At 47.5% G+C, this 576,716-nt stretch overlaps 2 protein-coding genes and 1 pseudogene across 3 annotated transcripts; 1 reads left to right on the forward strand and 2 right to left on the reverse strand.

Annotated features, from left to right (window-relative positions):
* Window positions 1-698: 698 nt before the first annotated feature.
* On the reverse strand, window positions 699-9,536 carry LOC142458561 (NADH-cytochrome b5 reductase 3 pseudogene; annotated as a pseudogene).
* Window positions 9,537-16,274: 6,738 nt separating this feature from the next.
* NTNG2 (netrin G2) lies at window positions 16,275-98,048 on the reverse strand. 2 transcript variants are annotated; one of them, XM_075560587.1, is made up of 9 exons: window positions 97,988-98,048; window positions 93,523-93,640; window positions 92,591-93,287; window positions 65,710-66,353; window positions 32,571-32,743; window positions 28,260-28,286; window positions 19,310-19,477; window positions 17,504-17,638; window positions 16,275-17,120 (listed from the first exon to the last, which is right to left on the reverse strand). In XM_075560587.1, exons 3-9 carry the CDS (start codon window positions 92,801-92,803, stop codon window positions 16,885-16,887), a joined length of 1,596 nt encoding a protein of 531 aa, XP_075416702.1. In that variant the 5' UTR covers window positions 92,804-93,287; window positions 93,523-93,640; window positions 97,988-98,048; the 3' UTR covers window positions 16,275-16,884. The 2 variants fall into 2 exon arrangements, with proteins under 2 accessions (XP_075416702.1, XP_075416701.1); XM_075560586.1 differs by lacking the exon at window positions 97,988-98,048 and adding an exon at window positions 97,449-97,980 and having other exon boundaries at window positions 92,591-93,640.
* Window positions 98,049-226,320: 128,272 nt separating this feature from the next.
* Window positions 226,321-480,841, forward strand: MED27 (mediator complex subunit 27). Its single transcript, XM_075560588.1, has 8 exons — window positions 226,321-226,542; window positions 228,577-228,721; window positions 317,084-317,214; window positions 405,832-405,925; window positions 446,052-446,159; window positions 457,786-457,827; window positions 478,362-478,439; window positions 480,387-480,841. The coding sequence occupies exons 1-8, from the start codon at window positions 226,340-226,342 to the stop codon at window positions 480,519-480,521; spliced, it is 936 nt and encodes a 311-aa protein (XP_075416703.1). The 5' UTR covers window positions 226,321-226,339; the 3' UTR covers window positions 480,522-480,841.
* The last annotated feature ends 95,875 nt before the right edge of the window (window positions 480,842-576,716 follow it).

Consider the following 576,716-nt stretch of genomic DNA (forward strand, 5'->3'; position numbering starts at 1 on the left):
AATAAACATCTGGCTTCCACATCTGGCTGATCCCCTGACCCTGGACCCGAGTGCGAGAGGCAATCCAGCTTGGAACCCCCAGGGCACCTCCAGGCCAGCACACCTTTCCCTCTCCACCCCTGGTCAGGGCCCACCCCCCTGCCCTAGCAGGCCAGCCTTTCCATGCGGTCCTGGGTGTTACTTGCTGGCTCCCGGGCCCTGAGGCTGGTGGTCCCAGTGGCAGCAGGGGCAGGTTAACTGGTGAGCACAGTAACCACAGGTTTATAGGCCAGGTAAGCATGGGATTATTTGTGCGTACTTACGGAGCTGTCATGAATGATTTCACCACGTCAATTAAGCCCGTGCCTACCAGGTATACTGAGTGAACTGCCCTTGGGTGGCGTGGATTGCCTGTCCACTGTCAATTGCCAGGCCTGGATTGCCTGTCCACTGTCTTTTCCTCCAGACTCTCCCTAGTCCCTTGCCAGATGTCGGGGAGCTGGTGCTGGCAGCCTGGGTCTGTAGAGTCTGTGGGCTTGGGAATGGGTGAGGAAGGGCTATGTGGGTACCCACTTAAACCAGGGCCCTGCTCCCAGGGGGGTTCCCTAGGCCAGGGCCCAGTGTGCATGTGGGTGGGGGTGATAAGGGATGAGGGTGAGGAGGTGGGTGAGAACAGGCACAGGGCATCGCTGGGTAGAGGGCAGGTGGTTGCTGTGCTCTCAGAAGGCGAAGCAGCGCTCCTTGGCGTGGCCCACTTGGTCCATGCTGGTCCTCTGGTTTGGAATCATGTTCTGGTTCACAAAACCCTGGCTGTAGTCCCAGGCTCCTGGGCATGGTCCAGCGTGTTCCAGAGCTGGAAGTGAGTGGATGGTCCGTTCCTCAGCATCTCCAGCCTGGGCCACAACAGGTGTCCGTCTCTGTCTGGATGGCAATGAGCAGGTGGCCCACGGTGTGGTCGTCGGGCCGAATCACCTGCAGCCTAGGGGTGGTGCCTGTCCCTCCTGCAATCACGCCCACGGACTTCACCGGCTTGATAATGCGGCTGGATTTCTTGTCTGGGCAGATAGCAAACTTCCCTTTGCCCTGGTAGACCAGCTGCCCATTGGGGCACCGGAACTCAATGGTGTCTTCATGTTTTCCAGCGACTGGGATGTCTTCCCTCAGGAGGGACACTTGGGGTGGGTGTCTTTGAAGTCACCCTTGATGGCCAGGTCCACATAGCCCTTATCATCACTGCTGGCATGGCCCGACAACCGGACAGCCATGGATCCGAGTGGAGAGGTAGATGTGCTGGCCCTTGGGCAGGCCCAAAATGTGCGGGGTGAAAGCCGGGCAAACATGCTGGCTATGTGACCCAAGGCTCCTTGTCTCCAAGAACAAACAACTTCTGTTGTCCTCCCCCCTCAAAGGTCAGTGCACCCCCTTCTGATGTTCTGCCTCCAACTTGGGTTACGCCCCACCACCCCCAATGAGCTTAGGGACATCTATGATTAAGACATGACTTGCTACACATGTGATTGACGGAGCTTGCATGCCCCCCAAACTGTATAGACCCATTGAGAAATACATTTGCTCTCTTTTCTGCTGATCCTGACTCCACTGTCTGCACAGCTGCTCCTGGGGACCTGTCAGGTTGTGGGACCAGCCCCCCCCCAAGACATGTTCAGTTGGGCCCCCATGGGGGTTGTGCGGCCCCACACTGTTCCCAGCAGGAATCTTTAGGGCAGAAATTGCCAGGCCTGTCTTCTGAGGGGGTGGATTCAACCCACCGACCTTTAGTTTAGCAGCTGACTGCAAACCACTTGAGCTACCCAGAGACCTAAGCAACACAATCTACCGTCTGGGACAGGCTGGAGACAGACAAGCCCACCCCCCACTCCCAGGCCTCCTCATGCTCCTGATCTAGTGAAATCATTGTCCTTAACTGAGGTCACAAAATCCCCATGTTGGGCTCCAGCCCTGCTTTCAGCCTTCTCTTTGTCCCCTGCCCCAGGCCCCTTGGTTCCAGAATGTTCCCAGAACCCTGAGAGTCTCCTCGGCCCTCCTCTGCCCTCCCCCACTCCCTAGATCCTCTGTGAGCAGGAGAGGAAGGGGGGCAGGCAGCTGGGTCTTAGAGTCACCATCCCCTGGGCGGCCCAGAAGGATGGGGTGAGGTGATAGGAACCTTTGGTGTCCTCCTGGTCCTTTTTGTTGGTGCAAAAGTGTGGCAGCCCCTACACAGATTGGGAGCAATTGTGCTGGTGGGGGGTGGGGGTGGGGGAGGTCAGATGCTCACAGGCATCCTCCCTGAGGGCGATCAATGGCCAGACTGCAGTGGACCCCATCCCTGCTGTTAAGGACAACGGACGCCTTCAGTCATGGATTTGGTTCCTGTAGGTGGAACCAACCCTACTGATATTGGTTCCTATGGAGATCCAGAGACCAGGTCAAAGTTAAGTTGCCATCCTAAATCTAGGATCTGCCCATCTTGTCACATGTCTACCCGCAATCCCTCCTCTTCCTATTGCGTGTATTTCCCTAGACCACTCCCTCTCATTACTGTATTACCTATAGTGCAACTCCTTCCTGTGACGTATGTCCTCACCTGTAATTAGGGGGCTTGCACGCCCCCAGAGAAGATAAAAGCCTGGGCTACCAGGCCTCTCTCTCCCTCCACGTGGACCACCCAGCGGGGCTGAGGTGAGCACGCTACCATGAATTGTGTCTGATTCCATTTATTTCAATATTTCTCTTCTATCTCTCATGCTCTCTACAACTTTACTATGATCTTTACTTATTATCGCTGTACAATTGCACCTACTGGACCCGTAATGATGTGTTAGGGGCTGGCTTCCCCTGACGTCTGGCGCCCATTACGTGGGGTCCCGTAGGAAAAGAACTCTTTTGAGTTATATGCTGTGTAACAATTGTACGGCCTCATCGGACAGTGAGGGTGAATCAGGAGAATTTTTAAGTGTGAAGTTTTTTAGTCCGGGTGAGATATGGGTCAGGCAAAGAGCAAGGATACAGAGTATGGTATCACTCTTTGCCACCTCTTGAAGAAACAAAATGTAGTGGTAAAGAATAAGAGGATGAAAGAGTTTCTTCAAGTGGTAAAGAAATTTAATCTTTCTTTTCCGGAGTCAGGAGCCTTTGATATGGAGATCTGGGATAAGGTAGCCATTAACTTAAGAAAAGCTCACAGGGAAGGACAGAGCATACCCCTGGAGACCTGGGACCTGTGGGTGCAGATTAAAGCAGTGATGGAGCCGCTGCAGGGTGAGAGAGGGAAAGATCAAGACCAGCAAAGCAGTGAGAAATCTCTAAGCTACGCAGACTTAAATCAGGTGAGAAGCAGGCAGAATGAGTTTCAGGCAGATGAGAAGATTTTAAGTGTAGCTGAGAAGGCGAAGTTTGAATCAGGAAACAGCAGAGTAGAAGCATCTGCCCTGCCAGAGTATAGCGCAGAGAATCACAATGCTATCAAGCAAGCCAGTGCTGGAGGAGAAGAGGTTAGATCCAAAGAAATGCAAATAGAGAGATTTAACCTAGCAAGTGAGGCTGGGGGAAAGCACCTTTGCTCTCACGGGTGGAGAAGAGCATAGCCCCGGAAGCAGATTTGGAATGTAGAGTGCCTTATCCCGGGAGAGTTACAGACTGGGAGCCCGCTGAGCAGCACCCAAAAGGGATTCCCAGTGTTCCCTACAGGGAACTGGGCACGCTGTTAGATTAGTTTAGAATATGCAGGAATGTAGAGACAGATGACTACAAGGCCAACCTCATGGCAGCTGCCCTGGCAAATTACGCCAGACCTAAAAGAAAATGCTTTAGCCTTAGGAACACAGGTCATCTTCAAAGAGATTACAGACAGCACAGGCCGATCAGCCTGGCCGTGAAAAGCAACTGCGGCCTGCGCTAGAGCATGGGCCAGGGCCACCTAATTCCAGTTTAAAAGAACCTGAACTCTCCCCCCACTGCAGGAAGGGAACTCATTGGGTGAGCCAATGTTGTTCAAAATTCAACAGTAAAGGGTTGCCATTGGCAAAGGCTTCCAGGCGGGAAAATAGTGGAAGGAGCTTGACACAGACCCCGCCCAGCAGAGCATGGGAGGCAAGGTGTCTGCCTGGGGGAGCAAAGAAGATCTTGGGGAGAAATCGCAGGTATCTCCCGGTCGGTCTCACAGCGGGAGACCAGACCTGGCCAAACAGGCAAAGGCCCAGCCTCTGTTCTCCTGCAGTCGGCTTGACTGACCAAGAGAAGGCTCAGACGCCCTCAGGGCAGTTTGATTTGGAAAAAGCAGGAACCTCTTATTGAAAGAGTCATACAGTTTCTATCAGGAAGATTTAACCTAAGTACTCAGGGAATGAAGATTGATATTGGAGTTGATAAGAGTCATAAGGAAAAGCCAAAAGCTGTGACTAATTCAGAAATTATTAAGAGCGGTAATTGGGGTCCGCTACCGAAAGGAACTATAGGATGTTTATTAGGAAAATCCAACGTAAATCCTCAAGGTGTTGCTGGAGTTATTGGTCAGGATTATTAAGAAGAAATTAAGGCAGTGATGACTTCTGATATACCATGGTTTATAAAAAAAGGAGGATCGCTTAAGCCAATTTTTCCTTCCTTGCATTTCTAGAGTAAAAATTTATACCTATCAGGAAAGAGTACTTGAGACATCTGACCACCCTTTAAATCAAGGGGTCTTCCGGAATGCTGTTGTGGGAAACAACAGCGCCCCCACATGGAACTAGAAATCGAAGCGAAAAGGTTTTTAAACTTTGGATATGGAGTCATTTCTTTAGAGCAATCAGGAGGGCCTAAGACCCTCCCAGTAACTTCCTCTAAATCTAGCATAGAAGGACTGAGAGAAGTTAAACAAGACAGAATATTGCAGGAAGGTAAAATCATCCAGCGTGAGAAGCCTGAAAGGCAATACTACTTAAATGAACCTGTTAACTGTTGGGCAGCTTAGCCTAGGGAATTGGGAAGTCCATTTACGCATGCCCAGGAGAGCCAGCAGAGGACAAAGCTGGATTTTCCCTCCCGTGGCCTCGGATGGGCGTTACACCTGGAGCAGCCCACCTGGGCCGGGTGATTGCAATTCAGCCAATTGGATTGACCTGGGGTCGTTCACCACGCCTCCCCGGGAACCCTTGAAAAGACAGGGACCCAGAGGGAGAGGGGCTTTTTGTCTGGTCGTCTTCAAGGGAGGAGAGAGATCCTTGCGTGTCCCGGAGCGGGCTCTGCCAGGCCGCGTGGTCAAAGGAATCCTATGGGTGCCGCGTAAAACCTGATGCTTCTTTTAACTCTCATTAAATTCACTTGGATCACGAGCCCGGCTTCGGCGTGAAATCTTTCTCGCACGGAGCCAAGAACCGAGGCTGAAATCTAGCCCGGAGAGAGAAACCTAACATAACTTTATTGGTAAACTTAGAGAAAAAAAAAAGTATGTTTGGTAAGTTACTTCAAGAACAGTGGAACAAATTTATTAAGAACTTTTTCAGTCTTTCAAAGTATGGTAAGAAGTTGTCCCAATTAGTCAGCTCTCTTAATCCTCTGAGAGGTGTCAGCCAGTGTTTACATAACAATGAAGGGTCAAAGCCTGGCAGGTAACTGAAATTGCCAGCAATGCTTTCAAGGCCGCAGGGTTAAAAGAGGGGGGGGGGGGAGAGGAATCTCATGTATGACGAATTTAATTTGGTCATTTTAACCAAAAAAAATTTCCTCCTTACTAAAAGCATGTAACAAAATTAGGGCAGATAAACACATCTTCACTTCTACAGAGAAGCTGATCCTAAGGAGTCCCGGGAAGATGGGAATTGCATTTGGGATCTGGATCCATTTGTCACCTGGAGAAAGGGCTATGCATTTATGTTTTTGCAGAATAAAGCTGATGGACTCCCCTTAGAAGGACACAACCACGTTTGGAGAAAGATGGACAAGGAAGAGATGGAGAAGCCACCCAATCTTAATCATAATTCCTTTTTCGGGTTAATGACACCCCGAAGAGAGGGGCTATTTGTTTATATTTTCACAGGCAAAAGAGATAGACTGATTCCTCTTCAGCCAGCAAGACCCAGAAGAAAGCAGGGAAGCTGATGTGTGACCTGACCCCTGTCCTGCTACTTAAGTTATTCAAAATATCAAGAAGACCCAGCAGATTTCTGAGAATGATTGTTGACTGCTGAGATATTTCTTCCATTGCTGACGCTGTCTAAGAGAAACTCTGGGACTTTATCATAACTGAACATTTTATACAGTAGTGATTGTTTTTGCTGAAACAGACTTGTTTTGCTAAAAGATCAAGATTTTGGACTTGTTAATTAATGCTATAATGTGATTGGAATGTAACAGATTTCTGTGTAACTCCTTACCTATATAATGCAACATTGCATGATTGAGATTTGATTAGGAAACATTTGCAAGGGTTTAAGGAAAACATTTCATTAGATGCTGATCAGCTTAAAAAGGATATTTTCTATACATTCAAAGACAGGCTTGAGGCATCTCCTGGCTCTGATATAATTAAGCAATTGGTAAATGGCATGGAAGGATTGTACCCTCGTGCTTGGGTTCAAAGTATTTCTCATAGCCTGGGTCCAGCCTAACACTGCTGCTCATTATCACAGTCTTTGTCCTGGCGATCACGTGTTGCTTCTATAGAAACCTAAGGCGTGTGAAGGAGAATCATAGGGCCTCTGTGGCACTTTTGAAGTTCATGTGTAAGGCAAATACCGTGAGGAGCAGAGAACGGGAAGAGTGTTTAAGGAAGAATCCTTCATTCTCTCGCGAAGGAGCCTGGAAGGTTAGGTTTCTAGTGGTGGGGGGCCCTCCACCCTTGTGAGTAATAGGTAAGTCCTAATCACATTCTTGTGACATTGTTCCTCACTTTACCCTCCTATGGTGAAGGCGAAACTGAGGAACAGGAAGGAAGCTGGACATGACAGGACAAGGGAGAGCAGAAACAGAAATAGCTTTATTAGGTGGGGGGAGCTCCCGGACGAGGTTCTGTTGGGTAGGCTAGCGGAGAGCTGGGGAATGTCCATTAGCGCATGCCCAGGGAGCCAAGCTACGGAAACAAAGGAGTCGCACTGCACATGCTCAGAGGCTCAGGTTTCCTGCCGGTTGGCATGGGTGGGCGCTAAACCTGGATTGGCCCACCTAGGCCAGGTGAATTCAATTCAGCCAATGGGGTCATCCACCACGCCTCCCCGTGGATTCCTTGAAAAGGCAGGAGCCCAGCGTCCAGACACACTTTTCTGTGTGACGCTGAGCAGCTTCCGCCTGGCTGCATGGTCGGGAGTCCCATGGGTGCCGTGTAAACCTGAAACTTCTAATTCTCATCAAACTAACTTGGATCACAAACGAGGCTTCGGTGTGAATTCTTTTTCGCGCAGAGCCCAGGACTATAACCCTAGCTCCAGAGAGACCTAACAGTTCCATGACCTAAGCCTAGGCCAACAGGTCAGGGAAGTCTGCTCAGCAGCTGGGGTCGAGGGTTTGAAAGGGGTGGTGAGGAATATAGGGCAATTAGCATATGGGGCTGGAAACTGGGAGAATTGCTGGTCTGCTGGTCGACTCCTAGTGGCTCCAGCTGCTGCTGGCCTTTACGATGTGCAGGGAAGCATGTGCAGGGCCCCGACCTGCTTCAGCTTAGTCCAAACGGGGGCTGCCTAGTTCAGACCCGACCCAAACACCTACATGGTGCTGATCTGAGGTCTCTTACAATCACATAGCTGGTTGTTGTATGTCCAGCAGCTTTAACTATAGAAGCAGACATTCCTGTTTAGCTCGATTTCTTCCCGCCGCGGTATCCAATCTCTCATACCTTTCTCCAATAATAGATGGGCAGAGGGCTCTTTATCCCCAGCGCCTGGATTCCAAATGTTTCTATAAAGCCTGAATTGTTGGTTATATTAATTGGATCATAAAATTTTGCCTTGACAAACTTTAATGTACAGAAAATAACCATGTCGCCCATGTGGCTTTTGAATTTTATATATAAAACAAAAGGGGGACTTGTGTGTGTGTGGGGGAAGGTCAGATGCTCACAGGCATCCTCCCTGAGGGTGATCAGTGGCCAGACTGCAGTGGGCTCCTCCCTGCGGTTAAGGACAGTAGACGCCAGCAGTCATCTATTTGGTTCCTGTAGGTGGGATTTACACCCTACTGATAATGGTTCCTATGGAGATCCAGAGAATAGGTCAAAGTTAAGCCGCCATCCTAAACCTAGGATCTGCCCATCTTGTCACATGTCTACCCCCAATCCCTCCTCTTCCTATTGCATGTATCTCCCTAGACCACCCCCTCTCATTACTGTATTACCCATAGCACAGCCCCTTCCTGTGACGCATGACTTCACCTGTAATTAGGCGGCTTGCATGTCCCCAGAAAATATAGAAGCCTTGGTTAGCATTAAAGATTCTCTCCCTCCACGTGGACCACCAAGCAGGGCTGAGGTGAGCATGGTACCATGAATCGTGCCTGACTCCATTTAATTCAATACTTCTTCTCTATCTCTCATGCTCTCTATAACTTTACTATGATCTTTACTTATTATCGCTGCTCAATTGCGCCTACCGCACCTGTAATGATGTGTTAGGGGCTGGCTTCCCCTGACAGGTGGGCATGATGGGGAATTTGGTTCCTGTAGGTGGGGTTTACACCCTACCAGACGTCCAGCTTTTTAACAATTTTTTCCCATGTCCCGTGGCATTTTTAAAAAGTCCTGATTTTTGGAAAGAGTGCACAACAAGCTAGGGTATGCGGTTTTCGGCTGCCACGTGGCTATTTCACCAGGATATGAGTTTTATCAATGGTGTCTTGCTGGTGACCCGCTTTACCAATGTTAAAATCTGGTCACCTATGGAAAACAGGTCAAAGTTAAGCTGCCATCCTAAATCTAGGATCCGCCCATCTTGTCACATGTGTACCCCAATCCCTCTTCCTGTTGCGTGCATGTCCCTAGACCACCTGCAACCCCTTCCTGTAAGTAGTGGGCTTGCACACCCCCAAAAGGTCTATAGGCCTGGGTTAGCAAGAGAGATCTCCCTCCTCCTTTTGCTCCCTCTCGCCTCTTTCCCCTCTCCCCTCCCATCCTCACTCCCTTGTTCCCTTGCCCTCCTTCCCTCTCTCCACGTGGACCACCAAGCCGGGCTGAGGTGACCATTGTTACCATGTAATGTGTCTGACTGCATTATTGTATCTCCCATGTTCTCGATGACTTTAATATAATATATATACATCTCAACCGTACCATTGTGCTTACTGAACCCGTGAGTAGCGGCGGGGGGCTGGCCCCCCAACTCTGTCCTACACCGTGCGGCCTGGCTCATTGTGCCGGCCTGGCTGTGCAGGGCCTCACATCTCGGAGCAGGCTCTGGCGACCTTTCTCAGGAGACTTCCATGATCGTTCCTTTCTGTTTCCCACGGCCTTTCTGCAGCTCTTGTGTATGTGAAGTGAGGGAAGGAGGGACGAGAGTGTTTTGCGCCCCATTAGCAGGGGCTTCGGGGGAGGGAGTGGCATTGGAGTGGTATTAAAACTGGCACTTAGTGATCAATCACTTTGTGCCCGTCATGGTGACATCTATGAACTCCCTTACTCTTCACCACAGCCCTAAGAGGGAGGTCCTGTTTCACACCCCCATTTCACAGATGAGGAAACTGAGGCAGAGAGCCTGGGTAACTCTCCCAGTGGCATATAGCTAGTAGATAATGGTGGGGGCTGCGGGTGGTGGGAACAGCTTTGAGCCCAGATGGTCCAATTCCAGAGGCTGCACCCTTAACTGTCCACCCTTAGGAGCCTCCCTGCCCGAGTGGGGAAGAAGTGTGGGTGCTGGGCCCAGTGTGAGACAGGCCCCAGGCACCTTTGTTGCCAGCTGCAAGCTACCAGCCCTTGGAGCTCCTAGCTCGCCAGGCCCCACTCCAGCTGCGCCAGGCTTGTCCCGAGAGGCGTCCTCTGGCCGGGTGCCATCTGGAACGAATGCTGCTACACAGGAGCACCCACCTGGACCTCCTGCAGGCTCCTTGCCTCGGCAAGGTCTTCTGTAGCACTGGGGCTACAGCCCCGGGGCTGTGGGAGTGGTGGTGGGTGGGGAAGGGGGCCTGGCCAGACCCTGCGCAGTCACAGGACCACAGGGGCAGTGACACGAGGGCGATGCCCTGCAGGAGGAGTCGCAGTCCCAGCTCTGGGTGAGGGAGAGGGCAGGAAGCCCAGGGTGGAAGGGAATGCAGGACAGATTCTCCAGTCCCTTACAAAAATTTTATTTTAAAAGACCTCCTTTGATCCGCAGGAGCTCGTGTTAATTTAATAAAGCTGACTGAAGAAGAGTGTGTATGCAAGGGGAGGACTTTGTTGTTGTTGTTAAAAAAGGGCAAAGCTGTAAGGTTGCCTGCATCCATGGCTATACACTCGGGTTTCTGCACCGCAGACACTTAGTTTGAATCCTGATTCTGCCTCTTCCTGGCTGTGTGGTTCTGGGTCACTTACCTACCCTCTCTGTGGTGCACAGGACATTCTCTGGGCTGCCTGCGTCTCTCCCACCTTCCTCTGATTGCCTGAGGACCTGATGGGACGTCAGTAGGAGGTGGGCCTGGCGGGGATAAGGGATGCCCATCATAGCTCTCTGGGGCTGGGTGCTGGGGCGGTGGCTGGGCCGGGTGCTGGGTGTCTGTTGTTTTCTGGCTTATCATTCTCCTGACATATCTGTGTGTCCCAAGAGCCTTTTTCTAGTGCTTTCTTTTCCTGCTTCCACCAGCTCACTTGCCACCAGGCTGTGTGGGACCCCAGTGCTCTCCGCCCTAAAACGCATACAGGAATAAAGCCCAGCTCTCCGGCTCATTCCACACATCCTGTGAAACAAGGGCAGGCTTAACAAAGCAAAAGCAAAACCGCAGCTCCCAACTCGTGCAAGCCCATGTGTGTCAGAGGGCCTGTCCTCCCTGGGCTTTTCAAGGGCTGGTTTCTCCAGACGTAGATCACCAGGCCTTTCTTCTGAGGCACCTCTGGGGGGACACAACCACCAACCTTTCTGTTAGCAGCAGCGGCTATGAACTGGGACCCGCACAGTGCTTAGCACAAAGGTGGAAGTGCTGGCGGGCGGGGCTGGTAAGGGGTGGGACTGCTGTGTGTAAATTTCTTTTATGGAAACATGGTAGAAATAGATCTATTTCAGGAAATATATTAATAGTCATTAGCTCTGGATGGAGGGTTGTGAATGATTTTCATTTAAAAAATGATGATGATTCTGCTTTTCTGTTTTCTGAGCTCCCACGTGTGATTTGTGTTTTAAAAGGGGGAAATAAATACAGTAGACTTTTCTGCCCTGGGCCATTTTCCTTTAACTCTTCTGGTCTGAGGGGTTCTAGGAGGTGCTGGGAGGTCCCTGGGGGAGACGAGACTAGCTTGGGCAGGGGACAGGCGTCAGGGCACACCCCCTCCCCCGCAGCCCTGCCTGCTCAGGCTTGCGAGAGGCTGTTCCCCAGGTACCCATAAATGCCTCCTGGCTGTGAGGCATGGCAGCTGGGGGCAAGAAATGCCAGTGAAGGAGCCCTGCTTATTTAGAGGGGCCGGGGTGGGGTGGAGTGGGGGCAGGAGCTAGCGGGCCTCTGGCTGAGGCCCTGTCGCTGACAGCCAGCGCCATTTGGATGAAGCCAGGCTCCCCAGGGTACCCTTCTCGGCCTGTCTACAGCCCCACTGCCAGAGTGAGGGGGAGGCAGAGACTGGGGCCGGTGGGCAGACCTGGTCTGGTGGTTAGACAGCTGAGTTTGGAGTCAGGCCCCCCTTGCTTCGACTCCTGGCTCCTGTCTGCTTCTGAGCAATTGTGACCTCAGGCAAGACACTGCTCTTTGCCCAGAAGCCTCTATTTCCCTGCCTGACCCACGGTTTCCAGAGGGCCTGGGCCGTGAGTGGGGAGGCCTGTCTTTCCATTTGTGAAAAGTCTGGAAGCACCTCGTGTTCTCACCACTTGGGGGAGGTGTTGCTGCCAAGCCGCTTCACAACACCCCTCCCAGCAAAGAAGGACCCCAGCAGCCCTGGGGTTAAAAGAGCCCTTGCCCTAGGGGGGTGGTAAGGGCTAAAAGGCGTGGTCGCGTGAGGTGCATTAACATGGCAACCTTCACAAGCCTCCTCCCCCTGACCTCTCAGAATCAGGTGTCAAAGGTCAGCTCTCAGAACAAGGGAGCAGAAAGCTGGGCTCCACCAACCTTGTTTTCTCCTTCTCCCTGCTGCCTGGAAGAAGTCCGGGTTTTCCAAGCTGCCTCTGGCCAAGGTCAGGGCCTAAGCCAAGTCCCCAGGGCCTGGGGCTGTCACTCTGATGTACAGTGCACACCACCGCCAGTCCCACTCCACAGAGCCGAGACCCTGGATGCTGACACAGCACAACTGGCTAAGCGGGGTCAGGGAGGATGGCGAGAGCGCCCACCAAGGCCCTCTCCTCCCAGAGTCCTCAGGAGCCTGGCACCTTCCAGACATGCACCCAAGGGACGGGGAGGATGGAGAAATGAAGCTTTTCCCTTCTATGAGCCAAAGCAAACACAGGAAACATGTGGTCATGCATGCGCGCGTGTGTGTGTGTGTGTGTGTGTGTGAGAGAGAGAGAAGAAAGGAGAGAGGAGGAGGAGGAGGAGGAGGAGGAGGAGGAGGAGGAGGAGGAGGAGGAGGAGGAGGAGGAGATGACTAATCAATACTGGATTCCTTTATTTTTTCTTGTTAAACATGTATTTTGCGTTCTTGATTTGGTGGTTTGTCGTTGCGTCTGCCATCCCATTGACTGGCTCACAGCAGCCCGGTGACAGCACGGAGCTTCCCGTGGGCTCTCCTGGACTGTAACCTTTAGCAGGAAGTTACTTGGCTGGGCTGAAACTACCCACTGCCCATTGCATTCCCGATTAGGACCCCGACCTTGAAGCATCTTGATCAGCGGTTCTCAACCTGTGTTGCGACCCCTTTGGGGTCGAACAACCCTTTCACAGGGGTGGCCCGATTCATCACAGTAGCAAAATTATAGTTATGAAGTAGCAACGAAAGTAATTTTATGGTTGGGGGGGGGTCACCACAACATGAAGAACTGTATTAAAGGGTCGCAGCATTAGGAAGGTTGAGAACCACTGATCTTGATGCTTAGAGGGCAGGCGGCTGTGTTTCTCTAGAGGTGGATTTCCATCCGCTTGCCCCTCTCTGGCCACTTAAAGGTCCAGTTCTGGGAAGGGATAGTATAGGACGGGGAAGTTCTGACCTCCTCTGCCTGAAGGACCAAGTGTTATAACAGGGACTTCAGATGAAGAAGGAAAGGTTTTAGTCTCTCTCTAGTCAGACTTAAAAGGCCTGGACGCCAGGTAGAATTACCCACAGGAACTGAGAAGTCTGCATGTAACAGGAAAACCCAAATGCAGTGTTTGAACTCCATCATGATTTACTCCCCCTCCGGCCCCCGCCCCCCACTTCTGCCATACACTGAGAAATACTAAGGTGACAACCAGACCCCTGGTGAGGTAGTGGGTTACTCCGCTAACTGCAAGGTCAGCAGTTAGAAACCACCTGTCGTTCTCTGGGGGAAAGACAAGGCTTTCTACTCTCATGAAGCACAGTCTCAGAGACCCACAGGGGCAGTTCTACTCCGCACTATAGAGTCGCTGTGAGTCAGAATGGCATCAGTGGCAGCAAGTTTATGTTTTGAGAGGTGACGGTGAGGTCTGAAGCCTCAGCTCTGAAGCCCCATACTCAGGTTGATAGGGAGTTCCCGCTCAGCTCAGCACGCCCACCCCTTCATGACTGCCAACTAAGGGGAGGGCAAGAGACAAAAGCCAAGGCCAAGCCTTGGCCAACAGGGGCTTTGTGGAGTGCAGGGAGAAAACATACTTTAAAGGAACTTTATGGACGCCCTACCCATCTTCCGTTTGCATTTCAATGGCCAGAACTGTGTCACATTGCCACGCCACCCCCAAGAACCCTTGAGGGCGTGCTTTACACTGAGGGGCACCTGGGGCCTAAGTGGTGATCTGCTAGAGAGGAAGAAGGTGAGGATGGAGGTGGGCCCCTGGGGAGACCTAACAGAAGGCACGTCCTTTAGGGGCTGGGGATGATCTCTGCGGCCTAGCGAGAGGAGCTGAGAGGGGAGGCCAGTGGGAGTGGGTGTCTGGTTTTGAGGTTTCGGAGGCCTGGAGGCATAGTGGGTTAGGATGTGGGCTGGTAACAGAGAAAGAAATTCACTCTATCCAATGGTGTCACTGTGAGTCAGAAGGGACTCCATGGCCGTGAAGTTTGGTTGTTTTTTAATGCTAGATTCAATACCCAGTTGTAGCTCTTGCTCCCTTCTCTGTGTTGTAGTCTCTCATCTCCAAGGTCAGGCGTTGTTTTTTTTTGGCGAGGGTGGGGGTGGGGGGGTGATAGTCACCAAATGTGGTGTCAATTTAAGAATTAAGAGTGTAGGGGTGGGATCTACATATAACCTCCTCCCTGGGAGATGGGCAACAGAAAAGTGGGTGAAAGGAGACGTCTAACAGTGTAAGATATGACAAAATAATAATTTACAAATTATCAAGGGTTCATGAGGGAAGGGGGAGCAGGGAGGGAGGGGGAAAATGAGGAGCTGATGCCAAGGGCTTAAGTGGAGAGCAAATGTTTTGAGAATGATGAGGACAACGAATGTACAAATGTGGTTTACACAATTGATGTCTGTATGGATTGTAATAAGAGTTGTATGAGTCCCCAATAAAATGATTTTTTTAAAAAGGAAGAGAAAAAAAAGAGTGTCAGGGTGGAGTCTAGGCTGTCAATCTGGAGATCACCAATGAGACTCTGTGTGGGCGTGGCCTTCTCCTGAGAATTCTGGGAAATCTGGTACTTCCTTCTTGGAGGTGGAAGACACCTTGCTCCGCTACTCCCTGGGAGACATTGCAGAAGACAAGCCACATGGACACAACCAGACCTCGGAAGCCAGAGAAGCCACAGAGAGACCCCTGCCAGCACATCTTACAACACCACTGGACCCAAAGACTTTCTACCCACTGGCTTGTGATCGTCCTGCATTTGGCTTCATTGCATGTGTTTCGTGAGTCTGGAGAGATTTTATAGATTGGTATCAGACATATATGCTAATATCCGACTTATGGCCTTGGACTGGACTGGGTTGGGATGTTTTCTCAATGTTCAGTTGCTTTTGTATATAAACCTCTTCCTTATACAGATGTGTGTCTATTAATTTGTTTCTCCAGTCCACCCGGACTCACACAGGGGTGTGTGTGTGTGCGCCAAGTTTTATAAAATTATTTTAATTTGACTCTGGGCACTTGCGACAGTGACCGAGGTCTAAACTTCCCAGCTGACAGAGTGTCTGCGGCTGGCAGACACCAACGCAAGGTGATGCAGCAGGAGCAGGAGGTATGGGGTGAACAGGGGACTCAGGCATGGTAGAACAGGCTCAGAAGTGAACAGGTGAGAACCCCAACTTCTCAAAGTCCAGCAGGGGGGAGGTGTGTCCCACGGTCTGGAAACACTATGTGGGGCTGGAGAGAGGCACCCTGGGATGGACACCTAACAAAGTGCCTCGGTGGGTGAACCTGAGTCACAGGACCTTCCACTCGCAGCTCCCTTCCCTGTCCTGATCTTCAGAAGGGCAAGGGGTCAGGGCAGAGTGGTCTGATGGTTCACCTCTTCTGACCTGCACCTACCTTGGGGTTCTTGGGCCAGCAGAGGAGAGAGCAGCAGCGGAAATGCAAAGGGAGAATTTGATCTTAAACTTGAGGCCTGATTGTTGGGCTTGAAGCTGACACTGTATAGCCTGCTATTATTGCATTTGAGGTTGATGCTGTAGATAGCCTGCCAGTGGACTTGGAGGCTAATATTGTGTAGCCTGCTATTGAACTTGAGACAATTCACGTAGTAGCCTGATATTAGACTTGAGACTCAGGGGCCAGCAGGGCTGAGATGACACATCCATCGTAGGTAGCCACTAAGACAGAGCAGCAGCGATGACCTCTCTTCGAATGTTCTTGAATTCATTTTCCTCCTGGACATGAATGTCTAGCAAGGCCGGTCGCCGGGAAGTGCCAAGGAACTCCGCATATTTTATCACAAGAGGAGGCAACCTCAACATTTCCCGAAGCTTCCAACATTTGGGCCACCAGCAGGGCCAGCCCTGGCCTGGTGGAGAGGGGCTGGCTAGGCAAGCCCTGGGGCAACACACAGGAACACCTCCTGAAGGAAGGGGTACCCCTTCTGACTATTTTGTGGGTCCCTCTCTAAGGCCCACATTTCCCAGTGCCCATGAACGCTGAGAGGAAAACAGGCTGGCGACAGCAATGAATAGAGCCTTTACTCTCCGGTTATACACCATCACTGCCCCGTGGTGACCGGCGTCCCCACCCATGGGTCCCTCCGTATAGGGGACATTTCATACAAACAAAAATAGTTCTCTACAAAACAAAAATTTCCCGCCCTCCCGGCCCGCTTTCCTCCCCTCCTCCCCAGACCCTGTGCTCCTGGGTGTCCGCACTTTCCGGGGTCCCTGGGTCCAGTGGGTTGCCAACGAAAACGAGGACTAGAAATGAGAATCAAGTCAGCGACTAGATTGGTAGGCATCTGGAGGTCCGGGTCCGCTGGCGAGGGGAAGCCAGGGACAGGCGCTGGGGGTGTCCACAACAGTCGAGTGTGTGTGTGTGTGTGTGTGTGTGTGTGTGTGTGTGTGTGTGTGTTGGGACGCAGGCCCTGGGGGTGCTCGGTGGGCAGCGCTTTCCCCCACCTGTCTCAAGGCCAGGAAGGAGAAAGGGACAAGGCAGGGGCCGGTCATAGAAAAGAAACCTTACAACCCAAATCAGGAGGCCGCTGCGAGGGCGCGGGCGGGGGGCTCTGCTGAGTAGCACCTGGGAGCAGCTCGGGCCGCACCCTCGTCGCCGCCCGGCCCCCGAGGCCCGGGGTCCCCGGCGGGCTCAGCAGCCCAGGCGGGCGGCCAGGCCCAGCAGCAGCAGGCAGCCGAGCAGCGTGGCGGGGCGCGGGGCGGCCCCGGGCGCGCGGCCGCAGTCCAGGCCGCCGTCGTCGGCGGCGGGGCCGCAGCGGGGCTGCTCGCACAGCGTGCCCGTGTAGCCGCGCGGGCAGGCGCAGCGCTGGTTCTGCAGGCAGGTGCCGCCGTTCCGGCACAGCAGCTGGTCGTCGTCGCACACGTTGGCTGCGGGGTGGAGAGGCGGGTGAGGCCGGGCTCCCGCCCGCGGGGAGGCACGGCCTGGGGGCGTCGGGGGCACCGGGCCCAGGAAGGAGGACACGCCCCTTCCCGGAAGGTAGCGACTGCGACAGGTGACCTTGTCCCCGGGCTCATCTGGCCCGCCTGGGAGCACCTGCCCTCCAGTCCCTGAGCGCCCTTCCACCCCCCAGCCCCCGCCGACGCCCACGCGTCCCCCGGGTCGCCCTGGGGCCATCACGTCCTCCGCAGCCTCCCTGTGGGCTGCAAACCGTCCCGTGTCGGCACTGCTCCCGGCTGATTGTAGGGGGGGGGAGCAGTGTCGTGGGGCGGGGGGGGGGGTCATCCCAGCCCCGGGACAGCCCCGCACTTACGGTAGCAGCCTTGGCGCCAGTAGTGCGTGGGCAGGCAGTCGTCGCACTTGGGCCCCGCCGCGCCCTCGCGACACTCGCAGAAGCCCGTCTCGTTGCAGCGGTCGTGCACGGAGCCGATCTGGTTACAGTTGCACTCTGGACGGACACGCCATGCGCACGGACACACCGTCAGACACACCGCCTGGATCTCTGCCCCAGCCCGCCCCTACTTTCCTCACGCGGCCTGGACAGCGGATAGAGGTGGCCTGGGGGGCCCCTGGATTTCCCGCCACCGCCCCCAGTACCCAGTCCTGGTGCTCCCCTCTCTGGTCTGTGCCCCTGCACCTGAAGGAGGTAGCCAAGGGCTATCCCCTAGGCGCGCGCGTGCATGTGTGTGTGTGTGTGTGTGTGTGTGTTGGTGGTGGTGTAACCCACTTCTACAGCTCCTGGCCTTGCCCTGGCTGGGTAGTGGGTTTTGGAGTGGGCTGTTACTGCAAAGTCAGCCATTCGAATCCACCAGCCACTCTGTAAGAGAAAGAGGAGGCTTTCTGCAGCTGCCGAAACCCACAGGGGCCTTGCCACTCTGTCCTACAGGTGGCCATGAGTCAGAAGATGACAATGAGCTTTTTGCTCCTGGCCAGGGGGGTGGGGGAACAGCGCCAGGGCCTTCGGCCCTCTCCCCAGTTTGCACCTTTCGCCTCTGCTGATGGCAGAAAGCATGCATCCCTCCTGTTTCAGTTTGAGTCAGGAGCTGAGGGTGGAGGTGCCTGGAGGCTGAGAGTGGCAGGGAGAGGGGCACAGGGTGTGTGTGGGGGGGGGTGGGGGGGCAGGGAGCAGGGGGTGGATTCCAAGGGCCCTGCCTGGCCCTGCAGCTGACGTCCCCTGTAAAGCAGGCAACACAATTCCATTTGGATCACTTTAGAGTTGATGGAATTATCTAAAGGCGGCAGCCATAATACAGTCTGACAGCTGCAGCCTGTGGGCAGCCCCTCCTCCTGAGAGCTGAGCCAGGGGGATGGGCAATGGGTCCCCAGGAGGCAGGCTGGACATCTGGGGGTGGCCCCTAGGGAGGAGACCTGGCTTCTATGGAGCCAACCCTTCCAGGCTGGTCAGGAGAAGTCGGGGTTTAGCCTTTCTAGGAGATCTGCCCTCGGTCCAGCATGCAGGCCCCACAAATTCCTTCAGCGCCCCAAGGAAAGAGGCCCAGCGCCTAGCAGGGGAGGGTGGCGAGAGTCAGCCACAAAAGAGGGATGGCTGACAACCATGGCCTGGTCTTAAAAGCGGGAAGTCTGTGACTTGCCCAAGCACATGCGCAAGGCAAGCTCTCGAGCCTACCTTTGGATGCCCTGTTTAAACCAGAAACCCAAGCTCCCGGTCCTTGAGTCCGCTCAGAAAAGCAGAAATCCTAAAGCTCCTATAGAACCGCCCCTACGGGTTTCTGAGACCACAAATCTCCATGGGAGTAAAAAGCTGCCTCTCTCCCTTGGAGTGGCTGGTGGTTTCAAACTGCTGACCTTGGGATTAATACACCAACGAGTAACCCACTATGCCACCAGGGCTCCTGATACTCTCCTTAGTGGTGTTCCAACCCACTGCCAGTGGGAGAACCAGGGCCGGGCAAGTTGGAACAGAGCCATCCAGCAGGTTTCCGCCCTGGCCTGTCTTGGACCCTGGTATCAGAATTTCCACAGCCTTGGTGCAGGGCTTCTCAACAACCCCCCTCCCCGCCTCCCTCCCCCCCCACCCCGCCGGCTGGCCTCACAGCCCTCTCCGCCTGGCGCCCGGGGTGCATTTGCGCCCTGTCTGGGTATGGGCGCCGGCCCTCACCAATGCAGACGTTCTCGTCGTCCAGTTCGGCCGAGCCGTTGCGGTAGTAGCCCAGCCGGCAGTGCTGGCAGTGCTGGCCGCGCGTGTTGTGCTTGCAGCTGACGCAGGTCACCACGTTCAGGAAGTCGATGTAGCTGCAGCGGTTGGAGTGGCCGTAGCACTCGCAGTCTGGGCCGCCCCGGCAGGAGAAACAACGGGGTCAACCAGCGTGGGGGGGCTGCACCTTTCTGCTGCCATCCTCCCCTTCCCGCCCATGGTGCATTCAGGAAAACTGAGGCACAGGGCAAAGAAGGGGCTGCCCAGGGACTCACAGGGAGGCTGAGATCTGGCCCAGGATGATGGCCTGGGCCTCCGAAACTGTCATTTGGGAAAGTGCTGGAGTCCACCAGCTTTGAGGCCACAAGATGGCCCCTCCTAGAACCACGTGGAGAGTCCGTGGGCAGCACCTTCTAAGACCTGGCCAGGTGTAGGGCAGGTGCTCTCTGCAGGATGCCCGCATGCAGGGGCCCTGGGGGATGGTTCATGTAAGGAGGGTAGAGCCATGCTGCCTTCGCCCCGCAGCCTCAGGGGTCATGAATGCGTGCGTGCTGGCTGTGGTGAGATGGGCCAAGGAGCCTCTCCACGCTGCTTTGGAAGATGGTGGGAAGAGAAGAACCCACTCCACTTACAGAATCCTTTCCCATTGACCTGAGCTGCTCTGGTCAAAGAATGGTTGGCACCAGAGGCCCTGCTGACCAGGGCCTGCCCTTGAACGACCCTGAGAGAGTGCTGCCTTAAGGTCTGCACCTGGCTGGGCATCCTTGCAGTCCCCCCCTCGCCCTCGACTTGCTGCCATGTCTCAGTGCCTCTTTAGGCACAAAGTCCCTCACTGAGAACAGTCCTCACAAGGTCCCAAGACATTAGGAAAGGGTGGGATTTGGTCAGGAGGGTCACTACTTCATCACAGTTTCACTGCTGTGAGAGGGGGCCAGTTCATATTGCATCCCAAGATGCAACACTTCCCTGACAAAAAAAAAAAAATCCAGTATGGGTGTCCCCCGAACAAGAAAGGGGATATCTACAGTCTCTATTTCTAGAGAACCCAGCTTCTCTGCTGGTGACCAAGGTAAAGCTTTGGGCAAGCCACTGTTAAGAAGGGCCCACAAGGAGGTGTGGGCCCTCCGGCCTGGACCTCCTGGGGCTGCCCCCTTGTCCCTCCTGGGACATCAAGAAGGTGGAGTGTTCCCCCAGGGTCCCAAGCAGCAGTGGGGGTGACCCCTGTGTCCAAGATCTCGCCTTCCAACCAGGATGAGCCCCTGGGCCACAGCTCCCTGGGGAGTCCGGACAGGCTATTTCTGGCAGCTGCTCTGCCTACCATGTGGCCTGCCCACTGAGCTTCTGACTCATACCTGCTCCCAGCTCCCTTGGGGAGAGACGGCTGGAGGGGAAAGAGGTTTGGTTTAACCTTGACCCATCTACTCAGGGAGCATTTTTTTTTTGTGTGTGAGCCAGCTATTGATCCTCCATCCTGCACCTTTCACTCCAGCGGAGGCAGCGAGAGAACTGCTTTGAGGAGGGCTGGTCCTGCCAGGGACAGCTCTTACCTTGAAATTCTTCAATTGGCATCACTTGAGGAGATTTGGGCTTGCGCTGGAAAAGTTTGGAGACCTTGGCAGGGGCAGGGGCAGGGGCAGAGGAGCCCATAGCTTGGAGAGATGAGAGACAAACTTTTTCATCAGCCATGGTCTACCTGCCCAGGTAGGGGTGTCCATCCAGGCCCTGGGACCAGCCAGGCAAAGGTCAAGGTGCCTATTAGGAATGCATATTGTGTGCCCCCCTCCCCCAAACTCTGTGTGGAAAATCCTGATCTCTATGCCTGGGGTTGCTTATAAACCCATTTGGGGACCGGTTGGCTTTGTTATGTTAACGAGACAAGGTCTGGCGCAGAGTGCATCAATCTCTTGAGACCGAAAAGAAGTGAGCAAACCACAGCAGTGGAGGAGTGGGCAAGTGCCAGGTCATCTGAAGATCCTCCCAGAGCAGAAGCTCCAAAGAGAGGAAGACTTCCCCTTAGATCGCCTCCTGAACTGTGAGGACGTCAGTCTCAGCTTGCTCCTGGCATCCTGGGCAGGCTCTGGGTTGTCCTAACACCTGCTGGGGCTTGGTGCAGGAGCAGTCCCCTTGGCCGCAGAGCCCATGGCCCTCTGGTCAGCAGCTAGGCCCCTCTCAGGGCCCACAGATGCCAGGAGCTGCAGTACCTTTGCTGAAGGGGACACAGCACCTCCACACAGTCTGGCCTTTGGCCCCTGCTTCCTCCAATGCCATTTAAACATCTGGCTGGATAAACCGTCGAAAAGATGCCCAACACGCCCTGCACTGTGCTACCAGCGTAGCTGATATGCTGGCTGGAGGCTTCAACTCTTGTTCTCCACTTTCCTGTCTAAATGTACTTGGCTGTCAAGTCCCAAGTCTGCACCTGGCATTCAAGGGCTTGGCACTGCCCTCAGTTTCTGAAACCATCTTTCAGCTCTGGTCCACTTAGTCCTTTTCTATCCCTGGAAGACCCACTCTCCAGTGTTCTCAAGCCATGAGTATGGACAGAGCCTGCCTCTCACTCGATCTGTGGGTGAACCTGGCCATTCTCCTGGGCTTCTCCCTGGGAGTTGGTGGTACCTCCTGTCAGTCTCCAGCACCAAGCTGCCTGGGAAGTTCAGAACCGCACCAATGGCTCCATTTGCCAGCAGAGGGCGCTCAAAGCCCTGCTCACGGCTCCCAGCTGGGTCTGGAGGGGAGCCTGCAGTTCTGGTAAGGGTGAGGTGGGTGTGGCTGTGGCCTAAGCCAGAGCATTAGAGGCTAATGCCCGGGCAATAAATAGGTGGGCTGGGGTTGGAGATAACCTCCCAGCTCAACACAAGACGCTTGGTGTGTTTCCAGCCATGGCTACAAATGAGCACACGTGACAATGGGAGGACAAGGTTCTGGGCTTGGGAATCAAGACCTTCCAGGGATGCTCATGCTCCCCACCCCACCGCCACCTATCTACTCCAGAACAGCTTCTACTCTGTCAGCCTTGTCACCTACTCGGAGCAGCCACCCTCCAAGACCCAACTCCTGCAGGGCCCCCTCTGACTCAGCCCCATCAATGGTGGCTGGGGGTCCTGTCCACAGAGAAGGACCAGCATGCTCACTGCAAGGACTGTAGGGCTAGGGTGGGAAGTGGGGTGAGCAGGGACCCTCTCTACACCTCCCTGCAGCTCCCACAGCCCCACTCCCACCCAGGGACCCCACCATGGCTCCCTGACACCCCCACTAGAGAGGGCGGAGTGTAAGGGCCTCAGGAAGAGCTTCCTAGGGGGCCTCAGGCCAGGCCCAGGCCCTGCCCTACCTTCTGCCTTGGAGGGCACCTGGGCCCATGGGGGCCTGTCCCTGAGGAGGACGGCTGTGGATGACCGTGTCCAGTCTTAGGGGAAAGCAGAGAAGAAAACTGAGTTATGTGAGGGTGCTGGTTGGGGGAGTGGGGCACCCCGAGGCACCTCACAAACACAAATACATCTACATCTACACCCACACACCCTACACACTTACACACACCCCTACACACTCACACCCCTACCCCCCCTACACATCTACTTATACACACACACACACACACACACACACACACACAGGCCCCTGTGTGAAGCAGCACTATTAGGGAAGGGCTCTGTCTACAACCACCTAGAGCCGGGTCCAAATCTACTGCAGAAGCAGCATCTACCCCACTGGAGCCTGTGGTGGGCACACCAGGACCTTAGCCAGATGGAAGGGCTCCTCTAAGCCCCCAAATCTGCATATTTGCACAATCCTTTATTTCAGCAGCCACTTGGTTTGGGGCACCCGTTCACCCTCTGTGCAAGAGTGTGGTCCACATTCCAGCTGAAGTTTGGGTGGGTCCTGTGTCTGGGCCCAGAGCCCTCTCTGCTGAAATCCCTGGCTAGTGACCACACAAGCACACGGACATAACCCCCCACATCCTCACACACAGCCCGAATGGCCCTCCCTCAAAGCCAAGAAGTTGTCTGATGCCAAGAAGCCGATCCTGGATCAGCTGGCCAGGTCCCTGCCCTCCCCCATCTATTGCACGGTGGCACCCCAGGGACTGGGGCCAGTATGTGCGTCCACCCCTAAAGGCCACAGGGCTCCTCTCCAGGCCAGGCTGGCAGGGAGGAGAGCCGAGCTGTGAAGGCACATGGTGCTCTTTGCTGAATTTCAAAGGACAAACCCAGAGGGACAGGGGAGAAATCTGATTTTTCCGCTTCTTAAAGGGATGATGCACAACGCTGGCTGGTGGGGAGAAAGAAAGAAAATCTACCAGCTAAAAAGTGCAGGAGGCTTTCCAGCCGGGCGCCGGGAGCCTTCGGAGATCAAATTGACATTAATATGGTGTTCAATGAGGAGAGGCGGCTCGGCCCAAATTGACAAGGGCTTAATTAGAGTTGCAGTAAAACCCGCCCGGAGGCATCTGCTTTTGAGTGGTTCTCACCCAGCCTGGGATTAGTGGTCCTTAGCTGCCCATCCCCCTGGCAGGGCAGGACAACCCCTGCCTCCCAGACAGCTTGGCATGGGCAGGAGAGGAGAGAAACCCATCTGGGCCAGGAGTTCAAGGGCCCAGCTGGATGGTGGACACTGGCTCAGGAGCCCAAAGCACCTGTTGGCAGGCGCCAGGAGGCTCCCAGGACCGCTAGGGTCTGGAAAGATGCCAGTGGGCTCTCCAGGGACGTGTTCAGGCGTCTTAAAGAACCTTCTTGTGGGTGACAAGGCCAGATGGGTGTCTGTCTGTTCCTTTAGCGCTGGGGACGCACCACCTCCAAGTGACCTCCCCGTACACAGCCTGGGGCAGTGGCATTGTGGAGGCGGAGAGCTGAGCAGCCAGGCTGTGTCTAACTGCAGGGAGTCCTGAGTTCAAGTCTTCCTGTGTTCCTCCTGAATCTTGAGACTTTGAACATTGTCCCCACCCCTCTTAAAAAACAAAACGAATCAGCTTTCTTTGGGCATAAAGGGGCCCTGGTAGCCAATGAAGGAGCCCTACAGGCACTGTGGGCTAGTCATCAGGCTGCGCACGGCAACGCGTAAGGTTCGAGCCCACCAGCTGCTGCTCTAGGAGAGAGATGGAGCTGGCTGCTGCCCTTCACACCCCAGGTAGGGCTGCTACAAGTCGGAACCAATGTGCTGGAAGTGGGTTTGGTTTGGGGTTTTGGTTGGTGGCAAAAGAGTGACGAACTCAGTTGCTTACCCAAAGGTTGCCTGTTTGAATCCTCCCAGTGGCTCCACTGAGCAAAACCTGGCCATCTGCTTTCATAAAGATGACAGCCCTAGGAAACCCTGTGGGGGCCGTTCTATTGTGTCACATGAGGTCCCCCCCAGTCAAAGCTACACCACCGAAACCAAAGACCAAACTCACTGCCATCCAGTCGATGGCGGTGCCACTACGCTGTAGGGCCGGGCAGGATTGTGACTTCCGGAGACTGTCCCTTCGGTGTGGGAGTAGAAGGCCCGCCTTTCTCCAGAGCAGCAGCTAGCTCTGCGCCACCAGGGCTCCTTACACCCAACACCACCCCCTAGCCACACACCAGGCACACCGACTCTGGACCTTGTCCTCAATGTGTGCGGTGCGGTGCCAGCCTGCGGGAGGGCTGTTCATCCTCTCTGGCCTCTGACTTTTCTCCTGGGTGCCCAGTGTTGCGTCCTCTGCCCTCTACCCCTCCCGCTGCTTCTGCCTGAGTCTCAGGGCCATTGCCCGTGCGACTAGGAAGCATGCACGCGTGAAGCTCTTAGCCTGCATGTGTTCACGCTGCCCCTGATGGGAAGCACACCATTATTAACTCCCGGGATGTGGGGCCCAGAGATGCACATTCGACTGTTACAGGAGGAGGGGCTGGCTGCTTAGATGGGGCTATGGGGGTCACTGGCCTGTGGGGGTCACTGGCAGTTGCGGTGGAATTCCTGGCCCCACCCCTCCCTCCATTCTCTGCTTCTCCGAGATAGGCTCAGGACTGCTAAGCAGACCAAACTCAAAAACTCCATACCCACTGCCATCGAGTGGATGTTGACGTACAGCAACCCCATAAGACAGGGCGGAGCTGCCCCTGTGGGTTTCCCAGACTAACTCTTTATAGGAGTAGAGAGCCTCGTCTTTCTTTCTTGGAGTGGCTGGTGGATTTGAACTTTGGACTTTTCTGTTAGATGACAATGTTCTCCTTCCTAAATGTTAGCTAGTCCAGCCTGTGGGAGGGGCTGCCTTCTTGTCACCTGGGGCCCAGGCCATCATACCTCCTCCAGCTTCATCCTCTTTGGCCTCTGACTTCCCCAGAGCATCCAGCATTGCTTCGTGCCGACCCCTCTCCCCTCCGCCCCCAGTCAAGAGCTACTGTACAGACTGAATCAAAGCCGCCCCAGCTGTGTGCCACACCCAGAGAATTCACCTGGCTCCTGGAGAGGGGTCCCTCTTTGAAGGTAGACAGCACCCACGGTGACATTATTTGCTCCCTGTCTGCCCACCACAGGCTCAACAAAAGCACAAGTCACAGGTGACCTGGTACATCCTATGCCCGAGTTTCCCAGAGTGACACTACCCTCCACCCCAAGGAGGTTTCCTGAGCAACAGGTTACCCTCCAATCTGCTGGCCAGCCCCGGCCTCCTGCCAAGCTTCTTGGAGGCGGGAGGGAACTACAGTGTGGTGTTCCCTTCAGTGGGCAGAGAGGAAGGGCGGTGGGGCAGTGGGGCGGCAGGATTGGATGTCTCTTTGCAGCTGGGAACAGGAAGGACTGCCCTTAGCCACCATTTTCCTGGCCGTCTCTGGAGAGCATGAGTCTTTTCAGACTCTTGGCACCTGTGGTGAGAGACCAGGTGGGACAGCAGGGCCAGGTCACCACAGCAGCCCAGGTCTCTGATACACAAATCCTGCCCATGGAGGAGAATTACAGGGTAGGGGGCTCCAGCCTGCAGAGCGCTGGGAGAGGGCTACCTGTTAGCAGGTGCAGGAGTCTCTCCCTGTTCCACATGCTCAGTCCCCAAACCACCTTCTAAGACACCCAACCCCACTGTGCCGAGGAGCTTCGGGCAGAGCAGGGTGGTGGAGACCAGAGGTGTCGCACTGAAGTGGGAACACCTGAGGAAAGGCCCTGAAGGTGGCCGAATTGCAGTGAGGCCTCCTTGCCAACCACATCCTCCTCCACAGACCACCTCGCCCAACTGGTCTGCTGTCTCAGGGCCCTCCCAAACAGTACCTGGCAAGGGGCAGGGGGACAAGTGATTGGCAGCTTGAAGGGATCTTTGAATCCCTGGCTGGGGCCCGGGGAGAGGTTGGCCCGAGTCCCTGCACCCCTATGGTTCTAGCACTCTCTATGTCTAAGCGGCAAGCCTGCACCCTGTGGCCGAGAGGTTGGCAGCTATAAGGAGCAGGGGCAGCGGATTACTAGCACCCACCTGTGGGCTGTGGGGTGCTGGGGGCCACGGGGGCCCAGGTAGTGGACGTGGAAGGGGCAGGAGTGGTAGGACCTGCTCTCATGGCTACGGTGGCTGCAGGGACTTTGGGGACAGGATTTTTCCGGGACTTGCCAAAACCTGGTGAGAGATGAGAAAAGCAGGGGCAGGAGGGGAGACCACAGAGAAAGAAGCAGCTAACATCGGCCTCGTGGTCACGTGGCCCCTGGGACAACCAGTTTCCCCCCTGGCCCCTTCTCTGCCCAATGGCATCCCAGCAGGGGGGCGGAATAGAGGGGTGTGTGTGCTGGATGGGGTATGACCCCAAGACCCTGGAGGGTGGTGGTGCCCCTTGGTGGCATCTATGAGTTTTCTGGGAGGATGCTGGTTCCTTCCTGCAGTGTGAGTGAGCAAAGCAAATGGGACATTATGAGTATTCCAAGAGCCCTGGTGCACAGTGGTTAAGCACTCAGCAGCCTTGCTGTAGGAGAAAGACGTGGCAGTCTGTCTGTCCCTACAAAGACTTATAGCCTTAGAACCCCTATGAGGCCATTCTACGTGTCCTATAGGGTCACTATGAGCCCCAATCAACTTGACAGTGATGGGTTATGAGCTTCTTAGAGTCCTCAGGTGATGCACACAGTTAATACCTTCGGCAAGGGTGGAGGGTCAAGTCTACCCTGAGGTGCTGCCACAGAAAGGCCTGGCGATCTCCTTCTGAAAAACCAGCCCTGGAACCACTGGGGGCACTACTCTGCTGCTCTGCACCACGGGCTCCCCAGGAGTCAGAGGCAACTCCAGAGTTGGAGGCTTGATGAGCATCCTGTTACCGTGGTGCCTGGTGCCAGGGGCCACTGTGCCAGCTTCCACCAATAGGCTTCCCGGACACCGCCCTCCCTTCACCCCGCCTTCACATGCCCCCTTCCTGCACTTGCGTGTCCCTGGGGCTGAGATGACTCTGTGACTAAACCATAGGGACCGGCTGGCCGTCCCCAGCCTCACCGCGGCCACACCTGGCTGCAGCAGGGGCTGGCTTAGGGCTGAGGAACCCACAGTCAGAGTGAAAGGTGTGGGGAAACTGGGCTGCAAGTCGTGGGGGGGGGAGGTGACACTCCCCCTGTCACCTCTCACCCCCCCTACCACACACAACCCTTCCCCCCACTCTTGCCTGGCAGGAGAGAGGCTCTCCCTGGTCTGGGAGATGGAAGAGGGTGAGGGTAAGCAGAAAGGAGTTCACCAGGAGGTTGAGGGCTACACAGTCCCGCCTGCTTTCCAAAGCAGCACTGATGGAGCTCCAGGGAGGGGAGAGGCCAGGAGGCAGGCTGCGGGGGTGTGAGGGGGTGGGGGGCAGAGGGGGGTGAGAGCAGAGAAGCAAATGGGACGCAATTAGAGGCAGAAGCAGAGCGGGCGCTCAGGCCCAGAGGGGCCATCAAGGCCCCACTCTCCCCCGACAAGCAGTCAGGCTCCGGTCGCTGCCGTCCCAGGAGCCTTCCCCAGGCATGTACTTACTGCCAAAGGCGGAGCCCACAGCGGCACCTGCGGGAGAGAGAACAGGGACACAGGCTGCTGTCAACCTGGAGGAGGCCCTCCGCCCTCCAAGGTCACACGTGCCCACCCACAGATGCTAACCGTGGTGAGGGTCTTGGAGTCCCTGGGTGAAAAGGCTCAAGCTGGGGTCCCCATTCAGTCTCCTCAGCGCCCTGCGTGGGAGGAGCTGCCATTAACCCCATTCAGCAGATGAAGAAACGGAGTCTGGGAGCCACAACCTACCCAGTGGGGCCCGCTGACAAGTGCCACACATTTCTAGGAGCTTTACGGGCTCCCCTCTTATTCAAGACTAGATGCCCGGGTCCTCCAGTGAAGGAGAAGGGGGCTGGGTGGGCGAGGGCCGGCGTTCTCTGAGGGGGAGGGCACGTCTGAGAACATCTCTGTCCCCAGCCAGGGCTGGCTGGCTGAGCTCGATGGGATGGATTTACTACAGAGCGAAACCACACCTGTGTTCCCATCTGGGGACGTGCAGGTGTGGCTTAGTCCCTAATCAAGCAGCGCTGTCACAACCACCGAATGTTAAATGCTTTCTGTGTGCTAGGCAGAGGGCTCTGGTGGCACAGAGATGCAGTGCTCGGCTCCCATCCAGAAGGCAGATGGAATGCCCCTGCCCCCTGGAAGTGTACGGGGCAGTCCCACTCTGTGGATGAGGAGTGAGCACTGACACAGTGGTATGGGTTGTGCCAGGCAGCAAATGGTGATGTCTGACTGCTTAGGGGAGGGCTGCTTGAAGCCACTCCTGCTTGAAGATGACCTGCTTCCCAGTCCCACTGGGCGTGTGCCTGCCTGGAGTCTGTCGGGGCAGACAGGTCCACTTGGGCAGCTAGGAGGCGATGGGCTGGGCTTGGCATTTGGTGTGCTCCAGGCACAGAGCACAGCACTCTCCCTCTATGCGCCCCTTGGCCCTCACTGCGACCCCACAGAGGCGTGTCACTATGGTCCAGGCTCAGGAGGTGAAATGACTTGTTCAAGGTCGCAGCACACGCTGCTTCCTTCCGTCAAGTCACATGGCCCCCCCGCAGAGCCTCAGGAGATGGGAAGAGCTGGGAGTGACAGAGAGAAAGGGGAGTGTGTGTGTGTGTGTGTGTGTGTGTGTGTGTGTGTCTTTGGTTATAAGCCTGGCTCATCAGGGAAGAAGTATCATGCTCACAAAGGGAGAGATCCAATGTCGTTCTCTGGAAATGACAAGAATCAAGACACCTTCCAGGCACTGGGGCGGTCTTCCTGGGGTGGGCAAGTGGGGCCTCCTGGACAAGCTGAGGCTGTGGCCTGGCTGGAGGGTCCAGGACAAGCAGAGTGGACAAGCCCCCTGGACACACATCTATTCACTCGCAGAGAATGCAGCCTTGGGCCGGGGTGAACACACCGAGGAAGGACCAAGTGAGCACCTGGGGGCGTGGGGCATGCTCAGGTAGGCAGAGGCAGGAGCCTGGGGCAGGGGCACGGAGGAGAGGCATTATCAGGAAATGTACCTGGAAGCCGAGCCCAGGACGGAGCAGGAGGCAGCAAGGGCCAGGGGAGGGTCCTGCGGGAGTGCTCTTGCTTCAAGCCACAGGAACCACGTGGGAGTGGGGGACCCAGTCCGGAGACACCAGGAGGGGGTGTGGCATCCTGGAGGATTCAGGTCTGGGATGGGTGGGAGGTGGGGCCCTATTGGAGGGGGTCTTGTACACTGTTGGGAAGGGGCTCGAGGGCAGTGCAGGTGGAGAGAGCTGTGGTCTTGAAGCAGGTGAGCAGCAGGAGGAGGAAGGGAGAGGAGGGGAGGAGACGTGGCTGCAGGCTGAGATAAGACGTAGAGGAGACACAAGAGGGCAGAGGTGGGGGTGGAGGGCTGTCTTGGGCTCAGGAGACAGGCGAGCTCATCAGGTGGGTGAAGGTGGGTCAGGAAGGAAGCTGCTGTCCAGGATGACGTCTAGACCTGCAGCTTGACTCCTGGGGCGGGGGGTGTGCCACTTCCTGATGTGGGCATATGAAGGACTGCTGGGTGAGGGCAAGGCTTGCTTCATCTGGTGTCTCTTGGGCTGTTTTCTCAGGGTTTCTGACCCTGCTTGCCCCAGGAAGCTGAGGACAAGTAGCACCTTCCAGAACATTTCAAGAGAAACTCCTGGTTCATTGAGTTCGGGCCTCCCAGACAATTCCCAGAGGTCCCCAAGGAACCAGAGAGGATAGGCTACCTCCAGGAATTTCTCTGTTGTGGACTGAATCCTTTCTCCCAGAATGTACATTGAAGTCCTGGTACCTGTGCGTGCTAACAGTCTTAGAAGGTGCTATGAGTTAGTTAACATGAGGTCATGCAGGAGGAGGCTGGGTCCTAATCCAATCGGAGTCTCTCCTCTTGGCATATAAAGAGAAAGTGGCTGAGGAATGCCTGGAAAGAGAGGGTCAGGGAAAACAAGGAAGATCCCCAAGGAGAGGGGTTGATTCAATGGTTGTGACAAAGGGCTCACTCAGCCAGCAAGACTGTAGGGCCAGCCAGTGCTATGGTAACATGACCCGGAGTGGGAAGACACCAGGAAGGACCTTTCCCTAGAATGAACTGAGGGGCCAGGGCCCTGCCGGCACCCTGGATTTGGATCCCCAGGCCCCAGCACTATGAGGCAATCAATCAATGTCTGTCCTTAAAGGCCACCCAGGTTGTGGTCTGTGGTTATAGTCACCATAGGACATTCATACCCCCTTCCCAAACAAGGACAGTCCCACTTCCCCTGCTGGGAGGAGGGAGGAGAGGACCTGGGGTCTAAACCACCTGCTTGCCCATCACTGGTCGGAAGGGGGGATGGCCTCCAGCCTGGAGCGGGCAGTGGGCCTTCCTGAGGGCCAGGCCAGCGTGGGAGTTGGGTTGACAGGACACCTTAGTGCATCCTCTCAGGAGAAGAGATGCAGGAGCTGGAGATGCTGCAGAGAAACGGGAGGGGCCGGGAGGACAGAGGTGAGAGGAGGGCCCACTGCAGGTGGAAGCCAAAGGGCAAGGCCAGGAGTCAGAGAGAGCAGTGATGTCAAGGTCGGAGGGGAAGCCACAAAAGGCTTCAGAGCAACAAAGACACAGGGCAGAGTCGGGAGGGCAGGTGGGGGGGGTGGGGGTCGGAGGCAGCTGTCAGCACCCAGGGCCCTGCTGCATCTTTGAAGACCGCGAGTGCCCGCAGTACCTGACAAGGCACCCCTTTCAAAGGCCTGTCCCTACCGCCATCAGGTGCAGGCACCGCACACCTGTCACAGCCTTGCCACCGCGTTACTTTCAGCTTTGATCCACCAACATCACACACATTCCCCACCCGTTAAAGGAGCGGCTGCGGTTGGTGTGCCCATGCTGGCAGGGGGACTGGCTGCCCTGGCCTTGACGTCAGTCCCCATGACTCCCTGGGTGGCCACTGAAGCTCTGGGCCTCAGTCTGATGGCCTGGAGAGTGGGCTGACAAGAACTGGGCCCCAGGGCCAGTGGTGCAGGCTGGTGGGCAGGCAGCACTGGAGCAAGCCCACCGGGCGTGGGCCAGGTGGAGAGAGCTCCGTCCAGAGGGCCAGCTGGGGCACCTGACTTTGATCAAATGGTGGTCAATGAGTCGGGGTTTGCGAGGTGTTCATGATACAGGGGTGCTGGGGTGAACCCCGGGGACCTAATCTCCTGGGCAAGCAGAAAGAGGGTGTGCAGAGAACATGAGCTGGTGGGAGGAGGGGGCCCTACAAACCCAACATCAGGGTTGTTTCCTCTAAGCACCTTAAACTCACGCAAACTCACTGGCTCATAGACTCCCTATAGGACAGCATAGAACTGCTCCTGTGGGCTTCCAAGACAATAACTCTTTCCAGGAGTAGAAAATTCCATCTTTCTCCCTAGGAGCAGCTGGTGGTTTTAAACTGCCAACCTTTTGGATTGCAGCCCAGCATGTATAACCACTGAGCCACTAGGGCTCCATCAGCACCCCATAAACGTTCCTTATTCAGCTTAGCATGGGGCATCCACCAGCCTCACTCTCCGACATTCTGGAGACCTGCTTCCCAGCTTTCCAGGTCCAGGTGGGGATGGACAGTTGGGAAGCCACTGGCTAAGCAGACATAGCTGGATTCTCCGGGCAGGGCAGGAGGGCCGGTGATGGAGAGCCATGTAACAGCGATGTGCACATCTGTGTCCATGTCTCTCTTAGTGTCTCTGTGTATGCATGTGAGGTGCGTGTGTGAGAGAGAGAGAGAGAGAGAGAGAGCGAGCCCCGGGTTGAAGAGCTGGGGAGGCCACACCGCCTGGCGGCCTGCTCTTGGTAGCCACTGCACTGGTACCTACACGCATTGGGTGAGCCATGGGGCAGCGGCAGGTAGGAGCCTGCCCGCCAGGAGCGGGTGCGGAAGTTCTTCTTGCACTTGCCGCAGTCCGGGCCGGTGGTGTTGTGCTCACACTCGCACTGCAGGCTGCCCTCCCGAACGGAGCACAGGTTGGCGTGCAGGTTACACTTGCACCTGGTGGAGGGGGGCGGGCAGCACAGAGGGAGAAGAGACGTCAGCGAGTGGTAGGCAGGCCATCCTGACCCCCAGATTGGCTCAGAGGGTGCTGGATCTGGCCTGAAAGAGATCCCCGAGACCCCTGGCCCTACCTGCCCTGAAATTCCTTCCAGCTGAGAAATCCTCAATTCCCTCTCCTTCGTGGGAACACCTGCTCCCCGCCCCACCCACTCCCCCCCCCCCCCCCCGCCCCTGGCAGCGACTCTGCTGTTTGTCCACACTCTCCATAGATGGTGGCTTCAAGGAGTCCTGCCCTCCAATTGGGAGGGCCTTTGAGCTGTCCTTGTCCCAGATGCTGGACATTCTTATTCTTAGTCACCCAGAATCTGATGGCCTTAGCCATGATTGAGGTGGGTCGAGAGATACCAAGAGGTGCCCACATGCCTCTCACTGTGCAGACGTTGGCCTGGCTAAGGATGGGGGCTGCTCTTCAGCCTGAGGCTCTGGTCCCTAGCCTTGAGAGCAGACAGGGAAGGCCCGACTCCCAAGGCGCTGTGAATTCACCCATGTATGCATTATTCATTCATTCTTTCAAATATTTATAGGCAACTCATTATTCTGAAAACTGGTAAATAAAGGGAAAGAATCAGCCCGACATCAACTGCACCTCACGGTAACGCAAAAAAGTGAACGAGAAGTTCCTCTGTATGGAAGCATCCCAGCGAACAGAGGAAGACGAAGAGACCCTCCGGGTAGGGGACTGGCTGACTCAGTAGCTGCATCGGCAGCCCCCAATGTCCCACCGGCGAAGAAGATGGCGCAGGGCTGCTGTCCAGAGGTTGCTTTGAGTCAGAGCTGACCTGAGAGTAACTAACCACAACCAGAAGCCACGGCCCCAGGCCTCCGGCCTCCGGGGGCACCATCCACACCTCTGCTGCAGAGCAGTATTGCCCCAGCAAAGGGAACCCGAGTCAATGACGCCCTCTGTTCCAACCACCAGAGGACAAGAAACCCAAACGACAGAGGGACACATGAACCCCACCGTGGGGGTGGGGGTGGGGGTGCGGCCAGCAAGGCCCAGCCTGAGGATCATGCTCCAGAAGATGCGGCCCAGTTTGTTCAACAGATGGATTTCAAGAGCAAGAAGGAAACAGAAATCCCCCTGAGTATGCACATATCTGTCTGGGGTATGGAGGGGGAACCTGACTTAGGAGAACCTCAAAGGGGCATCAAGCAGTTGGTGTGTGTGTCCCTTATTTGGATCTTGATGCAAACAAACTGTGAAACCCACTCACCCAATGGAAATGGCATTTATCCGACCATCCACAGCGTGCACCCCTGTCTGTATTAGATCTTATGTAACCCAGGCTTCTGAGGCGTGCTGGCGGGGGTGCGGTGATGTTTGGAAGTCCTTGAAGGGGAAGTACTTCAACATGAAACAGGAAAGGGGCCTGGGTCGAGATGCAGAGGGAGCAGGCAGGACCAGGAGCTGGTCACTGCCACAGTCGGGTGGCAGGGACCTGGCAGTTGGGGAGAGAAGATTCTCTCTGCTTTTGTATGGAGGTTGGAAACTCTCCATGATGAAAAGTTAAAGAGAGTGTGCTCTAGATTCCACTAAGGGACGCATTCCAAGAGATGTCAATATTTGTGAAAAGCCAATTGCAGACTAACGTTGTTTAGGAGGATCCGTTTTTTATTCAAATATGCAAAGAAAAATACTTAGGGGTGCTTCATATGCACCAGGCTCTGACCTGGGAGCAGTGAGTATCAGGAGAACCATTCTGAGGAGTCCCTGCTCTGAGGGGTCTCGGAGTCTAGCAGGGAGACAGTAAAATGATCCGTGTGGGAGGGGAGGGAATTGGGGGAGACAATAGGTGAGTCACAGGGGTGTTCAGGATGGTGACATGATTCTGTGACGGTGTGTGCAGGACACCTGCACACATGGTACAGCACGAAGACTGAGCCTGATGGTAAACCGTCCGCCAAACCCAAGCCAGCTGCTGTCCAGTCAGGGCCGAGGAGAACTCTATAACAGAGGCCCTCCAAGGCATCCCCTTTAGGAAGAGGTTCCCAGGGCTTTCTTCTGAGGCACATCTGGTGAGTTTGAATCATCAACCTCTTGGCTAGGAGACAAGCGCTCCACTATTTGCAGCCAACTCTGCCTTTTATTCATAATTATGTATCAATAGTGCTCATTAATGGGACAAGTGCAAGATGCTGATGAGATGGGACACAAGGGAGGGGGAGGAGGAGGACGCAGGGGAGGGCTCCACTTTCCATGTGATTTTCTGCAAACCTCACACCACTCTAACAAATAAAGGGGGGGCGGCAGGAGCATTAAAGTTGGTTGTGATGATATATTTAGAAGCGGTTTGACTTTGAAAGTGTAAGATAGGTGAATAGCACATCAAGAAAACTCCTGAACAGGAAAAAGAAAAGATACGAACCGTGACCTTTGGTTACCGTAAGAGGTTTTGCCTAGGGGCATCAGTTTACGTTAGCGGTGGTAGAGAGAGTACGATGATGGTTGTACAACACACAGAGGCGAATCAATGACACTGAATTATACATGTACAAGTTGTGGAGTCGTTGAATGTTTTGTTGTGTATATTTTTGCCAAAAAGAAAAAAAAACTAAATGAATAGCCACGAGTATGGGGAAGAAGAAAACATTCTAAAATTGATTGTGGTAAAGACGGTACGACGCTTCTTGATTCGGCTGAACGATTGAATTGCATAATAAGTGGATGAAGTGCCAACAAAACTGTTTATGAGAAATATAAAGCGGATTGATTAAAAAACACAAAGCTTTAATTAACTTCAATTGTTAGACGTGCTCACATGCTATATAAGACAGAGGGTCCTAACGTAGTCTAGGGGTAAATGCCAAGCTTCCAGAAAGAATGGAGTTTTAAACCAAGACCTGAAGGATGGAACCTTCTAGAAAGAGGCAAGAGCATGCGGGAAGACCCTGGGGCCAGGAGAAGCCCCACCTGTGAAGCTGGAAGGAGTCCCTGGAGGTAGGAGTGGGCTGGATCATGATGCAGAGGCTGGTTTCACTTAGTCAGGGGTTAAAAGTCATCGGAGGCTTGGAAGGGCCTGCTCTGGTCAATGGCTTGATAAAGCCCATTTCCATGGGGTGGTTGGTTTTCACAGTGTGTTGGAATCCAGAGTTGGGTTGGAATTTGCTCGATGGCAGTGCGTTCTTTAGTTTGGGCTGTTCCGTGGAGCATGGTTTCTTTGGGAGGATAAGAATTCAGGTAGGGAGACCAGCAAGAAGGCCCTGCCCTGGCAGGTGACAGAAGATGGTGATCAGGACTTGGGTGGGGCCACTAACTGCCCATCAGCCTTCCATCATCTCAACGGTGGATTTCTGAATGTTTAATCATCTCTTCCTCTGCCTTCAGACCCCGCCGCCGCCACAGGGCCAAGTGACATTCGTCACTGTCCCCAGTCATGTTCCTCAAATCCTCGAGGTGTTTTCCCTCCGCCTCGGCTAAACCACCCAATGCATATTCAACTTCCAACATCTTCCCGTCCCCATAAATCAGGCCTGTCAGACTCTTTGTCTTGGCTCTTGCTGCCCCCTCCTCCTGTCATTTGTCTCCGTCTGGCTGGGGACGAGGGCTCCTCTGTGGGGTCCGCCTTCCGAGGCAAGGATGCTGAGCTGGGAGCCGGGCTGCTTGTCCCAAGCTGCCGCTGAGCCCGTCCCAGCTGCAAGCCTCGCGGATCGCAGATCGGTGCTAACTCACCGGCCTCCCGGCCTGCCTCCCAGCTTGCCCCCAACCCCGAATCTTCCTTTTGCCCTCCCTGATACCCAGCAGAATACGGTATCCACACAATGGAAGTGTTTAAAGATCTTAAATATCTGGGTTTCAAAGGCCATCTCGAGCCACAAAGAGAATGGTCACACTTCCCAGGTGCTGACTGTGGCCAGCAGGAAGCTCATCTGGTCCACTAGTGACCACGAGGAGTGGACTGTTGCCACCGTGTCACAGACGAGGAAAGGGAGGTTCAGAGCCTAGGGTCACAGGGCTGCTTAAAAATGTCACTGGAAGTAGAACTCAGGGCTGACTCCAGAGCCTGAGAAGTTAACATGGGCTGGTATAGTGGTTATGCTATAGGCTGTTCATCGCAAAGCCAGCAGTTTGAAACCACCAGCCAGCTCCTCGGGAGAAAGATGAGGCTTTCTACTCCCCTAAAGTGTTATAGCTCAAAACCCCATAGGTGCAGTTCTACCTTGTCCTATAGGGTTGCTACGAGTCAGCACTGACTCAGTAGCAGTGTTTTATAGCTGATTGCAAAAAAGCAGGACATGAAATTGTATGTATTGTAGCTTCTAATGATGCTTAAATTAGACATATCCATACTCCAACTATAAAGAGTCAAAGAAAAAAATCACTCTTTAGGTTGACATGTTTCATGCTCACCAACAACTCCCTGCCCCCATACACCTGCCCATTACAAACACCTCATGAATGTTCATTATTAGGCACACCCCATGCCCTGCTCCTGACCCATACCTGCTCCAGTCACCACTCACATTTAGGGTCTTAAAGGCTCTGGTAAGTCCTGCAGTAAGACCTGTCTGACCTTGTCCAACAAAAGTCTGTTGGCAAAATTCACCCGACCTTAGAAGGCTTTCCTTCAGAATTCTTACCTAACATCCCACTGGGGAGGAACACCCCCATGCCCTCCCCTGGAACCAGGCATGTACTCCACGCTGTTGGCCGGAGGAAGGGGTATTTTTAGACATCGGTTACTTAGAGAAAAGATTGCCATCTCAACTTTGGGTGATAACATTGACCTTGGCTTGTTAAAGATGCATAAAAGACCAGCTGAATTTGAGAAGCAGCCTGTAATAATGATAGCGTGGACAAGCCTGGTGCCACAGGTGGGGAAAAGCCAGCCCAAGGTCGTGTGCTTGCTTGGCTACTCCTGACCGAAATGCACATGTCTGGCCCCAGCGCAGGTTCTGCCCAGGCCCCCTCCTGACCAGCTCTGTCTCCCAGAGGAGCATGGGAGGGTGGCCTGGCCTCTCCCCAGCCCTGGCTCTGCCTTGGGATGAGTATGGCGCCTTTGCCACCAGGCTGCTCTAGCTGCCAGGGCCCATGAGGAGCTTATGGGGCGTGGGAGAAGCCAAGGCTCTGGCTAGCGTCAGACGGGCGCTTCTTAGTCTTCCAGACATGCGCAGATAGCTCTAAGAGAGCTGTGCATGCCTACCTGCGTGTGTGTGTGCCTACCTGCGTGCGTGTGTGCCTGCGTATGGGAGAGAGAGAGAGAGAGGAAGGCTGTGGGGCCATGGAGTTTGTGTATGATCTTGACCTCTCTGGGCCCCAGTGCACCCCCCGTCCTTGTTTCTCTCTTTCTCTGTGTGAGTATCTGTTGTCTCGGAGAGTCCTGCAGACTCAAACTTCTGGAGGGTATGGGGATAACTGGGAGAGCTTTCACAGGCAAGGAAGACATCCCTGAGGCCAGGACTGTTCACGGTCCAGGCTTTGCCCAGCACCCCTCTCTACCCCTGGCTCCACCTCGTTGCGTAGTGTCTCCCCCACGGCTCAGGGGGCTCTGGGCCTGGTGTCTGCGGCTGGCCTGCCGGGCCCAAGAACGAGGCCTTCCTGGGAGAAAAAGCCTAGATGGAGAGCACCCAGCTGGTGGACCCGAAGTAGCAGGAACTAGGACCCCTCCATCATTTGGGGCCTAGTGCAGGCCTGTGCTGAGGGCGGGGTTCCTCTTTTCTTTTCTCCAGGGAGGCGAGGCACTGGGAAGGTGGGAGGGGCTGCGGGGCCTGTGCTGCACCTCTGGGTGTTGGTCCCCTTGTCTCTAACAGCACAAGTGTCCTAGGGGATGCCACTCTCTGTGTCCTTGACTCGGGGAGGGTGTTCTACCGTCATGTCACCTCACTACATCCTAACACAGCGGTTTTCAACCTTCCTGATGCCGAGACCCTTCCTTACAGCTCCTCATGTTATGGGGACCCCCAACCATAACATTATTTTCATTGTTACTTTATAGCTGTCATTTTGCTACAGTGATAAATTGGCTGAGCCCTGTGAAGGGGTTGTTCGACTCCCAAAGGGGTCGCAACCCACAGGTTGAGAACCGCTGTCCTAACAATAACCCCAAGAGGCAGACTCATCGTTACCCCTTGTCAAGAACCCAAACCCACCACTGTCGAGTGGATGCTGACTCCCAGTGAGGCTGTAGGCCAGGGCAGAGCTGCTCTGTGGGTTTCTGAGACTGCAACTCTGGCAGAAAGCTCCGTCTTGCTCCCGAGGGGAGCTGGTGGCTTCAAACTGCTGACATTGCAGACTGCAGCCCAGCTCATCGCCACTGCGCTGCCAGGGCTCGCGGCTCATCGGTGCCAGAGCCACGCCACGCCACGCTATGCCATAGCACAGGTATTGAATACAAGCCATCTGGCTCCAAGCTCTTCACCACCAGGCTGGCTGAGGAAATGGGTGCCAGAGAGGCTGCCTCACAGGCCACGGTCACACTGTTATGACAAGCCGAGTGCCCCACGCCTTTGCTGGGACAGCCTTCACTCCTCCAAGACCAGAAGGCCCCATTCTGCCTGCCACCCCCACGGGCATTGCCTGGGCCCAGGCCACCAGCATCTCATAGGTGCCCTGGTTCCCGCAGGAGTCCCCTGGGCTCCAACCCTGCCCCGTTACAGCCCACTCTACTGTGCAACTGAGCAGGCGGTGGCATTTCAGAGCCCACAGCCCTTCCATGGCCCCCAGGGCACCCAGGAGAGAGAATAACTTTTCTTCAGGCATGGAGGACCCCGCAGACCTGGCCTGACGACTCTCCCTTACATCTCACCCTTGCCACCCCGAGCGGCTCCTGCTGTCCGGCTTCTGCCCCCATCCATCTTGCCTCTGGGTCTTTGCACATGCCATTCCCTCTACCTGGAATACACTGCCAGGCTCTGGCTCCTTCTCATAAGACGAACTGTTATGGTCAGTATCAGGTTTAAAGTTACATTTCACTTCGGCAGTGAGGTTTTTCTGGGCCCCTGTATATACTCAGGCCCTGCTAGTGACTCTCTTCTCATCGATTCATCATTACTAACACTGCCTCCCCAAATGGGGAAATGCACCCACAAACCGTAGCTGGTTTAATAGTTACTCTTCAGTGTCGAAAGGACGCACTTTGGACACATTGTCAGGAGCGATCAGTCCCGGGAGAAGGATACCATGCTTGGTATGGTGGAGGGGCCGTGCGAGAGAGCAGGGCTCTCAGTGAGGTGGGGTGACACCGTGGCTGCAGCAATGGGATCAGGCAGAGGAACAGTGGGGAGTACGGAGCAAAGGGTTGCTGTGGGTCAGAAGCCACGGTCTGGCACCTAACAACATAACCACCACACTTAGGACAGATTTCACGACATTAAAAAAAGCGACAAGCTCACCAATCCTGGAATTTGGGAAATAGTATTGGGTAGATGATGCTAAATTTTAAAAGTACTCATATTGAGTAAAAGGGGGGAAAGAACTATGTAGGAAAATAAATAAGCATAATGTGACAGCCACGTGCAAAAGAATAACGTTTGGCTGTAACCTCGCCCCATACACGGAAATTAACTCACAAGGCGCCTGGGGCCTAGATCCCAGAGCTCAAGGATAAAACTCTTGGCAGAAACTCTGGGCATGGATTTTCATAACCTTGGACTAGGCAGCGGGTTCTTAGATAGGGCGGCACAGCATGAGGCTGAGAGGAAAAAGAGACAAACTGGACAGCATCCCATTGAACTCCGTTTGTACTTCAGAAAGTAAGGGCATGGTCTGCAGACCAGGGGGCCGTCTCCCCAGCCACGTGCCTGATAAGGAGTTGTGTGGCGTGGGATACGTCAAGAAATCTGGTAACTTGGTGACAACAGGATGAGTAAAGCCACGAAAGCGTGGGCAAAGGATCTGACTGGATATTTCCCCAAAGAAGAAGGCGCTCCAAGCATTGGTCATCGGAGAAGCGCACATCCACATCCCTGCGGGCGCCGCTTCAGGCTCCCTAAGAGGGCCATGAGAGCTGCATTGCAACACGAGGTGACAAGGCCGTGGAGAAATCAGAAGCATCACACACACACACACACACACACACACTCACACACACACACACTCACACACACATACACACACACATACACACACACACATACACACACACACACACAACACACGGCCCTTCTCACCACCATCAGGTCGATTCTGATGCTTAACAACCCTGGATGACAGAGGAGAACTGCCCAGGGTGTCCCAGACTCTGAATCGTTACCACAGTAGCAAGCCTCCCTCACCCTTCCTTCTGCAGAGTGGCTGGTGGTTTGGAACTGCCGACCTGGTGGTTCGGGGCCTGCGCTACTGTTAGGAATGCAAAATGGTACGGCCAATTTGGGAAATGGCCCGGCAATTCCTCAAAAGGTGGAACGCAGAACTGCGACATGGCCTGGGGATTCCTTTCCAAGCTAAATGCAAATGTACGTTCACCTGAGAATTCGTACACACGTGTCCACAATGGGCAAAACACAGAAATGACCCAAGGAGCCACCGAGTGCTAAACCAAATGTGGTATATCCATACAATGGAATACTACTCAACCAGAAAGATGAGTCAAGTACTGATTCATGTCACAGCATGGAACAACCTTGAAGACATCATCATACCTGAAGAAATCACTCACAAAAGGCCACACACGGTGACTCCAGTGATGTGAACTGCCCAGAACAGGCCAATCAATAGAAACAGAAACTGGAGCTGGAAGGGGAACCATCGAGGGAGGAATTGTGGCCAAGAGCTAAGCGACATGAAGCCTCTTTGGGGGGGGGGCAATAGAGCTGCTCCATGATCATTTGTGGTGATGGTGATATAATTATTACAACAAAGCAAGAGTCATTAATGACCACTATGGAATGTGGATTCCATCTCAACAAATACAACCGACCAAATAAAGAATGGACCTGGGCGGACAGTGAAGGGTTTGTCTGGATGACTAAAGGCTGGGGACCTGGGCTATGTGGGATTCTCTCTCCTACAAACTGCCAGGGATCTGTGTTACTGTTAGTATCAACCCATCACCAAAACCCCAAACCCAACCCACTGCGACTCCACAGGACAGAGAACTGCCAACGTGAGCCTCTGAGACTGTCACTCTTTACAGGAGTAGAAAGCCCCCTTTCTCCTGCTGAGGGACTGGTGGCTTCGAACTGCTGACCAGTTAGCAGTTGCAGGCAGTAGTCCAATGCTGAATGGAACAGGGTCCCTTAAAGAAAGACTCCTGGGTACATACCAGCTGATACTGTGCGCTCACCTTGCAAGGCACTATCCCGGGCGAGAGCTGTGCACGAGTGAACCAAGGTCCACAATGTCCCAGTGACCAACACGCCCTTCTCAGCTCCACTGTCCAGGCGAGGAAACTGAAGTATGGAGAGGGACGTAGGCAGCCTGGGCATCCCAGTCGTCGAGGGGCAGAGCCTGGATTTGAGCCAAGGAACCCGAGGTGCATACCGAACATCGGCTGGGGTGGCGGGAGGTGTGGCATCGGTGGATTGGGCATGTGTCCTAACCCACCAGAGCCTGCTTTCTCACACCTGAGAAGAGTTCTGAGTGGAGCGGACCCGTCCTGCTTATACCAGGCACTGCCATGACCAACAGAGACATCGGCCATTTTGGAATGAAGAATGGACCTAGGGGATGCCCATGTCATACTGCCCACACACGCACCCAGGCTTAGGAAGCGCCGGAAGCTTCTGCACCCAGCCGTGCCCAGGTGGCGCTTCTACTTACCCCTGCCATTTGTCTTTCTGGATCACTGGACCTTCCCCAGGCCCACCCTGCTGGCCCAAGGAGCCTAGAATGTTCTGCCATTTACCATGTGACCTTAGGCAGGTGGGTGAGCATCCCCAGGTCTCTAGTTCTTATCTGCACAATAGGGACAGCAGTCACACCTACTTCAGAGGGTTGTTGCCAGCTGAGCCGAGTCTCCCTCTCCAAAGTGCTGGCTGAATGCAGCTCAATCCCCAAGCCTTTGCTGTCCAGTCTTTTCCAACTCACCGCAACGCCTGGACACAGGAGCATGCCCGGGAAGCTTTCCAAGACAGGTGGTGTAGAGCGGGCGACTCACTGGACTGCTGGTCATGTCAGCAGTTCGAAACCACTAGCAGCTGTGAGGCAGAAAGACGAAGGTTTCCACTCCTGTAAAAACTTAGTCTTGGAAACCCACAGGGACAGTTCGACGCTGTCCTCCAGGGCTCTAAGTCAGCGTTGACGTGATGGCGGTGAGGATTTTCACAGAAGTAGGCTGTCACATCTTTCTCCAGCCGAGAGGCTGGTGGGCTTGGACCATTCCCTGCCATTAGCAGCTGAGGCTTTAACCACCGAGCCACCAGGCTCTTCAAATGCATAGACGTGCTCAGGGTGTGATTTCGCATGCTTTTCCTCATGGAAGCCCCGGGGGAGTAGTGGTTCTGAGTTGGGCTGCGATCCTCCTGATCGACAGTTCAAAACCAGTAGCAGCAACCTAGGAGAAAGCCTGGGCTTTCTACTCTCAGAAACAGTCTCGGAAGCCCACATGGGGTTGCTGTGAGTCAGCATTGACTCGGTGGCAGTGAGTTTGGGAGTTATTTCTGTGAGCTTCCCCAGGCAGTGAGCCCAGGACCTCTGCAGAGGTGACTTCATAGGCCTTCCCCAGCACCTTGAGGAGAGTGGCTGTCCTCTCCACGCGAAGGGGCCCTGGAGGTGCGGCGATGCAGCGCTGCTGGTCTGCTCCCACCACGGTCCAGTCTCGGAAATCGGCAGGGCCAGTTCTACTCGGTCCCACACGGTCACTCTGCGGTGGAACTGACTCAACAGCACACAACAGAAACCTACAACGTCTCCAGCTTACGGACAAGGAGAGGAGCCCCCAAGCAGCTTGGGGGTACCCCAGGCCACCCGAGCCATTCCCCTCCACTTTAAAAGGGCCCTCCAGCAGCAACTGGGTGGGGCCTTGGACAGTCTCCATGGACTGGTTCTGAGACAGACACAGGCCCACAGACGTCCGTCCATGCAGCCTGATTCCCTCCAACACAGGCCCCTCCTCCTGAGACTGCCCTGCGGTTTGTCTCCCCTATTCCAGAAGGCCCTGGAGAGAGGAAGTAAATTAGATAAATACGCAAACACATATAAATAATTTATTCTGCACTCACGCGAGTATGTGGGCCAGGACGGCGCAGGCTGCACCATCATCTGAGCGCCTGTGCGAACCCAGCAGGCTCCGCTCCTCCCACTGAGCTGGAGTTCCAGTCCGGCTCTCTGGGTGGAGGAGGCGGGTTTTGAACCCAGGGCCGTTTGGTGCTGCGGCTGGACTTCATGACCACATACCCACCCTGCTTTTCTCTTAGCACCCCAACCAACCGGATTCCTCCTAGATCATAAAAGCCAGGGGAGGGGCCTGCGGAACCAGACCCCAGCCTTCTCCAACCCCTCTTACCATGGGACCCTGCTGCCAATTCGTCCAAAGAAATGCAACTCCAGAGGAACAAAGCCCTCTTTCTCCACACCCCCTCCCGACCCTGAGTGGGTGGCCCATCTCCCGCTGCCTCTCCAGCCCCGATCTCTCCCCTCCATCCAGGGGAGTATGGGATCAATTTTCCCAGGAATCGCTTCCTGAATTTGACCTTCGAGAACCATCCATCTCACTAGAAAACTAGCAGCTCAGCCGCCTGACCCCGCTACACAGCACTTTTCAGACATCCATCAGGAGGTATTACTTAATAATGAACAGACGAGCGTGGCAGGCCAGCCAGCCCACAACGCCCAGTCCACCAGGACCCCGCTGCTCCCCTCCCACCCCACCCAGCCAGCACCCGGCTTTAACTCTATGGATGGCAGCAAAGTGGTTTTAGAGGGCATCCACCAGGCAGGCTAGTGAGGGAGAGAAAGAGAGACAGAGAGAGAGAGAGAGAGAGAGAGAGAGAGAGAGAGAGATTGCTGAATCAGGAGACTGAGTTTTGCCCATGGCCCGAGTGATTTGCTGAATGACCTTGAGCAAGTCACTTCTCCTAAATTAAAACCTGTCTTAGATTTTTAGGTTCTTCGTTTGTTATTTTGCTAAGTGCCTACTGTAGTCTCTGAGGAGCCCTGGCAGTGTAGTGATTTAGGCATTGGGCGACTAACCTCGAGGCCAGCGGTTCGAATCCACCAGCTGCGCCTCAAGAGGAAGAGGAGGCTCTCTGCTCCCATGACAATGTTCAGCCTGGGAAGCCTGCACGGGCAGTTCTGCTCTGTTCCCTAGGGCTGCTCCGTGCTCTGAGTTGGAACGGACTGGATGGCCTTGAGTTTGGCTTGAGTTTAATGCCATGGCTGGCACACAGGCCTCACCAGCTGCCGAAGGAAGGAGAGAAAAGGATGGGCCCAGTAGTACACAGAGGACCCTATGTGGAGCCAGGCACACAGTAGGAGGAAGGCCAGGTGGTGTCAGGGTGGGCAGGAGCAGCAGCACTGTGCAGTGGCTGGCAGTCAGGGCTCAGATCTTGCCCCTGTTGCTGTATGCTGTGTGGACATGGGCAGGTGACAGCCATTTAGGGTCTGTGTCTCCTGGTCTGTCAAACTGGGATGGCGACTGTCCCCCAGGGTGGAGCTAGTGGGAGGAAGACATGGGTTGAGGACAAAGTGCTCAGCACCTGGGCTGGCAGGTACCCAGTCCTCCATACGTGCCAGCTATTGTCACTGTTGCAATTGTTAGTGGCCAACAAGTGACACAGAGAGGAAGATGTGAGTGCAGAGGGGTCTAAGGAGAAAAGACTGGCCCAGATCCGAGGGACAGGCCTGCTCATTCCTGGGGTCCTACTGCCAGCCTCTCGGGAGCCGGAAGCTCTCCACAGCAGACATGCCTGACCTCGAGCGTTACTTTCCTGAGAAGTCCCCAGGCCCTGAAACTGTCAGATGGAGCACACACACACACGCACATACACACACATCATATACATATGCATATATGCAGAATGCTTAGATACCTGTGAGTTTTCAGATAAACAATGAGGATTTGTTTTGGAAAGCAATTGTGGTAGGAACTGTATAGTTCTGCCTGATGAGATTGAACTATGGAATGATATATGTATTAACTCCCAATTAATAATAAACAGATATTTTAAAAAGGAAGACTTTCTTTCACCACCACCACCCCCAATTTCAGTATGCACCATGTGCTACAAGGATAAGTCAAAAAGCATTGCTCCTGGAGGTTCTGGTTTATATTCGCTTTGCTTAGTCCAAACCAACCACGCTGAAGTCTGTCTCTGTAGCCTGGGAAGGCTGCTGACGAGCTCTCTTGGTGATGCACCGATCTGAGTCTCATTGGGGGCCTTTAAAACCATCAAAGCTGTCTTTTCTGAGGGGAGCTGCTGAGCCAGCTAAGTTCAAAGTGACTTACAGGTTAGCTCAGAGGGTTCTGGTGACTGTTTGGGGGACCCTCAAAGAGGTCATCTTGATAGCCTTTCTCAAAGACCACAGGATGATCATGGAAGACAATGGGAACTTCAGGCAACAAGGCTGGAGGCAGGGAAGGCCCTGGGAGGAGAGCAAGGGTTACAGGCTGAGAAGGAACTACCACTGGACGTACCACCCTGCAGTGGCAGTGATCTACGAGCAGATGCAAGACAGATACGCAGGCTAAATGGGCATGAAGGGAGAGGGGCTAGAACCACAAATATATAGAGATTTGATGGAGGATGTTGGTGTTGGGCATTTGCTTCTGCTGCAATTACACCCACAACTGTGGTGAAGCATCCAGGGGCACTTCTTAGACATAACCAAATACCTTGAGGGAATGGGCCTGGGGCGCTCAGGACTATAGTCTTAGGGGACACGAAGGTCAATTGGCATAACCTAGTTCCCATAGACAACATTCTACATCCTATATCCTACTTTTCCGAGTAGCGACTTCAAAGCTAGTGAGCAGCCATCTAGGGGGCAACTATTGACCTTTTTCCACCCAGAAGATCAGAGTGAGGAAAATCAAAATATACGTGGGAAAAACCAGACGAATGGGCTATGCAAGTGTGACTCTCCACCACTCTGAGACCAGAAGAACTAGATGGTGCCCAGTTACCGGCACCAACTGCTCCGACGAGGGTCACGTGAGAAGGTCCTGGGGAGACTGGGAGAAAAGTGTGGAACAACACTCCGAATCATAAGAGGTCATGCCTACTGGCTGGAGAGGGACTGGTGGGACCCCCATGAACATGGCCCACAGTCACCCTTAAACTCTAGGACTGGACCCACCCTCATGTTAGAATAGCCATGCACTGAAGTTCGGAAAAGGAGCATTCACCAAGGACAGAAGGAGGAATGGAAACAAGAAAGGCGGGGCGTGGGGGTGGGGGAGTAGGCAGAGTGATGGTGCCTGGGGGGAACTGAAATGGATGAGTGGGCACTGTAAACGTATATACGTTGTTGCACGTGAAACTGATGAGCTGCTCTGTACACTTTTGCCTCATTCACAATAGAAGTTTAAAAGGAAGAAGAAGAAAACTGAAAAACTACATTGGTGAGAAAAAGACCAGGAAAATCACACGGGGGAATTTTTTCCCCCCATGATGACAATGCACCCACTCAGCAAGACCTGTTCTGTGAGAAACCTTACTCCGTCCACCGTCCACCCTTGATTCACCCTTCCAGACTTGTTTTTGTTGCCCAAACTCAACCTTTAGAAGGAACATGAGTCGTGGAGGCTCTTGAGGAAGCAGAGCTGCCATTGGTCAACGTGGGTCGCTGGAAGAGCATCGGTTCTTTGGGGGAGAGTTACGGAGGTGGAAGTATCACCTTCGGAAGTGGATGGACCTAGATGGAGATGTTAATGTAATTTAAAATGTCTATGAGTTTTCAGTCACACTTTCTGATGCTCTCTTGTATTCGGCCACTGCTGCGGTGAACTGCCATTGCGTTGCCTCTAAGTCATGATGACCGTCTATGCTGCAGACCCACACGTTGCCCGTCGGTGCCACTCTCGTGAACGCTGCTATGAGTGAGTCCAGTTGTGGCTGCTGTGTCAACTCAACACAGGGGGGCTCACTCATTTTTGTGGACCCTCAACCAAGCATGATGCCCTTTCCCAGCCCGGAGACTTTCCTAACAATGTGTCCGGCAAAGGCATTCGACTGTGTGGATCCTAACAAACTATGAACAACATTGAGAAGAATGGAAATTCCAGAATACTTCATTGTGCTCACGGGGAACCTGTGCATGGACCAAGAGGCAGTTGGGTGAAGAGAACGCAGGAATACTATGTGGTTAACAAGCAGGAAAGCTGGGCGTCAGGCTTCCTTCCTCTCACCAGACTCGCTCAATCTGTGAACACAGTGAGAGAAGCTGGACCGCGTGAAGATGGGCAACATCAGGATTGGGCAAAGGCTTATCAACAACACTGATAACGCGAGCTGGCTTGCCAAAACGGAAGACTTGAAGCACTTGCTGATGAAGATCAAGGATGGCAGCCTTCAGTGTGGATTACAACTCAAGGTAAAGAAGACCCAAACCCTCACACCTGGACCAATAGGTAACATCATGATAAATGGAGAAAAGGCAGAACTTGTCCAGGGTAATGTCTTACTTGGATCCACAGTCAACGCTCATGGAATCACCAGTCAAGACATCCAACAGCGCATGGCTTTGGATAGATCTGCTACCGAAACCCTCCTTCGAGTGTTGAAAAGCAGGCATGCCAATGTCAGGACTAAGGTACATCTGACCCGTGGTATTTTCAGTTGCCTCTTATGCCTGTGAAAGGACAGTGCAGAAGGAAGAACGAAGAAGGATCAATGCCTTTGAATGATGGCGCAGGTGAAGAATATTAAAAATATCATGATTGCTGAAAGAACAAACAAATCTGTCCTGGAAGAAGTGTAGTCAGAAGGCTTCTTCGGGGCAAAGACGGCGAGACTTGGTCTCAGGTACTTTGGATGTGTTATCGGGAGAGGCCAGTCCCTGGAAAAGGGCATCGTACTTGGTAGAAGGAAGTAAAAAAGATGAAGATCTTTGACTAGACGGATGGACACCGTGGCTGCTGCAACGGGTCCAAATGTAAGAACAATTGTGAGCACGGCGCAGGACTGGGCCGTGTTTCCTTCTGTTGTGGCAAGGGTTACTCTGGATCAGAACAGGCTCAATTGCACCCAACAACAACAACAACAACAACGAGATGTCAGGGGGCCCTGGTGGTGTAATGGATCATGCGTTGGGCACAAGGCCAGCATTTCAAAACCACCAGCCACTCTGAGAAAGAATGGAGAGACTTTCTACTCCTGTAAAGCTATAAAATCTCAGACACCCACAGGGTGGCCATAACACCGAATCCACTCAACGGCAGTGAGCCTGTTTGAATAATATGTTCAAAGTAAGCGAGAGGAAGTTTTGCCATCTAATTCTAAGGAGCAAGCATGCTGGTTGGACCATGCATGTCTTCTAAGAGAGGGTGGTCTGGTCTTCGGGCAGTCCATGGTCAATGCCATCATCTTCACCAGCATCATCATTCAGGCATCCTGCGCTTCACCTGTCATTGCCCCAGCATCACAGCCTGGCAGGGGCACATTCACTCAGGTCCAGCTGGCTGTCCACTAGATGAAGGGCCCAAGTTGCCTTCCAGCCAAGCTGCTGGTTTCTTTTGATGAGATTCCAGTGGGTTCCGGGGAGCACGGTTGTTGGAGGGCATGCCGGGCTTCACCTCCAGGGCAAGGCTCATCCAGCCGACCAAGTTCTCCTGCCACGGAGATCAGTGTTTCCGGACCACTCCCCTGGCCCGATCAGGGGACTCGCAGCTGCACGATGTGGTTGTTAGGGCGGCAGGGGCTCATGGCCCTGCCAGGCTAGAGCGTGCTCTGCCCCGCAGGGAGGGACGGGCAGTGCCTGGGAGCTGCGGGTGGAACGCCATCTGGACACAGGCCTGGCCCTGGCGCTCCGTGAAAATCGTGAGCGGGGCCCTTCCCTCTTCTCTGGAGAGGAGCAGGGTGTTTGGAGCCTCTCCCAGACAGGAGAGAGTCGGGGAAGGAATGTAGGTCAACTGCTGGCTGCCAGAAAGGGTGATGTCAGCTGCCCCTTGGGGGAACCGGGGACTGACAGAGGACGTGGGGAGTTTGGGTGAGCGTGAGAGAGATGGTCCCTGGAGCTGGGCAGGGACTCCCCCTAAGGGTCAAACTCCACTGGGCATCCCAGCCTCCCCCAGAGGTTGGGAAGACACGGGGTGGGGGCAGGAGAGCCCAGCTCCCATCTCCCACACCAACTAATGGCAGGGCCATGGGGGTCCTTGGCAAGCTCACTGATGATCACCTCCTGGTCTTTTCCCTCAAGTTACTTCTTCACTCCTCGTTGGCATCACCCCTGGGTGCATGTCTCCGGCTGGGTTCCAGTGTTCCTTTTACCTTGAAGCCTAGCGTTAGAAACGCACTATGGTTTCAAAGCAGCCAACTGTGTGTTCCTACCCCTCTCGCCAGAGAGAACCGTTCTCTGCGTGTCTTTGGTTTGAGGAAAGGCATTTTAATGGGTCACTGGGTTAAACGCCAGGAGTGCTCATGGTGCAGTGGTTACGAGTTGGGCTGCTAACTGCAAGGTCAGCAGTTCCCATCCCCCAGCTGCTCCTCGGGAGAACGATGAGGCTTTCTACTCCCCTAAACAGTGACCGGTTTGGAAACTCGCAGGGGCCGTTCTCGCCCGTCCTGCAGGGGCGCTGTGGGTCGGCATGGACTAGAGAGCAGCGAGTCTGCTAGAGCTGTGGGTTAGAAACCACACCAAGCCAATTGCATGAAGCCAGTTGGGCCTCAGCAGATTCCATGTGTGCGGGGCAGAGCTGTGCTCCAAGACGTTTCAAGGCAGTGACCTCCTGGAAGCAGATCACCAGCCCTTTCTTCTGAGTTCAACCATCGCCCTTCCCGTTAGCCATGAAGCATGAACCGCCTGTGCCACCCAAGCCTGTCCTGTTAAAACTCAGAACTCACTGCCATCGCAGAGGCGACGCCAACTCACGGTGGCCCCAGAGGACAGGGGAGCACTGCTCCCGGATGCCGGGCTGTATCTCTTTAAGGGAGCAGAAAGCCCTGCCGTTCCTCTGTGGAGCAGCTGGTGGTTTCAAACTGCTGACTATGTGCTTACTACCCCAACACGTAGCCACGATGCCACCAGAGTGCGGGGAAGTAAATTCCTCATCCGATTCTGGCCTTGAGGAACTAACGATGTAGGGTCCAAATCTCAGCAGGAGGACAGAGAAAGTTGATGCTCCCAAGGGGAGTGCTTTTTCGAGGACCTGCAGGGACTCCGTGGCAGCAGGTTTGAGTCTTCTCGAAACTCCAGGAGCATGGTACTGAGTGAGCTGCGAGCCAGAGGAGAGAGGGGGCTTTCTACTCCCATGAAGAGTGACAGTCTCAGAAACTCACAGGGACAGTCCCACCCTGTCCTGGGGCGCCATGGGTCGGCATGGACTGGATGGGCGTGAGTATCTAAACTCCACAGAGCAAAGATGCAGCCATCTGAGGGCGCTAACATGGAGGTTGGCCCAAGAGAGACCTGACAGCTCTCCTGGAAGTCTCTCTGTTCTTTGTGGTCAGCAAGTGAGAAGTAAGTGTCCGCTTCGGTTTGCTGAGGCTGCCGTAACAAAACCCACCAGGATAGCTTATGCAAACAGATTTTATTGACTCGCACTTCGGAGACGAGCGCACACATCAGGCCGCGCTGGTTCCTACCGTCTTGTGACGCGTCTCTCTCCTGACTTCAGGCCTGTGTCCCTCGTCTTGCTGTTGGAGCGCCACATGGTTTTCCCTCCTCTGTCTCCCTGCCTTTGTGTATCTTCTCCTCTTTTATAGAGACACCACCCATCCAGGATCAGGACCCGCTCCGGCTGTTAACCTAACAGACCACGTTTTCTAAGATCTTAGGTTCAAACAGGATCGTGATCACGAAGACCGGGCGTCAGGATTTCAACGTATGTTGTGGGCAGGCACCATTTAATCCATAACAGGGTCTTGTGTCTCCAGTTTGGGGGCCCAGAGGGAGATCGTGCAAGAGACCAGAAGGATGTACGTGGAGGCTATGGTGAGGGAGCCTGGCTCAACACTGGACTCCCGGCTCCTGAGCGGGACAGGAGCCAAGCATGGGCACTGAAACTCCTGCTGGCTGGAGAACTTCAGACGGTCTGGGTCAAAAGGCTGAAAGGGAAGTGAGGGGTGGCGGGGCGGGGGGGGGGGCGCTGAGATCAGAGCTGCCAGCAGAAAGGAGAGGCCTGGGCGGCTCGGGCTCGGCTCGGTCTGGATCACCTGGCTTTTCCAGGGTAATGTGGACAAATGCTGGCGGCTCTGCCCCTGGAATGCAGTCAGACCGGCAATTGAGTTCATTGGCCAAATCAGATTTGGGCTTCTGCGCGAAGTCCTTTTATATTAAGTGTTTTCACATACATCACCTTCTCCAGGCTCCTGTAAATCCGATTACCCATTAGAAGGCCAGAGTGGCTTCCCAGCATACAGGAGAGGCTGATGGAGGGATCCCTACGGGCTCCGGGGGAGGGGGATCTTTGATCTGAGGAGTGACAGGGTGGGGTTATGAACAGGGCCTGGGAAGGCACCCCTAGCCTGACCTGGTGACTTCGGTTAGGTGGCTTCTTTACGGGGAAGCCCCACAAACAAAATTCAAAACCCCAAACAACTGCCTGCTATTACGTCAACTCAGCTTCAATCCTCGGGGCCCCCAGGGGTGTCTGAGAAGAACTGTGCTCCTTGGGTTTTCAGTGGCTGACATTTCTGGAAGGAGACAGCCAGGCCTTTCTTCCCAGGTGCCTCGGCATAACCTTTTGGCTAGCAGCCAAGCTCATTAGCCATTCACACCACCTGGGCACTCCTCCCTGCCACCTAGCCACCTGCCTACCAGGACCTCTCTTTAAGAACAGTTACAGGCTGTCCCTGGTTCATGAGGAACACATGGATCCAGCCAGTCGCCGCAGCATGCCAACCTGGTCTGGCTCTGCCGATGCCCTGTCATCCAGCCCGTCCCACTCCATGGTCTCCCAGAGCTCAGAGTCTGCGGGGGTTCAGATGAGTGGTAGGTGCCTGGCTTCCGCAGCCATGGCAGCATGGTGGTGGGGCTACTGTGTACCTTGGGGGGGTGGCCTCCAGCCTCCAGGACCCCCAGCGAGGCCCTCTCTGAGACAAGTCTTGGGGGAGGAGCAGTTTGTCTGCCAGACAGGAGGGCTGTCCGGGTGTCTTCTGAGCAGAAGGAACAGGCTAGAGGCAGGTTTGAGGCACACAGCATTCGGCATGGCTGATTGGCAAGACTCAGAGCCCAGGCTGCAGAGGAAGGTAGCAGGACAATTCTAGGCCCGCCCCCCTTAGCAGAGTGGGAGAATGGGGCCTGGGTTCTAAAGCCGATGGGCAGCCACCAAAGGGCATCCTGCAGCGAAGCAACCTGACCGGGTTTGGGATTTGGTAAAACCAAACCAAACTGACCCCTAACACCTCCGCATGGAAGGCGTGAACCTGAAAGAAGGTCAGATGGCCTTTACCAAGAACCACATCTGCTGTTGCCGTGCGCTCCGACCTGGAGCGCCAAGGTGGCCACCTGCTAGGCCGGGACTTGCGTCAGGAGGCCAGCTGTGGGAACCTCCACAAGAGCAGCTCAGGGTAAGAGTGGAGGGAAGGACCACGCGAATCATGAAGCTAAGCCTCCTCTCTGACATTTGGATCCAGCTGAGGCCTCAAGGTGTCTCTGGGTGGGCTTCTAAAGCAGAGTGGGCAGGTGTAGCAGTGTGTGTGTGTGTGTGTGTGTGTGTGTGTGTGTGTGTGCGCGCGCGCGTGCATCCAGGGTACAGCAAGCATGCACGCATGCTCGTGTCCCCATGTGTGACTCTGGATGAGTGTGACCTGCAGAGGAACACATATAAGGGGACAGCTGTGAGTCTAGAACCGGCTTGGTATGGGTGTCTCCTCCAGACAGCCTGGCAAATGGCTAAGCCCAGGTGCCCTCCAGTTGGGTTTCTGTTGGAGAATGGCGCAGGCCAGGCAGCCCGGGGGGGCTGGGGGTGAAGAGAAAGACCTGGTAATTCATCTGGAATAGATCTGCAGCCTCTGAAATCCGATTTTCCCTCACCAGCCTCTGTCCAAGCCTCATTAGACCCAACCACAACTGAGAAGGCCCATAGGTCATGCCACCAGCGGGGTGTATGTATGTGAGGCGGGGGCAGGTATGTGAGGTGGGGACAGGTTCTACTCCGGGCAGGGCACAGCTCGGTATGGCTGGGCTTGTCCTGCAAGGTCCCAAGGCCTTGGGCTGGGCAGGCTCCACTTCCTAAGATGTTGTTAACAGCAGCAGGCCTTTGAGGACGGTTGATATTCAAATGCATTCTGCTTTCCTGGTAAGGAAGGGGGCTGGGGAGAGACACTGACGGGAGATGGTCCAGATGGTCGCCAAGGGCTGCAAGTCTGCCAAAGCCCGTCCTCCGAGCAAGGAGGGAGTTTGTGGAAACAAGGTTTGGGGCCAGTAGACTTGCAGGGAAGAGTCCCTCCCTCCCAGTTCTCAGGTGTGTCTGGTGCGTCCAGCCTTGAGCCAGCCTGCAAACTCCTACCATCCTCACAACAGTCGTATGCCATTTTTCAGGTGAGGAAACTGAGGCTGGGGGAATCAAGAGGCTTGCCCAGAGCCGTAAAATAGCAAGAAAGAGTCAGACTTCAAAGACAGGCCTCCCTTTGGTGCCCTGCCACACTGCTCTGTATGCCTGCTAAAGACTCTCAACCAAGGGGTGGACCACCCCCGGCTGTGGAGCAGACAAGGGTTCATTAGAGGGTGTTAGAAGTGAGGATTTTGCCCCCAAATATAAAATCTGTCAGCCCGAGCATGCCCCTTCCTCCTTCCTCCCTCTCACCTGCATCTCCAGCGCCTTCCGTATCTCTGGGCACCCATCCTTCCGCACTGTTCCCTTCAGAATGCTAATGTGCACACTGCCTCCCAGCTCCGGAGAACCCTCTCCTGGCTCCCCAGTCCCCACCAGTCCCCACCAGTCCCCGCCCCATTGCTTCACTCCCCTTCAGAGCCAGCCTTCTCAGAGCCTTGGTTTTCTTCCACAGGGCCACCTGCAACTCCTTCTCCTTTATCCTGGAATCCACCCGCAGACTGTCACCTTCGAGCCCCCCCCCCATCGGCTCTCGACAAGGTCCCTGTCCACTCCGGGGTGACCCCATCTCGCCCTCCTCCGTCGGAAGACTCCTCCGCTAGCTGGGTTTCTCTATTTGCTCCCACACTGATGTCACTTCTCTTTCCCGGGCCCATCTCTATTCAGCTTGTGCCTCCACCACCATCCCCACCCTGTCGTGGCGGGCGCTCACTCTCGGGGGCATTGGGCATCCTCTGAGCTTTTGGTTGGGGTACACAGACACCCTGCCTGCTTCAAACTCATCTCAAAACCAACAGGTCCAGAAAGAACTCAGCTTTCCTCCAGCATATAATCACTCGGGGGGGAAAGCAGGCTGGCCATTCCTTCTAAAGTGAAACCCACACATCACCTCAGCCAGCGCCCCCACACCAGGGTATTTACCCAAGAGAAGCAATATGTTCACCCCAACAACAATAAATGAATGTTCACAGAAGCTCTATGTAGAATTGCCCAAACTGGAAGCAAGCAAAATGTCCCTCAGCAGGTGCGGGCACAAACAAACTGTGGTCCATCCATCCTGGGGTCAAGGAAGAAACCGGGGCATCGAATGGAACACATGTGCAGGTCAGGGTGGAATCGCGCTCCCCAGGGCTTCCAGTGGCTGAGGTTTCAGCAGGAAGTTTTCCTCCAAGGTGCCTCTGGGTGGATTCGAATGTCCAGTTCTTGGTTAGGAGCTGAGCATTAACTATCTGTAGCACCTAGGAGAGCCCAGTGGGTTGCTAAAAGGCAAACACCAAACTCATTGCCACGGAGCCGATTCTGACTCACAGCGACCCTACTGGACAGGGGAGAACCGCCCATGGGTTTCTGAACTATGCGTCTTCATGGGAACAGAAAGATTTCTCTTTCTCCCATGGAGTGGCTGGTGGTTTCGAACCACTGACCTTGAGATTAACAGCCCAATATGTAACTGCTACACACCAGCCTTTCCTCATAATAGAGTGGAACAAATCGTACAGATGACAAACTGTACAGAGTATTGCTCACACCCCACCCTCAGAGGTACTGTGCTGAGCGAAAGTAGTCAGTCCCAAAAGCTTGTACCCTGTCAGATTCTGTCTATAGAATGGGTTCAAAACACGAACGTCTAGTGTCCAGGCATGGACCAGTGGTCATGGGGAGTCAGGCGGAGGGAGGGGTGGCTACAAAGAAGCAACAAGAGGGAGTTGTGAAACCGTGTGGGATCCTGTTTGTGAGTGTGGTGATATGAATCAGGCAGAAGTTAATATGCACTGTACTACCTTTACTGTATAAGATAAAAAAGAAAAAGAAAATATGTTAAAGAACCTGTGTCTCCCCTCTAGAAACTTCCTGACAATTAAGACCCCACAGTGGGTGACTGCTAATATGCATATTAAAAATGTGAATGGCCTTAACAAACATGCAAAGGAATGGCGTGTGTGTGTGTGTGTGTGTGTGTGTGTGTGTGTGAGAGAGAGAGAGAGAGAGAGAGAGAGAGAGAGAGAGAGAGAGAGAGAGAGAGAGAGATAGATATTGGTGTTCTGGCCTGAACAAGAATTTAGAAATGGTAATCAGCTGGCATCAGGGAGCCCTGGTGTAGTGACAGTTAAGTGCTCAGCTATGACTGAAAACTGGTGATTCAAACCGATCCAGTGACTCTGGAGACCCGCCTCAGGCATGATGACAGTCTAGGACACTGTCACAGGGAGTCTGATGAGTTGAAATGGACCTGACAGCACTCAACAACAACAACAATCTGGCATCGCTCACCGTGAAGGTGATGAAATAGCTAATTGCATGATGATCTGTCATGTTCTCGAGTAAGGTGAGAAACTGCAGCGAAGGCGAGGTGAAATCTTACAATACGAGATACAGAAGGCTCCATGCAACAAAGACACTTTGAGAAAGTCAAGGCCAGTTGGTGGAACTTGTGGGAACCGAACAGTTTTGAGACAATATACAAAGTTGTGGGCTGAATTGTATGCGCCCCCACAAAAAGATAGATCTGATTTCTAATTCTTGGTTCCTGAGATTGTGCCCTTGCTTAGAAATAAAGTGGGTAACTCAGTATTTACTGACATGGTTGGTTCCATTATGAAGAACTGGTGTTGTGCAAAAATGGAGGATGACCTCGTCAGATCACAAAATAGAGGATGATTGCATCATGACATCACAACCAATTTACATCATCACCTACCTGACAAACCACCAAGAGTTATGGCTCAGGCAGGTTGACAAACCTTGGCTATCCTGGCCAGTGCTCCTCTCACCTTGCACGTTGGTGTTAGGGACTGCCAGGCATCATAAGTCACGCAGGAGAAAAATGGCTGTATGGTACAGTGTTTACCCTGCTGTCGATGCAGCCTCAGGCAAGGAGATAGTTGGTAGGTAAGTAGTAAGTGTGGGGTCTTTGAAGATTATTAGTTTACACAGGGCCATGTAGTAAGGTGGCTCTTATCCAATGTGACTGGCATCTTTATAAAAATGGAGAAAGCACACAGGAAGAGACACAAAGGGAAGACAGATGCAGAAATTGAAGTTACCCTTCTCCAAGTATCAAACTACTGAAGCTACAAGATACTGGAAGAGACCACAAAGGATCCTTCTCTGCACTTCCAGAGGGAATCAGGCCTTAAGACACTTTGAATTTGGACCCTGAGGTAGTTAGTTAATTGTGCCAACCTGGATGATAAACATATGTGGGGTTAATTGAAGGGCAGAGGGATAAATGGTTCGATGAGCCTCACCTTTCTAGTTCTCAAGTCTCTTGCTTTCTGATGGTTGGACCAGGTGCAGCTACCTTAGCCAGTTCCCGCTTCAGCTGACAAGGCTCACTTCCTGTAAGAAATCCCTGAGGAGAAGCTGCATGGATCTACCCCGATGCAGCCCTGGGTGCTGGAGCAGCCGTGTGGAGACCCCTGCCAGCACTGAGATGCTTACACCCTCACTGACTGAGCTCTTCTCCTGCAGTCGGCATCATAGTGTGTGTTTTGTGAGATGGAGGAGGACTTTGTGGATTGGTGTTGGACATATGGGTTAATGTTGGACTTGTGAGCTTGGGCAGCATTGGGTTGGGATGTTTTTTTGATGTGCACTTACCCTTTATATAAAACTCTCTCTTATACATGAGTTTCTGTGGATTTGTTTATCTAATGTACACAGACCCCATCCCTTCAAGCTCCCTGGGACATGCTGTCAGGAGAGACCAGTCCTGGAGAAGGCCATCATGCTTGGGCAGCGAAGGAGGGGAGGCCCTCGAGGAGATGGACCGACACCGTGGCAGCAGCAAGTGCTCAAGCACAGGCAGAGTTGGGAGGACGGGGCAGGGCTGGGCAGCGTTCTGTTCTATTGTGCAAAGGGTCACTATGGGTCGGAACCAAGTCGATGGCACCTCACACCCACAACACCTTCCGGAACTGGGAGACAAGGAAGGCTGTTACCATAAACCACAGAGGCGGTGGTACTTCGTTATGGAAGCCAGTATGCTGCCTATCTAGTGATTTCTTGCTTGCTGTTTGATGTCTCTGTCGAAATGTAGCAGAACATACACCCATTCATCAACTTCCAGAGCCCGGCCACCCTGACTCCATTTCTCACATCGTGTCACCGGCCTCCTCGCTCTCTGCCACACTGTTTCATCACCGTTAACTTAGACTCGCTGTCCCCTAAATGGCTCGTCTCTGCTTCAGCGTTGCTGTCAGCCATCTGGTCTCACAGAGACAATTCTTTAGCAGGGGACAGTCCTCGTGGGAGACACTCTTCACGAGTTTAGTCCAACAGTTACTTAACGATAACTTCAGGCGTCTTTTTGGTCTATCGTTTGAAGATTTTCTCAGCATCATGGATTCAGGGGTCGGGCAGCTGTTTCCTAACCCCTCTGGGCAAGCAAAGGAGCTCAGGTGGGCCTGGGAGCGTGGTGCTGGGCTGCTGACTGCAGGGGTGGCAGTTCAAACCCACCAGCTGCTCCTCAGGAGGAAGAAGAGGCTTTCTGTTTCCATAGATTTCCACAGATGCACCACACTGCATGGGGTCATCGTGAGTCAGAACTGATTCAAGGAGGAGGAGGAAGAGGAGGAAAGGGAGGAGGAGGAGGCGGACGGGGTTGGGTATGGGTAGCTCAGTGAAGGGACCCCCTGGTAGCCAGGGGGTTAGGGTTGGGCTACTGATAGCAGGCTCGGGGCTGGCCACTCCAGTAAAGAGTTGCAGCCTCGGGAACTCTGTGTGACAGTTCGTCTCTGTCCTACAGTCGCCATGGATCTGCATTCTCTCAACGGCACAGAGGACGCTCAATTAAGGAGCTCAGGTGACGCAGTGGTTAAAGCACCTGGATGCTAGCTGGAAGGTCAGGGGTTCGAGTCCATCAGCCACTCTTCCACAGCAGAGGCGGCAGTCTGCCACCGTCAAGCTCCCAGCCTCGGGAGGGCAATGGGACATGTCTACTCCACCCTCCAGGGGCCTGTGTGTCAGAGTGGACTTGGCAGCCGTGGGCTTGGCTGGCTGAGTGTCCGTTCCCTCATCTGTGCAATGGGAACGAACACCCTCAGGGGCAGGACTTCGGGAGAAAATGCACGTAGCAGCCTTAGCGTGCTCCTTGGCCCTACGAGAAATGCTAAGTGCATGGCAGCTCCTACTGCTGAAAGGCCCCCCCCCCCCACGAGTGAGGGTCACAGTTACAGGAGGCAGGACGGCTGACTCCGTCACCAACACAGCCGAGTGTGTCAACACAGTGAGCAGGAAGGGGGCCTCCTCTCCTGGCCCCCCCCCCACGCACATGCACAAACCAAAGGTTTTCTTCCCTTCCAGATTTCTATTCCTGTCCTAAGTTCCGTCCATCTCCAGTTACCAGGCCAATCAATAGGAACAGGACGGTTATGGGAGAAGGCAAGAAAGTAGGGAAGGAGGGAGGGACCCAGGGAGGAGGCAGCCACGAGCAGGCGCCCCCCCCCCAGCAGAAGCAAGGTCGGGATGGGTCAGGAGGGCCAGCCCAGGGATCAGCTCTGCCTGTCCAGGGCCCGCTGGGCCTCTGATGGCTGGGGGACTTGGCAGGTCTCCTCGTTCCTACCGGGTAACAGGGAGGAGAATGTAATGACTGGTACATAACACGCCCCCTCCCGCCAGACACATGGGAGCGGTGCTACCATTCCCTCGACCTCCGGCATGTGTTGATGTTGTACTAGCCTGGGCACAGGGCGTCGCTCCATCGCCTCGCAAATGTCACCTTGCTTGACTTGAGTACTTTCAGGAACGGGGAGCTCACTCCTCCTTTTCTGTCATGGCTTGCACAGCCTCAGGCTGTCAGGCCTCCGGTCCAGGGAGGCTGGTTCCCTGTATCCTCCCAGGTCTTCTGGGTGGCGGGGGGAGGGGGAACTTAGCCCTGGGGAGAGGACCCCCCTTTCCTGTGAGGCAAAGTTGCATGGACTCGGACCCAGCAGGAGGAGCGAGGCTGTGCTGCAGGAGTCTGCCCGTGCCCTAGCTCCCGGGGGCCAGCCTTCCTCTGAAGGTTGCCCGTCTCGCCAACAGCCAGTTGCATACAGCTGACATCTCTCTGCAAGAAGGGCCTGGAGCCGAGGGGAGCACCTGGCAGCTCGTGAGCAGAGCTGGCTGCAGGTGCTTTCTGCTTCACCTGCACAGGGTTTGCAAAGATGTCTGCAATAGGTGCCGATCTTAAAAAACCCAAAAGCAGATTTTTCATCTCTAGCAAACTATCTGCCTTTTCTTGTGACACTGAAGGAGCAGCTATTTGACCTGCTGTCTTGTGAGGGGCTCTAATTCCCCCATTTCTCACAGGCTACGCTGTTCCCCATTGTCCCTCCTGGTCTATTTTATCCAGAGATGTTTTCTTCTGGGACCCTTGGGCATTTATTTGGGTCTGCCATCCCCACTGGTTCCTAACAGTACAATTTTCTCAGCACCAACATCTGGGATTAGGGCTAGTGATGGATTTATATCCAGGCAGCTGGACTCCTTGCCTCTGTCTCATCTCTCTCGCCATCTTGCCGGTGGAATGGAGAACAAGGCTATGTCATTAAATCCCACAGCAAGCAGATCTCCAAACAAAAACTCATGGCCATCAAGCAGATTCTGACTTAGAGAGACCCTGCAGGACCGAGTCGAACTGCCCCTGTGGGTTTCTGAGACTGTCAATCTTAAGGGGCCTAGAAACCCTAATTATTCTCCTGCAGAGCCACTGGTGGTTTCGAATTGCTCTTCTTTATGCACAACCCACGAAGCCATCAGGGCTCCCACAAGCAGATAAGGTAGAAGCTAGTTCCCCCTTTCACAGCTGAGCAAAATGAGGGTCAGAGCAGTTAAGGTTACCCAGCTGACCTAGGGTGGAGCCAAGGTTGAAACCCACTGCCAGAGCCGGACTTCTAGTCTCCAACTTATTTTGTGGAGTCCACTTTGTGGGCTTCAGCCTAGATGGCCTGATCCCGGGATCGTAGAGGCAGGGCTAAGGCACCTGTTGTCTGTAAAAGCTCTCAGGTGATTCTGAAGCTGGATGGGGTTGGTCAGCTTGATGCTCGGCCCCTGTGTTGGGGGCAGGTCTGTCCCGGCTCCAAGCACATGGGCGGATGAGCTCATTCCTCCTCAAGTCCCAGTTTTGTCCCAGATTCCAGGCATGGTTCAAAGCCAGCACACGCCTGCTCTGCACCTGAGTTTCCCCACGTGTGCACAGAGAAAATAGCTCCCGCCTCCGCCCTGCCTTCCAGGAATGGGAGTGAATTGTGCCTGGGACAGGGGTGGAGGTGACCCGGAGATGCCCGTGGCTGCAGCTCTCTGTGCCAGGTCAGTGACAGAGACTGGCTGGCACAGGGCGCATGCTGGGTGTAGCTGTGTGTCTGTCCTCAACAAGCCGCAGGCTCCTTGTCATCTGAAAACAGGGGTCCATAGGGAAAGTCCCATGGATTAGGGATCAGGTCCAGCTTGCTCAAAGCAGCGTCCTAAGCCTGCGGGGTCTTCCTGTTGCTTCTAAGTGCCCTCAAGCCCACTCTGACTGCGAGCTACCCTACAGGGCACAGGAGAGCGCCCCACTAGCGTTTCCCAGGGTGTCATCTCCCAGGGAGCAGACTGCCAGGCCTTTTCTCCTCTGGTGTCCTTCGTGGGTGGGTTTGAACTGCCGACCTTTTGGTTGACAATGGAGTGGCCAACTACTGCATCGCAGGACCCATTTGTGGGGTCCTAAGCATTCGATACACATTTCTGTGGACTAAACAAGATCATGTGTGTACAGCCTTTAGCACCGAACCTGATAGAAGCACAAGAAGAGTAGCTATGTTGTTAGCTGGTGATGAGGCAGAAAGACAGAGCAAGAAGTGATGCCTTTGAATCATGGCATTGGAAAGACTACCACACATGCCAGGGGCACAGAGAAATCTGTGTTGAAAGAAGTACTCCATAGAAGGTTCGTTAGGAGGGACGATAGTGACACTTGGTCTCCCGTACTTTGGACATGTCATCAGGAGGAACCAGTCCCCGCAGAAAGACATCGTGCTCAGTCAGCAGGAGGTATGTGAGACAGAGGAGGCCCCTCAGTGAGAGGGGTGGAGACGTGGCCTCATTCGGGGGAATCAAACGTTGAGGCGGGCAATGCTCTGCTCCATTGGCCACCGGGCCACCAAGAGTTAGAACCAACCCAAGGAGCAACTTTATGTTCATCGACAATGTGGGGGAGGCAGCATGGCCTCTCTAGGTCATGGCATTCTCAGGGAACACCATAGTGGGTCCATTTGAAAACCCAGAACCTGAGAGCCCTCAGAGGTGCCCGGATGTCTGCTAGGAACATAGGAGCATCCTCTGCCCGTACCCAGCCTGTCCTGCCAAGATGTCTGGCTGTCTCTAGTTCCCTGGCTGGGGCTTTCCCACCAGAACTTTAAAAAGGAAAAGCGGGGGGACGTCACAGCCAGGTTCAGGTCACTGCTGAACCATCTAGCCAGGCCTAATTCATCGATAAGCCAAGCTGCCACTTTCCTGCCGACCAGCCGCCTGAAGAGTACTTACTTCATCTGTGAATTAATTGCAGTACTTTCGCCACCACGACAGCTCATCCCCACCACCCACAGAGGTTCGGTGCCAAGGGGAGCTGCAAGCTACTAGGCAGGGATCGCCCTGCTACCTCGCCAGGAAAGCCAGAGCTCCAGGCAGCCGAGCGAGAGGGCAGGTAGGAAACTGAGGCTCAGCGAGAGGACGCTGAGGGGCAGGGATCGAACCCATGTCACCTGGCGCTAACACAGGGATCTGCATGTGGACCAGGCTCGGAAGATGATGACGGTGACCTGTCCCTCTGGCCCTGCACGGAGCAGGCTCCATTTCTCTGTCTGCATCTCGGGCCCTCCTAGGAGAGAGAGGACCCTTGTCCTGGTGGGATGGCAGGGACACTGGGGGCCCTGAGGAGCCCCTCGAGGTGTAAATGATTAAGCAATTGATGACCAGCTGAAAGGTTGTAGTCCCACCCAGAGACACGTGAGAAAATCACACTCACTCACTGCCGTCAAGTGGGTTCCAAGTCTCAGAGACCCAATAGCACAAAGGAGAACTGCTCCTGTGGGTTTCTGAGACTGTAACACTAGATGGGAGTAGAAAGCCCCATCTTTTCCTGTGCAGCAGCTGGTGGCTTTGAACTGCTGACCTTGTGGTTAGTAGCCCAACATGTAACCACGACACCACCAGGGTTCCTTCACCTCAGAAGAATGGTCTGGGGATCAGCCTTGACAGCCTTGGGACAGTTCTATTCTGCACGCGGGGTTACCAGGAATCCAAACCAACTTGATGACAACTACCAGCCAGGCCCCAGCAGCCGGCCCAGACATCAGGACTGAGACCCAAGATGCCTACTAAGGTGTAAAATGGGGCCATGACCACAGTTGTGAAGATGAGGGTGGTATCAAGATGGGTCTGTACATGGCTGTGACACCAGGGAAGCCTGAAGCACTCAGGGGCTCAGCTGAGCAGGACTTCCCTGGTGTGTGTGTGTGGGGAGGCTTTAACTAGCCTGACAGGTGCAGCCCAAGAGCAGGGACCCTGAGATAGATGGCCACGCTGGATTAGGGGAGACACAGGAGCACACCCCGGGTCCCACAACAGTGGCCAGAAGTCTAGCGGTTTCCAAAATATCCCCGATTTTAAATATTGGGGGAGAGGGACAGAAAACAGGGGAGTCAGAGCCACAGCTCCTGGCCGGTGCACCTGCTGCACCCCATCTGCCAGCTCTGAAATCTGCCCACCTTGAACCTGATTCCGATTTCACCATCCACTGACTTCCATACATGTTATCAAAATAAAATGCTAGCACAAGGGCCCTGCTGCCTCTGCCCAGCACCCACCCCAGGCACGGTCCCTGGGAATAGCTAGGAAGAGGTTCTTGCGTTGTCCGTCTCTTCCTCCCTCACCCTGCGATTGTTTTTCTGCCTACAGAAGTGTTGTCCCAATGCATACCCCACTTAGGAAGTGTATGCCTGGGCATGCTAGATGCGCTACAAACATAGGAATATGCGACACACACCATACAGCCAACGGCCTTTTGTGTTCATCAGTGGTGGTAACCTTGGGCAGGATTTAGAGACTGCCATGGAAAGATGCCCAGGCTATGTTGCCCCAGCTGGTCGCTGAGTGAGGCCCCTGCCTCCACCTGCCTAAGCCAAGCTGCTGGTGATTGAGGATGGTCCAACCTCCTTGGCACTCAAAGATGCCCCCCCTCCCCTTCCGCCTGCCACACCCCTCTGAGGCTCTGTTTTTAACTATTCATATTGTACCCAACAAATGCCTTTGTGGTGGTTGTTGCACAAATAGTGTGTCAGACGCCGTCATGAGTGGCTTACCAGCTTCAATTCACTGAACTCACCCACCTTCCCCAGAACCGATGCAAATGATAGCTGTCACCCTACTGCACAGGTGGGCAAACGGAGGCACTGAGCCGCACTTGCCCAGGGCTCAGGCAAAGGATAGCCGAGCCGGGATCAAACTCACATCTTCTAGTCTCAGAGTTCATACTACCAACCATTACCCCTGCAGGGCTTGAGTGTGCATCAGAAAGTCCTGGGCAGGGAGGCGCTTATGAAAACCCAGCTTGCTGGGCCCTACCACCTGGAGGTTATGATGCAGAATGTCTGATGTGGGGCCAGCGAATCTGTGTTTCCAGAGAGCTCCCAGGTGATGCTTGCATGGGGCCACCCTTGAGGAGCCCCTGCAGTACATGCTACTGGCCCCAGAAAACTCTTTCCCTGGGGTTATCTCATGATGGGTGTCTCCCCAGGCTTCTCCCCTCCATACAGACCAGGGCGTTGTGCGGGGGCTCCCGGACAAAGCCTTGGCCCCACAGACCAGAAGACTGTCTGGTGAAGGAGCCCAGGATGGGAGCTATTCGACCACCCATGACCCAAGCAGTTCCTGGGAGACAAAGGCTGCCTTTAACTGCTGGGCCTGGCTGAAGCCTGTCCTCCACATGCCTGAGTTGTGCACTTAAAAGTTGACGCAGCAATCCCAGGCTGTCTACACCCTGGCCATGCCAAGGACAGGCTGGGTTCCCTCCTGCCCCATAAGACATGTCTCTCAGCCCTGCCTAACATGAGTGCATTTGTGCACCTGGGTTTGGGCCATGCCAACTGGTCTATGCCAACGATGGGGCTCTGACCCAAGAGTCCATTCACCCAGTGGATACACAGTGAGAACCCCTCTGTGTACCAGCACCAGTTTTACCCAGGCCCCACCCATCTCCTGCAAGCCTCCCAACTTCCCGGCGGCTGGGAGGAGGCAGGGTGCGGTGAGGACACACCATCCACGTATCCCCCTCCCTCCAGGCAATTCTGTGCGGCCCTGACCAGGTTAACCCCCCAGAGCCTGCCTGGCGCCCGCCCCCAGCCCACCGTCCAGCCTTACCGGCCAATGACCTCAATGTTGGAGATGGCGTAGAAGTACTTGTAGAGGTTCTCCCGCTGCACGTAGGTGCCGCCCAGGGCGGGGCGCAGCAGCCTCATGCGCAGGTCCGTGAAGGTGAAGAACTCCTTGAGGCCCTTGGCGCTTTCCAGCCGGGTGTACAGGTTGTCCATGTTGCGCAGCTCAGGGCCGGCGAAGATGGCGAAGCGGTCCCGCACCTCGAAGCGGACGTGCTTCTCCTTCTTGGAGCCGGCCCAGCGCGAGTATTCCTCGGTGCACAGCACCCGGTGGGCACTGGAGGATGCCAGGTCCCGGGCCCGGCGGGCGGGCATGTGGAAGGCCTCCATGCAGTCCTCGGCATAGAACTGGTAGGGCTGCCACGTGCGCCCGTTGTCCAGGGACTTCTCCAGGACCATGACGGTGGGCCGGCCGTACTCGAAGGTCACCACCACGTCATCCGTCAGTTCCACGCTCTTGTTCCAGGAAAGGGTGATGTTGGCCTCCAGTGGGCTCGGGTAGCGGCGCCACGTGACACTCTGCCAGTAGGTGGTCAGCCCCTCGTCCTCCTTGTCGAACATGAGCCGGGGCGGGTGGGCCAGGTCTGGGTTGGAGGCATCGCACTCGTTGCTGCACAGGTACGGGTTCTCCTGCAGCGGGGCGGGGACAGCGGAGGAGAGGGGAGGGGTGAGCAGGGGCTGTTCAGAGGGGCTGTAAGGCCAGGCACTAACCTAGCAGCTAGAGCAGTGGTTCTCAACCTCCCTAAGTCCGTGACCCTTTCATACAGTGCCTCATGTGGTGGTGACCCCCAACCATAAAGTTATTTTTGTGGCTACTTCATCACTGTCATTTTGCTACTGTTAGGAATCAGGTGACCCCTGTGAAAGGGTCGTTTGACTCTCAAAGGGTCTCGACCCACAGGTTGAGAACAGCTGAGCTAGAGTGTGTCCCCAAGTCCTGGGCCTCAGGAAGTCTCCCAGGTGTGCAGTTTGTATCCATTTCCCCACTCTTCCTCAAGGCGCCAAAAGGATGGGCAACCTGCTAGCTTCCCAAGAAGGCACATGCTCTCCCGCCTCTCAGTCCCTGGGTTAACGCACTCATCTGCTAACCAGAGAGTTGGGGGTTCAAGCCCACCTCCAAACACAGGCCTGGAGGTTTCCTTCAGAAAGCTCACCCATGACAATTCTGTGGAGCACAGTGCTCTCTGACATGCCCAGCGTCTCTGGGAGTGGAGGTGAACTTGATAGCAACTGCCTTGCTTTCAATACAATCTAGAAGGGAAGGTGTTTCAACTCCACTTCATAGTCCTCTGCTTCCCTGCTGCCCGTAGGAGCCAGTCCTAATGCCCTGTGGCAGTTACAGAATCTCCTGTCAGCTTGTGAAGCGGTGGAGCCTCGCCTGTCAAAGGGGACGCAGCTTAATGACCTTATCTGGAGGCACGAAGGACATAAATAGATTGCTGGAGGAGGGACACAGACACTTTCTGCCAGACATTCCTGTTGACAAGCCACATGGAGCCACACTGATGGAGCCAGAGCCCTGGAGCTGGTGCTGAGATGCTTCCACACCACTGGATCCACAAGACTCCCCCCCTGCCCAAAGACTTTCCACCCACTGGCCTGTGATCTTTCTTCCTGAATTCCACTTCATTGCATGTGCTGCGTGAATCTGAAGAGGAATTTCTGTATTAGTATCGACTTATGGGTTAATATCAGACTTATGGACTTGATCTGGACCAGGCTGGATGTTTTCTTAATGTACAATTGCTCTTCGATCTAAGGTTCTCTCTTACACACATATGAGTGTCTCCCTGCATTTGTTTCTTCAGTCAATCTTGACCAACACACTCTCCCAGGTTGTTGAGTCCTGCCCCCTCCCTGGCTCACGGGAACCCTTCTGGTCCTCCAGCATTGCTTGTCCTGTTGCTGAGCCTTCATAGGTGGCCTTCCCGCTCCTTGACTGGCCCTTTACCCTCTGTCTCCAAAGTTCTCTCTCAATGTCTACACAGAGCTGCCTTCATTGGAAAGCTACCATCAGCAGGCAGCAACAGTAGTGCTGTGGTGGAAGTCAAAGTCCCCAGTGCTACCTGATGCTAGCATTGTGCTGAAGACTTCCGGCTCCCAGTTCTCTCATTTCTCCTCACAAAACAGGTGCATCCTCTCCACGCCCAAGATGGAGGAGGCTGGCCCTGGAAGGTGGCCAAGGTCCCAGCTGGGAAGAGAACAACCACCCCCACCCTGTCTGTGCATCCTGCCCACCAGTCACCGTGTTCAGCCCAAAGCACGTGTTTCTGCCTCAGGGAGCCCTGGGCACATAGGAAGGAGGCTGAGTGTTGGTAGGCCAGCTCCCTTTCCAGGGGTATGTCCTTGTGGCAAGGCATTCCTGGATGCCAGTACATGTCTGGCAGGTTCCTCGAAAGGGGAACTGGCTGAGGATGGCAGGGTCTACTCTCTCGCTCCCTTACTGTTCGACTCTACCTCTGACACAGGTGTGTCTGACACATGCCTATTCCTGCCACAACCCCCACACCCCAACTGCGCCTCCCCCTCCACCCCAAGGCTGAGCTAGCTTTTGTCCCTGCCCAGTGGGCACCACGACAGCCAAACCCATTGCCCTGCATCTGGTCCATTGGTGAGCTCACAGTGGAGGCCTGAAAATGTCACTAATAACCACACTGTACCCTGGAAGACTGGCAGCCCCTTTTGATGAATATTTCAGATCCCTGATTGCTCAGAGACAAAACGGCTGGGATCTAAGTGAAAACCTCTCTCTCGGAAATAAATCATCTGGTTCCCTGGGGGCAGTGGGCTCGTCACCTTCTGAGGGCTGGCCTGACAACCTCCTTTCAGCCCTGCATTTCATGTCACTGCAGCCAGGCCTCCGACCACCAGCTTTGATCTGTTCCAGCCAAGGACAGGCTCCCAGGCAGCCAGGGCTCCTCACTGAGCAGGACTGGCCTGAGGTTACCAGGGAAGGTTCCATAAAGCACCCCTAGACCAAAATAGCTCTGTTCTTGGAGTTCAGGCAGCACAGGGGTTATGGGTTGGGCTGCTGACTCTGAGATCAGCAGTTCGAAACCACCAGCCACTCCGCAGGAGAAAGATGAAGGCTCCCTCTGTAAAGAGTTACAGTCTGGATAACCCACAGGGCCCAGTTTTACCCTGCCCTATAGGGTCACCAAGAGTTGGCATCAACTAGATGGCAGTGAGTTTGGCTTTTTGTTTGCAGTCTCCCAAGATCCCATGGCCTATCCCACCCAACCTAGCCCTCCCCAGTTCAGGGAGACCACGAGCCTCTGGTGGAAGAGGTTCCACTGAGCCAGTTCGATGCCTCATTGTACACACATGGAGATGGTGGCCTGGGCTTCCTTGAGAGCAGGTGGTGTTTCGGAGAGATACCTGCACCCGGGGTGGGAACCTACAAGGCAGGTGATCTCACGGGCTTGAAGGCTGGGCCCATGCTGAGCTTCCTCACCTCAAGGCAGACGACCTGGGCAAGTCACTCTGAATGAGGAGGGGACGGAGAGGCCTCAGGGAGAAAACTCAAAGGCGCACAGAGGCGAAGGCTGGTGAGGAGCAGGGAGACAGCAGAGTGCTGGTGCCTGAGGGGGCAGCTGACGACGAGGGTGAGCTCCCTCCCCGGTCATCATCTCTTAGGGCAGACCCTCTGCCGGCCGGCCCACCGCAGTGAAGGCTGCTCAGGTGGGCCCTGTTTGTGCCATTTTGGGGAAAGACCCAGCGGACAGATGCCCTATAAGCTCATCCCTGCGTGGTTGGGAGGTGGGGGGACATGAAAGGAGGCGGTTTGAAACCAGGCGTGGGGTCTTCCCTCTTTTGCCAGCCCAGCAATGGCCCTCACCCTACAGGCTGAGGGCTCCCTTCTCTTATTGCCCCTGGAGTCCGGAGGGGAGAGGCTGAATTGTGAGTGTGGAGCAATCTCACCCCCCAGCCTACCTCTGGGGTCCTCCTCCACTAGCCTGGTTTCTCAGTTGGCCGACACCAGACAACTTCACAGGACTCCATCCGCTTTATCATCTGAGTCACTGAAGGGTGTGCCATTTGCCAGGCACCCCTTGTCTCCATGTTTTTGATCCACGCCCTGCCTCTCAAGTTTCAGAACACCTCCCACACACTTCCTCCAGGAAGTCCGCCAGGTCTATGCATCCTTGGAGTCCAGCACCCTCCTCATCCAATTTAATGTCTCCTTATTTAATGTCTCCAGAGTCGCTTACTGAATGGTAGCTGTTATTATCATCCTATATGATATGAACTCATGGTAATAACAATTATGTACCACAGCTCATATTGAGTGTGGGTATTACTGCTGTCAACCTCCAGCTTCTGTTAGCTGCCCACCCCACATCTCGCCTCTTTGTCCTTCTACTTTACCTTTCCCCACCCTGCTTGGGCCTCCTGGTCTCCACTGGGCATTGGGGGACAGGTCAGGGTCCTCACAGGACCCCTCCCAGCTGTGCCTGGCCTGTCTGTCATCGGGAAGACTGACACAGCTCGGTCAGGGGGTGGGGGCCCCACCTGGCTGCCAAGGCCTGGCTGCCCCAACCTGCAGGACCTGCCTGGCCCCCCAGCCCCGGCCCGGGGAAGCAGATGGTCAGAAGCTAATGAATCAGCCTGTGTATTTACCAGCCCCTCGCCTGCTGTGGAGCAGGCTTAATCAACAGCGAGTACAATAAATAAATCCCAAGCCGACGCCAACAAAATTCTCTCTCTTTCTTTCCCTCTCCCATTTCTCTTTCCCTCCCATCCAAGGATCTTGTAATTCATTTAACCATTTCAATGTTGTGGGAGGGGTACTGGGTCACCTGCTGTTCTGTGTCCCCACTAGGGAGAACACCACGAATCCAGCCTGAGATCAGAGGCCCAGTATGGCGTACCCCACCTCCCACCTCCCTGAAGCCGCAGCTGACAGCTGATAGCCGGGGTGGGAGGGGTGAGATTGTCCCCCAGAGGGTACCAGCCTTCCTGGTCTGCACAGCCCCCCTCAGATGAACTACTCGTGAAACTCAAGTCACTTCCAACCGAGGAGAAGCAGCTGCGGAGGTCTGAGGCTCATCCCTAACCTTTCAGGATGACACCAAACATGACCTTTGATATTATCGAAAGCAGAAATTGTTTCTTGAAGCATTTCATGGATTGAAAAAAAAAAATCAGAGCCCTGGTAAAAGCCTTCGACTTTTCTCCAGAAAATGCTGCTCAAGAAAAAAAAACGCCACAAACCGAAACCCACTGCTGTTGAGTTGTATCCAACTCACAGGGACCCTGTAGGGCAGGGTGACAGCGCCTCTGGAGCAGAGAGTGGGAAAAGTAACTGGGGTTTCAAACTGCCAACCTTGCAGTTAGCAACGAAGAGTCTAACCCACAGTGTCACCAAGATGCCATACAAATCCAAGAAGTTCTTGGTGACTCAGGCTAGAGGTTAGGACTCTCAGTCTGCTAGGAATTCATCAAAACAAACAAACAAACAAACAAACAAACAACCACCCAAAACTAAAAACTCAAACTCACTGCCATCAAGTCCATTCTGACTACTAGCGACCCTCTGGGACAGAGCAGAAACCCCCTCCCCTTTGGGTTCCCCTGGAACTCTGCATAGGAGTAGAAAGTCTCAGCTGTCTTCCTCAGAGCAGCTGGTGCTTTCAAACTGCTGACCTTGAGGTTTTCAATACCGACTCCTAGTGACTCTGAGAGGTTCCTACAGGAATAGAACTGCCCCCGCCCCCTGCCGTGAGTTTCCAAAGACTGTAACTCTTTACTAGACTAGAAAGCCCTCTCTTTCTCCCTTGGGGATGGGGGCTAGTGGTTTTGAACTGTGGACCTTATAGTTAGCAGCACACCTCATTATCAGGGACAATGAGTCCCTATCCTAGAGGCTAGGTCAGCTTGGAGGAACAGAGCAGTCTGGGGACCTCGCTCTAGAGTCCAAATGCCCTGGGGTTCCATCACCACTCCTTCCCTTGAGTCTGAGGAACCTTGAGAACGGACCGCCTCGGAGCCTCTGACGGTTCCTCCAGCATTGTAGGCGAGGCTATGTGTGATGTGTCTGGCAGAGGTCTCCAGATGGAATGGCAGCAACGAGTATCGAGCAATTGGAGTCTCGGGGGGTGGGAGGGCAAGTGGTTAAGTGCTCAACTACTGTCCGAGAGATTGGAGGTTCGAATCCACCCAGGAGCACCTCAGAAGAAACACCTGGCTATCAGCTTCCAGAAGGTCCCAGCCATGACTTTCTATGGAGCAGTTCTGCTCTGAAAAGTGGGTCACCTTGACCTGGCAGCAACTCCACGACAACCAATTTGGTCTATTATTATTCGACAGCTGCTGCATGACCTTCAGCTCCAGGACTCTCCTACCAAATCTCTGCAGGAGGGAGAGGAAAAGTGAGACCACCAGGCCAGTATATAGATAGATATAGTAAAGAGTTATAGTCTCTGTATATCTATGGACTCACACCCCAAAGCCATGGCCGTCGGGACTATAACTCTTCACAGGAGTAGACAGCCCCTCTTTCTCCTGCAGGAGCGGCTGGTGGGTTTGAACCACTGACCTTGGGGTTAGCAGCCCAGTGCTTAGCCCACGACACCATCAGAGCTCCTTATGACACAAAGACAAATCACCTGCAAGGCAAGGCGAAATATTTTTAAGGGATAAGGCCCTGGGGTGTAGGGGAAGGAGATGGGAGCTAAATGGGGGGGGGGGCAGCAGCCCCAGAGACCAGGGAAAGTGCAAGTACCCTTTGTAGGCTCTTATTGGGGATGCCTGGTATGGAATAGTCTGTGGAGAAAACATTTTATACCACGCCTTTCAGACCTTTTTATGGTCTTTTAAATGGTTTTGCTTTTATGTGATTTTCTGTGCAGAGGGTGCATTTGGAGTCAGAGGCCAGGTTGTAAACACTGTGGACAAGCTGCGGGCAAAAAATATAATTGAATGGGAAAGTGAACTATTAGCAACACAGAGTTAACTGAGCCTGTGGGAAGTCTGGACTGCATGACCCTCCAGGCCCCGAACTCAGGAGCCCGGGGAGGCTGAGTCACTGGGTGGGAATGAAGTCCTAGGAAGAAGAATAAGTGCTAGCCTTGCATCCCAAGGTGCAGTGGGGAACCCTGAGCTTTGTGACTGGATGACCAGGTAGGTACAGGGCCTCCCCTGGACACTCGTGAGCTTGGGCAAGTCACTCAACTTCTCTGAGCCTCAGTTTCTCTCCTGGAGAGTAAGATCCATGAGGAAGCCTGACCTGCTTCCATGCACACTGAACCTGGCGTTTCCCAGGAACCCACTGTCTTTGCTGCACAAATGAAACGAGGTCCGGGGAGGCTGACAGCATGGATGTCCTAGGGGACCTGTAAGAGTCACATCAGATTCCACACAGGCAGCACCTGGTTGTCAGCAGAGCATCACGATCACTTCCCAGCCAGGGGCTTGAGCAGATATGAACACCCCAAACCAGCTGCCTTGGGGCTGACCGACTAGGGGAAGCCCACTAGAGCTGCGCTTCTCACGGTTTTCAGAGCTGAGTTTTTGGCCTTTCTTATCAGGTGCCTCTGGATAAATTCAATCTTTCTGCTAGCCTCTGAGCACCCGAACCACCCAGGAACTGAACAAATGTTAAACCCCACCATTTATGGAGCACACCCCCCTCTCCAGAAGTCAGGTCTGGAGGACGGGATTGTGTCTGACAGACAGAGAAAGTGGGCTCAGCAAAGGTAGGCAAACTTCTCAAGTCCACAGAGCCCCAAGGTGGGACAAGAATTGAGAGGGTTGGTCTCTGAGCCCAGCATCTTCAAGAGGTTGGGAGAATACGTCCTTCATCCCAAAGGGGAAGGACACGGCCACCCCCAGTCGGGAACCCATCACTCTCACACAAACTTGGGTTCTCCCAGGGAGGCAGTGCACGCAGGCGTGTGGGCAGACCCGGGGAACAGTTAGCAGCTGGCAGATTTTTTTTTGAACCTGTCTGCCGAGTTGCCAACTAAAGCCGTCTCATCCTCAGCCCTGTCAACCTCAACTGGGGCTGGAGGCAGCTGTCTCGCCCAAGGTGGGTGGCAGAAGACTGCCAAGGAGAGGCTCCAGTGTGGGGTGCCGAGGGGGATGCGGGACCTGGAACATCGGTATCCAAGTGTTCCCTTGGGTGCTGAGGGGGTGGGTACCGGCAGCTCCAGCTCCTGTGCTCACTCCAGTCCAAATGCATGGTGACCCGATAGGACAGAGGAGAACTGCTCCTTACGGTTTCTGAGACTGTCACTCTTTACAGAAGCAAATGGTCTCATCTGTCTCAGGAGGAGTGACTGGTGGGTTTGAACCATCAACATGGCAGCTAGCAGCCCAACTCTTAACCCACAACACCACCAGGGCACCTTAAACATGGCTTTCAAAGACCAAACTCACTGCCACTGAGCTGTCTCTGATTCATGGTGACCCTGGTGTAGAACCGCCTCCCCTGAGTTTCTAGGACTGTAACTGTTTATGGGAATAGACAGCCTCATCTTTTTCCCATGGAGCAGCTGGTGGTTTCAAACTGCTGACTTTCCGGTTAGTAGCCCAATGCTTAACCACTATGCCACCAGGGCTCTTTATTAAAACCTGATGTAGGGTGGTGCAGAGATGTGAGAGGAAGCAGAGGGGCAACTAAGCTTCCCCTCCTATGCTGCCCACACTTCCGGAAGTTTGCTGGGGGGAAAATTCTTCCTTCCAGTCTGGGGAGAGGTGTAAATTGGTCATAAGCACCTGATCCAGGGGAGGTAGCTAGGTGGCAAAAAATTGTCCTTTACCACTGATCTGAAGGTTGGACATTCACAACCACCCAGCGTCCTGGAGAACTGCCCGGCTGTAAGAAAACCGTCTGGGGCAGTGGGGCACTATAGCAGAGTGGGGCTCCCGCCCAGTGACTGAAACACTTTGATGAAGTTTTGTTTGTTGGGTTCTGTTTTGACCCCATGGGGGTATGCGTATGGGACTCTGAGCAGTATCCCTAATGGCACTATGGGCAGCCTTGGGTGGGGGCCTTGCCCTGGCAGAGCCTCAGTTTCCCCATTTATGAAGCAGCCTATCACAGTGGGCTATCCTGCTCCTAGCCAATATTTACGGCCTAAATCATCAAACTGGGAGACGCTTCTTTATGACTGCAGCCCACCCCCTCATCCCACCGCCCCCACCCTTCGGAGGAACGGTACGGGTACCGGCCGGCCGCCCCACCCCCACCCCGGCTCACTCCAGGGAGAAAAGCCCGGGGGGCCAAGGGAATTCTCCCTAACAAATTATTTCCTATTTATTGGTAAGAAAAGTTGCAGCGGGGATGAATTATTAACAAAGCGGAAACGGAGATTCTGTTCGGAGCCGATTCTAATTCGAGCCGCTCTGACGGTCTCTAACGCTCCCCGCCCCGCGCCCGCCCGCGCTCTCCTCCTGTGGTTTCATTGATCCGCTCCCTCTGGCTCTCGCCGCTGCGGCCTCCCTTTTCCTCCCCACCTCGCAGGCTGCGCACAGCGCCCCCTTCCCCCGCCCCTCTTCCTTTTTCGGTCTCTTTTCCAGCAGAAGCCCTGGACACCATCAAGGTCACTGGCTGCCTGGGAGGGCGCTGAGGCTGCCCAGCCTGTGACTCTGCGGAAACCGCCCCGCCCTGCGGAGGCTCAGGCCTGAACATGCGCGGCGTGTGTGTGTGTGTGTGTGTGTGTGTGTGTGTGTGTGTGTGTGTGTGTGTGTAAGAGATATGGCTCCCCACCCCACCCTCACAATCTGACCCTGCAGGGGCCACAGGGCCTCCCTCCTGGTCCTAGAGGTCAGACCAACCTGGCTGCTCAGGCTGCCCCCAGGACCTCCCCTTAAACAAAAAACCCCAAATCACAAAACACTGTCGTCAAGATCTTGACTCACCGGTGACCCTCATATCTGGCTCAAGGGGAACTTGGTGGCTCTAATCTTTACACAAGGACATCTCCAGCCCTTGCCACTGGATAGGTTTAAACCATCCAGCTTTAGGCTCCTAAACCCAACCAAACCTGTTACCATCCAATAGGCCCCACCCCACAGCGACCCTAAGGGACAGGGTGGCACTGTCCTGTAGAGTTTCCGAGGCTGTAATCTTTACAGAAGCAAGCTGCCACATCCTTCTCCAAATCCAAACTCTGTGCGTCACCCAAGGAAGGACCTTGGACCTGCATCTGCCCTTGTCCTGAAGTCCAAGAAGACACATCTCAATTTTTCAGTTTCTTAGAACAGATGGCCACACTGCTCCACATTTTGGAGCGACGAGAGAGCATTATGCCTTTCATTTCAGCCCTGACCACAACTGGCTGTCTTCACTATACTTCTTCAACCTGTGTGCTGTGCAGATAACCCCAGCAGCAGATGACAGCCTTGCTTGCTGCAAGTCAGGAGGACTTGCAGCACTTGCTGATGAACAGCCAAGACTGCAGCCTTCAGTAAGGTTTGCAGCTCAAATCCTTACAAATGGACCAATAGACAGCCTCGTGATAAAAGGAGAAAAGATGGAAGCTGTCAAGGGTTTCATTTTGCTTGTATCCATGATCGATGCTCCTGGAAGCAGTAGTGAAGAAATCAAATGACAGATTACATTGGACAAGTCTGCTGCACAAGATCACTTGTTAAGTATTAAAGATGGCACTTTGAAGACTGAGCTGTGACCGACCCAAGTCAAGACTTTTCTTGTCACCCCATAGGCATTCAAAACCTGGACAACCAATAAGGAAGACCGAAGTAAAACAGATGCATTTGAATGGGTGGAGAATTCTGAGAAAGCACCAGGCCGTTGGAAGAATAGACCAGTCTGTATTGGAAAAAGTACAACCAGAATGCGCGCTGTGAAGCGAGGTGGTAGCACTCTTTCTTGTGTCCTCTAGCTCTGGGACAGAGCACATATCGTACTTGGTGAAGTGAAGGGTCAATCAAAAAGGGGATGACCCTCCATCAGATGGATTGAAAGTGGCTGAAATGAGTCTGCTGCAGGACCGGGCAGTGTGGTGTCAGGGTCAGTAGGAGTCAGAACCGACCAATGACTCCTAATAACAGTAGAACTGTCTGTGCCTAAGCCTGAACCCTCTGAGAGCAGGCCTGGGGATCATCCACTTTATCATCATCCCCAACCAGCGGCCATTGAGTCAGGCCAAACCCAAGGGGACCCTGGTGTGTCAGAGTAGATGTGTGCTCCAAAGGCGGTTTGATAGCTGAGTTTTCAGAAGTGGACAGCCAGGCCTCCTAAGGTCTCCCTGGTTTAACATCAACCTCCAACTTTTGGGTGAGCAGCTTAGCATGTTAACCCTCTGTCCCTGAACATGTTAACTGTTTGTGCCATCCAGAGATTCCTTGTGCAGGGTAGCATTTGATCCTTGGGTGAGGATCTTTTAAAAATGGGATAGAGTGATAATGTTTGCCGCATGCTTCCTAGGAGTCAGATATGCAATGTGTTTTCTAACTCTCACTGAATTCCCATGGCTCTGGAGAAAAGTCAAAGCTCAGAGAGATGAAGCCACCAGCCCAGGGTCACTAGGCAGGACTGGGTGGTTAGTGGACAATTGAGAAGTAGCCAGTTATGGGACTGTGGACACCCTAAGGGCCTTAGGCCTGCTTCTGGGGTGCTGCTCTACCAGCACAGCAGAGATGCCAGCTCCTCAGTTACTTGCCCCTGTGGTCCAGCTGCCCAGGAATGGGTCAGCTGGGAAGCCAAGGTCAGAGAGACCGGGATGGCAGACGTAAAGTCTGCATGAGCAGAGCCCAGAGCACAGCCAGAGTGGGTGCCATGCCCATTCGTGGCTGAACAGCAGGTGGGGAGGAGAGCAGGGAGGGGTGTGGGCGAAGAGGGGACAACTTGCCAAAATTCCGGCTAGAGAAGGGTTAATCTCTCCAGGAACTTAAAATTTGATTCTTAGGGAAAAAGAGAAAAAAGGATAACTTCTGCTCTGTCCTGGACATATGTAGTCTTCCCCCAGCCAGATTTCCAGGAATGTTTGGGGTAGGAAATTCTATCCCAGCTGAACATTGGCTGTGCCAATCCCTCTGGCCTCCCACGGCCTCCTGCTGCCCCCAGTGCTCCCCTCACCAACCAGTCGTGTCTGACGGGGTGATGACTCTCATTCTGTTTGCAGACCCCCAGCCGCTCCACGGAGAAAGACCTTTAGCTCCCGGAAAGAGGTTGGGTCTCAGAGAAACCCTACAAAGGGTCGCCTGTGAGTGGGGAAGGATTGGATGGGCTTGCTTCTGTTTGGTTCTGCTGTAAACATGTTTCCATGTGATGACGGGAAGGAGCCAGGGAAGTTGGGGGTAGCCTAAGCCTTCCCCCAGCTCCCCCACCGCGGGCCGCAGGGGGTGCTTAGCCGCTCCCTCCTCCTCCCTCCGCCCCCTGGGGTGGGGGCCACACTCCACCTGTTCCTCCAGGAGGCGGCGGGCTCGCACCTCCTGCCCCGCAGGCCTTGCCCCACGTGCGGGCTAGGCTCGCCACCCGAACAGCGCCACGCTTAGATTTAAGGCTCTTTAAAAAAAAAAAAAAAAAAGGAAGGAAGATGAAGGGAAGAAAGAGAGGAAGGCCGGGCAAGGAGGGCAAGGGCGCGGGGGAGGGGCGCGGGGAGGCGGCGGGCAGCCCAGTAAGTGCATTATCGATTCAGGACTTAGAAAATGCTTAGAGTAGGAAAGGCAGGCGGCCTGCTCTTTAAAAGCTTGTGCAAAGCCCCAGCTAGACACAGGCAGCCTGCCGAAGAGGGCCTGCTCGCTGACATGAATATTTTATCATGCAGGAAAAAAGCGGCTCGCAGGGTTCAAATGCTGTCGGGAGGGGGCTGGGCTGTGAGCAGCCTCTCCACTCTGAGGATGCTAGCTGGAATGCGGGGTTGTTCCCGAGTATCCTCTGAGTCCCCCCTCTGTTCTCCTCTGGGACAGCCAAGGGCCCAAGAAGGGGTGGGGCTGAAGTTCACACCTCAATCTTCCTTTGTCCACCCCTTCTTAGCCCCCAATCCTTTCTTAACCTGCTTCCAGAATGTTCTTTGTGAAAGTCCCATTGGACATCCTTCCAGGGGTAAGGCTCAACACCCCAAAGTGGTAAAGTCCCAACTCCCAGTGCCAGTGCTACCTCCCTCCCTCAGCCCTCACCATCCGCCTCTCCCCAGCTGTGCACCCCCCCTTCTCTCCTCCCTCTCTCCCAGCTCACCCCAGCCCACCTTTTGCTGACAAAACAGGAGAACGCACCCTCTGTCTGGAGGCTCCCCACTGCTGGGCTCTGCTTCAAGGGCCTGGTCCCAGGGAGCATTCCCCTGGAGGCTGCATCCCAGTCATGGCTCTGTGCCAGCTTTCCCCAGTAACTCACGGGGTGACCCTAGTGAGCACCGTGGAGCAGAGGTGGAGCGTGGTGAGTGCAAAGAACTCAATGAAGCATCTCCTGGGTTCCTCCCCACTCAGAAGGGCATCTCAGGAGTGGTCACCCCACCTCGGTGGACGACGTCTGCCATGCCCCTCCATTTCTGGGACTTCTCAGGTGACTGTGCAGGAGGGAAAGTAAGAAGCTGCACATCTAGACACATCTAGGATCAGGTGGGGCATCACTCTGCAGAGTGCTTGGTGGGGCTGGGGGTGCTAGGCCAGGCTGGTATCATTTCATTCATTCATAAACTCATCTGAGCGCACAGAGGATCCGGCGGCGTAGATGTTCCTCTTTAGGCTGCAATCCACAAGGCCAGCAGTTTGAAACCACCAGTTGCTTCGAGGGAGAAAGACAGGGCTTTCTACTCCCATTACCAGTTACAGTCTGGGAAATTCACAGGGGCAGTTCTATCCTGTCCTATAGGGTCACTGTGAGTCAGCATTGACTCAATGGCCATGAGCTTGTTTTTTTAGGGGGAGCAGTGACTGAGCCCTAACCACTAGCCCACCAGGAATCAGGAATTGTCTCTGAATGTCCCCTGTGGGTGAGAAACAGCAGCTAAGATCTGCTGTACCTCCAAATACCTGGGATGGGGAGGGGAGTCACACTAGCCCTGGACCTGAAAACAAAGCAATCAACCCTCCAGGGAGGACTCAAAGGCCAGCCAGGTTTAGGAGCCTATTCTGTTTTCCCAAAGAAGGTCACCAAAGCCATGCCACAAGCCCTGTGACTGCCATCAGGTCCACATGACAGGTGACAATGGAACTGAGCCCCCACCCACCACCTCGCTTCACCCCATGCTCAAGGCCACGTCTCTAACTTGGACGCTTTAGTTCCGTGGCAAGAATGGTGACTGCTCCAGCTGTGACTACGACAAAAATCACCCATGGCTTTGGGTGGGACTTCTGCTGGGCCCAGATGCTGTGTGTGGAGGGGGCAGATACGGGCAGGTGGCGGATCATTTCGCCAGGCTCAGAAAAGGGAGACCTAGGTAGAGAGACTGAGCAGAGGGCCTGACCAGACAGGATACCAGAATGCCACAGGGAGTAATGAGTTAATGCACTGGCTGAGCAGTAGCCTTGTGGGGTGGGTAGGCGAAAGGGGAAGCTGGGAGCCAGACCTAGATGTTTAGCTCCAGGCAAGGCCCTGACTCCGGGTCCACCAGCCTTCTTCTGGTGGAACATTTGAGAATCCCAGGGCGAAAGGTGATCAACTTTGAGGGAATTGCCTGAGGCAAGGGAGTTGGGCCGCCTCTCAGCTCCCAGAGACCCAGCAAAGGAAGATACACACAGGGCAGGGACTGTTGGCAGCTCAGAGACAAGGAAAGTTTCTGAGAGCGAAAAACCCCAACCTTGTTACCATCAAGTAGATGCCCACTCATCGTGACCCTATACAGCTGAGAGGGCAGAATAGAATTGCCCATGTAGATTTAAAAAAATAATTTTATTGGGGGCTCTTAGAGCTCTTATCATAATCCATACATGCATCCATTGTGTCAAGCACATTTGTACATATGTTGCCACCATCATTCTCAAAACATTTGCTTTCTACTTGAACCCTTGGGATCAGCGCATTTACAATGAGCAGAAACCCGCCTTCCTCAGAGATGCTGGTGGGCTCAAACTGCTGACCTTGCAGTTCACAACCTAACCCGTAACCACTCTGCTACCAGGGCTCTGCTGAGAGCAAAGGCCCTGGGATGGTGTCTTCCTCTGGTCCCTGAATGTAAACAACAATGACAAAATGTTTATGGCCAGAAGGAATCTAGTGCAGCCCTTCAAAAGACTTGAATCTGTGGTTCTCCACCTTGGCCACCTCCTGGCCACCTGGGGCCCACCCATTGCCTACTGATCATTCCAGTTCACCCTACACAGAGTTTCTGAGGCTGTAAATCTTGATGGGAGCAGAGAGCCTCGTCTTTCAGAGAGGCTGGTGGGTCTGAACCTTGGCCTTTTCAGTTAGCAGTCCAAGGCTGCTTACCCAACAGCAAGGGAGGATGTTATCTGGGCTCCAGGCCATGCCATGTGGGGAGTTCCCCAAGACTCTGAGGTAGCAGGTTTGGGATGAAGCCTGGGCAAGGGGGTGGGGAGTGCTGCCCGCTCTCCTCATTCCTCAGGATGACCTCTATTTGCTGCCTACCTGGCTGCCCCAGGGTTAGGAGACACCCACAGCATCGGAACCCCTTTCCTCACCCTGGAGACACCTGACTTGGACACTGGGCACTTGGACCCTAGGAGCCCCAGGGGACAGTCCGGGCTGAGGCCACTGCTTTGAGGGGCCTGAGAGGACATGGCTGTCCACTCTGGAGGTTGTCTGTGGCCTTAGCACAGGAGCCCTGGTGGCTCTGGGGGGTTGGCATCGGGCGGTGGCCGCTTTCGGGGGAGCATGGAGCCTATCTAGTCCTGAAAACATTCAGTCTCAGCAGCCCTCCACAGGGCGCTAGAAGTCAAAGCAGGCTTGAGGCACCAAGGGGGACACCTGGCTCCCCTCCTCTCCAGCCCCTGCTCAGTTTCCTGTTCTTTCTCTTGCCCACCTCCCTCCTGAGTCTGAGAAGCAGCCAACCCCATCAGGAACTGGGTGGCCAAGGGAGGGCTGCCCTGTGCCAGGCAGACAGACCTGAAGCCCTTTGCAAGACGTGGGGCAGACGGCACGCTCCCCCTCCCCGCGGACCCCCTCCACCTCTATTTTTAGGCCCATTATTGTCCATTGTTGGGAGTATTTTTCCCCACTCCTTCCTCAGAAAGCAGATCGGGTTCCTCCAGGCAAAGCCATTTCTCCTTCCCCAGAGCTGGTGCGTGGGAGCACACACACTGCCAAATAGACATGAAATAAGTGAATTATCAAATAAGTGGATTAGCAGACTCCGTCATGTCTCAAAGGGCAAGGGTGGGGGGTGGCGGGTAGACACCACAGCCCCCCTCCCCAGCCCGCCTTCCTCCAGGCTGTCAGGGTGTGCTGGGGTGTGTGGGGGGGAGGGGGGGAGGTTGACAGGGACAGTATGCTCAACCAGCTTTCCTACAAGCGCGCGCACACACACACACACACACACACACACACACACGACAATTTCCTCAACCCACCAGGCATTTTCAGCTCCTCAGCCTGGACAGGAGCACTGGGCCTCAGGAGCACCAGGGAGTGTGTCCCAGGCCTCTCTCCTTAGAAGTGTGTGACCTGGGGCAAGTGGCTTAACCTCTCTGAGCTGCCTATTTCTCATCTTCAAAAGAGGGATAGCAAGATCGACTGCAAGTCTTCTGTGAGCTCCTTTAGGTCAAGGGCTGAAGGCAATGCTTGGATTTCTGTACTCCAACCCCCTTCCCCCACCACTGCTGATTCCATTCCATCTGATTTGTCTCTGACTCACAGCAGAACAGGAGGGCTGGTGGCATAGTGATTATGAGTTAGGCTGAAAACCATAAGGTAAGCAGTTTGAAACCACCAGCCACGCTGGGGGAGAAAGATGAGGCTTTCTACTCCCATAAAGAGTTATCGTCTCAGAAACCCACAGGGGCAGTTCTACCTCATCCTGAAAGGTTGCTGTGTTGGCCTCGATTGGATAGCAGTGAGTGAGAGAGTCATAACAGAACTGCTCCCTCCATAGGGTTTCTGGCACCAGACAGCCTCATCTTTTTCCTTTGGAGCAGCTGGTGGGTTTGAACCAGCAACCTCCGAGTTAATACCCTTATGCCTAGAGCCGTGCACCATGAGGGCTCCTCTGGTATATATAGTACCAACCAAACCCAACCCACTGGCATGGAGTCAGTTCCAACTTGTAGGGACCCTGCCAAGGATTTCTGAAGCTGCACATATTTTATGGGAGTAAACAACCTCATCTTTTCTCCCAAGGAGAGACTAATGGATTCGAACCACCTGAGAGCGCAGCCAGGGCAGGCACTTGCTAAGTGAGCTGGTGCAGTTCTTCCGGAAGGGGTGGCAGGGGCTATGGAAAGCTGCAGAAAGCCCTCAGACACGGAGAGTGGTGATTTACATAAAGACAAAGGCTGGTTTTTCCGTTTTGAACTCCCAGCCCACAGGTTCTCCTAAGCCAGCTGCTAGTCTAGAGCAAAGGGTGGATTCAGGGCAGCCTGGGCTGCCCCCCCCCCCCAGTGTTTGTGTGTGTGCATTTGTGAATGCATTAGAACATGCATGTGGTCATTGTTCTAGAAACAGGGTCATGGGTGCTGTGACTTCTAAAAGTGAGGAGCTTCCTCTTGGAGATATAAATTACTCTCCTAGCTGTCCGTGTGCTGCCTGGGCCTTCCTGGGTGCCTCAGTGCTCAGCTTCTCTCTCCCTCCCTCCTCCCTTCCATTCTCTCTCCCCTCTGACTCTCTAAGTTTCAAAGGCAGGGGTGCCAGAAGCAGAACTGAGGGATGCAGTGGGTCTCTGAGGTGGAAAGCCAAGATCTCTTGTGTTTGGGGCCGGAAATCTAATCCCAGAGAAGGGAAGCGACTTCCTCAGCCACCCAGTGCCTGGCAGCCAATCCACAGAGGAACCTGGACTGAGGGGCCCAGGTGGAGCACACCACCAGCCAGGTCTAGCTTGGTGTTTGGATGGCGCCTGGGCTGAGGGCAGAGACCCTTGGATGGATGGTGTCCCTGCTTCTACGTCTGTTCCTTGCAGGGGCCATAAGTGCAGCTTCTGCAGGCTGGTGACAGCGGAGTCCTTTAGAAAGGGGTCTGCGTCCCTTTGTGTCAGAGGGGGCCCCAGCTCTCCATCTGGAGGGGATCAGAAAGGTGACAAGTACAATCCCTGTTTGCGTCACCCCGAATGGGGACGGGAGCCCTCTGAGGCCACCCAGTGAGATCCTAGGGCCCCTCTTTCTGCCCATTCACAGCAAGGCAGGATGGTGCAGTGGTCAGAGCCCTGGAGACAGAGCCTGGCTATGCTCAGGCTGTGTGTACTTGAGTGAGTCTCTCCACCTCTCAGAGCCCCCCTTTCCTCCTCTCGATGTGTCTCTGTTTTATTTAGAGGATGTAGAATATCAGCACATGAAGAGCGTCACCCAGGGCTACATGCTGTGAGCCCCAGGGGACGTGATGACTGAGCTGGGCCAGTGGGTGTGCTGAAGAAGCACTGAGAAGCACACTCCGCTCCCCTCCCCTCCACCAGTGTTTGCTTCCGGAAGCTCCAGGACCTCAGTGTGCACTCTGGCCTGATGCTGGCAGGTGGTGGCCAATACTGACTTGGTAGTGATAGCTACTAACATCATGTCCTCTCTCCTGCCTCCCATGGCTTTGTCCCCAGTCACTGAGCAATGCCTTCCCACCCACCTTACAAAGCGCTGCCACAGCAGGGAGAACCAAGGCTTGTAGATGGGGTAGGGAGCCTCTAGGTCCCCTCAGGGCCTGCGAGAGCCAGCTCTGCGCACTGACAAGGGCCCTGTTGCGCGTGCACGCGCGCGCACACACACACACACACACACACAGAACAAATGCGTTAACCTCAGAGTCACCCTAACCTTGAAGGAGAGCTGACTGCAAGGGACTTCCAGACAGATGGCAGCGGACCCCTCCAAGGTCACAGCCAAGATATGGGTGGGTGGGTGGATGGAGAACTAGCATCCCTGTGACTCTAGTACATTCTTCATGGCCCTATGACTGAGCCCCTGGGTCTGCTCCCTCAGTGTGTGTGTTGGAGGGAGGGAGTGTCCAACCGGGCTTCAGTTTACCCAGGCAGGAAATGAGGAGGATTGGATTCCATCAGTGGTTAGCAGTAACCCTCGGACTTCCTGAAGTCGGGGTCTCAGGGGTCTGTGGTCTGGAGGAACTCTGCTCCAGGAACCAGACCCCTCACTTCCACCCACGTACACCCACTCTCACTACAGCCACGGTAACTTGTGTGTGAAGAGCGGGCATCTCTGCCCTTGTGTTAGCGAGTCTCTAAGACGCCTTTCAAAAGCACTTCCCCTTGGAGTAGAGGGATAATGACCACCAGCATCTATTTAACTCAAGGAGCTCTGGCTGGTGTAGTGGTTATGCCTTGGGCTGCAATCCGCAGGGTCAGCAGTTCAGAACCACCAGCAGCTCCGCAGGAGAAGGCCTGGGCGGTCTACTCCCATCAGCAGTTTTAGTTACAGTCTCAGAAACCCACAGGGGGTCACTGCGGGTCAGCATTGTTGGATGGCAGTGAGTGTCTCCTTTTTGAAGGAGGCCTGGGGGTTCAGTGGGTTACACATTGGCCTGCTGATCCCCAGGTCAGCAGTTCAAACCCACCAGCATCTCCATGGGAGAAGATGGAAACCCCCTATGGGTGGTTCTTCTCTGTGGGTCTGAAGCAACTAACTCCAAGGCAGTGAGCCTGAGTTTTGAGTCTGAATTTGGGGGTTGTTTCATTCCACCCTACCGCAGGTTGCAATGAGTCGGCATTGACTCCGCGTGTCATGTGAAAACAGCAACAAATGTTCAAGGACCACCTACGAATGAACGAAAGTGGCAAAGGTGGAGGCAGAATCTGATGCCTGCTTGGCAGGGGTTGGGGTTGGGGGTTGGGGAGGTGAAGCAGAAGCTAGAAATATTTCCAGAGAGAAGGCTCAACACCCCCTCCCCACTGAGCCTCCTCTTTGAGGGAGAGGCGGGACTTTAGCATCTCAGCCTAGAATGGAATCTGGGGAAAAAAGAAGAGGGGGGAGGGAGGGGGGAGCGTTTGGGCCTCTCCTCTGGCTAATAAGGGTGCTGGCTAGACTGTGAGGGATACAGGGTAAGGAGTGGGAGCCCCATTCTCTGATTGGGGTCCCTCTTTGGCCCGGGGGCAATCAAAGCTGAATCCTAAGCTCCCAGAAGACAGCTGGCACTCACTCAGGAAGGCTGGATGAAGCTGGTAAACCCTGACTTGGTACAGTTGGGGAAATGGAGGCCAAGGGGCTTGGCCTCAGACCCTGGGCAGCAGCAGAAATGCTTTGCCTGGGCCTGACATTCCCTGGCTCCCATTCCGCCTTCATCTGCTCTAACATGCTGCCCCCCACCCGCAGTTGGTGTGTGCTTGGGGAATTAGAAACACATTTTCATATATTTAAGCAAATTCGCTCCCACTGGTAAACAAATCAGATCCTGCGCAGCCACGCCACACAGAGCTGGTTTCTGCATCGCCTGCTGGTTCCCACGGTGCCTAGAATACAGGTTCTCTGCCAGGAAGGCGCAAGTAGCTATGGGGACCATGATCACAGGCGGAGTGGTGGGGGGCCTCGTTCCTGGGGAACAGCTGTGACAGGGCACAGGGCAAAGGAGCCCCTCTTTGTTCAGTTTGGCAAGTTCTGTTCCTGTCCTAGGGCCCAGGACACCATGTCCGGTAGATTCTGGCCTTCCGCATGTATTGCTTTCCCGCCCCACTCTGCCTTTGGCTGGGCCTGCAGTCTCCCCTCTCCAGACCCTGGGGAGCAGGTAGGACGCAGAGAGAGAAGTGTGGATCCAGCTCCAGTGTTTAGCGGAACCTCTTCTGCCTGTCCTTTTCTGTTTTCACTGCAATTCTTCCTGCTGTGAAGCTCTGGCATGAACGACTGGAAGCCCCTCTTTGGTTGTGTCTAGTCTGAGGGGAAACCTGAGGCTCAGGCCACTGAGGACTTGGACAAAGTCTCACAGCCAGCACGTGGTGGAATACGTAGTCTTGGGAGGCCCTATCTCCCTGCTACCAAATCCCCAGTTCTGAACCACAGCCTGGTGCAGCCTGCCTGCTGTCTGTCTGTCCCTCCCCTGCTGATTACATGTGGACTTCAAGGCAGCTTATGATATGACATGCAATTAAAGCCAGAAAAATGACAACATATTGAGAATCAGGGGAATACAGAGGTGGAAGATGAGCCCACAGAAAAGACAAGGAGGAGGTGGAAACCCTTAAGGGCCTGTCCTGCCGAGTTCTAGAATCTTTGGAAGGATATGTCCTGCAGGCCCATCCCTTCTTCACTGCCCCCTCTCCCCCATCCTGCTCCCTGTTCTTCATGGACATCTAACCCCAAACCCCTCCCCTTCAGGAATACCTGGGGCAGGGTCTCCCCCTGGAGAAGGCAGTCAGTTGCAGCCCTGGTGTGGAGGCCTCATGCCCTGTGCCTCCCCAGTGGGCCTGTCTCAGCAGGCAGCACTGCCCACCTCTCACCCCCCCCCCCACAGGAAGGCGACATCACTGTGCAAGGAGATGTCACTGTGGGAACTATTCCTGTCCTAGCTGGGCCCTGCCTGGGGCATTTCAAGAGCTTGAGCATCTTTAACGAAGGAAGGCATCTCAGGCTCCAGACTCAGCAATGGAGCTGGCCGCCCGCCTGCAAATGCCCTCAACACACTCCAAAGGGGCAGGAAGGACAGGAGGCGGCGGGTAGGTGGGTGGGGGGTTTCCATGCTTCCTCTTTCCTGATCTGAATCCTAGCTTTTCCTTCCAGACTGCAGCCTAATTCCACGTCCTCCAGCTAGCTTTCCTGGATCCCACCACCCTTCCACTCCTGGATCACACCCATCCTTCTGTTCTGGAAGCACTGATTGAGCACTGGAACAAAGACCCAAAGATGGACAAGACAGCACCTGCCTTTGATGGGCTCAGAGTCCGTCTGGGGAGCGAACACTGGGGCTACAGAGCAGTGGAGTCCCTGCATGGCACAGTCAACACTCTCGGCAGTGACTGGTCCAAAGGTTGGGAGTTTGTGTCTACCCAAGGGTGCCTCCGAAGAGAAGCCTGATAGTGTAGTACTGGGCTGGGGGTGGGACAAATGCTCATTGCAAACCAGGGAGCAAGTTCTGTTCCCACACAGCTGGGGCCACTCCGCATGGGAATCAGCTCTAGGCCCTAGGACTGGTCTGGAATATTCATTCCACACCAATGGGCTACTTGGGTTGAGCTCCGAGGCCAACTTTGTGGAAACACGGCTCATAGAGGTGAGAACACAAAAAGGAGGTCACTAAGCATGACCAATGGGGACCCTCCCACTCAGGGGGTCCTCCTCCTGGAGGAGGCAAGGTTCAGCTTCCAAAATCCAAAGCTCATTATCACTGAGTTGATTCTGACTAAGGGCAACCTCCCAGGCCAGGGTGGAACTGCCCCTGCGGGTTTCTGAGTCTGTGACTCTTTACTGGAGTAGAAAGTCTCATCTTTCTTCCTCAGAGTGGTTTTGAACTGTGGACCTTATGGTTATCCACCCAATATATAACCACTAGGTCACTAGCTTGAGCCTTGAAAGCTGGCCAGTTGGGGAGAGACCTGCCCTCAGCCACCTGTCGGCAGCCAGGGACAGTCTTCAATGCCCGTTGTGAATCTCTTGGTCTACACTTAGACTTCTTGGCACACCCACAGAGTTCCTGATCTAAGGTCAGCCCCTGGAGATGTCTGCCGAAGGGCAGGTGTGGGTGTAGGTGTGGGTGTGGGGCCCTGAGCCAGCGAGCCTGTGTCAGTTGGGCATTGCCGGCTGGGACACTTGCTTGAACATGGGGTGGGTGTCTGTGACTGTGCTCTGTACACAGGGAGGAGCTGTCTGCACTCCTCAGCCCTGCAGATAATGGGACTGGGTACACAGGGGTGCAGAGCGGGCAGTGTGCTCTGATCCAGCAGGAAGTGAGTGTTCAAAGGGGGACCAGAGAGGCCTTCTCTTGATTTTCCACCAACTCCAAGGCTCCTCTGGGTTCCAGAGACTGCCTTCCATAGAGAGTTCAACGTTGATCAGCTTCAACATAGAAAAATCTCCCTCACAAACTCACAAAGTCACAAAGTCACTGCCATCGAGTCGACTGTAACTCACAGTGGTCCTTAGGACAGGATGGAACTGCCCCTCTGGTTTCCAAGTGTGCCACTCTCCATGGGAGTAGAAAGCCTCCTCTTGATCCCTCAGAGTGGCTGGTGGTTTTGACCTGCCGACCTCGGGGCTAGTGGCCCCGTGTGTAACCCCTATACTACCAGGGAAAAATCAGGAGGCATTAGACAATATGATCCTATTAAAAAGCCTCGCACCAGAATGGAACGTATACTCTCAATTAAGTACTTTCAGAGAGGGGCTTCTTCTCTTTACAGAGGGAAACGGAGGGCCGGAGCTTTTGAACGAGTCCCCCCCCCCGGCCCCCCATCACCAGAGTCCAACTGGGAGGCTTGTGCTATGCTGGATGCCACGCTGCTTCTCTCTGGGTCTTCTCAGAGTAAAGCACCAGCCCTTCCCTTGGCCTCAGCCCTCAACTTCAGCCCCTCCCTTCTGGGACTCCTTCAGCAGTGACTTCCTGCAAGTGCCTCGTGGGGTCCACAGCCGCCTCCCCAAGTCCCTCCATTAACCAGAGGCCTCATCTACCACAAAACAGCTTAGTGTGACTCTGTGGGTCTCCACCCCACCCCCCCAAGTGGTTTGCTTTGGTCTCAGATGCACCAGGAAAGGGTCTCTTCCTCCTCTCTTGCAGGGACTGGGGGGGCCGCCCTGGGACCTCGTCTTGTGTGCCTTCCACCCTGAAAGGGTCCTGGGGATTGCAGTTGCCCTGCTGTCTGCCACCAGTGCTGTTCCCTCCTGCCCTTGGCCCTGCAGCTCCCCCAAAGCCTGGGCCTCTTCTCAAGGCGCCCACCGCCCGCCGTCATTGAAATTGTGCCCTTGCCCAGGAATTCTCGGCTGAGAGCTCATCCCTATTAATTCTCATTGTGCATTTAGAGCCAATAGGTTTTTATTTATTCATTTATCTTGTCTTCCTTCCTCCTCCCCTTCCTCACCAGGTTGGAATTTACAATGCCATTCTCAGGTGGCCTTGTGGAAGGACAAGGCAGGCTGGCTTGGGGTGAGAGGATGTCGTACCCCTGCCCTGAGGCCCTCTGGGGCTCAGGCTCTGGATTGGCTCTGGGGAAAGATCCAACACCTGCCTGGGGAAGGGCCAGGCGAGGGGCATCAAGAAAGTAGGGACCAGGGCAGGGGGGCAGGGGTATGTGGGGGGGTATCTGGCCCCCACAGGGTACCCCCTGGTGGCCAGTCCATCTTCTGGCGGGATGGGGCTGGAGGTGGTGAAGCTTCCAGCAGCCCAGAGACAAGAACCTCAGGGCAAGGTGTCCTAAAGGTGCAAGAGGGAGCTGTCTGGGAAGAAGACCACCGGGAGGGTCAGAATGATTACATGGGTGAACAACTACCCCAGCCACAGCCAGGACACGGGGATAGCGCTGCGCCCTCCATCCCATCAGCACCAGCCCCCGCAGCCGCCCGCATCTCTGCTTCCCTGGGAAAGAGACCCAGCAGAGGACTCAGGGATGGCCGAAGCTCAGAGGACCGGCCCTGCAGCCTCCTGGGTACTCCCTGGCCCCTGCCACAGACCAGTTCCCTGCGTGGCTCTGCTGTGTCTACAAGTGATGACTTAGCCAGGACTTTGCCACCCTTTTCTGACCCCTAAAATGGGATTCGCCTGGGGTCAGCCGTGGAGCGCTGTAAGATTTCCTAAGCTGCACTCAAAGGTCCACTCGGGGAAGTCTCAGAACATGGGCACCAGAGTTTGACTCCATCCAGAGGGGACCCCACTCCCACCCCCTGCAGAAGCCAGGCCCCCAGAAAGCTGCTCTCCACCTGCCGGGGCAGCATGCCCCTCCTCATGGGCTGCACACTGGTCATCCGAGGCAGGGCTGGAGGGCAGCCTGTCATGAAATACTGAAGTCCATCAAGCAGGTGGTGAGATGCTGAGCACCTACCTAACCTAAGAGCTTGGAGATTCGATTCTCCCTCCCCTGCCCTCCTCGCCAGTCTCCCTCGTTCTCTACAGATACATGCCTAGACGGAGCTCCAGAGCCAAGGGCATGCTCAGCAGGCTCTGGACAGAAGGCCTCAAACCTGCATTGGAGGGAAGTGTCTGCCTGTCAAGCCCTTGCTGGGAAGCTGTCCTGGTGGATTTTAGTGAATTCTCATTTAGCTGCCCCACTTTCCCCAGGCCCCCACCCTCCACCACTGCCTCCTCCCCCCAGACACCAGAAAAGACAAAACTAAAATACAGTCAAAACTTTCCATCTGAGAAGCAGAAGTTGACTGTCCCTGGGAGGGTTAGGGGCGCCCCACTGGCTGGAGATGCAGAACAGGGCTGGGCTCCCACCCTAGTTTGCCCGTGACCTTCAGGGTTCTGTCCCCTTGCTCATCTGGGAAAGAGAAACCTAGGGATCCCAGAGCAGAAATCCCCACCGACAATTCAGTCCCTAGGCTCCCAGCCCCCTCATTCCTTCCCTCTGACATCTTCCTCTTCTCCCCAGGTGGCTCCCTGGCAGCCCAGCCAACAACCCCAGTGACAGCCTTATCTCTGCTGATAAATCCAGCTGTCACACCTAGCAGTGTGATGGGGCTGAAGCTGCCCCGTGGGAGCAAAGCATCCTCTGGCGAGTGGGGTGAGAGGGCTGCATCTGCCGCACAATCACCCAGGAGCCCCGGAGGCTTCCCCCAGGACAGGGCAATGTGTCCCGGTCCACTCCTGTCCCATCAGCCCTTGCAGCCTGGCAGGAGGCCAGGCAGGGAACCCGTTGAGTATTGCTCAACAGCAGGGGGGTCCTCCGAAGACGAAGTTGAGCTTAAGTGACCTTGAACCAGACACACTCTGCTTGACACACAGCATCGCCACTTCCTAGTGTGTGACCTTCAGGAGTGTCTTCCTGACTACTGCCTCCGTTTCTCTATCCGTCCATGGAGAAGGACACCAGCCAACATCTGCGAGGCAAACCAGCCTATCCTGGGCGCTATGACTGTGCACTGCTGGTGTCCTCGTTTTACAAATAAGATGACAGAGCCCAGACATGCCACTGGGCCAGACCCCACACCCTAAAACTCCAACTCTTGGCAACACAACATCTACCTGGCTGGGCTGAGGGAGGACTCGATGGAATGGCCCGTATGGAACTCTTAGCCCTGACTCCCGCTGCTCAGACTACGTGATGCCTGTTGTTAGTGTGCTGCCATGCCTGTGATGCTGCTCCATGACTCTAAGACCCCGTCTTTGTCTACCTTGGGGACTCAAGTGACAAGCCTGCCTCTCCCCTGACATATCCGGTGACACTTGAGGGAGGACCTAGCAATGGAACTGGGAAAGGCCCCGCCTCACCGCCTCTTCTGGCTTGTCCCTCACTTTCCCCTTCATGGTGACCCCCCTGTGCTTCCATCAACCGTCCACGGCAGAGCGCATGCCCAGTGCCTGTTGTCCTGTGCTTTCGCACGGCTGTCAGTTGGGCTGGATTGGCCGTGGACACATAGAGAGAGGTGGAAGGGCAGCACTGCCGCTCCCTCACTTGCCCACCACCACTCACCACTCACTTCCTGCAAAGGAGGGCAAAGCTTATCTGCGAGGCTGGGGCAATGCGATTACCAGCTGACATGATGGTCAGCTTACCGAGAATGTCCTCACCCAGAGAGTAATATCACCTGATCCCAGAGTTCTTTGGGGTGGCTTTGACATGGGCACAATCCCAAGCTGGGGCCCGAAACCCGGTCCCAAACCACGCCACAGCTTTGCATCTCGCCCCTCCCATTCTGTCCACCCATCCATCCGGAGGGTCTCTCTGGCCTCCCTGGGCCTGGGCCGGGGCCCCTGGAACAGCAGTGGACTGACTTACGTGGGAGCAGAACCTCTCAGGGGGGTCTCCGCACGTGATGCCTGAGGGCTCCACCTTCACCTTGACGTAGTCCTTCAGGCGCATCACCTTGGGCTGGCAGGCGTAGAACTCCCAGGTGGGGCCTTCGTCCGTGGTCACCCAGGATTTGCAGATGTCATAGTTCCCAGAGGCCATTGGGAGGCAGCGCAGGAAGAGCGCCAGCAGGTGCAGCATGGCTGCGGAGTCCACGGGGGAGTGGCCCTGAGAGGCCCTGGAGAGGCAGCGAGCGGGTCAGGTGGGACTTGCAACCTCAGCATGGAAATGCCACATTTACCAAGCAACGGTGGCCGGGGTGTCCCAGGGACTGGAGCACTGGTGGTGTTCAAACAGCGACGAACTTGCTTTTTCAAAAAGGCTGGGGCGGAAAATTCAGAGCCAGCGTTTCTCAGACTGCTGATGGGCAGATCAAAAAGTTGCCCACGAGTTGGTGTCCTGTTAACCTTGGCATTACACCTCTCCCAAGAGGTGCATCTGATCAAAACAGGCCGACTCTCAAATTGTGACAGTGGATGGAAATGGGATAAGGAGACGATCCGCAGGGATCTGGCATGAGGCCGGATCAGATAGTTTTTAATTTTTGTCCTTCCAATCAATCCAGGGCTTCAGCGGGCCTTTAACGTGTGGTGTGTGCCACGCAACTGCAGAAGGACCCTCCGGCCTGCGTTGTAAAGATAAGATAAAATCAGGAGGCAGACACGGGAGCAGGAAGCATGTTACTCTTTGGGACTGGACAGCGTCTCAGACCAATACAAGAGGTTTCTTTTCATATGGGTTGGAAGTAACAGCAACCGTGTGGCTGGCCGGAAAAATAAGAATGCTCCGGAGACGTTAACCGGGAGAAGGTCATGTGGCTGGACTCTGGTAAGGAGAGGCACTGATGGGGGCCTGCTGACCTTGGCCTGTGGCCATCGGCAACTTATTATGAAGTGTCTGAGGCTTCAGTTCTCAAATCCAACCAGGCTTGTCTTTCATTGTAGGAAGGGAGGGTAGAGAGTTCATTAGCAACAACACCTGCAACAAATTAAAAAAAAAAAAAGAAAAAGAGGGCGGGGAGATAAAGACGTATAAGAACAAAAGCTCTCTGGCAAAATGTGCAAAAAAAAATGAGGTTGCATTAGCAAGGCCTCCCGAGAAAACTGGGTTATTTTTATTAAATATTGGAGTTGCACATTTGGAGATTTAGCATCTTATTAAAAAAGTGATACGGGGGGGGGTCCTTCTCATCGGCGGTGGGGCTAGTGGGCGGGGGAGGTGTGGGGTCAGCAACCTTGCCCCTGTTCTGGAGTCAGCAGCCTTCTAAAACAAACATTCCCAGAAGCAAAGACCCAGTAGCTGCTTTGCAACACCATGATGGAGAAGTCAAAAGGTGGAAGCTGTTTTCTGTGGAAGTGGGAAGCAGACAGAGTGGTCCATTCAGAAGCCAGTGATTAAGAACCGGGTGCAGATAAACATCTCCCCAAACATAGTCACAGCCCAAAATGGAAATTTATTATTTTTTCCCCAAAAGAAGAAACGGGCGAGAGAAAAAACCTTTCTGAGGAGTGACCAGGTTCTGTCCTATTAGATGTTCTGACCAAAGCTAAAGTTTGCAACCATTCTTAGAGGCCAGGCATGTGAATGGATCATCCAGGCCAGGCGAGCAAATGATTGCCAAAGGCAATCAGTTCAAAGCCTAAATAAACATAAGAAACATGATGCTGCATGGTCAGGACGCACGCACAGCTCTTACTAGCCCTGTTCCAGATACCTGATACATCACGGGGACAATCCAGGCCCAAGACCAGCGTGGGATTCCAGCCAGAAACAGCAGCCACAGGGCAAAGGTTATCACCGCTAATCGCAGCAGATGCGCCTCCATAATTAATTATTCTGATTGTTATCCCTAGGATTATTGCATTTACATCCCCAAGCCCCACCCCAGCGTAGGTGGGGACCCTCAGCCTGGCTCTCTCACCTGACACCCGCTTCAGCCATTTGTCGACGCAAGGTTCCCCACCCCCACCCCCCACTCACCACCCGGTCACAAACAAGGTCCTCAGGAAAAAAATGACAAGCCGGCCAGACTCAGGGCGGGTACGCAGCACCTTCGCTTGGACCCAAGATCTCCAGCCTCTGCCCCACCCCCACCAGGCCCGGTGGCCACCGGCGCTGGGGGCTCATCCGTCTACATTAGTGCGGACCCTTCCCCTCCGTCCAGGGAAGGGCTCTTGATGGAGATGAATGAGCAGCCCGCGGGAACCACAATTTCACAGCCCTTCTCTGGCTGTTGAAAAAGAAATCTTTTCTTTTTTCTTTGTAGCGCCCGTCCGGCCTGGAACGCACCCCTTTGCTAGAAAACTCGCAAAAAGAACCCGCCTGCGTCTATTTTTACAGCCTGAGAAAACGTAGTAAAAATAAAATCGCGCGGCCGGCCCAGGTTTGGACCGCTGGAGCGCAGTTCTGCGGCGCGCAGAAAGCAGCACGTCCCTAATGAATTCTTGCCACCGCGGACGCCCAACTGTTCTCGAGCCGGTCGGCAGCTCCCGCCGCACGGGGACCGCGCCAGCGTCAGCCTGCGGTTCGCCCGGCGGCCCCGGCGGCGGCGTCCTCGGTCGCAGGGCCCGTGGCTGCTCCGGGCACCCGAGGCTCTGGCCGCGGGCCGGGCGCGGGAGGTGGCCAGGCGGGCAGGCCCGGAGGCCCGTGCGAGCCGCGCACCGCACACCCCTCTGAATTGCTCTGCAGCTTCAGTTGGCTGAAATGACACGCGTTCCCTGGGAAATGAAGAAACAAAAAGGAAAGAAAAAAAGCCAACAACCACTAAATCTGCTGGGGTGGGATGGACTGGGGGGGGGGGGGCGTGTATATTTACAACAAATTCATTGGGCGTTGCTGCCATCGAAGGGGTAATTATGAGCTCAGCACGCGAATGTCACGGTGGGTTTTTGCCAAAAAGAAAAAGAAAAGGGCGGGGGGGGGGGGGGCGGCGGGGATGCAAGAGTCCCCGGAATAAGAAGACGGAAAGCGGGGAGCAGGCGGGCTGGTAGCGGGGCAGGGGGGGGGGGTCCGGGGCGAGTAAGACAGCGTCCCGTTGGGTTAGTTTCGCCTTGGAAATTAAATCTTCACCTGATATTATTAAGAAACTGCAGCTCCCAGAAACAAAACAGAAAAAATGGGCTTTATTTTCTTTTAAGAGTCCTCGGGAACCGAGGGGGGGGGCTGATAGCCAGGGTATTAAAACCCGAAAATTAGATTTTATCAGGATTTCTGAACTCAGATTTCTCTTTCTTATTGAATTAGCGCCTCTCGCAGCTGGCTAGACTCGCGAGCAAAGCAATCGCCTGTTCAGAGACGCCGCCTGCGCCCTCGCCACGTGGGACGTTGGCCGCGGCGGGCGCCCGAGCCGGGTCTCCCGGGATCTTGGGGCGGGGCTGGGGTCATTTAGGGGATGCCCCCCACCCGAGAGATTCCCTCTGTTTCACTGGACCGGGCTGCAAAGAGCACACTCAGCTGGGTGAAGACAAGTCTCTGGGGACCAGGAGGGAAAGGGGACCCACGCGGGCCGAGGTCACCTTCCCGCCCAACAACGTGGGCCGGGTCCCCGAGTGTCCGGTGCCCACCACCCGCCCAGCGGCCATTTCCCAGCCAGTGGCCTCAGTGCCTCCCTCTAGGGAGTCGCCCCCAGAGGCCCCCACGCCCTCTCAGCAGGGTGGCTGGGAGCCCAGGAAAGTTGGGCGCAGGAGCTTGGGCGAGGAAGTCGGCCTCGGTGGGGTGGTTGCGGCCGCGGGGGTGGGTCCTGCGGGGCCGGCGGGCGGTGTCACCCCGGGCTGCCGACGCCCAGGGGCAGGTGAGGGAGCCACCTCTGAGCCGGCTACAAACCGCGAGCGTAACGCGCGGAAGTGCCCGGCAGCCTCGCCACGGCTTTTTGCGTTTCTAAAGTTGTGTGCGAGCCACGAGAGCAATTAACAAGCACGCCTTTCATAACGCCCCGGCCGGCGCCCAGGGTGCCCTCTCACTTGGCACCGCCTCCCTTAATTAGCAGACACCCGAGCCAGGCGCCCGGGAATTACTCGTCTCCTTTGCCTCCCGGGTGTCACTGCTAGCAGCGACCCTGCCGCCGCCCCCCGCCGCCCGGGCGGGCAACTTACTCCTGAGCGCACAGGTCCCACGAGCCTTCCGTCTTCTTCCTCCTCCCGCCTGCCCGCCGCCACCGCGCCCCTTCGTTGCCGACCACCCGGTTCGGGGTGCCACCGCCCCCAGTCTCCCCGCCGCCCCCCCGCCCCCTCCAGCTGCCCACCCTTCCCCAGCACGAGAAGAAGTTTCCAACCGGGTCCGGCCCAGAGTTTTCTCTGCACAACTCCCAGCATCCCTTCCCGTTCGCAGAGGGACAGGAAGGGGGCTGCCCTAGAGGGTGACAGTCGAATTGGGTTGGGGGGGGGCGAGTAGCGCCAAGAGCAGGGTTCGCTAGCAAGATCCACCCGGTGCGGCCAGCCACTGACATCCCCGACACACACACACACACACACACACACACACACACACACACACACACACACACACTCCATGGGTGGGGGGAAAGTCAGGCTGGAAGACGAGCGAGCTACCAGCCTTCGAGGCTGCTGCGATTGCACACTCACACGCCCCTCTCGCGGCGGCTCCAGCCCTCCGCTAGTCACCGCCGCCACCCAATAACTTTTGCATCCGACCGCTCGCTGGGCTGCTGTGAGTGGCTCCTGGCTCCGGGAAAGCCTGCCTGGTCACCGAAGCTCTTTAAAAATGAAAGCAGGCTGGCCAAGCTGCAGCAGCTCTCCACCCCCCACCCCCGCCCCGCCGCCCGCCTTACCCGGGCTCGGAGCAGCTTCCCGGAGCCGAGACCCGGGCGGCTAGGACCGCCACCCTCTGCGCTCCGCCTCCCCCCTCGGGCTGGCGCTGGGTGGGGGCGAGGGCCGGAGTGCCCGGAGCCCTGGCTGGTCCCCGCGCCGCTCCCGTTGCTGCCGTGGCCGCCGCCGCCGCCGTCAGACTGGAGCTGGGGAGCCCTCCGGCTGCCGGAGGGGCCGCCCGCAGCGGTCCGGGAGACGCGGGCCAGTGGAAGGGGCCGCCCGCCCCGCCCTCATCGCCCGCCCGGGCCCAGCGGGAGGTCGCCACTAACAAGTGCAAACTTTTGGGGCCCCCTGGGCTGCGGGAAGTGGACCCGCGCTCCGGCGCCGGGCAGCCCCTGGCCTCGGTGGGCTCCGCCGCTGCTCGTCGGGGCGCTGGGGCATCCCCACCCCCTCCGGCCCCCCCAACCCTGAGCGGCACGGGCCAGATGGCAGGGCGCTTCACCGCCCGCCTGCACCGGGCTCCAAGTTAAAGCTGAAGCTAAATCCTCTAGCCATCACTCACGATCACCACCGGGCTTTTATCTCTCGGTCTGATCCGGGCTGCGTAACTTCCTCTGTGTGGCTTTAACACACCAGCCCACCACGGAGCAACGGTCTTCTTAAAGGTGCAGGAGGGAAATACTGCGAGGCTCGGAGGACGCGCCACGGCCCCGGGAGGGGGGCCTCCAGCAGGGGCGTCCCGGCGGGCTCGCGGCCAGGGTAGCCCCAGCGGGAGGCCGCGGGAGCGAGCCTGCTCTGGGAGGGGTCGCTGCCTACACATCTCCGCCGGGCCCGGGGGCTAGCGGGTCCCGGCGCGCAGAGCTCATCTTCGGCCCGCTCGGGTCAGATGCCGGTGGGGAGGGCGCCGCGGAGGCTGCTGCATCCTGCCTCCCACCCCTAAGGGCCAGGCCTGGGTGCCATCGCCCATGGGTGTGGGGGCTGCCCCACCGGCAACCAGGGAGGGGGCCAAGTGAGTCAGTCCCTCCCGCCCCTCAGCAGCCCAGGGATCATCCCTGCTCCCCTAGCTCCCTCTGCGAAGTACTGCCACCCAGAAGGCCCCAAGCAGTGGGTAAAGGGGTGGGTGGGTGGATTTGGGGAGATGGGGAGGGGGAGCGATCTGAGCGCACAACCAGAGCCTGAATACCAGCTGACACACCGCCGCCTCCACCCTCATGGGCCCTGCTTTTGATGAAGCCCAGCCAGCTCTGCAGGGAGCTCCGAGCAGGGGGCAGGGGAGGGGGCTGGCTGAGGGGCTTTGGCCTTCTGCCTTGGCCGGCAGCCAGGGAGGGGTGGAAGGGCTCCCGCAGGGGCCAGGGCAGAAGCTGTGGGGTTGGCAAGGCCGCTCAGCCCTGGCTCTCCACTCCTGTGGTGGGTGCCAGGCTGGCTCCTGGGCTTTCTGGGGAACCCCCCTGGGGTGGGATCTTGGTGCAGTGTCATTTGGATGCATCCAGAACAAAGGACTTGTAAAGAGTGGGAGAGAGACTGGTCCAAGGTCACAGAGGGTGTGAGAGATGGGAGCAAGGCTGGGCACCTCACTGTTTCTCCCACCCAGCCACCTTTCACCTCCACCTTCCCCATTCCCTGCTCCTGGCTCAACCCTGAGAGGAGGGTATTCTGCCCAATCACACATAGAATCTGGAGAGGAAGCAGGTAGAGGGTGCAAGATGAGAGCCTGTCCTCTGCTTTAATCACCACCACCACCACAGTAATCATAATCAAACATTTATTGGACACCTGTTTTATGCCAAGCTCCATGTGAACCAGTGGACGCACATTATCCACTGAGTCCTCCCAAGGCTCCTGAGACTTAAACGCTCTGAACAAATCCCCATGTTCAAGATCAAGTAACTTGCCCAAGGTCACACATCTAAAAAGGACTCTGGTCCAGAGGCAGGGCTTGCCGGTCCCTGGCCAGTGTCCTGCTGCTTCGGGTTCACCTGAACCACGGCCCAGACTGCTTCTGGGGAGGAGTGAGAAGTCAAGCATGAGTCCTTTCTTTTCCAAGGAGGGGGTCAAAATAAGGCCAGGGAGCATTTGCTCCAAGATCCCTCCCACCAGAGAGCCCCCCCCCCACCCTGAGCTGTCTGGTGGGTGGTGGGGCACAGATGCATGGTTACCTGCTCTGGTCTCAGAGCATAGAGCCAGAAGCTCCTCCAAGAGATCAGCCAGCAGCCTTATCATGATAACATTCGCCTTGCAGGCAGTGAGGAAGGGCAGAGTGTGGGGCTCCCCAGGAGGGTGAGTGATGACCTGGCTTGGCCCTTAGCCTGTTGTCCCCCGCCCCCCCCCCTCCCCGCAGGGCCATCAATCCCTGGGAACCAGCCTGCTCCTCCATCATCACCATGGTCTGCATGCTGTCATGAACAGCCAACCACCTGGGAAGGAGGCCTTTTATTTGTAGTTTATCTGAGCATGGTGTAGGGACCTGCCACGGGCCCTCCTTGCTATTGGCGGGTGGCTTAAGTGATCTATATGTAAAGTGATGAGCCATTTAGAATCATTTTGAAGATGCCTTCCTTTCAGCCTCCTTCCTCTGACACCCCTGTCTCTCCAACAAGCTGACGCCAACAGGCGTTTTGACGGACTTGTTTAGGAAGGTGTCTTCTGGCCGTCCCCATTTCCAGACGCTAAATATGACCAGCCAGCGGAAAGGCAGTGAGTGAGCTGTGGGTCAGGATAAAGGGTTGATTGGGCTCAGTCCCTTGGGGTGGGGTGGGGGTAGTAGTGGCTGTCATTTCTCTGTTTCCGGCCTCAGTTTCTCCATCTGCACCGTGAGGCGATTTACTCTGGCAGGTAGGTGGTCCTCGAGTTGCCAGCCTAGCAGCCTTGAGGAGATGGCAGCGGTGAGCCAACAACGAAGGGCTCATTTTCTGAGAGGGGAACAAATAGGAGGCCCGCCCTGGAGGGACCAGGTGGTCTGTGGACATTCATTTTTAAACGTCATTAAGGTACCTGATGACAAATGACCTTTTCCTCTGAAAAGCTGAGCGCCGGGGCAGTAAAGTGTTAATGATTCGCCCCCAAAGAAGCTCTGGCTCCCCTCTTGCCAGCGCCTAATCACGCTCTTCATTGGTGGGATTTGGGCTCTGCTGCATGGTTTTAATTTGAATTGTGTATGTGGAATTTACTATCAAAAAGCATCTGCAGAACAATGCATCTCATTTTATTCCATGTAGGGTTTTTTAAAAAGAATCTCTCTCTTTCTCTCTGTATATATGCATACATATGTACTGTGTATAAGAAAGCAGGTATTTCCCCTTCATCCTCCTGGTTCATATCTTTGTGTGTCTGGATATAATATATTGTCAAGGGGCTTCCAAAAGTTTACAGAAAATGGAATTAAAAAATAATGGGATTTCCCGTGGACTCTTTGAAGGCCCCTTCTGCATGGCTCCACTTCTTTGCAGTGAAGGGGCTAGAGGAGGCATGTGATGATCGCTGTTGTTGGACACTGTAGCCTTGGCCTTGACCCATAGCCACCCGGCGCACAACAGAAGGGAACACTGCACCACCTTCCCGATTGTTCTCCTGTTTGAGCTCATCTGTGCTGTCGCCGAGTCAGTCCGTCTTGTCGAGGGTCTTCCTCTATTTTGAGCCATAGGCCGTTATCAGGATACACACGCAAAAATAACCTACTGGCTTTGCAATGAGAGCAAACAGATGAGGTTTAGGCCCTTTGGGGGATTTCTGAGAACAAGAGAAGCCCTGACACAGACAGACAAAAGGACAGGCGGATGTCATGCCCACGCATCCCTGATGAAAACCAAGTCTAAGCTCAAACCCGAGCCCCTGCTGGGTTCTCACCCTTCTCCTCATCCACCACACCAAGACTGTGGTTCTTTCAGACACTCCTTGTCCCTTTGACCTTGAGCAGTTGGGAGGAGGAGAGAAGTAGGCAGTAGGATTCTGTGGACCAGCTCAGGACCATCGAGGGATTTCAAGCATCCCTGGGGCCCTTCCTTCTGCACCTGTGGCAGGTGCAGGGGAACAGAGCTCAAGACCCAGGCCCAGCCCTGCAGCCCCCCCCTGCAAGGTGACACCTTTAGGCAGTGGCAGAGGCTGCAAGAGACACCCTGACTCCTCCCTGCCAGTTCTCGGCTCTAATCTCTAGACCATACTCCCATTAATTATTATTACTGTATTAATCATACATGTGATTAATTCAGTAATGGTGATTCATAATTGATTGCATTTTATATGGCGCCTTTCATCCACCCATCTCCGAAGATGTGCACTGCCTGCAACAAGAGACATATAAAGCAGGACATGTTCGTTGCTTGCCTGCTGTTTCTTGGATACCCTTCTCTTTGCAGAGGCAGGGGGCTAATGGTCTACGGGCAGACTAGGTTGCCAGTCCCAGCTCCCGGCCCATCTCCCTGGGTGGTGCTGCTCAGGCAGCAGTCTTTCCACTGGTGTTCTCGCTGGGCCCTGGATTGAGTGATGGTGGCCACGTCCTGGGACCCTACTGACCCCATTCTCTTGGCCGACAAGTCTGCCCAGGCCCCAGGCTGCTGGGAAGGCATTGTTTCAAAGCAGCATTGGACCATGCCTCCAGAGCCTGACTCCCCAAGCTCGGGTCTTGCCTCCCCCACTAATCAGCTGTGTGACCTTGACTGAGCCAGGTCCCCTCTCCCTGCCTCAGTTTACCCTAATGAAAAATGAGGTTCATAATCACTTCTCTCTCCCCAAGGGTTATTATAACCCTAGTGGAACACATGGTCTCCCTCCCCCTGCCCTTGCCTTGGCTGCAGAAGTAATAGCACGGCGATGTCTTAAAGTCTGTCTGGTCTCTCGCTGTCTCGTGGGGGCTTACTGCCTGCTCACAGCCACAGCTCACCTGCTCATAGTCAAGGGGACAAACAGTCAGTCCCTCGGAGAATCAAGACTGTGGTCTGGTGAACAGAGGGAATGGTGAGGACATAGTGGGCAGGGGTGGGGTAGGAGTGAGATGCTGGCACTTTTCTCTGTCTCACTGCCATGGTGTCGATGCCAACTCATAGCGTGTAGGACAGAGTAGGGCTGCCCCAGTAGGTCTGCCTCCATCAACTCCAGCCCTGTGACTAGCCCAATCCCTTCCTTTCCCGGGACCTCGAGTTCCTCAGCTGTGCCGTGGGCTGGCTGATCAGGATAACCTCAAGGACTCCTTCCTGATAAGTGGTCTCTTCCTATGGATGCGATTGGGACTTGGGCGCTCTGTGCCAAGCAGCCCTGGCCTCAAGCTTCTAGCGGTGTGACTTTGGGCAGAAGATACCTTGAGAAGCCGGAGTTCCCTCCTATGGAAACATGAGCCCTGGTGGCACACTGGTGACTTGTTGGGTTTCGAACCTCAAGGTCAGCAGTTCGAAACCACCAAGCGTGTCCCTTGGGAGAAAGAGGAGGCTTTCTACTTCCGTAAAGAGTTCCAGTCTCAGAAGCCCACAGGGTCAGTCCTTCCTGTGCTTTGCTATGAGTTGGCATCGCAGTGGATGGGTGAGTATAAAGCTACCCAGGACCTAGGCTCGCCAGGAGCAGGTAACAAGTGAGAGCTGGAGACCTGTCTGGCTTCTACCAAGTTCTGATTAACCCAAGGCCGCCCTTCCATTCGTGTCACGCACCAAGTCCAGGCACAATGCACAACAGTTTACTGAAGCTATTGTATGTCTATTCCACCACGCCTCTGTGAGGGACGCTGCTGTTCGTTCCACGGTGAGACCAGAAGACTGAGGTTGAAGAATTTGCTCTGCGGAATTCAGCAGAAGCCTCTCTCAGTGCACGGCTGGGCGCTTCACTGTGCGCTGCACATGGTGTCAGTCTCAGAGCTCATTGTCCCCGGCTTGTTTTCTTCACTGCTGGTTTCTTCCCAGCAGCCCTAGGAGGGAACTGGCACGCGGTCCCCATTTGTCAACAGAAGACGTGGTGACTCGGAGGGGTTCTCTGCCTTCTTCCGGGCACACAGCAAGCCGACTCCGGCTAAGTTAAGCGCTGTTGGCTGGGTGGAAGCGCCACTGGGTCACCCTGCCTTTGCTTACAAAGACCGTTCCTCCAGAAACAGGAAGTAGAGTGGAGACCCTTCTGGTCCTGGGTCCCCATGGGCATGTCTATGTCCCGAAATCCAGGCAGCGTGTTAGGGAGAGAACTCCCATGAAGCTCAGTCCAGGTGATAGAGAGAACCCAGCCTCCCCCAGGTGACCCTACAAGGCTCCTTTGGGAGCAGGGCCGCTATGAGGAGGAAGCCAGTGTCCCCCCGCCCCCTCCCCAGGGCCAGTGCCCCCAGCACGCAGCAGATGTCTGGTCCAGGGGCTACCCAGGTGGGACTCACTGCTGCTCATTCCTGTAATTCGGACATCTCCAGGATGCAAAGGGCCACTGGCCCCCTCTCTCTTGAGGGCCAGGTCAGTACCCTGGTCCTGCCAGCTCCCATCTCAGGGGACATGTTCCTGCTGTCCTATACTCCTCACTGAGGGCCTCTTGCATGCCTTCATCCAGCCAAGTCTTGAGGACAAAATGGCAAGGAATCCACAGGGTCTTGGCTTTCTCGGCAGGTCTGATGAGATGTCCTACGGCGCAGGCACCTACTGACCGTGCATCCTGTGAACCTCACCAACATTTCCTAACCCACATCCCCGGGTTTTCCCTCCTGTAGAGTCTCAGTGACTCACAGGGGCCTGTCCTGTCCTGTAGAGTCGCTCTGAGAAAGAAGTGACTCGATGGCAGTGAGTTTTGAGTTTGAACTTTGTGCCAGATACTCTGTGTTAAGTCTGGCGATGAAATACCAGGTGTGCGAGTGTGAGAGCCCACCCCCCCCCCCTCTGTATATGTAGGCCATAGGTGACTGTGCTCACCTGGCAGTAAGACTGAAAAAGACTAGATCACCCAACATTAACTACAAGAGCAAATTGTAACTAACAGGATTAAAAAAACAACAACAAAAACCTAGGTGCCATTCAGTGAATGCCAGCTCATAGCAACCCTAGATAGGCCTTCCCAGCCTGTCATCTTTATGAGAGCAGACAGCCTCGTCTTTCTCCTGAGGAGCAACTAGTGGGTTTGAGCCACTGACCTTGTGGTCAGCAGCCCCACCCCTCACCCTCAGCGGCACCAGGACTCCATTAGCCACCAGGACAGGGCCAATGGGAGTGTCAATGAAGAGAAGCGAGAATCACAACAGCCGGTCCAGGATGACCCAGCCCAGACATCCAGCTCCTCCTCTCTGAGCCTCGGCTTCTTCCTTGGTCAAGTGGGGGCCATCAAAGCCTCCCCCGCCCCTCCTGCCATGTTCAGAGGGTTCACTGAGAAAATGGGGGGACCATTCAGCCTGGAGCCTGCCAGGAACACAGTAAATGATTGATTAGGCATTCACATTCACAGAGAGTCTCTGGTGGGCCAGGTCCCTGGTACAGGTATCCCACTGCCATCAGGCCAGTTCAGATTAGCAGCCAGCCTTTAGGAGAGGGTAGAACCACCCCTGTCGGTTCCCAAGACCGTAATTCTGTACAGAAAGTGTCACCTTTCTCCTTTGGAGCAGCTGGTGGTTTAGAACTGCTGACCTTTCTGGTTCGCAGCCCAATGTATAGCTCACTATGCCGCTGGGGCTGCTCGCTGCATGGTGGGGAGCCAGCAACTCCGTCGAGGCGATTCCTCTCCACCTGCTCCTCCACCCTGTGCGGCACACGGGGTCCCGAGGCCAGCCCTCCTCTGAGCCCAGCCAGGGCTGCTTACAAAACCAAGATTCCGAATCGGCTTTGGGCAGCCAAATGCCCCCCCCCCCACCCCGCCCCCACTCCTTTCCCACTCTTGAGACAGTTTTCTCCCAATTCTCGGATCCGGAGCAGGGGCCCATGAAGTGGAAGGACCTTCCTCTGTCTGTGGAACCCTTTCCCACCTCCCCCTCCTCCTACCAGCTGTGCTGGCTTCTGATGGGGCTGCCTGCTGGGGCCCCAGGGGTGAGCTGCCAGGAGAGACGGCCTGGAATCTATGCTGCAATCAGGAGGGAAAACGCATTATCAGCTCCCCTAAGCCGCCTCCCTCTCGCCCGAACCCTCCCACCCCACGCCGTTGCCGTTGCCGCCGCCGCCTCACCTACAAGAAAACATTTTTCTTCCTTACTGAGCAGGTAATCTGGGCCGCTAGAACGACACAGCAGATGTGGCTTTCCTCTCAGACATGTGCTGATCACAAAATAATTGACCCAGTTATAGAAATACCTGCTTTGCCGCCGTCTCAGCCCTCTCCCTCCCTTGCCCCGGGGAGTGGTCCTTGGAATGGCCAGAGAGCCATGCCCACTCTCCGACCCTGACCCATGTCTGGCGAGAGCTCATAAAAGTCCCCGTTCAAAGTCCTGCGCGTGTTTCTGGTCACACCCGGGCCAGCTGGCAGCGCCCCTCAACCACCCGAGATCCACCATGCTGGAGTCAGAAATTAACAAAGGGAAAGGCATCCCTTCAGCTAGCCCTCTTCTTCCTCTTTCTACAGTGCAAGCAGGCCCTCCCCCTGTGTGCATTCAACAGTTCCCTCATTAAACGCAGGCTCCAAGACGAGACGTGTCCATGGAGAACAACCTTCTCCGTCGCTCAAAGCACTGCCCTGGGAGAAGCAGGTGACCCTGGGCCCTTGTCTCTGTGCTGACTCTGGCCAGAGGGTCCCTTGAAATACTTCCACCAAGAGCCCATGGCCTGTGGTTCCGGGCAGTTCCAGATGCTTCTGAGATCTCTCTCGCTCGCCCCTCCTCTGGTTCCATCTCTTCTGCTCAGAGCAGCGCCTCCGTGGTAGGTTCCGTCACTCACCACGGTCGGCTCCTGGTCTTCAGAACCAGCTTCCGTCTCTTGTTCAACGGCGTTTGGCCGGATAGATGGGGACCGAGCACAGCTGCCACTGCCCCCTGGCTGTGCCGGTGATGCCCTGTGTGTCCATCTAGAATGTCCACCCCTCACTCCTGCTGCCCCCACTCTCAGAAGGGCTCCTCCCAGAGAAGGCCTTTGTCCTGGGAGCCCCCTGGCACACTCTCCTGGCCATCCCGCTCTTCTCCCCTTTCCCGACCGGGTGGGTCAATGCAACTGCGTATCCTCTGAGGGATAGATGACATGACACCCAAAGGTGGACCCCTGCCCAGCATGATTGCTCGTTTGCAATCTGGGGAAACACAAGCTCCAGCTCCCATGCCTCTCTTCTCTGTCCCTGGTGATGTGTGAATGAATTTCCCAGCATGACGCACTTCTGTGGCTTCTCACGGTGCTCCCTCCTGCCCCCGTGGCTCCTCCGGGATCCCCTCCATTGTGCTCGTGACCCACCTCCTCCCCTGCCTGGGACGCCCACTGTGGTCTGTACCCAGCATCAGTAACCCACGCTGGCTCCTCAGGCAGGCTGTAGGAGGGTCTTTGGTGCCATTTGCTATATACCTGCCAGTTACAGGGTTGGCCTTACAACCTGGCAGTCTGTTTAAAGTCCCTGTGCTGTTGTGTGTTTCCTTGGGGAGACCTCTGGGCCTTGATGTTCCATTTGCGTAATGGGGGCAATGATAGTACCAGCTTCCAGAGCGCTGCAAGGATTTCCTAACAAAATGGAGTGGCGCCTGGTGCCCCTGGCTGGATTAGGTTGCCAGGATGAGGCTGACCTTTGATCTTAGATAGTCTGTCCCCAGCTCAAGCTGAAGCTCCATCTTTTTGCCCAGAGAAGCCCTTTGGGTCTCTCGCCCCAGGAAGTACTCAGTCTACCTCCGAGGGGAGGGGACATGCCACCATTGGCGTTGAACTCAGGATCCTGCTCTTGAACTCAGGATCCTGCTCAACCACGGCAGCACCCTGGAAACCAAAGGAAGTATGACCTAATAAGACTATGAACCCCAAAGGAACCAATCTTCCAAGACACTGTAAACGACGCACCCCTCCACTCTGATGCCAGAACCTCAATCTCTCTCCCCTCCAACCTCTGCCCTCTCCCCATTCCCTACCCTCACACTGGCTTCGTGCAGTGGCACCAGCCTTGTCAACAGAACACAGTCAGTTGAGAACAGACTGGGTGCCAGAACCTGAAGCAGATGGTGAGGGGGGGCCGGGGACACATGGGCTCTCATTTATAGGCCCAGCCTACTGTGTGTCACTGACCTCACAGATAGGGAAACTGAGGCTCCGAGAGGAAGAACAACTGCTCGAAGTTGTGCACCAGGATTCACATCTAGTCCAGTCTGCCTCCAAGGCCGGTGGCGTTGGTGGCCCGCCACCAGCATCGCCAGATACACTGCCTTGAGGGAGCTTCTCAGGCCTGTCTGTCCTCTGGGAACTTCAGGGCCCCGTTGGCTTCCCTCTCCTTCTCCCCAGGCCTTAGGATCTTTATCTACCAAGCAAAGGGTGCGCTGGGGGCTTGAAGTGGGGGCTGTGGGAAGTTTTCAGATGAGCCGTTGGCCTTCGCCTTTCCTGACGCAGAGTCTGAGCTTGCCCAGTACAAACGTTTCCCTGAACGAGCGGCAGAGTGACAACTCCCTAAGGAGAGGAGCGAGCAGGCTTGTTAGAAGGCTGACATGAACACACCATGCACACGGTGCAGGTGAAACCCTGGCAGTGAGCGGCTCAGCTGCAGGGGGAGGCTGGAGCGGCAAGGTGCCCTGGGAAGAGTGCATTTTATGATTATTATTGTAGCCAACAGGGGTTCCAGACTCAGTGGGTGGCCTGGTGGCACTGTGGGTTAAGCATTGGGCCACTAACTGCCCGGCGGGAGAAATCTGGGACTTTCTACTCCTGGAAAAAGTGACAGTCTTGGAAACTCACAGGGGCAGTTCTATTCTGTTCAATAGGGTCACTATGAGTCAGAATTGACTCGATGGCAGTATGGTTTTTTGGGGGGAGGTTTCTGAAATGCTTTTAGGGTATAAGACAGGTGCTCCCCTTGTTCAGCTAGAGGGTCATATATGTACCAAGCAACTACCAAACCATTGACCGTGTCATAGACACCTGAGAGTGACGCGGGAACCCCTTGGCCAGGTGTGACAGGGCCATTCCTAGAGAGGAACTGTTACCGTGGAGGCCCACACTCAAGGCTGCTACTCAACCTGTCGGTGTCGGAGCTGCTGTTCCTGTTTGTTGGAATATTACAGTGTTCACACCACCTGCTCTGTGGGTCATTTCCTGGGCCCTGCAGATTGTTAGCTACTTGGAGTCTCACTGCTAACCATTCATACAGTCCAGAGCTACTCTAGCAGAGTCTCCCCTTGAGGTCCCAGGCCAGGGTCTCTGCCAATTTGCTATCTCAGAGTCTCCACAACAGGGCTGAAAGGTGACATCTTGCCCCACAGGTGACTCAGAGTGCAGCATCCACCCACAAAGAAACCTCTTCTTGCAGATGCTGTGGCCTCTGTAAGCCCATGCTCCACTGCAAATCTCTCCCCAATCATCTTAGGTTGGGTTCTGTGGAGAAGCGAAACCAGTGATTTCTGCATGACTTTATGCACAATCACTTACATATGCATACATACAGGAGATCTCTATCAAAGGAGTGACTCACGCACTTGCAGAGGCAAGCAAGTTCCAAGCTCTTGGGTCAGATGTTAGGCTGCAGGCTTCTCCTGACTCAAGTAACTTTAGAGGTTGATGAAGCCCAGCTCAGCAGGCTGGATGGCCGGCTTCTAGCTGCAGAGGCAAATGAATCCAAGGCCGGCAAAAAAATAGCAGGTTGCTGTTGACGCTCAGGATCAGCAGGCAATATGGATGGCTACTGGCTCAAGTCCAAAGAATCAGAGCTAGCTGTAAAGCCAGATACAGGATCCAGACCCAGCAGAAAAACGCAAGCAAGTTTCCCACAGTGCCCACTTATAGTGGAAACAGACCAGACTCCCAAGGAAACCTTAGCATGGTGGATTGCTACACCTTAATTGCCAAACTACTGAGAATGCTGGGTCATCCAAGCTGACCCAAGACCTTAGGTATAACACCAAGCAAGCCCACCTCACCACACCACATCTTATTATTAGGGAAATAGTGGTTTCTGCCTATAGGGCTCTCTTCTGGTTGTCCTTGTCTGCTCTTTCTCTTACACCAAGTCTAGACTAGAAAAGTGTAGCGGGCAGAGAAAGTCAAGAGCGAGGTTAATTCTAATCAACAATGTTGACTACCTAGAGGACCACGCTGAGCAAGATCCGGGTTATCTGGACAGAAGGCTGTGATTGATTAGTCATGTCTGCCTAGATAGCAGCAAGGCTGGTGTATCTCATGCTATTTTACTTGTTTTACAAACTGGGGCTGAATCTCTACTCCATAGAGATCCAAAAATCATGCCAGACCCTAGTAAATACTTGGGGAAAGCTTTTAACTGGGGACGCTGTTAAACATGAACCAAAGAACATCTAGTAGTTACTGCCCACATAACACCATGTACAATTATATGTACAATATGTACAATTATATGTACAATATGTACAATTACCTCGATGATAAAGTAGCAATAATTTTGGAAAGTTTGAAGGCCAATTTATTTATCCCTCCTTTCACTCATCATTTATTTGCTCAACGATTATTTATTGAGTGCCTATTTTATACTAATGTCTGTGTTAGGGGCTAAATCTCTAGACTAGTGTCTGCTCCAAGACATTTCCAGCCCATGTGGGGAGACAGCAAGGTGAATACAGGTGGTGTGTGAGCTGCCCCGGGACACAGGGAAGGGTGGATACAGCCCTGCTGTTCTCCTCATCCCTGGCAGAGCTGCCCTCTGAGGACTGGCCAGGGTTATTAATATCCTGCTGAGTCAGGGGGCTCTTGAGTTTCAGCATCACAAGATGCAGAGATCAAGCGCGTTAGATATTCTTGACTACCGAGTGCCCTCTCTCCCTCCTCCTTCCCATCTGCCCTTCCACACCCAGGCTTTACCCGACCCAAGCTATCAGAAGGTGACTAGTGCCGATGGCAGGTCAGACTTGGGCAAAAAAGGGTGTGCATGTGAGAGAGTTCGGTGGGGGGTGGGGGTGGGGGTGTATTTGATTCCTCACTTTGCCACTCCTTAGCTGGGTGGTCTCCTCCAGGTAGCATCACCCCTCTGAGTTCCCTCTTCCACAAGCAGAGATAAGAAGAGCCGCTCAGAAGCATGGAATGGGCTGCTAATGCAAACATTTAGCTATCTCCGGTTAAATAGAATGATCACCTCCGGTGTAGAAGGCCCGGGTTTGATTCCTGGTCCTTGCACCTCACGTGTGGGCACTACCTGCCCATCAGTGGAGGCCTGCAGGTCACTGTGACATGCAACAGCCTTCAACGGAGCTTCCAGACTAAGATGCATTCGAAAGAAAGGCCTCACGATCTACTTCTGAAAAGCAACCAATGAAAACCTTATGGAAAAAAAAAAGAAAGAAAACCTTATGGATTGCAAGAGTCTGAACCAAAAAAATGACCCTGGGGATGGCACGGGGCCAGGCAGCGCTTCATTCTGGGGTGCATGGGGTCACTCTGAATCAAAGGCAGTTAGCAACCAGAACAATCCCCTCCCCACCCCCCAACAAGTATTCATTCATGTCTCTAGGAACACGGCTGCCATATTTCTCCCCGCATCAAACAGCCTGAGCATGCAGGGGTCTGTGGCTCACACAGAATTCTTCCCCTACTGTTCTGCAATTTCCTGGTAAGGACCCTGTGGCTCTGTGGATCCATACTAGGCTGCTAACTAAGTGACCAGCAGTTCGAATCCCCCAGCTTCTTGGAGGGAGAAGGCTGTGGCAGTCTGCTCCCATAAAGGTCTGCAGTCTTGGAAACCCTGTGCGGCAGTTCCACTCTGTGTCCTGCTGAGTCTCCGTGGGCACTTTGTTTGGGTCTGTTTTTTGGTGGGGCTGCTTCAACGTACCCTCACAGGACTCTGTGTGGGGGAGGTGTTGACCATCTGGTTCAACAACAGTAAGAAGCTTCCAGGGCCCACCCCATAGTAGGTGCTTAATAAATGTTAGCTAATGAAATGAACGAGACAGCCATGAGTAAGGAGAGAGGATGCTGTTGATTTTAGGAGACTCCTGTGTACACAGGTAAAGCTGAGTAATTAGTGGATTAATAGGATCAACAGAGTTGCTAATTGGAATATTTAAATCAAATTTCTTTCTAGTTCTTGCTAGCACGCGAGCTCCTGTTCTGTCCCACTCCCTCTTCTGGATAGAATTGTCTCAACTGTCAACTCTTCCCCGGTTGACTGGCAGCGTCTGACAATTGCCACCCTGGAATATAGTCGCGGTGCTCTGAAAAGAAATGGAGAGGTCCATGTGTCTACTACTCAGCATCACAGCTAATCCAAACAGCCCACTCTGCCCCGGAGCGTGCACGGACGGACAGCCGACTCAGGGCCCCAAGAGGACAGAGCACCATTGGCACGGTCCTGTGCCCTCCCCCTCCCCCTGGGGGTGTGCTCATCAGGCTTACAGACCGTCCTCATGAAAGACGGAAGAAAGGGACAAAGCCATTCAAGACCAGAGAGCCAGGCGGCAAGGAGCAGGGTGATAGGGGTCCCACTGGGCTACGCTTGGTCCTTGAACATCGACGACACCGGTAGCACCGCCAGCACCCAAGTCCTTTGGGCCGGCATGGGACACCGGTGAGCTTGTGCTTTAATTGGGGAGAGGGGCAAGGAAAGATGTAGCCAGTGGATAAAGAGGTTACAACCTGGGCTGCTAACCACAACTAGCTGCTTCGTGGGAGAAAGAGAAGGCTTTCTACTCCTGTAAAGAGTCGCAGTCTCAGAAACCCACGGGGAGGATTATGCCCTGTCCTGTAGGGTCACTATGGCAGGGAGTTTGGGTTTATTTTATTCCTATCTATCTGTCTGTCTGTCTGTCTATCTATCTATCTATTTATTTTACACACAAAGACCTTCAGAAGAGCCCTCACTTCCTGACATCTTTTCTTTCTTTTAAAGTGTGGTAAAATGTACGTAAAAGAAGTTTTCCATGTTAACCATTGTAAGTGTAGTGTTCAGTGACAATGACATTTGTCCTGTTACCATCTCCACTATCACATCACTGTCCACAACTTTGCAGAAACAAAACCTCATGTGCCTTAGCAACAGAGCCCATCCATCCTTCCTTTCCCGAGTCCCCGTTAACCACAAATAAACTTTCGTCTCCCTGCATTTGCCTGTTCTAGATGTTTCCTGTCAATGGTAGCCTCCACAGTGTCTGTCCTTTTGTGAATGACCTATTTCCCTCTGCAGAATAGCTACGTGGCAGCATGTATCAGAACTTAGTTTCCCTTGGGGCTGAATGATACTCTATTGCATGTATATTGATCACACATTTTTGTGTACTGATTAATCTGTTCATGGGCATTGGGCTGTGTTCCCCTTCTGACTCTTGGGACTAATAATACAATGAACAGTTGATGTCAACTTCAATCCTTGCTTTTACTTCTGGGTTAAAGTTATATGTAGATTACTGGGTCATATGGCAACTCTATGTTTAACTTAAAGCTTGTTTTATTATTAACTGGGAGTTAATACATATATCATATCATTCTATAGTTCAATCACACCAAGCAGAATTGTATAATTGCTACCACAATCAGTTTCCAAACATACTTTTTCTTCCTGAACTCCCCCCACCCCACTGTACTCTCCACCCTGAGACACTTATTATACTTGGTGATCCCATAGGTTCATCATCCTGGGTTTCATATACCGAAACACAGAAAAGATTAGCACACAACTTCAAGAGGGTGACCTCCAACGACATCACACCTCTGCGGCACACCCTAATATGAACAAAAACCAAACCAAAACACAGAAAATGTTGAAAACCAGAGGATCACTAAACTCTTTGCCATGGTGGCTTCGCCATGGTACAGGCCCGCCAGCAATGCACCAGTGGTCCATTTTCTACACACCCTCCCCCAACACGCCTTTTCCATTTTCTTGGCAACAACCATAGGGGAAGTGGGTGTGAAAGGGCAGATCATTGTGGTTTGACCTGACTTTCCCTGGTCACTGAAGACGCCGAGCAACTGTCCATGTCTTTACTGGCCGCTGGGGTGTCTCTGTGGAGAAATAGCTCCTCTAGTCCTTGACCCACTTAAACCATTGAGTTGTCTTTTCATTGTTGAATGGCTGGAGTTCCGGATACGTTCTGGGTCGTCAATGTCGAGCCAATGTAGCGGTCCTAAATAGTTCCTCCTGTGTGGCAGTTACCACTTGGCTTTCTCCATCAAGTGCTTGGTGCGCACCGCGCTTTCACTGCCATGCGGTACGATGTGTGGCAGTCCCCTCTCCTTGCTTGCGCTTCTGATGGGGGCTAAGAATCGGTGGCCAAAAAGAAGGTCTTGACATTTTCACCCCTATGTTTTCTTCTCAGTCGCATGATCTTCCTTCTTATATTTAAGTTGTTGATTTATTGAAACCTATTTTTAATTCAGTTGTCTGTGCCTCTACACACACACACACACACACACTATCTATATCTATATCTATATCTATATCTATATCTATATCTATATCTATATCCATATCCATATCCATATCCATATCCATATCCATATCCATATCCATATCCATATCCATATCTATATCTATATCTATATCTATATCTATATCTATATCTATATCTATATCTATATCTATATCTATATCTATATCTATATCTATATCTATATCTATATCTATATCTATATCTATATCTATATCTATATCTATATCTATATCTATATCTATATCTATATCTATATCTATATCTATATCTATATCTATATCTACATCTACATCTATATCTATATCTATAAAAGGAGCACTGAGCCCATCCCGGCAGTAATGATTATGCTGACGGCCTCACTGGGATTGATCTATATCTCATGTTTCCTTGTAGCTTGCAAGGTTCTTGAAGGCAGGGACTTAAGTCGACTCATTTCAGTCTTTGATACCCTGTGCAGTGCCCCCTTTTCAGTCCCCCCCACCTTCCTCCAGGAAGGAAGAAGAGAGCAGAGAGGGAGAGGAAAGGTGAAGGGAGGGCGCAAAGGAAGAAAGGAAGACGGAAAGGCGATGACCTCACCATGGACATCACCAGCAGTTAGTCGGTGTCAGACACGGTGCTTATCCGTCCACTGTCCATGCGCTGTAGGCATAGGCTCCCCTTCATTTTCTGATGCGAAAACAGGGCCACAGAGGACTCACTGGCTTATGGTCGCCCAGCGCTGCTGGCTCCAGAGTCCGTGCTCCTGGCCACCAGGCACCCACCCATGGCTCTCCAGGGGCCCCACGTGTGCACACACCAAACCAAACACCACCAGGGGCCCCACATGTCATCTTTCTATTCAGAAACTTTTAGAGGCCATCTTATTTTTATTTATTTGTTTCTTTTCCACACTGGGAAGCTGTTCTTTCCCCGACATTGCCACCATCTGGGTCAATACACTTGGGAAGGAGGGGTGTCCATCTCTTACCCCCCTCCCTGATGAATTCTGTGCTCTTCGATGCTCACCACATCTAAAGAGCCATTCTGCCCTCCTCCCGGGGCTCAAATCTTGTTCCTTTGTAATGTTCTGGGAGTTTGGAGGGAAAAAAGTTTGGGGGCAAGATCAGGGTGTAGGGTGGATGGGGGTAAGCTTTCCCAACAAAATTCTCCTTGGACAGCCCATCTGCCTTCGAAGAGCAAGCACGGGCACTGACGGGATGGGGAAATCCCGCTGTGTCGTGTTCCTGGCCCTTTGCTCACGAATGTGAGCATTCTCTTCCAGCTCGTCACTATTCCTTTGAACCATCTATCAGCTGTGGCTGCTATTGCTCGGGGCCGTCGGTCCGTTTGAACGCACGGCGACCGATGTACAACGCAGCCTGGTCCCGGGGAATCACACGATTATTGTGTCTGAGCCTGTCTTCTCCTTCTTCACTGCCCCTCTACTTTGCCAAGTATGATGTCCTTCTCCAGAGACTTGTTGCTGCTGACACGTCCAAAGTCTGTGAGACAGTCTCGCCGTCCTTGCTACCAAGGAGCACTCTGGCCAGACTTCTTCCAGGACAGATCTGTGTGTTCTTTTGGCAGCTCATGATACATTCAACATTCTTCCCCAGCACCATCGTTCAAGTGCATCGATTCTTGATGTCCCTTGTTCAACGTCCAACTGTCACATGCATATGAGGTTGATTGGCAGCACCATGGCTTGGGTCAGGCACACCTTAGTTTAGAGGCCATTTTAATAGGAGCTCAAAGGTGGTAGGCAGAGTGGTTCTGTGTTGGGCTGCTAAGCACAGGGTCAGCAGTTCAAAACCACCAGCTGCTCCTCTGAAGAAAGAGGAGGCTTGCTGCTCTTGTAATGAGTTCCAGTCTCGGAAGCCCACAGGGGCAGTGCTACTCTGTGCTGTTGGCGGTAGGGGCTGTCCAGTCAGTTTTGACTCAGAACCTTGTGCGCAAAGCACGGTCCAGGCTGCACTGTCCTCAGCGTCCTTCTTCCTTCTGAGCCTATTATTGCCACCAAGGTGTCAGCCCGCCCTGTGGAAGGTCTTCCCCCCTTTCACTGCCCCTGTCCTTTACTAAGTAAGCATAATGCTCTTCTCCAGGACGGATCTCTCCTAACCATGTGTCCAAAGTACGTGAGAGAAGTCTTCCCATCCTTGCCACTGCCCTACAGGGTGGCAGTGAGTTTGGTTATGAGGGTGGCTGAGAAGCGATTTGGGGACCGCTGTCCTATCCAAAGCCAGGGCTTGAGGTCTGGCGTGTTGGACCAATCCTGTTTCCCTCTGGACTCCGATGCAATGTTCACACGTGGTGGGAAAATGACTACTTCCTACCCTTTTCCCATCCCAGAAGGGGTAGACGGTAAACATACGGAGAGTGGGGAAGATGAAGCGCCCAGATCCCTGACTCAAACTGCCATTTGTGGGCCGGTGTTGCGTGCAGGCTGAGCTGCGGAAACACACGGAGGGAAACGGGATTGGGATAAAGGGGAAGACACTCCCCCAGCGGCCTCTCCTCCCATGTCATTCCTGCTCCCTGGGTACGAGGCTGCCTTCCATAGCAACAGCTTTCACACTTTGCTAAAATAAAAGCTCCTGCCAGCTGGACCCATTATTAAAGTGGAGCCCCAGGATTAGCATCTTTCACGGGAGTGCCAAGTGGCTCTGGAGCAGCTGATAGGGGTCGCCCGAGACTTGGAGGCTCCGAGGAAGAGCTGGAGATCCCACCCAGCATGCTCCACCGCCTGGCACAGGATGGTGGGTGGGGGAAGGAGAGTGCAACGGGGGGGGGGTGGGGGGAGTGGGGGGGAATGAGTCGGCCTTGCGTTTAAGGTCCGCGGCTGTGGGCAAAGAGTGGGAGTTTGCGTCTCAATCCAGAAGGAGCCCCTTTGCCTTTCTGGGACTCCATTTTCACATCCACAAAATGGGCAGGCCAGCCGGTGGAGGGACCCAGCGAGCCAGCAGCGGAAGGTAACTTCCCAGGGAAGTTTTCTGGCGCATTACAGTCACTCGACTTTTCAGGAACGCACCTGTCGGGTAACAGTGAAGGCTTGCTGGAACATTTGATGCTTTATGAAAACATGTTCTATTAGCTAGTGACTAACTAGGACTGTAAAGTTCTCTCTCTCTCTCTCTCTTTCTCTCAAGTAAATGTGACAAAAAGGTAACCATTAGAGAACCCAGGTGAAGGATATAGTGAAATTAATGTTACCATTCTTGCATTCTACGTACTTTCGATGTGTTGTTTTAAATAAAAAGTAAAGATCGAAATCTGATCTAATGAGGCAGAGTCTCGTTCACTGCCATGGAGTCGATGCTGACACATAGCGACCTCTGTGAGTTTCCCAGACTGTAACTTGTTATGGGAGTACACAGCCCCATTTTTCTCCAGAGGAAAAGTTGGTGGTTTTGAACTGCTGACCTTTCAAATCAAAGTCCAACGCGTGACCACTAGCCACCAGGGCTCCTCTGCTTGGTACACAGGAGGCTTATTCAATACCTGGTGGTTGTCACGATTATGGCAGGGAGTCTTGGTGGCGCAGAGGTTAAGCATCCAGCTGTTCAACAAAAGTTTGGCTATTTGCTTGCGTGGGAGCAAGGTGAGGCAGTGTGCTTCTGCAAAGGTTGTCAGCCTCGGGAACCATTTGGGACAGTTCTACTTTGTCCTCTAGGGTCACTACAGGTCATCAATGGGCTCCTGAGACACTGGCACACTCAACACCTGTCAGAGTTGTACTTTAGCACTCACTCTTTGTTCTCAGATATTTAGTGGACCCTGCTCTCAGGGCTCTGTGTGTCGGGCCCTGGTCGGGGTGAGGACTCATCAACAGCCCCTGGTCGATTGATCAGGGAGAAGGCCAGGTCCTGACATTGTGGCCGGGGACAGCAAGTCCTCCACCCCCTTCCTCCATGGCGCACAGTGTGCCTGTCCATGAACTCCAGGATGAAAACACAAAGGAAGCAGCAGTTGCTGGAGTTGAATACTGTAGGTGCCACAGAGAAGTCACACCCACCCTGCCCCCCAGGGCCATGGGGTGCCTCTGGGATGCACGTGGCACCTTAGCCGACCTGTGCAGCCATAACTGAGGGGCGAAGCAGCCACTGAGGCCCAGGGCAGGGCAGCTGCGGGTGTCTGGATTGTTCTTTATGCACGACAGGGTCTGATTAGCAGGGCCTCCGGGAAGCAGAGCAGGCTGGGTGTGAGAGGGGCATGGCCGCCGGACCACATCAGTCACTATTGCTTATTACTGTTGGGCCCACCGAGCCCATTAACACCGGGATCCCCCGAGTTAGTGAGGGGGCCAGAAGTGGAGGATTCCATTGCTTTTCAGGGAGACTTGCTGTTTAATTACAGGGGGCTGAAGACAGAACCAGGAACCCGCTAACCTGGAAGGATGAGGAGCCTGGCATGGGCTGAGGCGTGGGGCAGCAGTGACTGCCGGGTGCTGAGCGTGCCAGGTCACAAGTCCAGACAACGAGATGGGCACCAGCTTGTTTCCATCAATGTGATAAGAACAAGCCAGCAGGGGATCTGAAGGAGCAGCACCCCACAGGGGATCTGAAGAAGCAGCACCACCACCCCTACCCTGAGAAGATAATAAGATAATAGGATGCCTTTGAAGAAACCTTTAGTCTCCCGGATCAAAAGGTTTTGAATACATTTGCATTTAAATGAACACCCATCCCAGTGGTCTGCGTTTCTGGCTCTGTGACCTCTGAAAGTGGTTTACCCTCTCTGAGCCTCATTGTTCTCCATCAAGGTCAGAGGAGAGGTGGTGCATGGGCCTGTGTGCACCTGCAGGGGTGTGTGTGTGTGTAGGATGTTACTTGTGACAGATCTATGAAGCTGTAGCTGTCAGTGCTGTTGGATTGCTTTGACCCTGATTCATGGCATCCCTATGAGACAGAGGAACTGTCCTCGGGCTGTAATCTTTGGGGGAGCAGATTGCCAGATTTTTCATCCTGCGGTGGGTTTGAACTGTTGGCATTTCAGTTGGCAACGGAGTGCTTCACCGGTGTGCCACCAGCAGCTTCCCTCCTGGCTGCAAACATACCGACTGCCGTGAGGGTGACACAGGCTAGGCAGCATGTCATTCAGTCACACACGGTATCAGTGCGGATTGCAGAGGACACCTTCCACTTATTTCAAGGAATACAAGTGATGGACAAAGCAGGCTCGGACCTGGGGGTGGGGGGTGAGGGGGGCAGGGGAGAATCCCCACTTGGTTCCTGATTTCCGAGTGTTATGAAGTATACGAACAAGAAAGCCACCCCCAAGACACACACAGTCCCTTAAATGCCTCCCTCCTCTCCACTGCTTTCAAAGACAGTCAGTAGCGAGGGAGAAGTAACCAAATGGTCTTTCAGCAGGCAGGCGACTGGCTCCCCACTCTCATGGGCTCTCGCCTCAGTCCAGCTCACTGGTTCTCCTATGTGGCAAACCCTTCATAACTGACAGATGGAGGGCAAAACTGCCACAGGGGTTAGAAGCGGGTGCAAGGTACAACGGTGTGACGTTTGCCCCCACCGAGACAGGTGACATAATGGACAAGATGGAATTCTTGCCACTTCCCACCCCCTGCCCCATTTCGTCCTCAAAGAATACAGCTGCTGCCCATCCCCCTGACCAGGCCCTAGGTCCAGCACCCCAGCGTTGGAGGTTAATATTTTTAATTGGCGCTTTCTCAGGATGTAGTCGCCCTGGCCCCAGCTGGAGTTGCCTTGGACCTGACGGGTTCCTGGGGCGTCAGTACCCTACAGCCTTCTCTCTCTGCCCGCCTCCTCAACGAAGGCTTTCCTTTCAGCTCCCCTATTGAAGCTGTCTCTGCATTCTATCTGTGTCATCTCTCTGCTGCCATCTTATTAGGGAAAGCTTAATCCTCTCCCCTGGGGTCACATATTGTCCTCTGCTTCCCAGAAACCACCATGGCGTTTCAGCTGCAAAATAAAATGGTCAAAAGGCACATCCTGCCTGCTTCCTGGCCAGCCTGGGTGGAGGTAACACTCCCCAGGCGGCCGCCTGCCCAGCACGTGTGGCTGGGTCTGCTGAGCAATAAAGACAGGCCTGCAGCAGGTGAGTGGCAGGAACCCGGGTCTGGTGCCCTCTGGAGGGGAACACTTTTGGGAATCTAAGCTTTAGTAAGGGATGAGGCCATGCCGCAGTCCGTCAGCACGGAGCACCTGCATGAGAAGTGTTTTTAAGGGTCATTAATATTAATAGTATCATTCCAAATAGAATAATGAGCGGGATTCTAATGAATCATTTTTAATGGCAGCTTTGCTCCCATTTTCAGGCTGCATTTTTATCAACAAGCCTCCTGTGGGGACTTTTGAAACTGGGAATAATAATTGGAGGTTGCCTACCCCCACCCCCACCAAAGGAACCCCATTCTAGGAGACGACTGATTGCTCCGGTGAAGCCCACCACAATGACCCAGCAGAGCTGGTGGTCACACATTCCGTTAACAACTGTTCATTGAGCACCAACCACAAGTCCAGCACCGTACTAGGTTCTGAGGGTGCAATGGTGGTTGGACCCATCACAGCCCAGTCCCTGTACTCATCAGGGAAGACAGACACATGATCAAGGTCAGTCATGAGTTGGGAAGATGATGGGTAATTGGCTCCATGGATAACTGGCTTCTTTGTTATGAGATCCAGAAGACTGGATGGTGCCCAGCTACTAAAGACATGCCTTGTGAAGCTTTCTTCAAACTAAACCACAGTTCAGTTGAACTAGTTTGGTCTTGAGCATCTGGGATCTTTTTTTTTTTTTTTTTTTTTGCATTCGTCTCTCTCTCTTTTTAAAATTCTGGACTATGGAAGGGGCTGTAGTTGGCATCACTGATAGAAGAGGAAATTTTGCAAATCAATAATTGCTTGCACCTAGCACTGCAAGCTGCAAAACCAGAAGGTAAGAGCAAGTTCCCTGGGATGGCCAGAGCTCTGTGCACTCCTGCCAGCCTGGCCTCAGCTACCCGATACGAGGCTGCCAGAGCTAGTGATGGGTGGGCACAGAGGCACAGAGCTTCCAGACTTGACCTTCTTCCAGAGACACAGGGCAGCTGTCTCATCAGGAATGGCATTTGGTGCCAAGGCACAGCCAGTGGACTCACCTGGTACCTGATTCTGAGATGGGAAAGGAGGTTTGGCTCCAGACAGAGTGGACTTGGCCCTGAGCGTCTTAGCCTGCTGGTGTCTTGAATGTGCACCATGCTGGGGTTTTCTTTGGGAAGACACAGATTACCAGCTGAAAAGTGGCTTGTCGTGCCAGCCTGACTCACAAGGGACACCACACGTGTGTGGTACAATCTTGTCAACTTGGACATAGAGCCGGGTCCCCATAGAGAGCCATCATTTTTGCTTGGGAACGGTTGACCCATTTGGGTTCTTGTAAAGTGCTGTCTCGATGAGATCGCATTGACAAAAACAACGGAAGGTTTCGGTAGAAAATGTAGGGCGGGAGTCTACGTTGATGCGGGAGGAATAACGGGCAAGGAGAGTGGGGGAGGCTGCTCGGCTCTAAGAATGTAACTGAACTGAACATGTAGAAACAGTGGAGTTGGTGTAGATTCTCAACAACAATTGAAATTGAAAAGAAAAGATCAACCATGGGTCAGAAGAGCTTTGCCTGATGGGAAGGGGGCTACCAACAGGCATCCAAGCAAAGCACAGAGCCTGCCTGAAGGGTGGGTAGGAGTGGGCAGGAATCCACCGAGGGGAAGGGGGAACGTCTTCCGGGGAATAAGCAGGCCTTTGCAGAGGCCCTGAGCTAGGACGAGAGAAGGGGCTAGGCTGGGGAACTGTGCATCTGATTAGAGTGCAGATCAAGAGCCTGTGAGTGGCTCAATGCGTGTCGGCAGTTGCATTCTTCACAAAAGCCAGAGTGGACACCATCCCATGCCTACCAACACAACAGAGGCTAGACAAAACGTGGGGCATGCGTGCAATGAACACGCTTACGCAATACTCACTGCTATTGAGTTGGTGCCGACTCAGAGCGACCCCAGAGGACAGGGTAGAACTGCCTCTGTGGGTTTCCGAGACAGTAACGCTTTATGGGAGTGGAAAGCTTAGTCTTTCTCCTTGGGAGTGGCTGGTGGTTTCTAACTGCTGACCTTTCACTTAACAGCCCAGGGCACCTAAAGGAACACTGCTGAGCCATGGAAAGGAACGAATGCACGCTACAACGTGGAGGGACTTGGAAACATCCTGTCAAGTGAAAGAAACACAGAGGTCACAAATTCTGCTCCCATGAGAAATCCAGAACAGGTCAATCCACAGAGGCAGAGTGAGGGTGGTTTCCGGAGGCTGGGGGAGAGGGGAAGGGGAGTGCTTGCTTAGCGAGCATGGAGTTCATCTTGGGGGGTGGGAATGCGTTGGAGTTAGGGAGGCATAGTGGCTGCACAACCTTGTGAACGTGCTAAGTGTTCCTGAAGTGTGTACTCAACTATGGCGGCGAAGCAAACAGATGCAGGTCCATAAGGATCTACCTATAACCCTCTCCCTGGGGGACAGACAACCAAAAATGAGTGAAGGGAGACATAGGTCAGTGTGAGACATGACAAAAAAGTGTATAAGTTATCAAGAGTTCGTAGGGAGGGAGGGAAAAAATGAGGAGCTGATACCAAGGGTTCACGTAGAAAGAAAATGTGTTGAGAATGATGGTGGCAACGAGTGTACAAATGTGCTTGACACGATGGATGGATGGATGGATGGATGGATGGATGGATGGATGGATGGATGGAGTGTGATAAGAGTTATATGAGCCTCCAATAAAATGATTAAAAAAATGATTTAGGTCTGGAGCTGAATTCACCAGTGGCCACACAATCTACTCAAACAGAACAACAACGATGAGAATGGCCCGGGACTGGGCAGTGTTTTGTTCTGTTGTGCAGAGGGTCACTGTGAGTTAGAGCAGGATCACTGACCCCTAACAATCACAGCAACGATAAGGGGAAATTATTGTGGTCATCGATCTGTCACATGCATTTTAGAGTGAATCCAGTGGACTAATGGACAAGGCATCAAAGACAAAGACATCAGTCTCCACAGCCCTGAGACAAGAAGCTCTAGCTGGCTCTCAGCTACCACGACCAGCCGCTCTCAGAGAAGGATCAGGTGAGAAGGTGCTGGATGCAGTGGGAGGAGTGGGTGGGGTGTAGTGGGAGCATTCTCCATGAGAAAGACAAGGCCTTCTAGTCTTGTAGACAGTCTCAGAAACTGATAGGCAGTTCTACCCTGTCCTATAGGGTCACTGTGAGTCAGGGTCGACTTGAAGACAGTGAAGTTTTTTGGTTTTCTTTTGATAGAGTGGGAGAATAATGTGGAACAGAATTCAAAATCATAAAAGACAGAAACTGGTGAGACACCTGAGACTCTGGCCTTTCCCCTTTGGGTCTGGACCGGAATTTATCTCTGTGTTGTAAGAGTGAGAACCTTGGTGGTGTACTGGTTATGCATTGAGCTGCAATCTGTATGGTCAGTAGTTCAACAATCACCAGCAGCTCCTTGGGAGAAAGACTGGGCTTTCTGCTCCGGTAAATAGTTACAGTCTCGGAAACCCACGGGGGCTGGCTATGAGTCAGCATTGACTTGATGGCAGTGAGTTGGGTTTTTTTTTTTGAGTTATAATAATCAAACCTTTGCTTATTTCATCAAAAGGGCAGTGGTTATCTAAGGAGGAAGGTCAGAGGGCTAAGAAGGAGAAGAGGAAACAGGAAACAGCAGGAGGCCGCGGGTAAGTGACGGGCCATGGAGGGGATTGCAATGGATGAGGGTGAGTTAAGGTAGGGGGTATATGAATTCCTAAATCGAAAACTATGCTTGGCCCCGTAAATCCTTAGCTAATTCACAAGAATAAAGTTTTTCGTTTTTAAATTAGAAGAAATTTAGTGTTTTAACTAGGCGATTCAGAGGCATTAATTTGATATGCAATATTGTACACGGAACACCACAGTTTATTTCCAAACCCATCTCAGCACTCCAAAGAGAATTCAGTGTTCATTAAACAGTCACTCCCACCCTCCCTGCCCACCACCTTCCCCAGCCCCTAGTAACCACGAACCTACTTTCTGTCTCTAGGCACAAAATGTTTAATTTTATGTTATGTAAATTTTACCTCATAGGGGGAGAAGAAGAAGGAAAAGAGAGTGTGAGAAGCCAGGCGTAGACACAAGGCGAATGTGTCTGTCCCCTGCGCGTGGCCCCTGCAAATGGCTCTGAGATGCTACCCAGTGTCCCCTGCCCCATGGTTTCTAATCTCACTCCCCGCATCACCCTCTGCGGGAATGTCTATGCATTGGCATGGAGGCCAGCCAACTCAGAGAAATTCTGTGACGAAGGGCTAGCTCTGCCATTATTGAAGAGTACGTGACTTTGTACACAGAGAAGCGCTTAACACAGATCCCAGTGTAGAGTCAGGGCCTGGCGTCCCACCCAAGCAATAGGGACTGGGTGCTTTCTTTGACCGGAGGTGTGGACCAGCTTCCTCACCTGTCTTGTACTGTGTGACCTCCCAGCAGCCCTCCTCCAATAGGGCACTATTTTAAAGACCAGCTGCCTTGCTGTACACACACACACGCCTCCTTTTTCGACCGACTCTGTCCCTTTTGCCATGTCCACCCAACACTTCCTCTCTGTCTTGAAAGGCTGGACAGTCCTTTCTTTTGTCCCTACTGCAGCAGCATCCAGAGCACGGGAAGGAGGGGAGTGTGGGCTCCTGGCCCGGCCACAGGCGCTGTGTCCTGTGTGTGACAAGGAAGTGCCGCCCGTGGTCAGCCTTGCTTCCCTCTAGACCATGAGGGGCTATGCCCGAGGGTAGAGCTGGTCCTGCCCCAAGTTACCGAGGACCCTTCCTTCCCACCGTGCTGATCGCTGAAGCCAGGTGGGCACTGGGGGAATATGAACCGCGCAAGGGCAGCTGCCATGGTCACTCGTGTATTGAGTGGCCAGCACACTGACCACACTTCTCAGTTAAAGCAAGTTCTCACCCCGGGCCAGGCAGGGCCAGGCCATCCTTTTCGGCCATGACTGGGTCCTGGCCCAGGAGTCATCTGCTGTGGGAAGGTCCCCCCTCCCTGGGGCGATTAGAAAAGCTGCCAGCACTCCGTCACTGTCCAGCCTTCAGGGCCAGTTTCCCGGCAAGGACAGTATGCCACTGTGGAGGGCTTGTGACAAACAGGTTCCACTTATCTCGGGGCAGTGCCCCAAGGTGTGGGGATGCATCCTTCCCTTCAGTCTGGAGAGAGGCAGCCGCAGGCTTGTGATAAAAGAGGTAGACATTGCAATCGCACACGGAACCGATTTTGCTGTTTGTCAGAAGTCTCGGCTCTGTTTACCGGCAACGTCCCTGTTTCCCTCTCAGAACCAGGTGTAGTTTAGTGCTGCGCCTTTTTGCAACTCGCCAGAGGGTAAAAGACAGGCTGCAGCCTCGCATTGATCCCAAACACAAACACTAAACTGAGGAGAGGAGGGGACACTTGTATTGACTTGATCGTAAAGGAAGTCTGAGAAGCGGTCAGGTGGCCAATGGCATGGGTACAAGGTTGTCCCTAGATTGAAATTCAAAGTGGCAGATGGCTCAAAATCACCACCATTACCCAAAGACAGGGAAACCCGGGGCTGAGGCGGCAGCATGTTTACACTGGGCATTTGGGAAGTGGCTTCTGGCGAAGAGAGCCGGCCTCCCCGCTCACCCACGAGCCCCCCCCCCCCCCCCCCCCCCCGGCTAACCTGGACCGGCGAGGGCAGGAAGGAGCCAGCACTGGGTCTTCCCCCAGAGACCGAGCTCAGACTAGGGCTGAAGGACGTGGCCTCAACTAGGCAGTCACCAGACAGCCATCAGCCACCCGGGCGAGCACACGACACTTAGCCAACTTGTGTTGCTCAGAGCCCCCGCCCCCCAAGCAAGAACAGACTGGTTTGTTTGTCTCCTCATTCTTGCTCTTCCAAGTGGAGGGCTCCCTAGAGAAGAAGGCCTGAAGCGGTGACAATCCCGAGTCCTGGGGACTGGAGGAGGGCGGGCAGGCAGGCAACGAGCGCAGAAGAATCCCATTACAGAACAAGGCTGATCAATACTCGCAGCAACCAGGCAGGTTTAAAAGCCTCTCCGTGAAGCCTGTTCCCCGTTCATGGGGGAAGTGGCAGGAGAGCTGTTTGGACCCTTCTCTGGGAAGGGGCGCTGGCTGCGGCAGGCATGGAGCATGCTTGTGGGGGAGCCACAGGTGCAGGGTCAGCTGCTCCTGGGCTCCCCACAGCCCATGGGAGTCCATCCGAGGACCTGAACATGCCAGGGCTGGACTCTGTGGAGCCAGTTCCAAGCCCCGGGATCCCCCATACAGCAGAAGGAAACTTGGCCTGGTCCCAGGCATCCTCACAGGCGTTGCTGGGTTCGAGCCTAATGGTTACAGTCCTGGGTCCATCCACCTTGCAGAGCATCTTCCTCTTTATCATGGATCTTCCCCTTTCCCAGGCACTGTGCCTTCTCCAGGGCTGGGGCCTCCTGCTGACGTGTGCAAACTGAGCCGAAGTCCCCACGTCTAAGGAGCGCCCTGCCTTGCTTCTTCCCCGACCGCTCTGCTCATTTCTTCTGCCAGCCAATGGTACATGTACTCATATTTTCCAGCGCCAGGATTCCGATGCACCGGTGCCCCTTTGGTCTTCCATTGTCAGGATCCAGCGGGAAGGGACCTTGAAAACCACCTCGAGTTCCTTCCTTCCCCTTTCATAGATGGGGCCCAGAGGCCTTAGGGAAAGGATTTACTTGAGGTCATGGGACTAGAAGGTTCCAGAACTCTTCTTCTTGCAACGTTTCCCCTCAAGGCCTAGTCACATGTCTGCCTCTTTCTTTATTATCATTAATTATACTAGTGACATTAGCACTCACTATTAACCGATTAGAACCTCCCCTTTGACCAGATGCTTGCTCTGGTCAGACAGAGTGATTATGGTTTTATGTGAGTTGACATGAATTTACGTGACTGCAATGAGATAGGTCCTAGTATCACCCTGTTTGGAGGAGAGAGAAAGACACTTAGGCTTCGGGACTCCCCCAAGGTCACACATCCAGGGCAGAGCTGAATTGCTGGGATTCCTGACTGCCAAGTGGTGCTGCCCTTAGGTGATGTCCGGTAGGGAGTTGGCCCAGCATGACACCCACGAGAGGAGGGAACCAGGATTCACTCTCCACTGGTGGCCTTAGGGATGACAGCCAGTTGCTTCAACCAGGCCCAGGGGCCACCTCGTGTTGTTGCCCAGGCTGAGCTGGTGCTGGCCGAGCAGGGCTCACTGCCTGCACAGGTTCCTGAAGTCCATGAAGGAGAGGGAGCTGGCACCAGCACCTCCAGCTCAAGCTCTCCAGATCCCTCGCCAGAGTCAAGGATGTCAGGAAAGCGAGGCCAGTCAGACGAACACGCTGACAGGCCTTTGTGTCACAAAGTTCTCCCCAGTTCTGACACATGGTCGTCCGAATCCTATGGCCATTCACTGAGCCCCTGTCCGGTGCCACGCACGGGACTAATATGTGAGCCTACTTCATAGGATGCTCGGTAGGAGGTAAGCTCCTCTTGACTCATCCAGAGGGGAACTTGGAGGTGTAGTTATGTAAAGGGCCCAGCACTTCACACGTGTAAGTGGCCAGACCTGGAGCCTGGGATTCCAGGCCTGTGATGACCGAAGCTGCCACTCCAGGGCAGCTCTGCTCTCTTGTCGACAGGCAAGAATGGCAGTGGGGTTTGCTGCTGTTCAGGGCTTCTAGGACTGGGGACACTGGAGCAGGGTGCACAAGGGTAAAGGTCTGAGTGAGGGGACTGAGGCAACCAGGCCCCGAGCGCCTTTTAATTTCATTGTCCTGCTCCTCACACCCTCGTCATGCCTCCATCTCTCAGATGTGCTCAGTGGGGACCACCGTGCACCCACAGATTATCTGTGCGTCTGCAGCAGGACAAGGCGATAGGCACTAGGGCAAAGGACCCAAACCTGTGGCCCACAAACTGCCTACCATGCCCAAAGAGACAAGTTATTAAACAAACAACAACAATAGCAACAAAAGAGGATGGGGCAAGAACCAGAAAAGCAACAGGGTAAGGAGAGAAAACCAATAGTCCCTGTAGACCTCGATGACAGCAGCCCAGCTATCTTCCAATGACGGCGCCTCCCCCCATTTCCTGCCCCCCGTTTCCTGCCAAAGATGACTGCATGAGAAATCTGGCAGAGGGGAGACAGCTTGGTCTCTCTCAATCCGATCCTGTCATCGCACCAAATCAAAGCGATGTGCTGGCACAGGTTTCGTTGCCTGTTCTCTGGCGGGAAAGATGAACCTCTGACATGTGAGGCTGGCCAACTTCCATGGTGTAAACACTCTCACCAGGATCCATTTTAAACTGCCAAGGTGATATCTGGAGTGTGGGCTTGGGAAAAGCGGTACACCAGCATGGCGCACATGGTTAATGTGCTCAGGAAGCCAAAACAACCAGACTCACTGCCGCTGAGTGAATGTTGACTCATAGTGACCCTCCCGGACAATGTAGACCTGCTCCTGTGAGTTTCTAAGATAGTAACTCTTCACAGGAGTAGAAAGCCACATCTTTCTCCTGCAGAGCAGCTGGTGGTTTTGAACTGCTGACTTTGCAGATTTGAGCCCAACACATAAGCAAGAAGGACAGCATCAGGGCTCCTCAGTGTGCTCGGCAACTAACTGACACGTTGGAAGACTGAGCTTTCAACTCCCATAAACACCTACAGTCTCTGAAACCTGCAGGGGGTCGCCGCGAGCCAGCATGGACTCGAGGCCAGTGCATTTGGAGAGTTTTCGACCATCCAGATACAGCAGCGGGAGAGACCTCAAGAACGTAGACACTAGTAAAATGTAGGAATAGAATTAGGGCGGAATGGATCCTTAATATTGATTGTCTTCCTTTTTGATACCATTTATCTACTTGTAGGTCCGTACATTTTCATTGTGAATGATGGCTGCATTTAACCACCAGCTAACGAAATTCTTGAAAATGTATGATCCGGTTCCAGGAGACCAGTGACCCCATCCCTATCTGCGGAAATCCCTCTTCTCTCTGGATACAGAGGTCTCCGTGTGGAACTGCATCTTGCCTGTCAGAGGGCCTCTTCTCTAGGCTTGAGGCTAAAGGGCCGGCAGAAGGAAAACACACAGAGAATTCAGTGGAGATGATTCCCCGATGACAGGGACAGGAGCAGGACACCACGGCAGAGAGACGTGGGATGGGGAGGGCGCAGGGCTGTGAAGCCCGTGAGAAAAAATGATCTTCTTTATCAACAGGACCCAAGAAGTCATCCTGATGGGACGCTAGGAGCCAACATATCTGCCAACAGACCTCTACTCTCCCTGCCAAATGTCCCCCTCCCGCCCCCAGCCGGACCATTTCATGCTTGACCAGGGCTCTGTTTCTTCAATTCTTTGCAATAAACCATGCGACCCAAACAATGTCAACCTTTAGTTATTATCTTTCACAGTTGGGCTTCTCTCTTAGTTGCAGTCAGACAATAGCTAGTACTAGAATCATCCAGCAGTTTGCCCATTCACGTGTCTGTCTCCTGGACTGGGAAGAGACTCCAAGAGCCGGGCTTCCTCGCCACTGATCTCCTCAGAGTAGTTAGTCTTCTTGAAGCTGCCCATTCAGGGCTCCAAGGTGCATGTAGGGGAAGAGGGAAAAGAGAGAGAGAGAGAGAGAGAGAGAGAGAGAGAGAGAGAGAGAGAGAGAGAGAGAGAGAGAGAGGGAGGGAGGGAGGGAGGGAGGGAGGGAGGGAGGGAGGGAGGGAGGAAGGAAGGAAGGAAGGAAGAAAGAAAGAAAGAAAGAAAGAAAGAAAGAAAGAAAGAAAGAAAGAAAGAAAAGGCTATAGTCCCTTTCTAATCTAGTGAGTCCACATTCCAGGAGAGGAAGACTAGATATTTTTGGATGGAATTCATGTGTTTCCTGATCCTCCTGTAATAAAACGACCACACAAATGGGTGTCTTATAGAGGCATCTACCTTTCTCAGCATATGGTGGCTCCTCAATTCTGTTTGTGACTATTTTATGACTTTTCTGAGATACCACCCAAAAGGGGCTCGGTCCCACTCCGCTCCAGTATGACATAACTAACATACTCAAAGAAACCCATCTATTTCCAAACCAGTATCCTATGAGGAGTTGCTTTCATACCATCGCGTGCTTTCATACCATCGCGTGCTCAATCCCATCCATCTCCCCCACTGAGGAAAATCATCCTGAGCTTCAGCATCACCTGTTCAACCTGGCCCAGACAGAGCACTGCCCAAGATGACCCACGAGCCGATGCTGGCCAGTGACTTCCACGCTGCCAAACTCAAGAGCTTAGCCTGGTGTTTCCTGTGTCTGATCCCTCTTCTGGAAAGTTCTCTCTCCTTCAGTGCCTGACACTGCCCACTCCAGGCCCTCGCCATCCTCTCTGGCCGTCTCCTCCTCTTGATGCCTTAGTCACTTTGCCACTTCCCTGGTTCTGCCCCCACAACCTGTTTCTCGCTCTTGCATCTCCTCTCAATCCCCAACTCTCTTGGTTGACCCTCAGAATTCTCACCCTTCCCTCCATCCGACCGTGGCCCACAAGGCCAACTGTTAATGGACTCATCCCATCTGGCCCCACATGGGACCCATAAGTTCTCCCTCAAGCTCCATCCTCAACCTCACATCCCCGCTTCTTTCATCAGCTTCATTAATTCTCCCATCACAGAGGTTCCAAGCTTACACTCATTTGATGACTCCAGGCCCCCATTCCACATATTGAATTAAGGGACCAAGTCTTCAGGGTCCTTTCTGTCGTTGTTCTCATCTCCACATCCCCTCCATCCCTTTGGTCATCGCCCTTTTCCCCACTATGGCTCCTAATGGCGCTTACTAAGGTCCTGCTGCAGGCCATTTCCACGCCACACCATGCCCACAGATGGTCCCTGTCATGGACAGACAGTGAGTGGGCTTTGGGGTCAAAAGGATCTAGTTCAACTCCCACTTGCACCTCTCACACTAACTGTCACCTCTAGAGGCCTATTACATCTCTCTGAAACCCAAACCTTATCTCCTAAAGAGGAGATCTCAATAGCTGCCTGGTGCACCTGGGTGGGGAGTAGATGAGGTAGCCTGTGACTTTCTGGCTCAATGTTGCCACCTCCCCCAAATATTCATGCCCTAATCTCCAGAATTTGTGAATGTGTTACTTTAGTTGGCAAAGCGATTTTTCAGGTGTGGCTAAATTAAGGCTCTTGAGATGGGGAGATTGTCCTAGATGTTCCTTGTGGGATCCAATGTGACCAACCCCCAGGGTCTTTCTAAGAGAGGAAGGAGAGCCGGAGATGTGACAAGGAGAGCAGATGTGGCTATCAGCCCAGGGATATGGGTGGCCTCTAGAAGCTGGAAAAGACAAGAAACAGATTTTCTCTGAACCTCCAGAAGGAACTTGACTCTGCTGACATCTAGATTTGAAGCCAGCGAGACTGAGTTCAGACTTCTGACCTCTAAGACTCTAAGACAATATGGTGTTTGTGCTTGTCTTGTTGAAGGCCGCCAAGTTTGTGGTAACTCATTGCAGAAGCAACAGAAAGCTAACACAGTGGCTTAGAAGAGATGCTTACTAGGAGAGCATTTGCTTCATTCACTTATTCCAGAATGATCTGCCTGAAGCGTGAATTAGGCTGGGTCCTCTAAAGAAGCAGAACCAGCGAGGTTTGCAAATATATAAAAAGGGATCTAGATCAAGAAATGGCTCACACCATCGTAGAAGTAGGTAAGTGCAGTCTGGTTCAAATCCATGGGTCAGATGTAAACGGAAGACTTCTTCTGACTCCTGTAGCCACAGAGGTAGTTGAACAAGAAACAGGAAGAGGAATCAGGAAGACCACAGGCTGGTGGATGCAGAGCTGAATGAATCCAAGGTCAGCAGTCCACTGATGGCTCCTGGGATTAGCAAATGATGTAACAGGAGGTCAACAAAGCAGATGCAGGATCCAAATGCAGCCACGATGTCAGTCTGTATTGTTGAGAGTCTTCTTTGTCGCTGCCCCTCCACTTTATCAAGCATGGTGTCCTTTCCCAGGGACTGGGCTCTTCTGCTAACACACCCAAAGTCCATGTGAATTAGGTGGGGGGATTTACATTTCAGACCATCAACAGTGTAAACCACTCATTAAACCCTTCTCCCCCATCCCCATGCGCACACCTTGCCCTATACTCTGTCCCTAATTTCTCCTTTCTCTCGCATGGACCTCCAGCCCCCTTCACCCACGTCAACACCTGCCAACGCTCCAGCCTGCTGCTTCACTCTCCTCCCTTCCTTGGTAACTTCCCCCCAAAGCCTGCCCGCTTTGGTACGCACGTCTTTGTCTTGGTTCTTACCCGTCTAGTAGCTGTCTCGTACAATATTTGTCCTTTTGCGATCGATGAACTTGTCTTGGTAAAATTTTTTCAGGTCCATCCATGTCATGCGGTGTTTCCCGTTTCATCACTGCCTTTTCTGTTGTTGTCATGCAGAGTATTCTATTGTGTGGATGAACCAAAGTCTCTATCCATTCTTCCACTGTTGGGCCTTTGGGGTGTTTTTACCTTCTTGCTCTGATGAGCAGTGCTGTGATGAACATGGGCGGCCATGTGTCTGCTTGTGTCGTGACTCTCACTTCTTCAGGGTGTGCACCTAACAGTGGTGTTACTGCATCACCCGGGGCTTCTAGTCCCCGTTGTTTGAGGTAGGGCCATAACACTTTCCACAATGGCTGTACAGCCCCACCAGCAGTGCACGGAAGTTTCCATCTCTCCTCACCCAACGTTTCAGGGTTTTGTTGTTGTTGTTTTTAATTGGGTTGTCATTGTTGGTGTAAGATCATCTCTCCTCATGGTTTTGGTTTGCATCTCCGACGGCTGATGATCCTGAGCATTTTTTCCCATATGTTTGTTAGCCATTTGGATGTCATTTGGGGGGAGTTGTCTGTTCGGGTCTTTGGCCCTTCTTTTAATTAGATGGAATGCTTTTTCTTACTGAGGTGTTGCCATTTTCTATAGATGGTGGAGATTTGTTCCTGACCCGTTATGTCATTTGTCGCCCAGTCAATTGTTTCTCCGTTTAGTCTCTCGGTGCACTGTCTCACTTTTAGTCGGCCCTGCCATCTGTCTGTCTTCAACTGTGTGCGCTCCCTTTGGTACAGTTGAATGTACGCCCAGGCCCTGCACGAGGGCCCTTAACTTTGTCCCTGTTTCTCATGATGATCTTCATAGCTCTGGGATTTGAATTTCGATCTTTGGGGCCGGCCACGGAGCGTTTTTATCCTTCGATCTTTGGGGCCGGCCACGGAGCGTTTTTACCCTTCACAGTTGGAGATCCAAGTTTGTCAGCACCATTTGTTGAAGATGGAAGCCTTTTTAGGATTTTCTCCTTCTTTTCCTCTATTTCTTGCTTAGTTCTTAAAAAGTTATTGATTTAGCTTCACAAATACTCATCACCACCACATCGTAGCTAAAACTCGAGAAACGTGGATATGATGGGTGACTAAATACATCAGCAGAAAAAAAATTGCGCAGAAACCAAAAAAGAACACATTTTTCTTTAAAAAAATCATTTTATTGGGGGTTCATACAACTCTTATCACAATCTATACATATATCCATCGTGTCAAGCACATTTGTACATTTGTTTCCACCATCATTCTCAAAGCACTTTTTACTTGAGCCCTGGGTATCAACTCCTCATTTCCCCCCTCCCTTCCCCATCTTCCCCCCCAAACCCTTGATAATTTATAAATTATTATTTGTCATGTCTTACACTCTCCGATGTCTCCCTTCACCCACTTTTCTGTTGTCTGTCCCCCAGGGAAGGGGTTATAGGTAGATTATTGTGATTGGTTGCCCCTTTCTCACCCACTTTCCCCTTACCCACCTGGTATCTCTACTGGTATTATTGGTCCTGAGGGATTTATCTGTCCTGGATTCCCTGTGTTTCCAGTTCTTATCTGTACCCATGTACACCCTCTGATCTAGCTGGATTTGTAAGATAGAACTGGGATCATGATAGTGGGGGGAGGAAGCATTAAAGAACTAGAGGAAAGTTGCATGTTTCTTTGTTGCTACACTGCACTCTGACTGGCTCATCTCCTCCCCGTGACCCTTTTGTATGGGGATGTCCAGTTGCCTATAGGATGGGCTTTGGGTCCCCACTCTGCACTCCCCCTCATTCACAATGATATGATTTTTTGTTCTTTGATGCCTGATACCTGATCCTATCAACACCTCATGATCACGCAGGCTGGTGTGCTTCTTCCAAGTGGCTTTGTTGCTTCTCAGCTAGATGGCTGTTTGTTTATCTTCAAGCCTTTAAGACCCCAGATGCTATATCTTTTGATAGCCGGGCACCATCAGCTTTCTTAACCACATTTGCTTATGCACCCATTTGTCTTCAGTGATCTTGAGGGAAAGTGAGCATCATGGAATGCCAGTTTAATAGAACAAAATATTCTTCCATTGAGGTAGTACTTGAGTAGAGGCCCAATGTCCATCTGTTACCTTAATACTAAACCTATAAATATATGTATGTAGATCTATTTCCCCATCATCATATATTAATATATTTACATATGTACATGCCTGTATTTAGACCTCTATAAATGCCCTTTTCCTCCTAGTTCTTTCTTTTATTTCCCAAAAGAACATTTTTAAAGGGCTTAACTCACGATAGACTAATTTTCATCAGTGAAAACAAGGAAGGTACAGTTGTTATATTCATGGCATGTAAGATGGATGGGTTAAGTAAAAGATTAACAGCTTAACTTATATTTTGCAGCTGATATTATGGAAAAGTCAACTAAAGGAGGGGTACCAGGTATTTGAACAGAAACACAATTTCAGTGCTTGCCATAGCTGTTGCTGGATGTGCCTCTGGTCCCGGGTCACCATTCTGCCCAGCTCTGCATCTTCCTGGGAAGGAGCGGAGCCAGGAACCCTGAGAAGGGCCACTGCCAGCACTGAGCAGCATAAATACTTAATAATTGGTCAGCATTTATTCAAATCAGCAGAATCCCAACTCAAGGGAGGAGATGGAATACATTTGTCAGGAGAAGAGACATCTATTAATCGAAGGATGGAAGATTCTAGACAGGAGTTCCAGACATATGTCTATGCTGAAATCAGCCAAGTTCCCGAGCAAACAGAGTAACGGGCACATCGGCTGTCTAGAGGGACTGCGGCTCTGAGTGTCCCGTTTGGTCCAAGCTCAGAAACCTGTTGCAGAAGGTGCGTTGAAGCCAAGGCCACATAAAACGGTGGTGGGCGTGGCTGTATCGGGAATAAAATGTCACTGGGCAAGGAGAGCGGAGCCTGTGTGAGGCGGTGGTGAAAGCCATGGGCTACTGACAGAAAGGTTTGTGGTTTGAATCTACCAGCTGCGCCACTTGAGAAAGACATGGTAATTTGCTTCTAGATGCAGATATGGCCTTGAGAACTTTATGAGACTTTCTTTCCTGTCCTATGAGGTTGCTATGGGTTGGAACAGGCTCGCTGGTAGTAGGTTTGGTTTGTTGTGGGGCTGGGAGAAGATCCAGGTGTTATCGATGTAGGTGAGCAATTGACCCCAGGAGCTCCGCTGTAGCATAAGGGAGAGCCTCAGCCCTCTAAGGTCAGATGGATCATAAACAAGGCTGATGGACCAAAACCCCCAAACCAAACTCACCGCCTTGAGTCAATGCTGACTCATAGTAACCCAGTAGGACAGGGTAGAACTGCCCCTGTGGATTTCTGAGATTGTAACTGTTTCCAGGAGGAGAAAGCCTCATCTTTCTTCAGCAGAGCAGCTGGAGGTTTCAAACTGCTGACCTTGCAGCTTGCAGCCCAATGCCTAGCCACCATGTCACCATGGCTTCCTATGCAACCCAGGCAGAGTGCAAATGCCCTAAGCATTGGTTTGGGACCAGGCCATGGGAGTACGGAGGGGAAACTAGCCCTGGTAGTCCCCAGCATCAGGAGGTTGGCTTGTCGAGGGCACATGATCTCAAGGATTAGGGTTGGGATACTGCAGGTCCTGTGGGACCACTGAGTCCCACTTTCCAACCACAGATGATCAGGAGATGCTAGAAAAACCCAGGCCCCTATCAGAAGCTCCAAGCGCCAGGCTGAAGCCCACAGGATGACGCTTTTGAGCTTAATTTTAAGAAATGTCAGTGGCAAGGGACCAGGCAAAGCCAGGAAAGGAACCTGCAAGCAGGTCTGCCACTTAGGACGGAGCAGGGCCCACCTTGCTTTCCAATTCTTACACCTAGAACAACCGCACCCATCATTTGAGCCAGCGCTCAAAGCAAACCTGGGGGAGCAACCACTCTGTCCACACGGGCCCAGCCCCAGGAGGGAGAGCTGGGCTTGAGGGCAGAGCTGGACTACAGAAGGCTGCCCAAAGTCTTCCCTTCGGAGCTGGAAGGGGCCTAGAGAGAGATGCCGAGGCTCCAGGCTGTCATTTAACCTACAACCACCAGCAGCAGCAGCAGCAGCTAAGGAGCTCTGAGTGCCCCAAGGAGGCATTCGTCCCTGGTTCCTTCTCACCACTTAGAGGGGGAAGGAGTTCTGAGCGCCCCTAGCCAGAGCAGTTCATTGCCCACCCCCCAGCCCTCCCAACAGTGGGCCTGCGACCAGTGCACACATCTCACTCCACCCTTCGTCTTTGTTTGAGTCTGGGCAGTTGACTCCAGGTGGCCCCTCCCGAGTGGTTGTGGGCACAGCCTACCTTATCCCGCTGCCAGTCCACTCGGGTGTCCTGCCCTCCTTCTTCTTCATTTCCCCTCGATTGCACTCATCATCATCATCATCATCATCATCTGGAAATCTACCATTTTAAATTTATTTATGTGGTTCAGAGTCCGCCTCTCCCTAATAGGATGTTCTTAAATGACTTTAAAAACACAGCTTTATTGACATGTAATTCACATATCGTATACGTCAGTCAGTCAGCTTATTAAAAAGGAGTTGTATAACCATCACTACAATCCTTTCTAGAACATTTTCTTCCTTCGTGAATCGAGGGCCTTTTGTCTGCATTATTCATGGCTGTGTTCCCAGTGCCCGGAACAGTGCTTGACACATGGTCCGTGGTCAGTAAAGACTTGTAGATGAAAGGAGTAAAGGGACGGTGAAAGCCATCAGCAGGCACTGTGTCGACTGTCTGGCCTTGGTCATTGCATTGTGACAGCCCTGCTGTGCTTCTTCCCTTCACAGACGAGGAAATGGAGGCACAGAGCGGCCCAGGATCGCATCGGAGGTCACCAGCTAGGAGATGCTGCTGACAGGATTTAAATCCAGGTCAGCCTGTGCTATGTGGATCCCCGCAAACAGAGACCAGCCCCCAGTCTGCATGAGAGGGTGCTGTTGTTGGAACTATGTCTCCCGCCCCCCCCCCCGCTCCCCGCCAGCCCTAAGATATGGGCAAGTTCTAATCCCTGGTCCTTGTCCTGTGGCACTCCTTTGAAGCGCTGCTCCATAGAGTGAGGGCCTACTGGAGGAGCGAGACTTCTCACCCTAGTAGGTTCTCTTAAAGGAAAAGACATCGAGAGACAGACGAGCTAAGGTGGCCATGTGACAGTGAGGCAGCAATAGAGGTGATGTAGCCCCAGTCACAGGAGCCCTGGTGGCATCGTGGGTTACACTTTGGGCTGCTAACCTCAAGGACAACAGTTCAAAACCACCAGCTGCTCCTCAGGAGAAAGATGAGGCTTTCTACTCCCGTCAAGCGTGACAGTCTCAGAAACTCACAGGAAGAGGTCCACCCTGTCCTACAGGGTCACTGTGAGTCAGAGTCAAGCTGATGGCAGTGAAAGCCCAAGTCAAGGAATGCTAAGGGTCGCTAGCCACCACCAGCGGCGAGAAGGAGGAGACAGATTCTTCCTGACAGCCCTCAGAAGGGACGAACACACTCAACACACCGATTTCCAACTACTGGCCTCAGACTGTGAGCCAGTCCATTTCTGTGATTTCCGGCTACTTCGTTTGTGGCATTTTGTGATGGCGCTCCCCTAGTACAGGCAGTACTCGGAGAAACTAGTACAGGGAGATTCACTCGTAGTTTACAACTGAGGTAATAGCCTTCCAGAAAACATGTATCTTGGCTGCCCAAAGCAAATAAAGATGCCTTGATGGGGGAAGAATGGGGTGCGTGGTTACGCAGGTGAACCCAGGAAAGAGGGCGGGGAGCAGTGTTCTTCCTTATGGCTGTTACGGTGAACTGGGTGTTAGATTTGTTTTCAGAGCCGAGCATCGGTGGTTCATACACCTTCTGCCCATGTCATTGAGTGCAACCTCATCAATGTGACATCGCCCAGCCCACCTCCTCCCTGTCGCCTGTCTCCACTCCGCCTGTCTCCACTCCTCCCTGCTCCCTAACCTTTCTGAACTTTGTTCCTGAGTCAGTGCTGCCATCTGGATCCCATTGGTCCCCCTCCTGATTCTATTCTTGATAAAACAGTAGTGGCCAATCATTCCCAAGGGTGCAGGCACCCACAGTGGTATAATTCCCCTCGTAGACCTGCCTGCTCCAAGGATGAAAATGGAGCCACAGGGCTGAGTCCAGTCCGCACCCAAAGAATGATCAAGGACCACAGTCGTAAGGTTCCCGCCATTCTCTCCAACCAGCAAGGCTCGTCTCCGTCACGATTTGGAGTTTTGTTCCACATCTTTCTCCCGCTTGATTCCGGAACTTTCAATGGGATCCCTTCCAGAACAGTGTGTGGCGGTGGCTGGGCACCAGCTAGTTCTTCTGGTCTCGGGCTCGTGGAGGCTGATATGGTCCATTGGTTCCGCGGTCTAATTGTTTCCTTGTGCCTTTGAGTTTCATCATTTTTTCCCTCCTGACAGGGAGAGACCAGTAAATAGTTGCACCTAAGGGAGCTGCTCATGAGGTTGTAAGATACTCGTTGCTACTCACCAAAGTAGAATGTGAACAGTGTAGGTTATGTTATGCCAATCGACCTTTGTGTCCTCCAAGCCCATGCTCCTGAGTCCTCAGGCCCCAAAATGTCTGGTTATGCCCTTAGGTCCCGGGGTTTGGGAACGATCTTCTGCTAAAGGCTTCTCCCTCTGCTCAGCTTCTTCCACGTGCATCTCCAACTTGACCGAGTCTTCTACCTCTCACTCGCCTGGCACACCCCTTACAAGAAGACCCAAGGAGACTCCTTTGGCTTCTTGTAAACACTACCAGGTTCTGGTGCCCAGAAGTAGGGGCCCTTACTTGAGCAGAAAAGAATCACCCATTGAGCTGTCTGAAGTAGGTATCTTGGGATAACAACGGCCTCCATCCCACTTCTGTGCTTGCCAAGTGCCTCAGAAGCACTGTCCCCAAGATCATATCCCATCATGTGATGCTTTCTGGCAGCGATGCTAAAAAGCTTATAGCTAGATGCTGCCATGCGCTTTCTGTCACTGGAGATGCTCAGGGGTGTGCCACGCTGGCACAGTGCCGATGATATGTCTTCTCAACAGTAAGCACATCTTTCTGAGATGACTGGGACATGTGAAGGACCTGCTCCTGTCCTGTGAAGTATGCAAGACACATCTACAAGGAATCCGACATGGGACATCTTCTAAGAGCTCTTGGTCCGCTCAACCTCTCCCCTTGAATTTTGTCCCACTCCAGTCAAACAATCAACCAGACCTATGTCACACCAGCTCAATCATTCACTGCAGCTGAATCAATTCTGACACTACCCTCTCTAAATGTAGTGGTTAAGCATTGAGCTGCGATCCTCATGGTCGGCAGTTCAAAACCACCAGCAGCTCCTCAGGTGAAAGACTGAGATTCCTAGTCCTGTAAATAGTTTCAGTCTTGGAAACCCACAGGGGGTCTCTCTGAGTCAGCATTGACGTGATGGCAGGGTAGAATCGCTCCATAGGGATTTCTAGACTAAATCTTTCTGGGAGCAGACAGCCTCACCTTTCTCCCACAGAGTAGCTGGTGGGTTCGAAGCTCTGACCGTTCAGTTAGCTGCCCAATGCCTAACTCACTGTGCCACGGGTTCTATTACATTCTAGTCACTTCCACTTTGGAAACAATCTGCCCTTCCAAGTTAGCCCCCTCTAGCACACGGGCATGTCCGGATAACACTGAGAGCAACTCCATGGCACTCTCCTCACTATTCCAAGAGGGAAGATACAACTCAGCTCCAGCACATGAGCTGGTAGAACCAGGCCACGTCCACCGCTAGCTCTCAAAGCATTTCCTGGTCATCCCGCTTACAAGGCATGCACTGGGCTCCTCCATGGCCCTTGTCTCATTGTCACTCATTGATGGTGGAGCCCCTTACCCAGGTGCTCCTAGGCATCGGGTCCCAGACTGGATGTGAGAGAGGGCTTCCATGGTACATGTCACTAAGTGTCCTTAGCATGTAGGACATCGGCAGGGCCGGAGCATCAAGGCTTAGATGAAGCACCAGGAAAAATCCGTCTCACCCTGCATTTCCTGATGGTCTGGGTCCTGTGTCCAACAAATGCCTCCACCGGTTACACTTCCCTCCACTTCCCCAGCTGCTACCAGAAACTGGACCGCTTGTGGACACACCAAAGCTCTTTCCACCAGAGAGGAATGACCCAACCAAACCCAGTGGCTGCCAAGCTTGGCTGGACATTCTGTGCAGTCTTTCATTCATATATTCACTCAGGCAGTTCCCCTTGAGCCAGGTGCTGGGCCAGGTGCTGGAGCTGCAGCTCCGAGTGAGACAGATGCAATCCTTATCCCGGGAGCTTCCACTCGAGTCAGGAGAGGCAAGGAAGAAAGAAATGAACAAATAAACAGATAAAGTAAGGATGGCTGGTGATATTGCCTATGAACAAACACCTACATCCAGGTTCTGAACCTGGAGAGTCTGCCTCCCTGGGTCTAGGTTAGGGTCCTGATATCTGTCCTTCACCAAGTCCCACCTGTTGTTCCACAGGAGAAAGGTGTGGCAGTCTGCTTCCATAAAGATTTACAGTCTGAAACCAAGAGGAAAGGAGAGAGAGTGGAGCACATCCTGGCCCACCAAGCCCTCGGAGCAGCCAATGCATAGAGAAGACCATAGGGCCGGCCCCACCACAAGACAAGATGTTCCTCACTGACCAATCACACTAAGAAGGACAACACTGGAGGCTCAGGGCAGGAGTTGTGCCCGGTCTGACCCATCACACCAATGCGAAATGCCAAGGATGTGCAACAGAACAGCAAGGGGAGAAAAGCAAGGAAGTCCCCAGGGAATACAAAAAATATACTTTGGGGACAGGGTGTGGCACCCCATTAAAATTGACCAGAAAACACTCCAAAAGATCAACAAACAGACCTGGAACTATTTGCAGGCTTTTCCTTGTTGCTGCTGCTGTACTTTTAGTTGTTCTTTTCCCATGGCTTTATTTTATTTTTTTACATTTTATTAGGTGCTCATACAACTCTTATCACAATCCATGCATCAATTGTATAAAGCACATCCGTACATTCTTTGCCCTAATCATTTTCAAAGCATTTGCTCTCCACTTAAGCCCTTTGCATCAGGTCCTTTTTTAAAAATTTCCCCCTCCCTCCCCGCTCCCCCTTGATAATTTATAGATTATCCCTTGGTAATTTATACATCGTTATTTTGTCATATCTTGCCCTATCCAGAGCCTCCCTTCCCCCACTTCTCTGCCGTCCCTCTCCCAGGGAGGAGGTCACATGTGGATCCTTGTAATCAGTTCCCTCTTTCCAACCCACCCTCCCTCTACTCTCCCAGCATCGCCCCTCACACCCCTGGTCCTGAAGGTGTCATCCACCCTGGATTCCCTGTGCCTCCAGCCCTCATATGTACCAGTGTGCAACCTCTGCCCTATCCAGCCCTGCAAGGTAGAATTCGGATCATGGTAGTTGGGGGGAGGAAGCATCCAGGATCTGGGGGAAAGCTGTGTTCTTCATCGGTACTACATCGCACCCTGACTGACCCATCTCCTCTCCTAAACCCCTCTATGAGGGGATCTCCAGTGGCCAACAAATGGGCCTTGGATCTCCACTCTGCACTTTCCCCTTCATTCACTATGGTGTGTGTGTGTGTGTGTGTGTGTGTGTGTGTATATATATATATATATATTCTTTTTTTTTTTTTGCATGATGCCTTATACCTGGTCCCTTTGGCACCTCATGATCTCACCGGCTGGTGTGCTTCTTCCATGTGGGCTTTATTGCTTCTGAGCTAGATGGCCGCTTGTTCACCTTCAAGCCTTTAAGACCCCAGACACTATCTCTTTCAATAGCCAGGCACCATCAGCTTTCTTCACCACATTTGCTTATGCACCCGTTTGTCTTCGGCGATCATATCATGGAGGTGTGCAGCCAATGATATGATTTTTTGTTCTTTGATGCCTGATAACTGATCCCTTCGGGACCACACGATCACACAGGCTGGTGTGTTCTTCCATGTGGGCTTTGTTGCTTCTGAGCTAGATGGCCGCTTGTTTATCTTCAAGCCTTTAAGACCCCAGTCACTATCTCTTTTGATAGCTGGGCACCATCATAGTTGTTCTTTTTCTTTTGTTGTTTTGTTTTGCTCTGTCTTGTTTTTGTGCTTATTATTATCTCTGTATGTCTATATACATAAGACGGGCAAGATAAACAATCCTGAGGAGAAAACAACAAGACTGAAAATTCCAGGAGGACATGGGAGAGGGGGAGGCAGGGCAAGGAAGTGGGTATTAACAAACCCAGGGACAAGGGAACAACAAGTGATCTAAAATCAATGGGGAGGATGGTGTAGGAGGCCTGGTAGGGCTTGATCAAGGGCAATGTAACAGAGGAATTACTGAAACCTGAATGAAGGCTGAACATGATAGTGGAGCAAGAGGAAAGTAAAAGTAAATAGAGGAAAGAACTAGGAGGCAAAGGGCATTTATAGAGGTCTAAATACAGACATGTACATATGTAAATATATTTTTATATAATGATAGGGAAATAGATCTATGTACATATATTTATATGCTAAGTATCAAGGTAGCAGATGAACATTGGTCCTCTACTCAAGTACTCCCTCAATGCAAGAACACTTTGTACTATTAAACTAGCATTCCATGATGCTCACTTTCCCAATGTGATCGCTGAAGACAAAGCAGGTGCATTAGCAAATGTGGTGAAGAAAGCTGATGCTGCAGGCTATCAAAAGATATAGCATCTTACTCTGGGGTCTTAAAGGCTTGAAGACAAATAAGTGGCCATCTCGCTGAGAAGCAACAAAGTCCACATGGAACAAGCATAGGAGCCTGTGTTTATCATGAGGTCTTTATGGAATCAGGTATCAGGCATCAACAACCCAGAACAAAAAAATCATATCAATATGAATGAGGGGGAGCACGGAGTGGAGACCCAAAGCTCATCTGTAGACAATTGGACATCCCCTCACAGAAGGGTCGCGGGGAGGAGACAAGCCAGTCAGGGTGCAAGATAGCACCGTTAAAACATACAACTTTCCTCTAGTTCTTTAATGCTTCCTCCCCCCACTATCATGACCCCAATTCTTCCTTTCAAATACGCCTAGACCAGAGCATGTACACTGATACGGATTGCCCATGTGGAAACAGAGGGATTCCGGGACGATAAAGCCCTCCGGACCAATAATGAGAGTAGTCATACCAGGAGGGTAAAGGGAAGGTGGGGGGAGAAAGGTGGAACTGATCACAATGATCTACATATAACCCCTTCCCAGGGGGACAGAGAACAGAAAAGTGAGTGAAGAGAGACATCGGGCAGTGTAAGACAAGGGGAAAAAATGATAAATTATCAAGGGTTCGTGAGGGAGGGAGGGTGGGAAAAATGAGGAGCTGATACTAAGGGCTCAAGTAGAAAGAAAATATTTTGAAAATGATGTTGGCTACAAATGTACAAATGTGCTTGACACAATGGATGGATGTATAAATTGTGATAATAGCTGTACGAGCCCCCAATAAAATGATTTTTGTAAAAGAAGACTCACAGTCTAGGAAACCCTCTGGGGCAGGTCTACCCTGTCCTCTATGGCTGGTGGGCATCAGAATGCAGCCCGTGGCATGCACAGCATTGGTCCCGGACAGCCACCCACACTGTTAGGAAGGTGGGAGAGAGGAGGTAGGAATACCCAATACGGGGAGAGAGTGGGAATGGCTGATTAACCTATAATTTTAAGTTTCCCTGAATGGCCCATCTCTTCCCACCCCCCTTCCATTCCATCTTCATCCAGCCCACCTTGGGGGCGAGTTTCATATGACATCTCATCTCATCTGACATCTCAAACAGATTCAAGTCTCCTCACCTCCAAGCATGCATATGCCACTGTCATATGCTCTGTTATATCTGTGTGCCACCCAAGCTATTGCTTATTTAATATTTCTATTCTGAACCATTTGATTTTTAACTGGAATACATATGCCTTCAAAGGAAACTTTCAATCACTGTGGTAAATGGAAAATCACTATCACTTGCTACAAATGTAAGGTAGTGATAAAAATACATACGCTGGAAATCAAACAGTGCCGTCAATTTCTAGAGCTACTGTTCCCACCAGAGGGCCAGGAGCCTGCAGACAGCTCTCCTTGTTAAGAAGGGAGATTAGTGGGTATTAGGGAAGCGTTAAAGGCGCAGGAGCACCCAAGTCAGAAGCTTCCTTTTAAGCAACGTGAAGGTTGAAGGAGAATGAGAAGGGAGCCATTCTCACTGTGTGATTTTGTGTATTCAACAACACGTCCGACTAGTCCCCATAAACGCTTCCACTTGCCACCGGGATCATGTGTCCCGCATTTCAGCAGATGGTGAAATAATCCACAAGGAAACTCCACTGGGGTCTCGATGTCAGATTCAAAACTTGAGACGACAGTGTTTGCTATGTATACCTAGCACTCCACACCCCATCACCTTTGGTACCTGGGGGCAGAGCCAACTCCATCGAAGGGCCTAGTCAAAGTCTTCCCTGAAGGGTGCAGGAGGGAACCGCCGAGAGAGGACCGGGCTGGCCTGCCTTTGACATCACTGAGGTGCCCCCTGGCCACGGCCTTCCTTCCCCCTGGGAACAGATCTGCCTTCCGGATCACCCTGAGACCCCCAACAGCAAAGCTTAATAAATAAATATCATTTGTATTTTGATAACTTGTGGCCCCAAAGCCACTCCCAGCAAAGACAACCCTACCCAAGGCTAAATTATTTATAAATTAACAATGTGATTGGGGAAGCCAGAATGAGTCCTCTGTGGGCTTTGCAGAGAGAGAGAGAGAGAGAGAGAGAGAGAGAGAGAGAGAGAGAGAGAGAGAGAGAGAGAGACTGGACAATTGCAGGTCTTCCGTGAGGCAGTGGGCTGGGTTGTTTGTCACTGTTTTTATTCACTGCAAAGTTATCCGCTTCCTGTCTTGGCTTCCTAATTTATATTTCAGTAACGGGGGGCTCAAGAGAAGGAAGCAGAGGAAATCCCCAGCTTAGAAAAGAAATTTGAGTCAGTGCTGAGAACACAAAAGCAATTGGAGGGGCGGGAGTGCTTTTAGTGACGGGCTGAGTTTATTTTGGGGGCTTGTGGAGAGAAGGGTGGAATATGAGACTTGTTTATTGAAAAGAAGTTATTGATTGCTGAGAATCAATAGCAGTAAAGAGCTCTGTCTGAATCACTGGCTTTGAAAGACTCTGACCTCGCTTCCTTCCTCGCTTTCTTTCCCTGCCAGGACTCTGAGAACTTCCTTCTTCTGCCCTCAGGTGAGTTCAGAGTGGAGCGAGTGATCAGGGAAAGACCTTTCTCTCTGGTGTCCAAGTAAGAAGCCTATGCCCCAACCCTGGATGGTCCACGGAGTCTGTTTCTGGATGCAGATGAGGTTTATTTTCCCTATGGAAATCAAACACCGAGTTTCCTGAAAAGGGATGTTCGTGGTGGGGTCTGGGAGGAAGTTGAGGCTGCTGCCCCCAACTAATGGGTCTCCGGTGGACTCGCAGAAGCTTTGCTGTGTCTCTGGTTATCCGCAGGGGTTGCCTTTGGAGAGAGAAGATGACTGGAGGAGCCAGGGGTCTGCTTAAGAAACCAGGAGGGGAATGAGCCGCTGCTGACGCTGCAACATCTGGACGACGCTGACCTCCTTTCCAAATGGTTGGGCCTCTAAGAACAAGGAGCTGAATGAACCAGATATGAAGACTCGGGGGCGGTGGGTGGAGGGGGGCGGGGTCAGGTAGATTTGGTGAAGAGGAGGAATTCAGTGCTTACGAGCCCTGATCAATGCTGAGATGGTGCCCACAACAGTTGGCATCTCTCTTGCCCATCCCTGGTGATAAGCCTTTGTGCGGGTTCTGGACTAGTCGCTCCAAAGAGCAGGGGCAGACGGGGAGGAGAGGGGACCGAACAAAGGGAGCACTTGGAGTGCGTCTGGCGCCAGTGGCAGTAGTGGGAGTGTTCCTGGGGAGGGCCTAGGAGGTGCTGAGGCTCTCCCCTCACCTGGATCCCTCCGGGTAAACAATTGCACCATCAGCACATCAGGGAGATGAGCATCTTTGGGCCCTGGAGGAATTACCTAACCTACTTAGTATTTTGGGAAAATTAAAGCGGATAAAGCTGAGACCGGAAATGCAAACTGATCGACTGTGGTACGAATACCTCAGAAAGGAAAGGGGCACTATTCTTAAGTCACTCATCCAGACTCTGAATGCCAGTGCTAAGGCCACCGCTGCAGGGTTAACTGATGACCCGCCTCTTCCCCCGGCTGCTTACTCGAATGTTTTATTTCCTCCAATCAACCTGTTACTAGAGCCGATCAATGTGATAGATTTTTCCAATGAAGCGACCTGCTGTTGAGTGGAGTGAACAGGTGGTCTGGCATGTTACAGATTGAGTTTTGATTATACAAAGCAATAGCTCTCACCCACGGCTCTGCAGCTCTGTGCCCGGCAGGCGTGCCCAGCGGGTTCCTGCATCTAGACAATGGTGGTGGAACAATTCAGAGAGGGATAACACTAATGGTTGTACAACACGAAGAGTACCGTCAATTATACATGAATCACACATGCAGAAGGTGTTGAGTTGGTGAATGTTTTGTTGTGTACATTTTTACCAAAACGGGGGGGCGGGGGAGTGGATTACATAACTAACAATGAGTATAGGGGAAAAGGAAATGTTCTAAAATTGATTGTGGTAAAGATTGTACAACTCTTCTTGATATGGTTGAACTAGTGCATTGTATGATATGTGGATGACGTGCCAATACAACTTTAAAAACAAAGCAAAAGAAGTGGTGGGGCCTCGCTCGGATTGGACAACACTTCAATCACCCTTTGCTAGCCCCTTAACCCATGGTCTCCTAAACTTCTCTGATTCCGCCCGGAGTTCGAGCTCGTAGTCTTGGGCTTCTAGTTTAGCTTTCGTTTGGCCTTGCTTGGTTTTCTTCTTTCCACCCCTTCTCCGCTCCCCTGCCTCTTCTCTCCTGTCTTCGCCTTCCAACTCCTTTGTCTTCTCTCTTTCCCCTTTTCATTGAGACCTGTTGCTAGGGCCCTTCCAGACACGTTACAGACGCAGATGTTTGCTAGAGATGTGTACAAATGCCGTTCTAGTTGCTGCAAGGTGAGTCGGCATTGTTTAGTTACACAGGACACTATCGTGTGAAAGAACCTCCAGTGGGTTCCTCTGCCAAATGAAGCAGACAGACGTCCATCAGGGTTACGACGGCCTACACGTCTTCTGTATTGGCTTGGGCGAGTGGAAGCTGGGTCATTATGAATCATCTATAGACTTCCTTGGAACTTTAAAGCACATGTGTGCTTCAAGTGTTTTGACCCGTTTTAATTTCTTTAAAATAATGATTGTGAATTAGTGGAGTGTGTGGCGGCTACTAGAGTAAATAATAGTTTTACATTCAAGAATCCCAACACACTTTATTTCAACTTCTCTAGTGCAACCCCCTCCATGGATCATCACTTACTCCATTTCCTCCTTCTGCCTCGAGCCTCTGAACTTAAACTCTGCTAGCCACCTTGGGCGACCTTGTTGGCTTACGAAATTCCAGTGACATAACTTCCAATGTCACAGCAACATGCAAGTCACCATCATATAATAAACTGTCAGAGGAGTGGACCTCAGTAGATAAAAGATGCATAAATCAAATCAATTATATCTGTGGAAAGCTGAGGGAGAAGCTCAATGTCACCAGTCAGAACAAGTCAAGGGCTGACTACCAAACAGACAATTAATAGCTTATATACAAGTTCAAAATTGAGGCTGAAAAAAATTAAGACCAGTTCATGAGAACCAAATGTATAACCTTGAGTGTACCCCCACTTGAATTTAGAGACCATCTCAAGAAAATGACACCTTGAACCCCAATGGTCAAAGACCAGAGGAGCTGGGGTGACATCAAGGGGATCACCTCATACACAAAGAAGGCAAAAGGGCATTGAAGAGACAGAAGAAAGGAAGTGAATGTCAGGAGAGACACTGAAAGTTGCACTTAAATGAAGAGTATTTAAGAACTGATTAAGTAAAAGAGCCAAATAGAATATTATAAAGGACAATCTGAGAAAACAAAGTAAAGTATTTTAATAAACTGTGCAAACACCTGGAACTAGAAAACCAAAAAGGGAAAGTATGCTTGCTATTTCTCAAACTGAAAGGAGTTAAAAAAAAACCAAGCCTTGAGTTACAACATTGAAGAATCCTATGGACAAAATGTTGAATGAGGCAGGAAGAATCAGAAGAAGAAAGGAGTACCCAGAGTTGCTGTACCAAACAGAATTGGTTGCTGTTCAACTATTTTTGGAGGAAGTCTATTATCAAGAACTTACATTGGAAACCTTGGGTGGGGGGGGGAAACAAGCTCTAGGAATTGAGGGAATCACAACTGAGATGTTTCACTAAACAGACCCAACAATGGAAGTACTCACTCACTTATAACAATGAAGTTGGAAGGCAGCTACCTGGCTAACACTTGGGAGAGATGTATAGTATTTGTGCCCAATTCCAAAGGAAGATAATCCTACAGAATGTGGAAACTATAAAGCAATATCATTAATATCACACACAATAAATTTTCACTGAAGATATTTTAAAATATCTTCATATACTACATCAACATAGAGCTACTAGAAGTTCAAAGTAGATTCGGAAGATGGTGTGGGGCTAGGGCTATCATTTCTGCTACCAGCGGAATCTAAGCTGAAGGCAGAGCATACCCGAGAGATGTTTACCTTAGCTGTAATAACTATGCAAAGACATGCAATCGTGTGGGCCACAAGAAATTATGGACAGCATTGTGAAGGATGGAAATTCAAGAACACTTAATTTTTGCTCACACAGAACTTGCACATGAGCCATGAGACAATCCTTCAAACAGAACAAAGGGAAACTGACTAGTTTAAAATCAGGAAAGCTGTGTGTCAGAGTTGTCTCCTTTAGCGTGCCTATTCAATCTGTGTGCTGAGCAAATGATCTCAGAAGTTAGATGCCAGGAGGAAGAACGTGCATCAGCGTTGGAGGAAGGCTCATTGGCAACCTGTGATACGCAGATGGCACCATCTTGCTGGCTGAGAGGACCTACAGCGCTCACTGATGATGATCAAAGAACACATCCTTCAGCAGGGACTCCACCTCAACAGAAAGAAAGCAAGGGCCCCACAACCAGGCCAGTAAATAGGATCACAGTAAACAGAGGCAAGATCAGGGACTTCCTTTTACCTGGATCCATAATCAACATCCATGGAAGTCGCACTCGGGGTATGAAAGGATGCATCGGATTAGGCAGATCTGCTACAAAAGATCTTTTTAAAGGGCTCAGTAGCTCAGATGTCACTTTGAGGACTAAGGAGTGCCTGATCCACGTCAGCCACCTCATATCCATGGACAATGAATAAGAAAAGTCAAAGACGAATTAATGCATGTGAATTATGAAGTTGGCAAAGAATATTAAATTTGCTGTGGACTTCTAGAAGAAGAAGGAAATCTGCTTTGGAAGAATTACAGCCAGAATGCTCCTAGCAAGGAGGGGTGACTTCGCATCATGTACATCAAACATGTTTTCAGGAGGGACCAGTCTCTGGAAAGGACATCATGCTTGGTAAAATAGGATTGTCATAGTTGGGTTTTTGTGCCAACATGGCTCCCGTAGGAACATATGGATAGAGTTTAGCCTGTCGGTCAGGTCACAGTTTGCTTGGAGGGGAACCAAGACAAATAGCCACTGGAGGCCGGCCCCACTCTCTGTGTTTCACCTTCCTGCTGATGAGCCACACGGATGGCAGCCAGAGCTCTGGAGAAGTGTCCACTGCCATTGATCTATAAGACTTTGCACCCACCTGCCTGTGATCTTCCTGCATTCTGCATCATTCCATGTGGCCGAGTGAATCTGAATAGAGATTTATGAACTAGTATCAGACTTATGGCATAGTCAGAACTATGGACTTGACCTAGACTGGGCTGGGATGTTTGCTTAATATACAATTACTTCTTGATATAAAACTCTCTCTTACACATATATGAGTGTCTCTGGATTTGTTTCTTTAGTCAACTCAGCCTAACACAAAGGTCAACCCAAAGAAGAAGACCGTCGACATGACAGGTGGACTTAGTGGCTGCAACAATAGGCTCCACACGCAGGAACGATTATAAGGAGGTGCAAGACTGGCGATGTCGCATTTCATTGAGCAGAGAGTAGCGGTGAGTTGGAACTGATTCAACAGCAGCTAGCAACAACAACAACATGCGGAACTATTTTTAATTGTGTTAGATGTGATAATAGTATTGGTAGTGTTTAATTTTGAAAATGCGCCCTTATCTGTTACATGTGCATTCTGAAATAAATACCGATGTCTAAAAATTGGTTGAAAGCGTTCCAGAAAAAAAAAAGGGAAAATGTGAGGAGATGTAAGAGCGGTAAAATGCTGCAGCCGTTCAAACTTGGCGATGATGTCTCGTATCCATTGCATTTTTTGTCTATATTTGAAATGCTCCCCAATTAAAAGTTAAGCAAGTGATGTTTTCACAGAAGGGCCATGTTAGAATATTTTAAAAAGTAACCTCTGCATGATTTCGTGTGGTTTCCACTGGAATTCTTGTCTGTGTGTACTGGGTACAGGTATAGAAATGCTCTCTCTGTGTGTTGGACTGTAAGACTCTTGAGGGCAAGCGTCACTTTTCTCCATGTTGGCCTCTCCTTCCAGCACGGGTGGAAGTCCTAATCCAGTAGATATTCAGTACACGTTCTTCTTGGTCAAATGACCACATGATGCAGAGACATTTAAGGAACTTCAACTAACATCCCAAAGAGTGTGAACTCCTCAGTAAAGTGGGCTTTTATTGATAGCAAGCAGTTGCCAATCTTATTCACCATCTTGAAATGATATATTCAGAGTTACTGTGGATAGCTGTAAGATCAGATTTTTGTCACCATATAAGTTCTCCTTACAAAATGAATTCAAACTCTGGTGGGAAAGAACCTTACTTTGCAAGTGGGATAGTGTGCTGACAGAAACCACAGGTAAATGAGAGAGCCTGAGCTTTGCTAGAGGTGTGTAAGACCAATGTTTGCTCTGCCCTTATTTGACATCTTTAACAAGGATCTGGAAAACGGAATAAAGAGCATACTAACAAAATTTGCATAAGATCCTTAATTGGGTGGTGTTGCTATTACCAAGAAGGGCAGGGACGTAATGCCGTTGCCTCAAAGGGGGTTAAAGATATCAATGGAAAATAACAAAATAAGATTTGGCTCAGAGGGAGAAAGACAAATTCAGTTGGGAGGAAAGTCTAAAATAGGATATTCCCTGGAGAGAAGAACAATGCAAAAATAATGCTGAAAGAGGCGCAGGCAGAGGGCAACCTTAGCTGGAAGGATGGTGTGTGTGCAGTGGCAGGGAAAGGGCCAGCTTACGGAAGGTGCGCAGAAAGGAGGCAAGCAGGAGACACATGCTCAGAAAGGTGGGTCTCTCTGGGCCCTCCAGAGCTTCCTCAAGCCCAGCGATAACTCAGATCCCAAACCTTCTGCTTGGGAAAGTGTCGTTAAAGGGTAGTTGAGAGTTTCCCTTGTGAAGTCAACCTCCTTCCCCTGGGGACCGGATGTACAAATCTCGGACTCTTCTTCCTCTGGGAGGTCGCTGTAGGCCAAGAACGAATAGTCACTGGAAGGCAATCAGGCTGCTGCTTAGGCTGCCCAATAGGTAGGGCTTGTGCCTTCCAGTCCATCCTGTTGTAACCCTGCCTACACTTTTATGAGGGGTGGAGGGAATGGGGGTAACATTGTATTGCAATATAATTAATGTATGAGACAATTCACCTATTTGAAGTGCAAAACTCAATCCAATGGCTTTTAGTATCATATTCATAGAGTTGTACAACCCTCATTGCAATCAATTTTAGAATTTTCCATTACTCCTCCCACCCACCCCACCCCCAGCCAAAAGGCTCACATCCCATTAGCCACCATCCTCCAAGCCCCCTCTCTTAACCAGACAGTCACTAATCTGCTCTGTCTCTCTGAGTTTGCCTCTCACGGCCATCTAGTCGATGTGGACTCGTGGCTTTCCTCCCCACCCCATGCGTTTCCAAGGCTGTAACTGTTTACAGGAGTAGACAGCCCAGTCGTTCTCCTGTGGAGCTGCTGGTGGTTTTGAACGGCCAGCCACGGAGATCACAGCCCAACATGTAACTGGGGCACCACCAGGGGTCCATCTGGGTTTGCCTAGTCTGGACATTTTATATAAACAGAATCATGCAGTATGTGGTCTTTTGTGACCGACTCCTTTCATTTTACAGAACGTTTTCAAGGTCCATTCCTTTGGTAGCATGCGTCTGCATGTTTGTTGCCAAGTAATATTCCAAAGCAAGCCAAGCCCACTACCATTTAGTTGACTGATAGTGACCCCGCAAGGGAGAGTAGAACTTCTCCCATAGGATTTCTACAGCTGGGATCTTTACAGAAGCAGACTGCCATATTTTAGTTAGCAGTCTGGCAGTTAACCACTGGGCCACCCGGGTTCCTTCCAAACCAAGGTCACGGCCATTGAGTTGATGCTGACTCATAGCAATGCTACCGGACAGGGTAGCATTGCCCCCTATGAACTTCAAAGACTGTTAATTGTTCACAGGAGTAGGAAGCCCTGTCCTTTTCTCAAAAAAAGCAACTTTTGGTTTTAAACTCCTGACCTTGAGGAGTGCAGCCCAATGCATAACCACTCCACCATCAGGGCTCCTTTTACTCAATAAACATTTTATTTATCCATCCATCAGTTGATAGACATCTGAGCCATGTCCACCTTTCGGTTATCATGAATAACTCTGCTATGAACGTTTTTGTACAAGTTTTTGTGTAGATATGTTTTCATTTCTCTTGGTTGTATACTTATTAGTGGAATTGTTAGGTTGTATATTAATTCTGTGTTTAATTCTCTTTTTTTCAGTTTTATTGGCACATACCCCACATCATATAATTCAATCATTCAATCATGTCCAGAAGAATTGTACAGTCATTACCACAGTCAATTTCAGAACATTTTCTACCCCCCACCATGACTAAATCACCTTTAAAATGAGCTGTGTAATCACATTCAGTTCTAGTGCTCCCTCCCCTTCCTGCCTTAACTGTTTACTCCCTAAATCCCCTCACCCTCCCCAGCTCACCTCCACCCACCCTACATCCTCTGCAAACCCTTGCGTCAGTTATTACCTCCATGCATCCATTCCTTCTGTGTGTCATAAACTGGTAAACCCAACAGAAACAAGGAAGAGCAGAAATGAAATGAAGCGGTAAGGCTAAAACAATAGTAATATAAAGATAATACTCCAATGAGCAGGAAAGAAAAGACCTCCATCAATATTTTAAAAGCCAGGAGCAAGCAAGAGACCCTTGCACCTAGGACAAAATCAGGTTGGGTCTGGTATCAAGTATCGAGTTTTATCCAGCTTAATCAAGATTACAATGATCTATGTTTGATATCAAGGGTGTTCTAGACACTTGCCTGTGGCTAGAGGTATCTGCCAGCGGCTCAGTCTGACCAGATACTCTGCAGATGGGTTTTGGACTCTCACTGTCCTCCACAACCTTACACAAATTGAGTGTTCCCAATTTAAGTTCTGATACTTTTCCCTTTGTCATATTTGAATTTTGTACTTGTCATCTCTGGCTCACACAAGCTCGTGTGCTTGCTTCTTCCATGTGGACTTAATTGACGCATCACTTGGATAGCCGCTTGCTTGAATCCAAGGCTTTAAGACTCCAGACACTATTCCGATTGATAGCCGGGCACCATCTGTGTTCTTCACCACACTTTGTTGTAGCCCCCTTATCTTCAGTGATCATTGCATGAGACTAAGTATCGAGCAGGGCTATGTTATCAAAACTAACTGTTCTTGGATTGGGTCTAGCATTAAGTGGGCACCCAGAGTAAACCTCAGTCATGCATATCACATGGACACGCAGAGGTTTATTCTGTTTAATTCTTGAGGAACTGCGAGACCACAGTCACACCACTTACCTTCCCATGAGTGATGTTTAAGGGTTCCAGCCCTCTCTTGAGACATTTTGATGACAGTCACTCTAAGCAGGTGTGAAGAGTCTTGGTGGAGTGATGGGTTGTAAGTTGGCCTGCTCACCTCAAGATCATCAGTTTAAAACCACCACCCACTCCAGGGGAGAAAAGGAGGCTTTCTGCTCCCATAAAAAAGCCCACACTCGGAAGCCCACAGGGGCACTTCTAGTCTGCCCTGTAGGGTTGCCATGAGTCGGAATGGACTCAGTGGCTGTGAGTTTGGTTTGGAAGAATGAACCTGAAATAGTACCTTGTTGTGGTTTCAATTTATAACGCTCCACGTCAGTGTCTTCCTTAAATACCACCTCCTTTGTGCAGTATTCTAATTTCCCCCAACCAGATGTCATGTGTCCTTTGAACAATCCCTACCTGTGACAGACATGGATTGCTTCGTGGCCCAGGGTACCTTCCTCACAGGACCAACGGCCCTTATTTTGTGTTAGAATTTGTGTCCGTGTGCCTAAGCCTAGATTTTTAGCGCCTTAAAAGAAGTGTCTAATATGTCCTTTTAATCTCCGTATCCACACTTGCAATCATGACAACGCCCAGCAAAGAGCACATTCATTCAACAAAAGGTGCTCTGACAATGCATATTGAATTGCATGGGGCTCCTGCCCATGAGTGTCTCTCTCTGTAGGAAAAGAACTCACAGCAGATGGTGAAAATGAAGGGTTTTTTCACCGCGGCATCGGGAGGTTAAAGGCATATCGGAGGTTCAGCGTTGCTCTGAAGCACATGGGGCCGCCATGAGTTGGAATCACCTGGCACCGGTTGGGCTGTTTTTGGTTTGGTTTTGCTGATGAGGCACGAAGACATTAGCCACAGTGGGGAGCTGTCCAGAGCACCAGTGCTGAAGGCACACGAGGTGGAAATCCTGATCCGGGAAATCAGTGCAAACTGGATTTGTAGCTTGGCTCCTCACATGGCTGGGGTACCTTTAGGGCTTCGGCACTGAGTCATAAGGGAAGTGAGGGATATATTCCCAGACTCTTGCCTCTAACTAGAAGCCTAGGACCAAGATAGTAAATGGTGCAAGGGTGAAGCTCCTGGGGACCCAGGGTAGGGAAGGAGATGTAGGAGGGTGGATCTGAGGAAGCACACAGAAAATTCAACCCATTTTCTACCTTAATTTTTCTGGATCAGGCTAAGGGACATGGTGGCGCTTAGAAATGCAGCCCAGTATCTGAGGAAGCAGGGTGTTTGTCCTGATTTCAGGACAGAAGTTGCCTTACCTAACTCTGAGATAGCAACACCATTTCTGCTCCCCAGAGAGAAGCAATTCATTCACCCAACAAAAATGTTGTGAGCCCCACTATGGTTCCAGGAATACTGGACACACAAATCAGTTGCTGGTGAGTCCATTTCAATGACTGGAAACTACGTGTGTATCCGTGTAGAATGATAGAACTTTTTATGGCTGATTAGTCAGTAGATCCCAGGCCTTCAACCTAGCAGTCAAGTATATTAACTGTATGCACCATGCAGGGAGATCCTCTGGATGGATTAAACCAAACCAAACCCAAAACCCAAACCCATTGCCTTTGAGCCTATCTGACACACAGCTACCTTATATAGTTTTTCATGAGCATTTCTGGGAGCAGACAGCCTCAGCTTTCTCCCAAGGACTATGACCAGTAGATTTGAACCACTGACCTTCTGGCTAGCAGCTCAATGTCTAGCCCACCCAAGCCCAGAATCCACACCATCTACCACAGAGTTGACAAGATTTCCAAGAGTCTATGTACGTAGCATTCCCAAGATTGTAAATCTTTATAGGAGCAGACAGCCTCAGCTTTCTCCTGAGGAGTTACTAGCAGTTTTAAACCGCTGTCTTGTAAGCAGCAGCCCAGTGCCTCGCCCACAGTGCCATCAGGAGCAGGGAGGCATCTGACACAGTCCTTGTCCTCATGGGGTTACAGCCTAGTGATTGTTGAACAAGTGCTACCTGCCTTGAAAGCAGTGTTTCCCAAAGTGGACAATTCTGCCTCCTGGGGGTTACTTCAGTGACACAGGGGGCTGCAAACGCAGATCCTGACCCATTATCCTGGATTATGGGACAATGGAGTCTGGAGTGATTTTCCCTGAAAAGGAGGGTGTAGGCCAAATGCATTTGAGAACTTAACCAAGGGAATCAAGAGAAGAGGGTGGAGATGTGATTGTTCGAGGAAGAGATCATACTCCAGGCGATTGTACAAACACAATGTTATATACACGGGAAAGAGAGAGAGAAAGAAGGAGGAGGAGGGGGAGAAGAAGAAAACCAATCCAGGAGGTGAAAGGCAGTAATTATATAATTGGGAAAATTTGGCGGGGGTGGGGGGATTGGGGAAAATGATTAAGACAAGCACAAGGAAGTAAGCTGTGGATCCAAGTCATGCTCTAGCGCACTGATGCCAAACAATGTTTTTCAAGGGACTGTTTGTTATCTTGCGTCTGCAATTCAATGTGTCAATAAATTCAAGTTACCATATTTTTCCACAGATAATGTACCCCTAAAAATAATACACATGCATAAAGTGCACAGGAAACAAATACACAGGGGTGGGGTGGGAGGGTTTGCAAAACGGACTTATGTAACACTGGACTTATGCTTCAAATGTGGTAACTGAGTGTTTTGAGTGAGCCTATTCGGGGAGGTAGCTGACTAAACGTAGAGTTTAAGCTGTGTGACTTTGCACAAGGAACTTACCCTGTCTGAGACTGAGTTTCTCCTCTCCAAAATGGGAATCTCAACCGTACCTACCTCTCAGAGTCAAGTGTAAGGATGAAATGAAACCATGCATTTGAGTGCTCAGTTCTGCACTCGACACCTTGTAAGTGTTCAGTAAATGCCACTCTTAATATCCATGGTAGTTATATAATTTCACGTCAAGTTGAAGCTATATAAAAGTGTATGGGTAGTATTCAACCTGTCAATCAGGTCACAGCCTGATGGTGCCTCCTTGTGGGTGTGGCCGTCTCATAAGGAGGGCTCTGAGAACCTCCCCACTCTCTCTCTGCCTTCACCTTCCTGATGGTGGCCAGAGCCCTCGAGATGCATCTACCGCCATTGTGCTCCCACAAACCTGCGATATTCCTGCATTCTGCATCTTTGCATGTGGCTGCATGAGTCTGAAGAGGGACTTATGGACTTGAGCTGGACTGGGCTGGAATGTTTTATTGATGCATAATTACTTCTTGATATAAAGCTCTTTCTTACACAGATATGAGTATCACTGACTTTGTTTCTCTGGTCAGCCCGGCCTAACACATTGTCTTGTTACTATGAACAAGAAAAATGGGCAACATCAGCATTTGCTTACCATATCAGGGAAGAATCCTGGTCGGTCCAGGTCTGGGGAAATGTCACCCCTTTCTGATTCTCCCAAAGACTGGAGAGACAGGGGTTGTCATTGGCTTTCTGTGTGGCACTTTCCCCTTTGCCCCCAGTCTTCTCTTTGGCAAGGTCAGCTCTCCATTCTTCATTTATTATTCACCACACCTTTATTGAGCGCCTTCTCTGTGCCAGGCCCAGTGGATCCAAAGAAGAATAAGGTCCGTCCCTGCACCCAGGGCACTGTGAGTGCAGAGGGAACCAAGCAACACCCTGCCTGGGCCTTTCTTTCCTTGTGGCCTGTGCCAAGTTCTCGGCTCTAGTGACCACGCTTTCCCTGTTCTTCCTCCATCTTGGGAATCTGAGCCTCTTTGTACTTGATTGCCACCTCTCCATCTTCCAAAATCCAACATCATCAAGTCCCAAGCAATGGGCTTTGAGTTAGGGGGTTCAGGATCTGAAACCCAGCCCTACCCTCACCTTACTGTGTGACCGCAGAGAAGTGTGACTTCGCTTTTCCATGAATCTCAGTCCTCGAAGATGGAGAACGGGGTAGTAGTGCCCATCTCCGAAGATTGCCGTGAGGATTGAATGAGTGCCATTACCTGGCCCGCATTGGGCATTTCCTGACCAGCAGGAAGTAAACAACATTAGGCTCTGACTCAGCTAATCGCTCTAAATAACGCAACATGAAATCAATCATTTTATTAGGTCTTAGTAGATATGTTGCGTTATTTCATATTTATTTCTAAATGACCAACATGTATTGACTTAGTGACCTTGACAAGGTCAATCCCTCTCTGCAGCTCAGTTTCCTCACCTACTGAAAAAGGAGGCCTGGACATTCCATAATCTCTAAGGCTCCGCTCTGCTCCCAAAGCTGCGCTGTCCATGGTGCTAGCATGGCAGGCAATGAGATTCTTGTTTCGGATGGTCTCTGAAGTGTCAGTGAAGTAGGCCGGGATGAAAAAGTGTAGAGTCACGGGGAGGAGGGAGGAATGATTTAGCTGGGTCCGAGGAGGCATGATTGATGAAATTCAGGAACAGTCGATGTAGACTAAATATCAAAGAAAAGCACTCTGACAGTGAGAGATCAGCCTTCTTAGAAATTCCCAGCATTTACACCCAGAATGGCTCAGCCATCCCCAAGTAGGGCTTACACAGACCTTTTTTAAAAATCATTTAATTAGGAGCTCATACAACTCTTATCACAATCCACCCATCCATCCATTGTGTTGAGCACATTTGTACATTTGTTGCCATCATCATTCTCAAAACATTTTCTTTCTACTTGAGCCCTTGGTGTCAGCTCCTCATTTCCCCCCTCTCTTCGCCACCCTCACCCTCCCTCCCTCAGGAACTCGTGATAATTTATAAATTATTATTACTATTATTTCATGTCTTACACTGACCGATGTTTCCCTTCACCCACTTTTCTGTTGTCTGTCCCTCAGGGAGGGGGTAATAGGTAGATCACTGTGATTGGTTCCCCCTTTCTTCCCTCATGAGGACCTTTGCTGAATGGGATTTTAGCATCTGCTGATCTTGAGTTGTTGAAGCCTGTGATGTCTAGTGGTGGGGAGTTTGTGGAGGAGGGCATGGAAATCCCATGTCCATCAGCAGACTCTTAGGCATGGAAGGACAGGGACCCTAGATGTGTGCCTAAAGCATTGGAACAATTCTTGTACTGATAGTGTTACCTTCTATCAAGACTGCTGGGCCAGGCACCCTCAAACACCCCCTGCCCCCATAGCCTCCCTATGAAACAGGAGTAACAACCTCAATAAGACTGATGCGTTCGTCTGGGTACTTTAGAGAAACAAATCCACAGAAACTCATGAATAAGAGAGAGTTTTATATAAAGGTTAAATGCGCATCAAGAAAACATCCCAACCCAGCGCTGCCCAAGCCCACAAGTCCAACATTAACCCATATGTCCAACACCAATCCACAAAGTCCTCCTCCATCTTACAAAACACACACTATTACTCTGACTGCAGGAGTAAAGCCGAGTCAGTGAACGTGTAAGCATCTCAGCACTAGCAGGGGTCTCCACACGGCTGCCCCAGCACCCAGGGCTGCGTCGGGGTAGGTCCATGTGGCTTTTCCTCAGGGATATTTTGCAGGAAGTGAGCCTTGCCAGCTAAAGCAGGGAACTGGCTAAAGCAGCTGCACCCTGACCAGACCACCAGAAAGCAAGAGACCCGAGAACTAGAAAGGCGAGGCTCACTGAGCCATTTATCCCTCCACCCTTCAATTAACCCCACATGTGTTTATCAGCCAGGTTGGCAGAATAAACTAATTACCTCAACTGATAAGGAGACTGAGGGTTAGGGCAGCTAAATGATTTGTCTGGAATTGCACCTCAAGCAAAAAGTGGTGATGGAACTCAAACTCAAGTCTCTGACTCTGAAGCCCAGAGCTTTATTTTGCTAGATTAGATTAGTCATACAAATGCTACATAGCACCAAGCGGATGCCACAATACAGTCTCAATAAATATTCTTGCATGAATAAACTGGAAAATAGCACTTGATCTTCTTATCCCAATATACAAATGATAGTCACCCTGTAAGCTGGAATTACCTGGAAAGCAAGTAGGTTACAACGCTCCAGGCAGCACATCATTTTCCATGCACCCTTCTAACAGGGAACAGTCATGCGTGGGAATGGGGGAGTGGGCAGGATAGATAGAAGGGTGAGGGATGGTGGGAAAAGTATCAGGTGATTTCCAGTTTACCGATGAGGAAACTAAAATCCACAGAAGCTAAGTCGCAATGTCACCAAACAGGTTGGCGACAGAATCAGGCTTAGCGTCTGACTTTCCTAACTTCTAACCCAATGCTTTCTTCTTGCTCTTTTACATTTTTTTTGTTAATTATGCAATTTCCTTGGTGTACAGGGGTAAAGATGGTTATTGCTAGGTGCCACTGTGCCAACCCCTCTCTAAGAATCTCTTCCTTTTGGGACCGACCCTTTACCAAGCACGATGGCCTTCCCCAGAAACGAGATCCCCCCCACCCTTAGCATGCCCAAAGGCTGTGACATGAAAGATCCCCATCTCGTAACGAGGGAGACTTCTGGTCGGACCGTCATAAGGAAGACTAAGGAAGAGGCGATGCATCTGCACAACAGCACCAGCGAAGAAGACGGAACGTGCCAGCGACTGCCGGAATAACGGAGAAATCTACTTTGGAGGAAGCGCAACCAGAGTGCGCCTCGGAGGAGAGAAGTGCAGTGAACAGCTCTCCCTGAGGGGAGACTGTGACTTGGATCTGCTTTTGACGAAAAGGAACCCAGAGCAGTTACTGGTGGTGATAAGGCAGAAGGAAATGATTGAGGAGCAAAACCAAGGGGGCGATTTAAGCTAAGTTCTTTAATTTCTTGAGGCCCACCTTTCTTCTGTGTAAAAATGGAGGAGGATGACACCTTCCACATGCCCACACCAGCTTGTCGCCACCCCACACCCACACTGGATGCCTCTAGTAGGAAATGTGCATAAAATACGGTGTGGGTCCTTGGGGTCTAAGCCAGGTGTCACAGAGAGAATCAACTCACAGCTCTCCACAGGTATCAGAGTAGTCCTTTGCTCTGTAGGGTTGTCAATGGATCACCAGGCCTTTCTACTGAGGTGCCTCTGGGTAGACTTGAACCTCCACCTTTGGGGTTAGCAGCTGAGCTTGTTAACCATTTTCCCCAGCCAGACATTCCTATGCATCGGCGATGCTCCATAGCAGGGGTGGCATGGCTGAAGCTCTGCTGCCTCCCCAGCTGGGAAACGGTTGACTGGCATGCTGTTAGGGAAGAGAGACCAGCTTTAAGGGAACCAGAAACCCTGACTCTGCACATTTTTAATAAGCTCGGAGCACAAGTGATTCTAGGCTCTTTCAGACTCTCACACTTCAGGAGCTTTGCAAGATGATTAAAATGCAAGTCACTCACTGGGCATTTAATGGCTCAATCTGGGCCTCTGGGTCCACAGTATTCTGGGCAGCACCCACCCAGCCTCTCTCGTATAGCAGAGGAGTCGAGGCAGAGTGCCTGCTGGGGCCCCCCTCCCTCCACTGTCCCCCACCCGCACCTCTTACCATTGCCTCCCACCCACGCACCCCTTCAGAGATGGGCCCAGGTATTTGCAAACAGCTTAAGCGTACATGCACGCAATCAATATCACAAAAGATAAATCTGCAGCAATTGACTCCAGGCTGTACTGTCACTAAGTGACGATGAAAAATGATCAGCACTTGAATACATCGCATTTTTATCTTTAAATCTTTCTACAGAAGTGGTGTCAATATCAGAGCACTAAATAATCTCTAGATAGCAGGAAGATGCAAGAACTTTTTTTTTCTTCTTCACGGAAGATGGATGTAGCTTTTTCAGAGACCTTAAATACTGAAGCAAGGAATTAGCTCTCTAAATGCCCTACAATGACTGGCCGCCTTGCCAGTCCTCCGAGGACGATTTGAATACCTAACTCCACTCTTCCATCAGTGTTCTTTAAATAACAGTGCTTGGCTCAGAGGCCTCGAGGCCCTTTCCAAGTCCTAATGAATCCATCAATCAAGGCTTGCTGCATCTTCTCTGTCGAGCCAGACTCAGTGAGCCAGCCAATGGGGAAATTGAGGCAGGGGGAGGTTTAGAGCCTTGTCTAACCAGTGTCAGCCAGGAACTCAGTCATTGCCCAGAATCAACCCGAGGGATCATATGGGGCAGATCTAGTTCCACTGGACGCCATAACATGAAAGTACATGAGCACCTAGATGGGTAGATTATCGTGAGTTGTTTGTGGGGGCTTTATGATGTGATAAACATTAGAAATACAGAGAAACTGTGTTACATTTATGAATTTGCAAGACATCAGGGTGGAAGGATTTCTTGACTTGTTTCCTTAGCAACAATAACAGCCATTCATTGGGCAGTAACAGTGCCAAGCACTGTGCTCAGAGCGCTACATGTCCCTTCCAGCTGAGTCTCGCAGCAGTCCTACAAGAGAGAGCCATTCACCCCATTTTACAAAGGAAGGCAATATCGCCTGTAGCATAGCCAGTGCTTAAACCTGGATCGGTTGGTCCGACTCCTACTAATTTCAAGGCTTGTGGTTCATCTGCAGCCGGTAACACCATGGCAGCCTGGTAATCTGCTTCCCTGAAGCCCCCGCTGTGAGAACGGTCCTAGATTGCAACACGTGGGTCCCCATGGGCTGGGATCAACTCAGCGACAATAGGTTTGGTTTGGGGGTTGTCTGACTCTCAAGTTGTCCTCTGAGTTCTCACAAGAGCACTTGCTAATACAGTGCCTGGTAGTGTGTGTGTGTGTGTGTGTGTGTGTGTGTGTGTGTGTGTCTATAGGAGGGCAGCGGGGAGAGAGTATGAATGAAAGGCAGCTGATCTGAGTTCACTTCCCAGCGCTCCGTGATTTTGACAACCTACGGCCCTCCTTCTCTCGCTTCCACATCAATTGAGGGGAGTCAGACCCAAGGATATTGGGGCCCCCAGTCTTTATAATGTTGTTTGGATCTGTGAATACTCTAAGTAGATGGGCAGATCATTGCCCAGCATTCACTGGGCATCTGCTGCCTTCCGGGTCACGTAATGTCGGTGCCAGTAGGTGTGTATGGACACACACCCCCTCCGTGTGCACAATGGTTTCATCCGTGCCATGGAGCATAACTCTGTCTATGTGTAGAGTGGCGAGTGAGGGAGGCTACAGGCACCCACTCCCGTCTGGAAAGTCATTTAGAAACAATTGTGTATTAATCCTCTTTACTGTGCCGAGCACTGGGGGTGGGGTGGGTGTGTTAATATAGCACCTACAAACAAAGGGAAAATAAAATTACTGACATGAGAGATTTTGTAATTTTGCTGGAGAAAGGAGACCTGTACTTCATATAATAGTGTATCCAACCAAGTAGGGGAACAACGAGCTGGGAGGCTGAGGCTAGTGGGAAGAGGCCTGCAAGTGGCATCCAAAACCCTCTGACCTGTGGTCATTAACTAGGGAACTGAGGCCAATGGCTCCATCGCTGGAGTGGAAGCCCCTCTTTCAATGTGACTGTAAGAGGGCTCCCCCGAGAACATGCCAGCTGAGCCATCCAATCACTGAGAAATAGCCTGGGAGTCTCGTGCTGACTTGGGAAACACTCAGATCTAATCAAGGTAACCTGAGCATAACATCGGGAATGAAACGGGCCTAAGAAAGCAGTCGCCTAATCAATTGTGCTCTAACCTGTCTGAAGAGAAACTATTAACAGAAAAGTGTTGGTCAGCATGGAGCCCCAGAGAAGGGGTGTTAGATAGCAGGAACCGTCCGTCTTTATCCAACACCACCCAAGGGAAAGAGACGCCGTCTGAAGCAGCAGATTTCAACATCCCTTCCTCAGCACACCAGGCCTCTGAGACGTCTGGGTTCCGGGGGCCAGCACAGGCAGACGGTGCTGCACATCATGGCCCTCTGTGAGGGCTAAACCCACACTAGGTATTGCGGTTCACTGACATTCGGAGAAGGTATTCTGTAAACAAAACTATGCAATCTTGGTTAACCTGGCATTTCCCTAATTTTGGGGGGTTGGGGTGGGAGTGAGGGGAAAGGGGGCGGGGCATGAGGAGAGAAGAGGAAGCCCTATGAATACGAACCACTGTTTATAAAAGGACGACCACGAAGATTTAGCGCACAGGCGAGACGGCCTCACTGACAGAGATGGGTAATGAGAAGTGGTGGGAAACCATTGTGGAGGAATGATACCTTAAATGTTAAATGAAGCTAGATAACTCGCGTAGAAGATCTTCCAGATACATTGTATTAGATGAGAAAAGCTAGATGGAGGGCAGTGTGTAAAGTACATTTTCCATTTTATTAAAAAAATAGGAGAAATATTCACAAACACACTTGCTTATGTAGGCACAGGACACTACTGGAAATCTAAATAAGAAAATGAATGACATAAGTTTGATTAAATGTAAAACTCATGGACAACATAAATGTTCACCTAAAGCACAATGAAAAGTTTGTGTTTCTTTTTAAGTGGAAAAACAAAACAAAATATTAGTTGACTTTAGGGAATAAAGGAGGAGAAAACCAGATAGTTCATTGAATTCTTTCAAATTCTGAAACCTGGTCAAGTATTATTACCTATTAAAAAATAAAACTAAAATATCCCCTAGCATGCATCAGTCTCCTGGTAACCTCATGTATCTGTCAGAACTGTGCTTCAGAGTTTTCAATGGCTGGTTTCCCTTCAGGCATTTCTTCTGATACGCCTCTGTATGGGCTCAAAATGCCAACCTTCCAGGTAGCAACTGAGTGTGACTGAGTGTGCTAGCCATTTGCACCACCCAGGAGCTATATGACTCCAACTGCCATCCAGTCGGCACCAAGTGACAGAGACCCTACAGAGCAGAGCAGAACTGCTCTACAGGATTTCCAAGACTGGATCTTTACAGGTGCAGATGGTCTTATCTTTTTGCCTTAGAATGACTGGTACATTTGGCCCGCTGACCTTTCTTTTGGTTAGCAGCCCAATTTGTAACTCATTGTGCCAACAGTTTCTTCTATATTATAGTAAAAAACTCATGACTATCAAGTGGATTCCGACTCATAGTGACTCTAGGATGGAATAGAACTGCTCCTGTGAGTTTCTGAGACTGTAAATCTTTACTGGAGTAGAAAGTTTCACTTTTCTCCTGAAGAGCTACTGGTGGTTTTGAACTGTTGACTGCAGCTCAGCATAACCCACTAGACATTATTCCCCTTAAAAAGGCTTCAGTTACTTTTCTGTACACCTTGGGATAAAGTCCCGACTACATAAGGTCCTGTCCATCCATCCATCCATCCCACCCTTCCTCCCTCCCTCCATCTACTCACCCATTTCTCCTCAAATTCCCACTCTTCTCCACCATGCCAGCCCCATTTCTGTTATCACAGCCCTTCAAATAATTTACCATCTTTTTTCTGGGCATTTCCATAAACCAATCATTCTCCCTCGGAATGCTGGCTTTCCAAATGTTCATTTAGGAAACCTGTGCTTATGAATCAGGTCTTATATTAGGTACTTCTGGTCCACCCACATTAGCTGCCTAAAGTGTTGCTAAGAGTTAGAATTAACTCCGTGGTTTACTGTGAGCCTGCCGGGCTTCCTTAGCCATGGATCAGGGCTCTGCAGGATGCTGTCCATAGTAGTGATGACACTGAGGCAGAAAAGAGCAAACCAATTCTGCCGAGTGAAGGAAATTGAATATACACAAGGAAGTAAATAAACAAATAAATGCATTAATAATGACCATGTTTACGCTCAAAGTGCTATTTCAGTAATGTTATAGAATCATCTTAGCCACGAACACCATAAAGCACATGTATAGCAAGTTTATAATAACAAAGATGAAGTTTTCATTAAAAAAAGAAAGCACAACACATACCAGAGGGACTCTGCAGAAATCAGCTCAGGAGAGTTACTAAGAGGGAAATTTCACACTACTGGGTTGCAGGAGAAGCATCTTAAAAATAAATAGGCACAGATCCACTAGGTTTTGAGGGGCTGGGGGCTTTGGGTTTACCACAGTGGAGGGCAGCTACGGTTTGACCTTAGCCCCGCCACTGTCTCAGATAGAGACAGGATAATTTGGGGCCGGTGCAGGGGCTTTATCTCAACACAGTCACAACTTGCTGCCAACTCAGGGCAGGGCTTAAACCCTTGCAGCCCCATGGGCAGGGATCGGGGCTCAGCTATATTGTTACTGTTGTTTCCCTCTCTTCTCGCTATTCCCCCACAGTCTCAGGGCTTTTTTTTTCTTTTTCTCTTCCCTTTCTCTCACACCACTGCTGACCTCCATACCACTCCCCTTAGCCTAAGGCATTTTTGCCTGCCTTCCACTCAGCTGGGAGCACTCTACCCTGGAAAGTCCACCCACCCTCCGCCAGGGGATGTCCTGTCTAACTTCTTCAGGGAAATTCCACCTGCCTGCACTGTGCAGTGCTTGACACTTGCCAGAGAAATCCACCGTCTTTTAGGGAAATTCTGCTTGTGTGGTTGGGGGAGATCCTATCCGCCCTCTATGGTCCGGTGGCTGAGGGAACTTCCTCCCGCCTGCCATAGTGCCTCACGTGGCCTAAGGCAGCTCGGCCAACACTCACCAATGTTCCACGCTGCTGCACGAACCTCTGCCCAACCTCCAAAGTGATCTACCTGACCAGGGAAATTCTGCCCACCATTCATGGTGCTCTACACCAAAGCGGGCAACCCACTAGCCTTCTGTGGCACTCCTGTTGCAGCAGGCATGCCCTCTGCAGTGCCCTAAGCTGCTGTGGGCCACACCATCACAGCTTCTTGTGAGATCACCCTGTACAGCACCATCCTTGTGGGTCCACAACCACCCAATCAGCATCTCCTGAGAGGACCATCCAACTTGCCCTCCAAATAACAGAATTCAGATTGACTAGGGAAAGAATGAAGCCACAGGCGGATAAAGTGGTAAGCCAACTCCATAGTGAAATTATCTGTAGGCAGTTCGAAGAAGCATTCCTACGAGTCTCCCAGAGAGAGCCAGTGCTCTTCAACTCCCTGGAAAATGGTACCTGGCTCCTCTAAAACACATAACACAGAAAGGAATCTTCAGAATGCTGCTTGGGGTCATATAGGATATGAGGGAAACAATACAGAAAAAGGATGAAATTATAGAGGAAATAAAGGCCATACACCAAAGGGAAATACAAGAGCTTAGGGACGAGATAACAAAAACGAGTAGCAGACTCACGGACTTCACCAATCAACTTGAGGAGGCAGAGAACCACTCCAGAAACCTAGAGGAAAGCCAAACAGACTAACAAACGCAAACAAAAATCTAATAAGATCATCAGAGAAGCTGAAGAAAACCTAAGAACTATGTCTGATGCTATGAAGAGGAACAACATTAGAATTTTTGGATTACTGGAGGAAGACACAACAATGGAGTCATCTGCAACAATAGTAAGAGAATTCTCGGAGGAAAACTTCCCAGCTTAATGAATGAACCCAGGCAACCATTCAATCAGGAGGCTGAAAAAACATCAGTTATACTGAATCCCAAGAAGAAGTCACCAAGACACATAATAGTTAAACTATCCAACTTTGAGGAAAAAGAGAAAATCATGAGAGCAGCTAGGGAAAAACAAGCAATCACATATAAAGGTTCCCAAATAAGAATATGCTCAGAACTATCAGCGGACACTATGAAGAAGAGGAGAGAGTGGAGTAACATATTCCAAAATTGAAGAAAAACAATGCAAACCCAAGAATACTCTACCCAGCCTAATTATCGATCAAGATATATGGAGAAGTAAGAGTCTTCCCAGACAAGGAGAAACTCAAAGTATACATTAGAAGAAACCCAGCCCTATAAAAGATCCTTGCCGACCCAGTATGGGCAGAAGAACAGCACTCACCAAGCATAAATAAGAGACTGCCACATAGAACAACCCCACCCAGGGGCAAGAAAGAGAAAACAGCCCCCAAGATAGCATTGGCTTCAGGGTGAAAAGAAGTCAAGAATTAACCACATACACATACACAACACACAGATAAGAAAGGGAGGTAGAAAAACACCCAACACAAGAGGTATAAGATGACATCACAAGAGTCCACAGATGGAGATAATGACCCTGAATCTCAATAGACTGAACTCAGACATTAAAAGACTTTGAGGCTAACACTCTGGCTTAGAAAATACAACCCTACAGGAGACACATCAATCTGCTGCTTACAGGAGACACATCTCAAGGTTACCAACAAAAATAGGCTGAGAATCAAAGGCTGGAGAAGGTATCCCAAGCTAACTGCAATTAAAAAAAAAGCAGGGGCTGCAATCCTAATCTCAGATAAAATTGACCTCAAAGTACATACCATAAAATGAGATACAGAGGGACACTATATAATGCTCAAGGGAAGGGTAGACAAAAAACCAACAAGCATTTTAAACATATATTCCCCGAATGAGAGACCTGTTGATCACTTCAACAAAACGCTCCAAAAGATGAAAAAAGAAATCACAGCCTCAACAATTATAGTGGGTGACTTCAATACACCACTCTCTGAGAAATATAGATCACAGGGAAAGAAACTCAACAAGGAGGCTAGAGATTTAAACACTACAATTAGAAAATTTGACCTGATAGATATTTACAGAGCTTTTAATCCAAAAAATTTTTTAAATGCAAAAGCGGCATGGGAAAAAAAAAACTACTGTATACAAACATTCCTGGGGTGAGGCCCAAGTAGTATGGCAGGGGCCAGATCAAATGTAGGGGTACATATGGTAGCCAACTAAAAAGAAGGGGAAAAAAGAAAAGAAAAAAAGAGAGAAATGGGTAGCAGGGGCACAGGGCACTAACCCATCCAAGGGGAGGGTATTGTTTATATCTCCACAGGGAAAGAAGGACCAGACTTCAACCCCGTGCTCCAAGATGTGAATGCAACATACTGGCATGAAGCAGGGAACCAGGAGAGTGGTCTGAGGGGCCAACACCAATCCTGACTACGTGGGCAGCCACCCTTCCCCCAAGAAGAATTTACTTCAGAGGACAGCACTGAAGCTGCAGCTCAGGGAGAGGGACATGACTGATCAGAGCACACAGGAGCAAATGAAGGGGGAGGAAGAGAGAGTGGAGCACATCCTGGCCCACCAAGCCTTGAGGATGACATCCCCGCTCAGAGCAGCCAGTGCACAGAGAGGTCCATGTGGCCAGCCTCACTATGAGACAGGACATTCCTCACTGACCCATAGCCCTAACAGGGGACAGCACAGTGTGGGAATTGCACCCGATCTGACCCCACCACACCGAGGCAAAACACTAAGGGTGTGCAACAGAACAGCAAAAGGAACAGAGCAAGGAAGTCCCCAGGGAGTACCAAAAATAGACTTTGGGGCGAGGGCGTGGCACCCCATCAGACTCCACCAGAAAACACTCCTAAAGGTCAACAAACAGACCTTGAACTATTTACAGGCTTTGCTTTTTATGACATGTTGTTGTCATTGTTTTGTTTTCTTCTGTCACTTTGTTTTGCTCTGTCTTGTTTTTTTTTTAATGCATATTATTATCTCTACAGGTCTTTGTAGATAATACAGGCTGGATAAACAATCTGAAGGAGAAAACAATGGAACTGATGGTTCTTGAGGGACATGGGAGAGGGTGAGGTGGGGGAAAGGAGATGGTGTTAACCAACCCAGGGACAAGGGAACAACAAGTAATCCAAAATTAGTGGCAAGGAGGGTATGAGAGGCCTGGTCGGGATTGATCAAGGGAAATGTAACTGAGAAGAATTACTGAAACCCAAATTAAGGCTGAACATGATAGAGGGACAAGAGGAAAGTAAAAGGAAATATAGGAAAGAACTAGGAAGCAAAGGGCATTTATAGAGGTCTAAATACAAGCATGTACCTATGTAAATATATTTATATGTGATGATGGGAAAATAGATCTATGTGCATACATTTATAGGTTTAGTATTAAGGTAGAAGATGGACATTGGGTCTCCACTTAAGTACTCCCTCAATGCAAGAACAGTCTGTTCTATTAAATTGGCATTCCATGATGCTCACCTTCCTGACATGGTCACTGAAGACAAATGTGTGCATAAGCAAATGTGGTGAAGAAAGCTGATGGTGCACAGCTATAAAAAAATATAGCATCTGGGCTCTTAAAGGCTTGAACGTAAACAAGCAGTCATCTAGCTGAGTAGCAACAAAGCCCACATGAAAGCCTGCATGATCATGAGGTGTCAAACGGATCAGGGATCAGGCATCAAAAAAACCAAAAATATCATATCATTGTGAATGAGGGGGAGTGTGGAGTGTGAACCCAAAGTCCATATGTGGACAACTGGACATCCTCTTACAGAAGGGTCTTGGGGAGGAGATGAGCCAGTCAGGATGCAGTGTAGCAAGGAAACATACAACTTTCCTCTAGTTCCTAAATGCTTCCTCCCCCACCCACTATCATGATCCCAAGTCTACCTTACAAATCCATCTAGACCAGAGGATCTACACTGGTACAGATAGGAACTGGAAACACAGGGAATCTAGGGCAGATGATCCCTTTAGGACCAGTGCTGAGAGTGGTGATACCGGGAGGGTAGAGTAGAAAGGGGAACCAATTACAAGGATCTACATATAACCTCCTCCCTGAGGGATGGACGACAGAAAAGAGGGTGAAGGGAGACGTCGGACAGTGTAAGATATGACAAAACAATAACAATTTATAAATTATCAATGGTTCATGAGGGAGGGGGGGAGTAGGGAGGGAGGCAGAAAAATGAGGAGCTAATACCAAGGGCGCAAGTAGAACACAAATGTTTTGAGAATGGTGAGGACAACAAATGTACAAATGTGCTTGACACACAATGGATGGATTGTGATAAGAGTGGTACAAGCCCCCAATAAAATGATTTTTAAAAGAGAGAAAAGAAAATACACAGATAAAACATAAGAAAGAAATTAAAAGACAATGTACTAACTGGGAAAATATCTTCAGAAACCATGTATCCAATAAGAATCTAACAACCAACAGATATCTGTATGTATATATAACTTTTTTCAAATTAACAAAAACCGATTACACTTGAATAGACTTTTCACCAAAGAGGACAATCAAGACCGACCACCAAGCATACATTCTTAGTCATCAGAAAGGTGATAAAATACGCACACACAGAATGAGGTGCCATTTCACCCCCACAAGGATGGCTAGTGGGGGTGAAATGGTATCGTACTGTGGTATGCATTTATTGGTGAGGATTTGGAGAAATTGGAACACTTGCCTACAGCGGATGGGAATGAAAAACAGTAAAGGCTTTGTGGGAAATCATGCGATGGTTCCTGAAAACAAACAGAACCCCAAACCTAAAAAATAAAACAACCATTTGACCTTGGGGTTTTCCTTCTTCATATATACCTACAAGACCTGAAAGCAGAAACTCAGACAGAGACTTGCACGCCAGTGTTCATTGCAGCACTGTTCAAACAGCCAAAAGCACAGCAACCTCCATGGCTCTCCGTGGGGGACTGGATAAACACAACGTGGCACAGACAAGTGGTTGTTGGTAGGTGTGATTGAGTCAACTCTGACTCATAGCCACCCTGTATGTAACATAACAAAACTGCCTGTACCATCTTCACAACAATTGTTACATTGGAGCCCATTGTTGCAGCCACTAAGCCAATCCATATTCTCGAAGTTCCTCCTCTTTTGTACATAGATTCAGTTCGATATCAGTCAGCCAATGAGATATGTCAAGTCTCGAAACATGCTGCGATGTAGCAGGAGCCTGAAGATATTATACTGAGTAAAACAAGTCAAGCACAAAGAGAACTATTGTATGGGCCCACTCACATAAAAATGCATGGAGAACAAAGCCTATTAGTGGTTACCCGTGGTGGGAAGGAGGGAAAGAAGAGAGCTGTTGCTTATGGAGGACTTAGTTTCCATTTACAGTGATGGAAAACCCTCCCTGATTGCGGGCAGGGTGGCACAATCACTGAATTGAATTCTTGTCAATACATCATATACCTGTGGAAAGCTGAATTAGCAAAAATAGTGTGATAGATATGTTGACAACAATGACAAACAAGAGTAGCTACCGAGGCTGTTTATGTATAAACGGCTCATGGGATTCCTTGGTTTGGAGCTTGGAAGTCACGATTTCATGTAACATCCCAGTACATTGGCCTAATAGTGTGCTTAGTGCTTCTGTTCTGCCTCCTAGGGTTTTGGTTTTTGTTTTGTTTTGCATAGTATCTAGTCTGAAAAGTTTCTATGTGGTCATTTAAGACATACCAGCTGGTTTCTGTTTGCAAAGAGCCACAGTGGAAAGAGAGCTGGAATCAGAGGGGGGTGTGGAAAGTGTCACTAATTGCCTTCATGAACCTTGGCCATGAATCAGCCAATCAACCAAACAAAACCCACTGTCATTTATTTGACTCACAGCAACTCTATACAGAGTCTCCAAGGCTCTCATCTTTATGGGAGCAGGATGGCCTCATCTTGTGTCAGCGGCTGGTCGGTCTAAACTGCTAACCTTGTGGTGGGCAGTTCAAGATTACCTGACAGCACCACCAGATCAGAATAACTGGTGGTGCCCAGCTACCATTACTGAGCATTCTGATCAAAGAGTCTATAGAAGAATCCTTATTAAAATGAATCCTGATTTAAAAATGCAGAACAGAATTTCAAGTTCTTATACTCTAGACTTTCTGGAGCCGTGGGGGCTTGATGAACCCCTGAACCTGTTGCCCTAAAATAATCTTTAAACCTTAAGCCCCAAACATCCCAGGAAGTCATCGTAAGACAAAGCAATAGCTTAGCTTACCGAGGCACTGAAGTCTGCCTGGACAGATACGGGCTCGTCTAAGATTTGTCTCTAAGGGATCAAATTGAGGACAGCAATTCCAAAGATCAGAGAGGAACCTTAAAGAGCAGTGTGCTTATGCTAATGAGGTGGGACAACCTGGGAAGGAAGCATACTTGCAGCCCTCCAAGAACATGATCAGTCACTGAATCGTACGTATAGAAATTGCTGTGAGTGTATGCTCTGTTCTGTATGTTCTCGACAACAAAAATAAAACCGTGTTAAAAATGCTTTGTCACTCACTGCCTTATGGGCTTAGGTTTTTCTTGACTCTTGAGCTGAATATGTGTGAAAAATAACCGGAAAGCTAACAACAAAGTGAAGTAAAAAGAAGGCTGTTTTAAAACCACTAGAGAAGAAGAGGTCCCTAAAAGCAGTCCCTCTTGAGAATTACTTCTGCTCTTTGGAGCTTTTCATAAGAGGATATTTCTTACCTTCAATCTTTCAACAGTCACAGAAAGAGCAAACCCCAGAGACACTGAATCTTGACCCAAGCAAAGTAGAAGTGAGATCTTCCAAATAGGAGTGCAAGCTGTTCCACAGACACATGGCACACACACGTCTTAGATTTCATTCTAATCACCCATCGTAGGGTTTCAATTGGGAAAGCACAGCACGAAGAGGCAGCTAAGGAGCAAATAAATGGGTGTCCTCCTCTGAGTCCCCCTTTCCTCCATTCACAGGGTCCTAGACTAACTTATTGACAAAGATGTGATGACTTAAAACATGGACACTGCAGAAATAAGCAGCTGTCTTTCTACAGCCAATCGTAAGTCCATTTATTCATGTTGTTGGCCGCTTTATGAATTTTGTTCCTTATCAGGGTGGAAGACATGCATTTTGGGGAGTGCAACTAGACAGTTCAGTCTTGATCGCTGGGCAGATTTTATCTGTGCACCTGCACGTCTTAATCACACCGAGGCCTTAAACTTCCAGACACAGCGCTGAGGACCGCAGCGCTCATGACTGTGTGCCTTTTTGGTACATCCATGCGATGCCTATTCTGACGCCAGACAAACATTTTAGGGAAGGCTTCTCTGTTCCCCCAAACCTGAAACTGCCAAGCTCCAGTTGAATAAGTGAACTCAGACACAGATCCCTAGACTAGATTTTTAAAATAGGTTATTTACTTTTAACAGTTTCTGACATACAGCTCACGTTTTTTACATTTCAATAGGTCTGTCACATTCATAAGAGTTGGGCGACCATCGCCACTATCAACTCCAGGACACTTCTTTCTTGTTCTAGACGGTGTGTGTTGTAGACAATACTTGCCCTTTCATAGTAGTCAGCCCCCCACACACACTCCAAACCAAATCAGACTCACTGCCATCGAGTCGATTCGGACTCAATGAGACCTTATGTGTAACATAACAAGACTGCTCAGTCCTCCACCATCTTCACAACGGCACTATGTCTGAGCCCATTGTTGCAACCGCTATGCCAGTCCCTCTGTGAGCTTCTGGGACTGCAGCTCTTGACAGGAGTAGAAAGGCCCATCTTTCTCCCAAGGAGTGGCTGGTGGTTTCAAACTGTTGACCTTGTGGTCAGCAGCCCAACATAACCACTGTGTCACCAGGGCCCCTCCTCCCTATCAGGAAGTCTAGTTAGAATGCTTATGTCAACCTGAGCTTGGCTAACCAGCATCTAAGGAGCACACTTGCATTACCATTGTGGTTTAGGAGGCTTTGCTGTTTAGGTTTGGGGCTTATTTGCTTCTTTCATCTTGTGATTTATTAACAGAAATATACTACACAAAGGATTAATATTTTTTTGTGGAGACAGAAAATTATTTTATAAAGGATGATTACTTTGGTCTTAATATTAAAAAGAACATAAATAAAACTCCAAACTCGCTGCCATCAAATCAGTTCCAACCCATAGCAACCCCACAGGAGAGAGTGGCACTCTGACCTTCTCAGCCAAGGAAGATTACGCACTGCACCACCAGCGCTCTTTGCAGGTCTCAGTATAAACCCCAAACCAAACTCGCTGCCTTCCAGTTGCACCAGTGAGCTTCTGAGACTGTGACTCTTGACAGGAGTAGAAAGCCCCATCTTTCTCCCTCAAAGCAGCCACTAACTTTAAATTGAGGACCACTATGCCATCATGACTCCTCAGGTTGCAATATAAATGGGGTGAAGCCCCCATCCCAGGCAGTCCAGGGGCTTTGGGGCTCAGCTCGAGGGGAGCCCCTCTGGGACATGGGGGCACAGTGAATGGTGTGATCCTTTGCCTGGGCATGCCTACACAGTAGGTATGCTGGGCCCCTCTAGGGTTTTCCAATAAATTTCTTCCCTTTTGCTTAAAATAATAATAACAAGAAATGGGGTGAAGTAGAACAGCTTTGGTTGAAAAGGGGTTTTCTGGTCTACCCTCTGTCATCTCTTCTTCATTCCTTCCACCTACAGAGCAGACTCTTCAGGGAACTTCTACAGACCTTAGATGCCCAGGGGGACCCCTGAGAAGGACTGCTACAGTGGCCTAACACTGCCTCAATATTGGGGGACCTAAATTCTCACCTGGGCCCTGTCTTTAGCTTTTGGATCTTGGAGAAGTCATTTGTAGGTCGTGTTTTTCCATCTACCAAGTGAAGCTGTTTGACTGGGTGGTTTCTAGAATCTTGAAGGCTCATCTTGGTCATGGTGACATTTCCATGTCTGTAAAGTTTAGATTTCAAGATTTAATGATTCTTGTATTATGGGGGTCTCTGTGGCTCAAGATTCTCTGAGACTGATTGATTATATACTCTCAGTAACACTATACAGAAATTTCACAGTAACTTTTATGTTAAAGGTAGAAAGATAGGGCTTTCTACTTCTGTAAACAGTTACAGTCTTGAAAACTCACAGGGGGCAGTTCTACCCTGTCCTATAGGGTCGCTATGAGTTCGCATGGACTACATGGAAGCAAGGCTTTGTTTTTGTTAAAATAAGAAAAGAAACTAGGCTTGAGGAGTTGCCTTCTTTATAAAAGATAGGTTAGTTGATGAGCAGGAGCCCTGGTGATATAGGGGGTCACACGTTGGGCTGCTAACCACAAGGCCAGCAGTTCAAAACCGCCACTGCTTCTTGGGAGAAAGAGGAGGTTTTCTACTCCTGTGAAGATTTATACCCTCAAAAACCTGTGGGAGCGGTTTTATTCTGTCCTATCATGCTTATGAGGTGGGCTGCTAACTGAAGGGTCAACAGTTCGAAACCCCCAGACACGCCTTGGGAAAAAGAGGAGGCTCCCTACTCTCGTAAGAGCTACAGCCTCAGAAGCCCCCAGGGGCAGTTCTACCCTGACCGACTGGGTTGCAATGGGTTGGCATCGACTTGATGTCTGCGTGTGACAGGCTCACGAGGAGTGAGAACCGACGGTGGCAGTGAGGCTGTTTTGTTTTGAGTTATAGAATCTCCCGGTGGAGAAAATGAAGAAATGCCTTGAGCGATGCAATGATCTATGGAAAAGCATTCCTGGGAGATGAGACTGTCTGTAAAAGTGGGGGATAAGCTTGGTGTGTTCAAGGAATAGGCAACAAGCCAGCAGGGCTGGCATGGAGTTAAGGGGAAACAGGTAAGAATGGCGGTCAGGTGGGCTGCGATCCAGGAAGCAGAGCACCATGTTTGGATTTTATTCAAGGTGCAATGGGAAGCCACAGGAGAGTTTTAACCAGGGGAATGACATAACCCTGATTTATCATTTTAAAAGATCCCTTTGGCTTTGGTTCGAGGAATGAACTTGACAGAGGCAGGAGAAAGGCTCAAGGGGCCATGGAGAGAGCACAGCAGGAGTCTAGTTGAGGGATAACTGCAACATGGCCCAGAGCAGCACCCACGGATGTGGCTGGATTTGAAATACGTCCGCGTGGTGACTGATTGGATGACACGCTCCACATACTAAGCGATCATGGATAGAGGCAACAAAGAGCAAATTCTCATTTTTAAAGGTTGGGAGGGTGATGTTCAGAATTGGAGATGGGGATACCTAATTGGGCTGCTTCTCACGTGGACCCCTTCAAGTAGCTCGCTTTAGCGGAAGACTAGTAGGGATGCATTCACTTAAGGGTTGTTCAAGACGCTTTGGAGCCTTGAAAGATGGGCCAGTTAGTGTAGATGTAAATATGCACTCGGGGGACATAACAGCAAATAGAATAGGAAACCAAAGGGGGGATTGTGAGCAATTTTTATGTATTTCTGTATTTTTATAAGTCGCCCTTCATTGGTAAATGTAACTTTTCATTTTTAAAATCAGAAATAAGATCCCATTAAGACAAAAGAAAAGATGTGCAATCCTGTCCCATGGGAGAGAAACGGGGTTTGGTGAATTTAGAGAGAATCCATGATTGTCTCTCTTGTCGCCTTTGTGGTCTTTCTAATTTCAGGTTCTTGGCTTTTAATTAACTAGGAGCCTCTGGAAGGTACACACAGGGAAGTGTTTGACTGCTAGTTGCAAGGTTGATGATTCAAATTCACCCAGCGCCACCTTGAACAGGCTCTCATAAAGACATGACGGAGCAATTCTGCTCTGCACTTGGGCTGCTGGGAGATGGAGTAGACTCTATGGCAACTCGCAGCAGCAGCAGCAGCAGCAGCAGGTCTTAGCAACAGTGTTTGCAAATGCCCCTACTGGTTGACACACCTGGTGCACTCCTTGAGTGCTCACCCTGCTTGTTGTGTTAGTCTGGGTAGACTAGAGAAACAAGATCATAAACACACATGTATCAGAAAGAGCTTTATAGACAAGAGCAACTGAATATTGAGAAAACGTTTCAGCCCAGTCCAGATCAGGCCCATAAGTCTGATATGAGCCATATGTCCAATCTATAAAGTCCTCTTCAAACTCACAAAGCACACGCATTGATGCCGAATGCAGGACAATCACAGGCCAGTGGGTGGAAAGTCTTTGGATTCAGTGGCGGTGTAAGCATCTCAGCACTAGCAGGAGTCTCCATGTGACTTCTCCAGTTCCCAGGACACAGGGTCTATCAGCGTAGTGCCATGTGTCTTGGCAGGTCTTGGCAGTAGAGCGTCGTCTCAGGTAGTGAGCAGAGAGAGAATGTGTCTTCTGCCTGAAATACAGGAGTTCCCAGAATTCTCAGGAGAAGGCCATGCCCACACAGAGGCCTCATTGGTTATATCTTGATTGACAGGCCAGACTCCACCCCTTTACTCTTAATCCTCTCAAATTGACACCAGATTACATCACTACCACAGCTGTCTTGTTAGCTGAATTGGGTTGTACTGGAGAGTCCTCTGTTGTGGCGCCCTGCTCTCCACCTGCTCTATAGAGCTGGGCACATCCTGGGCAGGCAATAACCGACTTGGCTGTCTGCTGGATTCATTACTCTCAAGGCCACACAGCACCAGGATACCAACTTGCCATCTCCCAAAATTGTATTGGGGTTTTCCTTCTGACAACTGTGCTCACTGCAGTCGTGGGGAGTGGAACAAAAGGCAAAGGACCCTCCTGGGCCACACAATTCTCCACGATGAAGGGCAGCAGTGGCTGACGACACAATTCTATCCACAGAGAAGGCAACGGAAAAGTGGGGCCGAGACAGCTCAATTAAGCTTGGGGATTGGGACAAAAGCATTGCGCCTGGGCTGCAGGATGCCAGGGCCTCTCTAGCTTTGCAGGGCAGGGCTGGACGGCTATGGAATAGGACAGAGCGAGCAAATTGGAAAGCCGATGATGTGCGAGTCTGAAGCCAACGACCTGCCAACCCCAACAGAGCATGTGGCGCTGAAGCCCCAGGGAGGGGATGAAAGGAGTGCTGGTGCCTCCGAGGCTGGGTGCCCATGGAGAGGTAAACTTTCTGCCCAGCACAGCTGACACGGGCTCCCTGACGGCCCTGACGGTTCTTTTCTTCTCTGGGGATTCATGTGACACAGAACCAAAAATATGTGATTTTAGAGAAGATAAAAATTAAGCTTTCTAGAGGTCTCCTGGGAGAAAGATAGGGCTTTCTGTTTCTGTCGAGTTAGTTTCGGAAACCTGCAGGGGCAGTTCTCCCCTGTCCTATGGGGTCGCTAGCAGTCATCATTGACTCGATGGCAGTGAGTTTGGATATTGGAGAGGCTTGCTCAGATGAGTGATTCACAAAATGGAAGAGAGGATGTCCCTTTGGGAGAAGTATCAGATTTTTTTTTTTAATAATCTACTTACTATCCCAGAGGTTCTAATTTTTTTGTGTTTGGGGCCCGTTGCCAGCTTCAGCAACAAGTTACTATTATTGATGGAAATTCACTAGTTGTTCATTCAGTAACTGTTTAGTGAGCATTTACTATGTGCTAGGCACAGAACCTGGTGGAATAGTGGCTATGCTTTGGGCTGCTAACTGAAACGTCAGTAGTTCAAAACCACCAGCTGCCCTGCACAAGAAAGACGAGGCTTTCTACTTCCGTAAAGAGTGATAAAGAGTCAGAGGCTCAGGAACTACCAGGGGCAGTTCTGTTCTACCCTACAGGGTCCCTGTGAGTCCGAATCACCTCGATAGCAGTGAGCTTTCCTATTTTGAAAGCACAGAGCTCATGATAACCAGAAATACATACCCCACTGAGACCCCAAACTAAAGATCTGCAGCTCATTTCTAGTGGAGTTAAAGGGGGGGTGATGAATTTTGAGAGAACCCAAGTTTGTCAGGCACAGTGAGCGCCTCAGGGAATCTGGGCTAAACAGAAAGGTTGTAAGCATCCCCACGTTCACCCCTGTGGCTTAGACTGTGACAAACATAGGTAACTGTTATAACATGGGTTTAAAAAACAAGTTTTATTGAGATATAATTCACATGTACATTTCAATAGTTTAATCATATTTTAAAAAGTTGTGTACTCATCACCATAATCAACTTTGGGATATTTCTTCTTGCTTGTACTCGTTGTTAGCTCCCAATTTCCCACCAACCTCCCCTGCCACGCCCCTCATACAGCCATCGAGTCAACTCTGACTCATAGACTACGGAGTAGAACTTCTGCTGTGGGTTTCCAAGACTGTAACTCTTTGCAGGACTGGACAACTTCATCTCTCTCCCTCAGAGCAGCTGGTGGTTTTGAACTGCTGACCTTGCAATTAACAGCCCAACGTGTATGGAATAAAATCTCAATCGAAAAGGAAGCAGAAGCTATTTTAAACGCAGGGGTTTCTCCTGTTAACTAAATGTTCTACCTTTCTCGGATGTCTCTTTCTGTAAAATGCAGAGGAAGACAATTCCAGCCCACCTAGAAGGAGCACCTCCAATGGGCCACAACTCACGTCGTTCTGTGAACACTTTCTCAACCGCTAAGGCTCAGAAAAGGGGCACGACTTTAACTCAGGTGCCTTGCATGCAACTCAAAGCGGGGCTGGCGGGCTGGCAGCGTTGGCGTCACTGGGGCACTTGCTGAATAATGAACTGCATTTTCATAGGCTATTGAGTTGATTCATTCACATGTTACAATCTGAGAAGCCTGGAGCTGGGGAAGTCACACACAAACAATCTCACGTTCAACCTTATAGGCCAGACTCAGGAAGACAAACTCACTGCCATCGAGTGGGTCCCAACTCATAGTGACCCTGTCAGACCAGGTAGAATTCCCACTGTGGGTTTCCAGAGGAGAAAGCCTCATCTTTCTCCCAAAGAGTGCCTAGTGGTTTCAAACTGCCGACCTTGCTGTTAGCAAGCCCAACGGATAACCACTCCGCCACCAGGGCTCCTCCAAACATAGTGCACACACTGGAAATCCAAAAGATCCATTACATTTCTCCGTTACGTCTTCCACAGAGTTTCTCAAAGGCTAGAACACAGCTTACAAAGGCTCTTTCGCACCCCTTCTCTCGCCCCACCCCCGCCAGAGTAAGGAAACATTTAAGTTAAGTTGTGATGTGCTGCTCATATACCCTGGGGTATGCTCCCAGGCTGTTGGGGACGGATTACAGATTGGGGGGCAGTGAGTTGCACAGGAGGACGGGGTACAGTTTAAGTATCAGGCTGGGTGGCTGAGGCCGACTGTCTCACTTACACACAGGAAGGCTGGAGGACATGGGCCTTGGTTTAGGAAATAAGTGGCAGTGGTCCTAATGCAACTGACCACACTCCACCTTTCCCTTTCTCCTGAGGCGGTCAGGTGAGCAGGGCTCACCTGCTGCCCTTCGTGTGGGTCTAATCATTTCCGAGCTCAACTGTGGGATTCCAAGACCTTTGACAGAGGGCTACTCGTCGCTTGAGCAATCTAGAAGCCTCACAGAAGTAAGAACTGCAGTTGGTCCACACAGCAGCATCTTTGTAGAAGTGCCCTGCCAGGTAGTTGCAGCTCCAAGCCACGCTGTTGGATGCGGTCAGTGGACCTGGAGCCAGATTATAGGTCCTACTTGCCTCCTTGGCCTGGAGCCTTTGTGCAGCAACCTCCTGCACCACCACACATGGTAGCCCTGCAGGGAGCAGCCATTCAGGATCAGTTATGAAATCGGATCGTCAGCTCCGCAGGGGCAGAGACAACATCTGTCTTGTTCACCACTGCGTCCAAGCATCTAGTTCAGTGCCTGGCTCCGAGTTGGTGCTTAATTAAATCTATATTGGACAGATAGATGACTAAATGAAGAAGATGAGATTGACGACTCTCCTGACTCAGATGTACAAAGCCAAAGGCCTGGAGAGCACGGGCCAGGGGACCCTCATGAGATTACCTGTCACCTACCACTTTCAGTGGCCTTTCAAACACCAATGTCACTGGAGAAGGTGGCAAACAGCCCTGTGGTGCTCTGCCTCTGAAAAAAATAAAGGGGCCCTTGCTAAGACAGCATTGGGACTTTTCTTAATAACTATATAAGTCACAGCAGATTTGAACAAATGTATAAATTTTGGCTCTTAGAACCTGAGGCATGTAGCTAAGCAGTTTTGCTTCTCAGGGTGGTGTGGCCTAAAAAATCTTTGGATAACTTTTTGTGAGGAAGGGGTTATGCATTGGACGGCTAACCCCAAGGTTAAAGTTTCAAAACCACCAGCCACTCCGAGGGAGAAAGAAAGGGCTTTCTGCTCCCGTACAGAGTTACAATCTTGGAAACCCACAAGAGCAGTTCATTTTATTTATTTAGTTGTTAATTAAAAGATCATTTTATTGGGGCTCTTACAGCTCTTATAACAATCCATACTTCAATTGTATATGTGGCCATCATTATTTTCTAGACATTTACTTTCTATTTGAGCCCTTGGCATCATCTCCTCTTTTTCCCCTCCTTCCCCCACTCCCACCCTCTCGACTCTTACTAGATTATAAATTGTTATTATTTCCATCTCTTACACCGACCAATGTGTCCCTTCTCCCATGGTTCCTGTTGTTCATCCCCTCTGGGGGTAGTGGTGGCGGTTATGTGTCAATCATTGCCATCAGTTCCCCTTCCTCCCCGCCTCTCACCACCTTCCCCCTACCCTCCTGGTATTGCTACTCCCATGCCTGTTCCTGGATTCTGTGTGTCCTGAGCTCTTATCTCTTATCAGTACTGTGCAGTGCTCCGGTCTAACTGGCAGTGACAGGCAGGACTGGGGTCACGATAGTGGGGGGTAACGAGGGCAGTTCTTCTCTGTCCTACAGAATCACTGCGTCAGCCTCAGCTCAGAGCTAGTGCTTCCACAGTGTGTTCTGTGGAACTCTCATCCCAAGCAGAGCTTCCTACAAAGAGGGGACTGTCAAAAGGCGTCACGATCCTTCACTTACAATGCGTCTTGAAGTTCCAAGCATTCTTGCCTTTTTCTGTTTAACCTAGCATTTTCCAAACCCCTTTCCTGCTGGCTACTTTTCCTCTGCCACCATGCGGCAGCAAGTTCACTTCCTGAAGGTGGGTGCAGTGCTGCTGAGAACTTGGGAACTGAGCATCTTCCCTCCTGGGAGAAGCTGTGGGAGGGAGGGTCTCCACACAGACTTCGTGTCTCTGAGAATGTCAGGCCCTGGAAGTCTGGGACACTAGTGTTTTGATAGCATATCTGCAGGGGGTTTTGCTAGTGAGAGCCCAGCATCTTCTGATGGTGGCCAGGGCACTTTAAAAGGGGCCAGAAGAAAGCAACAAACATCGCCTGCCACTCTCCTGTCCCAGATCAGAACTGCATCTGGCATGTTCTTTGCATTTGTTACCACTTTCCTTTGTGACTCTATTATGCTCCTCGGGGTCACTTGCAACCTGGGAACCACCTGGAGTTTGCTCAAATCTCTCCTGGTTCTTGGAGCCCAGAAGCCCTGCCTATCGGGACCCTGCATGGCCTGGGGGTGGGCTGGGGTTGCCAGGAGGAGCACATGTCGGAGCTAAGCATCCAACTGTGAAAGAAGGGGAGTCTTTCCTTTTGCTTTCCAAGCCCCATTCCACGGAGTTCCTCTGTGAGTTGGAGACCAGAGGACAGCAGAGGACAGAGTGTCCCTGGCTACTGAGCAGGCTGAACGGTAATCACATGCACAACTTGAAGCCGTCCATGGAGGGCACAATGCATTCAGGTCTGGATGCAAGAAAGATTCCTCCCTTCCCCATTTCATGCCTGCCCCCATCCCTCCGGCTCTCCCTCTCTGCCTTCCCTGCCCAGGAACACCGCAGGAAGCTTTGTCTCTCCTGAGCTGACCCTTTCACCGGGGCTACCAGGTCTGCTGGGAGGATGCTGGGCAGTGACAGGTGCCTGCAGCTCTCTGGGCCCTGTCCACCTCCCCATCCGCTCGGCCTGCAGCAGCCAGTGTGATCACTAGGGAGGGCGGAGGGCTCAGTGGCCTTGCTAGACCTCCTACAGGTTTGATGTCCTTTGCTGAGGTCACATTCCTTCTGCGATTTAATGAGGCTGAAGTCAGAGGCCACCTGGAGATGCCAGAGGGCTGCCCCCTCCCAGAAACCACCACCTGCCTTCTTCCGGAACATCAGTATTCTTCACTTCTCTCCCCTCAACAAAACACTGAAAAGATTTTCTTCCCAGTAATACGCATCCATGCTTTTAAAAGTCAAGCAGACCGATAAGGCTTATTATTAAAAGTAGCCCCCAAACAACCTCAATACCCATCAACATGTGAATGAATAAGCAAACTGAGCCAGTCTTACAGTATGGGTTGGAGCTTTAAGACATCGTGCTGAGTGAAACCAGCTAATCACAAAAGGACAAATATCAAATGACCTCACTTAAATAAAAAGGCAAGAAAAGGGAAATATATACCGATCAACATTTTTTTGGTGTTCACCAGGGGTGAGAGGGGTGGTGCCTGACTACCATTACTGAATATGGTGATCAAAGATTCTATGTAATAATCCTGATCAAAAGTGTGGAAATTTAGAAGAGAATTTTCCAGTTCTCGTAAACTTCAGTCTTACAGAGCTGTGGAGCGTGCATGGACCGCTAAAACATTTGACCCGAGGTCATCTTTAAACCTGAAAGCAGCACTATCTCCTGAAGTCCTCCTGAGACCAAATAGTTTGTTGTTGTTGTTGTTGTCAGGTGCATCGAGTTGATTCCAACCCACAGTGATCTCGTGCACAATAGAACGAGACACTGCCTGGTCCTGCGCCATCCTCACATCGTCCAGTGCTTGAGCCCATTGTGGCAGGCACGAGGTCAGTCCACTTCCTGGAAGGCCACCCTCTTTTTGCTGCCCCTCTACTTGAACAAGCATGATGTCCTTCTATAGGGACTGGTCTCTCCTGACAGCAGGTCGAAGTCTTTCTGATGAAATCTCTCCATCCTGGACCCCCAGGAGCGCTCTGGCCATACCTCCTCCAAGACAGGTGGGTTTGACCTTTTAGCAGTCCTTGGGACTTTCAATATTCTTCGCCAACACCATAATTCAACTCCAGTTCTTCTGCAGGCAGTCTCCCTTATTCAGTGTCCAAGTTTCACACGCTTATGGGGCAATGGAGAATCTCATGGCTTGGATCAGGTGGGCTTTGTCCTCAAAGTAGCATCCTTGCTCTTTGATACGCTAAAGAGCACTTGTGCAGCAGAGTGACCCAATCAGTGGTTCTCAACCTTCCTCATGCCGCGACCCTTTCCTCGGATTGTGGTGACCCCCCAACCATAAATTTATTTTTAGTGCTACTTCATAACTGTAATTTGCTATTGTTATGAATCGCAATGTAAATATCTGATTTGCAGGATGTATTTTCATTGTTACAAATTGAACATCATTAAAGCATAGTGATGAATCACAAAACAATATGTCATTCTATATTGTGAAAGATTTATTTCTAATTACAAATAAATGAAAAGTTGTCTTGAAGCATGGTGTAGCCTGGGTAACAGTCTTTACACCAGGTACTCGTATGTGGGCATATCTGCATGTAGGCGGACCCGCCTGGAGACAGATAGAGGAGCAGTGTCTCGGTTCCTAAGACCATCGGAAATATGTGTTTTCTGATGGTCTTAGGCGACCCCTGTGAAAGGTTTGGGTCTCGACCCACAGGTTGAGAGCCACTGACCTAAGGCAACATGTCTTTTGATCTCTTGACTGCTGCTTCCATGAGCATTGATTGTGGATCCAAATAAACAAAATCCTCCACAACTTCAACCTCTCCTCCATTTAGCATGATGCTACTTTTGGTCCAGTGGTGAGGGTTTCGGTCTTCCTTACTTTGAGTTGTAATTCGTATTGAAGGCTGCAGTCCAAAACCGTCACGAGCAAGCGCTTCAAGTCCTCCTCACTTTTAGCAAGCTAGACTGTGTCATCTGCATATTGCAGGTGGTTAATAAGCCTTCCTCCATTATTGATAACACATTCTTCTTCACAGAAGCCAGATTCTCTGATTACTTGCTCAGCATACAGATTGAATCAGTATCTGCGAGAGGCTACAACCCTGACACACGCCTATAAACCACACACCATGCTCTAGTTCTGATCGCACAACTGCCTCTTGATCGATGTACACAATGGAGTCTTCTGAAATTCTCATTCTTTTTTTGTCATTTTATTGGGGGGCTTGTACAATTCTTATCATAGTCCATCCATCCACTGTGTCAGGCACATTTGTACATTTGTTGCCATCATCATTCTCAAAATGTTTTCTTTCTACTTGAGTCCTTGATATCAGCTCCTCATTTCCCCACCTCCCTCCCTGCCGAAATTCTCATTCTTAAGGTTATCCATAGACCAAATAGTACTTTAGCTAACTAACAACAAAAAAAAAAAAGACAAAGAAAGTCTGCCTTGAATATGATGCTCTTTTAAGATCTCTCCATCGGGGTCAAGGAGCTCTGGTGCCAAAGTGGTTATGTGTTGGGCTGCTAACGGCAGCAGGAGTTCAAAACCACCAGCCTCTTCTCGGGAGAAAGATGGGGCTTTCTAGTCCTGTAAAGAGTTGCAATCTCGGAGCCTCTCAGGGGCAGTTCTACCCTGTCCGTCAGACTCCATGCAGTGCGCTTGTTCCCTTGTTTGGGGATATAGGATCCAAGTGACAACAGCCGCTGGAATCATAAGATAGAAACCAGTGGCACAATGAGTAAAGGAGGGTGAAATGGTGGCACAACTTGAAGAATATAGTCAATGCCACTAAACTGCACATCTAGAAACTGTTGAATTGGTGTGTGTTTTGCTGTGTACATTCTCAGCAATATGTATCCACTCACTGACCCTGATCCTTTGCTCCGGAAGCAGCTAGCTTCAACTTTTTAGCTCCATCCTGCTTTTTCCGTTGTAAGTATCACTAATTGATTTTCTTCTGTAGTAAGCAAAGGTTTAGCTCTCTTTACCCGGGCCACTGCTACATTTAGCCTTGCCTTTACTCATCCTTCCAATAGCGTGGATTCTAGTAAAAGCAAAACTCGGTGTTTATTGTCTTCTAGCCATACAAATACGGACTTTCATTGACCATCCACTACACGAGGGTTATTTTTTTCTGGTACAATTTTATATTTCTTAGCGATAATTATTTCGGTTGGCTATTTGCCTACTTTTATGTGTAGATACCTTTAATTTGGAAAACAGATCACCACTCAGCCCACGGACGCTTAAGGAGCAATGGTTCCCTCATCCACGGATGAAGGCTGCACAGGACCGGCCAGTGTCCGCTCCGTTGGGCATGGGGTCAGCATGACTTAGGGCTAACTCAACAGCAGCTCGCAACAATCTCTAGTTTTTCTCCAAATGCTCCACTATCCCTCGAACATTATTCTCCATTTAATAAACACCTCCAGGACTCTATCAGCTCCAATATTCTATGGAGTGCCCTACATTCTGGGCTGATTGCTCTGCTGGGCCTGAGTCCACCTCTGGCCCCAAGGCATATCTGTGGCCTGGATCTTTAGGGGGTGCGGAGGGGGGACCTTGTTGCTCTTTTGCATTGCAACCTCTATTTCCTGGATCCTTTCGATTTCTTGTTTATTCTCTCATTTTCATGGTGCACATCTTCAGGTAACTTACTGACAATGGGTGCGTGGGAGGCAAACTCGTGTAAACCTAGTATGATGGTTAGGTTTCGTGTCAACTTGACGTACCTGTGGGGAAGGTATGGTGAGGCCCAACTGCCCTGTCAGGACACAGTCTACTGACATCTTCTTTTTCTTGGTAAATCATTTTTGGGGACACATACAGCTCCTCATTCTTCCTCTCCCTCCCCCACCCTCACCCATCACAAACCCTTGATAATTTATAAATTGTTATTATTCTTTTACTGACATCTTCTTGAGGGTGTTGCCTATTTATAGGATGCTGTGGAGAGCTGGCCTCTTTTGCCTTCTACTTCCTGCTTGTTAGGATCCTGTGTCTAGCTTCTGGGGCGGGTGGCCTACCGTGTTCCTATTGATCTTGGATTTACAGGACTCTGTACCCACTGGCCTGCGATCTCCCAACTTCCCATTTCACCTTTGCTTCATCGACTGGCAGCTTCATGAGTCTGGAGAGGTGTCCAGCCAGCATCTGACATATAGATTTGAATTGGACTAGGCCGGTTCACTTCCTTGTTATAAATTTCTGTCTTGATATAAAGTTCTTTCTTGTTCATTTATGAGTGTCCCTGATTTTATTTCTCTAGCCACCTCAACCTAACACACCTAATATGTTTGAAAAGAAATTCAGTCCATCCTTATGCTCGATTGATCAAATTATCATTAAGTTCTAGGTGGGACGTTATCCTCACCTTGAGATTCTGAAGGCTCTGAACTGTATCTTCCAGTTTCCAATGATTAGGTTTAAAAATCTGATGCCTGGTCTCTACACCTTTATTTGCGAAATTCTCTCTTAGAAATTTCTTGTGCTGTTCACACTGCAAACTCTTTCCATCTAGAAACAGGCGCTCTACCAGTTCTGGAAATTTGTTACAAATTGTTTCTTCGATAACGTCTTCTCCTTTATGTTTTAAAAACTGGAACTCATATTTTAGAAAGTAGAACTTCCTAGACTTTGAGAGATAAAATAATGGCCTCTGAAGATTTCCAAGCAAGAAGATCCAAGTCGGAAAATGGAGATGTGATCATGGAAACAGAGTTCCAGTTATGTGCTTGGAAGATGGAGGAAAGGGCCATGATCCAAGGAATGCAGGTGCCCTCTAGACTCTGAAACATTTCCCCCTAGAACATCCAGGAGGAACCAGCCCTGCTGGCAACCTTGATTTTAGACTTCTGACCTGCAGAAATTGTAAAATAATATTTATTTGTTCTTTTTAGTCACTAACACTGTGGCTATTTGTTACAGCAGCAATAGAAAACTGATACATGGAGTAAAAGCCACAGACCCCCAGCTAGCCACCATTAAATCATTTATACTCATTAACTTCTTTGCAGAAGCTTCCCTGAGTCTTCAGATTGGGATAAGTTTTATTTTGCATACTCCTGCATTGTATTCATAGCAATTTTGATTAAGCAACAATAGGTGCAATTATTTATTAGTGTCTCTCTACCTATGGGACCCCATCACTCATCTGCTTTCCTGTGGTGGTTTTTGCGTTGCTGTGACCATGGAAGCGATGCCTCTGGTATTTCAAATAAAAGTAGGGTCTCCCAATGGTGAACAGCTTTCAGGGGTGCTTCCAGACTAAGAACAGAGTAGGAAGAAGGATTCAGTGAAAACTTAGCCACTGACAACCTTATGGATAGCAAGAGAGCATTGACTCATATAGTACCAGAAGGTGAGCCCCTCAGGTTGGCAGACTCTCCAAATATGACCGGGAAGAGCTGTCTCCTCAAAGCCGTCAACCTTAATGACATGGATGTCAACCTTAATGACATGGGCAGACAAAGAGCTCAGTACCTGCATTTGCTGATGGGGCATGACGCAAAATGAGACCAAACTTCCGTAAACATCTGTAATCAGAACGATGGAATGTATGAAGTGTAACTATAGGAAGGGTGGAGGTGGTGAACAATGAAATGGAATACATAAAGATTGATATTCTAAGCATCAATGAGCTGGTATTGACCATTGTGAATAGGAGAGTCCTAAGGATATGGTTTACTAGGCCATAAACAACAAATTCAAGAGGATTGGCATTTTATTTATCATCAAAGAATACATTTCAAGATCTATTTAAAGTACAATGCTTCATGTGATGGGACAATATCTACACAACTATACAGAAGATGAGTCAATACAACTATTATTTAAATTTACACACCAGGAAGGGGAAGAAAATGGCGACCAGATAGGACTCATCCTTCCAGAGCTCCTGCTGCCAGACCAGAAAATCGGGAGGTAAGGCGAAGGAAACGGGGCAGTGGAGTCCTGAAATTAGAACTAGGGCACCGGGGTTTCTCCTGAACCCCTTTTTGCATGGTATTTCCATTCACAAAGCAAACCAAGAACTCTTTAAAGTCCTCTTAGCTTTGGCGAGCCTGAAGGCGCCGGCTGTGCCCTTGCTGGGAATAGTGATTTCTGCAGGCAGACGCCCGAGAGGGGACAGAATCCCAGACACAAGGGGAACCCCACGCCGGAGCTCTCTGCTCAGTTGGCTGCCTTAAGCCCGTGGCCAGGGGAGTGGCGGTGAGTAGCCATAATTTAAAGTAAAAGAAAAAATATTGTATTACCTTAGGAAGATCGCGGTGTGGGAGAAAATAAGCAGAAAGTTGGGAGTCCAGGGAGCGAATGTAGTTCCAATTGGCTGTGAAGGAAATAATCCCCATAATAAGCTGGATTTCCCCCTCTGGGGGCCAGCCTGACAGCCCCCAAATCGGAGCACATCACAACCACACACAAAAAATGGTGAAATATATATTATTGGTTTACAACTCAAACACAAGTCTGGTTGCTCAGCTCCAAGGAGCACATAGGCGGAGGCCCTTAACATAAATCAGCATAAGAAGCAACCTAGCTAAGGAATGCCAGAACTCAGCTGCAGGGCCTGGTGGATTTTAGCATAATAAAGACCCGCTGTAGTAAGTCAGCTTTAAACAGCAAGGAGCTGCAGCCCAGTGACTGTGAGAGACAATTACATTTGAGTATACTCTAGCTGGCCAGGGAGATAAAAAAATAAAATCCTCAGGCTCAAAGGGGCTTGCTTTTTAACTTTTTGTCTCCTCTTTGCTTCTTTCTTGGTCTCTCACATTCTACTGCTAACCTCCAGACCACTCCTCTTAGCCTAGGGCATTTACACCTGTGCCACACCCAGCTAGGTGAGCTCCACCCTGGGTAGGTAGCTAGGCTGGGAAAAGCCCCCTGCTGACTCCCACCAGGGGATACTCTGCTCAACTTCTTACTGGGCAATTCCTGCCTGTGTGCCTGGGGGCATAAGGAAGCTCTGCCAACACTCCTCAACACTCCAAGCTGCTGCAGGAAACTCTGCCCAACCTCCGCAACACCAAAGCAGGAGGCAACCCTTCTGGGTCACTCCTCTGAGAGGGAAGCCACAGGAGGATAAAGTGGTAGGTTAATTCCATAGTGAAATAAGCTGTAGGCAGTTCAAAGAAGCACTCCTACAAGTCTCCCAGAGAGAGCCAGTGCTCTTTGACTCCCAGGAAAATGGCACCTGGCTCATCTAAAACAACTCAACACAAACAGCCATCAGTCCCAACGACCTCAACGAAAAAAATGGGAGAAACAAAAGGCAATTCCAGAAGATGGCCTGAATATAATGACATGCATAGAGGAAGCAGACATTGAGCTACCACAGAAAGAAATTTCAGAATGCTACTTGGAGTCATAGAGGATATGAGGGAAACAATACAGGAAAAGGATGAAATGAAGGAAGAGGTAAAAGCCATAAATCAAAGAGAAATACAAGAGCTTAGGGAGGAGATAACAAAAACCAGTAGCACACTCATGGACCCCGAGAAGCGACTGGAGGATTCAGAGACCTGCATCAGTGACTTGGAGGGCAGCCAAGCAGACTTTAACAAACGTGAACAAAAATCTAATAAGATCATCAGAGAAGCTGAAGAAAACTTAAGAGCTATGTCTGATGCTATGAAGCAGAACAACATTAGAATTATTGGCTTACCGGAGGAAGACACAACAATGAAGTCATCTGCAAAATAGTGAGAAAATTCTTAGAGGAAAGCTTTCCCAGCTTAGTGAATGAAAACCAGGCAACCATTTAAGAGGCTGAAAGAACACCAGCAAGACTGGTTCCCAAGAAGAAGTCACCAAGGCACATAATAGTTAAACTATCCAACTTTGAGGAAAAAGAGAAAATCATGAGAGCAGCTAAAAAAAACAAGCAATCACATATAAAGGTTCCCAAATAAGAATATGCTCAGATCTATCAGCAGACACTATGAAGAAGAGGAGAGAGTGGAGTAACATATTCAAAAAATTGAAGGAAAACAATGCAAACCCAAGAATACTCTACCCAGCCAAATTATCGATCAAGATAGATGGAGAAGTAAGAGTCTTCTAAGACAAGGAAAAACTCAAAGAATACGTTAGAAGAAACCCAGCCTTACAAAAGACCCTTGCTGACCCAGTATGGGCAGAAGAACAGCACTCACCAAGCATAAATAAGAGACCGCCACATAGAACAACCTCACCCAGAGGGCAAAAAAGAGAAAACAGACCTAAAGATAGCATTGACTTACATATAGAAAGGCTGCTGAGGTAAGCTTAAAAAAAAAACTAGGGAAAAAGCTACGGTATACAAATATTCCTGGAGTGAGGACCAGGTGGTGTGGTGGGGACCAGACCAAATACAGGGATACACACTAAAAAAGGAGGTGGGGAAAGGAAAAAAAAATAATAAAAAAGAGAAGGATAGAGAAGGCACAGGCCACTAACCCACCCAAGGGGAGGATATTGTTTGTGTCTCCATAGGGAAAGAGGGACCAGACTTCAACCCGACGCTCCTAGATGTGAATGCGACATACCGGCGTGGAGTGGGGAACCAGTAGAGAGGTTTGGGGGGCCTGCCCCAACCCCAACTACCAAGGGGACATCTTCCCCTCCCCTCAGAAGAATTTATATCAAAGGACGGCACTGAATCTACATCTCTGGAAAAGGGACATATCTGATCAGAGCACATGGGAGCAAATGAAGGTGGAGGAGGAGATAATGGAGCATATCATGGTCCACCAGGCCAGGAGGTTGATGTTCCCAATTAGAACAGCCAGTCAACAGAGAAGACCATATGGCCGGCCCCACTATGAAACATGACGTCCCTCACTGATCCATAACCCTACTGGCGACAACACCAGAGGCACAGTGAGGGAATTGCACCCGATCGGATCCGCCACACCGAGGCAAAACATCCAGGGGGTACAACAGAACAGCAAGGGAATGGAGCGGCGAGGTCCCCAGGGAAAGCTGAAGGTGGACTTTGGGGCCAGGGCATGGTGCCCCAACAGATTGGACTGGAAAACACCCCTAAAGGCCAACAAACAATCCTTGAACTAACTACAAGCTTTTCTTTCTTGTTGTGTTGTGTTTTGTTTGTGTCATTGGTTTGTTGTATACTGTTGCTTGGTTGTGCTCTGTCTTGTTTCTATGCATGTTACTATCTCCACAGGTCTGTCTAAATAAGATAGGCTAGATGAACAATTGGAGGAGAAAACAACAGGACTGATAGTTCTGTGGGGACATGGAAGACAGGGAGGTGGGGGGAAAGGTAGTGGTGTTAAGAAACCCAGGGACAAGGGAACAACAGCGATCCAAATCGGTGGTGAGAAGGGAGTGGGAGGCCTGGTTGGGCATGATCAAAGGTAATGTAACTAAGAGGAATTGCTGAAACCCTGGTGGGGACTGAGCATGATAGGGGAACAGTAGGGAAGTCAAAGGAAACAGAGGAAAGAGCTGGGAGGCAGAGGGAATTTATAGAGGTCTAGATAAAGACATGTACATATGCAAATATATTTATACATGAGGATGGGGAAATAGATCTATGTGCATATATTTATAAGTCTAGTATTAAGGTAGCAGAGGGACATTGGGCCTCCACTCAAGTACTCCCTCAATGCAAGAATGCTTTCTTCTATTAAATTGGCATTCTATGATGCTCACCTTCCCAACACAACCGCTGAAGACAAAGTGGATGAACAACTAAATGTGGTGCAGAAAGCTAATGATGCCTGGCAATCAAAAGAGATAGCATCTGGGGTCTTAAAGGCTTGAAAGTAAACAAGCAGCTAGATAGTTCGGAAGCAATAAAGCCCACATGGAAGAAGCACACCAGCCTGTGTGACCATGAGGTGCTGCTGAAGGGATCAGTTGTCAGGCATCAAAGAACAAAAAAATCGTATCATTTTGTGCTCACCTCCTGATATGATCGCTGAAGACAAATGGGTGCATAAGCAAATGTGGCAAAGAAAGCTGATGGTGCCCACCTATCAAAAGATATGGTGTCTGGGGTCTTAAAGGCTTGAAGGTAAACAAGCGGCCATCTAGCTCAGAAGCAACAAAGCCCACATGGAAGAAGCACACCAGCCTGTGCAATCACAAGGTGTCAAGGGATCAGGCATCATCAGAACAAAAATCTTACCATAGTGAATGAGCAGGGGAGTGCAGAGTGGAGACCCAAAGGCCATTTGTAGGCCACTGGACATCCCCTCAGAAGGGTCTTGGGGAGGAGATGAAACAGTCAGGGTGCGACGTAGCAACGATCAAAAATACAACTTTCCTCTAGTTTCTAAATGTTTCCTTTCCACCCCTCCCACTGTCATGATCCAAATCCTACCTTGCAAGCCTGACTAGACCAGAGGAGGTACACTGGAACAGTTGGGAACAGGAAACACAGGGAAGCCAGGGCGGATGATTCCCCTAAGGACCAGTGGTGTGAGTGGCAATACTGAGAGGGCAGAGGGAGGGTGGGTTGGAAAGGGGAAACCTATTTCAAGGATCTGCATGTGACCTCCTCCCTGGGGGACATATATCAGAAAAGTGGGGGAAGGGAGACATGGGACAGAGCAAGATATGACAAAATAAAATTTATAAATTATCAGGGGTTCATGAAGGAGGGGGGAAGAGGGAAGTAGAGGAAAAATGAGGACCTGATGCCAGGGGCTTGGGTGGAGAGCAAATGTTTTGAGAATGATGAGGGCAACAAATGTACAAATGTGCTTTATACAATTGATGTATGTACGGATTGTGATGGGAGGTGTATGAGTCCCTAATAAAATAATAAAATTTTAAAAATGAAAATGATTAGGGCAATGAATGTACGGATGTTATTTACACAATTGTTGTATGTATGGATTGTGATAAGAGTTGTATGAGTCCCTAATAAAATGTTTTAAAAATTTTACACACCAACCACTAAAGCTAGTGAGAAGGAAATTGAAGAATTCTACTAAATTCTTCCGTTTGAAATTGATCAAGCATGCAATCAAGATGCTTTGATAATTACTGGTAATTGGAAAGTGAAAGTTGGAAACAAAGAGGAAGGGATAGTAATCAGAAAACATGGCCTTGGTGATAGAAACAAAGCTGAAGATTCCATGAAAAAAAATTTTAGCAAGACCAATGACTTCTTCATTGCAAATACCATTAAAAAAAAACATTTTATTGGGGGCAAATATCTTTTTTCAACAATACAACTGGTCACTATATGCATGGACCTCAGCAGAGGGGACACTCGGGCACCAAATTGATTGTAGGAACAAGCAATATCATAATCCAAATCAAGACCAGGGATTACTGTTGAACAGACCATTAATTGCTTATATGCAAGTTTAGGTTAAAGCTGAAAAAAATTAAAATTTCATGGAAGCCAAAATATGACCTTGAGTAAATCTCACCTGAATTTATAGACCATCTGAAGAACATATCTGATACACTGAATGCAAATGACCAGACCAGATGGTTGTGGGATGGCATCAAGGACATCCAAAGGGCAAAGGGCCATTAAATGACAAGAAAGAAAGAAAATATCAAAATGGATTCCAGAAGAGACTCTAAAACTTTCGCTTGAATGTAGAGTAGCTATAGTAAATGGGAGTATTGATGAAATAAAAGAGCTGAATAAAAAATTTCAAAAGGCGTCTTGAGAAGATAAAATTAAATATTACCAGAAATATGCAGAGATCTCATAGCAAGCCCATTGAACAGGGTATACCTGCCCCTGTGGGTTTCCTAGACTGAAACTCTATGAGACTAACCACCTCTTCTTTCTCCTGCAGACAGGATGATGGCTTTGAATCACTGACCTTCTGGTTAGCAGCCCAACTCATAACTACTATGCTACCAGGGTTGGAATCAACTTGATGGCAGCGAGTTGAGTTTGTTTGTTTTTTTTCTTAATTATGCAAAGACCTGGAGTTAGAAAACCAAGAGAGAGAGAGCGAGAGAAATAAACTCAGCATATCACAAGCTAAAAGAACCGAAGAAGATATTTTAAGCCTTGATTTTGAATATTGAAGGATTCTAAGGGCAAAATATTGAGCGATGCAGGATGCACCAAAAAGAAGATGGGAGGAATATACAGAGTCAATGTACCAAACCGAACTGGTCAACAGTCAACCATTTCAAGAGGTAGCATATAACCAAGAACCAACGATATTGAAGGAAGATATCCAAGTGTACTGAAAGGGTTGGTGAGGAAGAAGGCTTCAGGAATGGACAGAATATACCAATGGACAGGTTTCAACAAGCTGATGAAGCTCTGAAAGCAGTCATTCACCTATACCAAGAAATCTGGAAGACAACTACGTAGCCAACTGACTGGAAGAGATGCATAGATATGAAGAAAGGTGACACAACAGAATTCAGAAATTATCAAGCAATGTTATTAATATCACAGACATGAAAAATTTGGTTAAAGATATTTCAACGGTGGTTGCAACAGTTGATTGACAAGGAGATGCCAGGAACTCAAGCTAAATTCAGAAGAAGACATGAAAAAAGGGATATCATTGTAGATATCAGATGGATCTTGGCTGACAGCAGAAATGTCAGTGAGGTAGCATCAGTAGCATTACCTGAGGAAGACACCTCGCAAGATATTGCTGAGAACACCCAGGAAACACCCTCACCACCCATTATTTCTGCTAGACCTGTCACTAAAAATAAGTCTCAGAAACCTCCTAAAGGTGAGGTTGAGATTATTATCCAAGAAGCGCGCTACACACATAAAGACCTGCTCGAGTTTTCAAATACGTACAAGCAAAAGCCTGGAGAATATCCCTGGGAATGGTTATTAAGGGTGTGGGATACTGGTGCACGAAATGTAATATTAGACCGGTCTGAGTTTCTGGGTATGGGACCCCTAAGCACAGACTCTTCTTTCAATATCTCTGCGAGACAGGCTAAAAAAAGATCTAAGTCTTTATTTGGTTGGTTCAATGAAGCATGGACTGCCAGATGGCCTAGATTAGACCAACTTGAAGTACCTGACCTACCGTGGTACACTGTAGAGGAAGGCATCCAAAAGCTTAGAGAAATTGGTATGTTAGAATGGATCTATTAAGATATTCCCATAGACCCAAAAAGGGGGTGTCCTGAGGACATACCCTTTACCAAAACCATAAGGAACAAGTTTGTGAAGTGGGCCCCAGCATCTCTTAAGACTCCTGTAACTGCTATTTTATGTGCACCAGGATTAACAGTGGGCACTGCCCTAAGCGAACTTCGACATTTGCCCACAATGGGGCTGATTGGTCCCCGTGATGGTAGAGGGCAGGTGTCAGCACTGAATCAACAGAGACAGGGTGGACGTGGTTATAATAGACAACAAGTTTTCAATAATAATCAAAGCAACCTGTCTCGTGTGGAATTATGGCATTGGCTACTTAGCCACGTTGTCCCTAGGAATGAAATAGATGGGAAGCCTACTAAATATTTACGTGATTTGTACAGGCAAAAGAATGGTAGATCCGGTGAACAGCAGAATTGGTAGTCATGATCGCTCAAACAATTCCCAGAGCTGAGCCAGTTTACAGACCCACAACCCCTTGAATGAAGAGGAGGCTGGGTCCCTTGGAAGGAGGACCCTGCCACATCACTGAAGGTTTGTACTGTTAGTCTTTCTTCTAGCCTTCCCCAAAGGGACCTGCGGTCTTTCACAAGAGTGACTGTTCATTGGGGGAAAGGAAATAATCAAACTTTTCGGGGATTACTAGACACTGGCTCAGAACTGACACTAATTCCAGGAGACCCAAAATGTTTCGAAGGCCCAACAATCAGAGTGGGGCTTATGGAGGTCAAGTTATCGATGGAGTTTTAGCTCAAGTATGCCTCACTGTGGGTCCAGTGGGGCCCCAGACCCATCCTGTGGTTATTTCCCCAGTTCCAGAATGCATCATTGGAATAGACATACTTAGTAACTGGCAGAACCCCCATATCGGATCCCTAAAATGTGGAATAAGGGCTATTATGGTAGGAAAGGCCAAGTGGACACTATTAGAATTGCCATTACCTAGGAAAATAGTAAACCAAAAGCAGTACCGCATTCCTGGAGGGATTGCAGAGATCAGTGCCACCATCAAAGACTTGAAAGATGCAGGGGTGGTGATTCCTACTACATCCCCATTTAACTCACCTATTTGGCCTGTAAAGAAGACAGATGGATCCTGGAGAATGACAGTGGATTATCTTAAATTTAACCAGGTGGTGACTCCAATTGCAGCTGCTGTCCCAGATGTGATTACATTGCTTGAGAAAATTAATACTTCTCCTGGTACATGGTATGCAGCTATTGATCTGGCTAATTCCTTCTTCTCAATACCAGTCTCAAAGGACCACCAGAAGCAGTTTGCCTTCACCTGGCAGGGGCAACAATATACTTTCACAACTCTCCGCCAGGGGTACATCAATTCTTCTGCCCTGTGCCATAATTTAGTCCGAAGGGACCTTGACCACGTGTCTATTCCACAAAATGTCACACTGGTCCATTATATTGATGACATTATGCTGATTGGACCCACTAAGGAGGATGTATCAAAGACTCTAGATTCATTGGTACAATATCTGCGTACAAGGGGTTGGGAAATTAACCCAACAAAGATTCAGGTACCCTCAACATCAGTAAAATTTCTAGGGGTCCAGTGGTGTGGGGCATGTCGAGCTATTCCTACTAAAGTGAAGGATAAGCTGTTGCATTTAGCACCCCCAACGACTAAAAAAGAGGCACAATGCTTAGTGGGCCTCTTCGGATTTTGGAGGCAACATATTCCTCACTTGGGTGTTCTACTTTGACCTATTTATCAAGTGACATGAAAAGCCTCCATTTTTGAGTGGGGCCCAGAACAAGAAAAGGCTCTTCAACAAGTTCAGGCTGCCATGCAAGCTGCTTTGCCACTGGGACCATATGATCCAGCTAACCCAATGGTGCTAGAGGTGTCAGTTGTAGATAAAGATTCAGTATGGAGTTTTTGGCAGACCCCTATTGGTGAATCACAGCGTAGACCATTGGGATTTTGGAGTAAAGTCTTGCCATCCTCTGCAAACAACTACTCCCCATTTGAAAAACAGCTGTTGGCCTGTTACTGGGCCTTGGTGGAGACTGAACGCCTCACCATGGGCCACCAAGTCACCATGAGGCCTGAGTTACCTATCATGAACTGGGTATTGTCTGGCCCACGTAATCATAAATTTGGACGTGCGCAGCAACACTCCATTGTTAAATGGAAGTGGTATATAGTAGATCGGGCCAAAGCAGGACCTGAAGGAACAAGTAAGCGGCATGAAGAAGTGGCCCAAATGCCAACAGTCTCCTCTCCTGTCACATTGCTCCTTTCTCCCAGTCTTCACCTATGGCCTCCTGGGGAGTTCCTTACCATACTTTAAGTGAAGACCAAAAAAGTCATGCTTGGTTTACGGATGGCTCTGCACGATATGCAGGTGCCACTCGTAAGTGGACAGCAGCAGCACTACAGCCCCTTTCTGGGATCTCCCTAAAGGAAAGTAGTGAAGGGAAATCTTCCCAATGGGCAGAACTTCGAGCAGTGCACCTGGCCGTTCAGTTTGCATATAAGGAAAGGCTTGACTGGATGGTCAGGGAATTGGAAGGACCATGATTGGAAAATTGGTGACAAGGAGGTGTGGGGAAGAGGTATGTGGATAGACCTCTCTGAAAGGGCCAAGAAAGTAAAGTTAATTGTATCTCATGTGAACGCTCACCAAAGGATTACCTCTGAAGAGGAGGACTTCAATAATCAAGTGGATAAGATGACACGCGCTGTGGAGACTGGTCCTCCTCTTTCCTCTGCCACTCCTGTTATCGCCCAATGAGCACATGAACAAAGTGGACATGGTGGCAGGGATGGAGGTTATGCATGGGCACAGCAACATGGACTTCCACTCACCAAGGCTGACTTGGCCACTGCCACTGCTGAGTGCCCCATTTGCCAGCAGTAGAAACCAACATTAAGTCCAAGACATGGGATCATTCCTCGGGGAGATCAACCAGCAACTTGGTGGCAGGTTGATTACATAGGACCACTTCCATCATGGAGGGGACAGCATTTTGTTCTTACTGGAATAGACACCTACTCTGGATAAGGATTTGCCTTCCCTGCACGTGATGCTTCTGCCAAAACTACTACTCGTGGACTTACAGAATGCCTCATCCACTGGCATGGCATCCCACATAGCATTGCTTCAGACCAAGGAACTTTAGAGCAAATACAGTGAGGCAATGGGCCCATTCCCATGGAATCCACTGGTCATATCATGTTCCTCATCATCCTGAAACTGCCGGCTTGATAGAACGATGGAATGGACCCCTAAAGACACAATTATGGCGCCAACTAGGTGGCAACAACTTGCGGGGCTGGGGCAATGTTCTCCAGGAAGCTGTATACACTCTAAACCAGCGGACAATATATGGTGCTGTGTCTCCAATAGCCAGAATTCATGGGTCCAAGAACCAAGGAGTGGAAGCTGGACTGGCACCACTCACTATTACTCCTAGTGATCCCCTTGCAGCATTTTTGCTTCCTGTCCCAGCAACCCTGTGTTCCTCAGCCTGGAGGTCCTGGTCCCGAAGAAAGGAACTCTCCCACCTGGAAACACAGCACGGATTCGAATGAAGTGGGCATTTGGGCTTCTCATGCCTTTGGATCAACAGGTCAGGAAGAGTGTCACTGTACTAAGTGGTGTGATTGATCCTGATTACCAAGGAGAAATTGGACTGGTACTACATAATGGAGGTAAAGAATAATATGTCTGGAATCCAGGAGATCCCATAGGCCGACTCTTAGTGTTACCATGCCCTGTTATTAAAGTAAATGGTAAATTACAGCAACCCAATCCTGACAGGACTTGTAATGACCCAGACCCCTCAGGAATGAAGGTCTGGGTCACCCCGCCAGGCCAAAAACCACAGCCAGCTGAGGTGCTTGCTGAGGGCAAAGGTAATACGGAATGGGTAGCAGTAGAAGGTAGTTCTACCTATCAATTACGACCACGTGATCAATTGCAAAAGTCAGGCTTGTAATTGTCAATGTATTTTCTTTGTATGTGATTATTGCATATATTTCCTTTGTTCAAGTATGATATATCAGATATAATTTGACTCAGTGTGTTTTCATTTATATGTATGATAGATGATTGATGATAAGTATAAGTGTGATTTCATTAATATCTGGAAATTATATAAGTATAAATGGGTAAAGAATTGTGTACAGGTGCCAGGTTGGCAAGGGGTGGGTTGCGATAGTTTATTGTGCCAGCCTGGCCGATAAACACATGTGGGGTTAATTGAAGGGCAGAGGGATAAATGGCTCAGTGAGCCTCGCCTTTCTAGTTCTTGGGTCTCTTGCTTTCTGATAGTTGGACTAGGGTGCAGTTGCCTTAGCCAGTTCTCTGCTTCAGCTAGCAAGACTCACTTCCTGCAAGACATCCCTGAAGAGAAGCCACATGGTCCTATCCCGATGCAGCCCTGGGTGCTGGAGCAGCCGTGTGGAGACCCCTGCCAGCACCGAGATGCTTACACGCTCACTGACACAGCTTTCCTCCTGCAGTTGGCATCATTGCATCCGTTTTGTGAGATGGAGGAAGACTTTGCGGATTGGTGTTGAACATATGGCCTAATGTTGGACTTGTGGGCTTGGGCAGCAGTGGGTTGGGATGTTTTCTTGATGTGCACTCAACCTTTATATAAAACTCTCTCTTATACATGAGTTTCTGTGGATTTGTTTCTCTAGAGTACCCAGGCTTGCACAATCAGTAGGATGTTTGGTTGTGTTTTATTGAGTACGCAAAGGCATTCAACAATGTGAATCATGACAAATGGTGGACAACACTGAGAAGAAAGAGAATTCTAGACCACTTCATCGTGCTCCTGTGGAATCTGTAGTTAGCCCAAGAGGCAGTTGTTCAACCAGAACAAGAGGATACTAAATGGTGGAAAATGAAGACAGGTATGAGTCAAGATCAGGTCCTCTCATCATACTTGTTCAATCTGGATGCTGAGCAAATAATTTGAGAAGCACAAATAATGATCATGGAATGGCATCCAAGAAATCAAAGTGCTGTATATATTGCAATGGGCACATCTGCTGCACGAGACCTCTTTAAAGTGTTAAAGAGCAAAGATGTCATTTTGATAACTAAGGTCACCTGAACCAAGACATGATATTTTCAATCACCTCATATGCATGTGAAAGCTGAACAGTGCATAAAGAAGACTGCAGAAGAAATGAAGTCTCTGAATTATGGTCCTGGCAAACCATATCGAAAACACCACCAACAGCCAAAAGATTAAACAAATCCGTCTTGGAATAAGTACAGCCAGAATGCTCTTTTGCAGTGAGGATGGCAAGACTTCATCTCATGTACTTTGGTCTCTATCAATGGAGACCAGTCCCGGGAAATGGACATAATGCTTGGTAAGGGTCAGCAGAAAATAGGAAGACCCTTGGCAAGATGGACTGACACAGTTGGCAGCAACAATGGGTTTTTCAAGCACAACAACAATTGTGAGGATGATGCCGGAGCAGGTAGTGTTTCCTTCTGTCGTACTGTATGGACTCTGTTGTTCTACATGTATGAGTTGGAGCCATTGGGATGGAACTCACCAACAATTTACTGGTCTACCACCTCCAGGAGGACTGGGATGGTGGTTCTCGCCTTTCATTCATCACTTGGTCCTAGTAAACAAGAAATAAAAGCTGTCCAACCAATTCTAACTAATGATGACCCCCATCTGTAACAGCAGGAAGCTGAGCTTATAGGATTTTCTTGGTTCACTATAAGTCAAATAAATTCTATGGCAATGGGTTTGGTTTGGTTTTAAATGTTGATGGAAGCAGATTTCTAGGTCTTTCTTCCACTGTGACGCTGGAAGGGTATGAACCACCAACCTTTTGGGGAGCAGCTGAGCACAAACTGCTTGCACCACTCACCACCATCATCCACTCCTGAGTCGACCCTGGCTCCGGGCAAGTCTGTGGTGCAGAGGAGAACCAACTGATCATAGGTTTACAGAGGCTAGACATTGTCAAGGATCAGAAAGCCTCATCTTTCTCCCTTAGAGAAGCTGGTAGTCTTGAACAACCAAACTTGTGGTTAGCTGCTTAACCCACTACACCACCAAAACTCCTTTACAACACGCAGGGACTTGTGAATATTTATGTGTTAGTTGAATCACTTAATGAATCGAATTAACTACATCATCCCCACCCCCACCCCCACCCCCTGTAGTCTTTGAAATCACCTTACCAATAGGAGGAGCCACTCTCCATTTAACAGGTGAGGAAACAGACACTGGTGAAATCCCATTATTTTCCCAAGGTGACAAGATTGAAAGGGGTGGAGCCAGGATTTGAACCCAGCATTGTGTGTCTGTGCCCTAAAGCCCAGGTCCTCAACTCTTAAGTTAAATATTTCCCTCTAGACTGTCTGGCCCTGTCTCTCTGATTGTTCCTGGCCTTGCCGAATTCTGCCCGGAGACCCGGCACTCCCTGAGGAAGGACCATCTTAATTAGGCTGCCGTGCAGCTGTTCAGGGAGCTGTCTGGTCCCCTGTGGAGACGGAGGTTTCAATGCTGAGTCCCGTGCTTCTCTGGATTGGGGGAAGAGGAGCGACAGGATTTGTCCAATGCTCTGAGACCCTTGGGAACGGGCAGCGTTCCAGAACCATAGTGTCATCGTCATCCTTGTTGTTTTTATCTAATCTCTTCTGGAGACCGACCATTTTGAAATTGGGCAAAAATACAGGCTAATATATTTAAACATATATTTTTATTTTTATATAATTTAAAAATAAACGCATTGATGTACATTTTCCAAGTGCCTGCCTGCTGAATTCCTAATGTAATACAACATGACTCAGAGCTAAATTTAAAGGGAGAAGCACATATGTTTAAAGCAGGCACCAAGTTTCCATCTGAAACGAAACAGAGTCAAAGTATTCTTTTTTAGCGCTCAAGTGGACTGAGTGCAAAGTGAATTATCTCCAAGCCATCTGGGGAGTCTGGTGGTTTTCAAACCCTTCACAACTCTAATTTTAAGCCGTTATTTGGCCTTTAAATAACAATATCTTTTCTTTCCATTGGAATTTGTACCAGATTCCTCATTTATTGCACTATCAACTCCAAAAAGAGACCTATCTTTGAGAGCAAAAAGAGCAAAAGTTATTGAACGTATTACTCTGCAGATTGGCTCTGGGAGGGGTGAAAAAAAAAAGGAAGGAAGAGGGAAAAATATGCACAAAAAACAGCAGTCTGATATTTTGCAAATGAAGTTTGACATATTCTGGGCCAGCATATTGCACTCACCAAAAACAAACTGGTTGTGCCCGGAGGGGAACGCTTAATTAAAGCCCCTTAACAGTATGCAACTTGAGGAAAAAGGAGACTAAGGTACAACGTAAATGACCTTCAAGTTGCACCATGCGTCTCATCCACAATGGTCTTGATAGTTACCTAGAAGGACGTGGAATATGTTTGCACCTATCAACAGAGGTAGGAGCCTTCCATTTAATTTCTACTTGAATACCTTTGCTCCTGGGGAACTGGCTGCCTTTCAGATTGTAGGAAGTCCTTTGTAGTGCTAGATGGAGACCGTCCTCCAGACCACTGCCTTCACTGGGTCTGGTTGCTGCTGCTGGATAACATAGAACAATGGGTCTTCTCCTGGGTAGACGTGAACGTGGGTGGAAAGACACTGATGCTAGCTTCGTCCTTCTCTCCTCTCCTCCAAGGTAAAGACGCTTACCTCTTCTTCAAAAAGAAGGTGAAGCCTTGGGCAGATGCTCTGTCTAGTATCGAACCCATTTGGGAAACCCACCCAGAGTGGACATGAGTGAGAGACCCCGGAGAAGGGGACTTGAGTTTCTGCAAAGCAATGTTTTGTTGATCTCTTCTGAAGCTCAGACCTTTTCTTTCCACACCCTTTATGTGCTAGGTTCTCTTCACAAGTGCACACTCACCTACAAACTGGATTCTGATTCGTACAAGCTTCTCACATGGCAGGGAGCTCTGGTGGTGCAGTGGGTTATACATTGGGCTGTTAATTGCCAGATCCAACAGTTCAAAACCACCAGCCCCTCTGGGGGTGAGGGTGGGGAATGAAACTTTCTCCACTCCTGTGTGAAGATGTACAATCTTGGAAATCCACAGGTGTAGTTCTTTATCCTGTAGGGCCACTATGAGCTGGAATCAACTCAATGGCAGTGAGGTTGGTTTTTTGATGTTTCGTTTTGTCTCAAATGGAATGACCTACAGGTCCTACCAGCCAGGCAAAGGATCGCTCAGATGGTCTGCCCCTACCTGTTTCCTATCTTCTGCCATGAGGACAAAAGCATACCAACAAAGCTGTCACAATGACTGTGACAGGATGCCAAGCAGGACATTGCAGAATGCATACAGAAGCACAGTATCCAGAGTTGGCCCCAAGGGTTCTTCCTACCCCAAGTAGATGCTCCCATGAAGTATGACCTGAGCTCCACAATCTTCCTCATCTCAGCTCCCATCTCTGATCACCCTTCCCTTCTCTGTGCTGGCCACTCACTGTGGTATCGGCCACTACCCTCAGATACACCTTTCTCAGGGGGTTTGCACTTGCTGTCCCTTCCGTTTGGATGCTCTGACATCACACAGGTCTCCCTATTGTCTGTCCGCCCCCACTCTTCAGCACATGGCCTACTGTAGGTTTATCTGTTTAAATCCATCTGCCTCCTCTTCTTGAATGGAGGTGAGGAAAGAAAAGAAAAAAAAGCCTAGACCCTGCCTGGCACATTGTATTCAATTAATCAGTACTTATTGAATACATGATTGAAGATCAAACGGTGGAACCTTAGGATATCCTGCAGACAGACCCGAGAATGACTGGATTAGCTTTAACGTACATCCTGCACACGCCCTCTCGGGCCCGATACAGTGACTCTCTCTTCTCTGTGCTGCCCTCAAATTCCGTGGTACCATTGAGATGGCCTTGTTTTATGGCAACTCAAGTTGATCCAGCTTGTATTGGATCGCTGTTTACAATAGTTCCTAGAGAGCAAGCCCCCAGCCCAGTGCCAACAGGTGCTCAGGAAATCCAAATAAAAAAACCAAGCTCACTGCTATGAAGTTGATTCCAACTCATAGCGACCCTATAGGGCAAGGTAGAGCTGCCCTGGGGCTTTGAGAATGTATCTCTTTATGAGAGTAGAAAATCTTGTCTTTCTCCCTCAGAGCAGCTGGAGGTTTAGAACTGGGAGCCTTGAGGTTAGCAGTCCAAAGTGTAGTCCCTGTACCAAATTCAAGGTTAAAAAAGAGAGAGAGATGGCACCTCCCCACCCCCATCCTGTTCTCCTTAATGGGGAGTTCTTAGGTGTATTTTGGTGGGGACGCTATGCGTAATGAAAGCCTACTCTATTCAGCTCAGTGTTAAGGGGTTGCTTGCAGTATGATGACTGTTTCAAAGAACGAGGAGTGCCTGTTCAGTGTGCTCACTGCAAGGCCAGGGGTCATTTCGCTCTCATCAAAAAGTCCTCTTACCAGTCAGCAACAAAAAGATGAATAGCCCAATTTAAAAATGCGCAAAGGATTTGAATAGATAGTTTTCAAACAAGATATATGAACGGCCAACAAGCACACAAAAAAAGATGCTCAACATCACTAGTCATTAAGGAAATGCAAATCCAAACCACAATGAGAATCTACCCAGTGGGATGGCTACAGTCAGAAGGCAGGGGACAAAAAGTCCCGGCAAGGTTGTGGAGGACTTATAACCCGCATACATTGCTGTTGGGGAAATAAAATGGTGCCGCCACTCTGCGAGACAGTTTGGCAATGTCTCAGAGAGGTAAACAGAAAATTATCATATGACCCAGCAGTTCCACTCCTAGATAAATATCCAAGAGAAGGGAAAACCTGTCCTTACAAACATTTATAGACAAACGTTCGTGGTAGCATTATGTAGAATAGCCATAGGCGGTAACAACCCAAATATCTAGCAAATGATGAAGGGATACACAAAATTTGGTTTGACCCTTCTTTCAGCCATAAAACAATACCAAAAAAGGCAAAAAACCAAAAAAGGAATGCAGTTCTGATATGTGTTATAGATGGATGAACCTTTGGATGAACCTTGAAAGCAAGATGCCAACTGTCAAAAGCCAAATATGAAAGGACAGATATTGTTGAGTCCATTTAGGTGAAACATCTAGAATAAGTGACCCATTGAGACAGAAAATAGAGCCATGCTTGCCAGAAATGCAGAGTGACAGTTAATGGATGCGAGGTTTCTTTTAGGGTCTACTCACTGCTATCGAGTCGATTCAGACTCAGTGATTTAAAAAAATCATTGTACTGGGGCTCGTACAACTCTTATCACAATCCATACATCCATCCATTGTGTCAAGCACATTTGTACATTTATTGCCATCATCATTCTCAAAACATTTGCTTTCCGCTTGAGCCCTTGGTATCAGCTCTTTTTTTCCACTCCATCCCTACTCCCCCTTCCCTCATGAACCCTTGATAATTTATAAATTATTATTATTTTGTCATATCTTATATTGTCCGAAGTCTCCCTTCACCCACTTTTCTGTTGTCTGTCCCCAGGAAGGTTATGTACATCCTTGTAATCAGTTCCCCCTTTCTACCCCACCCACCTGCATCACCACTCTCAGCACTGGTCCTGAAGGGATCATCTGTCTGGGATTCCCTGTGTTTCCAGTTCCTGTCTGTACCAGTGTGCATCCTCTGGTCTAGCCAGATTTGTAAGGTAGAATTGGGATCATTACAGTAGTGAGGATGGGGCGAGAGGAAGCATTTAAGAACTCAAGGAAAGTTGTATGTTTCATCGTTGCTACATTGCACCCTGACTGGCTCGTCTCCTCCCTGGGACCCTTCTGTAAAAGGATGTCCAGTTGCCTACAGATGGGTTAGGGTCCCCAATCTGCACTCCCCCTCATTCATAATGATATGATTTTTTGTTCTTTGATGCCTGATACCTGATCCCATCGACACTTCGTGATCACACAGGCTGGCGTGCTTCTTCCGTGTGGGCTTTGTTGCTTCTGAGCTAGATGGCCACCTGTGTAGCTTCAAACCTTTGAGACCCCATATGGTATATCTTTTGATAGCTGGGCACCATCAGCTTTCTTCACCACATTTGTCTTTGTACCTGCTTTGTCTTCAGCGATCGTGTTGTAAAGGTGAGCATCATGGAATGCTGGTTTAATAGAACAAAGTATTCTTGCATTGAGGGAGTCCTTGAGTAGTGGCCCAATGTCCATCTGCTACCTTAATACCTATAAAAATATGCACATAGATCTATTCCCCATCATCATATATAAATATATTTACATATGCACACGCCTGTATTTAGACCTCTATAAATGTCCTTTGCTTCCTAGTTCTTTCCTCTATTTCCTTTTACTTTCCTCTTGTCCCACTATCATGCTCTGCCTTCATTTGGGTTTCAGTAATTCCTCTTGGTTATATTACCCTTGATCAAGCCCTACCAGTCCTCCTATACCCTCCTCACCACCGATTTTGGATCACTTGTTGTTCCTTGTCCCTGGGTTTGTTAACACCACTTTCTTTCCCCTACCTCCCCCTCTCCCATATACCACCGGAACTGTTGGTCCCATTGTTTTCTCCTACAGATTGTTTATCCAGCATGTCTTATTTAGATAGACCTGCAGAGATAATAATACACACAAAAACAAGCCAGAGCAAACAAAGCAACTAAAGAAAACAAAATCACAACAAAAAAACAATGGCAAAAAAAAAAGAAAGAAAAGCCTGTAAATAGTTCAAGGTCTGTTTATGGGCCTTTAGGAGCATTGTCAAGTCTAGTCTGATGGGGTGCCAAGCCCTGGTCCCAAAGTCTATATTTGGTACTTCCTCGGGACTTCCTTGCTCTGCTCCCCTTGCTGTTCTGCTGCATGCCCTTGGTGTTTTGCCTCGGTGTGGTGGGGTCAGATCGGGTGCAATTCCCACACTGTGCTGTCCCCTGTAGGGCTATAGGTCAGTGAGGAATGTCCTGTCTCATAGTGAGGCTGGCCACATGGACCTCTCTGTGCATTGGCTGCTCTGAGCGGGGATGTCATCCTCAAGGCTTGGTTGGCCAGGATGTGCTCCACTCTCTCTTCCCATGTGCTCTGATCAAACATGGCCCTTTCCCTGAGCTGCAGCTTCAGTGCTGTCCTCTGAAGTGAATTCTTTGGGAGGGGTGGGGGAGGGGCAGCTGTCCATGCATAGTGACTCTTTAGAACAGAGTAAAACTGCTCTTTAGGTTTCTAAGACTTTGAAGATATTTTAAAAATATTTACAGTTTACTTTATGAACAAATTACAGTCATTTCCACTTGAAAACAATTATGGATTAAATGTGTGGCCTCTCCCAAAACTATGTGTTGGTATTCTAACCCCATTCCCATTTGTTTTTGTTTATTTGCATGTAATACACATATCATACAATTCAATAGTTCAATCATATCAAGAAGAGTTGTACAATCATTACCACAATCAATTTTAGAACCTTTTCTTCTTTTTTGTCCTTATTGTAATTCACTCCCCATTTTCGCCCAACTTCCCCTGCCATACCTCCAAGAAACCATGAATCCAGCTACTGGCTCTATAGATTTACCTACCCTGGAATTCATATACAGAAAATCATAGAAAGAACAAACAACAACAGTAAAACTAACAACAATAACAGGAAAACAGAGAGAAACTTCAGTCAGAATGAAAGCAGAATATCTTAAAAACTAGGACAAAATTTAAATGGATCAGAAGGGAGATCAAATGAAAAAGTGCTAAATTTTAACCTAACTGCATGTGCAATAATACACTTTGCAATGCACTCTGCCCAATAGCAAGGCTGTTCACACCCTGGTCTATGGTCTGAGGGGATTCTCTTTATGGGAAGAGATAGCCTTGTTTTGCTCCTGCTGAGCGACTGGTGGGTTGGAACCCCTGCTACCTTATTGCTGTGCTTGGTAGCTGCCCACAAGTCAGTTCCAACTCATTGTGAGCCCGTGTACCACCCAATGAAACCCTGCCCGGTCCTGTGCCCTCCTCGTGATTGCTGTCATGTTGAGCCCTTGTGGCAGCCCCAGGGTCAGTCTAGCTCCTTGACAGGCCTCCTTTCTCTCACTCACCTTCTATTGTTCCAAGCAGAATGTCCTTTTCCAGGGACTTGTTTCTCCTGATAACAGGTCCAAAGCACGTGAGATGACATTTTACCACCACCACCACCACCCACCTTCTAAGGAGCATTCTGGTTGCACCTCAACATGTTAAAGAGGTCTTGGGTAGCAGATTTGCCCCATGCAATACACAGATGTTTGAGTGCTTGCGTGCTGCTTCCATGAGCCTTGATCGTGGATCCATGCAAAATGAAATCCTGACAACTTCCATCTTTTCTTCATTTATCATGATGTTGTTGTCTAGTAGCTCAGTTGTGAAGATTTTTTATTTCTTTACACTGAGTTATAATCCACACTCAGTATATAAATCCATACTCATCCATAAAGATTGATGTCCTAGGCATTAGTGAGCTGAAATGGATTGGTATTGACCATTTTGACTCAGGCATACTGCAGCTTTGGATCTTTATCAAAAAGTGCTTCAAGTCCTCACGTTCAGCAAGTAAGATTGTGTCATATGTATGCCAGCCTTCTTCCTATCCTGATGCCATGTTTTCTTCATCTAGTCCAGCTTTTCAAATTATTCGGTCAGCATGCAGATTAAATAAGTATGTTGAGAGGATACAACCTGGATGCCGTATTCTCTTGATCTGCTCATTTGTACAGGTACACATTGTACAGAGGACAACGAAGTGTTCTGGAATTCCTAATCTTCTCATTGTTATCCACAGTTTGTTATGATTCACAAGGTCAAAGACCTTTGCACAGTCAGGAAAACACAAGCAAACATCTTTCAGGTATTCTCTGCTTTCAGCCAAGATCCATCTGACATCAGCAATGAATGGATCAATTACAGTTGGCTTGACCAGGTAGCTGCCTTCCAAACATCTTGGCATAGATAATAAGTAAGTTCTTCCAGTGTTTCATCAGCTTTTTGAAACATTTTGATCGGTATTTCAACAATTCCTGGATCCTTGTTTTTCACGAAGGCCTATAGTCCAGCTTGGACTTCTTCCTTTCGTAGTGAAGTAGCTTCAGCCATGGTGATACAGACTGATGAAAACTTTCAGGACCTTCATTTTCAGATGGGGCACGACTCAAAATTAGAACAAACACTTGTGAGCATCCTTAATAATTGGAATGTAAGAAGTATGAATCTAGGAAAATTGGAAGACATAAAAAATGAAATGAATGAAGATTAATATCCTAGTCATTAATGAGCTGAAACTGATTGGTATTTGGCTATTTTGGATCAGACAATCAAAAGGTTTTGATGCTACAAATGACAATTTCAAGGGGAATAGAGTCACATTCATTATCAAAAAGAACATTTAAAGATCTATCCTGAAGTTCAATGCTATCTACAAGAGGACCATACCTTTATGCCTACAAGGAAGCCCAGTTAATACTACTATTATTCAAATCTACAAGCCAATCACTAAAACTAGTAAAGAAATGGAAGAAATTCTACCAACTTCTTCAGTCTGAAACTGATCAAGCATGCAATCAAGATGCATTGATAATTATTGGCTTTTGGAACTATTGGAATGTGAAAGTTGGAAACAAAGAAGATGAGGTAGTAGTCAGAAAAATATGGCCTTGGTGATAGAAATAAAGCTATAGATCACTGCCACTTTAGGAGGAGATAAAGATGTTCTGAATTTTGATAGTGATGATAGTTGTGTAACTTTGTGAGTATGCTAAAATCACTGAGTTGCATGATTTAAAAAGGTACATTCTATAATATGTTATGAAAGTATAATAAATGTTACTTAAGAAATTTTGTGTAAAAAACCCCGAAATTTTGTGTACCCCCTCCCCAGGGGACAGACAACAGAAAAATGGGTGAAGGGAGACATCGGTCAGTGTACGACATGAAAAATAATAACAATTTATAAATTATCAAGGGTTTGTGAAGGATAGAGGGTGAGAGAAGGAGGGAAAAAATGAGGAGCTGATAGAAAGAAAGAAAATGTTTGAAAATATGATGGCAACAACTGGACAAATGTGCTTGACACAATGGATGGATGCATGGATTGTGATAAGAGGTGTATGAGCCCCCAATAGAATGATTTTTAAAATTGTGTGTAATTAACATTTAATAAAAGTGAGTACTCTAGTTAGCTCGTACATAGCCAAATCCACTTTGAAGACAAAATCAGGACACATAAACCAAGCAGCTGAGCAGAGTCAATAAGCACTTATATGACTGTCAACCATCCACTTCCAGCACTAAGTAGCACGAGACATGTACCTTTTGAGCAGAGAAAGACGGAAGTCTCCTTCTTGGAGATGTCATGCAGGGGAAGCAAAGCAGTTGCTGGCGATGCTATTCTACCTTCTTCCTTTTCAACCATCTCTACCACACCTGGCAGCATGCAAGCTACTTGGGTGACTGGAAGCCGCTTGGATCGCTCATTTCTACTAGGCTATCACCATCACCACAAATTCCCCAAAGAAAAACCAAGTATTTAAAAAATGCCTGGCATATTGAAGACACACATATTATCGGGTTTTTTTTTTAAGTAGACTTCATTATGAAAAACATACATAAGTAGAGAGAACAGAGGAAACCCCAGGGACATCACCAGGACAACCAACCTTGTTTCACTCTCTGCCCTGGCTCCCTCTGACCCCTGTAGTACATTGATGTAAACTCCATATATTCCATCATTTCAGCCATAACGGTTTCAGTCAGTGCCTCTAAAAGATGGCTTTAAAAAAAAAACAACCACCACAGTACTGTTGCCAGACCTAAAAAAAATGAGTAATTCTTTAACATCAACTACCAATCTGGATTCAAAATTCTCTTTATTGTCACACAGACTTGTGTTTATTTGGATAAATGTCCTTTCCAAAAATGATTATCTGTATTTTTCATGCCACAAATGGTAATAAATAGTAAGAACCACTATTTAGAAACTCTGCTGATACAGCGGTTGCGCATTCTGCTGCTGATAAAAAGGTGTGTGTGTGCCCACCAGACATTCCACAGGAGAAAGATCTGACCTCCGTAAAGACTTACAGCTTTAGAGTCAGTTTGGTGACTATGTGTCGGAATCAACTCCATAGCAATGGGAGAAGAATCACGGTTTACAAGAGCAATATGGCATGTAACAAGAATTTGCCTTGATCTTTCCACCTACCTTCCAAAATAATCCTTGCGTCTACCACAAAGAGTTAGTTATTGCCGTGTACCCATTGCTCATTCTGGGAATGAGGCTCAGAGAAGGTAAGTGATCAGCCAAGGTGCTACAGATGGAAGAGATGGGCTGAGCAACATGTATTTCCCATTCATGCTATAGAGCTCTGTTACCTGATAGAGTCTCTCCTCACATGTCTTATTGAGTACTTAAGATGTGGCTAGTCCAAATTAAGATGCACTGTATGTGCAAAATACACTAAAAAGTTGTTTAAAGGTTCACATAAGAATGAAAAATGTCATTATTAATTTTTATATTGAATAAATACATAACACTTTGGAGATAATTATATTAAATAAAATATAGTATTAAAATTACTTTTTTTGAGGTTGTTAACTCTTTTTTTTAAAAACAATTTATTAGGGACTCATACAACTCTTATCACAGTCCATACATATACATACATCAATTGTATAAAGCACATCTGTACATTCTTTGTCCTAATCATTTTCTTTTTTTTCTCTTTTCTTTTTTTACATTTTATTAGGGACTCATACAACTCTTATCACAGTCCATACATATACATACATCAATTGTATAAAGCACATCCATACATTCCCTGCCCCAATCATTCTCAAAGCATTTGCTCTCCACTTAAGCCCTTTGCATCAGGTCCTCTTTTTTTTTTTTTTTCCCCTTAAAATTACTTTCACCGGCTTCTCTTTACCTTTTTAAAGCAAGTTGTTGTGGTTAGATGCTGAGAGAGTTCACGGTTATTGTGCTAACCTGGCCGATAAACACATATGGAATTAATTGAAGGACGGAGGGATAAATGGCTCAGTGAGCCTGGCCTTTCTAGTTCTCAGGTCTCTTTCTTTCTGATGGTGGAATCAGGGTGCAGCTGCCTTAGCTAGTTATCTGCTTCAGCTGGCAAGGCTCACTTCCTGCAAGACATCCCCGAGGAGAAGCCACATGGACCTACCCCGATGCAGCCCTGGGTGCTGGAGCAGCCGTGTGGAGACCCCTGCCAGCGCTGAGATATTTATACATTCACTGACTCGGCTTTCCTCCTGCAGTCAGCGTCATAGTGTGTGTTTTGTGAGATGGAGGATTTTGTGGATTGGTGTTGGACATATGGGTTAATGGGTTAATGTTGGACTTGTGGGCTTGGGCAGCACTGGGTTGGGATGTTTTCTTGATGTGCACTTAACCTTTACTTAAAACTCTCTCTTATACATGAGTTTCTGTGGATTTGTTTCTCTAAAGTACCCAGACTCACACAGATGCCCTTGAGCAAGTTTCACTTGACAGTGACGGATTCACAGCAGGAAACACTGCCCACTCCCCCGTCCTTATCATCATTGCTCTCCGAGCCCCTTATTGCAGCCATGGACCAATCCACCTCATTGACGGTCTTTCTCTTTTGGGGCTGTTGTGTTAGTCCGGGTAGACTAGAGAAACAAATCCATAGAAATACATATGTATATACGAGAGAGTTTTGTATAAAGGGTACATTCAGAAAGCATCCCAACCCAGTCAAGTCCAAGCCCATAAGTCCGATGTTAGCCCATAGGCCTGCTACCGATCTATGAAGTCCTCTTCAGACTCACGAAACACATGCAATGAAGCCGAATGCAGGACGAGCACAGGCCAGTGGGTGGAAAGTCTTTGGATCCAGTGGCGTTGAAAGCATCTCAGTGCTGGCAGGGGTGAGATCTTCTGGCTCCAGAGGTCTGGTTACATCAGGGTAGGTCCATGTGGCTTCTCTAGCTCCCAGGGCACGGGGTCTGTCAAGCGTAGTGCCATGTGTCTTGTCAGTAGAGCATCCCCAAAGGAGTGAGCAGAGAAAGTCTCCCACCTCCAATGAGGAAATTCAGGAATTCCCAGAATTCTCAGGAGAAGGTCAAGCCCACACAGAAGTCTCATTGGTTATATCTTGATTGACAGGCCAGACTTCACCCCTTCACGCAAACGGACACCAGCTTATGTAACTACTGCAGCTGTCCCTTACTTTACCAAGTCTGATGTTCTTCTCTAAGGACCAATTCCACCTGGTAATATGCCCAAAGTATGTGAGCTACAGTGTTGGCAGCCTCATTCTTAAGGCGTACTGCGGCTGTACATCCAAGACAGATTGCTCATTCTTCAGGCAGTCTATAGCATAATCAACATTCTTGGTCAACACCATAATTCAAGGCACCAGTTTCTTCCTCTGTCTTCCTTATGCTTCGCCCATCTTTTCCCTGCATGCGAGGTGACTGAAGGGACCCTGGCTTGGGTCGCAAACTCTAGTCTTCCAAGTGGTGCCTTTGCATTTTAATATTCTAACAGCAGTAGCTTTGTGTAATGCAAATTGTTTGATTTCTTGATTGCTACTTGCAAAGGCATTGATTGTGCAGCCTGGTAGAGCGAGACGTTGACAATTTCCCTACTTTCTGGGTCATGCTATTGCCTGTTCGTCTGGTTGTGAGGGTTTTTGTTTTCTTTCTGTTGAGAAACAACCCATACTGGTAAATAGAAGCTAAAAAGCCCTGTAGTGGTTAAGAGCTTGGCTGCTCAGTTAAAGGTTGGCAGTTCAAACCCACCATCCACTTGGGGAGAGAAAGTTGCGCCAGTCTGCTTCTGTAAAGATTTCCAGGCCTGAAAACCATGTGGGGCCAATTCTACTCTGACCCATCGGGTCACTATGAATTGACATCCTCCATGGCAGTGGGATTTGGGTTGGATATAGAAAAGATGTGGCTTACGTTTGTGGGTCATTTTATATTTCTATTGAACAGTGGTGCTAATACAAGCTGAAAAAGAAAAGCTAAAACGTTTCCGAGCCTTCTTCGCTTTACAAGTAGAGGTGACTAGATTATATTTCTCTGACCAATGGGATTTGAGCAGAAGTCAGCTGGTGTTGCCCCTTTGCGTTCCTTCTTCTTCTTGCCTGTAATGGATAGTTGGGACCAAGTCATCTTTCAACCCCAACAAGCTGGAAATGAGCTTTGGGGTTAGGGGTGGGGAAGCTGGGTGATGGTAGGGTGTGGATCCTTGATGAGCCCCTGCCTTCACCCAACACCATATCCCTCGACCACCTATCAAGTGAGGCCAACGAACCTCATAGGTCTGTTATTTGCATGTTTTCCTTGGGACCAACCAGGAAGTGGCAACCAGCAGTGATTTGAGTGCAGGTCTGTCTGTCTGGCAAAGCCCGTCTCCTCTTCACCTCTGACCCCCTCTCACCAGGCTACAGGTTCTCCTTGCCCCTATTATATCTACACAGAGAGACAAAACAGGCATTTCACAGCCCAAGGGTGAGCAGACATGGATGGAAGGGAACATGTCTACATTACACACAGAGATATATAAGCTAGGGCGTTGTCCACAGCTCTTTTATTTAGTGTGGTCAACAATAAGGCGTTCGATAAATTATGCAAAACCATCTAATGAAATACTTGACGGCATTCAAACAATGTTTTAGAAGACTATTTTATGATAGGGAAAGATACTTACGCTCTATTATGAAAAGTGGAAGTCACAACACAGTATGATTCCAATTTTGTAAACCCAACAAAAATGCCAAGAATGTGCATATGTGAATAACTGAAATATTGGGTGGTAGAATGAGGCATAATTTTATTTTATGATGTAGGCTTTTTCTACAGTTTCCAAGATTTCAGGATAAACTCATATTTTGTAATTAGGGAAAATGAGGAAGGACGTTTTAAAGAGATTACAGCTTCAAAGTGAATGGCCATGTCTTGGTCAGAATCGCAGGGACCTCCTTTTGTTGGCTCTCCTCAGGCTTAACAAGGAGTGGGGGTTTTGAAAGGGTGCTAGAGGAGGGAGTTCCAGATGCAAAGATCCTCCTGTGATTGCCTTTGCCCCGTGTGCGTTGCCCTCAGCTTGCACTTCTTGGGTTCCAGGGCCCCAGGGTTAGCAGTGGCTGATGCCGGCAGTCTGCCGTCCCTCTTGATTAAAATGTACTGCCCACATAATGCAGTAGTAAAATTAGAGGATGATTCCTCCCTCATGGGCTGTGGTTGAGGTCGCACAAACAACTTGCACTTGCTCCGCTGTGAGTCAGCCTAATGTGTTGGTAAAATGTTCCATTCCTGAGATGCTGTTGTAGTTAATTACGTAAGAACATGGCTGAAAGTGGAGGCATCTTACAACATGCTCAGTGGTTGATTAAGTGAGCATTGAAGTGGGCAATCAATAATTTACTAAAAAAATTTTTTAAAGAAAACCTCCTGGCTTCCTGTGATGGGAAGAATATGACTCCTGTATGGGCCTTGGCTAACCATTGTGCAGGCGAAGCCCTTCCTTGCCTCTCTGGTCTCTCTGCATCTAAGTCTAACCAGAAAGTGGACTTTCGAAAATAGAGATCTAATCACGACACATCCTCTCCTAAAACCAGCTTTGGCAGCCCCTCACTATACACCCCCCCCCCCCACCTATGGAAGAAAATCCAAACTGTGTGGTTTTATTTACATTTATTTCTCAAATACGGCCCAAGAGTTCTCTGGTGTCTTACTGCTTGGTCCACCAGTAGCATGCCCCTGCTTGTCTGGGAATGTTTGCTTAGTCCTGAACCCTCTCCCTTACCTCTATTGCCCCATTGCTCTTGGTAGCATCGGCTGCTCCTGGCATGCTAAGCTCAGGTCTTCCCACTTTAGGAGACTAATCTAACCATCCTTTCTCGGCTGCTAACCACAAGGCCAGCAGTTCAAAATGACGAGCTGCTCCACAGGAGAAAGACTAGGTTTTCTTCTCCTGCAAAAAGTTACCGGGTCAGTAAGCAAACTCAAGGAGACAGCAACGGGACCTACGGGGACTGGGGGGTGGGGGCATGTGAGAGGGGGAGAAGGGGGGAGGGGAATGGTGAGCCAATACGCCAGGGACAGGGGACTCAGAAAGGGGTCTAAAATCCATGATGATGAGGGTGTAGGGTCCCTGGTGATGTTTGATTAATTGAGATGTACCCGACAGGAATTACTGAGAGGTGAATGATGGGTGAACATGATAGTGGGGCAGGAGGAAAGCAAAAAAGAAAGGGGAAACAACAATGAAGTACAAATCATATATAGGTATAAATATAGATATGTATATATGTAAATAATACAAAGATAGATGTATTTATCTATGTATGTATATATGTAAATACAATAAGGAATCAGATGGACTTGGGGCCTCTACTTAAATCTTACCTCAGTACAAGAACAGTTTGTTCTAATAATGTGGCACTGTATGATACTCACCTTCTCGACATGATGGCTGAAGACAAAGTGGGTGCATAAGCAAATGTGGTGAAGAAAGCTGTTGGTGCCCAGCTATTAGAAGACAGTGTCTGGGGTCTTGAAGGTTTGAAGCCCAACAAGCAACCATCTAGCAGGGAAGCAGCAAAGTTCACATGGAAGAAAGTCGCCAGCCTGGTGATAATGAGGCATCGATGGGAAGAGGTATCAGAAGTTCAAAAACAAGCAATCAAACAGACATGAAGGAACATAGGCAAAGTGGATACCCAGGGCTCACCTGTAAGACAATTGGCCAGTCCCTCACAGAAGGGCCACAGGGAAGGGATGACATATCCAGGGTGCAGTAAAGCGATGATGAAACACATAACTATCCTCTAGTTCTTTAAAATTTCCTCCCCGCACGATTGTGGCCTTAGTTTTACCTCACTAATCTTCCGAGACCTGCCGATGTTCATTGGAACTAGTAACATCTTTCAATGCACGAAATCCAAGATCGATAAATCCACCAGAAACAGTAAAGGGAGTAATGATTCCCTAAGGGTATGGGTAGGAGGGTGGGGGGAGAATTGATAGCCACGCTGACTGTATAAACCCCTCCACTTGATGGTGGAATGACTGTATAACTCCACGAACATAAAAATTTTAGGTGAATGGATACATGGAAAAGTGTAAGTTATGGCAAAAAAACACACCCTATAATAATATATAATATATTAAGGGTTCAGAGGGGTGGTAGGATGAAGGAGGGAATGGGATAAACGGAAGCTGATATCAAGGAGTTCAAGAAAATAAAATTTATTGAAAATGATGATGGCAGCAATTGTACAGCCATGCTTGATCTAACGGACCTATAGATTGTAATTATATATGCAAGAGCTCCTAATAAAAGGATTAAAAAAAAGTTCCAGTCTCAGGAACCCACAGGGGCAGCTCCACCCTGTCCTATTGGGTCTCTGTGAGTCAGCCTGGACTTGATGGCAGTGAGCTTGATCTTGGTTTTAGTCTCAACCTGTACTTGAACCTCATTGTAATTCCAGATCCCTTTCAGTGGTTGTTTCTCCTCCTAGGCTGTGCATGAGTGCCGTGAGAGCAGGCTCATATGTTTTCAGACATGACAAGCCTTTTGTTTGGTAGGTGGTGCTCCATGGTTTTGATCATGGTTAACGATGCTTTCTTTTTCCTACTTCTGGGGCTAAGAACAAGGTCCTCCTAAACCCACTCTCTTGGACTGTTCACTCCAGAGGGGGTGTCCTTGCTTTGTAAGTGTACCACACCGAGGCTCATTTGCCTGAGAGACACAGGTCACGGTGCAGAGGCCCAGGCCTAGTTGGCTTTCTCTAGGATCCCCTGTGGGAAACAGAAAGATTTCTCCCAAGTCTTTTCCCCAAATATGACAGACTTAGGACACTGCTTGCAGCTAATGATAAATGATTGTCAAACTATCTCCCTGAAGGCAGTCAGTTGCCAGACAGGTAGGCCATTCCCTGCTGTTAAGGCCAATGGGCTACTTCTCCATAAAGGCTGGCAATCATTAGCCTGGTTCCTGTAGGTGGGGTTTACACCCTATTGACAATGGTTTCTCTGGAGATCCAGAGAACAGGTCAAACTGGCTCAGTGATATCCAAAGTTAGGCTGCCATCCTGAATCGAGGATCCCCCTATCTTGTCACATGTATAGCCCCAATCCCTCTTCTTCCTATTGTGAGTCTATTCCTAGATTGTCCCCTCTCATTGCTGTATAACCTATAGTGCAGCCCCTTCCTGTGATGTATGTCTTTACCTGTAATTAGTGGGCTTGCACTCCCCCCAAAGGTAGATAGACCTGGGTTAGCAATAAAAAGCTCTCTCTCTCTCTCTCTCTCAGCAACTCCCTTGACTGTCCTCTGTTCCCTGTTCCCTTTCTCCTTCCCCTCCCCCTCCCTCCATGTGGACCACCAAGCAGGGCTGAGGCGAGCATGCTACTATGAAATGTGTCTGACTCCATTATTTCAATCTCCCATCTCTCATGCTCTAGATGATTTTCATATAATATTTATATATCACAACCGTACAATTGTGCCTATCTAACCTGTGATTAGAGGTGGGGGGCTGGCACCCCTTTCCCCCAAAATCCCCCTTGTCTTTGGGATCCCTGGCTACTTGTAGTCTTTCTATTCACCATTGTCATTGTCGTCATCACCATCATCATTTAAAAGTGAAACAGCAATCCAAAGAAACCAGACCAATTGCTGTCAAGCCATTTCCGACTCGCAGTAACCCTGCAGGACAGGCCCCCCTGTGGGTTTCCCAGACTGTACTCTTTACGGAAAGAAAACCTAGTCTTTCCCTCAGGGGACCGCTGGTGGTTTCCAAACCTGTAAGTCTTTGTGGAAGGAGACTCCTACACCTTTCTCTCACAAAATCATGGTCGGTCGGAAGTAAAATAAAACACAAACAAACCGGGAGAGATCAAGCACATTTCCTTACCATGCTCACTTCAGATTAAGTATTCGACATCTCATTCTAAGCTACTTAGAGCCCTGAGCAGTAACCCGGGTTAGGTAGAGGAACAAATGACTCCACTTCAAATAGGTTCATTGATATTTATTGGGCTAGACTGGGCCTGGATTTACCATGGACTTGGTAGCTGTCCAGCAAAATGCACCCAATACATTTTTGTTGAATGACTAAATTGAATGTCCACTCCGGGGCAAGCATCGGATGCTGCCTCAGTTCAATCTTAGAGCAACCGACAGCATCTTTAGCATTATGTCAGGTGGCTTAGTTATACAGTGACTTATTCGGGGCAGATCTGGTTTTAAATCTACTGGTGACATTCCATACAACCACTCCATGGCGCACTCTGCAGCTAGCGGATTCTTAATAATTATTAATTGATTAGGGCGCGTTCTCATTCTGAATGCTTAAACCACATGCTCTCTGAAGATGAAGGGAGCTACAGCCTATTTTATTAAATACTGACAACTTTAATTCTGATTGCGCCTTCTAATACTTCAGAGCTCATAGGACCAAGTTAATGGCTCATTCATTTTGGAAGATATTAGCAGCAGGGTGCTGCCTTTTACCCAAACACAAGATCATAATAATTAAAAACTGATATTGTTTGAAATGAACTCAAGTAATTTATATCCCACAAATTCACACAGATGCAAGCCTACATGTGCCAACATTCGCAGGGTTTACAACACCTTAGAGAACCTCTGTCCATTCTTTTCCAAAATGAGAAGTTTTCTGTTGATGGGATGAAAGAGTCCTTACCAGGTTCAGGGGAAATGTGCATTTCCATTGATCAATTTCTGAGCTTCCCAGAAGGCGGGAGCCACAGAGAAATCCTGAAAACGAATGACTGTAGGAGCAGAGCGTATTTGTACTTTATTGTGCCAATCAGAGTCTAAACCACTGAATCAGAGAATGAGATAAAGGAAACCTTATTGTGTGTGTGGGAGTGGGGTGGGGAGGCAGACTTGGGTATGAGGGGGACATGTGATCTGAGTACATAAGGAGATGAAGTAATTTGGAGAGAGCATCTAAGGAGGCAAATGTAATACATTGTACTAACTAATTGCTTCTAGAAAAACACTGAGTATTTATTGTACCTCAGGAATGGGCGGGAGCCAGATAATCTTGGATCAAACCTTCGCGGTATTCAAAGGGAAACATGATGTTTAACTAGAGGCCATGTTTCAGCCTTCGGTAGGCAGTGAACTCTCTAAAACTATATGCAAAATGTCATGTTTTGGGGCATATATGGGTGTGAGCAAAAATAGATGTAGCTCAGCATGAATCATCTTCTCATAGCCTCCCCAATCTAAACCCACTGCCATCGAGTTGATTCCAATTTGAAGTGACCCTTTATGGGAGCAGACAGCTTCCTTGTTCTTCCATGGAACAGCTGATGGGTTTGAACCACCAACCTTGCAGTTAGTAGCCCAATGTTTAATCAATAGCACCTGCTGGTCTTGTCCCAAATAGCTAGTGAACACGATGGTGTAATTTGTTTTCTCTAGGAGCGCTGGTGGAGTAGTGCATTAGGCATTGGGTTGCTAACTGAGAGGTCAGCAATTCAAAACCACCAGCCACTCCATGGGAGGAAGATGAGGCTTTCTACTCCCATAAAGAGTTACAGTCTGGGCAACACACAGAGGCAGTTCTACCCTGACCTATAGGGTCGCCATGAGTGGGAGCTGACTCAATGAGGGTGAATTTTTTGTTTATTCTGTACCCAGTAGGGTCACTATGAGTTGAAATTGACTTGATGGCAGTGAGTTTGGGTTTTGGGGTTTGAAGTCTTTGTCTTATTCTATCAAATGATTGACAGCTTCAGAAACCCTATGAAACTGTTGGATCTAAAGGGTGGCTATGAGTTGGAATCCACTCAACAGCAGAGGGTCTTGTTCTTTCCCTACAGAGCTCTGGTGGCGCAGTGGTTAAGTGCTTGGCTGGTAACCTATAGGGCAGCAGGGGTCACAGTCTCAGAAGCCCTGTGAGGCAGCTGTACTCTGTTCTAACGGATTACTATGAGCAGGAACCAATGAGCCAATGGGGTACTCTTCTTCCCAGCAAGAATGAACAAGCCAAAGTCAAACCCCCAAACAAGCCAGCTAATGTAGATATTATATCCTCCTTTTGTGAAGTTAGAAAAAAAAAGGAAAATTTCTACAGAAACCTAAAAACAACAACAACAGTAGGCGGGCTACTAATAGAAAGGTTGGCCATTCAAACCCACCAGCAGCTCTGTAGGAGAAGGATGAGGCTGTCTGCTCCAGGAACCTTAAATAAGACCCTATACATAGGAATAGACTTGATGGTAATAGTTTTTTTTTATATATATACTCTAAAAGAAAGTGCCCTGGTGGTACAGTCATTAAAGTGAACTCAAGAACTAAGCCAAGGGTGGATGGTTTGAGTCCACCAGCCGGTCCTCGGGAGAAATAGATGGCAGTCTGCTTCTATAAAGACTTACAGCCTTGGAATCTCTGTGGGGCAATTCCAAATTGTCCTACATGGTGGTGATGAGTAAGAATGGACAGGACAGAAGCTTGTTTGTTTTGTTTATATATTTCAAAGGAAAGAGAGAAAGAAAAACCAAATGCCATAGAGCCAATGCCAACACATAGCTACCTTACAGAAGAGTGGAGAACTCTCCTGTGGGTTCGCGAGACAGCAACTGTTGATGAGAGTGGAAAGCCTTGTCTTTCTCCTGGAGAGCGACTGGTGGTTTCAAACTGCTGATCTTCTGGAGTACAGCCCAACTTGTAACCATTACACCACCAGGGCTCCACACTGGAAAGAAAAGACCACTCAAAACAGTGAGTTCCAAGACAGTTAATTGATCAGCTATCGCCACAAGGTCAAGACATGAGAGAGACTCTCAGCTAATAGTTCCACGACTAATCCTTGCATGATTTCCTGCGGAGTTCTCAAATGGGTACAGGAGTCCAAGTTATCGACCTGTCAAAAGCTCTCACACTACATTCTTCTAACAGGTGGCATCTCCGGCGTGCTTATCCTAATCTAGACACCAATGTAAAACTGAGGCACAAGGAAACTCGATACTTTGTTGAGAGGCCCACAGCTATACATTTCCTACCCTCCCAAAGCATCCCCCTTAACAAAGCGGTCACTGATAACACAGTCAAAGAAGAGCAGACCTGCAAACCTGAAAGCAACCATCTATTTCCGATGAGGTTGATGGTGGTTCAGCAGAATTCTCATCATTCATGCAAGGGACTGAGGGTTGATTCCTGGCTAGTGTCCCTCAGGTGAAGCTTCCACCCCCACCCCCTTCCCAGCCTTGTGTCGCTGATGGCTTGTTGAGTTGCTGGAAGGCTGACCAGGTTTCAGCAGAGCTTTCAGACCAAGACAGACTAGACAGAAAGATCTGGTGATGTGCTTCCGAAAAATCAGGCGATGAGACTTCCCACTTCAGAACCGACATAAACCCAGATAACAACATATGAAACCTGGGCAACAAAATGTGTTTCTTTCACATTGGTGTTGTTATTCATTTAACGAATGTTTAAATAATGCTAGAGTTGCTTGTCTCATGGAAAGCAACGCTGGAGGCTAGTTTTAAAGCATAATTTATCTTTATAATTTCAAAACTAGAAGAATATTTGAATTGAGGTGGTGACATCAAGGGTGAGAGGGAGGAAATGGGTGGGAAGTAGGACATTATTAGGGCGTTTGGGTTGAAGTGAACTACACACACTCACAATCCTGCTCAGAATAGCCTGGCAGAACGTTAGACTCTCTATATAAGGAACCCTGGTGGTGTAGTGGGTTACAAGTTGGGCTGCTAACTGGAAGGTCAACAGTTCAAAACCACCTGCTGCTCTGAGGAAGAAAGGTGAGGCTTTCTACTCTTTACCAAAGAATGACAGTCTTAAAAACTCATAGGGGGCAGTTCTGCCCTGTCCTATAGGGTCGTTACAAGTCGCATTGATTCCAGGGCAGTGAGGGAGACTGCATGTAGGGAGGCCTGGTGACACGGTATATAAACGTCCGGCTGCTAACAGAAGGGTTTAAACCTACCAACTTCTTGGCAGAAGAAATATGTGTCAGTCTATTTCTGACTGTGTGGGGATGAGTCTATTTTGTCCCTCAAGGTCACTATGAGTCAGAATCAGCTTGATGGCCATTAAAAGAAAAAAATTGTCCAAACATTTTGTTTACCTGTCCTCCATAGGTGGACATTCACAACAACTAATTTCAGACATTGAATTACAAGAATAGTACAGAGAATCCCAATATGCCCTTCATCCAGATGCCACATTTTACTATACTTGCTTTGGTCTTTATTTCTCTCAATATATCCATACTATTTTATTTTTCATGCAGATAATATAGTGCATAATTTATTCCTTTTTTTATAATTTATTCTTTAGCGATATTTTCTTACACTAACACAGCCCACATAACAAAAAAAATCATGAAGTTAACATGGATTAAATACTATTAACCAATCTGCAGACCTCTTCCAGATTTCACGAGCTGTCCCGATAAGATCAGAAAATCCTACTCACACAGAGCGCTCAGCTGCACACCTCAGCACTGCTACTGCTGGGGGCCTTTGAGCAGGACCATACTTATGACAAATTGAGCACAAGAAGATCAGACTTTGGTGATCCATACGGTTTTCATTGGCTGGTTTTTTGAAAACAGATCACCAGACCTTTCTTCCTTATCTGTTTTAGTTTGAAAGCCTTGTAGCAACACCCAGGCTTCCATGGATAGTGGGATGTTGGAACTGAACCTGGATCGTTCAAATGGAGGACGAGAATTGTACCACTGAATCACCACTGTCCCTCATCCCTTGTCCCCGTTGCTGTTGTCAGGTACCAGGGAGTCGGTTCAGACCCATCTGGTGACCTAATGCACAAACCAAACCAAACACTGATCATTTCTGTGCCATGCTCACAATCATTGCTGTGCTTGATTTCATCGCTACGGTCAGTGTTAATTCATCTCATTGAGGCTCTTCCTCGTTTCACGGGCTCTCTCTTTCAGGACACAAAATTATATATATATATATATATATATATATATATATATATATATATATATAAAATTCTGTGAGACTGTATGTAAATAGCCCTGGTGATGAGGTGTGTAATATATATGCATAGACACATATACATATGCATATGTATATATATGCAGAAGTCAGTTATTTTGTGGAATGCTTCTCGTTTTGAGTTTGTTTGATGTCATGGTTAGATTAGATTCAGGCTATGCATTTTTGCATTCATCCTTGGATACTTTACCGCTCTGAACAATTCTTTTTCATATGAATCCTAGAAGGACCCTGGGTGGTGTGTTGGTTACACGTTGGGCTGTGAGCCGCAGGGTTGGCGGTTCATATGAATCCTAGAGTGCAAGTTTGAAGAAACGAGCAAAGCTTTTGTATCTCGTTGTCACCATTAAGGAAACCGTGAGTCCAACCTGGCTTTCCTAAGTCGAGATTATCATTGTCCTGCCCCTAGTTCATTTAGTACCAGCGGCAACAACCTTCTTCCCGATGGTACCCAGCACACCACCTGGGGCTCGCCACTCCGCACGAACTACATTTCCCAGAAGCCTTTTGGGAACGCGTCATCAGCGAGCGCGGCTTCTCGCCGGCAGAGCCGGCGTTGGGAAGCGGCGGCATCATGGCGGACGTGTTGAGTGTCGGCGTGAATCTGGAGGCCTTTGCCCAGGCCATTAGCGCCATCCAGGCGCTGCGCTCCAGCGTGAGCAGGGTGTTCGACTGCCTAAAAGATGGCATGCGAAACAAGGAGACCCTCGAGGGCCGGGAGAAGGCCTTTATCGCGCACTTCCAGGACAACTTACATTCGGTCAACCGGGACCTCAAGTAGGTACCGGCTGAGGGGGCTGGAGTGGGGAGCCAGCCCTGTCCCGACCCTGCGCGTCTTGAGATAGGTTCTGTTGGCTCATTCCCTTGTCCGCCGTCGTCTTTCCTCTCCCAGCCTCTCTCTGCCCCTTAGCGACACCTTGCCTCCGCCCCCGCTCTCTCACCTCCCGTCGTTTGGCTGCTGCCTCCAGCCCCGCATCCCCCTGTGGCCGTCCATTGCTCTCGAGGAGGTCTGCCGTTCCTTCAAACTTCTGCTCGTTTTGCTCGACACACTGGGCACCTGTAGGCCCTCCTCGGCGCCTGCCACGTCTGGGCAAGCAATGCGGAGAGGACCGGCTCAGACCCGATCAGTGTGGCTGCACGTTACTCACTGAAACGCACCGGATCCGGTCCCAGATCCCTCGGCCTTAAACCTGGAATCCAGTAGTTTTGTCCTCCACCCGTCCCAAGTGACCAAACAGGTCCAGGCCTATCTTTCCCTCTTGTCCTTTAACAAACGACCTGATCACTGCTGGATAGGGCTTTCTTGATAGAGGTAGTTTCAGGCTATCTTACTCACTTTCACTCAGCGCTGCCCCGCCCCCCTCAGCTCCTATAGCAATTAGGGCCTTTTAGGGTTCAGCATTGTACATTTCCTTCTTTCCTACAAAGCTCACCTGCTCTGCTTCTGTTTTATGAGTGTTGTTGCCAGGCATGAGTGAAAGGATGTTTATAAAATGTCTAGCACATAACATGCAGTCTGTAATTCGGTAGGCCTTGAAGTCCTAAACTTGCCTTCCCAGCCTTAGGGAAAGTGGGTACCTTCCCAGGCAGGAAAGAATTTCAGAGTTTTATTGCCCTTCCTTTTAATGATCAGAACTGAACTTAGCAGGAGGGGGAGGCGTTTGGTGCGTTAGGCATCCTAGGCTTCATGGAGTGGTTGGATTCCCTCCCACTCCGACCTAACTTGGGTCTCTTTAGTAAGCAGATGGAAGAAGGAGGTAGGGTAGAGGAGGGGGTGGTGGCCAAGTGATGTGCGCCTCCCTTTGCCTCCTCTCTGCAACCCCCTGAAGTAGTTGCCGTTCTTTTTGGGGAAAAGCCAAGACATCACACCCCCCTTCCCAACTCCCACATCTACTTGCTGTTCCCTGGCACAGTGCCAGCTAATACTCCCCCTGCCAGAGCAAATGGCTTGGTCGCTCATGCTTCTCTCAAATTTCCAGTTTCTCTGACTTTGGTCCCTTTGTAAAGTTCAGGATACTAGAACAACACTTTACCACCTTAGGAAGTTTAATGTGTTTACAGTGCCCACCCACCTTGCCTTCTGAAATCTTTATACAATAGTAGGCAGCCACTGATTCCAAAATGAATGTGATATGAGAGGCAGTGCCCAAGGAAACTTCTCATGTTGGTGCTTTGGGACTGGCCCCTCAGACTGTATTCCTGGAATGAGTTTTTGCTGTTGGCTCCCTTTTCCGAGCTTAGTTGGAGTTTTCCCGCTAGCTAAAGTGTTGGACACAGCCCCTCCGTGGCGCCCTCCTGTTCCATTTGTTTATTTTATCTCTTCTTTGTTTTGTTAAGTTTTACCATCCGTGAAGCATCCTGTACAAATCTACCCCTATGTGAATGATAACTAATCATCATTTTTCAGGTACTTGCTATTCTGCCAAGTGTAATGTTCTGCACGTGGGTTTGAAAACCATTAGTGAGAAGCTGTGCTTTTCCACATTTCAGAATTCCATAAAGCCCTCTTTCCCCTGCAGAGAACAATTGGAATTGTTAAATCTTGATTTTCGGAGCCATCCTATTGATTCCCGTTCTCCTTTTTCCCTCCTGTGGAATGACACCAGGAAGCTCTTTTAGGTTAAGATAAGCTCCCAATGAAGGGTTTTCTTGATTGGCCTAAATCCACTTAACTTTAAAAAAATAATTTCTTTTGAAAGGGACTTCTAGTAGACAGCTCAGTTTTTTGTTTTTCTTTTTACAATGGTGATTGGCTTTGCTTTGGAGTTGAAGTGGACATAAGCTTACTTGGGCTATGTGCTTGCTTTTCAGCGAGCTGGAACGGCTGAGCAATTTGGTCGGCAAGCCATCTGAGAACCATCCTCTCCATAACAGTGGCCTCTTAAGCCTGGATCCTGTGCAGGACAAAACTCCGCTGTATAGTCAGCTCCTCCAGGCATATAAGTGGTCAAACAAGGTAAGCAATCGAAGAAGCGAACCTAAGAAACCTCAAGTTTTCTCGTATCCTAAATTGCAGAATGTGAGAGCTAAAGGGAAAAAAATGATTTTTGATTCAGCCTAGGAATATCAAGATTGTAGAAGTTTTAAAATTTCTCGACAAGTTCTTTTGTTGTCTTTTGATGTCTTTGGAGATTAATACTGATACAGAGGTAGCTAAATATTTTTTATTATATTCTTAGTCAAGGATTTGTAATCTGGGAATTGGGTATGGGGAGCAACTTTTATGAGTCCCTTGAAATTCTGTGCCAAATGTTGTGGTCTGTGCATTTTTTGTGTGGGAGTGTTTGTAGCTTTTATCAGATTCTCCCAGGAGTCCAAGACTCTTTAAGGACTGGTGGTCTAATGCTTAGCTAATCACCTTTTGAATACTGTGTGCATTATTGTTCCCCTATTGGTGGTAGAGAAATGCCACTACAATCATACTTGTTAGATTACTTTTGACTCCATCTGAGGGACCTTCTTAACACACTTTATCAAATTTGATGTTTCATTCAGCAGACCAGCCTATGGCCTAGACCAGGCGTCCTCAAACTTTTAAAACAGGGGGCCAGTTCACTGTCCCTCAGACTCGTTGGAGGGCCAGAATATAGTTTTTTAAAAAACTATGAACAAATTCCTATGCACACTGCACGTATCTTATTTTGAAGTAAAAAACAAAACGGGGCAAAAACACCCGGCGGGCTGGATAAATGTCCTTGGCGGGCTGCATCTGCGGGCGGTAGTTTGAGGACGCCTGGCCTAGACTCCGGGACAGCTGTAAAAGGAAAACTAACCTGTAGTCCAAGCGTGATGGGAGCAATTAGACTCATCAGCTTGGAAACCATTTACTTGCTGACAAGTTTCTTTTGTTTGGGTCCTGTTGCTTGTGTGTGAGTGTCTTCCCTTTATCTGATGATGGGAAGTCAGAATGTGGACCTGGCAGGATTTTCTCAAAAAGCCTCTGTACTTCCACTCTGGATACTTTCACACTTGGTTTTCAACAGCTTTGTACTTTCCATTTTCTTCCTTTCAAAGGCCTTTTCCCTCTAAGGTCTTGGAATGTAGGTGAGTCTTGCCAGATTTCCTGGGGTGCACAATTGCTTGTTTGAATTTCTCTGTGGGAGTATTTTAGTTTTCTTTTGGGTAAAGTGGAAATCCTGGAAGCTGAGCTTGCGATCAAGGAGAAGGTGATTTTCCAGGGAGCACCAAAGAAAGAACTAGAAGCTCATGCATGCATTTAGGGTGTGCACCCTCTCTCCCAAACTCTGGTCTGTTGGTGCCAAACACAGTTCCATCTAGATTAAGCAAAAAAGCAAGAAAAAGGACCTCACTGGATCAGTGAACTAGAACTAGATACAGGAGTTTTGAGTTTGAGGCTTAGTTCGAGGACGGAGGTTCTCAGATGGGTGGTGGCAACCTGTCTTGCCACCTCTAGCCTGGCTTCTTTCTGATGCTCTCCGAGTGTGGTGAGTGTCCCTCAGCTGGTTTTCACCCCGGTGACCGTGTGTATAACAGAATGAAACATGGCCCAGCCTGCTGCCGTGCTCACTTTGGCTGTGTTTGAGCTCATTGTTGCAGCTACTGCGCTTTGGAGGGTCTTCCTCGTCTTCCCCCCTCTCCGCTTTAGCAAGCACAATGTCCTGTTCAGAGATGCAGGCTCGCCATCCTTGCTAGTAACTACAGGTATGCGTGATCCGTATACCTATGATTGCCTAAGGTCCACATTAAGCCCTAGAAAAGAATTCTAGCCCTTCTTGAGAGCTAGCTCTGAGATGGTGCATTGAATCCAGGGGAAGGGCTTCTCTCTGGCCAGCTCCTCACCTGAGGCATGGGAAGCCTGGAAAGGTGTGAGTCCTTGGAGTAAGAGGGGGGAAGGACCTGAAAAAAGGAAATGCAGGGTAGGTAAGTGATAGATATCAGTAGGAGTTACCTGGACTGGCCCAGCCATAGACAGATAACATGGCTTTCCCAGGTTGTCCTATTTGAATTAGACTTCCTTGTTTTCTCAGGGACACTCTTGGTTATTTAAATCTGATTTTACTACATAGTTGGTTGGGATCTGATCAGTAGATGTGCCGTTTGACTTACTTATGGTTGTAATCCTTGTAGAAAGTTTAGAATTTTGCACAAGAAAGCCGTGGCAATTTATCATGTAGGTAAGGTCGATCTTGCAATAGGCTAGCGTGCCGGACTTTTTAGTAATGGAAAGATTTTGGTTGATCTTGAAGCCACGAGGGACTGTTTAAATTGAAGTGATGGTACGATCTGAGGGAAGTTGGTTCTCATTGTTTGCCAGATGATGGATTATTGAGCTTGAAGTCCCTGCCTCTGATCTCTGCATCAGCATCCCAGTGAAAGAGAGGGTGTATCAAGGAAAAGAAGGATTATGCAGGTAGAACTTCTCGCCCTGGAGATGCTACAGACTAGAAATACACAGACATTTTCCTGGGGTGATCGATTTAAAATGAGCAATGTGAAGGGATCTAAGACTTCTAGACCTGTCCCTGGCCTGGCCTGATGTGGTGGGACAGTAGTTACGCATTGGCCTGAGATCTGCAAGGTCAGCAGTTAGAGATCACCAGCCTTCCCTGGGGGAAAGACGGGCTTTCTACTCCATCAGGAGTTAGAGTCTCAGAAACCCACAGGGGGCAGTTCTACCCTGCCCTGGAGAATCGCTGTGAGTTGGCATCAACTTGGTGGATTTGGAGTTGTTGGTTGGTTGGTTTGCCTGGTGAAATGAAGCATGTCGAAAGTGTGCTTTCATCAGCTCCATGGTACCACCAGCAGAGAAGGGATTGGGGCCGCTTGCACCATTGGTCAGCAGAGCTGAAGAGACAGCTTAGGAGATCCTTGAGTTTGATCTCTAATTTTAGAGCCAGGCAAACTGAGGCCTAGTGGATTGACATGTCCAGGACTCTCCAGCTAGACTAAAATTTGGATTTTTGATGTAGCTCAGTGTTTCCCCCAGAACTTGATGGCTTAGTCCATTTGGCTTCAATTACAGAAAACTCTTTCCTCTTTAACCTGACTCCTACAAATAATTCATATGCTATGCTTTATTCATGAGCCTATTGCCATTTTACTAATTTTTAAATAATTAATTGAAGGATGGAGATGGCAAATGCTTGCGCCATGGGTCCTCAAACTATTACTCATGGCCAGGGTAAACATCACTAATCCTCCACGGCACTCTGTTCTGTGAATGGGCTTCAGAGTCCTCTCAACTCTGCGCTGCCACTGACCACTCCAAGGAGGACTGCAGGCAAAAGGTGTCCTGTGTATCATTGACGCATACCTTCCCTTCCACTAGAAAGGATTTAAGGATGGTTATAAAAATGCACCAAAAGGGGGAGAGGAGGTGGGGAAGGTGGGGAGAGGAGGGGAGAAAAAAAAAACGCACCAAAAAAAACCCCAGGGCTTTTTGGAAGGAGAATGCAAGGATACCTTATGTATATGACTTTAATAAACACAAAAAATAGCCCCAAGAAACAAGCTTGGGTTCTAATTTCCAGCTGGGGAAATGGAAGAGGCAAACAATTAATGTGTTTTTTTCGCCTCTTACAAATGAAAAGCGCTGTTTAATTGTAAAGCTTCCATCAGTCATCGTTTTACCCTCAGAGTGTAACCAGTAAGTGTGTTCATATATTAAGTGAAGTGGAGTAAGTTGCCAACGTCAGGTTTACGTGCTGTTGGCTACGACTCGAAAGAAGCGTGGGAAAGGTTTGATACCAACCCATTATGTGATGAACTCTCTGCTTGAAGTGCTGCTGGCCATAGAAAAGTCTCCTTCGTGCCTAATGACTAATTGTTTCCTTGAGGGGATTTTGTTAATTTTTGTAAAGTCAGTTGGAATATTAATTACATGGTAGCTGGCATAATTGTTAGAATAACACAGTTAAAAATTAATCTAATCCAATGAAATGATGTCCATTTGCTGTGAGCAGCACTTTTCCGTGCTGAAATGGAGAAAGAGTTTAGCATTTAAGTATTATGCACCTATAGGTAATTGTTCTGCAGAAGGGTGCCAGGCTCTCTTGACTAGGGCAAAAAAATAATTGGCATTCATATGGTTTTGTGCTTGCTGTAAAATAGATCATGTCGACTTGATGTCAGTGGATTATGTTCAGATAATATGTAGTTAGACTGAACTTCCTCTGAAAGTCCCTAACTGAAGGTTTCCAATGTGCTTTTTATTTCTGGCTTTGATTTTTCTGCATTTGCCTGGCAGAAGCATTTATGAGTAAGACTTCAGCTCTTTTCCTGGTGACTTCTGCAGCAGCAAGGTCCTAGAGATGCCACTTTCTCCTGGGCTTGACAAATGGGCCCACAGAAGGCGATTCTGCTTCTGGTTCCATGCTTAAGTTTTCATTTCTGTTAAAGAACCCATTTCTATTCCAAGAATATTCACCTGGAAAGTCTGAAGACGTTTCTTGCATGAATTGCTCTACCAGAATCTACTTATTTCATAGCCTTGTTATTGTAACCCTCCTCTCCCTCAAATCCATTCTTGAGCTGCTCTTACGTGTTTGTGGCCTGGAGCTAGCAGAGCTGGGATTGCTTTAGATTGACCCATTGAACCACTTCCTTTAGGGGCCTTGTGCTGTTTGGCCAGAAGTGTAGATTTTACTTACTATGGAGATGCTAAAGCATAAGCCCCAATGGAAGGGCTGGTCCATTATCTTGGTCCTTACTGAGAGTTCCCTAGCACCTAACAAGAGCCTGTAAACAGCATTTAATTGAAATGCATTCCATGAATGAAAGGATAAATAAAAGCTTTTTTCTATTGAGATTTTAATTTGCAACTCCTTTTGTGGTTTGTGTGTTTGAATTTTCGATGAAGTGTGATAAGGGCACTTCCATGGTTAGCTATGACTGAGAAATCTAAGTATGCTGCTGGTAGATGAGAGGAAACTGCAATCCCATGATGGAGGCCATGGCTGGATTCTAACAGTCATTTGAGAGGACAGGGTGAGGTCACTTGGTGGACTGGTGGTAAGCTCTTTGAGGGCCTTTGAATGCACATTGATTGTCACTCAGAGTGTACCTGTTTCAAGTGAACTGGGTTTACAGCCAGTATGTAGGAGAGGATGGGGACTTGGTAACAGTCTGGGAGTTGCTTTAATCAGTTCATTTGAGCTTCTGTACCTGATGTCAGGTGTTATATGGCAGCAATGTGAAAACTGTCTAGAAAGAAGAGAGTCAGTTCCCACCAAGTCTCTTAGGGATTACCCTACTTTAAGAAAAATTTATCAATGACTAATTTCTGTCCCTAGGATTTTGCTTACCACGAGGCCCACCCTAGACTCATTCTCTATACATGACATGTGCTCAGGGAAAACAAATCCATTCAGATAATAATAAGCAAAGAAAATCTACTTCAAGAAAATCACTTTTAGTGCCCCAAAGCTTAATCAACTCGAGGCACTGTTCTGGGTTTTACTTCTTACTAGCACAGGTCATGGTTGTTGATATTAATTGCCTTCAAATTGGTTCTGACTGTAGCAGCCCTGTGTCCAACAGGATGGAGCTCTGTTCAGTCCTACGCCCTCCTCACCATTGTTCCTGTGTTGGAGCCACAGCGTTAGGCCTCTTTTTATGCCGACTCTACTTTGCTCAGCAGGGGACACTGCTCCAAAGTACCATCTCCAAAGTAGGTGAGAAGTCTTGCCATCTTTGTTTCTCAAGTGCATTCTGGTTGCACATCTTCCAAGATAGGTTGGTTCATTCATCTGGCCGCTCACAGTATATTTAATCTTCTTCACCAATACCATCATTAAAGCGTGTCATTTCTTCCCCGGCTTCTCTTACTCATGGCCTAGCTTTTGCATGCATGAGGCAGTTGAATACATCGAAGGCCTTCAGGTGACCCACTTGCTTTTGAAGTTTAAAGAGAAGATTTAAAGAGGTGCCATTTGCTTTTTTGACGGCTGCTTCCATGCGTATTGATTGTGGATCCAAATAAAATGAAATCAATGATAATTTCAGTTAAGGTATTTATCATGGTTTTGCCTATTGGTCTGGTTGTGCCAATTTTTGTTTTTCTTTATGTTATACTGAAGACTGTATGTAGTCTTTGATTTTCATCAATCAGTGCTTCAAATCCTCTTTTCCTTTCAGCAAACACTATTATGTCATCTTTTTGTCACAGAGAGTGAGACTTCTTTCGATTCTTCATAGTCTCATTTCTCAGGTGATGTGCGTCAGACAGACACAGGAACTATGGAGAAAGCATGCGGCCCTGACACACACTTTTGCAGGTTTTAAACTGCACAGCATCCCTTTGTTCTGTTTGAACAGATGCCTCATAGCCTGTGAATAGGTTCTGCAAAGTGTCCTGAAATGCCCATTCTTCCCAATGCTACCCGTACTATATTAAAATCCACACAGTGGAACACCTTTGCACAGTCACTCACAACTAAACACCTGTCTGGTGGTCTCTGTTTCCAGCCAAGATCCACCTGACGTCAGCAATGATAATCCTTGTTTTCACATCTTCTTCTGAATTGGCCTTGAAATTCTGGCAACTTCCCGTCGGTGTACTGCTGCAGCTGTCTTTGGATTTTCTTCAGAAAAATTTTACATTCATAATATTGTCTGATAAGTGTTATATTAGTGATCTTGTTTGATATCATCTACAGTCTATTGGATCTCCCGTCTTTGGATTTGGCACAGTGGGTCTCTTCCAATCAGTTAACCAGGTCTTCCAAACTTCTTGGTATAGACAGCTGAATGCTTCCAGCATTGTATTTGTTTGTTGAAACATCTCGGTGTTCCATCAATACCTTGGAGCTGTGTTTTCACCAATCCCTTCAGAGCTGCTTGGAATTCAGCTTTTGATCATAAACTACATCTTGAAATGGTTGGATGTCGACCAATTGTTTTTGGGACAATGACTGTTTATTCCTTTCATCTCTGATCCTTCCTGCATCATTCAATATTGTGCTCATAGAATCCTTCAATGTTGCAACTTGAGGCTTGAATTTTTCCTTCACTTCTTTCGGTTTGCGAAATGCTATGTATGCTCTTCATTTTTAGTTTTCTTGGCACATTTTATTATAATTTGTCTTTTCGAGCTGTCCTTTGAAACTTTCTGTTCAGCTCTTTTACTTCATCATTCTTCATTTGCTGTAGCTATTCTGTATCTAAGAGCACGCTTCAGAGTCTCTTCTGACATCTGATTTGGTCTTTTCTTCCCTTCTTCATGGATGATGCCCTTGATGATGTCACACCGCTTATCTAGTCTTTGGGCATTAGTGATCAGTGTAGCAAATCTATTCTCGCATTGGTGTCTGAACTCAGATAGGATGTGTTCAGTTAGGAGCCTTGGTGGTGCAGTGGTTAGTGTTGAGCTGCTAGCTGCTAGCGATGCTTGCGTTTTGAGACCCCTGGGGGGGAAGCTCCATGGGGAAAGAGGAGGCCTTCTCCTCTATTGAGGAGTCGCAGCCCCGTTTCAGAAACCTGCGGGGCAGTTCTGCCCTGGCCTATTGGGTCCCCTGATTCAGAATTGACTTGCAGGGAGCCAGTGATACTTAAAGGTTGTACTTTGGCACTGGTGGACTTGTTTTAATTTTCTTCTCCGTGAACCTTACCTTGCACATGAGTAGTTGATGGTTTGTGTTTAGTCAGCCCTTGATCTTACTTCTAATTGGTAATATTGAGCTCTCCATCTTATCTTTCCACAGAAGTAGTTGATTGATTCCTGTGTATTTCATGGGGGGGGGGATGGATCCATGTGTATAGCCACTGTTTATGTGCTAAACAAAGATGTTTGCAATGAATAAGGTATCGGTCTTGCAAAATTCTTCACTATATTCTCCAGCATCATTTATATCACCATAGCCACCTTTTCCAATTTTTACATTCCAATGATCAGTAATTAAACAAATTTCATCATATATTTTATCTCTTCCAGATTGTAGATGTTGTTAAAAACCTTCAATTTCTTTATTTTTGTCATTAGTGGTTGGTGCGTAAATTTGACTAATGGTCATATTAACTGGCTTTCCTTATGAGCACGTGGATCTTATCCTATTACCGACAACGATGTACTTTAGGGTAGGTATTCAAATGTACGTCCCGATGTTTGAACACCACTCCTCTTCAGTTTGTCATTCTTTGCAGAGTTGACCACATGCTTGTCAAGCTTCAGAATGGGCAATACTAGTGCATTTCAGACTCTAATGCCTGGGGTATTCATCTTTATGTATCCCATTTCATTTTGATGACTACCAGTTTCCCTGTATTCATACGTTGTACATCTATTATTTTTTGTGTATAAGAAACAAATTTATATACAAGAGCAATTGAATATTGAGAAAGCATCCCAGTCCAGTCCAGATCAAGTTCCTAAGTCCAATATTAGACCATATGTCTGATACCAATCTATAAAGTCCTCTTCAGACTCACCGAACACATGCAATGACACCGAATTCAGGACAATCACAGGCCAGTGGGTTGGAAGTCTTGTGAATCCGGTAGTGTTGTAAGCATCTCAGCAGTGGCAGGGGTCTCCATGGGGCTCCTTCAGTTCCCAAGGGCATGGGGTCCATCAGAGTAGTGCCATGTGTCTTGTTAGTAGAGTGTCTCTTAGGGAGAGAGCCAAGAAAGAGTGTGTCTCCCACTGCCAAGGAGGAAATCCAGGAATTTCCAGAATCCTCAGGGGACGATCGTGCCCACAGAGGCCTCATCGGCTGTCGTTGTACATCTATTAATGGATGTTTGCAGCTGTTCTTTTTTTAATTTCCCCTTCCTCATTTTGAGGCATGCTACGTCCGCCAGGGAAGGTTCTGAACGCTTTAGTCCCCCCATTTCACGGAGGCTAAGTACTTGAAGGTGCCGCTCGTCCCCAGTTGTATTCTGAACGCCTTTCCACCTGAGGAGCTCATCTTCAAATGTTGTGCTGCTCATCAGAAGGCTTCCTTCCACCGAGCGATTGCTTTAGAAACACGTCACCAAGTCATGCTTTGTCTGCGTGGCCTGGAAACGCACTGACAGCTGCTGCACAGGGGCGGGCGAGTGAGCTTCCTGCATCACAGCAACTCACAGCCACTGTAGCATGACACACTGACCGAAGAGAGGCATCAGGAACCATTCTTCGAGTGTGCACTGACCTCAGTCTAATTTGATAGACCCCGTCCTTTAAGATGAATTTGCTAGTGTAATGTGTTTGAATGTAGTATCAATTGCTCTGGTTTGCTCTAACCCTCCTAGCCTTCTCTTCCATCCCCACACCACGCCCTGATACTTTGGGAGCCCTTTTGAAAAGAGCAGAGTGATGCGACCACAGGAACACCAATATGAAATATGCAGATACAATACAAAGTGACTACTGAATTTTTACATCATACTTAGTTCAGAAGTAAAGGACGGAATAGTCAGAAGTGCGAAGACTTAAAATGTGAAGTTCGGAATCAGGCTACTTGGTTCCTGGCCCAGTTCTGTACTTATTGTGTCCCTTGAGAAGGTGAAAAATAATTTTTGGAGCATCAGTTTTCTCCAGCTGTAAAATGGAGATATGGTAGCATTTGAATCATAGGGTTGCAGTAAGGATTAAGTGAAATAATACATGTGATGTTTTGTAAAACTACTCATGTAGGACATGCTTCATAGTGGTAAGCTTTATTACCCAGCAGAGTACTAGTGTGTGTCTATATTTTTTCATGGAGAAATCATATGGTTCAGAGTTAGGTCACCTTAATTTAAATCGACTCTCTTTACCATCAGATAGCTGTTAGGCTAACCTCGGTGTCTGTTTTCTTTAAAATGGGATTGATAATGATATATACCTCACACACATGTTCCAAAGCCAAAATTACTGCCACGGAGTCAATTCTGGCTCATAGCAACCCTATAGGAAAGAGTAGAACTGCCCTTTTTTGGATTCTGCGGCTGTAAAGCTTCACGGAAGCAGAAAGCCTCATCTTCCTCCTGCAGCGTGATCGGTGCTTTTGAACTTCTGATATTGTGGCTAGCAGCTGCGTGCACAATCCAAGAGGCCATCAGGTGTTTACGGAGCACAGAGTAAGTCCTCTCTTGGGACTGGCATTGTTATCTTAACAGTCATCAAGAGACTCCCAGGAAGTGCCAGTGTATCTGGCTTCCTGTTACTTTGTTCCCCTGAAAGTCTACAAATTAATGATTCCTTTAGAGAATGCCTGAGTATGGATATCAACAACTCACACATGAATATGAATTCGTTGTTGATAGTGGAGTGTTCTTTCCTTATAAAACCTGGGGTGGGTGAGGGATTGGGAGTTTGATGAGAGCGGCAGATAACTTCCCGCTCAGGGACCTTGGGGGTTTTGCCAGATACGGGTCTTATGTGGGAATTGAATGGTAGTATAGACAGGAGGACAAAGGAGCCGTGGTGGAACAATATTAAGTGCTTGGCTGTTAATGAAAGGTTGGTGGTTCGAACTCACCCAGTGATTCCAGGGAAGAAAGACTCGATTTCTCATAAAGGTGATAACCTTGAAACTCTATGAGGTCATTGTGAGTGACAGTTGACTCTGCAACACCTAGCAGTCATGGCAACCAAGGCAGGTGCGGGTGCTAGGAAGAAACCACACCCGGGAATGTGAGCAATGCAGAGCGGAGGCGAGAAGCGGGCACACTTTGCCCAGCGTGGACCGTTTGTCCCGTCAGAAAGAGAAACAGCTCAGGAAGGACACCACATCAGATTGTTGGGCACGTCTAAATAGACACTTTGCAATTGGCCAACACATCGTTTAACAAGGAAACCAGGATTCCTAAAGTACTCGTATACTAAGTTATCAGGAACTTTGAACACGATTTATGACTGGTTGACAGGTCACTTTGCTAAACAATGACATGGCAGTCATGACCAGTGGGGTCACAATGAAACTTTGAAAAACAAGGTGTGTTCATCTCTCTTAAAAATAGGATATTTTTATTAATCTTGAAAACAGGATATGTTATTATTTTCTGAATGAGTAAATTCTGAGTAAAAGTTAATGAATAATGAAATCAGGGCCTGTCTGGTTTTAGTGGGCCTGGTCACATAGAATCAATTATATGAAATAAGGAGACAACCCCTGAAAATGAGTTTATAATTTAAAGCATAGCTATATGTTTATTTACAACAGCACATAGAAGCAAACAACATTGAACAAGATAATCACTTAAAAACTCTTTTTTTCTCTTCATCCAAAGAGCATGATTTTTCTTATTTTGTTATCCAAGAAGGTCTTCTGGCCCCCTATCTATCTATCTATCTATCTATCTATCTATCTATCTATCTATCTATCTATCATATCCATTGTGTCAAGCACATTTGTACATTTGTCACCATCAGCATTCTCAAAACCTTTTCTTCCTACTTGAGCCTTTGGTATCAGCTCCTCATTTTTTTAACCCTCCCTCCCTCGTGAACCCTTGATAATTTATAAATTATTATTATTTTTTCATGTCTTAAACTGTCCGACATCTCCCTTCACCCACTTTTCTAGGATTGATTCACCCTCTCTCCCCACCTTCCCATTCCCCTCCTGGTATCACTACTCTCATTATTGGTTCTGAGGGATTTATCTGTCCTGGATTCCCAGTGTTTCCAGCTCTGATTTGTACCAGTGTACATCCTCTGGTCTAGCCAGATTTGTATGTTAGAATTGGGATCAGGATAGTGGGGGCGAGGGGAGGAAATATTAAAGAACTAGAGGAAAGTTGTATGTTTCATCATTGCTACACTGCACCCTAACTGGCTCATCTCCTCCCTGTGATCCTTCTGTAGGGGGATGTCCAGTTGCCTACAGATGTCTGCCCCATATTTGGAATTCAAATGCTTCTGTAGTCTTTTTACATGGTGGGAAAATACTGTGGGCTATCTAGGAATCTAATTTTGATTTTTAACATTGCTTCTTCAGGAAGATGTTTGAACACAAAGCCCAATTTAAAAACAGACATTTGGATTCTATCCAGTGTGTAGATTAGTGCTTGCTGTCAGTGGGGCCCTCCAGGACTAGTTACACATTTTTGAGTTTGAATTGTCACACACAAACAACACCCCCCACACACAAACTTTATAAATTCCTGGCAAGTTATAACTTCTTGATGCCTCAGCCTCATTACCACATCAGTCAGATATGTGGGTAACAATGGTTTCTTTATTGGGGGCTTGTGAGAGTTGAGGGCAGCCCTGGTGGTGCAGTGGTTAAAACACTTGGCTGCTAACCTAAAGGTCTGCTGTTGGACCCCACCCCTCTGCAGGAGAAAGACGTGGCAGTGTTTTTGTGAACACCCCGTGCGACAGTTCTGCTCAGTCCTGTGGGATCCTGTGTGTCAGGTCAGCCTGACGGCAGAGGGTGGTGAGGATTCACGAGTTAAAGCCTGAAATGACTGAACTGTGTCAAGCACCTGCTGATCAGGTAGCTGCTGATAAGGTAGCTAGCGGCGGTTGTGAAAACATTGGATAGCGGTATTTTTTTCTGTCCCGGCTGGCTGTTGTCTGCTGTGAGTCTTTTGTCAATGCCTTTACCCTTTTGGGTTCGGTCGCTGCAAGGTGGGACGAGATGATCTTTCCTCGTCCCTCTAATTCGGCTAAGCTCAGTGTGGATGGTTTCTGTAACTCTGGAAATGAAAGCACAACCGGGACCAGAATATCTCCCCTTTGCTTGTCCAGTGACAGCCCTTCCAGTCACATAGCTGTTGGCTGTGTGACAGAGCCAGCATCTTGGGGGGTCCCCGAGAAGAGTAGCAGCCTGTGAGGACGTTAGTGGAAAATGACCTTCCAGAGGTACCCTCTTGTACCACACCGAGTGTAAATGTGACTGAAAATCAAGGGATGTCCCTATAATTTGAAATGGTTCCTATGCTGAGGCTTTGTCTTAATTCAAGTCTTTATGTCCTACTTACTAGTTGTGGTTTTGGAAAATTGTCACTTTATTGTTGCCTGGAATGGTGGTGACTGTTTATTGGTGACTCTTTCATTGTTGCCTGGGTGATGACTCCATCCTCCTCCTTCTCCTCCTATAAAAAGAGCAGGGAATTGTTTTAAAAGCTTTCCTGGACCTGCTGGGGGTGGGTAGGGGTGGGGGACGCTGCAAATGCCCGGGGAGTCCTCTCCTCCATTCTGTCTCTGATCCCACTTCCTGAACGGATGGGGGCTGTGTGATCTGTCCAGCCTCTTCTGTAGATTGTAACCAGAGCTGCACAAGGCGTGCTCTCTTTGCTGCCGGCAGTGTTTAGTAGCTGGGCAATTGCCCCATGGCTTTGCTCTTCATGGCAAGTTGCATGGTCTGGGTGGAAAAGGGAACACATCAGTTGCGCTCCCAGGAAACGCACCTGTTGTTAGAGCTCGCTGTTTTCTCATCTTGGCTTCTTCCTGGCCAGTTTGAGCTGGGAGAAGAGCAGCGAGAGGACAAGGCTTCTCTCTTGTCCCCGTGTCCTTTTGTACACTGCTGCTATGCCACATCTCAGACCCATGGAGTCAGGATGAAAGTCCTGCTGTGCCTCCACTTTATCCCGACTCCACAGCCCGCTCCTTGTGGAGTGGGTGCTTTACCCAGTGTGGGTTCCAGGTGGTGTCCATGGCCACTTACCGTGCCTCACACCCTCGGACTGAAATGGACTGATTTCACCTCTCCATTCCTTCCTCTCCATCTTACCTGCTACTACTTGAGTTCAAACCTCAAACCCATTGCGTTGATGCCCACTCATAACGACCTGATAGGACAGAGGAGAACTCCCTAGGGTTTCTGAGACTGTCACTCTTTCTGGGAGCAGACAATTTCATCTTCTTCCTGTGAGCACTGGTGGGTTTGAACCTGTCTTTGTGGCGAGCAGTCAAGTGCACACACTGCACCACCAGGATTCTTCACGCCCCATTAATGTGTGGGGTGATGCTGCAGTCTCCCCACTAGTTTCTGGCTTATGGCCTTTCCTAATCTATCTTTCATTCAACAGCTTAAGTAGAGATCTGATTTTGTCACTCCACTTATTTTAGGGTCACTCCCAACTTCCTCCCTGTTGTTTGGAGGGACCTGTCTGTAATCCGACGACACTGGGCCTAGACCAGTCTTGGTTTCTCATCTGTAAGATAGCATGTGTAGTTTCTGCCACTTAGGGCTGTTGTGGGGGTCACATGAATACTGCACAGAAGCAGCTACTTACAAGCACAGCCTAAATCTGTGTGTATTACCTGTCTCCCTTCAGCAGCACCAACAAGGTCTCTTCGTGGTCTCTAACTCACTGCCATAGTCGGTTCTGACTCATAGTGAACCTGTAGGACAGGGCCCAACTCCCCCGAGGAGCCCCTGGGGGCAGGTTCTGACCCACTGACCTTGCAGGTAACAACCTAGCATGGAGCCTCCTGTCCTGCCAGGGCTCCTAGTTTACTCCTTGAACTTGCGTGTGTCCTTCCTTCACTCTGGGAAAAAAACCAAACATTTTATTATGGACATTTTCAATTTGTCAAATGAACCTCCTTATTTATACTAGCTCCAATCAGGACATTTTGCCAGTTTTGTCTTCCATGTGCTCCCCTCTCTGCCTCGCCTCGCCCCGCCCTGCCCATTATTTGCTGTGGGGGAGTGGCTGGAATGCCCTCTAGCAGACCTGTGCCAGCTCATCTGTGACGCCCTCTGTGTGCAGCTTGCTGGCTTTCCATTTCCCCTGCTCTGATTGCCAATTCTAGTCTTAGAGAATTAATTGCAGTTCCCCAAGGGGCCATCATCTTCTTTTCTCAGGGCCTTTGCTCATGGTCTTCTTCCCTTTCCTAATTCCTTCAGAAAATTTAGTCATTTCTGCCTTGGCTTGTTACTGCCGCTGGGAATCCTTCCCTTATCCCCAGTTAGGTGCCCCTCGAGGTGCCCCGGTGGCACTAACCGTAAGATGGGTGGTTTCAACCCTCCCAGCTGCTCCAACGGAGAAGGATGAGACCACTCTGTTCCCACAGAGACTTGCAAAGCCTTAGGAATCCTGTCTCGGGTCGCTCTGGTCTGCCTTCTTGGTTTTTGTTTAGTGTTTGCCCTGTTGCTGTTTTTATTTCACTCTGTCCTTAAGTCAGGGGAGTTTGAAACCACCAGCAGCTCCAAGGGAGAAAGGCAGGGCTTTTGGAAGCTTACCCGGGCAGTTCTTTCCTGTCCTGACTTACTAGGTTACGGTAAGCCAGCATGGACTCCATGTACCCAGCATAGACTCCATGTACCCAGCATGGACTCCATGTACCCAGCATAGACTCCATGTACCCAGCATGGACTCCATGTACCCAGCATGGATTCCATGTACCCAGCATGGACTCCATGGCAGTGAGTTTGTTTGGTTTGATTTTTGGTTCCTTCCATAAAACTAAGCCTGGGTGGTTTTCTATCTGGCTTTGGGCAAATCTAAGTCTTTTTGCCCATCTCTTAAACTGTAACCAAACAAAACAAACCTCATTGCCATTGGGTCATTGCCAACTCAGAGCCACCCTGTAGGACAGAATAGAACTACCATATGGGTTTTGAGACTGTAACTACTTACTGGAGTAGAAAGCCTCATCTTTTTCCTGCAGAGCAGCAAACAGTTTAGAACTGCTGACCTGTGGTTAGCAGCTCAACAGACCACTCACTACAATACCAGGGTCATAATACTGACCTTGTTGTTTGGTATTATGGTTGAACTGAATGTTAATTCAGAAAATGTATGAAGTTTTAGTCCAAGGTCGGGTACGTTGTTGGTGTTTGGTGTGCTCAAGTTGGTTCTGACGCAGAGCGTCTCTACATACAGTAGAATGAAACTGCTCCGTCCTCATGCCCCTTCCTGTGTTTGATCTTTACATTGCCACCTGTTGCTGGGAAAGTCAAAACTTTCTAACTCTGATGGCTTGTTCCAAAACTCACTGCTGCCCTTGAGTCAATTCTGACTCACAATGACCCCATGTACGGTTTCCCATGATTGGAAAGCTCTGCAGGAGCAGACAGTCTCATTGTTTTCCCACTGTGTGGCTGTGGTGTGAACCGGCGACAGCCCAATGCCTAACCCACAGCACCGTCAGGGCTCATATATATATATATATATAGTTAAATTCAAGCCTCTAAATCGTTTCTTCTTTTCCAGATACACATTTTGAATCTCCTGTTAGCTTTACCTTGATCTTGGCCCCCTCCCCCACGCCTCCCTCCGATTGTTGTGATGTACAGGAGCATTGAAAGGAATGAGAGGATAGAAGCGAGTGCCAAGAGGCGTTCTCCTGAATCCTACTCCTCAGACGTTTTTAGGGATCCATGTCAGGATTCAGGATTTCTGCTGTGCACGAAGGAGGCCCGACTGGGCCTTCCCCTTTGCCTCCTTGCTCGCTGCACTGTCTTTTGGCTTCTGGTACCTGCTCTCTGCATTCCCCTTTGGAGTGGATCACTTCCTTGTTTTGGGAAGCACCAGCTCACTGCAGTTCTTTGGGCTTGGTGTGAAGCTTGTTCCTGGGGTCAGTCCCTGGGCTGGCCTCTGCCTTAGCTTCTCCTTGCTGCCTTGACAAAGTGCATGGATCTTCCCAAGAGCCTCACTTTCTCTAGAAACAGTTGGCTTTTCTAGTCGGTTCTGTCAAGTCAGTAACTTTGTCTTCTCCCTTTGTCACACTACCAAACTTATTTCAAGCCCTGTGGATCGGAGTCTCCTTCTGAAATCGTCCCTAGCTTCGTTGGTAGCCGGCCAGGTGTGCACCCTGGTTTAGCCCGGATGAACCCATCTCTGCCTTTTTGCCGTGTCATCCCTTCTCTAGGGAACGCCTTATAACTCTCTCATCCACCTCTAGTCTCGTTAAAGTATTTTTGTGCGTGTGGCATGTTAGACTGACCAGGCCAACTTGATGTCATCTGGTTTTGTCTACGCTGCCTCTTGACTGCATTGATTATGCTCTGTTGCCCCTGCTTCACAGGAGCCCTGCTAGTGTAGTGGTTGTATTGAGCTGCTAACTGCAAGGTCAGCAGTTCAAAACCATCAGCTCCTCTGTAAAAGATGAGTCTTTCAACTCCTGTAAGGAGTTACAGTCTCAGAAATCCACAGGGGCAGTTCTACCCTGTCCTATAAGGTCATTAGTCAGAACCAACTTGGTGGTGGTGAGTTGAACAGCTGCTTCATCCCCAAATCTGTCTTGTTTCTTGAAGGTTGGCGCTGTGGTGTCGGTCTTGATGGCTTAGCATCTAGCACACAGTAGCCACCTAGTAATTGAAGCCTCCCTCTCCAAACACTGGGAACTGTCTGTCTCCTTTGATCGAGTGCTCGAGCTCAGGGACTTCAGCAATAGAGTCGGTCGTCAGGCACCTCATTTTATAGAAAGAGTGACTTGTCCAAGGCCACACTGCTGCCCTCATAGCTGGAACTAGCAGTATTTGGCAGCATAAAAAGCTAATGTCATGTTGGATGCTGGGGAAAGTGGAGATATTTATTCTGCTGTTGGAGACCCATTAAAATGCGGCCTTGTAACATGTGGTTTTGCCGCTGCTGACCCCAGTCAGAGAAGTAGGAACAGTAGTCAGTTCACATGACATTGAAGGAATCATTGGGGGTAGATGTGAACCGCTGACAGCTGTGGTCTGTGCCCAGGGCAAGCAATCTGGAGCCCACCCAGTCCTGGGCATGGCTCAGGGAATTCCCGTGACCTCGCCGAGCAAGGGAGACAGGCACCCTCATTTGCTTTCAGCGCTGGCTGTGATAAGTTGCAATCTTAGCAACTAGTCAGCATCTCTGCTGAGCATCTCATGAGAGAAGCAAGAAGGACTGCTGGGGTCAGCCTCCTGGCAAGGATGGAGGCATCAGAGATATGCAGGCCCTCACCCCAACACACATGCCCTTTTCTTTTCCGTGTAGCAAGAATTGCATTTAATTCTGTGTTCAATTCTTGAGTTGTCAATTGCTTACACACTTCCCCATTTGCGGGAGATGTATTTTGGGGTTGGCCCACTGTGTTGTACCATTTACCTTCAGTCAATAGGCTTCTCTGGTCAATAGCTGACACCAATAAGCTTTCCAGGCATGGTTCTCTCCAAATCACTCCTAGACATGTTAGATTTTGAAGGGTGAGAGTCTGTTGAGTTTGAATATATGCCTATATTCACATGTGAGAAAATGGTATACTTGTTATAAGCTGCTGAATCTTACCTTTTCATTACAAAATTGTGCTTTTAGGGTCATTATACTTTTTGCTAGTGAGGTCTGGTGGCCTTATGGAATAAGCATTGGGCTGCTAATCGCAAGGTCAGCAGTTCCAACCTCACCAGCCGCTCCTCCCAAGAAAAATGAAGCTGTCTGCTCCCATAGCAATGCAGTTCTGGAAACCCTGTGTAAGGCCGCTGTGGGTAAGAATGGACTCAGTGGCAGTGGGTAATGCTTTTGGCTAGGACATAGCCAGTATGTCCACTCAGTACATACATCTATAGAAGCTTCCAAAGAGGGGTGGGGAAGTGGGATTAAAAGGGAATGACGCCTTCACAGGGACTCTCAAAAGCTTCCTCACACAGTCAGATTGGGAGCACATTGTTCATCACTGGGTAACTTCACTGGCACCTGTGGCCTCCCTAGAACAGTGTCTGTCCAGAAAGGAAACTTTTGTCATGTTGTCCTGATACCTGAAAGACCATCCTGTTTGTATAGCTTGGTGCATTTTAGTTCTGTCACGTCTTGAGCCAAATGCACATTTATTGCTCGTGTGATGCAGTTTTCTGGCTGATGTGCACTTCCGTGACACCTGTTTACCTCTTATCCTGTTGCAACTTGAGGTGAAGCTCGTTGCAGGGGGTTCTTCCTGATTATAAGCGAGCATTAAATATACGAAGAGGCTTCAGAAAGCTCCTGGAGAAATTCCACTATCTTCTAATTCAATTTTTTCAAGCTTTTTGAAGCCCCTTCATCTCACATTTGTGTCCAAAGGAACAAGACCAAACACTTGATCAGCTTCAGGGTACTTACTGGCCCTTTGCTGCTGTTGACCGCAGACCTGAGTCATGTGGTAGAGGAAGAGACATTTCCACCTGTTCCGTGTGACAGGGGCTAATGACTCTGTAGCAAGGAGTGCCACGCGCTTGCTACTCCTTGTTTTTTTCCCTGGCTCCATTTAAATCACATTTTGATGAATGTGAAGGAACCCTGGAGGATGGTGTCTGCTTGTGTGTGACAGACAGCGGCTGTGTGCACTGGCCTCTGTCCCGCCTTCAGGGACGAGTGGGGATCTGCAGTCCCTACCGTGTTCCTTCTGCCTGCCTGCCTGCTTGACCTGCTGGCCACCTGGCCATTTATCTAACTCGCCATTTAAAGTCATGCTGTATAATTCTGTGTGCTTCCCAGAATTGAACTCATTGATTAAAGATACTACATCGTCTGTGGTGTTTGTGAGGAGAATCAGAAGCACTAGAGTTTGCAGGTAGAATGCATTCTTGGCTTCTTTCTCTCAGTGAGCAGAAAACAAGCAAGTGGCCGTTGAGGGCTTTCCTTTAGGAATAAGGTGGGGATGGCTGCAGCGATTTCTGTGTGCTGCATTTAGCTCCTTGCCTTCCTTCCCCACCTGCAGAATTAGTTTGGACATATTTGTACCAAGGGCCGGCACATAGCAGGCCCTCAGGGGTGCTAGTTTTCTTTTCATCACCTCAGGCGCCCATCTTCTCCGGCTTCTACCTCCAAACGCCCAGCTTGAGCCAGTGGAGGCATACCTGGTAACTAGGTTACCCTCAAGCTTGGTTTGCTCGAAATGCTTCTTAAACGCTGAAAGAAACAGCGGAGCATTGTGAGGACAAAACCTTCCTCGCCCTTGCTATTCTCAGTCTAAAATGGAACCGTCCGTGTTCATTTTAATTGCTTGGATGATCCCAACCATTGAGATTTTAATACATATTTATAATAGCTCAGACAGCATAACCACATTATCCTACTGGCAGTTCTTTGGAATCCGTGGTCAAAACATTGTACTTTGGGACCTCGGCTTACAAAGCCTGAACGTGGTAATTTCCTCACAAGATGTCTTGTGGGGAATGTTGTTGTTTCTGCTGAGCTTTCCTCTGAATATGGGAACGTGGTCTTTCTCAATCACACACGGGTGGGTGTGCACTGCTTTCGAGGAAGCTTTTCAAAGCTTTCGGTTACCCGTGGGGAAGTTGCTTTATTCTGGTGAGCTGCCAAACTGAAAAGGCCTCTTCTAAGCCCTTGGCGATCATCTATCTGTTGCCTTGATATGGTCTGGTGGGCGCTTCTCAATGACTGCTACGCCCTCCCTCCTGTTTCCATTCCTCATGTAAGAAACCAGCCTTGTGAGGAAGATGATGAGTTAAGATCTGAGGACCACGGGAAACTTAGAAAGACCATACTCTAGCATGGATTAAGGAAAAGAGCATATTCAAACCAGGGCAATGTTCTACCTTTTGAGTTTCACGTATTCTACACATATTCAAAACCCAAAACAAACTCACTGCCATGGAGTCAATTTATAGCAACCCTATAAGACAGAGTAGAACTGTTCTTCCTTTGGGTTTCTGAGACTAAAGCTTTATCGGTATGGACTGCCTCTTCTTTCTCCTGGTGGAAGAGCTGGTGGGTTTGAATTCTGACCTTGTGGTTGGTAGCTCACTGCATAACCCACTATACCACCAGAGTTCCCATTCTGCACATATCAGCCAGAACCACACCCTTATCCTGTCTGGCTCCCGGGTTGCACCTGTGCTTTCTAGTGTTTGGCCCTTGGCCTGCCACTTTGGTGTTTAATGAGTATGCACCCCACCCAGTTTCCAAGACATTTGCACCAGCCTTGGTCTAACTGGCCTCTCGACCTTCAGTTTTCCCAAATAGCAGTTTCATCACGGCACCGTGCTACTTAAAATGTGCCATGGCTCCTCCGGTCTGTTAGCAATGTCGTTTGTAGTAGATTGGGCCGGCCTGGTTTAACAGTGCTCCAGCCAACTAAGGAGTCCAGTGCCGCACTCTACCTCCTACAATGGACTCAAACGTAAGCCCAGTTGGGAGGACGGTGAGGGACCAGGCGGTGCTTCCTTCAGTTGGTCGCTGTGAGTCAGAACCGACTCAGTGATACCTGACAACAATTGCACCACTAACTTTTGCCTCAGACTGTTGCAAAAGGACCCCTTTTTACTTGGCTAACTTGTTCTCATATTTTCCATATTTAGGTTGGGAATTTCCTCAGTGATTGGAGGGTGTTTGTTATTCAAGATATTCATGGTGGGCCCTTTGGATCACGCTGCCCCTGGCAGCTTATGTTAATGAGGTTACTCTTGGAAGTTGTCTTTGGATGGGGTTTGGCTGCATCCAAAGACCAACCATGTGACCAGGAGATTGATGCTTTGAGCCTTGTGCTATCAGCCTGACCTTCAGGGGTTAGGGAGAGCCTGGAGATGGAGTTCCACCACAGGGTTGATGATTCAGTCAATCATAGCTATGTAATGTAAACCCTCTAAAAACTCTGTGTACTAAAGCTTGGATGAGCTTCCTCAGTTGGCACTATCCCATATATGCATTGTCATACATCTGTCCTAGGAGGGCAAGGAGCCCCTGAGGACATGGGAATGTTGTCTTTGGAACCTTGTGAGTTCCAAATTCTGCTGTGTCGCTTTCTTTGGCTGGTTCTGGTTTATATTCTTTTGCTATAAGAACACGCTAATCATAAGCATACCACTTTTCTGATTTTGTTGAGCTGTTCTAGCAGATTATCAAACCGGAGGAGGTCTTCGGGGACCACTGGATTTGTAGCCAGCTGGTCAGAAATGAAGGTGGCTCTGGATCCCTGAACTTGTGGCTGATCATCCCTGAACTGTCTGAGCCTTGGGCAGAGCGGGCTGTCTGGATTACTGCGCCCTCCCTAGTGTGACAAAGTCATTGTAAGTCATATGCCTGAGAGAGCTGTTCCTCATGCCCCGGATGGGGTGAGATACTGTTAGGTTTCTCTCTCCGGCCTAAATCTCAGCCTCGGTCCTTAACTCGACGCGAGAAAGATTTCATGCCGAAGCCGGGCTCGTGATCCAAGTGAATTTAATGAAAGTTCAAAGAAGCATCAGGTTTTACGTGGCACCCATAGGATTCCTTTGACCATGCAGCCTGGCAGAGACTGCTCCGGGACACGCAAAGATCTCTCCCCTCCCACGAAGACGACCAGACCACCCAAGCAAGACAAGACCAAGAGACCTTCTCCCTTCAGGTCCCTGCCTTTTAAGGGTTCCCCGGGGAGGTGTGGTAACGACCCCAGGTCGATCCAATTGGCTGAATTGCAATCACCCGGCCCAGGTGGGCTGCTCCAGGTGTAACGCCCATCTGGGCCCACCTGCGGGAAAATCCAGCTTTTGTCCTTTGCTGACTCTCCTGGGCATGCGTAAATGGACTTCCCAATTCCCTAGGCTAAGCTACCTAACAATACCCCCTCTGTATGCTTTTACCAGCCAGCCCTTCCCAGCACTGCTCAGTTAAGTACCGGTTGCCTGGACTTCCCGTTAAATAGGAATGAGGCCATATCTTTTTGTTTGCTATGGTGTTTCTAGTGCTTGCTAGGGCCCATCAGAGAAAAACAAACCAATTGAATACTTTCTGTTAAATAAGCAGCTTTACTTTCTCTGAAGCCACTGTTATAACGTTAACCATGATTTGGAGAGGGAGCATAGATAAGGCTCCAGGTCCCACTTTTCTTTCAGGGTGGGTGGGAGAGTGACTCTTAACCACTGTATTTTCTAAGCACACAGTTGCTGAGATTCCGGTCACAGCTTGACTTGCTGAAGGATAATGGGTATTAAGGATTTTTTTTTAAAACTAGTTTGGGGATATAAACAGAAGGCAAATTGTCTTGATTATTGCAAGGTCAAAATGAAAAGGTCAAAGAAAGGATACAATGAAAGTTACAGTAACACCTTCTGTTTATTTGAGCATTTAACCGTTTTTCAAGCATGGAAACATCCGTCATCTTATCAAACCCCGAGAAAGAAAGTGGAGTGTGGAGCTTAGAGCATAGGCTGTGGATCTGGGGCTAGATTGGCTAGGTTCAAATCCTGCTTCTCCTCTTGACTAGCTTGTGACCTTGGGCAGTCTTCTCTTTCTCTGATTTCCTGATCTATAAAATGAGACTGATACCAGGGTTATCGAAGCCCACCTCGTAGGTTGTTGTGAAGATCACAGACTTATATAAAGGGACTGGGTAAGAGGCGGGCACACACTCGCTGCCATCAGTTCTCGAATGCTTACCTTCCAGAGAAGGAGCGCCCCCGTCATCAGATTGTATCGTGACAGAGAGTCCCACTCTCCATCCCCTTGTTCTTTATTTTGCCACTGTTGCCTCACAGCAACAACTGCGGTGCGACTGCTTTCTGGTGGTGATCTTCGTAATGCGGGCATTGCTTGAAAGGGATTCTGCTTTTAGGTAAAACTAATTTCATAGAAACTAAAGCTTTCTATGTTCTATGTTCTTAAGCATTTGCATAAGTCACAGAGCTCATTGTCAATATTCTTATTATTTTTTTACATTTTATTAGGGGCTCATACAACTCTTATCACAATCCACACATATGCATACATCAATTGTATAAAGCACATCCGTACATTCTTTGCCCTAATCACTCTCAAAGCATTTGCTCTCCACTTAAGCCCTCTGCATCAGATCCACTCCCCCCCTAATATTCTTATTTTAAAATAGGTAAATATCACTGCAATGAGGTCTCTAGCAAGAGAGAAATTTTTTTTTTGAGAATTTTTTAGTGAGCTGTAATGCACTGATCTTCAGTTGGCTTTTGTGTGTGAGTTTGTAATTCAGTTTGCTGAGGAACTTAGGTACCTTGGTGGCAGGGTGGGCTATGCAATGAGCTGCACAATGTCAGCAGTTGGAGCCCACCTGCCGCTCTGAGGAAGAAAGAGGAGGCTCAGACAGCTCCTATAAAGATTTACAGTCTTGGAACTCCAAAGGGGCAGCTGTGCTCAGCCCTATACAGTCATTAAGAATCTGAACCAACTCAATAGCAGTGAGTTCGATGGTTTGCTTAAGCAAAACTATATAGATAAACTCCCAAACCTTTTATCATGGAAATGATCTCTGATCTTGGTTATTACTCACCCATTCCTTATGGCAGAATGTCATACCACAAGCATTAGATTGAGGAGGGGTTTGAACTAGATTCTATAGCCATCAGTCTTTCATTCCCTTCCCACCCCCTGACTGGTGGTATTTGTCTGTTTTGTTTGATAAAATAACGATCATATAAAGTACCTAAACAAAAGGCATAGGCTTTTAAACAGGGGTTCGGGTATTCGTGAATCTGGGTATGTTTCAGAACTGCTGCCGAGGAGGAAGAACCAGTGTTAGCTTCTTACCACAGTATCCTCTCCAACCCTAACTGCCCTGGGCTGGGCAGGCTGCCCCAAAGGCAGTCTTCGAGCCTTGGGCTGGGGAGGGGGCCTGCAAGAGCTCTTCCCTGAAGAAGGCTCCCCTGCAGTGTTTGCGGAGGAGAGCCCAGGTGATGCTCTGGAGGTAAGTGTTAGAGTCCCCTGAGTTGTCTCAAGAACAGTTGGGTGGTTCTGCCTCTGTAGCCCTGACAGTTCTGATTGGAGACGTCATTTCCAAAGATGAAGTTTATCCTCCATCCCCTGAAGCTTCACCCCTTTCCTTTTGTTTGTTCCTCTGTTTGCCCCCACTCTTCCCCTTTTTCCATTAGTGTTGCAGAAAGGAGTATGAATGCAGAAAGGGCTTTGTATCAGTCCTTTAGTTGATGAAGGGTGACAGCTTTATCTGGAACTACTTGTCAGGTGACAGGAGACAGTGAAATTTGTGGGCATTGTTTTGCAAGAAAAAATGAGAATGGTATTGAAATCATCGGTTCGAAATGGAATTTTGGAGTTGGCTGCTACAGACAGTGTGATTCATGGAGCGTATAAAGGGTTTCCTTAGCAGTTCAGGAAGGGTGACCATACACTGAAGGCGCCTGTGTGAGTCTGGGTAGACTAGAGATAGATTCACAGAGACACATATGTGTATTAGAAAGAGCTTTATATTCAAGAGCAATTGAATATTGAGAAAACATCCCAGCCCAGTCCACATCAAGTCCATAAGTCTGGTACTAGCCCATATGTCCAATATCAATCTATAAATTCCTCTTCAGAATCACGAATGAAACACTTGGAATGATGCTGAATGCAGGATGATCACAGGCCAGTGGGTGGAGAGTCTTTTGGCTCCAGTGGCAGTGGAAGCATCTCGACACTGGCAGGGGTCTCTAGGTAGCTCCTCCAGCTCAGGGCTCTAGCGTAGCTCCATGTGTCTTGTTGGCTGCAATGTCTCCCAGGGACATTGTGTGTTCCGCCTGTAGTGAGCTGTTTATCTCCTTAGAGCCTCCAAATGAGGTCATCAAGCTATGAGCTGATTGGCAGGCTAAACTCTGCCCCTTCACTCTTAATCCTCTCAAATTGACAGCAGATTATATAATTACCACAGCGCAGATAGAAATGGGACCACTGAGCGCAGTTGTACAGGGCTCCCAGATTGGGAGCTAAGGAGATTGGACAAAGATATATATGTTATCCCATGTACTTTATTCTACTGACTATTGGTTGAGAAAGAAGATTATTAATTGGTCTGCATAGACTCTCCTTTATGATGATGTATCACTCTTTTTAGGTATAGATGCAACTGCCAACTAACAGGATTAGATAGTGTTTTACAGTTTTTCTTGTCAACTCTTATCACTTGTGCCTTTGGTCCAGCTTCTTCTGGCTGTGTTAGCATTCAGTGTCTAACTACAACTGGAGTGTATTTATATAAGATTGTCAATGATGTTTCACCTCAATAAAAGGGACCCACGTAGTTCCAACTAAGTTCCCCTATAGCAGCAGTTCTCAACTTGTGTGTCACGACCCCTTTGGGGGTCGAACGACCCTTTTTCACAGGGGTCGCCTGATTCATAATAGTATCAAAATTACAGTGAAGTAATAACAAAAATAATTTTGTGGTTGGGAGGTCACCACAACATGAGGAACTGTATTGAAGGGTTGTGGCATGAGGAAGGCTTAGAACCACCGCCCCATGGGATGGAGTAGAACTGCCCCCCTTTGGGTTTCTGAGACTATACGTCTTTATGGGAGCTACAGTCTCATCTTTCTCCTGTAGAGCATCTGGTGGGTTTGAACTGCTGACCTAATAGCAGCCCACCGAATAACACACTAAGCTACCAGGAATCCTGATCAAATCATTAGTGAAGTACTATTTTACAAAAGGATTGGGAATGGAAATTACATTGATCTCTTGTTTGGGGTTGTTCCCCCTGACCTTGAAGCATATCTGTTCCTGGGCAGTAACTAAATTTAGTCTAGGCTGTGTACTTTACTTACTGTGTGGCCTCAGGCAGGTCACTTGGCCTCACAGGGTCTCTGTTTCCACATTTATGAATGAGGATAATAAAGTTCTTAGCTTAGCGGGTTTCAGTGCAGAGGCAGTTAGCTAATGCTTGCAAAGCACTTCGGCCAGTCCTGCCCAGAGCGAACTCCTAGGTGTGTTACAAGTAAGCCTGGCATATGAGTGAGCACTGCTGTGACAGCTGTTGACGGGAAACTGGTGGTCATGAGGTCAATAGCACCGAGTGAGGAGGCTGGGTGAGCAAAGGCTGAGTCCCAGGAACACCCGGCAGCAGGCAGAGATGCTGAGCTGTTTTGGGGGCCCGGCATCTTAATGGCAGCTTGCCCTCACTCTTTGCTTTCCCAAGGATTTATTTTCAACTGTGATGTATAAATGGCTGTGGGTGTTCAGGCAGTAATGTATCTTGTGTTTAAGGATTCCATTGTCACAGCTCAGCAGAGCCCTCCCTCCGCTGGCCCCACAAATTGCCCGCCTTTGGCTGAGGAGCATGGCTGCCTCTCCTCTGCCCCCATCACCTGCCAGCTCCGATTTGGTGTCTGTGAGACACAGCCTTGGAGCTGTTGGCAGCTTGGCCTTAGGAGAAGCTAGGCACTGGAGCTTGCCAGCACAATTTGTACTCTGATTAATTTATTTAATCAAACTATCTTGTATCAACCTGAGAGAATAATTATGCACAAATTACTGTTTAAACTTGAGGCTTGTCTCCTTTCAACTAAGCCCCATGCTGGTCGAGAGCTTTTCAGTGAAGGCAGTCTGAGGGTGATTCTTTTTCCTCTTGCCCTCCCTGAGATAGCCGACTATCTGAAGTGACTACGTGAGGGGCGAGTTTGAGTTAGAAGCTTTTAAGAAAGGAAATGTACTGGCATGGGTTCTGAGCCTGTGTGTGTCATATCTTCCATGTGGAGAGCCGCTCTCTTTTATCTTTGCATGTGAGTTAAAATTCATTTTCCTCCGAAGGAGCAAGTCTACCGCTCCATTCTACAAAGTGGGATTTTCAGAATGGTGCTAGAATGTGTTTATAGAACCGTTTTGGGGGTTGGAATGCCTCACCAAATCACCTTTTGTTTGATTGAATGTAAGATTCTATTGACTGTAGGACACCTCATTCTTTATGTACCACTAAGAAAGAAAACGGTAAGACTCCATGACCATAAGAGGTATTCATGGCTTCAGAAGGCCTTTTAGAATAAATGAAATGATATATTGACAGCAGAGCTGGTTAGACAATCCTTAGCTTGTGATACATTTTCTTATTTATTTGGCTACTGAGTTTATAGAGAGATGAATTTGGAAGACATTTTGTCTCACAGTGCCCTTCTTCCCACAACCTTTCCAGTTGTTAAAAACATTAAAGCTGCCTTTCTGTGAGGTAAGAAGAGGGGAACCGGTATTCCTGTGAAAAAATGCACAAAAGATGCATGGAACCTGTGACAACATGCTTCCAAATGATTGCATCAGACATATTTTCCTTCTTTTTTGGTTTTCTACTCTGTCTTCTTTTTTAAAAATCCTTTTATTGGGGCTCATACAATTCTTATCACAATCCATCCATCCATCCATCCATGTGTCAAGCACATCTGTACATTTGTTGCCATCATTATTCTCAAAACATTTGCTTTTTACTTGAGCCCTTTGTATCAGCTCCTCATTTTCTCCCCTCTTTCCCCACTCCCCTCTCCCTGATAAACCCTTGATAATTTATAAATTATTATAATTTTGTCATATCTTATATTGTCCGACGTCCACTTTTCTGTTGTCCATCTCCCTGGGAGGAGGTTATATGCCGATCCTTCAAACATTTTCAGTGAGTTTGATATACATTTTTTGCTTTTAAAATTCTTGGCCAAATCTCATATATCGTTCTTGATGTTTTAAGAAAAATAAAAGAATGGCACTCGATGTTTTTTCTTGGGCACAGAACATTCTTCTGTTGTGTTGGCTGCATGTACTGGGAGCCACTGTCATGGCCGCTCCATCGTCTTCATCAAAGAGGATCTGAGGGATTGACAGGGGTAAGAGACAGGGAATTCTGGAGTCTTGAAAGATGAACCCTTCAAGGGGTTTACATTAAATTTAGGGTGCCTTTTCACTATATGACAAATACTTGGGCCCCCTGCTAGAAAATCAGGCACAGGCAGAATTTCAAAGCCACTAGCTAACTTAATAGACATCTGGTGACTAGTGGTTAAGGACTTGACTGCCATCCAGAGTGTTGAGCTCACCAACAGCTCTGGGCGAAAAGGCCCGTTGGTTCCTGTAAAGATTACAGCTAAAAAAACCCCGTGCGGCAGTTCTGCTCTGCCCCTGCAGGGTGACTATGCTTCAGAATTGAAGTAGCTGCCACAGGCTTGGTGTGGCTGGTTTAACTAACCTTGTATCTGGAAAATTGAAATCCTGCCCTTGTATTTGCCTCGGTATGTGTTATATTTATCTGCGAGTAAATGAAGTCCTTCCTGAATTATTCCTGATTACGTCAGTCAGAGGGAGAGTAGTTGTAGATGTAAGAGAATATTTAAATGCTTTACTAAATGGTGGTCCATGTAGCCTCACTCTGTTTCTCCTCTTTAAAGCACTATGAGAACTTCCATGCCTTGATGCTGCTGTCTCACTCGGTGTGTGGGTCTCCCATAGCAATAATCACTCGCACAGGTCACAGCCTGAATTCCCACCCATTATTTCATTTGATCTTCTTAGTCACTTGTGAATCGGGTCAATTGAGGATAATCATTTTTGTTGGTTTGCCAGATAAGGAAGCCAAACAGCTGTAAGATGGCAGAACCCAGTCTCTTTCCATAATATCTTTCTTTCTCTCAACCGCCCCCCTGCACCCCCTAACCTAGTCTGCTGCCACTGAGTTGATTCAGACTCATTACAATCCTATATAGGAAAAAAAAAATCCTATATAGGACAGAGTAGAACTGTTGCTTAGTATTGAGTTTGAACTGCCGACACGTTGGTTGCACAATGTCACCAGGGCTCTGTTATAAGCAAAAAGGGGGCACTAATTAGTTATATTATGGAATTAAAGATCTAGAACTATACCTAGCCCTTCCAAGAACCTGGCACCATGAACTGGAGAGAGGTCAGGAACCAAGAACTCCTTGCTCAATCTTGGGCCACGTGGTCTTCTGTCCCTCCTATTTTTGACTATTGATAGAAGAAAATGGCCTCACAACATTTGAGTTTAAGTGGACAGTTGTACTTTTCAAGAAAGAGTCTGGAGACAGTTGTTTGTTCAGGCCTTGTGTATGTGTCCTGGGCTTGGGTTCGGTTGGGCTAGTTCCTAAAGAAAGAGGTGGTGCTACGCTGCTCCAGAGACTTCCTCTGCAAGGTCAAGTCTGCCGTTTAGGTGTTGATTATCTTCTCTCTGTGAAAGTTTGAAAATTGGCTTAAAAAAAATCATTTTATTGGGGTCTCCTACAGCTCTTACAACAATCCAGACATCAATTGTATCAAGCATATTTGTACATATGTTGCCACCATTATTTTCTAAACATTTATTTCCTATTGAGCCCTTGGTATTAGCTTCTCTTTTTTTCCTGCACCCCCATCCTCATGACCCTTCATAAATTATTATTTTCATTTCTTACACCGACTGCTGTCTCCCTTCCCCACAGTTTCTGTTGTTCGTCCCCCTGGTGTGTGTGTGTTTGTGTGTGTGTTTGTGTGTGTGTGTGTGTTTGTGTGTGTGTGTGTGTGTGTGTGTTGATCATTGCAATTGGTTCCCTCTTCCTTTCCTCCTCTCCCCACCTTTCCCTACCCTCCTGGTATCGGTACTCCCATTCCTGTCCCTGGATTACGTGTGTTGTGAACTGTGCACATGCTCCGTTTTAGCCCACAGTCAAAGGCAGGACTTGGGGTCATGATAGTGGGTCTAGGTGGGTGGGTAAGAAAACCTCAAAGAGCCAGAGGAATATCTTGTGTTTCATTGGTGCTATACTGTGCCCTGATTGACTCATCCCTTCGGTGAGAGGACCTGGAATTATGTGTGCTTTTTTTGGCTAGTTATTATTATCTCTTTTTCCCTCCTTTTTATTCAATCTTTTGTTTGGTCTCATTGTTGGTTTGCCTCGAGGAGAAAGCAACCGAACCTACAGTTCCAGAGGGATTTGGGAAGGAGGTGGGGTGGCGGCATGGGAGGGAGTGGTGAGCAAACAATGCCATATACAGGGGAATAACTAGGGAATTAAAGTCAACAACGAGGAGGAGGTAGAGATAACGGGGTGTTGGGACAACAGCAATCTAGCTGAGAGGAATTACTAAGAGGCGGAAGGGTGAGCATGATGGTGGGGCAGGAGGAAGGTAAAAGGAAACAGGAAAGATCTAGGAAGCAAAGCTATGAATAGAGGTATAAGCATAGGTGTGTCCATATGCAAATACATTAATCCATAAAAATAGAGATATTGGCCTATGTGCATATATTTATATGACAATACACTGAGGTTGTGGATGGACTTCAGGCCTCTGTTTATACGCTCCCACATCGCAAGAACACTTTGTTCTAACAACCTGGCATTCTGTGATGCTCACCCTCCCAGCACGATCACTTAAATACAAAATGGGTGCATAGGCAAATACGTTGCAGAAAGCAGATGGTGCCAGTTATCAAAAGATATAGCATCTGGGATCTTAAAGGCTTGAAGGTAAACAAGCGGCCATCTAGCAGAGAAGCAACATGATCACACAGAAGAAGCACACCAGCCTGTATGATCATGAGGTGTCAATGGGATCGGGTGTCAGGCATCAGAAGACTCCAAACAAATAAACCAAACCAAACCAAACCATATTGTTGAGAACGAGGGAGGTCAGAGCAGAGACCCCCAAACCCATCTGTAGAAAATTGCTTTTCTGAAATGACTTATACTTGCTTGGAAGTTGACAAGTATTTCATCTAGCAATTCGTGTTTTATGATCCAAATGGGAGATTGGTTACTTTATACGTATTTACCAGGTATAGGGAAAATGCTGAAGAAATTAGAATTTAGAGAGTCATAGAACCAAAAAGAATTGGTTGATGTGAAACTATTTCTGGAAGTGTAGCATATGATCAATAACTGATGCTCCTCATGCTCCACTGAAGGCACTGGTGAAAAACAAGGCTGCAGGAATTAACAGAATACTAATTGAGATGTTTACTAAACAGGTGCAATGCTGGACACGGTCACTTGTCTGTGCCAAGAAATGTGGAGGACAGCTCCTTGGCCAAACTACTGGCAGAGAGCCATATTTGTAGCCATTCCAAAGAAAGGTAATCCAACAGAATGCAGAAATTATTGAACAATATCAATAAAATCACATGCAAGTAGAATTTTGCTAAAGATCATTATCTTAATTAAAAATGGTTGCTCATTCTAGAACCTCAACTACTTACTCTCTTCTGTTGGTATTCATTGCTGATGTCACATGGATCTTGGCTGAAAGCGCTGAATACCAGTAGGATGTTTACCTGTGTTTTGTGGACAATACACAGGCATTCAGTCGTGTGGATCATAACAAACTGGTTTATATTGCTAAACATGGGAATTCCAGAGCTCTTGATTGTATTCATGTGGAACTTGTAATTGAACCAAGAGGTAGTTGTTCAGACAAGGGCACTACTGTGCGGTTTAAAATCAGGGAAGGGTCTTAAAAGATTGAAGTTAAACAAGCGGCCATCTAGCAGGGAAGTAACAAAACCCACATGGAAGAAGCACACCAGCCTGTGTGATCACAAGGTGTTGACGGGATCCAGTATCAGAAGACCCAAAATAAACAATCATATTGATGCGAACGAGGGCAGTTGGAGTGGAGTCCCAAAGCCCATCTATAGACAATTGGACAGTCCCTCACATAAGAGTCACAAAGAAGGGAGGAGTCAGCCAGGGTACAGTATAGCACTGATGAAACACACAACATTCCTCTAGTTCTTTAATACTCCCCCCCCCACTATCATGACCCCAGTTCTACTGTACAAATCCAGCTAGACCAGAGCATGTACACTGGTACAGATAAGAACTTTCGACACATGGAATCCAGGACAGATAAACCCCTCAAGAATAGTAATGGGACTGGGGATACCATGAGGGTAAGAGGGAAGGTGGGGAGAGAAGGGAGAGAAATGGGGGCCCTATCACAATGATCGATATATTAAATACCCCCCCAATCCCCATTCCCCTGGGGGATGAACGAACAACAGAAACATGGGTGAAGGGAGTTGGCGGAATGTGTAAGAAATGAAAATAATAATTTATAATTTATCAAGGGGTCACGAGGGAGGGGGGCAGGGGAACAAGAGGAGCTGATACCAAGGACTCAAGTAGAAAGAAAATATTTTGAAAAGAATGATGGCAACATATGTACAAATGTACTTGATTCAATTGATGTATGGATTGTTATAAGAGTTGTAAGATCCACCCAGTAAAGTGATTTCTAAGAAAACAAAATCAGGAAAGGAGTGTGTTGGCGAAATTCTGTCAACATATTTATTCAGTCCTTATAAAAGCCAACCCAAACCCACTTTTATGGAGTCAATATTGAGCCCTTGTGGGTTTCCGATCCTGTAACTGTTTTCAGGGAGTCTTTCTTCTGCCGGGGTGTTGGGGTTTCAAACTGCTGATCATGTGTATCATAGCTCAACGTATCACTACTACACCATCAGAGCTACTAAGCAAATAATCCATAAAGCAGAATATGAAGAAGAACATGGCAGTAAGAATGGGGGAAGACTCATTAACCACGTATAATATGTAGAGGACACACAACCTTGTTTGTTGAAAATGAAAAGGATTTGATGAATTTACTTATATTGATCAAAGGCTATAGTCTTCTCTGTGGATTATACCTCAACAAAAAGAAATGAAAAAATCTTCACAACTGGAGCAGTAAGCAACATCATGATAGAGAAAACATTGCAGCGGTCAAGGATTTTATTTGAAATGGAGCCACAATCAGCCTAGGGAAGCAGGAGAAAGAAATCAAATGTCAACGTATTGCATCGGGCAATTGCACTGCAGAAGACTTTTTAAACCATTAACAACAAAGATGTCATTTTGAAGACTGAGGCACACTGAACCCATGGTATTTTCTATTGCCTTGTATACTGTGAAAGCTGGATAATGAATAAGGAAGACCAAAGAAGAATTGATACATTTGAATTGTGTTTGGAAGAAGATTGACTATACAGTGAACTTCCAGAAGAAGGAACAAATCTATCTTGGAAGATCCACAGCCAAAATGCTCTTGAGAGGTGAGGATGGTGAGACTTTGCCTCATGTACTTTGGAAATGATATCTGAAGAGACCAGGACATCACCCTTGGAAAAAGCATGATGACTCAAAGGCTCAAAGACTCAAACGCACTGCCATTGAGTCAATTCTGATTCATAGTGTGCCCATGTCTGACATGGCAGTACCATCTAAGTGTCCATTCACAAATAGAGAGTAGATTGATCTTTGTGTTCCATACATGAGAAGTTATGTCAGGATAGTAATGAGATGTAAAAATTCAATGTATCTGCCCTACTTAATGAATTTACCATCATGAAGTCTTGAAATGAACAGTATGCTATAGTTCTTGTGGTAGAAATGTGAGCAAATGTTATATCACTTACATGTCCACAGCAGTGTGACACGGTGATTAGGTATGTTCACCGGACTCTGTCTGGTGCCAGGGTTAAACCCTGCCTCTCCCACTTCCTTCCTGGGTATCCTGGGGCAAATTATGTATATATAGTCTCTTTGTGCTTCCTTGTCTGAACAATGGGCATAGTCATGCCAGCTCCCTCACTGGGCTGCCCTGAAGCTTCAGTGAATTAATAACACTTCACGCATTTTTCATGGTATCTGGCACACAACATGGCCTCAGTGAATAGCCATTTTATTAGCATGATCACTGTAATCACCACGCTGTGGTAGAGGTTTCACTAAAATGAAGTTTTTGCATTATCTGGATTTAATAGTCCTGGGCTTCAGCCTTTGACTTCAGTGAATGGCTGGATAGCGGGGAGTCTTCCTTGGATTGATGTTTATCCAGACGCTTTCCCCTTCCCTTCCTCGTGTTTTGCTATAAAGGCAGTTTGTCAGTCCCATGGATGAGGGTAAGGCATCTTAACAGCCGATTTAATTTGTGGTTGGAGTATGAGCTCACCCACGTCTAAACCCTTTTTGATCTAGTCGTCTTTGCTGTCCTGTTTGATCTTGTAAATATTAATTTCTTCTGGTTGTACATGTGGTTTTCAATGGTACCAAGGTTAATTACTGTGTTTTGTAGAAAGTATTCATAGAAGGCTAATTTACTATGGCAGACTTAAAAAACTCCTTTCCAGTTTAAGCCTACAGACTTGAAGTAAAAAGAAATAAACTAGATAAATGTGATTGAAGAATGAATTTTCAGTTCCTTCTAGATTTGACTTCTGAGATTTCTGCTTGACCCCTTTGTTTCAAGAATTGTTTTGGACATAATTATATTTCTTTGTACCTTTTCCCATTTGTTGACTGACTTCACCTCACCATGCTCATTTTATTATCGACTTTTGTCTCTTTTTTTTGTTTTGTTTTTTTTAAAAACATTTTATTAGGGGCTCATACAACTCTTATCACAATCCATACATATACATACATCAATTGTATAAAGCACATCCATACATTCCCTGCCCCAATCATTCTCAAAGCATTTGCTCTCCACCTAAGCCCTTTGCATCAGGTCCTCTTTTTTTTCCTCCTCCCTCCCCACTCCCCTCTCCCTCACGTGCCCTTGGTAATTTATACATTGTTATTTTGTCATATCTTTCCCTATCCGGAGTCTCCCTTACCCTTCTCTGCGGTCCATCTCCCAGGGAGGAGGTCACATGTGGATCCTTGTAATCAGTTCCCCCTTTCCAACCCACTCACCCTCCACTCTCCCAGCACCGTCCCTCACACCCTTGGTCCTGCAGGTATCATCCACCCTGGATTCCCTGTGCCTCCAGCCCCCATATGTACCAGTGTACAACCTCTGCCCTATCCCGCCCTGCAAGGTAGAATTCGGATCATGGTAGTTGGGGGAAGGAAGCATCCAGAATCTAGGGGAAAGCTGTGTTCTTCATCGGTACTACCTCGCACCCTGACTGACCCATCACCTCTGGATTCCTGCCCCTCCCCCGAAAAGAATTTGTTCCAAAGGATGACATTGACTCTGCAGCTCCGGGAGATGGACATATCTGATCAGAGCACACGGGAGCAGATGAAGGGGCAGGAGGAGAGAGTGGAACACAGCCTGGCCCACCAGGCCGTGAGGATGATGTTCCTGAGTAGAGCAGCCAGTCCTCAGAGAGAACAATATGGCTGGCCCCACTATGAGAAATGATGCCCCTCAGTGACTAAGGGCGATACAGGGGTCAGCACCAGAGACACAGTGTGGGAATTGTACCTGACCTGATCCCACCACACCAAGGCAAAGCACTGGGGGAGTGCAGCGGAACAGCAAGGGAATGGAGTGGCAAGGTCCCCAGGGAATACTGAAAGTGGACTTTGGGTCCAGGGCGTGGTGCCCCAACAGACTGGACTGGAAAACGCTCCTAAGGGCCAGCAAACGATCCCTGAACTAACTACAAACTTTTCTTTTGTGAAGTGTTTTGTTTTGTTCTTTGTCAGTGGTTTGTTTTTGTTGTTTTGTTGTCTGGTTGTATACTGTTGCTTTGTTTTCCTCTGTCTTGTTTTCGTGCATGTTAGTGTCTCCACAGGTCTGTCTGAATAGGACAGCCTGGATGAACTATCTGGAGGAAAAACAACGGGACCAACAGTTCCGGGGGGACTTGTGGTGGGGAGGGGGGTAAGAAAGTGGTGTTAACAAACACAGGGACAAGGGAACAACATGGGACCCAAAATGGTAGGGGGGAGTGGCAGGCCTGGTAGGGAATGATCAAGGGTAAGGTTATGTAAAGAAGAGGTATAGCTGTAGCCCAGGTGGTGACGGAGCATGGTAGTAGGGCAGGAGGAAAGTCAAGGGAGATGGAGGAAGGAGCTAGGAGTCAAAGGGCATTTATGGAGGTCTAGACAAAGACATGTACATGCAAATATATATAGGAGGATGGGGAAATAGATCTATGTGTCTATATTTATAGGTTAAGTATTAAGGTGGCGGAACGACCTTGGGCCTCTACTCAAACACTCCCTCAATGCATGAATACTTTCTTTTATTACTGTCCGACGTCTCCCTTCACCCACTTTTCTGTTGTCCGTCCCCCAGGGAGGAGGTTATGTGTAGGTCCCTGTAATCGGTTCCCCCTTTCTACCCAACCCTCCCTCCACCCTCTCGGTATCTCTACTCTCACCACTGGTCCTGAAGGGATCATCTATCCTGGATTCCCTGTGTTTCCAGTTCCTATTTGTACTAGTGTATATCCTCTGGTCTAGCCAGATTTGTAAGGTAGAATTGGGATCATGCTATTGGGGGGTTGGGGGTGGGTGGCGAGGAAGCACTTAGGAACTAGAGGAAAGTTGTATGTTTCATCATTGCTACATTGCACCCAGACTGGTTGGTCTCCTCCCTGTGACCCTTCTGTAAAGGGATGTCCAGTTGCCTACAGATGGGCTTTGGGTCCCCGCTCCACACTCCCCCTCATTCACAATGATAATGATTTTTTGTTCTTTGATGCCTGATATCTGATCCCTTCAATACCTTGTGATCACACAGGCTGGTGTGCTACTTTCATGTGGTCTTTGTTGCTTCTCAGCTAGATGGCCGCTTGTTTGCCTTCAAGCCTTTAAGACCACAGATGGTATATCTTTTGATAGCCGGGCACCATCAGCTTTCTTCACCACATTTGCTTATGCACCAGCTTTGTCTTCAGTGATTGTGCATAGCTGCCAACATTAAAAAAAGACATGTTTTCCTGGGAGCCACCCAGTAATTATCTTGTAAATATTCCATGGTACAGTCTTCTACACTTTGGTGAACTCTGTGTTTGACTCCAGAGACGACACCATTTTGCCTGGAAGTTAAGGCTTATGAGGGAGAACAGTAGGGGAATTAGAGTAAGGAAAATGGCATAGTTGTTGAGCACACAGGTCTATGACTACACTGTTGGACTACTTTATTTTCTAACTATGTGACTCCAAGCAGGTTGCTTAAGGTCTCTCTGCTTCAGTTTTATTGTTAAATGGGGACTGTAGCAAAGTCTCCTTTATAGAGTTATTGTGGAGGTTGAGATAATAGGTATGTATTACTTATTATAGGGTTTGACACATAGTAAGTTTTCACTGGATTTTTCCTTTGTTTTTAAAAGTAAACATCCTCATCTCCATACCCTAATGTCTAAGAGCTTTAGGTGGTACAAGTGGTTTTTGTTTGACTCCTTAACCGGCAGGTTGGCAATTCAAAACTACCTTGTGGTACCATGGAAGGTAGAAGTCAGGCAATCTGCTTCTGTTAAGATTATAGCCAAGAAAACCGTTGAAGCAGTTCTGTAACCCTTGGGGTTGCTATGAGTTGGAACTGACTTTATAGTAACTAACGACAACAGCAACCTTGATATCTTTCCCCGATTCTGTAATCAGATATTCGGATTCAGTCCCAGAGAAAGCAGCACTTCCGCCAAGCCATCAGCAGTTTCTGAGCACCCCTTTCCTGCAGTCACGTGGTGTGCAAATATAAGACCTGGCCCAGCATGGCCCTTGCAGCAGACTGCAGTGCCGGGTGGGGAGCCTCACTGTGCCTCACTGCCGGGTTTGCCGTGGAGATGTCTCTTTGCTTGCATGTATATTTAAGTCTTACGCGATCCTGCTATCACATATTTCAAAAGCCTACATATTGAATAACCAGTAGATAGCCACTGTGTGGAATTAATCTTTTATTAGTAAACCCCAAAATAGGGGCTGTTTGCAGATTAAATGTCAGCTCTTCTTCAAGATGTCTTGTTTTTGCTTATGAAGCAGAAGTTTGTAAACAAATAACTGACTCATTTTAAGGGAAATGGTGAAAGAATAAAATTGTCTTAAGGTGACTGCCTTTCCGAGCCAAGAAATCCAGGCTCGTGCTGATGCTGCTTTCCTAATTCATGTTCCCTTTTCCGCATGGCCATCCAGCTCTGCGTGAAAGACTCCACTGCAGCCTGCCCCGTCATCTCCACGCTGGTGCTGGCTGCATGAAGCCTGTCAGGGACCGAATGGTCGCTGTGCTGCTTTGCCCAGGTGCCCTTTCTTCCCGGGCCATACTTTGTCCTATTTAATTGTCATCATCGTTTGTATAATCGATCACAAGCTAAATACCCTCATCATACCTGAGGTGGAAAGGGATGGATGGGGCTTGCTTTGGCTTTTCCTGAGGAATTCTTTTGCCTTATCTCGAGGCATGTAGCACCGTATTTTCTGGAATTGCTAATAGAGCCATCCACAATGACGAACTGTTGTATTTCTACCTTATCCAATATGGTAGACGTTAAGCACCGTCAAGCACTTGAAATGTGCCTAATGTCACTCAGGAATTGCATTTTTATTTCATTTAATATTAGGTGAATTTAAATGAAAGAATAACGTGTGACCATTGGCCAGTGTATTGGGCCCCCCACATCCAGAGACTGGTAGGAATTCTGGGACAGAACGAACCTCCTGTTTCATTTAACTGTATATATTTCTGCGGCCTTCATGTTGAGCTTGGGTGGGGACAGCGGCTCAGGGTAGACCTTTAAAAAGACTTGGATAGAATGAGAAGATCCTCTGCCAGAGGCCTGTGACCAAGACAAGCCTTCTATCCTCCCCAGTGTCGATTTAGAACAAAGCACGGGGCACGTGAGTGAGTCTTTCCACAAACTCATGTAACTAGGTGTCCTTGTAGTCCTTTACTTTCCCACTCCAAGAAAACTTACTGAAATGCAAATGAGTGGCAGAAATATTACAAGGGTAACTTTGAATCTGATCCAATTTATCTGTAAATAATTGACAATTTCATGCATTTTAACTCTTATCAGAAACATTATTTTGGTGCACTTCACAATTGATTACAGAAACGATTGGCTCTTAACACATTCATTATTCAGTTAGAGCATTTGTAGCAGTGTGTGTGTATGTATGTGTGTGTGAGTGTGTGAGAGTATGTGTATTCATTTGTAGAGGGGAATTAAAAAAGTTGATGGAAAAAATAGAATGAAAGGGTAAGAGAAGTTCCCCACAAACTTTTTGAAACTTCCACATATAAATGTACGAGGGGGGTACCCTCCCCCCACAAATGGAATTTTCTCCCCAAAGGTATGTATTTAATTTTTTAAACAAAAACCTTATCACCTTCAAAGTACTCTCCATTACCCTTAATCTATTTGTCAAATCTGTAATTCCCTTCTTGGAAATATTTTTCAAACTCATGTTTGTTTGGATGGCTGACAGCACCTCCCTCGGGTTTTTTGGTTTTTGTTTTAACCTCTTCTATGTCATCAAACACTGTTCTTTAATGTCTCTCTTGGGGGAAACAAAAACAAGTTGCACCGAGTGAGGTCATATGAGTAAGGTGCATAGGGCAAAAGAAGCATGCTGGTTTTTGCCCAAAACTGGTGCACTGAGATGGCTGCGTGAGCAGGTGCATTGTCATGGTGGCAAAACCAGTGCCCATCTGCCACAAATCAGTCCCTTTTTGTTGTACACAGTTGTGCAATCTTTTCAGAACCTCTAAGTAGAAAGCTTGATTAACAGTCGGACCTGGTGGAACAAACTCCAAATGCACTAAAGATCGACATTTTCATCCTTTTGGGAAGTTAACAGATATCCAGAATGACGTTTCTCATTAATTGACATTTTACCTCTTTTGAAATAACCACTCATATGCTTGAGTTTTCTCATAGCGCTGTCCTTGTAAGCTGTGTTCAACATCACAACAGTTTCTGCGGCATTTCCCCCCCAGCAGGAAATAACTTCACAAGGTTCAAGCAAAATTGCCTTTACATAAAAAATTCAGTGTGACCATAGAGAACTATCCCATGATGCTACTGGGTGCACTAACTCAGAGCGAGTTGCTTGATGCTTGCTTAGTGGGAAAAATGCGTACTAGGAAAACTGCCCAGCAGGGCTTTGGGACAAGCAGTGATTGAAATCTTTGATCGAGGCCATCTCTGGGACTTTTTCCAGTCATTCCCCCAAATTCATTGATGCCTACCATATATGCAGATGTTTCCAATATAGCAATGAGAAAGACCAATTTCTTACTCTCAGGGAACTTCCATTCTGATAGGGGCACTGGCCTCTTTTGATTCTACAGGGGAAGTAGAATCAAACTCAATATCATCCCAGAGGCTTGTTTCTATGAGACAGAGGTTGGACATGCCTCCGTTTTTCAGCTTTTTAAAAAACCAATTCTGATGCCAACTGTACCTCTCATGGGTCTCTCTTATTTTTGGCTGAGTTTGATAATTAATTACAGTGGCTATAAAGAATTCACAGGCAACATTCATAATTTTACGGTTTAGTGGGGAAGTAAGTGGTTGCAATTCAAGACCAGGAATGCTCAGGATACAGTTCTTCAGTTAGTACCTCCGGGGCCAGTTTGGGCAAATGTAGATATGCTGATAAATGCCCACCCCTCCAGTTATGTGTCACTCTGAAGGTGCTCAGCTTTTTCACTTTTTCTTTCTTTTTAAAAATCATTTTATTGGGACCTCATACAACTCTTATCACAATCCACACATCCATCCATTGTGTCAAGCACATTTGTACATTTATTGCCCTCTACATTCTCAAAACATTTTCTTTCTATGTGAGCCCTTGGTATCAGCTCCTTATTTTCCCCTTCCTCCCTGCTGTTTCACTTTTTCAGCTGTGTCTTGTGCTGCTTCTCTGCTGTTTTCCTGCTGGTCTCATGTGTCAAGCTTTCCGTCTTTTGGATTAAGGAGGATCAGCACAGGGATTTTGGGGTCCAAATAACATGCTCCACTCCTGATTCTTTCTTGATAGGGATGAGATCCCCTGCTTCTGCTTCTGTGATGACTTATTTTAAGTCTAGTCGAATGGCAGAAGTGACCAGCCTCACATTAGCGTTCCATACTCGATATTTGCATGCTCTCCCATGCCACATCAGTGCCATGTGCTTCCATTACCAGCAAGCTACCCATTCACTTGGGTGGGCCACAAAGGCCTCACTTGGATAGTCCTACCCAGTCCTTTGGTGAGAGTTATGGACCGTGGCCAGAAGAACCATATCAAATAATTCACTGCACCGCAATTTGCCAAATAAAAATAAGTAACCAGCATTAGGTTGTGCTAAATGCTTTAAACACAAAATAATGCATGGCCAATGCCTAGTTAGAAATGGAGGGGCAGAGGGCTCCTTTAGATGGGATGGTCAGGAGGCCTGTCTGAGTAGCACGCATCTGAGCAGAGGCCTGCATGGAGTTGGGACTAGCCACGCAGATAATCTGGGGAGAGCGTGTAGATAGAGGAACCAGCGAGATCCAGCCCTGGAGTCCTTTGAAGGCATTCTGCCACACTGTGCCTGTTTTGTTGTATTCTGTATGCTGCCAGAAAAGGCATTGATGTCTATGATTTATCTTGATTTCCACTTGTTCTTTTCCTGTGAATGTAATAGGGCGCGGACCATGACTTTAATCGACTGACTTATCCTGTTGGCCATCTTCATTGTAAGTTGCCATCTGTGCTGTGTTCTTATCACATCGATGTGTCCGTGTCTTCAGTGGCGATCATTGTCTTGCCTGAGTGCTATCCTCGGACTGGTACTAAGACTGAACCCATCCGGATGGCCTCTCATCTCCCATTTGCTGCTCAACACAATTCTTGTTTGGTTATACTGTTCCATTTTTTGTTCTTAGCATATAGCTTATATTTTCTGAACTGTATCTTTTGTTGTCACTGTGCCTCTTCTGAAACACCACTTTATTCTCTCTCCTGCCCAGAGCTTCCTCGGTCTTAGAAGCCCATTCCTGCCCGGCCATTGATTTCTTTGACGCTGTCCATAGCCCCCTGTTGGGACTGGGGTGCACACTTTTAGCCCCGTACTTCGAAGTACTCTTTATATTACATTGCAAATAATGTTCAGGTACTTGCTGAGTTGGTAATAAATATTATTTGGCCCAATATAAGAAACATTTTATTTCTCCAATTTTTTTGAGCTCAAGGAGTTTGTGGTATTAGATTTAAGAAACTTTATTTTTAAAATACTACAAAAGCTCTCTCTCTCTCTCTGTGTCCCAATTCTAGATTCTTTTAAAGAAATTTAAAATCGTTTTCTTCGCATTTCCCCTATTTCTTTTTGGCAGTGTTCACAATATTCTACTTTTACTGAAAATGGCTTGTGTGGTTTGGGTGGTAGTGGGTTCTGAGGCTCCATGTGGTCCACAGTTGGTGGACCTGCTGTGGCAGAGTGCTCAAATTGCTTTATTTCTCAGCTCTGGGTGGTTGGAAGGTCCTTTCCAGGTTGAACGATTCTGTGATCCTGTGTGCTGTTTTCCTGGCTGGGCCAACCTAATAACTCTGCTAGACATTCAAAGCTGATTTTATGGACTTGTCAGTGATCGCTTGGAGGGGCAGCGAACACTGACTCGGGGTGGTTTTTCAGCTCTTTATATGCTCTGCCCACCCAGGTCTGTAGAACCTCCACTCTGCCGTTGTGCTTTGGGCCCCAGTTAGGAGCATATGTGTACAGAAGTTCATCTCAGAAATATTGAAGTGTTTCCTTGATTTTTCCCACAGTCTGCAGAGCCTGATTTAGGGCCGCATTAGGATTAAGTAAGATTATGCGCATCTTCTCTCTGTCTCTCTTGTGTATATCTTGTATGAATGTGTCCTAATAACTATTGATATAAAATTCATCCCTCAAGAAGCCAAGAACGACCTTTAGTGTCCTGCTGATGTTGCAGTTTTATGATGTGTTTTTCTTGCAAGTAAAATCAATTGAGATAAATCTCAGTAACTTTTCCTTGCACACTGAGATGGCTAGGCCCTGCTGCATTGGGAGGCTCCTCCCTCTCCAGGGCACGATCTTGGGTCACTTGCAGGGTTGTTTTACCAAAATGGATTGGTTGATCCACCACTTGTAAAGGTCATGCTTAATCACATTTCAGGAAGATTGAGGAAGATACCAAATTACCCAGGTCCCATACCTGACTTTGTGCTCTCTCTTGGTGCTGTTTGCTTTTTAACAGCCCATCTTTAATTTACTAAGCAGCTTCACCAGTGCTTAAAGGGCACAAACCCATTGTGCATATTTTATCCTGAAAATTCGTCACAGCCAGTCTGTTGTGGTTTAGAAGTAGTCTGTTTTACTCACGGAAATTCCTAAAGTGGATGGAATGACAACCCAGCCTGCTGCCAAAGCACTGTTCTCCGTCCCCGTTCCGACGGTGTCAGGTGAAGGACAGTGGCCACAGAGTGTGCTGGCTCATCCTTGCAGTTGATGGACCCGGCTGACAGGTCCAGAGGGGTTCTGCTGTTGGCCTTTCATGTTAAGCATGGGGCTGTGGAACAGATGGAGGGAAGGGGCCTCTTTGACAGTTCGGGAAGGTGGGGACCTTTACGTTATGAGGAATCGAAAGAACAGTTTAGTTATTAGTGGTGTTTTGTGTGACAGCTTGACATTCTGTAATTGTCCACAGAGACCAAGATACTTTGGCGTGATGTTTTGGCAAATATGTCATAATTTTTTTCCTAATAAGAAATGGTCTGATTTGGGTATTTGGGGAGTAATTTCTCATTATTTATTAACCATTAGCAGTAGGGATGTTTTTCCTTGCCATTATTTATGTTAATAAATAATTTCTCATTATTTATTAACCATTAGCAGTAGGGATGTTTTTCCTTGACTAGAAGGTTAGAAACAGGCACGATTGAGATTTCTGTATTTAAGAAACATTTCTTTTTTTTCTTGAGAGAAACAGTCAAATCTACAGTTGGCTCAGTATTCTGAGACTGTTGAGAATGTTTATAAGATAATGATTGTTTAGTATGTGTCATTATCTCAACTTGAAAAATACATTAAAAAACAGGAAAAAATCTATAATAACCAAAGATTTATAGTTAAGTACCATTAACATTTTAATACTGTTTATTTTGAATCTTTTTTCCTAGATAAATGTTTTTGTGTTTAATTTTATTGTGATATTTATTCTTATCCAATGAAAACTATCCCACCCATTATGATATCATAAAAAATTTTTTTTCATAAAAATTCTTATGGTACAATGATACCATTAGAGATTTTATGGACTTGTATGGTGGTGTGATTACATAGTGTTTTTAAAAACTTACATTTAAAAAGCTGTGTAATTCCACTCGAGGTTTGTATATAAGTTCTTTATTACCATTTCCTTATTGTTGGAATTAATTTTTCACTGTTACAAACATCTTTGTATATACAAAGTTTTATCTTTGCTTAAGAGTTTTTCCTAAGATAGAGGCTCAGAAGTAGAATTGTTAGGTGAAAGATTTTTCAGTTTGTCAGCATCTGGCCAAGCTTTATTACAAAGTCATAGATCACCAGCTGAGCCCCACAGAGCTGCCAAGTGGACTAAGGTGTGTGTATGTTTGTGTGCGCACATGCAATTTCAAAAAATGGTATAAAATGAAGCATTTACAAATTTGGCCTTATGTTGTAATAAGCTGTATTTGGGTGACTCTTCTACCAGTTTGCAAATGGATACTCCATCTGTGTCTGTCACTCTTCCTCACAGTTATCAGTCTTTTGCCCTTCACCCATGCATCTGTTCTACATAGCCTTTGTTCTGTCTCTTCACTGTCTCTATGGGTTAGTGCCCCGCACCATATAATGCTTTGTTTCTCTGCTTTTCTTTGGTGGATACTGGGAATATAGGGAACTGTCAGAAATTTGTGTCAGATTCAGAAGCGGACATGGAACACGGCATATTGATGCTCATGTAGATCATGGCTGAAAGTAAGGATTACCAGAAAGCTAATTATCTGTATTTTATTGATTATGCAAAGAGATTTGACCATGTGGGTCATAACAAATTATGGATAACATTGCCAAGAAAGAAAATCTCAGAACCCTTCATTGTGTTCATGCAGTACCTGTACATAGGCCAAGAGGCAGTTGTTTGAAGCGAACAAGGGCATCCTTGGTTTAAAATCAGGAAGGATGCACATCAGGAGTGTGTCCTTTCACTGCACTTATTCCGTGTCCGTGCAAGTGTGCAAATAACCCGCGGCGCTGGGCTCTGTGAAGACGGACATGGCGTCAGACTCGGAGGAAGACACAATCACTTGCGATGTGCAAATGACAGAACTTTGCTTATTAAAAGTAGAGAGGACTTGAAGAGCTTCATGATGAAGTTATATCCTAACATCAAGAAAGCAAACATTTTTCCAACTGGACCAACAAATAACATCATAATAAACAGAGAAAAGATTGGTGTGTCAAGAATTTCATTTAACTTGGATCCACAATCTGTGCCCATGGGTGCAGCAGTCAAGAAGTATTGCATTGGGAACATCTGCTGCAGAAGACCTTTTTTAATGATTCAAAAGCAAAGATGTCACTTTAAGGACTAAGATGTCCCACAGTTTTTTCATTTACTTTGTATGCGTGCAACAGCTGCACAATGAATAAGGGAGATAGAAGAATTTATGCTTTTGAATTATGGTGCTTGGAAGAATATTAAATATACCAGAGATGGCTAGAAAAACAAACAAGTCTGTTTTCAGAAGTAGATAACCAAAACACTTCTTAGAAGCAAGGACGGTCGACATACTATGTTTGGACATGTTATTAAGAAGGACTATTTCCATATCTTATACTGTCTGATGTCACCCTTTACCCACTTTTCTGTTATCTGTCCCCCAGAGAGGAGGTTATATGTAGATCTTTGTAATCAGTTAATAATAAATTATAAATTATCAAGGGTTCATGAGGAAGGGGAGAGAGGGGAGGGAGGGAAAAATGAGCTGATACCAAGGGCTCAGGTAGAAAGCACATGTTTTGAGAATGCTGAGAACAATGAATGTACAAAATAAATGTGCTTGACACAATAGATGCATGTATGGATTGTGATAAGAGCTGTACGAGCTCCCAATAATTTTAAAAAGGGAAAAAAGGACTATTCCCTAGAGAAGGATGTCATTCTTGCTAAAGTAGGGGGGCGATTAAGGAAGAAGAAGCCTCTGTAAGATGAAGTGACAGTGGCTGCAGCAATGAATGAAGCAGAGCAGAGGTGCAGGATGGTGGAGGCCTGGGCAGCATGTTCTGTTGTACAGAGATTTGGGGTTGATCCGAGTCAGAATAAACTTGACAGCACCTAATAAGCAAAGAAAACTCTCCACTTACAGACTGTCATTCTGGTTAAAAAAAAAAAAAGATCTATTTTCTGCATTAACAAGGCAGTGAGCCTTGTGGCAATGGCCTTCCACCCTTGAGCCGGGTCTCCAGTTGGCTGTGCAGTATAGTGTGTCCTGCTTCCGCCTGTTTGTATGGAGGTGGGGGTAAAGAATACATGCTGCCAGCCTCTTTAGTAGCAGGCGCTGCTATCCCAGATCCTCTGGGGCTGAAGACTGCAGCTCAAAATTGCTGTGGAGTGGGAAAGGATGAAAGAAGGGACATTGGAGAGGGTGTTTGCAAGAAATGCACATGGGTTTCTTGGCACCCCAAATTGAGCCAAACTTGGCCAACTTAGATAGGGTGGAGTCCTTGGCCCTGGCAGGAAGCCTTCAGCCTCTTGACTCATCCAGGTGACTTTCCAGGCCCAGCGGGCAGAGAGAGCAGACTCTGGGATCAGGACTGCAGGACTTGCAGGGATGGGAGTGGATTCCTGGAAGGACTCTTTGCTATAGTACCAGAGGAAGATGGAGTGGTTAGGCTGAGGGCCTCAGTCACACAGCCCAACTGTGTCTTCTCCAAGCTTCCTTCTCAGTGATGGGAGTGATCCAGCCACCGTGATGATTGCGTTTGTAAAGTTTAGTGGTTATTATTACTATGATCACACTTTTCTAAAGTAAAAAAAAAAACTAAATATATATTCAAATGAAGGGTCTGAAAATGGAGGGGGAGCCCCCATATTCATGTAACTGACTTTCATTTAACAACCTGATCTTTGGATTCTACCTATAATTTTTCTGGTGAATTTTCCCTCCAATGCTCTGAAAAGGGACATGGAGGTGGAGTGTCTTCTCTCTAGTGATCCAAACCAAACCCATTGCCATCAAGTGGATTCCAACTCCTAATGACCGTTGTCAGACAGTGCAGGGCCACCCTGTAAGCTTTCCAAAGCTGTAATCTTTATGGACGCAGTTTGGTACACATTCCTCCGAAGACTAGCTGGGGGGTTTCTGATGCTTAACCACTGTACCGCCAGGGTTCTTTGCTAGTGATCCACTTAGGTAAAAACAGAATTTAGGATTGAGAAGGGCAAAGGAGGAAACATTGCACTAACTCTTATACACTATGCGTTTCTAAGCATCAGGAATGTTAGGGAAAGGTGATAATGCTTGATATGAAAGGTAAGCAGTCAGAAAACTCAAGAATGGCAGTGCTGCTGCTTAACTGTGGGTCAGTGATTCCAACCCACCAGCTACTCTGCAGGACAAAGACAAGGCTGTCTGTTATGGGAAGCATCCACAGCCTCAGAAGCCTTAAAGAGGGCTGCTGTGAGTTGGAATGAACCCCATGTCAGTGGGTCGGATGCGTCTGAGAGGTGTGTATTTAACTTTGTAAGTAACTACCAAATTCTCCACAGTGGCTGTATCATTCGGCGGTGCCATGCTCAGTGTAAGAGAACTAGTTCTATTTGCTCGATATCCTTGTTAACACTTAGTATTGTCAGTATTTTTTATCGATTCTAATCGTTTTGTCATAGTGTCTTATCATGATTTTAGTTTGCATTTCCCTGATTGCTAATGATGTTGAACATCTTTTCACGTGCTCATGTCCCATCTGTATATCCTCCTTGATGAAGTGTCTGTTCATGTCATTTGCCTACTTTGCTTTATTGGTTGTTGGTTTTCTTCCTGCTGAGTTGGACAGTTCTTTGTATATTCTGTATCCGACATGTCAGATATGTGATTTGCAAATATTTCTCCTAATCTGTGGCTTGTCTTTTAATTTTCTTAACAGTAGCTGTTGCAGGGTGAAAGTTTAAATTTTGATGCGAGCTAGTCCTTTTTCCCCTCCCCCCTTCAACAGGTTGGGCTTTTGGGTCATATCTAAGAAATCTCTGCATAAGCTCAGGCCACAAATATTTTCTCTTATTTTTCTTGTTTACGTTTTATAGTTTACAGTTTCCATTTAGATTCATGATCCATTTTGAATTGTTTTTGTGTAGGGTATGACAATCTAAAACCAAACTCATTGCCATCCAGGGCATTCCTACTCAGAGTCCATCTGTCCCCTGGGGCTTTGTCACATCTCTCTCCTGTGGAGCAACTGGTGGGCTTGATAGCTTGTGATTATTAGCCAGGCACTTCAACCACTGCACCTGGGCCTCCACGCACGTTATGAAATAAGGACATAAATTCATATTTTTGTACGGGAGGGCTTCAAAAAGTTCCTAGAAAGATTTCATCATATTTTCATTCCATTAACATTTGAAACCCCTCATATAAGACCACTTAATACTCAGCTATGTTGCTCAAAGTTTTATTCTTTTACCTTTGAATTACTTGGTACCGTTGTTGGAAATAAACTAATCATAAATGTAAGGATTCATTTTTGGATTCTCAGTTCTTTCTATTCTATTGATTGAGGTGTCTCTCCTTATGCCAGTGTCATGCCATTTTAATGTAGCTTTGTAGAATGTTTTGAAATTGGGATTTTCAAGTTCTCTTTTTTCCTTCAAAATTATTTTGCTATTCTAGAACCTTGTCATTTCTATATAAGCTTTAGGATAATCTTTTTCCAATTTGGGCAACTGTCAGCCAGTTTCATCAAATCTTTTTCTGAAACTCTTTTTCCTACCTCTTGAGAACTCTGGGTACAAACATTAGCTGCCTGATCTTCCACTTAACTCGGACCACGTTCATTAAAATAACAAAACTCTTTTCTTTGTGATTTAAAGTACATAATTTCTATCTACAACATTAGCAACCCTTCATTTCTTATTACAATTCTGTTTTGAGCCTATCTGCTAAGACTTTAAAATTAAGGAAAATAAAATTATTGTGTATTTCACCTTTAAAAATTCTATTTGACTTCTTTATGTTTAAAATTTTTTTCTGAGTATTTTTGTTTTTTAAAATTCATTTCAAGAGGGCTTGCTCTTTTAGGATCATTTTTATAACAGCATTTTAATGTCTTTGTCAGAAAGTTTTAATGTCTCTGGCATCTTGGTAGTGGCATTTTTATTCATGCGAAGTGAGGTTTTCCTGAGACTTCTTTTATGCCAAGTAATTTTGTATTAGGAAAACTCTGGAATCTACTTAAATTATACAGAGAAAATGAATATTTTTATTTCAACAACAATCAATCCTGTTGAGTTTGGGCACTTAGGCTTCAACTTTGCTCCCACTGGGTTGTCTCACTGTGTACAAAGCCATTATGTTGCCATTTGGGTTGAATTCCTTTATACACCGCCCACTGTGTAACCTGCGAGTTAAGTGGTCATCTACCCTGAAGTCCAGTTCTTAAAGCCCGTTTTATGATCTCGGGGGTTGGTTCTGTGCATGTACAGCATAGGGTGGAAGCCAGCAATGATAAAGGTCATTTTTCCAAGCACCTCTTTCTGTGATCTTACACTTTCTGGTTTCTTGGACCTTCCCTTTTGAGCCTGTTGGCCCAGAAAGCTAAGGCTTTATTTACTTTGCTGTGTCCTTTTCTTCACAGTTGCATCTGGGGCAAAGCAGCAGGTGGGTGGAGAGAGATTAGAAGTTAGGGAGTTTGCTTCACTCTCTTGTGGCCACTGATTGGAGAGCACATTTTCTCACCCTCAAAATTGTAGGCTCTTCAGTGTTCCTATGGTCACCACCACTGCAATGAGGCTGGCAGGGAAACAAGAGAAATGCAAGAAAAGAGAAGGGAAACTACCCCAACACATGATTTTTTAAAATCCATTCTTTCTGAGCCAGGCTACCTTTTTTTCAACGTAAGCCAACATTAGCGATGTCCTCCTAGAGTACTGTCTGTCTACACTAATGCACACTTCTGGTTTGGGGCAGCATGGAGGTCAGCCTGGGGGGATCTAGAAGGATAAACAAATGGTAAACTCATCACTGATTCTGTGGTACTGGTCTTCTTCCCTAATCTCCCCTGCTGTTGTTTACTGTTGAGAATGGAATAGCTGTTCCTATAGGCTATTCCGGTTTTATAGCTGCATCCAGGAGAGTTACAGGGTGGTGTGTGCTCATAATATTTTACCTAGACCTGGAATAAAGTATGAATTTTAAAAGACTTTTGGTACATTGCCAAATTGTTTTCCCAAATGACTATACCAATTTACACCCCACTGTCAATATTTGCTGGCCTTTTTGAGGGTACTTTCATGAGAATTGGAAAAGATTGTTGAAACAAATGAAAACAGAACAGTTGACAGGTGAACCAGAGTTGCTTACTGTGTTTATTTGTTTCTTCATTTAGTAGTTATTTTACTTGTGGCAGGTGAGCCAGAGTTGCTTACTGTGTTTATTTGTTTCTTTATTTAGAGGTTAAACTTTTGCCTTTGTATTTATTACCTAGATGTGGGTGTGTCCCCCCCCCCCACATACACACAACCTGTTACTTTGCTAAATTTTGTCTTTGTATTTATATCAAGGTTACGTTTGGCTGAAAATAACACCAACCAATTGTTGTAGAGTCATTTCGAAAACATGGTTGACTCTGTGTGTGTCAGAAGTAGAATGATGTTTCATAGAATTTTCAGTGGCTAACATTTTAAAATAAAAGTAACCCTGCAAGCCTTTTCCATAGTGCCTCTGAGGGGCTCAAGCTTCCAGTCTTCCAGTTAGCAGTTGAGCAGGTTAACTGTTTACACCGCCCCAACTCAAAAACCCGCCCCACTGCCCTTGAGTTGATTCTGACGCATAGCAACTGTATAGAGGACAGTGTAGAACTGCCCCTTGTGGGTTTTGAGGAAAGCCTCATCTTTCTCTTGAAAAGTGGCAGGTTGTTTTGAACTGCTGACCTTGAGGTTAGCAGCTCCAGCATGTAACCACGACTCCACGAGGGTTCCTACTATACCACCCAGGGACTTTGCAAATAACTTCACAAATAGCATAGACTTCTCAAAGTCTATCAAGGCTGGTGTGGGAGTGCCATTGTTCAGGGGCCAAGATGCTTTCTTGTGCATAGTTTTCATTTCCAGGTTTACCTTTGTTGTCCAAGATGGCTGCTAGGGCCCTAGCCTCCACCTAGCAGTAACCAGGAGGGAGAAGGGAGAAAGAAGAGTCTGAAAAAGTCATTATGAGCTTTTAAGCAGGTTTCTTAGAACCTGTCTAGAACAGTTTGGTTCTGTTTTATTGACCTGAACCTAGATCCTTAGCCATAACTATACCTAGTTTTAATAGTCTTTTAGCTGAGTAGCAATGGGTTCTATTGAAACAAACAAACAAACAAATGGGTTCCATTGCTCTCTTACACTGAGAAGCAAAACCAGTGAAGTTTATATGTATGTTTATACATGGAGAAAAATTTATCTCAGAAATGGCTCATGTGATTGTAGATACTGGAAACTTTCCTAGGTCTTCGGGTCAGATGTCATACTGGTGTCTTCTGGCTTATATAGCTGCAAGGGTTGATGAACTCCATATTGGCAGCTCAAACAGAAGAATGTCAAGCAAGACGGAGACAGTCTCTAGTTCACAGGGGGGGGGGGGGGGGGAGGTTAACAAGTCCCGAGACTGGCAGGCAGTATTGAAGGTCTTTGGTGAAAGTGCAAAGAACCAGAGGTCAGGTGATGATGAACCAGGCACAGGATGTAGGGAGTTAAGAACTAGAGAGTTTTGCCAGAATGTCCATATATAGTCAGTGGTCACCACACCTTTGAGGAAATCCCCCTTCATCTTATTGGCTAATCATAGCAGATTTCATCATGGAAGCGATTATATGTTATCACAGCTTATTATGGAAGATGGCTACATCATGACATAACTGCCAGACTATAACAAAACTGCCAGATCACTAAGAATCAAGTCCCAGCCAAGAAAATATACAACTCACTTTCAAAATTACTGAGAAAGAAGAATTGCTGTTGAGAGGCAGTTAGAAGTGGTTGCCAGGGTAGGGAGGAGCCCTAATGGCATAATGGGCTACTGACTGGGCTGTCAACTGCAAGGTCAGCAGTTTGAAACCACCAGTTGCTCCAAGGGAGGAAGATGAGGCTTTCTTCTCCCATAAAGATTTATAGCCTTGGAAACCTTGTGGGATAGTTCTGGTTTATAGGGTCTCTGTGTTAATCTGGGTAGACTAGAGAAACAAATTCATAGACACTCAGATGTGTATAAGAAAAAGGTTTATATGCAAGAGCAGTTGAATATTGAGAAAAAGTCCCAGCCCAGCCCAGATTAAGTCCATAGGTCCAATATTAGCCCGTATTGAAGTCCCCTTCAGACTCATGAAACACATGCAATGATGCTGAATGCAGGAGGATCACAGACCAGTGGATTGGAAGTCTTGTGGATCCAGTGGCGTAAACATCTCAGTGCTGGCAGGGGTCTCTACATGGCTTCTCCGGCTCCCAGGGCGTTGAGCCATGTGTCTTGTCAATAGAGAGGCTCAGGGAGTGAGCAGAGCCACAGAGAAGTGTCTCCCACATCCACAGAGGAAATGCACGAGTTCCCAGAATTCTCAGGAGGCCATGCCCACACAGAGGCCTGATTGACAGACTAGACTCCACCCCTTCACTCTTAATCCTCCCGAGTCCCAAATTGACACCAGATTATGTAACTACCTGAGACCACCCCTTGTCAATTTGACACTTTCACATAACTCTTTAGCCATGTATAATTTTCAAACAAACAATAATAAAATCTTATCTGCACCTAACAGGATAAAACTAAAATGCTTACAATTCAATATAGTTTCTATGAATTGTTGGCAGTGAGTTGAGTTGCCACAGTATTGCTTTCTTTGTAATTTAAAAATACTGTTTATTATAAGACAAATGAACAAACACCATAGCAGCCTAAAAAGTGAAAAGCGAATGACTGGGTGGGATTTCTACCCTTCACTTTCCCTTCACCACTGAGATATATCAACTGATTCGATGGCTAGTTTTTTACGACCCCTTCTTATATAAGTCAAGTATGTTGGGTATGATTTTCAAAAACAGGTCTGGGCTCTTACTAGAGAAATTATTTTACAATTTTCTTTCATTCAATAATAGAAAGATATGTTAAATATGTTATTCCCATTATATAGCTGTATAATACTCAACTTTCTTCCTATTGATAGACAAGTTTTCATTAAAAATGCTTATTGAATATTCTTGAACATATATCTTGGCATATTTGTATAAACGTTTGTCATTGCTTTCTTATTAAGCCCTTGTGGCATATATTACCCAATTTGTTATTTGTCTTTGATTGGTTATATTATCTTAACATAAAAGTTATGTTTTCTTTAATCAAATCTATTGATCTTTTTGTGTGTATATATATTCTCTTCTGAACATTGAAAGTAGTTGTCAAGCTTTCACATTCTTTTCCCTCAATGTTTTTCTGCGATTTGTTTTTATATTTTTAATTCTTATCTATCTAAAGCAGTCGTTTTCAACCTTCCTGATGCCACGACCCTTTAATACAGTTCCTTATGTTGTGGTGACCTCCCAACCATAAAATTATTTTCATGGCTACTTCATAACTTTGATTTGGATACTGTTATGAATCGGGCAACCCCTGTGAAAGGGTTGGGACCCACAGGTTGAGAACTGCTGGTTTAAATTACTTTTGGTGTTTGGCATTAAGTAACTATCTTAATCCCCTTCTCCTGTTTTTAATACATTTTAATGGAATTTAGTAAGTTAGATTTTTGCATTATTAATGGCAGGCTTCTCGTTAAATGAAAATGATTGAAATGAAAATAATTAAATTAATATCTTCATTTTGGCTGGATTCTATAGGTAATTTTCCAGCCATGGAATTTGTGGGTAAAATATGCACTGCTTTTTTTTTGATCATTTAAGCAGATACAGGATTGCCCTTCAGATGTAAGGTCAGCAGATCCAACTGCAAAGCAGATAATTAGGAGCAAAGTTAACTTACAAATGAAAAATGTGGTGCAGTGGGCAGACAGGCTGCCAATAGAGGCCTGTCTAGGGAAGGGGTGAAGTGTCTCTCACCCCCTTCCCCAATTCTCTTTGCCACTTTAGGATAGCTCAGAATCTCTTGTGTCCGCCTCTCTAAGATTTCATATATATATTTACAGTTTGACAAACACTATGCTAGGTGCTTTACATTATTTCTAAATCTAGAAGCAACTTTATAACATATGTATTATTTCTATACTTAGCCCAAGGAGAAATGGAATTTATAGTGAGATGACTTTCTTGGGGGCCACATGATGGCCAAGCAATAGAGCCAAGATTTTGCGCAAACGTTATGACCAACTTCCCTCTTCCTTTTCCTTTCTTTCATCCCCATCCATCCATATTTTGTACTTTCACTAACCCCCCCCCCCATGGCACTGTGTTTATATGTTTTTTTTCTTTTAAGAATTGTTCTCAGGCTCCATGCCTGACTTCCTAGAACCCATCACCCGTCCCAAGCACTTACCACCAGCCCTGTCCTTCTCGCCCCGCCCCCTACAACCACTCTGGGGTCACTACTAATCCACAGGATTTCTCAGGGTAAAATGAGGAAGCTATCCCTAGATGCCATGAGGCCACACGGTGACATCAGCTACAACGTGGATGGAATCCATGGGAACAGTGCACAACTACTTCATCAGGCCGACCGCTGCCTCAGAAAAATCAGCCCATTGCACCCAAATCCAACGGGGGGGGGGGGGGGGGAGGAGGAGCAGCTCACCAGGCGTGCCTTTGCTGCTGGCGCTGGGCAGCCCCGGGAGGGGGTCGCCGCAGCAGGGGCCAGTGGAGGCCTGTGGGGGCAGGCGGAGGATCCTTGGGCCTGGCGAGGGGGCGGGTCGTCCAGGGCGGGAATGGCAGAGGAAATGCTCTCCTGCAGGTCTCGGTTCTTAGCCACAGAATCCTCCTCGTCCGAGGAGAACGAAGGCAGCCTCTCCAGGTTCCGCTTGAGCTCCTCGTCCAGGCCTTTGCAGGGCGAGGGGCAGCCCAGGCCCATCCCCTCGTTCTCGGCGGCCTCCAGGGCGCCCCCCAGCCCGAAGGCGCCGGCCAGCGGCGGGTGAGGCAGGGGCGTGCCGGGGCGCTGGAGCTGGCACGGAGGATGGCACGCTCTTGGGGGGGGGGCGGGCCTGAGCGGGGGCGTCAGGCCGGCCTGGTAGAGTGGCGGGTGGCGCTTGCCGGACTTGAGGAAGTCCAGGAAGGTGGCCATGAAGCCCGACTTCATCTCCGGCTGCTTCTCCTCCACCTCCTTGATCTATTCCTCGATCTTCCCCCGCGTCAGGCTGGAGTCCAGGCTGTTGTGGTCCGCGCCTGGCACGCCGTCACCCGACGAGGCGCCCAGGCCCTCGCCCGCCTTGGATACAAACAACTTGATCTGCATGTGGGGGGCGGGGAATCAGCACCTCTCCACCAGACACGTGGGAGCCCCGGACCTTGGTACCTTCATCCCTCAGACCCTGGAGCTGTACTTTCACTTTTAAAGATAACACATTATTATAGCAGTTTTAGCAGTTACAGCAAATAGGAAGAAAACAACTTTGTCAATGAGCCCTACGACCACAGTGCCATCCATTCCTTTGTCAGCACTAGATAGGAACATGGGAACATTTTGGCCAGTTTGCTAGGAGGAAAATGGTGTGCTTTTGGTTTTTGTTTTGTTAAGCTCTGTGTATATTAACGAAGAGACTGGACTTCCTTTTCTTAGATGAGTTGGCCATTTGTATGTCTCCATTTACACACTGTAAACTTTTGCCTCCCCCCTTCCCCTTATGGAGTGGCTTCTACTTTTTTTTACTGTCGATCAGTGCTTCTTCCTTTGTGCTATATAGGGTTTGGGTACTGTCACTCCAAGAATCCTTTCCCTGATCGTAGACCATTGGAATTCCCTTTAAAGTTTATTGAATTGTAGGATGCTCTTTATTAAGTTAAATTTCAATTAAAAAACACGTATCCTGGCTTACACTTTTCTGATAGTATAGAATTTTTATTCACGGTCCACAATAGAATTGTGAAGTTAAAAACAAACATTTATATGTAAAATGATACATAGTAATGAAAGTGATAGATGGTGATAAACACTGGTGACCCTACTCCCAACTGTAGAAACAGCATGCTGATGGAGTCCTGCTATCAAAAGATACAGCCTCTGGGGTCGTAAAGGCGTGAAGGTAAACCAGTGGCCAAGAAGCAACAAAGCCCACATGGAAGAAGCACATCATTGTGAATGAGGGGGAGTGCGGAGTGGGGACTCAAAGCCCATCTGTAGGAAGCTGGACATCCCCTTACAGAAGTGTCACGGGGAGGGGACCAACCAGTCAGGTTGCAATTTAGCAATGATGAAACATGCAACTTTCCTCTAGTTAGGAATCCTAAATGCTTCTCCCCCCCCCCCCCGACACTGTCATGATGCCAATTCTACCTTATAAATCTGCCTAGACCAGAGCATGTACACTGGTACAGATAGGAACTGGAAACACAGGGAATCCAGGACAGATGATCCCTTCAGGACCTTTGGTGAGAGTAGAGATACCGGGAGGGTGGGGTAGAGAGGGAGAACCGATGATAAGGATCTAAATATGACCTCCTCCCTGGGGGATGGACAACAGAAAAGTAGGTGAAGGGAGACGTCAAAATGTGTAAGACATGACAAAATAATAATTTATAAATTATCAAGGGTTCATGAGGGAGGGGGAGTGGGGAGCGAGGGGAAAAATAAGGAGCTGATGTCAGGGGCTTAAGTGGAGAGCAAATGTTTTGAGAATGATGAAGGTAACGAATGTACAAATGTGCTTTATACAATTGATGTATGTATGGATTGTGATAAGAGTTGTATGAGCCCCCAATAAAATGATTTTAAAAAAAGAAACCGCAAGTAGCAATCCCTGCCCAGCCAGTTCGAGCTTCTCTCAGTTGTCTCTCTCCTCCAGCTTCTCCAGTACACCGAACCCCTGAAATAACCTTCACTCAGCATCTTATGCTTGTTATTTCCTGAAGGCAGACAGTTCTAGGGTCTGGTCCAGGGTCTGGCAGCAAAAATAACTGTGCTGCTAGTGCCTGAATCGTGGTCTTCTAGTATATTGTCATTTCTTTCTGTCTTTTTGATACACTGTGTGCTACCTCTTCATCTTGTTGGGAGCTCTGCTGTTTTCCCAGTCTTCTTCAGCCTCTTAATTTGAACTATCAGTATTTCTGAAGAATTAAGTTTAAATTGTCTGGAATTAGTGCACTGATTTTGGAGAGTTCTACATTTTCCTGTTTGAAAAATTAACCTTGCCCCACAAAAAGCAAGCTGACAGTCTGTGGAATGTCTGTGTTGACCCCTTTCCCCTCATCCCCCAACTTGTTCCCATGGCTACAGTTGGTACACATGATTAATGGGAACAAGATCACTCCTTTTATAAATCAATACTATGGTTCCAAATGAATAAACATATCTTGGAAGATACTTAGATAGCCTTTCAAAAAAAAGCAAATGCTGGGGATTTTCCACTGATTCTAGTTAGGTTTTTCACTAATTTTTAATAAGACATAAACATTCTAATTACAAATGGAGCCGAGGAAAAGAAAGACTTCTCTTTGTGGTAATAGCGTGTGTGTGCCACACCGCACCCTTCACTCAGCAGATGAAGATTGCTACATCAGACATGCTTTAGTGCCCATCTTGGCTTTTGCCTCAGTGATGACTCAGAGCAAATGCAAATACGGACCCTGGAGGAGGGGGCAGAATTATTGTAGAGCTGTTTGTTCCCAAAGGTCCTGGGGCAGTGTGGGACAGTGGAAATGAGTGCAGATCCCGGAGTCGCACACACACATTGGCTCTACCATCACTTGTAGGGTGACCTTGGGCAAATGACTTTACTGCACTCAGCCCTGGTTTTCTCATTTTAAAAATGAAGACACCTCCCCCCAACTTCCATGATCTGAATTCTACCTTGCAAGACTGCATAGAGCAGAGGTTGTACACTGGTGCAGATAGGAGCTGGAGGCACAGGGAATCCAGGGTGGATGATACCTTCAGGACCAGGGGTGTGAGGGGCGATACTGGGAGGGTAGAGGGTGAGTGGGTTGGAAAGGGGGAACCGATTACAAGGATCTACATGTGACCTCCTCCCTGAGGGACAGACAACAGAGAAGGGGGTGAAGGGAGACGCCGGATAGGGCAAGATAATGACAAAATAACAATCTATAAATTATCAAGGGCTCATGAGGGAGGGGGAGTGGGGAGGGAGGGCGAAAAATAAAGAGGACCTGATGCAAAGGGCTTAAGTGGAGAGCAAATGCTTTGAGAATGATTAGGGTAAAGAATGTACAGATGTGCTTTATACAATTGATGTATGTATATGTATGGGTTGTGATCAGAGTTGTATGAGCCCCTAATAAAATGTTTTTTAAAAAAATGAAGACACTGTTAATATATATCAGAGGACTTCAAAAAAAGTGTATACAAAAAGAAAAAAACAAAGAGATAGTGGAATTTTCTCATGACTTTTTTTATGCCCCCTTATACTCTTGGGCATGAGAAATATAAACAAGGTGTAAATAGGTTACACCTAAAAGGATCTGTATAAAAACCTTAACTTAGTGCCTGGCACGTAGTGAGTACTAGTCATTGTAGTTGCCAGTATTGATTGCCATTGTCATCGTCATCTTTAAGCCAGGCTCCTCATTTTACCGATAATGAACAGTTCTAGATCTTATGGCTAGGTAAGTGGCCAAGCTGGGACCAGAATTCCAGTCTGGACTCGCTGTGCAGTGCTCTTTCCAGCCCACCACCTGTCTTTCCGCACATTTCTCTAGATCAGCTGCTTTTCTGTCACCTTCTCTGACTCTCCGCAGTGCTGTTTCTTGCCTCCCTCTCTTAAGCCAGCAGATCCTAACAACAGATGGTGCTGTTTTGAATTAAAACAATTTAACTCAAGATCCATCAACTGTCAACATCAAACACCCTTAAAAGAAGGAAAGAAACTCATTATCAAGAGTATTTAAGCAAAGTAGGTATTTAATCTATCTTAATCATTTGCATTCTCAAGGAGAAGAAAGTCCGTGGCAGCTGCCACCACAGGCCAGGCCCTGTGAATGGGTTTTGCACATAATTGCTTCAGACTCATTTCCCCCGACCTTGTCTTCTGCTGCACACAGTGCTCATTTGGATTTTGGTCCTAAAGAACAAGTTTTTAAGTCACACTGAATATTTAAAAACTTTAAAAATGGAGCTCTTTTGGGGTGGGGAAGCCACAGATCCCCTGGCAGTACACTCTTGGGTAGCACAGGTTCCCCACTAGAGCTTGGTTCAAGCCCACATGAGCAGCGCAGGCCTGCTTCTGCTGGGCGGGGCTCTGCTGCTGCAGCCCTGGCAGGAGTGGTGCCCTGCAAATGGCCTTTGTTGGAAGGGACTCCAGGAGCTGGACAGGCAGTTACGTGCACACAGATAGCTCACCGTAAGTAGGTGTGCATTTAATGCAGCACCCCTACCCCTACCATACCTTGTTCTGTCCAAGCTTGGTGTCCTCAAAATGGCGCCCCACACCCAAATCCCAAAGCTGATAATGTGTGAAAGATAGAGATGTGAGAGAGATGAAAATATCCACAACTCTCTAGTACAATCTGTGGGCTCAATTAGATCAGCTCGGCTCTGGGCTCTCAGCAGGACTGCATACTATGGCACATGGTCTTTTGTGCATTTCCTTTCTCATGCTTTAGCACACCTTGTTCTCAGCACTTCTTCCCGCCTCTAGCTGCTCCAGCGGGACCCTCAGTGATGCTGAGCACTTTCCTCTTACCCAGCCCACCCCCGCCCCTGTGCCCTGCCCACATTTTGGTCTTTAGACAAGTACTTGCAGGGCACTACCCCAGAGAACCCTGTGCTTGGGTGCCACCCCCCCTCCCCCGCAATGTGAATGGAAGTGCTGTTGCCTAATCTCCCCCCCAACACGAGAGAAAAGGGCTAAGGGAAGCAGTCGATCATCTCCAAAATCACCAAACAAGGAGGAACGGACACCAGTTGCACATGGCTTACTAGAAAATTCTGATGTGAGTGTGGAAAGTGAGTGGCCCGTGCGTGGGACAGGCAGGTGGAGAGGAACAGGTGTTTGCTGAGTAAGTATAATACTTTGCCACTTTGAATACTTCTTATGGGACCTTTGTGTCCTTGATCCAGATTTAAGCCTTAATGGGATAAGAGGTCTGGGTGTAGTTAATTAAGCTCTGCTTTTTTCCCCTTCAGGATACGTGCGGCTAAAAGTAAACATGCTGCCTGTATTTATTTTCTGCCTCACATTTTTGCCCAAAGTATAGATTTAAAGCCCTATTTATAGCTTTCTTGTGATGTTTCTATGGGCAGGCTCTTGTCAGGTGATGCTTTCTCCGCATGTGGATGCGCCTGAGCCCAGTCAGACCTTTCATCATGATCGTACCAGTCACTCCACACCGTTTTTTCTCTATACACGCATATATATTCATTTATGTATGGCACCTCTGTATATTTAAGTGTAGTGGTTTTTCTTAAGTAACCTGGCAGGTAGTTTCTTACCTAGTTTGGTTCAAACAATTTTCCCACAGGGAAATAAAGCCAAAAGGTGATGGCATTTGGTTTTTAATCTTTTAATAATTCAGTTCCCCACCATAGGGAAGAGACTGCGGCTTCCTGCGACTTGAAAGGCAGTGGTTTTGTTTAGTGTTGATTAGCCCTTGCATGGGGACTGATGCTGAGCACGACAAGCTGAAATCTCACAAGTAATCAATTTGTATTTGACAGCATTTTGAAAAGTGATGTGTAAGTAGTTGGTAGTGGTGTCCTGGTATGAGTGAAATTTATCATATCATAAAGTGCATGTGAAGGGGAATATATATTGTATATATTTTCTTTACCAAAATGTCCTAACTTTTGTATTGATAGTTTTCCCCATTCTGGCGTCTTGTGAAACACAAGAAAAAAGCAAAACAGGGAATCATTGAAATTTCAGAGCCGGCAGGGAGGCCCTCAGAGATATCTATTTTATGAGGAAGTGACTTGAAGTCACAAGCCTGTAGCTGGTGCCTAAGAATGACCCCTGCCCACAGTAAAAGTACCTAGAGACAGGACTCCGTCTTGTGGGTCTTTTCCTCCCCAGGCCCAGCACCGAGGATGGCTCCCACTCACTGCTGAGGGAGTGATTACTGAGCAGTTGAAGCCATGCTTCCTGATTCTGCTTCTGCTCATCCTCGGGGCACGTCTTTTCCTTTACTCTCGATGTACTCTAGGAAGGAAGGCGATCAGATAGACCCAGGTGTGGATTCAGCTCAGTTTTCTCAAGGTCTGAGCCCCATCCAGCCTTGTTTTCTCTAGTCAATCCAGTGGGGATGGTGTTGCAGTTAACAATGACTCTGGCAAACATTTATGGAACACCCAACAGGTGCTGGGAGCTTTTTTTAGGCGCTTTCCATAAATGAGCACATTTAGTTCCCACAACCTGGGGTAAGCATTAGACTGCTAATCATAAGGTCAGCAGTTCAAACCCTCCATCGAAGGATGAGGCTGTCTGCTCCCATAGAGATGTATCATCTCACGCTGTCATCATGGTTGCCTTGAGTCAGCATGGACTGGATTGTCCTGTTATGATTATTAATATTATTACCCCCATTTAAGAGATGAGGAAACAGGTGCAAAGAACTTAAATTACACAGCTGAGTGAGTGATGATGGAGTCTGACCTCAGCGCCATGCCTTGACTAAGCGTTGTGCCTGCTGCTTGCTTCTCTCTCAGCAAAGCCCCTGACATACAGTCCTTGCTGTGTCATGCTGGAGTCAAGTTGAAACCGTTTTCAGTCACCTCTACTAATTGTTCTTTTTGTGGTTTTCTGACTTGGTTTTCAAGCTTGAACAGTTTTCAATCTAGAAATAAATGTTGTTTCTGGTGTATGGCATGCGCTACCATTTAGAGGTCCAAGTTGCCAGCAAAGGAACCAAAATAATACCATCCAATTGCATTTGGAGCCGTCATTACCAGGGAGACGACCGCCATGTTCTTACTGCAGCTCTGCCATGAGCTCGATGCGTCTTCCTGTGTTGTCTTTTTAAAATTTTAACTCTTGCCCCTTACAGCCTAGTCGCAAGCAGCAGCCACAGGAATCTATCATGGCCTGCCTCTGTCTACAGCCCGCCTTACCCCGAGCGAGCGTTAACTAGGGCGCCTGGCCCACCTTGTGTCAGGTACGCTCTCGGCTTTAGCCGTAACCTCCCTGAGGCCTTTCTCTCCCAACAGCTTTCCCTCCAGCCACCTTTACTCTTAGCTCCAAAGTCATCTTTTCAGTAAGTATCATATTTAAAAGCAGAGTGCTCCTCACTCCCAGACAACCTCCCTCCCCCCCTTCACTTTTTTACAACCATAATGTGTTTATTTTATCTTCTAGCATACCATACACTGGGGCTTCCAACAATGTGTGGGAAAATTTCTTATCTTTCAACTCCATTTTTTCCACGAACTTTGTGAAGTCCTCATATTTTGAAGAGGCGTCATTTATGTATTTCAGGGATTTGAAGGGTACTCAGTACATTTTCAGGAATGACCCATACATGTTTTTTGAATGCGCACATGAAATGGATGACAGTGTAGCCTTGGTGAGGCCATATTCTGTCTTATCCTGTCCCCATGCCCTTCTCCTTCCCCTCTCCGAAACAAAGTAACAGCTTGTATCAGATGAAATGTCATTTCCTTCCAACTATAATTCGTGTTGACTCTTCATTTTAGTAATGTTAATGTATCCGTAATTCATCCCAACCTGGCCCCAGGTTGCAGGGTATGAAGGGTTGAGCTGGGGCTGACATGTTGTTGTTGGATCTGAATACCTACGTTCTCCTCGTTTCTGGTGAGCGAACATGCTCTGTGACAGCCAAAGCTTCTGAGTAAGAAATGCACCATAGCCGCTCGCTGGTAGCCTTGCCTGGGGTGTCTGTTTTCATCCACTGATGGTCCCTGAGACTGTCTGTAAGGCCATGTTGTTTTCCCTTCCCCAGTGTGGTAGCTCCGGTTTGCTCTCAGTGCCACCACAGTCTGCCTGTGCCCGTTTTTCTTGTGGGTTTGCTTGCACATTGCACAGCCATCTGCTTTCTTTACCATCTGAGCCTTAGATTTGGAAGTTTGAATTATCAACCGCTCCAGGGATTTCAGTTGCTTGCTGTTTGTTTAGAATACCAGCTCCGGTAACCACCATTTTAAAAGTCTACTCTACCCTTTTGTGTAGGCACGACTGAGTGAGCCTGGTACCTAACTAACCCAGGGTGGAGGGGAAAAGTTCACACGTAGCTGTTCTGTTCAGTCTTCCGTTCCTACACGTGACACTAAGTCACGAAGTCACCCTAAAAAGTTACCAGTGTAGTAAGGTGACCCTTACTTCAAGGTTGCTTCTTTGCATTGTGATGAGTGGAGTAATAAGTGAACCTAATGGTAAGGGCATGCGTCTTATCCGACCAGTGTCTGTTCTTCCTACCCGCCTCTGTGGAGTGCTTACCCTGCTCATTCTCTGTGAGTAAGCATGACACTTAAAAAAAAAAAAATCTTGCCTAGCTCCCCTTTGCCTGTGCATTTTCACATGCTGTCCCCTCTGACTGGAGTGCCCTTCTGTGCCTTCAGTCTGTGGTATTTGTCAGACAGGCCATCAGGGTTTAGCGTATGGGTCATCTTTCGAATGCCGGCCTGGGCCCGTAAGCTGTAAGGGCCATGAGGATCAAAGCTGCATCCCCAGTTCCGGGCGCTGAACTGGGGAATCGAGTCAGTAACATCTCTGCAGCGAGTAGACTCAGTCCAGCCCTCTGAATTATATGTGTATTACAAAGTGTTTGCCAGATGAGAAGACTGGGATGAAGAGAGGTTAAATCACTTGCCCAAGGTCATTCAGATACGGGTAAGTGACAGAGCAAAGATTCGAACCCAAATCTTTTTCTCATGCTGCATCATATAAGCCAGAGAACTAAACACCTGTATTTTGAATCCTTCAAAATGTCTAGGAAAGTGGGTGTCGTTATTGATTGAATGTTAGCCAGAGACTTGTTTTTGTAGTCCAGCCTTTTCAGATTTTTCTAAAATCTTCGTTTCTCTGATTTAAATAACCTAGTACATGGATATGAGTCAGACTTTATTTTTTCCTGTGAGGAGTCCAGGGTACTTGAGAGTCATCGCCCAGAATGTGCACAGGCACCAGTATGGACTAGGAAGATGGGATGGGGTGGGGAGCCATGCAGGCTGCCTGGGTCCAGACACAGGACACCAGAGGAACTTGCTTGGATTGCTGCCTTCCAAGCAAGGTTAGTTGGACTTTGGTTAGTCGAGTGCTTTGAAAATGCTCATCATTTGGGTGTTACAGAGCTCTGCTCTCAGGGAGGGTTTTTCGGGGTGTGAACATTCATTGCAAACCTTTCAGTGTGCAAATATGTCCAGCTTACCGAACGCTTATAAGACAGGCACACTGGTCATCATATTTGCTTCATCTTTCACAACATACATATATTATTGCTCTTAGAAGTTTTTGCTAAGCCATGTGAGGGTAAGGAACCCGGTGTTGCAGTGGGTTTGGTGTTGGGCTGTTAACCAGGAGGGCAGCTGTTCAAACCCACCAGCTGCCCTGTGAGAGAAAGGTGAGAAGGTCTGCTCCCGTAAAAGATTCAGTCTTGGAAGCGCTAAGCAGCGGTTCTGTCCTCTCCTAGAGGGCCACTAGGAGTTGGAATCCACATGTGGGGGGGCTCTTTTGAGAGTAAATGGGTTGCACCCTGACCCTTCAAGCCAAAGAACAAAGGCATTCTCATCTGTAGTCACAGAACAGTTACAGCAAAGCTGATATTGCATGCTTACCACTCTAAGCTCTTTTTTAAAGACAGCTGTTTAGAATGTACTACGTAACTGTTTGGGTGTACTACAAAGAGTTCTCCATGGAAAGTTCAAGTGGTTTCTAGTCTTCTGTTGTTAGAAACAGTGCTACGGTGGATAGCTTGGTTTCTACGATTTTGCCCAGATGTGGGATAAATTCTCTCCCTCACATCCTGTGTGTGCTGTCTGGTTGTAGATCTTCTTCGCAAACCTAATGAGTGAACAAAAACACATTCTTGCCATTTTCCCTTTTGCAAAACGAAGTAGAGGAGGAGGGGTGCATTGAGAAGTATCAGAAGAAGCCCTCCTTGTGGAATTCCCCTTTGGCTAACTGAATTGGAGAAAGAAGAGGCCCAGGCATAAGACCAACCAGGGTCACTCCTGCCCATCGAAACTCCTCACCCACATAGGTGCATGAGGAATGAGAAGCAAACGCAAATTCAACGGCAGTAGAGTCCATTCTGACTCACAGCAACCTTAGAAGACAGAGTAGAATTGCCCCATAGCGGTTCCAGGACTGTAAATCTTTACGGGAGCAGACACCCTCAACTTTCCCCTACAGCAGCGGTTCTTAACCTGTGGGCCGTGACCCCTTTGGGGGCTTGAATGGCCCTTTCACAGGGGTTGCCCCATCCTTAACAGTCCAAAATGAACAAAAATAATGTTATGGTTGGGAGGTCACCACAACATGAGGAAATGTATGAAAGGGTCGCGGCATGAGGAAGGCTGAGAAGCATTGACCTGCAGAGTGGCTGGTGGCTCTGAACCACTGATGTTTTGGTTAGCAGCCCAACACTTAACCCACTGTGCCACCAGGGTCCCTTGAAGAAAAACAGGTTTTGAATGTCACTTTCCTGGACACGGGCTCAATTCTGTGCAGTCTTGGAATTAATGGTTGAGGTTTTGTGGGACTGATGATCACCTTCTTCTTTGCACCTCCTCTATCAGAAACTTACTTGCATCGTTTAGGGTTTGGCCCAAGTACCACCTTCTCAGGTAGGCCGTCCTTGACTACCGGTTAACAGCCTTTTTCCTGCCACTGTCACCTGCACGCCGACTTCCCTGCTTTATCTTCTCCTTACCACTTAATATTTCCTGACATCTTGCCTGTTTCACGTATTCATGGAGTTGATGATGCCCATTTGCACTCCCTCTGGCGCGTGCTCTCCACGAGAGTGGGAGCCCTGTTTTGTTCACCTCTCTTTTCCCAGTGCTATACTCAGAGCAGTGCCAGGCACGTTAGACTCTCAGTATTTACTCATTGCTATTCATTACACAATCAATGCAGTGTCAGTGGGTTCAGTTATTAAACAGGCCACTATTGAAAGAAAGACATTTTATTGGGGTGTTAGCATAACTTTGTAGTCAAGCTTAGAGGTTTTGAGTTATTTGGACCTAGGAACACTTGTTTGACTTTGGACACGTGATTGACCTTCATTAAGCTTCTTTCCTTATCAGCAAAGTGAGGTTGTTAGGGACACCCATTTCATTTTCATGTTGTGAGGATTAATTGCCTGGCACACACTAGGTATCAGGATGCTGTAAGTTTTGCTGTTATTGTTTCATAAGCTACACAGACAAGTATCTTTGTGTGTTAGTCTAGGTTGACTAGAGAAACAAAATCACAGACACTCATAAGTGTATAAGAAAGAGCTTTATTTAAAAGAGCAATCATATATTGAGAAAACATCCCCGCCCCATCCAGATCAAGTCCATAAAGTCCGTTATTAGCCTATATGTCCGATACCAACCAATATATAAATTCCTTTTCAGACTCAGCAACACATGCAATGATGCTGAATGCAGGAAGATCACAGGCCAGTGGGTGGAAAGTCTTGTGGATCCAGTGGCAGTGTAAGCAGCTCAGCGCTGGCAGGCATCTTCATGTGGCTCTTTCAGCTATAGCTCTAGAGCTCTAGCGTAGCTCCATGTGTCTTGACAGCAGGGGTGTCTCACAGGGAGTGAGCCTGTGTCCGCTTCCAGAGAGCTGTTTATCTCCTTAGTGGCTCCAAATGAGGTCATCAAGCTACAACCTGCCAAACCCCACCCCTTCACTATTAATAGTCTCAAATTGACAACAGAATATGTAACTACCACACTTCAATTCACCTTTTTTGTTTCCACTCTACTCATTTGAGGTAGTGTGTGTGGTGATGCACATCTTTGCATGAATGCTCCTTTGGTCTTATTATGTTATGAATGAAGAAGGCCACTTTCAGAGGAACTTTAAGAGCTCGAATCTGTGTAGAATGTCTTCGCACTCTGAGCTTCTTGCCAGTTGACCTGTGCTGATAGCCAGGCAGGAGAAGGGTGAAGGCCGCAGTGAGTACACAGTCAGCCAGTACTCGGCCTGTATCCGCTGCTGCGTGGGGAAGGAGCACCCATCCAGGACGGGAGGTTGGCGAGAGGCAAGGTTAGTATAGTTGAGCGACTGACATGTCAAACACTTCCACTCATTTTGAGACATACTTCTCCATCATACACTCATTGTGAGCTATCTTTTTGTTCTGCCTTGTGACACTTTACGCATTTTTAGGGACTGTTTCTCAGATTACATTCTTGGACATAGCACAGTGATTGCCTCAGTGTGAAGGGCAGGCTTTGTGAGGAAAGCGAGATCGTGGATCTTTTCTTGTGCCACCATAATCATAACAGGCAATTCTAGTAGCATTAACTCCTTGAGGCTGATTTACTTTGATGATGATTTGTCCACCAGTAGTTTGTAAACCTACATTTCTCTTTTCCTTTGAATCTAATAAAAGTATTGAGAGCTAATGATATGTTATGCCTTTGGGGAAGAAAGGGAATTTTCTTCTGATTCTTGAGTGGGGGAAGGTCCAGAGCAGTAAGCTGCATTCTCTATTCCCTTATTTTTAATAAAAATTGCAGCGGTACACATGACTCCTCATCTATTCATGTGGGGTTGTGTATTGGTGCCGTTACTGCTTCTGAGATTGGCACTGTTATATTATTAATAGTACTGATCACACATGCCTTGCATTTAATATAGAACATAAGAGGCTCACCTAGCATGAATGAAAAATCTCAAATTGAAAGTGTAGCAGCTATAAAATTTTTAAGGAAGGGAATGTGTTATGGTTGAACTTCTGAAATAAAAATAGTGTATTTTTAATGACCAAGTTTTTGAATGTCCTTGGAATTGTGAGGGGGTGGGGCGCTGATGTAGAGAGGAGGCAGAGTGTCTTCCTGTCACCTTTATGCCAAGTAGAATCCAGAGACTTATACGGAACCCTAAGGATCCAAGTTAAACTGACAAACAAGAAAAAAGGAAAAAAAATAAGTTTAGGAAGGCAGCCGTTCCATTATTAACTCAGCCAGTTATGCCAACGATGGCGGAGATCTCAGAACAGTTGGAGACTTCTATACACAGACGTATGTGCTGAAATACCACCCTCTGATGACATTCGACGGAGGGGTAACCTTTGATGATGAATTTTCTTGCCCTTTTTAGGGGCGAGGGAGGGGAGGCGGGTGGTACTTCACAAGCCTCTAAATTTACCAAACTTTGTCCAATTTAATTTTTCTTAGGGGGAAAAAAGTGTCAGATCATTGTGGATCCCCCAAATGCCTCTGGTACCATTTTAATGGTGTTTTTTTTTGAGCCCAGTATGGTGTGCGAGTGAGAAGAAAAGACGTTTCTTTTCTCCCTAATATGGTGTTGAATCTGAAGCCCTGCACCAAACACTGTCCCAGGAATCTTCATGATTTATATATTATATGTGATCTTTTCTTAAGCATTGTTAACCTGCGCCCTTTACAGACAATGCAGGGGTCAGAAAATGTCAGGGGAACGTCGATTGCTTTCATAAGTGTGTGAAGAAAATGATTGTCCTTGAAATCTAGAGGCGATGGCAGGCGTTTTCTTAATAGAAAGAGATGTTTAGAAAGAGAAACACCATGCGTGGTAGCACTTTTGGCTAGCGAGGAATGAAGACTCTGATTTGTGGTCAGGCCCAGTTGTGAAGGAGAAGGACGTGCATTGCTAAGTGTCGGGCTGTTATGGGCACCTATTTAGTTCACTGCAAAGGTGGCTCTTCTCAGAGCAGGCTTACTCCCATTCAGACAATGTTTGAAGGCCTGAGAAAGAGTGCCGGGAATGGAAGCCCTTGGTTGTGGCGGACAGGAAACCCCACGGGGGCTGCTGGGTGCAAAGGCCCTTGTGTAGATCCAGCAGAACAGAGGAGTTGGCTGAAGCCGTTGGTGGTGTTGGTGATCCCTACTGATTGGCTCCGTCGGCCTCTTCCTGGAGTTGTGCTCTACAGATGATAACATGTTCTGTACAGAATGCTATTTGCATAGGTGAAAGTGAGAAATTGCCTCGTTCACTTCATCATTTAGGTCATTAAAAAAAAGATTTTCAGTGAAAATGGGAAGACAGTTCTTTGGCAAAGCAGAAGCTGCAGCACTATTTTCATCCCCTCTGTTTTCAAACAGCATTGGTTACTCCGGCTCCGCTCCTCCAGCAAGAAGAAGAAGAAAAATGAAATGTGTGGGCTTGCTAGGTGGTTTTGCCAAATGACAGACCAAAGTTGAATTCAGAGTGCCACATAATTTCCCTTCAAAAAGTTTGCTGCCTTGGTAAACACCACAGGAGAACCCATGAAAAGGACTCTACAGACTAGGACTTTATTTTGTGAGACAGAATGCCTGTCCGTCCCTTGCCATCTCCAGTTTTTTCCCATTGTTTTTCCTTTTTCCGGGGGGGTGGGTGCCCATTATATTCTTTATTATTATTGAAGCCGGCTAGTGGGCTAGTAGCTGAGCGAGCTTGCCCGTGCTCCATTGGCTTGGAAATGCAGCTCTCTAGCAGTCGCAGTTTAGCACTTCGCCCACCTCATCCACCTTCTGATCACAGGGCTTACCCAGGGAGAAAGCTTTCTGCACTTTGTTATTCTACAACCTGAGTGGATTTGCAAATTAATTGATGTGTGGGAGGGAAGGCATCTGCTATTGTAAGAACCTTTAACTGGTGCAGTAAAACTTGAAATAAAATTAAGTGCTACTATAGTAAACTAATAGTCCCCAGGTGATGAAACACATTTTTGTAGTGTGCAGGGACTTAACATTTTCAGGACCTATGAGGACCTAGGTAAAGAGACGAATTGTAACAGAAGGACTAGTTTCTTGTCTGAAGGTTTCACATGCCACTTCCCGGGGCAACGCCTCTCAAACTCTATGTCTGCTTCTTTGGGGACTTGTGGGCACTTTTCTAAACAACTAGCTTTGACTGCTATTTTAGACAGTAGGTAAACAATTTCTTTTCATTGAAAGATAAAAGTTTAACTCATACAGCCTCCTCTTTTCATCAGTTGATTTTTATATTATCTTTTAAATTTATATTTTTATATTATCATGACTGAAGTAGTGTTTACAGATTAGCCATGTAGCTGTACTTGTGTACATGTGTAGTTCAACTATATTTGTTGTATAGTACACAACCAAACACAAAGGAGTATCCCCACAAACACAAAGAGAATAGGGCAATGTGCAGACGTGTGTACTCCTTGTGTACTCCCTTATGTTTATAGCTGAGCCATGTAGTGTACTATACATTTGACTTCATATTTATCCCTGCTTTTAGCTGTTCCTGAACCCTGACTCTCTGACATTAGCTTCTCTAGGGGGTCTAGACCACCTGACTTCTGATGACAGCAGAGTGTTTTAAGAAGACTTAGTCTGTGTTTTCCCTCCTACCCCCGACCCAACACTCAGATCCCACACTCATGGCCGTCATGTGGATGCTGACTCATAGGCACCCTATAGGACAGAGTCGAACTACCCCTTGGGCTTCCAAGACTCAGTCTTTCCAGGCATAGAGAATCTCATCTTTTTTCTGTGGAGTGGCTGGTGGTTTTGAACTGCTGACCTTGCTGACCATCCCAACACATAACCCACGATGCCACCCGGGCTTCAACCTTGTACTCAGAACCTCCAAGTCTTTAATCTTTTGAGATTCTACTGTCCAACCCTTTATGCAGAGTAAGTTCTCAGCATACTGCTCTCTGCTGATAGTGTTGGCCTGTTTCCTTCCTATCTTTTAAAATGCCGTTGTATTCTCTTTGTCTTTGTGGCTCTACTCCTGTGTGTTTCTTCATCTGCTGTCATTTAGCCAGTATGGGCATTCAAAGTACCATGTTTAACAAGAAGGCCTCTGGGCTCCTTTCTTAAAAATTTATTTGCTTTTCTCTGCCCAGAGCTTTGGTTTGCTGGATCTTGGCTTTGCATTTTCAAATTTAATGGGTCTATATTTTCCATAAAGTCGAGTCTCCTATTCTTTGCATGACTCTTAAGAAATGTATACACACGTTTGCACATTGCCCATTTGATAAGAATAAGGTGGCTCCGTGTCCTTAGTATGCATCTAGGAAGATTCGTCTGATGCTAATATTTCATTGTGTTGCGGGAGGGAGAGATGATAAAACATCGAGTTGCTGAGAAGAAAGGACTGACCTTTTCCCCCCTCTTTACCTACCAGCTGGTTTGAAAACCTTTTTCTCAGTAGTGCTTCCTTATTATTTTGGCTGTCAGCAGTTAGCTTTTCTGGAGTGTAATAGTTGAGGGCAAGAGTACCTGGTGGGGGATGGCAGTGTTAAAAGCTGAACTTTTCAAAGAAGCAGGCTCCATTGAAACTGCAGCCCCTACTGTTCTGCGCAGGCAGTGGAGAGGCAGCCAGCACTCTAGCCCCAGACAGACAGACCACAGGGCTCTAGAATGATGGAGCAGTGGTACTGGGACCAACCCTCCCTCCCCCTTCCCCTGCAAGCCCAGACTTTTTATGCCTATCAGTAGACGCACAGGTAAAACCTTTTCACATCTCTTCCTGCCTTTGAAAACCAGGGTGGAAGGCACCAATTTGTTAAACTATTCTGCCTTTGGGAAATCCTTGCATTTTCTGCGTGGGCAAGGTAGCCCATTTAAATGCACATTTCTCTCCCTCTGTGCCAGCTCTGGCAGCAGTTTATACAGAGTGACCTGTACCTTGATTTGCAACTTTGGACCATGCCCTTCTTTCTTGTGTTTTCTCTTCTTCTTTTGCAAGGGTAATGCAAAATGCTGCTCACAAACCTATTTCAGACCTTATTAAAACATCATTTCCCCTGCCTTGTTCTCAGATTTCTGTGCTTAATCATAGAAAGGCAGCTTGTTCAAATACACATTATTCTTGTTTAGAGAACTCTGTTGGCTTTTCTCCCTCCACCTGCCTCTCCACCTCCATTCTGTAACCCAGCTTCACTGAGGTTATGCTTATTAAATATCATAATTTGCTCATCAGAGAGTTATTTGTAAACTTAATTAATTCTCTGTCAGTGTTTGAGTTAATTTTCCCCCTTTAATTTCAACCTCGCTGGCTATGGTTTCCCATACCCTGTCCCATGTCTGTTAAAGACTTTGTAAATAGTTTTGAAATGCCAGTTGGTGATGTATGGGCCTCTTTAACATTTCTTTGATTTATGTGCAGTGCTGTGGAAAAAGGCAAAGAAAGCAAATTATATGGCGAAAAATGTTGCCAATCTTCCCTTTTTTTACTCTTAGTTTTAAAAAGTACACTTATCAATCAAATCTGATGGATTTTCTTTTTCATAAAGATTGAAAATTTAACTATTTGAGGGCTTTTGAAGTGTATGTTTTATTTTGTTTGCTTAATCAAGTATAACAGCTTAGAGTAAGTTTAGTATGAGAATTCTAGAAACTTCTTAAGTGCCCATCCTCCTTTCTTTCCACCATTCCTCAACAGGACATGTATGAAAGGAAGGGTCAGGCCTTTGATGAGAGCCAGGAGCTGGAAGAGGAAAGCCTCTCAGTGCTTGGACCATGATTGTATCCACGATTGAAACCCCTGAATTGGAGTTTGGACCAGGAAGAGCTGCTAATTGTCACTTGTCCAAAGGTTTCTCTGTAGCGTATTCTGGATGAATTCCAGGTAGAGACTAGCTTACTGAGCCAATTAATGAACTAACAGATCTCTTTTGAGATAGAAGTGTAGTTGAACTCTACAGAAGTTCTGGTTCAGAAGATCTGAAGTGGGCTCCTGGAAGCGGCATTTCTGGCAGACGCGCTACACGTGATTCAGATGCACATGTTTAGAAAAATGATCGGAAGGTTATAGTACCCTCTTAGTTTCACTCCCTTCTTAGTACTTTCAACGATACGTTCTCTTCACCAATTGTCTATCGAATAAAGTTCAAAGGCGTTATAAAAAATCCATAGCACTTGGGAGTATTATGGATTTTTAATTTGTGTAGGCATGGTGTGTAGGTGTGCCTGCATTGCCTATACTCCCCTTCTGAGTAGTTTCATTTTTATTCATCTGTGTGTTGCTGTTGTTGTTATGTGCCATTAAGTTGATTCTGACTCATAGTGACAACATAGGACAGACTAGAACACTTGTTTCCCAGGCAGTAATCTTTAAAGGAGCCACTTGCCGTACTTTTCCTTTGTAGACTCGTTGGTGGGTTTGGGATAGATTAGAATAGACTTTTCAGTTAGCAGGTAAGCGTTTAACCACTGTGCTACCAGGGCTCCTCGTTCATTTGTTTAGCAACGATTTATCATTATTAATATCATTTTTAAGAACTACAGTGTGTAACAAGCACTGATGGATGTATTGCTGCTATAGTAAGTAGTAAGAGAACTTCAGTACTAAGAGAGCTAAGGCCACCACCGGTTCTGCTGGAGCCTATGTGTGAGTGTGTTTGTGTGTGTGTGCGCGCGCGCGCAAACAATCAGTAAGAAAATACCCAGAGGAGATTAAGACTGTAATTCAGATGTTATATAGCGTGGTGTAATAAAGTACTGAATCTGGAAAATCCTTCAGATAAACAACAGCAAACCTGCTGTCTAGTTGGTTCCGACTAGTTGATTCAACTAGTTATTGCAGCCCTATAGGACAGAGTAGAACTGCTCCCTAGAGTTTCCAAGACTGTAAATCTTTTCAGGAGAACATATCATCATTCTTCTGCAGAGCAGCTGGTGGATTCAAACTGCTGACCTTGCGCTTAGCAGCCCAGCGCATAATCCATCACACCACCAGGACTTCTTAGCTGGCTCCCTGAGAGGTAAAGTTCTATTCGAGATCTGTATGGCAAGAAGTCAGGTTTGCAAAGATCAGGTGAAGAGTCTTCCAGACAAAGGAGACTTCTAGTTAAAGGGGTCCTAGGAATAGAATGGAAGTCAGCCAGTGTGGCTGGAGCAGGGTGAGAGGGGTAGGGGATGGCACCCCAGTGACCTGGAAGAAGGAGGCAGGGCAGATCATGCAGGCTGTCATGCTCTGTGCCCAGTGATTCTGTAGGTCGCCTGGCTGTCAGAGCTTGGATCGGAGATGGGTTCCTAAAGCCAAAAGCTGCCAGCACTTTACAGGGTGTCCAATATGGGGCTGTGCCCCGCAGATGCTATCTGTACTAGATGGTAAACAGTCATGATTCCTTTTCCAAAATCTTTGCAGGCAGAATGTGTTTTAGATTTTAGAATTTTGAGAGTTAAAGGGAGGCAATATAGTCCATGTTCTAATAGAGTGTTTCCCCTATATTTTCCAGCAGGGGCTGGGGCAGTACCTATGACCAAACATATTTATACCTGGGCAGCAAAATGTATGCCGATGCACATTAAGTGAGAGAAATTCAATTTCAGATTCACATCATTTTAGGTTTTGCTACCTCATTTGTTTTGGTGCCACTGTTTATGAAAAAGCCTTTTATTTTCAGAACTTTTTAAACGTTTTCATCTCAGCAAATAATATTAATAATAATAATATGGCTCTGAACCAGGTCCATCCTCTGGGTGGGAGTGAGACCGACCTAGGAAGGCAATACGTGGGCGGGTAGAAGAGTGCATGTGAGCACATGGTACACTCGCACAGCGGCAAGGAGACCGCTGTCAAAGAGGGAGCAGACCACTGACAAAGAGGGAGCAGACCACTGTCAAAGAGGGAGCAGAGCACTGTCAAACGAGCAAATTGAGAGGGAACCAAAAGCCAAGAAGCTGGGAGAGTGCCTGTGACCGATGGAGCTGTTGACTGAACAGCAGGGAGCTGTGCATCCATTTTCAAGAGGTCTAGGTGTGGACGATTTCCCGATTGCCACTTCACTGTGGCACCTCACCACAAACTCTCACCCACTGTGCCTGGTGCAGCCCGAGAAAGCATACCTTTCTCAGTAATAAGGGGGAGAGCCTTGTCGTCCTTACTTCTTCATGCTACCTCATGCCAGCATCTGATTCAGAGTCCACATTTCTACCATCAGTCTCTCCCTAAGTATGCATTTATCTTAAAAAAAGAGAGAGAGAGAGAGAGAGAGAGAGAGAGAGTGAGAGAGCATGTTAATTTCCAGAGAAGCTGGATAATATGGTAGGTTCCAGTCCTGACCCTGCCTTGTATTGTGAACAAGCCACCTATATAAAATAGAGATAATAACAGTACCTTCAAGAAATGTGTTGTCACGAACTGCAAAGTCAGCAGTTTGAAACCACCAACCTTTCTACTCCCTTAAAGATGTATAGTTCAAAAACCTACAGGGGCACTTCTGCCCCTTCCTATACTCACGGCCATCAAATCAATGCTGACTCATAGTGGCCTTTCCAAGACTATAACTGTCTATGGAAGTAGAAAGCTCAGTCTTTCTTCCAAGTAGCTGCTGTTGGTTTTGAACTGTGACCATGCAGATTGCAGCCCAACACGTAACCACTACACCATCCTGGGCTCCCTATAGGATCGCTGTAACTCTGAAACAACTCAAAGGCAGTGAATGAATTAATTGTACTTTCCAGATGAGATGATTAATACTTTTTCCTAATCATTTATATGCCTTCCTAATACATTGATCAAGTCCTTTAGCTGAATTAGGAAGGTCTTAATTTCAGTGAATCTGATGGATGCATTAGCTAATATTATTGTGGGTTTTAAAAATTATTATGCCAGGCACTGTTCTAGATATTGGGAACATAGTACTGAAGACTAGGGAATGTCTGTTCTTACAGAGCTTACATTCTAAGCATGTTTTGACCTTTTCTTTGTTTATCCATGTCTAGCGCAGTGCTTTGTCACAACTAGCCAGTCTGTTCTCTGTAAACGCAAGCAACAATGCGGAGCCTGTGAGGCTTATCAATGGAGTCTGAGACTGTACTGGCACTCCTGTGACATACAGTTTAGAAAACAGAAGCTATAATGAGTAATTAAAAGCATGCTGTAATATACAGTGGTCAGCCCTGTAAAGGATGTTTCAGAAAGGCTTATAGACTGGCTTGAGGAAGTTTCCATTTTTCTTAGCTCTCTGTTGTGTAATTAATGATTACGGCTTATAGGGATCCTACATGCCAAATAATTAAAGCCATTTATTTGGATATTGGAGATGAAAATGAAGCCATAGACGTGGCTCTAGTCGAGCTATTCTCCCCCACCCCCCACCCCCACCCCTACGTTTGACCTGAGAAAGGCTTCCTTACAGTCTGCATACCTTCCTTAGGGCGGATGTGATTGGTATGGATGTGTTGTTCATACTCACTCTCGGGTCACTCACAGTTGGCCCCCAGTTTGGGAGAAATTGAGAAGAATTGAGTAGGACTGCTCAGCCCGCCAGAATAAGTAAGTTGTACATCAGAGTAACTCTTCTTCCGGCGGGGCTCAGCTCTCCCTGGGCCCTGTTATTCCTGTGCTTCTCCTTCTCCCAAATCCATCAGAAACGGACCTACTTTTGAGTGACCCGTTTTCTCCCAAGTTGTTTCCCCATCAGAACACAGGCTTCCAAATTATTGACTTAGTCACCCCTAAGCTTCAGTCTAATTGTTGATGGCTCAGTAACTCCGCCTATTAATAATAATTGTAGTTAACACTTAAGGAGCGTCTACTTGGTGCCAGCTCCTTTACTCAGCACTTTACGTGCACCCTGCGCATTCAAGGAGACCTGGTGGCACACAGTTGGACTGCTACCCCAAAGGTTGGCGGGTTGAATTCACCACAAAGATGAGGCCATTTGCCTCTGTACAGATTTAGAGCTTCAGAAACCCTAGGGGGTAATTCTGCTCTGTGCTATAGGGTCTCGAATTAACTTGACAGATAGGGGTTTGGTTTTAAGGTAATGTGTAAACTCCAAACATTGGGCTCACTGAAAGCCCAAATTGTTTCTAGAGAACTTAAGTGGGAACACGGAGTGCTCTTCCCATTACTAGAAGATAACCGAGGCTTTGGAAAGTTGAATAGCTTACCCAAGGCCACACAGTCAGTGAAGTAAGCTTCTAGGACACAGTTTCCCAGACTTATTTGGCCGACCGCTCCTTGGCAATTGAGCATTTTTGTTTTGATAGCTCATAATCCAGGATAAAGTGTAGGTATCTGTTTTTGCAGTGCCTCCTAGGGGGTGTGATGTTACCCACTTGGGGAGACAGTGATCTAAGTTTTACCTTATGGACAGTTATCCAAACCATTTTAACTTAGATTAAGAATGATACAAATTAAAATATTACTGCTTAGCTCATGATGATAAATATTAAACCTATTCCATTTTAAACCCAAAGCATACCCACTGTTAGTATATATGCTTTTTTACTTAACTTTCTTCCACCGGGAAAAAACTCCCACACCTGGATGGCCTTCCCTCATCCTGCCTGGGTAGATTAAACAAAGATAGGAAAAGGTACTATGGGAATCTGGGGAGAGACCTTTGCCTTCCAGTACTTTGTTGAAGGTGTATGAAATATCCCTTACTCTGGTAGTGTAAATGGATCAAAGTAGAACCAACTTTCTGGGCATTTCGTGTATGTGCAGATTGATACAAACCATCTCTACTATGTGGTGGCTTCAAAAAGAATGGAAGTTTCCCACAACCTTTTTGGAGCAGATTAGTCTATGAAAAGGTGTTTCCCAATGGATCCTCCGGATTGCTTTTCATTGCGAGTGCCAACACTTAGCTTGTTTCCTTGCATCATGTTTGAGTTTATTCAGAAGCAGCCCAGAGGCATCACCCGTGGTGAGTCTCTTCCTCAGTTGTACCAGAAGAATTGAGTTGAGGTTTCTTCTCAGCACCGCTACTCATTTAAAATAGCCTGGTGGGTGCATTTTTTCTTTTTCCTTTATACTTAGCAATGTATTATCTGTTATACTTAGGTGACAGAGTGTGATTAAAAGACAGTCATTCTAATTAGGTTTGTGAAAGTTCAGTCACTTTTCTGGCATTGCCGGAGGAGGTGAATTTCAGGACATTTCATTTCTGGGAATCAGAAGAACAGTGCTGAGCACTGTGCTTAATTTAAGGTTTGTGCACACAGGGCACCTCTTAATTCCTATCCTCATGCTCTCCATTGTACAAGGAGACTGACATAGCCCTCCCCTCACACGGCTGTTGAGAGATGAGAAAAGGCATATTTTGTAGCATCTCCCTGTGGGAGTATGCACAATCAACCCATGTTTCCCTGAAGAATGTAAACATTGTTCTTCTTATTGAGCTAATGAAATAGCCTCAGGCAGAAAATCAACAAAATCATCATCATCAACAAAATCCTGAAATATTAAACTCATTGCTTTGAGTTCATTCTGACTCATAGTGACCCTAAATATTTATGGTAGCAGAAAGCTTTGTCCCGAGGAGCTGGTGGTTTTGAACTGTTCACCAGATGGTGGGCAGCTCATGGTGTGGTCCGCAGTGCCACCCGGGCTCCTTCAGATGCAGAAGCAGCATCCCAAACTGCCCGCAGTACTCATGACAGAACTGGGAGTTGAACGCAAAGCCACCTAACTACAGAGTTTGTTCTCCTGCCCACTGGGGAGCGCTGCCTCCGGAGGTTTTAACTTTGCCTGAAAAGCAAAGTACAAAGCAAACGGCGCTGCCTTGGACACAGTTCCTCCTTGTAGTCCCAAGCCACCAAGCCTGATTTCTTCCTCTTACTCCCCAAACAGGTGTTAACAATGGTCAATTTTTAAAGTGCTTGATTTCCTTCGTCCTGTTCTTGTATGCTTCCAAACAGCAGCCAGCACCTCCCTTCCTGGCGTCACGGTTACTTGTCCTGTAAAGCCAGTGAGTACATAGCTCTCTGTGTCCCCTGCTTCCTTCTTGTTTTCTTTGTGCTCCTCTCCTTCGTCCCACCCTCCTCTTTCACATCCCACGTGAGCCGGGCAAGGGAGTGGGAGAGCTGATCAGATCCCTGAGTTGCAGCCAGTTGCCTCCCAGCAGATGAATTGGCTTATGGAAGGAAATAGGATGAGCTGATGGGGCTACATTTGGTGGTAATTAAAGTGGTGCTTTAAGCAGGACTAAAGATTTCATGACATTGGAAGAAAGACGCATTAAGTAAACCCTGCAACTAAATCCAGATCGTCTAGGAGGCCAACGGAGTTGTTTGGGTGTTTTTGGCTTTTGAGGAGCCACCCCATCTTTCTGCATTGCATCCTGTAGTTGTTTTCTTTGTGAGACCATGTGCAAGTGGCAGAAGAGGCTGCTGTGAAATGAGAGGTATAAATGGAGGACGGGAGAAACCACCTCTAGTGTAGCCTAGACCTGCCTTCTCGGCTCCCTTCTGCCTGCTTTCCTTGCAGTTTCCTTGTCTTCTTTCCCTCTCCTTCCACAAGTAATGTCTGTAAATGTTGTTTCCTCCATTTATAGCCATGTTCACAGTTTGCTTTGTTAGTGAATCTGCTCAGATACATGAGTGATATCTCTTCCATCTGATTGGCATCTCTGACATATGATAACATGCATACAGATGTGGTGTAAATAGGAGCAGTTGTAGAGAAAGCGTATTAATAAAGGTGTGAATTCTGGGAAGTTCCAGTGGAATGAGTTGAAATGACCCCAAACATTGCAAATACTTTTTAAAAAGAAAGAGGCTGCTACCCATCCTCTCTATTGGTACTTCCATGACAGTTTTTGAAGTTTGAATATACGAGGATTAATATGTAGAAAACAACTATCCAAATGGCATTTAACTTGTAAATGATGTTAGCATGAACAGGAAACAGCCCTGATTTGGTGTCCTGCTTTTATAATAGTTGAAAGTCCTGAGACCTAGCTTTCCAGTAGAGAACAAATAGGCAAATAAATTGGAGGCTTCCTTCTTATGGTTTATTGATGCTGTTTTGACCGAGCGAAAAGATCATTTACCCCTAAAAGCTCAAACCTTAAGCTTTGTTTTTTTCCCTTTCATATTGACTTTTTGAAAGAAACATGATATATAAAAAGAAAAGGAAAAGATGCTAATATCATTATCTGCTATTTAGATAAAAACCCAAGCATTACAATTAGATTTATGGTGTTTTTCTGTAGCTGTTTTCCTTAGCACAGATAATGCCAGGCAAGCTTGCCTATTTCTTTGCTTAGAGTTATGGCCCTAAAGAAGACACAGAGCTTTATCATAATACAGCGTTCTTTCTCATTAGCTGGGGGAAAACATTTTAATAACGAGGGGCAAAGGTCTTTGCTACTCAAAGTGGTGAAACCTTGGGTTTGCAGAAATCTTGGTTCTAGTTGGTAGTTTAATGCTTCAGGGAATTAGATTGCAAACAACCCTCTTCCCCCTCAGCCACATCCTTAGACCCTCGTGTGACTTGGTTAAGGGGTGGGGGTGGGGTGTGTGCGTGTGTGCATGCTGTGAACTAATTCAGGTGTGATGTCATCCCCAGATTGAGACTGTGAGCTTGAACTTGGTCTGTTGCCCCTTGGAAAGACTCTTTTCATGCCCAGACGCCAACCAGCTCTAGCTACTATGACTAGTGATTTTCAGGTGATTTCCTTGATTGAAACTGTCGTTAGCTTTAAACAAATTCTCAAGAGAACACGGAAATAAGAGTGGATTACACACATGGATTCTCCTGAAATAAAGACCTGTGTAAGCATCTATGCTGTTAAAGTGGGGGTTTCTAAATGGCTTCCTTTTTATAGAATTATATTTAAGTTCAATATTAGATTTCCTGGCAGTATTGGAGTTTCTATGATTTCTTTTTTTTTCATCCTCTCCCCCTAGGTTTTCAGCCCTGAGCAATATTGAAATCTTAACACTATGCGGCTTAAAACATCTCTGAACACTTTACCCATCTCTTGACTGGAGTCGAAGGGAAAACAATGTGTAATATCTCGTTGTGTAAAAGAGAATTAACAAGAGTCAGCAAATGCTAGTGGAACCCATATCCCCGACTTCCTTAGCATGGTCTAGCTCCCTGCCTAAGACCCGTGCCGGCTTCTAGCGCTGAGGCAGAGACACAAACACCCATGCCTCCAGGTACAAAGATGCAATATCCTATCCCTGAGGGAAAAGGATCTGTAGGAAGGGGGGCTCCCTCCCTCATTTGGTGTGGGTGACCTTGGGCCTGTCATGTCTTTAAAGCTTGAGTCTAAATAAAAATGAGAGCACTTCCATGATTTGATGTTCGACTTCTATGATTTGATACCTTCTCCAAAACCTAAGCCTGCGTAGGGGCTCATAATACTCATTCTGGGGGTAATTAAAATAAGAGGAGAAAGAGGATTCTTTTGCTTTCTTTAGAGGTCTGAGTTAAGAGGGCCGTTGGATGAGGCCAGTCTGTTCTCTAGGTTGGCTGTAGTGACAGGCCAGGTGTTAGTAATTTCACTATAATCTGCCCTGCTACTTCTCAGTTGAGGAATTCCTTAGCTTCGCCTGTTTTCAATGCACCCTCCTAGACATGTAGAGAATACAGAGTAATATGTAGCAAAGTCTGTGCCCTGGAGATATGTCTACTTGGTTAGCTAGCTTCACTCCTGAACCAAGAAATAACACCAGGCTGCCTCTTCTGGATGTCCCATTCCAGAACAGACATCAAGAGCTGTGTGCTTAGAGAAGGGAAACTGACCTGGAATGGCTGCCAGGAAGAGAAGGTGACCGGCTCCCTAGCCTTCTGTGCCCCTACCCCACTCGCCAACCCCTTTTCTGTTAGACCCTCTGCCTAAGCTAGCCAGAATTTATTAAAACAAGTTTATCCTAGTTTAATCTTCAGCCAAAGGGTTTAGTTATTGGAACTACCAATGTGTCTTATATATATTCTTAGAAACTACATGTAAATTATTATTTAAATGAAATGAATCATACCTTACCATTAGGAGAACTCCCCTTTTAAAGGAAAGTTTTTGCTGAATCTTTTAAGAAGGAAATAATGCTTTTTATAGTGGAAAGAATCACATCTTAATTGATCTGACTCCTAAGTTTTGAGGTTTTTGAATATCAAGTTTTCTTAAAGTGGGTTGCAAGCCATATGGCAAGAATAGAATAACATTACCTGTAATATTGACCCACAGGGAGGTTCCCGCATACCTGTCAGCCTTTAAACACTAGCCCTCATTGAATGCTACTGGCTTAATTAATATGTTGAACATGATCAGGGTGATGGATTTTCTTCTGTTTTCTTCCCAGACTTGTTTTCATGGCAACACATTCGCTTTCTCTATCTTGGAGCAGGTAGACCCATTCACAAGGAGCCCTCGTTGAGAAATGGTTTATGCTTGGCTGCTTGCTGAAAGATTGGCAGTTTGAATCCACTGTATTGCTCAGCTAAAGAAAGGCCATCTGCTTCCTTACGCCCTTGGGAACCCAGTGAGGTTCTCCTTTTCCTACAGGGTGGCTGTGAGTAGGACTCCTCTCCAGTGGTGCCTTGGGTTTGGTTGGGTTTAGAAGCACTCACCACAATGTGGAGGGCTCATCTGTTTTTTTGAACTCACTATTTAAATAAGAAAATTTGCATTTGAATCCTATTTTTATCGTTGCCTTTCATTTAATTAGTTCCAGTAAATGCATTATGGAGCCTGGTGGTGTAGTGGTTATGCATTGGGCTGCGCTCCTCATGGTTGGCAGTTCAAAACCACCAGCAGCTCCTCAGGAGAAAGACTGGGCTTTGTACTGCCATAAATAGTTACTGCCTTGTAAACCTAAAAATCGACTGCTGTTAAGTTGATTCCAACTCACAGCTACCTTGTTGGACATAGAATTGTCTCTGTGGGTTTTCTATTCTTTTTTTTTTTTTTAACATTTTATTAGGGACTCGTACAACTCTTACCACAATCCATACATACATCAATTGTGTAAAGCACATCTGTACATTCTTTGCCCTCATCATTTTCAAAGCACTTGCTCTCCACTTAAACCCTTGGCATCAAGTCCTCTTTTAATCCCCTCTCTCCCCGCTCCCCCCTCCCTCGTGAGCCCTTGAAAATTTATAAATTATTATTTTGTCATTCTTGCCCTGTCCGGTGTCTCCCTTCACCCCTTTTCTGTTGTCCGTCCCCCAGGGAGGAGGTCTCATGTAGATCCTTATAATCGGTTCCCCCTTTCCAACCCACTCACCCTCTACCCTCCCAGTATTGTCCCTCATACCCCTAGTCCTGAAGGTATCATCCACCCTGGATTCCCTGTGCCTCCAGCTCCTATCTGCACCAGTGTACATCCTCTGCTCTATCCAGACTTGCAAGGTAGAATTCGGATCATGGTAGTTGTGGGGGAGGAAGCATTTAGGAACTGGAGGAAAGCTGTATTCTTCATCGGTGCTACATCGCACCCTGACTGACTCATCTCCTCCCCTAGACCCCTTTGCGAGGGGATCTCCAGTGGCCGACAAATGGCTTTGGGTCTCCACTCTACACTTCCCCCTTCATTCACTATGGTAAGATTTTTTTTTTTCTGATGATGCCGTATACCTGATCCCTTGGACACCTCGTGATCGCACTGGCCGGTGTGCTTCTTCCACATGGGCTTTGTTGCTTCTGAGCTAGATGGCCGCTTGTTTACCTTTAAGACCCCAGACACTATACCATTTGATAGCCGGGCACCATCAGCTTTCTTCGCCACATTTGCTATGCACCCGTCTGTCCTAGGCAATCGTATCATGGAGGTGTGCAGCCAATGATATGATGTTTTGTTCTTTGATGCCTGATAACTGATCCCTTTGGGACCACGTGATCACACAGACTGGTGTGTTCTTCCATGTGGGCTTTGTTGCTTCTGAGCTAGAGGGCTGCTTATTTATCTGCAAGCCTTTAAAACCCCAGACGCTATCTCTTTTGATAGCTGGGGGATTTTCTATTCTTTACAAGAATAGATAGCCCCATCTTTCCCCAAGAATGACTGATGGTTTCAAACTGTGGACCTTACAGTTAGGAGCCCAGTGCCTAACCACTACACCACCAGGACTCCTTGAGCAAAGTTCATTGAATTTGAATTCCAATAGTTTGAACTTTTTTAAAAGCAGATTTTATCAAGATACAAGCTATGTATAGGTAAAAAGTTTGTTAAGCTTATTTTATGGTTATTGTCAGGACATTACTTCACCACCTTAAGAGATTTTTCCCCTCGCCACGTATTTTCTGTGGAAACATCACAATTTGAGCTAGAATGGTTCTTGTTTATCAGAGAAGGAATGGAAGTACTGAGGATTGTGGAGCCCTTGTTAGTAGTAGATCCCAGGAGCACACTTCAGATACGACTCTTAGGAGACATTCTTAATCTAGACTAATTAAGTTTACAAGGGCCCCATGTGACAACGTTTGGAGGTTCTTGCATGTTTAATATTTCTATAACAGCATTACTTTAAACATTATCAAGTAAATCAAGGTTTTTCTAATTCTAATTGGCCTTTCCACCAAATCATTAAGAGTTGTTGAAATTTCCCCAAGTACAAACATAGCTTGTTTCAGTGTGCTTCCAAGACATTGTGTATTTTACAAAGTGCGCGTGTGTAAAATGCTGTAAAACATGTGCAACCCCACACCCAGGATGTCTGTCGGCACCCCTTTCCTACAGCATGTGCTCCCTGTGTATCGCTGTCCCATTTTGATAGTTCTCACAGTATTTCAAACTTTTTCATAATGCTTTCCATGGAGACTTTAGTAAGGGGCACACAAAACTTTTAATGCACTGGGTTTGTTGCGATACTTCTGGAGCCCAGCCTCTGAAGCATGTCTGTAAGGACCGAGTGAGGAGCCCTGGTGGCTGCTAACTGCGACATTGGCCGTGTTGGGCCCATCCAGCACTCTGAGAGAGAAAAGACCTGGCGGTCTGTTCCCGTAGAGACCAAACTCACTGCTGTGGGGCCGATCCAACCATACAGGGTAGAGTTGCCCCTGTGAGTTTCTGAGACTCTTAACTCCTAATGGGAGTAGAAAGCCTCATCTGTCCGGAGGAGCACCTGGTGGTTTTGAACTGCTGACCTTAGTAAGCTTCCAGGGCTCCTTTGAAAAGAGGATAGCCTGGAGGAAATCCTATAGGCAGTCCTCCTCTGTCTTAGAGTCAGAACTGAATTGAAGACACAACAACAGCAAGAGGTAATTAGTCGGCATAATTTATTAGAAAGGCCTTTAAATTGAGAACTGACAAAAAAATCTTTGACTATTCATAGAAAATAGAAGGCTGAAATTAATAGATAGCAGAATTGGAATAGAGCACATCGTTCTCAGAAATCCAGAGAACACTGAAATAGCTGTTGCTACCAAGTGCCACTTAGCAGCAAACAAAAGCTACCTCCCACCTCCACTCCCCACGTAAACACTCTTATTCCCTCTAGTTGTAATATGTGGATGTTAAAAGAATAGATTGTTTTACTTCTTCCATTTTATTCTGGCTGGTAAGTGGGGAAATGATCTTGGATAGAAAAATCACATTAGAACTTTTGATAAGTTGCATTTTGAAATAGAGTTGTTTCCTTGCCACAGACATTTGGAGAGAAGTATGTTTATTGAAATGTATTTTTATAGAAAATATTACAGAACCTGTAATTGAAAACTTATGGCAGTATTTTGGGCGTGATGTATTCTTAATGTTAATTTGTGGTTTCTCTCCGAACTCCCTTCTGCTGTTTTAGAACCATTGGCTGAGTGAACATTTTATTTTCTAAAAGTCTTTTCAGATCAAAATTGTGTTTCATGGAATGGAGTATTTGGTGCTTAAATAATGTATAAATCCAGTTGGACAGGAGCTGCCTGTCAGTTTGATTAACTTTGACCCTTTCTCCCATTATAAAGATGGTTTGTTAAATATTTAATGGGCCCCTTATAGGTCTTGACAGTTGGAGCTGTGTTCCAGGAAAGTGGGGTATGTATACCATATATGATTAGCAAATGCTGCTTAATCATTATGAGTCAGCTTTCAAGGACAGATTGTGCTTGGGGGAATAGGAGTCCTACCACTCGCATGTACTCTTAGAGGTGCAGTGTGCGTGGAGAGCACCCGAGAGGAGCAAAGACTGGAGAAAAGAAAACCTTTAAAGACCAGACAGTAGTTAGCGTGACTTCTGCAGTTTTGTTTTGTGTGTGCGCATGCTTTGATTGTTGGCACAAGTGATCAAAATGATGCCAGGTGGGCAAAATCACCCTGCCACTCTGCATCGTTAGCAGGACTCCTTCACTCCAAGAGTCAGCAGGGCTGGAATGGCTGAGCTTGCATGGACCCTAATAAGATACAAAGACGAAGGAGAGACTAGTCCTTGAGCCAGGAGGGGGCTCCTGCCAAGCTGTCTTCCCCTTTAATTCCATAAAGCTCCACGCATATTGCACTCATTGCAAATTCTGGTGGGGAAGATCGAAACCCAAGTAGCTGACATTTTGAAACATTGTCTTTCAAACTTGTACAGTCCCTTGTTTCCATTGATTTCCCATTGAAGAAATCTGTAGGAGAAAACCAAATTTGAGCAAAATTCATTGGTCTAAGATGAGTTAGTAGAGCTCAGTTATGCCCCTCCCTTCCCACGTGGAGAAAAGCTCCATTTTATTATGAATGTGACATAGCTTTGCCTTGTGTTGTGCAGCCATCAGGCTCCCACAACAGATCCACAGTAAATCAAGAGCCCGTTAAAAAGCAGAATGGGTGCTCCCGACACAAACATTTTTCAGTGTTCTGGGTCACCAGATATCTTTCTTTTTATGGCCATTTTCAAGGAATGGATCTGTTCAATGGTTTTTGTTTCCTTTACTCTGATTTGCGGGTGGCCGACCCAGTGGCTTTAGGTGAGACCATTTAATTTTCAGGACAGTATTAGCCTTTGCACCCAGCCCTTTTGATATGGTGCTCATCAGTTTCATTACCGTGAGCCTTAATACAGCTGACTCGGCACCAGAAGTCTCTGCCTTGAAAAAGAGCATTTTGAAAAGAAATTGATTCAGTGCTTCATAATGAATTACTATTTGTATATTTAGTTAATTCTAGATAAATGTTTGAAAGACCTTGCTTAATTTGAGAAGAGAGGAAGAAACATATTGGGTGTTATAAATGGTCTCAATCCAAATTCTTAGGTTGGCATTTTCACATTTGCATGTTTTATTTTCATCTGTTCAAAATTGGGATACCTTTCAAGGATAATTTTATTTTAGAGAGATTTATGACAACTCTATCTAAAATTAAAAAGGGGGGGTTAAAAAGGAAGGTAAGAGTCATTGTCACACATCATATTGAATCTAAGCTTCATTTGGCAATGAGTGAGGATGATGGGTTGTTTTTGAAAAGAAAGATCCTGATGGCAGGGGGCACAGAGAACTGTCTCCAGCAGTTTCCCGTACCTTGATTGGGGAGGACTCACTAAACTATCCACTTAAAATGTGTACCTTTTATTTTATGCTAATTACATACAGTTCAGTGAAAAGAACTTAGTAAAGAGCCTTGTTGCCTTTGGAACTAGACCATCTTATTTTTTTTAACCTACAGACAACTTGAGGTGTAGAATGATCTGCCCTATGCAACCTTGAGTCTCAGAAGTTTGTCTAGCAGCAAACTCAAGCCCATTTAAATGATTTGGCCTCCTTACCTCCATATTATTCTAACTCATGGAAATGGAATTAAGTTCTCTACCCAGTTCAGTAAGCCATCCATCTACACCACAAAGTGCATGGTATAAAGTTCTTTCTATATTTTAACTGATGTCTTACTCATCGTTAGCTACTTAGTAGATTGCTTTCAGTTTTTCATTATTATGCCATGCATCAATGAAGAACCGTATTTGTGTTTTCCCCCTTCTGTTTGAGTCTTCTTCTTAGTAGATCCTTTGAAGTAATCTGCTAGCAGCTCTATTTGAAATTATTTAATACCCCTTGCCCTGCTTTTGCTAATTTTTAGCTCATCCCCTTTGTGTTTTTCTCCACAGTTGCAGTACCATGCAGGTCTGGCATCGGGCCTTTTGAATCAACAGTCGCTGAAGCGTTCTGCAAACCAGATGGGCGTATCTGCTAAACGCAGACCAAAGGCTCAACCTACGACGCTTGTCCTACCGCCTCAGTGAGTAGTGGGTTTCAAAGAGGACCTTTGCCCGGCTGAACGCTGTAGTTTGTACTGAGTTTTAGCCACTGGAAAGCTATTTTACTTGTGAAATTGTTTTATTCTCTTAATAAGGTAATTTAGAATGAAAAACCAAGCATGAAGATAAAATATTTAGCATATATCTTTATGAGGTGGGTGTCATGCAGTTCATCTTATACATGAGACTTTTCCATCTAGGAGTTTAAGGTACCTCAGACCTTATTTGTTTACTTACCACATTCTCAAAGTTGGCAGAACAAAAGGGCAATCTTTCTTATTTTACAAATGAGCCAGCTGAGGAACACATTTTAACAAGCTGTAGACCACCTACAGAATCTGGTGGATTCTGGGAATGTGGGCTCAATTTTTTCTCTTTAAAGGATCATGCTTATGTTTTCCCTTTACCACCACCTCCATTGTCAGGATAACCAATGTGACAAAGTTCATCTGGTGTGTAGATTGAAGACGTTTCCACACACATACACACCCATGTAGTACCACCCAGATCAAGATGCGGAAGATGTCTAGTTTCACCTAAGGATTTCTCATTATTTTCCTAGTCTGTACCCGGTCTTCCTGCTTCCCAAGTGTATCTTAAAAAACAATTTTGCCTCTTCTTTAACATCATCTAAATATATTCCCCAAACCAAACTTACTGCCATCGAGCCGATACTGACGCAGCAGCCCTCTAGGACAAGGTGGAACTGCCCAGGATAGAGTTTCCAAAATAGGAACGTTTTACGGGAGTTAAAGCCCTGCCTTTCTCCCGAGGAGTGGCCGGTGGTCTTGAACTGCTAGAGCCCCTCTAAAGAGAACCATCTCACAGGTAATTAGTCATGTTGCCTTTGTTTGTTTGTTTGTTTCTAACCAAATAGGGTAGAATCATCTAGATGGTTCTGTTTGTAGTTGCGTCGAATTCCTTTGAATATGCCCCGAATGGCTTGTGCATTTGCTTGTTGATTCACTCAGTGATGCGGAGTCAGACCCGTGAAAGTGTCATTTCTTGCTGGCAACTTCTCTATCAATGTGTACCTCCCTCAGTGGGGCAATACTCCCCAAAAGCTTGAGTTGGGCTTTAAACTTATTCCATAGTCTAGCCCACTCTTCTATTGTAAACTACATTTAAAAGCTTCCACTCTTGAGGACTATTTGCAGGTAAAACCAAATTGTGTGCCTTCCATCAGGAGATCTCACTTTATGTCGTTTGGTTAGCTAGTATTTATTGCGCACCTGCTTTGGGCCAGCCACTGCTCTAGACTCTGGGGATGTCGTCGTGACCAAGACACACATTGCCTCGTGCTCATGAGATAGTTATTTTACAGCCATTACCAGTCACGTGACGATTGGTGATAGGAAAGAACCAGGGTGGCAGGAAATAGGAGAAATTGTTTAAATAGGGCAATCCAAAAAGGTATCTCTAAGGATACAGTGTTAGGCAGAGACTTGCGAATGAAGAACTAGTCCCTTGAAGGAGCTAGGGGACGCAAGTTCCAGCGGTGACTCCGCTGGTGTCTTCTCTTGCCGGTGAACACTATGATTTCCCAGTTTCCTTCATAGTTAACGTTTGCTTCCAAGATAAACAGACCTTACCAGCCTGCGGCAATTATTTTCCTGGGTGCTGCAGGCACAGGTACAGTATTTTTCATAGACTACAGGAGCAGCTGCTTCTAGTGATGTAAGAACTAGCGGGTTTTAACTATGAACATACAACACACTAAGGAACATTATTCGGTCTGCTGTTTTTGTGTGTTGATTTGGTGATTCTGCATACCCCAGCTTCTAGCTCGCTCAAGTCTAATGGGCCTTCTAACTTGTCACTTTCCCTGCATGGATTGTCTACTGAGGCAGGAGGTTTGGTGAGAAGTGAAAGGCTTTCTAATGGTCCCCTAAGACTGGAGTCAAAAAGTGTTTGTTGCTAACTCTCTCTTGACAAAAGTCAGTTCTTAGTCCATCTGTTCACCATTTGTTAATTTGCATTGGCTTGAAACCTGTTTACAGGTGACATGCTATTATGAGGACACTTAGAAACTATTTTAAGCACCAGGGCAATCAGCAGACTCTGTTCTCATGCCAAAAAAAAAGGTGTTCACAACTGTCATTATACATTTATAAGAAATCACTCAGAATACTTAGTTTCAAAAAGAAAATGGCTCCTCTGCCCTGAGTCTGCAGCATTGAAATGATTTCCTGTAGTTAGTAGCCTGTCTCCTGTGAAAATCGACTGCTGCCTTTTCACAACATTGAGGCTCAGATGATGCTGGAATCCCTGCATCGAACTACTGCCCAGTAGGCAGGATCTGTATCTGCAAGAATCCTTTATGCTTCTATGAATTCTTTATACGTTTCCTAAGTACCTACCACGTGCTGCTCATTATGTTGAGGTGTCAGGGACAGAAACACAAGAAAGATAAATGCTCACCTAATTTGGTTATAAAAGGTTTTTTTAAAAGGCAAAGTAAATAGTACATTAAGTACACTAATAATGAAGAAAAGATAACATAAAAGCAAAGAGGAAAAAAGTACTGTTATACTGAAAAATTACTCTTAAGTTTTTGGTGTTTTTGACTTTTTTCCCCTATTATTTTGAAAATCAAATGTACCTTTCAAAAAGAATATATTACCCTAATATAATCCCTAATATTTATTGTAGTTGTTAAATTTTAACCTTGTATGTTATGATCTCTGAACTTTTATGTTTACCCATTAATTGTCCATGTTATGATTGTGTTCTCTGGAAGACTACACATTTTTACATTTTTTATGACAAGTGAGACATGACCTTAACAAGATCTCTCTGAACCTATCATGAAGGAAATCCCTTGAGTTTGCGTAAACACAATGCTCATATTCTCCAAGGTTACTAAGTTAGTTATCTATTGCTGTGTAACAAATTACCCCCAAACTTAGTGGCTTAACAACAATAAGCATTTATGATCTCTCACATTTTCTGTGGTTTGGGATCTGGGAGCAGGTTGCCTGAGTGATTATGGTTTGACCTCTCACAAGCTTGCAATCAGCTATCAAACAGGGCATTAATCATGGGAAGGTTTGACTGAAGTTAAAGAGCTTCTGCTTCCAAGATTATTGGCTCACACGGCAGCGGTGTGGATTGTTGATAGAAGACCTTGGTTCCTCCCCATGTGGCCCTCTCTAGTGACTTCTTGAGTGTTCTTACCACTTACATTAACAATGGAATGAGAGGAAAAATCATATCATTGCATACTCACCTTCCCGATACGACCTCTCAATACAAATGGGGGCATAAGCAAATGTAGTGAAGAAAACTGATGGTGTCTGGCTATCAAAAGATACAGCGTCTGGGGTTCTTAAAGGCTTAAGGGTCAACAAGCGGCCATCTAGCTCAGAAGCAATAAAGCCCACATGGAAGAAGCACACCAGCCTGTGTGATCATGAAGTGTCGAAGGGATCAGGTATCAGGCATCAAAGAACAAAAAAAGTCATATCATTGTGAATGAGAGGGTGTGCAGATTGGGGACCCAAGACCCATCTGTAGGTAACTGGACATCTCCCTTACAGAAGAGTTGTGGGGAGGAGAGGAGCCAGTCAGGGTGTAGTGTAGCAACAATGAAACATACAACTTTTCTCTAGTTCTTAAATGCCGCCCTGCCCCCCACCCCCATCAAGATCCCAATTCTACCTTACAAATCTGGCTAGGCCAGAGGATGTGGTCTAATACAGATCAGAACTGGAAACACAGGGAATCCAGGATAGGTGATCTCTTCAGGACCAGTGGTGAGAGTGGCAATACCTGGAGGGTGGAGGGAAGGTGGGGTAGGAAGGGGGAACCGATTACAAGGATCTACATTTAACCTCCTCCCTGGGGGACAGACACCAGAAAAATGGGTGAAGGGAGACGTCGGACAATGTAAGACATAACAAAAAATAATTTATAAATTATCAAGGGTTCATGAGGGAGGGGGTGGCGGGGAGGAGGGGGAAAATGAGCTGTTACCAAGGGCTCAAGTAGAAAGCAAATGTTTTGAGAATGATGATGGCAACATATGTACAAATGTGCTTGACATAATATATGTATGTATGGATTGTGATAAAGAGTTGTACGAGCCCCCAATAAAATTATTTAAAAATAAACACAAATAAACAAAAATCAATTGAGTGAGAAAGACAGGCTATCCTTTATATGACCTTGCTTCAGATGACACATGTCAATTCCACCCTATTCTGTTTGCCTTAATCAGTCCCTAAGTACGCCTGACATTCAGAGGGAGGAGATCAGGCTCTACCTTTTGAAGGTTAGGATATCAGAATTGACTGGCATGTTTAAAACCACCACTGTTGCCAGGGGGACAGGCATTCCACAATGGGTCCAGTGGCTGGACTTAAAAAGCTCCATTCCCGTATTTATTCAGTAAATATTTTCTGAGTTACTACAAGTGCTGTGATGGGGATTCACCAACAGTAAGGTGTAATTTTGATTTTCAGGAAGTTCTTGAGTAGAAGCAGAAGACCAAGCACACAGCAGGACATCATAATGAAGTGTGCTAAGTCTGGCCGTGGGCACGATCCACAGTGCCCAGGAACACCAATGGCATGGCGCTGGGGTAGATCTTCCACTTAAGGTTGACCAGCAAACGCTCCAAAAGCTTTCCTCTGCCGATTGTGAGGGATCCAAGTTCCATTTTATTAAACGAACTAGAGGACTTCTTGCACAGGCTCTAGAGGCTCCTGAGGAAAGCCTTTATTTTTAAGCATGGATAGCGGTAGGGAAGGGCGGTGGCTGCATCCTGACACACCCTCCACTGTAACGTTGTGCACCTGTGAGTGCAATGATGTTCCTGCACTGGCTTCTGTTAGAAGCTGGACAGCGCCACGCCTACTACAGCAGAACCACAGACTCTGCTGCCCTGTGCCGAGTCCACAGGCATGGCAAGAGTGCCAGGGATTCTGTATGTTGCCATTGTTTTTAAAATGTCGTTGGTTTTAGTGGTCTTGACTCAGATTTCTGCCTGGATGAGATGAATGATTCATATCTTTCTCCCCCTCTAAAGACGCACCTTGGAAGACAAAGATGTTTGCCATGTTGCATGTTAGGCTCCCTCACTTCTTTGATTCCCAAATGCTCACATGAAGTCTTTTGCAGCAGAGGCAGTAATGTCATCATAAAGAAGCTTTTCCCTTGCTGGTGTGTAAACATTGCCCGACTGCTGACCCTTACAGTAATGTGATCAGCTCTCTTATTTGATTGGTCTATTAAGTTGTATATCGAGAAAGCTATGTGTTTCATATATATATCAGATGTAGCCGTGTTTACTGATACTCTTTCTTAGATAGCAGCCTCAACTTTAAAATCTTAAAAAAAAATTTTGGTGAGCTTTTGTGTTAACATAGGATATTGATTTTAATGAAACTGGCCAAGCGGAATGCCCTCTGACTCTTGGGGTTTAGCAGCATGACCTGATGCTGGCATTCAGTGGACTGAGGTCAAAGGCTTCACTGTGTTATTTTGTGTGTGTTTTTGCATTTATGTACCATTCTCATGTTTTAAGGTACACACATTACAGTGAACCCACCCAACGCAGTCAGTTGGCATTGAGTAAATTCCAACTCATGACAACTCTTTGTGTGTCTGACTCTTGTATGTTCTTATTCTTGGGCCCATTCAATTTCTGAAAAACTTTTTCAGAAAGCTTAAAATATATATGTAGATACTACCCATGCTCCCCAGACCACGACTCTCTGTCCTTTTGTCTTACTGTGTTGCTGCCGAAGGACAACAACATGCTTGCTAAAGTAGAGGGCAGCGCAATAGAGGGAAGGCCCTTGATGGGATGGATTGGCACCGTGGCTGTGACCATGGGCCCAGACATAGGAACGATGGTCAGGATGGCTCTGGATGGGCCAGGGTTTCATTTTGCCGTACCACCCATTAGCCAGAACCAACTCGATGGAACCTGACAACCATTTCCCAGAATGTGTGGGAATAGGCAGTTTTGTTAGGTAGCAAGATAGGGGGTTGTTCCTCTCCATGCCTAGGGGGCCCTTACAGGAAGTTGGAAGCTGATAAAAGCTAAAAGGCATGGGCAAATTCAGTCCCTGGAGCCAGGAAGGTGGGCCTTGGGTGGGCCCAAAGTAGGCCAGGTGGGCTTAATTCAGCTAATGGGGTCAACCACACCTCCTAGCGGAAGGCCCTAAAAAGGCTGGAATGGGAGACCCCTCTTTTCCAGCTGCTCCTCTGCAAGCCGTTCCCCCCCACCCCCCCCGGCCTCAGGCCGCCACATGCAGTGCTATGACAGGGTGCTTGTGTAGAGTGACCATAATGCCTGAAACATATGTCCTTTATAAAAACCCACGTGGATCACAAACTAGGCTTTGGCGTGAATTCTCTCTGGCCAAGGGGGGAGGCATTTCCCACCCAAGGAATCTAATAGTTTCTTTTGCAATTTGTTACCTTTGGTGAAAAGATTCTTCGTTCTGGATTAAGAGTACTAACCTGCTATATGCTATTTCCAGTTAGTGGTGGTGAATTATTCATGCTCCCAGCTGAGACTAGTTCTCCTGCATGATTGCTGGGTCGAGTTCTCAGATTTCACCTCTCAGGACCATTTCTTCCTTGGTCACCTTTTTCTCCCCCACGTCATCCATGTCTCCCTTAGCATACAAATCATGCTTACCCAGGCCATCTCTTGCAAGCACACCCACCTCTTAGTCCCATTTCCCCTTTCCCTTAATGTCATTTCTCTCTTCTTTGCAGCACACTTCTCCAAAGAACTGATGACCCTTGGCTGTAATTTCTCTCCCACCACAATTCCTGTTTTCACTTCTGTCACTGGCCCTAGTTTTGCCCCCTCTAAAGCCTCATGTCAGTGAAGCCAGAGAAAATGTCCTTTTTCTCTCTAGCTTCTTTGGTTTAACATGATGGTTTTGTGGTTTATTTATGTTTGTGTCAGCTGAGCAATATGACAATGCCCTTTGGAGCCAAGTGGTAGCTTTTTGGCAACACATTGATCTGTTTCAGTAGTGTGTGAGTTCAGGGAATGTCTTGATTGATGCTCCTGATTTTGGGTGACCCACCTCAGGTTTGGTTTGAATGGCAGCAGTAACAACACAAAGAACAACATACCTTGACAAGTTTTGCTGGAAAGACATGCCATTGATGCAGGAGAGAAGAGGGACAATGGCAGGACACTCACACCTAGGTGTTCCAGTGCTTGAACAGATTGTGGCTCTGGCAGTTTAAATGATGAAGGCTCATTTTCTGCCACCACCTTCCACACTAATTCCCAAGAAGATCTCCAACTTGAAGTTGCACATGCCCTTATATAGATGGCAATCCATCTCTCCAAGATGTCGGCTGAGTGCTGCTTCTATTCTTGAAAGGAAAAGGCTCATGTTGTCATTTGCTTAATGCAAAACCAACAGGAATCACGGAGAGCAAAGCGAAGACATAAATCCATTCTTGGCGAGAGTGGTGAATGAGAGTGAGAGCTGATCGTGGTCATTGATGTTCAAAGTGAAAATATTTGCCATGCTGAAGCTCACCAAACCAAGAGTCTGTTCGCATAGCATATTGGCCATTATACCATTATCTCTTCTGTTTCTGATTTTCAAGACCTTTTTTCCTCAGCCAGTCTAGTATAAAACTCCAGGTGTCTGCAATTGCTACTTCATTACCCAAACCTTGATATAGAAGTCATTTGAATAGGGACTGTGAGCCTGCTGCCTTGCAGGGACCTAATTTTTTTCTTGATGACTTGGGCCTTCATTTGGCCTCCTCAAGTTCTAGATATTTTGATTGTATGGTGATAAATTTACATCGCATTCTTCAATTTTGATGATAGGCACCTTAAACAAGTGAATTGGCATCTCTTTTTGGTGGTGTGGTGGTTACGAGTCGGGCTGCGACCTACATGGTCAGCAGTCCGAAAGACTGGGCTTCCTATTCCCATAAACAGTTCTGGTCTGAGGTAAGGGGAGCTGATACTAATGCTTTAAAAATGTTGATGGCAACACATGTGCAAACGTGCTTACTACAACTGAATGATGCATTATTAAAAGATTTGTAAGAGCCCCCCACAATAAAATAATAATAACCCAACTCCAGTCTGAGATCCACTTGATGGGGTGGGGGTAGAGTCCACCAAGAGTCAGCATTAACTCACTGGCAGTGAGTTGAAACATTTAATTTGCTTTTGAGCAAGGTGACATGGTCAAGGATCAAACTGGGCATTGACTTGAGTTTTATAAATGCAGAGCATGGGTTCCCAAGTCCCTTTCAGGAATTCTTTAAAAGGGTCCTGACTAGGTATTACACCTTGAACTTAATCTGGTGGAAAAGCAAGTATGTTGCCTGCATGCATGGAATGTCCCAGAAAAGATACAGAGAACTTCAGAGCTTTAAGTTTCCTGAGTTTGGGGGAAAAAGTCATGAAAACTTGGGTAGAAATGCACAGTCTTTTTTCCCCTACTGGCAAGTATTAAGTAACAATATTCATTAAATACCACAGAGAGGCTGTGTAATAAAGAAGTAATCCTAGGCCTAGGTGGCTATAACTCTCTAGAAGAGTTAAAATTGAGAATATAATTAAAGATTAAAACATTGTTTGCATTCTAGAACATGGAGAAATCTTTTCTCTCCATTGTGGGACCATATTAATAAGGAGGAGATCATTTTCCAATAACCAACATCACTGAAACTCATTTATTAATATCAGTCAAGTTTGAACTGTCTGACTCAGTGTTTCTTTTGTCATTTTCCTACAAGACTTGGTCTCCAGGAATGGTAAAGGATACTACTCTTGTCTCAAAAAACGAAAAACAGTATATTTTAAAAATCGCCATCTGTTCAGTGTCGAGTTTGGATGGGAATGTCCAGACAACAAGGTTACCTGTATGTGGATCCTCAGTCCTGTGTAAATTGCATGCCTCTGTTTCGACAACAAAATAACTCGGTCTTTATTTCGACCAGTTTTTAATGAACAGGTCAAAGGTAGAAGGAATTAATGTATTGAGCTGTTGTAAGATTTGTGTTATGATGGCTGGTGAAGGGGCAGGGCATACTATAGAATGCTACCAGACCATCATGGCATGGTGACATACAGAAACTCTTTGTGAGCAAATAGCTGGTGTGCGGGAGTTCCTTGAAACCAATGTAAGAGGGAAGATCCTGGGGCCCTGCCCTACTGGATTGTTAAGATTTACCTGCACGAGTACCCTTTTGTTTTCTCCCTCTGCTTTTCTTGCTTGGCATGCATTTGTTTAAAATCGAATTGAAAAGCGCATGGACGCCAAAGACATAGAATGGTCCTCCTTGTATGTCTAGTCTCCAATGTTGCACGGCCTTCATTGCTCTTTAGAGATTCTCATCTGAGGGCCTGGCGAAGACACACCCTGAAATAGCTATTGAAATGTCCTTTTTATGTGCTTGCGTTACTGGCAAGTAGAGAAAGAAAATGTCTCTGGAAATGTAATTCAGTACCTGGGCAGAAACCATCTAAGCCACCTTTCAACCCATAACTCCTGTGACACTCTGATTTTGTGTCTCCTCTGTGACATTTCTCATATTCCACCTTGGGTCATGATTGCCTCCTCTGCTAGGCAAAAAACTCCTTGAGGACCAGGACTATGTCCCTTATCGCCTAGCTTTGTATTGGTGGTTGGATGTACTGACTCTGATGGCTTTCTTCCTCTCCATTTCCCATCCTGCCCAAGGAGGCTGAGCACATCTTTTCTCACTGTGCCATGCACGGCTTTCAATCTGCCCAAGACTCTTTATTTAGTAAAAGGATCACTATAAATCTTGGGGATTTCAATGTCTTTGGGACCCTGGCCTATTTGGACAGACCGAAATGATCATTGGAGTTTCAAATCTTTCCATCAGGCCCAGCCTTCTTGCTGAGTTAAGTGATGGGTAGGATTGAGTTGGATCTGGAAGCTGGGGCCAGTGCACAGGTCCTGTGACCTAGGCAGAGGCCCAGTATCTTGCTACCATGGGGAGCATGAGTAGGACTAATATATGGAAAACGGTATATTAGGAAGATTCATCAAGTAGCAGAGTGCAGATAAATAAGATAGTCCTTTGTAGCTGTTTAAAAGATAATTGGTTCATGTTACTTATCTTTTATCCCTTCTCTTTGGGCAGGAGAAAAATCTCTGGGAAAAATAAATGAGGACTCCCTCATAAATATTAATGTAAAAATCTGTCTATGGAGAATAAATATGGGGACATTTTGTTTTAAATGCTCTATGTCATTGTACTTCATTAGCATATATGTTGTAAAAGATACTTTATCCCTTTGAGAGAACCATATTTAGTTCCACTAATAGCTGAGGACTGAAGTCTGTAGTTTGTCAGGAATACTTTAAGTGGACAAAGAGAACTTTGCTTTCTTGCTTTGACCACTTTGTTGTCACCATATTCCTGGTAGCCCAGGATAGAAAGTAGGTAGGAAGTCCTAGAAACTGTCTTCGTATTATCTAGACCACTATTTCCCAGAGTGGGAGATGATGCCCCTTGGAGGGGGGTGGGTGGGTGAGGGCTGGAAAGATCTAGCAGTGGCTGCAGAAGCAGATACCTACACCTTATTTTGGATTATGGGCTATAGTATAAACGTTTTAAATTGTCAGGGGGATGCTGAGTAATTTCTTTTCTGACAAGAGGGCAGTAGGCCAAAGATCTTATGCTCCAGACCCTCCAGCTGGACCTTTGATTCCTACTGGCTGACTCCCCAGTCTCTGTGTGCTTGTGCATGTGTAGCAAGCACACCCACATGCACTTTATTCTTCAAGTGTTGTAAGTTTTCCTACAGACTAAGTGGTTAAGATGTGTGCCTGCACCAGGGTGAAACGCTAAGAGCATGCAGCAGAGCAGCAAGCACAGCAAAGGGGAAGGGCCAGAAGTACTCCCATCAGCCTCCACTGGAGAACACGCTTAAAGGTCAACAACTTACCTGGCTTTCCTACTGTTTGTCCTTGTTTTGCGTTGTTGTTTGGGTTTTTGGTTTTCTTTTGTTGTTTTATTTTGCTCTGTCTTGTTTTTGTGTTCATTATTGTCTCTGCATGTCTATCTAGATAAGATAAGTGGGATAAACAATCCTGAGGAGAAAACAATGGGACCTACAGTTCTGAGGGGATAAGGGAGAGGGGAGGCGGGGAAAGGAAGTGGGTGTTAACATACCCATGGACAAGGGAACAACAAGTGATCTACAATCAATGGTGAGGAGGGTGTAGAATGCCTGGTACGACATGATCAAGGGCAGTGTAACTGAGAGGAATTACTGAAACTCAAGTTAAGGCTGAAAATGATAGTGGGACCCGAGGAAAGTAAAAAGAAATAGAGGAAAGAACTAGGAGGCAAAGGGCATTCATAGAGGTTTAAATACAGTCATGTACATATGTAAATATATTTATATATAACGATAAAGAAATAGATCTGTGTACATATATTTATATGTTAAGTATCAGGGTAGTAGGCAGACATTGGGCTTCTACTCAAGCACTCCCTCAATGCAAGAACACTTTACTTTGTTCTAATCATTTGACATTCCTTGATACCTTCCCCACACGATCATGGTTCTCAACCTTCCAAATGCTGCGGCCCTTTAATACAGTTCCTCGTTGTGGTGACCCCCAACCATAAAATTATTTTCATTGCTACTTCATAACTAATTTTGCTACTGTTATGAATCATAATGTAAATATTTGATATGCAGGATATATTTTCATTGTTAAAAATTGAACATTATTAAAGCATAGTGATTAATCACAAAAACAATATGTAATTATGTATTGTGAAATATTTATTTCTAATTACAAATAAATGAAATTTTGTCTTGAAGCATGGTGTAGCCTGGGTAACAGTCTTTACCCTGGTTACTTGTATGTGGGTGTATCTGCATGTGGGTGGACCCGCCTGGAGATGGATAGAGGAGCTGTGTCTCAGTCCCTAATACCATAGGAAGTAATGTGTTTTCCGATGGTCTTAGGCGACCCTTTTGAAAGGGTTGTTCAACCCCCAAAGGAGACACGACCCACAGGTTGAGAATTGCTGCTGTAGACAAAGCAGGTGCATAAGCAAATGTGGTGAAGTAAGCTGATGGTGCCCGGCTATCAAAAGATATAGCGTCTGAGATCTTAAAGGCTTGGAGATAAACAAGCGGCCTTCTAGCTGAGAAGCAACAAAGCCCACATGGAAGAAGCACACCAACCTGTGTGATCATGAGGTGTTAATGGGATCAGGTATCAGGCATCAAAGACTCAAACACAAAATCATATTAATGTGAATGAGGGGGTGAGTGTGCAGAGTGGAGACCCAAAGCCCATCTGTAGACAATTGGACATCCTTTAACAGAAGGGTCACAAGGAAAAGACAAGCCAGTCAGGGTGCAGGATAGCACCGATGAAACATATGTTTCCTCTAGTTCTTTAATGCTTCTCCTCCCCACCCCCCACCACTATCATGATCCCAATTCTGCCTTACAAATCTGACTAGACAAGAGCATGTGCCTGGAAACACAGGAAATCTAGGACAGATAAACCCCTCAGGACCAATATTGAGAGTAGCAATACCAGGAGAGTCAGGGGAAGGTAGGGGGAAAAGTGGGGAATTATTAAGGGCTTGGGTGGGACGATGGGGAAGGGAGGGAAAATGAGCTGATACCAAGGGCTCATGTAGAAAAGAAAATGTTTGAAAATAATGATGGTAATACATGTGTAAATGTGTTTGACACATGGATGTGTGTATAGATTGTGATAAGAGCTGTATGAGCCCCCAATTTTTAAACATTAAAAAAAGTGTGCTTGATCAGATAGGAATCAAAAAGGCAGAAAGTACTGTACATAGTATACTGATGAGAAAGGTAGTGAGTTCTATTTGAGGCACGTGAGGTGTGACGTGCTCATAATATCAGGTGAAATGATAGGCTGTATTAGATTTGCTTAAAATTGTCCCACTGCATTCTTCCTCCTAAAATGGATGTGGTAGAAATGAGGAGAATAGTCACTGGATAATTAGTACAGTACTTTGGATGTATTTATGTACTTAGGTGTGTATTGACTAAATGCTGCAGTGTTTTTCATCTGGAGGTTGGAATGGATGGAGAGGCATTATTTTGTTAGCAGTAGAATGTTGGTGCAGGTAGACTGCAGAGTGGGTGAACTCTGCCAGGGATCCTAGACAGAGACCCAGTGAGGGCAGTTTACCAGCCTGCTTGTCCCGTGGCACTTGCAGTCCCTTCTTGCCTACCTCTAAGCCTGGCCTCACTCACTGTCAGCTGACCTGTCCTGTATTTGTTTAGACCCATTGTGATATAGACTAAAATTTAAAACTATTGTCTACTTAAAATTTTTTTAATTAATCATTTTATTGGAGGGGGCTCTTACAAACCTTGTAACATTCCATCACTCATTAATATTAGGCACACTGTACATTTGTTGTCTTGAACATTTCTTTTTGGAAAAATTTTTGTTTGTTTATTTACTTGTCATCAGCATTTCTTTTTTTTCTTAGATTTTCTTTCTTTTTTTTAACAATTTATTGGGGCTCATACAACTCTTATCACAGTTCATACATATACATACATCAATTATATAAAGCACATCTGTACAGTCTTTGCCCTAATCATTTTTTTCTCCTCTTTTCTTTTTTGACATTTTATTAGGGACTCATACAACTCTTATCACAATCCATACATATACATACATCAGTTGTATAAAGCACATCCATACATTCCCTGCCCCATCATCAGCATTTCTAAAACAGTTTCTATCTGCTTGAGCCCTTGGTCGTATCAGCTCCTCTTTTTTTACCCTCCCTCCCCCATCTTCCCACTCGTGAATACTTGATCAATTACATAACTATTATTATTATTTCGTGTCTTATACTGTCCGTTGTTTCCTTTCATCCACCTTTCTGTTATTCGTCCCCCTGGAGGAGGGGGCTATATATCCAGCCTTGTGATGGGGTCCCTCTTTTTCCTCCCCCCATCCCCCTACCCTCATGATATCACTACTGTTCCTGAGAAAACTACTGTCTTTATTAGGTACTCAATCAAAGAGAAATGGTATAAAATGGAAAATTGTAATAAAGAACCTGGCCATTACGTATTAAGTTGAATGTGGCAGCCTACAGACTCAGTTTGAAAATTATATTTCATTGCATTTCTCCTTTACAAAGTGATTTTATCTAGGAAGACAACTGTCTGGTGTGGTTATTACATCATTATGGCCGTTATTGGGCAAAGCAAGACAAGAAGTTGGTGGTTGGGTTGTAGAGCTGATGCAGTAGAATCAGGGATTTTTATTGTTGTTGTTTTCATTTCTAAATACCCTTTGTATAATGAAGAGTCATTTTCAGGGTTTGTTAATTTTTTACACCATGCCATACCCAACAAACACTGGTTGTAAGAGAAACGCTTAAAAAAAAAATCAATCTGTTCTTTTCCAGAATAGAAAATAATTTTGATGGTCTCTTAGTGTATCTTTTTCTTCTCTCCCTCTCCCTCTACCCCCACCCCCACCCCCACTGTAGACTATTCCTAACTTGCCCATTTAGGGTTATTAAGTGATCAAGAAGCTGTAAGGCAGTTCATTGTTCACCTGTGCTGAAAAATATCCCATAAGCACTTGATAGTACAGTGACCTCAGTAGGTTAGCTCTGTAACATGAAATTAGGTGTCAGTAGGAAGTGTTAGCTTGAGTCTTGGGGCAGAACAGATTTTGATATGGTCGTACCAGTCACTGTGGTGTAGTGCTCAGTTATGGTAGATAGTATAGGGATTTTGAATCATAAGACATAAAAAAAAACTCTATTCAGCCCAGATTATATTTATTTCTAGCATACTAAGGCATTACGTGCATCATTTCTCCAATTTTGGGTAGGCATAGTGGTGAAGGGGGAATAGAAGTATGTTTTTAAACTTATATTAAGTTCTGAACTCCAGGCCTACTGGTCCTTAGGACGAGCAGTCAAGGCCAGTCTCCTCATTCCAGGGTTATTCTGACAGCTTGGCAGTTGTGGGTTGGTTGGTGTCTCTGCTCTGGAGATGAGGCGGCCTTTGAAACAGTGAATCCCAACCCTGGCTGACATGTGAGGAGCTCTTCAGAGTGTAAGGCCTAGGCATAGTTTTAAACCACTCCCAGGGCACTTAAAGTGATTAAACAAGAAGCCAAAAAAAAAAAAAAGGTATTTATGCAAATCAGAAGTACGTAATTTAATTTATTGCATATCTGATGTACATTCTTGAACATTGTTATGGGATATCATTGAAAAATAATAAATAGCACATGCTTAAATTGTCAGATGGATGCATTTTGACCAATGTATTCACCTGTGAAACCCTCACTTTATTCAGCTATGCAATTGAAATTAACAACTGCTGCTCCAGAAGAGATACTCATATTCAGAAAACTGTGGTTGGATTCTCTGTAAGATGAAGGGAACAATTGTGGGAGAGAAACTTGACAGAGTTTCTCTGTTCAAGGCATTGATGGAGACCTGCTGGAAACGAAAATTCAGAAGAAGGAGGCTCCTAACTTTGTTGCTTCCTCATCAACTTCCAGAATGTATCCAGTGTCAGCAATACCATTCCTTTCCCTAACCAATTTTGGCATGTCTACAGACAAGAACAGACTGGTGATATTTTACTTTTTCATTTGAATATATTCTTATTTATTTAATTAGTGGTTTGTACCTCCAAGTTAAGGTAGTCTCTATAACCAGGCATGTTACATTGTCAACATGGGCAATTTTAAATGTATTTATGTAAATCAGAAGTACATGTAGTTTATTGTAGATCTGGTATGTATTCTTAACTTTACAATTTTATTTATAATTGCTTTCTTGGAGTTTAATTGGAATACATTAAATTACATGTGTTAAAAGTGTCAAGTGGGTGAAACTGTTACCTTACATAATCAAGATAATGAACATATTCCTTACCACAAAAGTGTCCTCATGCCACCTTGTAACCCTCCCCAGACTTTCTGCCACTCTTCCCAACTGCGATAGTTTATTGTGCCAGCCTGGCCGATAAACACAAGTAGGATTAACTGAAGGGCAGAGGGATAAATGACTTGGTGAGCCTCGCCTTGCTTGTTCTGTGCCTCAATTTAAAGGGGTACACTACCTGTGGGATGCCTAGCCTGTGGACTGTGTCACTGTAAGTTGAGGTCCGTTTAAGCCCACACGATTGGAATATTCGTCTCTGGAGCTGGGGACCGGCAGTTGATGACAGTTTGTGACCTGCCTTGCTGTTTGCTTCCTGGATATATATAACCCAGCTCTCTACAGAAGGGGACTGGCAACTGGCGGCTCTCAAGCCTTAAAGGACTGCTAGTGTCTCACTGGTTTATAATTTAACGGTTCATTTCTTGTATTATATATCTATCTTTATACATATATTTATATATGATTACTAGCAATCTGGTTTGTCTCTAGAGAACCCTGTCCAACACACCAACTAACGATTAATCTGTTATACTTGTGGCTGCAGATTAGTTATATTTTCTGTAATTTTACATACATTAAATCATATCGTGCATATTCTTAAAAAATGATCTTTTTACCCAACAATCATCATTTTGAAGCTCATCCTTATTGTTGCATGTTGGGTTTCCATACGGTATTCTTTTGAATGGATATGCCATGATCTGTGCGTCTGTTCTTCTGAAGATGGGAATACGGATTGTTTCACGGTTTTTTGCCATCGCAAGTAAAGCCAGCGTGAACATTTATGCACAAGTCTCTCGATGTGGGCATTTGCTTTTCTCTTGGATAAAGACTATTGTTTGGTGCTTCAAGTTGATTCTGACGACAGCAACCCTGTGTACAACAGAATGAAACACTGCTTGGCCCTGGGCCATCCATACCATTGTTCCTATATTTGAGCCCATTGTTGCAGCCACCATGTCAATCTTTCTTGGACAGATCTTCTGCTTTACCAAACACAGCATCCTTCTCCAAGAATTAGCCGTTACTGATGACATGTCCAAAGGAAATGAGATGAACTCTCACCATCTTCAGTTCTAAGAAACATTCTGGCTGTACTTCGGCCGATGTAGAAGCTTTGTTTATTCTTCTGATAGTTCACAATGTGTTTAATATTCTTTTCAACACTACAATCCAATCATTAATTGATTCTTTGGTTTCCCTTTTTCATTGCCTAGCATTTTTATGAATATGAGGCCATTGGAAAGAAGATGGCGTGGATAAAACCGACTTGGTTTTCAGAGACTTCTTTGCTCTTTACTATCTTAAAGAGGTCTTGAGCCAAATGGAATGTGTTGAAGTTTCATTTCCTTACAGTTGCTTTTGTGGACATTTATTGTGCATCCAAGTTAAAAGAAATCCTTGACAGTCCCTTCCAGAGGGGTAGTGGGGAGGAGATGAGTCACTCAGGGTTCAGTGTAGCAACAATGAAACTCAAAATCTTCCTCTAGTTCCTGAACGCTTCCTCCCCTCCCAATTATCATGACCCCAATTCTACCTTGCGGACCTGGTTGTACCAGAGGATGTACAGCGGTGCAGTAGGGATCTGGAAACACAGGGAGTCTAGGACAGACGAACCCCTCAACACCCGCGGAAGGAGTGGCGACACCAGGATGGAAGGGGGTGTAGAAAGGGAGAACCGATCTTGGAGATCTATGTGTGACCTCCTCTCTGGGAGATGGGCAATGGGGAGGTGGGTGAGGGGAGACGCCGGGGAGTGTAAGACAAGATAAAATAATTATTTATAAACTATCAAGGGACCAGGGGGAAGGAGGGAGCGGGGAGGGGGGAAGGGGGGAAAAAAAGGGAAACCGAGCTGATTCCAGGAACCCAAGTGGAAGGTGAATTATGAGAATGATGAGGGCAACGAATGTATAAGGGTGCTTTGCTCAATTGATGTATGTACAGATTGTGATAAGAGCCTTATGAGCCCCAATAAAAAGATTTATTAATTAAAAAAAAGAAAAAAGAACTCCTTGACAACTGCAGTCTTTGCTCCATCTGTCACGGTGTTGCCTAACGGTCCATTGTGAGGAGTTGTGTTTCCTTTATGTTGAGGAGTAATCCATATTGAAGCGGTATATTAGGACGATTAATCAAGTATTGCTCTTCATCAATAAATGCTTTAAGTCGTTTGTTTTTAATAATCATATCACAAGTTGTTAATGAATCTTCTTTAAAATCTGATGTTGTGTTCTTCATATAGCCAGCTTCTCATTATTTGATGAGCATACAGATTGAATAAGCATGGTGAAAGGACCCAACCTGATTTTAAATCATGCACTATTTCCTTGTTCTGTTACAGGTTTCACACAATATGTTCCAGAATTTCCATTCTTTACAATATTATATCCATAAAGTGTTATGTTTTACATAGTCCAATATCTTTGCATAGTCAGTGAAACACTACTTCGAGGTAAGTCCAGCTGACATCAGCAATAATTTCTCTCATTTCACATCAACTATGTGGATCTTAACAATTTATGGATAACTTTGAGAAGAATGGGAATTCCTGAACACTTCATTGTGTTCATTCGGAACTTGGGCATGGACCAAGATGCAGTTGTGCGGATACAAGGGCGTACTGCATGGTTTGAAATCAAGAAAGGTGTGTGTCAGGGCAACTCTCACCATACTTACTCAGTCTGTATGTTGAGGAAGTAGCTCAACAAGCTGGCTGGGTGGGAAGACTTATTAACAGCTTGTGATATGAAGTTAACACAATCTTTTGGGAAAATACAGAAAACTGGTTCAGGCCTGCTGCGGGAGAAGTTACCTGGGAGAAATATTAGATCTTCAGAATTTCCTTGGATGGTTTTGAAAACTCCTTAATATGGAGCTTATCACATTAATATATTTATTGGTGATTATTATTGAATACCTACTGTGTGCCCACCATTTCATCAGTGATTGCCAAGAATTCAGAAGAAATAGTAGTCTTGAGTTGGACGCGTAGGGTCTAACAAGCCAGACTTCGCTTGTCTGTTCCATGGCATTTCATAATCTTGTCATCTTCTTTCACTATATCATAGTGATTACAATAGCTCAAGAGTTAGTTAGTGCAAGCAGTAGACTTTATTTTTCCTTTACTGATTTTTATGGTAAGGGTACTTATCTTTCAATCCCTAGAATCTAGATTCTTGCTATTCTTTATTCACAGCCTACTCTGGTTATCATTGCTGTTTGCTATTCAACAAATTAGTATTGACAATACTAAGTGCTGGGTATTCAGTAATGAATACACCTTTATTTAGGAGCTTACAAAGAAAAAGACCATGAGAATCCAAAGGAGAACTTGTTAACTGAATAAGACGTACTCTTTATCCTACTTCTCACTCTTCTATATAGTTCTTTTCACTGATCCTCTCCCATACAGTATTTAAACTAGGATGGTGGGGCCCTGGACAGCAATTACCCTACTGTGTCCATAAAAGTCATGTTCTCTGTGGGCCATTATTGAAAATGATTTGGAAATCCTGCTTTAAGAGAATTGTGCTTACATAGGCTGCTACATAATCTCTTAGCAACTTGCGAAGGGGTGGAGTCTAGCCTGTCAATCAGGTCCCAGCTTGATGACCTCATTTGGAAGCATGACATTGATAAATAACTCCCTGGAGGCAGGATAGACTCACTGCCTGTGAGACATTCCTGTTGTCATGTCACCTGGAGACATACTGATGGAGCCAGAACCCTGGAGCTGGAGGAGCCACATGGAGAACAAGGCCGCTGCTGAGATCCTTCCACCACTGCTGGATCTATAAGACTTTTCACTCACTGGCCTGTGATCATCCTGCAATCAGCATCACTGCATGTGTTACGTGAGTCAGAAGAGGAATTTATAGATTGGTATAGGACATATGGGCTAATATAGGATTTAGGGACGTGATCTGGACTGGCTGTGATGTTTTCTCAATATTCAACTGCTCTTGTATATAAACCTCTTTCGTACACACATATGAGTGTCTATGAATTTGTTTCTGTAGTCAACCCAGACTAACACATGATGGTACCAGGAGTGGGGTACTAGAGAAACAAATCCTAAAGATGGATAGTGGATGATTGTGTGACCACTACTTCGTGGTAGTTTTTCTTATTTGGCTAGCCAGACATGAGATATGGCCAGGTACTTCACTGGGTTGTTTTCTGGAATGAAGACGGGAATTTAACGTTTTGATTCTTGAAATTGTCTGGTTAATCCTGTCTGAAATGGTGACAATGATTATGATAAATGTGAATCTTGAGTTTGAGTGGCAAAACCACCCCTTGAATTTCTCAGAGTTGATAGTGAAAATGGCTCACAGAAGGCCCAGCCCTGGCTTGATTCAGTAGAGGTTTAAGTCAATATTTTGTATTGATGGAATAGTTTAGATAAGGATTAAGATAAGCTAAATAAGGATTGAACTTGACTGTTTTAAGAATTGAGTTTAGTATCTGATTCTACTTTGTTTATACAGATTTCTTCTGCTTATCATTGTTGATACAATGATTGATAGAAATGATTATTGGGGAGTATGACTATAGAGAGCTTATAAGTCTAATTGCCTTAAGCCATTAAAATTTGAATCTTTAAAGGGGTTTCGGACATACCTGCAAAGAAGGCTCTGAAAAGATAAGCCCCACCCAGTGTCTTGAGTGCTCAGGCTATTGTAAGGTGAAGACTTTTCTATGGGGCTTGTCTTGAGAGACTGAAGAGAAAAGGAACCCTTTGGCTTTTTGAATTTGAACTAGTGGTTTGTGCCAGTAGCTGGAAAAACCTGGAGCCATGAAGAAACTCTCCTCTCTGGGACTCAACGTTAAAGGGAACCTGTGGGCAGGCTGAAATGCTTGCTAGGTGACCACCTAGATCCACTTGTTGAGAGGAAGTGAGAGAAACGCAGCAATAAAGAGATGGGCTGAGTCTGGCCACTGACACAGACCTGTTTCACAGGGACTAGAGGAGAAGGCAAGAGCGGGTTGACTGGTCTGAAGTCTGAAGTTCATGACATGGGGCCTAGGGTTGTTGAGAATTTGTGAAGGGTCCCATGGTCTAAAGGCGACCTATGGACACCCTGGTGAGGCTAAGTGAGGCAGCTCACATTGAGTTCACCAGAACCTGACCAGATGAAGAGAAGACTTAGGAGCCTGTGAACTGGTGCATATTGCTGCTGACTTTATGGATGCCCTTTCCTGGTTTGACATTGCTTATGGATAAAGACTTCAGAATGTTCTAACTGGAATGGAGAGTCTTCACATCAAAAATTAGGATCATCTCCTAGAAGCACTGGCTTGATTTAAGTAAGGAGTTTAGAAATTGAATACCCAAAATTGGGAGGATAAGGACATGAAGTGACTGACTTACAAACTTTCATAGGTGGGGGAGGGGAAATATATTCATAGGATTAAGGTGTATGTGTTCACGTAACTGCAATTGTTAGGCATAGAATGCTGTGTTGTTCACATATACAGTATTGTGTTTAAATAAGGGTGGCACATTTTTGAATTGTGTGCATCTTAGTTTTATCCTGTTAGCTACAGATATGATTTTATTATTGTTTTCTTAAAAATTATGTGTGGCTAAAGAGGTGTGTAAAAGTGCCAAGTTGGCAAGGGGTAGGCTGTGGCACTTATGTAATCTTTTGTCAACTTGCAAAGGGGTGGAGTCTAGCCTGTCAATCAGGTTGCAGCTTGATGACCTTATTTGGAGGCGGGACTGAGATTAATAGCTCTCTGGAGGCGGGACAGACTCGCTCCCTGCGAGATATTCCTGTTGACAAGCCACCTGGAGACACACTGAGGAGCCAGAGCCCTGGAGCTGGAGGAGCTACTAAGAGACCCAGGCCACTGGATCTGCAAGACTTTCCACGCGCTGACCTGTGATCTTCCAGCATCCGGAAACTCTTTCTTACACACATGTGAGTGCCTCTAGATTTGTTTCGCTAGTTAACCCATATGAACACAAACCCCAAGTCCAGTGCTTAATTCGCTGCCATCTCACATATATTTTTGTTCCCCTGCTTATCTTTGGTCCCTCGTGTTATATCTCCCATGGCATTCTCTACTTTTTATTGTTTTGCCTCCCACAGCACTCTGCTTTTCAGGTGGGTTTGATCATTTATTGCAGTGACCACACTTAACTCACAAACGATATTCACAATTAGGTGTTTTATTAAAGAAGTTAACAGGTTGCGATTCATGTGAGAAATGCTGAGGATACAGCTGCTTAGTGAGGACAGTTTCTTCACCATTCCGGTAGGCAAGCCTCTCTCTGGTCCTCAGCCTCGTGGTTTAGTCCTGCTCAGGCAGTGTTACAAAGTTCTTTTAGGGCTGCCAATAAATTGCCAAAGGGCATGCTGCCCTGCTATAAGCTTCAGCTTGCAGGTACCCACCCCCCCAATTAAGTGATCGGAGGCACCCACTCCACAATCTCCTGCCCAAAGGCACTCATCATTTCACTGCTTTTCTCACTCTGTCTTTTAGTTTTGCTGCTGCCACTCTCTGGTATCAAAGCGGTCTCCTGGATCAAAGTGGTCCATCGTGTAAAGATCTCAGGGTCTAGAGCAGTGGTTCTCAACCTTCCTCATGCCGCGACCCTTTCATACAGTTCCTCAGGTGGTGGTGACCCCCCCAACCATAACATTATTTTCGTTACTACTTCATAACCGTCCTTTTGCTACTGTTTGTGTATCGGGCGACCCCTGTGAAAGGGTTGTTTGACCCCCCCCAGGGGTCGCGACCCACAGGTTGAGAACCACTGCTCTAAAGGCTATGTTCTAGTCCTCACTCTTTGTTACTGGTAGTGAGATCACACTGCTACGTCCAAGATGGCTCATATTGTCTCCAGCAGGAGACCCCTGCCAGCGCTGAGATGCTTACACGCTCACTGACTCAACTTTCCTCCTGCAGTTGACATCATTGCATCTGTTTTGTGAAATGGAGGAAGACTCTGTGAATTGGTGTTGAACATATGGGTCAATGTTGGACTTGTGGGTTTGGGCAGCACTGGGTTGGGATGTTTTCTTGATGTGCACTTAACCTTTATATAAAACTCTCTTATACATGAGATTCTGTGGATTTGATTCTCTAAAGTACCCAGACTAACACAATATCTTTTAAACAAATATAATTTTTGGCTCTAGGGAATTTCTTTCTGTGCAGCTGCCCCAAATTCTTCCACAGAAAGTTTGATTTGTGGGAACTTAATGTCTTCAGAGAGGAAACTAGGGGTCTTTTTAAACTACAGATTAAATACTCTGGACAGACCTTTCCAGCACTACTCCCACTCACTGAAGCCTGCCCCAGAGCCCCAGACGTGTTGCACAGGGTCCCGGGCCTTCCATATACATCTTAGTCCTCTGAAGAGAACATTCTTCCAAGTCTCTGACTTGTTGTGTTAGTCTGGGTACATTAGAGAAACAAATCCACAGAAACTCATATGTATAAGAGAAAGTTTTATATAAAGGGTGAGTACAAATCAAGAAAACATCACAACCCAGTTCTGCCCAAGCGCACAAGTCCAACCTTAACCCATATGTTCAACACCAATCCACAAAGTCCTTCTCCATCTCACAAAACACACACAATGACACCGACTGCAGGAGGAAAGCCGAGTCAGTGAATGTGTAAGCATCTCAACGCTGGCAGGGGTCTCCACACAGCTGCTCCAGCACCCAGGGCTGCATCAGGGTAGGTCCATGCAGCTTTTCCTCAGGGATGTCTTGCAGGAAGTGAGCCTTGCCAGCTGAAGCAGGGTACTGGCTAAGGCAGCTGCACCTTGGTTCTACCATCAGAAACAAGAGACCTGAGAACTAGAAAGGCATGGTTCACTGAGCCATTTATCTCTCCACATTTCAATTAGACCCACATGTGTTTATTGGCCAGTTGGCTTAATAAACATTAACTTTTCTTACTTGTCTTCCACAAATTTAACTACATTTTATATCATGTATCTTATTAAGTCAACATGAATATCAAGCAGTGGCTCTAGGGAGATGTCTATCTCCTTTTTGACGTAAAATGATTGTCATTTTCTTTTCTTTTTGTGAATTTTCGTACTTTGGGAAAAGTAAAGTGGTTGAAAGTAAGGTAAGTATCTAAAAGCCACCAATTTCCTTCTCTTCACCAGAATGCCCACCTTTTACTGGCAGTGAGAGTGAAGACACCCTCCTTTCCCAAATGAGCCTCACTTTACATATCAGATGCGGGTCTAGTGTAAATTCTTAGAAATCAAGCCACTCCCCTCCTCTTAAAACTTTTGTTTTAAAAAGTTTTTACCAAAGGGGCACTTATAGTGTAAAGTTTCTATGAGTAAAATTAGTTCAATGCACTTCATTGAATAGACGTTTAAACAGTGTGTGCCATGGTCCTTACTCCTAAGGAGCCTGTGAAACTGCTTAGGAGCAGTATTTCAAGTGTCATGAAAAGTCAGACCTGAAAACCTGGGAGGTATTCACTCCTCCACCCTTACTTCACTGTCAGGAAGTGCTGGCTTCACATACGTGAAGTGTTCCTCCCCAGAAGTCTCAGAACACATGGCGCAGTAGTAGCTACCCAGGACTGGAACCTCTGAATTGTTTTGTTTTTCTAATGCTCCTGCTGATCTTGCACCATTCTTTCCCTCCTTGGATATGGGAAGGAGTGGTAATGGAGAAGAAAGAGAAAAAAAAGAACACAGGATACAAAATTTGTGAAGTTGTTTTTTTTTAAAGAGGATTACCACCTGTTTTTCCTTTTTAAGAATTTCCCCAAGTGGGATATTTCCCTGATTGTTTATCGAAACATGCATGGGAACTGAACAGGAGCCACGGCTCATTTGCTTCAGGTTATTTGCTAAGTGGAAGCGGATAGCTTCAACATTTATGTGCTAAGAATTGGAGCTTCCTGCTTCAGTGCTTCTTGTGGCCCTGGGGCTCTGCACTTTTAGCACTGGTTTGTGGCGGAGGGAGCAAGACTAGATCAGCCATTAGGAACAGATATTTCTCTTCTACAAATAAACCCAGATTTATAGACTTGGAGTCCAAAGAAATGAGATGAGAGATCACCAAACCTGAATCTGCAATGAGGAAAGAAACAACCATAGAACTGGTTGTAATGGGCACTAGATTCTTAGATTAAGATACTACTTTCCTGAGCTTTACAGGTGGACACTGAGGCTCAGACCATGTCCAGAGGTTCCCAGCTGGGAAAGGCTGGAACTGAGAGTCCTACCTGGACACTGGGACTGTGGGCCCAGAAGTCTGAGCTGCCCAGGAAATCGCTGTATTCACATTCACTTCTGTCACAGATTAGATTTTTCTGGGAACAGGTGTTGATATGGTGTTTAGGGTGTTGATGAATTGATTAGGGATCAACATCTTTGAAAGAGAGGAGGAGGAAGTAGGATTGGGCAGGAGGAGAATTCCAACTGTGGTACAGGGCAGACAAGGCCGCAGGCAACTCTGGACATCTTTGGTGTGAGTATCACCCTGAAGAGTTGTCCTACATCAACCAAAGTGTCTGGACCTTTGTGCCTCTGCCTCACTCACTCCTTTGAGCAGCGCTTCTCAACCTGTGGGTCGAGACTCCTTTGGGGTCGCTTATGAAGTAGCTGTGAAAATAATTTTATGGTTGGGAGAATCCCACAACACGAGGAACTGTATTAAAGGGTCATGGCATTGGGAAGGTTGAAAACCAGTGCTAGACTCTGGCAGGTCCAAGAGAGGTGTGATTTCATCTAAGCAACTCTACAGCTAGAGGCTGCTGCTGGGCACCAAGGCCTTCCCTGTGGGAGGATCCGCCAACATACCTCCTTGTCTACCATAATTTTCTGTGATTATTAGCTACGTTCCACAATGCTGGTAATTAATTTCTTTTCTCCTAGTGGGGCATATTTTTGTAACTTGTTCACATGAGAAATAGGGTTTGCATGAGAAAATACTTGTGTACTACTGGTATGGGGCTCTGTCTGAGCTCTAAGTTCAAGAGGAGGAAGGAAGAAAATCATCAGCTGAAGGCCAAGTCCTGAGACAGAGAGGTCAGACGTGCCTCCACCTTCCAGCCAGAAGTCTCTGCCATGGCACGCTACTGTTGCTGGGTTTGATGAGCATTACCACAGCCAGGAAGGGGGTTTTCAGGGAAGTTAACCAACAGGTGACATCTCAGGATCAGAAACATCAGATTTCCAATTAGGAGGGCGACCTCTCTGCCCCGAGCCCCAGAGCCTCACAACCCCTTGCAAGCGTTGCTCTAGCTCTTTGTAGCACTGCTGATCAGCCATGCCCACAGGCACACTTCTCTGGCCCATGGCCTTTTGGCCTCTGCCCTGCTCAGGCAAGTATTGTAGAGCTCCTTGAAAATCAATAACAAAGTGAACCACTGGCATGGAATCAGTTCTGGCTCAGAGCAGCAGTGCATAAGACTACGTGTTTACTGGAGCAAACAGCTATGTGTTTCTCTTAGAAGTAACTGGTGCGTTTGAACCACCAATCTGCAGTTAGCAGGCCATTGCTCACAAAACAGTGCCGTCTAGGCCCCTTTACTGCTGATAAATGCCAGGGGCAGGCACCCTGCTCTGCAAGCCAGCCTCCTGCAAAGGCACTTAGTGGCACTACCCAGCCGGTGGACTGGGTGGTCCCATTCCCAGAGAAGCTAATCTGTAACAGAGGTGCGTATGCGATAGATACCCTGGATAGATCGGATGTACAGCTCTGCGGTCCCAGGGTCAGGAAGGATTCACAGCTTTACTCGTTCTCATGCTCTCGGTGCTGCCACCGCCGCTTCCACGCGCAATGGCCTTGGGACCCAACGGGCGTGCTCTGCTTCTGCTCTTCTTTCTTGATGGTCATGAGATCCCCACTCCTGCTCACTATATAGCCAGTGGAATGGCCAAACTGACTTCATGTACCCTCCACCTTATTTGCATGCTCAACCTAGTCATTTGGTGAGAATGACAGATTCTGACTCATAATGACTGAATAGGACAGAGTCATTGAAACCCTGTGGGTTTCCAAGACTGTAAATCATTATGGGTGTAGAAAGCCTCAGCTTTCAACCTCGGATTGGCTGGTGGTTTCAAACTGCCAACCTTATGATTATCAACCCAGTGCACTTTGAGGGAGACATCACCCTATGTGAAAATCTTTGATACAATGACTATTCAAGACCCTTAGGGATTGAAATTTACAAGCAAGCTTGTTGTCTGTGGGGTTGTTCAGTACAAACGCAACCTTGACAAATATCCCAGATAAAGAATAATCCGAGCCTTGCATTTTTTGGATACTCAGAAAGCTGTGTGGGAGTACAAGACATCCATAGAGGGCAGTCTTTCAGTAGCGACATGTCTTGGCATGTCCTCAGATCCTTAAAAATTTTATGGGTGTTTAGAAGATACGGCATCTGTTTGCCAAGGCCTCAACCAACTTTCACTGCTTGCTTCTCAGGGACACCGGACTTGTTGAGTTACATCATAGCTACGAAGTACCTAATAGTACTTCAAGATCCATTTGGGTTCTGCAGGAGTCAGACTTGTAAATTGAACAGATAAGGTGGAAGATCATTGCTCCTGTGTTTTTTAAATCAATAGGAAACACAGGAGACCAGAAGGGCACTGAGCTCTACCATGGACCTGGGATGTGATACTGTTTTGACTTACTGTCTTGATTAGTGAGATGAGGATGACACAGGAACAGGGTAGAATCAGACACTTTCTCTTGGTCTTCTTCGCTTTAGTATATCTTACCCTGCAGGCCAGATAAATACCATTTAATACAAGGGGACTTCAGAAAGTTTGTGGGAAGATTGTATTAACTTTCAGTTTGATTTTTAAATGAACTTTTTGAAACCCTCTTACGGTAGTCCTGGTGTTGTAGTGCTTATGTGTTGGACTACTAACTTCAAGTTCAGCAGTTTGAAACCACCAGCCTCTCCTCAGGAGAAAGACGAGGATGTTTACTCCCATAAAGATTTATAGTCTCGGGAACCCACAGGGGCGGTTCCAAGCTGTCCTGTAGCGTTACTCTGAGTCAGAATGGACCCAGTGGCAGTGTATTTAATATGGTGGTTGTACCAATTGCTGTGCATGTTGATCTCAGTATGCACTATTAGGTGGGTCTGCAGAGCCGTGGACCTTGGCCCAGACTTATTTACTGCCTGGTTCCCATGTGCCCCTAGTCTTTACAGGGAGTGGCATGGTGAAACTTCAGGTCTCTGGGAGCTAATGTCAACTCAGGTGACTTTCTGTGGCTGTGATGGACCGTGAATGAATGGTGTGCCTGCTGGTGGTACATGCCAGTGTTTCAAGTCTTCCGCAGCTGTGATCTCAATATTGTATGATTCAGTTCCAGAATGCTGCTATTCATACCCCCCTCACTATTATTTTTTAACAATTTTTAAAATGATTGTGCCAACTGATGTGCCATCTGAGGGATGAAAGTGACTCTGTGGCAACTGTTGTGCTATTTCTCGTAAGCAGACTCACGTGAGTGTAGTGGGAGGCTCCTTGGCTTTGTGAGTTTACTTGGAGATGGCATATTCGATATGAAAGTAAACATGAAATTATCAATGGAGTCAGATTACTTGGGTTTGAGCCCTGGGTGGATCTCTCATGTAGCTGTGTGCTTTAGGGCAATATTTGTAGTTTTCTCATTTGTAAAGTGGGGATCATAATGAGACAATATTGCAGTAACTATGGAGGAGTCAGGCTTCCAAGTAAGCCATTGTGTGAATGTGTGCCTTCCCTTTAAAATAAAAGACATTGAATATGGATAAACCGGGACTTTTATCTCCATTTGCATGCCGCTATTTTCCATGTCCCACAAGGACTCCTGGCAGTGGTGATGGTAAAACCAGTATAATTAGTACTCCTCTGAGGAATTCCAAGCGTAGGCTGTGTATTCTTTCCTCTCCCTTTTTTCCTCATCAGTTCCAACTCAGAGAAAAGCACGTCTCCCGTTGGCATGTATATTTTCTGCTTTGTGTGTGAGATGCTTCTACACACTCTCACTGCCCATGCTGACTCACAGCGACCTCTATAGGACAGGGTAGAACTGCCCCTGTGAGTTTCCGAGGCTGTAACTGTTTACGCACGCACACATAAATAGTTAACATCGACTAGAAGAAATTACATTTTCTCTTTCAATAATGTCATGAAAGTTGGGCAATGAAGGATAATAAAATGGCCTAACAGGTTAGTTACCAAATGAACTTAACAAAGTTTTCACAGGCATTTTTTAGTTATTAAACACAGGCAGTCCTAGTTAGTAATAATTCATGATACGAAGACACAGAACGATGGTCTCCTTCCTGAACCTTCAAGAAAAATGAAATTTCATCTTAAGCATTTTGTGTTAAGTGTGTTTGTTTTATTTTAATTTCGATGGTTAGCAGTTCATGGACGGTGAATACGTTGCCTTAAAACAGGAAATTGGGTTCGAGGTGCTGGCGTCGTGAGAAGATGGGCCAGTTGCGTCCTTCGCCGTATTGCGTTGGGTTTGTTCTTTCCTGTGAAGGCAGGGCTCGTTGCTGGAGGTGCTTTGATTGCTTCTAACAGTAACTTAGAAATTAAACTGCTTTGAATTTTTGCAGCAACTGATGACACTAGAGTGCTCCTATCTGTGTCCTAAGGAGGTCCTGGCAATGTTAGATAATGTAGAAATAGCAGTTCTGCTTTAAATTTAAGTTCTGAATGGTTGTATCTGAGGAGAGCTCTCTGTCAACAGGTGCAGAGTCAGACCTCTTTGGGCACCGGTCGGTGCATTTGGAAATGCACCTGGATTTTAACACACTGAGTTTCGGTTGTTTTGTATGGCTGCCTTGAAGATCCTTGGGCCCAAGGAGTGCTTGTGAGAAGCTGTCAAAAGTTGTCTTTGAAGGGAAAGCAGATCCTTCTTCCGGTGCCTCTAGGCTAAGAGTCAAACGACAGAACTTGCTTTACTCGGTTTGATCTGGTAATGCTACCTACATTGATTAATGAACATGTTCAGAACCTTATTGTGATGATGGGCACTGCTCTGGGAAATGTGGAGGGTGCTCAACAAATATTGGTTGAATGATTACTGAACGAGTGTGCCAAGTAGGTGCCAGGCAGTAGGGATTTGGCAAAATCCTGACATGTGGAACACACAGTTTCCTCCACTATCCATACGGAGAGTGTTTCATGACATCTTTCTTAAGCCAAAATGGATTAAAATGAAGAAGTAATTACCATTCATTTATATGAGAATCTCTTTTGAGCATTCTCAGACCCCCAAAATAGCCTACCAAATTATACCAAATAGTCCATAAAACCCAAAACACCACTAAACTGTAGTAAATGCAGGAATGGTGTGCTGACCACATTGCTAGTAGGTGGCAGCAATAACGACTTGTACGGTGTAGCTCAGGGGGGAGCTTGACAAGGCCACCCTTGCTGCGCAGAGTATGTGCTGCGTCTTTCACGGCTCACCGCAAAGCAAGCGCGGAATGCTGGTAGTACTTTCCTCCTTTGTGGGTCAAACCCCGAATTCCCTTCCAAAGCAGCGTAAAGTGAACTTCCAAAGAGCAGGGGATACCTGTAGACCTAAGATAGATTGTGCCACTTCAGGACCCTGGAACAAGGACCGCCAGTTGGTCAGAGAGAGAGGCCCTTGGACAAAACTAAGGATGCCATCAAGTCATGAGACCCCTGGAGCGTCTGACTGGTTGGAGGTCTGTTGGCTCAGTCAAGGGCAGAGAAGACTGGTAAGAGCCCCACACTTTCTTTCTTTTTTTTTTTAGTGTAAAAGGCAAAATTTATTTTCTCAAAATTTAGGTGGCTAGAAGTCCAAAATTAGTGTCTGCTTTAGGAGAATTGTGCACGCGCGCACGCGCGTGTGTGTGTGTGTGTGTGTGTGTGTGTACGTGTTAGAGAGAGAGAGCGCGCGAGCGAGCTTGGGAGGAAGGCTCTTGTTTGTTGGGCTTCAGTTCTGGCGCCATCTTCACGTACCTGGGAATCTCTCTACACGACATCATTAACATATTAAAAACAAGGAATCCTAAAATGAGAGTAAAACCACCACGGGCATACTCCCAAAACACACAAACTCGCGGCCACTGAGTCCAATCCCACACACCGCAGCCCGACAGGACAAGCAGCACTTCCTAAACTACTTCTCCTCCCAACCCTTTTCCCCAGAGAAATAGCCAACGTGGACAAGGGAAGAGCCCCACACTTTCACAGGCAAGACTAAAACTGAACTTCAGAGGAATCAGAGCCTTGCCCAAACCAAAAAAGGTATGGGAGGAAGAGTTGGGGGCGTCCGAGAAACGGACAGTCTGGGGATGAGTAGAGGTGGCATGATTACTTTGTGTGGGGGCAGTGGTGTGGGCGGGTGTGCTGAGAGTTTGCCTGGCTTTGAAGACGGGTTGGGTGCTAACTGAGATTCGGCTACAGTCAATGGTGAGCAAAATGTTGCTGGTTCCATTAGTGTTCTAAAAAGCCTCAGACCAGACTCATTGCCTCAAGTTAATTCCGACTCAATGTAGGACAGCTGGTGGTTTCAACCTGCTGATCCACTATGCCAACAGGGCTTACAGTTCTACCTGCTGCCTGCTTTATATTATTTTCCAAATAAAAGTTAAATTAAAAATCATACAACTATCTTGACTACAAAGGAATAATATTAGATAGCTGGGCCTGTGCCAGGAAAATTTAGGCTTCTGCTGATGTCCGAAGAGGGAGACGTCGGGCAAGAAGAAATGAAAACACATCCATTCCCGTGCTTCCTTATTTGCTGAGTGAAACCTCAGTTGTGGTGGAATAAGGAAAATAGAGTATTTTCAAAGTGTTATGAATGAATTACTTTCTAATAGAATACATGAGCAACTTACATAATTGCTGTTAGCTTTAGTTTCATTATCCACAAAATGGGGATAATGCTACACACAATGTTTGGTGGTTATGAATGTTAAATGAAATGATGAAACATTTAAAAACTTAGCCCCATCTCCTCACCAGGCCTCTGCCTATCCTCAGATGAGACTTGCAGTGTAAGTAGTTTCTTTAATGGACAGATGACAGTGGAAAAATTAATCACTGTGCTTGTGTGAACAGTTATTTCTAAAGGACTAGCAAAGTATAGCATATATATATTTGAAATGAAATGAAAAGTATGCTGTAGAAAATTATGAAAAAGGAAAAAGAACTAATTTATCTTTCTAATTTCATGACTTTGTTTTCCTCTTTAATGCCTTATTGACAGAAATAATTTGCTAGCTCGTTTGAAAAGCCACGTGAATCTAAAGGCAACGAACCCAATGGTCTTCATGGTCACCCAAACTGTGGTCTTTTCAGACAGTGTTCTACTGCCTGGCGCCTCACATAAACCACTGGGACACACAGATCCGTGTGTGGATTCCTAGAGGACTGCTTTCCCCTGCCTCCACATCCAGATGCAAGAGGCTCTCCTATGTTTATCCCAGCAGAGAGAGGACCCATTTCATGCATAATTCTTTATGACTGCCCAGAGCATTTTAATTGCTTGCTATTTTGTCAAAATATTGTCTTCCTGACAGTTGGGATAATGTAAACAGAAAGTAAGAGCAGGTAGGAAATTGAGTAAATCTGCAAGAAAATAAGAATGTCTTTGAAATACCTAAAAGCCTGACTTAATATCATCAAGAAAACATTTTGATCGCTCACATCGTCAGGTGTGATGTCCAGGAGGAGGTAGTAATTTCTTTAAGACAGAGCCCTGTTTAGTGTTTCTGACTAACGCAGCCTTGGAAATAGCTCAGGATCCTGCCTTCAACCTCCCCCCTTTGAGGAACTGACATTGCTGGGCTAGATGAGGGATTTGGTTTTCCATCACATCAGACCTCTGACTGTTGCTAATTCCCACATCTTTCTGCTCTTCACTGTTTCAAAAAGGTGATGGAATGCTTGGTCTCTGTGCCATGCCTCTGGTTCTCAACACTAACTGGTGCTTTTATCAAGTACAGATGCTGGAGCCATGCATGTTTGGTGACAGTCTTACCTTGGACTCTCCCTACCCGTAGAGCAGTGAAAGACGCCAGAGGGAGCATAGAACCAGGCAGGAAGCCCTGTCATCAGCCAGTCAAAGGAGGGGACTTAGTCTCTTTGAAAAGTGGTGTCCACAGTGTGGGAAGTCCACCCGACCTGATGCCGCTACACCGAGGCAAAGTCCAAGGGAGTGCAGCGGAACAGCAAGGGAATGGAGCAGCAAGGTCCCCAGGGAATGCTGAAGGTGGACTTTGGGGCCAGGGCATGGTGCCCCAACAGAATGGACTGGAAAACACTCCTAAAGGCCAACAAATGATCCTTGAACTAACTACAAGCTTTTCTTTCTTGTGTTTTGTTTTCTTCTTTGTCAGTGGTTTGTTGTATTGTCATATATTGTTGCTTGGTTTTGCTCTGTCTTGTTTTTCTGCATGTTATTATCTCCGCAGGTCTGTCTAAATAAGATAGGCTGGATGAACAATCTGGAGGAGAAAACAACGGGACCAACAGTTCCAGGGGGACATGGGAGAGGGGAAGGAGGGGGGAAAGGAAGTAGTGTTAATAAACCCAGGGACAAGGGAACAAGTGATCCAAATTGGTGGTAAGGTGAATGTGGGACGTCTGGTAGGGCATGATCAAGGGTAATATAACCAAGAGGAATTGCTGAAACCCAGGTGGGGACTGAGAGCATGATAGTGGGACAGGAGGAAAGTCAAGGGAAATAGAGGAAAGAGCTGGGAGGCAAAGGGCATTTATAGAGGTCTAGATAAAGACATGTACATATGCAAATATATGAGGATGGAGAAATAGATCTATGTGCCTATATTAATAGGTTTAGTATTAAGGTGGCAGAAGGACATTGGGCCTCCACTCAAGTACTCCCTCAATGCAAGAATACTTTCTTCTATTAAATTGGCATTCTATGATGCTCACCTTCCCGACACAACCGCTGAAGACAAAGTGGGTGAATAAGTAAATGTGAAGAAAATGATAGTGCCCGACTATCAAAAGATATAGCATTTGGGGTTTTAAAAGATTGAGGGTAAACAAGCAGCCAGATAGTTCAGAAGCAATAAAGCCCACATGGAAGAAGCACACCAGCCTGTGTGACCATGAGGTGCTGAAGGGATCAGTTATCAGACATCATCAGAACAAAAAATCTTGCCATCGTGAACGAGGGGAGAGTGCAGAGTGGAGACCCAAAGCCCATTTGTCAGCCACTGGAGATCCCCTTGTAGAAGGGTGTAGGGGAGGAGATGAGCTAGTCAAGGTGCGATGTAGCAAGGATGAAAAATACAACTTTCCTCTAGTTCCTAAATGCTTCCTCCCCAGTCCCTCCACCCCCCCCCCCAGTATCATGAGCCAAACTCTGCCTTACAAATCTGGCTAGACCAGAGGATGTACACTGGTACAGACAGGAACTGGAAACACAGGGAATCCAGGGCTGATGATCCCTTCAGGACCAGTGCTGAGAGTGGCGATACTGGGCGGGTGGAGGGAGAGTTGGTTGGAAAGAGGGAACCGATTACAAGGATCTACATGTGACCTCCTCCTTGGGGACGGACAGCAGAAAAGTGGGTGAAGGGAGACAAAGGACAGGGCAAGATATGACAAAATAATAGTTTATAAATTATCGAGGCCTCATGAGGGAGGGGAGCGGTGGGAAGGGGAAAAATGAGGACTTGATGCCAAAGGCTTAAGTGGAGAGCAAATGTTTTTAGAATGACGATGGCAATGAATGTACAGAAGTGCTTTACACAATTGATGTATGTACAGAATGTGATAAGAGTTGTATGCGCCCCTAATAAAAGGATTTTTTTAAAAAGAAAGAAAAGTGGTGTCCAGAGGAAGGACCTCAGATTGCAAGGCTCATGGCCTCAGTGATTATTCCACAATAGCAGACAGTGGAGCAGTAACACAAAAATGTTGAGAGAAAATTTGACCCAAGAATTTTATACTTGACCAAGTTTAAAATGTAAAAGACAGTATTAGTATTGTTCTTCTTAGAAAATGCCCTGGTGGTGCTCTTGGGTAAGCATTGGGCTGTTGACCACTGGATCAGAAGTTCAAGCCCACCAGCTGATCCACAGGAGAAAGAGGAAGCTGTCGGCTTGCATAAAGATGTACAAAGCCCCAGACACCCTGCATAGGGTGCTACCAGTTAGAATTAGAATTCACTCCGTGGTAATGGGCTGGTGTACTTAAAAAAAATAAAAGACGCAAATTCAAGAGATAGAGAACACAGTGGCCTGTCTTTTAAAAAGCTACTCAGTGACAAGATGCAGTGAATCATGTCTATTCATTCATTCAGCAAATATTTATTGACTGTCTGCTATATGCCAAGCTCTGTTGTAGGCACTAGGGATACAGCAGATCATTAGCTCGCACTGCTGAATAATGGAGTAGCCATGGGTTTGCTTAAGTATGCAACAAAGCTCAAATAGTTGTCAGGAATACAATTTCAGAAATCAAATACGCTAAAAACATAAAAATATAAAGTACCAAAATATACACAGAACAAATAAAATCAGGAGTGGGGGTGGATGAATTTTCTCATTTAGGTGCCAAAAATGATACCTAAACATCAAGAAATAGATGTTTAAGAATATTATAGCAAATTAGAAAACAAAAAGAAACCACTAAGAGATTTTAAAAAGTTGTGATAATACTCCTTAAGACAACAGCAAAAAAAACAAACAAACTGCAAAAGGTTAAAAACAACAGAAGTTAATAGCTTAAAAGATAAAATTAGATGACTAAATTTAGATTGGACATCTGTAATATCAATAAATATATTAAAATAAAAGACTCAGATCTGTCCAACAAACAAAACCCAACTGTGTGTAGTGTATAAGTGATAATGAATAATGAAAATTCAGTGTTCCAAACTAAAATCGAGGTTTGTATAGTAGAGATAGTGAGTTCAAAGTGTATAGGAAAGACGCCTCCAGAGGACAATGTTACAGTGGCAGCTATCCCTGGGGTCCAGATACAGACTGTATGAGTGGCAGCGTGCTGGAGGAGGGGACGGAAACTCAGGAGGAAGAGTCTGTGACACCTCTTAGGAGCCCACAACAGATCGGGGGGGGGGGAGGGGGAGGGGGGACGGACGCAGGGGAGGATGTAGAAGATTTAAGTAAGATCTCTTAGTCTATTTATTGCGCTGAAATGTCACTTTTTCGGTGGCCCTCTCTAACCACTCAGTAGAAAATAACTTTCTAAGTGACTATCATTACCAAAATACAAACTTACTGCCATCACGTCAGTTCCGAATCATAGTGACTTTGTAGGACGCAACTGCCCTTGCGACTCTGAGCTATGAATCCTTACCGAGCAGCCGTCCTCTTTGTCCTCACAGGCTGGGGCTGGCCTTCTCACTGCTGACCTGTGGTTAGCAGCAATGAGAGAGAGAGACAGAATCTGGAAGAGCACCACCTATAACATGATCTGGCAAATACGTTATTCTATATTTAACATCTATTTACTGTTGTATAAGGGGGCTTCAGAAAGGTTGTGGGGAAAGCTCCATTAACTTTTGATTCCACCCCTCAACCCCCAAGGAGTGTTTAGAAATGCCCCCAAATGAACTCACTGCCATCAAGTTGATGCCAACTCTTAGCAACTCTAGGACCAAGTTGAGCTGCCCCTGTGAAGTTCTTAGACTCATGGGAGTGGAAGGCCCTGACTTTCTCCCAAGGAGCAATTAGTGGTTTCAAACTGCTGACCTTGCAAATTGTAACCCAACTGGTAACTACCACACCACCAGGCCTCCTCTTTGATGTTTTGAAGCCGCCCTTATGCCCAGCACTGCTCTAAGCACTTAGAATGCCTCAGCCAGTAAAACAAACCACCCCCCACCCACCCCTAGGCTCGAGCTGCTTGCGTCCAGCAGAGAGGGCGTGGTGGACAGTGTCAGTTTTCAGTGCTTAGGGACTCCATTTGACAAAGGAGCCAGAGCTGCCCTGTAGGGTTTCCTAGGGTGTCATTTCCTCAGAAGCAGACCACCAGGTCTTTCTTCCACTTCACTGCCATCAAGTCAGTTCTAATTCATAATGACCCTGTAGGATAGGGTAGAAACTCCTATGAGTTTCTGAGACTGTAACTCTTTATGGGAGTAGAAAGCCTTGTCTGCCTCCTCTGAAACAGCTGGTGGTTTTAAACTGCCCACCTTGCAGTTAGCAGCCCAATTTGTCACCACCACACCACAGAGTGGAGAAGTGGTTTCAAACAGTTAACTTTTCTATTAGTAACTAAGCAGTTAACTGTTATGCCACTGGGGCTCCTGTGGAAAACAATAGGTATGATAAATAAATAACATGTAGAATGTTAAAGAGTGTTTATGGTGGGGGTAGGGAAGGTGGGCTTGTAGAGCCTGGGTAGGAGGAGCTGGGAGAGGTGAATGTTGGGTAGTTGGGTTACAATTAAAGAATGACCTGGGAAACTTTAGTGAGGTGACAATTGAACAGATATGAGGAAAGAGCTAGGTAGGGCTTACACGATATTCTACATATTGGGAAGGCAGAAAAATGGGGAACAATCGACTATAAGCTTTTGAAGACAAGTTGAGATCTTAAACGGCATGTTTACCGTGTTTGAACTTAATCTTGAGATTTATATTTTAATCATTTGCAGCAGCTTGAGGAAGTTAAGATGATATGCGACCTTGAACCAAGTGACTGATCATGAGCAGTATTGCCTTGGTGGAGCATAAAAATAGTAGGTTTTGTTTTATAAATTGTTTTTTTGGATACAATATGTGCTAATTTGTATTATTAAAGTGTCTTTTCAGAACACATATTAATGTGAATGAATTCAGATATTTCAAATATAGAAACAAAATATTGTGTGGAATGAAAATATATGATATAATTAGACTATTAATGAAAACACTTACATACCTCTGCATGATTGAAAATGAAAGCTTAACAGTCTCAAAAGGATGGTGCTAAATATTTACATATCTGTCTGAGATGCACATTTTTAGACGCTAAAATTATTCACTGTTAATGACTGTAAAGGACGTCTAGGTTTAATGTAGTAGTAAACCTCCATATATCTGTCTTACACCAAAGTCAAAGCCAATTTCGGAAAGTATTGCAGGCAGCCTTTGAAATAAGAACAACTGCTGAAATAAAAGGAGAATTCGCCCAAGCAATTAATAGTACCTATTTCATGAGGGAAAAGTTTGCAAAGCGACTAAGATATGAGTTTGACTAGCAGGTTGGCTCCTTTTCTGTTTGTTTTCACATTGCTGTCTTAGAGTTTTCTTGTGTGATTTCCTGGGACATTAAGAAAAGTCTGACAAAGTGCTTACAGTGCAGGTAAAAGAAGAAGAGTCTTTGAGTGACTTAAGTACTATATCAGGAACCATGTCAAAGGGAAAAACCTATGCAAGTTTGTCTCGTTGAGAAGATCTGGTCTGTGCAGTTACTTTAAAACCTCAGTTTCCTCATCTGTAAAATGATGATAAAAAGAAAGATGGTCTCATACCGTTATACAAGTGAGAGAAAGCATGGACAAACATTAGTATTACGTCTGGTGATGCTAATTTTTACAGCTGGTGGTGTAGAGGTTACTGGTTGGGCTGCAGTCTGCAAGGTCAGCAGTTAGAAACCATCAGCTGCTCTGAGGGAGACTGATGGAACTTTCTAATCCTGTGAAGAATTACCACTGTCTTGGAAACTCAAGGGACAAGTCTATCCAATCCTAAGGGTCGTGTCGATTCAATGGCAGTGAGGTTGTTGTGTTTTTTTTTTTTTCAGTATCATAAGTCAAAGTGTGGTCTGTGACTCAGTAGTGTCCTAAGAATTGCTAGAAATGAAGAATCTCAACTCCCCTGGGTTTAGTGAATGAAAAATCTGCATTTTAACAAAATCTTTGAGTGCACATTAAAGTGGGAAAAGCATTGACTCCGAGCCAAAGACCATTGATGCCAAGTTGATTTCACCTCACAGCGATCGATCCTCTAGGACAAAGTAGGACTGTCCCATAGAGTGCGCAGGGCTGCGACAGCTCTCTCCCTCAGAGTGGCTGGTGAGTCTGAACCACCGATCTTACAGTTGGCAGTCGAGTGCTCAGCCACCGTACCGCCAGGGCTTCGTTGCCCACCACTTGTTTGTTTGTTTCATCACGTCTTTATTTGAAGGCAGCCATAGCTGGATTTTATACTTTCTACTGTGGCTTTTGTGCTATAACAAGAGATATGTTGTGATGGAGATATCATGGTCTGGAAAGCTTAAAATACTTTCTAGCCTTTAAGAAAATATTTGCCCTGATTTAGAGGTCTGGATTACCTGGGTTTAAATTCTGCCTCTCTCCCTAGCAGCTGTGGAATCAAGTTTCTCTAGAACCTGTTTCACTACCTGTGAAATGGTGACAGTAGGATCTATTTCTACTGTGTTCATTTCGGTGAAATAACATATGTTGAATCTGTTACCTTCTGCTCCATAGCAAATCATGCCAAAACCCAGTGGCTTAAGACAGCAAGCATTTTATTTGCTCTTGACTCTGCAGCTGGGTGGTTCTTCTGGTGGCCCTGTCCACTGGGCAGTAATGGAGCTGCATTCAGCTGATTGGCTGGTTGTAAGCTGTACACCTCTGGGATCCACTTTCCATGCAGTTTCCCCTTCTCTGTGTGGCTTCTCCACATGATCCCAACAGAGTAACTGGACTACTTGCATGGAAGTTTAGGTCTCTGGTAGGTGCAAGAGAGAAAAGTTGCCAGACTTTCTTAAGGCTTATGCGCAGAGCTGGTACAGAGTCACCTCTGTCACATTTTGTTGGTTAAAGCAAGTCAAGATATTATCCCCAATCCAAGAGCCTATGCAAGGACGTAAATACTGGGAAATATGTTCCATTAATGGCCATAAATGTAATTAAGACTGCCCACACGGAAGAACATAATAACTGTATAATAAACTGTAACTTTGAACTTGTTTGTTAGTTTCTCACACTCCTGTGGTTTGTGTGTTGCTGTGATGTTAGCAGCTATGCCCCTGGTGTTTCAGGTACCAGCAGTGTCGCCCTTGATGGACAGTTTCAGCAGAGCTTCCAGATTAAGATGGACTAGGAAGGAAGACCTGACAATCTACTTCAGAAAACATGGACCAGTGAAAACCTTGCGAATAATAGTCAGAAATTGATACAGAGCTAGAAGATGAGCCTGTCAGATTGTAATGCACCCAGAATACTACTGAGGAAGGGCGGCCACCTCAAAGTTGAGTCTACCTTCTGAGGTCTTAAAAGTTCCTCAGCAAAAAAATTATATTGTGAATGAGGGGAGTGCATGTCGGGGCCCCAATGCCCATCTGTACACAACTGGACATCCTTTGCAGAGGGGTAGTGGGGAGGAGATGAGTCCCTCAGGGTTCAGTGTAGCAACAATGAAATTCACAACCTTCCTCTAGTTCTTAAACGCTTCCTCCCCTGCAATTATCATGACCCCAATTCTACCTTGCGGACCTGGTTAGACCAGAGGATGGACAGCGGTACAGTTGGGATCTGGAAACACAGGGAATCTAGGACAGATGAACCCCTCAGTACCAACGATTCGAGTGGTGATACTGGGAGGGAAAGGGTTGTAGAAAGGGGGAACCGATCTCGGGGATCTACATATAACCTCCTCACTGAGGGGTAGGCAACAGGAAAGTGGGTGAAGGGAGACGCAGTGTAAGATAAGATAAAATAATAATTTATAAATTATTAAGGGTTCATGAGGGGAGGGGGTAGTGGGGAGGGAGGGGAAGGGAACAAAGGAAAATAAGCTGATTCCAGGAACCCAAGTGGAAGGCAAATTTTGAGAATGATGAGGGCAACGAATGTATAAGGATACTTTACTCAATTGATGTATGTATGAATTGTGATAAGAATTGTATGAGCCCCAATAAAATGATTTATTAAAAAAAGATAATGTATTATTCTCCCCCCCCCCCCCAAAAAAAAAGTTCCTAAGCAGCCCTCTAAGTACAACTATTGGTCTCTCCCTTTTTTGGAGGAAAGAAGAGTGAAAAAAACCTAGAAGATACAAGGAAGCAATTAGACCCATGGATTAATGGACCTCTTGAATACCAGCCTCTATGATTCTGAGACCAGAACTAGATAGATACTGCCCAACTACTCTGGAAAGAATTAGGTTCGAAGGACCTGGACAGAGTGGGAGAAATGTGTGGAACAAAATTGTAAAAAAGACCAGGCTCATTGGCTGTTTCTGGGCAGTGTTTTTATTGTGTTGTCCCTAGACTCACTAGGAGTTGGGACAACGCAATAGCACCTAATAACAACAAATTCTCTGCTGCCACAGGGTTGTGTGTATTTATCTGTAAGAGATACGTGGTGACTAGTCAGTGCCTTTCCCAGGTACTTTCCTTGGAAAGATAAAATGGTCAAATTAGGTTGGAAACCTGAAGGCACATTATTTTTAGATTAAAAAAAAATTCACATTGCTTCCCACTGGATTGCCACGCATAGTGACCTGGCTGAGCTGTCACTACCAGGGCTCCTTATGACTAGGTGAGTGGGTGTTCATACCTTGTCCCACAGTTGCCCTGCTCTTTTTCCTGCTGTTGCCTTTGGGTGGAATAATGCTCTGGTTTTGCCTAGTCAACCATACTCCTTCCTTATTCCGTAGCTTTGTTCTGTGATTGTGTCCATTTAGTAAATTGTCTTTCTGCGATTGTGGGTACAAATCAGTGGTCATTGCCCAGGCTGAGTATTATGTGGGCTCCTCCTGGTCCTCTTCCTGGGATAGTTGCTGAAGGTAGTGTTCTCCAGCTTGCTTCAGATGTTGTTCTTTCTTATAAAGGGCTTTATATTAAAACATGAACTGAAGGCAAAAGTAATTTGGGACAATCTTCATTTTCTTATCAGTTTAACTTCTCTTCATTATCAGAAATCGTATTTTAAATTTCATTTTGACACATGGACCCAGATGCCATAGAACTTTTTATATATGTCATTTGCTACTTTCGAGGAGAATGTCTTTAGCCATCATCCTGTGTAAAAAATCAGAAGTATGTGATTTGTTGTCATTTAGCCAAGATAAATAGTGGTTTTCCTTAAAACTTGTAACAATTGCTGTGAATGAGCAAATGTTGTTTATACAAGGTGTGAAATTAAGTTTCACATAGTCACAAAATGTGAGTCTTAGCCAACGCTCTGAAATCATTTATATTTTGGGTAACAATTTCGGTGGTGTTCTTTGTCGTAATGAGGAGCCCTGCTGTTTCATGAAATGATACCCGGAGCCAGAGTGAGCTTTTGCTAAAGAAAACTAGGCTGATGGCTGGTGAAAAACTGGGGTTTAATCCTTGCTTCTTAAAATGTGCAAATTCTGTCAAAAATTTTAGGTGGCAGAAACTTCCTTAGGAATTTTACTTCCTAATCTCCATTGAGCTGTTTCTTCCACTAACAAGGCATTAAATTAAATTGTGTCTGTGCTGTCTCCTGTGAAAAATGTCAGAATCCCTTGAACTAAGAAGGTTCTCTTTAGCAGCAGTGAAGTGGTTAAAGCTAGATAGTCCTGTGTCCCTCCCTCCCTCCCTCCCTCCCTCCCTCCCTCCCTCCCTCCCTCCCTCCCTTCCTTCCTTCCTTCCTTCCTTCCTTCCTTCCTTCCTTCCTTCCTTCATGGGACTAGGCAGGCTAATGTTTCTGTATAGCTTTTCTACCGAATAGTCAAGTGCTATTTTAGAGAGAAAGCTTTGATGTGAAGACTAGAATTCACAAAAAGATGGAATATTGTACAGTTAATTTTAAGGATCAATTGGGAAGCATAACCATCTACTGTCAGGTTCTTCCTGATAAAGGGTATTTGTAACCCTTACCTTTTTTTTGCCCCAAGGGCCCATTTGTTTTATGGAAAGACAGAGCAGACGCATGCCATCGCTTGTGTGGGTGCATCTGTTTTCAGCTCCCCTGGATGCGAGAACCTCTTCATCATGGGGGCTTCTGAAGCTTATTGCAGGATCCCATGTTTGCGTTCACACATCAGGTGTGTTCTGAGTGAAAGGGAACATTTTGCTGAGTCCAGCATTTGATGTTTAGCTCACTGGTGACGGGTTCATTTCTAAAGCACTTTAGCACATAGAGTCGCTGCTCTTGTTAAGCGGGACTACACTTTTTCTCCTTTCTCTTCCGCCCACCTCCCTTTAAAGGCATTTTTACATTGCAAGTGTATACATACACATACGTGCACACACACACTTCTCAAGACACAGTTCCTTTTCTTGTTAGTGATAACTTTATACTTTTGGCAATTGACAGATGAAAAGCCATTTAAAGAAATAGGTTTAAGCTGAGATTCTTAATTGGAGATTCATACAGTTTTATTATGTTCTAAGTAAGAAGTTAAAATATTCATTTGAGAAGACCAGACAGATAGTGTAAGTTTTTTGAGAAAATAAAGAGATTCTGTAGAATCCTAATTATCAGACATTATTGGATCTGTCTCCCTTTCTGGTTCCACTCTACAAGACAAGAGCATGATCCAGTAGAAAGAGCTCTTCTCCACGAGAAGGGATTTTCTATGAGTCGTGGCCTTGCCACTGCGTAGGTCTGTTTCCACGGGCCTGTTCCATCACTGCTGTTCGTACTGAAAACTGGAGTTTCATCTAAGAGGGCATTTTGTTGGATGCCTACTGTGTTCCAGGCACTGTGTAGGGAGAACAGCAGATAGCAGTGAGCCTGGGATTCCCTAAGTGATCAGATTTCAGTACTAGAATTCTTTTACTTTGTAAAAGAATGATTTTTACTACATAATGGCAAGCAAGTAATGCATCTGAGTTGGAAAAGCAAAATTTTCTCATAGGAAGGTACGTCAAGAAGTAGTGCTACGAATTCATGGAAACCTTTATTAAATAAAAATATCAAAAGATGAAACTATTATTTCTTAGCGTCTCCTCAATCTAGGTCTATTGATGGCTCTGAAGGGGCAAGACCAAGGTTGTGTAAAATGGATGGAATTCTAATCGGACCGCTCTTACTCATCTCCAAGAATAAGCAGCTGCATTGTTGTGGTGGGAAAAAAACGCCTTAGTGCTACTTTCCTGGCCTTGTTCTCACCAGTGTAGGTGTCAGAAATGGCTAAGATCCTTTTCATGGGCCTGCAGAGATCAGTTCCATGCGAGAGGTGGGATTACAGGGCTGATGGGTCGGTGTCCTAGATCCCTCCCTGGAGATTCCTGTACAGCTCTCCGGGAGGCTGAAGGGCTCTCTCCACAGGCTAGCTAGTATAGCAAACTGGTCTCCATTGCTTGGGGAGCTGCACTAGGGCCCATCTGGATAAATTGCAGCTCTAATCTCTGTCTTCAAATATCAAGCTAGCGTCCCTCCTGCGAAGGATCCCCAACAGGACCTCAAAAGAGAGAAATCTAGTGGTTTGCATTCAGTTCTCAGTCCCCAAACTGGGTAGTTGTTTTTCTGTAGAGTCTATAAAACTGGGTCAGTCAACAACAACATGACAAATAGCAAAGAAATGGAAGTTGTCAAGGATGTCATTCTTCTTGTTATCAACCATCATGACTATGGAAGCAGCAGCCAAGAAATCAAGTGTATTTCATTGGGCAAATATACCAAAAAAGCTCTCTTTTAAAAAGCACTCTTGTGAATAAGGTATACTTGCCCGAAGCCAGGGCATTTCTAATTACCTTATGCATGGAAGGCTGCACAATGAAAAAGGAAGCATGAGGAGGAATCGACGCAGTGGAATTGAATGTGCTCTGGACTGCCAGAAGAACAAACAAATCCACATCCTGAGTGCTCCTTAGAAGCTAGGATGGTACTTGGGATGGGGGAGTGGGAGAATAAGCTAGGATGGAGAAGACTCTATCGGACTTACTTTGGGTATGTCCTCAGGAGGGACCAGTCTCTGGTGAAAAGACATCATGTTTGCTGTGATGGGTTAGGTTCCCGTGTTATCTTAGCTAGACCATGGTTCTCAGTGATTTGGTAGATGATATAATTACCCGCCATTTTGTGATCTGATGTGAGCAGCCAACCAGTTGAAAGGGGAGTTTCCTTAGGGGTGCGGCCTACATCCAATATGGATAAACCTCTGGCAAGCACTCTCTCACTCTTGTGTCTGACTCTTCATCTCCTGACCTCTGTTTCTTCAGCAGTCAGCCGCCTGACCTATGGATTTTGGGGTTTGCCAGTGCCCACAACTCCAGAAGCCAACAGCTTTCCAACAGACCTGCTATTTGGGGGTCTGTCACCCACTTGAGTTAGGAGAACATTTCAGCCACCTGGCCCACCGCTTGAGGCGTGCCTGCCTCCCCAGCTTTATGAGCCGTTCTCTTGAAGTCAGCTTCTGTGTATGCACTTCTATTTTTTTTAAACAATTTATTAGGGGCTCATACAACTCTTATCACAGTCCATACATATACATATATCAATTGTATAAAGCACATCTGTACATTCTTTTCCCTAATCATTTTTTTTCTCCTCTTTTCTTTTTTTACATTTTATTAGGGACTCATACAACTCTTATCACCATCCATACATATACATACATCAATTGTATAAAGCACATCCATACATTCCCTGCCCCAGTCATTCTCAAAGCATTTGCTCTCCACTTAAGCCCTTTGCATCAGGTCCTCTTTTTTTCCCCCCTCCTTCTCCTTCCCCCCCTCCCTCATGTGCCCTTGGTAATTTATACATCGTTATTTTGTCATATCTTGCCCTATCTGGAGTCTCCCCTCCCCCCCTTCTCTGCTGTCCCTCTCCCTGGGAAGAGGTCACATGTGGATCCTTGTAATCAGTTCCCCCTTTCCAACCCACTCACCCTCCACTCTCCCAGCATTGCCCCTCACACCCTTGGTCCTGAAGGTATCATCCACCCTGGATTCTCTGTGCCTCCAGCCCTCATATGTACCAGTGTACAGCCTCTGTCCTATCCAGCCCTGCAAGGTAGAATTTGGATCATGGTAGTTGTGGGGAGGAAGCATCCAGGATCTGGGGGAAAGCTGTGTTCTTCATCGGTACTCCCTCGCACCCTAATTAACCCATCTCCTCTCCTAAACCCCTCTATGAGAGGATCTCCATTGGCCGACACTTGGGCCTTGGGTCTCCACTCTGCACTTCCACCTTCATTTAATATGGTATATATACACACACATACATACACACATATATACATATACACATACATACACACACACAGACATATATCTTTTTTTATTTTTTGCATGATGCCTTATACCTGGTCCCTTGGCACCTTGTGATCACACTGGCCGGTGTGCTTCTTCCATGTGGGCTTTTTTGCTTCTGAGCTAGATGGCCGCTTGTTCACCTTCAAGCCTTTAAGACCCCAGACACTATCTCTTTTGATAGCCGGGCACCATCAGCTTTCTTCACCACATTTGCTTATGCACCCATTTGTCTTCAGCGATCCTATCATGGAGGTGTGCAGTCAATGATATGATTTTTTGTTCTTTGATGCCTGGTAACTGATCCCTTCGGGACCACGCGATCACACAGGCTGGTGTGTTCTTCCATGTGGACTTTGTTGCTTCTGAGCTAGATGGCCGCTTGTTTATCTTCAAGCCTTGAAGACCCCAGTCACTATCTCTTTTGATAGCCGGGCACCATCAACTTTCTTCACTACATTTACTTGTTCACCCACTTTGGCTCTAGCAGTTGTGTCGGGAGAGTGAGCATCATAGAGTTCCAATATGCACTTCTATTTATGCATGCACTTCATTGATTCTGTCGCTCTGGAGAACTCAGCCTAAGACTCTTGGTGGAGGGTCAGTGAAAAAGAGGGCGGCCCTCCATGAGATGGAGTGATACCTGGCGGCCACAGTGTGGCTGTGAGGATAGTGGTAGACTGGGCAGGATTTTGTTCGGTTATGCATAAGGTCTCTGCGTTGGAGCAGACTAGACAGCACCTAACAACAATAGCGTATGCTTTTATTAAACAAAGTTTCCTGCTACTTAAAACCGCGAAAGCCATCAGCACCAGTCAAGCGTTTCCATATCAGAGTGGAGCGTTAATCCCAGCCAACTTGTGCTGCATCGAGACTGAGGCCTGGAATGCTTGTCCAAGGCCACAGCAGTCGGACATGGTAGCCAGTTGTCTAACGTTCAGTGTTGCGGCAGTACCAGCAAACCACATTTGCTGGCAGAAGTTTGGCTACCCCTTGAAGGCTGTGTCACCTTTGCTGCACTGTGTGGGAGCCCCGGTCAGAGGACAGTTTACTGCATGTGGCCCTGTCGGTGTTCCTACAGAAGCAACTTTTGAGTCGTGTACCAGAAACCATGACTGCAATCGTAAGCAGTGTAAGGGGTTAACCTTCCTGACTCACTGGCTTGGCAGAGCCATAAAGAATTCTGCTCAAGTTCATCCTTGTAACTGACATCAAAGTAGTACAGCTGCTACTAGAGGCCCAATTAGTGCTTTTCCTGTTTAAATGGGGCTCCTGCAAGTTTAATCTTGAAATAACTGTGTTGTGATCAGGGTTTGGGAGAGCAGAAAAGGGGCAGGCCTCCTTTTGTAATTATAGTGTTCTTAAAACATAATGATCTGTTTTTCAGCCTTTCCTGATTAAATAATAGCACTGCAGATTAGAGGCAGAACCAACTGAGTTTATTGCCATGCTCATTTATTTTATTTTGGTTGGGTGTCTTTTGATAGCTATTTCCTTAACAATCACTGTAAGCAGTTTATATTTACAGAGTTTGTGAAAGCAAGTGATGGAGCAAATTGGTCAAAAGTTCAGCTTTCCAGGAAAGAGAAGACTTTGAAGCATTCCTTTGCCTACTTCCCTACATGGCCTCTCTGCCCTGGCTGGATTGGTTTTCATTCCTTGGCAGGACTATCAGTAAAGGAAGATTCGATCTGTGCTAGCGTTTGTTCTTCCTGTTTAGCTGCAAGACTAGCACTCATGAACCTGAGAACAATCCTATTACTCATCTCAGTAATAGAAACACCGGGAGCCCTCACTGTTTCATGTCTTTTCGTTTTTCTCTTTCCCCTTGACCTTTGATCGTAAGAGCATACCCCATCAGATGCTTAGGGAAATGGAGAGAACAATTAAATCTCTAGCATTGCAACATTTTAGAGCTGGAGTCCGGGAAAATTCTCAGATTGGTGAAGAAATTAAGAGACTGGGTTCGTTTGGGGATCTTACCATTTAGCCAGGTGACTTCTTCACTTTTAATTCTGGGGAGTTGGACTGTCTAGCTCCAGGGCTCGTTTCGGTCCCCTCTGTAGTGATAGCATGTTGGCTCTGAGGGGACTGTCACATCATCGTTACCGTCCCCCCATTTTCTGTCTGCCCTCGTACTCTCTTCTTAGGAGAATTGCCTGCCTCCTGTTGTTGCCTGTCATGTTTTCTCAACTTTTAGTGGGGTCCTTCCTGTTGCTTGCAATATTCCAAAGATAGCTTCTCTAATTTCATTATGCCCTCTGTCTATGCAATTCTTTACCTTGTTTATATTTCCCTCTGCCTGATTAAGCTGTAAGCTCTCTGCAGGCAGGCATGATGTCTTGTTTATCTTTGTCCCGCCAGCACACACCACCTCAAGGGAGTGCAGTACATGTCAGCAGAAGTGAATGGCTCAAACCTACGCCTACCTTTTTTTTCTTTTTTTGAATCAGGAAATCGACCCACAGAAAGATGTTGAGATTTACCCAAACTTTATGAGGCTAATTTAATCAGAAGCAGAAACTTGTTCAGAACTCAGGGCTTTACCAAATTGTGCTTCCCTGAAGATAGTTCATTTTCTTTTCACACTCTTGGTACTGTCCTTTGTTTTCTAGCATGTGGTAAAATTACTGTTTTTGAATTCTGCTATCTGTTGACAGTATTAAAAAGCAATGGGGTTGGCCTGAAAATTCAAAGAGTAACACAGTCTAGTTGGCCCACTGTCCAAATTCTTACTTTTTATGATAGTGAGAGGTAACTTTATAATAGTTTAATATTTATAATTTTAAAATTAGGTGAAATTACCACATAGGAGATTTGTTAAACTGCCACTGATTATAAAATTAGAGAGATATACTCCTGTTAAAAATAAGGGCTCCAGTGGATGGGTCAGCACCCATCCCAACAAAGTGGACAGCACACCCTTCTGCAGAAGAATTCACTTCAGAGGACAGCACTGAAGCTGCAGCTCAAGGAGAGGGACAGGGCTGATCAGAGCACACAGGAGCAAATGAAGGGGGAGGAAGAGAGAGTGGAGCACACCAAGCCCTGAAGACAATATTCCTGCTCAGAGCAGCCAATGCGGAGAGGATCTTAGAGCAGGCTCCACTGCGAGACACATCATCCCTCACTGACCCATAGCGCTATGGGGGACAGCACTGGAGACACAGTGGGCATTGTGCCTGATCTGATCCCACACACTGAGACCACACTAAGGGCATGCAACAGAACATCAAGGGGAACAGAGCAATGGAGCCCCCAGGAAACACGAAAAATAGACTTGGGGGGCCAGGGTGTGGCTTCCCCATCGGACTTAACCAGAAAACACTCTTAAAGATCAACAGACCTTGAACTATTTACAGGCTTTTCTTTTTGTTGTCATTTTGATTTCTTTTGTTGCTTTGTTTTGCTCTGTCATTTTTTGGGTTCATATTATCTCTGCACGTCTATCTAGATAAAATAGGTGGGATAAAAAATCTGGAGGAGAAAACAACGGACCGACTGTTGAGGGGGGGTATGGGGTCGACATGGGAAAGGGGGAGCTGGGGAAAGGAAGTGATGTTAACAAACCCAGGGACAAGGAAACCACAAGTGATCCAAAATTGATGGCAAGGAGGGTGTAGGAGGCCTGGTAGGGCTTGATCAAGGACAATGTAATCAGAGGAATTACTGAAACCCAAATGAAGGCTTAACATGATAGTGGGATAAGAGGAAAGTAAAAGGAAATAGAGGAAAGAACTAGGAGGCAAAGGGCATATATAGTGGTCTAAATAGAGGCATGTACCTATGTAAATATATATATGTGGATGAACAAATAGATCTATGTGCATATATTTACAGGTTTAGTATCAGGTAGCAGATGGACATTGTGCCTCTACTCAAGTACTCCTTCAACATAAGAACTCTGTTCTATTAACCTGGCATTCCATGATGCTCATCTTCCCAACATGATCACTGAAGGCAAAACAGGTACATAAGCAAATCTGATGGTGCCCGGCTATCAAAAATTATAGTGTCTGGGGTCTTATAGACTTGAAGATAAACAAGCAGCCATCTAGCTGAGAAGCAACAAAGCCCACATGGAAGAAGCACACCAACCTGTGTGATCATGAGGTATCGATAGGATCAGGTATCAGGCATCAAAGAACAGAAAAATCCTGTCATTGTGCATGAGGGGGAGTGCGAAGTGGAGACCTAAAACCCATCTACAGGCAACTGGACAACCCCTTACAGAAGGGTCTTGGGGAGGAGACGAGCCAGTAAGGGTGCAGTATAGCACCAATGAAACATACAACTTTCCTCTAGTTCTTTAATGATTTCTCCCCTCCCGACTATCATGATCCCAGTTCTACCTTACAAATCCATCTAGACCAGAGAATGTACACTGGTACAGATAGAGCTGGAAACATAGGGAATCTAGGACAGATAAACTCCTCAGGACCAATAATGAGAGTTGCAATACCAGGAGGGTGAGGGTAAGGGTAAGGTGGGGTAGAAAGGGGGAACCAATCACAATGATCTACATATAACCCCCTCCCTGGGGGGATATGCAACAGAAAAGTGGGTGAAGGGAGACATCAGATAGTGTAAGACATGAAAAAATAATAATTTATACATTATCAGGGATTTGTGGGGGAGGGAAGGGAAAAATGAGAAGCTGATATTTTGAGAATGATGATGGCAACATTATGTACAAATATGCTTGACACAATGGATGCATGTATGGATTATGATCAGAGTTGTACGGGTCCCCAATAAAATGATTATATATATGCTCCAAGATAGGATTAGAAACATTACTTGGGTATTCATCAAGGCCTTCTCCAAATTGCATACTTAACTGGAGAAAAATAAATAGCAGTAACTTTTTTTTAAAGCTTCTAAAACATGGGTTTAATAGGCTTTCTATTAACACTGTGCTCAGTTGGGGTTTTATATTAACATTTGCCTCAGTGATCTCAAGTGTTACATGGGTCTGCGTTGATCCTTTCAACGGTTTGATTTTGTGTGAAATAGCAGTAACTTAAAAAAGTTTTTTAAATGTCAGAAGTTTACCAGATAAAAAATTGGGTTCTATAGAATGCCCACTCCCAAGAGTCTCTCTGGTAGCCACTGCCACCTAGTTGATGCTGTATGGAAACAGGTGGTCTTACCTTCCTCCATGGGTGGCAGGCAGAGTCAAATCACAGATATTTCCACGAGCCAGCCCAGCACTTAATCTGCTGTGCTACCAGGGTGCCTCTCTCTGGCAGTCCATAGCCATACTATGATTCCCTGGCACTTTTTAGATTTGGTGGTTCCGTATGCCCTCTTGAACAGATGAGAGCTAAGGGTGGGTGGGACTGGGAGGAGAACCACCACCAAGAAAGTGATGGCCAAAGCCGTAATTAGTCACAAATGGAGGGTTGCCATTGGACCATAACTGCAGTGATGAGAAAGCATGCAATATAAAATAATTCCTAAGAGAGGAATTAGGACAATTTAGAGTAAAAGGGTTTAACCATATTGTTGTTTCCCAGGCTACATTTCCAGGCAAATGGACAGAAGGGAACCCAGTGGGTATGATGGACAACACAGAGCTCACAGTCCAAAAGCCTAGACCTACTGCCATTGAACATACTGATAGCAATCCTACACAGACCCCCAAATCCTGGCCTGACTCGCATTGGCCTGCTCTGCATCTTGGGCAAGTCACTTCTTTTTCGGTAGAATTTTCTCAACCTTTGAGTGAATTAAGCTCAGTCGTAATATCCAGGGCCTCTTCTTACTATACCCACCATATCCACTGAGTGATATGGTTAGATTTCAGAGAAAAAGTTGTGAATATTGACATCATGTGAAAATGAAGGATGGTAGGGTTTTGTTTTGTTTTTTTACCCTGTTTCAAATCATCCATTTGTCTGATTTTTAAAAAAAATTAAAAATATGATAATAGAAATAATAACAGCTAAAATTTATTTACATGCTTAGAACTGATGTGATGAATCCAGTTATGAATTGTTCCTCTGTAGAAGAGGAGGCTTAGAAGAGACAAAGCTGGAGAGTCCACAGCTTAACCATGTCAGAACTTCCTGTGCTGGGTCAGAACTTCCCTTGCAGAGCTCCACTTCCACCCCTACAAGCCCTGCATTCAGGATCCCCAAGCCCAGTTTGCCCACCGGTCCTGCTGGGAGCCAGGCTGGAATCCCAGCCCCATGCAGGCTGAGGCCCCAGGCCTAGTTTGGCTCCCTTTGAGTTGTCATGAAACTCGCATGCATTGCTTTCAAGCACCTTCTCCCATGCTTCTTTCTTCCTTTCCTCAAAAAGCGAGCAAACAAAACCCCAAACTCACTGCGGTCGAGTCAGTGCTGATGGATAGTGACCCTTGTAGGCACTGTCCATGGGTTTCTGGGAGTGGACGGCCCTGTGGTCTCTCTTGCAGAGCTGCTGGTGGTTTCATGCTACTGACCCTTTGGACCACAGCCCAATGTGTGAATGCTACGATACCAGGGCTCCTTTCTATCCTTCCTGCTTCACAGCAGGCTTAGCCTGTAGGGCCTCAGGCCACATTGGAGCTGGGAGCTCAAAACCTGGGCATTGTTGGGACATGGCCATAGAGGAGGCTAGTCATAAGTGGTATCTGACATGGCGCCACTGGCAGGAGGAAGTGGAGGCCATGAGGCAGCTTGACCTATCTGCCCAGGGACCATCTGAAGACCTTTCTCAAGAAAAGAGACACTCTAAGCAAGGCAGCCGTGCCTTCCTCCGTGTTAATGCACGCGATAGATTTTTAATGATAGTCATACATGTGAAATGTCAGATAACGAGACAGTCCGTAAGTGATGAGAAGGTGTATAAAAGCCCAGTCTGCATGGTTACATATAATCCCATTCTGAATATCCACAGGACACTGAAAACTCAGTCTAGTGGTAGAAGTATAGTAAGAAGAGATCACCAGAATATTGGCTTAGATGCCACTAGAGCCCTGGGCATTCCTGTTTGATTTGTATATCATGTAAGCCTGGCACTTGCCCTCTGCAAATATCAGAAACCCCGGTGTAATCACTTGAGTAGTAGGACAACTTACTTATAACAAGACAATTTGTTATAACAAGAAGTTCCGAGGTGAGGCAGAACTGGGAGTTGGGCTGTGTTTAATCAAACCTGCAGCTCCACTAACTATGAAATGCACCTTTATTATATGTTCCACTAACAAAAGAAAAAATTTCAATTCAACTAGGACATACTATTGATTATAAAGCACATCTGATTTCAGAGATGAGGAAATGGGTATCTTAGAATTCAGTAGAATATCATAACTCCGTAGCTCAAGGATATTTCTTTCCAAACTACTGTTCTCAGAAAACTGAATTTGTCCTCAGGATAGCTCCCTCCAGAGTTGCAAGATGGTTGCAACCCTTCCAATCTGACCAGGTAAAGCACAAGAGACAGGTGACTGACTCTTCAGGTGCACCTGTCCAGGGAAAGGAAGTTTTTCCTGGAAGCTGCAGGATGGATTTCCCCAGATGCCCATTGGCCAGAATTGTTGTGCATCATACTGTGCCCATGGGCATCACGGTCTTGACCAAAGGAGCTGGGGTGATGTTGCCTCTTGGCTTTCGAGTCAGACTGCCCAGGATTACCCTGTATGGTAGGTGGCTTGAAAGTCCAATACCAACTCTAATCAGGAGACAGACAGCCCCGAGTCCTGTGAAGAAGCACAGCTGCCCAAACCCTAGGGAGCCGTTCTCGTCTGTGCTCCATGGTTACTGTGAGGCAGAATCAACCGGTGGCAGGAGGGGGGTATGTGGGTAGGGCCACTTTCTTTGAGGATGGATGCCTTTCGATAGGTTTTGTTCACAGGGAAGAAAGAAGGAGTAGACAGATAAAACGAAGATGCTGGTATATTGTTAAGAATTTTTCCAGAAGTGAGCATTTGAGCGAAGTTTTCTTGCTACATTAAATTGAATGGTGCAAACTGGGCACTCAGCTGCTAACTGAAAGGTTGGGGGTTCAAATATACCCAGACACAACTCGGAATAAAGGCCTGCTGCTCTCCCTCCCCAGAGTCAGCCCTGGGAAACCCTGGGGAGCATAGCCCTTCTCTGACACTTGTAGGGTGGCTGAGTTGGAAACAGCGCAAAGGCAACTTAAACAAGCCATTTGTTCACATTTCAAAATCAAAGATATGCATTCATTTTAAGCAGTTATCAGCTTTTTAAGCTATGGAGTTAATTTCTAAATGCTTGCTGATTGTGACAGTTACGACAAGATGTTCTTAAAATCCCTTTAAAAGTGGGCGTTGGGTTAGTGGCATTTGAGCCTTCCTCCTCTTACTCCCTGCTTTGAGACTTCCTAGGATAGTGTTTTGGTTTGGGTCTTAATGTTTTGCAACCAAGAAAGTAGATATTTGCCTTGTTCTTGGAATAATGCAGCTGTTTCCTTTTTCATGAGAAAGATCTGGGGGGGGGGACCCTTAAGAAGAATCATGGGTGCCCGATTGTTAGTTGAAAATGAGATTCTTCACTCCCTCACTCAGCCATGCTCTACCTTCCCACGGCTCCTTGTTATTTCCTCCATGGCCTCTACCTTTCCCTCAAAAAGCTCACTGTGATTTATTCATAAGTGACCTACTGGTTCTGCCTTTGAAGACTCATATCTAATTTGTTCTTGATTTTTAAAACAGAATGATCCAGCATACTCTTTTTAGGCTCCTTTTGTGTTCAGTGGGTCTTTTCTTAGATGTCAGGGGTCAGGTTTCTGACAGTGATTCAAATCTGACCGAGCTTATGGAAGGCCCCTTTTCAAGGTGTAAGTTTCTTGGCATTGAGCGACTTTTAGAGATTAGCTATACAGAACTGCAGAAAGGGTCTCCCCCTCAGTTTTGGGGGCGAGGGGCTTAATGAAGATTAGACTAAGGTGCATCTGACTAAAGCTATGTTCTTTTCACTCACTTCATAGGCATGCAAAAGTTGAACAGTGAAAAAGAAGACAGTAGAAGGAAGAATACTAAATAATAACCATAAACCACACCTATTGCCGACCAGTCAATCCTGCCTCTTAGCCTCCCTCTAGGACAGCAAAGAACTTCCTAGGGTTTCCGAGACTGTAAATCTTTACTGAAGCAAACTGCCATCTCTCTCGCCTGTAGCTGGTGGGTTCCACCTGCCTGCCTTTTGATTCACAGCTGAGTGTTTAAGCCACTGTGCCACTGGAGCTCCTTTGAATAAACCAGCATGTGTGTCTTTTAAAGAAATACAACCGGAACGTTCACTAGATGTGAAGATGGTTAGGCTGTGACGCACTTTGTGAATGTCGTCAGGAACGGACGTCTTATCTGATAAAGTAGAGGGCCAACTAAAGCCAGAGGACCCTCAGTGGGCTAGATTAAGAGCACGGCCACAGCAGTACAATGCTCATAGAGATGGCTCAGCGCCAAGTAGCATTTTATTCTGCCATGCCCGAGTCAGAGCCGACAGCCACAGGTAATTAAGACAAGACCAAAACCCATTAGTAACGTCTCGTTTCTTCAGCCCCCTCCCATGATAGTCTGGTCCATTAGCCGTATCTCTAAATGTTACCTCAGAGCCCTTCCTCTCTCACCACTAATGTGCTACCCTCATCCCCTCCATGCATTCCTGCAAATCCCCCTCCCTCGGCTTCTACTCTGGCCAGAGCAGTCTTTCCATAGCATGGGTTTAATTTTATTTATAGTGCTTAATATGCTCCAGTGACTGCTCATCCCATTCAGAATAAATTTCTAACTCCTGTTCTCTACACTGACCAACCCACTTTGACCCCTGACCACTTGTCTCACACCCACTCTTGTTTTAAGCTACAGGATTTTTTTTTTTAACGGACATCTCCAAGCCTTGTCCTCCTACCTTGTTACTCAACACTGTCTACTCCTTATGCCTGGCATGCTCTCCCTTTAGATGTCCTTGTGGCAAGTGTCCCCGCTTCCATTAAAGTTTCAAACAGACATAAAAGTAGAGAAAATAGTGAAATGAACTCTCCCAGGACAACCTCCCAGATCCCAAATTACCAACATTCGACCATGTTTTTTCTCTCTCTCCCTTTTCCCCCTCACTTTGTTGTTGCTGCTGCTGTAATATTTCAAAGCAAATCCCTGACGCCATGTTATTTTACCCCAGAGTACTTGTTTCCACAAAACAAGGACAGTCACTTTTATAAGCACAGCGCCATTGTCATGCTTAACAAAATTAACATAATTTCCTCCTATCATCTAATCCTCGATCCATATTTAGATCTCCCTAGTTGTCTTTAAAATGCCTCTTTTTTTTTTTTTACAGTTGCCTTGTTAGAATGAGGATCCAGACAAACTCCACATGAGACAGACACTCCCTTCTGTCTTCCCGCTAGCTGCCACTGCTTTCTGGGATGGCGCAGGCTTTTGTGTGTCTTTTGGTCTGATCGTTACTTCTAAAGGATGGCTTTTCGCACATTTTACTGCGTTTTACTGGTTCTCATGTCACATGCTCTTGTTGTCCAGCCCTGTCACTGCGGAGAACTAGTCTTGATTTGAGCTTTATTTTCAAAACCTCAGTTGTTGCCTTAATTCTTTAAAAGTCCATTTCCAGAGGCCTGGATTAGTGATAGAGGTGCTCTCTCACTGGTCTCTCCCCACTTTCTCTCCTGAGCTCCCTCTCCTCCCCTTTCCTTTTCTCTTTGGCCTCCTTCCCTTCCCTCTCTCTCCACGTGGACCACCATGTGGGCCTGAGGTGAGCAATGCTACAATAAATTGTGTGTGACCCCCCCCCAAAAAAAAGTCCATTTCCAATAATTGGTTACAGTTTGTCCGTTTTCAACGGTGTGGATGGTTTTGAGTTTTTACCTTCACTTTTACCCCTTTTTTTTGGTAGTCTGGAGTGGGTGGGACCCCAGGCCCAATTTGTCTTTGTTCTGGAAGTCAGATGGACATCCCTGCCCTGTGGAGGGTGGGTTTGCACAGGGAGCAGAGCCACAGGGTGGTGGCCTGCAGCCTCAAGGAGAACTGTGGCCCAGGGGCTGACGGGAGAGGCCTGCTGCTCTGGTCCTGCGTGCAGAGCCTGCCCTGTAGTTGCCAGTTCGCTCTAGAAAGGACTGCCCTTCTGCATGCATATATCACAGCCACTTTTCCAGGCTGCCTCCCCTCCCCACTGGCTCCTCTCCTAGCCATGTGACACCCTGAAGTTTGGAGTGACCAGGTGTTTGCTGGATGATCCTGCAGCCTATTAGCGACCCTGAGGGAATATTATGCCGTTGTTTTTTGCCAGACCCACTTACTTGTCAAGGCTTTTGTTAGGGTTTTTTCGGGTGGGAAATAACCTCGGTTCTTGGCTTCGCACCAGAACGAATTCACGCGGAAACCTGGTTTGTGATCCATGTGAGTTTCTATGAAAGACGGAAGAAATTTCAGGTTGTGCGGTCACTGAACGCCTGCAGCCTGGTGGGACTGCACACCCACACGTGGTAGCCAGAGGACAGAGACGCAAGACCCAGCGGAAGGGTGAGAAAGATGGAAAAAAGGAGGGGGAGTGAGGCCGCTCTTGCTGCCTTTTGGGGCCTTGTGCTGGGAGGCGTGGTCGAAGGTATTGGTTGACCCCATTGGCTGAATTAAGCCCACCTGGCCAAGTTTGGGCCACCCAGGTGCACTGCTCACCTGGCTCCGGGGCTTGAATTGGCGCATGCCCAGTAGCCTTTATGGCTGGCTGAGGTTCACCTAGTTCTTCGCAGCAACCCCCTGGCCCTTCCTTCTTGCTACCTAACACTTTCACTTGAGTGGGGCCTTGTGTAGGTGGAGGTGGGTCTTTCTTAGTAGTTTGTGGTTCTTTCTTGGTTCATTGCCCCTTTCTTTGCCCAGCCCCACAACTACTGACTCTATGGCCCTGTCCACTGACATTCTGTGCTTTGTAGAGGGTTTTCATCTCTTTGTTCGAGAGACCAAACATTTTTCATTATTCCAATTGCATCGTCTTGTTTGCAGGATGAATTTTAGAGCAATTTAAAATTATGTTGGTGCTCTCAAATGGTGTGTCACAGGCCTTCCCGACCACCCTCAAAAGTAGCCACACCTCACATGCAGCACAGTCTCTCCCTATGGAGACTCTCTTCAAGGTGTGCATTACTACTCGATGCTTCTCTTCCTTCTCAACTTGACTGTGCGGGCTCTGGTCATCTTGCTCACACTTGAATCTCCATTGGGCTAGAATAGTGGCAAATGCAACATACTGGGGGCGGGGGGATTGAAGGACACAGTCGGCTCACTACCCAGTTCCTTGCCACCCTGAGTATATCTTGAAAATTCTAAACTTCTTTTCAGTAATTATATTTTCCTGAAAATAAGCATAAGAAAAATTTCTAAGTTGTTTTAAAAACTCCAATACTCACTGAGTTATCCTGGGTAGACTAGAGAAACAAAATTCATAAACACTCATTTTTAAGAGAGTTTTATATAAAGGGTAATTGTACATTAAGCACCCAAACCCACTCCAGTCCAAGCCGATATGTCCGACATTGATCTACAAAGTCCTCCTCAAACTCACAAAACACATGCAATGACACCGACTTCAGGAGGAAAGCAGAGTCAGTGAATGTGTAAACATCTCAGCTCTGGCAGGGGCTCCACACGGCTGCTCCAGCACCTAGGGCTCCATCAGAGTAGGCCCATGTGGCTTCTCAGGGATGTCCTGCAGGATGTGGACCTTGCCAGCTGAGGCAGAGAACCAGCTAAATCAGCTTCAACTGGTCCAACCATCAGAGAGCAAGAGACTAGACAGGTGAGGCTCACCGAGCCATTTATCTTTGTGTTCATCAGCCAGGTTGGCACAATAAACCTTCACTATCACACTCACTGTCATCGAGTAGATTCTGATTCATGGAAATCCGATAGGACAGAGTAGAACTGCCCTGTAAGTTTCCTAGACTATAACTTTCCTGGAGTAGAAAGCCTTCTATTGCTCCCACAGAGCCGCTGGTAGTTTCGAATTCCTGACCTTGCAGTTGCCCGCACAACATGTAACCGATTACCCCAGCAGGGTGCCTAAAATGCTATGAGAATCCTTAAATTATAAAATGCAAAAAGACTCCATTTAAGATTTAAAAAGTTATCAAATATGCACTGAATTAGATCACCAGAGATTAAAAATCCAATTTAACCCTGTTCCCAGCAAAGAAAACTGATTGCCTTGGCCTCTCTCGTTTCTGTTCTACTCCTGATGTGTAAGCATTGCATGCATGCATGTCTGTATACATATACTGCAGTTAGAGGCAGAATAGTAACTGCCGTCTGAGGCAGTGCTAACTCCAGCGTCACCTGTTTTCAGTGGGGACCTAACAGTATAGTAGGGAGGAAGATGGTCTCAGAATAAGAAGGGAAGCTTGGTTCTTGGCCTTATCTCCGCCTCTTAGTACTTATATGACCTTGAGTCTACCTCTTCATACCACACCCTAAATACTGTGATTCTTGTAAGCAGAAGTATTGCTTAGCTTAAGACCAACTCGAACCCCTAAGTACACAAGTCGTGTACAGAAGTGTTTTCTGAGTTGGAGCCTGCTACAAGCGCAACTTGATAATGAAAGCAAAAGTAATACTGTAAATCAAACTCTTCAGTTTAATTTATCCATTTGAAAGTAGCCATTGAATATTTTTTGTTGATCCACAGTGGTGGTGTCATGGGGGATACATTTGAAAGAGATTTCTTGGGAAAGTATAGTTCTGAAAATAGTACCATGCGTTTCTGGAAAGTTTGAATTAACACCCACAAATTGAAATGGCCTAGGGTTTGTATTTTGAATAAGCACATGACATTGTTTATTCAAGCACAGAAATTCTCAAGAGTAGAGAACAATGTGCGAAAGTATTAAATTACTGATATAATCATGATCGTAGTTGCCACATATTGAGCACCTATTATGTACCAAACCCTTTGCCAAGCACATTACATGCATTGCCTTTTAATTTATTTATTTTACAAGTGAAGAAACTGAAGTGTGAAAAATTAAACTACAGCACACTAATGAAGAGTAAAGGTGGCATAGTGAGAACGAACATTTCCATAATTGTTACTAGCTAGTGCTGGACGCTGTTGACGTATTCTGCATTTATTAAGTCACTATCTTCACAAAAACCCTGAGGTCTCTTTTTATGAATGAGGAAACTAAGGCACAAAAGTGAGTGGCTTGGCTAAGTCACATAGCTGGTAAATGTCAGAGCAAGTATTTGAACTTGAGCAGAGCGAAGGCCACAGCTCTTTTCAGCTCTGTCATATTGCCCGTGATGTGGGGGCTGACAGAAAGATTCCAAAGTATTTACTTTCAGCCATTTCATTAGAAGTTACACTGTTGTTAGCCACAAGTCATCGCTGACCCATAGTGACCCTGTGTACAACAGAATGAAACCCTGCAGGTCCTGCGGCATCCTCACACTTGTTCCTGTGCCTGAGCCCACGGGTGCAGCCACTGGGATGCTACTCCATCTCAATGAGGTCCTTCCTCTTCCACCACCCCTCCAGTTTACCAGACATGACATGCTTCCTCTAGGGACTGGTCTCCGCTGACAATATGTCCAAAGTACGTAAGACAAAGTCTTGCCATCCATGACCTTTTAGCACTCCATGGTACTTTCAGTAGTCTTCTCCAGCACCACAATGCAAACGCATTGATGTTTCTACAGTCTTCTTATTCAGTGTCCAATTTTCACATTCATATGGTACAGTGGAGAACACATGGCTTGGGTCAGGTGCACCTCTGTCTTCAGCGTAATATCCTTCCTCTTCAATTCTCTAAAGAGGTCTTGTGCAGCTGATTTACCTAAAGCAATACATCTTTTTATCTTTTGATTGCTGCTTCCACGAGCACTGATTGTGGATCCAAGCAAGACAAAATCCTTGATCACTACAATGTTTTCTCCATTTATCATGGTGTCTGTTGGTTCGGTTGTGAGGATTTTGGTCTTCCTTACATTGAGTTGTAATTCATACCGAAGGTTGCAATCCTTGATCTTCAACGGCAAGTGCTTCACTTCCTCCTCCCCTTCAGCAAGTAAGGTTGTATCATGTGCACACTGCAGGTTGTTAATAAACCTTTCTTCCATCCAGTTTTTCTGATGATCTGCAGCATATTGATTGAACAAGCAATGTGAGGGGATGTTACCTCTCTTGCTACCCTGATGCACACCTTTCTTGATTTTTAAACCATGCAGTGTTCCTCGATCCTGTTCACACAACTGCCTCTTGGTTCCAGTTCCTTCTGAGCACAATGAAGTACTCTGGAATGCTCATTCTTCTTAAGGTTATTCGTAGTTTATTATGGTTCACTTAGTCGAATGCATAGTCAATGAAACACAAGTACCGTAAATACTTGGGTATAAGCCGAGTTTTTCAGCACATTTTAAAATGCAGTTTTTGTGGTAAAATGTGGTGCCTTGGCTGACATTCAGATCGGCTTATACTCGAGTATATATGGTAAACATTTTTCTGGTATTCTCTGCTTTGAGCCAAGATCCATCTGACATCAGCAGTGGTATCCCTTGTACCACATCTTTTTCTGAATCGGCCCTGAACTTCTAGCAGTTCCCTGTCAATGTACTGCTGCAACCGTTGTTGGGCAATCTTAAGCAAAAATTTACTTGTGTGTGATAGCAATGATCTGGTTCTACAGTTTGAGCATTCTGTTGGGTCTCCATTCTTTGGAATGGGCACAGATAATGGATCTCTTTCAGTCAGTGAAGTAAGTAGCTGTCTTCCAAAGTTCCTGGCTTAGCTGACTGAGTTTTTCCAGTGCTTCATCAGCTTTCTGAAACATTTCAAATGGTATTCCCTCAATTCCTGGAGCCTTCTTTTTATCTAATGTGTCCAGTGCAGCTTGAACTTCTTCCTTTAGCACCATTGGTTCTTGCTCACATGCTACCTCCTGACATGGTGAACTGTTGACTAGTTCTTTCTGGTACAGTGACTCTGTGCATTCTTATCATCTTACTTTCATGCGTCCTGCATCGTTTAATATTTTTGCTATAGAATCTTTATAAATTGCAATTCGAGGCTTGAATTCTTTTCTTGAGTTCTTTCCATTTCAGATACGCTGAATATGTTCTTCCCCTTTGGTTTTCTATTCTAGTTCCTTACACGTTGCATTATAGTGTTTAGCTTTGTCTTCTCAAACTGCCTGCTCCTTGACTTCATCCTTTCTTCCATTTATTTTAGCTACTCTACAATTAATAGCAAGTTTCAGAGACTCTTCTGACACCCACTCTGATCTTTTCTTTCTTTCCTGTCTTTATGTTGACCTTTGGGTTTCTTCATGAATTCTGGTCTAGATGTCCTCCCACGTATTATCAGGTCATCTGTCACTAGTGTTCAGTGCATCAGATCTGTCCTTGAGATGCTCTCAAAGTTCAGGTGGGATAGGTTCCAGCTCATATTTTGACTCGTGTGGACTTGTTTTCATTTTCTTCCGCTTTATCCTGAGCTTACATAGGAGTAGTTGATGGTCTCTTCCACAGTTGGCCCCTGGTCTGGTTTTAGCTGCTAATAATGAGCTTCTCCGTTGTGTCTTCTGACAGATGTAGTCAATTTGCTCTCTGTATATTCCATCTGGGGTTGTCCGTGTGTATGGTTGCCTTTTGTGTTGAAGAAAAAACATATTTGCTAGGAACGAGTTGTTGGTTTTGCAAAATTCTGTCATGCAATTTCCAGCTTCATTTTATCACCATGCCATATTTCCCAACTACTGTTCCTTCCTCTTTGTTTTCAACTTTTGCATTCCAATCACCTGTAACTATCAATGCATCTTGATTACATATTTCTGCAGATCCATTCCTGATAGAAGACGTTGGTAGAATTCTTCACTTTCTTCATCACTAGCTTTGGTGGTTGGTGTATGAAGTTGAAAAATAGTTGTATTGATTGGATTTCATTGCAGGTAGATAGATGTAATCCAATCATAGATAGCATTGTACTTCGTGATGGATTTAGCGAGATCCTTTCAGACAGCAGTGAATGTCATGCCATTCCTCTTGATTGTGTTATTTGTGCTTTAGTAAATCATAAGTTCTTCTGATTCAGAATGACCAACACCTTTCCATTTCATCTGACTAATGCGTAGAATATCAATCCTCATGTGTTCCATTTCATTTTGACCACTTCCAATTGTCCTAAATTCATACTTCACACACCCCAAGTTCCAATCATTAGATTTTTATAGCTGTTACCTTGAGTCTTCCCCATGAGCAAACGAAGATCCCGAAGGCTCCTCTCCCACAGGCTCTACCCGACTCGACTCGGGTCACCATGGTCGACTCCTCTCCAAGAAATCAGCTCCTCTTCAGTCACATTACCAATGCCCTGGCACCCGAGGGGCTTGCTTATCTGCCAGCAGGATTGCCGACAGTGTTCTGCTTCCTTTGTTCAGGCTTTCAGTATTTGAAAATGCTTAGAAGCTATGCATAAGGTTGTTGGTGTCTTCTTCCTCTGAAGTGGGGAGCTGAGTCCTGCCAATAAAAGATCAAAAGTGACCCTAAGTAATATTAAACTTGTTCTCCCTTTCATTAGGGCCATTAGTGAGTTTGTTGTCATTTTGCATGTATCCCAAAATTCCACAAGACTGTAACTTCTTACCTGGTCCCTGAAATGTCTAATTTGGGAACAGGGATGTTCTCTCTCTGACATATATGGTCACCAAGGAGCATTAAAGACTTGTGAATTGCTGATGACCACCAGGTGTCTTGCTGATGACCTGGTTATTCTGCACCAGGGTTGACCAAGGAGATTTGCAGGGCTACAATTATTGACACGTGCTGTGAAGTAAAATGACTCAGTAGGCTTTTCTATTCATAGTTTTTGTAACTCCTACTTAGTCACTGAAAATAACTCAAGATCGGTCAGTTTTACCATTCCACTGGGTATAAAGTGCTTCCTGCTTCAGAAGCAGGCAGGAAGAGAGAATCCCCCAACTGTCAAGATAGATAAACATGTACCAGATACCCCCATATAAAGGGGTGGTGGCAGCAGAAGCAACCAGATGTTGGCAAGCACCTAAATCTTGATAGAGTCACGGACTTCCCAACTCGCAGAAAGCGTAGAACTGAGTGTCTTCACCCAGGAACCTGGTTTGCAGAGTTGGGTGCCCTTTGGGCATTTATTAGTCCTAAGGGAGCTTGATAATGCTTACCAGAAGCCAAGAGGCCATGTGACTGGGGACCAGAGAGAGATGCCTGCAGGTATGGCTGAGAAGATGTGCTAAGAACAAAAGAACTGTATCCTCAATGCTTTTTGAACCTGACTTTGTAGCCCATTCAGTTCCCTAATAAAACCCTGTAATCATGAGTACTGTCTATTAGGTCTGTGTGGCCATTGGAATGGATCATTGAACCCAACAGAGAAGTAGGGTGCCACAAGGAAGCCATGTTTCATGTCAGAATAGAATAAAGAAGAATGGCAGGAGAGGCATGTCTGACCTCTGCCTCATAGAAATCTTCCTTGGGTGAATGTAGAGTTGTATTCTCCTTCCCCTTGGTAGCCAGCGGAGATCAGACATGGCTTCCATGCCATTTCTTCGGGTTTTCATGAAAAAAGTGAAATAACACTCATCCACAATTGAGAGTGACGTAGGACTTGTCTTCTAATTTTTGTTGTTCTTGTTTGATCTGTTTCTTAACTCAGAGTCTGTGTTGGGAAAAAATAAAGAAAGCCAGTGATACTGTGAACATAAGATAGCTGAGGCCTTCATTGATATGTAGACTCATAGGGATCAAGCCAGGCGCTGCATTTGACTTGGGTTATTCTGTGCCATTGCCAGTGAGCCAGCAGCATGGTACAGAAACCATAAATGACAGAGGAGGGCCAAGATCCACAGATGAAGCAGGACTTCTTGCCTCATGGTTATTGAGCTGATTGCTTGCAAGGTCTAATGGTTTTCAACTTGAATAAATTTGAAGTAAATACATTGATCTATTAACCTGTTACAGGAAGGGTCCTACTATGTTTAGTAGCGCCCCCCCCCTCCCAATCATCTGAGATAAACTTGACTAAGCTACCCTCGAATAATAGATTTTTAAGGTAAACTGTGGGCCATAAAATGGCCATTAACCAACTTGCGTTGCCTATGGGAGGCAGGCACTTAATGCCGCTGGAAGTACACCCCACTGGGGTGCGTTTCAGTGCCGTGCAGTCATTGATCAGCTGAAAGTGACCAGTTAGCAAGTAAGTGTTTCTGGGCTGTAGGCTTTATGAATAATGTGTTCTTCAGTTAAAAACAGCACTTTAAGCAATTGTTTAAACCTAACCATTTGGGAATGAGAGAGAGAGCTTCATGAATAATTTATTTTCAAAAGAAAAGATTAAGGGATCTGAACTTTTTCACCTTCTCAAACCCTTTTTTAACTGAAGTTAAAATACCCACATATGATACGGAGCCAGATAAATAAATCTGGTAATGCATATGTGGTGCAAGTTTATAGGCTTTCACTTTTTAAAGGCCTTTATTGAGAAAAGTGTACGCATAGAAACACAATGAGTTTAAAATAAGAGCTGTGTGTAGTGTTGCTGGAAGGATTGCGGTTTTGGGGCTTGGTTGTTTTTAAGATGTAACATTGAGCATAGTGCCGTGGGAAAGCTTGAAATAGAGTTAAGATGTCCTTGTATCGAAAAGGACTCCATCAAAGTGGACCAGTTTGATCCTTGTGCTTAAACAGTACGCTTTCCACTTTCTGAAACAGCCCGCCATCTTACAAGAATTGCATGTCCTTGGTTCAAGGTTTAATAAGATAGCTCGGGAGGGGGTGTTGGTACCAGAAGTTTACTGCCAAAATTGGTTTTCCCTTCTACTCTTTCCTCTTGTTCTTATGCTTTTGAAAATGCCTCACAGTTTTGTATTTGTAAATCTGTTAGATAGATGGCCAAAGTGATGTGCCTCAATTGGTAAAATTTATGCCAATCATATTGGCATTGAAGGAATTAACAAGATGAGTTTGGATACTGTGCTTCAGAGTCAAAATCCTACCACCAGCACCCACTTACACATCTACCACCCTCAGCCACTCACCACCCACTACCCCCACCAGCTGTCATTTACGAAGTGAATTTATTAAGCACTTAACTCTGAGTACTCTAATCCTAGCAACTTCCTTAACTACATGAAAGTATTGTCTTCATTTTATAGATCAGAAAACTGAGCCTGAGAGAGTTGAATTTCTTGCCTGGATACACCAGAACCCATGCTCTTAACGCTCTCAGCCTCTATATTGTGTTCTTTGCCTTCACAGTCAGACGTTGAGAGTAACTTGTGCAGTGTGATCAATACCACATAGCACACGTCACATTTTCACTATTCATATTTTGACCCCCATGATTTTGAACAGACATATAAAGAAAGGCCTAATTGGAATGATTATTATCAGTTTCCCAGCCTGCCATGGACCCTCTCACAGTGCCCATTTTCCCTGGGTTATCAGGGTAACACATTTGGAAACACACGTACCACCAACAAGCCAGGACCCAGCGCTTATCTAAAAAGAGACGAGACTATGGTGGATTGGGGAGTTTGGGGACAACTATAAATATAAAGCACAAGGCTTGAGTTTGATCTTCATAATATTAATAAAGATTAAATTAGTTTTCTTATTATGAGTAAACACAAGTATGTCTTTGTTTTTAAAAGATACTCATTAAAAAATGGTTAAAATCAAGTCTGGGCATCCAAAGAAATAGATGTGTGGTGTCTGGAACCTTTGCAAAGTGAAGCAATATTACCTTCTCCAGTGGTGGCAGATGAGTGAGGAGAGGATATAGGGAGTGAGCCCTGGGCTGACAGCTATTGATATGATAATATTTTTGCCATGATGTAGGCATTTTGATGGTCTCCCTCATCCTTTTCTACTTGCTGATTCTAGGGGCTTTCACAGTTTTCATGCTTTAGACGGAGGACCTTCCATTGTAAGCCAGTCACACTCGAAACGCACCCCTTGAAATTATCTAAACTTAAGTTCTGGCCATTTTGTTTCAGAAATACTAACCTCAGGGGGTCTTTGTTCTCTACACTAAAATTTAATCTATTTGGAAAAATTCCATTTACTTTCTGTAGAAATTGACTGGACATGGCTCTTGTGAATGATACGGTTGCTATTATCCCTGAACACTGTAAAAATGAATTTGGAAACAGTTGGGTAGGACCCAAACAGAAAATGATGTATGGTTTGGAAATGGTTGAGTTGAACATTTTGCTTCAATACTTTACTGGTCATTGCGGCACAGGTCCTAGAAATATATGTTCAGTTTGTTAGAGTTGTTTTTGGATCGGAAACTTTCTAATGAACCAAAATAGATCAATCAAGTGTGTTTGAATCACTGCTGAAATGCCATCTAGATATGTAGAATGAACATAAGTAGCCAGTTATGTGAAATCCACATAAAATGAAACCATCTTACTATGCACTTTATCCACCCTTTTCCTCTTCACTGGAAGAGAAAATGGTGGGAATCTTAAATATGTGTATGACAGGGTTGTTATTTTATTCCAAGTTTTCCAGAAACACCAAAGCAGATATCAATTATATGTGGAACATAACACCCAGCCTGGATTCATTTGAGTATGCCCAAACATACACTCCAAACCTATTCATTATTTCTGTAAGGTTTGTGCTTGAAAATGGAACGAAGGTTTTTCAAAACCTGCAGTGTATTTCCAGTTACCTTTCAACTATATCCAAAATCTATTGTTGGAAAAGCAAAGGCAGATAAGAATATGATACTCATACAAAATTAAAATTGCAATGAAGACTTTGACGCATTAGTGTCTTAAATCTGCCTTGGATTTAAGGAATATATTTGGGTCTGCTATAGAAAAACAACAAACGAACAACAACAAACCACAGATTCAGTAGATAAGAGTTCTGATCCTGTTGTTGTCTACATCCAGCTAGAAGACTTTAAACAAGTCAGCCAGCATTCTCCACCGAGAAAAGAATTTGGACTAGATAGCCTCTCAATTGCCTTCCAGATCCAGAATTAGATGATTCCTTTGGGGACTATTATTTTAATTATTAAATCTGTCAATGTTGTAGTGTATTTCCAAACATGAATTGATTCACTAACGTACCTTCTCCCTCACAGAAAATTAGTGCTAGAGCCGGCACATTGTATATCACCACCTTTCAAACAGCACGCGTGCAGAGCAAAACCTCCGTTGGCTGCAGTGTGGTCAGGGCTCTGCTGTATTCGATGTGTACGGAACAGAAAGCTGAGCATCCCCATGTGAGACTCCGTATCTAGTTAATGAAGGCAAAAGTCTGTCTGCTGCCCTGCTGCCTTCGTTAGGCCTTGAAATGCAGAGGGCAACGGTCGATCATTATATACAGCAGAAATCTGGGGGTGGAAACGTCTTGTTTTCCAGAACTGTTGGCAGCCCCTTAGAACCTTCATGAAAATGATGAAAAGTTTCCGAGTCATGCTAATCAAGTATAAATGCTTTAAATTGTTTAACAACAAATAGCATGCTGTACTGTTTTATACTCAACAAAGAGGGAGAAACCTTTGAATTAAGGATGAAATAATAGCAGGGAGGATTTGCAGGCCGGGCAGAAATGCTGTGCAGTGGACGTGATGTGCGGTACCCAGAGCTGCCTCCCAGACAGCTTTGCCTTAATTTTCTCTGACGCAAGTCCCTCTCGTGTTGGTGTTTTGTTTGCTACAGCGTCTGCAGGCCATTTTCATGGGGATTTGATGGGTTTGAATGTCAAGAGTCTTGCCCAGTGGGTAGAATCCTTGTTTGGAGTGGAAGGTTAAACAGGTTGATACGCAGGAGTTTAACCTCCTTGTTTTCATACTCGTTTAGGTTAGAGCAGACCTCGTTATTGGCACCATTGACCCCTTCTCTGACTGTGGCGGGAAGAATTCCACTTGTAATTAGACAGGTGTCGAGTTTCAGCCCTGAATGCCTCCTATCCTCTCCTGCCAGCCTCCCCACTCCGTTAGCACTCTTTCCAGTTGTAAAGTTTTGCCTAATATTTAACCTTAGTGTTCCTTTCTGTAACTCTCTTCTTATACTATTGACCGAGAATAATTGATCTGTCTTTACTCAGCAACTTCCATTTGCATGTTTTAGGAGAAAACGGTGTCATCACTCTGTCTTTGTTCTTCCCTTGTTGTTCAGGCTTCTTGGTGCACTGTGTTTTCCAGAAGGATTACTGCTTCTGTTCCTCTTCTATGCATAGCCTTCAGTTCGTCATCCCTTCATTATCATGCAGGTTCGCACTGCACCTGTTTTCCACAGAATGGGATGATTATCTCTCCTCTTACACATAATCCTCCATATGCACACAGTTCCAAGCAGTTGACTTTAACACCATTGCCTGGTGGGCTCATTCTCAGTGTGATTCACAGTAGCCATAGTTGCTAAGGACAACTGTGGGAGCTGAGCAAAGAGACCCTGACTCTGCTCCATCGTCTTGAGCGATGCCTCTAACTCTTGAACAGTCTTCCCTGCCGGCTGAATTATTGTGTGTGTGCCCCGTCCACCTCCCTTCACAGGCCAGCGCTTACATCACTGTTTTCCTGGAGCATTAAATGGAGTGATTGATATGGCAGGCAGAATCTGACTTATGGCTGCATCTGCTACACCGTAACAAATTTGTTTGCAAAAGAGGGTGCCTGAAATGTAAGACCCTGGCTACTTAAACACTCCTGGCTTCCATTTCCAAAGCCATTACCATTTAAGTAAACAATTGTTGTTGTTTTTTTAATCTGTACTGAGGTCCTCAAGTGATAAACATATTAGGTATATGCCTTCAGTTAATTACACATGCCCTCTGAACGTCCTACCCAGACTCACTAGGGCAACCTACTCAACTGCAGAAAGTATTTGTGAACTCTAGTGGGCAAAGTTCTTCCTGCAACTTTCCCCAAGGACAAAATGGCTATTTCCTGGAGTTCTTGATAAGGTGCTAATCTTCAAGCTATGTTTAAGATTCGTTGCAGCAGTACTTTCTAGTAACACCCTTCACCCCCACAGTGGTGACAAAGGTATTTATGTATATGCTTAAACTGTGCCTTGAGTAGTCCTTCAATTACAGTACTGAGGTGTAATTAAAACCCATCAAGATCATAGCTATAGTACATCACAGTTAACTGCAAGGTTAAAGAATGAGGAGTTCTGATTAATTGAACATTTTAGAATAATTACCACATGTACCACTGAGAGATGGAAATGTTTAAAACGTGTAACTCTAATTACTTCCTTGTACATGTAATAACTTCTGTGTATCTCTATGTTATATTCTTTTGGATCTAAAAGAACCTTTGAAATCAGCCAGTCAAAGAGAAAGCGGAAGCCCAAAGGGACAGGCGACTTAGTCCCGGTGATTGCTTAGGCAAGCCCCGCTCTCCGGGCCCTGTCCAGGGCTGCCTCAACCAAACATGGCCCCGTATGTCCGGCCTGGCTGTTTCCAAGCAGCAGTGTCCGTGGAGAGTGCAGTTGCATGAGACTCAGACACCTGGCTACTGTGTGAGAGTTGAACGTACTGACTGACTATAGTCAGCATCCTGATGCTACCTTTATCGTTTCTAAGCATAAATTAAGTTTAAACAATGTGCTAGGTTCTCTGTATGCATTATCTCACTTCATCTTCAAAACCAACTTCTGAAAGATAGTATTTTTTTATTATTGGATTTTGATAGCTTTTTAAAAATATCATTTTATTTGGGACGCTTACACTTTTTAACATTCCATACATCAATTGTATCAAGCATGTTTGGACATATGTTGCCATCATCATTTCCAAGACATTTTCTACTTGAGCCCTGGGTATAAGTTCCTCTTTTTTCCCCTCCCAACCCCACCCGCCCACCCTTGTGAATCCTTCAGCAATTATATATTTTTATTACTATTTCATATCTTACACTGTCCGTTGTCTCTCTAACCCACATGCCTGTTATTCCAACCCCTTTGGGAGAGGGGCTATGTATCCAACCTTGTGATGGGTACCCCCTGCCTTCCCCTTCCACAACCATCCCCTGCCCTTAAGATATTGCTACTCCCACTACTGTTCCCAAGGGGTTAATCTGTCCTGAATTCCATGTGTCAAGCTCTTATCTATACCAACGTGTGTACTCCAGTCTAGCCAGATTTGTAAGGTAGAACTGGGTCATGGTAGTTTGGGGGGTAGGAGCGGAGCTGGGAAGAAGCATTCAGGAACTAGAGCAGTGGCTCTCAACCTTCCTAATGCCACAACCCTTTAATACAGTTCCTCATGTTGTGGTGCCCCCCCCCCAACCATAAAATTGTTTTCATTGCTACTTCATAACTGTAATTTTGCTACTGTTATGAATCGGGTAACCCTTGTCATAGGGTCATTCAATCCCCTAAGGGGTCGAGACCCACAGGTTTTTTGAGAACCGCTGAACTAGATTCATGACTCGTCAGTGCTATACTACACCTGGGTTGAATCATCCCTTCTTTATAACCCTTCTTGTCTACAGATAGGCTTTGGGTCTCTACTCCAACCCCCCTTGTTTGTTTTGGATCTTTTGATACCTGATCCCATTGTCACTTCATGATCACACAGGCTGGTGTGCTTCTTCCATGTGGGCTTATTTGCTTCCCTGCTAAATGCCTGCTTGTTTAATTTATCAACTAAGACATTCAGACCTTGTGAGCCTCATAATGTAAACTACCATACCGCCTTTCTGACTTCTTAATTCTTCCCTTTCAACGTGGAAAGGAGTTTTGTATTGCTATATAAAAAAAAAAAGTTTGCGGGAAATCAGTTGCCTTGGTAGTGATTCACAGATCTAAATAAATCCAAAACATTTGAATATCGTCAGATGCCTGTGAAACTCGTATTAGTCCACATGGACAAACGGGGCCAGCGGGTCTTCATGTCATAAAGTTGCCCTGCTGAAAATGGTACTGCTGTGGACGGTGCTCAGCGTGTGGAGCCTGTCTCCTCTCCAGGCCTCTAGGAGCGGATTCCTGTCCATTTCCACCCAAAGAGGAGAAAACCTTAAAGGAAAACCAGTAATGATTATAGAACCAGACTTTGCGCCTGGGCTTCCAGGCCTCTTGCTTCTCCAGCACAGAGCACTGCTCCTGCTGCTCATTCGGTTGAGAGCAGCGGTAGAACTGATAGTTTTCCAAACCAGCCTGGGTGCCAAACAAAGCTATGTTCTTGTCACTTCAGGTTTCTAAAGCAGTGGTTCTCAACCTGTGGGTCGCGGCCTCTTTGGGGGGGGTCGAATGCCCCTTTCATCACAGGGATTGCCCGATTCATAACAGTAGCAAAATTATAGTTATGAAGTAGCAATGAAAAGAATTTCATTGCTCAGCATGAGGAACTGTATGAAAAGGTCATGGCATTAGGAAGGTTGAGAACCACTGCTCTAAAGGGACCCTTTTCCTAAGACTTTTAGAAGCCCACTTTATCTGGCTCTCCTTCCAGTGCTACTTGGGATTAGTGCGAGGCGATTCAACACACATGACAAGAACATTTAAAAAAAATAAACTCTATTAAAATAGTTTACCTAAAATAAAATAGTCATTGTGGCAATTACGTAATCTCCTGTCAACTTGAGTGAAAGGGTGAGGTCTAGCCTGTCTGTGTGGGCATGGGTTTCTCCTGAGGGTTCTGGGCACTCCTGTCTTCCTCCTTGGAGGCGGGGCACACACTCTCTCTGCCTTCCCTTTCCTGCTTTTGAGACACTCAGAGAGCTGGAGGAGATATGTGGAGACCCACGCCAGCATTGAGATGCTTCCATTGCCACTGGATCCACAATACCTTCTACCCACTGGCCTGTGATCTTCTTGCATTCAGCATCATTGCATGTGCTATATGCGTCTAAACAGGAATTTATGGACTAGTATTGGACATATGGGCTAATACTGGACTTAGGGACTTGATCTGGACCTGGCTAGGGTGTTTTCTAAATATAAAATTGCTCTTTTATATAAAGCTTTTTCTTGTACACATGAATTTGTTTCTCCAGTCAACCCAGACTAACACAGTCATTTTAAGTATACAGTTCTATGAGTTTTTACAAAATGTATCTATCTGTGTAAGTACCACTCAACCAAGATAAGAAAGCAGTTTTACTGTCCCGGAAGGTCCTTAGGCATGGAATAGCTGAATCATAAGGTAAATGAATGTTTACTTTGATAAGGAACTGCTAACAGTTTTCCAAAGTGGTTGTGCCCTTTGACTCCCACCAGCACCATAGGCATTTTCCACTTTCTCTATATCTTCCCCAACATTGAGTATTTTTAACCCTTTAGACGGTGGCACAAGAAATTTTGGTGGCTTTTGCAGGGTAAAGGCCAGGCTGCTAACTGTAAGGTCAATGATTCAAACCCACCAGTCGCTCTACCAGAGAAAGATGAGTTTGTCTGCTCCCATAAAGATTTACCGTCTCCAAATCCCTATAGAGGGTCACTCTGAGTCAGAGTCAACTGAATAATAAATGAATTGGGTTTGGAAGGTGGCATAGGGAGTTTTGGAGCCGGTGCCCATGGCTGCTGCAGGCTTTAGGAAAGCCATTTTATTTTCTGTGAAGGAAGCCCCCCCCCCTACCCCCCATGCTCAGATTGCACATTCTCTGACATGCATACATTCCAATGTAGTCAGCTCCCAGAATTATTGCTCATCCACATCTGCAGCGTTGGCTTCAGGACATTGCTGGCCTAGACACCCCTAGCGCCCCTCAGAGCAGCGGCCTTGCTGCTCTCTTTGGCAGTACTAAACGGAATAGCTTCCCTTTCTTCGATTCAAAACTGAAGCTTTATTTGGAGTGGGTGGTGGTGGTGGTCGTTTACCAATATAAGTAAGACCCCTTTGAAACTAAGCTGGTTAGTACTGTCTCCTACGCTTAGTCATTCACAAGCCCCAATGGGATTTTTGTCACAACCTTCAGCCACCTGTTCTATTATTTGCATAACATTTTTCTTTAAATAAACTCACTTTGAAAATTTAGCTTCATCTAATCAGTGATGTGAAATCACAGGTTTTATTTGCTAATTAAACCTTTTTTCTATATGTGCATATAGTGGAATGAAAAGTGCTCCTCCATAGGCCACCTAACGTCATCTCATGTGCTCCGTGCGAGTATGCTTGTCACAACTTGGAAATGGTTAGTCTGGGGCAGATATGAACTTGACAGGAAATTTAGAGAGTGAGTTGAGCACTTGCGCTCTTGGCAGTGCTCTGAACGGGAACGCTTTGTTCGCTTGGTGGTGCGAGGATACTTGAAGAAGAAAGAAGTACATGAAATGGCAAACCAGATGGGGTAACTTTCCTTAGTGAAGCAGACCCCTTCAATACAATTCCATTTTTCTGTTTCAGTGTCATGGATTTCAAAACTAGCTCAGCCACAGTGTAAAGCTCTCCAGGAAATAGTAATAAAATGAACGCTGTTGAATGAAATCCACAAATTATATAAAAGTTTGATTCAGTAACCACTTTCACATATTCATATCACTGTAACCTTTGATTAGTTTAAATAGTTTAAATGTTACCATCGTTCTTATTTTAGCAGGTAGAATTAGAGGGTTGGTGATTTAATGCCATGTAGTTTGCTTGTGGAGGAAATGATCTCTAGTCTGCAACAACTTCAGTGGAGTGACTGTTTGCAAAAGTGCAGGCAGGGTATAGGGAATCCACAAGGGAATAGTGGGGTACCCTGGACAGGTGAAAACAGCCAGGGCTGTTCAATCCTTTGTCCCCGCAAAGGAATGAGTGGTTACTGGAATCCCAAAGGGAGAGAGAGGGTGCTATGTAGAGAGAGGTCCTAAGAGCTAGGGTGAGGACTGCAGCAAGCTTCTGATGACTTTGCTGGTGGAATGTCATACCTTGACTTCTCTGCCCATTTACCTTCTACATCGCCTGCCATTGCTTCCCCTCAATAAAACCTAGACTGAAGCTGGAGGACAAGAGAGCCTATGGTTCAGCTCGCTGGGACACTTAATTCCAGAGGAGGCAGTCTAGAGAGCCTACCACTTTAATCATAACCCTCGAAGTGCTATTTCTGTAGGGACAGAGCCATGTTGAGAAACATCAAATATAAAACAGGTACTACCAGCCCCATTTCTGCACTTGCTCACAAAGTCTAGTGCTAGTAGTCATGTGCACTCTGCCAGTGCCTTGTCCAGGTCCTCCTTACCCTCTGCTGCCAGTCCTCCTGCTGAACTTACCTGGGAATTGGGATGAATTGAACTTGTAATCGTGTAGAGTTGGAGCCCTTGGTGTTCTGTGATTGTCACAGGCAGTCCTCAGTGTTTCCCCTGCCCTCCTCCGCCCCACCTGGCGCGTATTGTTAAGTGACATCCAAGTGGTTCCAACTCAGGGCCACTCTTTATTTATAACAGAAATAAACACTCCCCAGTCTTGGATGGATCTCACAATCACTGCTGTGTTTGAGCCTGTTGTTGTCTCTACCATGTCAGTTTTCCTCTTCTTCTCTGACCCTCTACTTTACCAAGTATAATGTTGTATTAGTGTGGGTTCTCTAGAGAAACAAATCCAGGACACTTATGGTTTTATAGATGATAGATAGATAGATAGATAGATAGATAGATAGATAGATAGATAGATAGATAGATAGATATAGTAAGAAAAGGAGTGCAACAGCAAATTAGTCCGCACTGCAGTACAGAGGGCTTGGATCAACTCACTTTCATGGGACAGTTAATATACTTAAGGTCTTCTTCTAACTCATATGGCCACTGGCTCAAGGCCAAAGAAACAGACAGTGGGAAGCTGAAGTGGTGAGGTGTTGCAGAGGCAAGTAGCACAGTGTAGTGAAGCTGGACTTGGCAGAGCCTCATGATGTAGCAATGCAAAATGGTGGCACACAGGCAGCAGGCACAACGGAGGGGGGGGGGCAGTGTCTTGACGTGGAACGCACAGCAGCGTGGTCCACTGCGGTTCATAGGTTGCATGGCAGGTGGAGCAGAGCGCTGCACAGCCCACGGCAGCACAGCATCGGGTGGGCAGAGCAGCTAACTCAGGCAGCATGCTGGTCAGACCGCCAGGCAGAGAGAGAAAAGCCAGCCTTGGACAGCTGTTTATTTCCATTGCCCTCCAGTCAAGCTGCAACCTGATTAAGCTCCCACATGTTCCTTCGGGAGGGATCCTAGTTGGCACAAGAAATGTAACTGTCACATTGTTATTCTCCAGGGACTCATCCCTCCTGAGTACATGTCCAGAGTATATGAGAGAAAGTCTGACCATCTCCCTCCTAAGGAGCATTCTGGCTGTACTTCTAAAACAGATCGTTTTTCTGACAGTTGGTGGTATACGTAACACTATTCACCAGCACCATAGTTCAAATGCCTTCCATCTTCTTTGGGCTTCCTTCTTCACTGTCCACTTTTTTTTTAATACATATGAGGTGATTAAGAATGTCATGGCTTCTGTCAGCTGCACTTTAATCCCCAGAGTGACATCTGCTTTTGAACAGTTTAACGCAGTCTTGTTCCCACCAGACCTGGCTGGGGCTTTTACAAGGGGAGTTTGTGGATCCAAGTGGAATGGGCTCCTTGGCAACTGTAATCTTTTCTCAATTATCAATGATGTTCATTGGTCCAGTTATGAGAGTTTTCTTTTGGTTGAGGTTGACTGAAGGTTGACTGTAGTCTCTGGTCTTCATCAATGCGTTCACATCTTCTTCACTATCAGCCAGTAAGGTTGTGTTATCTGTGTGTGGCAGGTTGTTAATGGGTCTTCCTCCGATCCTGATAACACATTCTTCTTCATCTAGTCGAGTTTCTTGGATTATTGGTTCAGTATACAGGTTACGTATAGTGAAAGGATGCAGCCTGGACGCACACCTTCTCTGATTTAGAGTTATGGTACTGTCCCTTTGTTTGGTTCCAACTAGTTCTTTGTCTTCAGGGCCCATGTGAGCACATTTAGCGTTTTTTAATGTCCGTTTTTCACAATGTTATCCATAATTTGTTATGGTTCACATAGTCCAGTGCCTTTGCATAGTCAGTAAGACACAGGAAAACATCTTTCTAGGATTCTCTGCGTTCATTAGTTACTTGTCTTTGCAAAAGAGACACACACGAACCTCTTCCTGTTGTTGGGCCAGGACCTGTGAGCACCTTGAGCATGGCATCCACTTGTTGAAACATCTCAATTGGAGTTCGGAAATTATCAAATGATAACATTAATATTATATGCAAGTAAAATTATGCTGAAGGCAATATTACAGTAAAAGTGGTTACAGGAATACATTGACAGAACGGCTAGAAGTTCAAGACCCATTTGGAAGAAGATGCAGAATGATAGTCGTCATTGTTGATGTCAGATGGATCTTAGCTGAAAGCAGAGGATATTAGAAAGATGTTCACCCGTGTCTTGCTATGCAAAGGCCCTGGACGATGTGGACCATAACAAGTTCCGGATAGCATTGTGGAGAATGCAAACCTTAGGGGAGGAACCCTAGCGGGTTGTTAGGAGCTGGAACCCACTTGACAGCAGTGGGAATGCCTAGAACACTGATCTTCAAGCCTTTCCATTTACTTTTAACAACTTCTCATTTTCCTTGATTGGGGTTTTGTACATTCCATGTTATGATTACTAGTGGATGTTTGCAGCCGTTTCTCATGTTATGTTTTGCACATCAGCAAATGAAGGTACCTATCATTGACCAAACAACTCAAAACCAGAGGACAGAAAGAATTAATCCAGATCACATGTAGGTCGCTCTCCTGAGATGTACAGTACAAGAAGGGTGGGGAGGCAGATATGCAGGGGAAAATGAAAGATGCTGTGTAGATGTCCATAGCAGGTGTGGGAAGGCAAAGCTATTCTCTCTAACCCACTTTATATTAAGTCATGTTTCAGGATCAACAGTGGTCCTCCCTCGATCCAGCCGAAAGTAACGAGAAGAGAGCGCCCTGCTACCTGAAATGCAATGGGGGGTTCAAATAAGCAGGGAACTTGAAAGTGCATTCCCGCCTTTAATCCTTTATTTTTCATGAAGTTTTGAGTGCTGGGATGGATTTACTGTGACTTAGACTTCAACCCAAAGGTCCTAACTTTTTTCTTCAGACAATGCAATATTTGGATACATAAGAAGACAAGCTGGCATTAATTACTTCTGTTCTAAGTACTTGTCACATATTTCCCTCTGAATTCTTACAGTGACCATACAGAGAAAAGAACTGTTTATCCTATTTTACAGATGAGGAAACCCTGGCTAAGAGAGCTTCATGCTAACTGGGTTCAGATGAGGGCCAGCGTGAGCCTAAGGTCTGTGTGATTCTTCAGCCTCAACCTCATACTCTAAGACAGTGGTTCCCAAGGTGTGGGTCGAGACTCCTTTGAGGGGTCACACGACCCTTTCACAGGAGTCGCCTAAGACCATTAAAAAACACATTTCCAGTGGTCTTACCCATCTTCAGGTGGGTCCGCCCACAAGCAGATACACCCACATACGAGTACCAGGCGTGAAGATTGTTATCCAAGCCACACCATGCTTCAAGACAACCTTTCATTGATTTGTCATTAGAAATAAATATTTCACAATGTAGAATTACATATTGTTTTTGATTCATCACTATGCTTTAATGATGTTCAATTTGTACCAATGAAAATATATCCTGCATATTAGATATTTACATGACGATTCCTAACAGTAGCAAAACGATACTGTTGAAGTAGCAATGAAAATAAGGAGAACTCACCACATGAGGAACTGTCTGAAAGGGTGGAGGCATGAGGAAGGTGGAGGACCACTGCTCTAGGAGTTCATAAGCAAATTTTGGTTTCCAACCAGACAGCATGGTGGGGACTGAGGGTGTGAAAGGGAACCAGACTGACCTTGCCTTCCCCTCATGGAATTTTCATTACAGGGGGAAACATTAGCATGTAGTCCATCACCAGAGGGGTGGGTGTTCCTTGTGATATGCAGTGAAGGAAGGGCAAGGGGAAGATGCGCTGAGTGTAGTACCTGAACTGTTTGACACTTGAGGGCCCTGGAGAAGGCTTCTCTACCTAAGCAACTGCTCTGCAGAGACCTGGAGGGATTGAATTCGAAGTGACCAGTCAGTATTCCAGGCAGAGGAAAGATTTGTGTGAAACCCCTGAATGGGGAAGACCCCTGGAGTTCTAGACAAGAAACCCTGCCCAATGAGTCCGCTCTATAGTTCACTTTCTTTTCCCGTGTCCTTATTTCATTTCCGCCCTGTAACTCAACTGACTAACATCAGTACCCTGTGGAAGGGAAAGACTTCACTGGATATTCAAAGTTTATGTTTGGAAGTTTTTTTCTTTTTATAGGAAAAGCCATTGCAGAAGTTTTGTTTATTCTGTGATCCTTATTTGGCTTTGATTCAGTCTGCTTAAAATTAGTCCAATTCATCAAACATTAATGGAGTGCCTATTATGGGTAGTCATTGCAGAAACTGGAGATGCGTTGGTCTCAGCCTCGCCTCTCATAGAGGTGCTTGTCTGATTCCAACTCACGGTGAGCCTATAGGGCAGGGTAGAACTGCCCTTGTGAGTCTCCAAACCTCACTCAAATATCTCAGTTCTCCCAGGAAGGGGAGACATGGGTGTGGGTGTGTTTCCTGAAGTTTGTTGACCATTGTTGACTGCTAGTATGTATTTGCTTAGTGCATTGTTATGACTAGAACACGTTATATGTTCAGTGTTTCTTATTCTCTTTGGCATTTCTCCTTGTAAAATCTGCCATGTATGTCCCCAAGGAAATGAAATTTGTTCTACTTGTGTGCGAATTACTGGAATTGGTCACCACATTAAAGCACTGCCCCCAACCCAAAACCATTGCCACAGAGTTCATTCTGACTCATAGCAAGCGATCGGGCAGTGTAACACTGCCCTTTGGGGATTTTAATGGTGTCGATCTTGACAGAAGCAGATTACATCTGTCTCCCCCATAGTGGTTAATAGACTTCAACTGCCAGCCTTTCAGGTAGCCACCGAGCACTTTAAACACTGCACCACCCGGCCTCCTTGCTTAAAGTTCTCTTGGGGGGTACAGATATTAATACACTAGTCTTCACATGCTGGTCACAGCCCTCTGCTGTAATTGGGGGGTGGGAAGGAAGCTATTGGAGTTTCAGGAAGCAGGTGCAGCTGTCCAACCTGCACTGCCTGCCCCAGCCAGCTCCCTTGTTGACCGTCACAACTCCAGCAGTTGCTTTCTCATGGTGTGAATTGTTGAATCTCAGTTCGCACATTCTTCACTGCCCATCTGAGCTCCAAGTGTCACTTGACAAGATCTGACAGAGATGACTGATTTAATAACTATTGTTAATTGGTGTTGCTGGAAAGCTCACTGTGGGTGTTTTTGTTATTGCAATTTTGGATTTGTTGAATTTTTTTGCTTGTTTTTTAATATCTTTAACATGTAAGGACTTGTAAGAGGTAGCTGTTGAGTAAAATGATTATTCTTCTATAAGCTTAATACATTGTTTAAATGTTTTAAAGAAAGCTAGAGCCCACGAAGTATCTGAGTACATTCGTAATATAAGAAGGAAATTTAGAAAACATTTACCTCATAGTTATTAATTTAAAAGAAATTAATTTTGCACAAAAGTTGTTCATCATAAGTCAAAGCAGGAGAACTTAAGACAATTTCACTTAATTGTCCTTTGTGTTTAGAAACAAACTTTATGATTTGAAAGAAACAAACTTTTAGCAAATGAACTAGAATCCTCATGAGGGCAAGACTACCTTCATCATCATTGTGTCCCTTGCTGCTAAAACTTGTTGAGTAACTGCAAAGTGAGAACATCATAAACTGATTCACTTTGTTACTGTGTCACTTAAAAAAAAAGTTGTATAGAAAAATCTCAATTGTTGTATAAATCCAAGGAATGAACTCCCCCACCCCCACCCCAAATCTACTTTTTCCATGGAATCTTCACAGTCTTAATGAAAGTCCCATGATGTACAAGCAAGCCCTGGAATGGGGCATCCAGAGATATAGATTCTGGGTCCAGCTCTACCACTTAGCTATTCTCTGACCTTGGGCAAATCACTTAACCTCATTTTTTTTTTTTTGGTGGGGGTGGTCTTTATTAAATTGGAGTTTTATACCTAGCCTCCTTGCTTCTTAGAGTTGGCATGAGATCTAATGAGGATACAGAAGTGCTCTGAAAACAGGAAAGTAATTTCCCTGCACAATCATTATCTCCTGTAGCAGGAAATATAGGCTGGGGACTCACACTCTTTACCGGGTAATTCTCAATAGCTGCGCATCAACTAAGACGGTGCCTAAGGATTGTTCTCTGAGAAAAGAAGGCACTGATAAATACTTATTAATAGGTAAAATCGTTTCTGCCTGTTAAATTCATTTGCTTTTTAGATCGTGCTAAATCATATGTGTTAAGATGATGATATTTGCCAAGTGTTCTAATTCCTGACATACCTGTGAACTTATTGGGATGTTTGACACCCAATAGGAGGAAGGAGGGCAAGTGTAGGTTTGTTTATAAGGGTAAATCCAGAAGGGTTGGCTCTGTGGTCAGTGGATAGCTGCAGGTAAGTTCTCTCAGTAATACACTTGTCTTGGTCTCCTTAGGGTGCCTGAAAAATGGCTCTATTAAAACAGTGGTTTCTATGGAGAATCTACTCGTCTGGTTAAATTCAAGGAAGAAAGGTCAGCTCAGAAGATGACTGAAACTGGATTTTTTTAGATTCCAGGGGCATCTCGATAGATTTTCTTGAAGGACAACAGTATGTTTCAGCAGATCCTCAGCTACATGGCTACATTTCTGAAGGTGGTGTTTCTATCTCTCTGAACCTTCCCCAAAGAACTTCCCACTCATCAGTATATACCACATCAAGATGCCAGTTTGGGTGCTCTTGGTGCAGTCAGACGATGTTTTTCTGCATGTGTTTCAGTGTGTGATGGGTCTTTACACACCTGCTCTAACGTCTGGAAACAGAAGAGCACACACGTGAGAGGCCCCATGCTCCTCTACACTCACTTGTTCAGAATCCATCAACCTCTAGGCGAGACCAGGGCACAGCTCTCCACCTACTGCAGTAGCCTGGCTGCCATTTCAGTCCCTGGAAGCAGCAGCTGCCCAGTCTTACAGCCTGTTCTTCTCAGTTGGTAAAGCTTCCATAACTGAAATTTTGGTGTACTAAAGTGTCTTTTGCAGCCAGTTGGATAAAGGTGCAAAAGCAATATGGTGGGAGATGATATAAAAATCTAAGCAAGTGCTCTTATGTCTTCCTGGATGATACGTAGTCTTTCTTGTTGAATTTTTTAAATGTACAGCTTAGAAAGTACTTTTACTTTTCTCAAGAGAATAATCAAAAATCTTTGACAAGCCTGATGTGATCATTTAACAAATCTGAGACATGAGCAAATTTGACCAAAGTTCCCCATCTTTTTCTTTAGCATTCCAAGAGTTGTCTTTGTGGCATCAGCCCACTCATTCTCATGAAGAAGTTAAACAAACCCCTCAGTTTCCATCCACTGGCAAAGTCTGCTTAGCCTCATTCTGGACAGGTAGGGAGACAAGTCTTAAATTGTTTTCAGATAATGTAAATGGTTCCCTTTTTGATCTCCACTGGGCATTGCCCTTCCTCCGGAAAGGTGGTTTATTAATATATGCATCCCTGGTTTTTAGATTTTGTATGGGTGGAGAAAATGAACAGCATGTATCCTACACTCTGTGTGAGGTAAATGCTATTTCCATCCGACTTGAGCTGCTAAGCATCACACTAACACGGGATCACTGGCAGGTGTCCAGACTTGGGGTTTTTTTTTGAGGTGGGGTCAGACTTGTGAGAACTAAGCCATCTGTCCAGCAAATTATTTTAAGGCTGTACTAACAAATAGTCTTCAATATTTTTTAATGTGTAGAGTAAAAACACTAATGTTTTGTAAAATTCATTATCTTTAGAAATGTCTTTCACATTCTGTTATCGTTGTTGGTATTGTAGTCCCAGTTTGGTAGCACACATCTTTATACTCATGTTTTGCAAAATTAATTAGTTCATTAAAAACATTTTAAAACTGGCATGTGAATAACAGAGTGTACTTCTTTAGAAGGCTCATCTAAGAGGCATTGAGCTTCTACCAAAACAGATGCAGGGATTTTGTGGATGCATATTAAGCTGTAATACTTTGAAGGATCTCTGCTGCTGGCTTTGAGGGGTTTTTGGTTTTAATTTTGGGGTTTGTTTGTTGTTGCTATTTTGGTGGGTAGGGGAGCTCTCTGGTTGCTGCTGTTAGTGACTTTTGATGATTAATAAACTCCCCAATACCTCAAATCACTTGCTAAAGAAAACTTTTCACTTTAGTTCTTTTGTAGCTGCCTTACTTGGGTCTGCACAGCTTAACTTGAATGTCCTGTCTGCTGACCCGTATTTAAAGAGTGCTTGCTGTGTGCCAGGCACTGAGGTGACGTGACGGATTCTGCAGTGGGGCAGGCAATCAGATCATCTCTTTAGGGGAAAGATGGCTCTAAACAAATGACCAATGGCAGATGCTGTGGGAGCTACAAAGATAGCATGCTGTCTTAAGAGATAGAACAGGGTGTACTGGATGACCTGGGAGAGCTTCAAGGGAGACTTCCCTGAGAAGATGCCATTTATTAGATCCCAAACTCGAAGACTTGAAGCATGGATAGTAATCCCCTGGGCGTGGGGAGAGAAGGGATGGTGAGAAGTATCTGCCAGGAGGAGGATGCAAAGCGTGAACGGGCTGAATAGGGTGGGCATGCTCAGAGGCGTGGAAGAGGAAGACCAGATGAGGCTGGAGTGATAGCCTTCCTTCCCGTTGACTGGAGACCTGAGTTTAGCACCGAGCTAGGCCACAGGCAGTGATACAGAAAGCAGGGAGCTGGTGTGTGAGATTTCTCTCTCTCTCTCTCTCTCCCCCTCCCTCCCTCCCTTCTTTCGTTCATCTTTAAACAAGAGGCATCTGGAAAGCATGGCTGATACGGCTATGGAGTCAGATGACTTCCAAGGTCACAGGAAGAGTTACTTGACATTTTAGGAGGCGGAATTAGTTGATAGTAAGAGGCAGTTGTTTAATAACAGACAGACAAACAAACACCCTTGGGTTCCATTATAAGTATGAAGTTCAGATGACCATGGCCAGAATTAGATAGCAGCCACGACAGATGCGTTCACTTCTGGGCTGTGCGCGTGCGCCCGCACGCACACACACACTCATTTTTTCCAAAATGAAACTCGGAAAGGAGTAAAGAAGAGAGCTTCAACTCTAGAATGAGTAGGGATCTTTTACCTGAGACTCATAAATGGATTCTAAGGGACTGTGAACAATAGAAAATTTATTGTGAAAATTTTCACTTATATGTATTTTAGCTTTCTGTATTACCCTAAAGGGATCTTTGATCCAAGAAAGATTAAAAAACACTTTTATATGGATTGTGATAAGAATTGTATGAGCCCCAATAAAATGATTTTTAAAAGCACTTTAAAAACTCCAGAATGCATGTGTCTTGGGAAAAATAATCAACTGTAGGCTGTTGAATCAGAATGCCTAGAGGATGGATTCAGTCTTCCCGGAGTCTGCTTTTCCCACAAGAGGAGGAAAAAGTGGATAGGAGCCAAGTGAAGAGAAGACTGATACAGATTCCGCTGAGTATTTGGAAAGTTCTGAAAATAGGACCAGAAAAGGGAGCGGTGGGGGGAAGACTCAAATTACCCTTGCACCAGACCATAATTTCCTGGGACTGCTTAGTCAACGGGCAGAGCGTAGTTCTCAAAGTTCATCTTCTGCATCCTTGCAAATAGCCATCTAAAATGCAGTGATTGTTCTGTTTGTGAGGAGTAAAATTCAAATTCTCAGTGGAGAAACCAGTTAGTTTCCATGGTCTTGGCCTCCACTACGCTGAGACCAGAAGAAGCAGGTGGGGCTCGGCCGTCACCACTGGCAAACGTGTCAGGGTCATAACAGATGCTCCAGTGTGAGTGGGAGAAAAGTGCAGAACAGAAGTCCTCTTCTTCAAATATGTGCTGATTGATTGGATCACTAAGACCGGAGGACTCCATGAGACTATCACTCTATGACCTCTCTGTATACCTTGAACCCAAACAGCCCCCTGAGCTCACCTTTTCACAGAAAAGCAGAGTGACACACAATAAAAGATAGTGCCCATTCGATCGGTGCTGTGCTAAAACAAACAACAAAAACAACCATCTGTCCACATCTAATCCCTAGCAAAGATGAGCAGATGGGAGAAGAGGGGCAGGGGAATCAGAATACCAGAAATGGAACAACAAGCAGACCACAATGAAAGAGAATGCTGACACATGGTGGAAAGTATTACTAATGTCATTGATTAGCTCATGTGGAAATTGCCAAATGGAACTGTAAATTGCTGTGTGAACATGCACCAAAAGCACACTCTAAAGAGGGTGGTAGTGCCAGAGGGCATGGTGGGAATGTCCCTGTTGACAGAGACTATGGGTTGGAGTGGGGGATCTGTGTAGGCTAGCTCTCAAGAGGTGGTACTCAGTTCCTGGATTGATGAGACCCTGGATGCAATGACCCCAGAGGTGGAGGGCCTTGTGATTTTGAATTCTCTGACGAAGGCCATTTAAAGGAACAGGCCAAGCTTCTGGAAGAAAACAGAAAAGAGGTGGGTCTATTGGACTGTGGAAATTCATGTTCAGAGTCTATGGATGTGGTGTGATGGCTTCTGGTGCCACAAAGGTATTGAGGGAGTTGAGACCGAAGCCCAGTCCTACAGGAGCCATTAGACATTGCAGGAAGAGTCACTTGGGTGGCACTGGGGTTTGGAGGAAGGGAGGGAATGGATCAGAAACCGTTGTGTCTGACTGTAACTGGAGAGCAAGATAGAAAAACCGCGTTGTCTGGTTGCTTAAAGTGCTCCTTCAGCCCGCACATGCTGCTTATGGCTTTATTTGACCCAGTGATTTCTCCTCGTTCAGCCCTGTGCTTGGACCATCAGGGCGGTGAGCGCATCAGCCAAGCGCTTCGAGAACCCAGCAGCTCTCCATCTTGGAAAGGCCTTTGTAATGTAAATAGGAACAGCAATCTTTCCAAGTTATTACCCTGTTAACAGGTTGACAGATATGTGCAAATTGTGACTCACTGCTCAATTTGGCACTAAATTAATGTCTTTCAGCGCTGCGTCTGCTCAAGTGTAAACTAGTCACCAGTGCTGTGTTACTGCTTGTTTGCCTATATTCAAAAGGTAAAAATTAAAGTAATGCGATCCTGCCATCAAGCGGAGTGGGCATATGGTGGAAGTGTAGGAGGAGACCGCGCTGCTCCTACCTGTCTGCAGCCCCACCGGGAAAGCGAGTGAGCGCGCACTGCAGAGCTGCGTGCAGACACTGGCGGCTCGGCACACTGTCTTGGGACGCAGCCTTCTGAGAAGCACTGCCAAGAAGGTGGTATGACAAAGACGACTTCCCCTACTAACCCCGCCTCCTCAGCAGAAGGAAAGTGGTGTTTTGTCTCCAGGTTTTCAGTTTGAAGTTCCCAGCTTCCCATATTTCTGTCAAGTCACCAGTGGTGATGTAGCATTCCGAAGGCTGGGTTTATGTGAAAATGAAATGTTTTGATTTTCGGCTTCTAGAATGTAGACATTGTTTTTCTCAGTTAAAGACGCAGCTGCCTTTCTCTTTCCCCCTTTCTGGCACATGCGTAATGTCACCTGTAAAATCGAAATTTGCATCTCCTTTATGTTAGGTATCCGAGTGAGCAACAGACTTCTTAAAATTCTATTTTGCTTAATAGAGTTTGCGGAGCTCTCACTAAGATCACGGGACGGAAGAAAAAGAACTCCCCCCCCCCCCAAAAAAAAAAAAGCCCAGCCCTCTCAGAACCTTCCCTGTTCTGGCTGCAGATGTCTTTTTCCCTGGGAACGGTTTCTCTCCCGCTACTGCCTTCCCTTGTAAGGAAAGAGCTCATGAATAAAGGCTTCCAGAAGTGCCGGGCACAGGAAACTCACTCAGACCCTTGCTAAAAGAACGCAAAAACCAGGTGGTTGGCATGAACGTCTGACAATTACACTCGGACCTTGGTTTCCGCCTGGTAGCATGACCCACGGCCATCACTTCATCCACCCCTTGCCCTGTTGTCCTGCCAACCAGAAAGGCTGGTCTTCCAGACAGTATTTTGAAGTCTTCAAGGTGAAGGATGCGAGAGAGAGCAACTGATGATGTTACATTTGTGCTCAAGTTCTGTGTGTTCATTTGCATCCTACTGCCCAGAACTATGATGGCTATTGATTGAAGATCAGTTCAGAAGACATTGCCTGCCCTCATTAGCATGTACTTAGCAATGACCTCCATTCGCACAGGACAGTGGTTTTCACTTCCTGCTGAGTCTGGATTAACTAGGTTTAAACTACTAGTACAGACTTCGAAAAGAAGTGTGAAAAGGCAGAGAACTTCCCAGAGACTTGGTGTGAGCTTTGGGTTGAAGTGTGGCATGTGTGGTCCATGTTTCCAAGAAACATTAGTCACTTCTTCCTCCTCTTTTGAGAAAGAGAAGGCTCTGTTCCCATGAAGACTTACAGCCTCAGGAGCCCAGTACAGGGTTCCTGAGATCTAAGAAGATCTTTGCCCCCGAGGAAAGATTGTTTTCCAAACCACTCTAAAATTCAACAAAATCCTGGGAACCTTTTAAGAACTGCCTCATTTTCGAAGAAAGTTCATTTTTAATGTTATGGCCCTTTGTAGTGCTAAAAGGCAGGTGTTTGGTACCCAGTTCATAGTAACCAGTGGCATTCTTGAAAACCTGGCCTCCTGCTCTTTTTCCCATGAGCAGGTACCTTCAGTTCTGCCCTATTCTTCTCTGTCAGTACTATTTACCGTTGGACCCACCGCATGGTTTCTCGTTATTTCTTCAGCTTGAAGTTTAGTGCTGTGCATAATATTTTTAATGAAAACCTGATGGCTCAAGCAGTAGAAAGACTTTCTTCTTTCATGACAGATACGTTGATGTTCACTTTTTAACAAACAGCTTAAATGATCTGCTGTCTCTCATAAGCCCCGGGTTTCTGACTGAAAATTTTTTATGTTGTAAATAGTTAATCTCCCTCCTTGCCCACCCCTCCCCCCAAACATACCTTTATTGAATATCTCTGCTTTAATGGACATGCATTTTAATTGGCTATACCCAAATGGACCAATATTGAATAGTTATGAATCTAATTAGTTATAGCCAAATGGAAAATCTTTTATAAATTTGCCTCTCGGCCATTAGAGTTTACATCCCCATTTTCCCCAGTCTTATTGTATGGTAAGCACAAATGCTTGTGGTGGTTTCTTATTTTTGAGCCTGTTAATGGTGGCGAAACAATATCAGGAGAGCCAATGAAAATGGTGAAAAATGGTGACATTTGTGAGAGATGTAACCAGTATCACCTGTAGATATTGGTGAATGAGTGTAAGAGCTGCCATATATATAGTCAACAGAAATAAAATATGCTTTTTAAAATGATCCACTTTCTTAAAGGGAAAGGGGACTCATGTTTGTTTTGCCTTTTAAAAATATATTAGTAAAAACAAAATTTTAAAGGTGAGTCTTAAATAAACTACACATGAGGGCTGTAATTCGCACGTTCTGATTTTGTTGTTGTTGTTTAGTGCTTTGGGTTTCTTTCTCACTTAGGTATGTTGATGATGTGATCAGCCGCATCGATAGGATGTTTCCTGAGATGTCAATCCACTTATCCAGACCCAATGGGACATCAGCAATGCTTCTGGTAAGATCTGTTTGACCTGTTTGTAAGGAGACGTGGAAGAAACTCAACCTCAAGATTTGCTCTCTGCGCCTGTGTTGTTCAATGCATAAAATAGACCTTCAATACCAGTGCCATGGGAACTAGCATTTTTCTCTTTCCTGGCATTCTTAATAGGATTTAAAAAGCCTCAGATTGAAATCTTAACCTCTGAACCGTTTGCAGAGCCTGTCTCACAGTTAACTAGAGAGGAAAAACAATGCAGGACTATTTTACCTATAAGCCTACCAAACTCACATTTTGGCAAATTTGTTTTATGTTGTCGTAAAGAGATATAATGGAATAATGTTCAACTGGTGGATCCTGCTGAAGAAAAACATTTGAAAAACAGAACCGGGTTTTATGGAAATCAGTGATCAAATTCATTGTATATTTGGAAAAGTATTCTGTGGTCTCCTAACCAATGAACGGGTATTTCTGGTTTGGGGTTTTGGATTTCTCTGATTTGGGTTTACTCTCAGCAATTTGTTCTCATAACTTCACCGTGGATGTATCTATTTGTTCGGCAAAAACATGCATGGACGGGAACACCTTGGGATGTCAATGTCGGTTACAGTGTTCTCTAGAAAGGCATGGAGACACCAGTGCTGAGAAACGGTATGGATGGTCTGGGTCACAGCAGGCGCTTGTGCCTCCCTTCCGTGAGCACAGGTTTGGAGGAGCCACCGCGTCTCCCGGAAGCAGAGCGTAGGGAGAGTAGCAGAATTGGATGGGCATCAGGGAGGTGAGGTTGAGAACTGCGTGCTTTGTTTTGTTTTTTATATCTAGTCCGTGGCTGCTAGTTTGGGGCCTACTGTTAGCTTTGTCCCTGGAGAGGAGAGGTCAGCAGGAAAGAGGGAGACGCTCAACCAGCTGGACAGACACATTGGCTGCCACAGTGGGCTTTGTGACATTGTGAGGGCGATGCAGGACTGGGCAGGGTCTTGTCCTGTTGTGCATAGGGTCGCTTCTGAGTCAGAACCAATTCAGTAGCACCCAATACGAACAACTTTGAAAATCGTAGTCATCCGCAAGAGTTTCAGTCCATACAACCCACTCCTCATAGAGTTGGCTTGTTGTGTGTTGCGGGTGTGTTTTTCTTGTAAGAGAGAAAAGATAGGAGCAGATAGGGGCTTGTTAAATGTGTGATACTTTATTGTGAGAAAACACTATTGACATTCATCTGCTTTTCTTGACTTTAAAATTCTTTCCATCAAAACAATAATAGTGAAATGAAGAGACTAGGCTCGTAGAGTGGTATTCCCTTTCACAGAGAAAGGAAGCATCTTTGTAGAAGGTGTATCTGTATACACAAATGAAGTATTTTATGTCTCATTTAAATGTACAAATTGTCCACATTGTAAGGTCCTCTGGACCAGCAACCCCCACACAGAGCCTTCTTGACGGGGCCCAGCGAGTGAGTGAAGATAAAAATGAAAGTGTCCTCAGCAAAATCGGTTTGTTCAAATGATTTCTGGGTCATTGAGCTTCCATTTCACGATGAAAGTAGGAATTTGGCATTGAAGGGAATGAGCAGCGGGAACAAGATTATAGGTAAACAGGTCTAAGATATTAGAGTTACTTCTACCTGACAAAGCAGGCTTTTATTTCACAATGACCTATCAGCCCCATCTGCTTTCTCTTGGAGCTTCTATTTTAATAGACTGATGAAAGAATTTAAGAGAAAGGATTCGGGGTGGGGTGGGGTGTGTGTGTGTGTGTGTGTGTGTGTGTGTGTGTGTGTGTGTGTGTGTGTGTGTGTGTGTCTATACCTGTGACTGGCTCATTCCGATCCATAAGCATCTATCTGGCTAGCTAGTTGTTCCCACATGAGAGTGTCTATTTATAGGGAATGGTAATGGGTGAGCTGATTCAGAATCATATTGCCAGGTGGATGAATAATCATACTTTTGACATAATTGCTTTATTTGGTTTTTACTCTTAAAAGGTGTTATTTTGTCAGATTGCAAATCTGTAAGCCATGTTCTGCTGCTACACCCATGTTGTCTGAGGAAGAAGAGAATTCTTGCCAGGGCCAACAGCTGTCACCAGCTGGACTCACTATGACTTTGGTGAGACAAACCAGAAATGCACCCAGGAGACAGTAAGGCACCAGGAGGTTAAGGTGTTTCTTCATGTAGATGGGACCTGGGAGTGTTCTGAAAGACTCCAAGAGGAGAGTGACACCCGTGGGCACAGACCAGTTAGGAGGTTGTGGAAGCCGGACCCATTCCCATTTAGGCATTCCTTAATGTCCTCTGTTATCTACCTTAGCCAAACCCCACCCCCAAGCCCTGAGTCTAGCAGGTCTCCTTGCATGCGGTCAAATACAACGTGTTGTAACTAACTTAATGAAAAGGGGCATTGGGCTTTGTGTTTATTGTGCTTTCTACTGATGGAAGATGTTCAAAGATTCATAGAGCCTGCCAGAGTGACTCTTTGAAGGGTAGCTCCAGGCATGTCAAGAGACCAGCACCAAACTCCCTGCCATCAAATCAGTTCTGACTTATAATGGCCCTGTAGGACACAATCACACTGCCCCTTTGGGCTTCGGATCCGATAAATCTTACGAGAGTAGGAAGCCTCTTCTTTCTCCTGAGGAGCAGCTGGTGGTTTTGAATGGCTGGTTTTGTAGTTAGCAGCCCAGTGCCCGACCCATTGTGCCACCAGGACTTTTATGTCAGGAGTAGGAACAAAATTAACAGCGCCTTAGGAGGCCCTGTAGTCTAAAGGATTCCGTTTATCGGTTGCCTTCCTTCCCTGTGTTCGTGCTCATACACCCCAGGAGAGAACTAATCCTGTTGACCTCACCTGAGTTGATTCCTCCCCTGTGGTCAAGGTGAAGTCGCCCCCCCCCCCAAAAAAAACAACCCAACTCCTTGTTGTGGAGTCAGTGCTGACTTGCAGCAACCCCCTGGGTTTCCGAGACTGTTAACTGTTTACAGGAGTAGAAAGCCTAGTCTTTCGCCCTCGGAGCTGCTGGTGGTTTCGAACTGCCGACCATGCAGATCCAACCCAACTCAGAACCACTGCACCACCAGGGCTCCCATGGATTAATGAGGGTCCCCTAAAACTACATAGTGGAGGAGTTGGTCGTTCCCCGGAGAACAAAGGGCAACAGGATACATGAAAGAATCAACCAATGTCCCTGCTTAAGAAGCCCTCATCTCACATAGCAGTCAGCTCATTTGACCCTCAGAGTGACCCTTGAAGTAGCTAAGACAAAACTGTTTTTATTTTCTAAGTTAGAAACAGAGATCCAGAGTTCTTCCTATTGAGCCAGGCTGCTAGAACACCCAGCTCCAAGTCTCCAAAAATGCTTTTACACTTCCATCTCTGATTATAGCTGATGCTACTGACAAGATGTGGGCCACCAGCTTGGTAATTTTTGCTTAGATTTTTTTTTACTATGTAATTTGGTCTACATGTAACGTATATGTAAGTTATGAAGTGTAATGCTAGAGCCATGTGCTCCCCACTCAGTTTAAGAAGAACAAAACCAATGTTTGCTTCTCCACAATCTCTGCCTCTCCACCCAGTAACCCCCACCCTGGTCGTCTTTGTTTGCACTTCTCCCTCTCAGTGTACCTTTACCACGTGTACATGTGTGCCTGCATAAGGTCTCGTTCTGTTCTGTTGCATTTCGAGCTTTGTAGATACGGTATCGAGTTGTGTGCTTTCTCGATCTATCTGCTGTGTAATAATTTTCCTTGTACAATAGCCCATTCTGTGACCACACTATCGTTTCTCCTGTCGGTGTGTATGTGGGTTATTTCCAATTTTGCTTATAAATACCGTTGGCATGAGCCTTCTTGCAGGCACACACATTTTTAAGACTTAGCTCAGGCCGTGGAGCCAGGGCAGGCACCTTCCCAGAGGGGAAGGAGAGCTCAGAGTAGTGGGAGCAGGTAGCTCTTTCCCAAGACTCACTTGAGTGTACAGTGGCTTCCCGAAACCACTCAGAGGAGGGACTCCCACACTCAGGGGCAGAGGGGCCCAGAAATGGCTCGAGAGAAATGGCCGAGGTCCATCATGAGAGCATTCCACTGACTGACTTGGTTGCAGTTTGAGACCTCTCCAGTTTGGGTGTGTGAGTTTAAAGGAGGATTTGGCCTGTTTGTGTACATCTGTGAGAAAACAGAGTCAAGTCTTTGGAACTCCAGAGCAGTCCATGAACCAAAAGATCAGGTTTTTGTGATCCTTTTTGATTTCCTCTTTGACAGAGCAATCACTGCCACGAAGTGACAGAGTGCTGTAGATGTTTGACGTAATTAAGCGCCCTCCCTAGCCCCATGTCAGTGGTTTCTTCACACTATAAAACAGCGGTTCTCAACCTGTGGGTCATGACCCTTTTGGGGGGTCGAGCGGCCATTCCACAGGGGTCACCTGATTCATAACAGTAGCAAAATGACAGTGATGAAGTAGCCACGAAAATAGTTTTATGGTTGGTGGGGGGTCACCACCACATGAGGAACTATATAAAAGGGTCGCGGCCTGAGGAAGGCGGAGAACCACTGCTCTAAACCCATTGGCATCATGCATTCCTACCCCTAGTGATCTTACAGGATAGAGCTGAGCGCCCCCTCCCCCCAGGGCTTCCAAGACTGTGCACTTGACAGGAGCAGATGGCACCACCGGCCTCTCAGTCAGTCTGTCCCTGAGCCACTGTGCTACCAAGACTCCTTTACAGTAAAAGAGGGGGAGGGGGAGAAGGTGCAATTACATTGGCAAATTTTGAGGCTATTCTTTGAGACAATTGAGACCCATTTGGCTTGTCTGAAAGCCAAGCTTGCCTTTCCCTGTTGGCCTGGAGGCCCCAGGCCTTCAGAGTCTAGCAGAAACTTTAGGAGCAAGTGTTTCCATCAGGGAACTGCGCATAGCCTGCTGGTGGATGCAGATGGACAGGTAGGGCGCACATATATATAGGGTATGGTGGGGACAGGGCAGAGAATAGGTGCTGAAAGAATGACAAGTAAACATGTCTTTTGCCATTAATCAATTTGTTCCTATTGGCTGTGCTGAGGACCTTTTTTCTGAGTACTCAAGGGAAAAGGAAGAGGCATTTATACTGTTTTGATTCTCAAATTTTCAAGACCGTGAGTAGCTTAACTTCTGCTTTGAGTCTTAGATAATTGACTCTGGCCTATGCTCTCCAAAACATAATGTGACAGCTAAACTTGTAACCGTTTATGTAATCCTTAAATGCGATCAGGCCCTCTTTGCCTTGTGTCGAGGCTATTTTGGTGTTGAAGTTTGTAACTCATGATATAATACATCCTGTTTCCATTCTTTGAGGAGATGAGCTCAGGTATCCAAAAATGAATCTAGTTGTGTTGATATTTAGTGGCAGTTCAGCCACTGCTTGACAATCCATTATTAATTTTCTTCAAATAATCAAAAAACTGTTGAGAACTTAACGGAGTCAGGAACTGGCACAAGCAGCTAGCTTCTTTCTGCATGTATAATACTAATCTATAATTTTTTATCTACTAGGTAGAAAATGGAAAAAAGGAAAAGTGATAAAGCTTCAAATTCTTAGAAATTGATCTTGATGTATGCTATTTGATTTAGAGGAGCTAAAACTCATTGATCAGTCTGTGCACATCTGCTTTTCAGCTTACCTGCAATTCATTTAGCAGAGTCATGCCAGGCTTTTGGATGGCACAACTTCTTTCTAGATAGTTAAACATCTGAATGACTCTCCCCCAAGCTCTCCAAAGTAAAGGCCATTCAGTCCTAGTGTCAAAATGTCAAGGTTGTGAAACCCTGATTTAGGGCATGCAAATATTCCATTTCCCTTGATAATGTCAAAATGTTTGCCTAAGTAATTACATGAATGTATATTCCCACCAGGATTCTCAAGTAGCAAAGCACCTTTTCCCCAAGCATTAATACAGCTTTGTTGTTCAGAAATCTCTGAAGACCACACAGTACTAAAATGCTGTGATGCTGCATTTTTCAGTGTCTAGAAGTCAGTGGTCCAGGGGTAAGGGGCAACACACTTTCAGTCATTCCTTAAGATCAGAACCATTTGTGTGGTGATACTAAGACCTTACTTTCCTTTTTTCACCTTAATTCATTCTCCGTTCAGGATGGTTTCCAGAGACTACCTAATGTGTGATGACGTCAGCACACCCATACCTTGTGGCTTGTGTCTTCTTGTGTCTTTCTCAGTTTTAGCTCTAATGGGATCACATATTGATAGCGACATCCCGCAGAAACAAAAGCTCCTTGAGGTTTGCACGATGGCAGAGAGATCCTGAGATCAGAATGTGTGAGAATCGCTGCTTGAAGGAGAAAGAATTCAGCCACTGAGGAAAAGTGGTTCTCAGATTGTTTGTTGAAATTGGAATGATGTTCCTGGAGGTTTACTGGGGATTAAAAGCTATAGTTTTGGTGTATTTTTGTTTAATTCTTATTCTTAAGAAGTAAAGGCAACAGGAAATGTGGGACAACTGTATCTTCAACAAAGTTGATGGCATGGGGGGAAATAGGGAACATGAAATGCTTAAAAGAGGTTTAATGTCTGTGTGAAAAATTCAGACTGTTTGGATCCTGGTTCAAACAAACCCCAACTAACTGTGAGCGGACCTTTGTTAAGCAATCCAAGAGATTTAGATACAGTCAGCAAGAAGCTGTTTCTCATAGTCTTAGGTGTACTAGTAGCCTTGTGCTCATCTAAAGAAGAAGAAGATCCATATTTTAGAGATGAATACCAAAGGATATAGAATTGAAATGGCATGATATCAGATGTTTACTTTGAACAAAAACAAATTAAGGGGTTAGATAAAGCAGTTAAGATAAAACCTTGGGGGTTTTTTTTGGTTTTTAATTTGAGTGGTCATTAGAAAATCTCTCTTCCTTGCTGTTTGAAAATTTTCACAATCAAAAATATTATGGATGCTCTCTAAATTTCGTCTCTCTACATACCTTCCAAAGTGTAAAGAAAAAACAGAAGAACACGCATAAGCACAAAAACTGCAAGCACAAAAAAGAATATCAAGGAAATACCCACACTCCAAATTACGTGTACGGAAAAAAAATTCAAGTAAGCTGTCACTTGCACTCCGCTGTTAACCTTGCTGAGTGAAAAAGGCCCCTCACAAAAACGCATTCGTTGTTGGATTTCATTTATGTGAAGCTTTGAACAGGCCAAATGTAAGGTGGCTCGGGACAGGTGACCCCTGCAGGACCAGTGGTGAGAGTGGCGATGCCTGGAGGGTAGAGGGAAGGTGGGTTGGAAAGGGAAACCGATTACAAGAATCTACCTATAAACTCCTCCCTGGGGGATGGACAAGAGAGAAGTGGGCGTGGGGAAACGTCGGACAGTGTAACATATGATAAAATAATAATAATTTATGAATTATAAAGGGTTCATGAGGGAGGGGGAGTGGGAAAGGAGGGGGGAAATGAGCAGCCGATATTAAGGGCTCAAGTAGAAGGCAAATGTTTTGAGATTGATGATGGCAACAAATGTGCTTGGGATAAAAGAAACACTTCTCTGGGAGGGAGAGGGGCAGACATTGACTGGACAGGGCACATGGGTGAGGCATGTTCTGTTTCTTTGATAAGAGGCATGCCTTTATATCACTATATGCATATGCCAAAATTCAAGGAAGAGAGTTGTATTTCCTTGAAGACAATTTTGCCATGCAGGAAAATTTAACGGTAACATTGATATGCTTTATGCTACTTGTTAAGGTGCTTACCTAGATGTTTAGGGGTGAAGTGTACAGGTCTCAGCAACTTCCAAATGCATCAAAAAGAAGATAAATCAGTAGGAGGACAAATGCATACATGTGTGATGAAGCAAATCAAACCAAATGGTATCTATAAACTAGCTCATTAACATGTGTGTTCATTCCACACGTCTTCAAGCCTTTCCGACTTGTGGGAAGAATAAACATTGTAAAGAAGTTCTTCTCTCTCCCCAGAAGAGAGATCATGAAACAAGGAAATGGGTACACAGCATTCCAAGCTAATTTCATTATCCTCAATAAGTCATCAAAGAGACTTGTGTGTGGGAGTCTGTGTGCAATTGAATCAGAAATGCAAAAATGTTCATCAATCGAGCAAGAAAAGAACATTGAAAGACTGGACAACAACAAAATAAAAAGGAGGAGCTGCCAGAGTTAAAGTGTTTGAAGTGGAACACACGTACAGCCGGACTCCATGAAAAAGAAAAATAAAGTGGAATAAAACTATAATCCAAGAAAGCTTTTTGAATGAAGATTTACATCTATGCATTGAATAGACCACTGCCTACCAGGATGATTGACTAGGAACAACCAAATCAAGTTGATTTTAGTAATCCTATCAATTCAAAAATAAAGGGAAAAATACCATTCACCCAAAGCAAAGCAATCAAATAACTTAAGGGCAAAATAATTAGATTGGCGTAAGAGCCTTACAAATAATAGATAAAGCAAGTCAGTGATGGTATAGCATTTCCAACTGTGTCAATCAGCATATATAAATGCCCTTCAGTCATCAGAACTACAGAGAAAAACATTGTAGACATATAAGAATTCAGGAAGTTCTGTACCTTTTGGTCTGTATTGGATCGACTGGCAGATAAGTGTCATTCTACCAAACATTAAGTGGAATAACATCAGTGTGAGGACTGATGGTGAGCATGGAAGACGTTAATGGTTGATGCAAGCCTGAAACAGGGAGCCCTAATGCGCTGTGGGTTAGACATCGGGCTGCGAACCGTAAAGCCAGAGATGCAAACCCACCAGCCGCTCTGCAGGAAAAAGATCCAGTTATCTGGCTCCCTGAAAATTTACAACATAGAAAACCTACATAAAGTTGCTACAAATTGTAATCAACTCAATGGAAGTGGTTTGGGTTTTAAGTATAGGTAAGGAGGCTGGGCACCCTTAACATATTTAAATATGTTTTTACGTATTACTGGGTTTTGTTTATGTTTGTGTATTTATTTGTTTTACATCCTGTGCTTGCTTTCTATCACGCTTTTGGTCTTTTAGCCTTCGTGTGTGTGTGTGTGTGTGTGTGTGTGTGTGTGTGTGTCTGTCTGTCTGTCTGTCTGTCTGTCTGTCTGTCTTAGAAATATATCTCTAATATAGAGCGTGTATTCCTAAGATAAATTTTTCAACCTTGAAAAATGAAGGCTAAAAGGGTGATAGAAAATGAAAAATTACAAGTAACCAACAATTCATACATACACAAAACAGTGTGTTGCAAATACCTTTTAACATGCGAAAAGGTATGTTCCACCTCCTCACCCATAATTAGAGGAATGCAAATTAAAACTGCTGAAGTACCATATCTCACCTAGCAGTGTGGAAACAGCAAGTACAATGATGGAATTTTTGTTCCGGGTCTTTGATGCCTGATACCTGATCCTATCAACACCTTGTGATCACACAGGCTGGTGTGCTTCCTCCATGTGGGCTTTGTTGCTTCACAGCTAGATGGCCTCTTGTTTATCTTCAAGCCTATAAGACCAAGATGCTATATCTTTTAATAGCCGGGCACCATCAGCTTTCTTCACCACATTTGCTTATGCACCCACTTTGTCTTCAGCAATAATGTCAGGAAGGTGAGCATCATGGAATGCCAGGTTAATAGAACGAAGTGTTCTTATGTTGAGGGAGTACTTGAGTGGAGGCCCAATGTCCATCTGCTACCTTAATACTGAACCTATAAAAATATGTCCATAGATCTATTTCCCCATTGTCATATATAAATATATCTACATATGTACATGCCTATATTTAGACTTCTATAAATGCTTTTGCCTCCTAGTTCTTTCCTCTATTTCCTTTTACTTTCCTCTTGTCCCACTATCACATTCAGCCTTCATTTGGGTTTCAGTAATTCCTCTCGGTTACGTTGCCTTTGATCAAGCCCCACCAGGCCTCCTACACCCTCCTTGCCATCGATTTTAGATCACTGTTGTTCCCTTGTCCCTGGGTTTGTTAACACCCACTTCCTTTCCCCCGCCTCCCCCTCTCTCATGTCTGCTCAGAACCATCAACCCTATTTTCTCCTCCAAATTGTTCTCTCCGGCCTATCTTATATAGATAGGCCTGCAGAAACAATAATATGCACAAAAAATAAGACAGAGCAAAACAAAGCAACAACAGAAAACAAAACAACAATAACTGCAACAACAAAACCAATGACCAATTAAAAAAAAGCTTTAAATAGTTCAAGGTCTGTTTGGTGATCTTTAGGAGTGTTTTCTGCCTGAATCTGATGAGGTGCCACGCCCTGACCCCAAAGTCTATTTTTGGTATTCCCTGGGGATTTAGTTGCCCTGTTCCCCTTGCTGTTCTGTTGCATGCCCTTAGCGTTTCGCCTCAGTGTGGTGTAGCCAGATCGGGCACAATTCCTGCACTGTGTCTCCAGTGTTGTCCCCCGTAGTACTATGGGTCAGTGAACGATGTCATGTCTCATAGTAGGGCCGGCCTTATGGTCCTCTCTGTGCATTGGCTGCTCTGAGCAGGAATATCATCCTCGGGGCTTGGTGGGCCCGGTTGGTTGGTTTTCTCAGTAACACGGGTTAGCAGTTCGGAAATTACTTAATTGTATTCTAGGAATGAGCAAATAGGGAATAAATTGTGGATGACAGGAGCTGGATTTCTTCCTTTGGAGAAGGAAATTGCATATGTAAAGGAGAATACTAGTAAGAACCCATGATGTTAGAGTAGAATTAGAGGTATCAGTGTGAACCAATTGCTTTTAATATTTATAGATAGATATAGAAATATCACACATACACATATGCATATGCACAAACATATGTCCTAGCCGTGTTTGCTTCAAGAGTCTAGAAGCAATGAGACCCTAGGAGCAATGAATGCAGCTATCCTCCACACCTTAGTTTCTAAATATCACTCTCCACTAGCAATCTTCTCGGAAAAATCCAGAACACTAGCAGGGAAAATACAAGGTAGGCCTGAAATACCTTCCTATGGCAGAAAGTAAAGGAAATATTCAAAAAATAGTGGAAATTTGTTAAAAAGTATTCAGAAGCCAATTCGAAGGGCCTCTTACAGGCCAAATTTAAGATCATCGAACACCAGCATACATGTTACTAATGAATTAAAATACATAAAATATAGTAGCCCCACATACTGGGATGAGCTATAGGCAATGGTACGAGACTGGAATACAGGATGTGCAGTTCTGGTTGTGGAGGGAATGGGCATATACCTATTTGTAAGCACTCTGGTAGGCATGGATATGCACACCCTATTGTTAGTATAAAGGAATCACAGTGATACAATGGTTAAATGCTTGACATTAACCACAAGGTCAGCAGTGAGACTCTATCAGGCACTTCCCTACTCTGTCCTATGAGTCAGAATCAACTTGATTTTGGTTTTATTGGTAGTACAGGTAGTGCCTCAGTTACAATGGAATTCCATTCTGACACTTTTTCCCCCCATTATTACTGCCTTTTAATATGAATGAGTATAGCTCAACTCAACTGCCATCTAGTTGATTCTGACCCATAGCGACCCTATAGGACAGAGTAGAACTGCTCCTGTGGGACTCCAAGACAGTAACACCTATGGGAGTAGAAAGCCTCGTCTTTGTGCCAGGGAGCATCTGGTGGTTTCAAACTACTGATGTGTTAGCAGCCCAACCTGTAAGCCACGGATCCTCTCGTATCAGTATGCATAACATTTAAACACACAGAGAGACACATTTAACAAGAAAGAAATGAAGGACAGTTGTATCGTTTGTCATGGACTAGGAAATGCTTGTATAGTGGTGACATTATGGATAGGGGCTATAGCAATAAAATAAAAATTATCCCTTCCTGTATAAAGTTCACCAAATACTTCTCAGGAAGTGTGTTTGCTTGTTCGGTACTTTCCATGTACCTCCTCATTGGCCTTCATGAAATAGGTACATTAGCCCCATCTTCCTCATGAAAAAACAAACAAGCCCCGACACTTACAGAAGCTCAAAGTCACAAAGCTACTGAGTGGTAGAGTCACAGTTCACTTAGGTCTTTCTGACTTGAGAGCTCAAGCTTTCATCCCGTGTTTAATAATTACATCACTTGAAACTGTACAGCTGCTGTCTGTTTTTCTAGCTATGCAAAGTATCCTTGCATCATCCTTGTTGCCTGTGTCTCCTTCAACCCTTGCCGTATCCAGCCTCTGTATTGCTAGGAATGATCCTAAGACTAAGCAGAACAAGAGTGAGAACCCATAATAGGGACATGAGATAAAACGGCGTAGTCGTTCGTTTACCCACCTGATCCTGGGGCTTCTTAGACAAACGTGTGCAGTGCTTCTGCCTAAATAGGTATGCCAAAGCCACATGTACTTGGATTTTATCTTTCTGGGACAGGTTCTGTTTAGATGTGGTGTTCTATTAAAGCATAGAAATGTCCATCTGTGGGGGCTTCCTATTCCTATTCTTACTTAATCCTCTGAAAATGAGCTCTTGTCATAATCTCAAGGATCTCCATCTTAGGTCCATGAACTGGAAGGTAAAGTATGGGCTTTGAGAAATCTCTGGACCTTCTGTACTTTATATGTACATAGATGTTCGTGTAACCTTTTTCTGTGGAGCAAGTCTATTAGAGTCTTCCCAAAGAAGGTTGATAGCCCTGGTCCTAAAGTTTAATTTAGCTTTAAATACTTTCTTTTCATGCTGTTTATTCTTGGTATTCTTCTTTTATGTTCAGTATTTGAGGGTATGTAAAAAATTACCACTAGAATTTCAGTTCTTAGCTGCCCAGGTTTACTCCGAACAATGTGTTTAAAGCTGTCTCCTCATCCAGTAGATGACTGCAGCTACCTTCTCTTGGTAATACGCTTGCCGTAGTCTCACTAGGGTGCCTTTTCTTGTCTGGTTTTTGCTGCCCACCATCATCCTCTCGCCACTTGCTTTTCTGGCTCGGCTGGTGGAGGAAGACAGCCTGGGTAGCTAATGTCCAACTCCCTGGATACATTTTGTTTCACAGTGGAACTGTATGGTTTTGGTGGCTGTAGTTGATGAAAATTGCAATCTAATTAGGCTGTAGGGCTTTCTAATTAGTTATGGCAGACCAGTTCTCTTACTCCAGCCAGTAGCACATGTTTGATGTTGTCTTCCGGGTCCTCTCCACAGAAGAACGCCATAAATCCATCCCAGCGTCTTGGTTAGACTAACCTGGCCCATTTTGTTTGTACAAAGACATTTGTGATCCTATCTGATAATGCCTTCGAAACAACTTTCTTGATTTATACTCTTCCAGTGTTTGGCCACAAAGGCCCCCAACAGCAAGAGTCACAATTCTGCCCTAGTTTGTTTCTGTTACTGAAAACAGGGATCCTCACTCGAGACAAAGGGTTGGCAGTATCTTTTTGCAATGCCCAGTTTCTAAAGCATGCCTTGGAAGACCACGGCAGGGTTGGGCACACTGTTTCCAACCCACCAGAGGGTGTCTAACACCTGCCTGCTGGCAACCCCAAACATGCCCATTGGCTTCCCATCCTTGGTGCTTATGGCTGGGTTTGAAGCTGAAAACCACAAGCTACTGCCTCTAGGTGGGGGAAAATGAGAGAGGTACCAACTCCTTACTAGAAGAGAGTGGAAGTGAGGACTGGGAGAGTGGCTCCTAGTTTGCAGTTTTAGGACCAAAAGGGATATTTTTGTGCTGTGGGGAAATGGTTCTGAATGCAGGGCTAACATAAGGTTTTTAACAAGACTCAAGTGGAAAGCTTCCGAAAGCATTGAAACTCTGCTACACGTTTATGGGGCTGTTTCCCACGTAAAACAACAGCTTTAGGTAGATCAGGTATTTTACAGAAGGTAGGGAAGGCCTGAAAGATGAGCCAAGAGAAGGCAGCGCATCAACCCCAACTAATGAACCGAAACTGTGGGAAGAAACAGACTCACTGCCATCGAGTCCACTCTGACACATCGTGAAGATCGTAGGATTATCATTGGGGCAATAGCTACAGAAGTTGGGGTCTCACTTTGCTTCATTCAGCATTGACAGTTTTAAGCAAATACCTTGGTCTCAGCAAGCTTTCAGTCCATGGGTGCAAAAAGTATTCGTTTCATCACTGTTTTAAGCAAAATTGAAGCCAATAAAGGTGATTCTATTGAACAATCATAACCAAGGACAAGCATTGGGTTGATCACTAAGCTCCAGGGTACAAAGTCCAACCAGAACAGTGGCTTATGAAGGGATCTGCTGGACCAGTTAAGTTCAAGGCAAATCATCTCAGAAGGTTCTGGTGATGGCCTTGTGAGTTCCAAAGGAATAGTCTTCCGATTCATCTTGAAGTCTGCATGGATGAAAATAAAGACCAGGAACGTTGGGCTGAGGAATCTCTCCCATGGCAACCCTGTATCTGTAGCAGGGGCTGGCCTGTGAGGATTTCATTGGAAAGCCCCACTCACTCCACCCTGATGGTGCCCTTTAAGGTTTCTTTTGATCTCCAAACTGATAGAACTTTAAAAGGAGCATGAGTCCTTTGAAGATGTCAAGACTGCCAGGTTAACCGAGGAAGACGTAGAGCGATGGAAATACTGCCTTCACGAAGGGCTGGCTCTGGATAGAGGGTATGGGGAAAAGCAGGGGCTTTGCGTTTTGATGTTTCTGTGTAGCAAAGGTTCCTGCGGTTTTATAGCAATACTTTTGGACCTACCCTCGGACGTTAACAATGTGTGCTGTTTCCAGATGAATTTCTGGTGCCTTACAGGTTAAAGCACAGTGTGAGAGCTACGACTGTTAAAGTTAATGGCCATGGAAAGCTGGTAGAAGGAATTGGTTCTTTCAGGCACCAGAGTGGAGCAGCTTAAAAACATACTTGTGCAGTCAATCTTCTGTCTGTTTTCTGACAGCTAAGACATAAAAAGAAAACATTGTGTGGTGTATAGTTCCTATTTTCTGACAAGAGCATGCCAAGTCAAATTTAGAAATAGGCTTTTATTATTATCCCTAAAACTAATTTCTAGGAATAATTTATACTTTTCTCCTCTTTTTCAAGTACAGTTTTACAAGGTTAATGTTGCCTCTTTTTTCAGCCACTATGGCCATTCTTTAGGTAGCTTCTCCAAGAGTCCTTACCAATATTTAGTCTGAGTTAATGATAGCCTTATTAAGCTCCCTCCCATCAAATTCTCCCGTCCAAAAGATCCCAGTATGCCAGTAATCATCAGGCTCTTTCATTTGTCGTCTACTCCCTAAGGCTCATACCCAGATCTCCAGTTCTCCATGAGTTTCAACCGCATTTGCCCTCAAAGAATTGGAAAGCACATTCCACCACCTCTAACGGGTATATTTCATTGGCCTGGCATTTACAGTAGAAAATTTAAATGTTGGCGAAAATAATTCTAACTCTAAAGAGCTGTGTTGGATTTTACTTTTGAAATATTTGAAATTAATATTTAGTAGAAACAGGTGGTATTTCCCCTTTTGAGTCATAGTGCAACGGTGTGTGTTCAAAATTCCCCAAAAGTGGGTTGCATAAAGATATAATACCTTATTATCGTAACTTGCTTTTTAAAAGATTATTTCATTTATTTTTATTCAGTGATAAATGTTGGATCTTTTCAGGGTACCTTTTAAGTTCTAGACTACACCTCATCCCCAATGTGGGCATCTTTCTGTTTCCGACCTTATCTTCGTTCTTTGCTATTGTTCAAGCAGTGTAAGATAACCCTACATTGTGTTGTAATCTGTTCCAGTCGCCCACATAACTCTCCAGTGCCACGGGCGGGAACCATGCCTCTTCCCTGCACATTAGCCTCACTTCCCCATCTTCTCTGATCGCGTCTCCTCTGCGCAGACTCTTGCCCTGGCCTTCTAGCTGGTTTCTTGCAAGCAGCCCTCCGCATCCACTCCGCTGTGGACTCCAGCGCGATGCTGACGCAGCTGGTCTCATCAAGCCAGCCTCCTATTCGAGAACCTCCGTAGGCGCCTTTGCACTCGCAGGGCAAGCTTTCCTCTTCAGGGTAGTTTACAGCCTGGCCTCAACTTACCCTTCCTGCATTATCTTTTCCTCCCTCCGCTTCCCTGACCTGGAGGTCCTCAGCGGTCTCAGCGCTCAAGTGGTTCTCAGTGGGGCAGAGCTAGCACTTCTGCTGGAACCCTTCCCCGTAGTATTTCTTCCCATCCACTGAATGCAGCAATGCTCCATTCCTGCCATGTGACAGACAAATCCGCGCCTTGCCTGGTGTAGCCACCAGCTTTCCTAAGCATTCTGAGACGCTTGCTTCTATGAGTTGTGGTCACTCTTGTTTTTTTCCACTTCTTGTAAAATGCTGTGTGGTATTTGAGTGCGACTCCAATGTCAGCTTTTAAGACTTCCCAAAAGTGAGACAGCCTCTCCTTCCAGTATGTTCCTAAAGCTTTAGTGACGCCTATCTTAAAGAGTTGTGCTGTGTGGCAGAGGTGTCATGGATGGATCTCAAACGAATCGCTGGCTTTTCAATGCCATTTGATGGTACATGTGATACCATATACTACTCTGCACAAGGCCTTTGTGAAAATCCTAAAGAAATATTGCGATCAAGCCAATAACTTCAGCATCTATTGTGTTCCACTGATGTTAACAAGGCTTTTGGTGTAGACACCAGGGAACTTTGCAGTGCATAAAAGAATCAGCTGGTGCTATATTTCTTTAGGACAGAGGCCATGTAAATTCTTGTTGTTGGTCTTGTTATTAGAGCAGCAGCATCGATCAATAGGTTCTTTAGATCCTTGCAACTTGTCTCAGCTCATATTTGACCAGATGGAGCCATTTCGTCCCAGCAACTCCCTGTGATCAATAATGTGAAGCAAAAATGATGTTACTATTCCTGAATCATAATCTTTGTTTTGAAGAGTTATTAAGTCACCCGATTCATAACAGTAGCAAAATGACAGTTATGGAGCAGCAATGAAAATAATGTTATGGTTGGCAGGTCACCACCACATGAGGGTATTATAGGGTCACCGCATGAGGAAGATGAGAACCACTGTTCTAGTGCCTAGAGCAGCCCTGCTGGGTCTTTTCTGCTTCCCAGGACCTTTGTACCAAGTGCACTTCTGCCCCTGGCCTCTCCTCTCCCTTTCTAACTCGTCCTTGATCCCACCGCCCCGCCCCACCCCACTCACTGATAGCTGTCCCTGAACATGCTTCTTTTTTTCTCCCCAAAGCACGTGTTGCCATCTGACATGTTATTTATTTATTAATTATTGTCAGTCTCCACCTGCTACAGTGTGTTCTGTGAGAACAGAGATTTTGTCTCGGTAACTGGGGCATCCATCCCCAGTGGCTAGAAGACTGCCAGGCACATGCTGAGTGCCTACTAGGTCCTTATTGAAGAAGGAGGGGATGGGGGACTTTCCAGTGTAGTCTCCCATTACAAGCCTTTCAGGTCGGTGCTGCTCAGAGTGTCAAAATGATTGACTCAAAGGCCTTTAGCAAATAAATTGCAAAACTGAGATGTTTACTCCGGTCCACCTGACCAAAGTGTGTGTTCTTTCTGCTGTCCTATTCCTGTTTCTAGGTGTTTCTGAACTCCTATTCAATCTCTTAGAGTTTATACTGTCCCTTAAAAATATTACCATCTCTACAAAATAATAATAAGTTATGAATTATCAAGGGTTCAGGGGGACGGGGGGACGGGGAGGGAGTGGGAAAATGAGGAGCTGATACCAAGGGCTCAAGTAGAAAGCACATGTTTTGAGAATGATGATGGCAACAAGTGTACAAATGTGCTTGACACTATGTATGTATGTATGGATTATGATGAGTTGTATGAGGCCCCAATAAAATGATTATACATATATATTACCATCTTGATTTTGTTTCCCATTGTCATCAAATAATTTCCTGGTGCCTGGTTTACACAAAGCTTGTACCAAAGGTCTCTTGTACAGTGGTCTCTGCCTTTCCAATAGCCTTCTTCAGTGATTGTCCCCAGAACAATCTAAGCTCCTCTCTGGAAAGCCATTGCCTGTCTTCTTCCTTGTCGTGTTTCCAGGGCTTAGAACTGTGCCAGGCCCAAAGGAGGCTCTCTTTGGGCTATTAATATAGCCATTGAATGAGTGAAGACAAAGTGGTACAAACAAGTGTCACAAAAGTTAAATTATTTTCGCATTGTTTTAATTCAGATTTATTGAGTGCTGTCCCATATTAGGTACCGTGCCAGTGGTCCAGAGAACCATTACACTCCCTTGGCTGCTTGTTAGAAATGTCTGTTTCACCCCAGAGTTAATGGGGTGGAGGAAGAAAGAGGGTATTGATATCTGATGCAAATGCAGTTGGGCTGAAGTTCTGACTTTGAGAAACCTACTGCCACCTATTGGTAAAAGACTTCACAAGTATTTCAAGGAAGGGATGAGATTAGATTAGGTACACCTCTGCATTCCAAGCAAGGAGAAAGAAGGATGAAAAGTGAGATTTATCTTTTTATCTGGGGGAAGTACCCCCTCGCTACCGTGAATATTAATCATAATAATAATTACTATTCATGTAAAGAACCCGGGTAATACAGTGGTTAAGCACTCGTCTGCCAATAGCAAAATTGTTGAACTCCTCAGTAGCCCTGGAGGACAGTCACTTCCGTGAAGGTCACAGCCGTGGAAACCCTGTGACATGATTCTGCTCTGGGGTCACTGGGAACTGGAATCCACTGGATGGCTTAGCGTCTGTTTTATGTGCGGGGTTGGGCTGTTCGTGCTGTGGTCCCCGTGAGATCGCCTAGTCAGAATCAGTGGCTAAGGGGTTGGGGCCCGGAACTCTGTGGAGCCCTTTAGCACATGCTGTGCGTGTCCTTTTCACAGTAACACTGCCGCTGTCTACAGATGACCACACCGAGACGGAGAGAGCTAACCGGTGTGTCCAAGGGCCCGTTAAATGACGCCTACCCGGGCCTGATCTTTTCTGTCCTCTACCACTGCCCATGAAAAGGTTGCGTGGATTTAAAGAAATACAAGAAGCCCTGGGAAATGTAGCTGATGGGAGGGTGGGGGGGGATGGAAATGTGTTGAAACCGTCATTTTTTAAAGTTCTTTAAAAGAGTAATGATTTTGATAAATTTTTATTTTAGTAGGAAGTGCTTTCTGAAAATATGCTTGACTTTCCAAGCTCTATTTTCTTCTTTCACATGAGCTTTATCAAATGATTGTTTTGTTGATAAATTTAATGTGCAGTTGGGACTTACATGTAGATTGTACCTCCCCTCAAAGGGAAAGAGGATTTTATAGTTTCCATTCATTCTCATTAAAACCAGAACATTTGCATCTTAACTTTTACATCTTGTTCCAGGAATTTTAAGCAGTCTGATTGTATGGAAGTGGGTCGTATTAATTGCAAATGGGCTAGACATCTGCTCACTGACATGGAATGATTTTTTTTAGCTCTATTTTGTGTTTATATATGATCTACCAGCGTGATTAAGTGAAGGCTGTCGGTGATGCTGTTACAAGACTAGGTTTTTCAGAGGCTTATAATGTACCCATAAAAATGAATTTAGGAGTGAATCTTTGAAAGTTCTTGAACTGGGAGCAATTAAATGTCTTAGAGTTGATAGATTTTTATCTACAGTCTGTCAAGGAGCCATTTTCCCTCCGTGGAGCCTCCGTTGGTTTCCTCTACCACTAACGCAGGTCGAGAGTGTTCCAGGCTCTGGGACAAAGCAGAGGAGAGCGGAATGCTGTCTTGTTTTTGTGCTCTGGAGAGTAAAAGGGGGCCGGGGAAAGGGATGATTAGGATAAGGTGTAGTGTCAAACTGGAACATTTGGACGCGGTGACTGATTCAGTAGGCACGTTCTTTCTTTCCGTATCATAATGTAACAGTATTTCCCAAAGTGAATTTCTTAGAACATCCCCCAAAATACATTTTTTTAATTGTCAATTTGGTGACAGTTTACAGAGCAAGTCAGTTTCCCATTCAACCAGTCATACACATTTTGTTTCATGTCGTTGATTGCCACCTCCACAATGTAGCATCAATGTCTGTCTTCCTCCCTGTCTCTCTTGTTTCCATTCCTCCTTCCTTCCTGACCCTTCTGAACTTTGTCCTTGGCTTAAGCCCTGACGGTTTCATCTGAAGTGGTTGCTTATTGTAAGGAAGGCCATGTTATTGCTGTGGTTCATAGTCGATGCTCATTGCAGGGCCTGTCTAGGGTTTGGCTGACAGTGGAGCCATGGGGTGAGTTGAGTCACAGATCTGAAAGGTAACTGAGGGCCATAGTCTTGAAGTTCTGCTAGTAGTGTCTCTTCAACCAGTAAACCTGGTCTTTTTTTTTTTTTAGTTTTGTTCCACACTGTCTCTCTCTGCTCAGGACCTTCAAATGTGATCCTTCCAGACTGGTTGGCAGTGGCAGTTGGGCATCATCTGGTTCGTGTCACAAATCTTACTTCTGTAGGACTCATATCTAGTTGTGGGGTTGCTGGATCATAAAGTTATTTCTCATTCCAGCTTTGTAAGGAAGGGCCATGCTGTTTCCCACAAAGATTATACCATTGTACAGTTCCCACCAGCAGTCTGTGAAGGTTCCAGCCTCCCACCAACATGTGTTTCTGGGCTGTTTGGTTTTGTTTTGCCTTGTTTTTTAACTTGGCTGTTAGTGCGGGAGTGAAATGATATCTCATTGTTGTGTTTGGTATGCATCTCTCTAATGACTAATGGTCGTGAGCATTTCTTCATGGGAACACCTATACTTAAGGAAGATAATGCACACAGTAAGATTGATTTTTACTCATTGGTTAAATGAAATTAAACGAGTTCCTTTATTGCTAGTATTTCAGGGCTTACCCCGCCCCCATGCACTGTGACTCGTCAAGAAAAGGATATTGTAGGAATGCTGCCATGGACATGGTCGATCACAGAACCCCGTTGTCTAGAATGCACTGTGGCAGGTGGTCTTGAATTCCCAAATTCTTATTTTAAAATGGGAACCTCGGCAAGCTCATTGATACTGCCTTGATCGTACAATTTTATAGAGCGTTTCAGTTCCAAGCCCTAGTGGTTGGCTTAGCCAGCTGACTCCTCTCACAGCCTCAGGACCTCTAACTTTTGAAGTTTCAAACCAGTAATGCCATTGGCGCAGGTAGGGCAGTTGGACATCTGTACATCTGTGTGTGTCTGTATTGGCACATGATGATACACAATAGGCGTTAATGCTTAGGGAAAGACGAAAAATAGATAGAAGATGAAGACTGTTCTAGTAAATGACATTTTTCCTGAGGGAATTTCATGTCCTTACACAGTTCCTGGTACCTAGGAGGGGCTCGGTTAAAGTTTATTGTTTACCGCATAGGTGCTCTGAGATCTTTGTCAGAAGATTATATGCAATGTTATGATATGCCATCATAGTCTCCTAGTTAATTGCCAAGTGTATGTAATCTTACACACCATCTAAAATCAAAGTTTAAAACAGAAGAACATTTCTTTTCCTTCAAATAACAGCTGTCTTTTGCGTAGGAAAATCTCTACCACCTTGCCGCAGAATGAACGGTCCTGGCCGTTATTGTCCCAGCAGTGGGACTAGATAGGAGCTGACTGATCCAAACCCTCCCTCTGTCTCTCGTGGAGCCAGCGACAGAACGCTAACGAATGTACGGGGTGAGGTCTGCTATGACGGGCCCGAACTGACCCATAAGAGGGGTGAGGCTGCGGTTAAAACCCTTGACCCTGACGTCATTAGCTTGGACCACCTGAGCCACTAGCATTTTCATTACGGCACTATCCCTGTCGTACGGCCGAAGTTGTTCTCCGCCTACGTAACAGTTGTGTGTTTCCACAGTCCCCTCCCCTGGCAGAAGACGGGTCGTTACCCACAGGAGGGATCGCTAGCTTACCTTTAATATGGGGCAATCATTTCAAGCACTTAATTTGTGTTGACTCTTTATTGGAGCACTATTGCAATTAAGTTAGATTAATGAAAGGTAAATTCCAGTCTATACGTGGAGGGGAAAAAACCTCTTGTAAAGATCCTAATTAGTATGTATGTTTATTTAGCCTCTCATGGTTTAATTGCATCCCATCTTGCTATTTACAAACAAGCATCATTAAAGAATAATGAGTGTGTGATGAGCATTAATACAGCCGGAAGATGAAGCAACTGCAGGCTGGTAGGGAAAGGGCAGGACGCACGGACAGCGTGCTGGTTTGTGTTATTCTCGCATGAAGGAGAACGCAAACCGATCCTGTGAGCAGTCCGTGAGGGGAGGACAGAGCCGGCATTATGCGAGGCCGCAGCTTGTCCTCTGACAGCAAAGAGTGGGGCTGTTTTTAATTTGCTCCTGCAATGTAATCTATAAAAGTGAACACACACACACAGTTCCCATCAGCCTCCTAGGATACAGAGAAAGCAACCCCAAGAGGCAGCTTTCCCCATCTCCAGGCCCTTCAGCAACCTCCTTTTTTTTTTTAATATCAAATGTAAAATAAATTGAAAACTAGGTTTATGATGTTTCAGTGGCACGCCTAATAGCACATTCCAATTTTACGTAATTTACTGTCGTTCCTTGGAGTTACAAAGCAATTTTGTTTCCTTTAGACGGATGCTTGATCATTTATTTTATATTACCGCCTGGTTTAAAGGTAGAAAAACGGAGATTCCAAACCGAGCAGCAATGGAGCAGCGAGGAAAGGGAACAGTACAAAGAAGCCCGTGATGATTTTACCGTCTTGTCATTTGTTGCATACTTCTTTAAGTCCTGGTATACAAGAACCCTTTCTCAGTAGTAGGGAGTAAAATGTGGGCCGTCTAACCCACAGCCATTGCATCAATCCCAACTCATAACGACCCAGTAGGTAGGAAACCTGAGGCTTCCCAGACGCTGTCTTTTCAGGAGCAGGCTATCTATGTTGTCATTCTCCTGAAGAGTGGCTGCTGGGTTTGAACTGCTGGCCTTGCAGATAGCCGCTTGATGCTTACTTCTCAGCGCCACCAGGGTTCCTATGTAGAAGGAGATGTTGTACATCTAAGAAGGAAATGTCACAGAGTCATTACGGTATACAGCTTAAAAGAATCGAAGTAGCCTATTAAATCCCCGTTCCTCAGTTTCCCTTTATATTATGTTTATCAATGCAAATAGTTTTCTATATGCATGCTATATAAATGCAAATTGTTACTATTCAAACTATTAAAACCTTAGCTTTCTCTAGGGATTCCTGGGTAAGTCCAGGGGTTTAATTTATTTAAAATTGGGTTATAGGAATTCACAGTTTTCAGTACACTTTATGTTTTTCTTCAAACAAACTACAGTTTAATTTTAAACTACCTTAAATAGAAGCAACAGCAAAAAGTATTTTGGGTATTCTAACTACTGCATGTATTTAAGGACACAGATAGCTGCATTATCAAACAGGAGAAAACCAGACAGGGTGTGGAAATGTCTCTGGTTGTTGTTAACTTGCAACTGTTCCATTTTCAGCTCGCAGAACTGCGGGGCCTATTTTCCCATTCATATTAATTGAATTTTAAAGTGACCTTGTCTGTGTATTGATTTGAATTAAAATTTTCTATGTCAAGGTCAAGTTGGCATGTATTCTACAGACGAAATTTTAAATAAACCAAGTGCAGCCTAACAGGCTATCAACCAAAGAAGTGGAGATGTAACAGGGGCAGCGTGTCACAGAGGGCCCAGGCTCCCATTGCAGGCCAGCTGACAAGTGTCAGTTTAGGTGGAGCCAACCTGCACCCATTCTCAAACCTGCCTCATCAAGGAGGCGGTTCCACTTTAAGTCCAGAGATCCACCTTTCCCAGCAAGAAAACTCTTGAACGCCCCCAAAGCCCGCACTAGTGCTCCCCAAGAGCGTGGGTTCCCAGTGAGGTTCACCTAATCTGAGACTCATTTGAGGCCACTTTAAGAAAGAGGGCCTGTTGAGTGTTCATATAAATGAACTGTCTCCAGATCAAACCTTATCTTTGAGTCCCAGTCTTGGACCTTACCCACTTCTCTACTTAGATGCTTTAAAAATAGCTTAGTCAAAGGAACATGATTTAGCCCTTCCCTGCCAACCCCCAACCCTCCCCCTTTCTTGCTCATCTCATCTCTGTAAATAGGAAAACCATCTACCCAATGCTCAGTCAGAAACCTAGACACTTCCTTGGTGACCCCTTTTTTTCTAACCCTTTTATATCCAAGCCATCAGCAAATCATGTCAGTTCCACCCTGGATCTGTGCGCTCTTACCTTCTCTTCTGCCACCGTCATCTTTCTTATGGCTTACCACCTCTGTGTGAGTCCGGGTAGACTAGAGAAACAAATTCATAGACACTCATATGTGTATAAGAAAGAACTTTATATAGAAGAGCAGTTGAATATTGAGAAAACATCCCAACCCAGTCCAGATCAAGTCCACAAGTCTGATATTAGCCCATATGTCCGATACCAATCTATAAATTCCTCTTCAGACTCACCCAACACATGCCATGATGCCAAATGCAGGAAGATCACAGGCCAGTGGGGTAGAAAGTCTTGTGGATCCAGTGGCAGTGTAAGCATCTCAGTGCTGGCATGGGTCTCCACGTGGCTCCTCCAGCCCAGAGCTCAGGCTCCATCAGCATAGCTGATTGACAGGCTAGACTTCACCCCTTCGCTCAAGTTGTCAGGAGATTATGTAACTGCCGTGACTTCTGAGGTCTCCCCATTTCTCCACAGAGCATGCATGGAACATACTCTCCTCTGCTGAAAACTCCACTGGCTCTCTGCTCACCTAGACCAGTGGTTCCTAAAGTGGGCGGTAGCACTCCGTGGGTTCCTGGACCAGTCTAGGGGCTGCAGATACCTATGCTTTATCCTGGATTATGGGCTATCTCAAAAAAGAAAATAACTTACTGCCATCAAGTTAATGCTGACTCATAGTGACCCCCCAACCCCCCTTCGGGATCAGAAAATGCAGCAGTAAAAAGCCCGGTCTTTTTCCCTCTGAGCTGCTGGTGGTTTCCAAGGCTTAAGCACTATACCATCAGGGCTCCTGGATTATAATGCCAAAGTTTTTAATTGGGAAGATACTAAGTAATTTTTTTTTCTGAAAAGGGGGTGGTAGGCCAAATAAGTTTCGGAGCCTATTTATGACCTAGGCTAAAATCCTTAAGAGCATCAAAATACGGGCTTTTCATGATTGCTGTGCCTGCACTGTCCTGCTTGCCTCACTGACCTTTCTGTACCTCAGACCAGGTGTTTTCCACATGCTTCTCTCTCGGCCTGGCCTGTTCTGCCCCAACACCTTGCATGGACCAACTTGATCTCTCCCCGTAGTTTTCAGCCAAGTCTGAATAAATCGCCTTTCTAGCTTGGTAGTCTTCGTAGTTCCATATTGATGGAATCATTTTTCGTTTGTTTGCCAAGAATACACACCCCGTGAGAGGAACAATAGCGTTTCGTTCACTGCTGTTTCCAGGGCACATGTGATTGTCATTAGTTGCCCCTGGCACATGCCCCAAACCCAGATGGCAGTGGTCATCGAGTCAATTCTAGCTTATAACAACCCTAATAAGGCATCTCAGACTATACATCTCTGTAGGCGCACCTAGTCTCCTCTCACTCCCTCTGATGAGCTGGTGGGTTGGAGCCCAGACCTTTGGGCTAGCAGCCCAGAGCTTACCCAACAGTGCCAGCGGGAGTGCTGCCATTCCAGATCAAACTCCAAAACCAGACTCACTGCCACCAAGTTGGTTCCAACTCAGCGGCCCGAGAGGACGAAAGAGGACTGCCCTGTGGGTTTCCAAGAGCGGAGCTTTGTGAGAGTAGAAAGCCCTGTCTTTCTCCTGCAGGGTGACGAATGCTTTCGAACTGCCGACCTTGTCACTAACAGCATACCGAAACTGGTTACGCCACCAGCGTTCTTCTCCATTGAGAGAGGGCAGGCACTTAATACCTATTTCTGTTAATTAATGTGTGAACGATTGAGTGATCTAATCGACGTGTCGCTTTTTTCACACGCAGATGTTGCCTACATGTTTTCCCTTTACATTTCTGTCTTGTTTGTTTTCTTCGTAACTCTTTTGCCCGATTTTTCCTTTATATATTTATTGATTGCTAGTTTCTATGGCTAGACTGTCAGCTCTGTTTTTAACTTTTTATTGTGAATGAGATGGTGGTTTGTAGCGCAGATCGTCAGATTCACTCATTTCATTCCAATTCATCCCTGGCAATCCCCTCAGTGTACCAAAATGTTTCCCACCTCCTCCTGGTGATTTGTCTCCGTTCCTCCTTTTTCCTCGTCCTCTGCGGTACTGACTATTCTAACCCAAACATGAGCCCCAACCTGAAGGGTGACTGAGGGCCAGCATCTCGGGGGCTCCACCACTCTGTCCCAGCAGGTGCCTGGTCTTGTATGATTTGGAGTTTTGTTCAGCATTTTTCTCCCACTTGGTCCAGAACCTTCTAACATGATTGTTTTCATAGCAGTTGGTGGCAGCTGACCACCATCTAGCTCGATTGGCCACAGGGTCGTGGAGAATGATGTTTGCATGGGGCATTAGTCCATTTTATATGCAATTAGTAGATATTTGTTGAGTCGATGGGTGGAAGGGAGAGGCATCAGTCTGTCCCTCCCTCCTTTCCCCAGCCCTTTGTACTTCTCTTTTCCGGCCTGGCTTTTCCTTCACACGGTAGTACTCTCTTTCCCTACCTATTCACCCCCATGCTATCCACAGTCTGCAGAGAGGCATTTAATTGGCCCAGCCCAGAACAGTCACCTTGTGGAACAGAGCCTTCTGTGTGCCAGCCACCACAGTGGAGGGTCACCGCAGAGCATGAACCTACCTCTCTTTCAGCTGGTTCCACCCAAGCTTGGAGACAACAGCTACTTCCCGTGGTGCCAGGTAGTCTCAGGGTATCAGGAACATTCTGTGAGAATTCTTTATTGGCTGTTGAGGATTCATCTTCAAATCTGTTCAGAGAATCTTGACATTTTTACTATGCTGATAGTTTCTCATTGTAGGTTAACCTGTATGCCACTTCATACACATGAATCATTTTGGAATTAGGATTTCTATACAGGCGTTGACATTAGTTCTGCACTTTTTTTTAAAAGAAGGGCTACATGTTGTGCTGTGTGTGTGTGTGTGTGTGTGTGTGTGTGTGTGTATATATATATATATATATATATATATATATATATATATATATATATATATATATATATATATAGAATGAACTAAATTATGATTTAGGGAGATTTTTTATAAACCTTCAAAGGAAGCCCAGAGGCAGCATAAACAAGGCTTCTCAGTGATATTTTCATTTTCTTACATTATGTGTGAACTTTTGCTGTTTGGGAGAAACATGGGATTTGAAGATTGTGAGGAGAGAAAAATTGTACATTTACTATAAATGAAGGTTGTTTCACGAGCCTTGCTTATCTTGAAACTTTTTCATGAAACTTGGAAAATGGGTTAAGTACTCCCTGATGACATGTTCCTTTGGCCAGAGAAATTTTGCATTCAGAAGAGATGAATGAATCCAGGAAAATCAGAATATGCCCACATTGTTACCATTGAAAGTTCATGACGCAAATGATTCCAATCCGCCCATCAGTGGAACAAGCTCTCTTAGCAGGTTGGGTATTTGTAAATAAGGTTTTTAATGGGCAACAGTGGTGTTTGTCGTAACTGCCACGTAGTGCATGCCCACTCGCTACCACTGATTTCTGACCTGGACACTTGATGTCACCAACTCTCCAGACAATATAAAGGAGCCTGTTTTAGAGATGAGAGAACTTATAATTTCCCCAAGGCCACCCTGCTTGGTACGTAGCAAGGGCAGAATTTAAACTTGGATCTCTGGCCCCAAAGCCTTGGCTCTCCCGTGCTCCTTGTTAGCTTCTACTGTGGTGACTGCAGGAGTAACTTAGTGTGCCCACTGGCTTAGCCCTTTCCATGCTTTAACCGGAGTGCCCAGGAGCTTCACCTATGCTCTAGGGTTTCCGTATCACGGCAGCCCCTGTGAGACCTTATCTGGGATTTCTGGACAAGAAAAGGGGGTCAAAGAAGTGAATGATTTGTCCAAGGTCACACAGCCAAGCAGATACAGAGCCAAGATCTCAACTCGGGTCTTTCTCCCCAAGTCCACAAGGGGAATGCTAGTCTCCCTGCCTCCTTTTTTCCTGGGTCTTTACCCAGAGGACAGTAAATGTCACTTCTTGAGCCTGGAATGACTTTGGATCTCAAGTCTAGTCCATCCATGGGAGTCCCTTTCCATCTCACTTTTGCTTTCCTATATGGTACTACATTACATGGCACTTTATCAGTGGGCACACAGCTTCCAGCTGGCCGGTTGAGCAGGGAAGAGCCTCAGTGTCAGCTTTGACAATCCCTCCGTGTGGCCTCCTGGTTTCCCAGTCACACAGCCCCCTTCTCTTTTTATGATTTGGTGAGTGCCCAGCCCTCTGCAGTGCTAGTAGCCTCCCCTGTCAAGACATTACAGACAGCTTATCCTTTCTACCTCAACTCTGCCAGAGGCTCAGCCTTTCCGAGTCCGTCTGTCTCAGTGTGTGCTCCTTGTTGGCTGTATCTGCTTTTACAGTTTTCCTAGAAAGAAGCAGCAGCCAGTCTCCCTCCCTTCCTCTCAGTTTTGCTGCTGCAGCTTTTCAGAGCCTGCTGTTAAGAGAACAATTCCACCCGGCACGAGTCTGTCAGGACTACACACACCTAGCAGCTGTGCGGAATCCAGAATGCTAACTTTTTTGAATAGGGCTAAAATTAGACAAAACAAGTACATTATGAGCATCTTGTGGATGGGGTCCGAAGGGTGGACATAAAGCCATTTGTGAGGAAAGCCAGGAGTCTTGGGAAGCAAGATTTCGAACCACAGAGAAGATGCCTGGGCAGGCTCTGTGGTCACCATTTCTTGTTTCCCTCTCTCACTTAGAGCTGCCAGTGTGCGGTCACGGACCAGGCATGAGATGAGGCATTCGCGAGGTCTGGCTTCGGACCTTGTGTGGTAAAGCCGCAGCCTTGGATAGATAAACCTTACTTCCCTTTTATTCTGGGTGAAAATAAAATACCTGCCCTGAGCGCCTCACGGGGTTCGTAGACAGAGGAGATAACCGTGCCTTCCCGTATCTGCAACTCCTCCCTGGTGTGGACCGGGGCTGGGGGGGTATTCATTTGCGTCACTTCAGGGAACGATAGCCAGGAGGCAGTGAAAAGTTTGATGGTGATTGCTGGATGTTTCCCTCAGACCACATCTAAGAACATCTTGGAGTGTTCCATGAACACCATTTGGCGGAGCGCTTTCTCTCCAATCAGTTTCATTCTTTCAAAATCTGTAGTCATCGATTGGGTGTGAACTAGTCATTTCTGATCTTGCCAGTCATTGCAGTGAGGCAGCTCTGTTCTCCCTTAACTCTCCCACCAGCACTCAGTGAGTCCCCCTGGAGGTGGTCGCGCTTACACACCCTCTTGTTTTTTCAGACATGTCAACTTCATCTTCGCCTTTCAGGTAGGAGCCTGTATGCTTCTCATCCTCTCCAGGCCTCAGTTTTCCCTTTGAAAATAGGGGAGTTGGACAAAATGACTCTTTAAAATCCTTTTCAATTCTATGAATCCCTGACCCTGTCCAGTGCTCCACATAATGCAAAAACACTTATTTACTCAATAAATAAATGCTTACTGGAGCATTTCCTTGAGTCCATTCTTAAGAGTACAAAAAAGGAAGGTTCTAAGTACTGTACTCAGAAAACTCTTCATAAATGCCATCTTGTGACTTGCCTGGCTGTGCTGTCCTGGTTAGGTGCTGTGAGTCGATTTTGACATGTCCCAGCCCCGTGTGTCAGAGTAGCACTGTCCCATAGGATTTTCTAGGCTGTGACCTTCATGGGGGCAGATTATCCAACCTCCTCCCACTCAGGGTGTCTGGGTGGGCTCAAACTGCTAACCGCCAACCTTTGGATTAGTAGTCAACCACTTTACCATTATGCCTCTACTCTTTTTCTTGCCCTAAACCACCCCCGCCTTTTAAAAAATTATTTTCCCCCTTGGACTAGCAACAGAGTAAGAGTGCCCCCATAGAGTTTCCAAGGCTGTAAATCTTCATGAAGACAGACTGCCACCTCTTTCTCCCAAAGAGGGGCTGGTAGTTTCAAACCTCTGGCCCATCAGATGTCACATGCCAGCACTTAACCACAGTGCCACCGGAGCTCCTTTGTCTACAGTGGGGCAGGCAACTGCTCAAGAGAAGACCACCAGTTTCTGCCCCAGATGCCCGCTCCGAAGCTGACCCTGGCGGGGCCTGGGTAACAACAGCATCTCTAAATGTACTTCTCCGGAAGGGTGAGGACCCATGTGGGAGGCTTCCTTTTCAAGTGCACCTTGCTCCTTTTCAGAAAGCTTTCTTTGACTCTCTTACAACATTGCCATTTGAGCACTCACAGGGACAAAGTAGGGAGTGAGCTCTTTGGAAATGTGCTGCTTAGAAAAGGTGTTACCTTGGCAACAGCAAGCCCGCTTCATTACCAGATGGCATTAGCTTTTTATTTGTGGTATCCCGTAGCAGTTGCCAGGAACCAACCCTTGTCAGTGAGTGTTTTGCTCCATGCCCAGAGCTGGCTAGCTTGGAGAAAGAAGTTAGATGGCTTGTATATGGGGCACTGCCCTATCAGGCTACCAAAAGTTCAAGGTCACTACTGCCTAGTGCCTCCTACTACATCAGAAGTAGGCACATTCCACATAGATGCAGGTATGACTAATTGTCAAGTGCTGCTAGGACTGGGGGGAAACAGTAGAGAACACACACATTAACTTCCATCCTAATGGTGGGCCTGCAACGTCTCATATTACTCCTTCCAGCACACCATGTTCGGAAGAGAAAGAGCTCATGGCTCCGGGCCCTGTTGTGCACTAAATGCCTACCCAAGGGGTTTGCGTGGACTGTCTCACTGGATTTAGTACCCACCATGCCCCTCCACATCCCCCGCCAAAGCTGAGTAAACAGGCAGAAGAGGTCTTGCCCTCTGTCACACTGCCTAGAAATGGCAGGTGTGGGCCTGCAGCCCAGTCCAAGAGGACAACCATTTGACCTTCACACTAAATAGCCTCCTCTGGCTCATTCCTCCCGTGTAACTTCCTATCTTTCCCTCAACTGCCCTTATCCTTAAGGTCCGTGGGCAGACTGTGCTCAGCAGAGGACGCAGCTTTGTTCATCCTTCAGGGCCCAGGACAACTGTCAATCACTCGCGGCAGTTTCTCTTTAGCCCCAGGTATTACAGCTGGAAGGTAAAGTAGCATACTTGGCGAGTTCATTTTAGGCAGCCACAATCTGGGTTCAGATTTGATGTAATTAACTCCAAAACATTTTACCTTGCTTCTGCGAAGGGTTTGGACCATCTAACAATAACTACCGTATATATAAACTTTTGGTGACTGAAGTGAAGGCTTATGGCAGTGATAGGTGTTTTCCATTCAATAATGTATACACATTTTGTTTCAGCTCACCCATTTTGGTCTCCCTGGTGTAACATATCTCCCGGTGTTTCTTATTTCCAGCCCTCTGTCTTGATGTAAATGCTTTCCTTTGGACTACCTTGCCCTTTAGTGAGTGTGTATTAACGCCAGCCCCCGTGCCATGTGAAAGTGCACTGTCTTCTTCCCTCTTCTCTCAGGATTTATTTCAATGTCTCCACTTAGACATAACTGATGTTCAGAGAAGGCAAGTAACCAGGCCAAGCTTTCCGGAACCAAAGCCGAGATCTGATTCCAAATTGCCAGTTCCAACGCCAGAGGCTTGAGGACGTAAATGTGCGTATGTAGTTTCATTTTGACCATGTTGAAAAAATCTTTTAAAGCCATGAATCTATGCATATTCAACTGCTCTGAGCATCAGGGTCCTTTCTGGCTCTGTGAAAAATAAGAAATGACAGACTTCTTAGTGATTTACAGATTTGAAAGCACATAGAAAGATTTCACTATACTAAATCCCCATAAATAGTATGATTAAAACTCACTGCCAAAGGGAAAAAAAAAACTCACTGCCATTGAGACAATTCCAACTCATAACAACCCAATAGAACAAGGTAGAACTACCCCTGTGAGTTTCTGAGGCTGTCACTCTATAGGGGAGTAGAAAGCCTGTCTTTCTCTTGAGGTGCAGCTGGTAGTTTTGAACTGCTGACTTTGCAGTTAGCAGCCCAATACATAACCACTGCATCACAAAGGCTTCTATATAAATAATATGAGGAAGCTTCAAATCTTTAAATACATTTCCCACCAACTTTCTGAAGCCTTCTCTTGGGCCTATATATTATACTGTCTATACAAAGGGACTTCAACAAATTGGTGGAAGAATGGAATCAAAAAGTAATGGGATTTTCAACATGAGCTTTTCGAAACCCTCTTCATCTATATTGCCAGTTTTCGGTCACAGAAACCCTGTGGAGCACTTTTATTTGGTCTCAGCTATTGGGAGACTTCGGGTGAGCATCGCACGTTTGTACACCTGACCTGGTAGGAGGAGAATACAGGTAGAGGCGGTGATGGGGACAGAGGGCGTGTGAGAGACTCAGAAAACTCTTCCAGAGGAGTGGTGGCACACTGGAGGGCTCTCTCTTCTTTGTACTAGAAAAGGAGGGAAGCAGCGCTAACCTGTCCAAACTTACTCTCTCCTAGATTGTGGTCTTCAAATACCTTTTCACATGGAAAATTCCCAGAGCTACTAGAAGGAACAGCTGATTGAAGACCTCTAGCAGAAAGTGTCCAAGGCAGGCCTGCAATGCCTTCTACTAAATAGCAAGGCAGCTAGAAAACGACCAGGAGTGTGACAGTAGGACCCAGGAGCCAACTCGAAGCAGATGCCATAAATGAGACAATTCGAACATCAATAATAATCCCATCAGATACAAGCACATCTAAAATGGTTACATCTATGGGTTTATAATAATGTTGCCCACTGCTGTTGAGTCCATTCCAACCCATAGGGACCTTTGAGGCCAAGTAGGACAATGGATTTCTGCAACAAGAAATCTTTAAGGAAACAGTAGCCTCATTCTTCTCCCTCAGAGTGGCTGGTGGCTTTGAACCGCCAACCCATAGCAGCACCAGGGAGCCTTATAATAAAATTAGAAAGAAAATTAATCTATGTATATTGGAAAATAACTAGTGAACCAAAGTATTGTCTTGAAGTCTGGTAAATTAAGGAAAGGTATCCAAATTCCTGAAGTATATTTTAAAACTCTCCCTTTGGTTAACTAAATAGATGGGAAAGGAGCATCTTTATCAAAGTATTCTAGGTAGCATCTGTTGTTGTTTGGTGCCACCCCGTCAGTCCCACCTCCTGGCTACCCTGTGTACAACAGACTAAAGCACTGCTCGGTCCTGTGCCATTGCCCACAAGCCTTCTTATGTGTGAGCTAGTGTAGCCACTATGCCAATCCAGCTTGTTGAAGATCTCTTTCTCTTCTTCACTGACCTCGATTTTAACAAGCAGATAGGATGTCTTTTTCTAGGGACTGGTCTCTCTGGACAGCATGTCCAAAGTGCTTGAGACAAAATCTCACCACCCTTGCCTCTAAAGAGAATTCTGGTTGTACGTCTTCCAAGACAGATTTGTTTGTTCTTTGGGCAGTCCATGGTACTTTCAATAGTCTTTGCCAGCACTACAGTTCAAATACATTGATTCTTCTCTGGTCTTCCTTTTTCACTGGCCAACTTTCATATGTATACGAGGCAATTGAAAATACCATGGTGTGGGTCAGGCGCACCTTAGTCTTCAAAGTAACGACATTGCTTTTAAACACTCTAAAGAAGTCTTGTGCAATAAGTAACTGTAGGAGGACAGTAGCATTGGTTTACTACCATCTAGAACCCTTAATGAATTAATAAGTCACTAACTGAGTATCACAAACTGACAGACAGGTAGACCTTGTGTCCAGTCTATGGGTAGATTATGACACTAATATGAAATCATTTTACAAAAAAAATGTGTGTATATGTGTGTGTGTGTGTGTGTGTGTGTGTGAGAGAGAGAGAGAGAGAGAGAGACTAATCTGATCTAACTACCAATTTGCAGAAAGTACAGAGTAAGTTAGAACATGTTGAAGTATACCACCGGGATGCCATCAGCAAAAGCCAGACTCCAGAAAATGGAAAAAGAACCATCTAATTTCTTCAACCAAAAAGTCGGGGGGGGCTTAGAAAGGGGGTTACCTTGAACTTAGGAGAGACTTTTTAGCCATGTCAACCAATCACATTGTGTGAACCATGTTTGCATCCTACTGCAAGCAAACTTTGTAAAAAGTGGCATTTATGAGACAGTTGGAAATTTGAATATTGACCTGGACATATGCTAACACAGAAGATTTCTTCTTGTTGTTCTGAGTGTGGTTGATATGGTAGTTGTGCTTTTTTGTTCTACAAATGCTTACCTTTTACCGCTGTATTCTGAAATGTTCACAGATGAAATGATATATGTGTTTTATGATAACGCAGGAAGGGAAAAGTAGTTAGAGGTGCAGGTGAAACAGGTCAGCTGATCACTATTGAAGTTGGATGGGTCCATGAGGGTTCTTTATACTATTTCATTTATTGTTGTAGTCGTTTAAAAATGTCCTATACTAAGAGGTTTGAAACAATGGATTTCCTTAGGAATGATCAGTAGCCACATGTGCTAGTGACTATCCAGTGATGGATAGGTAGACTGTTTCCACCACACTAAACCTTCTATTGGATAGCTTTCCACTCTATGCCTGACTTCATGTAGTAGAAATACGGAGGGATAGGGGTACACGTTAATGACATCACAAGAAAGCAGATAGACATGTCTAGAATATAGCACTGTTCTAGGTTAAAAGAAGCGTAAGTATATTTTAAAGATATAACAACCAAATGTAAAATATGGATTTTGTTAGTATACTGATTTGAGCAAATCAACTTCAAAATATTTGAGCCTTAAAAAAAAGTCAACTTTAGTATGTAAGGGGGTTAGGCGGATTGGATAGAATTGAGTTGGTTTTGTTATGATTTATTAACAGCCGCTACTGATAAGAACAGAGTATAGTAGGTGTTATAATACATGTATTTTAACTTTCCTGGTTGGCATGTGATTGGCATTGCCCCTGTGGTTACCAATTTGGTAGATAGTATCAAAATCATTTGGGGCTGTTTGCCCAATAATTGCAATTCTAAAAATTTGTCTTCAGGAAATAACGCCAAATTTAGGGAAAACTTAAAAACAAAAGTACACATTGCAGCTATAGTTATATAAGGAAAAATTTGGAAGCAAATTAAATATTTGAAGTAAAAGAATGGTTAAGGAAATTATAGTACATCCACTCAATAAATTACCATTTGTCATTTAGCGCTAATTTATGACAATAGCCATAAATCTTTGTGAGTAAAAAAATTGAAAGATATACTCAGAATATTATTGATAATTATCTTTAGATGGGAAGACTATAATTCTTTTCTTTTTTCTTCTAATTTTAGGTATAATGAACATATATTGCTTAACTCTTAGTATTTTTCATCTTTTAAAATACTTGGATTAACTTTAAAAAGCAAAGTACCGTGCATGCCAAGTTTTTCAGCACATTTTTGTGGTATAATAGGTGCCTTGGCTGATATTCGGGTTGGCTTATACTCAGGTATCTATGGTAGGTTTTTTTAAATTTCCTCTTAAGAAACTTCATCAGCTAAATAAAGCCAGTTAGATGTCTTGCTCTGTTTGGGGATCAATTGCTTAGTTAGCTTTTGAGCAAAGAGTATGAGAGTGTTCTTTGGTAGGAATTGGTGGCCCTGTGGAAGGCGGTTCCTGAACCTCCACTTGAGCCCCGGGAGAGGTCATTGGTGCCAGTGTTCCTAACACAGTGTAACATTGTAACGGGGTTGCCTTCCCGCCTTCCCTAGCAGCCTTCTTTCCTCACGTCCATCTCTCCTTCCTGCCTCCATTTCCTTGAAGGCAGATATTTGCTGATCCTGCTTTTCATAGTCAATTTACCATCCTCAAAGAGTGCTTTTTCAACGATCAGGGAAAAGTATTAACACAGTGTGGCAGCATGTAAAAGAAGCTACAGAAATAAGATGTTTTTATTACCATTCCTCCAAATGTGAATGAAGGTGTCCTATTTTTCTTACCATGCTTATACTCTGCATCAATTTAGGCATACGAAAATAGAGACATCACCCTAACACGTTAGGCTATTGAGGAAACCAGATGTTGGGCGTGTTCACTGTTACCCAGAGCTGATGAAGGGAGAGGTAGGTTGTGTGCTAGGACAGGCAGTTGTCAAAGCAAGACATGGGGGATAAGTAAAAGACGGTTGAAGGCGGCATACCCAGAAATGGATTTTGCAAGTTAAAGTTGAAGGAGCAGGATGCTGTGTGTGGCTGAGGCTCCCCCGGTCAAACTAGGATGGGAGGGCCAGGCATTCTTTTAGCCAAATTCTGTAATGTATGTCCAAGCCTCACTGGAACAACCCAGACCAAAGACTGTGAACTGGTTCTGTGCAGAGGTCTCTTCAGTGCAGTGAAAGCAAGTTAGAAACGTGAGAGCTACACGAGCCCAGAAGATAGGAACGTGCTGTTTTGATTCTTATTGCTGATCCTGCTCCAACTCCAACAAGCATGGCAGGTTACCTTTTCCCTGGTACATATTAAGCTGTCCTTTTTTTTTTTTTTTAATCCTTGATAAATGCTTATGTTCTGGGAGACTACCTGCAGTTCAATATGTCTCCAGGATTATGTTTATTCCTTGAAGTTAAAATTCTGCTCTTCTATTGTTTTGTGCCATTGAGGTGGTTCTACAACTTCTTGTCAATATACGACTGCAACCACTTTTTAACTGGCTTAAGCAAGATGCTATTTCTCTATGTTAGTATGATACTGTTTGAGAGTTTCCACCTACATTTTGTGGGATTACTTTTCTTTGGAATGAATACAAATGGGGGTCTCTTCTAGTTGGTCAGTTGGCCAGGTCAGTTGAATTTTTGCTTCCAACCTCACATCCATTTTATGAAATATTCCCATTGGTGTTCCATCCATTCCTGGAGCCTTGCCTTTGACCAATGCTGTCAGTGCAGCGTGGATTCTTCAATACCATCAATTCTTGATCATATGCTACCTCCTAAAATGGGTACCTATCAACCAGTCAGTCCTTTTTGGTCAAATAATTCTGTGTATTACCATCTATCTTCATTTGATGCTTCCTTGGTCTTTCACTATTTTGCCCGTAGAATCCTTCAATATAGAAGCTCAAAGCTGGACATGTTTCTTCAGTCTTTCAGCTTGAGACATGCCAAGCATGTTCTTTCCTTTAAGTTTCTCATTCAAGGTCTTTGCACATTTCATTGTATGCCGTTGTCTAGGACTGTCCTTTGAAATTTTCTGTTCAACTATTTAATTTCATTATTTCTTTCACTTCCTTTAGCTGTCCTCTGTTCAAGAGCAAGTCTCAGAGTCTCTTCTGGCATCCATGTGGTCTTTTCTTTCCTGTCTTTTTAATGACTTTTTGCTTGCTTTATGTATGCTGACCTTCCTGTCGTCCAACAACTTATCATTAGTGTTCAGGGTATCAAATCTGCTCTTGAGATGATTCCTGAATTCAGCTGGGTTATACTCAAGGTCCTACGTTAGCTTTCTTAGACTTGTTAAAACTTACTTCAACTTCATCTTAGAATTTGCTTCTGGTCTGTTCCGTAGTCCCCGCCTGCCCTTGTCCTGACTAATGATAGTGAACTTCACCGTTTCTTTCCACAGATCTAGTGGATAAAGTGTGTTCCATCCAGTGAGGTCCTCATATTTAGTCATTTTTATGTTGTTTAAAAAAAAGAGATATCTTCAGTCAATAAGTCATTGGTTATGCAGAATTATATTATGCCATCATCACCAAAGCTAAGGTCTACCTGACCCAAACTATGGTATTTTCAGTCATTTCATGTCCATGTGAAAGTTGAGTAAAGAAGACAAAGTAAGATAGATCCTCTTGCTTTTCATATGAACTGTGGTATTGGCAAGAATATTGAACATGCCAGGTACTACCAAAGCATCTGTCTTAGAAGTACAGTCAGAGTGCTCCTAAGAGACAAGGGCAGCATGTTGTCAGGAGAGACCAGTCCCTGAGGAAGAACAGCGTGCTCGGTAAAGTGGAAGGCAGACCCTCCCCGAGAGGGATTGGCAGAGCGGCTCATCAGTGGGCTCAAACATAGGAACCATCATGAGGACGTCACAGGACCCAGCGTGTGCGGTTCTGTTGCACATGGGTTGCTGTCGTCGGAACCAACTCAACAGGAGCCTAACAACAATCCAACTTTATTTCCAACTCGTGCATTCTAAAAATCAGTAATTATAAATGCATTTAATTATATGTTTGATCGATTTCAGACTACAAAAGTTAGTAAAAACCTTCAATTTCTTCAATTTTGGCAATAAGTGACTGAAGCACAAATTATGACTTATCCTGTCACTCACAGTGCTGTACTTCAAGATAGGTCTTGGAACGTTCTTTTTGACGATGAATGTGGCAGCATTTCTCCTTCAGTTTGTCATTCCCAGCTGGGATACAGTAACCCATATGACTGTCCAGTTCAAAATGGCCAACCCCAATCCATTTCCAAGCTATAGTGCCTCAGATAATCTCCAAGCAGTCCATTTCATTGGTTATGACTTCCACTTCTTCTCGAGTCATTCTTCATACATTATATGCTATGCTGACTAGTGGGGATCTGCAGCTGCTGCATCTCATTTCAGCAAGCTTTACAGCAGAGAACGCTGTAAAGTCGACTCCACTGGGACGCAGCTCTTCTCTCCTGGGGCATGTTTTGAGTGTCTTCCACGTGAGCCCTCGTCTACAGCGGACACTGTCTCAGACAACCTTCCACTGCTATTCATACGGTTTCCTGTGACTCGTTTAATCCGAGTAGATCACCAGACCCTTCTTAATCTATCTTAATCTAGAAGCCCCTCTGAAACCTGCTTACCAGGGATAATCTTGATAGCATTTGAAATGACAGTGGTGTGTCTTCCAGCATCAACAAGCCATCACAGTACAAGCCAATGGGCAAACAGTGAAAAATTAATTTACTTTCCATTCAATGAATTATTTGGTATTACTTTTCTGGTTTATACCAGCTACTGTAAGTGCATAGTTCAACCAGAGAATGTTTGTTATTGTCTCTCTTATGTTCTCTCTATTCTATAGAACTCGACACAGTTTGTGGATAGACATCAAGCCAAGACATAACACGAAAGCAAATGTCACTAAACCTATAGTACCACAATCATAGAACACCCTTTGAGGAAGTTAAGTTTTTAATACTTCCATTGGCATATAATGCCATTGCACATATGACACCATTTCATACGGCAGTCATACTGAGAAGTGTAACGTTATCACCCCAGTGGATTTCAGTACACGTTCATCTTTCTCATGCTAATTGTTGTTTGCTGCCCATTTTCCCCAACTCCCCTGCCATGCCCTAAGATAATTATTAATCCAATGACTGTTTCTATAAATTTCTCCACCCTGGATTTCAGATTCAAAAAATCATACAAAAATAAGAAACAAACAAAAAACAGGGGAAAAGAACATCGATAGAAAAGAAAGCAGAAAATATTAAAAACCAAATGGTCCAAAAGAGAGGTCAACTGATGTTATATTTGAACGTAGCTCCATCTGCCATAGCCGACTTTACAGTGATCTCCATCTGATAGCAAGGCTCACCAGAGGCTTAATCCACATGGGGCCCCGGCAAATGGACTTTGGGTTTCCACTGTCATCCCTAGCCTTCTGCAAATCTAGTGTTCAGAATTGAAGCTCTGCTGCCATACCCTCCTTTGGTTTGGGATTTTATTTACAGCCCTTGGTTCACACAGGCTAGTGTGCTTCTTCCATGTGCACTTAGGAAAATAGATCTTCTTCCTTTTCATTTGAACTGTGGTGTTGGCAAGAATATTGAACATGCCGTGGACTGCCAAACATATAGGTCTGTCACTGTCCACCTAAGTGTTGCTTAGGGGGAAAGCTAGTCTTACTCTCATTTCTTGATACCTCACGTAGGTGGGCGCTTGTTATGAAATGTTCTGTGGTGCTAACAGAGGAACAGCACCGTCTTCTCGCAGCGTGTCCTTTGAGTCATGCTTCAGGAACAGGATGCAGAGACGGTCATTTCTTGTACAGCTTTGCCCAACTTTGTGTGATTTGCACGCTCGAGTGTAAGCTTTCACGCTTGCTTGTGTGTGTTTTGACAGGTGACTTTGGGAAAGGTGTTGAAAGTGATTGTCGTCATGCGGAGCCTATTCATTGATCGAACAATAGTAAAAGGATATAATGAAAATGTCTACACAGAAGATGGCAAGGTAAGCCTTCCTGAGTCTTTGTTGTCGTTTTCCCTTCATTTCTGTAGTCAAGTCCAGACGAGTGACATTAAAGACTAGCAATCACAGCCGAGCTGATCGGCAAGCATAGCTGTGTCGGCATGAAGATAAACACTTTACAGAAAACCATGTCCTTCTCCCCGCTTGCATTTGTCATCAAGCTCCTGCTTTCCCCTCTAAGCCTGATGCCCTTTGTTGAATTTCTAATTTATCACCTTAGACCCCAGTTGCCTCATTAAATGTGTCTTCTGAGGAAAAGTCTAGCAGCACATCAGTAGCCCACAGTTCAGCATTTTGCTTTTCCTAGAACCATGAGGAAAATTCAAGTCAGTTTGACACACAACTTGATGACCATCTTTTTCCATGAAACTTCCAAGTAGTGCTCTGGAAGTTTTCTATCCACAATAGCAAAGGCTGAATAGCTGCTGTTGAAAAAAGAAAAGTTATGTCCATGGGTGGCTTGTTCCAAGTAAAGTTCACCCCTGGGAGCCCCTAATTTCTTTTGCCTGCATGCACTCCATATGGCTCTATAGAGAGCATCAGAGGATGCTAATGGGAGCTGACAGCCTTCATTTGTTTGCTTCCAAAGTGTAATGAGCACTCTGAGATTATTACCACCCCTCCCCCACCAGCACACACACACACACACACACACACTCACTCACTCACCATGGTCAGGTCCCAGCAATCTACCCCACTCTCTGGAGCTTTCCTTCTCCTCTTGAATCCCATTAAAATTGAGAGGTTTGTTAGTACTAGCACCCACCACCCAAAGGCCACATTATAATGAGGATAGCATAGTCTTCAAAAAAAGGTGATAAATGTAGCTTAGCACGTAGCAGTGTGTGTTACATAGGAGGTGTGACCCATAAAGTAATAGGGTTTGTGTTTTGAATAAGTAAGCCTACATTTTCACTTTGCACAGGAGTGGTGCTTAAGTGAAATGCTAGCCTTACCCCAATTTCTTTTAAATAGCCCATTAATAGCAAATCTTTCTTTGAAAGGAGACGGGGCGGGCAGGGGGGGCATTAAGAAAAACCCAAAGGTTTGGAGTTATATATGGAGAATAAAGTGGATAGTCAAGGCAGGTGTCCCTGTGTGTTTATGATGAAGAGACTGAAGACAATCCCCAAAGAGAAGGTGTAATTGTTCAGCAGCAGCAGAAGCCACTCTGGAATAGTGGCTAGCCTGCCAAGGAAGCCGTCAGTCAGTTCTTGCTGGTTCTCTCAAGGTCTGTCGCTTCATAGTCCTTCCAATGAGCCACAGCCCTTGCTCTCGCAGGACTTCCACGTGAATTGAGGAGATGGAGCCTAAATGCACAAAAGGCTGAAGAAGGACCAAACTCAGGATGCAAATGAACCATACTATGAACGTGATTACAAGAAGGAATGGGAATTTTCACCTACATTGCATTGTATTCTTCCATGGGGTGTTTATTTAACAGAATGTTTTACACTGCAAATGTCTGAAATAATTCTTGTAAAGCACTTAGCACTTTGCCAGCTAATAAAATACTCAATAAATGATAACAAGTCTTTGTATTCAGCACTTAAAACAAAGGAAGTAGAAAATAGTCCCATATATATGCTTCTAATGTTTTTCCGATTACTCTCCCTCAGCTATTTAAATAGTTCTTCTTACTCAAATGCCTCTTGATCCTAGCTTCCCCAGAGTCCTGCCTCCCTCTGTCTGTTCCTTGGCCACACTTGCTTCATGTGATGCCCACACAGAGATCATGCATGATTTGTCTCTAAAGCAGCTTCTCTGAGTAGTTCCTGGCTGGCAGTTCCTTACAGACCCTCCTGAATATAGCTCCATCCAATTTGTCTCCAACTAAACTCCTTATCTCTCCATAGAACGCAGTTTTCCTCCATAAATGCAGTGTTCCTTATCTTGGCTAACTGTGCCATCACCTAATTGCTCACATCACCCTCCCCTTATCTCTGTCTAGTCTGTCAGCCGGTTGGTTCTGGCAATTCTCCCTCTTAGATAGCTCTCAACTTGGGCCCTCCTGTTCATCTTCACTCCTTTCAGGTCCTCATTAGCGCTCAGCTGAATAACTGCACTCACCTTATCACTGCCAGTCTCGTCTTACTTTCCTCCCAGTCTGTCCTTTGCCTTGCTTCCAAGAGCAGACACAACTAAGCATCTCTTGCTTTTCCCCATCTCCTCACATTGCCTGGAGCAGCCATTCCCAAAAGAGGGAAAAAGAACATCAATAGCTGTTAGATACAAACCTGTCCATGGTCCAAAACTATGAGAAACACTCCTATCGGAAAAGTTCAGTAGATTTCTTTGCTATAAAAACTTGAGAGTTTTTAGTTTGCGTATGTCCCCTCTGGACTCTCCAAGAAGGATGTAGAAGTTTCCAAATGTATTTGGCCCACCCTATTTTCAGAAGAACAACAAATTGCTTAGCACCCTCTAACAATGAAAACGTCTGTGGTATAGTACATAATCCAGGAGAAAGTGTAGGCACCTGCTTTTGGCAGCCCGCAGACCGTCGCAGTGCTCCCCGGCAGCCCACTTGGGAGGCACTCTTGCTCTATTGCACGGGCATCTCCTAACTTTATTGAGCACCAAAGTCTTCTTTTCTTCTCCGCCTTTCTGTTTGGACCCTATTTTGACGATGGAATTTTGTAAACTAGACTTTTGGAAACTGAATTCTAGACTAAAATCTCAACTCTTTAGCAAGGAATGTGGCCCCCGCCTTCCTTTCTGGCTTCTTCCCACTTTCCTTGTGGCTCCCCTTCAAGACATGCCAAAATGCGTCACACATTCGCGCATCCCAGGCCATTTCCCTGCAGTAGCTTCTCTTCCCAGTCCACCAGACAACGCCCGCCCCCCCCTAAATATCACCACCTTCTCATCCCACCCTGTTTTCCCAGTGCTCCCACCGCTCCCGTGTGCTTAGAAACATGGGCTCTATGTTTGAGACGCATAGTAACTTGGGTCTGAAACACATAGTAACTTGGGTCTGAGACTCATAGTAACTTGGGTGATGTAGAAGGAAAAGAAAAACAAAAATCTGCATCGATTTGCAGCATGAATTGGCATTTTTATTAATCCTCAGAATTTTGAAGTATCCTTTATGAGTACTAAAATTATTATCTCATGAGTCTTCAATTACATGTATGTCTTGCAATTAATAAAAATACTAGCAATACTGATAGTTACTAGCCAGGTAAGAATTGTGTACTGAGCAAACTTTGTCTGCACACTGCTATCAAGTCAATTCTGACTCATAGTGACCCTATAGGAGAGAATAGAACTGCCCTATTGGACTTCTGAGGCTGTAAATCTTTTTTTTTCTTTAATCATTTTATTGGGGGCTCATACAACTCTTATCATAATCCATACATACATCCATTGTGTCAAGTACATTTGTTCATTTGTTGCCATCACCATTCTCAAGACATTTTCTTTCTACTTGAACCCTTGGTATCAACTCCTCATTTTTCCCCTCCCTCCCCCACCTTTCCTCCCTCATGAACCCTTGATAATTTATAAATTATTATTTTTTCATGTCTTACACTGACTGATGCCTCCCTTCACCCACTTTCCATTGTCCATCCCCCAAGAAGGGGGTTATATATTGGTCATTGGTTCCCCCATTCTCCCCCACCTTCCTGGTATCGCTACTCTCATTATTGGTCCTGAAGGGTTTATCTGTCCTGGATTCCCAATGTTTCCAGCTGTTATCTGTACCAGTGTACATCCTCTGGTCTAGTCGGATTTGTAAGGTAGAATTGGGGATCATGGTAGTGGAGAGAGGAGGAAACATTTAAGAACTAGAGGAAAGTTGTATGTTTCATCGGTGCTATACTACAACCTGACTGACTCATCTTCTACCTATGACCCTTCAGTAAAGGGATGTCCAGTTGCTTACAGATGAGCTTTGGGTCTCCACTCCACACTCCCCCTCATTCACAATGATATGATTTGTTATTGTGATGGTGCCTAATACCTGATCCCTTCGATACCTCATGATCACACAGGCTGGTGTGCTTCTTCCATGTGGGCTTTGTTGCTTCTCAGCTAGATGGTCACTTGTTTATCTTCAAGCCTTTAAGACCCCACATGCTCTATCTTTTTTTTTTTTTAATGATCATGCTTTTTTTTTATTCTTTACTTTTTTGTTTTGTTTTGTTTTTTTTAATTTTAACAATTTATTAGGGGCTCATACAATTCTTATCACAGTTCATACATATACATACATCAATTGTATAAAGCACATCTGTACGGTCTTTGCCCTAATCATTTTTTTCTCCTCTTTTCTTTTTTTACATTTTATTAGGGACCCATACAACTCTTATCACCATCCATACATATACATACATCAATTGTATAAAGCACATCCATACATTCCCTGCCCCAATCATTCTCAGAGCATTTGCTCTCCACTTAAGCCCCTTGCATCAGGTCCTCTTTTTTTTTCCCCTCCCTCCCCTTTCCCCCCTCCCTCATGTGCCCTTGGTAATTTATACCTCGTTATTTTGTCATATCTTGCCCTATCCGGAGTCTCCCTTCCCCCCTTCTCTGCTGTCCCTCTCCCAGGGAAGAGGTCACATGTGGATCCTTGTAATCAGTTCCCCCTTTCCAGCCCACTCACCCTCCACTCTCCCAGCATCGTCCCTCACACCCTTGGTCTGAAGGTATCATCCACCCTGGATTCCCTGTACCTCCAGCCCTCATATGTACCAGTGTACAGCCTCTGTCCTATCCAGGCCTGCAAGGTAGAATTCGGATCATGGTAGCTGGGGGGGGGGAAGCATCCAGGATCTGGGGGAAAGCTGTGTTCTTCATCGGTACTACCTCGCACCCTAATTAACCCATCTCCTCTCCTGAACGCCTCTATGAGGGGATCTCCATTGGCCGACACTTGGGCCTTGGGTCTCCACTCTGCACTTCCCCCTTCATTTAATATGGTATATATATACATATACATATACACATATATACACACACTTATATCGTTGTTGTTTTTTTTTCCATGATGCCTTATACCTGGTCCCTTGGCACCTCGTGATCGCACTGCATGCTCTATCTTTTGATAGCCGGGCACCATCAGCTTTCTTCATTTGCTTCTGCACCCACTGTCTTCAGCGTGAGGCTGTGAATCTGTACTGGAGCTTGATTACGTCGCATTTCCCCCTGGCTTGGCTGGTGGGTTTGGACCACTGGCCTTTCAGTTACCAGAGCAAAGTTGAACCCATCATGCCACTGGGGAACCTAACTTTACCCACAAAAAACAAATGCACTGCCATCTAATCACTTCCTATTCATAGTGACTCTGGAGGACAAAGCACAACTGCGCCTTTGAATTTCTGAGGCTGTAAAATTTTACAGAGCAGCCAGCCTCGTTTTCACCCTTGGAGAAGCCGATCGATTCAAACTGCCAGGGCTCTGGAGTTTTGCTTACAGCGGTTATTAAATCCTCCCAACAATACCATGATAAAAAGTAGCGTTATCATATTTATTTCACATATAAGGAAACTGAGGCCCGGAATGGTAAAATTAGTTGCCTATTGACACACAGAGCCAAATCTCCTCATCTTAAATTTACCAGGACTGCATCCGTAGGGCACAGCTCAGCACCTGGGGAACAGTATAGAAGCCCAGTCATGTGTGAGAACAGGTAATAAATAAGACTGCAACACATAAATGCCATGTAAAATTGTTTTAGCTGGAGTGGGAAAGAAGAGAACCAAAAATCAAAGATGGACGTGGAAAGAAGTGCAAGGAATGAAGTCAGAAGTAAATCGGAGAATAAAGAATGCACCTACAGGTGATCAGAGATTAGCACGGATTCTAGAAATCAGGAATGTGTGTAAACATTCTCTCTAATTCCTCTCACAAAGGTGATGATACAGGAAGGCTTTTGTAGACCCTAAAACCGAAAATAGCAAGGCAGCGAGGAGTGTGTTATTTTAAAGGTACATCAGCCAAGCTTTCAGATGACTGCCCTACCCAGAGTCTAATCCTAGCCAATTTGATTAGCCCTTGTTTTTTATTTTGTTTTCTAGAGCACTTTACAAAAGATAGAAATAAAACTGTTCAGATACTCCCGGTGTCCTGTTTCAAGGACTCCTGCTGAAACTTGCATTGTTCATCTCTATACACATGCACACATTAGTGTAATCGTGTGATGAAGTATCTAGCGCATTCCTCTCCACCCCCCCCCCCCAAAAAAAAAACAAAGGCCCTGGTTGGGAGGATCCCTTGGGTGGAGCCTGAGATAGGGTCTGAGAGAACAGACTGTTGCTCGCAGCTTTGCTGTTGGAAAGATGCAGCCCTGCGTTTGCCGAATCGGTGCCTAAGTGGTTGCCTGGGGGGGTTCTGCTGCGGTCTGAAGACAGCTGAGGATTCGAGCGGGTGTAGCTTGGAGAGCCCTTTGGGGCTTATAGTGGTCTGTCTTTCTGCTTATGCCATCGTCCACACCCTCCAAACTAAGGAGGTCATTATCCTTGTTGCTACCAGGGCAGCTCAGCACCACCCTTCGATTCCAGCCATTTCACAGCTCCCTCGCCCTCCTGTCCTGTCCTGACTGTCCTATCTCTGCACCTCTGATGCAGATCGTCAGTTCTGAGCACCTTTAGACTAATTCAGCTCATAAAAACTAGAAATGCGTTTAAGACTTGCCAACTCGCTGTTTATTGCAGTCGGGAATAGCCAAGAGCCATGACTCAGCATGCGAAGGTGGCAGGACTTGGGATGAATACCTGGCTATTGTCCTGATCTTATCCCGGTCAGACTTAACTGGAAACAAGAGCGTGGCTCCGTGGATCGTGTCTTATTAGGGGATTTGGGTTATGTTAATGCTATCGCTTCATTAATTACCCCGTATCAATAAAGAAAAGCCGCTTTGGCCTCCTGGTTTGAGAGAGGGAAAGAAATGGTAGTTATCAAAGGAAACCTTCAAAGACGGAGAGAGCTGTCTCCAGGGTGATTTCTGATCCCCGCATTCTTCCCACTTCAAAGTTGGATGTGTGTGTGTGTGTGTGTTTGGGTCGAGGGGGCCGAGGGAAGCGGAATCTGATTTCTCTAATAAGTGTTGGCATCAGCCCTGTTTGATATTAGATGCGGGGAACATTTTGATTTGTTATAGCCTTTGAAATTGTTCAGACGACCTTCAGAAAAATGGCCTCTTGTTCCTCGTAGGGAGGAAGGGTAAAAGCTGGGGAAGGGAATCCTCGTTTATTCAGATGCAGACGATGTCCTGAAAGTGTGCTTTCAGCAGTTTTTTCGTAACAAATGTGTGTCCTGATTGAAAGTGAAAAGTTGGGGAATAATAGACCTGTAACACTGCTTTCTTTGTAAAAGGTTGTTCACTTTTTCACTCTGGGGGGGAGGTGGGACAGACCTAAGAAGGTGACCAAAAGTAAGCCTGTGGTTTTGAACGCTTATCACCATCTGAGAAAATCCATTTCTATGGCCGGTTTGTAACCTTGTACTCACTTCGACTGGCCGATCACCTGTTGGCTGTGCAAGATGAAACTTCTAAATAAAGTCTTTAGGAGTTGAAATCCCTGTGAGTTGTAAGTGCCTGTTTGGGATAATTTATAATTCATTACACTGTTTGAGTAAAGAACTGGTAGCTTCCTGATAAGCTGCCAAAATGTTCACTTGCTGCTAAATGAATCTTAGCCGCAACGACCGCCACACCAGCCAGCCTCCAGCCAGCCTCCACGCAGATGTATGTGGTCAAACTCCGCAGTGGCACCTGCACAGCTCGGCAAGTGACAGGCTCAGGGGCTCAGAATAGGCAGTCCATTGAGTTCTGGCTGAACGACAGTCTTGCCCCAAGGTTAGGAACTACACCTGTGGAGACAGACATGGTTTTGAATTCTCTACCATATATTCATTATGTGGCCTTGGGCAAATTGCTTCGCCTCTCCGAGCCTCAGGTTCCTCGTCTGTTGTGGTCTGGGGAAGTTTTTCAAAAATGAACCGATGCTGGTAAAAGGCAGGGGCAGATGTGGTGGAGATGGTCGCCATCGCAGTGAGACTTACCTTGCCCGCTGATGGAGTAGGCTGCACATGGGTGGCTCCCGGGGAGAAAGATGACGAGGTGGTCTGCTTCCATCGAGGTACAGTTTTGCAAGGTTACGATGCGTCCCGATCAACTCAGTGGCAATCACGTGACGTCGGTTTGTTCCGACGTCTCCTTGTGTGGAGCCCATGTGACCTGTCACTATTTTCACTTCTCAGTCATCCGAAAGTCTTCTGAAGGTTCAGTGTCCTCCTGCTGAGAGCAGATGTGCCTGTGTCGAAGCTGTTGGTCACCTGTGGGTTTATTCTCCAGTTTCTTAAGAATAGACCCTGCCCGTGCCTGAGACACAGATTCCAATTCTGAGTCCAAGAGGCTGCACCTGAGACTGCTGATTCAGCCACCATTATCATAGGTCGACTTGTACATTTAAAAATCTAAGCTTGCCAGCTATCAGGGGGAGGGGGGATACTTCGCTGTCTTTTTCCTGCCACTGTAGTGGAGAATAATTTCTCATTCATTAGGCTAAAGAGCTGCCGCTTCCAGGACACCTATCTTTTAGCCAGCGGAAAATTAGTCGCATGCCCACCTTTGCAGCAGATAAGCGGAAACTAATCAATATTCACTTGAATCCATCCTTGCTCCCTGAAATGCATTTCTGCAATCTTCCTGGCCCTGGGAAGAGGCAGGGCATTGACTCCAGAAAAGTTGTTTAAATGGCTTTCTCTGGCATAAATCTAGCAGAAAATCAAGTACAAACCACCTGCTGTGCTCTCACGGCACAAGGGGAAGCCCATTGTTGTCGGATCCCTCTTTTACCCATGTAGACCAGGTAAATAGAGCATATTGTCTAAGGGTTTTTTCTGTTCCAGATGGTAGGAACTGTTCCCTAGGGTACTGAATAATACGTTTAAACTGCCTTTTAAAAAGAGCACCATCCTCACTTTGAATAGACATGGTTTGTTTTGAAAATCCACAATTAGGCTACAGAGTCCAGCTCTTAATTAAATCTATGCATATATTTCTCTCTCTCATAATGAAAACATTTTCCAGACAGTGACAGGTTTAGCGGGTGGTTGTTCCTCCTTTGAATAAAAATTCTACCTTTAGTGTATATGCCAATCCTTCCTCGGCGGTTTCCTCGGGTCTGTTGGTACCATGGTCAGCTTGTGCATGGTGGTGACCAGCAGAGGGTAAGCAGAGGAACTTGAAGAAACTGCTGTAGCTCAGACATCGATGTTCCTCTTAAAATGTAGAACTGAGATCTGTGGCATCCCACTTGTCTCTGGGCAGTGATTCGGTAGGACTAACAGTTGAAAACAAACAAGTGCTTCTCATTCCCCCTGTGTTCATGGATAAGCTCTATTCTTAAGCCCTGGGCCAGACGGCAGCACTAAGAAAGTCATGTGAGCCTGGCTTAGCCTTCCAGATGGGACCACCTGTCCAAGAGTAGTGTTCTTCATCCCCAGTGCTTCTGCTGAGCTTCTCTTGGGAATCACCTACAGGTAGCATGTCACTTTCTTCCTTTAGGAATTGTTAACCTGTCAAATTACAATCGCAACACCTAGAGGTTTTCTAAAATTCCTCTTCCCCTCTATCGACCAGCGGCCAAAAGTCAGCAGCAGCTTTCTGCAGAGCAGTTTGACCCGTGAGTGTCGCCAGGCTTTTGTGGAGAGTCACGAAAGAAATGGCACAGGCAGTGGGGATAAGGATGAGATGGGTGTGCGGTTATTTTCCAGGTTGACTGGATGAATGGATGCTCACCGCTGTCCAGCAGGAGTCCTGCAGAGGTCTGGAGTGGCCACCTTTGGGGCATCCGCTACTGTTCTAAACGTTTTCAAACTCAGCAATATTTACACGACTAATTTTGAACTGGAAGGAGCCAGGGAGGACAGAATTCAGCTTGTTCACAATCCACCTTTAATTTCCAAGGAGTTTTTCAGAAAACCACATTTTGGTGTTTCCTCAGAATAGATATAAGACTTTGGAGTGTCCCGTGTCAAATATAACATTTTAGGTCCTGTTTTCTTAGTGCAGTCTTCCTGTCTGATTGCTTCCCAGGCTCTCTGGTACTCTAAAATCAATAACATAGCATAGGCTTAAACAGCCACGTCTCAAGTTTCAACCTTGACCACTGAGCAACCTCAAAGGCAGGTTCCAAGAGGCCCATTGACCAGGTCTTTCAATTTGCTTGAGTCTTGAACTCGTATATTAAAGTTGACTTGCGAGCGCCCATGGGACCCCTGATAGCTTCCTCTTGTAATCTGCACTACCTGGCACTGTCGCCCAGCCCTGCGCTGTCACCCAAATTCTTAAACCAGTGGCAAGCCCTTGATTTGGGTGCTCAGACAGTCCTGTGAAACCAGGGTGGCTCTGGTTAAATTGAGCCGCTAGCGCACCTGTGCTCCACGAGTGTGTCTGAAGGAGGGCAGGATTGGGGGCTGCTAGAGCGCTATTCACTTTGCTACAGGCCTCGGGCTTCCTCATTGGTACAGCAGGCACCCTGGAGCAGACGTTCCTGACCTTGCTAGGCATCACCATTAACCTACTGAAAAATAACCAAAAGCAAACCAAGAAAGCTAAATAAAGACAAGAATCAATTTCTGAGGCTACTCCGATACTGCTCACGTATTCCAGGAAAAAAGACCAAGGAATGTGTATATTTAAGACTAGTAACTCCCCCAGGGACTCCTGGGACTTAGTAAGCAGACTTGCGCACCCCCAGGCGATTCATCTGTGAGAGGCCTCTTGGTGGGTTGTTTAACAGCGCTGAGCCACTCTCTCGTCCTCAAGAAAGGAACATTGCCACAGCAGTCTGTTCCAGGGATTAACAGAGAGTGAGAGCCCTGGTGTGGTGCCTGGCATGAAGCAGGTGCCCGGCCCCCAGGGGCTGCTGGCTTTCCTGCGCTCAGCAAGGACCTGCTGCTGACTTCCATGTGTTAGGCCCCGTTCCTGGGCCTAGGTAGGCAGTGGAGTAAGACAAGCTGCCTGCCCTCACTGTGGGCAAGACAAATAGTAAACAAAGATGTAAGGTAGTATCAGGTGACCTATATTGCTTTGAAATTTTAGAATTTTCCAAAAGGTTAAGAGAATTAAGACATCTGGTATTGGAAATAATATTGTAGCTAGGGTAGCTTAAAAGATGCCTCTCTGATCAAGTGGCCTTTGAACTGAAGTCTGTGAAGGCCTGTGGGAAAGGCATACCCAGCAAATGCATAGCAGGTGCAAAGACCCTGGGGCAGAGCTGACCTTGCAAAATAGCCAGAGTGGGCAAGGAGTGAGGGGTGGGACCGAGGCTGGGAAAGTGAGCCTAGAGCCCCCCTCACAGGGACCTTGGAGGGTACAAGCACCCAAATTTGACTTCTCTCTTTATCCTGCTTTCCTTCTGCAATTTTTAAAGTTACTTTTCAAGGTGAGTAGAGGATGTTCAAGCAGGGGATTTTCGGTTCTTTCCACCCCTGAGATTCTTGAAGTCTATACCAGAATATATCTATGGTTTCTGATTTTTTACTTTGTTTGTTTGTTTAGGCCTAGTCTATATCGTAGTAATTATAAATTCATTTCTTAAATCAAAATACTAAAATTGATGTTGGTCCTCTTCTTCTCTTTTCCTTCCAGCTTGATATATGGTCAAAGTCCAACTATCAAGTGTTCCAAAAGGTAAGCCCTACTTTTGCCCCTTCAAAAGCGTTCAAGGAAACACTGGCCTCAAGCAGAGGCGTGTTAAAAAGTGCAGACAGCCAGACAAACGATTGCTTACTATCTGGTTCCATTGTTGTGCCCTTCTGGAAAAGGCAGACCCTTAGGGACAGAAATAAACTCAGTAGTGGCCGGAAGCTCCATTATAGGGGGAAGGGAGACTAAGGGGACATTGGGGTGGTGAGAAGATTTGGTGCCTTAACTGTGGTAGAAAATCTATGACAAATTTGGTCAAAATTCACAGATGTATACCCATAAAGGGCGAATTACACTGCATGTAGTGATACCTCAATAAACCTGACTTTTTAAAAAATCAGGAACAGTTGAGTCGCTCCAAGCACAGCCCACCCGGGTTTTAAACTTCTTTTCTCAGACCTCTAGTGCTCTCCACAGGAGCCTTGGGGGTGGGCTAAGGGAGGCAGGTCGCTCTGCCCTCAGGCCACCCTAACCTGCACACAACACCCCACCTTCACCAGAATCGTCTAGTGATTGATGTTTTGTTCAGACATTGGACATCCTCAGAAATGGTCTTTCAAAAAACAAAACATGACAAGAGAGACTCCCTCTCCCACAACTCCCAATGGTGGAAAGGCCTTTTTTGCCGGACCAGCTCAGTGCCTGCCGGTGGGAGGTTCCCACCCGCTCTTGTCCAGTAGAACAGATGACAGGGAGCGGTTTGCAGTAGTGCCCATTCCTTCATGAAGCTCCACAACTGTTTATCAAACCCCTTCGCCACGTGACGTAGTAGTTATGAGTTGGGCCGTGATCAGCAAAGCCGCCAGTTCAAAACCACCAGCCACTCTGCAGGGGAAAGATAGGGCTTTCTACTCCCACGAACAAGTACCCTCTCAGGAACTCCCAGGAACTCCCTGTGTGGTCAGCATCAACTCAATGACAGCGAGCTAGAGTTGGCCACGTGACAGGCACCATGCTAGCAGTGCCAGGGGAAACTAACTAATCAGGAGGGAGCTGTTTGAAGGAAAATGGCATAAAAAGATAATCGAATTTTCTACACACTTTTTGAACCTCATCCAGAATCCAAGTTGTGATGAAAGGGGACAAATCCTTCCAATTAGGGAAATTAAGAGGAGAACTTTATGAGGTTAAAATGTATACTGAGGCTGAAGAATAAGAAGGAGCAAGTCTTGTAAGAAGCCACAGAAAGATGTCTAGGCCATTGATACAACAGTCAGTGTACCAAAGGGTTGGGTACACTGGGCATACAGTGTGCAGTGGGTGTGCCCTCAGGTCTGATGGAAGCAGATGTGCCCAAAGCAAGTGGTGGGCAAGATGGGATGAAGAGATGGGAGGCAGGCCTCACAGCAGGTGGGTTCCACTAAGTTCTAGTCCAGAACTTAGATTTTATTCTTCATTCAGTGAGAAGTCTGGAAATGGGGTGAAGCAAAGACTAGGCATGATTGAGAAAGTGTAGCCAAGTGTATTCCCGAATTGAGTGACAGTCATGTTCCAGTTGTGCCAGACAACTTCGCCTAGGATGATGCCTTCTGGATTGTTTGTTTTGCTTTCAGTTGTTATTGTTTTGGTGTAAAAAAATTCACAGAACATAAGATGAACAGTTCATTGGTATTCAGTACCTTCACAATGTTGTGTAATCACATTGCAATATATTTCATCATCCTGAAAGGAAACACCATATCCAGTGAGTTTTTGTATCAAAAAGGGCTTCTGGGTGGCCCACTAATGGTACTTAATTTACATCAACTCCCGTTCTTCTCTGAACCTCTTTACAGTACTTGGGTAAACAAAAGACAAGCCTGGTGTGTTAAATTGGGTTGATAGAGAAACAAATTCAGGGACACTCGTGTGTAAGAAAGAGCTTTATATCAAAGAGCAATTGTATATTAAGAAGCCCAGTCCAGATCGAGTCCATAACTCTGATATTAGCCCATATGTCTGATACTGGTCCATAAATTCCTCTTGAGACTCACACAGCACATGCAGTGATGCCACTGACCAGTGGGTGAAAATTCTTGGACCCATGCCAGTGGAACCATCTCAGTGCTGGTGTGGGCCTCCATGTGGCTCCTCCAGCTCTCAGAGTGTGGCTTTCAACTGGAAGGTGAAGCAAAGAGAGTGTGTGTGGCCCTCCTCCCAGGAGAAAAGGGAGGAAGTTCCCAGAATCCTCATGAGAAGGCCACTCTCACAAGGAGGCATCATCAGGCTCTGACCTGATCGACAGGCTAGACTCCACTCTTACACTTATTTATCAATTGACATAAAATTATGTAACTACCATACCTGGGGTTAGCACAGCGTCTGAGGCTAAAAACCACACATTCCTTAAGGAGCCTGTATATTCTGGGGTCACTGTGAGACAGAAAGGACACCTGGGTGGCATAGTGGTTACCAGTTGAGCTGCTAACTGCTAGGTCAGCCGTTCTAAGCCACCAGGCACTCCTTGGGAGGAAGATGGGGCTTGCTACTCCCATGAAGAGTTACCGTCTTGGCACCTCACAGGGGCAGCTCTTCCCTGTCCTCGAGGGTCGCTCTGAGTGGGCATCCATCCCGTGGCAGTGAGTGAGTGAGAAAGACTGTGACAGTGTGTTGGTGTGGGTTTTATCGCACAGAGTCACTATGACTCACGATTGGATGCCCATAGCTTTGAGTTTCCTGGGGGTTTTATGTAAGCATTAAGGTGTCCTGGTGGTTCATGATTAAGCACTCAATTGCTGACTGCAAGTTGCTGGCTGCCCACCAGCTGTAGCATGGGAGAAAGATGTGGGTAGTGTGCTTCAAGATTCCAGCCACAGAGGCCTGAAGACCAGTTACACTCTTCCAGTAGGGTTGCTGTGTGTTGTGGTCCACTTGACAACGATGAGTTTGGGACCCTGGTAGCCTGCTTGGTTCAGCACTGCACTGCTAACTGAAAGGTCCGTTCAAGCCCCTGTAGGAGCGCCGCCCGAGAAAAGCCTGGCCATCTGCTCCCACAGTGGTGATAGTGCAGGGACCCCCGGGGCAGCTTCCCCGACCATACAGAATCCCTGCAAGCTGCAGTCCGCTCTGCTGCACCCATTTATGGACTTCGGACCCCTGGACTGGGCGCTAAATGCACAGACTGGTGCGACCCACTTGAAGTCTGGAGTTTAGTTAACAGTGGGTAACCAGGGTTGGTGCCTTCATGGTGACAAATGTACCGGGGGGTGTATAGTGTTAACAGTGGAGGAGCGGATATGTCGGGGGGGGGGACCTATTGGAAGGAACTCTTAAAATCTGAAATAGTTCCAAAATAAAAGAGAAATTAAAAGAAACTCTTTCTTTGACTGAATATTCCCAGACCCAACCAAATTACCTTGGCAGAAACAGCCTCTCTGCCTGCACCTGGAACAAACAAGAAAGAAGCTTGTAGTCAGGTGTAGGTTTTAGTGCATCTGAACGACATTGATAATCTTAGCCTTCTTATCTAACTGGCTGTGCCTGAGGTATGTGCTTGTTCCACGTGTATCACACCTTGGCCTTAAATGCTATCTTTTTCAATGCTGGTTGCTCTTACCATTTGTCTTCGCCAAGCAGCTTCCCGACAACATTCTAAGGAGAGGGCGCACTGCTCATTATCTGTGTCTTGTTTTGCTTGATTGGTGAGGATTATTAAGACAGTGGTCTTGTTTTGAACAGGTTCTTACCTTAGTGTCTTGGTGATGACTACAGCGAGTGCCTTCCCCACCGGGCAGCGATGGCTTCTTGAGGGCAGAGAGCAGGGCAGGCCGAGACCCAGTGGCCGACCCATGGCCCCATTTCCATTTAGATCCCCTCCAGTGGGGAGGGCTTGCACGTGCTTGCCTTGGCGTGTATATATATCTTGAAGAGTTCTGGGTAGTACTAAGTATTTCTGAATGCAAGTAGGAAGTTGTACAATGTGTGAAACACAGAATTGGTGCAGCTGAGATTTGAAAAGACAATGCTATATTTTTATTTTCCCTCCCTTAAAAATAACCTGCCAGGCGTGCTTTGTATTTGTGTAAAAGTACAAACTCACACGGCAGCGGGGTTTAAAATCTGATATTCGACTAGATGCAGGAACACCTGCAGCTCCTTGTAGTTATGAAACAGTGACTCAGAGAACATAAATTGACAAACTGAAGGATTCTATCTCAACTGGTGTTTGTACACAGCTCTTTTGAGATTTCTTTTTCATCCCTCCCTTCAGTTTTTTAACTAAATGGACTGGACCTCTAATACTGCCCCTGCACTAGCTGAAAGAACAACCGTTTGTGGGCAGGTGAGAGGGCCTTTCTGATTTGGGTGAAAGGCAGACACATCACGTCCTTTCTGGTTTTTTCCAGGGCAGGTTAAGATTAGTGGATTAGAGAGCCCTCTCTCTTCTGGACCAAACTATTTTCTTTTTGCCTTCAAACTAGGGAATGTACTAGAAAACAATGTAACACCGGATTAAGCTTAACCCTTTAGCAACAAAACTTGCAGCTGCTCACAGTCGTGTGGAAAGGGTTGGGGATTTCCATGTCATTGTGCTTGTGGAAGACATAGGAGAAGAAGAGGAAAACTGGGCCAGATGGTAGAGTGACGGTCATGAGCTTCATTCAGTTCACTGTATGAATCACAGGCAGCACTGAATCAGAGGGCGACATGCCTGTCCTCACAGCTAAGCACATGCCTTGTCAGTTACAGGTTCTGGAGGCCTGGTTCAATTGATGATGATGTTTAGCATTTCAAACTGAAAGTATCAAAAGAGAAGATTGAGGTGGCACCATTTCCCAACCCTGCTTTTTAGTATCAGCCATTTCTCTTTTAAGAAAACAGAAGAATTCTATTTCCTTCCTGTCCCCCCACTTACATTTTGGGTGGCCTCGTTGATATTGCTTGTAGCTGTTCCCAGAAAGACCCTGTTGTAGTAAAGTACTGTGACACCTGTTCCCTTCCACCTGTGTATCCCACCCAGGGAGCCGGTAAGACCAGTTATCTCCAGCTCAGCCTAAAGCACTGGCATAAAACGCATGGGGGATCACAGGGCCAGCTCCTTTGTATCAATATATGGGGCATTCCTCGGGTAGAAAAAAAGCACGCAGGTGTCCAAATGATGGTGGTCGGTTCCTCAGAGCTGGGAGTACCTGGCTACCAGCGTCCACTCGTGGTGTCCCTGGAGGGACTCTCTCCCCGCATTGCCCTGGTGTGAACTCCCAGCACCCTCTTTCTCTGGGGCTCACTGCGTGGCAGCCATGCCTGTGTCTGGTCTGTGTGTTCCTGCCCTTAAGTGGCCACTGTGGGTGCCCGCAAAAAGGCAGGAAGCCCTCTGGGGTCTTGCCCCTCCGTGTGGCAAAGGAAAGGGAGTAGGGGGAATGCGGAAGGGCTGCCGTGCAAAACCAAACCAAGCTCTGCCACGCGCTTTATTTCTGGAGAATAATGCCAGGTGTTAGGAAAAATGGAAGCCCATGCCCGTCAAACTCTCCTCGGGCCCATGTGTGCGTCCTGGGGTTAAAGACAGAACCCCCAAGGGCCTGTAGCAAATCCTGTCACCTGAAGCTAAATTTGGCCTGCCTTTTGTCTGCAGATGTGGGTTCTGTCAGCAAGCCCTTTCTCTCGTCCTCATTAGACCCCTTACCCTGCGTGGGGAAGTGGCCAGGAACTTGGGGCAGCGTGCTGTGGGTCCTTGGCTGCTAGCATATTCCCATCATTTACTGTGGTCCCCGGAGGCTCCTTGCACTCCATCCTAGGGCGAGGAAGCTTTTTGTAGCCAGCAAGTCTCCAGCAGAGTCGATTCAGAGAATGGAACTTAGAAATAAGGGGGAACCATCTGAAAGGGCAGAATCACAAAGAGCCAGGAAAGGTTTCAAGCGTGTTCATATTTTTCTGACATTTAAACTCTGCGGGGGCAGTCACTGTTTTGATCTTTAACCCCCCTCATTTCAACACAGTGTGCATTTTCATCCAGTAACTTAGGAAGAGTGTGCACAAATCCAGCTACTTATTGCATTAAATCTTGGCGGGGAGGCTGAAGAAGGGGGACGAGGGGTGGAGGGGTACAGCCCCAGGTAGGCAGGCAGAGCATTAAGAGACATTAGCAGGGGGGCCACAGGTCGGCCCATGCTTCGCAGCTTCGTTTCCCAGAGGTAAAGCGCAGAAGTGCGAGCCCACGGATATCCCGCTCTTCGGCCACAGCCTGGCACTGTTCTCCCGGCAGCAAGGGGAGAGCCGGCCTTTCAGTCCTGCACCATAGGGACCTAGCTGGGCAGGGTGCCACCACTTCTTGTCTAGTCATTCACGCATAAAAAACCGGGCTCCGGCTGGGAACAGACTTGATCAAAGGTGGGTTCGCTGAGGGACCAGGTGCTTTCCAGTCAAACAGATTGACTCAACCCTAGAAGACTCACCCGCTCTGAAAATTGGAGACAGGATATATATACTGGGTGGGTGGACACCTGGAGGATCTAAGAGAAATGGAGTCCCTACCCAGATAGTATGTGGCAAACTAGGAAGCCTGGGTGACCAAGTGATTTGGGATCAGCTGGGAACGTAAAGGTGGGCGATTGGACGCCACCGGCTGGCTCTGCTGGCGTGTTTCTGAAAGATTTCTGCCAAGAACACCCTAAGGAGCAGGCCTGACTGTAGGACCCGGGGTCAGTGTGAGTGGAGGCTGCTAACAGACGCGGCCTGGCCGGCATGCCCCGTGCCTGGGAGGGGAGCGCACCCGGACACAGGCACTGTCAGGCTCTTGTTGGGGAGGAGGCTGTGCTGCGTGTGACGAGCACAGGGAGCTGCCATAGCAGTCACATCACCGAGTACATTCGGGGCAGGTTCTCTAAGCCCGTGCTCGACGCTAACCACAGCGATTTCCTAGCAGCTTCCTGTACATCTCCGCCTCCCTGGTCAGTGGCCCCTCCTTCGGTGAGGCCCTCAGCCGAGGCTTCCGCACCTAGAAACGGCTCCACCACTGTGGAGCAGGACTCCAAAAGGTCACCGTCCCGGCTCGGAAGGAGGGCTGTCTGCGCCTTCCAGAGCTCGTCACTCTGACCATCCCATTGATCTCAGGTGGATTGCACTTTTCCCCAGAGAACATAGGTGTCGGTGACCGGGCATGGTGCGTTTGTGTTCTGTTTTGGCTTCTTGCTCCTGCCTCTCCAGTATGTCTTGGCGATCTCAAACATATAAAGCCTAGAGAAACATTTTCACCAGGACAAGGGCAAGTGGGCAGCTTACTGTATGAAAATATACTCCTTGAGGACCAGATGCCAGGGACTTAGGTGGAGAGCGGGCAATGAATGTACAGATGTGCTTTACACAATTGATGTACATATGGATTGTGATAAGAGTTGTATGAGCCCCTAATAAAATGGGGGGGGTGTGTGTGTGGTCCTGTCCCAATACCCTGAACAAATGATAGTATGGCTTGAATGCACCCGTGGCCCAAATATTGGGCTGTTGGCGAGCATCAGGCAAGGAGAGGCAGTGGACCATTCCAGGGTCATCTGGAAGGGCAACCCTTTCCTAAGCTGACATCTGGGCCGTATTGACCAGAGTGGATATGCAGACGGAAAAGAGCAGTAGACATTGTTACATCAGCCCAGGGGCCCTGGGGGCCGAGGGACTATGACACTCGCCCAGCAGCGGAAGCTCTTCTCGGCGCCTTCCCGCCTACTGGCCATCGTGCATATTCACAAGCACTGAGACATGACAGAGGTTTGAGCACCGACTCCCCTTGTGTGGTAAGAAGCCCTGGTGCTGCTGTGTGCCAGACGGTGGGCTGTGGTTCCAACCCACCAGCTGCTCCCCAGGAGAAAGATGAGACTGCTCTGGTCAAAGTGGGCCGTCTCCGAACCCTACATGGTGTCGCTGTGGGTGAGACGAGGCTCGGTGAATGGGTTTTTGTTCTTGTTTTGTTTTTTCCTTCTGTGATACCCCAGTACCTCTACTCGTCAAGGCTCCCTGAAACTAATATAGGGTGTGCTGATGGGGAGAGCCTTATTGAAGTGCATTCATATATGCCTGGTTTTACAGTTAGAGTAGAACTAAGAGAGCTGGCCCATCCTTCTGTGGCATCAAGCTGTGGTCAGCCAGAATAACCAACAAGCAGTCCCTTCTAAGGCATGCCCCATAGAAACAGTGATGGCAAGTTGTCGTTTCACACACTCTGGACATGTTATCATGGGCCAGTCCCTGGAGAAGGACGTCATGCTTGGTAAAGTGGAGGATTCATGACAATAGAGGGCCCTCGAGGAACTAGATGCACAACGCAGTGACAGCAACAATAGGCAGAAACAGCAACGGTGAGGATGGCACCGGGGACTGGGCCGTGCTGCGTTGTGTTGTACATCGCTCGGGCTATTATGAGTCAGAACCACTCCCAACACCTATCAACAAGGAACTGCCTCAGAAGTGGTTTTCTGCCCTCAGACGCGTCCCGGGGTGATGGTTTTATTTCTACGGTCTACCTCGTCCTGTTCTCTTGTACTTGGGCGTGCTGTGAGTCAGCACTGACTCGGTGGCACCGAGGGACAATGGCTCCTTCCTCCTGGGTGACAGGGCCAGGTAAACTCCATGTCAGAATCCAGCAACTGTTTCCAGGAAAACTGTCTGCTTGGCCACTGCCCAGCCTCAAGCTTCTGCGAGTGCATGTGCAGGGGCCAGTGCTCCCGGAACCCGGCCCATCCACTGCTGTGAACTCTGGCTGATTCCTTCCCCTCCGGAGGCCCAGCTGGCCTCAGTTCCCTGGTGGCCACACTGTGTTACTGGGAGAGGCAGTGTAGCTTAGTGGTCGGAGCCATTCTGCTGTGTACTCAGGTCCCCCGCTGAACTCTCGGTGTGACCGTGAGCACGTTTCCTCATCTGTAACTGTCCCTCCCTCCCCGAGTTCACGGGGATGACGTGTGTTGGCTCTTGCGGTTATTTTGTTCTTTCACTTCCCAGAGCTGCTGTCGCCTCACTCTTTGGATGGCCTCGGATCCCCACATGTGGTCTGTCAAGAACCGTTTCAGTGCGCGCCATTCCCCTCTTCTTGATCAAAACCGCCTCCGTCCTGCCGGCGGAAGGAGTCCTCTCAGATTTTGCTCAGTCTGTCGTCCTCTCTGCACTCGGAACATCGTTCCCCCTGCTCCATGGCTGCCATGTGCTCAGCTTCACACAGAAAGCTCTCTGGCTCAGACTTGCCATCCTCATTCTCTTCCTCCCTTCTCTGTCACTCTTCTCAGAAGAACCGCCGCCTGGAACCTTCGCCCACTGTGCTCCACAGTGCCCTCTTAGTTGCCCCCCTAGCCCCCACCATCTCCTCTGGCACTCCTTTCTGTTGCCATTGCTGCACATCCTTGTCCCGCCGCCCTTTGCAAAGGCTCTGTCTCAGCCCTTGGCTTGTCCCCTGCCAGCCGCTCCCCTCTGGAGTGCTATGTCTGGGAAGAGTCCGAGGGCTCTGTGGGAAAGAGTATCTCACTGCACCGCTGTCGTCCAGGCGGGCCGGCCGAGCGGGCTAACAGCCCACATTCGCCTCACATGCCCTGTGCTCAACCCGCTTTTCTCCCGCGACTGATGGCAATGTCTTTTCAAGAGACTTGCGTTATGTCAAGAGCTCTGAGTCCTCAGGGAGGTGCAAGTGGAATCTTGGGAACAGTGGTGGCATGGAAGCCAATAGAGGTGCGAAGGGTTCAGAGAGAAGAAATTGCTAGTTTGAGGACTTCTCTGCACTGAGGGCCTGGGTGTCGGTATGCGTTTGAGAAAGGGGAATCTGCGTGCGTCCCTGTGGGTCTGTTTTCTCTGTAGCATTGGTGTTCATTCTTGGATCCCGTGAGAGCCCCATGAGGTCATCTGTCTCTGCAGTCTGTCCCCAGCAGACTCAGTGCAGGCTGTGTTGGAAGCCCCCTGGGTCCAGCATCCTCTGAGCTTCTCCTCACCCCTCGCTGCACTGAGGTTTTCTCCTGTAGTCTTTCAGCGCATCGGCCCCTTCTCCTCTTACCTTTGCCGTCTCATCACCATGGGGAGGCTGCCCTGCCGCCTGGCTGGGTGCTCGGTCTCTGGAGGCAGACACACCTAGACTTCTGGACTAGCTGTGTGACCTGAGGCCTGGAAGTTAGTCATCAGACCTCCTTCGGAGAGCTGTCATAAGGAGCTGCTGTGGTAATGCTTGGCTAGTACTTGGTGCTGCCCTTGCTCCGAGTAACTTCTCACTGCACGGAGGCTGTGCGGTCATTGCCACGGGATGGGAGGCAGAACTCGGTGTCTATGGTCATCAAGAGATGTGTAGCCCATTTTGAGGTAGGCTGCCCCCGCCATGAAAAGCCCACAGCACTCCTACTGAAACAGCATCTCCCTTCCCTTTCTCCTGGCGTCTTATTTCCTTACTTGGTCGTAAACCTCCACTGAAGACAGGCTCCCTCACTCGTTGCCATTTGGTCAAGTCTGACCATCATGGCCCTGGGAGGTAGACTGAAGCTGTCCCGGTGGATTTCCTAGGCCAGACATCATTAAGGAAACAGGAATTTCCGTCTCTCCCCCAGGGAACACCTGGCATGTTCGAACTGCTGGCCTTGCCCATCACATGTAGCAGGCCAACTTGCAATCCACCAGGGCGTTGGACATTCCAGCTACCAAGTCATGTCCCGTGGGCAGCCCTGACCTACTGACGTACAGTCACAGTTCCAGGGCCTGGAAAGGTTCCTATGTCACGCGAAGGCTGGTAGCATCTCTCTTGTCCCAAGAAGGCATATAAAGTCCATGTGTCCCATCCTAATTTGCCATTTCCCCAGGCAGAGCAGTGACAAGGTACAAAGCCCCAAGAAGAGTGATGGTCAAGTGGCTGGGGTGCCCGGCCCCCCGCCCCCCCCGCCAGGCCTCCCCGCCAGGCCTCCCCGCCAGGCCGCAATCTTCACTCCCCTGCTGCAGTTGTGCAGTTTAGGTAGAGATGTAGGACGTGGTGTCTGTATTTTCTTGTGAGCCCAGATGTCTCTGGATGTGTTTCTCCAACTGCAAGGCTGTTCCTGCAGAAAATAACATCGCACAATTGGGAACAGAATAACTCTGGTATCTTTGGGCTTGGACTTTCCTGGCATCCAGCAGTAGAATCTGGCATTTTACCATCGGGAAAGCATTGAGGGTTTGTTTGTCTGTCTGTTTGTTTGTTTGTTTATTGTTCTTGCCCCCATCTAAATGAAGAGCCTTAATTCCTTAACCCTGAGAAATGTCAAGGACTTTTTGTTGTCTCCTCCCAGCCCTGTAACCATGCTCTTGGCAGCATTGGAGGTCTGGTCAAGCCTGCCTTCTACTGCACATGCTCTTCAGAACCTGGGAGAAGTCCCTCGCATCTACCTGGGATATCTGCTCTCCCAGCTCCTCTCCTTGTAGCCGTGCCCACCGAGCACAACTCTTCCACCCTGTGCCCCCTCACTCTGCTCCCTGCTTCCCACTGAGCACAGAGAAGAGGATCTGACCCACTTCCTCTCTCCATGGTGGAGAGCACCCTCCCCTCCTAAGAGGCCCTGGGCTCCGTGCGGGGGTGCAGAAGGAAGGAAGGTGTGGCTGCATCCTGGATCACTGCTGGCGCAGCTGGTTACAAAATGGGCTGCTCACAGCAAGGTCAGCAGTTCAAAACCACCAAAGAGTTACAATCACAGAAGCCCACAGGGGCAGTTCTACCCTACCTTTTGTGTCTCTATGAATCAGAAACAACTATGTGGCAGTGATTTGGGGTTGTTGATTTTTTTGTTGGTGGTGGTGTTGGTTTGGTCTGGGCTACATCCTCAGGGAGTGCACAGGCAGAGGGGTGAGGATATCTGGTCACAGATGGCGTGGCAGTCTTGGATCTCAGAGGGTGCTGCGGACAGTTCAGCAAGGAACCTTTCACCCAGCCCAGGGCATAGGGCGGGAGAGGCAATACCTGCAAGCTGAGTATTGAAGTGAAAAGTACTTAGAAAGGAGACACGCATTCCAGGACGAGGGAATGTTGAGCCAAGACACAGTCAGGAAAGCACACAGGGGAGGCCAGTGTGGCTCAGGGTCCAGGGAGCCAGGTTCTCAGGCACCTCACCTGCCATACAAAGAGTTAGTGGATGACCTAGGGCAGCCCTTCTGCCTCCAGGGACCGATGGCAGCTAATCTAGACAGAGAGAGGTTGAAATCTCCCAAATGAAACTAAAATGTATTTATGGCAGTCCTGAGATGTGCCCAAGGCTGTAGTAAGTACTTTCTATAAGTGGCTTCAGCCTTTCTTAGACACAGAGTTCAGTCTCAGAGGGCAGCAGGTGTGGGGCGGGGTCAATCCAGAGATTTCTAGGAAGGTGGCGGAGCCGGTCCTCTAGAACCTCTCAGTTCCAACACACAGGCAGCCTGGCAACCGGTCCTTCCCAGAGCAGCATTCCCAGTTCCGAGTCCTTCCGAATCCCTGCACATGGCTTCTTCATCGAGTCAGGAAGGAATTATTGACCTCACCTAAGTGGTCCCCAGGCCCTGTGGCCTTTGATGCTTCCTGCTTGGGCCTCTAGACCCGCTGAACCTGTGGATACAAACTCTAGGATGCAGATTAGCACCTCAAGCTGCATAATAAAGAAGAAACCCCTTGATCTGAGCAACTCTCCTGGCAGCTCTGTTTTAGACTCACGGCTCTGTGTCACAACCCCAGCCCTTTCAGCCACAGCAACACTTTCTTTTTCCTTTTTATTTTAAGACTCACTTTATTGGAGGCTCGTACAGGTCTTATCACAATCCATACGTACATCCATTATGTCAAGCACATTTGTACATTCGTTGCCAACATCGTTCTCAAAACAATTGCTTTCTACTTGAGCCCTTGGTATCAGCTCCTCATTTTTTTTCCCATCCGCCACCTCCCCTCCCTCATGAACCCTTGATAATTTATCAATTATTTTCCCCCATGTCCTACACTGTCTGATGTCTCCCTTAACCCACTTTTCTGTTGTCCGTCCCCCAAGGAGAGGGTTATATCATTATGATCGGTTCCCCCTTTCTCTCCCCCACCTTCCCCTTCCCCTCCTAGTATCGCTACTCTCACCTCTGGTCCTGAGGGGTTTATCTGTCCCGGATTCCCGCTGGTTCCAGTTCCTATCTGTAGCAGTGTACATCCTCTGGTCTAGCTGCGTTTGTAAGGTAGAATTGGGATCATGATAGTTGGGAGGAGGAAGCACTAGGAACTAGAGGAAAGTTGTATGTTTCAATGTTGCTATATTGCACCCTGACTGGCTCATCTCCCCTCGACCCTTCTGTAAGGGGATGTCCAGGTGCTCCAAGATGTGAATGCAGTATACTGTCATGATTTCATAAACCATGGAATGATGATGGCTCCTGTCTGGATGGGGCTGATTTTAATGGTCTCGATAAAACCAGCGCCGGCCTTAGAGCGACGTTGCTGGCTGAATTGTTCTCTCTCACCATTGCAGTGATAAGTTCACATCTTTCTCCCCAGGACTCTTGCTAAGAGATTCCTGGAGACCCTCTTCTCAGGGCTGGGACCTGCCAGAAGCAGATGTTCAGGCCTCTCTTTGAAGGCACCTCTGAGAGTTCCATCTGCCATCCTTTGGGCTAATGATCCTACACTTAACAATTGGCACCACCCAGGAAGCCTTAAGAAGAACAGCGGGCTTTCATTGTGCTCCTGAGCACAAACCAGCAGAGATGACTGTGGAGCTTGTGAGAGGCCTGCTTTGTAGCAGGGCATGTGTCCCTGGGTCCCGTAGCATCTACTTAAAACCTAGGACCTAGACAGACGGGGCCAGAGGGGTCATCCGGCCCGATCCAAGCCGTGTGCTCTTTTACCGATAGCCAATGAGGCAGGAAGGTGGCCAGGTTTACCCAGATAATTTATGACTAACCCAGAATTGAACTTCCTCTCCGTGCTGGCTCTGAGAGGATTTTCTCTTCACATGTAGAAACAGATATTGTTTGGACAGATGCCTGAATCTGAAAGTCTAGGCTTCTCTTAAATAAGCCACTGCTAAACACTCCGGTACTTACCTTCTGCTTATTAATCCTGCAGGGCCTACTTAAAATGTCCAGGGGCCTCCACCTCCTAGCCCGGGGCATCATAGCTACTCTGGACTCACAGGTAAAGTAGCTTGGTGCCTTTAGTGCGGACCATCAGGGAAGAGCGCTATGTAATTGCTGGAGCCAGGCTCCAGATCAGCTCCCAGCACTGCCATCTCCAGGCTTGTCGCCCCTGCTCCTCACAGGGTCACACTCGCTTAGACCCACATTCAAAATCTGAGGGACAATTCCCAGCAGCCTACCTCCAGGTGTGTGAGTCTCACCCCCGAGGCACGGAAAGCTGTCCTCGCTGATCCACAAGCGCGCTTGTAGGCAGAGTGATGCCGCCTTCCTTCTGTGGTTCTTGAGCCCTTAAAGATAATCTGGGGACTACCAAGAAACCCAAAGACTCCTGTTTGTGAGCCCTCAGAAAAGTAAGGTTTCATTTTAATCACATACCCTTAAGTGAAAGTGTCCAGACATTTTTGAGAGAAAAAAGTGAGGGAGAAAGTACAAGATCATCCCTGAACCAGAGGGTAAAGTCTGACCGTTGCCCGTGACCTGGCTTACACTGTTGTTCTTGCCCTGGAACAGAGGCTGTCCTGAGAGCCGTGTCACCTCTCCAACTTCAGGGGACTTAGCAGACTCCTGCTTTGTTGTGGACTGTGCTGCAGCATGATGGGGAAGTAGGTCTCCTCCCTTACCCCGTCTCACTGACCCTTTCTCTGTAACACCACTCTGCCTTTTGTGCCCCCTTGTTGCTAAGGGAGACCAAGGCTCTAGCTACCAGAAAACCCAGGCTTCCGGGGTGGACATTGACCTTAAGCAGAAAATAGTCCTGCTGGCCTGAACCTGTTCTCTTTGCCCCACAACTGGGCATAGGGCATGCAAGGAAGAAGAGTTTGGGTTTTTTATGTCACATTCATTGTCGTAGAAGGGTTCTCCCATCATAGTGTGTGCTCACGCAGTGAATGAGGCCAGGAGACCCATCGAGTCTGGCGCATTTCCCTGAGGCCCACCTAGGTAGACGTTCTTCGGGGTAGTACATGGGCCATGTAAATGAACAAGACCGATCGTGGCTTCTTCCAGAGCTGGTGAGGAAGTGGTGAGAGCTATTTGTGAGCCTTGGGCTCCAGCCCCAGCTCTGCTTGTCACGTAGTGAGCTCCACGCCCTTCTCCCTGCCCCTAAATGCCTGTCAGAGAGCTTGTTGGGGCACACACAGTTGCCTGGCTGCCAAACACTGGTCTTCATCCCCATAATAGCTGTGTGGCTTGGGCAAGTTACCTCGCGTCCCTATGACTTTGTCTCCTTGCTTGTCATTGGAAATTATAATAGGGCCTCTGGCAACGCTGTTGTAGGTGCTCTGTCTAGGTGCCCCGCCTGCACTGACACCAGCAGTCCTAGCACAAGGGCACGCAGCTCAGAGGGTCCAACCCCGCCGTGTGGGCCGCGGACCTTGCGCAGAGTGAGTGCTCAGGAAGTATCCACTCTGTCGCTGGGACTGCAAGGCATCCCACTTTGAGTCTCACTGAAATGGCTCATGATCCCAGAGCCCCTCCGCTCCGCTCCTGGGAGTCAGAGATTGTCAGATGCTCCTGGCACGCAATATGGCAGAGGAGCTCACTCTGAGGAGACTTGTTGGGCCTGGCGTCTCTGCTTCTCCTCCAGCGTGATGACTGGCAGCTGTTTCAAGGTCTCTTGAAAGATTCCTCCCTCCCTCCCGCGTTGTCGATCGGTCTGCCTCCACCTGTGATAGAAGGGAGCGGAGAAAACCATGAGAGTAAGACCAAGACAGCAATGTGGATTGATGAGATGGATGGTGCACATGTCGCCCGCCTCACAGCAGATCTCCAGTTCAGCCACCAGTCACCCAAACTGACCTGGCGCAGGTGCTGTGTCCGGCACCCCTTTGCCATCTCTGCCCCCTCCTGCTCTCCGCCAGGCCTTTCACTGCTTCCCATTGCCCACTCTGGTTACAGCCGCAGCCGTCTCTGTCTCACTGGTTTATCGTGACTTTCATGTCCTTCCCTCCCTTTCCTTGCGTCGGCTGTCGACTTTGATCTTTTCACAAGCTTTTTTCTGGTTTCTAAACCAGCACTTGCTAGTGGGAGAAATCCGTCCCCCTCCCCCTCGCTGGAAATATGAGTGTCCTTCCTCCGTTGCTGCCGCCAGGGAGGGCGGCTTTTATCTCCCAGTGGAATCTCATTAGCTTTACATTATGATGGGCCTGAATCTCTACAGAGGCAGGGCAATTTAAATTAGTTAATAGCTTCTTCTTCTTTTTTTTTTTGGCCCCGGGCCTGTTATTTTCCACATCTTGGCTGCTGGAGTAAAGACAACTTTGTTGTTGAAAAGTATGAAACAAAAATACATTGAAGGTGGGATGCTTTGACTCAAAGGAAGATCATTGTAGCTGAACTTCTCCAACACATGACAGCTTCTTAGGCTCCGCCAAGGGAATCGGAACTCCAGTGAATGTGGAGGTTCCAGAAGAAGAGAAAACCTAGCAAATTAGTCAGCTTTGTTTCCTTCTGTTAAAATATGTCAGTAGCTGGTGACGGGAAAGCAAGGAAATGGCCGCATCCACGCTGAAAAGAAAACCACCATTTGACAATTAAAAGGAATGCTTTATACCGATCCTTAGGGCAGAGGCTAAATTTGACCAAATTACCAACCCGCGATGGGGGGAGGGGACGGGAATCAATAAAGTACTCGTCCTCTGACCAGATGACGAAATAGACCATTGGTACCTGACCGTTGCCACATCTGGAAGAGGATATTTGTGGCAGGTACATAATCTCGTGTCAACTAGAATATATTAAGAGTGAAGGGGTGGAGTTTAGCCTGTCACTCAGGTCACAGCTTGATGACCTCATCTGGAGGCACGACAGAGATAAATGCCTCTCTGGAGGCCAGCTACTCTCTCTCTCTGCTTCACCTTCCTGTGGAGACACATTCAGGAGCTGGAGGAGCCAGTGTTGAGATGCTTCCACCAGCATTGGATCCACAAGACTTTCCACCCACCAGCATCTGTGAAGACTCCTGTGATCTTGCTGCATTCAGCATCTTTGCATGTGCTGTGTGAGTCTGAAGAGGAATTCATGGACTAGTATTGGACAAATGGGCTAATGTCGAACTTAGGTACTTGGTCTAGACTGGGCTGGGATGTTTTCTCAATATATATAATTTTCTTTGATTTAAAGCTCTGTCTTACACATATATGAGTGTCTCTGGATTTGTTTCTCTAGTCGGCCTGGACTAACACAGCATTTCTTTACTTTCGTTTTTGTTTTTGTTTTTTAATCAGTTTATTAGGGGCTCATACAACTCTTAGCACAATCCATACATATACCTACATCAATTGTATAAAGCACATCTGTACATTCATTGCCCTTATCATTCTCAAAGCATTTGCTCTCCACTTAAGCCCCTGGTATCAGGTCCTCATTTTTTCCCCTCCCGCCCCGCTCTCCCCTCCCTCACGAACCCTTGATAATTTATAAATTATTATTTTGTCATATCTTGCCCTGTCCAACATCTTCCTTCACCCACTTTTCTGTTGTCCGTCCTCCAGGGAGGCGGTCACATGTAGATCCTTGTAATCGGTTCCCTCTTTCCAAATCACCCTCCCTCCACCCTCCCAGTATCGCCACTCACACCACTGGTCCTGAAGGGATCATCCGCCCAGGATTCCCTGTTTACAGTTCCTATCTGTACCAGTGTACATCCTCTGGTCTAGTCAGACTTGCAAGGTAAAATTCGGATCATGATAGTGTGGGGAGGAAGCATTTAGGAACTAGAGGAAAGTTGTATTTTTCATCGTTGCTACATCGCACCCTGACTGGCTCGTCTCCTCCCCAACACCCCTCTTCTTTTTCTTTTTTAATTCAGCAAATGCTCTGCTCTTGAGTAACCTGCTACTTGGCAGCTGTGCTTGTGTACCTCCGTGACAGTGGTCCTGAAGGAATCTCCCCTGTCTTAAGCTGGATTCTCTGGAGGAAGCCTAGATAGATAGATAGATAGATAGATAGATAGATAGATAGATAGATAGATAGATAGATAGATAGATAGATAAGATAGATAGATAAGATAGATAAGATAGATAGATGATTAGATAGACTTTCTACCAAGGAAATAGTTCATACAGCTGTAGCTGCAAAGGCAAATTAATCCAAGGTTGACTGGTAAGATGACTCCCAGGATTGACAGGGAGTATGGCAAGTAACAAGATTGGTGTTTTGATTTGTTTTACTGTTTCTCAAAATGTGCAGCTTAAGCACATCCGTCTTGGAATAGCCTTTTGGTCACCTCCAGGCCAACCTAAACTGCTAACAATGAGCTAATCTCAACCCAGCAGACTCTGGGGGCCTGATGTGGAGCCAGGCCCTCCCACATCTTAGAAAAGGAGTCATGCCCAGAACTAGAGCACCGTGGGGTGGTGGGTGCCTTGGACGGCCTGCTTCTCGGTGCTGACCCACTGGGTGTGGGCCTCACCAGAGGCACTGTTCATGGCAGACTTGGGGAGAGCGTTCTCCAAAGTCTTGCTTCTCTTTTACTGGCAGAGGCACTTGCATGGTTTTATTTTGGTTCATTTGTTGTTTGTTTGACTTTCCGTCTGTAGCAAGAGAGCTGGATGGTGCAGGTACCATTTCCTTGCTGTTTCGTAGTTGTTAGTTTTAATGCCATTGGTTTCACGCCACCAATCACAACCATTTTGCAAAGTTACCATTACTATCCGGTTTTTTTAAGCCTATTGCTCATTTTGGAAAGCTGTCTGTCAAAGATGCTTAAAATAAAGCAGTCTTAGCATTTCTCTTGAAAAAGTGCCATTTATCTTGAAAGTCACTTGGGTGAGGATTTCTCAACATAGCTGGGAACTTGAGCTGTTGCTCTATGTGCAAGAACGCCACTGGAGGTGTGTGTGGCATGTGGCCTTTGGTGAGTGGGCATTTTTCCTTGCATTTATATATTTATATAATGAAGACTGAGTACCCTCTCGATGCCTGCGGGAGATGGCATGAGCCAGATAGGATGCCCGCCCTCCCGGAGCTGGTCTTCGAGTGAGGCATGCCTGTCACAGGCAGGCCATTCAGCAGGAAACGAGGACAGGACCAGGGGTACAAATGAGAAGCATGGGCTGGTGAGCCTGGCTCTGTTGCTGGAACTGCAAATGCACGGCCTCAGTCCTCCCAGCCTTGTGCAGTGTCTGCTTGTTCCCCAGGAGGAGGCTGAGGCTGAGAGACCCTCTGTAAAGGGCTGCAGGTGACCTGCTGTGAGCTGGGATGCCAGGACCCATGCCCAAAGTCCTTACAGACTGCATGGCCCGGCGTCTCCGGGTGAATGTCTAGATGGGTAGCTGGAGTAATATCTGGGGTCATTTGCATCTCACCATGTGGGTCCTGGACCCACAGTTCTCGTTTCTACCCGATAGTTAGCTTCACCAGTACTAAAGTCTGCTCAGAAAACTCACTGCCATCGAGTCGATCCTGACTCATAGCGACCCTGTAGGACAGAGTAGACAGCCTCCTCTTTTCCTGGGTTTCAAACTGTTGACCTGTGTTTAAAGACACCACCAGCACCCCTTTGGCCCCTCACACCTGTGCCCTGGTGGAGGTTAGACCTGTGTTTTTCGGGTACTTAGAATCAAATATTGAATTGGAGTTGTTTGTTTTGGTTTTTAACAATAATATTTGTAATACCAAGAATCCCTAATGAAGACAATCAAACAAACCATTAGTTTGAAACAATTGTCAAAATAGGTACACTATTAATTTGCTAATTGATAACAGACATTCTCAATTCATGGCTCCAGTCAGATCTCAGAACCACAAGGGATCTTAGACTGGTCCATTTGTTTCAGGCAGGACAACTGAGGTCCAGAGAGGTAGAATAGCTTGATCAAGGTCAAAGGACAGTGACTTAACCCATCTGCTCTCCTGCCGCCTCTAGTGAACTTGGCACAGTCTGACCCTTGGCTTTGTTGATAAAGTCACTACTCTGAGAATGGGTATGACCCACTGAGTATGTCCTGGCAATAGAGACCCCCTTCAGGAATTGGCTAGAGGACCCCTCTGTGAGTGATAACGCTCCTCAGACTGATCATAGTAGAAACTGTGAGGCCTAAAGAAACGATGACCAACTCTATGTGGCTGTTAGAAGACCAGATGAGAACTAAGAGAAGCAGGAAGAGACAAATTACCTGGGCAGCAACATCATTCCCGCCTAAAGGAGAACTGCACCACAGACCGTGAGAAATGACTCCTCACGCCAGGCTGCGGCGTGTAGACCTTTCCACAGTCTGCCACCTCTTCACTTCTCCAGACACACACACTCTGCCTCCAACCTGCCAAAGTTTTCAATTGCTAGAATGTTCCACACTCCACTTCCCTGCCCCAAACTCTGCTCATTAATTTGTGTTATTTCAGAGGGCATTGTAGATGCCCCTGCCTTCGGGGGGTGTTCATAAGCAGATTTGGCTTTCATGTGCAAAGTCTGCCTCTCTCTGCCTTGTTTTCTCTGCTGCTTGGAGTGGCCTCTGACTCCAGTTCTTGTCCTTTCTCCCCAGGTGACAGACCACGCCACTACCGCCCTGCTCCACTATCAGCTGCCCCAGATGCCGGATGTCGTGGTCAGATCCTTCATGGTAAGTGGCTTTAGGAACCATCGCTCTCGTTGTTTCAACCCTGACTCCCGTATCGTGGGATCACGTGACTGGAGGCCGTAGCATCTTCAGATGGTGTGGACCGCACCCAGGAAGATGCTCCCCATTGAGAACCAGTGCTGTTTAAAAGCTGGTCCGGCATCTGGAATCTGGGGAAATCCACTTCCAGCATTAATTCGCTGGTGTTTGCTCTCTTTTCTGCGTAAGTGTCCATTTCAGAAGTGATCTCCCAACATTGTGTCCAGCATTGTGGATAGCACATCGCTCGCTCGCTACTGCACTCTTCATCTGTGCCGAGCCCTCTGCCTGGCACTGAGCGCGTAGCAGTGAGTAAGCAGAACCGTGCTGGTTCCCATGACATTCATCCCTCAGATTTACCAAGCTGGCGCTCAGGATGGGATCAGCTCCAAAACAGCCATCCCCCTGGTGTGCCGGGTGGGTTCCCATCAGCTCTTGTTAAAGGTTCCGAATCGTGAGCTTCCTCAGGCTGTTTGTGCCATGGCGAGCAGCAAACAGAGCACCTTAGGCGGTTTATCAGCACACTACTGCCCAGATTCCTTGCACGACCACCCGCCAGCCCGGGTGAGACGGATGAGCTCCCTCACTGCTGCTCAACCCCTGTTTCCACCTGCTGCAGCACACTCCAAACACACCCCTGTTCTGTGGCTGAAGCTGGGTTGATGGCCAGGTGGGGCTTTGTGCCTCTGATGACAGGTCCATTCTAGCCTCAACAGTTAAAGCTTTTTAGAGAGTTTGTTAATTCAATTCTTGAAAGACCTAAATGCTCCTTATTGATTGGCCTGACAGTGTCAGGAACATTGAACTAAAACTCAGCTCCTCAACAGAGCCACCGCCCTGTGTTGGTCCCACCCTGGCCTGCAGGGACATCACCTTGGGTGCTCAGATCTCCAGCCTTGCTTTTCAGCCGAATGTGCTTGAATGTCCGGTGCCCCTTAGCTAACTGACTTCGCAATGCGGGGAAGATTTGAATCTGACCAGCACTGAAGGAGAAAGGTTTCAATGGAATGATCCACTGACCTCCTTGTGTTTCGTGCCCAAACCCAGGCCTCGTAGCGGGTGCAGTATCGATGGTCGAGCTGTGCCATGATGAAGGGCAGCTGGTGTGCAGATGGAAGGGCTTTTATCAATATTCTCAGCCGACCTCTTCAGAGAACAATTTTCCCTTATCGACATAATTCAGGAGGACATGAAATGAGGAGGTTCGCGTGGGGGGTGGGGGTGGGGGACAGACTTACTTGCCCGTTGCTGTAGAGCTGGACTCTGCTGTTTCGCTTTCCCAGTAGTGAATCTCCTTGGGCTTGAGAATTGAGTTAGGCGAGTCTCATCCTTATGTATGATGTCCCCAGAGAACCCTGCACTCTGACCTGCTCCAGGGTACGCTGGCTGCTTATTGTGTTACTGTCCCGTCCTTCCTGCAGGTGTGTTAGGCCACGCCGTGACAGTAAGGGCTGACCTCTGAAATCAGATTAGAGAGAAGGGAGAATTCTAGACCCGTCACCTATTAGAAGTCTTCCTAATAGCACGTGCCCACGACCCCTTCTGGGTAGTGAACGAGGAGACGAGGATCAATACTAATATTCAGAAGACCTGGCACACGGAAAATGAAAGCCTTGGCCGTATGGTGGTTCATGGGGACTCCTCCGGGAGCTTGCACCCCTGCTCAGGAGAGCAGGGATTTTAATTTTAAAAACTCCCTCAGCTGTGGGGAGGGGACCAAAGGGGGCCTCGGCACTGACAATAAGCAGCGTTGTGACCTTGTCGATGCTGGAGGCTTCTTTTCATTAAAATCACAGGATCTCTCTGGGGCTGTCAGTTCTCGGTCCCGGGGATCATTGAACCTGACAGCAAGGTTGCCTGGAAGCACCCAGATCCCACCTCTTTCCTGTTCCTTCTGGCTTCTCTTTGTAGACCTGGTTAAGAAGTTACATAAAGCTGTTCCAGGCCCCATGCCAGCGCTGCGGGAAGTTTCTGCAGGACGGCCTGCCCCCGACGTGGAGGGATTTCCGAACACTCGAAGCCTTCCATGACACCTGCCGGCAGTGAGCCCAGGCCAGCCCACGAACTCCTCCTTGCCCCACCAGCACAGCCATTCCTTCCTTCTTGTAAGACAACAGGGCTGAGACGCAGATCCATCCTCTGCGGTTGATGAGAGAGACTAAGCACACCTGTTAGCAGTGTACAGACAGCCCGGGACCCTCTGCTATGCAGCACATCCCTCAGCGAGTTGGCCCTGGGCCCGTGGTGTAAGTCATTTGGTGAATTGTTGTCCAATGACAAGCACTCTGTTCATATGTGTTGGCATGCTCAGTGACTTATTTTTGTAAACAATAAATCTTTCATACAGCAGACAAGGATGTCTCCTGGTTCCTGCAGCACCTTATGCAGGCTCCACTGACCGGGTGGGCTCCCAGAGGAAAGGTCCTCAGTGATGTCTGCCGTTCAGATGCTCCTTCGGAAGGTGCGGTCCCTGCTTCTGGCTTCCTTGTGTTGACAACTCAATTTCAAAGATGCTTCAGTGGCTTGAATAATGGATCGCACCTTTTGATGGAAAAGGGACACATGGTTCTTTTGCTAAGTCTATGTCTGTCTGTCTGTCGCGTGCGCGCGCGCGCACACACACACACACACACACACACACACAGCCCACATTAGCCAGCTAGAAAATGTGTGAGGTGGCAAGTGTGTTGCCAGCCCTGGGCTTTGTCCTGAGTGTCACTGCAGCAGATCCACCTCTCCCTGCGTGATTCAGTCTGAGCCTCAACACCAGCCCTGAACGCCAGCTCTGTGTCTAGGAAGAGCCGGGGATCTGGTAACTATCTAGGGAACAATGAGGGTTCCTGGTGCAGCGTACACAGCGAACCAGGAGCTGCTCACATGAATGATGTCAAGAGCGACTGAGATGGTTCCTATCTGGATTCTGTACTTTCCAACCCCATCTCACTACCCTCACCAGGCTGAAAGGAGCGAGGGGTTGAGGGGGGACTTAGGGACAGGGAAACCGTTATCCCCACCACTTGTCGGTCAGTTTGTCCTACTGTGGTGACTTGTATGTCTGTGATGCTGGAAGCTGTGTCACTGGTATTTCAAATGCCAGCAGAGTCACCCAAGGTGAACAGGTGTCAGCAGGGCTTCCAGACTAAGCGAAGCAGGAATCGGCTGCCGACTTCAGAGGAATTAGCCGGAGAAAACCTGCTGCACAGAATCTAAATATTGTCAAATAGTGAAGATTTGCGACATAGCAGCAGAACATTGCCAAAGAGCGTGCTGGGCATTGAGTCCCTCATGTCAGCAGGCACTGAAAACAGGACCGAGGGAGTGCCGCCTCTCAAAGGGGTCCACCTTCATGCCTTGGGTGGAGTAACGCCTTCGGAACCTTCCTTTGCTGATGGCCAGGACTCAAAATAAGAAGAAACAGCCGGAAAACTCTAGTCATCGGAACTCGGAATGTACAAGGTATGAGTCTAGGAAAGGTGGAAGTGGTCCAAGATGAATGGAGCACATTCACTGGGGGTGAGGGTGGGGAGATGCAGGACTGCCGAGCAGTGGTTCACTCTGCTGTGCGTGGTCGCCGTGAGCGCTAGTGCCTGCCGACAACAAACTGGCGGTGTGTCCCTGAGAAGCCTCTCTGGAACACTGGGGTCTCCGTGGGCTGGAATCAACTCGATGGAAATGGGGAGTTGGTTTGGGTGTGGTTGTCTGTTTTGTTTTTTCCACGATAGGATGTTGCTAGTGGTGCCACTCACAACGCTAGCCCGTAGCTCAGTGGCCTCGGCCTTGTGGGAGCTTGTTAGAAATATAAGTCTTCCGCCTCGTGGACGGATCTGTTTTTAACAGTTCTCCCTCCAGCCTGAGAACCGCTGCTGGCAGAGAGATGGCAAGACTTTCCACACCCAGTCTGGGAACATGGTGAGAAGATAGGGTAGAGTTGTAGGCAGTGTCCATCGAATCCAGCATGCTAGCATTCTTTCATGAGTCACTAAGGAAGTGACGCAAGCTGCCGATGAACCCACGGCACCGCTCAGCACATGAATCCGTCTCACCAGCCCCTCGTGGCTTTGAACTTCCTTTCATCGACTCCAAGGGTGCATTTAGCACGGAGCAGGCGATGCTGGTGCAGGACTCCTGGTAGCGAGCACACCGCTGTTTTCTTGCTGCTGCATGAGCATCTCCATCTCTTTTGTCTTGTAAGGCAGTTGTTTGTTACTTGAAAAGTAAAATATGGCATTGAAGACATCCTTCTCTGGTGGGAGGTTTGGATTGTAGTGGCCCTCCTCTTCTGGGCGCAGACTGACTTTTTTGGCCCGTGCTTCAAAGAGCGCCACCTTGTATAAGGCGACTAGACGACCAGGAGACCCACCCTGGAGTTAGCGACCCTGTGTGGCTGCCGTAGCTCGCGGGGAGTGACGGCAACGTGAGCAGCTCTGACCAGGTAGAAGCGTGTGCAGTGACGAGTTGCGGTGACTGCCGGCTGGCTGGCTGGTAGCCAGCACACCTGAGAGAGTTTGGACTGTGGAAGCGCTCCATCTGAGACGTGGTAAAATTATCGAGAACATTCCATCACACTGGATCTGGGTGTGTAACTGTCTGAAACCTCCGACAGCAGCATGTCTGTGAGGAAGTCTCCATTAGGACCACAGGTCAAGCCAACTGGCTGTCGAGTTGACCGCAGCGCTCGGCAACTCCGCGCGTGGCCCAGTAGAGCTGTGTTCCCGGGGCTGCCGAGGGCTGGGGTTTTCAGAAGCAGCTTCCTCTAAGGAGCTCGGGGTGGGCTCAGACGCCCAGCGTGTTGGTTAGCCGCCAAACATGTACACCATCCACACTCCCAAGGGTTCCCCAAAGAGCTCTCTATCTCTACCAGCAGGTCGTGCCTTCCAAGCCGCGAGCAGGCAGTCATTCCGACGGTGAACTTAGACTCTGTGGGACTGTGTGTCAGGGCTGTCTTTAGAAACGCATTGTCGCTTGTAGGAAATGAGACTTGTACCAGAAGGTCTCTGTGCAGCACATGCATGTAGGCATGCTGGCAGTTTGTGGGAGCACAGGCCAGGAGTTGGCAGTCCCGGAGTCTGGGAATAGCAGCATGGGTGTTCCATGCTGTTCTGGTGGTCTGGTTCTCTTCCCAGAGTAAGGTGCGGCAGACAAGGGTTGACCCAGTCAACCAGCTCTGAGACAGATCTCCTGAGAGGCAGAAGCTGAAAGGGAATGGTACTTCCAGTCTGGAAAGTGAAAGACAAGAGAGGCTGGGAGGGTGGTAGGTTTGTTTGCCAAAGCCCAGCATGCTTGGTACTTTGAAGAGGCAAACACGAATGACTCGCAGAGCGTCCAGGTGAATTCGTATCGGAACCAAGATGGCAGATACCAGGGACTCTGGAAGACCATGGCCAGGCCCCAGGGTCATCCCTCGGTGCCCCTAACAAAAGCAACGAGGCCTTGCAGTGCCATAGAGAAGGTCACACGTCTGAAGGTGCCCCCTCAGCTACATTATTGTGGCCTCATTGGTTTGACCGAGCTCAGCACCTATTCCGTACCAGTTAATGTACTTGTTGGATGGCAGGTGGGTATGTACAAGGTGTCTTCCCCATTTTATAGATGAAGACACAGACAGAGGGTCCCTCAGAGCAAGAACCAGAGGGACTCGCTTTCAGGTGGACAGCTGGTGTGGGTCCTCAGCAATGGCCCTTCCTGCTTCCAGAGCCAGGGGGCCACTGGCGGCTGCTCTGCCGGGGCCTGGGACATCGAGTACTGCTCCAGAAGTGTACACTCGGCCAGACCTGGCGCCTCTTCCCAGAGGCCTCTCTGGACAGTGGGCAGCGATGTCTTTATACTGTCCTCTCCACTGGCCAGTTACTCTTCATCAACGGATAGCCTCGGGAGCAGAAACCAACGGGCTGGAACAAGGAAGACTGCTGAAAGGCTGTCCAGATTTTTTTCTTCATCTTTTTTCTGAACTGAGCTGGGGATTGGCCTTTTGGTATCGAGTGATGTTTTCACACTCCGCCCCGCTGTCGGAGAGCCGCAGGCATGAAAGGATGATTTTTCGGTGTTAATGTTCAAACTCTCCGTCGCATTCAGAATGTGTCAGGGCGTGGGCCGTGCTGCTAAATCGAGAGCCTTTTAAGGTCACCTAAGTTGGGAGGAGCAGGGATGAGAGCTTCAGCCACCCGGCTACTCACCAGATAGGGAAGTGACAGGCCAGCAGGTCTGGAGTCTAGAGCATGAAATCAGTTCAGCGCTCTTGGCTGTGGCTCAGAAGGTGCGACTCTGAGCAGCCGCTGCCATGCGTTTGACTGACTGTTACAGCGGGGACAAAGCTCCTCCCGGGCTGCAGAGCAGTCCGCCAACGGCTGGGTGAATGATCAGGAGGCTGCCCTTTCTAGGCCTGGCAGGCTTCTTTCCTCCATCTCGGCCACCCTCCCCACCTTCTCTCACCCCAGTTCCTTAAACAAGGGGAAAGGAACCTCGGAAAATCACTTTCCAGTTGAATATGAAATTGTGGGCTGACTGCACCCTCCCTATTAATAGCACTTGAATAGATAAGCCTTAAAGTTCACGGGCGCAGCCCAGGTAAGGGACTGCCTTGGCAGCTTTGAGATGATTAGTTACTCAAGAACAGCTCCAGCTTGTCTTGGTGCTAATTGAGTTTGAAATTTCAGCTGGAGATTGACTGCCCTCGGGGACAGCGGGAGTCGTGGTTTGCAGCTAACAGAACAGGCAGGTCCTGCCGGCAGCAGGCCTCATCTGCATCCTCCTGCTTCTCCCAAGCTTGATGGAGACAAAACAGAGAAGCGTCCCTCCTGGAAGAAAAGGGAAAGGAGGGAGGGAGGTGGGGAAGCGTTCTAGAAACCAGTGAGCTCCAGAGCCAGCCCAGGACAGACAACAGCAATCCTTTATGTATCAGGGGCCGCTGTGCCCCTCCCCTGCACCCCGTGCTGAAGGACAGATCACTGCTTCAGGCCTTACTCCTTCTCATCGAATGCTGGGCTCCTCAATTACGGGCCTGCTGTCTTAACGACAAAAGGAGTTCAATGGCCCTTTTATGGAAAACAAGGTACTGGTGAGGCGCAAAGACAATAATAGCCCCATCCCACAAGAGGTCATGCCTAGAGTGCTCGGGCATCTCTTCGGACCCTCATAGGTGTCTCTGGCGGCTAACATACCGATGGGGGCCCTGCGAATCCGCCCCACAGCAGCGGGCACAGAGGCCTGCCAGTCTGCTCCTGGAAGGCTGGCAGCCAGGAGAACTGAGCTGTTCTACGGAGGGCAGCATGGACTTGGGGGTGATTTTAATGTGGATTTTTCTTGACAGAAATGAGATCACTAGGGACTCTGTTTTGAAACCTTCTTTCCATTAACAAAAGCTGTCATTTATAAGGGGAAGCCCTGGTGGTGGTGTGGACTACACATCGGAAACTCAGCTGCTCCCGGGGAGAAAGATGAGGCTCGACTCCCACAGAGATGGCCAGCCTCGGAAATCCACTCTGCCCTACAGTCTCTGTGAGGCAGAGTCTACTGGACGGCAGTGAGTTTTGAGTTTGCCCCAAAGATGCAGAGGCTGAGAGGATATGGAGCTTTTCCCCTTTCACCGAAGTGTGCAGGCCAGCTCAACTCCATGGTCCATGCAGTCATCGGGGATCCTGGTTCCTTCCATCCCGGGTGTGTGCGCAGGCAGAGGAAAAGCACGGGACGCGTGTGCTCAGACGCACACCGGCACACTTCAGTTCCACATGCACTAACAGTCACACGGCATGTTTAGCTGCAAGAGCTATTGGGGAATGTAGTCTCTAAGCCAGTGGTTCTCAACCTTCCGAATGCCGTGACTCTTTCATACAGTTCCTCATGTTGTGAACCCCCCCACCCCAAACCATAAAATTATTTTCGTTGCTACTTCATAACTAATTTTGCTACTGTCCTGAACCGGGCGACCCTGTGAAAGGGTTGTTTGACCCCCAGAGGGGTCCCACCCCACCGGTTGAGAAGCTCTGCTCTAAACGGACAGCAATTGGTCAGCTGGGAAAGGCGGAGAACCTGCCCTAATGCTGGGACCTTCTCCTATCTCAGGAATACTCGCCATAAGGTTCCCTCATTCTACTCCTTGCCAGGCTCCTGTCCCGGGCAACCATTGATCTGTTTCCACCACTACAGTTATTTTACTTCCCGAATGGTGTAAGAATGGATGCAGACCCAGGGCATCAGAGCCATAGTCTCGGGGACACCAGTTTGTTGGCAGTGCACAGCTCATAAAGACAATGCTCCGCAACCTCATTTGGTGCGTAGCAACTGGGCTCTCTCAGACTCACCATGCAGAGCAAAGCATGACAAAAAGCAAGACACAATTAGCTCAGTGGGATAAGGGACCTTGCAAACATCAGCCTCTATACTCCTGAGACCAGAAGAACTACATGGTGCCCAACTGCTAAGAAAAGGATCACATTATCAGGTCTTGGATAGGATAGAAGAAAAATATGGGCCAGAACTCACAATCATAAAGTGACTGGGCTTACTAATTACATAGAGATGGGGACCCCGAGACTGTGATCCTTAGTCACCCTTCAGGTTTAGAGCTGAACCAACCTCCAAGTTAGAATAGTCATTTAAGGTGCAAAGGATAGCATTTATCTGACGGCAGAGTTCAGGGAGTTAGGAAAGAAGGCAGGATGGAAACAGAGGGACTGAGATAAGCAATGGTACATTAAGGGAGGGGATTGCTGTGGGTATGTTGGACCAGAATGTGTATGAATTGTTGAATGTGAAACTATGGTCTGCTTTGTAAACCTTCACGTGATTCACAATAAAAATTGTTTTAAGTTATTTTTTAATGGACCCATGTCTTATGCCTCCTTTTGAAACTGCCTTTTAAAGTTTTAGCCTAGTTTTCTGAAGGTTCATCCAAGTTGTTGAGTACATCAATCGTCGCCTCCGTGGCATTGCTGGGTAGTGTTCTGTGGTGTGTCTGTCCCATTGAGTGTGTAACCAGTCATACACTGAAAGACGTGGGGAGTGTTCCGTGCAAGGCTGCTCCTAATGAAGGTGCTCTGAACATGTGTGTGCAGTTTCTGTGTGAAAATAAGTTTTCATTTCTCAAGGATATATGCCCGAACGTACAATTTCTGGGCCCTATGAGAACTCCCTTTTTAACTTCCAAAGGGACTGCCAAACTAGTTTCCAGGGTGGCAGTACCATTTTCCATCCCTACCTGCAATGCCTGAGTGAACCCATTTCTCTGCGTCCTCATGGTCAGCTGAAAGTTGGACGGTGACTAAGAAGACCAAAGAAAAACTGTGGTGCTGGTGAAGAATATTGAACGTACCATGGACTGACTGCCTGAGGAGCAAACAGATCTTTCTTGTAGGAAATACAGCCAGAATGGTCTTTCCAAGCAGGGATGGCATGACTTCATCTCACATCCTTTGGACATGTCGTCAGGAGAGAGCAGTCCCTGGAGAGTGGCAGCGAAGAAGAGGAAGGCCCTCGACAAGACGGACAGACAGTGGTTTTCCACAGGAGGACGCTTGTGAGGACGGCGCAGGGCAGGGCCGTGTTTGGTTCTGGGTTAGAAGGGGTTCCGTGTACCCAGCAACAACAATACAGTGGTCAGTGATGTTGACCTTCGTTCCATGTGCTTCTTTGCCATCTATAGCTCTTCTTAAAATGGCACAACCAGTAAGCCCTCCGCTCCTAACCAGACAGCTGATTGCTCAGATCAACCCACCCTGGGAAGAACGGCCTAGCGACCTCAACGACAGCATGCCCTGTTTGCTGGAGTCTGTGTGTGCCATTTAGCCATTTTCTAATTAGATGACTTGGAGGCTGGTTGGTTGGTTGGGTTTAAACCATTTTATTGGGACATGATCCGCATGTCATATAATACTATGCCGTCATCCCCACAATCAATTTAGGAACATTTTCTTCTTTCTTGTACTCTTGTCATTAGCTCCCCATCTCCCCCAGCCTTCCTTCCTGTACCCACGAGAAACCATGAATCTAGTTACTGTCTACACATTCACCCATCCTGGATTTCATACGCAGAAAAACACAACAACAAACAAGACTGACAACTCTAACAAAACAAAAGCAAGAAAAATCTCAATCGAAAATAAAGGCAGAAAATATTAAAAAACTAGAACAACCTTACAGTGAATGAAAAGGGAAATCAAATGATAAGGTGTTCAATTTTAACCTAACTACATCTACTATCATGCACTTTCCAATTCACTCTTCCCTGATAGCAAGGCGAAGCACATCCCTGGCCTGTGGTCAGAGGGGACCCCAGAGGCTCAATCCACGTGTAGTTCCCCTTCACTTTATTTTTTAACTGAAACAACTTTTTAAGTGAGTCTAAAGGGAGATTAAGATATTACATTTTGACCAGTGCTGAGAGTGGTGATACCGGGAGGGTGGGTTGGAAAGGGGGAACCGATCACGAGGATCAGCATTTAACCTCCTCCCTGGGGGATGGACAACAGAAAAGTGGGTGAAGGGAGACCTTGGACAGTGTAAGATATGACAAAATAATAGTTTTTATATTACCAAGGGTTCATGAGGGAGGGGAAAGCAGGGAGAGAGGGGGAAATAATGAGCTGATACCAAGGGCTCAAGTAGAAAGCAAATGTTTTGAGAATGATGAGGGCAACAAATGTACAAATGTGCTTGGCACAATGGATGGATGTATGGATTGTAATAAGAATTGTATGAGCCCCCAATAAAATGTTTTTTTTTTAATGGTTTTAAGAAGATGACATTTAACATAACTATCTACTGTAATAGTCTCAACCATGGGAGGGGAGTCACCAGAGGCTTGACCTATTTGTGGACCCTGCAGATGGCTTTTGGGTTTCCACTGTCATCTAGAGCCTTCTGCCAACCAGGGGTTCACAATTTAAGCTCTGATACGGCTCCCTCCTTTAGATTTGGGTAATATTGTTTATAATCTTTGGGTCACACAGGCTGGTGAGCTGCTTCATGTTGCCTCACTTAGATGGCTACTTGTTTGGAGACAAACCCTAAACACCCCCGACACAATTCTTCCTGAGAGAGAGCGTGGCTGGAGGTTTTTTTAATGTTGAAATGGTGAGTTCTTTATATAATCCAGGCATTAGTCCTTTGTCAGGTGTGTATTTTGCAAATGTGTAAACCCTGGTGGCATACTGAGTTACACATTGGGCTGCTAAACGCAAGGTCAGCTGTTCCAAACCACAGCAGCTCTGAGGGAGAAAGAGGCTTTGAGCCTCCTAAAGATGTAGTCTTGGAAACAGGGCAGTTCTACCCTGTCCTGCGTGCAGAACTCACTATGAGCCAGCATGGACTCCGTGGCAGTGAGTTTGGCTTGTCCTGTTTTTGTTGTTTCCCCCAGCCTGTAGCCTGTCTTTCTTTTCATCCTCTTACCAGGGTCTTTGGCAGAGCAGAAGCATTTACTTTCAGTGAGACCCAGTTACCTTTTATGGGCCTTGCATTTGGGGTCAATTCCACGCCATTGGGATTTCAGGGCACCTTGTTCTGCTGTGAACGATAATCACCTCTCACTTAGCAGTGGTTGATGACATCACCTACCTCAGCCTTACCTCAACCTCTGCCGTTGGCAGTTGGGGTACCCAAAGCCTAGAGACCCACCCTAATGGATGAGTGTCAGGGCCAGAGGCAGGTCCCTTCAGTCAGATGTGTTTCCATGCCCCCCAAAACTTCTCAGGAGAACATTTGGCAGCTGACCTGCCATGTCCAGTAGAAAGCTGGTCCTATCCCACCACAGTCCATGGCAGGGTAGCCGCCTCCACAGCTCAGGCTGAGGCAGAGGCAGCAGGGCTCAGATAAAGAGCTTCCTTGTCAGGGAGCAGTTTAAGTCCCTGTGGTGGAGGAGGGCAGACATGACTCCTGCCTGCCTTAGGCTGGAGGTTGGGGGAAGGCACCTGAAGGCTGAGCTCTTAACTCTTAACCAAACCTCAGCTCACTTGAGCTACAGGGGAGGTTACTGGGTGATGTCTCCTGCCCCTTCCAGCCTGGTGAACTGCCACACCACCCAGAAGTCCACTCAAGGTGGCTGTGCAAAGGGGAAGGTGAGAGATAGAGACATACCAGACAGCGAGGTGGTGGTGTGCCATCAAGCCCATTCTAACCACCCGATAGGACCGACCGAGGAGAGCTGCCCACAGGACTGCCCAGGCTGCAGTCCGCCTCCGCTTACTCCCAAGGAGCGACGTGGGTTCCAAGAGCCAACCTTTGTTGGCTTCAAACAACCGAGTGGCTTCAAACAACAAATGTGTCATCTCACAGTTAGTTCTAGAAGACAGAAACCCACAATCAAGATGCTCCCTGCGCCCCCCAAAAGCCTAGGGTGGGACTCCTTCCCGGACTGTCCCAGCCCCCAAAGCTAAAACAAACCCATTGCCATTGAGTCAATCCTGACTTATAGTGTCCCTATCAGACAGGAACACTGTCCCTGTGGGTTTCTGAGAGAATCACTCTTCATTGGAGTGGAAAGCCATGTCTTTTCCCCACAGAGCGGCCGGGGGTTTCAAACTGCTGACCTTGAGGTTAGCAGCCCAACATATAATCACTGTGCTACCAGGGCCCCTGGATCCCAGCTCCTAGTAGATGTTATTGACGCGTGTGTCAGCGTCACACCAGTCTCTACTTCAGTGCCTGCTTCTTCGCACACCCTTCTTTCCTGTGTCTGTCCCAAGTCTCCTCCATCTTTCTCTTAGAAGGACACCAGGCATGGGATTTAGCCCCTCACTTCCACTAAATCCAGGAGGATCTGACCTCAAGTTCCTTACCTATGTCTGCAAAGACTGTTTCCAAAAACAGTACAACTTTTGCCTTCTCCAAACCAGACTCCCAGCCAGTGGGTCGCTGCCCACCCATAGAGACCTTTTGTAGGACAGGGCTGAGCTGTCTCTGGGTTTCCGAGAGCGTGACTCTTACAAGAGTAGAATGCCCTGTCTTTCTCCCAAGGAGCAGCTAGTGGTCTTGTGCTGCTGACCTTTCCGTTAGCACCCCAGCGTGTAACCACTGGGCCACCAGGGCTCCTTGATCTCCTCCACGTGCCTCTATAGCCCCTGGTCAGACAGGCCTCCTCTGGCCACTTGGTTTGGGAAGATGTGCACCCCCGTCTCTCCCCAGCCCCTCCGGCAGTTCTGTTGGTCTCCCCTGCCTGCAGCCACCCTGTTAGGCAGACGTTCACCCCACATATGAGCTCCATGAGGGCAGGGGCTGTATCTCTTCCTGCACACTGCTCCCGCCCCAGAGTCCAGAGCAGTGCCTGGCACATGGTAGCATTCAACAAGCATCTGCCACCCATCAAAGGGGATAAGAAAGCCAGGGTCACATTCCTACCCTGCTCCTAAGAGCTGGGCGACTGCAGGCCAGCACTGGATGGCTGTCAAGGTGGATGTGTCACCATGAATGCGGGCCAGTGGGGCTGCCCCCTTCCCAGTGTGCAATCCCAAGAGTGACCACCTGACTCCCGCACCAAACATAGTGAGCGGCCACTGTATCTAGGTGCTGGGTGCCAAGGGTACTATTTATAATGCAAATGAGCAAAAGAACAAGCATGACGGCCACCTGGTCAGGGACAACCCATTGCAGACATCGTGATGCTCTGGGGATGAGGTCATTCATGCAAGTCCTGTCCTGTCCTCTGCGATGGGCTTAGTGACATTCAGACTTTTCAGAGACGGGAATCTAGAAAGTTCATGGCCACCCCATGGGAGTATACTTGGGCTTGAATTGTGTCTCTCCTGTGTTAGTCTGGGTTGACTAGAGAAACAAATTCATAGACATTCATATGTGTATAAGAAAGAGCTTATATAAAGAGTAATTGTACATTAAGAAAATATCCCAGTCCAGATCAAGTCCGTAAGTCTGATATTAGCCCATATGTCCGACACCAATCTATAAATTCCTCTTCAGACTCACACAACACATGCAATGACGCTAAATGCAGGAAGATCACAGGCCAGTGGATGGGAAGTCTTGTGGATCCAGTGGCGTTGTAAGCATCAGCGCTAGCAGGGGTTTCCATGTGGCTCCTCCAGCTCAGGGAACTAGCGTAGCTACATGTGTTTTGTCAGCTGCTATGTCTCCCAGGGAGTGAACCTGTGTCCCACCTCCAGCGAGCTATTTATCTCCTTAGCACTTCCAAATGAGGTCATCAAGCTGCGACCTGATTGAATGGTTAAACCCCACCCCTTCACTCTTAATCCTCTCAAATTGACAACAGATTATATAACTACCTTACCTCCCCGAACATGTTTGGATCCTGGCCCATGTTCCTGTGGTTGTGATCGTGTTTGAGTCAGGGGTTTCTTAGTATGTTAGTGAAGCCCATCAGTGTCTGGTGTGGGCCAACCCTAGTCCCCCTGGATTAAAAGAAGAGCGGCTATGACACAGAAGCAGATTACACGATGACAGAGAAGGCAGATGACTGGAAAGCTCAGAAGTCCAAAGGTCATCTCCAACTGCTAGACACTGAAAGACAAAGAAGCACACTCCACCCCCACTAAGGCAGAGTGCTTCCCCTTGCATCACTGGGGAACCTTCTCAGATGTGCACCAAACCCCCACTTCAACACAGGAGACTTAAAAAGCCTTTTCATAGAGGAAAGTGTTTTGAAGGACATTAGAAGTCCTGCCACAGCCCCATTTCCATCTGTATTTCTGTGAACACCTGGCGTCTTCCTGCCTTGATTAGAATTCAGGCTCCCTTTGACTATGGCCTTTTGATATTTGACTTTGTACTCAATGCCCCTAAAGCTAATAGGCACTGGCCTTTCATTTCCAAAGGGTAGTTGATCAAATTAATGATTGCCAAAAGGCCATAGTTAATTTGCTCTCCTTCCTGTTTCTTTCCATTACTTTGCAAGCCAACAAAGTTCAAGAAAACTCCCAAGTATAACAGGGAATCTAATTAAGAAGTAGGCAGGTAATGTTAAACTCCCTCCCCACCCCCACCCCACTTAAGGACCATAGCCAAAGGATAGGTATGAGATTGTATTAGCAAGAGAAATCACTTTACTGATGTCTTATGAGCTACAGGCTGTTTGGAGTTCTGTACCATCAACCCAATCTTTCCATTATTTTTTTTAAAAACCTTATGAGTGGCAGTCTTTCCCTGTCTGAAGGAAGGAAGTGCGAAGAAAACCAAAACCACAAGGAACAATTAGTGCAGTGGACTAATGGGCCACAGTAACATCAGTCTGCACAGGCCTGAGACCAGAAGCACTAGATGGTGCCCGGCTACCACCACCATGTGCTCTGAAAGGGATCACATTAGAAGGTCCTGGTTAGAGTGGAAGAAAATATAGAACAAGACTCAAAATCATTAAAGAGACCAAGCTAACTGGCCGGATAGAGACTGGTGGAACCCCTAAGACGATGGCCCTTAGTCAACCCTTCAGGTGTAGAACTGAGCTCACCCCTGTCCTCAGTGCTTAGCCAAACAAAGTGAACAGTAACGCTTGGGAGGGACATATGCTTTACAAGATTCAACCATTTGAGACGGGCGACATTTCCCCAAAGACCAAGTTCAGCAGGGTTAAGAGGTAGTGGGCTGGGGGGTGATGTCACAGTAGGGGTTTCAATGAGTGAGATGAAGTAAAATGTGTATGAATTGTTGGATGTAAAACTGCTGGTCTGCCCTGTCAATCTCCACCCACTGCACAGTACACAGCGAAGCCACTTTAGTGGGTACTGGCTCATTTCAGGTGCTGGCCAAGCACTAGCCGTGGGCCTGATCCACCATTGAATGGGTATCTGTGTGACAGTGCTAGTCCAGATAGAATAGAGAAGCAAATCCAGGGAGACACTCATATGTATATAAGAAAGCGCTTTATGTATAAGAGCAGTTGAATATTGAGAAAACATCCCAGTCCAGTCCACATCAAGTCCATAAGTCTGATATTAGCCCATATGTCCAAAACCAATCTATAAAATCCTCTTCAGACTCAAGAAACACTATACAATGACACTGCATACAGGACGATCACAGGCCAGTGGATGGGAAGTCTTGTGGATCCAGTGGCAGTGTAAGCATCTCAGCACTGGCAGGGGTCTCCAAGAGGTTCCTCCGGTTCCAGTTATAGTGTAACTCCATGTGTATTGTCAACAGAAATGTCTCACTAGGACACGGTGTGGGAATTGCTCCCGATCTGACCCCACACCGAGGCAAAACACTAACGGCGTGCAACAGAACAGCAAGGGGAGCAGAGCAAGTAAGTGTCCAGGGAGTACCAACAATAGACTTTGGGGCCAGAGCATGGCACCCCATCAGACTTGACCTGAACACTCCTAAAGGTCAACAAACAGACCTGGAACTATTTACAGGCTTTTCCTTTTTTGTCATTTTTTGTTGTTGTTGTTGATGTTGTTGGTTTCTTTTGTTGTTTTGTTTTGCTGTCTTATTTTTGTGTCAATTATTATATTTGTAGGTCTATCTAGATAAGATAGGCTGGATAAACAATCTGGAAGAGAAAATAATGGGACTGACAGTTAATGGGGGGGGGGGGGAGACATGGGAGAGCAGGAGGTAGGGGAAAGGAAGTAGTGTTAACAAACCTAGGGACAAGGGAACAACAAGTGACCCAAATCATTGGTGAGGCCTGGTAGGGCTTGATCAAGGGTATTGTAACCTAGAGGAATTACTGAAACCCAAATGAAGGCTGAATGTGATAGTGGGACAAAAGGATAGCAAAAGGAAATAGAGGAAACAACTAGGAGGCAAAGGACATTTATAGAGGTCTAAATACAGGCATGTACATCTGTAAATACATTTATATATGACGAAGGGGAAATAGATCTGTGTGCATATATTTATTGGTTTAGTATTAAGCTAGCAGATGGACATTGGACCTCTACTCAAGTACTCCCTCAGCATAAGAACACTTTGTTCTATTAACCTGGAATTCCATGATGATCACCTTCCTGACAGGATCACTGAAGACAAATGGGTGCATAAGCAAATGTGGTGAAGAAAGCTGATGGTGCCCGGCTATCAAAAGATATAGTGTCTGAGGTCTTAAAGGCTTGAAAGTAAACAAGTGGTCATCTAGCTCAGAAGCAACAAAGCCCATGTGGAAGAAGCACACCAGCCTAAGTGATTATGAGGTGTCAAAAGGAACAGGTATCAGGCATCAAACAACAAAAAATCATATCATTGGGAATGAGGGGATGTGCGGAGTGGGGACCCAAAGCCCATCTGTAGGCAACTGGACATCTCCTTACAGAAGGGTAGTGGGGAGAAGAGCCCGTCAGGGTGCAGGGTAGCAACAATGAAACAAACAACTTTCCTCTAGTTCTTTAATGCTTCTAACCCCCTATTATCATGATCCCAATTCTACCTTACAAATCTAGCTAGACCAGAGCATGTACACTGGTACAGATAGGAAGTGGAAACACAGGGAACCCAGGACAGATGAATCCCTCAGGACAAGTGGTGAGAGTGGTGATATTGGAAGAGTGGAGGGGAAGGGCAGGTAGAAAGGGGTAACCAATTACAAGGATCTACATACAATTCCCTCCCTGGAACAACAGAAAAGTGGGTGAAGGAAGACGTCGGACAGTGTAAGACATAACAAAATAATAATTTATAAATTATCAAGGGTTCATGGGGGTGGGGAGGGAGGGGGAAAATGAGAAGCTGATACCAAGGGCTCAAGTAGAAAGAAAATGTTTTGAGAAGGAGAATGGCAACAATGTACAAATGTGCTTGACACAATGGATGGATGGATGGATTGTGATAAGAGTTGTACAAGCCCCCAATAAAATGATTTTTTTAAAAGAAAAAGAAATGTCTTGCAGGGGGTGTGAGCTTGTGTCCTGTATCTCCGTAGCACCATCAAATGAGGTCATCAAGTTGTGAACTGATTTACCGGCTAACCTCTACCCCTTCATTCTTAATATTCTCAAATTGACAACAGATTATGAAACTACTGCAAGGACACTCTGGCCTGTCCTCAGGCCTCCCTGTAGCAGCAGGATTTGTTTTTCATGGAGAAGACTGAAGCTCAGAGGCTCCTAGAAAGAAATAGGAGTCAAAGTCAAGTTAGAGTTGCTCAAAAAACTTTGCCCCTGAGCTGCACTGCCTTCTTTGGAGTAGAAGATACAAAGATGCCAGAGAAAAAAGTCTTCGTGCCAGAATTTGACAGAATTTCCGTTGGGACAAAACACACACATACACAAACACTCTGGTTGTTCCATAATTTCATGTCAACTTGAAGATCTATAAAAGTGTAGGAATGGCCTTCAACCTGCCAATCAGGTCCCAGCCTGATGGTGTTGCTTTGTGGGCGTGGCCTTCTCCTAAGGCAGGCCCCGGGAACCCGCCCACTCTCTCTGCCTTCACCTTCCTGCTGGCTGACCCTGCTTGCTGCCAGGACCCAGCATCTCCACTGGATCCACACGACTCTGTGCCCACCAGCCTGTGGTCTTCCTGCATCTGCATCATTGCTGGTGACAGCGTGAGTCTGGAGAGGGACTTAGGGACTAGTATCAGACTTACGTCCTGGAGTTGGACTGGGCGGAGATGTTTTCCTGATACATAGTTACTACTTGATGTAACGGTCTTTCTTATACATATGTGAGGGTCACTGAATGTGTTTCTGTGGTCAACCCGGCCTAGCACACTATGGCAGCTTGGGAGTGGGGTACTAGAGAAATGAATCGTGAAGATGGAGAGTGGGTGCTTGTCTGACCTCTGCCTTATGGTAGTTTTTCTTCTTTGGCTAGCTGGAGGTCAGATATGGTTGTGTTCTGGAAAAGACATGGGAAGTGAAGGTTTTGATTCCTAGAAGTTGTCTTTGGTTATTCCTGTCTGAAATGGCAAGAAATGAATGTGATACATGTAAATTTTGAGCTCAGAGGGCGAAATTGCCCCTTGAACTTCTCTGAGGCCATGCTGCTTAGTCAGTCAAAATAGCTGAAGGAGGCCAGCACACCAACATGGGTGATCGTAAGTAAGGGCAGAGGAGACCAGGTCTCAAACAACAAAGGCAGGGGGTGGGGGATCACATCACCGTGAATGAGGGGGAGTGTGTGATGGGGACCCAATGCCCATCTGTAGACAGCTGGACATCCCTTGCAGAGGAGGAGGAGACGAGTCACTCAGGGTTCAGTGTAGCAACAATGAAACTCAAAACCTTCCTCTAGTTCTTGAACGCTTCCTCCCCTCCCAATTATCATGATCCAAATTCTACCTTGCGGACCTGGTTATACCAGAGGATGCACAGCAGTGCAGTAGGGATCTGGAAACAGGGAATCTAGGATGGATGAACCCCTCAGGACCAGCGGTGGGAGAGACGACACAGGGAGGGAAGAGGGTGTAGAAAGGGAGAACCGATCTTGGAGATCTATGTGTAACCTCCTCTCTGGGGGATGGACAATGGAAAGGTGGGTGAGGGGAGACGCCTGGCAGTATAAGATAAGATAAAATAATTATTTATAAACTATTAAGGGAGCAGGGGGAAGGGGGGAGCGGGGAGGGAGGGGGGGAAAGGAAACTGAGCTGATTCCAGGAACCCAAGTGCAAAGCGAATTTTGAGAATGACGAGTACAATGAATGTATAAGGATGCTTTGCTCAATTGATGTATGTATGGATTGTGATAAGAGTTGTATGAGCCCCAATAAAAAGATTTATTAAAACTAAAAAAAAAAAAAAAAACAGCTGGAGGAGGCCTAGCCCTGGCTGTTGCAGCCAGAGGTCTAACGCCAAGCTGCACATGAATGGGACAGTTTAATAAGAAAGGACTGGATTTCACTGGTGTAAGAATATGTTTAGGCTCTGACTGTACTAGAATTATATTGATATTTTCTACCTATTGTTATTGATATATGTGTAATAGAAATGATTATTGGGAAGTGTGAACAGCCTTTAGACGTTAAATTGGATCTGTTAAATGGATTCATAGGAAATGCCTACAATGTATGCTTAGAAAAGGTAAGCCCTACCAGGTGACTTGAGTGCTCAGTGCGTTTGCATTTGAAAAGACTTCCTGAGAGAGCTGTTGGCAAACTGTAGGAATAAAAGGGAGCCATTTGGCCTTTTTGGATTTTGAACTAGCTAGGGGTTTGCTCCTGAAGCTGGAAAATTCTGGAGCCGTGAAGGAACTCTCTTCTCTAGGACTGAATGTTAAAGGGAGCCTCAGGCAGCCTGAAATGCTCGCTAGGTGACCACCTGGATCCACTTGTTGAGTGGAAGTGGGAGAAACACAGCAATAGAGAGGTGAGGTGAGTCCGGCCAGTGACAGCCTGGTGCACAGGGACTAGAGGAGAGACGCGAGTGGGTTGGCTGCTCTGCAGTTTAAAGAGCTGTGGGGAACCTGAGCCTATGCCATATTGTAGCCCAAGGAGGTAGAGTTGTTGAGAATTTGTGAAGGGGTTCATGGTTGGAAAACACGAGGTAGCCAGTGGGCACCCTGGTGAGGCTAAGGGAGGCGGCCACATTGAGTTGACCAGATGCGGGTAAGATTATTGAGCCTGTGAGCTGGTGCATATTGCTGCTGACTTTATGGACGGCCTGGCCTGACTGACTTTTGCTTATGGATGCTGACTCACAAGGTTGCAACTAGAACGCAGATTCTTCACATCCAAGAACATGCTTGACTCTTCAGAGCACTGGGTTGATATGAATGGGTATAGAAATTGGATATCCAGAATGGGGGATGGGGTCTTACAAACTTTATGGTGGGAAACATGTTGAAGGATTATAGGATGGAGGTGTAGGGGTTCACCTAGTGGCATTTGTTATGCAAAGTGTATTTTTGCTTTGTCCACTTACAGAATATTATATTTAAATGGGATTGGCACATTTTCAGTTGTACACATTTTAGTTTTATCCTGCGAGGCTCAAACATGATTTTATTATTGTGTGTTTAAAAATTAGTATGCCTAAAGAGTTGTGTAAAGGTGTCAAGTTGACGAGGGGTGGTCTGTGGGAGTTACATAATTTCTATAAAAAAGTGTAGGGGTAGCATTCAATCAGGTTACAACCTGATGTTGCCTTCTTGTGGGCGTGGCCTTCCCCTAAGGAGCACCCTGGGAACCTCCCCACTCTCTGACTTCTCCTTGCTGCTGGCTGACGCTGCTTGCTGCCAGGACCCTGCATGCATCCATCTCCACTGGATCCACACGACTCTTGCTCTTACTGCATCTGCATCATTGCTGGTGACGGCGTGAGTCTGGAGAGGGGCTTAGGGACTTAGTTGGATTGGGTGTGGGTGTTTACCTGGTAAATAGTTACTTCTTGATATAAAGGTCTCTCTTAAACATATATATATGAGTGCCACTGGATCTGTTTTGCTGGTCAACTTGGCCTAAACACAGACACACGCACACACATTTAATGGCATTTACTATGGCTAGAGCGGCAAGATAGTTTCATGGACATAACCGTTGTACTTGGTCACTAGTTGTTTTCCCCTGCTTTTATCCATAGTTATTATGTTGACCCTCAGCCATATGCAGAATGACCTCCCTGCCATCATGCCCACTGCAACCAACTGTGCCCTATAGGACAGGGTCGACTGCCCATATGTGTAACTCTATGACAGTAGAAGGCCTCATCTCTCTCCCTCAGAGTGGCTGGTGTTTTTGAACAGCTAACCTTGCTGTTAGCAACCCAATGCATAAATAACCCACGACACCACCAGGGCTCCTTGTCCTCAGTTACGGCAGTATGAAAGCCACAAATCTGGATTCTCCCACAATCCCATTCTGCACCTGTGTGCCAAGCACCGGGCTCCAGTGCGGCACCCCCGCTGCTCTCGCATATCTCCACGCAGCAAACATGCCATCAGGCCAGGGCCACCTGAGTAACCAGCATGAGAATTGACTGGAGGGGGCACTCGGTGCTGCCAACCCTGCATGGGTGAGGAGAGAGAACCAAGGAGGGGCTGGAGTGAGTCCTGAAGAGTGTCGCTGCTCAGAGAATGAGTCTGTGTTCCTGGCAAGGGAACTGAGTGTGCAGAAACCAGGAGCTGTGTCTTTGGGGAACTGGAAGTCGCTCAGTGACGCTCAGCCCTGGAGACAGAGACAGGGATGATGGGGGTTACACTGGGCTCTCTCCTATGGGAATGAGCGGTTGGGACTGAAAATCACTCTTGGGCAATGTGTTCGTTTTCTCTAGCTGCTGTGACTGGTTGCCACAAGTGTGACGGCTTGCACAATACATAGCGGTTATCTTACAGGTCCAGAGTCCAAACCGGGTCTCACTGGACTGAATCCTGGTGTGGACAGAGCCACGTGCCCTTGTGAAACTTCCAAGGGAGAATCTTGCTTCCTTGCCCCTTTGGGTTGTTTTTTTTTTAAGAGACTACCGTTCAGAGCCGTTAGTCTGAGTTTAGAGGAAAATTGTGTGTGAGTTCCCACATCCCACCCCCTCCCACTACTGCCTGGTGTTCCTGTGGGGCATTTGTCACGCTGGATGGACCAAAATTAATGCCTTATTATCGGCTGAAGCCCCATGAGCTTGGCAGGTCCTTGAAAGCACCTGTCCATCATGTCAGCATGCTGCCGTTCCTTCATTAAGCTCTGTCCAGTTTCTGAAGGCAGCCCGCATCGCTTGGCTCATAGCCCCCTTCCTCCCTTTCCAACATCAGCAATGGTCAGTGTTGGTTTTCTTGTTTTTTTTTAACATTTGGTCTTTCTCTTTCCTTTTTTTATTAATCATACAATTGGGTGTTCTTACAAATCTTATAACAATCTATCATTCAATTGTATTAAGCATACTTGTACAGATGTTGCCATGAATATTTCCAAAATATTTTTTTTCTACTTGAGCCCTTGTTATCAGTGTCTCTTTTTGCCCCTCCCTCCCCTCCCACCCTTGTGAATCCTTGATCAATCATATATTATTATTGTTATTTTGTGTCTTACACTGTCCATTGTCTCCCTTCACCCACATTTCTGTTATTCATATATCCAACCTTGTGATGGGTTCCCCCTTTCTCCCCCTCCCCCCACCCCACCATCCCTCTATCCTCATGATATAGCTACTCCCACTACTGTTCCTGAAGGTTTTGTCTGTCCTGAATTCCATGTGTCCAGAGCTCTTATCTGCACCAATATGAGTACTCCAGTCTAGGCGGATTTGTCAAGTAGAGCTGGGTCATGGTAGTGGGGGGAGGAAGCACTCAGGAACTAGAGGAATGATGTGTGCTTCATTGTTGCTATTCCGCACCCTGGTTGAATCATCCTTCCTTGTAACCCTTCCGTGGGGGGATGTCCAATTGTCCACAGATGGGCTTTGGGTCTGCACTCCAGCCCCCTCTTTCACATCAATATAATTGTTTCTGGTCTTTTGATACCTGATACCTCATCCCATCAGCACCTCATGATCACACAGGCTTGTGTGCTTCTTCTATGTGGGCTTATTTGCTTCCCTGCTAAATGGCTCCTTGTTTAACTTCAATCCTTTAAGGTCTCAGATGCTGTATATTTTTATAGCTGGGCACCATCCACTTTCTTCAGCACATTTGCTTATGCACCCATTTTGTCTTCAGCGATCATGTCAGGAAGGTGAGCATCAAAGAATGTCAGGTTATTAGACAAAGTGTTCTTGTGTGGAAAGTCCGTCTGCTGTCTTAATACTTAACATATAAATATATTTACATTGACCTCTATCCCTTTCTTTATAAATTAATATATTTACATATATACAGGCCTATAGCAATACCTCTATAAATAGCTTTTGCCTCCTAGTTCTTTCCTCTATTTCCTTTCACCTTTGTTCTGTCCCACTATCATGCTCACCCTCCACTCGGCTCTCAGTAAATTCCTCTCAAATACATTGCACTCGATCAAATCCCACCAGGTATTATACGCCCTCCTCGCCATCAATTTTACATCTCTTGTTGTTCCCTCATCCCTGAGTGCGTTCGCTTCTCTTCCCTGCCTCCTCCTCTCCCATGTTCCCCCAGGACCGCTGGCCCTATTGCTTTCTCCTCAGAATTGCTTGTCCTGCCAATCCTATATATACAGACATAGAGCAAAGAGGAAAAATACACACAAAAAAATGATAGATAGTTCCAGGTCTGTCTGCTGACCCTTATGAGTGTTTTCCAGTCGAGTCTGATGAAGTGCCAAGCCCTGTCCCCCAAGTCAGAAGTCTGTTTTCAGGATCCCTCAGTGATTTGGCTGCTTTGCTCCCCTTCCTGCCCTGTTGCACTCCCTTTGAGTTTTGCCCAGCTGTGCATGGGAAGACCGGGCACACTTTCTGCATGGTGTCTCTTTTGCTGTCCCCTGTAGCACTATGGGTCGGTGAGGGAGCATCATGTCGCATGATTGGCCTGGCCCTATGGTCCTCTCTGTGCATTGGCTGCTCCAAGCAGGGATGTCATCCCTGGGGCTTGGTGGACCATGATGAGGTTCTCTCTCCCAAACAATCTCAATATCTCTCTCCCCGCACTGCCCCCCCTCTCTCCCTCCCTCCTTCCCTTTTAATTTGCACCCATGAGGTCTGGATAGACCCGCCACTCTCCCCGACTATATCTTCAGTGCTGTCCTTTGTAGTACATTCTTCTGGGCAAGGGATCAACATAGCTCAGCTTGGGGCTGCCCCGTCGCCCTCTCTGTTAGTTCGCGGCTCCATGCTGGTATGTTGCCCTCAAGGCTTGGTGCTCCGGGATGGGGTCTGGTCCCTCTTTCCCTTTCCTGTGAAGACATAAACAGTACCCTCCCCATGAGTATTTTAGTGCCCTGTTCCCCCATCACCTACGTTTGTTTGTTTTCTCTCTTTCCCCCTCCTTTTTACTTGGCTGCCATATGCATTCCTGGGTTGGGTCAGACCCCTGCCAAAGTCCCTGGACCTCGACCCGGGGTTTATCCATTAAGTAGCTTATCCTCTATGCCAGCGATGGTTGGCTGAGCCATTCTCGCACCCCATCTCTCTGACTACCTCTTCGCTCCTCTTCGCTCCTTGAGCCTGCATTAGAGCCACCTAGGAAGTCCAGGGTACACGCCCTGTTTAATGTCAGCTACTCAGCAACCTCAGTGCCTTTGCACCTCCATTCTCCTTTGCCATGTCCCCTAGCAGGAGCCCTGGGGGCGTAGTGAGCTGTGCAAAGTCAGTAGTTCAAACCCCCCAGCCGTTCCACAGGCATCAGAGGAGGCGTTCTCACCCAGACAGTGACAGTCCCGGAAACCCCCAGGGGCAGTTCACCCTGTCCTATCAGGTCCCCGTGAGTCAGAATGGACTATATGGCAGTGAGGTGTTTTGGATGTACCCTAATACATTATATTCTCAGGTTCCAGCGATTCGGACCTGGTCTGCTGAGCACAGGGAGTCCTGCTGGGACTATCTGGTAAGCGCGATCTACTCACCTCAAGGTTGGTGGTTCAAACCCACCAGCCATTATGTAGGAGACAGCTGGAGCTATCTGCTCCTCCCAGCACCCCAAGGTGGGTCCTGATAAGTGAAACCGATGCAACGCAGGGGCCGTCTGGTTCCTTGGCATTTGCTATTCTGCCGCCCACGGGCAGTGAGCTGGGACACTGTACCCTTACCGGCCAGGAAGGCGACCTGAAGGCAGATAGGCTCGGGAGACGCTTCTCCTTCAAGAAGTGGCCTTAAAGCCCCTTGACATCAGGACTTCACACCAGTCCTCTGAAGCGTCCTTCCAGCTCAGTCATGGGCAAGGAAGAGATACTGAACAGACCTGAATTTTTTAATTTTAGGCGAACCAGAATACTAACTGGAACCAGAAAAATCACATGTCTACGTTCTGCTGGAAATTTCATTTCCCTCCTAGAAGACAAGGGCCCAGAGAAGCTGCCCACCCGATTTCTGCCCTTCAGGCTTGAGCAGTTGGAAATAGCAGTACCCTGCTCAAGAAGGGCAGCAGATGGCACCACTCTGACCGTGTCTCCTCTCCGCTCATCACCGCCTCTAGCAAGTGTCTCCTCCCAGGGCACTGACCATAATTTCTGCCGTTGTGGGTTTCATTCTGGTGACCTACAATTTTAGAATTAGAATCCGTTCCAGCTCTGCTTTATCAGGGAGGCTGCCCATTCAAATCAGCTCAAAGCCCTGTTTCTAACCAAGCTGGTCCCTAACCCACCTTAAGTTGAGGACCCCATCTGGCTGTCCATTACATACACATGTATGTAATGTGGCTTGTTTGAACAGTCTTTTGGTCAAGACTTCTCCCAGGTGAGGGGCCATAGGCCATACCACCATCTACCTGGGTGCGAGTACCCCCATCAAGGCTAAGGGTGACGAGGTACAAGAGCCTGAGCTCCCAGCTGCCTCTTTCCTCTCTCTGATTATAACTGCCAGTGATATGGAACAGCGGAGAGAAAATCTATCTACTTTGCAATGTCCAATCAACCTGATGGCAGGTAGGCAGGTGGTAAGTGAAGTGCGTGAGTGAATGAGTGAGTGCATGAGTGCGTGGGTGAAGTGGGTGGTGGGTGAGTGAGTGCGTGGGTGAAGTGAGTGGTGGGTGAGTGAGTGCGTGGGTGAAGTGGGTGGTGGGTGAGTGAGTGCGTGGGTGAAGTGGGTGGTGGGGGAGTGAGTGCGTGGGTGAAGTGTGAGTGAGTGCGTGGGTGAAGTGGGTGGTGGGGGAGTGAGTGCGTGGGTGAAGTGGGTGGTGGGTGAGTGAGTGCGTGGGTGAGGTGGGTGGTGGGTGAGTGAGTGCGTGGGTGAAGTGGGTGGTGGGTGAGTGAGTGTGTGGGTGAGGTGGGTGGTGGGTGAGTGAGTGCGTGGGTGAAGTGGGTGGTGGGGGAGTGAGTGCGTGGGTGAAGTGGGTGGTGGGGGAGTGAGTGCGTGGGTGAAGTGGGTGGTGGGGGAGTGAGTGAGGGTTTGCGTGCATATGTGCGTGCTCAAGATTGTACTCGGGCCCAAGCATTTCCAGCTAACTCACGAAGTAAGGTGACTAAACCTCACCTCATAAAGCTAGTGGGTTCTCAGGAGCCTGAGCTGACTAGCAGGCATCCCGGGATTGTTGACTGCGTCAGGGATGAAGGTCGACCTCAAGCCATGATTGTGAGTGGTGACTGCCTAGTCAGGGCACAGTCAGAAGGAGTTCAGACACCGTGGTGGTGTTTATCTTTCTTAGGATAAAACAGCACCGTAATTTACCTGCTCTTGAGGAGCCCCACACCCATCACCAATCAGTGGGCTTCGTTTTGATTGGTGGAGAAGCCCAAGCGCCGCTGAGGGCACAACGGGAATCTGCAGAGACCTGGCTGAGATGTTCCAAGACACGGACGCGGTGCTGGAAGTCAAGACATTTGGAAGACATCTGACTGGCCAGCTGTCTGGAAGAGATCCATATTTTTGCTCATCCCAAAGAAAGGTAATCCAATAGAATGCAGAAATTAGCCAGCAATAGCATTACAATCACATGTAAACAAATTGTTCTGGCGGTAGATGGAAACTAGCCGCTGCAGTATATGGACAGAAAACTGCCAGGCTCCCGGCTGGATTCCGAAGAGGATGTGGAACAGGAGTCATCTCTCACTGCCGCTGTCAGCTAGATCTTGGCTGAACGCGGGGAATTCCAGGAAGACGTTACCTGTGTTTTATCGACTCTGCAAAGGCGTTGAACTGTGTGGATCATAACAAACTATGGATAACACTGCCGAGAATGGGGTTACTAAAGCACGTCATTGGACTCCGGCGAGGCCTGTGCACAGACCAGGACCGAACAAGGGGACACTGTGTGGTTGAACCCATAGGGAAAGGTGTGCATCTGGGTTGCATCCTTTCACCATGCTTCTTTCAATCTGTATGCTGAGCAGAAAATCGGAGCAGATGGGCGTTTTGAAGGAGAAAGCGGTATTAGGATTGGAGGAAGGCTCATTAACAACCTTCGAGATGCAGACGACACAGCCTTGCTTGCTGAATGTAAAGAGGGCGTGAAACGCTACCTGATGCAGCTCAAAGACTTCAGCCCTTACTGTGGATTATCCCTTAACAGAAAGAATGTAAAAATCCTCACAACTGAAACGATTGGCATCGTCATGTGAACAGAGAAAAGATTAAAGTTACCAATATTTCATTTCACTTGGCTCTACAACCAATGTCCACAGACATAGCAGTCAAGAAATCAAATGATGTATATTCCACCGGGGAAATCTGCCACAAAATATCTCTTTTAAATGTTAAAAAGCAAAACTCTTGCTGAGAGGACTAAGGTGCACCTGGCCCAAGCCATGGTATTTCCCATCACTTCATACACAGAAGAATCGATGCATTTGAACTAGGGTGTTGGCAAAGAGGGTTGAAAGTAGGGCAGACTGCCGGAAGAACCTACTTGCCAGAATGATCCTTAGAAAGGAGGGTGGCGAGACTTTGTCTCACGGACTTTGGACGTGTTACCAGGAAGGACCCATCCCTGGAAAAGGACATGACACATCCAGTGGTAAAGCAGAGGGTCAGCACAAAGAGGAGGACCCTCAGTGAGCAAGCTGGACCCCGTGGCTGCAGCGGGGCTCAAACAGAGCAGTGATTGTGGGATGGCGCGGGAGCAGGCGGTGTTCCGTTCTGCTGTGCAGAGGGTCGCCCGCCGGCATCCCAACAGACTGAACGGCACTTAACCACAGCCTACCTGCAGACATAAGCTAATGGGGTGAGACGTAATTTAGTCACCTTATGTTTAATATAATCACATTCCATTAAAAATCTAATGTCATCTAGACCCCTCAATAAAATGATTTTTTTAAAATACCTAATGTAATCTAGCTAATCGATCTGTTGTGGTCATACCAGTGCAAGGTGGATCCTAACCCTATTCACCCTGAGTTATTAAAAAAAAAAAGGAGCAGATTAGACACAGAAATAATCGAATCTGGGGAAAGTAGACACCATACTGGATTGTCTGTGAGCTATGGAGTAGCCAGGGGTACCGACAAGAAACTGACATGGTTTGAGAATGATGAGGGCAATGAATGTACAAATGTGCTTTACACAATTGATGTCTGTATGGATTGCGATGAGCTGTATGAGCCCCTGATAAAATGATTTAAAGAAAGGAAGAAAAAAGAAACTGACATGGTAGGGACCCTGCCTTGGGCTTCCAGCCTCCCAGAACTGAGAGGAAATAATTGTGTCATATTTCTGTTACAGCAGTGCTAGGAAACCAAGGTGCCCACACTTGCTGTGACTGCTTCAGAGGTGGGCATGGGATCTAACCCAGCCCAAAAGACATGGTTGTATCCTGCTGGAGGGCTGAGAGAAAAATAGCTACTAGTTACTGCTGAAGGTGACCAGGGGAAGTCAGGATGCTGCTGGGACTGGGAGCTGGGTAGGCCTCCTGCTCTGTCTATGCCTGCTGGGGCAGAGTAGCCCCTCCTCCTGGCACACCTACTGGCAGAGCAGACGGAGAAAACACTTAAAGGAGTCAGCTCAATTTTCTAGAGTGGACGGTGAAGGGTGAATTTTGAAAAGGGTGAATTTTGAGGCGATACCTTTCAGATTTCTAAAGTTCTAACAAAGGGTTATATATTTCCCATCTGGGATTTGATTTTTACCCAGAGGCTTATCCCCCTACCCCATCATGATAAAATAGCAAAACATTTACATTTTAACTATTTTTATAGGTACCATTCAGTGACATAAATTACATTTACCTCCTTGTTTTCAAAAAGCCGGAAGAGTTGAGAATGAGGAACCATTTTTTATGTTCAAACCCAGCAAGTTATTGCTCCTTAATTTTCTTTTCAATTCTTCTTAAAAATGGGAATGGTTTTCTGTGTGTGTGTCCCCTGTGACCCCACATAGGGTGGTTGTCAGCAGGTCTCTGCAGGAGCGGACCACCAGGGCTCACGGGCACAGAGCCGCTGGGAGGGTGCCGCCCACCCACCTTGTGGTTAGCTGTCATCTCAAGGAGACCATGTGGATTCTTCAACAAGCACACTGCCCAGAATCTTCTCCGTGACAGAGTTCTGTGGGGGGGTTTTCTAATTTCCCAGGTTCCCCTAGGAGATAGCCTTGCCAGGCATTTCCTGGGTGGCAGGGTTAGGGCTTCCACAGACCTTTGGGGGCACAGTGGGGCGGGGAGACACCATCTAATCCCTAACACTACAGTGGGCCTGGTTTCAAGGGAGGGACCACAAACCCTCCTCTAGGTAGGAGGGTCAGGAAGAAGCACACATGACTTTAAACACCAGGCTCCTGGCCTTTCCCTTGTTACTGATGCTGAGATGTGGGTGCAAAGACGGGGGCAACAATCTCGGGTCGTGAAGCCACCTGGAGAATGGGGCTCACTCAAGTAGAACACGGTGACTGGCTGGTGGCACGATCTGGCACCACAAAAACCCAAGCCTGACTCATGCCGACGCAAAAGGACAGGGTTGAACTGCCCCCTTTGAGTTTCTGAGACTGTAACTCTTCACAGAAATAGAAAGCCTCATTTTTCTCCCAAAGAAAGGCTGATGGTTTCGAACTGCTGACCCTGCAGCTAGCAGCCTACTGACTAACCAGTACGCGCCACAGAGCTCCTTAGCTACCCAAGAGAGGGGTAAGCTTCCACTTTATTTAACCCATTCGTAGTATTTGGCGGGCTCTGTCCCTCGTGGCGCGCAGTCCTAAGGAATGTGCCCTCTGCTGCAGTCTGGCGGGGACTTGGCACACTGGGAAGGTTACTGGGAATGTGACCTTGCACTTGATCGGGAGCTGAGCGTATTTCCCCCAGTCGGTTTAAAGTGCATGGTGGGTACACGGAGTAGGTTCCCTGGCTGATACAAAGAGTTGGTACCCTGAGATGCTCTCTGAAAAGTTCTCAGAGGGAGGCCCTGCTGGTGTGCTCCGTCCCAAGCCGTGGGGAGCAAGTGCTACCCTGACACGAGTTGGGTCGTCCCCCGGCATCTGGTTTGGGGGCACGCTTCAGGAACCCGGTGCTTTTGTATGGCTAGCTTCCTGACTGGGGGTTAAGAGGGCTAACCTTGAAAACCTTGCACAAATTGTAGAGCCCAGGGGTCAGACTGAGGGTCTTGAAGCGCCCTAAGTCCGAAATCATTGGAAAGAGGAGGCAGAGCTGGACAAGTGCTTGCTTAGATGTGGTCGGAAAAGTTGTTTTCTGTCTGGATAAAGTTTGCAGGATTTTTTTTAACTCGGTGTAGCTTAAATAGCATCATGACTTAAATGTCACGATTTACATGACTAATCCCATGTACTCTTAACACCTCGGCTGCGACGTTCCCTCCCCTCGAAGGGGGCTTGTGCCGCCTCATTGTCAGCCTCCCCTGCCCAGGGCCCAGTTCAAGGGCTGAGTGGTTCCTTTCTACCAGGAACTGAACCTAGTCTCTCTTGGACTACGGCTGCCTGCTACTTCTCCCAAACACAGCATCCCCCCCACCCTGGTTCCTTCCCAAGCTCCCCGCTCGAGCCTCGCTAAAGGCCTGCTGTCTCCGCTGGCCAGGAGGGACCCCGGAAGCTAACTCAGGCGTGAGCAACAGTTGCATGGTGTCCTTGGTGGGCAGTGGAAGGAGGGAGGTCTCGCCACCAACTCGCTGAAGAGTGGCCATGATGGCTGGCACTCAAACAGCCAGTCTGGACCAGGAGGTACCAGAGCAGAGGCTGGCAGAGAGGCGAAATGGGAGTCCATGGTCTTGACACCTGTCCCTGGTCTTTTTTTACGAGCGAGAAACAAAGCTCTCTTGCTTAAGTCTCTCGTTCGCGTCACTCACAGCCGAATTGGATCCTGATGGACACAAGCGTGTCGTACGGAAGCAGGCTTTCCCGAACATCCACAACACCAGCTTCTCTCAGGCCTCTCGTAACTTTCCCAAGGAGCTACGCATCAGAGTGCCGGTGTTCCTCTCAGCTGACCGACTACCGTTGAGCTCAGCTGCCCTTTGGGCCCACCCAGTCTTCTGAGCCCCCGTGCTCCCTTGAGTCTTGCTGGCCGCCTGCACCAAGGTCATTAACACACGTGGAGGCCGCAGTTCGGTTTCGGCAGAAGGCAATGGCATCCATCCCCAGTCAGGGGACTCGGTTGGGTGACCATGTTTCTGCCTCGAGGAGAGGAAGGAAGTGGCTGTTCAAATCTGTTCCGAGTCCCCGCCAGCCCTGCGGCTCGCTCCCCACCCACCTCCCTACCGTGATGTCAGCCCTCTGCAGCAGGGGCGGGACACCTGCCAGGCTGGTCTGATCTTCTCACTTCCCCACCCAGGTCGCCTGTCCCCTCATGCATTTTTCATCCGGCCTGACCGCCCGCCCCTCCTGCACTTCTGCCCTGGATTGATCGTCTGATTAGGCCATCAAGTCACAGCAAACAACTTTAATTTCCTAACCCTGGGCCCTCTCTTCCTTCTCTTGTCAACAGGCGGGGTGGGGGTGGGGTGTTTATTGTCGTCTTTCTACCCACCTTTCATGGCGACATCCCCCTGGCTGCACTTGGAAAGCAGAAAATGATCTTATTTTTAAACTATCAGACCCGGGATTAGCCTCTACATGGGGACAGGCTGGCATGTGACCGGGGCTGGAGGGTCTTGGTTTGAAACTTCAAGGCTGTTGGCTGGGGTCCTCAGGTTGTCACTGCGTGGGTTTCCTAGTAGCCCCCCAGAGGGGCAGCTGGCTTCCCCAGAGCGAGGGACCCATGGGAGAGAGAGCAGGGAGCCCTCCGGCTGTATCCGCTGTCACATCTCCTACTCCTCTTCCTGGGAAGCCATGTTGCAGGGGAGGGGAAGAGGATGCCAAATAATGGGGAGGGGGGCTTGTTTTAAATGCCCACAGACCACCTCCTGACCACAAACTCGCCCATGCCGAATGCATCGCTCACTCCGGGTGCCCCGCAAAGGCTCAGCCTGAAGGGCAGGAGCTCATCCTCCTGGGGAGGCGGAGGCTCCTCAGAAATAGGTCCTTAGAGTCAGCTCCTCGGAGAGCCGAGTCTACGTTCTCTCAAATCCAAATCCACTGCTATTGAGTCGATTACAACTCACGTGACCCTATATGGCAGGGTAAAACTGCCCCATGGGTTTATAAGACTGTAACTCTTTTTGTAGAAATCATTTTATTGGACGCTCTTACGGCTCTCACAACATCCCATGCATCAGTTGTGTCGAGCATATTTGTACATGTGCTGCCATCATTATTTCCAAAACATTCTCTACTGGACCCCTTGATATAAGCTCCTCTTAATTCCCTCCCTCCCCTCCCACCCTCGTGAATCCTTGATCAATTATATATTATTATTATTTCATATTTTACATTGTCTGTTGTTTCCTTTAACCCACATTTCTGTTATCTGTCCCCTTTGGGTACTTTGGGGTGGGGGAGGCTATATAGCCAACCTTGTGATGGGTTCCTCCTCCTCCCCTTTCCCCCTCGGAGACTGTAACTGTTGGTGGGAATAGAAAGCCCTGTCTTTCTCCTGAAGAGTGGGTGCTGGTTTTGAACTGCCGGCCTTTCAATGCATAACTAATATACTCCTGGGCCTCCTAAATAGCTCGCAGTCAATGCAAATGTTTATTTTTAGATCGTTTTATTGGGGGCTCTTATAACAATCCATACACCAATTGTATCAAGCGTAATTGTACTTTGTTGCCATCATTATTTTCTAAACATTCACTTTCTATTTGAGCCCTTGGTGTCCTCCTTTTTTCCTCCCTCCCCCATCCTACCCTGTGACCCCTTGATGAATTATGAATTATTGCTGTTATTTTCATATCCTACACCAACTGCTTTCTCCCTTCCCCCATGGTTAATGCAGATTCTTAATGCCCCTGTGAGCTCTGGAGAGCTGTCATTAACAGGGGTACCCAAAGTGGATGTCTTTAACACGGGGAAGTTTGTTTTTCGCCCAGTTGAGGGGCTGGAAGTGCAACTTTCAGGGAACCGGCTCTAGGGGAAATCTTTATCGGCTCTGGGGGAGATCCTTATCCTGTTAACTTCTGTTCCCTGCTTCCTCAGACATCTCCATGGGGCTTGCTATCAATCCTCCCCCATCTCCACTTCTTTCCCTTGCTAATTTCATCCCTTTTCATCTCAAAACAGATTGGTTTAAGATAGCCAAACAAACAAACGTACAACATACTGCCATCAAGTCAATTCCATTCATAGCAACCCTACAGGACAGGCTAGAACTGCCCCTGTGGGTTCCCGAGACTGGGGCTCCCGACTGGAGTGGAAAGCCTGTCTTTCTCCCCCTGAGCTCCTGGTGGTAAAGCTGCCTCCGTGCCACCAGGGCTCCCAATTAAAGACACACCTCCCCCTAACCCTGCCTCGTCAACATAAGAAAGACACCCCATTCCCAACTGGGATTATAACCACTAGTACCAGGGTTCGGATTTCCAGCACATTCTTGAGAGGGACACCATTGAATCTGTAACAACTTGTGACCTAGAGGCAAGTTCTCTGTCCCACACACCCAACTCACAAGGGTAGAGGCACAGGATAATACCCCTGCCTCCCGGAGGGTGTTCAATTCACAGACAACGAATGATTGAATGAATGAACAATCTGATACCAAGGCACGTGACGAGCTCAAGCGTCACCAACCTCTCTGGAGTATGACTCAGTTTACGGTCTTCATTCTCTGGCAACTTGCTGAAGTTACTGACTTCTCTCAGGGCCCATCTGGAAGAGCATGTTGCTGGTCAGAGGCCAGTTATGAAGAGCCAAGTGGCAGGGCCTCTGCAGGTGGGCCTCCCACCTGACGTGTTGATGGCCCGAGCACTCCCCAGCTCTCTCAAACCACCCCCGCTCCCCTCCCCACAGCTGTTCCTGGTCACTGACAGTGGCTTCCTGCCTCCCAGCCCTGCCCTCACCCAGTCACCCCCCCACCATCAGCCAACATTCCTAGACCAAGCCAGCCAGTGACTGTCCATGGCACAGAGTGTCCTGACTAACATCTGGCCAGGTTTCCCTTTCCAGCCTCTGTTCCCCTTGGACCCTCCGTCCCTCAGCTCCAGGTGGCTCCCTGTGGTAGTTACATAATCTGTTGTCAATTTGAGACTCAAAAGCGAAGGGGTGGAGTTTAGCCTGTCAATCAGGTCAGAGCTTGATGCCCCCATTTGGAGGCCCGAAGGAGATACAGAGCTCACTGGAGGCAGGACACAGGCTCACTCCCTGGGAGACATTCCTGTTGACAAACCACATGGAGCCCTGAAGCAGAAGGAAACACTGCCCGGCCCCGTGCCATCCTCCCCAGGGTTAGGTTTGCTGTATTCCTGAAAGAGGAGACAGTCGTAGGGCTGAGCCACCCAGAGCGGGAGCACAAATGTAGAGGGTGGGCTTGGATCGTAATGTAGCGAGATTGGCCATGCAAACTCGGGGCTAGGGGCAAGAGAAAGAATAGATTCACTGCCATCGAGTTGATGTTGGCTCACCACAGACCCGCCAGGACAAAGTAGGACTGTCCCTGCGGGTTTCTGAGGCTGTAAGTCTTTATGGGAGCAAAAGGCCTCACATGTTTCCCGAGGAGCAGCTGGTGGGTTTGAACAGCTGACCTTACAGACCGAAGCTCAGGTGTAACCTACAGTGCCACCAGGGCTCAGGGCGAGGGAGGCATGTACTTACTCTGTTCTTACTCCTCCGTTTTCTGTGAGCCCTAGCACGACTCTAAGATATCAAGTGTACCTGATGGATTGCACAGTGACCTCCCTCCCCTCAAAGACGTGTTCAGGGGACATGACCTTATTTAGAACGCCGGAAACCAATGCACCACCATCGAGTCCGTGCCGACTTCCGAGCGAGCCCTAGGACCAGGCAGCACTGGCCCCAGGGGTTTCTCAGACTGGAACTCTTTGCTGAGGAAGAAAGCCCCAAGGAGCTAATGGTGGTTTTGTATTTCGAACTGTGGACCTTGGGGTCAGCAGTCCAGTGTTGGAGCACGAAGCAACCTGGGCTCCTTATGCAGAACTAGAGCGGTGGTTCTCAACCTGTGGGTCGCGACCCCTTTGGTGGTCAAATGACCTTTTCACAGGGGTCGCCTAAGACCATCAGAAAACACATATTTCCAATGGCCTTAGTACCCAAGACACTGCTCCTCTATCCGTCTCCAGGTGGGTCCACCCACATGCAGATACGTCCACATACAAGGACCCGGTGCGAAGACTGTTACCCACGCCACACCATGCATCAAGACAAAATTTCAATGATTTGTCATTAGGAATAAATATTTCACAATACAGAATTACATATTGTTTTTGTGATTCATCACTATGCTTTAATGATGTTCAATTTTTAACAATGAAAATCCATCTTGCATATCAGATAATTACATGGCGATTCATAACAGTAGCAAAATGACAGTGATGAAGTAGCAACGAAAATAATGTTCTGGTTGGGGGTCACCACCACATGAGGGACTGTCCGAAAGGGTCACGGCCTGAGGAAGGTTGAGAACCACTGACCTGGAGCCTTTGAACAGGCATCAGTTCACGTGAGGCCTGAGGGTGGGTCCGTGTGGTGGCCCATCAATGAGCGTGGAGAAGGTGGTCACGTGCAGAGGCCCGAAGAAGCCAAGAAAGGCCCAGAGCTACCAAAATCTATGAGAGACCAGAAACACCACCCCCCACCCAAGACCCCTCAGAGCGAAGCTGGCCCACCTGCACCCTGACTTCAGACAGTTGCACTGTGAGACCAGACGTCTCTGTGCTTAGGAGCCGCGCCCTCTGCGGGTAGTGGCACCATCACCTTGAGAAGGGAACACGTGAACCCAGCAGGTGCGCTTTCAGCCATTGCAGAAGCGCCTTTTCAAAGGGGGGCAGGGGCAGGCACCGCAATGTGGAGGTGATCAGGAACCCAGCAGGGGGTCAAAAAGGAAGATGCTTCTCCGGCCTCTCCAGCGAGAGCAAGACGGGCAGAGGCTTATTGTCGTCTCAGCCGCTGCCCTCGCCCAACACCAGTTCCCGAAACACTGAACCTGCTCGAAAAGGAAGCAGAAAGGCCATGCAATCGATTTGCCCACCGTCAGGCGCTGCTCCCAGAGTCTTACTGGAACCGGCTCAGCACCCCCTCTCCCCGTGGTCCCCCATACGCACATTGAGGATGCCCCGGAACCGCGCCTCTCATCCGGGCTCTTCCTCCAGCAGTGCAGCTCGGAGCCCCCCACTTCCCCCCCCTTCCTGAGGACCCACTGATGTGGTCTTGGCTACCCCCCAGCCCGCAAGCAAGCTCTTCCATGGCCAATTTCAAGGGGTTAATGGGGGTGGGTGGGGGCTGAGTGGAATTTACTTAAAACATCGGCTCCACTTAAAATAGCTTTCACTAGGCATTTCGCGGTAAAGTCCTTTGATTTCCCATCCATGCCCTTTCTTAGGTTACTAAATACCACGGCATTCGGATCTGAGTCCCAACGCCCCCGGCCCTGATTCATGCTGCCGAGTGAACTCGGAGGGGCGGCGGCATCGACGAGAGCGCCAGGCTGGCATTTGAGTGACGGACGGCTCGGCTCGGCCAGTATCTCCTGTGTCCCGAGTTAACGATCAGAAACCACGCGTGTCATGAATGACATCACCTCCCATTTTAACCACTTCTTCCTTTGATTTTTTTTAATCTTCTGACCTCAATTTATGTACATTTCTGACTGCCTGTCTCGACTCAGCTATTTGGAGGGAAAATGCCCCAAGGCCATCCTCTCCTGGACATGACTTTTTACCTGGTCGTTGGACATCCCACATTGCTTGGCCTCCGGTTTTTCATTTCCTCCAGATGTTGAGTTTGTCTGCTTGTCTACCAGCAGGATATTGGAGTTCCTGCTGCTGCGCTGTGCTGTTGCTGCTGTTGTTGTTGTTGTTGTTGTTAGGGGCCATTGAGTTGGTTCCAGCTCGCAGCCACCCAGTGTACACACAACTGGACCACAGACTGCCCAGTCGGTGACCACCAGCCTCATACAGGGTGGGGTCCGAGCCCACCGTGGGGTCGGTCCATCCACTGGAAAGTCTTCCTCCTCTTGGTTGGGCTGGGAGAGGCTTAAGATCACTAATACAGTCACAGGACATTCCCAACACCTGTCTGTCGGTTTCACACACTCTGCTGGCCTGCACGTTGCTGCCAATAGGAAGCTCTGCCAGTGGCACTTCAAATACCAGCAGGGCCCCACGGTGGGCAGGTTCAGTGGCACTTCCGGACTAAGGAAGACTAGGAAGAAAGACCTGGCGATCTGGAGAATAAGCCAAGGAGAGCCTGTGGATCACAGCAGAAGGCCGTCTGCCTCACTTGCTCTGGCCAGCCATGGGGGAGGCTGCTCGTTGGAGGGGGCTGCACATTTGCTGTAGTCAAGGGCCGGGAAGAGAGACCCCGAGGGAGACCGCAGGAGCTGCGGCGACAGTCTCTCACACCCTCATCATGTCAATCGCGAGGGGGAAGCCGGCCCAGGCAGTGTTTCATTCCGCACGTCACTGTGAGTTGGACCATTCAACAACTGAGTCTCTCTGTCTCTCTGTCTCTCTCTCTCTCTCTCTCTCTCTCTCTCTCTCTGTCTCTCTGTCTCTCTCTCTCTCTTTCTTTCTCTCTCCAGGTCTTGGGGGAGATGCAGAATTAGGCAAGAAGAGAAGCAGCCTCTTAAGGACTCAGTCAGCTTGGTGGGGCACTATGTTAGTCTGGGTAGGCTAGAGAAACAAATTCATAGATATATGTATAAAAGAAAGAGGTTTATCATAGGGACTGCAAGGGATTTCAACTCAATGTTCAGGATATCTGAAATTGAGAGGAAGGGCAGAATGAATCGGATCCAAAGATGGCCCTGAAGAGAATAACAAGTTTCAGGCATGAAATGTTTGACATTTGTCCATAATGGAGGTTAAAGTGTGGTGTAACCAGAAGAATTGACAGATCTGTGATTAATGCCTACTGGACGACGGTGGCGCCTTGAAAAGGGCTACCTTGAAGATGAACTTTTACAAGATTTTGAGCAACAGATGGATGACAAAGACATGTAAAACTCATTAAATAAAATTTATTAACATTAAATAAAATTTATAAAAAATGTTTACAATGTAGAAAAAAAAGAAAGAGGTTTATATACAAGAGCAATTGGATATTGAGAAAATGTCCCAGCCCAGCCCAGATCAAGTCCACAAGTCCAATATTGGCCCATATGTCTGATACCAATCTATAGACTTCTTCAGACTCACACAACACATGCAATGATGGCGAATGCAGGAGGATCACAGGCCAGTGGGTTGGAAGTCTTGTGGATCCAGTGGCGTTGCAAGCATCTCAGTGAATGGCAGGGGCCTCTACATGGCTGCCCTAGCTCCAGAGGTCTGGTTACATCAGGGTAGGTCCATGTGGCTTCTCCAGCTCCCAGGGCATCGCACCATATGTCTTGCCAGTAAAGCGTCTCTCTGGGAGTGAGCAGAGAGAGGTGTCTCCTGCCTCCAAGGAGGAAACACCACAGGTCCCAAAATCCTCACTCAGGAGAAGGCCATGCCCACAAAGAGGCCTTATTGGCTATATCCTGATTGACAGCTAGACTCCACCCCTTCACTCAGTCCTCAGACTGACACCAGATTATGCAACCACCACAGGGGCCCTGGGGGTGTATGCACATCAGAGGGTCCCAGCTGGGTCTAAAGTGGATGGGGCTTGGCCCCCTGGCTTGTTTGGTCACTACAGCTGACCCATTGCTGACCCCTCTCCCCCAGCTGGACAGTATCCCGCCTATCCGTCTAGCCGCTCCAAGCACTTCATCTGAATCACCCGCTATCAGCCTCCCGGCAACTCCCCAAGGTTGTTTTATAGGCGAGGCACTGCTCAGAGGGCGAAGCTGCTCCCCCAACCTCACCAGCTCAGGCTCCGCCACAGAGCCTTGTGACCACAGAGCTGCCTCTCGGCTGAGTCGGGAGCTTTGAAAGATGAAGATGAGGTGGTCTGGGCTCCCCAAACTAGGGAACAGTCAACTGTGCTCGGTCTGCTCTCCGTGCTCCCGGGCCCAGGTGAGCTCAGTGAAGGGGAGGGAACAGGTTGCTGCCTTGGTTGTCTGCGGGCCCAACCTCATGCCCCTCTGGTAACCCAGCTTCTGGGTGCCAGGCCCCCTCTGTCCCCTTCTCCCCATCTCTTCCCCACTTCCTCACCAGCCAAGGTGGGCATTAGCTTGGCTTAGCCAATCAGATGCTCCCACCTGACTCTCAGGTTGGGGCAGAAAGACAGCCATGGTGTAGGGTCAGCGTGAGTAGTGAGTGGTCAGGGTGGCAGCAACAGTGGCCTGGCTCCCCGATCCCAGGGGAGGCCAGGCAGTGTCCATTCTCTACTTTTCCAGTTGGCTCCAACAGTGACTGACGCTCCTGCAGCCCCATCTCTCCTGGGTAAGATGTCAGAGCTAGCTCAGGTTGTTAGAGCCACACGCCCCAGCTCTCTGAAAGCAAAATAGGAGTTGCATTGGCCAGCACCCCTGGAAGACAGCCCCCCTTCCTTAAGAGAAGCAGACAACTTGTGTCCTTCCAGACTTATACTAGACACACACACACCTGCCTTGAGGTGGCAAACTCCCAAGGCTTCCAGTCCATACTGTACCTTAGACACACACAGCAAAGACGAGAAATTAAGTCCAACAGCCACAAAACCAACCATGGATCCCAGAGCATCGGGCAGAGTTGAAGAAACAGGCTGAGCTCTGATTGGAAGGAGAGGCAGAACGAGCCAGCGGAGAAGCATCGATTCGAGGGCGGACCGTACACAGTGACCCAGCCAAGCCTCATGGTAACTTCAAGGTGGCATCAAAGGAAACCCAGGAGCCAGGTCTCCAAGAAAGCAACTGAAGAGAGAGCTCCATGGGTGACAGAGAGTCTGAGCAACTGACCCTGGAAAGACATGACAAGTTGGACAGGATGCAGCCAGGGACAGGACACCCCTGTGGGGTGGGGGTGAGGGGCATGGGAATGATAGAGCTTTGAGCACAAGGAGCCCCCGGGAAGCACCTATGAAGCAAGCGGACAGACAGATCGAGCTGAGCCTTCTCACGGCCACTGAGCCCATCCGACTTAGCTAGACCCTATAGGATGAGGTGGAACTGCCCCGGTGGGTTTCCAAGACGACAACTCTTACGAGAGTAGAAAGCCTCATCTTTCACCCTGGGAGCGGACTTGCACATGGAAGGCCCACCCTACCCCCTCCAGAAAACCAGACTCCCTGCCACTGACTTGATTCTGACTCACAGTGACACTGTAAGACGAGGTGCAACTGCCGCTGTGGGTCTTTGAGACTGTCATGCTTATTGGAAGTGGAAAGCCTCTTCTTTCTCCCATGGAGTGGCTGGTGGGTTTGAATTCCTGGCCTTGCGGTTAGCAGCCTCTGTTAGTCAGGGTTGACTAGAGGAACAAATCCACAGACACTCACATGTGTATAAGAGAGAACTTTATATCAAAGAGCAATTATACTTTAAGAAAACAGCCCAGTCCAGTCCAGATCAAGTCCATGAGTTTGGTATTAGCCCTTAAGTCCAATATTAGCCCAGGATCTCCTCTTGAGACTCTTGCAGCATGCACAATGATGCCAAATGCAGGAAGATCACTGGCCAGTGGTGGATCCAGTGGCGGTGGAAGCATCTCAGTGCTGGTGCGGGTCTCCAAGTGGCTCCTCCAGCTCCAGGGTTCTGGCTGTCATCAGCATGGCTCCATATATCTTGTCAACAGGAAGACAAAGCAGAGTCTGTGTCCTGCCTACTACGAGCTATTTATCTCTGTAATGCCTCCAAATGAGGCCATCTAGCTGCGACCTGATTGATAGGCTAGACTCCACCTGTTTGCAAGTTGGTACGAGATTATGTAACTACCATACAGCCCAATGCCTAACCACTATCCACCAGGGCTCCTATCATACCCACTAATAAGAAGAAATGCCCAGCCAACAGATGCCACCAAAGTTGTACGCAGGCCAGAGCGTCAAACAACTTCAGTAACACAAACATAGAAAGACCTGCTAAGAGAAAGAGAAGAACCAGACTCCTGATACAACAAAGCAGAAATGTTAAAGATAGCACAAAGCAAACATAAATACAAGTAATAGCTAAAAAAACCCCACCGTCTTCAACTCTAACTCATATGCACGCTCAGAACCGTAGGTGCAGTTTGAGCCTGTGTTGACTAGATGGCACTGGTTAAATTCAGATCTATCAATCATTACACCAGATGTAACTGGTTTAAGGGAACCCCTTTAAGAGACAGAGAATTGTAAATGGATTATTTTTTTAAAAAGCATGAATCCTTCAATATGCTGCCAACAAGAGACATACTCTAGACACAAGTAGGCTAAAAGTCAAAGGATGGAAAAAGTATGTCACATAAACAGTAACCTAAAGAGAGCAAGAGTGGCAATCATAATCTCTGACAGACAGACTTTAAGTTAAAATCCATTATCAGTGATGATTAAAGATCATTTCACCTAAAGGAGACAACCATACGAAATATTTATGCACCCAATGACAGATCTCAAAATACAAAAAACAAACTAACAGAATTTAAAATAGAAATAGACAGTTCGACAATAGGAGACTTGAATGTACCACTTTGGATGATGGGCAGAACTGAAAAGAAACTCAACAAAGAACTCAAGGACACTCAACCAAGATCTAAATTACACAATCAACAAACTTGACCTCCTAGACCGTGGTTCTCAACCTTCCTGATGCTGCGACCCTTTAATACAGTTCCTCATGTTGTGGGGACCCCCAACCATAAAATTATTTTTATTGCTACTTCATCAATGTCATTTTGCTACTGTTATGAATCATCATGTAACTATCTGATAGGAAGGATATATTTCCATTGTTACAAATAGAACATCATTAAAGCATAGTGATGAATCACAAAACAATGTCATTCTATATTGTGAACTATTTACTTTTAATGACAAATCAATGAAATTTTGTCTTGAAGCATGGGGTAGCATGGGTAACAGTCTTCACACCAGGTAGTCCTATGTGGGCGGATCTGCATGTGGGCGGACCCACCTGGAGACAGATAGAGGAGCAGTGTCTCTGTTCCTAAGACCATTGGAAAGATGTGTTTTCTAGTATTCAGCGACCCCTGTGAAAGGGTCGTTCGACCCCCAAAGGGGTCGTGACCCACAGGTTGAGAAGTGCTGTTTTAGACACATACATGCAGAACTCACCACCCAACTACAACACACGCTCTTCTCCAAAGAGCGCAGGTCCTTCTCCAGAACACACCACATGTTAGACCACAGAGCAAAAGCATCGAAGGAATATGAAACATGCCTTCTGATTATAGCAGTATTAAACTAGAAAACAATAGCAGAAAGAACAAAGAAAATGGAATACATGGACCTTAAATAACACTTTAAAGCTATGGGAGTAGAGGAAATAAAAAATGAAATGTAAAGGTTCCTAGAATTAGGCAAGAAAGAAAATGCAACATACCCAAACCTTTGGGACATAACAAAAGCAATGCTTTGAGGAGAATTGATAGTAATCAATGACACACCAAAGAAGAAGAAAGGCCCCAAATCAATAACTTAATTCTACAGCTCATACAAATAGAAAAAGGGTAGCAAAGGAAGTCATCAAAGAACAATGAAGCCATAAAGATCCAAATAGAAATAAATGAAATGGGTAACAGGAAAACAATAAAAAGACTCGAAGACTAGAACTTGGTTCTTTGAGAAAATTATCAAAATCGACAAACTCCTGGCAAAATTGAGAAAGGAAAAAAATGAAAGATGCAAATAACAAGACATAATTACGGTGGGTGCTATTACAACAGACAAACTGAGATACATATGATTGTAACAGAATATTATGGAAAGTGTACTGCAATGAATTTGAAAACGTAGGAAAAATGGACAAATTATAGAAACATAATGCCTACTGAAACTAACATAAATAAAGGTTTTTTTTTAAACAGGCACATTGAAAAAAAAAAGCAATTGCAGATATCATTTTTAAAAAAAACAACAACAACCTCCCAACAGAAAAAGCTCCAGTCCAGATGATTTCACTGGGGATTTTTACCAAACATTCAGAGAAGAGCTGACATCAATTCTGCTCAAGCTATTCCAGAACATAGGAAGAGAATAAATACTTCCTAATTTAATCTATGATGAATACTATACCCAGGGAAAGATACCACTAAAGAAAATTATAGACCAGTATCTATCTATCTATATCTATCTATCTATCTATCTATACACAAAAATTCTCAACAAAATCTTAGCCAACAACATTTAACAGCATCTTTTATAAAAATAAGGAGGATTCATACCAAGGATGCAAGAATGATCCAATATTAGAAAATTAATCAGCATCATTCACCACATAAATAAAACAAAAGTAAAAAATTCCCTTGATTATCTCCATCAATGCATTAAAAAGCACCTGATAAGACCCAATGCCCTTTCCTGATTAAAAACTCTCAGTGAAATAAGAGTAAAAGGGAAATGCCTCAACTTCATTAAGGCCATACAGAAAGAGATTTCCAAAAATTCATAGGAAAAATGTCATAATCTCTTCATTTGATTCTCCCACAAACTTTTTGAAGCCCCACCGTATGCAGCGCCTACAGCCAACATTGCCCTTGATGGAGGAAGATGAAGCGCATCCCTCCTGAGAGCAGCAGTGAGACGCCCCTGGATGACCTTGTACTGGACATTCTAGCGAGAGTAAGACCAGAAAGGGAACTAGAGGGCATCCACATTGGAGAGGAAGAAGTAAAACTACCCTTATTTTCAGATCGCATGATTCTATACATTGAAAATGCCATCAATTCCACAAGGAAGTTTCTAGAACTAGTCCAAAGGTTCATCAAAGCAACAGGGTGTGAGGTCAGCATACATACATTAGTTGGGTTCCTCTGGAGGACTCTGAAAAGGAAATCAAGAAATCAATATCATTTACAATATCCCCCAATGGAAAAATTGCCTAGGAACAAAACTAAACAAGGATGTACGAAAATTTACACTGGAAAACACTGCTGCAAGAAACTATAAGAGATCCACATGAAGGAAAAGTATTTTATTGTCATGTGAAAATGCCAATACTACAATGTCTATCTGTAGATAGAATGTGATCCGGATCAAAATCACCAACAACATTCCTTAATGACATGAAAAAAGGATCTCCAGCTTCATATGGAAAGGAAGGAGGCCCCAAATAGCTAAAGCGATATTGAACTAGAAGATTAAAGTAGGAGACCTCTCACCTCCTAATCTCAAATTTTACACCCAGTCATACATTGTATAAAACAGCCTGATACAATGACCGACCATAGACCAATGGAATAAAATTAAGAATCTAATAGTAAATCCGTCTATGGGCACGTGATCTTCAATAAAACATCAAAACTCATTCACTGAGTAACATAGTTTCTTTAACAAATTGTGTTGGCAAAACTGGATATCGATGAATTGGGATCTATACCTCACACCATACACAAAAGCTAACTCAAATAGTTCAAAAACTTCAATGTTAAAGCTCAAAGTTTCTGGAAGATAACACAGGTCAAAACCAAGGGGCTTGGTTTTGGGTATAGGTTACCTATCAAGCAAAAGTAAAAATGCACCAAAAAAGGGGGGAAATATTTATTCTCATCAAAAGACTTAACCAAGAGAGTAAAAAGAAAGCCTACAGACTGGAAAAAAGCCTTTGGCCAAGCACCCAGCGCTTCATCAGCTTGTTGCAACATTTCCATTGATACTATCAACTCCTGGAGCCTTGTTTTTGGCTAATGCTTTCTCTGCAGCGTGAACTTCTTCCTTCAGTATCATTGGCTCTTGCCCATATGCTGCCTCTTAATGGTTGAATGCCAACGAGTTCTTGGTACAGAGACTGTGTATTCCTCTTCTTTTGATGTTTGTGCCGCTTGATATTTTGCTCATATGATCTTTCAATATTGCAACTCAAGGCTTGAATTTTTATTGAGCTCTTTCTGTTTATGATAATATTCTTCCTTTTTAGTTTTCTAACCCTAGGCCTTTGCATATTTCATTATAATATTGTATTTTGTCTTCTTGAACTGCCCTTTGACGCTTTCCATCCAGCTCTTTGACTTCATTATTTCTCTCATGTGCCTTAGCTACGCTGTGACTACGAGCAAGGTTGAATCTCCTCTCACATCCACTTTGAGCTTTTCTTTCTTTCTTGCCTTTTTTTTTAGAACATTTTCTTTGTTTTGTTTTTTAATCCTTTTATTAGGGGCTCATAAACCTTCTATCACAATCCATACATACACCAATTGTGTACAGCACATTTGTACATTCATTGCCATCATCATTCTCAAAACATTTGCTCTCCACTTAAGCCCCTGACATCAGCTCCTCATTTCCCCCTCCCTCCCCACTCCCCACTCCCTCATGAACCTTGATAAATTATTATTTTGTCATATCTTACACTGTCCGATGTCTCACTTCACCCACTTTTCTGTTGCCCGTCCCTCAGGGAGGAGGTTATAGAGAGAGCCTTGTAATTGGCTCCCCCTTTTGACCCCATCCTCCCTCCACCCTCCCAGTATAGCCACTCACACCCCTGGGTCCTGAAGGGATCATCCGCCCTGGATTCCCTGTGTTTCCAGTTCCTGTCTGTACCAGTGTACATCCTCTGGTCTAGCCAGATTTGTAAGGTAGAATTGGGATCATGATGGTGGGGAGGAAGCATTTAGGAACTAGAGGAAAGTTGTATGTTTCATCATTGCTGCACTGGACCCTGACTGGTTCGTCCCCTCCATGCAACCCTTCCGTAAGGGGTGTCCAATTGCCTACAGATGGGCTTTGGGTCTCCACTCCGCACTCCCCCTCATTCACAATGTTATGATTTTTTTGTTCTGATGATGCCTGATACCTGATCCCTTCGATGGTCCATAAGCAAATGTGGTGAAGAAAGCTGATGGTGCCCAGCTATCAAAAGATACAGCGTCTGAAGTCTTAAAGGCTTGAAGGTATGGCCATCTAGCTCAGAAGCAACAAAGCTCTTTCTTGTCTTTTTAATGATTTTTTACTTTCTTCAGATAGGATGTTCTTGATATCATCCCAAGCTCATCAAGTCAGTGCATGAAATCTGTTCTTGAGATGTTCTTGGAGTTCAGATGGCATAAACTGGGGTAGTATTTTGGGTGTCATGACTTGTTTGAATTTTTTTCAGCTTCAATCTGAACTTTCATAGAAGCAATTGATGGTCTTTTCACAGTCCACCCCTCCTCTGGTTTTAACTTTTGCTATTGAGCTTCTCCATCATCTCCTCCCACAGATGTAGTCGATTTGATTTCTGTGTATTCCATCTTGAGCAGTCCATGTGTAAAGTTGCCATTTATGTTGCTGGGAAAAGGGATGTGCCATTAGGAAGTCTTTGGTCTTGCAAAATTCTGTCATGCGAGCTCCAGTTTCATTCCTGTCACAAAGATGATATTTTTCAACTATGGTTGCTTCCTCTTTGTTTCCAACTTTTGCATTTCAATCACCAATAGTTATCACTGCATCTTGATGGCACGCTTGATCGATTTGTCGACTGAAGACATTGGTAGAATTCTTTGGTTTCCGCATCACTCACCTTAGTTGTTGGTGCATCAAATTGAATCATAGTTGTATTGACTGGATTTCCTCGTATGTGGATAGATACGATTCTATCATTGTACGGCACTGTACTGGAAGATATATCCTGAATGTCCTTTTGACAGTGAATTGCAATGCCATTCTTCTAGAATCTATCATCCGCTGCATCATAAACCATATGATCTTCTGGTTCAAAATGACTAATGCCAGCCCATTTTGGCTCCCTAATGCCTAGGATATGCATCTTTGTGCATTCCACTTCATTTTTTACAATTTCAATCTTCCTAGATTCATATTTTGTTCATTCCAGGTTCCAGTTATCAAGAGAGTTTTGCACCTATTTCTTTCCATTTTGAGTCAGTCCCCATCAGAAAATGCAGGTCTCCAAGGTTGTGCTCCATCGAAGCCATTGTGACCAACTCTACTTTGAGAAGGCAGCTCTTCTTCACTCATATTTTGGAGGGACTCATTTCCGGCACTCTCTCTGACCATGTTCTGCTTTTATTCATTTGTTTTCAGTAACTGACAAGGTGTCCATGCTGTCCATAACATTTTCCATAGCTAAGTCTTCTGAAGCGGACAGCCTGTTCCTGCTTCATAGTCAGTTCTCAGTCTGGAAGCTCTGCTGACACTTGTTCACCTTGGGTGACCCTGCTGGTATTTGAAACACCAGTGACATAGCTTCCAGCGTCCCTGCAATACACAAGCGACCACAGTAGGACAAACTGATAAATGGTAAGAATTTTTTAATGTTTCTCAAGTGCCAATCATATACCATCTCCTGTCACCCTTACAAGGACCTTGTCAGTAAGACTGTGTTATTGTGAGATGGTGAGAACTTATCTCACATACTTTGGAAATGTTATTAGGAGGGACCGACCAGTCCCTAGAGAAGGACATTATACTTGGGTCAGCGCGACAGAGTGACTCTCAATGAGGTGGACTGGCACAGTGGCGACAGCAATGGGCCGAAGCATGGCATCCGCGGTGAGAATGGTACAGACCCAGGCCGTGTTGCAGTCAGATGCATATAGCGCTCTTGTGAATTGGGAAGGGAAGAGCCAGCCAGTGCAGACACACAGCACCTAACAACAACAACAACTGAGGGAGAAACGGAAGCGTAGAGCAAACGAGAGGTTTTCCTTAGGGCATCAGCTGAAAGAGGAGGTGGGATTCCTTCTTCACGGCAGTGCCACTTCCTCGGGGCTCGTTTGCTAGCACACTTCCAGTCCAGGGGTGGGGGGCACAAGGACAACAGAGAATTCAGACCAGAGCATGTGTGCCCTTGGATTTGAAACGAACCTGGAAGGATGTGGGGAGCCGGAGCAAGCCGAAGAGCATTTCATAGGGAACCACCAGGTCAGCCTCAGAAACTGTGAAGAGAGCTGTCAGGACCACCGAGTTCCCGTGTGCCTGGGATACCTCTTAGCAAAGGTCCGCGGCACCAAAATCCAAACCAAACCAGGTCCGTTGCCAAGGTGCATGCGCAGCTGTAAAGTCCCTGCACTTCCCACCAACCCTGCCGTCTTTCCAGGCGGGGCAGGGTATCCAAGGAAGAGAGAAGACAGGGAAGCAGTCAGCGGCCCACAGGGTGCGAAGCCATCTTAATTTGGAACTCAATGACTCCAAGGAGCTCTCCTGGCTTATGTGCGACGATATGGAAGGCTCCAGAGCTCCCGCCAAGGGCTCCGGGCCCAGAAGTCTCCACACCCCTGCGGAAGGCCTAGCATTCTGAGGAGGTGGTCAGGGAGGGTAGGGGAGGCCCGGACGCCATCTGAAGACATTGGGAAGGGAAGAGCCAGCCAGTGCAGGCAGAGAGGATTGCTCTCACCCTTTGACGACATTGAAGGTCAATACTAGTCCTGGCTGCCCTGTCTCCCATACTTCTGGGCGGGGAGCCACCCACAGCCCATGGAGGGCCTTGTAAAGGTTTCTCATCCTAGAGGGGCCTCTCCCCCTGCTGTGTGATGCCCACTCAGGCTTAGCACAGCCTCGTTCCAGAGAAGTTTCCAGCCCCAAACGAGCTTTATCTGTAAGGACTGTATCTCCCTTCAGAGCCTGCTTTTCTCCCAGAAGCTTCTTCTGATGAGTCTGTCAGCTGAAAGGTAGGCGACACCTTTCATCTTCCCCAAGAGTGACAGTTCAAGCCCCAGCCAGGACTGTTGTGGGAACTGCCTTAGGGCAGGACCCGAAATCTTTAGGTGATCCAAAGCTCTGGGCCCTGTGAGATGCAGCGGAGTGCCACGGGGGACAGATGCACCCCAGGGAAGGACAGGTCTGGGGAGGAGGTCAAAACCAAGAGGGAGACAGCGGAGTTCTTTGGAGCTCCAGGTCCCACTGGGGGCAGGCAGAGGGCCCACCGCTCGCCTCCCCCGGTGAGAGGAGAGCGAAGTGCTGTCAGATGGAATAGCATGCTGGGAGCGTGGCCATTCTACAAGAACCTCTGGATGAGATTCCAACCTCTAGGGAGGTCCATCACCATCTCACCTCCGCCCAAGCTGCCTGCACAGCCAGCTGGTCCCAATTCCTCCTCCCCGTAGCAATGCCATGCACCCTCACCCTTGCCATGACCTCATGTTGGTAGGTAGACTAGACTTGTCCACCCCTTGAATTTGGGCTTGACCATGGAGCTGGATTTGGCCTATGGGTGTTCGTGGATGTGTGCAAAGAACTTCCCCCAGAGGAGACCCAAGTCCAATCACCCATCAAGCCCACCTAACCTCACAGCCCAGAGTCACATAGCTCACCCACCCCCAGTCAGCCTCCATGGCGCAGATCCCTCACTGCTGTCACCTGCCGGCTCTACTTAATCTGGTTGAGTCACTTAAACATCCTGCTGCTCCCTGTAGGGTGGGCTGCTAAGATTGTTGTTAGGTGCCATCGAGTTGGCTCCTTCCCCCATCTAGTTGGCCATATTCACAACAGAACGCAGCATTGTCTGGTCCTTCTCCATGCTCACAATGAGCCCGTTGTTGCAGCCGCTGTGTCCATCCATCTTCTTGAGGACCTTCCTCTGTTTCCTGCCCCTCCACTTTACCACACATGATGTCCTCTAAGGAGCCCACTGGCCGCATTTCTTCCGAGACAGATAAGTTTGTCCTTTTAAGCTCCTGTGGTCAATACATCCATTCTTCTCTGGTCTTTTCTATTCAATATCCAGCTCTCACTTGCAGATGAGGCATTGAAAATGCCACGGCTTGGCTCTCAGGTGAAGCTTGGTCCTCAAAGTCACACCCTTGCTTTGTAGCACGGTACGGCGGTCTGCTGCAGCAGATTCGCCCCCGGCAATGTGTCATCTGACCTCTTGACGGCTGCTTCCATCAACATTGATTATGGATCCAAGCAAGACAAAATCTCTGACAACTTCAATCTCTTCTCGCTTTAACATGATGTCACCGATTGGTCCAGTTGTGAGGATCCTGGTCCCCTTTACCTTGAGTTGCAATCCACACTGAAGGCTGCAATCCTTGACCTTCCTCAGCAAGTGCTTCAAGTCCTCCTCACTTTCAGCAAGTGCGGTTGTGTCACCTGCATATCAAGGGTTGTTAAATAAGCCTTCTTCTAATCCTGATGTCATCTTCCTCCTCTTCTTCATATAAGCCAGTTTCTCTGATGATCTGCTCAGCATACCGATTGACTAAGGATGGTGAGAGGATAAAAACCCGGGCACACCTTTCCTGATTTTAAACCATGTAGTATTCATTCCCTTGTTCTGTTCCCACATCTGCCTCTTGCTCCATGCGCAGGTTACACATGAACTCAATGAAGTGTTCTTCAATTCCAATTCTTCTCAAGAGTATCCATAGTTTGTTATGATCCACACACAGTCAAATGCCTTCACATACATCTTCCCGGTATTCTCTGCTTTCAGCCAAGATCCATCTGACGTCAGCAATGATAACCCTTGTTCCAAGTCCTCTTCTGAATCTGGCCTGACCCTCTGGCAGCTCCCTGTCAATGAACTGCTGCAGCCATTGTTGGATGAGCTTCAGCAAAATTTTACTTGCATGTGATATCAATGATACTGTTGTATAAGTCGAGCATTCTTTTGGTTTGCCTGTCTTTGGAATGGGTACAAATATGGATCTCTTGCAGTCAGTTGGCCAAATACCTGTCTTCCTTTTTTTTAGTATAGACGAGCGAGTGTCTCCAGCGCTTCATCAGCTTGTTGAAACATTTCAATTGGTATTCCATCAATTCCTGGAGCCTTGTTTTTGGCTCATGTATTCAGTGCAGCTTGACTGTGTTAGTCCACCCAGGTAGACTAGAGAAACAAATTCACATACACTCAATGTGTATACGAGAGAGTTTTATATGAAGGGTAATTGTACATTAAGAAAGCATCTCAACCCATTCCAGTCTGAGATAGTTTATTGTGCCAGCCTGGCCGATAAACACAAGTGGGATTAATTGGAGGGCGGAGAGATAAGTGGCTCAGTGAGCCTTGCCTTTCTTGTCTCTCGCTCTTTAATCATCGGACCAGTTTGCAGCTGCCTTGCTTGGTCTTTTCTTCAATCTAAAGGGCACACTACCTGTGGAACGCCTAACCTGTGGACTGTGTCGCTGTAAGTTGAGGTCCCTTTAAGACCACTCAAATGAAATTTACATCTCCGGAGCTGAGGACTGACAGTTGGTGATCTGGCTAATGGTTGGTGACCTGCCTTGCTGTTTGCTGCCTGTGCTGGGATAGTCTAGCTCTCTCTCCACAGAGGACTGCCTGATGGCCCTCAATACTTTAAGGACTGCTAATGTCTCACAAATCTCCCACGGGAGTGAGTCGCACTGAGCCGTTTGTACTGCTTTATAATTTAACTGTTCATTTCTGTACTATATATCTATCTGTTTATAATTTAACTGTTCATTTCTTGTGTTATATATCTTTATATATATATATATATAAAATTATCAGCAACCTAGTTTTATCTCTCTAGAGAACCCTGTCTAACACACAGTCCAAGCCCACAAGTCTGATATTAGCCAATATGTCTGATACCAATCTATAAAGTCCTCTTCAGACTCATGAACCACATGCAATGAAACTGAATGCAGAACGATCACAGGCCAGTGGGTAGAAAGTCTTTGGATCCAGTGGCGCTATAAGCATCTCAGTGCTGGCAGGGTCTTTACGTGGTTCTCTGGATCCAGAGGTCTGGTTGGATCAGGGTAGGTCCGTGTGGCTTCTCCAGCTCAGGGCACCAGAGTAGTTCCATGTGTCTTGGCAGCTGCAATGTCTCCCAGGGAGTGAGCAGAGAGAGAGTGTGTGTCTCCCGCCTCCAAGGAGAAAAACAGGAATTCCCAGAATTCTCAGGAGAAGGCTAGACTCCACCCCTTCACTCCCAATCCTCAAATCACACCTGATTATGTAACTACCACATTGACCTTTCCTCAGCACCATTGGTTCTTGTTCATATGCCACCTCCTGAAAAGGTGGAAAGTCAACTCGTTCTTTTTGATACAGTGACTGTGTGTCTTTCCATCTTTACTTTGATGCTTCCTGCATCAGTCACTACTTTGCCCATAGGCAACTCGAAGCTTGAATTTATCCTTAAGGTAATATCAGCTTCCAGACAACCCACAAAATATTAATGTCATAACATAATAGAAATATATTTCACCTTCATTGCTCTGGTTGTCTATTGTTGTACAAGAAAACCCCAAAAACTGTGGGTTAGAACCACAACTATTTTATATAGCTCACCATGTTTGTCAGCCAGGAATTCAGGCTTGTTTTTCTGGGCCATGTGGCATCAGTTGAGACCACCCATGATCTTGACCTGCTAGTTAAGCTTGTCTGAAGGGTTTAACGTGGCTTCACTAACTTTTCTGGTGCTGACCACCTGGGCATCCATCTGGTCTCAGGTGGCCCCCCTCGCGCCCCCACTCCAGGGGCTCTCTCCAACAGGGTAGTCAGATCTTTACATGACCATTCAGCCTTCCAAGGGTGCATGTGCCAAGAGACAAGGAGTGCTTCTAGAAATGACTCGGTGTTATTTCATCATATTCAGTGGCTGATGCAGTAACCCTGTGCCCACCCAGATTTAAGGGGCAGAGACATAGATGCCGCCTCCCCACTTTCCGTGGGAGAAGTTTGCAGAATTTGACTAACTTTAATCAGCCACATGGATGGCCAGTACACTCAGCAGCCAGGAGGTGCTCTGCTCCACACAGTGACTCAGGCTCAGAGATGCTCTGCTGCTTTCTACGTGTACTTTCCCACGGTGCCCAGGCACCCCGGCGCCTGCGTCCAGCTGGCAGATGCTGAGGCAAGAAGGCAGGGAGGATCGCACAAGAAGGTTTTGTTATTGTTGTTGCTTTAAATAATATTTTATTATGTTTAAGGTGAAAGATTACTCAACAAATTAGGGTCCCAATTAACAATTTCTCCTCAAACCATTTAGTGACATTGGATAGTCTTCACATGCCAGCATCCTCATTTATCCTGTTCTGGTTGTACCGTTTCCAGTGTTCTAGTCTCCCTGTCCCTGTCCCTTCTCTTGACTTTAGAGTAATTTTTTACCATGCTTTTTCAAAGGTGCTCACTACTCATAGGTGATATTCTTTATTTTATTAGCTAATTTCTTATTTAGGGCCCCCTCTCACTGTCCCAGTGGCAGAGTAGATTATGAGTTGAGCTGGTTCAATCGTTTGAACCCACTAGCAACTCTGACAGAGAAAGATGAGCTTTTCCACTCCCGTGGAGAGTCACAGCCTCAGAATCCCACAGGGGAAGGCCACTCTGTCCTAGAGTCACTGAATTGGAATCCACTCAATGGCAGTGAGTTTGGGCTTTTCGGTCTGCTGTCAAAGGCCACCAGGGCAGATTAGTGTCTACGTCCACACTGGGCCGAGGCCAGCTGATGAACATCAAGGAGCAGTGGAACCTGCTTTGGTGATGGTATGGCCTCAAAGGGCAGCATGGCATTGCTCCAGATGACAGGAGGGGCCTGGCGCAGGCTTCATGATGGGCACCAGAGCATCTAGGGCCCGGTGGCCACGGGTCTTCACACGGGTCTTCACACGGCCAGTTCTGCGGAAGGAGCTTTGTTCTTTGCTCCTAGCTTCACAGGCTCTGAGCCGGCTTCTCCGGCCTCTGGAGAGTCTAAGAGCCCCAATGCAGTTCTAATAAATTCATTTTCTGTTTAAATCAGCTAAAAATGATCTCTATGCTTACAGATAAAACTCTGTCAGTGGTTGGAATTTCTCTTCATTGCTTTCTCAAAGGCAGTACAAATGTGCAGTAAAATTCTTTGTTTCATATTTTTAAAAAATTATTGCCAAAATAATGCATGTTCAATATTTTTAGAGGGAGACATAAAGAATATCATGAAGAAAGGAGAATTCTTAGGTCACAATCCTCAGAGATAAGCACAAGCATCATTTTGAAGCGAGCCCTTTTAGATATAGATGCAGATATTTTTTAAACAAAAGTGGGTGATTTAATAATATAGCATCTGTTTTATCTACCATCCTATCATGAGCATCTTTTCAAGATAGTAAACATATTATACATCATTGTAAATAACTGCCTGGTATTCGATCCTGTAGATGTAACTAGTTTACTCCACCAGTCTCGCAATCTTAAGCCAATCGGTTGTTTTTAACTGGTGAGGCTCCCTGGGGGCGTAGACAGTGAAGTGTTGGGCTACTAACCTCAAGTTCAGCAGTTCAAAACCACCAGCCCCTCTGAGCAGGGAAAGATGAGGCTTTCTTACGCCCTTCAAGAGGTACAGTTTCAGAATCCCACTGGGGCTGATTGCGTCATGAACCAGAACGGACAGAGTTTGGTTTTTAGGAGAAGCACTACTTAGGCAAATGTTGCTTTAGCTTGGCCTGAGGCTAAAGTCACAGAAATGGGATTATGCAATCACAAATTAGTCACTTGAAGCATTTTATGGATTGAACTATTGAATTATATGATATGTAAATGTACTTGCAAAACTGTTGGGAAAAACTTTTTATTTTGGCATGAATATAGACTCATGGGGAATTGCCCCAGCTTCTCTCACTGATAAGATGTTGCGATACTGAATCTGTTCACTAGCCTGTATGGGCCAAACTTTGTTTAGGGTTGGGGCCCAGCGGGGTACAATGGGGTGGATGCCTTTCTATGTGATTTCATCCCATGTACACAAACCAAAAGCAAACTCCCTGCCATCGAGCCCTTTCCGACGCAGAGCGACCCTCCAGGCGAGGGCAGTACTGCCTCTGTGGGTGTCTGAGACTGTCCCTCCCCACGGGAGTACAACTGGTGGTTTTGAAACGCAGGCCTTTCAGCAAGCGCCCACTGCGCAACCGAGACACCACCGGGCTCCCTGCGCCATGGGACTCCCTGCCATCGAGTCAATGAAGACTCACAGCGACCCCTGTGGGGGTCAACTGTAACTGTTGATGGGAGTGGAAAGCCCAGCCTTTCCCCTGCTGAGCTGCTAGTGGTTTTGAACCGCCAGCCATGTTGATCACAGCCCAACGCATAGCCACCCACCCACCCTGGGCTCCATTATAGTCATGTGATCACCACCACAGCCAAGGGACACAGCTACTTCATCACCACTGTGGAAATCCTCCGTGCAGCTGCTGGTGGTGTGCGGCTAACAAATTGTGCTGCTGACCTCAAGGTCCATAGTTCAAAACTACCAACTGCTCCTCGTGAGAAAGATGAAGCTTTCTCTGCCCATAAAGAGTTACGATCTCAGAAACTCACAGGGGCAGTTCTACCCTGTCCTTTGGGGTCACGGGTCTACCCTGCCCTACAGGGTCACAGTTCTACCCTGCCCTACAGGGTCACAGTTCTACCCTGCCCTCGGGGGTCACGGTTCCACCCTGCCCTACAGGGTCACGGTTCTACCCTGTCCTCGGGGTTCGTGGTTCCACCCTGTCCTCTGGGTCACGGTTCCACCCTGTCCTCGGGGGTCGTGGTTCTACCCTGTCCTCGGGGGTCGTGGTTCCACCCTGCCCTGTAGGGTCACCAGGAGTCGGCATCCAGCAGTGGCAGGGAGTGTCTGAGAGAACGACCTCTCTGTAGTCACATATATCCCAGTCTTTGGCAACCACTAATTGTTTTCAATTTTGTAGTTTTGGGTCATTTGACATCTTTAACTTTGGATTCTACAGTGAAAGCAGCTGCTCAAAGGGCTCTACAAGATCCATAAGGGTTGGCAAGCTTATATTAAGGAGGAAGAACAATTCCGAAAAAGAGAGGAGACGGGCACACAACTTCAAGAACGTAGTCAGGCGCCAATGAGTTGTAGGTACTTGGAGAAGCTATGGGACTGGTGTGTGTTTTCTTCTGTCTCTTCTCAACAGCAAAGTTTTTGATTAAATATGTATGATATGCTGTCACCATTCACTCCTGTATCCATCGAAGTTATATTTAATGCCCTTCAGAATGTTTAACATGTCTCAGCATTGCATATCCTTCTATGGACTTGCTCCTCAGTGCCCGATGCTTTCCTCGTGCTGTCACTACTAAAGTCATTTCTCAGTTTTGTTTCAGGAGAGAGGAGCTCCGTACACTCATCTTGTATCCAGTAACCTGGCTAAATCTGTTTTTGGATGATTTCACTTGTTTGTTTGTTTTCTTTTGTTTTTAATGTAGATAGTTTGTAGTTTCTATTCCATTGCCCTGTGGACAATTAGACCATCTAATCATACTTTCGACACATAATGGGAGCTTAAGTGGTTTACTTTACGCAGTGAACACATTTAACCAGCAGGGGAGTAATGGTACAGCAAGTAATGTTAGGTAGCTTAGCCTAGGGAACTGGGAAGTCCATTATGCATGCCCGGGAGAGCCAGCAAAAGACAAAAGCTGGATTTTCCCGCCGGTGGGCTTGGATGGGCGTTACACCTGGAGCAGCCCACCTGGGCCGGGTGATTGCAATTCAGCCAATGGGATCGACCTGGGGTCGTTCACCACACCTCCCCTGGGAACCTTTAAAAGGCAGGGACCTGAAGGGAGAGGCGCTCTTGGGCTCTTGGTCTCTTGGCCTTGTCTTGCCTTGCTTGGGTGGTCTGGTCGTCTTCGTGGGAGGGGAGAGATCCTTGCGTGTCCCGGAGCAGTCTCTGCCAGGCCGCATGGTCAAAGGAATCCTATGGGTGCCGTGTAAAACCTGATGCTTCTTTGAACTTTCATTAAATTCACTTGGATTACGAGCCCGGCTTCGGCATGAAATCTTTCTCGCGCGGAGCCAAGGACCGAGGATGAGATTTAGGCCGAAGAGAGAAACCTAACAGTACCAGGCAAATATCAACAGTAAAAGAATGTTTCTTTAAAAGTTTTCTTTAAATGTTTGTCAATTAAAATCATAACACTGCTCACTATCAAGAATACAGCCAGATTTCAACCAAACACTTTTTAATAAAATTAGGTACAATGCTTGATTGGCAAAATTCACACCAAGGGCTCGTTAGTATAAGATCGCAGTCTTTTCATGTTCGAAGGGTCAAAGGTAACGGAATAGAAGAAGTGCGTTAGTTTAGGCGCACTTACTACTTACTAGGAGATGCAAATGTGATGCATGCCACAAACTGTATTTTGTTCCGAAATAAAATCTAATTGTTGAGTCTCACTAGCTGATATTTGCTGTTATACTGTTAAGTATCGCTACATCTGTCTATATTTCTAATTTACAAGATTTCAAATTTAGGATGTGAAGAAATCAACAAGTGATCAAAGTAGAAGATCTTTTTACTCTTTGCTGACACTTTTAAGCCTTGAACGTTTAATCTAAAAAAGAAAATACTGATTTTTCTATACTTCACTCGTGTTTCTGCTTCTCCTGAATCCAAAGTGCCTCCAGGAGGGCAAGCTTCAACGACACGCACCTGGGTCGTCGTCGTGACTACGGTTCACAGTCTGTCTCAATAATGTCAAGGTGGCCAGTCTAGTTTGTGGAAGATTTTCTTAAAACATCAGGGGACATAGAAAAAGTGACCAACTTAGGTTTTGTTCTGCTTTTTGGAGTATCAGCAATAGTCAATCTTCCTCTCACTAGGATTTAGAATAAGAGAGTCTTGGCCAATTTACTCCCTTAAAGAAGGTTCTGGGGAAATACAGTCTCTTCACCGTGGCTTTCTAGTATGACCATACATAACTAATGCTCATTCTGCTAACATTTTACTAATTACTGGACTGTACACTGCCCCATACAACAGCAATTGAGACGAACCCAAGCTCAGTAAAAATCTAGTAGCACCCAAATCAATGTTACCCCCTGTATTCAGTAATGTGAAATGCCTGTTAGTGAACTGTTATTGTCTACACCAATAAAGATGGGATGAGACATAAAAAGAGAATGGAACTATTTACATGCAAACTGACTACAGCATGCCCCTCTTGTTTTTTGGGGGGGGTGGGTGGGTCTAAGGAAGAGCTTTATATACAAGAGCAATTGAATATTGTGAAAACATCCCATCCCAGTCCAGATCAAATCCATAAGTCCGATATTAGCACGTATGTCTGATACCAGTCTATAAATTCCTCTTCAGACTCACAGAACACATGCAATGACGCTGAATGCAGGCAGCATGCCCCTCTTGTACCCCTAGTATTGCAAAGCAAACCAATTGAAAAAAATGCTAGGTGTCAGGCAGTATCTTTATATGATGGTATAAATATGAAGTTGATTAAGAACTGTTACAATTCATTAGTGGTAGTAGATAATTTTTCACTTGTTTTATTTCAGGGGGAAGCCGATCCTTGTAGCTGTGCCCTTCTGTGACAGTAAGAACATTACGGGGTTCAGTCCCCAGAGGCCTGAGATTCGCAGATGCTGAGGCCCTCCTTCGGGAGTCTCTCAGGATCAGTCTTTCTCCTTAAGTGTTTTTCTGATGCACTTAGTTTTTACTTCATCTAGTCAGGGATTCATCATTTTTCACCTTATTGCTGTGACCAGGAATGCCAGTGCAATGTCGAAGAAAAGGTGATGCTAATGGAAATTCTTGTTTCAGAATTCCCCATTAAATATGATGGCTATTGTAGATTTTTTTTAGTAGATATCTTTTTTTAAAGCTAAGAATGCTTTCTTCTACTTCTAATTTTCTAAGTTTTTATTTTCTTTCTATATGAATTCTTTCAAATATTTCTTCTCCCTTCTACCCTTCTGCCAACACCACTACCATCACTATATCCCACCACCCACCACTCACCCCTGAAACCCCTAGTCTACTTGCTGCCTCCATAGGTTCATCAGTCCTGGGTTTCATTTACCAAAAAACATGTCACACAACTTCAAGAGGGTGACCCCAATGACATAACACCTCTGAGATAAACCCTAATATGACCAAAAAATACTGAAAGTGTTGAAAACCAGATCAGGTCCAACATGCATCAGGTGGAGGTGGGGGAATCAACTGACAAAGTTTTAACTGTTCAAGTCAAGTTTGCGCTTTGATCTTCTATCCTCATCTCTCCAATGCCCTCTGTTTAGTAACCACTTTCCTTCCATCCCTCCATTGTGAAGAGAGGGAGGTCACCGGAGGCTAATTTCCAATGTCAAGGAGTCCAGGAAGAAAAAGAATCTTTGTAAACGGATTGTGGTAGCAATTGTACAATTCTGCTTAACATGATTGAACTATGAAATGCTATGATATATGTATTAACTCCCAAATAATAATTAATTAATTTTAAAAGGAAGCTATCCTAATTGGGATAGATGCCTCTATTTAATATATGCTGGTTGATGTTTGTATATCAGTATTCTCCATGAAAGTATGTTTGTCATTACCGTTTCAAAGGCAGTTGCTTGAGATTTTTTATGGAAAAATCTAAATATAGTCACATTTGTGATATGAAAACAAGCAAACGGAGAGAATATAATGCTAATGCTTGATGTGCTTTTTTGCAGACTTTAACCTCTGGATTTTTAAACTCTGCTATGACTGCTTTAAAAAAACAGAAAACAAATATTTCTTCTGCATTGATGCGAATGATCATATGATTTTACCCCTTTCTGTATGTTATGATGAATTTTTAAATGTTAAACCAACCTTGCATTCCTGAAATAAATCCAACTTGATTGTTGGATATATTGTTCTTTTTACATAGCATCTTGTTTGATTTTGGTAAGGAATTCTGCATCTATTATTGTGAGAAAGATTGATTCAAAATCCTTTTCAGGATTTGTTAAGTGTATTCTAGCCTCCAAAATGAATTGGAAAGTGTCCTTCCTTTCTGTATCCTCTGGGAGATTTTGCATAAAATTGGTATCATTTCATCCTTCAATGGTTGATAGAATTTAACAGTGAGTTCATCTGAACCTGAAGTATGACTTGTTGGATAGTTTTTAATTTTGGATTCAATTCCGGTAAATAGATTTTTTTTCCCTTGTGACTGTTTTTGGTAAATTGTGCTTTTCAGATCATTTGTCTACTTCATTTCACTTTCTAAAAATCAAACACATAAAGTTGTCTCCAATCTGGTTTAAAACAACATAGATGTCCAAAGGGTTACAGTAGTTTGCTGTATATGACTCTATAGGAGACGATAGAATTCCATTGACAAATGGAATGAAACAGCTAGTGGGTGTTCCCATGAACGTTTTAAAGCCTTGTTGCGTGTCTGTAACTTGTATTAGTGTGTGCAGACCCCACTCGGAGCAGCCCGTGTGACAGAGGAGGTCTGCTCCAGACGGTTGCCTGGGCGTCCTCATGACAACCAAGCTCTCGCTCTCTTTCTCCCGTGGACCTGTTTGGTGCTTTTGAATCTCCAACCTTTCAGTGAGTGGCCAAGGATTTAACCAGTGCACCACTAGGGCTTCTTATCTATCGATCACACTTAGCACTTGCCAAATTAGATCTGGATCTCCTCGTTGTAAGTCTGTCATTTCCCCCTCTGCTAAGTTCCCCACCCCAAGACCACCACCACTGGGATGGAACTCCGTGGCTGGATACATTGCGGACGCTGTTTGTAGGCACTGTTAAATAAATGAGAGTGATGGGGGGGGGCGGGGGAGTGTGGAGTATAGACCCAAAGTCCATCTGTAGGCAACTGGACATCCCCTTACAGAAGGGTCAAGGGGAGGAGACAAGTCAGTCATGGCGCAGTGTAGCATCTATGAAACATAACTTTCCTCTAGTTCTTCAATGCTCCCCCCACCACACCCCCCACACACACACTATCAGGATTCCAATTCTACCTTACAAATCCGACTAGACCAGAAGATGTACACTGGTACAGATCAGAGCTGGAAACACAGGGAATTCAAGGCAGATGAACCCCTGGAGACCAGTGATGAGAGTGGCAATGCCAGGAGGGTAAGGGGAAAGTAGGATAGAAAGGGGGAACCAATCACAAGGATCTACATATAATCCCCTCCCTGGGGGATGGACAACAGAAAAGTGGCTGAAGGGAGACATCGGACAGTTTAAGACATGACAAAATAACAATAATTTATAAATTATCAAGGGTTCATGAAGGAGGGGCACAGAAGGAAGGGGGGAAATGAGCTGATACCAAGGGCTCAAGTAGAAAGCAAATGTTTTGAGAGTGATGATGGCAACAAATATGAAAATATGCTTGACAATGGATGGATGGATGGATGGTGATAAGAGTTGTACGAACCCCCAATGAAATGATTAAAAATAAATAAATGAATGAATGGCCACACTTCGGGATTTGAGGCAGGGGGTCTCCTCTGTGTGTGCCAAGGCTACTGCTGCTGAATGACTCTCAGATCTCTGAAAGCGAGCGCTCACATGCTGTTTGCATCGGAATATCTAAGAGCTCCCCAGCTTCCTCCAGCTAGGGGAAGTCATTGATAGATTAGTTTCAATGAAGACTAATCAATAATTTATGGAGAGATCGGTTTTGATGTGATTTGACAGGGTCAGGCACACCTTGGTTTAATTAAACCTGATACAGAAAATTAAAAGCTGGGGGGAAACTACCCACCAACTCATTGGCTCCCAAGGACGGACTCAATGTGCAATCGATAGGGAGGGATCGAGGACCGGGCTGGGACGTGGCAGCAAAGTCCAGGCTCAGCAGATGCTCCTGCATGGCTGCCCGGATGGAGCGCGGCGAATGTAAATACATGTATTGGCATCTTCTCATACTGTGGCCTTTAGGAGGCAAGCCGTGTGCATGCGATGATGGATGGTTTTGCTGGCGGGAGTGTGCGCCATGTCTGGAAACCAGGCTCTTACAGAGGAGCCGGCAATGCTGAAGCTGACATCTTTGGCAGGGCGCAAAGAGGGGTAGTCATCAAAAGAAGTGAGTAAAAATTAATGCGAATCCTATTCCCAGCAACAGGGAGGCAGTCTTGCTAATACCAGCTCGAGAATCAGCAACAAGGTTAGCTTCTGCCCTTCAATCTATCGACAGTGTCTCCTGCTGCTGGTTCCCCTCCATGGGGGGTAGCCTCATCCCTGTCTGGCCTGCTTCTTACACTCCCAAATGATCACAGTCCACAAGGTCCCCCTTTCTCTATGCCGTCCTGCGCTCGCTCTGTGCCTGAGCTGGCCCGTAAATCCTAAGCTACCAAGAGTTGACCCTTCCCTCTTTCTCCTGTGTCTACTACTCACCTCTAGGATGACCTCAGGCTGTGAACACTCCCCCCGCCCTTCAGGGCGACTTAACCTGACTGGGACAGAATGCTTTCATCAGGTCACAGGTACAACTGAAGCCCGCAGACAGGTCCCAGTTCAAATCCTGGCCGTTGGCCCCTAATCTATGACCCTCTTACTTGGCTTCTCAGCACCTTGCTAGCTTGAGAGGAACGAGACTTCTCAGGCTCTGCCAACCGAGATACACCTGGGAGAGCATGGCTAGCCCCAGCTTGCTATCCAGGCTCCTTGCCAGTGGTCGAGAGCCCAAACTCCCTGAAGAGCCTTCCCAGGAGTCACTTGGGAAAATCCCAGTGGGAATTCCCACACGCTTGTTTGGGTCCTGGCCCTTCCTCTGGAATGTTGGGTCTCCTCGGACACCTGGGTGCTTTCTGGCCTCCTCCCCTGTCACTCCTGTAGACTGACTCCCACCCCAGATAGCCCACGGTACCATGACTGCTCTCGGAGCTTTGGGGAGGCAGGACGTGCCCCCTTACTACATTCTGCTAGAGAGGCCCCGGAGGAATATTCCGTGGCCCCATGACATCTTTTGGAGCTCCTAATGAAACTGCTCTTTCAGCTTTCCCAGAGAGCTTCCCTGGTCTCTGTCCTTGAGTATGGTCAGCCACAGTCCCACACAGAGGGATGTCTCGACTTGGGGCCACGGAGGCTTTGTCGCTGACAACCTCTTCCTTCAGGGCGCTTCTATCCAATAAGGAATGGCCAGACATTTCTGTCTCAGAGACAGAACTGGAGGCGCTCCATAAGCAGCAGACAGACGGTACCCCTCGCTGCCACCATCTCATGACAGCCATTGCTAATCCACCCCGACATTCGTTCCTGGTGAGGAAGAAGGAAGTGGAAAATTTGAAGCCAACACATCCTTCCTGGGCAAACTAGGGAAAGCTGCAGGTAAACAGGGAGGGGGGAAGATAGAGGGGGAGCTATGTGTGACTCCATGTCCTGTCTCCAGGCTTTGGCCCAGCGGCGTGCCAGGTCGTGTAAGAACAGGATGATTTAGACTCGGGTTCAAGTTTGGGACTGTGGAAAGCGATTATCTCCTTGGCAGATCTCTCTGCCCCCTCCCTGCATTAACTGGGGTTACTAAGTCACATGAGAGGACACTCACAGACATGTGACTGGGACGGGCCAAAGTAAGCTTTTCCATCCACTTTCCACGTGGCCTGATTGGAATGCCAGGGATCTCAGCTGCCCCGGGGGCCACGAACTGGGGTTTGGGGGATCTGCACGACTCGGCATAGACTGAGTGGTCGATGGTGCTCAGGACCCTCATGAGGGGCGTAGATGGAGGAGCTGGGGAAGGGTGTCAGATCTGCCAGAGAACACCCAGGGACTAGCCTGAACCGTGCCTGTCACCACACCCCGGGAGAGGCCTAGGCAAACCGTGCCCCGGGAGAGAGTGGCGAGGATCCAGGGACACCAGCTGCCCTGCAGACCCCTCCTCATGGCAACCACTTCCCTGAACCTCAAGACACCATATTGGGGGGAACCGAGAGAGGTCTGAAGTTCTGACAATTTATCCAAAGAGACCTTCGGACTGATTGGATCCAGTTAAGTCTATCAGCCTGCCCATCACGCACACCACCCACAGGTGCGCAGAGGACAGGATGTCTCCTCATTTTCCTACAGCTGGCGGAGGCCAGGGGACAGGGTCAGCCAACTGTTTTAGTCCAGCCAGTGGTTTGCAGAGGTTCCGGGGCCCAGGCCTCACCAATACCCACAGAGCCCCAGCTATCAGGAGTCCTGGAGTTTACACTCTGGAGCAGACGAGCTTCTCAGAACTGTCTCTCTCCCCGCATGGGCCCTGGCTCATGTTGCTGACTTAGCACAGCTCTGCCTTATGGAAGCAGCCTCCTGAAGTCGCTTTGAGACAGGTCCCCCACTCCCCACCCCCACCCCACAACGCCAACATATAGATGCTGTCTTAAAAGGATTGTCATTGAACGTAATCCTTTCCTTGGTCAAAGGAAGGCTCTCACTGGTCAAGGGATGGACAGGAGACCACGTCATGCTGACAGAGACTAAGTCCTTGGGATGGTGACCGCTGGGCTGAGTGGCTCGAAGGCTGACCCGTGGTTGCTTCTTCTTCCACAGCCGTGGAAAGCACCTGGCCTTGCACCTGCTCCCCAGGCCCTCAGAGCTGCCTCCCACCTGCCCAGTCCACCCCCGGGCTTCCTCAGCTTGGCTTTTGAGTCCGTGTGCCCATTTCTTTGCATCGGCGTTTCCTAAAATCAGCCAGAGGTTGCTTTTAACCCAGTTACCCCGAGCGCTGCAGGGGGAGGCTACTGCGTGTGTCACAGAGCCTTAGAGAATTCATTTGAAGGGAGTGAGCAACAGCGCCTCCCACGGGCAGGGCCCTGGGGACGAGAGGGGAAGATGAGCATGCCGGGACCTGTCCCTGCTCTGAAGGAGCTCAGAGCTGATTGGAGAATTGCCTCTGAGCCAGGTGCATTGTGTAGTGAGCACCTCCCGCATGCCAGGTCCTTGTCAGATCCTGGGGTCCTGAGTAAAGGGGTGCAGTGAGGGCCACTGCACCCTGGTGAATGAAGTCTGCACTCCATCGCTGGGCAGACGGGGACCCTGGGGTTCCCATCTGTGAGACACAGCGCTCCCCTCCCTTTTTATCAATTTCTTTTTTTAACCGTCAGAGCCCATCTCTCAAAATGACCACGGAAAATGCCCAACACCTGCTTCCCGGAAGCCCTTGCTGAGCAGGTGAGCTGTTTCCAGCGACCGACCGGGATCTGCAAAGTCTGCGGGGAGGCTGTAGGCATGTCTTGCTTCCCTCACAAGAAGTGCGGCAGCACCCTGCCTCTTCCTGTGGACGTCACCACGGCAGTTTGGAGGAGAGGTGTGCCCGCTGGGCCTTGGCAAAAGGAAGATGCTTGGGCCTGGCAGTTGTCAGGGAGCTGCTGGATCAACTCCGAGCCTCTTACTATGTGAGCACAATGAATCCCTGTTGGTGAAGCCACTTTCCACAGGATATCCTCTCACTTGTACCCTAAGGCATTCTGCCTGGTACAAAGAGCCTCACATAACACCAAGACTCACCTACATCCATGGCATGCTCAGCTGGACTGCGTGCAGTCTGGGACCACCATAGAAGATGCACAGGGTGCACCTAGCAGGGAGGGGAGACTTAGTCCCTGGCACAGCCCCAGCAGGCAGGGACCACTGAGCAGAGGTCAGACAGAACAGCGCTGATTTCTCGGCTGGCATGAAAGTAGGGAAGAGCATCATGGGCAGAGGGAACAGCCTGTTCACGCAGAGCCAGCACCTCTCGCCTGGAGCGGGGCCTTGGATTCTTTTGGTGAACTTATAACAATGACCACACCTGTCTCTTCCCCCAAGGAGCCCTGGTGATATTATGGTTATGCTCTGAGCTATTCACTGCAAGGTCAGGGGTTCGAAACCACTAGGTGCTTCGTGGGAGAAGGATGGGGCTTCCTACTCCTGTAAAGAGGGTCAGTCTGGGAAGCCCACAGGGCAGGTCCCACCTTGTCCGTCAGGGTCGCTCTGAGTCAGCCTGGACGTGAGGGCAGTGTGTTGGTTGATTGGTTTGGTTTGGTTTGTCTCCCTCCAATACCCCTGAAATCAGTTTCCAGGATTGATTGAGAACTTCTGGGCTAAGAGGCGGGTGAGGGCGGATGGCCTGAAGGGTGGGGTGCTGGAGGAGAGACGAGGGTATAGAAGTAGCTGTGTGGCAGACAGTGCCCGACACGTCCCAGCCCAGCGTCTGAGGCATTCGGACACCGAGCTGCACTCAGCAGCTGCTCCCTGGCTCCTCTGAAAGTCCATGATGGCAGCAGCCACCACCGCCGATGGACCTGCTGTGGGACGGCCTGCCAGACAGGACATGCCGTGGAAGAGGGACCCCGCGGTTCCCTCGTGGCCCTGCTTGCGTGGCACCAGAATGGCGGCCTGCACAAGTGGCGCCGTCTTGTCACCTCCACGGGAGGCTTGTGTTTCTGTGGCTGAACCTACCCCCCACCCAAGGTGACCTCCTCAAGACAAACTTGAAGCTGGTATCAATTATTAACACGAAGCATCTTGGAGCGCGCTCAAAACATGCGGGCCAGGCCTTTTTGTTGCCCCCTCCCCTCCCTTTGAAAGACATTTGTCAATTCCGCTCCTGGCAAAGCAACACAGAGATGGAGGCACCCGGGAGGGGCGGGGAGCCGAGAGCCACCGGCCTCCACCAGCTCACTGGCAAATGGGCGCTCAGCGGCGGACCTTGAAAGCCCACATCGCCGTGCAGAGAGCTGTCGGCCGGCTGCAGGGGCCTTTGATTCCTCCCTGACAGGGTGCTGAAGGATTGATCTGGAGCCCGTGCATAATTCATGAGCCCCTGAGCAGCTGTGAATTCTGAGCAGGTCTTTTCCACGGCACAGACGAAGCTGGGCCCAAAAGGAGGGGCTGGGGAAGCAGGAGGTTTGTCCCAGCTGGGGTGTGAGAGATGGGGCACCCAAGCCCCTTCCTCTGTGGCTCCAATCTCAGAAAATGCTTCTCTGGGGCTTGGGGGAAGTGGTCCTTCCAAAGGTAATGACCACTGGCCTGTAGTCTAATGCCTCCGGGCCTCTCTTCCCACTAAGCCTGAACTTCCTTTGAGATGTCCTGCCAAGAAGAGGACTTGTATGACCTCAAGGTCAAAGTCCTGCCCATAAGACTAGAATGAGTGACCTTGGACTGGTCACATCCTACCTGAGGCAGGACCTCTCCCTGTAAAACATAGCGACCCTACACCTGGAAGGAAAGGCACACCGGTTAACGTGTGAACAGACGTGCTGACCACTTTGGATTGTGCGCACACACGTCACACCTGTCCCTACCTTTCCCACTTAGCTCCCTGGAGGGGATGACTCAGCCTCCTCAGGTGTGGCTCCCATGGGTTCCAGGTTTCAGCTGGAAGCAGAGAGCAGGATCCAAGCAACAGGAACAGAGCAACCATTCAGAGAAGACCTTCGGACCTTGCCTTCCTGGGACCATGAACCATCAGAACCACAGCATCCAACCTTGTCATTCTTGCAGGACACCTAACCCCTACTCTTCAACAATGTGCTTGATACCATATTCCCAATGTCAGACTGGACAGCGGGCCTGTTTGGGCTAACAGAAAGAAGCCCAACCAGGATTTTCTTTCTTTTTTAAGCTTTTTATTGTGTGGTTTACAGACAGATCAGTCTCCCTTCAACAATTCATCCCCACTGTGTGTCATCTAATTGATGGCAACCCCCTCAATGCAGCATCACATCACGAAGCCCACTTCCTCCCTGTGTCTCCTGTTTCCATTGTGCCTTCTTTCCGAACCTCTTCGACGTTGTCCTTGAGTAAAGGCTGCCCTTCCTTTTTAAATCTCGGGAGGTTGACTACTCTGGTGTAGGTGTACCTCGTTGGGGCTGATGCTCCCTTCACAGACCAGCTATCTATGAAAGATTGAAAATTGAGCCAGGGGCGTGAACTCACCTCCAGAGCTGAAAGGTTACTAAGGGGTATAATCTCGGGGGTTCCATGGACAAGCCTGGAATTTTGAATTTTGCTCCACATTTCCCTCCTACTCCATCCAGGACCTTCTAACCGTGACTTGTTCCATACAGATGATAGCGGCAGCTGAGTACCATCCTCGTCTGGTCCCAGGGACGTGGAAACTGATTGGCACATCACCCATCAGTCCTCTGACTAATTGAGTCCATGCAGCTTCAATGTCTTCACTCTTCTTTCACCTGGACAGGGAGGGACCAATCACTGCACCCGAGCTGGATGCTCACACACTTTTAAAAAAATCATTTTAATGGGGGCGCTTACAGCTCCTTTTTAAAAAATTATTTTATTGAGGGTTCCTACAACTCTTATCACCATACACACATCCATCCATCCATTGTGTCAAGCATATTTGTACATTTGTTGCCATCATTGTTCTCAAAATATTTTCTTTCTGCTTGAGCCTTGGTATCAGCTCCCCATTTTTTCCCTCATGAACCCTTGATATATATTTTTTTTCATGTCTTACACTGACCACTATCTCTCTGCACCCACTTTTCTGTTGTTTGTTCCATGGGGGTGGGATGGGGGTGTTATATGTTGATCATTGTGATCGGTTCCCCCTTTGTTCCCCCACTCCCTTCCCCCTGCTCTCCTGGTATCACTACTCTCATTATTGGTCCTGCGGGCTTTATCTGTCCTGGATTCCCTGTGTTTCCAGCTCTTATCTGTACCTGTGTACATAATCTGGTCTAGCTAGATTTATAAAGTAGAATTGGGGTCATGATAGTGGGGGGAGGATTAAAGAACTAGAGAAAAGTTGTATGTTTCTTCAGTGCTATACTGGACCCTGACTGGCTCGTCTCTTCCTTGTGACCCTTCTATGAGGGATGTCCAATTGTCTACAGATGGACTTTGGGTCTCCACTCCATGCCTCTCCTCATTCACATGATATGATTTTTTGTTCTGGGTCTTTGATGCCTCAGACCTGATCCCATTGACACCTCACAATCGCACAGGCTAGTGTGCTTCTTCCATGTGGGCTTTATTGCTTCTCAGATAGATGGCCACTTGTTTATCTTCAAGCTTTTAAGACCCCAGATGCTATAACTTTCTATAGCCGGTACCATCAGTTTTCTTTACCACATTTGTTTACGCACCTGCTTTGTCTTCCGTGATTGCCTATAAATGCCCTTTGCCTCCTAGTTCTTTCCTCTATTTCCTTCTACTTTCCTCTTGTCCCACCATCATGTTTGGCCTTCATTCAGGTTTCAGTAATTCCTCTCGGCTATGTAGTCCTTGGTCAAGCCCCACCAGGCATCCTACACCCTCCTTACCATTGATTTTAGGTCACTTGTTGTTCCCTTGTCCTTGAGTTGGTTGACACCCTCTTCCTTTCCCCCACCTCCCCTAATCTTGTGTCCCCCCAGAACCACGAGTCCTGTTGTTTTCTCCTCTGGATTGCTCATTCCAGCTACCATACTTTTCAGACCACAGTCAGAACTCCCAAGATCAGGATGTAGAACACTGTGTCTTTGTGGACCATGTGACCCTGATTGACCTTGGTGTCTCCTGAGCCCCCAGGCCCAGCAGCTCATTCCCTCTGTGTTTGGTTTTGTTTAAGAGGTTTTCCTAACTTTGCCTCCTGAATAGTCAATCACATTCGCAGATGTTTGCAGCAGAGGTGCACGTGTACTTTCCCTCCCACACCCGTCAGCCTGCATGTCTATCCACGCATCGATTTGTGGATCCCTGTCGTTGCGGGTCCGGGGCTACAACAGTGTTTCCCTCTGCGGCTTCCTCCCCGGGTCTTCCCCTGCCTCCACCATCTTTTGCCATCCTCCCTCTCCTGATGTCTCCCCTTCCCCTTCACCCAAGTTGACATGTGTCTACCCTCTAGCCCAGGCATCCCCAAGCTACGGCCCGCGGGCCACATGCGGCCCGCTGAAGACATTTATCCAGCCCGCTGGGTGTTTTTGTGCAGTTTGTTTTTTCACTTCAAAATAAGGTATGTTCGGTGTGCATAGGATTTGCTCATAGTATTTTTTAAACTATAGCTCGGCCCTCCAATGGGTCTAAGGGACAGTGAACTGGCCCCCTGTTTGAAAAGTTTGAGGACCCCTGCTCTAGACGGTAATTTCCCCTCCTCTTCTCCCACCCTCCAAAAACACCAAGCTCACTGCCATTGAGTCAATGCTGACTATCGTGAGTGACCTACTGTGGGTTTTGGAGACTGTAACTGCTTATGGGAGTCTTCCTTCTGAGGAGCTGCTGGGGGTTTCGAACTGCCAACCATGCGGATCGCAGCCCGACACGTAACCATGACACCACCAGGGTTCCTCAATGGTAACCCCAAAGAAGGTTTCTTTTAGTGTGAAAATCTTTACTTTTTACAACAGTGGTCTTATGCAAATTTGTCCTTTTGCAATGCACTAATTTCACTCCGCAGCATGTCCTCCAGGTCTGTCCATGGTGTGAGATGTCTCATAGCTTCCCCATTAATCTTTAATGCTGCGTAGTCTTTCTCACATGCATGTGCCACAGTTTTCAGATCTGTTCTTCCCATGATGGCCATTTAGGTTGTTTCCCTCCCTTTGCTGCGGTCAACCGTGCTTTGCTGAGCACGGGATGCATGGATCTGTGTGTATTGCGGCTCTGCTTTCTCTGGGATATATGCCGAGGAGACGGATGGGGAGGGGACGCCATGTGGTATTTCTAGTCTCGACCCTTTAAGCAAACACCGCCCTGCTCTGCTGTTGTCCCGTTCCACGGCAGTGTGTGAGGGCCCCATCTCTCCCCACCCTGGCCAGCACTTGTTTGCCAGTGTTTTGCCCTTCGCTGCTAACGCTGGGGTGGGGGGACGGGCGCATCTTTGCTTTGATTTACATCAAAAGAGGGCTTTAGCTCTTGGGGAAAGGGAACTCAGCAGCGTTTGTTGTGCAGCCAGCTGTTGAAGAGACGGCGGACACCTGAGCAGCGAGGGCCGAGGCGCTGGGAACTTCAGCTGGGGGCCACGTCCCATGCAGCTCGGCATCAAGGCACGTGGCTTTGGCCTGGCTCCGTGACCACTATATACTAGGGTGGTTTTAGGTTGTAGGTGCTGTTGGGTTTTATTGGGGAGGTTTTCTGGGCCTGGAAAGGACTCAATATATTTTCCCATGTAAATGAAGAGCAATGACGTCTTTGCTTTATGCCCTGATGGTTTATGAAAGGTCTCGCAGGAATCGTTCACTGTTGAATAGTGAGGGAGACCTGTAGCCACAATAGTCTGGCGATGGAAGCAAGCAGGTGTCCGTCAACAGATGAGTAGGTAAACAGAATATGGGGTCGCCATACAGTGGAATATTACTCAGTCGTAAAAAGGAATGGCATCTTGATCCATGTGAGGACAGGCTTGAACCTTGAAAACAATGTGCTGAGGGAAATTAGGCAGCCACCAAAAAGCTAGTCTTATTCGAGCCCACTGATATCAACTACCTGGTGGCCCTGGTGGCATAGCGGGGTAGATGTTGGGCTGCTAACCCCAAGGTCAATGGTTCAAACCCAACAGCCACTCAGAATAAGATGGGTTTGTCTATTCCTGTAATTACTTAAGCTTCAGACACACTGGGGAATAATTCTCTGTCCATTAAGGTTGCTATGAGTCAGAACCAACTCCCAACAGGGGTCCGGAATAGAGATTGTCTATCATGGTCAACTCATGGAGACAGCGCGGAGATGAGTGGATCCAAGTATCTGGGCGTGGTCACAGAAATTGGGAGTTATAGCTTAAGGAGTACAGAGATTTGGGGATGGATGAAGAAAAAGTATTAGAAATAAATCGTAGTGATTCTTTATTTTAAATACAGCAATTAGACCCCCTCCAGCACTCAGACTAGGTGGAGCTACCTGGGTAGGAATCTTTTCAGGTCTGCTGACCGTGCCTCCGGGAGCTACTGCCCTGCCTGAAACAGGCATCTTGGAAGGAGCCCCACCTGCCCCACAGAGCATTTTCCAGGTGGAGCGCAGGTTGGAGTGTTTTTACAAAACAATTAGGTTGTCTTTGTTTCTCGACATTTCACTTGGATGAGGACATTGATTATTTGGCTGCCTCTTCATATTGATTTCTGATAGATTTTTTTTTCAGATCACAGAAAGTAATGCATATATAAGTGTCAGTTTTATTAGACCATGTGCTAGTCTACATTGAAACTTTTCAACATTAAAAAAATATGTACCTCCCCCCAACTACCATGATCCGAATTCTACCTTGCAGGACTGGATAGGACAGAGGTTGTACCTGGTGCATATAGGGGCTGGAGGCACAGGGAATCCAGGGTGGATGATACCTTCAGGACCAGGGGTGTGAGGGGCGATGCTGGGAGAGTGGAGGGTGAGTGGGTTGGAAAGGGGGAACTGATTAAAAGGATCCACATGTGACCTCCTCCCTGGGAGATGGACGGCAGAGAAGGGGGTGAAGGGAGACTCCGGATAGGGCAAGATATGACAAAATAACAATCTGTGGATTATCAAGGGCTCATGAGGGAAGGGGAAGTGGGGAGGGAGGGAAAAAAAAAGAGGACCTGATGCAGAGGGCTTAAGTGGAGAACAAATGCTTTGAAAGTGATTAGGGCAAAGACGTACGGATGTGCTTTATACAATTGATGTATGTATATGTGTGGATTGTGATAAGAGTTGTATGAGCCCCTAATAAAATGTTTAATAATAAAAACAAGGAAGAACAAAAAAATATGTACATAAAACTAAAATGGAGAAACAAAATTACCTCCCACGATACTCGCACCCAGAGGCGACCAGGATAACAGTGACATGAACAGAAGGTTGTTCTGGTGATTGTAGGAAATTACAGGGTTCAGACTGCCCCGCAGCCAGCATCTTGTGTTAGTCTGGGTACTTTAGAGAAACAAATCCACGGAAACTGCATGTATAAGACAGAGTTTTATATAAAGGTAAGTGCGCATCAAGAAAACCTCCCAATCCAGTGCTGCCCAAGCCCACAAGTCCAGCATTAGTCCATATATCTGACACCAATCCACAAAGTCCTCCTCCATCTTCAAAACACAATGATGCCAACTGCAGGAGGAAATCTGAGTTGGTGACATTGTAAGAATCTCAGCATTGGCAGGGGTCTCCACACGGCTGCTCCAGCACCCAGGACTGCATCAGGGCAGGTCCATGCGGCTTCTCCTCAGGGATGTCTTGCAGGAAGTGAGCCTTGCCAGCTGAAGCAGGGAACTGGCTAAGGCAGCTGCACCCTGGTCCAACCATCAGAGAGCAAGAGACCCGAGAATTAGAAAGGCGAGGCTCACTGAGCCATTTATCCCTCTGCCCTTCAATTAACCCCGCATATGTTTATCAGCCAGGTTGGCGCAATAAACTCACTACCTCAACCTTTTGTATACCTACATCAGCCTGCAAACTCGCTCCCTTCAGAACCGGATATTCCATTCCCTCCGCGCCACCTCCCCCCAGTGACACCGTCCTGGAAGCACTTGCTTGAGAACAGAGCCTGAACTGAGTCTTTCCCAGCTCTGCCCGTCAGATCCCTGGTGGCCCAGTGAGTTTCTTATCCAATGAGGACAGCCCACGAGCCTGAGGGCTGCCCAGAAGCCCTGTCTAACCCACAGATGTGATTTATCTGTCCTTAAGAACTTTTGCATTTCCACCCAACACAAAGACTCCAGAGATGCCGCACTGTCGGGACCCCCAAGACCACCCGGAGTACAAGGGCTCGCAGGAGTCGACAGACAGTCATGTTCAGGGCTGTGCCATCGGAACCTTGAGAGGCACTGGTTACATGAACGTATTCTGCTTCTGAAAACTCACTGACCTGTATCCTCATGGGCACTGCCTCTAGAACACACGTCCGGTCATGTCGAGGTTGGCCCCTCCTTTCCCCCTGCCTAGCTGCTGTGTAAGCAAGGCCTGGCCTCTGCTTTTTTAAAGATTCCAAACAACTTACACTCGTGACTCATGGCAACCCCAGAGTACAGCGTGTAGATGCCCCTGTGGGTTTCTGGGACTAATTCCTTGTAGGAGTAGAGAACTCACCTTTCTCGGCCCAGAGCTTTGAACCGCTGACCTTTTGGTTGGCAGCCCAAGGACTACACTTCACCCCCGGCGCTCCTTCTGTAAGGGTTACAGCTGAGAAAACCGTATGGGACAGTTCTACTCTGTGGCACACAGGACCGTCACGAGTGGGAATCAACGCAGCGACAGTGGTTGGTGTGGTGTTTTCGATGCTCATGCGCACTTCTCCATGTGCATTTACTTAGATGAAAGTAAACAGCCAGCATTGTGGGGATAATAGATGAGCCTGGCTCGGGTTTACCAGCTCACCCCCAGAGGCTTCCTGCCTTATTTGGCATTGTGGCCCCTGACACCCCTTCCCCCTCCTGTGCCAGGAGAGCCTCAGTCGAGGGCCATGTCAACAAGGCAACCAATACATGTGGGCACCATTTCCCCACTCCATTATAAAGGCTCGAGCCATTCAGAGAGTGAAGCGCCCTGGGAGAAAGCAGATTTTCAGTGGCACCAAACCCTGTCTCCGAACCCAGTTCCAAAAGTGAGGCCCAGCCCAGCCCATGTCATCTCCATGTCCCTGCAGATACGGGGCTGGTTCTGCCCAAAGCAGTCAGCCTGAGCCCATGGCCGATGGTGGGAAACTGGGGCTTGAGAAACCAGCAGCACAGACTCCCAGCCCTGACTCTCTCTGCTGTGTGACCTTGAGCAAGTGCCCACTCTGATCCTCTAGTCATGTACCTGCAGTGTGAACTAACCATCCTGATGGGCTGGTTGCCGAGATTAGCTGGATTTCCCAAGCACCACTTAGCGCGTGGAGCCTGGCTCCAGAGGAGCCCTCAGTATGAGGTAGCGAGCACGCTGCCACTGCCAGCCTGCTCGCTGTTTTTCTTACTCCTGCTCATTTCCATCTCTGGGCTTCTTCGCTCCGGGCGAGATCTGTGAACATCTCTTTGCTCAGTTCTGTAACAGAACCGCGATCGTCAGGACCTGGGCTGCATCCCTAACCAGCACAGCGGGTAGGTGCGAGGCACCTCCACAGATTTAACGGAGAAAAAACTGTAATTGCAGCTTTGAGATACAGAAGAGGCCCAATGTGGTGGCTTGGGAGCCAGAGGCAGCTGGAGTTGGCATTTAATTTGGCTCTTATGAAAATGGTGTGGCAAATTCTGAATAGCCCCCCTTGTACTCCAATCCTGGGGGAATTCTTCCATGGTAATATAGACCAGCTCAAAAGATGTTCTCTAGGGGAAAAAAAGAAGAAAAACGTTTCGTGGAAACTCCAGCTTCCTCCCTGCTGTGGATTGCTCTAAAACCCAAAATGCAGAACGCCTTCAATGCCAGGGACATCACCTTATAGCAAGTTGCCATCTGGCCTTCACGGTCACCTAGGTCTCTCTGGGGCCACCCCTGGACCAGCAGCTCTGCCACCAATAGTTCCATAAGGACCCCGAGAAAAATGGAATTGACTTCTCCACAGCTGGGGCAGGAAGACATCAATCAGCTCAGGGCCAGCAGAGTGTAATCTGGGATGAAATGTGCCACACAGGCTATCACTCCCCCTTCCATACCCTTGGCAGACATTGCTAATAGATCCCAGTGCTCTCTCCCACAGAGCTCTTTCCTGTGGTCTCTGAGCTTTACTCAGCCTGTGCTCCTGGCAGCCAGCCCAACTGACAGGCGTTGTCCAGTAAAATGTTTGCCATCCCTACTGTGGGGGAAGGCGCTCTGGACTGAAAATCAAGAGCCTGGGCTCCAGCCCAAGATCTGTCTGCCCCTAAAGTCCCATGATACCTTGCAGTTGACATTGAGCTCACTGGCCCATTTTCTGACCTGAAATGGGAGGGGGTCAGGAGGAGGTCTGATTGTGAAGCTGGGTTCAGACATGCTCCCCTCCCCCTGGCACAGCCAGATCACCTCTAGCTGTGCAACCCGTGGGCATTTCTGAACCTGCTGACCCCTGACCATCAAGCGGAGACAATAACAGGATCGTCTCACAGGTGCAGCTGGGTCACAATGAGCTCAGGTGTGTGGAGCACTTGCCGTAGTGCCTGCCTCAGAAAATGGTAAGCAGGGTGGTTGTCTTGCTTTACCTACCAAAATCACCTGAGAGGGAGATTATAACTCTGCCTCCACCACCCCACCCCTGCACGGCACCTCCTGTCCCTGTGTGTGTGAGACACACGCATACACACGGGAAAGCATTGTTCTGTCCATGGATGCAGGCTGGGAGCTTGGGGTAGCTGCTCAGACTCTCCATGGCAGGGCCTCATAACTGACCGTTTTCCAGTTCTGAGTGAGCCAACCAGAAAGGCTGGACAAGAAATGGTCACCTCGCGCCAACCCCATGAAGCCCACAGGAGTATGGCAGGGCCCCCGAGGAGAAAGTGCAGATGAATGTAATCCAGGGAGCCTTCCTGAAGGAAGAGGCATGCCACCTGACCATGGCAGGCAGTGGAGAAGTAGCAGGTGCCCATTGAATGGTGGGAACACAACAGCAACTACTTGGTCACCTGACTATACCTGCCACCAAGGACAGACAGAGGGAAGCCCGGCCACTGCACCAGACAGCTGCGCTCACACCTCTCTCTGGGGCAGTTCGATGTCATTCTCCCTCAGTAATGGCCAGTGGCCATGGCCAGGAAGACAGGTTCTCATTCTCCCTCAGTAATGGCCAGTGGTCATGGCCAGGAAGACAGTCTCTCTCTCTCTCTCTCTCTCTCTCTCTCTCTCTCTCTCTCTCTCTCTCTCTATCTCTCTCTCTATCTCTCTCTCTCTTCCTCCCCTCCCTCCCTCCCTCCCTCTCTCCACCCACAGGCACATTGCCTTCTTTCCCTCCCTCTCTTTCTCGGTCTCCTTCACTCTCATCCTCTCTCACTTTGAGTTTCTGCTTCCCCGTGGGCGTGGGAGATGGCACTGAAGGTGTTCTTGGTCCAGCTCTGCCCCAGGGAACCCTGTTAGGCTGGACACTCTCAGCTGTTTGGCCAGGTCTCTCTGCCCTGTGAGTAGCAGTAGACCCCCCCGCCCCGATTGTGCACTGGCCTGGAGGATCCTGCTGCCCTGAGACCAGGGGCTCTGCAGCATCTGAACAAGGGGAGTCTTCCCGCATCATGTTTAGGAGTTGCTGCTGGGCTGGCGCCAGGAATTCCATGCAGAGTAGCCAGTTGGCCAGGGTCACTCCTTCTGCAAACAGGTCTTGGAAAATTCCAACCCTCCCAAGGCCCCAAGACACTCAGCTGGGTATCAAGAGGGCTCCCCCACCTCCTGCTCTCCATCTCTCCAGCCTGCTCCCAGCAGCCATCCCTCAGGCCCAAGTTGTTCTGACTCGCCAGGTCCGAGCAGCACCCTGGGCAAGGCTGGGCAGCCCTGGGAGGAGAGCACTGGGCTGGTAAAGCAAGCAAGGTGCTGGGTGAGGTGACTGCCCAAGTCGCTCACGGGCCTCCACTCCCTGGAAGCCACCGAAATCACAGACACAGCCAGCCAGTCAAGGGCAAGAACTTACATGTGTTCTTGAGTCAAAAGCAAACAATAAAATCAGGCTGACAGGCGTCTGGAAGATGCCTGCTTGCTCACTGCCACCCAGCCTGGAGGAGCTGGGCATCCTCAGCACTGCTACTGGGGAGACCAGGGGTGGGGGGTGGGGGTGATGAATCTGCTGAATCCACTGCCAAATCCTGGCAACAAAATTAAAAGCTGCAGCTGCTGCATCCGAGGGCCAGGCCCAGGGCTCGGGGGGACAGAGCTGGGTGGGGCCCTGGGAGGTAAACGTGATCCCCAGTGAGCGCCCACATTCTACAGAGGGGGAGACTGAAGGATGCCTGAGGACCCTCGTGCACGGTCACAAAAGTGGGAGGTAAGAGAGCTGGGACTTGGGGCACGTGGACTCCTCTTTCTCCCCATCTTCCCACCGTTGCCCTCATCGTTGCTAGAATCTGTCACCCGTGGAGAGAGCAGTCAAGGTCACGTCCCTTTGGCTGAAGGCTTCTCCCTTAGAACCACGGCCTCCCCCTGGGAAGGGCCCAGGTGTGCCTCTGCTTTTCAGTTCAAGGGCGCTGGGGACCTCTCCGAAGATTGGGGAAGAGACTTCGGAAAGGGGGTGTGAACGTAGGAGAAAAGAAGGCCAGAGTGGGGAGGCTGTGGGCAGAAAACACCGCCAACGGCTTCCTTAGGAGTGGATGCACAGACTTACCAGCAGTGTGCTGGTTAACTAAACGGCAGGCCACACGTCGGCCGTGAAAGACCTCTTTAAAGGTGAAAGGCCGGAATTGCCACTTCGAACATGAAAGGGGTTCGCACGCAGCACGGTATTTCCCATCACCACGTCGCTGTGGGGAAGCCGGACAATGAATCGGGAAGCCTGGAGTCGAACTGATGCCTTTGAATTATGGTGTGGGTGAGGAACGTGGAATACGCCCGGGTCGGCCAGAAGTCCAGCCGGAAGGCTCCTTGGAAGGAGGCTGGCCCGATTTTGTCTCGTGCTTTGGACATGGGACCAGGAGGGACTAGTCCCTGGCGCAGGGTAAGCAGGAAAAGGAAGGCTCTACATGAGAGGGATGGACACAATGGCTGCAGCTTGGGGCTCCGCCTTAATAACTGTGAGGCCCGAGGGACACGTGGCGTCCTGCTGTGCGTGTGAGCTGACTCACAACAAGCGACAACTCACAAGCCGTCCAATTCACTCACAGCAAGTGTACCTCCCAGTAGCCTGTAGTCTGTTCGTTCATGGATGCGTGCTACCAACATCACAATCGGTTTTAGAAGCTGTTCTTTATCTCAAAAAGAAGCCTGGTGCCTTTAGCTAGCAGGCAGCAGTTCTGGACATCTATGCGGGGACCCGGCTCCATTCCCAGCCAAGCCACCTCGAGCACAGACACCACTGCGTCATCTGCAGAGCCATGTAGGTTGCTATGACAGCACTTCCAAACTAAGGCAGGCTAGCAAGAAAGCCATGGTGATCTACTTCTAAAAAACTGCCCCAGTGAAAGCCTAGGGATCCCATCCGATTGTGCCTGGGGACCCACAGGGGGATGGAGATGGGAGATCCCAATAGCAGCTAGGGACCAACCACAACAGCCCCAGTGGGTGTGATGAGATCCTGGCTTGGCCTTTGGCTCTCCGTTGTGAAACTTTAGCCCAAGCAGTGAACGTGCTCTTTGCAGGCTCCAGGAGGAGCCCTGATGGTGTAGTCAGTTACACATGGGGCAGCTAACCCCAAGGGCAGCAGTTCAAGGCCACTAGCCACTCCTCGGGAGAAAAATGAGGCTTGCTACTCCTGTAAAGAGTTACGGTCTCAAAAAAGCACAGGGACAGTTCTACTCTGTCCTACAGAGTCCCTGTGAGTCACAATTGACTCAATGGCAGTGAGTTTGGTTGGGGTTTGGTTTTCCAAAATAGCCAGGCAACACTCATCAAATCCCATGGCCCATCCAGTGATTCCAACTCATATCTGCCTCTAGATATGTCAGAGAACTGCCCACAGCGTTTCCAAGGCTGTCATCTTGCTAGAAGCAGATTGCCACACCCCCCACCAAAGGGTTTGAACCACCAACCTTTGGGTTAGCAGTTTATTGCACTGCTGCACCACCAGGATGCCTTAGGCAACACTTATGCAGGTGTAAATAATGCACACTGGCATCAGACTGCAGGAAGGGAGGGGCAGGATGCAGTTAATCATACATATTCATTGATTATGCATATTCATTGAGGCCCCAGTGACTAAGGAACCCTGGGCGTTCGCTTTCTGGGCTTCCCGGATTTGGTGAGGACCTCCCCAAAGGGGAGAGGGGGGTAGGTACCAAGCACAGTGGAAGCCTCGTGTCAGGCACTCTCTCCAACCTTGCCTGACCCCCATAAAGAGTTACAGACCGAGAACCCCACAGAGGCCGGTCTATCCTGTCCTATAGGATCTCTGTGAGTCGGCTTTGGCTTGATGGTCATGTTCTCCTTTTTAAGTAGAGGTGATACCAAAGACAAAAAATAAACCCAAACCCACTGCTGTCAAGTCAATTCTGACTCATAGCAACCCCAAATGAGGTTTCAGAAGCTGTAAAACTTTCCCGGAGCAGAAAGCCTCATCTTTCTCCCCTGGAAAGGCTGATGGGTTTTAACTGCTGACCTTGCAGTTAGCAATTCACTGTCTAAAGTAGAGTTAATTGGCTCCATGAGCTTTGTGAACTGTTGTAGAGCGTTAACAAGCCCTCAAAGGGTCGGTGAGCCTCTGGCTCGGTTGGGGTGGCTCACGGATGAGGGGTGGGTGGGACATTCTAAGGACAGAGCTCTACTTCGAGAGGAGCCAGCATTGGGTCCTGATAGCAGAGACCACTGCACATACATCAGTGAAGACAGGCAGGGTCTTCCAGCGTGTGGCCTAGCCCGCTGCTAATGGGAGAGGGGCTGGCTGGCCTGAAGTGCAGTGGACGGTGCATTCCTGGTGGCCTGGCTCCAGGAGACAGGGATGTTTGAGCCTAACGTTAGTTGCTTAGAGTAAAAGAGAAATGCCACCGAAGTGACTGGTGACAAGGAATGAAGATGTGGGAAGGGGAAACCTGCATCCATTTCCAGATGAGAATTGAATTCCTGCTGATCCTTGCTACACAGTTCTAAAGGGGGGGTGGGTGTTACCTGTCTTGCCCTTTCAATATTGAAGTTAGCAATTTCAATGGACCCTCAACTGCCCCCTCTCCCCCAATCCCTATGCAATCACTAATCTATTTTATAGATGTCCCTGATCTGAACTTTCATATGAATGAAATCATATATAGGGAATGTGGGCCAGGTATTTTTTACTCAGTATAATATTTTCAAGGTTTAGCCCAGTTGTAGCATGGATCAGAACTCTGCATTCCTCTGACATCTAAATAATATCCCATCCTGTGGAATCAGACATCATTAAGGATCTACTTCATGGAGAAAAATGAAACTTTCCACTCTCATCAAGAGTTATAGTCTGACACGATCACTGAAGACAAAGTGGATGCATAAGCAAATGTGGTGAAGAAAGCTAATGGTGCCCGGCTATCAAAAGGTATAGCATCTGGGGTCTTAAAGACTTGAAGATAAACAAGCAGCCACCTAGCTCAGAAGCAACAAAACCCACATGGAAGAACACACCAGCCTGTGTGATCATGAGGTGTTGATAGGATCAGGTATCAGGCATCTAAGACTCAGAATAAAACCATACCCAAGGTGAATGGGGGCGGGAGGGCATGGAGTGGAGACCCAATGCCCATCTGTAGACAATTGGACACAGGGGTCACAGGGAAGAGATGAGCAAATCAGGGTACACTGTAGCACTGATGAAACACACAACTTTCCTCTAGTTCTATGGTGCTTCCTTTACCCCACTATCATGACCTCAATTCTACCTTACAAATCCAATTAGACCAGAGCATGCACGCTGCTTCAGATAAGAGCCCACAACACAGGGAATCCAGGATAAACCCCTCAGGGTAAACAAGGAGAGTAGAGATACCAGGAGGATTGGGGGTGGGGAGGGAATCGATCACAAGGATCAACATATAACCCCCTCCCAGGGGGAGGAATAACGGAAAAGTGGGTGAGGGGCAATGGAGGACGATGTAAGATATGGAAAAAATAATCTATAACTTATCAAGGGTTCATGAAGAAGGGCGGTTGGGGGAGGGAGGGGGGAAGAAAGGGGAGCTGACATCAGGGGCTCAAGTGGGAAGAGAAGGCTCTGAAAATGATGAGGTGGCATATGTGCAAATGTGCTTGACACACGGGATGAAGGTATGGATCGTGATAAGAGATGTCAGAGCCCCCAATAAAAGTATATTTTTTAAAGAGGAAAAACAAATGTTTTGTAAATGATAATGGCAACATATGTACAAATGTGTTTGATACAGTTGACGTATGGATTGTTATAAGAGCTGCTCAATAAAGCAATTAAAAAAAAAGAGTTACGATCTCAGAAACTCACAGGAGCCGTTCTACCCTGTCCTATAGGGTTGCTCTGAGTCGGCATCGACTCGATGGCAGTGGTTCTGGTTTGTGTGCCTGGCACCTTTTTAAACACCTCATGCTACACACTAGGGCTAAGGACCCCCAGTTTGCAGATGAGGCAGCTGAACCCCCAAACCGTGAAGCCAGCCACTCGTGATCACGCTTCTAGTTAACAGTCCCTCTGGGCAGCTCGCCAAGGTCTAAGGAGAAAGAGGAGCAGCTTAAAGAAAACTGCCAGGCTCCTGGGGAAGAGGCTGGGCAGGCTGCGTGGGCAGCCTGGTCACAGGGAGGGCTGGGGACCCTGCAGGAGTCCCGGTCCCCCGTTCTTCCTGAAGGCTGAGCTGGCTGTGGACAGCCAGCAGCTCCTCACAGAGGTCATCAGGCTGGACCAGAGCCACCGCCGCCGACAACCATGCCCACAGCCCAGGCCCTGAACATCTTCCAGGTCTCCACATGGCCTCGCCCGCCCTGCCAGCTCCAGGCAGCTGCTGGCTTGGACGGCTCTGTAGCAACCAGAGAAGACGCCGTCACTCACACCAGGGCCTGGGGTGAGGGGCTTCCAGACCTGGAGAAACGGAGTGGTACTTTGAGCCACTACACATGGAGTCCACTCTGGACCCAGTTCTGTAAGAGGCTTCCATGGCGCCTTGCATCTCAGCAACTCCGAGTGCAGTTCTGTCCGAGTGCAGTTAACAGGTGGCAAGGCCTGCTTTCAAGGTCACTGCTAAGCCAGTCGGATGCCGAGTGGAAGTCTGCACTCAGGGCCGAGCCTAGAAACACTGTCTAAACTGCAGAATTCTCTGGCCAGAACTCTAGCCACCCTGGGCAGTGCTGGCCCTTACCGTCCCTTTCTTTTTTTTTTTTTTTTAACAATTTATTGGGGCTGATACAATTCTTTTCACAGTTCATACATATACATACATCAATTGTATAAAGCACATCTGTACAGTCTTTGCCCTAATCATTTTTTTCTCTTTTCTTCTTTTACATTTTATTAGGGACTCCAACAACTCTTACCACAATCCATACATATACATACATCAATTGTATAAAGCACACCCATACATTCCCTGTCCCAATCATTCTCAAGGCATTTGCTCTCCACTTAAGCCCCTTGCATCAGGTCCTCTTTTTTTCCCCCCCCTCCCTCCCTTTTCCCCCTCCCTCATATGCCCTTGGTAATTTATACCTCGTTATTTTGTCATATCTTGCCCTATTCGGGGTCTCCCTTCCCCCCTTCTCTGCTGTCCCTCTCCCAGGGAAGAGGTCACATGTGGCTCCTTGTAATCAGTTCCCCCTTTCCAACCCACTCACCCTCCACTCTCCCAGCATCGTCCCTCACGCCCTTGGTCCTGGAGGTATCATCCACCCTGGATTCCCTGTATCTCCAACCCTCATATGTACCAGTGTACAGCCTCTGTCCTATCCAGCCCTGCAAGGTAGAATTCGGATCATGGTAGTTGGGGGGAGGAAGCATCCAGGATCTGGGGGAAAGCTGTGTTCTTCATCGATACTACCTCACACCCTAATTAACCCATCTCCTCTCCTAAGCCCCTCTATGAGGGGATCTCCATTGGCCGACACTTGGGCCTTGGGTCTCCACTCTGCACTTCCCCCTTCATTTAATATAATATATATATACACATACATATATACATATACACATAAATACACATACATACACACACTTATATTTTTTTTTTTTTTGCATGATGCCTTATATCTGGTCCCTTGGGCACCTCGTGATCGCACTGGCCGGTGTGCTTCTTCCATGTGGGCTTATTTGTTTCTGAGCGAGATGGCCGCTTGTTTACCTTCAAGCCTTTAAGACCCCAGACACTATCTCTTTTGATAGCCGGGCACCATCAGCTTTCTTCACCACATTTGCTTGTGCACCCATTTGTCTTCAGCGATCCTATCATGGAGGTGTGCAGTCAATGATATGATTTTTTGTTCTTTGATGCCTGGTAACTGATCCCTTTGGGACCACTCGATCACACAGGCTGGTGTGTTCTTCCATGTGGACTTTGTTGCTTCTGAGCTAGATGGCCGCTTGTTTATCTTCAAGCCTTTAAGACCCCAGTCACTATCTCTTTTGATAGCCGGGCACCATCAGCTTTCTTCACCACATTTACTTGTTCACCCACTTTGACTCCAGCCGTTGTGTCGGGAGAGTGAGCATCATAGAGTTCCAATTTAATAAAAGAAGGTATTCATGCATAGAGGGAGTGTTTGAGTAGAGGCCCAAGGTCCTTCCGCCACCTTAATACTTGACCTATAAATATCGACACAAAGATCTATTTCCCCAACCTCCTATATATATTTGCATGTACATGTCTTTGTCTAGACCTCCATGAATGCCCTTTGACTCCTAGCTCTTTCCTCCATCTCCCTTGACCTTCCTCCTGCCCTACTACCATGCTTCATCGCCACCTGGGCTAGAGTATACCTCTTCTCTAAGCAACCTTACCCTTGATCATTTCCCACCAGGCCTGCCACTCCCCCTTCTCTACCCTTTGGGGTCCCATGTTTTTCCCTTGTCCCTGGGTTTGTTAACACCACTTCCTTACCCCCCCCTACCCCCACCCCAAGTCCCCCCGGAACTGTCGGTCCCGTTGTTTTTCATCCAGATAGTTCATCCAGCCTGTCCTATTCAGACAGACCTGTGGAGTCACTAACATGCACGAAAACTAGACAGAGGAACACAAAGCAACAGTATACAACCAGACAACAAAACAACCAAAACAAACCACTGAAAAAGAACAGAACAAAACAGTTCACAAGAGAAAAGCTTGTAGTTAGTTCAGGGATCTTTGCTGGCCCTTAGGAGCGTTTTCCATTCCAGTCTGTTGGGGCACCACGCCCTGGCCCCAAAGTCCACTTTCAGCATTCCCTGGGGACCTTGCCACTCCATTCCCTTGCTGTTCCGCTGCACTCCCCCAGTGCTTTGCCTCGGTGTGGTGGGATCAGGTCAGGCGCAATTCCCACACTGTGTCTCCGGTGCTGTCCCCTGTATCGCCCTTAGTCACTGAGGGGCATCATGTCTCATAGTAGGGCCAGCCATGTTGTTCTCTCTGTGGACTTACCGTCCCTTTCTATCAGGCGTGCCCACTCTTCAGGGCCACCCTGCCAGTTAAGAGAGCTTCTTTGAGCGCCTCTTTGAGCCAGTGTTGCGCTGGGCTCTCGGAATGTGTCCGGAGGGAGAGGAGACCAACCCCGCACTCCAGGGACCTTGCAGCCAATGCACAACCCCAAGCCGAGAGTCACACTCTGAAAGAAACGGATGAAGTTTGGTGAAAACCCAGGACCCATCACCCTGAGCTGGCCCCGGAGTCCAGGGAGGTCCCTAGGAAGGCAAGGTTTGGGATGGCATCTGACCACGTGGGCCTGGTAGATGAGAGATTAGCAGCTGAGGAAGGGAAAGGAGTGGGCACTCACAACAGAAGGAAAGGGTTGTGCAAAGGTCCTGTGGGGAGGGGAGTATTGAGCATTCGGGAAACCAGAAGGCCAGAGTGGCTGGAGGCAAGGAGACCTGGGTGGAGCCTGCCTACGATCAGACCCTGAAAGCAGTACTATTGATCAGAGCTTGGTAGAAGAGGGGTGAGATAACTAAACAAAGGTTTGTTGGGGTGTTTACCTGCCCTAGGGGTACTGGTGGCGTAATGGTTACAATTTGGGCTGCGACCCACAGGGTCTGCAGTTCAAAACCCACCAGTCAATCCGCGGGAGAAAGGCAGGGTTTCCTACTCCGTAAACAGTTACAGTCTCCACGTGGAACCTTACAGAGGCAGTTCAACCCCGTCCTATATGGTTGCTATGAGTCGGCATCAGCTCAATGGTGGGGACTTCAGCTTGGGGGTTTACCTGCAATACGTGGTCCCCAAATGACAACACCCACACTCTTTTTCATCCTTTCTTGACAATTGTCTATTTGCTTCCAGATCACCTGGGCCAAGAACAGTCGCCTCCTCAACTGTTGCTCTACTCAGCTGTGGACCAGGATTCGGGCACCGTCATTGCTGGTTAAGGCTGCAGTAGCGCCGCTGTCTGGGCAAAGGGCAGGGGCTTTGAGGCCACCCTTCCAACCACCTGTGGGACCTAGCGGACTCTTCGCTGCAGTCTGGCCTCTGGATGGAGTGCCACTGGGGTGGGGGGGTGTGTTCCTAGCTTTGCCCACCTCCACAGAGAAGAGGAGGGGTGAAGCCTCTCTGAGAATCCCAGGGCACTGTCTGGTCTGAGGGGTCAGCTATAGTGTGAATACCTTACCCCCCAAGCCCACACCGGACTGGCTTCTGATGATGAAACGCTCCCTCCCTCCCTCTCAGGACATGGGTTCACTCCTTCCTCAGATGCCTAGGACCAAGTGTCAGGCACTGTCCTCGTGGGGCCCAGAGTCCCTCCAGGAGATGTGCAGGTTATTTGGAAAACGTCCACTACCAGGAGGGGAGAGGTCAGATGGAACGTGGTCCAGAGAGCTGCAGAAGCTCCCATTGAAATCATGCATCAAGGCAGTGATAGTCTTTCTGCTGTTTATCTGACACCCATCTATCTCCCTGTGGCTTTCCTGTCCCTGATATGAATCCAAATGCTAACCAGGCTCCTTGCTTTCAGGATTCCAGATTCCTTCTCAAGGAGACAGGACCCAGAAGGGCAGTCAAGAGGCCTCCCTTCCACCAAGAGCAAACAGAACGCACACCAAAGGAGTTAGTGAGCAGATTCGTACTAAGCTAGTTGAGGTTTTTGAGTTGGCCAGAGGCCTAGAATCCGACTGGCAGCGATGGGAATAGACAGATGGGGATCCTATATGAAGCTACTGACTCATTCAACTTAGAAAGTGAAGAAAACCTTATTAGTCAATGTTTCAAAAGGCTGCGACTTCACAGGAAGCCTTCTCTGGCCCAGACAGCTGGGGCTGCTTCGCCCTCCTGGCTGGCACTACCTAACTTTGCCTGGGCCTGCCAGAAGCTCCTGCATCCCAGGATCTCAGCTGGGTGCCAGCCAGCCCCATCCTTGTACCCAAGAGTACAAGGATGCTTCCTGGACCCTAGGGGTTACCTGTCTGCCCACTAGCTCTCCCTTGGCCATGCTCACCATCCTACCCTTGGCCAGAGTATAAAGTGGCCGGACCCAGAGGCCCCTGAGCTCATGGCTCCCTTCTTTGGGATCAAGAGGGTGGTCTGGAACATGGATTTCGCTGCCCAGCTTAAGGGGCATGGGTTGTCCCCCATCAAGTGATGCTCACCAGACCTTGTCTCACCTCCAGGTCCTCCCTAGCGCGCGCACACACACACACACACACACACTGTCGTCCACAGCTCATGGCAGCCCTGTCCATAGCTAGGCAGTACCATCCTTCCGAGGTGCCAAAGGGACTGTCAAGGCTTGACTTCACTCATCTTTGTCATCTTCAGAAAGCACTGGCGGGAGGTAGGCATTCACTGGTCTGAGCCAAGGGTCCTGTGTTGTGGGCTTGGCTAGGAAGTATCTTGATTCCCATACAAACCCAAACAACCCATCATGTCCAGTGGATTCTGACACACGTGACCCCACAGGTGTCAGGCTAGAGCCATGTGCCATGGGGGTTGTCAACTGGCTGGTTTTTCAGCAGTTGGTGGCCAGGCCTTTCCTCCAACGTACTGCTGGAGGGACTTGAAGTTTGCGGTTGGCAGCTGAGCCCATTCACTGTTTGCATCACCCGGGGATTTCCACTGGAGTCTAAAGTGATACATCTTTCCCAGCCCCTGCACCCCTGTTACGTTCCCGGCACTGTGGGCAATATGAAGAATGGCGGAGATGAGAAAGTTTACAATAATCCTTTATATTTGTTTCTAAAGAATGGGCTTAAAGAGATCATCAACTGAGCCGTAATATAAGGCATTATATAATAAAGAACATGCCCGAGTGCAAACACTGAGCGCAGGTCTGACTTCTAGCCCCCATTCTTTGCTGAGTGCCCCCTCCACATTGAAGGCTCTCAGTGCTCCTCCTTAAAAACAAACTCACTGCCAGCGAGTCGGTTCCAACACTGGCAATCAGACAAAGTAGAACTGCCCCTGTGGGTTTCTGAGACTATAGCTCTTCAAGGAAATAGAGAGCCTCATCTTTCCTCTGTGAGGAGGCTGGTGGTGGCTTCGAACTGCTGACCTTGTGGTTAGCAGTCCAACGTGTAACCTCCGACTCCACCAGGGATCTTCTTAGAGGAGTAATATCATTCCCATTTTAGAGATAAGAAACATGAGGCTCCAAGATGTTGTGAATCTGTAGAAGATGACGAAGCTGCTTGGTGACTGAGCAGAATTCAAACTTGACCTAGAAGCTTGGGTCCAAATCACCCCAGGGTGTTCCTGCCCCAGGCCTGGCCTCTAGCTCTACACCAGGTTTGGTGGGGGTGGGGGTGGGGGTGGCATGCAGAAACTGCCCAGGGGTTCCCACCAGTCACAAGATTCCACCTGGCTCTGGGACCATCTACCCAACCTCTCCCAGTGTTTCTGGTTTCACTTGATGAGAACGTTGATTTTTACAGGCACTGAGCACCCGGAGGGTAACTTCATTTCACGGTGTTGATGGCTAATTTTAAGTACTCCTGATGGTCTCAGAGCTACTGTCTTCTTCTGGGATTGAGAGGAGAGCAAACAATATGGTCCTTAGGCCCCAAGGCTCTGTTTTAGGCCACAGACGGATAAGTCAAGGTCCCTACGGACTCAGTGTCCCAAGTCCTTGGGGTTAGTGCTGTGTATAGGTGCTGTGGCTACCCAGACACTCACAGCCTGTGTGAATGAGAGGGAGACCTTGGCCTTGGCCTTCCAACCAGACTTCCAATCTTCCCCTAACTGCTCGGTGCTGCTCTGCACAAAATGAGGGTGCAGGTACTTGAAGCGGGAGTTGCGGGCACCTTTGCCTGGGACAGGGTGAAGAGGGCAGGAAAGGAGACATGGATCCAGGAAAGGCAAGGAGGACGTGGGCTATGTCCTGTTACATTGTGGGGTTGTGCTCAGTGACACGAAACCAAATGTATATAAATCACTGAGTGAAAACTGGTGGGCAAACCTTCACCAATTCACAATAATGGGGAGGGGAGCAGAAAAGAAGTCATTTCCCCGGGAGCCTCGACTTTAGGGGGCCAGAGAGGCTGAGCAGGGTGAGGAGAGATGGGATGAGGGTTGGGTGAGGGGTCTGCTTTTCATCAAACTCCAATGAAGTCTTGTTACAAAGCATTGCATTTAAAGTACCTCTTTTTTCCCTCCCTCCCCGCTCCCCCCTCCCCGCTGAACCCTTGATCATTTATAAATTATTATTATTTTGTCCTACGTCTCCCTCACCCACTTCTCCTCTGTCCGTCCCCTAGGGAGGAGGTTATATGTAGATCCTTGTAATCTGTTCCCTCTTTCTCCCTCACCGTCCCTCCACCCTCCCGATATCGCTACTCTCACCACTGGTCCTGAGGGGTTCATCTGTCCTGGATTCCCTGTGTTCCAGTTCCTATCTGTGCCAATGTACATCCTCCGGTCCAGCCGGATATGTAAGGTAGAACTGGGATCATGATAGAACTAGAGGAAAATTGTATATTTCATCGTTGCTGCACTCACTGGCTTGTCTCCTCCTCGCAGCCCTTCTGCAAGGGGATGTCCAATTTCCCACAGATGGACCTGGGTGCCCACTCCGCACTCCCCCTCCTTCACAATGCTGTGCTATGCTTTTTTTTTTTTCGTCTTTGATGCCTGATACCTGATCCCTTCAATGCCTTGTGATCACAGTCTTGTGTGCTTCTTCCATGTGGGCTTTGTTGTTTCTCAGTTAGGTGGCCCCTTGTTTTATCAAAATATATAAAATCTAGGGTTAAAAATACTAATAATAAAGTACCTCTCCCTCTCCATCTCTCTCTCTCTCTCTCTCTCTCTCTCTCTCTCTCTCTCTCTCTCTGCCATCGAGTCAATGCCAACTCATAGCGTCCCCTACAGGACAGGGTCAGAAGGCCCCTGTAGGTTTCCAAAGCTGTTACCTCCTTAAGGGGAGTAGAAAACCTCATCTCTCTCCCATGGAGCGGAGCTGGTTTCAAACTGTTGATCTTGCTGCTCGACTACCCACTACGCCACCAGGGTTCCTAAGTTCCCATTTTGAAGGCAGAAAAGCTGAGAGGTCCTCTGATTGGTGCCTCGTCGGTGCTGAGGCCCCCCCAAGGGGCTCACCGCAGCTGCCAGGCCTCACCTGCCCCCTCACCGATTTCCCATTTTCTGTCGAGCTAGCGGATCCATTCAGGTCAGCACCGGCCGAGGGGTCACTGCTAACTATATGCTAATGACAGCAGGGGCCAATCAATCTCCCCCTTAATCAGGCAATCAATGCGCTGCGGGTGTGTCCGTCAGTCCCCGCCTGAGATTGCGGAGAGCTTAGGGATGGGGGGGCGGTGTGTAGACAGGAGAGGAGGGGGCCCGCCCAGGACCCCCCCACCACCACTCCTCACCGGGGTTGGCTGCAGACCTGGCTCCCAGCCCCACCCTCCTCTCCACCCTAGAGAGAAACGGCTGTAAATTAAAAATCCCTGCTCAGGAAAGAACCTGGGGAAAGAGACAAGGCGATGGGGGGGCGAGGGGGAGGCGGATGAAGGCATCTTTTTAGTCAACGCTCGGTGCTGCCATGGCTAATGTATTCAAGGTTCTTGGGAACCCCAGGGCAAGTCTGGGGGCATGCTCCTCCGCTCCCCCCTCAGCGGTAGGGGCTTATTTAAACCTTCAGACTAGAAGGGACCTTGAAGATCTTGGGGAGTGACCTTTTCTTTTAGAGATGTGTGTCCAAGGCTTCCAGGGGGCTTTCCACCAGCTCGGCTGTCTGCTTCACTTTGGGAGGGGTGCTCTGAGCGGCCCCTCAGGTCAACTGCTCTTCTGCACCTGCACACCTACTCTGAGCAAGGATCCGAGCCCCGGGGCTTTGGCCGAGTGGATTACCCGTGGAGCTACTAACCCCATGGTCAGCAGTTCAAACCCACCAGCGGGGAACAGGTGAGGCTTTCTACTCCCAGGAAGAGTTGCATGCTCCGAAACACACGGGGCCAGTTCTTTGTCTTACACAGGGTCGCTGTGAGTCAGGGGTCCACCGGATGGCAGCTACAACGGCCCCGAAACAATTACAGCCCTCCGGGGCAGTGACTGGATCCCCATTTTACAGAGGAGCAAACAAGGGGGTGAATCTGCCAGTTTCGCAACGTTTAGGGAATAGAGCAACACAGGCCTCTTGGCTTCAAGGGCTCTTCTTAGGAGCGAGGTAATTCTCAACTTCAGGCTCTGGCATCCCCTAGTTTTGGGGGAGGAGGCGGACAGGGGCGGGCTGCTACACCCCAGCCCTGGCTCTGCTCAGCCCCACCCCCACTGCCTGCTTGTTGCATGTGAGGGATTCCCTTAGGGCGGAGTTTATGTGACCAAGGAGGGTCTTCATTTCCTAGAGTCAGTAGATTCTACTGGTTGTTTAGTCTGTGTTTGCTCTTTACTGGCTGTGTGAGGACAGGCAGGGCCTCACCTTCTCTGGGCTCAGTTGGCATTCTGGGACCTGCCACCAGAGGGCTCAGCCCCTCCCCGGTGGCAAGCCGTTGGACAGAGGAGTGAACTGAGACCCAGCGAGGTTAAGTCACTTGCCCAAGGTCACCCAGCTAGCCCATGACAACCCAGGTGCTTGGACACATGTCTCTGCCTCCAGTTCTGCTTGCCCCTCACTGCTGCCATGTTGCCGCCCCTGCCCTGCCCCGTGAAGTCTGGGAACCCCTCGCTCTTCCACCTGTTCTCCTTGCCGCCTCTGGAGCTGGCAGACAGGGAAGCAGACTGCAGAGCTGGTTGGAAAAGGCACAGGGCAAAGAATGCTGATAAAGGAATTCATGGCTTGGGACACAGAATCCCAGAGCAGCTCGTTTCAAAAGTTCTGGATGAAGAGTCCAGGCAGTGGAAACTTGGGGCACAAATGCAGTTGGAGGCCACACCTCTGAAAGGGGGTTAGAGGGTGGAACTGAGGTCTCATTTGCTTCTCCATCATGCTTGCCTGGCTCACCTGCCATGATCTGCCTTCCCACGGCCCGCTCTCCGTACTTAGACATGTTCATGTACACACATGAGTGTGCACAGGGACACACAAGACCACACCTTCAGCTCCAGCCGGGGCTCACCCCACAATCTCATTGTGCAAGTCTTGTGTAACCAAGCTGGTGAACCCCACGCAAGTCAAAGAGGGTGGACCTTGTAAGGGCCGCAGAGTTCACCTGCAATGAATACAACCAAAGCACTAGATCTGTGCCCTCCAATCTGGCAGCCACGAAAGCCGAAAGCCACGCCGGTTGCTGTGGAGCCAACCTCCAACTTGTGGTGACAGCAACATCAGGTGCCCTGGGCTAGAATTGTGCTCGGCGGGATTTTCAAAGGCTGATTTTTCAGAAGTTGACTCCCAGGCCTTTCTTCCTAGTCCCTGTCTGTCTGGAAACTCCCCTGAAACCTGTTCCACATCGTAGCGCCCCATCAGAGCTGGGGTGGTGGCTGGGAATTGAACCGTGGCTTCTCAGCTGGAAGGCTAGGAATGTACACTGGGCCGCAGAGAGATGTCCAGTGGGGGAAAGAGCCTGCTTTTTGGGGTGGGAGCACTATCTGTGTGCTCCCCAGAAACTGTCCTGCTACAGGATCTCGGAAGCCCGACTCAATCATGCCCTTTGTTCTCTGGCAGGCCCAGGGGAGACAGAATGTCGAAACCAAGGGGAAGAAGAGAAAGGTTCTTTAGAAAGCCACTCGGTTCTCAGACACGGCAGCTTCTCTGGGAGTGAGGTTAGGGAAGAGGGGGCAGGGGGCAGGGGGCAGCTCTGGGGGCAGGGAGGGGGAGGTTGCCGTTTGGTACAGGCCAAGCTGGAACCAGCTGAAGCTAGGAACTGGGCTCAGAGGGGGGAGAGCAGCTTGCCCCAGCCTCCTTGCCAAAGCATGATACCCAGCCCTGCTCGCCCCTCCTTTCCCACTCCAGAGAGCTCCTCTTCTCTCCAGGCTTCGTGCTGAGAGCAGTTCAGAGGAAGCAACCTTTTCTCGCTGGCTGGGGTTTTACACATAGACACACACACACACACACACACACACACACAGAATTGATTTTTCACTTATCTTATTTTCCCCGTCGTACACCCATGCTTCAATAACCACATGATTTCATCATGTTCTTGCTCCTGTTCCTTGTCAGCATTGATATATTTCTAATTGAAAAGAAATACAGAGTGTCGGGGCATGTGTGTGTTTGGGGGGGGGGTGCGCCCACCACCACGCAGACGTGCCCAGACACACATAGGGGAGCCCTCCTGGTGGAGGGATGTGGCTCCTGGGGTTGAATGGTGGTATCCAAGCGCCTGACAGAGGGGCCACCACCAGGTAGGGATTGCCGAAGGTTCACCGTGTCCTGAAAACGCCTGCAGTTTTCTGATTATCCCAAAGTCTTTGGCAAAGAACAGAAGCGAGTGCCACCTATTGGCTGGAACCCCAGGAGACAGATGGAGCTGGGCCACAGCGTCCTTTTCTAGCTAATTCTCTCTCCACGCTTCTACCACAGGCTGGCTTGTGCCAGAGCTGGTGGTACTTATGGCGGTCTAGCCCAGTCAGCCTACTGCTTGGTGCCTGCACGCAGTGGGCGCTCAATTCATTTTGTAGAACTGTCGTTTCCAAGTAAAGAGCCTGTTCTCAGAGACCAGGGGAGACCATGGTGGTCTCTGGCCCAATGAGGTAAAGAAAGCTCTCTAGCTCCCATCCTCCATTCACTGGACCTGTGGGGGCATGGGTTTGACCAGAGACAAACAGAACGCTGGGCACAGCAGGCTCGGGCTGGTCTCCGTGTGTGTGTGTTTCAGTTATGGGTCACTGCACTGGGTCAGATGGGCTGGTGGATGAGAGCTGAACTTGAAGGTCAGGTGGACTTGCACTTGACACCCTGGTAGGCAATATGGCCTTGGGCAAGTAGCGTGACCCTCTGAGCTTCCTGTTAGGATACTGATAACAGTAAGAGTTGATTTCTGGGGCGTGGTGAGTTTCCAGGGAGATAAAGCATGGTCTGGCTCATCGATGATGGTGGGCAGTGCTGAGGTTCACATGCACCAGGCTCAGCTGGGCTGGAAGAAGGTTACGGAAAGCCAGAGCTCACTTCTGGAAAAGGAGAAAGAGACACTCCTGGAGGCTTCTTCTTGAAACCGCTCTAGATCTGTCTCAAAGTTTGGTAGAAAGTCACAGGAGGGAGAGGGCAATGTGGGCTGAGACAATCGATCAAGCGAGGCTTCCTGAAGGAAGAGAGACTGGGGATAGGCCTTGAAGGATGGGGGGGGGGGGGTCAGATGAGGAAGGGAAGATGAAAAGGATTCAGGGAGGGTAGACACTAGACAGGGACCTGGAGAACACAGTCCAGAGGCCTGCAGAGAGCTGCTGGACAGGAAGGGGGCAGGTCAGAGTCTGAAGACATAGACTTGGCTTGACTTGTGCTGTCTCTGTGGACTTGGGAGTCTAGCAATCGCGTTTCCCATAGAGGCAGTTGCTGCTTGGTGACTGCAATGATGTAAAGCCAGGGCCTCCTCTGTCCCAGCCATCTGGCAGTAGTTGTGCCTGACTAGACACCTCTGTCCGGGCACCTCCAGCTCCCGACCTACCATCCCTACTTCAAGATTCCTGAGAGAGGATAGTCAAATGTTGTACCGAGGGATAAGCAGGGCAACACGTACCCCAACCCGAGAGGATGGTTCAGAACCATGGAGAGCACCCTGGGGTTTGTGTCTGACCACAACTTGAAGTTCAAAATTCCAGCTGTCCCCTTGACCCCTGAGCAGCTCCCACTTGTCAGGGAGCTGCTTTTGGCTCTCTTGCTGTGAGCACTCTCCATTCTCTACTTTTGGTAGGGGTGTGTGCGGAGGTCTTGTATGTGCTATGATGTGTAATGAGTGTACTGGCCATGCCAGGGACTATGCTGACATGAAGCCGGTGGAGATGGGACACAGAAGGCCTGTCAGCACCCAGTTACTGTGCATTTTACCCAAAGTCTCCTGGAACCCCCTGGGATCCAACATCTTCCAACTGCCCCTAATTTCTTGGCTATCGCTCAGTGTATCCTGAGTGGGCTAGCCACTGAGGTAAACACTTGATGTATGAAAGCACCTGCCCTTTGGGTGAGGAGCCACCATGTTGCTCCATCCTTGACAAGTAGACCCTGAGAGATGAGACCCCATTGCCTAAGCCACACAAAAAATCAGTGGACCCCCCCATGCCTCTGACACTGGAACCCAAGCTCCTTCCTCCCATCTAGAGACCACGCCCCAACGGTTTTAATAGATAGACTTGCCATATCTGAGGCCAACAAATGGTTGCAGATCCGACACGCCATAGGTCCAGCCTAATTTTTTTTCCTTTGAGAATGCCCCTTCCGGTGCTAGATATCTGCCTCCTGCCACAGATTTCAGGCCATGTGGCCTGGTCAGTGGCGACCTTCCCCGCGCTGGGCAGGCTGGAAAGACTTTTCCCCTGGGGAGGAACTGTTTGGAAGGAGGCGGCCCCTCTGAACCAGCCCAGAAGGGCTGACCCTAGCAGCAGCTAATGAACAGGGGTCACAAAGCAAAAAATGTAGCTTTGTGAAATCATCCTTGAGCTGAGAAGCTGCCTGGTGTGAGCATGTGGCTTCATCAGAATGTTTATGGAGGGGAATTAATCATGAACCTTGGGCAAGCTCGGCGGCGTCTCCAGCGGTGGGGAGGGGCGAGGAAGGTGGCAGGGTTTTGCGGAGGGGGGTGGTGTTCCTCTGAGCAATCAACGCAGGATAGGATTCTGTGAATATCAATGGTCCACATGCAGCCTGAAAGCTGAGTGAGCTCACCAGAAAGCAGGAAGGGCTCGGCTGAGCAAATACATCAAATGACGCCTGATCAAATAACACATCATCCTCTGCAACTAGGAAGCACAACGCAACACGATGGGCTTTCATTCATTCAATCAATCAATCGGTCTGTGCTCCTTAAATGTGCTGGAGCCGGTGTTGGGTGCTGGGATGCTCACAATACTGACAGTACAGGCCTGCCTCTGCCTTCGTAGACGGAACAGCGAAGGCATTTAGAATCACGCTCGGGCATGTTAAACCTGTTTACAACTTCCTGAGTTCTTCCTGCCTCCCTAGACTTCAATAATGCATGATCATTACCATGTATTGAGCACTTTCTGTGTGTCCGGCACTGTGCGATCCTCTCAATAAATTCTGCCAATACGCTTGGAGGGAGACACTCTTATCTGGCGTTCTGGTATTGGGGGTTAGGGAAATAAGACATAGGGCAAGGAACTTTCTCTGGTTCCCAAGGTTCAAGCCCAAGTGAGGCTTTCGTGCAGAGCCTCATCTCTTAACCACACCTACATACTGCTTCCCTCTCAGGGAGCACAGTTGTTATACACAAGCCTGGACAATGCACCCTCCTTACACCCACGGCCTGCCCTGATAGCCTTCATCAGAGTTGGGGGAAAGGCAATTATTTGTACCATTTGCTCTTGACTATCTGTCATCTCGGTTGGACCAAGACCGTCCCTGCTTTGTCCATGTGTCCAACCAGAGCTCTGAACCAGACTCTCTGACTTCCTTGGCCTGTCCATGGCCCTGTCCTCAGCACGGCCAGCTTACAGCCCTTATATAAATCCCTTTGGGGCTTCCTTAATCCCTCCTGCCCTCTCACTTGCTGTCAGGCTGCAGGATAACTCAGCCAAATGAAAAGATTTAGGGGAAACTGAAGTTCTTTGAAGACATGGAGAAGAAAGGAGGTGGGAGAGACTCCTGACAGCTAAGGTACTGCAGGTTGTCTTCTACTTGGTGCCCTCCACACTGGTGGGTCCCCCCACCCCCAAGTATGCCCTCCCCCTCCTGCCCTGAAGACATCCTCAGTTGCCCTTGTGCAAAGCCTTGAACACATGATGTTGTTGGAACGGGAGGCAGTGCGTGGGGCAGGACGAGCCTGGGAGCGTGATTCAGACTCAGGGTGACCTTCAACGGGACAGGTAGTTGTGGTGTCTGATGAGAAACCTTTGTCCAAGTCTCTCTTGCTCTCTGCCCAACACTCCTTTTCTTTCTGGCCTAGCTCAGAATTCATGAAACAAGGTGGACAGATGTTGTCCCCATTGATAGGCAGGCCAACTGGTACCTCATCCAATGGGAGTGGTTCAGCACCACGGAGAGCGTCCTGGAGCCCCAGTCCTCGGTCTTTTACAAGTGTAAAGGACAGAGCAAAACCAATTGGCCTATAGGAACCCTTCTGGCTCCGACCACTTCTCATTGTGGGGCCAACAGATGTGGTAACCCTGGGGCTGCCCTTGCCCACTAGACTTTCCAAGGGCCTGCCAACTTCACTGTTCATTTCACAAGGAGTTGCACTGTGCTTGTCCTGGGTGTGGTGAGGATGGGGAAATTGGGAAACTGAGAGAACTGGAGTCTTGTATGAGTGCCCTGGACATCGAGGATGCATCAGGGACTTGCTCCGTCTAGTCCTTGTTCTCATAGACCTAAAAGCCTAACCTGGAAGACAGACATCAAAGAAATAATTCCACAAACTCAAAACTCACTGCCATCGAGTCGAAGCAATGCCAGCTCATGGCAACCCTACAGGGTAAAACTGCCCCTATGGATTTGCAACTCTTTATAGGAGTAGAAAGCTATGTCTTTCTCCCAATAACAAGATGAGTGATTGGTTGGTTATTCCCAATGTGACAAATTCTATAAGGGCAGTGTGATAGGTAGGTTTATTGCACCAACCTGGTCAATAGGAGCATGTGGGATTAGACAGGTCACAGTTTGATTGGAGGGAAAAGAGATAAATAGCTCAGCAAAGCCCACCCACCTCT

This window comes from Tenrec ecaudatus, chromosome 10, assembly GCF_050624435.1.
Source record: "Tenrec ecaudatus isolate mTenEca1 chromosome 10, mTenEca1.hap1, whole genome shotgun sequence".
Lineage (NCBI taxonomy): Eukaryota > Metazoa > Chordata > Mammalia > Afrosoricida > Tenrecidae > Tenrec > Tenrec ecaudatus.

What these genes read in the sequence shown, in the direction of transcription:
- NTNG2 (XM_075560587.1), bottom strand. Translation starts at nt 92,803, where the DNA reads ATGCTGCACCTGCTGGCGCTCTTCCTGCGCTGCCTCCCAATGGCCTCT. An exon ending in CTGAGAGGTTCTGCTCCCAC is followed by an intron (nt 66,354 to 92,590) that starts GTAAGTCAGTCC and finishes GCCCCGCTGCAG; the next exon opens with GAGAACCCGTACCTGTGCAG. An exon ending in CCATGGCTCACCCAATGCGT is followed by an intron (nt 28,287 to 32,570) that starts GTAGGTACCAGT and finishes TCTCTCCCGCAG; the next exon opens with GTGCCGCTGTGGGCTCCGCC.
- MED27 (XM_075560588.1), top strand. Translation starts at nt 226,340, where the DNA reads ATGGCGGACGTGTTGAGTGTCGGCGTGAATCTGGAGGCCTTTGCCCAG. An exon ending in CATATAAGTGGTCAAACAAG is followed by an intron (nt 228,722 to 317,083) that starts GTAAGCAATCGA and finishes TTTTCTCCACAG; the next exon opens with TTGCAGTACCATGCAGGTCT. An exon ending in GGACATCAGCAATGCTTCTG is followed by an intron (nt 405,926 to 446,051) that starts GTAAGATCTGTT and finishes GTGTTTTGACAG; the next exon opens with GTGACTTTGGGAAAGGTGTT.